Below are 545868 nucleotides of genomic sequence, written 5' to 3' on the forward strand. Positions count from 1 at the left end.
TTACCACAGTCAATGGGGGCGGCATCATTCAAAAAAATTACAATGACTGTGGTTGCAGCCTTCATTAAATTTTAAAAAAGTACATAAAATATGTCACACAATATGTTTGATTTATTAATGGTTCAAATGGCACTATGGGACTTAACTTCTGAGGTCATCAGTCCCCTTGAACTTAGAACTACTTAAACCTAACTAACCTAAGGACATCGCACACATCCATGCCCGAGGCAGGACTCGAACCCACGACCGTAGCAGTCGCAGCGTTCCAGACTGTAGAGCCTAGAACCGCTCTGCCACCCCGGTCGGCATTTATTAATGTTTATAACTTTTTAAATACGGTTCTGATTTTGATACTAACATACATCCTAGATCTTTACACATAGGTCTAGTTGAAAAACACAGCTGAACAATAATCAGAATCAGGTTTCTCTGTACGAATTTTGTAAATTAAGTTTTAACATTTGTTTGTTTTTGTTGTTCATATTTTTGATAGAAGCTATAGTTCTTCATAACTTTACTATATTTTATCATTATTATGTTCCAGGTACATAAGTTAAATTAATTCAGTCAACCAACGACGTTACAATTGTACTCACTTAGTTAAATAGCTTCGCTTATAGATCGCGAAGTAGTATCGGGTAGTTGGATGTGGGCTGTATCACACACTTCGTTAAGGTCGTGCCATTCAGTTACAAGCACATCATGTAACTTCAAAGATGTTTCCTAAACATCGATGACCACTGGATTGTATGAACGCGGATGTAACTGCAAACATATGCAATTTGGTGAACGCAGGTGGACTTCCTTTGTTCAGCTTTTCCTAAGGACGGCAGCTGAGTTTGATTTTCGAAACTGGCTTGAGGCGCCGCTCTAGCGGGACCAAATATGCGAGGGGTTTCTTCATGTGCTGATCTGTGACTAGGTTCTTCAGATCCATGCGTAAAGGACGCGATCTTGTAGGTTTTAGACACTGTCGGAAAATTTTGAGCACGAACAGATAGGCGTTGTCTTTACTGTCTTGTGATTGAAGAAGGCACCTGGTACCATTGCTGTAGCATTTAATTTGTCAGTGTGCCCTCTCCAAGTTTTTTCGGTTTATGTGCATGGAGGCGAGGAAGGTGGGATTTTTGAGTAGAGTAAGGTCATTTGCAGAAGAGTCGTCGTGCTGATCCGTAGTGCGTGTGATGTGCCGCTTCTGTGCGCACTAAACCGGTGTTTTTGGATGGGAGCTAGCCACGACTTTTCGAGTTAGGAACTTTCCATAATTTTAAAGCCATTTCTTAGATGCATTACCGCGTTGTCACGAGTGTAAATTTTGCAATTATTTAACAAGGTTCAGTTGCGACCGAACTTGTTCTTTATTCGGTCATGATTCACTTCACGCATCGTGATTCCTATCAGTTTTTGTTTCCTTCGACTGCGAGTCACAAGCCAGTTTTGACGATTCTGCTTTTGCTTATCCTGTGAATGTGTGTTTGTGAGTAAGCACATGAGCGTCCATGTCTCTTCCCTAAGTCAACGCAATTCCCGCTGCATAATGTTAATTTGTAGAATCTTACATTTTCTGGATAAGTATTCTTTAAGCTTGAATTTATTTCGTTAAAGTTTTCCGTAATGTGCATACCAGCACGCCATCCCATCTCCTATGATCATTAACCTCATGAACCGTGTATGAGAAAGATACCACTAAGCATTTAGTAAAATTCACTTGCTGTTCATCTAAAGTCCAGTAGTTAGATTTCCATTGTGTTGTTCTCTTTGTGCTAGAACCTAGGACTAAATTGAATTAATATGAGATTTGTCCAGAAAGTACGTTCCGATCGGTCGTTAAATGGAAACCACAGAGAAAATCAGAAACATTTTATTTGCAAGAGGTAGCTACGCTTGCCAGGTACTTCTCTACATAGTCGCCGCTCCGACTTAGACATTTGTCGGAGCGTTATACCAAATTTCGAACACCATCGTCGTAGAAGGCAGCCGCCTGTGTTTTCCAACAATTCTCTACGCTGGTCTATAGCGCGTAGTCTGCGCCCAAGTGTTGTCTTCGTTTCCAGCGTTTCATGTGAACAGAGATGATATTCAGGACGAGCCAATTAGGGCTGTATTGTGGGTAATTGAACACTTCCTATCGAAACGGCTGCAGGACTGTCTTCACTGCCCCTGCAGAGTGTGGCTGAGAATTGCCATGAAGAATTCCGTGCGTGGCAGTTGTGTTAGGTGAGCTGCATCCATTAAGGCGAAGCCTCTCAGCGGGCCCTCCTACTTGGCGGGAGACATCGTTGTTCTAGGCACCTTTACTTGCTCACAGTGCTCTCACAACTGAAAAGAGCGTCTTGATGCGATCGACGGTCATACTAGAGACACTACTAAACACATCTCTGAAAAGGTTCATCGGGGTTTCATTGTGGTGTTCATTTCGCGACCAATCAGAACTTACTTTCTGGACAACCCTCGTATTTCTGGGACTTCAGATGGCTTGGCATTCAGTGAAGTCAGAGAACCTTAAGCACTGTTTTAGTCAGCTCATTGCTCTCGACTATGAAAAATCCGTATCGTAAGGGGAAAAAACCTCACACACAAGAACCAGTTTCGAATATTTAGTCGTTCTGTATAGTCAATAAACAGTGGGCGCCTTTTACTGCTAATTTACAAATACACTTATCCCAGCATACTGGCACAATCTTGATGACATCATCGCAGAAGGAGGGTGAAGGAGGGTGACTTCTGTTAGTCAATCTTGTCGTTTGCTGCAATATGCAAGTCTGGTCCACTTGAAAAGGTCACTGGTATGTTCCGCGTTGGCAGTGCGACGCATGTTCAAAATTTCAATTACGTAAATCGGCGTGCTGGGGTGGAGCTGGACTTGGCAGTATGCCGGTTCGAATTGTGGTAGTGAACGAAACTTTTAGTGCCAGTATCTGGCCGGCAGGAGGAAGAGACCTGTTGCAACAAAATTCCTGATCAACAACAGTCTTTCTGCAGTCTCTCATGAAGTGATGGCATATGATGTTGTTGTGGTGATATGTCTGTCGGATGGAGACTCGGTGGCCCGCCAGGTGATAGTCGAATGCTATGTCCTCGGACTACAGACAGAAAACGTTCCAAGTCACGTGTAAGGAATTTATTAACTATAAACTACCAACACAGTGTCTCTCCTGACGTAAAAAGTAATTGATCTGAGGCCCACGATAAGGAATGAAAAAATGCAGAAAACGGTGTTCTTGTTATACAACAAAACAGTATTTCTAGATCAAGCCTGGAAGGTTAAACAACAAAACAGTTACCCCGGTGCTTCTTGATGAGCAGCGTTGGACACCACGTAGTCTTAAAGAATGGCTGAGTACGTGAAGAGTTCCTGGGTCTATCGACGTCTCGGGGGTAGGCCGACAGTGAACGGCGCCGCGGCTGCTACGACGGCACAGGAAATGAACACCTAATCGTCGAAGAGTGCAGGCTCTCGATTCTTCGTCCAGGCCTCTCACCCGGTGTGAAAGGCTTACGAACCTCTGCTCGAAGCTATATAGAACGCTCGCTCGAGTATATACTGCGGACTTCTTCCAGTCAAGTATTGTGAGGAAAAAATTAGGTCTGTGTACACCGCGAGCTCTTGTGGCGCAGATGAGGCAGCCTGGTGGCCGTCGTTGAGAGTCCGCGTGGTACACGCGGAAGACCGGCTAAGATGACCCCTACTCGGTCCGAGGCCCGCTTTACAAGTCGTTTCAGCGGGTGGCCGGCTTTGCAGACGCTCGGCCTTGACATACAGTATTAGAGTAGGCTGTGTGTCGGCATCAGGATTCATTCACCCTCTCCGTTCCGTCACCATAGTCTTACAATACAAACATAATACTACTGTTGCAAAGTAGTGTACTAAGTATGTGCAGGAATAAAATTTTGTTAGAAACCGACTGAGACATCGCTAAGTGGAGCGTGTTTGCGAGATATGCACGGTGTCATGACCGAATAACGACACGGGAGACCCATTGTAGAAATAAGCTGGGAGCTCGCTTCATCGGACTATGCGATAGGGAATCCAAGAAAAATTGATTAAGTACTTTGGAGACAGTGTGGAACATAGAGATTTCATAACAATGCCATGCAAGATGTAACTTCGAATCGAGGAAGGCTCTGAAACCCTAATAGAGCAGCCAAGAGCGCTGACAGGCTCAGGTAGCAGGAGAACATTCGGCTACATGTGCGGGAGGATCACGTCATCGTCAGTTATAAAACTTCCTCCCACTCATTCTCACGTCTCACATGAGTCCACTGCGTCTGCATCATGGATACCGATGGAAGACAGTTCCGTTAAGTTTCAGGATGCCCTGGTGAATTTAACAAGTGTCTACGAGCTGCCACCAACTTGAAGTCCACAGCCGTCCAGCCGTGGAAGAGACAGCCAATCTGGAAGCCAAAGATCTGCCGGTCACAACGGTAACTCAGGATGGGGGCCGAACCTATCTTCCGTGGATGAAGAACCGATCTATTCGTCTGCAAGTTGTTCAGATTGGGGGCTGGACATCTGTCTCTCCGTTACTGGGGCAGTACAAGTACCGCCTTAAAGGCTGTGCTCTGGGACCGCCGTTTACTTCAGACGTATGAAGATTATTCGTAACTCTGGTTTCTAGTCAGTGTTTATGTTCAGTCCACTCACCTGGAGCACTTACATTGATTATTCGTTGCCGCCAGCTGTCGGTTGAACCCTAACTTCCCTGAGGGCCTGGTGGCTTAACTTCGCAGACTCATGCGTTAGTACTGCTCACAGGGTCTCAGCAGCCAGTGCACTGCGAGACTGCGCATCATCTTTAGAGTCTTACTGGTGTAGGCGTGAAGCCAGTCGAAGTTCTACAAAGCATCAACCAGGGTTCAGTTATGTAACTTTTTCAAAGTCCCGTGTATTTGCTTGGAACAGGAGTTCCAGAAAGGGCGTTATCGGTTGAAAACGCCATTTGTAGCGTTTCTGAAAATGATCAACGTTTTACGTCTCAAGTGGCATTACGTTACGGCTATTGACAAGTCATCGTCACAAAGGAGCCAGGCCATTGTAAATAATGCTATCGATGGGTCCATCGACTTCTCACTGAAAGACGTAAAGGCGTCGGCAAATTAGAGAACGGCTTTCATCAAAGTCTGTACCGGTAAGGGATAATTTTTGAGTGGATCATGACGTGAAAAAAAATGACCCTCGGGATGTCCTTCCGCCTTTACGTCATCTCGATAGCCGAATACATGTGTCTGCATTATTCTGGGATCGAACCTAAGCACAGCTTCATTCATCGGGAGCACTGAGGATCCCACAGACGACCACAGTCACGCTGAGCTCCAGAGACGCACGATCACTGAACCCTCCTACAGGCCGCAGTACTGACAGTGGGTATGAGTCTCCGAAGTTAAACCACTTAGTGAAATTAGGGTCAACAGTCAGCTGACGGCAGCGAAAAATCAACGTTATATGACACAAGTGCCCCAAATGAGTGGACAGAGAATTAACACTGCCTAGAAACCAGAATTACGAATAAGCTTCGTACAGTGAAAGTAATTTTTCTCCAGCTCTCCGAAGAAGCGGTGCATTTCCTAATTCCGATTATCAGTATAACGGTATAACTTCATTTTCTACTTTCTCACAAAAACATTTGCCCGAACAGAGTGGTTAGTAAACACCTCCATTGCTGATGATTTTACAGAGTGTTCTTAGATATATACTGACGGCCACAGGACCACAGATGATAGCAGAACGGATTGCGCATTCCTGTATTCAAGGACTGGTTACAAAGAATCGATTTCACTTCCCAGTGAGAAAAAAGTAAATACACCGTTTATTATTTCAAGAGTAATGGCCATAACTGTTAACACATTTTTCCCACTGTGAGACAAGATGGTCAGTCCTTCTTACAAAAATGTCTGCGGGTGCCTACGGAATCATGATTGTACCCAGGCGTGCACTACTTCGTCCGAAACAAATCGACGGCCACGGATGTCTTTCTTTAGGGTTCCAAATAACTTTCATGCAAATTTCATGGCACGAGGTGACTGACTGTATGGCGAGTACACATGCTGCCCAGGTTGTTTCGATTAAGCTGTAGAAGTTGAGCTGGGAAGACCTTAAACGTCTACCATAAGCTCTCGAGCTCTCCATATCTTTGGAGCCCTGAAAAAAAAAAAAACATTCGTGGCCGACATTTTGCGTCGGATGAAGAGATGAATGTCTAGGTATAATCATTGTTCCGTAGGCAACCGCAAACATTTTTCCCTCTAGAAGTTGACCGTCTTCCCCTACAGTGGGACACGTGGGATTGTAGAAGCTTGCTGCAAGAAATGCAGACACAAGTCCTTCTTAAGAATCCACAGCCAATTGACGTTTTGAAAGCCACCAAGGAAACGAAAATCTTGGCAAAAGTTAAAATATACGTGGATCAATGGACACGCTGAAATTAAAAATAAAGCAATAGTCAATGTTTTAGCTAAGACAGCCGAGCCTTTAAAAACACTATCGCCATCAGAAGACTATATTACACAGAACAGCAAGACACCATTGTGAAAACGAATATCAATCATCAATATGCAGGAAAGTGAATATTATTGTTAAATACAGACAAATGTTAACTCGAAGCCCTGTATCCATATAGTTAAGTTTATAAATTCTATAATTAGAAATAAATGTAATCTTCGATATTTCTGTAGCAATCTTTGCCGAATACAGGTTCGAGGTTGTCCTTCCTGTGAATTTAATACTGTAAAAGTGAGAAATATCTATCACATTTTTTTCGAATGTAAACTGTATGCAAACCAGCATATTGACTTCATACGAGAGTTAATCAGATCTCATCAACCATTACCAACTAATATAGGAAGCTTCCTTCATCAAAATAATGTACCAGTTTTAAAACTAATTATGAAATTTTGAATTAAATGTAGCTTCATCCTGTAAAATAGTAAAATTCCTAAAACAATGAGTGTCTGATACGGACTTCAGGCCAAAAGCGCAAAATTAAAAAAATTAAAAAACGGCACCCAATTTTCTCCAGCTACAACGAAACTCGTCTAGCTTGAAGGGGGAAACCAGATGGCGCTATGGTTGGCCCGCTAGATGGCGCTACCATAGGTCAAACGGATATCAAATGGTTCAAATGGCTCTGAGCACAATGCGACTTAACTTCTGAGGTCATCAGTCGCCTAGAACTTAGAACTAATTTAAACGTAACTAACCTAAGGACTTCACACACATCCATGCCCGAGGCAGGATTCCAACCTGCGACCGTAGCGGTCGCCCGGTTCCAGACTGTAGCGCCCAGAACCGCACGGCCACTCCGCCAGCAAACGGATATCTACTGCGTTTTTCTTTAAATAGGAACCCCCATTTTTATTACATATTCGTGTAGTACGTAAAGAATTATGAATGTTTTAGTTGGACCACTTTTTCGCTTTGTGATGGATGGCGATGTAATAGTCACAAACGTATAAGTACGTGGTATCACGTAACATTCAGTCAGTGCGGACGGAACTTGCTTCGTGATACATTACCCGTGTTAAAATGGACCTTTTACCAATTGCAGAAAAGGTCTATATCGTGTTGATGTATGGCTATTGTGATCAAACTGCCCAACGGCCGTGTGCTGTGTATGCGGTTCAGTATCCTGGACGACATCATCCAAGTGTCCGGACCGTTCGCCGGTTACGCTATTTAAGCAAACAGGAAGTGTTCAGCCACACGTGAAAAGTCAACCACGACATGCAACAAATTATAATGCCCAAGTAGGTGTTTTAGCTGCTGTCGTGGCTAATCCGCACACAAATTGTGCGAGAATTGGGAATCTCAAAAACGTCGGTGTTGAGAATGCTACATCAACATCGATTGCACCCGTACCATATTTCTATGCACCAGGAATTGCATGGCGAGGACTTTGAACGTCGTGTACAGTTCTGCCATTGGACACAACAGAAATTATGGGACGATGAGAGATTTTATTCACTTGTTCTAATTATCGACGAAGCGTCATCCACCAACAGCGGTAACGTAAACCGTCATAATATGCACGACTGGGCAACGGAAGATCCATTATGGCTGCGACAAGTGCAACGTCAGCGACCTTGGCGGGTTAATGTATGGTGCGGCATTATGGGAGGAAGGATAATTGGCCCCCATTTTAACGATGGCAGTCTAAATGGTGCAATGTATGCTGATTTCCTACGTAATGTTCGTCCGATATTACTACAATATGTTTCACTACATGACAGAATGGCGATGTACTTCCAACGTGATGGATGTTCATCACATAGCTCGCGTGCGGTTGAAGCGGTATTGGATAGCATATTTCATGACGGGTGGATTGGTAGTCGAAGCACCGTACCATGGACCGCACGTTCACCGTACCTGACGTCCCCGGATTTCTTACTGTGGGGAAACGTGAAGGATATTTGCCATCGTGATCCACCGACAACGCCTGACAACATGCGTCAGCGCATTGTCAATGCATGTGCGAACATTACGGAAGGCGAATTACTCGCTGTTGAGAGGAATGTCGTTACACGCATTGCCAAATGCATTGAGGTTGACGGACATCATTTTGAGCATTTATTGCATTAATGTGGTATTTACAGGTAATCATGACGTAACAGCATGCGTTCTCAGAAATGATAAGTTCACAAAGGTACATGTATCACTTTGGAACAACCAAAATAAAATGTTCAAACGTACCTACGTTCTGTATTTTAATTTAAAAAACCTACCTGTTACCAACTGTTCGTCCAAAATTGTGAGCCATATTTTTGTGACTATTATAGCGCCATCTATCACAAAGCAAAAAAGTGGTCCAACTAAAACATTCATATTTCTTTACGTACTACATGAATATGTAATAAAAATTGGGGGTTCCTATTTTTAAAAAAAACGCAGTTGGTATCCGTTTGACCTGTGGCAGCGCCATCCAGCGGGCCAACCATAGCTCCACTGGTTTGCCCCTTCAAGCTAGACCAGTTTCGTTCTTTATAGTTTTTTCGTTTGATGCTTATTTCCTGAGATATTTGGCCCAGTCACGATCAATGGACCACACTGTATATTGCCACAACTTAAGTTACACAAAGTAGATACACACACACACGATACGGGAAGGTTATCTTATTGCGATTTTTTCTTTTCATTTCAATTTGTGGTGAAACGGCCAGCCACATACCAGAAGACGTACATATCCGATATCGTATACTCTTTGAATTTCGCAGGGTAGTAACACAACAATTCCTACCAGAACATTTGCTCTGATTATCCAAGTGCATTTGTCGTTCATACATGCCAAAGGGGGTTTTCTAAGTTCAGATCTAGTAATTTTGGTTTTTCTGATCTGGAAGAAAATGCATGTCAGACAATCGAGAAACTGTCGAACACTCTTTACCAGCCTTGGTCGATCATCCAAGAACATTTGCAGTAGACTGGTGAACACAAACAAAGCTAACCGATTAACCACATGCAACTTATTGTTTCAGCGGCACGTGTTTTCTATCGCTTGAGCATTTTATATGACAAACAGTTCCTTTATGTCAATCAAAAACGCAGAGGCAATGATTCTCCGAGTGAATCGCCACAAAGCCAGATTTACACCACAAAAAGCCGCTTTGTGTGTTTGGTGGGTCGCTCATTTTCAAATGTTAAAACCTATATAAAATATGAATATAGATCTTTATTGTGAGTAGTTGCATCGACTGAATCAATCTGGAATTAAAAAGTTCCCATATAATGTCGACAGAAAAGGCGTTGTTCTGCAACAAGATGATGCGAAACCGGTTTCCGCAAGACGAGCATTAGGAAAAACTAGTCAATTGAGGCAGTAGGTATTGCCTCGCCCACCATACTCGCTCGACATTGTGCCTTAGGATTTCTTTTTATTCCGACCGCGACCACATTTTTTAAGCGATAAAATATTTGACAATTAGGCTGACCTCCAAAATGCGATCTTCAGATATTTGGCTCAAAAACCAACTGAATTTTATCACTCCGGTAATGAAAATTTACATGCTATATGGCAAAAGGTTGTCAATAATGAGGCCTATTACATCACTGATCAAAATTAAAAATTTATTAACAATTTAAGTGTTTGAAATTAATGTAACAAAACGACATTACGCTCCGGTCTACCTAATAATACTTCCAGCCGAAACAGAGTCCAATCAAGTCTAGGTAAACAGCCAACAGTCGACATAATAAAATATATCGACGTGTCTGTTTTATGATGCACTTGAAGCGATTGCAGACTGAAGATTTTACTGAAGCTAGCACGATCTTCAGTACCAGAAAATCTTCATTGTCACTTTAAGATGAAGCTTTAACACTTTGTGTTTTACCTTCAACTTTCTTGCGTGATTTTCCGTTCCTTCCTGAATTTTGGCTGTCATTATTAGTAGTAAGGACCATGTCTAGATAATTATTTATTTCTCTTTTCATACATCTTCCTCCAAAACTCTGTCTTTTCTCAGAATGAGTTATTTTCTTGTCATCTGGCACATCGTTTTTCTGCATGTTTTAGCTTCCTGAAAACCTTTATTGACTACTACCCTATATTTGTCCCTGTTGTTATATTCTATCTTACTTACAGCAGGGATTGAGAACTGAGTCGTCCAAGGGCCAGCCACGTAGGGCCTAGTTCTGTGTGTTGGCGACACGTTAGACGTCTTCGTAGCGTGACGTCAAGGTTCGGGCAGTGCTGTCCATTTCATGGTTGTTTCTCTGACGACGACGGGCTACACAATTGTTGGTACCTTATGTGATCTGCGGTACCACCCTGTTCGTATTATGTTGACGTGCGTCTTGTTTGGGTTGAAGCTAGCCGCGCCGGCCGGAGTGGCCGAGCGATTCTAGGCGCTAAATTCTGGAACCGCACGACCACTGCGGTCGCAGGTTCGAATCCTGCCCCGGGCATGGATGCGTGTGATGTCCTTAGGTTAGTTAGGTTTAAGTAGTCTATGGGACTGATGACCTCAGAAGTTAAGTCCCATAGTGCTCAGAGCCATTTGAACCAAGCTAGCCGCCATGTTGGCGCCCATTAGCCGAGTTGATTTATCGCCGTCAGAAATCTATTTTGCTGTATCTGTGCAGTACAGCTCTTGACGCACAAGACTAAGTAATCAGCGTATAAAGCCAGCTTCATCTGTGGGATTATGAGGGTGTCTGTTATATGTAATACAGGATCAGACAAAGCGCATGTTGTACGCCGGAAGTGATGGGGTCATGTCATGACAGTCCATCGCAGCACATACGAGGCGCATCCAGAAAGTATTTTTTCCTATTTTTAAAAACAATGTCAACATAGTTACATGAAAAACTTTATCGGCAACAGATACAGCAATGTCTTAACTTTTTTTCGACTTAGTCCCCAAAAGAACTGAAACACTTGTCATATCGTGGGATCAGCTTTTGTATTTCTGTGTCATAGACTTCTACCGCTTGTTTATGAAACCAGGGTGTGACAGTCACCTTCAGCCCTTCATTGTTGTCAAAACGCTGACAGGAGGACATGAATTTCTTGAGGTGCAGAAAATAAGGAAATCGCAAGGAGAAAGGTAAGGACTGCATGCTGGATGTTCAAACAGCTCCCATACGGACCTCCGCAAAACAGTCGCTGTGCGCCGACCTATATGGGGGCGAGCATTGTCGTGGACGTAAAAAATGGCTCTGAGCACTATGGTACTTAACATCTGAGGTCATCAGTCCCGTAGAACTTAGAACTACTTAAACCTAACTAACCTAAGGACATCACACACATCCATGCCCGAGGCAGGATTCCACTGTGACGCCAATGCATTGACTGCTGATCGGGTTCCGGAGTTAACTGAGAAATCCACGTGTCATCGCCCGTGACGATCCTATTGAGGAACTCGTCGCCTTCATCATGATACCGCTACAGAAATGTCTGTGCTGCTCCAAAGCGTTCCTTTTTGTGCTCTTAAACCTAACTAACCTAAGGACATCACACACATCCATGCCCGAGGCAGGATTCCACTGTGACGCCAATGCATTGACTGCTGATTGGGTTCCGGAGTTAACTGAGAAATCCACGTGTCATCGCCCGTGACGATCCTATTGAGGAACTCGTCGCCTTCATCATGATACCGCTACAGAAATGTCTGTGCTGCTCCAAAGCGTTCCTTTTTGTGCTCGGGTGTCAGGTTTATCGCCACTCACCTGGCGCACAATTTCTTGGACAGCGAGTGCTTAGTGACAATTTCATGCAACAAGGCTCGAGACATTTGCAGAATATGACTGCTGAGCTCTGTAACAGTGAAGCGACAGTTCTCCAGGATGCCCTGCCGCACCAGCTCAACCCGATGATCAGTGATGAGAGCCGGTCTCCCACTGCGCTCTACAGCACCGACACTTGGACGACCTTCGAAAGAAAGCCTACACCAGCGACTCAACATCTGTGTGTTCATGATGTTCTACCCGTAGCCCTGACAGAGTTGACGATGAATTTCGATTGGCGCTATATATGTGCATTAAGGAACCTTATCACTGACCGAACCTCGCAGGCGGCGAGAGAACAAATAAGAGACGCTATTTCGGGGCACTACTGCAGCGGCATTGGCACCAGCTGGGACCTGTCCGGCCGGCATTTGATTGTCACGTCATAGATCTGTTGCGGATGCGCAATTTTCCCGGCTAAATACGTCTACTTTGAAGGAGACAATATCAGGAAACTTACAATATCGTTTACGGAAGGTGCGTCCATACAAGCAATAGTCCTACATATAGTGTTGGAACTAACACAATAATCCCTTCTACCACATGGAGTTTACATGAAGATTCCGGTATTGGGGTGCCCAGTAGGTGACAATCGGTTTGCACGTGACATGACGCCAGCCGAGGGGTGTGGCGTTCGATAGTGACGTAGTTCGTGGCGAGTACGGGTTGATGGTAATGCCGGATTCGACGGATGGTTGATATCCTGGAAGAGCTCAAAGAGATTGTATTCTGCCTCGCTGTCGGAGGATGAGATGGTTACAGCACGTGGTTGTTGTCCATAACAGATTTAACACCACAGTAGATTCGTTGTCACATAATGCTGTAGAGGGCAGATACAAGCGACATGATGGGTGTTCCGCTCCGTCCCTCATTCTCACAGGTGATGTGTCAAATCGTTGTATACGATAAGGCTGCTGTCTGAACCTTTCGTGATCAAACCGCAGACGAAACATAGCCACAAGGAATATGTTATGATACACATGAATGTCGAACGTTCGTGCTGAGATTTTTTTATATCATAGCTCTGAAATGTCTTCTCCTATATGATATGAGCGATGCCACTTATTATACACTGCTTTTATTTGCAGTTGCACATCGTGGAGAAGATTATATGTATGGAAAAGAGCCATACGTCTTTGTCTCTCTCTTAGCGAAGGCATCAGATTCGTTTCCTGTGATACTATAGCGCCCTTTCAATAATATAATGACAAACATTTTGTCAGGACGGTGCAGTTCTGCCAACCGTTCTACTATCTGGTACACTAAATAATCGTTGGTGTTATTGGCAGCGTGATTCAATTTGAGCAGCAACGATACTGTGAGTCTGACAGTATCTACAGGTCAGGAACTTGGAGTGAACGACTTGATGTTACCATACACTCATCTGACCATACATCCTTGTCTTCTTTCCATTTCACTTCACTGACCTCCATTATATCTAGACTGAGCCTTAACATTTCTCTTTTAAGATGTTTTTTAGCTCTCCCACCACGTTAAAATTTCTGACATTCCACGCCCCGACTCGTCGAACGTTACCCTTTCGTTGGTTATTCAATCTCGTGGTCACCTCCCCCTTTGCATTCAGGTCCGAATGGGGATAGTCCAGAATTTGCCAACGTAAAGATCATGATGACACAAGTTACAGGGACATGTCATGTGCATACACATTACGTATCTTTAAGCACTGGTTTCTTTTGCCTTCTGATACTCATGCCGTTGATCATTGCTGATGCTTCTGCTTTTCAGGGGCTGTTTCCCACCTTATGGGCAACCAAGTGCCATGAACCTCTGTCCGTCCCTCCACCCTCTTTGCAAAATCGTTGCCAGGACAAGGGTGACTTCTGAGTCGTTGCTTGCTCGCGCTGATGCCGTTTATTCTTTTGGGCGTTTTCTCAACGTCTAGTGGCGCCTTATTGCTCCCTCAGTTACTATCTGAATGATTTGCTCACTTGCCTCCATCAGCGGCAGCAGCAGCGTTTATTGGTACTAGTACTGCTGTACCATCTTCGGTGTGACCGATATATTTCTGTGTGGTAGTGTGTGTGAGTGGTCGGCCGGTTGCGACAGAGCAGTGAGGAAGTCTCCGAGAGGTGTGGTCAGGCCGAGGTCGCTGGCGGCGTGCATGCGCGATCGGAGTTGTGAGACACTAACTGCGAGAGCTGCGAAGTTCGTCGCCCACCGAACCTGGATACTGGAGTTGAGTAATCAGTTTACCTGTTATGAAAGCTTAACTGCTGTGACATCTCTTCGTTCATTTCCGGTTGTTGTTTCCTGGGCCGTTCCCGCAAGCGGCTGGTGTGCTGGAGTCGCAAATGTTAACTGTTGAAATGATTGTAACTTATTAGTGAAGTGCACCAGCGGTATCTTCTGCCTTGTGGCCGTTAGCGTTCCGGCTACCTGCCCTGGTCGTTAGCGTAGTTTTCCGGCAGTGTGTTTTCCTCGCCATGTTGATGCTGTCCGGCATGGCATGTAGTTCAACAGGTTGATGTTGTTCTCTTTTTTTTTTTCTTTGAGTGGTTACTGTGCCTTGACTGTGTTTAGAGCCAATTATCAAGACGTGGTGCTGCTGCGATCTTCGTCCTCGCTGATATTTTCGATTGTCATGGCGTGGTTCGTGTGTAAGGGAACTGATTAGGTTGTTGATTGGTTCTTCAGCCATCCCTAGGTCGTGCTGCCAACTCATTATTTAGTGTTACGCTTGGCTGCCTGTCCACCTGAACTGTTGTTAGTTTCGTCCTCAGGCCGACCCTTGAAACTCTTCTGTGCACCACTGTTCTGTTGTTTGGGATTGTGATTTTCTTTTGTCTCAAGTGCTGTGCAAGGCCTTCAGCCGTGTATTACTTTAGTTTGTTTTAATGTTCAGTATGTGGCCTTCAGCTGAACGTTATGTGAAATATTTTGAGATACAGTCTTCAGTCTGAAGTAAAAAAAAATCGTAATTTGAAAATTATCTCTCTATCTTAACATATTATCCAGGCCTTAAACCTTGAGTTGTTCTATGTTCAGTATACGGCCTTCAGCTGAACTTTATGTGAAGTATTTTAAGATATAGCGTTCAGCCATCAAAGAAAGAATCATTTGAAACTTCAAAATTTTCCTCTCTATCTTAATTTGTTATCCAGGGCTTAAGACTTAAGTTGTTCTATGTATAGTACATGGCCTTCAGCCGAACCTTATGTGAAATATTTTAAGATTAGGCCTTCAGCCTACTTAAATTAAAATTTGAAAGGTCTTTGTCTAAAATCTTTTAAAATTCCCTTACTGGAATTCTTGTTATCCGGGCCTTAACCCCTCAATTCTTCTATTTCGTGTATTCCTTAACGCAATTTTTAATAACTTATGTTCTGGCCTTCAGCCGTATTGTTCCTGAAATTTTTAAAGGGGATGTGTGATTGAGTGTTTTTTGCAAATAAAGTTTTTATATTTGCGCAACTAGCAGCAACTGATTTGGGCCCCTTTCCACAAGCTAATCCGCTCTGTCCTGCGAATCCAAATTTCAGCTTCTCATCTAGGGAGTCATCGATCGCCATTACTGATGACTTATTCAATTTTAAGCGACAGAGATGTTCGTACTCGGGACCGAGGATGTTTTAATTTCAGGTCGGTTCGGGACCGAGGATGTTTTAATTACAGGTCGATTTGGGACGAGGATGTTTTAATTACAGGTCGAATACACTAACTCTAGACTACCAGGGCAAAGTCAGTTCTGCCTATATGAAGTCATAAACGTCTAAATGCGTGAAAAATTAGCTTTTGCTTAGAATAGAGAGCAAGCTACCCAGACTGTATTCAGCCAGTGTTTAATAATGAGATCACTTAGCGACTTCCAACTGAATGAACTTTATGCATAATTTCAAACATTTCCTCAACTTTTTCGAACTTAGATGCTTAAAGTCATATATTAAAGACATTAACTCGTTTGTAATCTGATGCTTGAAACTGTTTTAGACCTGGGAGTTCGGTTCTTTAAAGAATCAGGGGTTTACTCATAGCCTCATATTCATAATTTGAAACGCCGTGTTTAGCATAGGCTTCTTCCTTTTTGTTCTGATTCCTGTTTCTAGCCTCATCCTTCTTTCTCCGACGTTTTTTATGTCCGTAATGTGATCCCTATTCCTCATAAAATTACCACCACTTTCAATACTCAGATACCTTCGAAAACAATGTTAGGTGTTGTGTTGTACAATAGGCGCATGCTGTCTGCGCCTTGTTGTGCGTAAATGGACATCTGCCGAATTTTGAGATTTCACTTCAAAGCGTGATTCTTACACAGAACTGTTTACAGTTATAAATGAAAACTACAATGTTGTGAATGTTTTACAGTGTTAAATTACTTTCAATGATATTTATAGTTGTTCTGCCAGGAAGCGATGGAATAATGTTAACATGAACTGTTTACACCTTACCCACGACTAGCGCATGTCTCCTTTGGAATGTGACGAAATGCCATCATTAAAGTGAGACTCTTTGAAATGACAGAACCATTTTCTTTCCGTGTTTTCACTAAACACATTCTCCTGTTAGACGGCACAAATATTTGCTTATATTCCGGCAAAACGACGATGAAACCTTAACAGAAATACCGAAACACTTTCCCTCTGCCTCTATTGAATCACAAGATAAAGTGAAAAAATGTTCAAATGTGTGTGAAATCTTATGGGACTTAACTGCTAAGGTCATCAGTCCCTAAGCTTACACACTACTTAACCTAAATTATCCTAATGACAAACACACACACACCCATGCCCAAGGGAGGACTCGAACCTCCGCCGGGACAAGCCGCACAGTCCATGACTGCAGCGCCCTAGACCGCTCGGCTAATCCCGCGCGGCAAAATAAAGTACATTGACAGTGTTCACTATTTTAGTTGCCAAAGGCTGCACAGCTGAAGTAAATTTTGTGAACTCAAGTGTTCCACTATACATGTTCTGCTATTCAAGAAACATTTTGAATCATGTGTTTTTTTTTTATAGTCCGGCCACCCAACTGGATTTTAACAATATACGACCAAAAACGTTTTGACTGTTCCTCAAATATATTTGTCTGACGGGTTTCACCACTCGCTTCAAAATGGCAACATTCAAAACATGTTAATCAGGTTTTTACAGTTAATATTCCATTTTCTATGGTCCATAAACAGTACAAATATTCTCTAAACCTACAGAATACAAGACGCATTTACAACTACAAAACACAAAATAACACATGGCAGGTGACAGACTGTAAGCGAAAGTCATAATACGTACATACTGTTGTGAGAATGAACAAATAGCGAACTAGCTTATGCGATTACCAAGTATACCATGTCGGTACACATATGAGCAATAGCAAAGATAAAAGAAAGATGACCGAATGAAGTAAAGGTTTTTACATTCTAGCCTAAAGACATTGCATTTGTAAACATGTGGAAAGAAACCGCTCTAATGCGGAAAAAGATTTTAACAGTAATTATTACCTCGCTCCGTAGGCAAATGGAATGTGAAGAAACCCTAAGATGTGGTAAAATGATAAGTAACCTCCTCCAAGCACACATCCATTGGTTTCCAGAGGATATACTTCTTTCGAGCAATCAGTCTTCAGACGGGTTTGGTGCTCTCCAACAAGATTTCCACTCCTGTAACAACCAGCTCGTCTGCGAATAAAAATTGAAATCTACGTCCTCAGTTCCGGTATTTGCTGGATATATTCCAATCTCTGTCTTCCTTTAATTTTTACCTTCTACTTCTCCCTCTAGTACCATGGAGATTATTCCCTGATGCTTCAACACGTTTCCCTCCTTCTTGTCAGTGTCTCCCATATATTCCTTTCCTCCCCAATTCTACAGAGAATCTCCTCATTCCATACCTCATCAGTAGACCTAATTTTCAACACTCTTATGTAGCACCACGTTTGAAATACTTCGACTCTGTTTCGGTTTCCCGCAGTACATGACCACTGCGCTACAACGCTGTGATGCAAACGTTTTTTTCAGAAAGTTCTTCCTCAAAGCATATGTTTCTTACTAATTCACTGATCATCCAGAACATTATGACCACCGACCTACTATCGATATAAAACCCGTCCAGGCGATAGTAGCATGCCGGCCGTGGTGGGCGAGCGGTTCTAGGCGCTACAGTCTGGAACCGCGCGACCGCTACGGTCGCAGGTTCGAATCCTGCCTCGGGCATGGATGTGTGTAACATCCTTAGGTTAGTTAGGTTTGAGTAGTTCTAAGTTCTACGGGACTGATGACCTCAGCAGTTAAGTCACATAGTGCTCAGAGCCATTTGAACCATTTTTAAAAGTAGCGTCACCTGCCGAGGAATGACTGTTAGTCAGACATGCACGGTGTATTAGTTTCAGTGAGCGTGGTGTCTGTGTGTAAAATGGGGAAGACAAGCGATCTATCTGAGTTTGACCGAGGGCAGATTGTGGTGGCCCGGACGCTCGGCACGAGAATTTCGGAAACTGCACGACTTGCCGGGTGTTTGAGGAGTGCTGTGGTGAGTGTCTTCAACACAAATTTCGAACGTCGTGGCGGAACTGATATCACACTTTAATGTTGGGCAGAGTGCAAGTGTGTCGGAACACACAGTGTACTGCACACTCCTAATGATGGCCTCCGCAGTCGACGACCCATGCATGTGGCAATGTTAACACCACGACATCGACAACTACGACTCAAATGGGAAAGTGACCATCGGCACAGGACGTTGGCACGGTGGCAGAGCGTTGCATGGTCTGGTAAATCCCGATACCTTCAACGTGCCGATGGGATGGCGCGAATCCATCGTCTTCCAGGGGAACAGCTCCTTGACACCTGTACTGCGGGGCGGAGACAAGCTGGAGGCTGCTTCATTACGCTCTGGGGATCCATGTGTCCAGTGGAATTGGTTCAAGGCACTGTGACGGACAAGGTGTGTTGTACACTGGTTGCAGACCACGTGCACACCATCCTGAAGATCGTGTTTCCTGACAGCAGTGACAGTTTTCAGCAAGATAATGCGCCATCTCACAAGGTTAGGAGTGTGACGGAGTGGTTCTAGGAATGCAGGGGCGAGTTCGATTTTATGCCCCTTCCCCCCCTCAATTCACCAGATCTGAAACCGATCTAACACATCTGGGATGTAATGGAATGTGGCCTCAGAGCTCATCGCCCCCCTCCCCGGAATTTCTCGGAATTTCTGGGAATTAGGTGACTCGCGTTTGTAGTTGTGGTGTCATCTCCCTCCAGCGACCTACCAAGACGTGACTGATTACATGCTGCGACGCGTCGCTGCTGTTATACGTACCAAACATGGACAGACCGCCTATTAGGTAGGTGATCATAACGTACTGGGTGACCAGTGAAAATTCTTTTGGTCAGAAACGCTTCCTTTGTCTGGTTTTTTTTTTTTTTTTTTTTTTTTTTTTTTTTTTTTTTTTTTTTTTTTTTTGTCGTCTGACTGGTTTGATGCAGCCCATCACGAATTTCTTTCCTGTGACAACCTCTTCAGCTTAGAGTAGCACTTGCATCGTATGTCCTCAATTATTTGCTGGATGTATCCCAGTCTCGTACTGGAAGACATTTTTACCCTCTACAGTTCCTTCTAGTGCAGTGGAAGTCGTTCCCTCATGTCTTAACAGATGTCCTATCATTCTGGCCCTTCTCCTTCTCAGTGTTTCCACATATTCCTTTCCTCTCCGATTCTGTGCAGAACCCCCTCATTCCTAACCTTATCGCTCCACCTAATTTTCAGCATTCGTCTGCAGCACCACATCTTAACTGCTTCGATTCTCTTCCGTTCTGGTTTCCCCACAGTCTATATTTCACTATCATACAAATTCTCAAAAGTTTCTTCCTCAAATTAAGGATTATGTTTGATACTAGTAGACTTCTCTTGGCCAGGAACGCCCTTTTCGATGTCTTCCTTGCTCCGTTCATCATTAGTTATTATGCTGCCTAGGTAGCAGAATTCCTTAACTTCGTCTATCGTGACCTTCAATCCTGATGTTAAGTTTCTTGCTGTTCTCATTTCTGCTACTTGTCGTTACTTTCGTCTTTCTTTGATTTATTCGCTATCTATATTCTATACTCATACTGTTTATTCCATTCAGCAGATCATGTAATTCTTCTTCACCTTCACTCAGAATAGCAATGTCACCTGTGAATCTTATCACTGATATCCTTTCAGGTTGAATTTTGATCCCACTCTTGAACCTTTCCTTTATTTCCATCATTGCTTCTTCGATGCGTATATAGAACAATAAGAGCGAAAGACTACATGTTTGTCTTATACCCTTTGCAATCCCAGCACTTCGTTCTTGGTTATCGAATCTTATTGTTCCTGCCTGGTTCTTGTGCAGACAATAGATATTAACCATCTTGCCCCACATCTTACTCCAATTCTGCTCAGAATTTCAAACATTTTGCTCCATTTTACACTGACGGACTAATTTTCCCGCTCGGTAAAACCTATGAACGTGTCTTGATATTTCTTCAGTCTTACTTCCGTAATCAACTCTTTGGTGCCTTTAACTTTCCCCAAACCAAAAGTGATGATCAGCTAATAGCTCCTCAAGTTTCTCCCGTTTTGCTGTATATCATTCTTGTCAGCAACTTGGGTGTGTGAGGATATATGTAGATGCAGATGTAAATCCTTCTGTTCTATTTTGTTCATTACATGGCAACTATCACAGAATAATGAAGTTACTGTCAGCTAGTTGTTAACAACACAGCTAACACAGTAACAAACAACCGGAGGACTTACATCCCATGTTCTGCCCCGTGCAACTGTCATATCCCTGTGCTATCTCCGCTTCGGTTACCCGTTAACTGTGGATGTCAATTGCTGTCTGTAACGTAGCTGTGAGATTTGTTCTTATATTCGTCGCTCCTCAGTCCGGCAGTTTCTTTTGCATAACGAGTAAAGCTAACTTACAAGTTGCTTACGAAAGTGATTACTACTATCGTGCAAAGTAAACTCAATACTGCACGTTAACTGGGAACGTAAGAACATTGTGCCTAACATGCATCGCATACCTTTAATAATAATATCACGATTTGTAACAGAAGGTGACGGCTGTCTTTCATATTTTACGATAGCAACAAGCTTACAGCTTATATTACAGTTTAAATTACAGAGGTTGTTTGTAGTCTGTAATACGCAAATATGAATATGTAGGATCAAAGGTTTAGATGACAGTATACGAATAGCTTACACAGAGAAGGCAGACCAGTACAAGAAACGAATATCGTCGCACCTGCGTGACAGCAACAAGCGTCACACCAAAGCAATGCAGAACGACTACGCATGCGGCGCAAATGCCATTTCCACATGACCTTTCTCAGTTGTCCTCAATACTTTATCGATATATTGTGACTTGTGGCACATAGTGCACATGAAGACAACTACGATTTATTTAATTTGCTTCTACAGATAATATCCCGTTTGCGACTCATTCTGTAGTTTCTCAGTATAAGACCAAAATGGAAAGTGAATTGTAGCAATGTCAACCACTCGTTCCCAATTTCATTCACATATGAAGGGAAGCAAAATACTGTCTGCATGATCCTCCAGCCTGTATTACCTTATTATTTCGTTAATCGATTACGTGTTACATGAATCACTACATTGTGCAAAGACAAGAAGGGGCCCACATTAAACAGCGGGTGCAATTGCAACCACATTTAACAGAACTGCAAAGCGTCCAAGATCACGCTCCGTACAACATGTGTGGGTGGTCACTTTACCTGACGACCAGTACACTGAGATCCGTTGACACCCACACATCGACGAGAGCGTTTCTGACGGTGCCAAAAGCACGGGGGCTGAATCACAGAGAAGAGGGGTCGCGTGCTCTTCGGCGGGTGAGGGCAGATTCAATCGGAATAGCGATTCTGGATGTACCCTCATAAGGCGAGAGATGGGAACGCATAAAGCACCCAGGGACACCGTAGAACAGGATCGTGTTGGAGAACCATTTGATATGGTGTGGGATACGGTCGTACTGACCTCTAAATCTTGGAACACGGTACACTTGTACGTCAACGTTATTGTAACACTGTACTCCTTTCTCATATTCGTCTTTTCAGGGATGCATTAGGTCTTGAATTAATTCTTTACAGATGACAATGCGCGACTGCACCAGACAACGCTGGAGAACAACATCTTGGAACGAGAGGCTCTACGGCAAATGGAATGACCTGACTGTTCCACCGGATTAAATCTCATCGATCACTGTGGAATACTTTGAGGAGACATTTTGCATCAAATCCACGTGCATTGACTTCGGTTTAATTATTGTCTTTGAATAAAAGGGTAATTTCCTTTCCTGTCATCGCGGATTTCTTTTAGTTACCTTTCGTACTATACTGCAGCAGTTCTTTCGAACCTACTGGCCATTGAAATTGCTACACAAAGAAGAAATGCAGACGGTAAACGGGTATTCACTGGACCAATATATTATACTAGAACAGACATGTGATTAAATTTTCACGCAATTTGGGTCCAGAGATCCTGAGAAATCAGTACCCAGAACAACCACCTCTGGCCGTAATAACGGCCTTGATACGCCTGGGCATTGAGTCAAACAGAGCTTGGATAGCGTGTACAGGTACAGCTGTCCATGCAGATTCAACACGATACCATAGTTCATCAAGAGTAGTGACTGGCGTATTGTGACGAGCCAGTTGCTCAGTCACCATTGACCAGACGTTTTCAATTGGTGAGAGATCTGGAGAACGTGCTGGCCAGGGCAGCAGTCGAACATTTTCTGTATCCAGAAAGGCCCGTACAGGACCTGCAACATGCGGTCGTGCATTATCGTGCTGAAATGTAGAGTTTCGCAGGGATCGAATGAAGGGTAGAGCCACGCGTCGTAACACATCTGAAATGTTACGTTCACTGTTCAAAGTACCGTGAATGCGAACAAGAGGTGACCGAGACGTGTAACCAATGGCACCCCATACCATCACGCCGGGTGATACGCCAGAATGGCGATGACGAATAGACGCTTCCAATATGCGTTCACCGCGATGTCGCCAAACACGAATGCGACAATCATGATGCTGTAAACAGAACATGGATTCATCCGAAAAAATGAAGTTTTGCCATTCGTGCACCCAGGTTTGTCGTTTGAGTACACCATCGCTGCTGTGATGCAGCTTCAAGGGTACCGCACCCATGGTCTTCGAGCTGATAGTCCATGCTGCTGCAAACGTCGTCGAACTGTTCGTGCAGATGGTTGTAGTCTTGCAAATGACCCCATCTGTTGTCTCAGGGATCGAGACGTGGCTACACGATCCGTTACAGCCATGCGGATAAGATGCCTGTCATCTCGACTGCTAGTGACATGTGGCCTTTTGGATGCAGCGCGGCGTTCCGTATTACCCTCCTGAACCCACCGATTCCATATTCTGCTAACAGTCATTGGATCTCGACCAACGCGAGCAGCAATGTCACTATACGATAAACCGCAATCGCGCTAAGCTACAATCCGACCTTTATCAAAGTCGGGAACGTGATAGTACGAATTTCTCCTCCTATACACGAGGCATCACAACAACGTTTCACCAGGCAACTTTGTAGGTGTTGCCACCGTTGCCAACGTTGTGTCAATGATTCGAAAAGCCAATCATTTGCAAATCACAGCATCTTCTTCCTGTGGGTTAAATTTCGCGTCTGTAGCACGTCATCTTCGTGGTGTAGCAATTTTAATGGCCAGTAGTGTATGAATGGTCTAAGTTTCATCGATCTTTGTTACTTGGCAATGACACACCGTGCCAAAGTTATTTGCACACCTGTGTATTACACTGTTCGGTCACATTAATGTGATCAACTATCAAAAGCCTGAATAACCACCTTTTGCAGCGTGTGACGTGCATGAAGGTAGTGAATGAGGTTCAGGAAGATACCGACAGGAATGCGGAGCTACGCCGCGGCCAGCTGCGCTAGGTTCATCGGCAGAGAATCCATTGTTCGAACAACCCGATCGTGCTGGTCTCACAGATTCTCGGCTGGGTTTAAATCCTGGGATCTTGGAGGCCAGGGGAGTACGGTAAGCTCATTCTGGTGCTCTTCTAACCACGCGCGTACATTGTGAACTAGGTGTCACGTTGCAATGTCCTACTTGTCGATGCATCGAGGCAAAAGCAAACTGCATGTAGGGGTCAACGTGTTCCTCAAGGATAATTTTGCCTTCGAGAATAACGAGATCCAACAGGATATGCCACGTAAACATTCCACAGAATATAACGCTCCGTCCACCGACCTGGGTGTCTGCATCCAGACGATTCACTCCGTGGACGCCAAAGGCCATTTAGCCGTGCACGGCTCGCGTTTATCCTATTTATTGTTTGTCATCTTCTATTACGGTACTGCCGCCTCGTTTTCTTATTGCATTTACTGGCGTCACTAACTTCCTGCCTTACTTGCCCGTGAGCGGCAGCAGCAGCGCGTATCGATAAGTGCACTGTCGTGCCGTCTCTGGAGCGACCGATAGTATTTCCGGGTCGTCGCGTGTCTGGCAGTCAGTTCGGGATGGACCAGCAGTGCAGTCGGGACGCAGCAGCAGCAGAGAAGTCGGGGGACGGAGGGCCGGTGAGGCGCCGACAGCCAGTGCTCGCCAACCGCTGGCGACACACGTGAACTGTCCGACGGAGGGAGATTGGAGATTGATGACCGCTGGTTGGTCGTTCGGTTGGTCGTCTCATCGGCCGACGTATACTTGGTCGTTTCACCGTTCCCTCGCCTGGGAGTGGGGCAGCGAGGAAGTCTCCGCGGGACGTAGTTCGGCCGCGGCCCCCGGTTGTCTCTACGCGGTGTCGGGGTGTGTGTTGCTGTTCCCATTGCTACGAGGTCCGTGTCTGACCAACCCTGGACACGAAAGTTGAGTTTTGATTTAATCTACCAGCAAGTCAAGACTGTTCATATTGTGTCGTTTGGAGTTCCTTGTCGGCTGTTGGGATATTTCAGCGAGCAACAACGTGGTTTAAAGATGGAAAATTCTAGCCACTCTCCGGTGGAGTTTCACTGTTTTTGGTTATTTGAATTGAAGTATACCAGCGGAATCTTCTGCCTTGTGGCAGTTAACGTTCCGGCTACCTGCCCTGGCCGTTGACGTAAATTTCAGCCAGTGTAATTTACTCATCGTGTTGTTGCTGTCCAGCACTGTGTGTAGTTTGACAGCTCCATTTATGATTGGTTGTGGGCGCCAATATCCTTTACGTTGTTCCGTTGAACTCCCTGTTATGCCCTGGTCGGGTGAAGTGGAAGTTATATTGTCGGTGGGTCCGTTGTCTGTCGGGCGGTTGGGTTATCCTTGGATCCTGAATGGTAGGCCCGACTGCCTGTCTCACCTAGGCGAGCGCTGGTGTTTGTTTAAATTGCAAGTCGACCCTTGAATATCTGGGCGCCCTTGGGTGTAGTGATTTTTTTTTATTGTTCTTGTTGTTTGCACTTGTATGGCTTCTAATTTGTTTTAAAATTAAGGTTTTTATGTCCTTAAGGCGTAAGATTCTTTAGGCCTTAATATAAAGAACTGTTTCACGTAAGACCTTTGCCATTTTAAAAATTTTAATGTGTTGAATTTTAAGTGTTGGGCCTTCAGCCGATTTTGAGTTCGAGATGTTTTGCTCTTAAGGCCTTCAGCCTAAATTATGAACTGTTTTACGTAAGGCCTTTGGTATTTAAAAAAATTAATGTTATGGAGTTTTAAGTGTTAGGCCTTCAGCCGATTTGAATTTAACTTGTTTGCTCTTTAAGTGTCTGATTCTTTGAGCCTTCAGCCTAACTAAAGAAATGTTTTAAGATAAGGCTTTGCGTTTTAAATTTCTGTTTTGGTTGAGTTTTGCCTCATTAAGACCTGTTTTAAGAAAGGCCTTGTTTTTTTTAAAAAAAATTTAATGTTGTTTAGCCTTAAGTGATGGGTTTTCAGCCGATTTTGAATTAAAATTGTTTGCTCTGAAAGTCTCAGATTCTTTTGGCCTTCAGCCTGAATAAACAACTGTTGTAACATAAGGCTTGCCTTTTAAATTTCTGATTACGCTTTAAGTTGAAACTTCCTGGCGGATTAAAACTGTGTGCCGGACCGAGACTCCAACTCGGGACCTTTGCCTTTTGCGGGCAAGTGCTCTACCGTCTGAGCTACCGAAGCACAACTTACGCCCCGTCCTCACAGCTTTACTTCTGCCAGTATTTCGTCTCCTACCAAACTTGGAAGGTAGGAGACGACATGCTGGCAGAAGTACAGCTGTGAGGACGGGGCGTCAGTCGTGCTTCGGTAGCTCAGATGGTAGGGCACTTGCCCGCGAAAGGCAAAGGTCCCGAGTTCGAGTCTTGGTAGGGCACACTGTTTTAATCTGCCAGGAAGTTTCATATCAGCGCACACACCGCTGCAGAGTGAAAATCTCATTCTGGATGCTTTAAGTTATTGGCCTTCAGCCATTTTTAAATTAAAGTGTCTTTCAGCCGGTAATTAAGCCCCAAAGATTAAAGCTGTGTGTTTACATTTTTTTTCTGACTCATGTAATGTTTGATCACATAAAAGATTGTATGTTCGAGTGTAACTGATAACCTATTATTTGGCCGTTTTCCACAACTTAAACTACTTGCCCTGTCCTGCGGGTTTAACAGGGCGTTTCAGCCTTCTGTCAGTGGACGTTCAGTTACGGTACTGGTGTGCAAATTACAGCCTTTGTCGCCGGTGAGCACCAACCTGCATGGGTGCATGAACCAGGAGCCTACTGTGGAGACCCACACGCAGCAACGTTCGCCGAGGAGACACTGCTGGTGACTCCTCGGTTCATCTGGGCGGTCAGCTACTCAACAGTTGAATGTCTGTTCGCTGTACACGTCTTCGCAGCCGTCGTCCACCCCTAAGATCCCTTGTGCACCGTAGTTGCCTCTGCGCCGGTTTCGGATAGCGCAATTTTGCCATGAACTGTATACATTAACGGTGGTGGCATGCTAACGGTTTATAAATTTAGCCATTTCGGAAATGCTTCCACCCTTGGACCGATATCCAGTGATCATGCCCTTTTGGACATCAGATTATCGTTTCGTTTTCGCGTTACAACAGCTGTCCAAAAATGGTTCTAATGGATCTGAGCACGGTGGTACTTAACATCTGAGGTCATCAGTCCCCTAGAACTTAGAACTACTTAAACCTAACCAACCTAAGGACATCACACACATCCATGCCTGCGGCAGGATTGGAACCTGCGACCGTAGCGGTCGCGCGGTTCCAGACTGAAGCGCCTAGAGCCGCTCGGTCACAGCGGCCTGCACTGTTTTCCGCGTCCTCCTGAAAGGCTTTGTACACCCTCCACAGCAAGTGCTGCCATCGTTTGCGGGTGATAATTGCACGCCGGCGGCGAACATTGGCAGTAGTCACATTAATGTGACTGGGCCGTGTATTTTTTTCTCTAAATACGCTACTAATTAATAAACAAAGAATTTGATAAGGAAATTAATATTTTGTAGCTTCCCTTCGCATTTACCTCCATATCTGCTATAATTTGGCAGTTAAAGTTTTTTTTTGCGATAGCATGAGTAAGCTGTTTCTCACCCAAGGTCAGTTTAAAGGAAGAGTTACTAAAATCAGTTTTTCCATCTAGCAGTAAATGTTTATGTCAAACTGTGGCATCTGGAGTAGACAATATTCCCTCAGCATTATCAAGATTCTTGGGAGAACGAACCGAGAGAAATCTGCTTAACCTTGCACGTAGAACATAAAGACCGGCCAAATAACCTCAGTCTGTCATCTCATCAGTCTTCAAGTACAATGCAACAAATCAAATCTGAAAGAAGGCACGTGCTAACACGTGTATTACCAAGCAAGCAGTTTCTAAGTACTAAAACAATTTATTTATAGAAGAATGGAACGATTGGTAGAAGCCAACTTTGGGAATGTAGCCAAAGAATGGCCTTGTGAAATGAATGAAGAATATAGCGATATCTGTTTACAATATGAAACAGTTTCTTTGCAAGAACTTATATACTAGGGGTCTACCGAATAAAGCTTCACTGTTTTAATCATGCTGGTCTTGTAGACGGGAGGACGCAGGTTCTAATTTCTAGGCGGCCATACGGATTAGTGAGCCATCTGCGCTGGTTTGTAGCAAATTGTTTTTCCGGTGATTTTACTGCACTTTCTACCTCCTTGTTGGTTCGATTGTTCTCTCGAAACTTCCCGTTAGAGGGAGGACATTTGGGCGTGTATGCGTTGCCGTTGGAGGGACTTGGGGCTGCAGCACCTATGTTGCGTGGCGACCTTCCGTGAAGTGACGCGGAGTGTGTTGACAGGGGCCTGAACGGTCGGCTGTGGTGTTCACTGGGGCTGCGACTGCTAGAGGCACGTGTGTCTCCAAGGGCTCTGTCAGCAACGTGAAGAACAAGTCAAGGTGGTCGTGCTGTTCTGGAATTCTGTGGTGCAGTGTCTTGTGGAGCCCACTGTGAGTTGGTGACGCTGTGGCGGACTATTACGATAGTCACGTCAGTTCTTCTTCAATCTGGCGGCCTGTGTCCGCGATAATAATTGTAGTTGGTCTTGAAAGCTAAGCTATAGGCAGTGATTCTCTTCTTCCGGATTCTCTAGAAGCCGGTAAGAATTACTGTGCTTATCGCACTGCTCCCGCATCCCGGTTAAATCTGAAACACGAGTATTCTCCTGTCAATTTTTTAACAGTGTAGTGACCCCACGTTGGTCGCGTTTGTTAAGTTTCAAATCAGTAGCTATTGTGTGTAACAGATACCTCGAGTCAGTTCCGTATTTAGTGTATAAGTGCCCTCGCTGGCGTTTTATGTATGTGGGTTACTTGTGTAACAAATTAGTGTTTCAGGCATTTCTGCTCAAAGCTCTGCTACGTTTAATGCAGCGTACAGACCAATTGATGTCTGATGTTAAATAAAAAAAAACAACAAAAAAACACGAAAGTAGGAGCCATTTGACAGTGGGGCTTGTACATAAGTGTTATTATTTGGGGCCACGCTAATTATTACTTTGCTGTCCGAGTTATGGGCAGTGTGGGGACTGTTAGTTACAGAATTGTGCTATGTAGTTTGAAGCTGTCATTACTGTTTTCAACTGTCTGATTGAATTGAGGGCCTTGTAACACAGTAAACCGGCTCCTATAGGTAAATACCATTTTGAAAAGGTTCTTTGCCTGTGACTAATATTATTTCATATTAGTATACTGAGGCTTTAAATTTTAAGAGTTTTTTGTTATCTGAAGTTATGTAATTACTGTTCTTTTTTCTTTATTTTAATCTGTTCGCTGCATTAAACTTTAGCATAACGCCATTTGCAAGGTTTCCTATTTTATTTTATACTTTCATGTTCATATTAGCTTGACCAGGTGGAAATTTTGTAACTGGTTTGCGTCAAAATTTCGTAAGCAGTTAAGCTGCTCAATTCAGGGTTTAACTTGTATATCAATTGGATCCGGCATTTATATTAAGTCTACGAAACCAATTTGAGTTTTGACAGCTTCTCTTTTCCTTAACTATAGTCAGAGTATAAAATCTGTGGTTACAGCGTGATTTCATGTGGATCACTATATGACAGTTCAACTGCTATTTCTTGTAGCAAGATGCCATTACAAACCGTAATATGAAGTGCAAAGCATGTGTTGTACACCCTGTAAAAGTTAAACCAAGGTTTTTGGGTTTTTAGTATAGAAGTTTATTTCAAGCAAAATGTGTAATCTTATTTCGGGTCAGCTCCTTACAACTTCCTGCCTCTCCTACTACTTCATTTAGATTTCCAGTGGTATACCTATTTTACTTACGGCAAATACCGAGACGGTTCCTACCACAAAGGCACTGCCAACTACCTATCTCATCTTTGTCAAATAGCACCTCTAAGAACGTAAATATCTGAATAGATGAATTATTTTTTATTCTCGAACTATAATGCCATGACATGTCCCATATCTTTGTAGAAGGTTGTCCTGCCGCCGAGCAGTCTGTCTGCAGTGCGAAAGTAGCAGCCAGTGGCTTATTTAGCGTTCATATAACTGTTGTAGTCAAGTTGAAAATTTGTTTCAGTGCTCTTAGCGTACTTGCTTAGTTAAATCCGTCAGATCATTGTGTAGTTTCGTAATTAGCAGGGGCAGATTTGCATTTTAATATCTGTGACTTCTAAAGTAGCGTAGTCGTCTGTCAGTTGTTTATTTCTTTCAAATAGTCTTTGTACGTTACTGACAGTACAGTTAGTCTTCTGCTGCCGAGCAGTGTGTCAGCAATCTGCAAGTAGGAGCATTACTGCATTTACTAGGCAGTCTTTTTTAGGTTAGATGGCCTCTGGCAGGTACAGATAGGGCAACAGCCTCAATGGGTGCGGGGCAAAGTCAGGACATGCGGGGACCAAGCAGCAATCGGTATTGTAATTGTAAACTGTCGAAGCTGGGTCGGTAAAGTACCGGAACTTCAAGTGCTGATAGAAAGCACCGAAGCTGAAATCGTTCTAGGTACGGAAAGCTGGCTGAAGCCAGATATAAATTCTACCGAAATATTTACAAAGGCGCAGACGGTGTTTAGAAAGAATAGATTCCATGCAACCGGTGGTGGCGTGTTTGTCGTTGTTAGTAGTAGTTTATCCTGTAGTGGAATAGAAGTGGATAATTCCTGTGAATTATTATGGGTGGAGGCTATACTCAACAATCAAGCTAGGTTAATAATTGGCTCCTTTTACCGACCTCCAGACTCAGCAGCACTAGTGGCAGAACAACTGAGAGAAAATCTGTAATACATTTTACATAAATTTCCTCAGCATGTTATAGTTTTAGACGGTGATTTCAATTTACCAGATATAGAGTGGGATACTCAGATGTTTAGGAAGGATGGTAGTGACAGAGCATCGAGTGACATTATACTGAGTGCACTATCCGAAAATTACCTCTAGCAATTAAAAAGAGAACCGACTCATGGAGATAACATCTTGGACCTACCGATAACAAACAGAACTTTTCGACTCTGTAAGCGCAGAACAGGGAATCAGTGATCATAAGGACGCTGCAGCATCCCTGAATATGGAAGTAAAAAGGAATATAAAAAAAGGGAGGAAGGTTTATCTGTTTAGAAAGAGTAATAGGAGGCAAATTTCAGACTACCTAACAGATCAAAACGATAATTTCTGTTCCGACACTGACAATGTTGAGTGTTGATGGAAAAAGTTCAAGGCAATCGTAAAATGTGTTTTAGACAGGTACGTGCTGACTAAAACTGTGAGAGACGGGAAAACCCACCGTGGTTCATCAACAAAGTTACGAAACTACTACGAAAGCAAAGAGAGATTACTGAAAATTTAAACGCAGCCAAAAACTCTCAGACAAACAGAAGCTAAACGATGTCAAAGTTAGCGTAAGGGGGGCTGTGTGTGTAGCGTTCAGTGAATTCGAAAGTAAAATTCTATGTACTGACTTGACAGAATATCCTTGGAAGTTCTGGTCTTACGCTAAATCAGTAAGTGGATCGAAACAGCATATCCAGACGCTCTGGGATGATAATGGCATTGAAACAGAGGGTGATACGCGTAAAGCTGAAATTCTAAACACCTTTTTCCAAAGCTGTTTCACAGAGGAAGACCGCACTGCAGTTACTTCTCTAAATCCTTGCACGAACGAAAAAATGGCTGACATCGAAATAAACGTCCAAGTAATAGAAAAGCAACTGAAATCACTCAACAGAGGTAAGTCCACTGGACCTGACGGGATAACAATTCGATTCTACACAGAGTACGCGAAAGAACTCTCCCCCCTACTAACACCCGTCTACCGCAAGTCTCTAGAGGGACGGAAGGCTCCAAATGATTGGAAAAGAGCACAGGTAGTTCCAGTTTTCAAGAAGGGTCGTCAAGCAGATGCGCAAAACAATACACCTATATCTATGACATCGATCTGTTGTAGAATTTTAGATCTTTTTTGCACGCGCATCATGTCATTTCTGGAAACCCAGAATCTACTTTGTAGGAATCAACATGGATTCCGGAAACAGCGATCGTGTGAGATCCAACTCTCTTTGTTTGTTCATGAGACCCAGAAAATATTAGATACAGGCTCCCTGGTAGATGCTATTTTCCTTGACTTCCGGAAGGCGTTCGATACAGTTCCGCACTGTCGCCTGATAAACAAAGTAAGAGCCTACGGACTATTAGACCGGCTGTGTGGCTGCATTGAAGAGTTTTTAGCAAACAGAAGACAGCATGTTGTTCTCAATGGAGAGACGTCTACAGACGTTAAAGTAACCTCTGGCGTGCCCCAGGGGAGTGTTACGGGGCCATTGCTTTTCGCGGATGATTCTGTAGTATATAGAAAGTTGCAGCATTAGAAAATTGCAGTAAAATGCAGGAAGATCTGCAACGGATAGGTACTTGGTGCAGGGAGTAGCAACTGACCCTTAACATAGACAAATGTAATGTATTACGAATACATAGAAAGAAAGATCCTTTATTGTATGATTATATGATAGCGGAACAAACACTGATAGCAGTTACTTCTGTAAAATATCTGGGAGTATGCGTACGGATCGATTTTAAGTGGAATGTTGGTAAGGCGGGTACCAGGTTGAGATTCATTGGGAGGGTGCTTAGAAAATGTAGTCCATCAACAAAGGAGGTAGTTTACAAAACACTCTTTCGACCTATACTTGAGCATTGCTCATCAGTGTGGGATCCGTAACAGGTCGGGTTGACAGAGGAGACAGAGAAGATCCAAAGAAGAGCGGCGCGTTTCGTCACAGGGTTATTTGGCAAGCGTGACAGCGTTACGGAGATGTTTAGCAAACTCAAGTGGCAGACTCTGCAAGAGAGGCGCTCTGCATCGCGGTGCAGCTTGCTGTCCAGGTTTCGAGTTGGTGCGTTTCTGGATGAGGTATCGAATATATTGCTCCCCCCTACTTATACCTCTCGAGGAGATCACGAATGTAAAATTAAAGAGATTCGATCGCGCACGATGGCTTTCCAGCAGTCGTTCTTCCCGCGGACCATGCGCGGCTGGAACAGGAAAGGGAGGTAATGAGAGTGGCACGCAAAGTTGCCTCTGCCACACACCGTTGGGTGTCTTGCGGAGTGTAAATGTAAGTGTAGATGAATAAATTATTACTATTACTACTACTACTACCAGTAGTAGTAGTAATAGTAGTAAGCAATGTACATCTTGCCTACTCGAATGTGATTAGTAATACTGCAAACTTCCTGGTGATGGCCTACTTCCTCAACACCGGTATTTATTCTAGTGGGCAAATCAGAGACAAAATCGTCCCGTCCATCTTTGACCACCAGTTTTGAAAATGCGTTAAATGGTTCAAATGGTTCTGAGCACTATGGGACTTAACGTCTGAGGTCATCAGTCCCCTAGAACTTAGAACTACTTAAACCTAGCTAACCTAAAGACACCACACACATCCATGCCCGAGGCAGGATTCCAACCTGCGACCGTAGCGGTCGCGCTGTTCCAGACTGTAACGCATAGAACCGCTCGCCCACTCCGGACGGCGAAAATGCGTTAAGATTAAGCAATATAGTTTAAGAGTGAAACATTTTCATGTTTTAAAATTAATAAAAAGATAAATTTCGTTGATGGTACTAGTCTAGCAATAAACTGTTGACTCTCTTCGTTTAGATTAAAACCAGAAAACTAACAGACAAAGAGCTAAACTGCAAAATAAATATTATACATAAAACGATACTTAATTTTTAAGATATTTAAAAGAGACTGCTGGCAGGTGGCGATCTTAAAATGCAGCACTATACTTTCACTAAAAGTTGGAAGAACCTGCACTGGAGAATTGCTAGTTGTTCTGTAGGGTAGTAGGGGATGGTACAAGCATAGGTTCGACTGAGGTGTAACTATGGCAATGAGCGTATGTGTTGGGTGTATGTTAGGAAACAGAAAAGGAGTAGGAGACCGGGGTATGAACAGGAAATGAAGAGTAGGAAAGTTCAGAGAAATAACGGGAGTAGGGAGGTGGCTTATGTGGGAAGCTATAGGGCCGAACTCTGCTTGAAAAATAAATATTTCATTCGCTGCTTCAAGGTGTTTGTTTGTCAAAAAATGTCGTTTATGAAATATACGGAAGTTGTGAAGAGCATACATTCGAATGTTAAAACTTTCATAATCTTCACATCGCTGTGTGTCCTTTCTGAACATAATAGCCTAAGCAGTCGGTGCAAGCGACAACGTATGGTCTACGTCACGTAATTATTAAGGGGTCCTGACACTTCAATAATAGTGCAAAATGTCAATACATTGACTGCCTGAGGGCAGAGGGTATGGACATATTGTCAATACTAGAAATATTGACGACTAACATTGACGGATCTCAAAATATTATGTATTATCCATACATACTGAACATGTGAGGTCAGGTATTGACGGTCTAACAATATTCTCCATTCAGATGGTGCGAGAGCTTCACGAACCAGCCAAAGGGCGTTAATGTACACTGTTTATTTTTCAACTTGCTTTTATGTACGTCTATGCAAAGGATAATCATTGTATATACCACTATAGGATGCTCTATGACACTGCTTACATCATTAATTTGAAAATACAGTATAGATTGTTGAAATTCGTAGCAGTTTGGAAAAACGCTCGTATTTCGAATAATACGTCATATACCTGCATTCACTAGTTAGAGATCTGCGAAAGTCATATCAATTTCACCAAACTATCGCAAAGCGATAAAAAATGTTTTACATTAATTCGCTGGATAGGTCCTTGCCAGGCAGATATAATTGCTTCACAGGTTTCCGTAGAATTTTACTACTTGAGATTGCTGATGTTACAGAAGCTAAACTTCGAGCTGTCGCCAGAAATCTCGAAGTTACTCCCCTTCTCGTATCGACTGCGTCTGCCTCTCTCATTAACGTATTTTGCATCTCTGTTTTTATCTCCTGGCAACAATAATAACTTGTATGGCGCAGGGCTCATCGGAAAGCGGCTCCATGGTTCTCATTTCAGCCAGTAAATTAACGTGTAACAAGTCGCCCTTTATTTCAATTATTTTCGGATTCATTTGGTCGTTTTCGCTGTTTTCTGCTGCTTGCAGGTTATAGCTAATACAATTGAAGCCCACACAGTTTCGTTTGGGTGTTTGACATCTTATCTTAGTAAATTCGCGTTGTCAATTGACAATTTTTGTCAGTGTTATTGATAGTGTGAGATCACTTCAATATACTGAATCTTTGACAAACTAGCATTGTCAATAAATACTGAACGTATGCAGGCCCCTTACCGGCTCCGTTCTTTATCGCCGACGTGAGAAGATGATGGTGCAGAGAAGCCGGTATCGAGCTAGTTGGGTGTTTGGGCGCCAGATGTAGCAGGTGCAGCGTGTGGCGGCGCGGCTGTATCTTTCCCGCCCGAGCGGCCACCCGGCGTAGCGGCAAGTCGCGACTTGCAGACGCTCAGCCTTGGGCTTCCAGGCCGCTGCTGCCGCCGTTGAATCCCAAACAGCGGCCCGGCCAGTTGCACCGACCACAAGTCGACCAGTCAAAGCGGCGCGCAAGCGCCGGTCCACAGTAGGACATTCTTACTAGGCGCTCAAGCTTCTCCCATACACAGTAGGACATTCTCACTAGGCGCTCAAGTTTCTCCCATACACAGTAGGGCATTCTCACTAGGCGCGCAGGTTTCTCCCATACACGCATTTTCATCTACATCTACATTAATACTCCGCAAGCCACCCGATGTTATGTGGCGGAAGGTACTTCTCGTACCACTGTCACCCTCTCCCTTCACTGTTCAACTTGCGAATGGTGCGTGGTAAGAGCTTGTCCATCAGTTTGGAATCGCTGCGGTTTGCCTACCGCGCGACACCTGAGTTAGTGGAAGTCTTAAATAGCTTTTCGCTATTGTTCCTTCTAAATTTGTGGTGCTCTTCTTAGAGAAAGTCTTTTGGTTGTCTTCGTTACTCTGCACTGGAGCCTTGAGATGATTCATGATTTGTGGCTTGATACTCGAGCCACTACTCCTGGTAGTGTTTAACCAGTGCGGCCTTTGTCCAAGCTCGCGTATTAGTGGGTTACTTGCTTGCTCTGTGGCGTGGTAGTAGTTCCCGGCGGTTTCCTTAAACTGTCTACATAGTGGCAGTATGTCGGTGACGACGTGTAGTTCCTCCGAGTAGAAATGTCGTGTGAGTTGGAGTGCCAGTTTCAGAGCCTTATTTTGAATCGTCTGAAGGCGGCGTAGGTTTGTCTCCGCTGTGTTACCCCATACTACCGCTTCATATTCCCGCAGGGGTCGTACTACTGCTTTATACAGAATTAGACCTAAGTGGGCAGGTAGCGTTGATGTTGGGTTTAGCACAGGGTGTAGCAGTCGAAGTCTGCCCTGTGCTTTCGCCCTCGCCTCTTGGCGCCACGTCAGACGTTTGTCTATTGTGACGCCAAGGTATTTGACACGGGCACTCCAGTTTACTGGACGTCCTCTTACTGAGATGCGTGGGACTCCAGATGGAATGTGTCGTCTTGAGATCATTATGGCCTGCGACTTTTCTGCATTGTACGACAGCCACCATTTGACGGCCCACCCTGTCAGGTCGTCTGTGGCCGTTTGTGGTCGAGGGCGTGGTAAGATCGTTATCGGTAAGCCTCTCTATTAGCTTTAATTTGTCGAATTTTCTCGTAGTGGTCATTCCAACATACGTATGAGGGAGGAACTAAAATGTTGTACAACTCTTCCCGGAAAGTACTCTCTCGAAATCTGAAAAGTAAACTTCACAACTTTTCTCTTGTAGCGTCTTCCACTGGAGTGTGTTCGGCACCTCTGTAACGCTCTCGCGCCGACTATAAGATCCAGTGACGAAACACGCCGGTTTTCGTTGGATCATCTCCAACTGTTCTATCAGTCCTGCCTTGTAAGGGTCCCACCCAGACTGATGAATAATACGCAAGAACCGACCGAAACAGCGCCTTGGAAGCGACTACTTTAGTGGGTGAATTACACTACTGGCCATTAAAATTGCTACACCACGAAGATGACGTGCTACAGACGCGAAATTTAACCGACAGTAAGAAGATGCTGTGATACGCAAATGATTAGCTTTTCAGAGCATTCACACAAGGTTGGCGCCGGTGGCACACCTAAAACGTGCTGAAATAAGAAAAGTTTCCACCCAATTTCTCATACACAAACAGCATTTGACTGGCGTTGCCTGGTGAAACGTTGTTGTGATGCCTCACGTAAGGAGCAGAAACGCGTACCATCACGTTTCCGGCTTTGATAAAGGTCGGATTGTAGCCCATCGCGATTGCGGTTTATCGTATCGCGACAATGCTGCTCGCGTGAGTCGAGATCCACTGACTGTTAGCAGAATATGGAATCGGTGGGATCAGGAGGGTAATACCGAAAGCCGTGCTGGATGCCAATGGCTTCGTATCACTAGCAGTCGAGATGACAGGCATCTTCTCCGCATGGCTGTAACGGATGGTGCAGCCACGTCTCGATCTCTGAGGCAACAGATGTGGACGTTTGCAAGATAACAACCATCTGCACGAACAGTTCGACGACGTTTGCAGCAGCATGGACTATCAGCTCGAAGACCATGGCTGCGGTACCCTTGACGCTGCATCACAGACAGGAGCGCCTGCGATGGAGTACTCAACGACGAATATGGGTGCACGAATGGCAAAACTTCATTTTTTCGGAGGAATCCATGTTCTGTTTGCAGCATCATGACGGTCGCATCCGTGTTTGGCGACATCGCGGTGAACGCACATTGGAAGCGTGTATTCATCATCGCCATACTGGCGTATCACATGGCATGATCGTATGGGGTGCCATTGGTTACACGTCTCAGTCACCTCTTATACGCATTGATGCTCTTTGAACAGTGGACGTTACATTTCAGATGTGTTACGACTCGTGGCTCTACCTTTCATTCGATCCCTGCGAAACCCTACACTTCAGCAGGATGATGCACGACCGCATGTTGCAGGTCCTCTACGGGCCTTTCTGGATAGAGAAAATGTTCGACTGCTGCCCTGCCCAGCACATTCTCCAGATCTCTCACCAATAGAAATCGGCTGGTCAATGGTGTCCGAGCAACTGGCTAGTCACAATACGCCAGTCACTACTCTTGATGAACTGTGGTATCGTGTTGAAGCTGCATGGGCAGCTGTACCTGTACACCCCGACTAAGCTATGTTTTACTCAATGCCCTGGCCTATCAAGGCCATTATTACGGCCAGAGGTGGTGGTTCTGGGTACTGATTTCTCAGGATATATGCACCCAAAGTGCGTGAAAATGTAATCACATGTCAGTTCTAGTATAATATATTTGTCCAGTGAATACCCGTTTATCTTCTGCATTTCTTCTTGGTGTAGCAAATTAAAGGCGTGTGGTGTACCTACGTATTTTACTGTGGTTACTGTTTCCAGCAGTTAGTCATCAATAGTTTAGTTTTACTATAGTGGATTTCTTTTCTTAGTATGCACAATATGTTACATTTATTTACGTTCGTGGTCAATTGCCAGCCCCCGCACTGGTCATCAGTCCTCTGAAGGCCCTTCTGCTAATCGTTACTGTCTTCTGGCGCTGCTACATTCTTATAGACAACCGCATCATCTGCAAACTGCCTTAAAGAGCTCCCGAAGTATTTTACTAGACCATATACAATTCTAGGTAGGTAGTAGGTGGTTAGTGTTTAACGTCCCGTCGTCAACGAGGTCATTAGAGACGGAGAGCAAGCTCGGGTTAGGAAGGATTGGGAAGGATATGGGCCGTGCCCTTTCAAAGGAACCATCCCGCCATTTGCCTGAAACGATGTAGGGAAATCACGGAAAACCTAAATCAGGATGGTTGGAGGCGGTACTGAACCGTCGTCTTCCCGAATGCGAGTCCAGTGTGCTAACCACTGCGCCACCTCGCTTGGTATATACATACACTCCTGGAAATGGAAAAAAGAACACATTGACACCGGTGTGTCAGACCCACCATACTTGCTTCGGACACTGCGAGAGGGCTGTACAAGCAATGATCACACGCACGGCACAGCGGACACACCAGGAACCGCGGTGTTGGCCGTCGAATGGCGCTAGCTGCGCAGCATTTGAGCACCGCCGCCGTCAGTGTCAGCCAGTTTGCCGTGGCATACGGAGCTCCATCGCAGTCTTTAACACTGGTAGCATGCCGCGACAGCGTGGACGTGAACCGTATGTGCAGTTCACGGACTTTGAGCGAGGGCGTATAGTGGGCATGCGGGAGGCCGGGTGGACGTACCGCCAAATTGCTCAACACGTGGGGCGTGAGGTCTCCACAGTACATCGATGTTGTCGCCAGTGGTCGGCGGAAGGTGCACGTGCCCGTCGACCTGGGACCGGACCGCAGCGACGCACAGATGCACGCCAAGACCGTAGGATCCTAAGCAGTGCCGTAGGGGACCGCACCGCCACTTCCCAGCAAATTAGGGAAACTGTTGCTCCTGGGGTATCGGCGAGGACCATTCGCAACCGTCTCCATGAAGCTGGGCTACGGTCCCGCACACCGTTAGGCCGTCTTCCGCTCACGCCCCAACATCGTGTAGCCCGCCTCCAGTGGTGTCGCGACAGGCGTGAATGGAGGGACGAATGGAGACGTGTCGTCTTCAGCGATGAGAGTCGCTTCTGCCTTGGTGCCAATGATGGTCGTATGCGTGTTTGGCGCCGTGCAGGTGAGCGCCACAATCAGGACTGCATACGACCGAGGCACACAGGGCCAACACCCGGCATCATGGTGTGGGGAGCGATCTCCTACACTGGCCGTACACCTCTGGTGATCGTCGAGGGGACACTGAATAGTGCACGGTACATCCAAACCGTCATCGAACCCATCGTTCTACCATTCCTAGACCGGCAAGGGAATTTGCTGTTCCAACAGGACAATGCACGTCCGCATGTATCCCGTGCCACCCAACGTGCTCTAGAAGGTGTAAGTCAACTACCCTGGCCAGCAAGATCTCCGTATCTGTCCCCCATTGAGCATGTTTGGGACTGGATGAAGCGTCGTCTCACGCGGTCTGCACGTCCAGCACGAACGCTGGTCCAACTGAGGCACCAGGTGGAAATGGCATGGCAAGCCGTTCCACAGGACTACATCCAGCATCTCTACGATCGTCTCCATGGGAGAATAGCAGCCTGCATTGCTGCGAAAGGTTGATATACACTGTACTAGTGCCGACATTGTGCATGCTCTGTTGCCTGTGTCTATGTGCCTGTGGTTCTGTCAGTGTGATCATGTGATGTATCTGACCCCAGGAATGTGTCAATAAAGTTTCCCCTTCCTGGGACAATGAATTCACGGTGTTCTTATTTCAATTCCTAGGAGTGTAATTCTAGCACACTTCCTTGGGGTATTCTGAAAATTACCTTTACACCTGTCGAATATGTTCCTTCGAGAGTGACATGTTGAGTTGCACCTGCAACGAAGTCTTGGATCAAGCGGTGCATCTGGTTCGATACTCGGTGAGTTTGTATTTTTTTCAGTAAACTGCAGTGTGGGACAATGTCAAAAGCCTTTCTCAAACCAAGATACACGGCATCTACCTGAGCGCCGATGTCTACAGGGCTGCGAATTTCGTGAAGGAACAGTACGAGCTGAGTTTCGCAAGATCTCTGTTTGCGGAATCCATGTTGATTTTTATAGAGGAGATTTTCGGTCTGCAGAAACGTCATAATGCAGGAGCATAAAACGTGTTCCCTAATTCTACAACAGATAGACCTCAACGATATAGACCGATAATTATGTACATCCATTCTAGGCCTTTTTTTTAAAAACGGGCACGACATGCGCGGTTTTCCCGTTGCTATGACCCTTGGTTGCTCCAGCGGTCTACGATAACCTGCTGATATATTGCGAGCACGTTCTTAAGCATTATCTCCATAGGATCTTATAGATCCAGTTGCCTTTCCATTACAAAGCGATGCCAACTGTTTTTATCTCCGCCATCAGTTAATTCAGTATCTGCCATTTAGAAATTCGTATAATGATAGGATTACATCTTTCGCGGTGAAATAATTTCGGCCTGCTCCCTGCCATTTTCCGTTTCGGTGCCCTTCTGATCATTGAGCGACTGAATACAGAATTTTGAACCTGTTACTGCTTTTACACAAGGCCAAAACGTCTTAAGGTCTCTAGTCAGACCTGGTGACAAATTTCTCTTTTTTTGTACCTTTGAACGCTTTTGTCATTGCTTTCATTACGCTCATTTCCGCTTCGTCCATGTTTTTTTAGTCAGCTGTGTCTGTCTTCTCTTGAATCTGTGATGTTCACTCTTTTTATGCAGCAATTTTCTATAACGGATTTTAAACCGTGGTGGACCTTTCCCCCCGTAAGATCGTCAACGGAGCATGCTTGTCTAAGGCATACTGAACGATGCTTTGAAGTTTTTTCTCCATTTGTGCTCCACATCTTCGTCCTCTGTACTGAATATTTGATGACTATTCAGATACTCGGCAGTTTGTATCCTGTCACTGTTGCAAAGCAAAAATATTTTCTTACATTTCTTAACCCTCAAACGGTACCGTGACTGGGGCCGAAATAGATGGGACGGTCAGGTCGGATCCGACCGCTCCCTCTTGTATGAGGTTTGTGTGGACATAGTTACACAATAAATATTATTACTGAATAATAAAGTTTATTGATAGTATGTTACATGACAAAAATCCTTTTTGTAGGCGTAAATTATAAGTTAGCTCTTAATGGCCGTCAAATCCATATCAAAACACCTACATGAAATGAAACATTTCCTGTCTTTTTAACAAAACGCGAGATAATATAAAAAAAATGAAATGCTTCCAGAAATGGAAAGGAATATCATACATCTATTTCCTCAAAAGAATCATCAGTCACACACACCTAACACACAATACTGCTTTATGCTCACAGCATACGCATGAAATGCATATACGCTAAATTCATTTCCCTTTCTGTCTTTCTAAGGGTAACACAAATTACATCTTCTTTGTCTTGCTTTCTAATTCTGTGTGTGACAGTGGATTGTTTCTGTTTTTTCCTAACACCACGGCAACTGTCAAACGAAGAGCTCTCGAAATACGTGGGACGGGCATTTTTTTTTTCCATCACGGGTTTGGTCAAGCCCAACGCGAGATTTTTTACGAATTTTCCCCGTGCACGTACTGGGAATAAATATTGGTTCGTATTACATTTAAATAAAACGAAACTGTTCACAGCTGCAACGCGTAATATCCCGAAGAAGTATTTAAATGGCCACTTCGGGTTTTGCGTTTGCTAGTCTTGTCTATGCAAAGTTTGCACAACACGTCCGCTCCACGGTTTGTTAGGTTATAAAATTCAACTATCTCTGGCTTGCTTGACTCATCACTTATTGTTCTACTGTGCTGTATTGTTGACATTAGGATAACTTTTATTATTCATTAAAAACCAACATTTTGTTGTCTTGATAGACGAACTGTACAGTTCCACCTGGGCCGTTGGGAACATGGATGGTGGTATATCTCACGCTTATTTTTGCGTAGTGCATCGACTAACGTAAGTTTTCTCTCAGACAGTTCCACTGCCTACTCATATGAAGTGAAGCAGTTATCAGTTGTCACATTTCGATTGCGTCCTGCCACTGAGTCAGTAAGTCTAAGAACATACTGAGTTGGTCCGGATAAATCATCCTTCCTGTTTTTTTGCTCTTTTCCAATATATGGGATGCCTGAAATGAAACGGAACATTCTGGCGTCACACAGTGGAACTATTTTTTGATCACACTTATCAGGTTTTGATGGTACAGACATTCTGAAGGGACACCGACCACGGAAACTCAGTAATGTTTTATCCACCGTCAACTACTCTGACGGGCTACAATACCACAACAATGACTTACAAAAGTATACCATATTTGCTGTAACGCAGCAAGTTTATCTTTAGTCTTTGTCGACTCTGTCGTACTTTTATCATCGAATCTCAAATTTTGCAGAAGGAATTTTTGCGGCATAGCACAACAAAGCACGTTTCGGAAAACATCATTTTGGCATAAGCCAGAATCTCTCAAGACACCCCTCATGAGCAAGAGACCAACGGAAGCTTTCACGGAGAGACAATTATTGAACTATATGAAATAAAATCGTCGTAACTTCTGAACGGTTTGCGTTAGGACATTCAAAGTGCACGGTTGGCCGCTGGGATGATGGGAATTAGTACGAGCATGCATGGTTTTGTTTAGCGACGAAACCCACTTTTATTTGGATGAGATCGTCAGTAAGCAAAATTGGCCCATTTGGGGGAATGAGAATATGCATTTCGCGATCGAGAAGTCTCTTCACCCCAACGAGTGATTTTGTGGTGTGCAATGTCCAGTCTCGGAATAATCGGTGCGATATACCTTGATGGCACGGTGACTACCGAACGATACGTGAAGGCTTTGGAAGATGATTTCATCACCGTTATCCAGAGTGACCCTGATTTCGACAAGATGTGGTTCGTGCAAGGCGGAGCTCGACTCCATCGAAGCAGGAGAGCGTTTGATGTCCTGGAGGAGCACTTTGCAGACCGCATTCTGACTCAGGGCTTCGATTGGCAGCCATATTCTCCGGATGTGAAGACATTCGACTCCTTTTTGTGGGGTAAAGTTTACAGCAGTAACCCCAAAAACACTGCTGAGCTTAAAAAAGGCATTCAGGAGGTCATCGACAGCATCGATGTTCCGACAATTCAGCTAGTCAAGCAGAGTTTCGCCAATGACGGCAGGCATAACGAACATGTCATAACCTAAATTCGAATGTTTGTAGTGACGTTTACATGTTGAATGAAGTGTGTGCACGCCGTTGTTTGTAAGTAATTTACTTTTTTTCATATAGTTCAATAATTAACACGCTGTATCTCAGTTACGTCTGTCGGATGTAAAAATGGATTCCTTGGGTCACTGTATTTCAGCTTTGACCGTTCTGGTACATTATTAGTATCACGAACAGCCTTTTTTTCACTTCATCGATCATGAAAAATGAGAATAATGTTTTTCACCGCCGGCCGGAGTGGCCGTGCGGTTCTAGGCGCTACAGTCTGGAGCCGAGCGACCGGGGGAAGAGTGGGAGAGGGAGAGGGAGAAGGAGAGGGGAGAAACGATGCCATGGGTAGGGGAGACAGGGGGAGGGGAGAAGGAGGGGAGCCCGGGGGAAGAGGGGTGGAGGAAGGGAAAGGGGGAAAAGGAAAGAGAAGGGAGGGAGGGTGCCAAGAGGAGAGGCCACAGGAAGTGGGGGTGAGTAGGATCAAAGTAGATAGGAGGGGTAGATGGAGGGGAGGAGGACATAATCAGGGAGGCGGAGCTGCCGGAAGCCACCTTGGGAGAGGGTAAGGAGGGTGGAGAGATGGAGACCGGGTGGGACGTGGGAATACAGGTGTGGCAGTGGGCGGGGTTGGGAGAGGATGGGCGAGACAAGCGGGTGAGGAGTGTCGAGTTTGCAGGAGGTGTACAGGATCCGTATCCTTTCAAGGAAAAGGAGGAGGTGGGGGAAAGGAATGAGATCGTACAGGATCCATGTGGGGGAGGGGAGACGGATGCGGTAGGCGAGGCGGAGAGCATGGTGTTCAAGGATTTGAAGGGATTTATAAAAGGTAGGGGGGGGGCAGAGATCCAGGCCGGATGGGCGTAGCAGAGTATAGGGCGGATGAGGGATTTATAGGTGTGGAGGATGGTGGAGGTGTCCAGACCCCATGTACGGCCCGAAAGGAGCTTGAGGAGGCGGAATCAGGAGTATGCCTTGGCTTGGGTTGTCCTGAGATGGGGGGTCCAGGAGAAGCGACGGTCGAGGGTGGGAGTGAGGGCGATAGGACGGCCATAGATGGTGAGATAGAAATCAAGGAGGTGGAAGGAAGGGGTGGTTTTGCCTACAATGATCGCCTGGGTTTTGGAGGGATTGACCTTGAGCAACCACTGGTTGCACCAAGCGGTGAACCATTCAAGATGGGATTGGAGAAGGTGTTGGGAGCGCTGCAGGTTGGGGTCAAGGGCAAGGAAGGTGGTGTCATCAGCAAACTGGAGAAGGTGGACAGGGGGTGACGGTAGCGGCATGTCCGCCGTATACAAAAGGTACAGAAGGGGGGAGAGGACGGAGTCTTGGGGCACATCGGCGGAGGAAAAAAATGTGTAGGAATCCGTGTTATGGATGGTGACGTAGGAAGGACGATGGGAGAGAAAGGAGCCGATCAGACGGACGTAGTTAATGGGAAGGGCGAAGGTTTGGAGCTTGAAGAAGAGACCAAAATGCCATATGTGGTCATAAGCTTGTTCGAGGTCCACGGAGAGGAAGATAGCGGAGCGACGGGAATTAATCTGGTCGGAAAGGAGATGAGTCAGGTGAAGGAGAAGGTCGTCGGAAGAGAAGGACGGCCGAAAGCCACACTGGGAAACCTGAAGGAGGCGGTGCTGGCAGAGATGCTGGTGGATGTGGCGGGAGAGGATAGATTCCAGGACCTTGCTGAAGACCGAGGTAAGGCTGATGGGACGGTAGGAAGAGATGGCGGACAGCGGTTTGCCAGGTTTAAGGAACATCAGGATATGGGAGGTTTTCCACAGGTCGGGGTAGTAACCGGTGGACAGGACTACATTGTAGAGCCTGGCCAAGGTGGAGAGGAAAGCGGCAGGAGCTTCACGAAGGTGACGATAGGTGACACAATCGTGACCAGGAGTGTTGTTGTGTTTTGTGTGGAGTGTAGCAATGAGATCGTGTGTAGTGATTGGGGCATTGAGTTCCGTGTGTGTAATGTTGTCCAGGTACTGGAAACCAGGTGCAAGGGGAGGGATAGAGGTGTCAGTTCGATCAAGGACATCCGGGAAGAGGGAGTAATCAAACTGGGGATCATCGGGGATGGAAAAGACGTCAGACAGGTAGGACGCAAAGTGATTGGCCTTACTAAAGGTGTCAGGGAAGGGGTGATCATCATGGAGAAGAGGATAGTAGGGGGAGGGTTTAGTTCCGGTAAGGTGACGGAAGGCGGACCAGAACTTGGATGAGTTGATAGGGAGGGTAGCATTTAAATGGGTGCATGTCTATCGCCAGTCCCGGCGTTTCTCGCCCGCGAGCAAATTACGAATGTGTCGTTGGAGTTGCCGGTGGCGTCGTAGTGTGTCCGGGTCATGCGTGTGGAGGAAGGCACGGTAGAGATGGTGGGATTCACGGAGGAGGAGGACGGCCTGTGGGGGTAAGGTAGGATGGTGGGGGTGAATAGCGACAGTAGGGACGTGGGCCTCCACGGCCTCAGACAAGGCCTGCTGGAGAAAGGTGGCAGCATGGGTTACATCGTCAGGGTGACGGTAGGTGAAGGGGTGGCTATCGACCTGGGTGGAGAGGGTATCCTGGTAGGCATTCCAGTTGGCACGGGAATAGTCATGGGAATACTTAGGGGGAGGGTCATGACGAGGGTCGGGGCGGGGGCGACGACCGTATGAAACGGTGAGGAGGACAGGGAGATGGTCGCTACCAATAGGTTCCAGGACATCCACCGTTATGCGGCCAAGGAGGTTGGCGGAGGAAAGGACAGCATCAGGAGTGGAGTTGGTTTTGGGACGGGTGTGCTGGGGGATGGGGATGAGGTCGCCTTCAAGGGAGGAGAGGAACCGATGCCACCGCCGTAACTGGGCGGCGGAACGACTGTGGATGTTCAGGTCGGCGGCGATCACGTAGGAGGAGAAGGTACGGTCAATGTGGGAGAGGAAGTCGAAGGGAATAGCGGCGTTAGGGCGGACATAGATGGTGGCGCAGGTAACGGTAAGGCCGGGGAAGAAGAGACTAAGGATCAGGTGTTCGGTGGGGTCGGGAAGGAGAGGTTGAAGCCGAACAGGGATCTGGCGGTGGTGACCAATGGCAACTTCGCCACGCGCAATCGGGAGGGGATTATCAGAACAGTGAAGGAGGTATGGCGAAGTGTGGACGGTGTGGTGGGGTTGGAGGAAGGTTTCATTGAGGAGGAAAGCATCCACACGGTGGGTGGAAAGGGTGTGCAGGAAGAGGTTCTTGTTGGTGGGAAGGGAGCGGATGTTGTTGAAAAGGATAAGGTGCTGTCGCGCCATGACAGGAATTTAGACAAGGGTGTCAAGGCAGGAGAAGGTGAAATGGGCCTGGTGTAGTGGAGTAGGTGGCGTTTATTTTCAGGTGGAAAATGGAACGGGCGGCGAGGGATACCTGTTGGAGGGTGTGGGGGTGCTGAAAAGGATGAACATTCTGAAGGACGATGGTGAGGAATCTGATGATGTCCTCAGCGGTAGGGGGTGGACGAAGGGAATTGCCGAGAGGGGTGGGGGCGTCCAGAGGGCGGACAGGAACGGTGAGCTCAGGAGTGGTAGGAGGGGGTCGGGCTTTACATTTCTGGGAGTAAGTGGGGTGAGGGAGGTTACAGTTACTACAGGAGGGGGGGGGGGACTGGAGATTGGGGCACTGCCTAAGAAAGTGGGCTTGCGTACAGTGCGGGCAGGAGGGGACCTCACGGCACTCAGATGTAGGGTGCACATTGTACCACAAGCACCTCTGGAAGCGGACGGATTGAGGAGGGGAACGGGAATGGCCACCTGGGTAGCGGCGGTGAAAGAGAAGGGCACCCTTCTTCAGGAGATGGTCGATGGAGGGGGCGTACTCGGAAAAGACCCGCATAAGGCGGCTGGGGCCCGCGGAGTTATGAATGCGGCGAACTGCACGCACCTCCAGATGGGGATGTGCCTTGAGCTCTGCCAACACCTCCTCCTCCAAGATCGCCAGACTAATCCGAGTGATCACGGTGGTGAGGGTCGACGGGCGCCGCAGGGATTGGGGTTGGCAGGAGGGAGATGGGGAAGGAGCAGGGCTGAGGGAGGCATTAGGCCCAAAGCGGGTGACAGGGATGTGGGAAAGGAGGTCCGTGTGGAGGGTAGGGCTGGAGATGAGCACCGAATCTTGGCGAGGAGTAAGAAGGGAGATGGGGGCACCAGGGAAATTCTGGCGAAGGAAGAGGGTGAGGTTCCGAGCTTCAAGAAAGGAGGGATCAGGACAGGAGAGGAGGTAGCGGTAGGAGGGGGTGGAGGAGGATGAGGAGGGGGGGCAGGCGGGGAGACATCCATGGCATCATGAGTTGGGGAAGGGGGACGAGGCGGAGCCTTTTTGGGAGTAGAGGAGGCAGGGGTGCCACTGGGGCGCTTGACGGCGGCGGAGGAGGTGTGGGGGATGGGAACGACTGGAATGTGTCGGGGAGTGGCAGGTCCCGGTGCTGGAGTCGGCGACGGAGACGGTGAGGGTGACGGCGAAGGTGACGGTGAAGATGATGACGACGAGGGCGAAGGCGAGAGTTGAGCGTGAGCTGTAGCTCTCCGGGCGACCACCCTAGCGGGGGCTGCAGAAACGGAAGGAGCAGGGGGAGGGAGGGGAGGGAAGGGATCGGGGGAGGCACGGGAGGGAGGAGCCGGGGATGGGGCGACAAATAGGGAGGGAGATGGGAGAGTGAGGAGTGGGGGGATGGACTGAGGGGGGAGTGATGCGGCACACCATGTGATAGTGTTGGCAGTGGCTGAGGAGGAGATGTAGACGATGGCAGTGGTGGTGGCTGTAGAGGAGCTGGTGGGGTATGACATTATGATGAGAGGAAAAACACAGGACAAGACAAGGAAACAATCGAGAGACGGGCAGGGCGACGAGAGACACAGAGTAGAAGGTGACGGAGAACGTCAAAGAATGAAGGAGACTGGGCCGAAAGCCCACTCTGCTGTCGCTGGCGGTGGGGTCGACCCGGTTGGCTGGCCGGTGGTGACGCCTCCGCTGCTGCTGCTGCTAGAGGCAGCTAGGACCACCGCTGGCTGCTGGCTGCGACCAGGGCTGGCAGGGACCGGCGCTGGCGGGGACCGGCGCTGGCGGGCTGCTGGCGGGGACCGCTGCTTCCGGGAACCGCTGCTGGCTGCTGGCTGCCGGCTACTGGCTGCTGGCTGCTGGCTGCTCGCTGCTCGTAGGGACCGCTGCACGTCGACGGACGGGCTGGCTGGCTGGCTGGCTGGCTGGCTGACACCTGCAACACCTATCACTTCGATTGGTACCGCAACAGCACAATCGAAGGGCGGTATTCAAGCGAATTACCGCCGGAGAATGGTGACCGTCACCAGTCGGTATCGGCGCTTATATCCTCTTCACATAGGGGCTGCTGCTGTGGCGTTGTCGTCCTGGAGGGAGGTGTGGGCGGCGTGCGATTGGTTGACGTCTTCTCAGAGCCGTCTCTTCGCTATCGTTTCCGACTGGCGTGCCGGGGCTTGACTTTACGCTGTAACAACTTTATATTACAAAGGCATGGCCAGGAAAGTTATTAACGGTATTCTACAAGTTCCCTCCGTAAAGCTTTATCATTGCACTTCCTGACACATGTGGTCTATAAAAGTATCCGGTTACCATGTTCGGCCGATCTTTCATGCTTAACATCACACAAATTAACTCACATTCAGAATCCGTGATAACTTCACTAGATATCATCACATTTTTTACTGCAACAAATACGCCGCCGCCATTGGCGCCTAACCTATCCAACCGACAAAAATTCCAATCCGAATCAATCTGAATTTATGATTTCGTTGCTATTCACTTCCGGTTTTCCCTATTCCACTTCCATACTCCGCTTAAAACGGTCAATTACATATGAGAGAGTACTTTTTGCGGCACGGTATGACAACACAGAACTATTTATTTAGCGTACGGCGCTACACACATTTACGCTAGTGATATGATAAATGATAAAATATGCTGAGGTGACAAGTCATGAGATAACGATCTGCACAAATGCAGATGGCGGTGCATTGGCGGAGCCGTCATTTGTACTCATATGATTCGTGTGAAAAGATTTCCGACGTAATCGAACATTTTTGGGACATAATCGAGAGGTCATTTCGTGCACAAAAGCCTGCACCGGTAACACTTCCGTAATTATGAACGGCTGTAGAGGTAGCATGGGTCAATATTTTTGCAGTGGACTTCCAACGACGTGAGTCCATGCCTCGTCGAGTTTCTGCACTACGCCAGGCAAAAGGAGGGCCGAAACGGAATTAGGAGGTATCCCATGATTTTTGTCACTTCACTCTACAACACGAAGGGTTCTGAATAAAATAAGATAAAGAGAAAATATAGAATAAAATAAGGTCATAAAACGAAACGTAACATCGCAGCATGAGTAGTGTAGCTTGTATCTTTATTCTCTGACTTTCAGATTGGCGATCCATTCGAGGCATACGGTTTGGTGCTGAAGATAGACTCTTAGTTCACAGTCCAGAGCAATGTGTTGGACACTTTGATTTGGAACCCCACAATCGCAGCTAGGGGTGGGTACCTTACCAAGTGAAAGGTGGTTCCAGGTAGCTGTATAGCTTTTAATAGTGGTTTTAGAGAAAGTGATTCTTTAAGCCCGCTGCTTTGCAATATAGCAATGCGCGAGGTCATAAAGAAGGTATTGACTGGTAGTGGTTACAGAATGGGGGACAAGAAATAATTTTTTTATGCTGATAGTGCACTTCTTCTTCTGTCACACAGTGAAGATACCTTGCAGAAACTGTTACATATATTTAACGTAGCAGCCACAAATCTAAATATGAACATATCTACTCAAAAAACTAAATGTATGAAGTCCTGTGTGGAGCCAATTAAATGAAAACTGTGAAGTGGATGGAAAAATTATTCAACAGGTGATGACATCTAAATATCTTCGTATTGAACTGTGCAGCAGCGGAAACGTCGAAAATGAAGTTAGAGAACAGGCAGTAAAAGCAGACAAAGTGAGAGGGTGTTTAAATGATACCTTTTGCAAGAACTAGAATGTAGGATATAGAATATAGGAAGATATACATAGCAAATGCAACGACTAGAATGTACAAAACAGTAGCGAGACCCATTACGACATACACAGCTAAGACAAGACCGAAAATATAAATTCTGTGAAGGGTTATGGGAAAGACACTGAGAGATAGAGAAGTGAAAGCATTAGAAAAGGATGTGAAGTGGACTCCCGTACATATGAGAAAGCTGAATGGAATGAATACATAGAGAGGATGTTCGAAATGGAAGACACAAAAAAAACACTAGCTGATAAAAGAAATATTGCTGTACAAGAGAAAGATGGAGCGACAACCTAAGAGTAGACTGAGGGGCACTGAAGGAAACAGGTTTTAGCCTCGGAATAAAAGTAGAAGAACGAAAAGGAGGAGGAAGATAATCTAAAACATAAAAGAAAAACGTAGTTTAAATGCTAACATTTTAGGTTATAATTTACCGTGACTGATATTGACATTCAATGAAACATCAAGTTTACTGTTACCAGTCACCGTTTTACATATCACCACGACGCGTTTCAAAAGTTTAAACCTCCATCATCAGGTGGATTTACATTAGTTAGTATGACATTTGAGCGTGTGTTGTGTTATGATTTTTTGGAGGAACTTGTGGCACTGTCTAGTGGAGAAACAAGACACTATTTCAGAACATGGTTTTGGGTTTCTTCTGACAAAAAATTAACTTCTATCTAACGCTAAACATGAAATAAGTAAAATAGAGTACCTCCAGTGGTCGCAGGTTTCTTTCGCTGTCATAACACGTCACATGTATACTGTCATATTTGTAAACAAATATGGCGTCTGGAAACTGCTGGGTGCAAGGTTCGTATAGCAGAAGAGAGGACATTAACGCAAAGTACACAGAATATACATCGTAACAACATTATTACAGAATAATTTTTTTAAATGATTTGGAGGCGTTTGTTTTGAGGTGTCGAATACATGTGTTGGAATGAATACTTCACGCAGCATATAAATCCGTTTTTGACAAGTTAAAACAGCTTAAACTTCATACTCGTTTATACAATCAGGTGAAATGTTAAAATGGCTTAAACTTCATACTTGTTTATAACAATCAGGTGAAATGTTACAGACTTTAAGTACAATAAACATATTGGCTACAGCGGTAAAATTATACATAAATAACAATTCTGATTGGGATTAATAGATATATATGAAAGGCTGGAGGCAGAAGGAGAGGAAGAGAAAGACAAAGTGAGAGGGAGAGAGGGGGTGGAAAGAGTGATTATATGGGAGCAAACTTTACATGGCAAGGGGTCTTAAGATTATCTCTGTTACATATATTAGCTGCCTAAAGGTTGGGGTAATACATTGCTTAATGCTTTAAAATATGCAGGTGATGTACAATTTGTGCCAGTAGTTGGTATACATATAGTTTCAAGCTGACAAGGGGTACAAGCTGTTGGTGTGATATCTGTAAATGAGATGAATCTCTTGCATTCAGTATACATGTGATGTGTTACGGCAGCGAAAGGAACCTGTGACCACTGCAGGTACTTTATTTTAATTATTTTATGTTTACCGTTAGGTATAAGTTAATTTTTTGTCAGAAGAAACCCAAAACCATGTTCTGAAATAGTGCCTTGTTTCTCCACTAGACAGTGCCACAAATTCCTCCAAAAAATCATAACACAACACACACACACACAAATGTCATACTAACTAATGTAAATCCACTCGATGATGGAGGTTTAAACCTTTGAAACGCGTCGTGGAGATAAATAAAATACTGGTAACAGTAAACTTGTTGTTTCACTTAATGAAAAAGTAGTTAAAAACCAGATCCTATCTTTCTGTGTAACGTAGTGCATTAGAGAATTTAGAACGACAGTTTATTTAGCTATCCTGCCTGTAACCCATTCATTATTATAATTCCAGAGGTGATTCATTGGCGAAAACGCCCAGGAAATGGGAATTTTCTGTATCTGACGCTCTCAGGTTACAGAGCATCTCTTCGCGTGGAGAACGGCGCGTTTCTTATGACGTCTTCAATTTGAGCCAATTAAGAGGCCACGTAATACCGTCACACTGACTTGGCAACTCTGCCGAGAATTTGGCATCTCTTCGTTGGTTGCGTCCGGAGACGAACAATTTCCTTTTACAGGACAAACGTGTAAAACGATGCTAATTGAACAATAGATCATAATTTTCTATGATTCTGATAGTTACTCATTTTGTAATTCACTTATAATAACGCACAGCACTAACATAACACATGAAGTGTAATGGACGACCTGTCGTGTTACATACTGCCCGTCCACATCTTGTCCACTATCACAACAGCCGTCAACAACGAGCATTGTAAGTAGATCAGTTGGATAGTACTTTATTTTTAATATTCATCAGTCTGTCTTCCGACTGCGTTGATACTATCCTCCAAATTCATCTCCTGTGCCAACTTCTTCATCTCAGCGTAGCACTTGCCCCCTACGTACTCAATTTTTTGTAGGATGTATTCCAGTCTCTGTCTTCTCCTACAGTTTTTACTCTCTACGACTCCTTCAGTACCATCGAAGCTATTCCCCGATGTCTTGACACACGTCCTGTAGTTCCATCTTTTCTTCTTATCAGTTTTTCCCGTATATTCTTTTCTTCACCGATTCTGCGGAGAGCCGTCTCGTTCCTCGTCTTAGTCCATTGAATTTTTAATGTTCTTGTATAGTACAACATCTCAAACGCTTCGATTACCTTTTGTTACGGATTTCCAGCACTCTATCAGCCCATGTTTCATTACCGCACAACGCTGTGCTTCAAATGTACATTCTCAGACATTTATTTCTGAAATTAAGACATATATTCGCTGCCAGTGGGCTTCTGTTTGGTAGGGATGGTTCCCTTTGCCTTTTCCAGCCTGCTTTTTGTGCCCTCCTTCCTTTCTTCATCTGGTGGCATGGGTTATTTTGCTTCCAAGGTAGCAGAACTCCCTAACTTCGTCTATTTCGTGATCAGCAATTTTGATGTTAAGCTTGTCGCTGATCTTATTTCTCCTATTTCTCATTACTTTCGCCTTTCTTCGGTTTACTCTGTCATATTCTGTACCCAATAGACTGTTCATTCCATCCAACACATCCTGTAATTGCTCTTTATTTTCACTGAAGATACCAGTGTCATCAGCGTATCTTTTCGTTGAGATACTTTCACCGAATTTTAATCTCCCCTTGAGCCTTTCTTTTATTTACTTCATTGCTTTTTCTACTTATAGAGTGAAGAGTTGGAGCGAAAGACTGCATCCCTGTGTTACAGGCTTTTTGAATCCGGGCCCTTCGTTGGTGGTCATCCATTGTTATTCTTCCCTCTTGGTTCTGGTACATGTTGTATATTACCCTTTTTTCCTTATTGCTTGGTTCTATTTTCCTCTAAATCTAAAACATCTTGCACTATTTTATATTGTCGAACGCTCTTTTTAAGTTTTGCGTCCATTATCAAGCGTAACGTCAGCAATTTTCCGAGGGAATGTTATTTAATCCTTCTGCCTTATTCGATCTCAAGTCTTTCAGAGCTCCTTAAATTCTGATTCTAATTCTGAATACGTTATCTTTTCCATATCAACTCCAATTTCTTCTTCTTTCACGTCATTTGGTAAGTTCTCGTTCTGATACCGGCCTTCAATGTTGACTTTCCACCTACCCGCTCTGTCTTATGGGTTTAACACTGGAACTGCCTTTGTACTCTTATGTTAATCCCGCCTCCTTTGCTTTCTATTTCATCGAAGGTTGTCTTGAGTTTTCTGTACGGTCAGTCACTCCTCTCTGCGACCATTTCTTTTTTCATTTCTTCACACTTTTCTCGCAGCCATTTCGCGTTGGCTTCCTAGCAACTCCAATTTATTTTATTACTAAGTAATTTTTATTGCTGTATTCCTGTCATTCCATAAAACTTTTTGTGCTTCCTTCTTTCGTCGAACAGTTGGAGTACTTCTTCTGTTAACCACGATTCCTTGGCAGTTACTTTCTTTGTGCCTATGTTATTCATTCCCACTTCTGTGACTGTCGTTTTGGAGATGTCCATTTCTCTTCAACTGAACTACCTACTCTGTATTCCTTGTCGGATAGTTACAGACTCAATAATTCTCAGAAATCCTGTAAACTGTACCGCTGTTCCAGCCTGCAGACGAAGGAGAGTGTAAGACTATGTTTTACATGGCTGTTCTTGTAGGATGACAACTACATACCTCGAAACATATGTTACAGTTCGCACCACCATACCTCGGTATTTCTAAGAGGACTTTACAAATGTCTGGTACTTCCTTCCCATACATGGTACTGTGGTAGCGTGCTACACATATGTACATCCTTTTGCATTAAACCTGGCCGACATCCGTCCGCCGCAGTGTCTAAGTAGGCGCCTATCGCGACATATGACAAATAAACTGGCTCGCTGATACAGCTTTTAAGTCCGGTTATCTGCACAATCTGACTACAGCGTAGGCTGCAGCAGTTCATGGGGGAAGTCTTGGCTTCTGTTCGAGTTGCTATGCTACGTCTACGCCCGTGGGCCCGTGTACTGTCGTAAGGAAGCTTACACTACAGTTGTTTTCCTGGTAGCTGTGGTCAGTTAACATCTTAACCGCGTTACGTGTACGTTGGGCCGGCCGGAGTGGCCGAGCGGTTCTAGGCGCTGCAGTCTGCAACCGCGCGACCGCTACGACCGCAGGTTCTAATCCTGCCTCGGGCATGGATGTGTGTTATGACCTTAGGTTAGTAGGGGTTAAGTAGTTCTAAGTTCTAGGGAGCTGATGACCTCAGAAGTTAAGTCCCATAGTGCTCAGAGCCATCTGAACCATTTTGAACCTGTATGTTGGCTGTGTTGCGTACCTATCGGGAATTAGTTCGTTTCGATCGCTTCATTTGCATAAGCGATCAGTCTCTTTCTAGGTACCCCTAGAAATCAGAACTGGTGAACTGTCTGGAAACTGAGTAGGGATGTATAAAGAGCCACATAACCTATGGAACATTTATATCCTATTGCCTGTTACTTAAAAATAAGCAGTAATTATAGTAAAACTGAAGCTGTTTTTAGTCTAATATTGTTGATGTTTAACGTGAAACAGAGAGACGTTGTAATAAAAAAAGAAAGCAATACATATTTATTCTATAGCTCTAGAAAACGCAGTTTAGTCTGAGAAAAGGGTAAAATTTTAAAAAATTGCAATAGAAAAACGTACCAAACATCGCTTCAATACTTCGTCGATTTTACACAAAATATGTTCTTGTTATTCAAGAACAACTTTCGCACTTACCAATAGTAACAGAGAACTCTTGTCTTTGATTATGATGTAGAACGTTCTGTTGAGCACAAAATAACAGTAATAATTACACAGATATTTTGACGTTTGCGCATGTAAACCGTACATTCATCAAAAGTAATTGCTTCGGCTGCATAAAAGAGCACAAGGTACGCGATCAACTAATTTCTATTACTCATAAAATGTACTTTTTATTTTATAAAGATATAAAACATTCATTGGACTGAAATCGAACGATATGTGGTTCTAAGTATGTGAAAAACAAATAAACAAACAAAAAAGATAAGTCGGCCGACTCCAGTTTCTATCGCTCATTCATTATGTTTCTTTCCCTACCAATGGTACCAGTGCTACCGATAAACGCCAGCCGTTGTGGCCGAGCGGTTCTAGGCGCTTCAGTCTGGAACCTCACTGCTGCTACGGTCCCAGGTTAGAATTCTGCCTCGGGCATGGATGTGTGTGATGTCCTTGGGTTAGTTAGGTTTAAGTAGTTCTAAGTTCTAGGGGGCTGATGACCTCAGATGTTAAGTCCCATAGTGCTCAGAGACGTTTGAATCATTTGAACTACCGATAAACCTACCATTTACTACGTCGTTCATATACTTTGCAAAAACTACCGAAGCACGTCGTGTGAATGCAAATCTAGCGATCGAAACAGTTAGTTACGGAAATTTTTATAGCGCCTTTCGTCTGAATGCGTAGCTCCTGATTGTAATGGCGGCACAGCTGCAATGTGTTTCACATTTTGACGCACCGATAATAACAGTTCCGTCGAATAACATTTTTGCGAAGTATTTCCTGGCAGACTGTATGCCTTTGAACGCCGCGTGCTTCAGACCTCTCCAGGACCCGCTCACTGGCACCCGTTAGCGTTGGCCCCGGGGCACAGCGTTCCCTCGCCCTGTGAAGAAAGCGTCAGCTACCCCTCACCGCTGTGGAGAGCATAAATTGCTTTACTGGTTTTCAGTGATGATCCACAAAAAATGCCTATGATTTGTGTTTCATTCTCGATAGCAACGGAGGAAGACGACCCCTTTTTGTGAGATGAGTATTGTAAATTGTGGCCAAGATAGTTGCAGGGGCAACAGTCTGGATGATTGACTGATCTGGCCTTGCAACATTAACCAAAACGGCCTTGCTGTGCTGGTACTGCGAACGGCTGAAAGCAAGGGGAAACTACAGCCGTAATTTTTCCCGAGGACATTTGCAGCTTTACTGTATGATTAAATGACGATGACGTCCTCTTGGGTAAAATATTCCGGAGGTAAAATAGTCCCCCATTCGGATCTCCTGGCGGGGACTACTCAGGAGGATGTCGTTATCAGGAGAAAGAAAACTGGCGTTCTACGGATCGGAGCGTGGAATGTCAGATCCCTTAATCGGGCAGGTAGGTTAGAAAATTTAAAAAGGGAAATGGATAGGTTAAAGTTAGATATAGTGGGAATTAGTGAAGTTCGGTGGCAGGAGGAACAGGACTTCTGGTCAGGTGACTGCAGGGTTATAAACACAAGATCAAATAGGGGTAATGCAGGAGTAGGTTTAATAATGAATAGGAAAATAGGAATGCGGGTAAGCTACTACAAACAGCATAGTGAACGCATTGTTGTGGCCAAGATAGATACGAAGCCCACACCTACTACAGTAGTACAAGTTTATATGCCAACTAGCTCTGCCGATGATGAAGAAACTGATGAAATGTATGATGAGATAAAAGAAATTATTCAGGTAGGGAAAAGAGACGAAAATTCAGTAGTCATGGGTGACTGGAATTCGAGAGTAGAAAAAGGGAGAAAAGTAAACATAGTAGCTGAATATGGATCGGGGGTAAGAAATGAAAGAGGAAGCCGTCTGGTAGAATTTTGCACAGAGCATAACTTAATCATAGATATCACTTGGTTTGAGAATCATAAAAGAAGGTTGTATACATGGAAGAATCCTGGAGATACTAGAAGGTATCAGATTATATAATGGTAAGACAGAGATTTAGGAACCAGGTTTTAAATTGTAAGACATTTCCAGGGGCTGATGTGAACTCTGATCACAATCTATTGGTTATGAACTGTAGATTAAAACTGAAGAAACTGCAAAAAGGTGGGAATTTAAGGAGATGGGACCTGGATAAACTGACGAAACCAGAGGTAGTACAGAGTTTCAGGGAGAGCATAATCGATCAATTGATAGGAATGGGGGAAAGAAACACAGTAGAAGAAGAATGGGTAGCTTTGAGGGATGAAGTAGCAGAGGATCAAATAGGTGAAAAGACGAGGGCTAGTAGAATTACTTGGGTAACAGAAGAAATATTGAATTTAATTGACGAAAGGAGAAAATATAAAAATGCAGTAAATGAAGCAGACAAAAAGGAATACAAACGTCTCAAAAATGAGATCGACAGGAAGTGCAAAACGGCTAAGCACGGATGGCTTGAGGACAAATGTAAGGATGTAGAGGCTTATCTCACTAGGGGCAAGATAGATACTGCCTATAGGAAAATTAAAGAGACCTTTGGAGAAAAGAGAGCCATTTGTATGAATATCAAGAGCTCAGATGGAAACCCAGTTCTAAGCAAAGAAGGGAAAGCAGAAAGGTGGAAGGAGTATACAGAAGGTCTACACAAGGGCGATGTAATTGAGGACAATATTATGGAAATGGAAGAGGATGTAGATGAAGATGAAATGGGAGATATGATACTGCGTGAAGAGTTTGACAGAGCACTGAAAGACTTGAGTCGAAACAAGACCCCGGGAGTAGACAACATTCCATTAGAACTACTGACGGCCTTGGGTGAGCCAGTCCTGACAAAACTCTACCATCTGGTGAGCAAGATGTAAGACACAGGGGAAATACCCTAAGACATCAAGAAGGATATAATAATTCCAATCCCAAAGGAAGCAGGTGAAACGTCCTCTTAAAACAATTATACAAGTCTGTGCTTAAACTGACACAAAATATTTTTAGCGCAACGCAATCTGACTTCCAAAAATCCCTACGAAAGAATGGCCCTAACATTAACCTATACGTTTCACAAATCACTTACCTCACAAAAATCTTCGTTACTCAAGCTACTGCAATACAGCGAGCGGCACTACTGCCAGCTAAATGAAAGATTCAAACTGCTGAAGGCACTAACTACTGATAGGCATAGTTAGCAAATGAAAGATTTTAATACAGAACAAACAATGTATTTACCTTAATAGTCAAAATATATATAGCAGTTCATGACATCCAGTCTTACAAATTTCAAAACTCCGCCATCTCTCTCCCTACGTCCACCACGGCTGGCGGCCTACCTCCAACTGGGCAACGCTACGCGCCGCTAACAGCCAACCGCCCAACACTACAATGGCAGACAACAATGCAAACCAGCCACAGACTGCACACGTCACAGCCAGTGATTTTCATACAGAGCGCTACGTGGCGGCGGCGTTACCAATAAAAAAAACCTAAACAGCCTACTTACACAGGTGTTGCCAGATGTGAAAATTACCGAACTATCAGTTTAATAAGTCTCGCCTGCAAAATACTAACACGAATTCTTTACAGAGGTATGGAAAAACTGGTAGAAGCTGACCTCTGGGAAGATCAGTTTGGATTCCGTAGATATATTGGAACATGTGAGGCAATACTGACCTTACGACTTATCTTGGAAGAAAGATTAAGGAAAGGCAAACCTACGCTTCTAGCATTTGTAGACTTAGAGAAACCTTTTGACAATGTTGACTGGAATACTCTCTTTCAAATTCTAAAGTTGGCAGGGGTAAAATACAGGGAGCGAGAAGCTATTTACAATTTGTACAGAAACCAGATGGCAGTTATAAGAGATGAGGGGCATGAAAGGGAAGCAGTGGTTGGGAAGGGAATGAGACAGGTTTGTAGCCTCTCCCCAATGTTATTCAATGTGTATATTGAGCAAGCAGTAAAGGAAACAAAAGAAAAATTCGGATTAGGTATGAAAATCCATGGATAATAAATAAAAACTTTGAGGTTCGTCGATGACATTGTAATTCTGTCAGAGACAGCATTGGACCTGGAAGAGCAGCTGAACGTAATGGACAGTGTCTTGAAAGGAGGATATAAGATGAACATCAACAAAAGCCAAACGAGAAGAATGGAATGTAGTCGATTTAAGTTGGGTGATGCTGAGGAAATTAGACTAGGAAATGAGACACTCAAGGTAGTAAAGGAGTTTTGCTATTTGGGGAGTAAAATAACTGATGATGGACGGAGTAGAGAGGATATAAAATGTAGACTGCCAATGACAAGGAAAGCGTTTCTGAAGAAGAGAAATTTGTTAACATTGAGTATAGATTTAAGTGTCAGGAAGTCGTTTCTGAAAATATTTGTATGGAGTGTAGCCATGTATGGAAGTGAAACATGGACGATAAATAGTTTAGACAAGAAGAGAATAGAAGCTTTCGAAAAGTGGTGCTATAGAAAAATGCTCAAGATTAGATGGATAGATCACATAACTAATGAGGGGGTATTGAATAGAATTGGGGTGAGGAGTAGTTTGTGGCACAACTTGACAAGAAGAAGGAACCAGTTGGTAGGACATGTTCTGAGGCATCAGGGGATCACAAATTTAGCATTGACGGGCAGTGTGGAGGGTAAAAATCGTAGAGGGAGACCAAGAGATGAATACACTAAGCAGATTCAGATGGATGTAGGTTGCAGTAGGTACTGGAAGATGAAGAAGCTTGCACAGGATAGAGTAGCATGGAGAGCTGCATCAAACCAGTCTCAGGACTGAAGACCACAACAACAATTGTATATTACAGTAACATGCAAGACATTAATATGGCTCAGAATAAAATGTGCAGTTTCGGACCCAATCAAAATATATCATTACGTGTTTCAATGTTATTATTAGTGCTTACATCTCGTTTCATTTCCTTTTCTTCACGTAGCTTTTTCGTCAGGGATTCGCTTGTTTTCGTCAAGGCACAGTGATTAACTGTGGTGTAATGAGTTTTACTGTCGTTGAGCAGTGGTAAAATTTGCTGTTTTGAAGAGCGCGCCCCAGCACGTGGTGTGAAGCAGTCGCCATCCGTTTCTGTCGGTGGCGCCACTATGGCAATCGCAGCTTTGGTGTCTGCAATTAAGGGACGCTAGAAGCTCGTCAGTATCCCGTGTGACGAACTTCGCCGTGACATCTACCCTTCCTTCCCACTATAAGCTGGCCTGGTCCCCCCCCCCCTCCCTAGGGTCCCCCTTTTCCTCTCCCCTCCTGCTCCTAGAGCTGATTTTCCTCCTCCCCCACCCCCGGGATCCTACACCCCATACTTGCCTCTTTCGTTCCCACATCCCTCCCTACCTGGCCCTCTTCAGTGCGCCCCTCGCCCATCTCCCCCCTCTCTTCCCCTCCCTCCCTTCTTCCGGTCTCCCTCATCTCCTTGCACCTGGCATATCCTCCATTGTTTTGATCATCGTCAGTGTGCCACGTCAGTGTTGTGGTTAGTGCTGTTTCTCCTGTGTGTCAAAAGGTGTGATTTTAATTGTGTACTGCCTTGAGGTTCGCCGTCAGTATTAGTTATGTGCTATGCCATCCGTCGATACTTTTTATGCTTCAGTCATACTGTGCCTTGTGTTCTTTTAATTGTCGCAGTGTGTGGCTTTTTGTGTGTGCTACTTTTAACCGGTTTTTTTCTCCATTTTACAGTCGCTCCTTTTTTTGTCTATTTCCTTCCATGATGTTCCCCTTCTGTATATCTATGATATCTATGTTCACCATATTCTCTCCTTTGTTATTTTTAAGTGTCTTCTATTGTTTGTTCTATGTCTTTTGGCTGAAGAGCACCGCATATGCTGCTGCCAGCCCGCCCCGATGGGGAATTGAAATACAATAAAGAAAAAAAAAAACTTGTCAGAAGCAGTTGGTCAGGGGGAGTGAGGCTGGGCCAGTCTCGCGTCACCAGTTGCTGGTCTGTCTCTCGTTCGGATTTGTGCGGCAGTTAGTGTTTGTCTGTCGTCTGAGTGCTAGTATATCTCTCGTTTGGATCAAACTTCAAAGCCAGAAAATGAGAGTCTTGCCACTCCGCCAGTACCAAACTCAGCTACTCTTCGCCCGGTCAGGGCTGAGTTCCTGCATCTGAGTCTGCGCCTTGGCCGCCAGTCTGCTCGAGTTGCTCGGGCAACGGTCATTGGTGGTTGGATCGATCGGTTGGTCAGTCGCGCACCGAGACACAAGATGACTTGTCCGCCTTAAGTGTCGACGCATGTGAGGTCTTCACGTGAGTCCAGTGGGCCGCGCCGTATAGAAAGGGGTAGTGCCTTCGCCGTCGACACGAGAGCAACAGGAGTCAAACCACGACATCGGGCTGTCCGGTGCGAGCTGCGACGCCGTGAGACGGGAGGTCGGAGCATCTTCCTGCGTCCGTTGAAGCGGCTGGCAGCGGATGGTTCGGGAGAGCGTTGGGGGTGCTGCGCCATGTCTTCGTCAGATATCACAGTTTATTAGAAGTTAAGTGACTGGAGATATGTTGTTTCATTTACTTGTTAAATTCTACTTGTTTTCTTGGTGAGGTAACCAGCCGCTTTGTTTTGGGGTCGTCCCACCATTCTTCTCCATTTGCCCACCCGCGGGAAGGTGGTTATTTATGAATTGTGTGGGCCGTTTTTCCCTTGTGGAGTAGGGGCGGGTTAGAGCAATCTGCGGTTCGGGTTGTTCAGTACCCCCCCCCCCCCCTGTCAATCTGCCATACGTTAATAGCTGTCTCTGTCATGTTTGTCAGATTCGGTGTTAACGAATTTATTGCTTAAGGTGTAAAGGCCGAATTCCTGAAATATGTTTTTATCTTGCCCATCATCTTGAGAGGCGGTATATGTGTAATGTAGAGCATGTTTGTACATTTTAAGTAAGACTGCATTTCATGGGTTTTTATTTAAATGATCATTTTAGTATATAAAGTTGCCACCCTTCCACCGTAAGAGTTTTCCTTTTAAAAACAAGTTGCACTTTCGGTGGCAAGTAATATTTTTTAGTGTGAGTGTTTTGTACCATTTCCATCCCTCCCACGGGGCGCATAGTTTATGTGTTTGTGTGAGTTGTTAAAATTTTTAGTTTAAAGTAATCTGGTGTGTTGCAGATTTGCACCAATGTAGTCTTTCAGAGATTGTTGTGAGCGGTCGTGACAGCCGTGTTAAAAGGGAGTGGCAAGCTTCTCAGCCCGAAGGCTCATACTGTCAAAAAAAAAAGTTATTTCTGCCTCTAAATAAACTGTAACTTTGATATAGAGGGTGCTTTCTGATTATAATTTTTAAATCTGGTATTTTAAAAAAGAAAGAGTTTTGAGGAATAAAATTTCCATTTGTTGAAAGAAATTTGTTTTCATTGCCCACTGGCAACTACTTCCACGCTCACATAGTGTGATTAAACGTTTTAATATTCTTGATGAATTGCTAGTAAATAACGTAAATTCTTAAGAAAAGGTTTTTAAGAGTAAATTGACGGTTCAGTCGTCGTTTGATTTCTTTTGTTAAATGTACGTGATAATCTGTGTGAATACCTTGCCCTTTAGCAACGCAGGCACACTGCTCGTTTTGTAGGTCACGTATGGGTTCACGGAGAACTAAACGCTGATCGCAAATGATATTTAAGCTACTGAATTAGACTCAAATTAACTAAACTGGGCTTGTCTGAAGCTTCCCGGAGTGGAAGGAAACTACTAATGCCGGTGTCAACGAACGTCTGCAGGAGTGACTAACTGCTGTTTCACAGGTTTAGACAGAGGAACTGTATTCAATTCAAAACTATCCTTCTTGCATAAGCGGCCTGTTCGTCAACAGAACTCAAATTTGTATTTTTGACGGTCGAGCTGACGTTCTGCAACGGTGCATTGTAGAACCCTATTTTTGTTTATTTAAGAGAACTGCAGATTTTTGTAAAAATTCTTTAACAAAATCTTGACAATTAAGTCTTCTCACAAGTTCGACTCAGTAAGCTGTGTTATGGTCAAAGATATCTGCTTTGTGAATACCAAGCTTCTTTAGGTAGAGACGTTTGTGAACAATTTCAACTTGATTAGATTAGATTCAGTTCTCGTTCCGTTCTCAGAAGGTTTTCAAGATATGTGAATACATTACAGTTAATTGGAACTGTTAATATTTACAGAATTAACACACTGTCAGAATGGAACATAATTATACCCTTTTAATAAATTTATTATAGACAAAGTACCTAATCTTGAATGTTGTGACCAAGTGCTGTCAAAACTGAAATCTACAAGACATTTTTACATAAACTGGATTAACAGTCAATGTTAAGATATTCATCTGTAGAGTGGAAGGACATGCCTGCCAAAAAGTCTTTCGAACACTGTCGAACGTCAACGACAAGAATTTGAGTTTTGTTCCTCACTTAGGACACAACAATATTAGGAAAACGATAGATTGCTACTCACCATAAAGTGTCAGAGCTGCCGGTGGTAACAGTCATGTGTGCATGAAGTGTGCTTGCTTGCGTGAATGAGTGTGTTTTCTTTGCGGAAGAATACACTGATCAGCCAGAACATTATGACCACCTACCTAACAGCCAGTATGTCCACCTTTGACGTGGATAACACCAGCGAACAGTTGTGGAATGGAAGTAATGAGGCCTTGGTAGGTTGTTGGAGGAATTTGGGCCACATCTGCACATAGGTCACCTAATTCCCGTAAATTTCGGGGAGAGGGGCGATGAGCTCTGACGCCATGTTCGAACACGTCCCAAATGTTTCGGATTTGGTTCAGAACTGGCTAGTTGGAGGGTCAGCATATCAACTGGAACTCGCCTCTGTGTTCGTTGAACAAGTCTATCATAGTCCTGGCCTTGTGACATGACATGTTATCTTGTTGAAAAATGCCACTGCCGTCGAGAAACTTGATCGTCATGAAAGCGCGTACATGGTCTGCAACCAGTGTACGACACGCCTTGACCGTCATGGTGTCTTGTGTGAGTTCCATTGGATCCATGGACGCCAGTGAGAACGTTCCCTAGAACTTAGTATTGAGCCGCCGCCACCTTGTCTCCGTTTAGAAGCATATGTGTCACGGAGCTGTTCCCCTGGAAGACGACGGATTCGCGCCCTCCCATCTGCATGATGAATGAGGTATCGGAATTCAACAGACCATGCAGCGCTCTGGGCCAAAGTTCTGTGCCGATGGTTGCAAGCTTGCTACTTTCTTTCATAATCAGGACTTCAATAAAAATGGCAAAGGTAATGCTAAACAGAACACAGGGAGGAGTTGTGGTCTAAACAATAATAGATTTATTCATTCTTAACATAACAAGACAAAAAAAGCCTACAGAAACGTCACACAAACATTTTCATTTGACAAACGCTTTCACTAATGTGAGGTCTATGGTGGAGAAAGTGATCAGCTGGGGATCGATACACGACACTAACCAGTACAATAATCGGTTTATCTGACTTCATACACGTGAATCTGGGGTATGGCACAAAAACTACGCCATCATATTCTACTATTCCAAAAAGAAAAATATGGTTCGAAAGAACAGGGTGCTGAAACATATACTGGAGCACTGCGCCGTAGCAGCGAATACTTTACCAATCTGCTGGTCAGGGCGGTACACCACGATGCGTACGGCGACTTAAGTCATGGACTGCAGCAATCTGTTATTACTGGCGCGCGCCCGAAAAATGCAAGTACACTGTCTCGCATTCGTCTAATTCGAAATGTAGGGACTTTCCTATGAGCCTCTGAGACCCCGGTGGATTCCAGTGTGCAGGTGGACCCGTTTGCTGGTCTGCCAAACCAATTTGACTCCGTCCTACGACTATGCATGACTGCATATGTCAAATGTTTAGACAGCCGATTCAAGACAAATAAGGACACCCACGCATCACTCGTTGTGAACCTCTGACGGTTCAGAAGGTGACTGGCACAGGCTCTAAGTGGTACACTAGCAAAGGACACAAGTCTCACTGTTTAGATAGAGACCTGCAGTTCTTTAACAGCGAAGTGCCAGTACAAGAGAGACCTCTGCTCTTTCTCTCTGCTTTTCTTGCCAGCTCGATAGCAGAGCCCATTTACATCTTAGACTACTCCCACTTTAGCACAAGCGAATCACGAGCTGGAGCGCCGCATTCTAAGATGGGAGACTGCTCCTTGCTGTGCGTACACTGATTTGACCAGTCAGAGACTTTAAAGTTAATTGGGGAAAAAGAAAAAAAGATTCAGCTTCGCGGCCTCTTTCCCACATGTTTACACCGTGTCTTTTGCTAACAACATGACCAGGATGAAACCACAGCCCTCGATAAAAAGATTATTATTTCCCCTATTGCATCCATTTCGAAGTTTCCAAAGAATGGCCATAAAGTCGATGAAAGCCTCATGCCTTCACAAATGTTTTTGTAACAGAGTCTGGACGTGTGGACGTCTGGGCGTCAGTGACCTGTCCCACAGAAATTCTCAGAATGCTCACAGTCGTCTCATCGTCTTCCTGCCTAACAACGGCCCATCCTCTGCTTTATTGCCAGTCTTCAATGCTTTGGCCATTTCAGCGGCGTCTCCTCGGTGGATGCGACCGGCGCCCGACCGGCACCAACCAAGCGTGTCTGCACAATGAGACTGTGGAGCTTGGTAGTCCGGAAATGTTTTCACCCAGATTCTGCAGAAAAACGAGCTTCCCTCAGACCTCAGTCGCCATACACTTTTACTGCAGTCGTTTAAATCGGCGCCCTATTCCTCTGAACGCAGGTAAAGCTTACCGCTACTCCTGCACTAGAGGACACAAGCAAGAGCATTAACTACTGCCCACCATTTCATCACGATGTATGAAGTCAAATCGTAATAAAGTCATCTTCCCTAAGAACATTAAGCGGAAGAAGTGAAAGTGCCCTGCAGTCTCTCAGATGGTCATGTGCCCATTTCACTCATAGTTGCTGATGTCGTCGTGTTAACGTTGGCACATGCATGGGTCGTCGGCTACGGAGGCCCATCGTTAAGAACGTTCAGTGCACTGTGTGTTCAGACACACTTCTATTCTGTCTGGAGTCTGTCATTAGGTCTGCTACAGTTCGCCGCCTGTCCTGTTTTACCAATCTGCCCAGCGTAGGATGAACAACATCTGAAATGAGGGATGGCCATCCAACGCCAGACGTCTGGATGTGATTTCACCTTGATTTCGTCATGTGTTGAAGACACTCACGACACCACTTTTCCAACACCCGACAAGTCGTGCAGTTTCCAAAATGCGCTATTGAGCCTCTGGGCCATCACAATCTGCCCTCAGTCAAACACAAAGATAGCTCGCCTTCCCCATTCTTCACATGGACAGCACGCTCACTAATGCTACATGCACCAAGCAAGTGTCTATCTAGCAGTCATTCCCCGCCAGGTGACACTGCTATCGCCTGGGCTGGTTTATATGGATAGTAGGTCAGAGGTCATAAGATTCTGGATGATCAGTATATATAAATAAAAATCCATCAGTCTTGTGACCAGTTTGATGTGGCCCACCACGAATTTCTCTCCTGGGCAAGGATGTATTTACATCTCTGCCTTCCTCTACAGTTTTTACTCTCCAGAACTCCCTCCAGTACCATGGAAGTTACTCACTAATGTGTTAAGAGATTCCTGTTATCCTGTTCCTCCTTGTCGGTGTTTTCAATTTATTCGTTTACTCACTGATTCTGCGAAGAAGCTCCTCATTCCTCAAGTTATCATCTCACATAATATTCAACATCCGTCTGTGGAATCACATTTCAAATACTTTTATTCTCACCTGTTACGTTTTTCCCGTAGTCCTTGTTTCACTGCCATTCAATGCTGTGCTTTGAGCATACATTCTCAGAAATTTCTTCCTTAAATTAAGGTCTATGTTTGACACTAATAGAGTTCTCTTGGCCAGGAAAGCCCTTTTTCCTGTGTCAGTGTGCCTTTCATCTCCTTGTTTCATCCATTACGGGTTACTTTTCCGTCAGAGGTTATTTTGCTTCCAAGGTAGCAGAATCCCCTTAAATCATCCAAGCCGTGATTACCAATTTTGATGTTAAGGGTTTCGCTGATCTCATTTCTGGTAGTTCTCGTTACTTTCGTCTTTCTTCGTTTTACTCTCACCCCATATTCTCTATTCAATAGACTTTTCATTCCATTCAACACATATTGTCTCCCTTTTTCACTTTCACTGAGGATAGTAACGTCATCAACGAATCTTATAATTGACAGTCTTTTATTCCATGAAGTTTCGGAATTGCAGCTGGATAACATCAACTTCTTGCCACGATATTTCGGCTGACAACTATTCAGCCATCTTCAGGTGAGTGTTTTAGACTGGAGATTGCTAGTTCTTTTTGTTTCTTATTTCATTGCCCACACACCATATAGGCTGAGAATGGACTGTCAGCAATACAATGTTCCTCCGCTCTCCAGCCAAGAGCATTCATAAAGGTGTAACAAAGGTGATAGAAAAAATATAAATTAAAAAGATTAACAATTGACAGCTAAAAGGACGTAAAATATATACAATTCAAAAAACACAATTGCGATGAGGAGATATTCCTCCATGATAAAAGCACTGAAGCACCAGTCTTCCACTTAACGTCTTAAGGTTCTGCACTGGATGAAAAGTACTGTGGAAGGAGAGAATATGTTTCATAGAGCTTGATGGATGTGGGCAATACAGGGGTCTGGGGAAACTATGGAGATTATAAGTGGGAAAGACAGAGGTTGAGGAGAAGTAATGGTGTGTAAGGAGGGTGGTGGTGCAAGAGGAAAAGCATAAGGGTAAGTGGAGAAGGAAAAGCAGACAGGAGCCTTGATGTGGACTGGGATATGTGCCGAAGCGTTAAAGTTGTTAGGAAAGATAAACATCAGGGAAGATCTCATTGTCTGGGAGAGGAATTAGTTGAAGCTGCGTTTGGGATAAGGAGTGCATACGGGTGTATGGATGGAGGGATGTGTTTGTGATGGTGCATCAGCATACCAGGGTTGGTGACCAGAGCGGTTATTGGAACCTAGTTTGCAGGCAATACAGGAGATGTGGCGGTGTTTGATGTGGATGAGCCGCAGGTGGGAATTTGATAAGGTAGTAGAGGAGCCATGTGGGGAAAGATAAATGAATGTGAAAACCGAGACAGAATGCATTTGGAGAGACTTATAGACCACTGGTGGACCGGAGATCCATGCAACATTTGCATAGGAGATGATTAGTCGGATCAGGATTTTTTAGGTGTGGAGAATAGTAGAGGGGTGTAATCCCCAAGTTCGGCCTGTTAGTAGTTTTAGTCTGTTGTGGGCTTTCTGTTGGATGATTAGTAGGTGAGTATCCACGTTAGTTACTTGTAGAGAGCTAGTCCAAGACATTTTAGTATGTTAGTTAATTGGATCAGACGGACCTAAATGGTAACGCGGAAGTCATGGAGACGGAAGGTGTGGGTGGGTCGTCCAAATTTTTATTGCCTGTGTTTTGGTGGGGTTGATCTTAAGGAGCCATTCGTTACATCAGGAGGTAAATTGATTAAGGTGGATTTGGGGGTATTGTTGGGTTTTATGGCGTGTAAGGTAGAGGGCGAGGAAAACGGTGTCATCAGCATACTGAAGGATGTGGACTGGAGGGGCTGGTTTGGGCATATCAGCAGCGTAGAGCACATAAAGCACAGGAGAGATGATGGAGCCTTCGGGTACACCTGCAGTGGGATGGAAGGTGCGGGAATTGGTATTGTTAACAGCTGCAAAGGATGGGCGATTAGATGGGAAGGATGCAATATTATGGGCATATTTAATTGGAAGTGCTCGTCTCTGGAATCTGAGATTGCTAGTTCCCATCGCTAACTTTCCACCAAAAATTGGCGTGGAGACGCATACGCAAAAACAGCTGCTAAATGAGCAACCTCTGTCGAATTTCGCGCCCTCTTCGAATGTTGCTCCATTTATGGCGCGCAGGCGCATTCTTAATGTGATACTACATGCGTGCTCTCTGTCGAAATGCACACTCGTGGAGTAAAAATTAATGTCAAAATTATCGATACTTACTGTCGTTGGAGGTGTCATTGGTCATAAAACGTTTTCTTTCAGAAGAAATTAAAAAAATTATAAAACCAAACGCCTTATCTAGATGAAAGCCGCTATCACCTGGCTAAGGGGTGTTCTCCAGATCAGACCAGCACAGCTTTAAGGAAGGAGAAACGTGATCAACACAAGGTTAAGAGGAGAAGGAGACAATATTTCGTGATAAGAACTTGACGTTATCCGTCTGCAATCCGAAACTTCATGGAATACTCTTTAAGCCGGGAAAATATCAAGATAAATTTTCACTTTTAATTTTAATTCCATTCTTGAACCTTTCCGTCATTGCTTCTTCGATATACATGTTGAACAGGGGGGCGAACGACTACATCCCTGCCTTAAGCCTTTTTCGATCCGAGAGTTTTTGGTGTTGCACTCTTATTATTCCCTCTTGGTCCTTGTACATGTTGTATATTATCCGTCTCTTTCTGTAGCTTACCTCTATTTTGCTCAGAATTTAGAACATCTTGCACCATTTGATATTGTCGAACGCCTTTTCCCTCTGGAGAAATCCTATGAACGTGTCTTGATATTTATTTAGTCGTGTTTCCATTATCACCCGCAACGTCAGAATTGCCTCTGTGGTACCTTTCATAAAGCCAAGCTGATTGCCATCCAACGGATCCTCAGTTTTTTTCCATTCTTCTGTATATTAATCTTATAAGCACTAACTGTTAAGCTGATTATGCGATACTTCTCGCACTTGTCAGCTCTTGCAATCTTCGGAATTGTGTGGATCATGTTCATCCGCAAGTCAAATAGTATATCGCCAGAGTCGTACATTATATTCACCAATTGTCGTTTTGTTACCACTTCCTTCGATGAGTTTATAAATTCTGATGGACTGTTATCTATACATTCTATATCATTTGATCTTCAGACGTCCAAGGTTCTTTTAAATTATGATTCTAATAGTGTATCCCCTTTCTCTTCCCTATCGTCTGTTGTTTCTTTTTCAATCACGTCATAAGACAAGCTTTCCCCCTCGTACGGGCCTTCATTGTACTCTTTCCACTTATCCCCTCTCTCCTTTGGTTTGAACAGTGGATTCCCATTGCCCTCTTAATGGAACCATCCTTGCTTTTAAGTTCAACAAAGACTGTTCTGACTTTTGTGTATGCTGAGTCATTTCTTCCGACCATCATTTCTTTTTCTTCACATTTTCATGTAGCCACTTTGCCTTAACTTCGCTGACTTCCTACTTGTTTCATTCCTAACATTTTTGTAGTTCCTCCTTTCGTCGATCAGCTGAAGTATTACATCTGTTACCCATGTTTTCTTCACATTTACCTTCCTTGTACCTAAGTTATTCTTTCCAACTTCTGTGATTGCCCTTTTTAGAGTTGACCATTCCTCTTCAATTGAACTACTTATTGATCTCCTCATTATCGCCGCATCTACATCCCTAGAAAAGTTCTAGCGTATCTCTTCATTCCCTAGTACTTCCTTATCCCACTTCTTTGCACATTGATTCTTCCTTACTAGTCTATTAAACTTCAGCCTACTCTTCATTATTACCAAATTGTTATCTGAGTCCAAAGCTGCACCTGAGTATACCTTACAATCCAATATCCGATTTGGGAATCTCTGCCTGATCACGATTTAATCTAAACGAATCTTCCCGAATCTCCCTGTCTTTTCAAAGCATACCTCATTCTCTTATGACTCTTGAATAGAGTATTTACTTTCAAATGATAGAGCACAGAAATCCGTCGTCCTTTTCTTTGAAGTTGAACGAAATGTGACAGAAGCTCGAACAACAGGGGACTGACGTACTAGGACATGCGCTGATGCATGGAATAGTGCATTGATAATGGCTAGGCACTTGCCGAGATCTGCATTCCATGAAAAGGAAGACTAATTGCTGTGCTCTATCATTTGAAAGTCACAACACAGTTCTTGAGTGCACTCACATTCCTAATGGAAGGTAACTTGATGAAGAATATTTGCTAGTACTAGCTGAAGTTCATTGCAGAACTCAAATACTCTTTCTCGTCTCTCATTCCTACTTCCACGCAATTTTCTCCGGTAACGCTTTCGTCTACTCCTTCCGCATAACAGTCCCCCATGCATATTACATTTTTATCTTCTTTTACGTACTAAATTACCCGTTCAATATCCTCAGATACTTTCTCTGTCTCTTCATCTTGTGCGAGCGACGTCGGCAAGTATACCTGAACTATCATTGCCAGTGTTGATTTGCTGTCGATTCTGAATAGAACAACCCTATCACTGGACTGTGCACATTAACTTACACTCTGCCCTTTCTTCCTGTTCACAACAAAAAATGGCTCTGAGCACTATAGGACTCAACTTCTGTGGTTATCAGTCCCCTAGAACTTAGAACTACTTAAACCTAACTAACCTAAGGACATCACACACATCCATGCCCGAGGCAGGATTCGAACCTGCGACCGTAGCACTCGCACGGTTCCGGACTGCGCGCCTAGAACCGCGAGACCACCGCGGCCGGCTGTTCACAACAAATCCTACTCCCATTATATAATTTTCTACTACTCTTGACATTACCCTACAGTCGTTTGACCAGGACTCTTTGTGTTCTTTTATTTCACTTCACTGAGGCACACTAAATCTAGATTGAGCCATGGTATTTCCGGTTTCAGAGTTTCTAGGCTTCATACCACGTACAGACTTCTGACATTCCATGCCCCGATTCGTAGAACTTCGCCGTTTCGTTGGTTATTCAGTCTTTTTCTCATGGTCACCTCGCCCTTGGCAGCCTGTAAGTAGGCTGTTTAGATTTTCTTATTGATAACGCCACGTAGCGCTCTGTATGAAAATCACTGGATAGTTTGCATTGTTGCCTGCCATTGTAGTGTTGGGCAGCTGGATGTGAACAGCGCGTAGCGTTGGGCAGTTGGAGGTAAGCCGCAAGCAGTGGTGGATGTGGGGAGAGAAATGGCGGAGTTTTGAAATTTGTAAGACTGGATGCCATGAACTGCTATATATATTATGACTTTTGATTATATTAAGGTAAATACATTGTTTGTTCTCTATTAAAATCTTTCATTTGCTAACTATCCCTATCAGTAGTTAGTGCCTTCCGTAGTTTGAATCTTTTATTTAGCTGGCAGTAGTGGCGCTCGATGTATTGCAGTAGTTCGAGTAACCAAGATTTTTGTGAGATAAGTGATTTGTGAAACGTATAGGTTAATGTTAGTCAGGGCCATTCTTTTGTAGGGATTTTTGAAAGTCAGATTGCATTGCGCTAAAAATATTGTGTGTCAGGTTAAGCACAGTAATTCATTAATTTTTCTAAGGGGACGTTTCAAGCCCCCTCCCGCAGTCTTTTGCCAATGGAAATGTCATTGTGACACTTTTTCAATTACAGCTCACTTTCCTCTGGACACACATTATGTGCCTTTAATGCAGGGGTTTCCATTGCGTTCTGTATCCGCATGCCGTTGATCATTACTGATTCTTCCGCGTTTTAGGGGCAGTTTCCCGCCCCGAAGGGGAAGAAACGCCCTGAGCCTCTGTTCGCAGCTGTGACCTCTTTGACAAGACTGTTGGCAGAACAAGAGTGACTTCTCATTCAGCAAGTCTTTGGCCCCAATTCCTGATGACTTTTACTCAAAAGTGGTGATTTTCGAAATCGGGTTCCAGGATGTTTCGATAACCAATCAAAGCCGTTTTCTTCTTTTTTTTTGTTTTGAGTTGTTACAAGAATGAGAGGGGGGGAAGGAGGAGATCGTGGACAAAGTGGACAGGGGTCGTAACATGAGGCCTGGCCACGATGTCCCGTTCTCCCCCTCAGAATTAAGAAGGATAGAGGGCATAGGCACCTAGAGGGTCAAATGCATCAAGGAAAAGGAAAAAAGAATTTTTTATCAGTTTTTTAATTTTTTGGAATTTTTGTACCATCATCAGTGTGTTGGAAAAGCTCGTGCTATGGCATGCCTCATAATACCGACGGGAAGGCAAATTAAAGCCAGTCCTCGACTGCTACCAACAGGAAGAATAAGAGGTCGTCTCGTTATGACGTGAGGACGATCCATGGTGCTACTCTCTGCGGAATTATCGATGCATGTCTTCTGGTATCAGTGTGGTCACCGTTGGAAGTTCAGTCCTAACAGAAAAGGGTTCGTGGATCTGCTTCTTCTGTCATGGATAATCCAAGTATTGGTTGTACACGGGGAGCCATACGATCGCACAGTGTCTTTCAAGTAGTACCAAAAATCGAGGACTGTCTACTCACCGTCACCAAACAAGTCGTGGACGGCGTGGCCACTCATCTATATCACAGAATTCGTTTTTCCGGCGGAAATTACACCTCATCCGGGAAGAGGAGCGATTGTGTCGTTTCCCGGTCGGGAGACATGCGTATGGGGAAAGCCAGTATCTGGCGCACCAAACGCCAGACATCCTTCGCTGATCCGCAGACAAGGCGATGGTCGTCCGTATCTGTCAATCCGCAGATGTCAAATGGAGAGCCAGCGTGGTAAATTTGGTATAGGCGAGACCGGGACATCTGCTTCCCGTTAAGCATTACGCAGCTAGTTGACCGATCGTCCTTATCGAGAGAGTTGGCGCTCACCGTCTGCCACACACCACACTATATGGGGCTGTTCCCTTCCCACCACGTTCGGCGCCCTACTCAGTTGCAGGTTGGCGTATAACACCCTCGCCGATGTCCAAAAATGGTTCAAATGGCTCTTAGCACTATGGGACTTAACATCCCGAGGCAGGATTCTAACCTGCGACAGTAGCGGTCGCGCGGTTCCAGACTGAAGCGCCTAGAACAGCTCGGCCACTACGGCCGGCTTGCCGATGTCAAGCGCACGGGCAGTGCTACAGTGCGGATGTAACTGAGATCAAGGGAGAATTGATCAACGTAGAATAAAACACATAGACCACAGGTGTTTTGAACTGAATTTAGTTCTTCCGTGCTAAATCTGCGGAACAGCAACTAGGCACCCCCGCAGAAATTTGCTGACACCGGCGTTAGATTCTTCCATCCAATCTGAGTAGCTTCAAAAATGGGCAGTTTGGATTTGAATCTAATTCAATTCCTTAAATAACAATATCGAGCCGGCCGGTGTGGCCGAGCAGTTCTAGGCATTTCAGTCTGGAACCGCGCGACCGCTACGGTCGCAGGTTAGAATCTTGCCTTGGACATGGCTGTGTGTGATATCCTTAGGTTAGTTACGTTGAAGTAGTTCTAAGTCACTAATGACCTCAGACGTTAAGTCCCATAGTGCTCAGAGCTATTTGAACCATTTTTTGAACAATTTACATCAGCGTTAAGTTCTCCATGAATCCATACGTGGACCTCAAAAGTGACTTGCGACCTCGCACTCAAGGAGTTCCTTGTTAAATATTACATCCAACGCACTTTTAAATAAACATTCTGGCAAATAATTTAACTGATAATGCTAAAACTTATTATTACAGTACTCGTTTATGTATCGTTGGTAGTCGCAGGACACACTTTAGAGATTATATCTGATATTAATGGCATACAAAAGCCAAACCTCCACCATTAGCTGGCAGAACGTCCTGATCAACCTACAACTTGTCTACATTCATGGAGGCCCAAGATACGAAAAAACCCTCCAGTAACAAAAAAAGAAGCAGGAACACTGACTTTTCCGACCAGAGAAGGGAACGACTGAGAAATACAGCGTGCCCTCCCCCTCCCCTACCTCCACCAGATTCACAAATGTATAACCACAGTTCACAGACCTGTGTTCACAGTCGCAGTGCTGACTGAAATACTGATAATAATGAGTGCACAGTTCTGTATCATATTTTGCAAATTACAGAGTTGTCAAAGCTGGAAAGTTTGTTGCTATTACAGTTGTGAAATTAGTTGCACGGCGCAAGTAAACTCTCATTTTTGAATGAATGCTTCTCATTTTATGTTTTTCTCAGAGTTGCAGTTTGTTGGAAGCTGTGTTACAGTGATATACTAAGGACTGATGTAAACAAATTATTGTTATTATATTAGAACATTTTAGACATTTTCTTCTTTTTCTTGTTTCGTATAGGCCAACTAAGAATCTCGACATACAACTATTGTGTTTTGGATGGGTTTTGATGTTCTCCCAGGTGTTGTGCATCCTCTGGCTGTATCATTCCTTCCTTTCCTTTGTCCAGAGGTCAGCTACCTTCTTCCTTCTTGATGGCTTTTCCTGGACCCTCACCTGCTGTAGCATTATCCTGACGTCCGGTCTTTGCAGTCTCTTTTCGAATCTCCCCATTCCTGCACATATTTTATCACATTCATCAACCGCCGGCCGGAGTGGCCGAGCGGATCTAGGCGCTACAGTCTGGAACCGCGCGACAGCTACGGTCGCAGTTTCGAATCCTGCCTCGGGCATGGATGTGTATCATGTCCTTAGGTTAGTTAGGTTTAACTAGTTCTAAGTTCTAGGGGACTGATGACCTCAGCAGTTAAGTCCCATAGTGCTCAGAGCCATTTGAACCATTTTGAACATTCATCAACCATGCTTTTGATCAACTTGCTGGCATTTATCCAGTAGACATATCCATACAACAAAATTACGTAGGCTTCCACGGCCGCTGTCATGTTTATTAAAATTCCTCCGGGTGTTGCTCCGTCATTGTATAAAATACTTTAATTATATGCTGTAAAACCAATGTTTCGACCCTATTACAAAGACCTTCCTCAGGGCAAGATTGGTTTTGGTAGAGAAAAGGTGCTTCTATTTATGGCAGACGATCGGTGACGATACATCAGGTGTGCGAAGCTTTATTGACCCTAGATACTAAATTGAAAGACGTACGCAGAGCAGATACAGATTCATGGATTCAGTGATGAAGAGCTGGCTGAAGCATAACAGACTAGTGAGGAAGAATCGATGCACAAGGAAGTGAGATGCAGAAGTACTAAGGAATGAAGAGATATGCTTGAAGATTTCTGAAGATATAGATACTCAGTAGGCACGTCAGCTGAAGAATCGACATCTCTAAAAAGAGAAACCACAGAAGTTGTAATTGAAAGATATAGGCAAAAGGAAGGGATCTGCGACGAACCCATGGAAAACAGAAGAAATACTTCAGCTGATGGATGAAACAAGGAAGTATAAAAATATTCAGGGAAATTTAGGAATACAGATATATAAGTCACTTAGAAATGAAGTAAATCGAAAGTGCAGGGAAACTATGGCGAAATGAGTGAGTGAAAAACATGAAAAAATCGAAAAAGAAATGAATATCGGAAGGAGTGACTCAATATATGGAAGCTGTGCTAGCTTTAATCATAGATATACGTCTGAGTAACCCTAAATGTTATTATTCTTACATGAAGAAAAGTTTTATCTTCTACAGCCTTAATTTAATATGAATAATATGAATTAGTGAATTTACACTAGCCACTTTTGTTGCCTATGCCTATGGTAACTTTCAGAACTGAAATTAATAATCAAATTAACTAATTTAATAAGACTGAACCTTATAATGATGGTGTGTACACGTACCACCACAATAAAATAAAAACAGTGAATAATTGTGGGAATATCAATGAGAACAATGGCGTATTTAAGTTTACAAAATAATGACAAGTTTTATTAATCTTTTTGTAAGCACAACTAGCTGGTATACCGCCAGACTCGTACATTCTATACACCAACGTGAGTGATCGTTTTGTTGCCATTTCCCTCAATGATTTATAAATGGCTTTGAGCACTATGGGACTTAACATCTGAGGTCATCAGTCCCCTAGAACTTAGAACTACTTAAACCTAACTAACCTAAGGACATCACACACATCCATGCCCGAGGCGTGATTCGAACCTACGACAGTAGCGGCCGCGCGGTTCCAGACCGAAGCGCCTAGAACCGCGCGGCCCCAAAGGCCGGCCGATTTATAAATTCTGATGGAAAGTTATCTATCCGTTCTGCCTTATTTGATACTGGATCTTCTATATTTTCTATATCAACTCCTGTTTATTCTTCTTTCACGCCATCAGACAAGTCATAGAGGCCTTCTTCGATGTTCTCTTTTCATATACGTTCTCTTCTCTGCATTTAACAGCGGAATTCCCATTCCACGCTTAATGTTACCATCCTTGCTTTTAACTTTACTGGAGTTTTCCTAAAACTTTTCTATATGTGAGACGCGACATGCCGCTCTCTCACTTTAACAACATTTTCACGCAGATAAACGTTCATAGTGTAAGTCATGATCTCAGTTTTCCCCAGTACTGATGTAGATGGTATGCGTGGTTTACGACTTTTTTACATGGAGAAATCGTGGGCAGGATCTTCTTACAACTACATGTGTAACCCGTAGAGAACTTGTATCCGAGGGAGCGTAGTGATGGCGACGGAGTACAAGGAGAGGAATGAACTGGGTGCAGCGTCCACGCTGTGAGAATGATTCTGGGAAGCAGCGCTCAGTGGATCGTACCCAAAGATGAACTTCTGGCCGAAGCCCTCACTTCCTTCCATTTATGGTTGGGCAGAAGGGCGCTAGTTCACAAAACATTTTACCTGGACCCGGTGGTAGTCCATCGCGAAGGTGGCCAGTTGGCGGAAAGTGGGTGGAGGAAGCCATTTAAGAGAGACTGCAGTAAGCTGACCTTTTGTGCAAATGGTGGAAAAGTCATACAACTCCATGTATTCTCATGTTAGAAGCTGGGATGATGTGGACAGAGTGGCTGGTGTACATATTTAGTGGAGGCAAGATTGTAACAGCCCCCTCCCCCCCCCCCCCACGCCCCCAAGGCTGTAAACCCCCCCCCCCCCCGCCCTCCCCCCGACACCATGGAGTCGCCAGGTTCTAATAGCGCGTGGCAATATTTCACGCATACGACTGTCTGGGAAGCTTAACAGGCTTCTTTCGGTACTGGTTGGCCCGGAAGGATTAGATCTCTCAGTAAATGAGGATCCGTGGTCCAGTAGAATTTTTTTTTTTTCGGAAACATGGCCCTGCTTACCGTGAGAACGACGCCTCACTAGTCTAAAATCTTCTTTTTGCAGACAAGAGAGATTTGGAGTCACTGACTGGATCCTTCAGGGTTTGCAATGTGGTGGCTTGCTCTCCAGCATGGGAACCCCGATGCTGTGTCTGGATTGGCTATGAGACCAACAGAAGAGTCAAGATGGAAGATTCGATAGTTCGACTGGTTCGTGCACGTGGTGGTTTGGTTTTTTGCTAACTCGGCTCCCATACCAAGGCTTGGTGGAAACTGTTTGGCATTCTTTGTCTTCTTCGTCTTCTGGTTCTGCCCTGATGGAGAACTTCACGTCTTTCCCCAGTGGGAGGACTTGTGGTCTGTACATTGTGGTGGACTAAGAGCCAGTGCCAGTTTCCAACTGTATCGACAGTGGAACGGCATATCATAACGGACATATCGTGTGTCACGATTTCAGTCGGCCACCTGACGTTTGACGGCAAGACCAGCGAACAGGTGCACCTCATACTGAAATCTGCCGGCATTTCAGGGCTCTGACAGAGAAGTTTCCCGCATTCTGATCATCAGAACGCCGGACCGCGTAGTTTGCAAACTTTCGTGGACGCGTCAGAACGTTACACCTGCCGCAGCGCACTGCTCCTCGCCAGCAGCGCCCCGTTTCCTGCTGCCGCCTCAATCATGGTGGAAGGGTAAAATACTGCTGCACCGGCGTAGGGTTGTTAAATGATATTCACATCTCCCTGTTCTCAGGTGGACCATAGCTAGTGGTATACTTGGTCCAGGTGATATCATTCCAGTAGAGTTGGGCTTCATAGTGGATTCATGTAAACAAAACCAGACTGCATTGTGAAAGAAATTAATTCAGGGGAGAATCTGCATTGCTTCCACCTCGATGTACACTTTGCCAACACCTTTCCTTTTCTAATCTGTATTTGTCATTTTTGTATAAGCTTTATCAATTTCCAAGATTGTAAGAGCCGACAAGTGAGAGGATTATCGCACAAATGTGCGAATTGGTATGGATGGAGGTTATACTTAACAGTCGAATTAGGTTAATAATTGGCTCCTTCTACCGACCCTCAGACTCTGATGATGCAGTTGCGGAACAGTTCAGAGAAAGTTTGAGTCTCGTAACAAATAAATACCCCACTCATACGGTTATAGTTGGTGGGGACTTCAACCTACCCTCGGTATTTTGGCAAAAATACTTGTTCAAAACCGGTGGTAGGCAGGAAACGTCTTCCGAGATTGTCCTAAATGCTTTCTCCGAAAATTATTTCGAGCAGTTAGTCCACGAACCCACGCGAATTGTAAATGGTTGCGAAAACACACTTGACCTCTTAGCCACAAACAATCCAGAGCTGATAGAGAGCATCATGACTGATACAGGGATTAGTGATCACAAGGTCGTTGTAGCTAGGCTCAATACTATTTCTTCCAAATCCATCAGAAACAAACGCAAAATAATTTTATTTAAAAAAGCGGATAAAGTGTCACTAGAAGCCTTCCTAAAAGACAATTTCCATTCCTTCCGAACTGACTATGCGAATGTAGACGAGATGTGGCTCAAATTCAAAGATATAGTAGCAACAGCAATTGAGATATTCATACCTCATAAATTGGTAAGAGATGGAACGGATCCCCCGTGGTACACAAAAAAGGTCCGAACGCTGTTGCAGAGGCAACAGGAAAAAGCATGCGAAGTTCAGAAGAACGCGAAATCCCGAAGATGGGCTAAAATTTACAGACACGCGAAATTTGGCACGTACTTCGATGCGAGATGCCTTTAATAGGTTCCACAACGAAACATTGTCTCGAAATTTGGTAGAAAATCCGAAGAAATTCTGGTCGTATGTAAAGTACACAAGCGGCAAGACGCAGTCAATACCTTCGCTGCGCAGTGCCGATGGTACTGTTATCGACGACTGTGCCGCTAAAGCGGAGTTATTGAACGCAGTTTTCCGAAATTCCTTCACCAGGGAAGACGAATGGAATATTCCAGAATTTGAAACACGAACATCTGCTAGCATGAGTTTCTTAGAAGTAGATACCTTAGGGGTTGCGAAGCAACTCAAATCGCTTGATACGGGCAAGTCTTCAGGTCCAGATTGTATACCGATTAGGTTCCTTTCAGATTACGCTGATACTATAGCTCCCTACTTAGCACTCATATACAACCGCTCGCTCACCGATAGATCTGTACCTACAGATTGGAAAATTGCGCAGGTCGCACCAGTGTTCAAGAAGGGTAGTAGGAGTAATCCATTTAACTACAGACCTATATCATTGACGTCGGTTTGCAGTAGGGTTTTGGAGCATATACTGTATTCAAACATTATGAATCACCTCGAAGGGAACGATCTATTGACACGTAATCAGCATGGCTTCAGAAAACATCGCTCTTGTGCAACGCAGCTAGCTCTTTATTCGCACGAAGTAATGGCCGCTATCGACAGGGGATCTCAAGTTGATTCCGTATTTCTAGATTTCCGGAAAGCTTTTGACACCGTTCCTCACAAGCGACTTCTAATCAAGCTGCGGAGCTATGGGGTATCGTCTCAGTTGTGCGACTGGATTCGTGATTTCCTGTCAGGAAGGTCGCAGTTCGTAGTAATAGACGGCAAATCATCGAGTAAAACTGAAGTGATATCACGTGTTCCCCAGGGAAGCGTCCTGGGACCTCTGCTGTTCCTGATCTATATAAATGACCTAGGTGACAATCTGAGCAGTTCTCTTAGATTTTTCGCAGATGTTGCTGTAATTTACCGTCTAGTAAGGTCATCCGAAGACCAGTATCAGTTGCAAAGCGATTTAGAAAAGATTGCTGTATGGTGTGTCAGGTGGCAGTTGACGCTAAATAACGAAAAGTGTGAGATGATCCACATGAGTTCCAAAAGAAATCCATTGGAATTCGATTACTCGATAAATAGTACAATTCTCAAGGCTGTCAATTCAACTAAGTACCTGGGTGTTAAAATTACGAAGAAACTTCAGTTGGAAGGACCACATAGATAATATTGTCGGGAAGGCGAGCCAAAGGTTGCGTTTCATTGGCAGGACACTTAGAAGATGCAACAAGTCCACTAAAGAGACAGCTTACACTACACTCGTTCGTCCTCTGTTAGAATATTGCTGCGCGGTGTGGGATCCTTACCAGGTGGGATTGACGGAGGACATCGAAAGGGTGCAAAAAAGGGCAGCTCGTTTTGTATTATCACGTTATAGGGGAGAGAGTGTGGCAGATATGATACACGAGTTGGGATGGAAGTCATTACAGCATAGACGTTTTTCGTCGCGGCGAGACCTTTTTACGAAATTTCAGTCACCAACTTTCTCTTCCGAATGCGAAAATATTTTGTTGAGCCCAACCTACATAGGTAGGAATGATCATCAAAATAAAATAAGAGAAATCAGAGCTCGAACAGAAAGGTTTAGGTGTTCGTTTTTCCCGCTCGCTGTTCGGGAGTGGAATAGTAGAGAGATAGTATGATTGTGGTTCGATGAACCCTCTGCCAAGCACTTAAATGTGAATTGCAGAGTAGTCATGTAGATGTAGATGTTACCTGAGCAGTTCGTGCTGACAAAAATAATACACAGAAGAATGGAAAAGAAAATTGAAGATCTGTTAGATGACGATCAGTTTGGCTTTAGAAAATGTAATTGTGCCAAAGAGGCAGTTCTAATGTTGCGGCTGATAATGGAAGAAAGACTAAAGAAACATCAGAACACATCCATAGGATTTGTCGACCCGGAAAAAGAATTCGACAATGTCAAATGTGCAAGATGTTCGAAATTCTTAGAAAAACATGGGTAATTTCAGGGAAAGATAGGTAACATATAAGGAGGGCACAATATGAGTTAAGACCAAGGGCGAAGTGTATAAAACATGGATGCAGTCTTTTCGAAAAAGCAATGATGGAAACAGAGTAAACGATCAAGAGTGCTATTCTCTGTGAAAATGAAGAAGAATTACAGGATCTGCTGAAAGGAATGAACACTCTAATAACTACAGTATATTGTCTGAGAGTAAATCGAAGAACGACAAAAGTAATGGACTTAGCAGAAATAGCGAGAAACCTGACATCGGGATTGATGACCACGAATCAGATGAAGTTAACGAATACTACTACGTAGGCAGTAAAATAATCCATGATGGTCGGAGCAGGGAGGACATCAAAAGTAGACTTGCACTGGCAAAAAGTGTATCCCTGGCCAAGAGAAAAATAATAATATCAAACATAGGCATGAATATGAAGAATATATTTCTGAGAATGCACATTTGGCGCCAGCATTGTATGGTAGTGAAATATGGAACAGAAGAAAATATGGAACAGAAGAAAATATGGAACAGAAGAGAATCACAGCATTGGAGATGTGGTGCTACAGAAGAATGTTGAAATTTAGATGGACTGATCAGGCAAGAAATGCGGAGAGTCTCCTCAGAATCGTCAAGGAAATGAATATATGGAGAACACTGACAAGAAGAAGTGACAGAATTAGAGCACATCCGACAAGACATCAGGGAATAACTTACATGGAACCAGAGGGAGCTGTAGTGGGTAAAAACTGTAGAGGAAGGCAGAGAGTGGAATACGTCGAGCAAATAACTGAGGATGTAGGTTGCAAGTGTTACTCTGAGATGAAGAGACTGACATAGGAGAGTAATTCGTGGGAGGGCCACATCAAATTGGTGAGAAAACTGATGACAAAAAACAGAAAATAAGTATATTGGCCCTAGAATGTAATAGGCTAATTATGACGAAAGGGAGTGTGTGGAGAGGCTATTCGTTGGCTATCTGGTTTGTAAGTGATTGGTGACTGCCTGCAAATCAGCACTTGGTTTCTGTTGACCATACTGACAGTCCCTCTATAGCTGTTTGTTCAGGCTGTCGCGTCCGCGCTCAGTAAAGCTTCTGTTCCGCTTCCGCTCGCGGCCCGTTAAATAGGGATAGCCGGCAGACAGGACGCCGGAAGATTGTAGCCGTCCGATCTGTTCATGTTGTCTGGCTGCTTCACAATTTCAATCTCATCTCGAATTTTGCATTGGTGCGACCACGGCCCTTTCGGTAGCAGGCAGGATTCCTCGAAAAAGGTAGGCACCCCACGGCAGGTGTATGTGAAGTACGTTGTGACTGCCAAGCTGTCTACACGGGGGAGATAGATAGGGATCCGAGTTAGCACACAAGTAGCAGACTATGAACGCTATGTGCGTTTAGCAGAACACCACTTCTCGGCGTCACCTGGCGTATCTCAGCACCAGCGCGTGCGGTAACTGTAGGGTACAAGCCACATAGAAATTTATCAAATGGTTCAATTGGCTCTGAGCACTATGGGACTTAACATCTGAGGTCATCAGTCCCCTAGAACTTAGAACTACTTAAACCTATCTAACCTAAGGACAGTACACACATCCATGCCCCAGGCAGGATTCGAACCTGCGACCGTAGCGGTTGCGCGGTTCCAGAGTGTAGCGCCTAGAACCGTTTGGCCACTCTGGCCGGCGAAATTTATCGGGGGCAGTAATACTTGCCGGCTCGTTCAGGCGACCATACCCATTGATGAACCCCACTGCAACTCTGCCGCCGCAGCACCCCGGCGTCATCTGTGTGTATACAGGTCTCTCTGCTCCGACCGGTTGGGAGGATCTAGGGGACACACACCTCATACAGCATGTCCAGACTTGAGCCGTGAGACTGACGCGCCAACTACCAAGGGTATCCCCCATGTCTCAAGTTCTGCAACTCACATGCGCTCCCCACACCCCCTGCACCGCTCCCATCCCACCCTTTTCAAGATACGTTTGCGGGAGACTACACAATTCTTTCACGAGAAGGTGCGTCGCTTCAGTACACACACACATACACGCACTTCGCCACAAAACCCACCACAGTACCAATACGAAATGTCAGATATGCTGAATCGTTAACACTCGCCTGAATGAAAGTGTTTAGGAAACAGTGAGAAGAGACAATTCACAGAACACAGATAAAAAAAATTGTATAGTTGCTAACTTTAATAGAATCATGAAGTACTGAAGAATGCCTTGCAAAGTTTCCATACATTGAAAACACACATATACATCCTGCTCATTTGACATCGGGACTGGGATAATACATGTGCCTTTCAATTACGTTCTTCATGCTTTCCTAAACGTTTGCTTGAAAAACTGCACCAAGATTCACACATAAAAACAGGGATGTTGATTCGTTGAATCCAGAAGATGAAAGAGGGTTAGTGTTACATATCACAAATCTTGGATGTAGTACCTTCCTGTGTTCTTCTTCCTTGTCTGTTCCCGTTTCTCTATTGTGTCTCGGTCCGGCACACACTTTTAATCTGCCAGGAAGTTTCACATCTGCGCACACTCCGCTGCAGAGTGAAAATCTCATTCTAAATTCCATCATCTCTGTGTATAAGGTTGCTTGATAGTTTGATTTCTACAGCTTCCTTAATAACACTATCCCAATAGCTGGACGTGCAAGCCAGAACCTCCGTGTTGTTGTATTCTATAGGATAACCGGTGTCAAGGCAATGTTCTACAACAGCGTATTTGCTCGGCTGTTTCAAGCGTTTGTGACGCTTATGTTCAATACACCGGTCTTCCACAGTCCTGATTGTCTGACCAATATATGACATACCGCAACTGCAAGGAATACCATAGACACCAGCCTTACGCAAACCAAGATCATCTTTTACGGACGCCAACGGGTTCTTAATCTTAGGTGGTCGAAAAACACATTTCACATCATATTTCCGCAAAATACGGCCAATCCTGTTGGAAATGCTTCCTGCGTAAGGCAAAAAGGCCGTAGACTTAGGTGCCACTTCGTTAGTACCGTCATTCACCCGTTGCACAGAAGGCTGATAGCGCAACACACGTTTGATCTGCCTCTCACTATAACCGTTCACCGAAAGGTGACTTCGAGATGTGATAGCTCAGCTGCCAAACTTTCAGCGTCTGAGATAACGGCCGGCCGCTGTGGCCGAGCGGTTCTAGGCGCTTCAGTCCGGAACCGCGCTGCTGCTACGGTCGCAGGTTCGAATCCTGCCTGGGGCATGGATGTGTGTGATGTCCTTAGGTTAGTTAGGTTTAAGTAGTCCTAAGTCTACGGGACTGATGACCTCAGTTGTTAAGTCTCATAGTGCTTAGAGCCATTTGAACCATTTTTTTGAGATAACGTGGGCCCTGTGAACCAAGGTACGAAGTACTCCTTGACGCTGAACTGGATGGTGACAACTATCAGCTCGCAGGAGAAAGTCTGTGTGAGTAGGCTTCCTATAAACAGAATGTCACAGTAGCATGCATTTTGTTGTGAAAGTGTACCGTAGAATGATGGAAACGCGTTGTTATTCATGCATGGTACATTTTACAGTACCTATTTTGTGTCATCTAAATAAGCAATACAGTATATAGACTTATTTTTTTTAAAGGTAGCAGTGCACCACAGACATTCATAAGCGGTTGTAGAATATCTGCGGAGACCTGACAGCGAACAAGAGGACGGTGAGTCGTCGTCGGGCGAGGTGACTAGCATTATCGCAACAAGGTCGCCCAAAGCGGTCTGATTTCATGCTTGCCGACCGGTCGCACACAGTTGTGACTCCTGCAATGCTGGAACTTGCGGACACTCTCATTGCAGGTGATCGACGGAACACAATTAAACGCCTCCCTGTTCAACTGAACGTCTCTGTTGACAGTGTTGACAAACCTGTCCACCAGTTGGAATTCTCAAAGATGTGTGCCCATTGGGTATACAGAAAACAACAAAGAGTTTCCATCTGTTTGTCCAATGAAGGATACAGTCTGCGGGAAGCAGTATGAGGGCGACGAGGGGGTTATTGATACACGAAAACGTTGTCTCCGACGTCGATCGGTAGAGTGGTACCATGCGGGCTTACAGGCCCATCCAGTAATCTGACGTAAGGCCATCGCATTTAACGCAGATTACGTTGAAAGATAGGGTTTTGTAGTCAAAAGATTGGGGAGTAGTATAGGGTATTGGAATCTTAAATAAAAGCAACGTGCTTCTAGAAAAAAAGTGATGCATTCACTATTGAACGCCCCTTTTAGATTTCCGTTAGCTATATCTTTAATCTCTTCTGGCAACTTTAGTACAATTTTAGTTCCTGATACAATCGTTTGTTTTTACTGCAAAATGTACAGGGTGTCGTCAGGTGCGTTTATTTCGTTTTCTATATGTAGCTGGAGTCAGATCAAAGAAATGCTGCTCGTCATGTCTCTCATATGACACCCAGAGTCGACGCAAAGCGTCGGTTTGTTTCTCCTTACAAGAAAAATCATGTTTGAGGGAGAACTTTTGCGTGCCCATTCGACAGAACAGTCCCGAAATAGCAATAAAACGAATACTGTACTAAACTAAGTATTAACATAGACAGTACAACACGAAGAATAACCAGCAGAAAAAACGACACTCCAACAGTGACTAACAAGATGAGACCACGACGTTTGGAATGCGGATTTACTGCAAACATCGTACACTCGTAGTACTCCATTAGGACAACAAAGTATGTAAGCAGTAGCACGTACTTCTCAAGCGTTATTGAGAAAATCGCAAGATAATTTCGGTCGTCAAATATATACCCGTGCGTGGCCATTTTTACCACGAAGCGCCGCCAGCCGCGTGGTTGCCGGCACGGTAGCTCAGCGTGTTCGGTCAGAGGGTAACGTGCCCTCTGTAATTAAAAAACTGAGTTAACAGATCAACAACGAACTTAAATGGACGTCTTACGACGTCCGCCCCGAGCAGATGGAACGAACTAAAGCGAACAAAATCTGTAATTAAAAAACTGAGTTAACAGATCAACAACGAACTTAAATGGACGTCTTACGACGTCCGCCCCGAGCAGATGGAACGAACTAAAGCGAACAAAATGAAAATTAAAAAAAAAAAAAAGTGATTAGCCTTCAAGCCCCGTAATCGCTGTATCGAGTCTCACTCGTCAGTTCCTTTTTTTTTCCTAACACAGTCTTTTTCTTTACTATTTATATTACAGTTGATGTAATGGGAAAAATAAGTGTAATCGAATGATCTTTTATTAAATTTACAATGTTATTTGGCGGTCTACGTGTTTTTATTATCGTAAATAATATAATATTCGTAACTACCGACTAGTTAACGACCAAACGCATAAAGTGATACTGAAGATGTATGCTTGTTCGTGTCTTCAAAATTGTTCGTATTTAATCGAAAGAGAACGAGAAATTGCTTCTCGTGAAGATGCTATTAAAATACGCTGGATACTGCATGACCAATGATCAGCGCCGATATTTAAGGAAATTCTGCGTTATGCATGGTTTGCTTCCAAATTATCGGCTGAAAGAGAGGTTTTTGAAAAGATTAACGACGTTTGTTTTTCCATGGAAAACCTCAAAAGATGTTGCTTGTGCGGAAACAGAACATTTATTCAATGCAGTTGGTGCCGTTTAACTTTGTTTTTCATGTTTTTACGAAAAACACCATCCCGCAACTTATAATCGTGATGTCGAAAGCGACGAATATTTGTACATCTTTCGAAAGCCGTCTGTGCCGGTCAAAACTTGGAGGTAAGAAGTAATATTATGCTTTAAAAATCATTCTGTTTATAGTTAGAAACAAACCGACGCTTACCATAGACGCTCAGAGTCACATGAAAGACACAATGTGCAGCATTTGTTTGGGTTTACTCTAGCTATATATTTCAAAAACGAAACTGCAAATACCCGCCGAAACACGAGAGAAAACGTACCCGACAACTCTTAGGAGGGCTGCCCCGTGTATCTTAAATCTGGCCCTCGTTCCTTGCTTGTAGGTAGATATGTTAGTGCTATAGTTACTAATATTTTTTCCATTGTACAAGTATTAGTAAATATACTCAGACGGTGCAGTAAGAATGAAGATTCCTTAAACACTTTGTTACAATGAGCCCGAGTATTCTTTGAGTAACTATTTTTGCGACGCTCTGTACATAGTTTGAAAACTTACCAAAAACGATTCCACAGCTGAGGTCTCAGTGTACCTGTGTGTACCTACGTGGTACTTTCTTCCGTCACACAAGTGATTGGGCGAAATGACACAGCGACAGCCACCGGAGTCATATTCGCAGATTTTCTTCTACATCTATCTCCACATCAGTCCTTTGAAATTCGCTAAGAGTTTGGCAGAGGGTTTATTGAACCTCCTTGAAGCTACTTCTCTGCCGTTCCACTTTCCAACAGAGTGCGGGAAAAACGAACACTTACATCTTTTCGTGCGATCTCTGATTTCTCTCTATGTAGATGGGAGCCAAAAAAATATTTTCAGACTCTGAGGTGAAAGTTGATGATTGAAATTACAGGAGAACGTCCTGCCACCTTTGTTTTAACAAGTTCCATCCCTGTGCGTGTATCATGTCCATGGCACTTTCTCCCCAGTTTGTTTTTTCTTTTTGAGTCTGACTGGTTTGATGCGGCCCACCACGAATTCCTATCCTGTGTTAACCTCTTCGTCTCGTAGTAGCACTTGCAACCTACGTCCTCAGTTATCTGCTGAATGTATTCCAATCTCTGTCTTCCTCTATAGTTTTCGACCTCTATAGTTCCCTCTAGTGCCATGGAAGTGATTCCCTGATGTCTCAACAGATGTCCTATCATCACGTCCCTTTTCCTTGTCAGTGTTTTCCACATATCTCTTTCTTCTCCGATTCTGCGCAGGATCTCCTCATTCCTTACCTTAACAGTCCACTTAATTGTCCATATTCGCCTATAACAACACATCTCAAGTGCTTCGATTCTCTTCTATTCTGGTTTTCCCACAGTCCATGTTTCACTACCACACAATGCTACACTCCAAACGTACATTCTCAGACATTTATTCATCAAATTAATGTCTATGTTTGATACTAATAGATTTCTCTTGGACAGGAATGCCCTTTTTGCCACTGCTAATCTGCTTTTGGTGTCCTCCTTGCTCCGTCCGTCACTGGTTATTTAGCTGCCTAGGTAGCAGAATTCCTTAACTTCATCTACTTCGTGACCATCAATCCTGATGTTACGTTTCTCACTGGTCTCATATCTGCTACTTCTCATTACTTTCGTCTTTCTTCTATTTACTCTCAATCCATATTCTGTGCTTATTAGATTGTCCACTCCGTTCTGCAGACCGCGTAATTCTTCTTCACTTTCACTTAGGATAGCAATATCATCAGCGAATCGTATCATTGATATCCTTTCATCTTGAATTTTAATTCCACTCCTGAACCTTTTTTTTATTTCCATCATTGCTTCTTCGATGTACAGATTGAACAGTGCGGGTGAAAGACTACATCCCCATCTTACACTCTTTTCAATCCAAGCACTTCGTTCTTGCTCACCCACTCTTATTATTGCCTCTTGGCTCTTATACATGTTGTATGTTACCCGTCTCTCCCTATAGCTTACCCCTACTGTTTTTAGAATTTCTATCATCTAGCACCATTTTATACTGTCGAACACTTTTTCCAGGTCGGCAGATCGTATGAATGTGTTTTGATTTTTCTTTATTCTTGCTTCCATTATCAGCCGCAACGTCAGAATTGCCTCTCTGGTGCCTTTACCTTTCCTGAAGCCAGTCTGATCGTCGTCTAACACCTTCTCAATTTTCTTCATTCTTCTGTATATTATTCTTGTCAGCAACTTTGATGCATGAGCTTTTAAGTTGATTGTGCGATAATTCTCGGACTTGTGAGTTCTTAAACTCTTGGGAATTGTGTAGATGATATTTTTCCGAAAGTCTCCCCTATTTTGCGATAATAGGTAAATGCCAGGATGATTCTTCTGAATGTGCAACATACCATTCCAAAGTATTTGGACAACATTGGTTTAAGGAGATCGGTGACTGACTCATTCCAAAGTTCTGTTTATTTTTGACATAGTCATTTTTTATTACACAATCATAAACGATTTCGCCCACAAAGGGCATCTACAGATGCTACAACTACAGATTTATCTAACAAATGACGCGGGTATCCAGCACAAAGAGTAGGGAAAGAGAAGTACGCTCATTTCTACCTCAAGAGTTCCCTGATGTTCTGGTATTATGTTCATTGTGAAAAAGGGTATGCCGGCCGCTGTGGCTGAGCGGTTCTAGGCGCTTCAGTTTGGAACCGCACGACCGCTACGATCGCAGGTTCAAATCCTGCATCGGGCATGGATGTGTGTCATGTCCTTATGTTAGTAAGGTTTAAGTAGTTCTAAGTTCTAGGGTACTGATGACCTCAGATGTTAAGTCCCATAGTGCTCAGAGCCATTTGAAAACGCGTGAGTGTCTGTTCACTAAATCCCGTCCATAGATACGATCCACATGTATTACAGCTGCACATTATTTAAGTCACAATATTTTTTTCTTGTTATAATTTCTTAATATAAGCTTTTTTCAGTTTTTCCTATCTTAGCTACTGAAAAACTATTGTGGTTCCAAACCGATTAATGATTGCGCCACAAAAAGTAATTGTGTCAAAAACAAACAGAAGTTAAATTCTAAAGTAGATAGTTACTGGGCTTTAACTGTTGTCTTTGTAGTAGTGACAATTTTAACCCTGTTTCGGGGGTCAAAGCGCGGCTGCCGACTCTTATTTGGACTGGTTTTAATAGATTGCTGGTCCTACAAGCAACGTTTTCAACTAATCTTCCGAGCAACTAGTCGGGTAAATTTGTCTCCCACAGACAGCCATTCAAAGAGTATGCGATACTAGTCGCTGACTACTCTGATGCGACGACCAAACGGTAGGAACATTTCAGAAGGTCACGGTCTGTCTCCAAACTAATCCGAGTTTGTGGCCAGATTCTAATGACTTCTTGTCTACGTGATGAACTCCAACTGACCATCTTTCTTACACTCACAAGGGAAACTCCAAATCACAACCCGATCAGATTTAGTGGTAAGAGGGCGTTGTGGAAAGCTCGTTAAAAACTGAACACAGATAAAGCATGAAAACCGGAAGATGTATGGCCTGTGAAAAAGTAAGCAAAATACAAACAGTGAACGATCCAAGAACAAGAAGGTAAATATAGTCAAGTGTAAAGAGAAATGGCTTGGTTAAAATGTCGGGCTGCCTGGCGGCAAATTTGTGTCTGTGTCGTGGTGTAACGTCCGTCTGCAACAGAGAGGTGTAATGGGAGCTGATTCTGCACAAGTACTCTATTAGAAGCCTAAAGGAAATGGCGTTCGAATGGGACCCGCAAACGTTTGATGACAAGGCGACAGGTCAACCGAATCCTCCACAAGAAAACACGTCCGCTGTGTCACACACGGCATACGTGTGGCATATGATAGTAATCTCTTGTCGACGCAGCTAATTTGTACGACTGGTAAGCGAGTGAGATATGCCTACCTGCCGGATATAGATGTTCGTATTAATGTGAATGTGATCACTCCCAAGGAAACGATGAAAACATAATAGTTTGTCACAGTTTCACAGTCACACAGTTTCTCTGTGCTCTGTCAAAACACATGTTTTTGACTTTTTTGAAGTTGCGTCCTGTTTTGGAAGTCTTGACTCTTGACTTCTTTTGTTGTAACACAGTTCACACCCGTTTATTCGTTGTTCCATTTATGAGAGACGTCTATGTGGTATCTCGCCTACTCCCACTATTCATCACATTTACTTACGACGGTAAAGTATTCTTACCACATGACTTATATTCTATAACCAATGTATAGTACAACTCCCAAGACTACAGAAAGAGAAATACCATTTCAGTGACCGGACGAACAGTTCATAATGCTGTGAAAAAAATGCAGTGTAACAAAAAATGGTTCAAATGGCTCTGAGCACTATGAGACTTAACATCCGAGGTCATCAGTCCCCTAGAACTTAGAATTACTTAAACTTAACTAACCTAATGACATCACACGCATCCATACCCGAGGCAGGATTCGAACCTGCGACCGTAGCAGTCACGCGGTTCCTAATTGAAGCGGCTCGAACCGCTCGGCCACCGCAGCCGGCTGAAGTATAACACCATGATCACTTAGAGACGACGCCATTGCTATTTTTGGTCGCTCTTTATCGCACTTCTTGTTCTTGGACTGTTTACTGTTTTTATTTTGCTTTTTTTTTCGCAGTTCAGTACTCGTCCCTCCTGTTTTCGTGATTATCAGTGTTCAGTTTTTTACGACGTGTCCACTGGGCCATCTTACCACTAAATCTGAGGGCGGTGCGATGGGGAGTTTCCATTGTCAGATGACTGGTCTCTAAGGGCATTACAAGTTAATGACTTTCTCGTTGCTAGCGTGTTTGTGTGCTCATCCTACTACAGTCAGTATACTTCAAGTAACAGTCAGTATTCTTCTTGTATTTTCCTGGTGTGTCACACAATCCCAGAAATTACTATTTACCTTTAATTCTACTGTATTCTTTTCTCCCTTTATCCGCCTCGGTAGCTGAATGGTCAGTAAGGCTGACTGCCATGTAGAGGAATCGGGTTCGATTCCCGGTACTACCAGGGATTTTTCCTTGGTGGAAGGAACGGTATGGAACGCACTCGGCCTCGTGAGGCCAACTAAGAAGCTAATCACCCTTTTAGCAGAGGTTCCAAGTTTAAGAAACCCGACTACTACCAGGAGAGCGACGTGCTGACCACATGGCCCTCCGCACCGCAACCAATGACGCCCTTGGCAGGGCAGACTGGGCCGTCTAGGGCCCGAATGCAGAATTTACTTACTTTCCCCTCTTGAAGGTGAAATTCAATGTTAGTTAATAGCTTATTGCACTATTGTAACTACCCCTACAAAGAGTTCTGGCTTTCAAATGTGATTGCTAGAAATAGGACTTTTAGGTGCAAACCTGTGACAAAAAAGGTTCATATAACATGCGCCGTTTTAGGTGAAGAAGGCGCAAAAGGGTATGAATTACAAATGCGAAAATCCATAATGTAAGCATGTACACTGAAGTGCCAAAGAAACTGGTACAGGCATGCATATTCAAACACAAAGATATGGAAACAGGCAGAATACCGCGCTGCGATCGGCAACGCGTATAAAAGACAAATGTCTGACGCAGTTGTTAGATCAGTTATTGCAGCTACGAGGTTATCAAGACTTAAGTGAGTTTGTACGTGGTGTTAGAATAGAATATTTTTATTAGCCTTACAGTATTTTTCATACAATTGGTTCAAATGGTTCTGAGCACTATGGGACTTAACAGTTGTGGTCATCAGTCCCCTAGAACTTAGAACTACTTAAACCTAACTAACCTAAGGACATCACACACATCCATGCCTGAGGCAGGATTCGAACCTGCGACCATAGCAGTCTCGCGGTTCTGGCCTGCGCGCCTAGACATACAATTGGCTTCGTCAAAGTATACAGAGGGTTTTAGTTTCAGTACGATATTCAAATAGTTACAGGAACGGGAGAAAAGGAACTAAAGACCTTTTCTTCAGCATTATGTAAAACAATGTTTTATACGGTAATTAAATACACACATAAGAAAAGAATCACAGTAAATAATTAGCTTATATAATATCAAAACATTTTCTTCATAACTTAGATAAAACATATATTTTGATGATTAGTTTCTAAGAATTCTTTAGTTGTATAGAATTCGTTGTTTTTTAGCTCAAAAAATGTTCAAATGCGTGTGAAATCTTATGAGACTTAACTGCTAAGGTCATCAGTCCCGAAGTTTACACATTTCTTAATCTAAATTATCCTAAGGACAAACACACAGACCCATGCCCGAGGGAGGACTCGAACCTCCGCCGAGACCAGCCGCACAGTACATGACTGCAGCGCCTCAGACCGCTCGGCTAATCCCATACGGCATTTGAGCCAGGTTTGCAATGTATTCTTATATTTATTTAGTGGTACTGTGCGAGCTGAGCATGGTAACTTATTGAAAAATTTTTTGCTTAAGTAGTTATAGTTATTATGGACTACAGCAAGTCTTGTGGAAGGCAAGTCCACCAGGTGACTGTTTCTTGTACTGTGTGCATGCACATCACATCTCATGTTCAATTTTTTCAGATTTTCTCTGGCTTATATTAGACAGTTATATATGTACATGTTTGGCACTGCCATTACGCCAAGAGATTTAAAATAATTTCTGCAGGACTCTCTGGGTGCTTACCCCTCCATGCACCTGATTGCTTTCTTCTGCCATCTGAAAATACAATCAGCCCCTGGGGAGTTACCCCAAAGCAATATTCCATATTGCAGTTGGGAATGAAAAAAAGCATAGTATGAGTGGAGTAGCAATTGCTTGCTCACACTGTTTCTTAATTTATACAATAAGAAAAGTACTCGTGCTAGTTTACTACATAGATAATTGGTGTGTCCTTCCCATGAGAGCTTTTGGTCTATGATTAGTCCAAGTAATTTCACTGTTTTGTTTCCATTTTTAGTTACTTTGAGATTAAATATTATTTCTTCTGTTTTTGTTTGATTTATGCACAGCTGGGTAGCCTGACACCAGTAATTAGCAATTTGCATCATTTCTCTATTTTTGTCCAGTACACTCTGTAAGTTCTCTCCTGTACTTATTAATGTATATCGTCAGCGTATAGCATGTTCTTACACGGTATGTAATTGGAGAAGTCATTAACATAGACAATGAACAGAAAAGGTCCAAGAAGAGAGCCTTGGGGTATTCTTCTTTCTATAGGGAGTATTTCTGACATCTGCTTATTTGCATGTACAAGTTGTAACCTATTGCTTAGATAAGATCTGAATAGTCGGGGTGTGTCATCTTCAATGCCATGTTGTAGTCGGCGCACGAGCGATGGCAGCATCTGCGAGGTAGCGATGAAGTGGGGATTTTCCCGTACGACCATTTCACGAGTGTAACGTGAATATCAGGAATCCGGTAAAACATCAAATCTCCAACATCGCTGAGGCCGAAAAATAATCCTGCAAGAACAGGACCAACGACGACTGAAGAGAATCGTTCAACGTTACAGAAGTGCAACCCGTCCGCAAATTGTTGCAGATTTCAATGCCGGACCGTCAACATATGTCAGCGTGCGAACCGTTCGATGAAACATCATCGATATGGGCTTTCGGAGCCGAAGGCTGTGAGATAGTGGGCGAGTCGTGGCGCCCTGGAAATATTCTAAGTTCAGAGTCGGCAGCCACCGCCTGGGCCGCTAGGCAAGCCGCGGCTCGTTAGCAACCGCGTGATGCCGCACAACGGCCGGACCACGTGGTCCATCGGCCGCGTGGCTGGGAATTCCGCTGTGACGAGGCCGGTGCTTTGTGTAGCTGAAGGAGATGGGAGATGTCTATGCCAGGAGTGCCAAAATTGGCGGACTTTGTGAAACCTTAATGGCAGACATTTCACAGTTCGTATATAAATTAATAGTAGCCAGATGAATCGTGATACCTAAAAAAGAAACATGTACATTACTATTATTTGCACGATGAATCTGATGGTGTAATCAGATTTTCAATATACACTCCTGGAAATGGAAAAAAAGAACACATTAACACCGGTGTGTCAGACCCACCATACTTGCCCCGGACACTGCGAGAGGGCTGTACAAGCAATGATCACACGCACGGCACAGCGGACACACCAGGAACCGCGGTGTTGGCCGTCGAATGGAGCTAGCTGTGCAGCATTTGTGCACCGCCGCCGTCAGTGTCAGCCACTTTGTCGTGGCATACGGAGCTCCATCGCAGTCTTTAACACTGGTAGCATGCCGCGACAGCGTGGACGTGAACCGTATGTGCAGTTGACGGACTTTGAGCGAGGGCGTATAGTGGGCATGCGGGAGGCCGGGTGGACGTACCGCCGAATTGCTCAACACGTGGGGCGTGAGGTCTCCACAGTACATCGATGTTGTCGCCAGTGGTCGGCGGAAGGTGCACGTGCCCGTCGACCTGGGACCGGACCGCAGCGACGCACGGATGCACGCCAAGACCGTAGGAGCCTACGCAGTGCCGTAGGGGACCGCACCGCCACTTCCCAGCAAATTAGGAACACTGTTGCTCCTGGGGTATCGGCGAGGGCCATTCGCAACCGTCTCCATGAAGCTGGGCTACGGTCCCGCACACCGTTTGGCCGTCTTCCGCTCACGCCCCAACATCGTGCAGCCCGCCTCCAGTGGTGTCACGACAGGCGTGAATGGAGGGACGAATGGAGACGTGTCGTCTTCAGCGATGAGAGTCGCTTCTGCCTTGGTGCCAATGATGGTCGTATGCGTGTTTGGCGCCGCGCAGGTGAGCGCCACAATCAGGACTGCATACGACCGAGGCACACAGGGCCAACACCCGGCATCATGGTGTGGGGAGCGATCTTCTACACTGGCCGTACACCTCTGGTGATCGTCGAGGGGACACTGAATATTGCACGGTACATCCAAACCGTCATCGAACCCATCGTTCTACCTTTCCTAGACCGGCAAGGGAACTTGCTGTTCCAACAGGACAATGCACGTCCGCATGTATCCCGTGCCACCCAACGTGCTCTAGAAGGTGTAAGTCAACTACCCTGGCCAGCAAGATCTCCGGATCTGTCCCCCATTGAGCATGTTTGGGACTGGATGAAGCGTCGTCTCACGCGGTCTGCACGTCCAGCACGAACGCTGGTGCAGCTGAGGCGCCAGGTGGAAATGGCATGGCAAGCCGTTCCACAGGACTACATCCAGCATCTCTGCGATCGTCTCCATGGGAGAATAGCAGCCTGCATTGCTGCGAAAGGTAGATATACACTGTACTAGTGCCGACATTGTGCATGCTCTGTTGCCTGTGTCTATGTGTCTGTGGTTCTGTCAGTGTGATCATGTGATGTATCTGACCCCAGGAATGTGTCAATAAAGTTTCCCCTTCCTGGGACAATGAATTCACGGTGTTCTTATTTCAATTTCCAGGAGTGTATTTATTAGTTAAAACTTTAGTACCTGACGACAAATTATACAAGTAACACCCAGCAACGACTTTCCAAAACATAAACGCTTCATCCAATTTTGTCGATTGCTGTGTCTTTAGAAAGCTATTAGTGTAAACCTAAATTGGTATGAATTACAGGCATGCTACTTAAATAGTACATGAGTTATGGGAGGTCAAATTAGCCGATTACTGTTGATTACTGTCGATAGCGCCTGGCCGTAAGTACTCCACAGTTACACAAAAACGGTAGCAGCATGCTTATAAATATACTTATTCATCTATGTCTTTGTTTATATCCAATATATACCATTCATAAAGAAATTGGTTAAATATTTAGTGTGTTTTAGAAAGCACAGAGACATTAGGCTACTGGTCTACCTTTTGCCTCTTTTCTTTTGATATATGTTTAATTGTTTATGTATTTAGGAATGTGTGTTAGAGCTTGTTTACGGTCCAGCCATAGGAATATTTATTTAATTTCAAGTTATTTGAGTGTAAATCCAGTAATTGCCATGTGTTTCAATATTTTTTGAGTGTACGTTGGATTTTAGCCAATCACAGCGCTCGTTTCTAAGAGAGACATGGAGGTTGGGGAGGAGCATCGTTTCCGGAGAGGACACGAGGTAGTTCCGGTGAGGGCGGCAGTGCGACAGTACGGCACAGGAATGGAGACGCTGGACGTAAGGGCGCGGCGGTCTGTCGCGGGAAAGACTGAGAGGGGAGAAGATTGTACGTGGTCGCGGGACACAGAAACATTTCGTAGTTCCGACCTGTGCTCTTGTGAGATCTCCGTGGCTTCTGCAGTGAAGACGTAGTGTGCGTTGAGAAGCGAATATCTCGCGTGCTATGTTGTTGTTCATAATTACGTGAAGCAGAAATCTATTGTTTCCCTGTTATTCAACTTATATTTTATTTAAATGCTGGACAATAGTCACCAATAAGTGTATGGCAGCAATATACCGCATTCGCAAAAGTACTTCTACTATCGTACTCATTATTTAAAGTCGTTAAAATAGTACCTGCAGATTTTATATAGTTGCAATCTTTCATTTTAAATTTATGTGTTACTTTCATAATTCACAATCGCCGAGTGATAGAAACCTTCGACCATTCGATTCATGTGTGTATTCTTATCGTATACTGTAGACTCAGCAGTATTTGGCCTGTAATGCAGCAACTACGTATCCCAGCCCCTAGACAACGAAAGTAGCAAAAACTTTTAATATAGCAACTCTGAGTCTGAGGGTGCGTAGTTATTAGAAAGCCCGCACGCCCAGTCGTGTACCCATGATGACTGCACGCCACAAAGCTATACGCTTCACCTAGGCCCGTCAACACCGACATTGGACTGTTGATGACTGGAAACATATTGCCTGGTTGGACGTGTCACGTTTCAAATTGTATCGCGCAGACGGACGTGTACAGGTATGGAGACAACCTCATGAATCCATGGACCCAGCATGTCAGCAGGGGCCTGTTCAGGCTGGTGGAGGCTCGGCAGTGGTGTGGGTTGTGTGCAGTTGGAGTGTTATGGGACCCCCGGTACGTCTAGATACGACTCTGACAGGTGGCACGAACGTAAGCATCCCGTCTGATCACCTGCATCCATTCATGTCCATTGGGCATTCAGACGGACTTCAGCAGGACATTGAGACACCCCACAAGTCCAGAATTGCTACAGAGTGGCTCCAGGAACGCTCTTCTGAGTTTGAACACTTCCACTGGCCACCAAACTCCCCAAACATGAACATTATTGCGCATGTCTGGAATGCTTTGCAACGTGCTCTTCAGAACAGGTCTCCACTCCTCGTACTCCTGCGGATTTATGGACAGCTTTGCAGGATTCGTGGTGTCAGTTCCCTCCAGCACTACTTCAGATATTAATCGAGTCCATGCCACGTCGTTTTGCGGCACTTCTGCGTGTTCACAAGGGCCCTACACGATATTAGACAGATGTACCAGTTTCTTTGGCTCTTCGGTATATATATCATTAAATCACAGACATTCGAAAAGAATTCACTCAAGCCTTGAAACATCTAGTAAACACACATCGATGCATACACTCACGCAGTTCAGCTACTTATGCAGAAAAATGCGTAAACAAATAACTTCAGCATTTCATTTATTTTTAATGTGAGACTACATCTGCGCCTCCCAACAAATACGTGTAAGTAAACATCCATAGTTCTACATCAACAGACACAAGCGTTTCACTTTTTTTAACGTTAATCAATATTCTTGCTTGTTGGCACGTTCTCCCCATGAGGGTGTCAGGGCGTTTGGTTGAGCTTCGCTCGAGCTTCTGTTTCCCAGTATATTCAATTGCATTCTTCACATCTATCAAAATGATCCACTTTTTCTCCATAGCACTTATCTCCAGCTTTCTCGTGGCTGTTGCAACGTAAGTCCATTTGCAGCGGTGCGGTTACCTTTGGTCCTTTTACCAGCACCTACCTGTGAACTCGTCGCAGCAGATCGCCGAGCAGAAACCTACCGTACTGCGACTCGCATCAGGTTACATATAACGTAGCTATTCTAAAAATCGGGAAAACGTCTTAATTTTGAGTGAAAGGAGCAAATACTGGCAGACCTTCGGTATATTCTGAAGTTGAGAGTTACAAGTTCACTGCCAAGCCCGTGCAATTCCTAACACAGTCATGCACAAACCCTTTCATTCATCTTAGCGAGTTTATGGTAACGTATTTCATAAAATCTGAGAGGCTAATAAACACGGATTGTGCTTAAATGAAAATGCTCGCCACACTATTACGTTTATCGGTGTCTAATGCACTCCAGTTTTTAGTCACCAATCTGCTCAATATGCTAAGGGGAATTACTTCAAAAATCCGTACTTTCTAAAAAAAAACACCGGAATAAATATGCCTTCACTTTAAAGCACTTTTGAGGCATGTAGAACAGGTAAAACCGGCAAACTATAACTTCCTTCGGAGCTCATACTACACACGACAGCACCGTTGAAAGGCTGGGCTCCGACTACTTAGACTGCTGTAAGCATTCTCTATCTCCAAGAGAAAAGAAGCGCGAAGAATACTCCGTTCTGATTGGTCAGTTTTCCTTAAGGCCAATAGAAAAACATTCTCCCGCGTTAGTCCGCGCTTTTCAAGTCTAACCAATAAACAAATAACACACTTTCTAACTGTACTTTTTCCCGAAATAAATATTTACTATTGTGATATTTGGTTTATACTTTACGTTATTAACTAATTTCATTTGCACTCGAATTAGCTTTCCTTTTACTATAAACTTACTTAACATATTATGATACAAAATTCCCCATCGTATGCAGTCACACTGTCTTAAAACTTTCTTACACTACAGCGTTCATTAGTAGAACAATGACCTACATATTTACTTTAGACCACATTCACGCATCATTCACACTAATAAAAGCATACACAAAACTGTACAAAAATAAATACACAAAAAAGCCTTCAAGAAATTTTAAAGCTTTAATCATGGCTGCATTATAGGGTAAAATTAAAATAATTGCAACTCTTGGTCGCGAAAATGAAGTCTTCTTGACCTAGGTTTCGGCCACTTCAAAGAGTGCCTTCATCAGAAATAAAACATTTAAAACTGGCATGTCACACTAATGCTTTAGTCACAAAATATTAAAATAGATAACATAAGAGGCAAGCCACTAAGGACTGCACGACATGTCGAGCTGCTGTAAGCCGGCCACGGTGGTCGAGCGGTTCTAGGAGCTTCAGTAAGGAAACGCGCGACTGCTACGGTCGCAGGTTCGAATCCTGCCTCGAGCATGTATGTGTGTGATGTGCTCAGGTTAGTTAGATTTAAGTAGTTGTAAGTTCTAGGGGACTGACGACCTTTTTTGTTTTGAGCTGCGGTAGCAATTGTGGGCAGGTGAACATTATAGTGAAAGTGCCATCTAGTAGCTGCAAATACAAACCGGCTACTTCACATTCCAACTATAGACCTGTGAAATATGTAATACATGGAGTAAGAGGCAATATTTTATCTGACAGTAGCAGACATGGTAACAATTTGTCTACATAAGAGCTTAGTACAGTTTAAAGGCTGAAAAACGCCATTACAGAATTACAAAGGGAGCTGAATAACTCAGCTAATATAAAAACAGTATAACATGAAATGTAGTTAATATAAACCATTTAATGAGCAAACAGCTATGAGTCGACTTAGATAACAGAAATATTTCAGTAACTGCACGAGGGAACACGAAATCAAATATCAACTAACGGCTTTATACCGTTAAAGAAGCTTTTATTACGTAATTGTAGCTGCTCATTAAGAATGAGGCCATCATTTCTAGAAAGATGTTTAAAATTTTCTAATTCTTCGAGGACATCTAAGCTAAGCCTTTCTTCTCAGTGCGCAGAATGTTGATATCGTGAACAGCTTTAGGCGCGTGCCCTGTAATCAGAAGGTGGACAGCAAAAAACCAATTTTGGATGTTAGTACCGGTTTTTCTTAAAAGACGTTCTTTGTATCTGACTGCAAAGGCACGTCCTGTTTGTCCTATGTAGTAAGAAGAGCAGGGTCGCAAAGAATCTTATAGACACCTGAGGTTTTCAAAGGGGAACCGGTCAATTTTAAATTACGAACAAAATTTTTGTTTCAAACTATTATTGATTGAAAGGGCGACATTGCAGTTGTATTCATTACGAAGAAGGTGTTGGATCTGATAGGAGATGGGCTCAAGAAAGGAATAGAAAAAATCTTCTTTAGGATGGACTCAATGATGGAGGTTCCGAGTATAGTAATTCTTTCTACAGCTTTCTTTTTAAGGATGTTATCCATTATGGAAGATTCGTACTTGTTATTAACTGCTATCGTTTTGATTATATTAATTCGTTCCTCGAATTTTTATTTCGAGAGTGGAATAGAAGTAGCTCTGTGAATAGCAGAGTGAGACTGTGGTTGCGTAGAAGACGCAGGTACGATCTGATCGGTGTATGTTTCTTTACGAAAAACATTAAATGAGATTTTATTTTCTTCTACTGTAAGCGTCAGATAAAGCAAATTCAATTGACGGAACTCGTTTTCGAATTCCCTGTTGAAGGATTTTTCTCCTGCAGTTCACTGAAGAGACTGAAAATGCGGTCAATGCCATCAACCGGTCCTTTGTAGAGGACTAGAATATCATCGACATGTCTGAAGTAGGAGAGAAACAGTTGACAGTTGAAGAACTTTTCTTCTAGAGAGTGAATGAAAAAGTGAGCAAGTGAGCAAGGATAGCAGCTAACAGATTTCCCATAGTGAGTCCATCGGGTAGCTGATACAATTGTTCTTTAAATTCAAAATAGTTGTATTTGACTACGACTGTAATTAGATTCATTAAGCCAGTGATTTGTTCGTCTGAAAGTCCTTTTTTGTAATGACGTAAATTTTTTTACTACGATTGTAAGCGTTTCTTGTAAGGGAACGTTTGCATAAAGATTTTGTGTATCTAGTGAAAACAAACTGGTATCTGAGCTGCATTCTAAATCTTATATTTTATGGACTAAGGCGTGACTATTGGGGATGGAATAATTGTTCTCGAAAACGAACGACTTTTTTCGGAGTTGCATGAAGAAATTTGGCCAAATCATGGTACCCACTATTCATACTATTAGAAAACTGGCGTATTGGATGGTTTGGTTTGTGAATTTTGAATTCAGAACGAAGTTTTGGGAGCTGAGGGTTCATCTTGATAAGCATTTTCTTACGGATAGGTTTGATTTAAAAAAATTTTTTTTTGCGTCACTCATAAATAACCCGACTTCTTTTTGCAATTCCGGAGTCGGATCCTCATGCACTTCCGAAACATTATTTTCGTTAAAAAAATCTAACGTTTTAGAAATATATTCAGAATTGGAGGCAATAACCAAAGAGCAGCCTTTGTAAGACTTAGTTATTAAAGCATCAGCTTTTTAAGTTTATTATTGGTAGGTTTAACCAATTCCAATCGTTATGCGTAACATTTTGATAACAGGCTGTGTTTTTACTAAGAATGTTACCTACGTCAAAGGCAATTCTAGTTTGACATGAATTATCTATTTTTACACCATGAAGACCAGTTTTTAGGCCGACAAGCACATTTTCTATTACATTTTTGACTGCCAAGTTGGGCATGACATTGTACTTTAGGCCTTTTTCGAGTAAGACCAATTCATTCAATGTGAAAGTAATGTTAGTCTTATTTAAAATTCTTTTATGAAATACATGACTGCTTTGCTTAAAAGTACTTTGAGGACATTTTTCAGCAGGAAACAGACAAAAAAGTTTACTAAGTTTCTTTTCGTACTTACGCAATATACCTTGTTTACAAATTTCGAAATGTTCGTTAATCTGTATCCAGAAATCGTCAAGGTTAAAATTATAATTAATACGGAATATATTTGTGAGCTCTAAATACAGATAATATGCCTCTTCACTGTGAACATGTTTTTAGCGTTTAGCTTTTTAACATGGTCAGAAGTGAGATTTTTAACTGCATGTCTAAAAAACTTGGGATCTTTTTTACAATTCGAGAAATTAATATAGACTTTCACGTAATTAGGGACTAGCCCACTTTTATCACATTGCTTATTAAAGTGAATGGCCATACCTGTATTTAGCAGTTTCTTCTTTAGGTCTTTATATTTAGAGGCATTTTCGCGACCGAGGGCTAAAATTGTTTAATTTTTCCTTTTAACGACCGCTGACACCGCTGCCATGTTTAAAGCTTTATTCTGTTGACGCATGAGTCATTCTCTCGATGCACAGGCTCTAGACAGAAGGGACATAAGGCGACGTGCATCACATTCTGCAGTTTTTGTTTTCCTGATAATTCTTTAGCCTTATTTACAGTGGAAATATTATCTGGAAACGCACATAAAAAACCTTGATACAGAGTACAAATTGTTACAGAGAAACACTCTTGATTTCGACAAAGAACCCCAGCTATTAGTAAAGGGGAAGGTGCTAATGAACTCTTGTAATTTGTGTGTACTTTTGTGTTCAGGCAGGAGCTGTTACCAAGATATTCATAATACAAGATACAAATTTGTTCACGTATGATTGACTGCAGTGAACTTGGTAAATATTACGCACGATGCAGGTCACTATTTTTAAGTTACAGACTAGTTTTTGCAACTAACATGAAAGAAGGTTGAAGAAAGACAAACCCATGTTTCTAGCATATTTAGATTTAAAGATGCACATACACAGTATTGACTGGAATCCACTTTTCATAATTCTGAAGTTATCAGGTATAAAATACTGAGGGCGGAAGATTATCGCCGGCCACGGTGGTCTAGCGGTTCTAGGCGCTCCGTCCGGAACCGCGCGACTGCTACGGTCGCAGGTTCGAATCCTGCCTCGGGAATAGATGTGTGTGATGTCCTTAGGTTAGTTAGGTTTAAGTAGTTCTAAGTTCTAGGGGACTTATAACCGCAGCAGTTGAGTCCCATAGTGCTCAGAGCCATTTGAACCATTTTTTTTTTTTTTTTGAAGATTATCTACAGCCTGTGCTGTTTGTTTGGAATTATAGGCTGAACTGTTCTCCACAGAGGTGTTCACCGTGGTGTTCCTCTCGGTCAATGCACGTTTTCAAGGCCCTGAATCCAATCGTCACACAAGGATTTACGCAGAAATAGTGGCGCACGCTTCTTCAGTGCATTTCTACGGACGGTGTCTGTTTCTTATTGTCTCTGCATATACGAGTTGATTTAAATTACGCAACCGATACAAGTCAAATGATGTGAGATAAGGTAATCTGGGTGGCCATTCCAAAGAAGCACGTCGGCCAATTCGATGACCAGGAAACTCTTCATCTACATACGTACTATGCATGGCATACTGTACTTTTCACTGTGACACATATTAAGATTTTCTTCCAGTTCTAATAGTGTATGGCAGATTGATTACTTAAACGCCTCTGTGCACTCTGTAGTTAGCGTAATCTTGTCTTCACGGTCCCTACGGGATCGAAATATAGAGAGCTGAAGAGCGTCTCCAAATCCTTCATTTAATACTGATCCTTGAAACTTTGTTAAGTAGATTTTTGAGGGAATTTAGCTTCTGTCTTCAAAAGTCTGCCATCTCAGTTTTTTCAGTATTTTCGTGAGGCTCTCCCGTGAGACAGGCAAAACTGTCACCATTCGTGCTTTCCTTCTTTGTATAGGTCGATATCCGCTATTATTCCTATTTGATATTGGTCCCACGTACTAGAACAAAAATTCTAAAATGGAATATTCCATTGCAGAATGACTGTATTTTCCCATTACCCTGCCAATGAGCTAAAGTCTGCCACATGTCTTATCTTTGGCCGAACCTATGTGATACCTCCGTTTCTTTGTTTACAAATTATTAAACACTCGAATTGACTGAACGCTCTTGAAAATCATCGATATTGTAGTACCTATATTTTTTTCTGTAGTACTTACTTTTACATTTCTGTCCATTTAAAGCGACATACCAATCATTTGCTCCACTTTGATATCCTATCGAAATCTCTTGTAACTTTCGCGTTTAAAGAATCATTCCTGCAGGAGGACCGTACAGACATTCCATCGTTTGACCGTGGCACAGACTCTCATGTAGAGGACATACACACATCAAAAAACGTTTTGTATCACCTCGGTTCACAGAGTTCCGCAACCTGCACAGAAAATCGGAATAGAGATCAATATAAACATAATTTCCGCCCTTTTTATTACTCATGAAAACCACACATTGCATGCTGTACCCCCATACAGAGAGACCTTCAGACATGGTGGTCCAGATTTCTGTACACACAGGTACCTCTAATATCCAGTAGTGCGTCCTCTTGCATTGATGCATGCCTGTATTCGTCGTCCACAAGTTCATCAAGGCACTGTTGGTCCAGATTGTCCCTCTTCCACAGAGTGGTTGGTTGGTCACGTCGTCCATAAACAGCCCTTTACAGTCTATCCCAGGCATGGTCGATAGGGTTCATGTCTGGAGAACATGCTGGCCACTCTAGTCGAGCGAAGGCGTTTGCTGAAGAAAGTCATTCTCAAGATGTGCACGATGGGGGCATGAATTGTCGTCCATGAAGACGAATGCCTCGCCAATATGCTGTCGATATGGTTGCACTACTGGTCAGAGGATGGCATTCACGTATCGTACACCCGTTACGTCGCCTTCCATGACCACCAGCGGCGTACTTCGGCCCCACGTAATGCCACCCCTACGCAACAGGGAGCCTCCACCTTGCTGCACTCGCTGGACATTGTGTTTAAGGCGTTCAACCTGACCGGGCTGTCTCCAAACACGTCTCCGACGACTGTCTGGTTGAAGGCATATGCGGCACCCATCAGTGAAGAGAACGTGATGTCAATTCTGAGCAGTCCATTCGGCATTTTGTTGGGCCCATCTGTACCGCGCTGCATGGTGTTCTGGTTGCAAAGATGGACGTCGCCATGGACGTCGGGAGTGAAATTGCACGTCATGCAATAGCGCACAGTTTGAATCGTAACACGACGTCCTATGGCTACAGGGAAACATTATTCAACACGGGAGCGTTGCTGTCAGGATTGCTCTGAGCAATAATCCGTAGGTAGCGGTTATCCACTGCAGTAGTAGCTCTTGTGCGACATGAGCGAGGCATGTCATCGACAGTTCCTGTCTCTCTGTATCTCCTGCATGTCCGAACAACATCGCTTTCATTTACTCCAAGACGCCTGGACACTTCCTTTGTTGAGAGCCCTTCCTCGCACAATGCGGACGCGATCGAACCGCGGTATTGACCGTCTAGGGATGGTTGAACTACAGACAACATGAGCCGTGTACCTCCTTCTCGGTGGAATGACCGGAACTGATCGGCTGTCAGACCCCCTCTGTCTAGCAGGCGCTGCTCATGCATGGTTGTTTACGTCTTTAGGCAGGTTTAGTGACATCTCTGAAACGTCAAAGGGACTGTGTCTGTGATGCAATATCCACAGTAAACATCTGTCTTCAGAAGTTCTGCGAACCGGGTTGGTGCAAAACCTTTCTATGGGTGTATATATAGGCGCGCCTGTCGTTGAGAAGCAACTGACAGAGTTGAAAACAAGTAAGTCATCACGTCTTAATGGATCTCAGTCAGATTTTACTGATTTGGCATTGGCCCCTTACTTGCTCATCAAGAAGTTCTAAGAGACTGGAGAAAGGTGCAAAGTTACATACTAATATCTCTAATTTTGGTTTGAGGCTGATTTCTTGGGCATGTTCTAAGTTAGAATTAAAATAAATTTCCTTGAGACGGAAAAGCTTCTGTGTCCTCAAATCATCACGGATTTAAAAAGCATCGCTCGTGCGCAACACTGCTAGCCCTTTCTTATACAACACCCTGAGAACCATGTATGGAGAGTTATTGGCATATCCCATATTCCAGGAATTTTGGAAAGCGTTTGACAGAGTATACCAATGCACACTGTTAACGAAGTTCCAAGCATAAGAAATAGGTTACCTGACATGTGAATGGCTCGAAGAGTCCTTAAATATAGGACCCAGATCATTGTCGTGAATAGCGAGTGTTCATCAGAGACGAGAGTATCAACAGGAGCGCCCCAGAGAAGCACGAGAGACTGCTATTATTGCTTCCTACATACAGGATCTGAGGGATATGGTGAGAAGCAATCACCGGATGTTTGCTGATGAAGCTGTAGTGCTCGAGAGTGTCGTAGTTGAGTGACTCTAAGAGGATACAGGATGACAGACAGAATTTATGTTTTATTTGATGACTAGCTGCTTACTGTAAACTAGGAAAATGTAAGTTAATGTAGGTGACTAGGAAAAATAACACTGTAATTTTTGAATTCAGTGTTAGCTGTGTGCTGGTTACACACTCACGTCCATTAAATATCTAGGTGTAACGTAGGGAATGTTTATTGGGAAAACTTTGGGACCTGTTCAAAAGATGTTCAAGTGTGTGTGAAATCTTACGGGACTTAACTGCTAAGGTGATCAGTCCCTAAGCTTACACACTACTTAACCTAAATTATCCTAACAACAACACACACACACACACACACACACACACACACACACACACACACACACACACACACACATGACCGAGGGAGGACTCGAACCTCCCCCGGCACCAGCCGCACAGTCTATGATTGCAGCGCCTGAGACCGCACGGCTAATCCCGCGCGGCTTCGGAAGTGTTTCTCATGTATAAAGGAGACTGTGTATAGAATAGTGAGAGCCATTATTGAGTGTTTCCCGAATGTTCGCATCCGCATCAGGTCGAAGTAAGGAAAGACATCGAAGCAATTAAGTGACGTGCTCCCAGGTTTGTTAGAGGTGGATTCGATCAACACGCAAGTATTAAGTAGATGCTCCGTGAAACGTAACGGGAATTTATGGACTACACAACGTTCTTTTCACGAAACAGTATTGAGAAAATTTAGAGAAAAGATATTTGCGCCTGACTGCAAAACTATTCTACGCATTCGACCTACATTTCGCATAATGACACGAATACCACACAAGAGATACAGATCTGAGGCGCCAGAGCAGCCGCAAGGCGAGTGTCGAAATTTCTGACAGGTACATTTGTATCGTGCTCAACAAAGATGCGTCGGTGGCATCGAGAGTGTCGCCGAACTGGAGGGTCATAAAGATACCCTCTGCCGTTTTGCTGACGCACATGTTAATGTTGCACTCCCCGTGATCACGCAACGGGAGAGCACAAAACAGGAGGGCTAAAAAAAGCAGCAACAGCCTTGCTGCATCGGATCACGATCAGATTCCGTCGGATGGTTTTCAACGGTTCCTAGTGGTTCCATCCCGTATACCAGAACAAGAAATGCGGTCGTACTACACTCCACTTGGGTTGCAGCCCCACAACCTTCTTAAAATAGGAATGAAGCGCCCATGGGGTGACAGGGACAAACGTTGGTCAAGAACGTCATACTGTTGCTCATTGCACGGTGAACTGCCATTTTCGACTGCGAAATGTGCAGGAAGCAACGACCTAAGGCCAGGGATTGTTTCTTTGACGCTCTTTATGTCATCTCCTAAGGCCTTTTCGTAGCGATTCTGAGCGGCGGTGTGTCTGAAATGTACACTCCTGGAAATTAAAATAAGAACACCGTGAATTCATGGTCCCAGGAAGAGGAAACTTTATTGACACATTCCTGGGGTCAGATACGTCACATGATCACACTGACAGAACCACAGGCACATAGACACAGGCAACAGAGCATGCACAAAGTCGGCACTAGTACAGTGTATATCCACCTTTCGCAGCAATGCAGGCTGCTATTCTCCCATGGAGACGATCGTAGAGACGCTGGATGTAGTCCTGTGGAACGGCTTGCCATGCCATTTCCACCTGGCGCCTCAGTTAGACCAGCGTTCGTGCTAGACGTGCAGACCGCGTGAGACTACGCTTCATCCAGTCCCAAACATGCTCAATGGGGGACAGATCCGGAGATCTTGCTGGCCAGGGTAGTTGACTTACACCTTCTAGAGCACGTTGGGTGGCACTGGATACAAGCGGACGTGCATTGTCCTGTTGGAACAGCAAGTTCCCTTGCCGGTCTAGGAATGGTAGAACGCTGGGTTCGATGACGGTTTGGATGTACCGTGCACTATTCAGTGTCCCCTCGACGATCACCAGAGGTGTACGGCCAGTGTAGGAGATCGCTCCCCACACCATGATGCCGGGTGTTGGCCCTGTGTGCCTCAGTCGTATGCAGTCCTGATTGTGGCGATCACCTGCACGGCGCCAAACACGCATACGACCATCATTGGCACCAAGGCAGAAGCGACTCCCATCGCTGAAGACGACACGTCTCCATTCGTCCCTCCATTCACGCCTGTCGTGACACCACTGGAGGCGGGCTGCACGATGTTGGGGCGTGAGCGGAAGACGGCCTAACGGTGTGCGGGACCGTAGCCCAGCTTCATGGAGACGGTTGGGAATGGTCCTCGCCGATACCCCAGGAGCAACAGTGCCCCTAATTTGCTCGGAAGCGGCGGTGCGGTCCCCTACGGCACTGCGTAGGATCCTACGGTCTTGGCGTGCATCCGTGCGTCGCTGCGGTCCGGTCCCAGGTCGACGGGCACGTGCACCTTCCGCCGACCACTGGCGACAACATCGATGTACTGTGGAGACTTCACGCCCCACGTGTTGAGCAATTTGGCGGTACGTCCACCCGGCCTCCCGCATGCTCACTATACGCCCTCGCTCTAAGTCCGTCAACTGCACATACGGTTCTCGTCCACGCTGACGCGGCGTGCAACCAGTGTTAAAGACTGCGATGGAGCTCAGATGGCCACGGCAAACTGGCTGACACTGACGGCGGCGATGCACAAATGCTGCGCAGCTAGCGCCATTCGACGGCCAACACCGCGGTTCCTGGTGTGTCCGCTGTGCCGTGCGTGTGATCATTGCTTGTACAGCCCTCTCGCAGTGTCCATGAGCAAGTATGGTAGGTCTGACACACCGGTGTCAATGTGTTCTTTTTTCCATTTCCAGGAGTGTATTACTCTGCCACCTGTAGGAAAACAGCGTGGTTTCAACGCTGGATGTCGCGGTTATGAACTCCATCGCAGAGGCGTCAAATGAAGTTTTGAGGTGTGGGTGAGAGGGGATGGGGAACCGTTAAGGGATTTTGAATGAGTGATGCTTTAATTTTGTTGCGCAATGTAGAATATTTGTGCAGCTTTTTAAAGACTGTACTTCTTTATAGATACCTGCAGCCTCACCAAAGAGTCTCAGGTTGCTATCAGTACTGTCTGGAAGATCAATAAGATGCAACAAGAACAACAATAGTCCCAACACACTGCCACGGGACACGCGTGAGGTTTCTTGTACATCTGTTTATGATTCTCCATCCAATATAAGTTGCTGCGTCCTTCACACCAACAAAGCCTTCGTCCAGTCACAAATTTTGTTTGTTACCCCGTATGTACCGAGATGACAAAAGCCGTGGAAGACCGATATGGACATATACGGATGCAGGTACTATCTCGTACTCAAGATATAAAAGGGCAGTGCGTTGGTGCAGCTGTCAATTGTGCTCAGGTGATCCGCTTAAGACGGTTGCCGACGTGATTACGGCTACACGACGGGAATTAACAGACTTTGAACGTGGAATAATAGTTGGAGCTAGAAAATTGGAACATTCCGCTGGACTCAATATTGCGAGATCCACAGTATCAAGTGTTTGCCGCGAATGCCAAATTTCAGGCATTAGCCCTCACCACTGATAACGCGGTGGACGACGGTTTTAACACATAACACCCGAGAGCAGCGGCGATTTCGTAGAGTTGTCAGTGCTAACAAACAAGCAATACTGCGTGGAACAACCGCAGCAAGCAATGTGGGACATACGACGAACTTATCCGTTAGGACAGTGCTATGAAATTTGGAGTTAATGGGCTGTGGCAGCAGACGACCGATGCGAGTGCCTTCTAACAGCACGACAACGCCTACGACGCCTCTCCTGGGATCGTGACCATGTCGGTGGGGCCCTATAGGACTCGAAATCCACGGTCTGGTGAGATGGGTCCCGATTTCAGTTGGTAACAACTGATGGTGGGGGTAGAGTTTGGCGACCGCAAGAAACCATCGACCCAAGTTATCAACCAGGGACTGTGCAAGGTGGTGGTAGCTCCGTAATGCTGTTTTTACAAGGTATGGACTAGGTCTTCTGGTTATATTCGGCCACTGGGAGACCATTTGCAACCTTTCATGGACTTCACGTTCCCAAATAACGATGGAGGTTTTATGCACTATGCCACCAGGGCGATTGTCCGTGACTGGTTTTGACAACATTATGGGCAATTCGAGCGAATGGTTTGGTCACCGGTATTTCCCGACATGAATCCTACCGAATATTTATGGGACGTAATGGAAAGGTTAGATCGTGCACAACATCCTGCATCGACAACGCTTTTCGCAATTATGGACAGCTATAGACGGGGCATGGCTCATTATTATTTCTGCAGGGGACTTCCAACGACTTGTTGAGTACATGCCACGTAGAATTGCTGCAATACGACGGGCGAAAGGTGGTCGACACAATATTAAAAGGTATCTCATAACTTGTATGAACATCCAGCATGCTGGAATAAATTGGCTCAGCAACTTCTGTTAATCAATAGAACGAGAAACCATTGCAAGCTGCAAATATTTCATTTCTCATTCGATGACTAGTTTCGGGCCGAGACACATTTTCAACATAACAAAGTCGAAAATAGCATTTTCTAAGACGCCAAAACATGTGTAATTTACATTCGCAGTGCATACAGATAACTATGCACTGTAAATGTACGTTACACATTGTTCCCACGTAACATCGAGCGCCGGCACGTCGGCCTTGGATGTCAACAGCGCGTAGCGTTGCGCAGTTGGAGGTGAGCCGCCAGCAGTGATTGATGTGGGGAGAGAGATGGCAGAGTTTTGAGAGCGGATGATCTGGACGTGTGTCCATCAGAGACAGTAAATTTGTAAGACTGGATGTCATGAACTGATACATATATGATGACTTTTGAGCACTATTAAGGTAAATACATTGTTTGTTCTCTATCAAATTATTTCATTTGTTAACTATGCCTATTAGTAGTTAGTGCCTTCAGTAGTTAGAATCTTTTATTTAGCTGGCAATATTGGCGCTCGCTGTATTGCAGTAGTTCGAGTGACGAAGATTTTTGTGAGGTAAGTGAATCATGAAAGGTATAGGTTATTGTTAGTCGTGGCCATTCTTTTGTAGAGGTTATTGAAAGTGAGATTGCGTTGCGCTAAAAATATTGTGTGTCAGTTTAGTGTTGATCAGAATAAGTAAAGAGCGAAATGTCTGAGTCGTTCAGTTATGCTCAGCTGTTTGAAAATCAAATAATGTAAGGGATTTACCAGCACAGTCATTCATAAATTTTCCTAAGGGGAGGTTTCATATGTCGACCCTTAGCCTAGGATACCTCACTGCAATCTTCTGATTTTTTCTTGCAGTTTGTGTAATTAGTGTAGCTATTGTTTATTGCTAGAGCCTCATTGTAGAGAGAATTTCATTTGTAGTTGTAGTTTTTCTTATTTCTACAGTAGCCGGTCGCGGTGGTCTCGCGGTCCTAGGCGCTCAGTCCGGAACCGCGCGACTGCTACGGTCGCAGGTTCGAATCCTGCCTCGGGCATGGATGTCTGTGATGTCCTTAAATTAGTTAGGTTTAATTAGTTCTAAGTTCTAGGCGACTGATGACCGCAGATGTTAAGTCGCATAGTGCTCAGAGCCATTTGAACCATTTCTAGAGTAAAACAGTTGTGGTATGTATGTATATTTGCACCAGTTATTTCGCAGCTGCGCTTGCGATTAACTAGATATTATTTTCAGTGCTATGCTAATGTGTTTTCTTATTTTTGCTCTTCAAATTGTGCTTTTCTTGTTATCGTGTGAAATGCGTGACAATAATGACGTGTGAAAAACGTAATACTGGCTCCAAAGTAAAGTGAGAAATGATAGTGACGACGAGCGTAGTTTAACAGCACCACCGTGTAATGAATTAACTAATGTTCAAAGTAGTAATTTGGTAACTATGCATAGGGAAATGGAGCGGGTGGCAAATAATGGTGTAGACAGTGAAACAATTAGTGGACAGGGAAACATTGTCGATCATTCGGTCGGCAAATTCGCCTCAGGAATTCTACATCACAGGAAAATTTTTTACAAGTACTGCAGATTCAGGTTTTGCGCCATTACCCGTTTCTCAATCAAGACAAGATACATTTTCTGCCTTTCAAAATGCGAATGTTGCCTGTTATGCACTGCCGATAAGCACAAAGGAACAAGTTCCAGACACTAATACAGTGTTATTGCAGTTCATGCAACGAGTGGAACAAAATCAGGAACGAACACAGCAACAGCTACACAAGTTAGACACAATGGAACAAAATCCTCAAAAGTAAAACACAATTGACCAAACGCTTGAACAAACTCGTAAAGATTTAACTGCTGAGTTACTTAAAATCGAATCGAAATGTCAAAAAGTCTTTAATGACATAAAAACACAAATTTGTGAGCATTTTCAACCTATTTTTTCGCGTCATGAAAATACATTTCAGAATCACGAAGCAGCCATAAAAGAACTGCAAACTATTGTTCATAAAAATCACGACACTTTGCAAGCTGAAATTGACTCAGTTGCATCTACCGATTCGGTTACGCAACTTGCAAAAACTCAAGGAAACTTAAAGGACATGGTAGATACGCTTTCAACACAAATGGACACTGAAACTTGGTTCAGAAAAACACACTGAGCAAATCAGTTCATTATCGGAGAAAGTAGCCGAACTTTCGGATCAGTTCACTAACGAGACACTCGTTGCAACCCTTGTTCACAGTCCGAGCAGCCCTTAGCGGCTCGCCATCTCGCAACTGTTCATGACGTCGCCTTTCCGGCTTAGATCTTTTTTAATATGTGACTTGTAAGCACTGCATCTTTTCCAGTCAGTACAAACTTTAATTTTATTAATGTAATATATACCTAAAATGTTTTAGAACAGTCTAATTCTGAAGACGACGTTCATAGTAGCGTCGAAACCAGGTCAATTTTGACTTAATATTTGTGAGACCGAGGGCTTATTTGTTTCAATATAATTCTGACACGGTCACTGAATCTTAGCAGCTATGTTCAAAGTTTTTATCATATTTGGATTTCCCGCCCTAAAAAACATAAGAAAAAGGTATTTTCAGTAAAAAAGTTTTTTCCATCGTTGGCCTGTGTTATTTATATGTCGCCATTGCTGGCGACCCATCTTTGCAGAAACGCAGAGTTAAATATTTTCAATTTAGCTCGTGTAATAAATTCCATTAATAAGAATTGCTTGAATGTTGCTAAATATCTGAGAAAACAGCTTCCAAAGCACCCTATATTAGACGAGTGGGCAGGATACCACACACATTTTTTGACGTCTTCGAAAATGCCATTTTCGACTTTATTATGTATTTGAAAATGGATCTCTGCCCGAAACTAGAAATAGAATGAAAAATAAAATATTTGCAACTTGGACTGGTTTTTCGTTATATGGCCAAGACTTTCGTAATCTAATTGTAATTGTACTGTAGTTGATAGATACTGGTGTGGTACCGAGTCAAATGCTGTTCGGAAATCAAGAAATGCCGTGGCCTCACGGAACGTTCCAGCTGTTCAAGTTGCGAGAATAGGGTGCGCAGGAGCGCTTGCGGAACTGGGAGCAGGGAGCAGAGCCAGCTGCGCTACGCCGGCGGCGGCTGCAGGTGCGTCGCGAGCGGCCGCGGCAGCAGCAGCAGCAGCAGCAGCAGCAGCAGCGCGTGGCCGCATGTGTCCGGCCCGCGGCCGAACGAGAGCCGGCGCCGGCTAATCCCGGCGGCCATTTGGGCCGCAATCACGCCGGCCCATCGCCGCTGCCAACTGCAGCGCGCCGCATTATCTATGGCTATTGCCTCGCCGGAGCTTAAAGATGTGCAGATGTCCCCGGCTCGTCCCAGAAGGCCCATACAGCGCCTAAGCCGGCCCTAATCGCCGGCTAAGTCCCGGCGTATTACGCGTCTAAGGCGCGCTGGCGGGCTCTTAAACGTGCGCCGCCGGCCGGTAACAAACAGCAGCTTAAGCTGGACCCCGCGATATTAGTTTACGATCGACGCGGGGGCGGCCGCGACACTCCCGTGCGAGGCAACTCCCCTGGGCTGCGGCCGGCTCCGACTACCTCTGACTTTCTTCCGCTGACCGGACTGAGCCCACCGATATCGGGCGTCGGCTTCTAGCAAATGACGTAATGACGACTGGACGCGCGGCGTTACAATGCGCAGACTGACATACAGTGCCGGTTATTTAAATGTCGACCATGGAGGTGATGTAGCAAATGCCCAACTGGCAATTTACCATCAATACAAGGTGTCCGAAAAGTCTTTCCCTGATTACATAAATTGATAACTCAGGCTAGAAGTAAGATACAAATAAGAAACTGGTGTCTAATCGTTTACAAAGTTTTTTTCACACATCAGTAAACTTCCACATGAGCACATCTAGGCGATATCCAGTTTCCGTCCACACATTAGCCAACATCACTGGAGGGATCGATTCAACGACTGTGGTTATCGGTTGCCGCAGGGTTTCAAGATCTGGTACACGTGTTCGGTAGATCTCTTCCTTGACATAACTCCATAAAAAGAAGCCTAATGAGGTTATGTCAGGATAGCGTGGAGGCCAAACCGTTGGCCCGTCACGACCAATCCATCGCCCAGGAAAGGTCATATCGCGACAGGCACGGACGTCCAAACCCCAATGAGGCGGTGCACCGTCTTGCTGAAACAAGACATCGGGGTGATACTGAAGCAGCTGAGGAACAGCATACAGTTGCAACATGTCCAGATACACTGCAGATGTGATGGTAGCCTCAGTGAAGAAGAATGGCCCGATAATTCGATCGTCCAATAGCGCGCACCAAACATTCACCTTTGGACTGCCTCTGGTGCACTCCATGACATCGCCAGAGTGTTGTGAACCCCAAATGCGCACATTATGGCATTCACTACTGCACTGACAAAAAAGGTCGCTTCGTCGGAAAAGGCAGTTCGTCTGAGATAACCATCATCGTCCTCAATACGTGATAGCATTTCGACAGCAAAGTCATATCGACGTGTACTGTCATTGGGCAACAAGGCCTGAACGATTTTCACTTTGTATGCACGAAACAATAAACGTTAGTGTAAAATGTCATGGAGAGAGCTTTTTGGCATCTGTAATTCACGTGAGGCCCTGCGCACCAATTTCTTCGGACTTCGCAGAAAAGACTGCCTTAGAGCTTCCACCCTGTGTGCTAAGGTCCTTGGTCGACCAGACCTCGGAAGGTCAACAACCGATCCTGTGTTCTTGAACGACTCACACCAGGCTTTAATGCTCTTGACATCAGGTGGATACCATCCAAATGTTGTGTGGAAGTGTCTCTGTACTGTGGTTAGTGATCGTGTCTCATGGTACCACAAGACACACTGTGCCTTCTCCTGATTGGCTGACATGGCTTCTTGGGCACTGCACCTCATCCATTACTTACGTACTGTGAACTTAAAGCAGAAAAAAACTTTGATAGTTGTAAACAATTCGACACAAGTTTCATATTTGTATCTTACTTCTAGCCTGAGTTATCAATTTATGTAATCAGGGAAAGTCTTTTCGGACACCCTGTATTATGCTAAAACATAAAGGATTTGTCCAGTCTAGAGCACAACTGGTTGTGAATTTAGCTAGAGACAGGCTCCTAAGACGATGGGTCATAAAGTTACAGTAAAAACAATCTGGTAAGGTGCCAGAAAGTGATAGGGTGTAATCATCATAATTTAGCCATCTTTCCTGTGAATGTGATCACTCCGAAATAAATAATGAAAACATAATAGTTTGTCACATAAGCTGCAACAAATGAACGCAACAGTTTCACAGTCACACTGTTTTCCCTGTGCTCTATCAGAACATATATTTTTAACGTTTTTGAAGTTGCGTTCCTCTATGCAAATTTTCACTCTTGAATCCGTTTGTTGCAACATAGTTCATATCAGTTTACTTGTTGTTCTGTGAAATGCCTATGTGGCATCTCGCCTGCTCTCATTACTCATCGAATTTACTTACGACTGTACTGTATTCTTACTACATGACTCATGCTCTATAACCAACGTATAGAATGAGAGTTAACAAGGCTACAGAAAGGGAACAAACATTTCAGTGACCGGGCGGACAATTCTAAATTTTGTGAAAAAAAGAAGTTGTCACCATGGAGTTTCGAACACCGCTCGTCCACTTTACACCCCAACACCGTGACCACTTAACTAAGAAGCCGTTGCTCCTCATCTTCGCTTGATCTTGCACGTCTTCAACCTGCATCGTTCACTGGTTCTATTTCACTTTTCTTTCACAGTTCAGTATACCTTACTCCTGTTCTAATGTTTGCTCTGGGTTCACTTTTTGATGGACTATCCTCTGGGCCATCTTACCACTAAATCTGAGAGGGGTGCGATGGGGAGTTTCCTTTCTCAGAACTCATACCCGCCTCAGTAGCTGTAATCGCCGGTGACGCTCGACGAGAAGGTACGCCAGTTCAAACACAGGGGTTTTGGAAAAAAATTCACTCTCAGTACTTAGCCGGCAAGAGGAGGAGAGTTGGTGGCGCAGAGTCCCTGATGGTCAGATTTTGCGCCAATGTCCTGGTTTCAGTACCAAACCTCTCCGCAATGTCGCATGATGTGAGGGAATGTGACACTGGTGATTGTGATCCGTGGGACGGCTGGGGCTCTGTGCCGGCACCGGGTTTCGTCCTCACCCTTCTCTCATCACCATCATACAACACAAATATCACACTACACACACACAGAGAGAAGTTGACGCTTGAAACACCCGACATGCGCTGCTAGAGCACGTCCTGAGGCTCAGGCGTGAACCTCATGCTGCCCGTAATCGCGCAGCAGACGGCATTATTCATTTCGGACCTCTTGATAAGTATGGAGGTGTGATTACACATGTCAATCACATCGCGATTACGGGCAGCATGGGATTCACGCCTGAGCCTCGGGACGTGCGCTAGCAGCTCATGTCGGGTGTTTCAAGGGTCAACTTCACGTCTCAATATTTCGGGATGTAATGGGAATATTGCGATGCAATCAACGCCATTGTGTATGTGCTTTGTCATGCTATGGATTGTTGAAGAAAAAATATAGGAGGTCAATTTAAAAAAACATAAGTTTCTGTTAAAAAAAAACACATATGCTTTCGTTTTAGAATGTTTCCAAATATGTACATTCATCAGCCTCAGCCCTTCATTGATACCGGTGAAAGTCGTTTTCCAAGAGCAGGTAATAGTGACCGGGCCAAATATCTCACGAAATAAGCAACAAACGAAAAAACTACAAAGAATGAAACTCGTCTAGTTTGAAGGGGGAAACCAGATAGCGCTATTATTGGCCCGCTAGATGGCGCTGCCACAATTCAAACGGAGATCAATATCAACTACGTTTTTCTTAAATATTAACCCCCATTTTTATTACATATTCGTGTAGTCCCCCCATGAACCATGGACCTTGCCGCTGGTGGGGAGGCTTGCGTTCCTCAGCGATATAGATGGCCGTACCGTAGGTACAACCACAACGGAGGGGTATCTGTTGAGAAGCCAGACAATTGTGTGGTTCCTGAAGAGGGGCAGCAGCCTTTTCAGTAGTTGCAGGGGCAACAGTCTGGATGATTGGCTGGTCTGGCCCTGTAACACTAACCAAAACGACCTTGCTGTTTTGGTACTGCGAACGGCTGAAAGCAATGGGAAACTACAGCCGTAATTTTCCCCGAGGGCATGCAGCTTTACTGTATGATTAAATGATGATGACGTCCTCTTGGGTAAAATATTCCGGAGGTAAAATAGTCCCCCATTCGATTCTCCGGGCGGGGACTACTCAAGAGGACGTCGTTATCAGGAGAAAGAAAACTGGCGTTCTACGGATCGGAGCGTGGAATGTCAGATCCCTTAATCGGGCAGGTAGGTTAGAAAATTTAAAAAGGGAAATGGATAGGTTAAAGTTAGATATAGTGGGAATTAGTGAAGTTCGGTGGCAGGAGGAACGAGACTTTTGGTCAGGTGAATACAGGGTTATAAATACAAAATCAAATAGGGGTAATGCAGGAATAGGTTTAATAATGAATAAAAAAATAGGAGTGCGGGTAAGATACTACAAACAGCATAGTGAACGTATTATTGTGGCCAAGATAGACACGAAGCCCACGCCTACTACAGTAGTACAAGTTTATACGCCAACTAGCTCTGCCGATGATGAAGAAATAGATGAAATGTATGATGAGATAAAAGAAATTATTCAGGTAGTGAAGGGAGACGAAAATTTAATAGTCATGGGTGACTTGAATTCGAGAGTAGGAAAAGGGAGAGAAGGAAACATAGTAGGTGAATATGGATTGGGGGGAAAAATGAAAGAGGAAGCCGTCTGGTAGAATTTTGCACAGAGCATAACTTAATCATAGCTAACACTTGGTTCAAGAATCATAAAAGAAGGTTATATACATGGAAGAATCCTGGAGATACTAAAAGGTATCAGATAGATTATATAGGAATTTAGGAACCAGGTCTTATATTGTAAGACATTTCCAGGGGCAGATGTTGTCTCTGACCACAATCTATTATGAACTGTAGATTAAAACTGAAGAAACTACAAAAAGGTGCTAATTTAAGGAGATGGGACCTGGATAAACTGACTAAACCGGAGGTTGTAGAGAGTTTCAGGGAGAGCATAAGGGAACAATTGACAGGAATGGGGGAAAGAAATACAGTAGAAGAAGAATGGGTAGCTTTGAGGGATGAAGTAGTGAAGGCAGCAGACGATAAAGTAGGTAAAAAGAGGAGGGCTAATAGAAATCCTTGGGTACAGAAGAAATATTGAATTTAATTGATGAAAGGAGAAAATATAAAAATGCAGTAAATGAAGCAGACAAAAAGGAACACAGACGTCTCAAAAATGAGATAGACAGGAAGTGCAAAATGGCTAAGCAGGGATGGCTAGAAGACAAATGTAAGGTTGTAGAGGCTTATCTCACGAGGGGTAAGATAGATACTGCTTACAGGAAAATTAAAGAGACCTTTGGAGAGAAGAGAACCACTTGTATGAATATCAAGAGCTCAGATGGAAACCCAGTTCTAAGCAAAGAAGGGAAGGCAGAAAGGTGGAAGGAGTATATAGAGGGTTTATACAAGGGCGATGTACTTGAGGACAATATTATGGAAATGGAAGAGGATGTAGATGAAGACGAAATGGGAGATAAGTTTGACAGAGCACTGAAAGACCTGAGTCGAAATAAGGCCCCGGGAGTAGACAATATTCCTTTAGAACTACTGACAGCCTTGGGAAAGCCAGTCATGACAAAACTCTACCATCTGGTGAGCAAGATGTATGAGACAGGCGAAATACCCTCAGACCTCAAGAAGAATATAATAATTCCAATCCCAAAGAAAGCAGGTGTTGAAAGATGTGAAAATTACCGAACTATCAGTCTAATAAGTCACAGCTGCAAAATACTAACGCGAATTGTTTACAGACGAATGGAAAAACTGGTAAAAGCGGACCTCGGGGAAGATCAGTGTGGCTTCCGTAGAAATGTTGGAACACGTGAGGCAATACCAACCTCACGACTTATCTTAGAAGAAAGATTAAGAAAAGGCAAACCTACGTTTCTAGCATTTGTAGACTTAGAGAAACCTTTTGACGATGTTGATTGGAATACCCTCTTTCAAATTCTGAAGGTGGCAGGGGTAAAATACAGGGAGCGAAAGGCTATTTACAATTTGTACAGAAACCAGATAAGAGTTGAGAGGCATGAAAGGGAAGCAGTGGTTGGGAAGGGAGTGAGACAGGGTTGTAGCCTCTCCCCGATGTTATTCAATCTGTATATTGAGCAAGCAGTAAAGGAAACAAAAGAAAAATTTGGAGTAGGTATTAAAATTCATGGAGAAGAAGTAAAAACTTTGAGGTTCGCCGATGACATTGTAATCCTGTCAGAGACGGCAAAGGACTTGGAAGAGCAGTTGAACGGAATGGACAGTGTCTTGAAAGGAGGATATAAGATGAACATCAACAAAAGCAAAACGAGGATAATGGAATGTAGTCAAATTAAATCGGGTGATGCTGAGGGAATTAGATTAGGAAATGAGACACTTAAAGTAGTAAAGGAGTTTTGCTATTTGGGGAGCAAAATAACTGATGATGGTCGAAGTAGAGAGGATATAAAAGGTAGACTGGCAATGGCAAGGAAAGCGTTTCCAGAAGAGAAATTTGTTAACATCGAGTATAGATTTAAGTGTCAGGAAGTCGTTTCTGAAATTATTTGTATGGAGTGTAGCCATGTATGGAAGTGAAACATGGACGATAAATAGTTTGGACAAGAAGAGAATAGAAGCTTTCGAAATGTGGTGTTACAGAAGAATGCTGAAGATAAGGTGGATAGATCACGTAACTAATGAGGAGGTATTGAATAGGATTGGGGAGAAGAGAAGTTTGTGGCACAACTTGACTAGATGAAGGGATCGGTTGGTAGGACATGTTTTGAGGCATCAAGGGATCACAAATTTAGCATTGGAGGGCAGCGTGGAGGGTAAAAATCGCAGAGGGAGACCAAAAGATGAATACACTATGCAGATTCAGAACGATGTAGGTTGCAGTAGGTACTGGGAGATGAAGAAGCTTGCACAGGATAGAGTAGCATGGAGAGCTGCATCAAATGTCTCTGGACTGAAGACAACAACAACACCAACAACAACATCCGTTTGACCTATGGCAGCGCCATCTAGCGGGCCAACCATAGTGCCATCTGGTTTCCCCCTTCAAGCTAGAGTAGTTTAATTATTTGTAGTTTTTTCGTTTGACGCTTATTTCGTGAGATATTTGACCAGGTCACGATCAATGGATCACCCTACATATATACGAGGGTTGGAACTTAAGGGTGGCAACTACTTATTCATAACCGGTACAAAATAGTACGTGTTTGCACCTGTTACTGTCCTTCGAAGTAGTCACCAGCGTTGTGTAGAACCTGTTGCCAGCGATTTGGAAGACGTAGCATACCGTTTTCAGACCCTGTTCTGTTGATGGTGCGAATGGGGCGGTCTACTGCCTGTCGAATCTCTGGAACAGTTCTGAAGCGAATGCCACGAAGTGGTTCTTATATCTTCGGAATCACATCAGAGTCACAGGTACTTAAGTCCGGGGAGTATGGTGGATGGTACAGTACGTCCCAGTTCCATCGACCGAACAGAGTAGCCACAGCTTGGGCTGTATGCGCCCGCGCATTGTCATGGCACTGTTCTGTGCGTCAATGCCGATTCCTCCGCACACCTCTTGAAGACCTAGGTGACACTGTCGTGCTGTACGACCTCTGGCACATTGTATCTTGATCCAACCCCGTTGTTGCTGTTTCGAAAACATAGTGACGCCTTTACGTTAGACCTCTCGCTCACAAGTGTCTGTTTCCCTCGATTGTGCGCACGCCGGTGGCGTGGGACAGGCGAGTCCATTTGCTCGGAGGTAAGATAGGTATGTCAACAACACGTGCTATCAGCGACAATAGTAGATTCCCTCCACGCTGCCCTCCAATGCTAAGTTTGTGATTCCATTGGATAGTGTCTCCAGAGCAGTGTTGCCACTACTTAAGTTCCAACCTACGTATATATATATATATATATATATATATATATATATATATATATATATATATATATATATATATATATATATTACTCACAATACATACATAAACATTGTAATGTACAATGTCGTAAATGAATAAACTAAAAAAAATGAATAAACTAAAAATAACACTCAGAACTCTTCTCCATTGTTCCACGCCCTCTTTACTAAATGCGTAATGTACAATCTATGAAGTATATGAAATGATAGTGCGATTTTAACTAGGCAAACGTATGTAGCAGTACGACGTTAAAAACAGCCCTTACCTCTTGACTTGATAATCTAGATCTTTGGGTTTTCGTTTCCTATTGGTTCATTCGGCTATATACATAACGAGGAAGAAGACATTGGTACTTTTGTAGCTTTTGAACGAGTTATATAGCTCTTTTCATATTTATAAATTATATGCAAATGTGTGCATCAGCAAAATTCAGTAACGGAAAATTTCGTTAATAATCTAATATACGTAAACTCCACGTCCACAGGCCACGGCGGTTGCCCGACCGACCGCCGTGTCATCCTCTGCCAATCGCGTCATTAGATGCGGTATGGAGGGGCGCTCCTCAGCCGGCATTTCGTGACTGAGTGCGCCCAGTTCCAGTCTTCCCATCAAGAAAAATTCTTAGTGGTAGCAGGTATCGAACCTGGGTCCTTTGCAAAGCAGTCAGACTAGCCGTCGACTCACCAATGGAGTTGGACTAATAATCAAATATATGGTATATAGAATGTTAGCTATACTCACTGAAAGCCCCTAAGAGTGGGAGAGCTTACATTATGTACGCAGATGACAATCGGTAACACAGGAAGCTCGTCTGGAGCGGCCAGAGGAGGTGGTACACGGTGAGAACTCACATCACCTGTCAGGATGTTCATGGACCGCAGCTAAAAACACACGAATAAAATTACTTACGTTGCAGTTTTCCGCACCAACAACAACGTAAGCAGCTGGAGATATGCTGTCAGCTGGAGATTTCACTTTCATACTTTTCCCATTCATTCTCACATTTCTCCTCACTGCTCTGTACAAAACGGTGTACTTTCCAACATATTCCTTCTGGCGCCGTCTCGCGCTTTCTTCTGGGACAAACAACAATAACTTAAGTCTTCCTCGGACATCTGCTCTTTTCCTTCAACGAACTGGGCTGTTCTTTTTTCCATGAGTGGATGCTGTCTGAAATCAATCGCCCATCGCCCATCGCCCATCGCCCCCTGATCAAAGGGACCTGCACTCCTATTAGGGGAGTTAATTGGATATTAATTCGTTTTTATTACGGTTTGAATTGTACTAGAGACACATTTAAAGAGCTGCCTGAATGTGTCTGGAGGAATGGTACCGCATTATTCCTCAAGAACCATAACCAGATAAGGTAGTGATGTTTGACGTTGGGGTCTAAAGCGATGTCGACGCTCTAACTCGATGGTCGACAACTGGCGGACCGCCGTCCAGTTCCGGATTTCGGGAACTCGAAAACTGGACCATCAAAAACGTTTTGAAGATAAAAATGACTCAAGAAAATTATTTAAAATTATTGTACTGCAGATAACAATACGCTTGAGCGCCACACTTATTATTTGTATAGTATTTTACAAGTAATATCTTGATTGATTTGAGTTCCTAATGGTTAGTAGTTAGGTACAATAAGTTGTTGCTGTGCTTCACAGAGCAGGAGAATGCACCAGAGAGGGAAAGGGGGGGGGGGGGGCGGAAAGGAGCAAGCCGGCCGGCGGCAACAGCGTGATATGTTGATCAACATAAAAGCTCTGTACACCCGATGCTAACAGAAAAATTTTATTTAATGAAATGGGAAGTTTTGTTAGCCGATCCGACTCCGGCAACCTATGAAGCCTCCTTTCATCTCAGCAGTTCTGTGCATTTTAACACAGTTTTTTGCTCGTCGCTATAACGTAAACTTAACGCCACTTTGACGTGAAATGAAAATTTTATCTTTCGGGTGAGTGCAGACGGTGGTGGCGACGACCTGTGACATGAAAGCGGCTCATTTGCGGTGCGTTGACATACACTTTGACACGGAAGCAGCTCCTTAGCGGGGCGCCTGCACGCCCTTTGTGGCGGGTGGTGCTACTTTTATAAACAACAAATCTAAATAAAATAGACAAATTTCAGCATCACTTCGTCAGTAGTTGCAGTCTCGTACCGAGCTGTTCTTAATTCGTTTTTTATTGTTGTGGCTACTAACATTTTTTGCATCAATATAGATCCTAAAAAGGGTAAAGTTGATAGTAACATAGGAAATTTTTGACTGAGTGGACTGAAAAACATTGTTTTACGCTGCCTAACAGGCCTGGAGTTCGTCCAGTTTGCCTTACATGCAACAAAACTGTCGGTCTTATTGAAAGCGCGAGCAACTCATCGGCACTTCCATAAAGATTTTCTTCCGGTTAGTGAATCTCGTCAAAAGAAATTCCTGGCTTATTACAATGAAAACATGTTACTAAATCGCTCTATGAACGGGCAAGAAAAGTCTGCCAAAACAGCGTTGCTTGAGTAGTACGAAACAAACAAACATTAAAAAAAATGTTGGAAGTGCCGGTAGCAGTTTTTGGAATGAGAAAGGATGTTGTTTCGGCAATTCAAAGTATTGCACTGTCCGAGAGACGCAGTGCAAGAAGAACCGAAGTCTCGGCTGTTGTCAATAAAAGGAGTTTGTTCGAACTTTTGCAGAAGACGTCTTGTTACGCCGTGGCACTTGATGAATAATGTGCCATTGTTGATGATGAACCAATGTCTACTTCCGTGCGTTTTTTAGATATTGAAAATAAAGCATTTTGGGAAGAACTGCTAGCGGTATTGCCCTTAAAAGGCAAGACTCTCGGATAAGATTTATTCAAGGCTTTTGACGACTTGATAACAAAATCAAACATTAATTATGATGAAATTGTGTCTTTCAACTGACGATTCCCCAGCGGTGATCGGCAAGGAAAAGGGACTAGTAAAGAGAATCAAGGCTAATAATGCTTGGCCACCATCTTGACAGTCCGAAATTTACGAGGCAGCCATTTGTGGAAAACTTAGTGCCACTCGGCAAGATGAGATGGATATTTGATCAAGCTAATTAATTTTATGAGATCTTGTTCTGTTCTTGATCACAGACAGTTGAAAGAGTTTATATCTGATTTAAATTATTCAAATGGCTCTGAGCACTATGCGACTTAACTTCTGAGGTCATCAGTCGCCTAGAACTTAGAACTAAATAAAGTTAACTAAACTAAGGACATCACACACATCCATGCCCAAGGCAGGATTCGAACCTGCGACCGCAGCGGTCTCTCGGTTCCAGACTGTAGCTCCTAGAACCGCACGGCCACTCCGGCCGGCAGTTTATATCTAAGTGTGACTTGGTGCATTCTGACTTGCTGCAGCACAACAATGTTCGTTGGCTAAGTAAGGGTCAAGTTTTTGGCAAATAAGAGAAGTAGTAACCTCCTCCTCTGACAATCTGAGTAGACAAGAAGCAAGGAAGCATCTGGAGTTCTTAGCAAACGAACGCAATATGCTGAGCGTGGCTCTCCTGAAAAACATCCTGAAATTTTTAAAATGCGCCCAGTACTAAGTGACAAGGAAATAGAAAATCGATATGTGACCTCATATAGTGTGTCTTCTTTCCGTCAAAAGCTGCATATCTTTGAAAAGACATTGCAAGTCGAGAATTTATTCACTTTCCAACAATTCTCGAGTATAAAAATAATTCTGAAATAGACATTGCAGTATTTTTAAATTTTATATCTGATCTTAGGAATTTGCAGCAAGATTCCAAGACTTCACAGGGAGAGAGAGAAGTTGACGCGATTCTTAAAATCGCCTTTTGAAGTTTCTTCAGCGGTGGAATGGACTGATGAGGTTGCGAAGTTGTTCCGGCTTCCAAAGCCTTTACTCAAAATGGAGATAAAAGACTTGCAAGAAGACATTTCCTTGAAAATGTATGAATTTGCATTTACCAAACAAAATGGTTCAAATGGCTCTGGGCACTATGGGACTTAACATCAGTCCCCTAGAACTTAGAACTACTTCAACCTAACTAACCCAAGGACATCACTCACATCCATGCCCGAGGCAGGATTTGAACCTGCGATCGTAGCAGTCCCGCGGTTCCGGACTGCAGCACGGCCACCGCTTTACCGAACAATTTTGAAATAAACCTGCTCTAGAAAAGTACAAAAATTGAAAAAAATTAGCCATTTACCTAGCTAAAATGTTTGTCTCTAGATTTGTTTGTGACAGTTCATTTTTAAAAACGAATGTTTTGAAGAACCAGTATCGCCCAAGATTAACAGTATCCAGTCAGAAGACACACTACGCATAACCTTCTTTCAGTGTGAACATAACATTAAAAAACTGGCTGAAGACTGTAAATGTAATTTCTACCATTCAATGTTTGTACCCTTGTCTCTATTTATTGTATTTAATATTATTTTGTGAATGAAAATTAAAATAAAAATTAGTAGGGAATATGAGTTTGTGTTTTGGAACAAGATAAAAATTTCTAGAAGTATCCGTACCCCATCTAAAATTACTTGCCGACCGCTGCTGTAACTCAGCCCAAATGTGTCCATTGCGTTCAGGCTGGAACTCTAGGCAGCCCAGGGCATCTCAAGACAGACTGATCGAAACGAAATCCATATGGCTCACATGTGAGGAACATGTTTCGAAACACAGTTGTTCAAGAACAACACGTTCTGGACATTCGCAAACATACATCGATGCTTGCAATAAGCAGAATTTTTTATGACACAGAAGCAGGCACCATTTCGCTTCCCAATGTCAGCCATCCCATTATGAAAATGTATGTGGGGAAGAGTACTTGACAGTATGTTCCCGGTGAGAATAAGGAAGTTGTACCTACCTCCTCTGTATCAATAAAAAGAGTAACGGTATTTGACGATCCACCGTATTCGATTCTGGACGCTGTTGACCACGCTGTTTAGCGCCCGAAAACCTCAAACCACACACACACCGTATTAGATTCTAGAGAAAACCACAGAGAGGCAGAACTAATAGGCAGAAAATTTTTAATTGTACCCCTGAATGCAGAACAAGTGAAACTTATAAATTTGCTTTCTTGAAAAAACGGACAATCTATCATGGTGTAAACATTCAACAATACATCTTTTGTGTTGTAGTCTAAAACCATGACCGAATTTGTATATTGCACTGGGAAAATCTTGAAAAAAAGCTCCTGGCAGAATATAAAAATGTGCGTAAATTCCTTTTATCACCTTCCCGCATCATCACTAGCAGAGGTTCTTGATTTAAAATTTCAGTGTATATCTGTAATCAATTTCTCGCTGAAAGCGTATTTTAATCTGCTTTGCCAGGATTTGGGCTGGACATCATTAGAAGAAAGGCGTTTTTCGTTGCGACTGAATCTTCTCACAAACTTCCAATCACCAAATTTTTCCTCCGAATGCGAAAATATTTTGTTGACACCGACCTACATAGGGAGGAACGATCACCACGATAAAATAAGGGAAATAAGAGTCGTACAGAAAGACATGGGTGTTCATTCCTTCCACGCGCTACACGGATTGGAATAATAGAGAACTCTGAAGGTTCGATAAACCCTCTGCCAGGCACTTAAACGTAATTTACGGAGTATCCATGTAGATGTAGATGATTACTCAGTAGTGCGAAAGGCTAAAGAGCCATCAGGTAAACAAGAACTTTAATTCGGTCAAGGACACTCATTGCTGACAATGCTCGTGCTGGAAGAGGAGTGTTTGCACGTATAAACACTGTGTATAATTTTCACAGACGTGAAGAATGCTCTTGAAGATATTAGTAAACATAAACTAGTGAAAAGTTTAGCCAAAACTCCTGATGCGGAGGGACGTGGCAAGAAACAAGGGTATAGGTTAACATTTAAAAACAAAATAGGCATCTCTTATGTCTGATGATGCATATTTACAAATATTAGCTGAGCTATTACAAAGGCAGTCACACTCAGTAAATTTAAAATGTTGAAGATTTTTTTTGTGTGCAAAGCAACTAAAATATTAATGAGCAAGGTAACGCCACATGTACAAGTGATGAGCGCTCCATGAAAGACATAGTAGGCCAAGTCCAAAGTAACGTTTCGAAAACTGGTATGTGGCAGACGTAGCGGTCGCATCGTTTTTCAGGAAGCGCTGATACATCGATATACACTCCTGGAAATTGAAATAAGAACACCGTGAATTCATTGTCCCAGGAAGGGGAAACTTTATTGACACATTCCTGGGGTCAGATACATCACATGATCACACTGACAGAACCACAGGCACATAGACACAGGCAACAGAGCATGCACAATGTCGGCACTAGTATAGTGTATATCCACCTTTCGCAGCAATGCAGGCTGCTATTCTCCCATGGAGACGATCGTAGAGATGCTGGATGTAGTCCTGTGGAACGGCTTGCCATGCCATTTCCACCTGGCGCCTCAGTTGGACCAGCGTTCGTGCTGGACGTGCAGAACGCGTGAGACGACGCTTCATCCAGTTCCAAACATGCTCAATGGGGGACAGATCCGGAGATCTTGCTGGCCAGGGTAGTTGCCTTACACCTTCTAGAGCACGTTGGGTGGCACGGGATACATGCGGACGTGCATTGTCCTGTTGGAACAACAAGTTCCCTTGCCGGTCTAGGAATGGTAGAACGATGGGTTCGATGACGGTTTGGATGTACTGTGCACTATTCAGTGTCCCCTCGACGATCACCAGAGGTGTACGGCCAGTGTAAGAGATCGCTCCCCACACCATGATGCCGGGTGTTGGCCCTGTGTGCCTCAGTCGTATGCAGTCCTGATTGTGGCGCTCACCTGCACGGCGAAAAACACGCATATGACCATCATTGGCACCAAGGCAGAAGCGACTCTCATCGCTGAAGACGACACGTCTCCATTCGTCCCTCCATTCACGCCTGTTGCGATACCACTGGAGGCAGGCTGCACGATGTTGGGGCGTGAGCGGAAGACGGCCTAACGGTGTGCGGGAGCGTAGCCCAGCTTCATGGAGACGGTTGCGAATGGTCCTCGCCGATACCCCAGGAGCAACAGTGTCCCTAATTTGCTGGGAAGTGGCGGTGCGGTCCCCTACGGCACTGCGTAGGATCCTACGGTCTTGGCGTGCATCCGTGCGTCGCTGCGGTCCGGTCCCAGGTCGACGGGCACGTGCACCTTCCGCCGACCACTGGCGACAACATCGATGTACTGTGGAGACCTCACGCCCCACGTGTTGAGCAATTCGGCGGTACGTCCACCCGGCCTCCCGCATGCCCACTATACGCCCTCGCTCAAAGTCCGTCAACTGCACATACGGTTCACGTCCACGCTGTCGCGGCATGCTACCAGTGTTAAAGACTGCGATGGAGCTCCGTAAGGCACGTCAAAATGGCTGACACTGACGGCGGCGGTGCACAAATGCTGCGCAGCTAGCGCCATTCGACGGCCAACACCGCGGTTCCTGGTGTGTCCGCTGCGCCGTGCGTGTGATAATTGCTTGTACAGCCCTCTCGCAGTGTCCGGAGGAAGTATGGTGGGTCTGACACACCGGTGTCAATGTGTTCTTTTTTCCATTTCCAGGAGTGTAGTTTATCGCTGGGACTTCGGCTACAGGCAGTTGCCGAGAATGAACCACTGGGCGATGTATCACCGTCGCAACTGATGCCGGGCCCTGCACTAACGTTGTATCAGAGCAGTCTCTGAAGGTATTATGGCTACGAAAATTACCAGCAAGGATTTGTGCAGCGGTTGCCACCTATCAAAAACTGTCAGACAAGGCTTACAAAAGCGGGTAACAGTATGGCAGCAACTTCAGTTTGCTGGTGTTAGAGAACGCAGAGGCCACAAATGCAGCTCATGAGGTATATCACGGTGAGGAGACGCACACAAACAGGACCACATGATAGAACAGCTGCAACAACAAGTAGCAAGAATTAATTTAGAGTGGTCGTCGCCACTTAAGATATACCGACGAGAAGAGAAGCGCGTTCCAAGGGGCAAGGATTGGTCCGGGGAAGAAAATGGAGTATTGTATCGCCGAATACTCGGGGCAGGCAACCTTACCGCTCCCCCAGATACTAGGGGGCGTTAAAGAGAGCTGACGTCGGCCAGCGACTCTGGGCGCGCTCAAAGAAGAATGAAATAAAAGTATAACGCGACACTAAGACATTCAGACTTTACGTGTATGACCGCTACTCGTGTAAGAATTTCTTGATTGGCTCAAGGTCAGAATTGAGTGTGAGCCCTAAGGTGTGACCAATGGCCTAATCTCACAGCAGCGAATGAATCAACAATCGTCACAATCGGAGAGCAGGAACGGATTGTAGACTTTGGACATCCGCGCGAACTCTACTAACATTGATGTATTCCACTTTCCCTGCATGTCCGAAATTTGATGTCGGAATCGTTCCCCGTGCTCGTGAGTTAAAGCACCACAATTTCCAGGAAAAAGTCCAAGTGGAAATCTAGGATATGTAGCTTTCAGGATGTGCTTCACTCCAGTCTATTGTAGCAGTGCAGAAATTTGCCACAAGATCGTTATACTTTTCAACCCTCTTATTTCCTAGAAAGTTTGTTGACACTTGAACAAAGGCATCCCCAGCTAACATTTCATCACCCATCAGTATGTTGTCAAAATGCTCATCCTTGTATAGTTTGAGTGTCTGAGGGGCCACAAAAATCCTCTCTTTTATTTTCCCCTCACTAACACGTGGGAATATCTCGCGCAAACAAAGAACTGCTTCCCCAGTTTTGTTCATGGTCTTAACGAAACTTTTCATTAGGCTCAATTTTATACGAAGAGCAGAGAGAATTATGTTCTTGGATTCGACAAGTGCTTCGTGCATAACACAGTGAAATCCTTGTCAAGCGATTGATACTTAAGCCAGTCTTTCTTGTTGTAATGAAGTACTTCGGTGCGGCTATCTCAGAGGCACAGAAAGCAACAGAATTTGGTATAGCCGAGTTGTAGCCCAAGTAATATGGCTTGACTGATTCCCGGGAATATACCTTTTAAAACTGTTATAGTTCAGTCACAATAACAACTGTTTCTATCTTTCATGTAAGGTGCATACCCAATCGGAATCGATGGTAACACTTTACCATTACGCAACACCACACGCTTATTTTGGAGGAGTCGATGAACAGCCTCCACTGATGACTTTTGTAGTCAATACCCACAGCTGCCATTAGTCTCAGTACATCACTGCAAAATACCAAGATCTTTTCACTTTCGAAAAATGGGAAGAATGACAATGTCGGTTACGGAAAGCAGTCACATTTATCGTCTTATCAAGACAATTCCACTGTTATAGTCTTGAAGTTAACTGTTCTTTTACTCCGTATCTCTCACTAGGTCATTAAATTCAGACTTTGTGAATCTCTGTGCACCGATTGTTACAAACAAAATCAGGATCTTTCGAAGAACTGAGTTTTGAAGGTGATGGTGCAGCACTAGTTGCAATATCGCGCTCATCACTATCAAAATCAAGAAGGACAGAAAAGGCAGTCCGTCTCCAGGAGGCACTGGTCGCAAGGCCTAGGGTGTGTTAGGATAGGTCAAAAGTTAAAGGAGTTGTCACACAAAAGTAACAGTCATTCACATGGTTTGATGGTTCTCGTCAGATCATGGGTTCAGCAAAGCCATCGGAAGATTTTTTATGACTCAGCTACGAATGAAGACTCGAGAGAAAAGTCATGCAACATAAATGAGGTTGGTTCAAATGGCTCTGAGCACTATGGGACTTAACATATATGGTCATCAGTCCCCTTGAACTTAGAACTACTTAAACCTAACTAACCTAAGGACATCACACATAAATGAGGAATCCAGGGCTTGTCTTGGTCCCTGATATCACAGCCAGTCTGTATGCCTACATAACATATGACATTATTGACCTCCTTTGCGAGTTCAGTGTAGCCTGTCCGCAAATGTAGCAAGAATTCTCATACTGTTCTCCCATTTGCGAGGCATACTGAACCACAGGAATTACAAAGACCACACGCACTAACGACACTTCAGTAACACGTTCTCCCAGCACACGAACAGAACACAACTTGTAACAGACTGAAACTACGGTTAAATTAAACATGCTCCGGCTCGCCCGGTTGGCCGTGCGGTCTAACGCACGGCTTTCCGGGCGGGAAGGTGCGCCTGGTCCCCGGCACCAATCCGCCCAGTGGATTTGTGTCGAGGTCCGGTGAACCGGCCGGTCTGTGGATGGTTTTTAGGCGGTTTTCCATCTGCCTCGGCGAATGCGGGCTGGTTCCCCTTATTCCGCCTCAGTTGCACTATGTCGGCGATTGCTGCCCGCACAAGTTCCCCACGTACGCGTACACCACCATTACTCTACCACGCAAACATAGGGGTTACACTCGTCTGGTGTGAGACGTTCCCTGGGAGGTCCACCGGGGGCCGAACCGCGCAATAACCCTGGGTTCGGTGTGGGGCGGCGGAGGGGTGAAGTGCACTGCGGTAGTCGTCGTGGGGGTGTGGACCACTGAGGCTGCGGCGGGGACGTAGCCTCTCCGTCGTTTCTAGGTCCCCGGTTAACATACAATACATACAGTATAAACATGTTGCTCTCCTCCCTTCCTCTTCCCTTTCCTATTGTTGCTAGAATCGCGGACTAAAAATAGCGACAAAATACATATAACAGTGGTTGCCTGAAACTTCATCACTCTACCGTCAGCGGGATTTCGAAGTCTATATGAGAAGGAATTGGCAATGAAGGCTAGTAAAATACAGTTATAATTAAACTCCCCCCGTCACTAACTTGGAAACGAGGACTAATTGGGGTTCTGCATTGTAGTTTCCGCTATCGACATTGCCGATATAATAAACAAAAATTTATTTCATCACACTTACATTTTTTGTCGCAATTTCGGTGGGCACCAGACCTGGTCAATAGAAAAGCGCAGCATTTGCTGAAGTCTCCCAGCAAAGTAACTCAGCGGTGTGGTTGACAGTGCGAAAGGCTCGTCAGACGGATATATAAATTAAGATGGCAGACAACGATAACACATTTAGTATGGAAAGAAGATGCACACACGCGACGGTGCACCGCATTAACATGACAACCGGTAGCAGCCAGGTCGAGGAGTCTGCCACCAGACAAGCTACGAGCAGCGCAAGCTGGTATTAATGAACTAATCACAACAGGTATTGTAACCCGTTCCAATAGGCCTTGGGCTTCACTATTACACACAGTATGTAAGAAACACGGGCCTTGGCGGTAACGTGGTGACTGCAGGGAACTTAACGCAGGTACTATTCGCGACAAGTACCTAGTACCTACTGTCACGTATTTTAATAGTGCTATTGCAGAGGCAAAAGTATTTATCTTAACAGATTGTGTGAAAGCATGTTTACAGATACCGGTAGCCCCGCATTTCGTATTGCTTCTAGACTGTTCAGTAGTGGCGACAGCCTTTTTTCAGATGCACTGTAATAACTTTTCTTGTTTCTTGACCACAATTTTGTTATTTCCAAGAACACCTTACGCGTTTCGACATTCCGTCATTTTCCAAGGCTACAAAATACAACACAAAATTGGCATCAAAATATATGAAAATATGTTATGTTTCTCCACTGTGGTACAAGACTAGTAAGTGGATTTCTAGCTTACCTGTGTTATTTCAACCACTTATAGAATAGTCCGTTAGATACACCGTATCGCGTTAACATTGTCAATCACGAGACCAGCGCAAACTGCTACGAAGACAAAATTTTGAAAACCAAGTGGATTAAACGGCTAGGCGGCGCTAGATACGTGGTACAAGCTGCGTAGGGTTCCGAGATTGCGCCTTCTCAAATTGTTTGAATCTCCTGTGTAGACATTTGTGGAAATAGCAATGCATGGGCGCCACCTGTTCCTCATAAGTGAATGCTTCATGACTCAGTTGGTATTTCTGGACTCGACTTTGTAAATTCTCACAAAAATGATGTTTATGATCTTTTACTGATGCTAGTAATCTATATGCTATAAATTTGTCAAAAAATTGTTTGTTAACACGCAGCCCCAATCAGCGCACTCTTCCGATGTTTTAATTTCGACCACTCAAAATATCTGTTACACATTGGTTTGTAAAGAAATATATTTTGTAAAGTATTGTAAAGTTTACTGATGAAATTGTTTTATACGATGTTACGATGAAAACTGAAGTTGTAAACAAAACAAAATGCAGCATATACCACGTATCCAGCGCCGTCTAACGGTTTAATCCACTTGGTTTCCAAAATTTTCCCTTGGTAGCAGTTTCCACTGGTATCAAAAATGGTTCAAATGGCTCTGAGCACTATGGGACTTAACTTCTGAGGTCGTCAGTCCCCTAGAACTTAGAACTACTTAAACCTAACTAACCTAAGGACATCACACACATCCATGCCCGAGGCAGGATTCGAACCTGCGACCACTGGTATCATGATTGAGAATGTTGACGTGATACAATGTATCTAATGAAGAGTTTTATAAGACTGACATAACACTGGTAAGCTTGAAAGCCCTATCTGGTCATTGAACTATGTCTCTTACCAATGACGAAGTGTACCATTTTTTCTTGTCTTATGATACCAGTTTTGTGATGTATTTTGCGGCCTTTGAAAATGACGGAAGGTCGAAGCGCGTAAGGTGTTTTTGGAAACAATAAAAGTGTGGTCAAGACATAGGAAAAGTTATTGAAGTGCATCATAATAGCCGCTTCGTCTCACAGCATTTTCATGCAAATTGCATCCTTTTCTCAGATACCGAGTACCTCAGGAATTGCACTTCACTCCTACCTAGTATGCATTTGGAGACGTTGAGTAGTATTACGCCCTCCTGAAGTCTTTGAAATTAATTACACTCTTCGACTTGATCCAGTATAATTTCATACCGTCTGGATTAAGAAGTGCAGCAAACACGGCAAAGATTCATGCATGAGGTATTGCACGGCTTTTCGTTTCTCTTCTGCTACGTGGATAACATGTTCGTTTTTTTACGTCAAAAGAAGAACATAGGTCACAAAGGCTAGTCTTTCAACGGCTGCAGGAATGCAGAATAGTGGTCCTTAAATGTGTGATAGGTAGCAGCGAAATGCAATTCCTAGGATAAGCGGAATTGAAAAATGGTTGTCGCCACTTCTTAACCTATTAGAAGCGATACGAAACATAAGGCTACTGACAACTTTCAAAGAATTATGCAGATTCCTCAAAATTGTCAGTTACTACCGATGCCACCTTCCACACCTATCACAGTAATAATAACCGTCTAATGCATTACTCTCTGGCAAACAATCACCTGTAAACCGTGAAATGACATGGACGCCAGCACGCGAAGAGGCTTTTAACTCTGTCTGTCACAACTCTAGCACACCCTGGCAGCAATGCTCAAATAGCTCTCAGGGTAGACAAGAGCCAGACGGCAGTTCGTTCGACGCTGCAACAAAGGGCAGACGGACACAGTCAGCCGCTGTATTTTTTTCGTAATGCCTCTCACGGTAACAGACAGAACGGAGCGCAATCGATCGCGAACTATGGGCAGTTTTTGCGGCGATCAAACATTTCCGTTCAACAATGGAAGGCAGATATTTCATAGTGTTCACCTATAATTAGCAACTTACATCCCCCCCCCCCCCCCCCCAACGCGTAACTCAGCACAGTTCTTCGAGACAACACAGAGAGGCAGAATTCATTGCTCAGTTTACGACCGACATACGTCACATCTCTGGGACACGTAACGTGGTGGCAGATTGTCTGTCGTGAAACTGTGCCACGCTAAGTACGAATGCGTAGGAAGAAATAGATAAACAAAAAGATGATAGAGAACTGTAAGACTCGCAAGAAAGTAAACACTGGCGTTGCGGCTACAATGCATACCAGGGCCTTAGTGATATCAGAATCTGATGTGATGCATCAAGAGGGCAACACCGCCCAATTGCTCCATCGGAGTTTAGAAGGAGTATTTTTCAGAGCTTGCGTGGATTGGCCCACCCATGTATTAGATCAACGAGGAAGTTAGTGGTAAACAATGTCGTATAGCCAGGAGTACAAAAAGAATGCAGTAATTGGGCACGTTCCTTAGAATGCCAACCTAACAAAATCAGCTGAGTCACTCTACCACCAGTTTCACAGTTTCCAACACTGACTAGAAGATTCGCGCAGATTCATGTGATTTAGTTGGGCCGCTACTCTCTTCTAATGGACAGCGCTACATAGTGACAATATTGGACCGTTTCGCAAGATTTCTGGGAGTAAGAGCGGTAGCAGACATCTCGGCTGAAACTGTGGCGAAGATATTAGTAAGTGAATGGTTGGCGAGTTTCGGGATTCCGCACTCGATCACGACAGACAGAAATCGTCAATTCGAATCACAACTGTTCACGGAACAAATGAATGACTGCAGCTTGCAACCATCCACGTACAACCATTTACCAACCAAAACGTAACGGGGCGGTGGGAAAATTCCACCGCAAGTTAAAGGCAGACATGGACCGAGGCGTCACCTCTCGTGTTATTAGACCTGCGCAAAGCCGTGAAGGAAGATATACTAAGTCCATTCGCACGTTTGGTATATGGAGAAGGGTTGCGAGTTCCTGGAGAATTAATAACGCCAATGACACTTTCAGCTGCGCAAGAGCCGAGAGCAGAATTAGTTAGGTAGCTCACCAATCATATGAGGTCTCCCGTCAGAGACGGAGAAAGAAGGGTTTTCCTTCATGAGGACTCACAAACGTAACCCTTCGTCTGACTGCGGAATGACACCGTGTGATCGAGGCTAAAACCGCTTTTACGCGTTCTTATACAGTGTTGACAAAATGATGCAGTACCTTTACGTGAGACGTAAATGGGAAGAAAGAAACAGTAACAATTTAATAATTGCGATCTAGTTACCAGTACGGGAAGAGAACATTGCGACGTCAAAGGGGGGGGGACTCGAGGCCTGGGCCTCCTGTGGAGGGTAGGGGGGGGGGGGGGGGGCTCCACTCTGATCGAGTTCTCAATTGGCCATCTAATAAAATTAATTCAGGATGCAATCATCATCATAGGATAAAATACGACCAAAAATATGAAACAGATTTCTTCGTTTGTCACGTCCACCATCCTAATAAATTAGCATATATGAGTTTTAAAAAAGAAGATCGAATGTAGTGCATGATAATCGTGATTCATATTTTCTCGGTGAAGTTTTCTGCAGTCTCACTTAGTTACAGAGTACTCATTCCCAATCCTACAAAAATAAAGTTACTGCATAGTTGCACAGTAGGATATATTCCTTTTTCACGTCAGCAAGTTCCATCTATTTATAAACTCCGTATCCTTGGAGCCTGACAGAAATTTTTGCCTGCAACAATAGCCAAGTTACTTCAGATACTTTTGTGCAGTGGAGGTGCGGTTTGAGGCGCCATATCACGGAGTGCGCGGCCGTTCCCGCTGGAGGTTCGAGTCCTCTCTCTGGCATGGGTATGAGTGTTGTTCTTAGCATAAGTTAGTTTACTTTACTTAAAGGGAACATGCTAGTGAAAATGACCAAAAATTTGAAAAAAAATTCTTGACCTACAGAAAAGAGCGTTTCATGCTGATTTCAAAAATGTATAGTTCATGGGCATTATCATTTTCCGTTAGTTCTAAAATTGAGGTTGAACTTAATGTTGATCAGAGGCACGCCTATCTGTCAATTTGAAGTGCGTCAGTATATGTGATGCATTATTTTGTACTTCCGTTTTTTCTGTCGTTCGTTACAGATTGTTAACATAGGTGTATTCTAGAAAGCACTGACTCCTCGGACCAAAGTACAGGCGTGTCTAGAAGGCTATGGGTCGAATGTAAACAAAGATCTGAGAAGATATGATTTCGGAATTTCATACATGTGTGGTTTTGTAGTTATTGTGTGTTGTTTTGTTTGTTTGTTTGTGTGTGTGTGTGTGTGTGTGTGTGTGTGTGTGTTTCCTGTGCTACAACTGCCGAGAGTAAAGAAATTTAGCCCCATACGAAAGTTTCGTGGCATCAAGTTACAAACACAACCGAATAATACACATCAGTTGCTTCAAAAGTCGCCCACGGAAACTGTGTCTACAGGCAGTGCATCTAGACGTAAGCTTTCGCTTTCTGAATGTAATAAGAACAAGCCTAGTAGTATTGTGAGCAGCAATAACGACGGAAATTTTATTGTGAACCTAAATATGCTGTCAAGACTTTTGAAGCGTACTGTGAGCTGTAAGTGCTGCAATTGTGAAGATAGTATTGACATTTCTGAGGACATTACAGCAAGGAAGGGTCTTTCAAGTTGCTAAGTGACTATCTGTAACTCGTGTAAGATGCACAGTGATAGTATGATAGTGCCAGTAACTGATAGTCGACATTACAGTGTAAATATTTAGCTTGCTTATGCAATGCGATGTATTGGAAAGGGAAGGAGAGGTGCCCAGACTTTTTGTGCAGTGATGGATTTGCCTCCAGCTCCACTGAGGTTTGACAGATACAATAAATTAATACATAATGCTTTATGCGGTGTAAGTGAACATTTAGTGAAAAGAGTAGCAGAAATAGCAGTAGCCTCGTCTGAGAATACAGACATTGTAGCAGCTTTTGATGGAACTTGGCAGAAGAGAGGTCTTACTTCTCTGTGTAGGGTTGTACCTGCCACATTTATTGAAACTCGTAAGATACTAGATTATGAATGTCTAACAAAGGACTGCGACGGTTGTTCAAGTAAATTTATTGGCACCCATGTCTGTGTAAAGAACTTTAATGGCCTAAGTGGAAACATGGAAACGAAATGAGATCAAAACATTTTTAGATCAGAGGTCAGTCATGGTGTGAGGTTTGTAGGCTGCCTTGTGGATGGAGACTTTAAAGAACCACACAACCGTTGTTAATGACAGACCACATGGTGACACTCTCATAGAAAAGCTTGAATGTGTTGGACATGTACAAAAAAGAATGGGACCATAACTGAGAAAATTATGTAAAGTCTTCAGGAAAAAAACATGTCAGATGGAAAACACATAGGTGGTCCAGATCGTCTTACAAAAAGTGCAATTGGTTCTTTGATTCAATATTATGGAGTAGCAATAAGGAGAAATGTAAGACATTTGTAGAACATGAGACGAGCTGTTTAGGCAACATGATGTTACAGAGTGTCAACAGATGAAACCCCACAGGATGGTTTGTGTCCAGAAGGGGAAGATTCGTGGTGCAAGTACTGGCTGAGCAATGGTACAGGCATACAATATACCCACAAGCATTCCTTACCACTTGCTGTAATGGAGGCAATTAGACCTATATATAGGGATCTGGCAAATAAAAATCTACCTAGGAAATGTATGCATGGTCTCACGCAGAATGCAAATGAATGCCTCAACAGCTGTATATGGGAGAGAAAACCGAAAACCGTATTTGTTAGGCTAACACTGCTGAAGTTTGGTGTAATGGATGTAATAATAACATTCAATGATGGTGCAATATCAAGGATCAATGCCATGAAGAAATTGAACATCCAGACGGCAAGGAATATGGCTTCAGCTCTAAGTAGTGTGTAAGCCAAGGGACCGATGACCTCAGCAGTTTAGTCCCTTAGGAATTCACACACAAAATGATTCAAATGGTTCTGAGCACTATGGGACTTAACATCTGAGGTCATCGCTCCCCTAGAACTTAGAACTACTTAAACCTAACTAACCTAAGGACATCACACACATCCATGCCCGAGGCAGGATTCGAACCTGCGAGTGCTTGTTGCTAGTACGCGAGGTGACACTACTTATTCTAATCTGTTTGTGTGTGATTTATGCTTGAGTTTCATTTCTGGTTTTCGGGACTCGAATTGGAATCTTATCGCGAGAGAAAATTTTCCAGTGCTGCTAGCATAGGAAAAGCACAGAAAGAAGCAACTAAATTTGTGAAGAAACTGCCAAAACTGACTTCGTATTTTACGAAGAAAGATTACTCCCCTTATGAAATCTTCTCGGGTTAGCAGCCGAGTGGTGCCGTCGTCTGTTCGTCTAGCGTCATTGGTGAAATACGTCGAGAAAGCCTGCAATCACATAGATTACTCTATCAGTAACATTAGTGAAGTTTGTACTGAACCGGAAGCTCCTGCAACTGTACCTACGTCTTCTAAGGAGTGTTTGACAAGTTCCGGTGAACCTGAAGTTGTTGCTGAGAAGTACACTCCTGGAAATTGAAATAAGAACACCGTGAATTCATTGCCCCAGGAAGGGGAAACTTTATTGACACATTCCTGGGGTCAGATACATCACATGATCACACTGACAGAACCACAGGCACATAGACACAGGCAACAGAGCATGCACAATGTCGGCACTAGTACAGTGTATATCCACCTTTCGCAGCAATGCAGGCTGCTATTCTCCCATGGAGACGATCGTAGAGATGCTGGATGTAGTCCTGTGGAACGGCTTGCCATGCCATTTCCACCTGGCGCCTCAGTTGGACCAGCGTTCGTGCTGGACGTGCAGACCACGTGAGACGACGCTTCATCCAGTCCCAAACATGCTCAATGGGGGACGGATCCGGAGATCTTGCTGGCCAGGGTAGTTGACTTACACCTTCACACCACGTTGGGTGGCACGGGATACATGCGGACGTGCACTGTCCTGTTGGAACAGCAAGTTCCCTTGCCGGTATAGGAATGGTAGAACGATGGGTTCGATGACGGTTTGAATGTACCGTACACTATTCAGTGTCCCCTCGACGATCACCAGAGGTGTACGGCCAGTGTAGGAGATCGCTCCCCACACCATGATGCCGGGTGTTGGCCCTGTGTGCCTCGGTCGTATGCAGTCCTGATTGTGGCGCTCACCTGCACGGCGCCAAACACGCATACGACCATCATTGGCACCAAGGCAGAAGCGACTCTCATCGCTGAAGACGACACGTCTCCATTCGTCCCTCCATTCACGCCTGTCGCGACACCACTGGAGGCGGGCTGCACGATGTTGGGGCGTGAGCGGAAGACGGCCTAACGGTGTGTGGGACCGTAGCCCAGCTTCATGGAGACGGTTGCGAATGGTCCTCGCCGATACCCCAGGAGCAACAGTGTCCCTTATTTGCTGGGAAGTGGCGGTGCGGTCCCCTACGGCACTGCGTAGAATCCTACGGTCTTGGCGTGCATCCGTGCGTCGCTGCGGTCCGGTCCCAGGTCGACGGGCACGTGCACCTTCCGCCGACCACTGGCGACAACATCGATGTACTGTGGAGACCTCACGCCCCACGCGTTGAGCAATTCGGCGGTACGTCCACCCGGCCTCCCGCATGCCCACTATACGCCCTCGCTCAAAGTCCGTCAACTGCACATACGGTTCACGTCCACGCTGTCGCGGCATGCTACCAGTGTTAAAGACTGCGATGGAGCTCCGTATGCCACGGCAAACTGGCGGCGGTGCACAAATGCTGCGCAGCTAGCGCCATTCGACGGCCAACACCGCGGTTCCTGGTGTGTCCGCTGTGCCGTGCGTGTGATCATTGCTTGTACAGCCCTCTCGCAGTGTCCGGAGCAAGTATGGTGGGTCTGACACACCGGTGTCAATGTGTTCTTTTTTCCATTTCCAGGAGTGTATTTTGTAAGTGAGGTAGTGAGAAAGCCTGTGTTGAACTAAGCAGTCATAAAAGCGAAAGCAGTGGCAGTACTGACAGTGAATTAGTGAAGTCCCCAGCATCTGAGAAAGATCCAGCGAAATGGGAAAACATGAAAAACCAATTCGTGGAACTATGTTTTGCGAAAGGTTTAGACTAATTTAAAAACAATTTAGAATTTTAGATGATCTAAGTAAATCTAAACGTGTCTCCAAATCACAAAAAAGGGTATGCATCAAAAAACTTGTTCTTTAGAAATCTGCTTAATTGGAAGAAACATGAAAGAAAACGGCTGTAGTATCCCTAATCTACAGGAAATCTGTTCCGTATTTTCTGTAAATTATTCAGTGACAGCGTGGGCTTAGACAACATGGGTACTTCGTGGTTTTCTGACTAGATGAAGGGGGAAGAAAAAGTGACGGTCTCATGAAAATAGGGCTAATCACAGCAAAAATTTAGTGAGCTGGCTTCTGCGATCGAAGAACGAGGGACGTGTCGACAGTGAACTGGAGCATATGATTAAAACAGCGGAAAATTATTGGCAAGAAGTGCTTCGGCGCGTGGCAGAAGTAATAAAACATTGGTGAATAAAAGGACCTGCTTTTCTTGGTGATAACGAAATTTATGGAGCCCCAAATAATGGTAACTGTTTAGGTTCCCTTGAACTAATTTCTCATTTTGACACATTTTTCAAACAACACGTCCAATGGCATGGCACTAAAGGTCGTGACTAACAGTCATATTTGTCCAAGACTATTTGTGTAGAATTCATCGACCTTTCGGGAAACAACGTATTGAGTAAATTAGTTGGCGAAATTCAAACAGCATAATACTGCGGATTAGATGAAGATCAACTAGCTTTTGTGGTAAAGTACTGTTTCGGGGAAAGAGTTCACGAAAGATCTTCGTGTTTTGTTCACATACACATTCATACGGGAGAAAGTCTTAGTAAGGCTATCCTAGATCTATTTGGAAAATGTGACATTAGGACAGAAGATTGTCTTGCGCAATTTTATGGCAATTCCAGTAACATGAGTGGCAAATATTAAGGTTTAAGGGCAAAGATAAAAGAATTGAATTCATTAGCTTTGTATGTGCCCGTCGTTGAGCACATATTACACCTCTCGGTCCAAAACAGTGAGGAGTAATCGTTAGAATCAGATGGCTTTTTTTTTCAAGTTTTGCAGCGACTATATGACTTCTTTGTAACTTCTACTCATCTTTGCCACATTCTTGTAAAGAATAATGGGCAACTTATGACATTTTCCGATATTAGATGGTCGTGCTGTGAGGAAGCAATATCAGCTGTTCGACAGAATTCCGATGCCTTTTGCGTATCGCTTGAGGAAACTGCCGGAAACACAGAAGAAAAGGCAGCGACAAGAAATGAGGCAGAATCGCCTCTACGAAAAAGGTGATTTACTGCTTTCTGAGGGATTTTCTCTGCCTCGTGATGACTGGGTGTTGTGTGATGTCCTTAGGTTAGTTAGGTTTAAGTAGTTCTAAGTTCTAGGGGACTGATGACCGTAGCTGTTAAGTCCCATAGTGATCAGAGCCATTTGAACCATTTTGAACTGCTTTCTGGAATGACGTGTTTCTCGAGTGGAAAAACTAACAAATATTTGCAAAAGCCTTTACTGGACTTAATTAGTGAGTGTCAAGCTTTGCTATCATTGATTCCGTTTTTCAGCCATCTTAGAGAAAATTTTGATGAATATGAAAACCAAGCCAGGAGATTAGGTGAGCATGTGTATCAAGAATGTAGCGACGAAACGAAACGCAAAATAAAAAGATTCCCTGATGGAGCAAAATCAGCAGAATTGAATGGACGTGATTAATTTCGTGTGGCACTTATTGCAGTAGTTGATAAACTTCAAGCGAGACGAAAAGTACTGCGAAGTAGTCAATCTCTTCCAACCTTTAACAAAAAAATATAGTAAAACAAGAAGCTAACGAACTCTTAATAGAAACGTCAAAACTTTGTGAAAAATACCGATGTGATTTTGGTGATGACAATTTTCGTTGTGAAATTCTTCATTTTATTGAATATTTGAAGTGTTCCCTCCCAGAAAAGCTACTAAACATTTCACTAGTCGAATGGTATGAATTAATGTGATGATTGCTTACCGAATTTTCCTCTAAATACCCATAGCGAACTGTGAAGCTCAGAGAGTATCTTCAAACTAGCCCTTATCAAGAGCAAATTACGTGCTGCAGTGCAAGAAGAACGCATTTCTGCTCTCGTCTTATTATCAATTCAACATGAGGTGATCAATTCCCTTAACTTCCAGTATGTGATAGAGGTCTTCGCTAGGAAGAAAGCGAGGAAAAGAAATCTTTGGGGTACTCAGATTTCGTTTATGGCAATTTTGTTTGTATTTGTAAATGCAATTGGAAAGTTCCATTAGGAGTAATATAATCCAGTGCATGGCATGGTTGATGTCGTAGAACTACTGTACGTATATTCCCTTATCTTTACTGTTGTACTTTCATAGAAATGTATTAGGTCTACATGAAGTATTTTTTCTAGCCCCAGTCCTCCACATGGGTTAACTGTCAAGATAGCCGCCGAGTGAGATCACAAGTATTTTCTTCGTCCGCTGAAAGAACTTATTAACGAGGAAATAGTGTCAAATTTAAATTTTCTTTGTATTGTATACTTGCTGTAGTGTCCGTTCTTGTCACACAACTGATTATTAGCGTCGCAGCAGAGCTTGTTCTTTGAAAAATTTGTTTTTTAGCTGAAGTCCCGATAATCGCGACATCAACCCGAAATTTTGCTTGGCATAAACACAAAAAATTCTATTCAAGTTTTCTTGATAGTGCAAAATTCGTTTAAAAAGACTGCTATTAGTTTCATCAGTGTCTATTGTCGCAATAAAAGTGTAATTAAACGTTTCTAAATCGTATTTCACTAACACATTTTGTATTGTTCACTAGTTAGATAGACGCGAATTAGGCCCAGGTTTTCCGGGTTATAAACGTTTAAAAACCTGACCAAACAAGCCTGCTAACGTAAATTCTCTAAAAGCAAAGTAATTAAAAATTCATTCTTCTGTCAGTGTATCTCTAAATCAGCACAAAAACAACAACCACCGCACATAAGACCTTTCTGTCGTTTTTTGTTTACACACAGCCAATCTCGCGTCACTGACAAATTTAAAACAGTCTTTAAACTTAATTATTCTTTCGAAACTGACCATGGGTGAGAAATGTGGGAGCTGTTATAGGGTAGTGAGTAGAGGGATTTGTTGCCAATCTTGTAGAACATATTTTCACTGGGGTGAGGGGGGGGGGGGGATGCAGTGGGGAGAATGTTGGGATAACAGAAGAGGCTCTCTCCTGAAATTGCAGAGTATGCAGTAGGAACATTTTGATTGGGGAACAGGAAAGGAAAATCTGTGTGTGCCCTTCAGGCAAAGTTGGAGGAAGCAAGGAAAGAACTCATAAGGATCAAGGGAGATAGGGGGGAGGAGGGTGGTAGGGAACTGGCTGCTGGTAGGTGGATAGGAAGAAAGAGAACGCGATATGACAGTTACCACTGCCAGAGTTAAGTGGAGAAGAGCCTCAGGTAGAACAAGGAGCAGGAAATGTGTAGCACACTTCAACCAAGGCCAAGAAGCCGAGGACTGTACAAAGTGTTAGCAAGAAGAAAATGCTGCTGTTAGGTAGTAGCCATGGGCGAGGTGTAGGCCTTCAGTTACAGGAAAGTGTAGGGGCAGCGTACTAGGCCCACCAGTATCTTCAAGCCAAATGCAAGGGCTACGTCATGTGATAGAGGACCTAAGGTCTTTATGTAAGGACTTTAGAAAAGAGGCTCATGTAGTGATAGTGGGTGAGGTGGGCAACGGTTTGGACTGGGGTGGGACATATGACATAGGTAGTGACCTGGACAAGATAGCTTCCCTGACTCATGGCACCAACATACATTTTCTTGGGCTGTTCCTGCGTCATGAAAGACCACAATCAAAGACGAATCAATGTGGGGTTAGGAATGGCTCTGAGGACAGCAAACTTTGCTCATGTTTCTTTGGAGCTCGTCGGGACTGTCAACAGATGGGGTTTCACTAGGCATGGCCTACACCTAAACAGGGCTGGGAAGGGAAGATTGGTACAGCTGATTCATGAAAGTATAGGGGTGGATCTTGGGCCACACATGGTCAAATACCTGTTGTCATAGGTAGGAAAAGTAGGTCTTTTTCAGTACAAATCCAGACAACAGGTTCCCCTGCCTTAAAGAGTATCTCCAGCTGTTTAAAAAATACTGAAACAATCACTCACAAGACAGATTTTAACACTTCAGATATCACACATACTAGACATCACAAAGAAAAACAAACCATTGGAAAGAGTAACATGGGGCATTTCACAGATTTAACAATCCTCCATCAAAACTTGCAATCAATAAAAAATAAAATACAACTACTAGAAGTTGAGCTCCAATCTTTGAACTGCGCAGTAGTTCGTATTACTGACCACTGGTGTAGAGACACAGAAATCCAACATGTAGTATTATCATGGTATGAAAGGGCAAGTTCTTACTGCAGAACTACTTCAAAGGATCATACATTTATATCAGAAAAGGAACACAGTCCAAATCAAGACATGACCTCAGCACATTAAGTGAAGACAAACACTTTGAAATATCAACTATTGAATTAACAGGGCTTGATATCAGCAAGAAACTGATAATTTTATTGTTGGGCATAGATCTCCCAGTGGTAGTGTGGACACTGTTTTCAAGAAATTAACAGAAGTTCTGAATAAAGTCTCAAGTACAAAGGTCAACATAATTCTATGTGGGAAATTAACACCAATACTAATTTCATAAATGAATCCAGCAGCACCTTCATAGACATCCTTCAAAATTTTGGCATGTCCCTATTGGTCAATAGTGCAACAAGGGTCACTACAATGACTGCATCAGTAACTGACTGTTTGGCCGCAGATACGGACAGGGAAAAATGTTGTAGCTGTAAAAGATCTCGGACTATCAGACCATCTCTGTCAAATAACGACAGTAAAATCAGGCATCGAATCATTCCTTAAACTACAAGCCTACAAATGAAATCTATCAGAAATGAAAATAAAAGATTTTTCAAAAGAACTAGTAACACAAAGCTGGGATGAAGAGTATAAAGAAACCAATGTGAATATGAAAATCTCTTAATTCTCCACATTGTTTAAATTGAAGTTTGAAAAGGCATTTCCAAAAGCATGCAAGTCTGTATCATCATCTCACAAAAACAGATGGGTGACAGCAGGTATTAAGAAGTACTCCCAAACACTTTAACACCTCAGTTCCATGAAAAAGATTCGCAATGATCCAGAATTCTTAAATTTCTATCATAGATACAAAAAGATCTATAGGAAGGTGCTGATTGCTGCAAAAAAGTCATTTAATGACAAAATAATATATAATGCAGAGAATAAAAGGAAAGCAGTCTGGTATGTTGCAAAACATCCCCTTAACGAATATAATAAATGAATACATCACATCAGTGACATTTCCAGAGCTTTTAAAACAGGTGAAAGGTGATGCAGAAGACATAGAAAATTACCAGCCCATTTCACTGCTGTCAGCATTCTCAAAAATAATAGAAGCAATTATGAAAGACAGATTAATGAATTACCTGAATAAATACACTCTTTTAAGCAAATCACAATTTGGTTTCGGAAGTGGCAAAAATACTGAGTCAGCCAGAGTAGAATTCACTAAAGTTGTACTTGATGCTCTCGATAAAGATGAGTGTGTCACAGGTATATTTTTGGATCTTTCTGAGGCGTTTGGTACAGTCGACCACAAGATTCTATTAAATAATTTAGAAGCATTGGGATAAGAGGAGTAGCTAATGACTGGTTTCGATCATACCTAGCAGACAGGGTAGAAAGAGTAGAGATAACACATACTTCAGATAGATCTAAACATTTAGTAAAACACTTATCGGCACCAAAATACATTAATATAGACATTAATATAGGGGTTCCGCAAGGTAGCATATTAGGACCAATACTATTCCTGATATACATCTATGACTTTCCCAGTAGTGTTACTCATGGTGAAAAAATTCTCTTCACTGATGACAGCAATATTATAGTCACTGAGAAAACAAGAGAACTCCTTGCTGAGAAAGCAAATAAAACTCTCAAGGAAGTTTATGATAAGCAATAAAGTGACACTGAACATAAAGAAAACTAATGTCATAAATTTCAGTCTGAGGAGGAAAAATGACAATGTTAAATTAAATGTAGATGGCACCTCTATAGACTGTGTAACAAATGCAAAATTTCTAGAAATTAATATTGATTCTCAGTTGAAGTGGTGTAAACACACAAAAGTACTTGCAAACAGAATGTCATCAGCGTGTTATGTCCTTAGAATCCTATCATCACTGTGTAACATGCAGTGTCTTTTAGTTACATATTATTCATATGTTCACTTAATTGATAGCTAAGGCATTCTTTTTTGGGGAACAAACGCACAAAATATGAACACAATTTTCAAACTCCAGAAAAGATCTATAAGAATAATAACCAAAGACACTAGTCGAGCTCATTGTAAAGATCTGTTCAAAACACTGGGGATTTTAACTGCTCCATGTGAATATATTTACCAGTCAATTGCACACATCAAAAACAACATTGGTAATTCCAGAACGAAATTTTCACTCTGCAGCGGAGTGTGCGCTGATAGGAAACTTCCTGGCAGATTAAAACTGTGTGCCCGACCGAGACTCGAACTCGGGACCTTTGCCTTTCGCGGGCAAGTGCTCTACCATCTGAGCTACCGAATCACGACTCACGCCCGGTACTCACAGCTTTACTTCTGCCAGTATCTCGTCTCCTACCTTCCAAACTTTACAGAAGCTCTCCTGCGAACCTTGCAGAACTAGCACTCCTGAAAGAAAGGATATAGCTCTGTCCATGACCATGCAACACGAGATAGACTCAACTTACATTCACCACGAAAAGATAAACATAAAACTCAAAACAACATTTTCTACCAAGGAATAAACCTGTACAATAAATTACCAAAAGAGATTAAAGGAATTACAAAAATACACTTATTTGAAAGGACAGCTAAAAAGTACCTGGGATGCAATACGTTCTACATACTGAAGGGTTACTTAGATAAAACAGAGTAGGGGTTTGATAAAAGAATGTTATACAAGTAAACAATAATAATAATAATAATAATGATTGTAAAACATCCAAAATTCCACATAACACCTTCACTTTATGTTTTTTCCGTTGGTTTTTTTCCTTTCTAGAAATACTCCTCCCCCCCCCCCCCCCCAGGCTATGCATAGCACAATACTAACACCTCTTGCTCTTTCTGAGCTCAACATACCACTCATTATGGAGGAATGCTGACTGAGTTTTTCAGGATACCAAATGGGAAGCTGCGGTACAGAAAATGGCCGAGAGATCACCAATGTGTTTGTGTGTGTGTGAATGTAGTGAGTGAAGTGTTGTGAAACAATGTGTGTACAGTGTGTACAGTGACTGACGGTGAGATATGAGTGAACATTGTGGCATTACATTATTGAATAAGTTTTTTTGTAAAAAAAGTATTGTGTACCAAGAGTAAATCTAATGATTGTCTCTAACTAGAAGCCTGTAAATATATGTGTATTCGAATTAGCTTATTTTAAATTGGTCTAAACTTGTAAATACTTTGACATGTCTTATATCCTTGCAAAAAGAGATCTACGTATGAATAAAGCTACTACTACTAACTCGGCGCTGTACGATGTGAACAGGTAAACACACCTACCGACAACGAGTCGTCGACAGCGTCAAATGGAAGAGATATACACTCAGCATGGAAAATCTCAGACCAGAAAGAGGACATCCCGGCACAGCAACCAAAGAAAATAATTGGAATTTTGTGGTAAGGTTTTGTGGGACTAAACTGCTGAGGTCATCGGTCCCTAAGCTTACACACTACTTAATGTAACTGAAACTAAGGACAATACACACACTCATGCCCGAGGGAAGACTTGAACCTCCGACGTGAGGAGCCCCGCGAACCGTGACAGCCGGCCGCTGTGGCCGAGCGGTTCTAGGCGCTTCAGTCCGGAACCGCGCTGTCGCTATAGTCGCAGGTTCGAAACCTGCCTCGGGCATGGATGTGTGTGATGTCCTTGGGTTTAAGTAGTTCTAAGTCTAGGGGACTGATGACCTCGGATGTTAAGTCCCATAGTGCTTAGAGAAATTTTTTTTAAATCGTGACAGGACGCCTAAGATCGCACGGCTACCCCACGCGACGCAACCACAGACTTTCGCCACCAGGGTGGGCCATCGTATCATCAGTACCCAACATATCTGGGGGACCAGGTACTAAAAAAAAAGGGGGGGCCTGGTGTAGCAACGAACGAGTATAAATGACAAGTAGATGACGCAGTAGTGAATGATCGCTGGTTGTAGCATGGCGTTATTATAATGGGCAGAATTTTGTTCTTGTTATTCTTTGATTTACCTTTGCTGATTTTTTGTGTTTAATTACGTTAATAAAGTACGAAAAGATTACGTACCTGTTTTTTTCCTTTCATTACTGTTATTTATGCTAAACGTTGCTTAGTTACAGATACTTGAATAGTGTTCTCAGCTGTTACAGTTATGTCAGTTTGCATGCTACCTATCAGTGGCACCGCTCCGTAAACTTGGCATCAGTTGGCCTTCCGTAAGTAGATCTATTTGTAACGAAGTTCCAACATTACTTAGTAGCTCTTAGTCGCTCGTACAGACTAAACCGACTTTTTTGTTTGGACTAGGCCCTCGCCGGCGCTTGCAGTATATAGTTGACAAGTCAGGCACATTTCAAAGGCAATTTTAGAGTGGTCCCTTCTCCAACTCCCTCTGATGAGCTATGCATAATGGATGCACTCTCTTTTAACTAACTTGGATATGTACACTTTTTCCTGATTTTAGGTATTTTATACATTTTTGACCTTATTTTCTTTTGTATTACTGAAGCTTTTTCGTGGATCTTATCTGTTCAGGCACAGGTTGTGCTGAGAAATAATGGTTAAGAAAAAAATTCGATGCGGCCCACCATTTCTGAGTTAATTAGCATTGAAGTTAATCGATGAGGACCGCCCGGTTAGCCGTGCGGTCTAACGCACTGCTTTTCGGGCGGGAAGTGAAAAACAAAATGGTTTAAGGAAACGTGTAGAACACAATATAAATCACAGTACACAATACGACAAAGTGTTCAAGAATAATATACATCAAACATCACCAAAGCAAACAAGGTTAATCACAACAACAAAAAACAAATGATTCCGTTATATAACCATGTAACAAAAACATATCTAACATAAAAAGGCGATGTCCTGAGTGACTGACTGACTCATCATCGCCCAACCCAAACCGCTAAGGATAGGAACTTGAAATTTGGAGAGGGTGTTGATCTTATACTGTAGGCCTTGTTCAAGGAGAGATTTTTCGAAATTCCACCCCTAAGGAGATGAAATAAGGGGTGAAAGGGTTATTGAATATATATCGCTATTAAGGCAATTTTGAAGCCAGATGTACGAAAATTCGTATTTAGTTTCTCGCTCGCCAGTAAAAAAAAAATACGTGTTGGAGGATTTTTGTAAATTCAGCCACTCCCAAGACGATAAGATACTGGGTGAATTTTTTTCAAATAAATCATTATTAAAGAAGTACTAGAGCATTTTTAAAGCTACATCTATGAAAATTGGTATTTGGCTTCTGAGATAGAAACAAAAAATACGCGTTTCAGTAGTTTTCCAAATTTTATCCCCTAAGGGTGTGAAATAGGGGATGAAAATTTTTATGAAGTTATTATGAAAGCTTTTTCAAAACTAAATCTACGAAAATTTGTGTTTGACTTCGGTGCTAGAAAAAAAAGTGTTTCACTGTTTCTGGAAATTCAACCCCTAAGTGGGTGAAATAGCCGATGAAAATGTTTAAGAACATATTTCGTTATACATACAGAAACTTTTTTAAAGCTAAATCTATGAAAACTGATATTTCACTTCTCGTTTAGATACAAGAAAATATGAATTGGAAGATGAACGTCAAGACTGGAGAATACTAGATAAAAAAAAAAGACCTTGTACACCAGCCGACAGCCGCTTTCTGATCAGAAGTACATTCGGAAAAGACCATGCTTCTATGTCCTTAATTAGCACGAAAAGTTACACTTTGTGAACAACATAAAAATTCGATAAAAGAAAAAAAAAGTGTGCAGATCATAGTCTGTGTAAATGACCCGTGGCCGCTAAGCTAGTCATGAATAAATTGAAGAAAACAACAATATTATGAAAACTAAACAGTTATCATGAGATTATTTAAAACTGAATGAGAGTCTCTGGAATTAAGAACTCAAATTTGGAGTACGCTTCAGACCTGCCAGAGTAGCCGAGAGCGCTAATGCGTTGCTTCCTGGATTCAGGTAGGCGCGCCGGAACCAGATCGAATCCGCCCGGCAGCTTAACGCCGAGGGCCGATATGCCGGCCAGCCTCGATGTGGTATTTGGCGGTTTTCCACGTCCTGCTAGGTGAATACCGGGCTAGTCCCCAAGTTCCGCTTCAGTTACAGGACTCACAGACATTTGAACACGTTCACACTATTTTGCAGTGAACGCATGGTGTGTCATGGGGCAATCACTCTGTTTTTAAAATAATTGAAAAGCTACAATCGCTTCAATCGTTTATTAGACGACCAGTTTCAGCACTCTGAAGGTGCCATCATCAGATCTGTGAGGGTATAATATAACAGGTTTGAGGGAGGCTTACATGAGTTAAGTGTATACATTACAATTATTACAGAATCACATACTTGAAATGTGGATTAACATTTATAAAACCATATGGACATCATGGCATATAAGGCAGACCATCTCATAAAATCATTGTCACAACCAATAAAAAATAATAAAAAACTGCTCACATGGTCGTTCTTTCCATAAAATATAAAACTGAAGTCACCAGATGAGACCACCACTGCTCGCCTAACACCGGTCGGCATCATCACTGCCCTATTCCGCGCAGGCTTACCTGCTCTGGTTCTGGCGGTTCACAACCGGCCACCAGATAGCGCTGTCCAAGCAGCGCATACACAGTCCCACAGTATATCCACTCGTTACTACTAAAACACAACTTTACTATAACTGCTTGTCACATACCCATGCAAAGCCCACATACGCGCAAACATTTCCTGTACATACTACAACCACTATAAAGTACGCCAATTACAAAGTAAAAGTATCTGAGGCACAGACATTATCCATTAGCGCCTTACAAAAGTACATATTATAATTTACCTTTATACATATAAGGACGTCAGGGATATGCACACAGAAAGCTGTTCATAACACGACTTAGGTACAATGTGACGAGCGATTAAAACCTGTATGTTGGGCTTTACCTGTCCAGGCACTATGGTCTTAGATATTGTAAGCGCTAAAAAAGAACATATTCATTTAGTGTAAAGCAGGAAGGGCATCCGGGCCACCCTCTGCGACTAACACTGCCTAACCCGTAATAAGACGGCCGACCCCACGTTGCCGCGGGACAAGGCCCACAGGAAGAAAGAAAATTTGGAGTACTCTTTAGATTTCTTAAGGAACATGTTCAAGGCACCACCGTGCACAGTTCAGTAATTAAAAACATGGCAACAAAATTATACTTGAGACGAAAAACATAAATTAGAAAACCAGTGTAACGATGTTGTTGTTGTTGTTGTCTTCAGTCCTGAGACTGGTCTGATGCAGCTCTCCATGCTACTCTATCCTGTGCAAGCTGCTTCATCTCCCAGTACCTACTGCAACCTACATCCTTCTGAATCTCCTTAGTGTATTCATCTCTTGGTCTCCCTCTACGATTTTTACCCTCCACGCTGCCCTCCAATGCTAAATTTGTGATCCCTTGATGCCTCAAAACATGTCCTACCAACCGATCCCTTCTTCTAGTCAAGTTGTGCCACAAACTTCTCCCCAATCCTATTCAATACCTCCTCATTAGTTACGTGATCTACCCATCTAATCTTCAGCATTCTTCTGTAGCACCACATTTCGAAAGCTTCTATTATCTTCTTGTCCAAACTAGTTATCGTCCATGTTTCACTTCCATACATGGCTACACTCCAAACAAATACTTTCATAAACGACTTCCTGATACATAAATCTATATTCGATGTTAACAAATTTCTCTTCTTCAGAAACGCTTTCTTTGCCATTGCCAGTCTACATTTTATATCCTCTCTACTTCGACCATCATCAGTTATTTTACTTCCTAAATAGCAAAACTCCTTTACTACTTTAAGTGTCTCATTTCCTAATCTAATACCCTCAGCATCACCCGATTTAATTTGACTACATTCCATTATCCTCGTTTTGCTTTTGTTGGTGTTCATCTTATATCCTCTTTTCAAGACACTGTCCATTCCGTTCAACTGCTCTTCCAAGTCCTTTGCCGTCTCTGACAGAATTACAATGTCATCGGCGAACCTCAAAGTTTTTATTTCTTCTCCATGAATTTTAATACCTACTCCAAATTTTTCTTTTGTTTCCTTTACTGCTTGCTCAATATACAGATTGAATAACATCGGGGAGAGGCTACAACCCTGTCTCACTCCTTTCCAAACCACTGCTTCCCTTTCATGCCCCTCGACTCTTATGACTGCCATCTGGTTTCTGTACAAATTGTAAATAGCCTTTCGCTCCCTGTATTTTACCCCTGCCACCTTCAGAATTTGAAAGAGAGTATTCCAGTCAACATTGTCAAAAGCTTTCTCTAAGTCTACAAATGCTAGAAACGTAGGTTTGCCTTTTCTTAATGTTTCTTATAAGATAAGTCGTAAGGTCAGTATTGCCTCACGTCGATATTATGAAAAAATAATCAATTATCCTAAAGTTAAATTTCAGTCAAAATTGAGAGACCCTTGACTTAAAAGTTCATTCTCCACAGCACTCCTTAAAAGTGTTTTTAAAGGTATTTATGTCACAACTGTGCATAAATGAACAGTTAAGAAAATAACTGAAATTTAAATTTTCGCTTGGACCGTGCCAGAGGGTTAATTGGTCAATAAACATAAAAACAAAGAATTCGTGAATTGCCAAAATTAAGGCATATATCATCTCAGGTCTATTTTTGAAGAACGAACCACAGTTTTTCACGGAGCACTGTACGCAGCAGCTGCTTAAGAACGTTTTCGCCATACACAGTTTCGCACTGGTTTGAGGCCCAAAAGGGAAGGGAGCCATCTCCCCGTCTTCGTCGTCTCAGCAGTGTCCTTGAAGCGAGCAGTGGTGCCTCCCCCATCTAGTCGTCACATTGCTGTTGGTCGCATGGTGTGACGTCTCCACGCATCACCAGCGTCGTCCCACTGTACTGCGTCGACGATCGTTTGTTGTGTTTTGGGTGCACGTAATGCCTCTTCTGTGCCCCCCTAGGCAGCAGAGACGTCGATCGAGGTGCACTGGTACGTGACAGAAGCAGCCAATCACACTTTCAGTGTCATTGGACAGCCATCTTTGTCGTATGTCATCACTTATGCAAGTTGATTCTGCGCAGCTCACTGGTTATACAGCTCCACGTTTTCCCGATTGTTAAATTTCTTGACTCCCAACACGTGCTCCTACACCGTTCGGAATCGTGTCCATATCAGCGTGGCCGGTTGCACACACGTCCAGATTGACATACCAAAAATTAACACCCCCTAGTGCGGAGAGCTCAAGCACACTCTCCGCTCAAGCACACTGGCTCCTCTGGCTCTGTGAGGAATAGCGACCACCTGGTCCGTGGCCACCCTCCGGTATCAAGGAGGGGGAGGGAGAGTCTGTGCGGCCCTACCCCTTCATGTTTGCATGCTTGGCCAGCGGCAGGCTGACTGCCACTGGCAGCAGACGCCCTTCGCGGCGGCAGCGGCTAATCCTTTACCCTCAACAACGGAGCCTCCGGCCTTAGGCAACGGCTCGCAAAAATCGTTTGAAAGAACAGTATGGCTCACGAAAACTTTGTGCAAGATATAATTTACAAAATACATATAAAAAATTTCTACTACTAACTTATACGTTTGCATGAACAAATTGCCCCAAAATTACTTTATAAGGGGGCTCTTAAAAGCGATTTTAAAAAATGTTGCTTCTCAATTACAAAATGTTTGCATCTTGTGCTGCCCGAAGTGGCTGTGCAAAACAGGGTTTTAAAATTTCAAGAACGAAAAAAAAAAAATGAATCTAAGTAAGACTGTTACTTAAAGGGACAAAAATTGTGACAACTGAAACAATTTGCTTGATCTCACACCACCATTGTGCCCTGACTCAAAACGCATAATATTTAGAGCAAGTCCACATGCGAAACAGACGAAATATTCTTCTAATAATTTCCGGGTATGCAGCCGGATCCCGTCGACATTCTGCCACGATATTTCGGCCCAGAGACGTCCAGCCATCATCAGGTGAGTACACAATTACTGAAGAGCCCAGGACGTCTCTGGGCCGAAATATCGTGGCAGAATGTCGACGGGATCCGGCTGCATACCCGGAAATTATTAGAAGAACAAATACTCCGGGAAAATTTCAGAAGACGAAATATTGTTTACACTGATAAGTAGGTAAGCTCTTTTCTTGTCAAGGTTGTATGCGTTGTAGTTATGTACTATCAGATAACGCTATCGACCATAAACTACCCCCACAGACACAAACAATTCATAAACCTACATCAGTTCACTACAAACCAGTTGTACCCACAACCATACCAAAACTTACAGACAATGCGTCAGTACTACAATTCTTTACTGAGCTGCTCTTCTGCAGTAAACACTTGTTCATCTGTAGAGACAGCTCAGAAATATTCCTTTGAACAACTCAAAAACGCAGGTTATTCGGACAAAAAAATTTATGCTCTATATACCTGGAACAAAAACGGGGGTAGCTGCCGGAGGTGGCCGAGCGGTTCTAGGCGCTACAGTCGGGAACCGCGCGACAGCTACGGTCGCAGGTTCGAATGCTGCCTCGGGCATGGATGTGTGTGATGTCCTTAGGTTAGTTACGTTGAAGTAGTTCTAAGTTCTAGGGGACTGATGACCTCAGAAGTTAAGTCCCGTAGTGCTCAGAGCCATTTGAACCATTTTGCCATAAACGGGGAGATTGCTGATGTTAAAACAAATCCAGAGACGTTTCAGTATGAGACACGTCTTTCAGCTTAGTTGTAAGGAGGACAACTGTTATCCTAATGATGTAATCATGGCAATTTTGTGCTATGTCAATACCTCCATAATAAAAAATCACACCATCAAGAAATACACTACTGGCCATTAAAATTGCTACACCACGAAGATGACGTGCTACAGACGCGAAATTTAACCGACAGGAAGAAGATGCTGTGATATGCAAATGATTAGCTTTTCAGAGCATTCACACAAGGTTGGCGCCATGCTGGCATGAGGAAAGTTTCCAACCGATTTCTCATAGACAAACAGCAGTTGACCGGCGTCGCCTGGTGAAACGTTGTTGTGATGCCTCGTGTAAGGAGCAGAAATGCGTACCATCACGTTTCCGACTTTGATAAAGGTCGGATTGTAGCCTATCGCGATTGCGGTTTATCATATCGCGACATTACTGCTGGCGTTAGTCGAGATCCAATGACTGTTAGCAGAATATGGAATCGGTGGGTTCAGGAGGGTAATACGGAACACTGTGCTGGATCCCAACGGCCGCCTCGTATCACTAGCAGTCGAGATGACAGGCGTCTTATCCGCATGGCTGTAACGGATCGTGCAGCCACGTCTCGGTCCCTGAGTCAACAGATGGGGACGTTTGCAAAACAACAACCAATTGCACGAACAGTTTGACGACGTTTGCAGCAGCAAGGGCTATCAGGTCGTAGACCATGGCTGCGGTTACCCTTGACGCTGCATCACAGACAGGAGCGCCGGCCAGAGTAGCCGAGCGGTTCTAGGCGCTACAGTCTGGAGCCGTGCGACCGCTACGGTCGCAGGTTCGAATCCTGCCTCGGGCATGGATGTTTGTGATGTCCTTAGGTTAGTTAGCTTTAAGTAGTTCTAAGTTCTAGGGGACTGATGACCTCAGAAGTTAAGTCCCATGGTGCTCAGAGCCATTTTTGAACAGACAGGAGCGCCTGCCATGGTGTGCTCAACGACGAACCTGGGTGCACGAATGGCAAAACGTTATTTTTTCGAATGAATCCGGCTTCTGTTTACAGCATCATGATAGTCTTATCCGTGTTTGGCGACACCGCGGTGAACGCACATTGGTGGCGTGCATTCGTTATCGCCGTACTGGCGTATCACCCGGCGTGATGGTATGAGGTGTCATTCATTGGTTACATCTCTCAGTCACCTCTTGTTCGCATTGACGGCACTTTCAACAGTGGACGTTACATTTCAGATGTGTTACGACCCGTGGCTCTACCCTTCATTCGATACCTGCGAAACCCTACATTTCAGCAGGATAGTGCTCGACCGCATGTTGCAGGTACTGTACGGGCCTTTCTCGATACAGAAAATGTTCGACTGCTGCCCTGGAAAGCACATTCTCCAGATCTCTCACCAATTGACAGCGTCTGATCAATGGTGGCCGAGCAACTGTTTGACTCAATGCCCAGGCGTATCAAGGCCGTTATTACGGCCAGAGGTGGTTGTTCTGGCTACTGATTTCTCAGGATCTATGCACCCAAATTTCGTGAAAATGTAATCACATGTCAGTTCTAGTATAATATATTTGTCCAATGAATACCCGTTTATCATGTGCATTTCTTCTTGGTGTAGCAATTTTAATGGCCTGTAGTGTAATTGTGCGATATAAAAGAAAGTTGGTAGGAGTGTTTCTGCGTCTGAAAGGTGGTGTCTATTCAAAGTTAGCGGCAGTAACATACGAGTGGCGCTAATAGCGCCACTACGAGCATGCAAATAGGTTTTTGCATTAAATACATGCTGAAATGTGCGTAAACGTTGGTTACTTTTGAGATTGGACATGGAGAGTTGACGTTAGTAAATAATTCCTTTAAGGCGACAGTGACGCCATTATGAACACCTCAGAGTACGAGAAGTTTGAAGTTCCTTCTGCGACATTGCAGGAAGACTTGGCAATAACGTACCCACTGTACATCAGTGCTGGCTACGGTCATCACGAGAATGTACTGTCTCAAGAAGACCGGGCTCCGGATGGCCACGTGGCATTACCGAGAGGGGAGACCATTGTGCTTGGTGTATGGCTCTGGCGCATCGCAAGCATCTGCAGCGGCAATTTGAGCAGTAGTTGCCACCACAGTGGCACAACTAACTGCTACAAACCAGTTACTTCAAGGGCAGCTCCGAGACACACGTCCTGTAGCGTGCATTCCACTGGCTCCAAATGACCTCCATTTGCGACTTCGGTGGTGTCAAGTGAGAGCTCATTGGAAGACAGGGTGTATGTCTGTTGTGCTTTCTGATAAAAACTGATTCAGCTTCTGTGCCACTGACGGCTGTGTGTTGTTTAGGAGGAGGCTAGTTGAGGGCCTGTAACCAACATTTCTGCGTGCCAGACACACTGGACCTATATCTGGAGTTCTGGTCTGGGGTGCGATTTCGTATGACTGCAGGAGCGCTCCCGTGGTTATCCTAAGGGCCCTGACTGCAAATTTGTACGTCTGTCTGGTGATTCGAGTTGTTATGCTGCCACTCACGAACAGTATTCCATGGGGCGCGGTTTCCAGGTTTCTAACAAGATAACGCTCTCTTCCATACCACTATTGTAACCCAACATGCCCTGTCGTGTCGACGTGTTGCCTTGGACTGCTCAGTTACCGGGTCCCTCTCCAGTCGACATCATGGAAGGCGAGCCAAAGGTTGCGTTTCATTGGCAGGACACTTAGAAGATGCAACAAGTCCACTAAAGAGACAGCTTACACTACACTCGTTCGTCCTCTGTTAGAATATTGCTGCGCGGTGTGGGATCCTTACCAGGTGGGATTGACGGAGGACATCGAAAGGGTGCAAAAAAGGGCAGCTCGTTTTGTATTATCACGTTATAGGGGAGGGAGTGTGGCAGATATGATACACGAGTTGGGATGGAAGTCATTACAGCATAGACGTTTTTCGTCGCGGCGAGACCTTTCTACGAAATTTCAGTCACCAACTTTCCCTTCCGAATGCGAAAATATTTTGTTGAGCCCAACCTACATAGGTAGGAATGATCATCAAAATAAAATAAGAGAAATCAGAGCTCGAACAGAAAGGTTTAGGTGTTCGTTTTTCCCGCTCGCTGTTCGGGAGTGGAATAGTAGAGATATAGTATGATTGTGGTTCGATGAACCCTCTGCCAAGCACTTAAATGTGAATTGCAGAGTAGTCATGTAGATGTAGATGAAATGACAACTCCAGCGTCATCCACAAACAGCATTAACTGTTCCTGTATTGACAGACCAAATGCAATAGGCACGGAACTCCAGCGAAAAACTGCCTCTGGCACCTGTACAACACAATGCATATACATTTGCATGCTTGCGTTCAACATTCTGTCATTATTAATGTACCAGCATCTCACGTTTGCTGTGGCTTTTCTCGCGCTTGCATTTGAAACGTCCCCTTTGAAAAATTTATGATTTACTGTGCTGATAAACCTGTTACGTTATTTGGTTTTTAAACAGCTGAGCAGAACTGAACGTACTCAGACATTTCTCTCTTTAATTATTCTGATCAACACTAAACTGACACAATATTTTTAGCGTAACGCAATCTGACTATCAATAATCCCCACAAAAGAATGGCCCTGACTAACGATAACCTATACCTTTCATGAATCACTTACCACACAAAAATCTTCGTTACTCGAACTACTGCAATACAGCGAGCGCCAACACTGCCAGCTAAATAAAAGATTCTAACTACTGAAGGCACTAACTACTGATTGGCATAGTTACCAAATGAAAGATTTTGATAGAGAACAAACAATGTATTTACATTAATAATGTTCAAAAGTCATCATATAAGTCCATGATATCCAGTATTACAAATTTACTCTTTCTGATGGACAAACGTCCAGATCGTCCGCTCTCAAAATTCTGCCATCTCTCTCCCCACATCCACCACTGCTGGCGGCTCACTTCCAACTGCGCAATGCGCTGTTCACATGCAACTGCCCAACACTACATTAGCAAATATTCCAACAATGCATACCAGCCACAGTCTGCACACAGCACAGAGTGATTTTCATACAGAGGGCTACGTGGCGTTACCAACATAAAAACCTAAACAGCCTACTTTCACATTAACCAGTGGTCTTGCAATGTTAATCAATTAGACAAATGTTTTCTCGAAATTTCATTACTCTACATTAAATATTTTTTGTTTTTCAGATTTTTTCCTGTCAGTGTAATATAGGAAACTTTTATATTGTGGTTCATATCAACCTAGTTTATGGTTCAAAGGGCTGTAAGCACTATAGGACTAAACACCTGAGGTCGTCAGCCCCCTAGACATAGAACTTCTTAAACCTAACTAACCTAAGGACAACACACACATCCATGCCCGAGGCAGGATTCGAACCTGCGACCGCAGCAGCAGCGCGGCTCTGGACTGAAAAGCCTAGAGCCGCTCGTCCACAGCGGCCGGGAACCTAGTTTATATCGACGGGAAAAAATACGGAGCGGTTGCAACGTATCCAAACGTATAGCACGCACATCCGTTAATGGGATATTTTACACTTTATGATTACAATAATCGAGTCTACGCTTTATCATGTAAATTTTACGGTTTCATAGTCCATGTTGCTTTCTCTGTTTTATCAGAACTGTCTTTCGCCGTCCATAGCTGAGGACATAGATGTTCCGAGTTCCGTATATTTCAAAAGTTTACGATCGATTATCTTACATACCTGTTCATATCCTAACTTGTAATCAATATCAACGAATTCGTGTGAAAAACAAACCAGTTGATCCAGCCTTCCCTTTTTGGTATGATTTTGGCCAGACAGTACAGTTAATCCTGTAGCAAACTGCTGATTTTTGCACTTGATGTTTACTGGGAAATGGATGAACGTCTTAGTGGTAAGTACTAAATAACATTTATGGAATATTCCGTTGGTATTTGGAGAAATACAGACATATGATAAACATGAATATACAGTATTGAGTTTCCACAGTAATGTTTATTTTGTAGTTCGTTATGAACCGGCTTTCGGCTTGTAAATTGCGTACTGTTTTGTGACTGGTTTACTATCCACAAATAGTTAGACTAAGCCCTGACTGACAACAACTGTCCTCTGTTATATGAATTTTCATGACTGAATAATCAACTCTGAAACACTATCTAACTACGAATTAACTAAAAGAAGTATAGGCAGTAGTACTTCCAGAAATTTTGCTGAGCGGAAAAGTGAGATGCATAGCTTATACAGTTTAATGTCAAAAGCTGTGTGTTCACAAAAGCCTCTCAAAATTACAGAACATAATGTGGTTAGCTTTTAGCTAAACACTGGCTGTGGGATGGTTCCCTTCTGATAGTAATCACAGTATTTTAATCTAGAAATGATCTGGCATAGCAACATTTCTCTAAAGTGATTGAATAATGACATCATCCAAGAACAAAATCTACGCATACTATTGCAAAAGCTTACCACCACATTCACCACAAATTTTTCCAACAGAATATCAACGTGGCACATCATTAAAAATTCTGCTACAGCAAAGCTCCGTCCATACATCATCCGCGAAACTCACCTATCAAAACTTGGAAATTATACGTACATTAAGTAGGATATTGATTACTACTTCGTGGGAGAAACTGTATCTGAATGAATTATTTCATTATGTTTTCAATAGGTAGTCACTAAATTGATAAAGGGAATAGTGGCAACAGGTATTTCCAAGACGCAGTCGGAAATATGTAGCAAAATTATATAGTATTTACAATTTAGTTACACAACAGTAATATTTCACTGTGAAAAACTGAAATAACTTATAAAAATGTTTGCTACAGCTTTGAATGCAGTACATATTGAAGTATTATTTATAAATTTTAATGTGGCTACCTTTTTAACACAACAAATGTCCCACCTGTAATCAGTTTCGTGCTAAATCCTATGAAACAAGTTTTGATGTATGGTGGCAACTGCTTGTGTTATCCGTTGTCACAGTTCGTCGACGCTTCCCAGAAGTGGAGGAACATACGATACACACATTCAGCTCTAAGCTGGCATGTCTCATTGATTTACCAGGACTGCCGAAATTGTTCAACTGATGCCTCAGAGACTGCTAGCCGACCCTGATAAGGCGTCCTGTGTGATGCGTAGTCACTTTCAGTGAAACGATTGTACCAATTAATAAGAGTTTGCCTTTGAGGTGGTGGCTTGTGATATTTAGTCAATAATTGTCTCTGAATTGTAGTAGCGGGTCTGGATTCATGAAACCATAAACAACACTGTGCACACTCTGCACTGCTCTTTTAATATACGAATGCGTGATGGCTGTTGGAATAACTCATTCGTTCATGCCACACAGCGGGAACGTCGGGAACGCACGTCTAGATAAGCTGCATTCGATGCTGTACCAAATATTTCTCTAAGCTATTTACCGTTTTCACAATTAAATGTTACTTTTGTACAAATAATTTATAAACACACTGTACATGACTCAAATGACTGAGGAGAGCGTAAATGAGTAATCACAATGCTGAATTAACACTCTCTATTTTCAAAAGAATTAACAATAGATGTACACCGCGACGATTTTACAATATACGTGGACTTGGTTCAAATGGCTCTGAGCACTATGGGACTTAACTTCAGAGGTCATCAGTCCCCTAGAACTTAAAACTACTTAAACCTAACTAACCTAAAGACATCACACACACCAATGCCCGAGGCAGGATTCGGACCTGCGACCGTAACGGTCGCGCGACTCCAGACTGTAGCGCCTAGAACCGCTCGGCCACTCCGGCCGGCACGTGAACATGAATCGAATGTCCAGTAATGATAGATTAGTAAGTTTTCTATGTACGTATTCCAAAAGCGAGTTAAATACAATGAAAGGCCGGGAGAGGATGAGTAAACTGAGTGCATGGAGGAGTAGATCGAACAACTACGACACAGTCTTGTAATTATCTTCCATCTAATGAAAAGTAATCGATCTCTGTATCTTTGTAATACGATGTGACTAAATACAGATCCATGCTCGCAGTTCATCGCCAAACTAGCGCGAGAAATGATAGCAATTTACATGTGCAAATACTAATATCCCCCGATTGAAATGTCTTACGAGTTGCATATTGCTAGCCACTCCAAATAACTGTAACGATCTCACCAAACCTACAACTGCAAACATCAGCTCCGATCAACTTACAGTTCATGGCCGCCGCGTCCAGAAAATCAGTCTAGTCTGTTCAAACTTCGTCGGCTCGCTCTCGCGCCTGATCTGTGGAACCAGGCGCGGCTCGCCACAGTTGAAAAGCTTACAATCAGCTACAGCAGTTTTTCAGAAAGAGTTAGCTCAAAGAGCTATCGATACTGAATACGGTCTATTTCTGCGAAAGCTGATTTCACGATTTAAACAAAGCTGAACTGCGAATGAAATGAACGTCCGGTTAACACACAACTTTTATGACTTTCAGGCCACCCTCTGACAGTATTATGTGTAAAATAAATATTATTTACTGAGGTTTTTAATATTTACAGAATATACACATACATGGGTCCGTCTTCATGCAAAACCCTTTTGAATTTTTATTTATTTTATTTTATTTCCCAAACTAGTTTTAGCCAGCTAGTTTCACCCACATGGTGTTCATCTATTGTTTATTCTTTTGAAAATAGAGAGTGTTAAATCAGTTTGTGGTTACTCAGTTACGCACTCCTCAGTTGCCATGATCGGTGGATGTTATTATTCTGGAACATGCAAAATTAGCATCGTTACAAACATAACAAACATTATCAACTGTGTACTATTTGGTTACCAATGTTGTATTCTGTGAATAGTTTGATAATACCTATTCACAGAATACGATATTGGGAACCAAACAGTACTCACGTAATAATATTTTATAATGTTTGTAACGATGCGATTTTTTTGTATGGTATAGAATAAAAATATATCCACTGACGATGGCGATATCGTCGCTGAAACTTGTTCGCGAAAGAAAAGAAAATAACTAAAACCCAAGTGTTTTTCATCAGAAAGGATCCAAAATCCCATATTCTTATTTTTATGCAAACGCGTACCAATGAAATCGTTTCAAGATGATTATACACATTTTCTTAACTGTTCGTGCAGGTGCTGCAACTAAAAATCAGTTATGTATTCAACGCTAAGAAAACTTGCGAAATCTTGATTTAGTGTTAATCCGTGGGTCTCTGTTGCAGAAAATGGTTCACAGAGCGTATATGGCAAGTTATATTTCATACAGCTTTTTTCTTTCATATGTGAGTGACTAAAACAGGTTATAAAATAAGCATCAGCAGAGGTTAATCAAGGTAGTAGTAGTGATGTAGTGTAATCGAATTGCATCAGGCGAAGGAATTAGATCAGAAAATGAGATACTAAAATTAGTCGATGTCTTTTGCTATTTGGACAGCAAAATAACTGAAGCTATCCAAAGTAGAAAGGATTTAGAATGCACACTCGCAATAGCAAGAAATGATTTTTTGAGAAAGATTAATTTGTGAAGATCGAATATACAGGATGACCAAAAAGTTCGTAATCATTTGAAAATGCACTAATTCATTAATTGTGTCGGTAGAGAGTATAACATTTCAGCTCCTCAACACCAAATTAAAACGTTCCTCTTCAATTTGTTTGCACTTATAGCGATCCCAGCTTCCTCAATCAAATTAAAACGTTGCATTAGGAGGTGTCTGCTTCGTGCAAAAGGTCTTGAGTTCATATTGACGACAACAAGTAATTCTTCATTACAGACGTTTTTTTACAAACAGAACTGACAGACTTCACAGACTCAACAACTGACTCTCCGAGCTAACTGCACTGCATATCCCAACTGGCAACTGAAAACTCCTAGGTGTATTAATATCTTTCCAAACAATGAGAGTCTTTGACAATGTTTTGTTTATAATACGATAGCAATTCACGACTTAAAACTAAATTAGACATTACAGAATTTTAGTACAGATTAAAGTGAGTAAAAGGATCAGTACATATAAATTCTTACAAGCATAATTTCCAAATAGATTTTATAACATTTTTCTGCTAGCTTCTGGATAACCTTCACCAGATTTGTACCGATGTTTCCAGAAATATCTTGACATTTGATTCTCGATATTTCTTGAGTGATTTAGAACAACTATTTATATGTAAAATGATTTAAATCGTGTTTCAAAACGTAAATAAATCTTTTTAGCAATATTTCTTGATACAAATCGTCTTTTGAAATTAGGTTATGAAACAGTTTTCACAAGTTTTCGTATTTTTGCGATCATAATATAGAATTTCTCCATAGAAAGTTCCAGAAGTGTGCATTAAACGTTCATTTACAGACTTTCTCTTTAGCTGGTGAGTTTTTAAAAGTATCTTGTCCATATTATACGAAATAATTTAGCTCAAAACTGATAATTTATACAATCAATCAGAGCCACAGCAAACAGTGAGTCCCTCTTTTACAAAATGAAACATAATTACAAAACTGAATGAAAATAGGTTACTAACACTAACATATATTTACATTAATTCTATTTTTGTTCTTTCTGTGCAAAATGTCCCAACACTGCCACAGTACAATATTTAAACATCACCAAAGTTTCCCTTTACATTTTGCATATCTGTATCGACATTCCCTAAAAGTCTACAGAATCGAATACTTCAATATGTCCCAATACGTCCTGTAATGTTACAAGAGGTAACAATGGATACACGTGCCTGAAATAACGTGGGGTTTTATTGAAACCAAAAACGAGTGCAAAAATAGCCCAACAGATGGCGCTGGACAACACATCAATGACGCCGAAAGAGAAGAATGTATAAAATGAGCTGTAGGGAGAGAGGGAGTCATCTCATCCCTAGCCTAACTGATAAACTCCTGCTGGAAGGTAGGACTTTTATGGAAGTTGGCGCTCCACCGCATTTTGCAATACACGTGAAAGGTCTCTTGTGCAGATCGTTTGGGGAGGATCGCGCGTTATACCAGATCGCCAGACCACAATCCGTGTGAGTTTTGTTGCGGGGTTACCTGAAGTAGCAAGTCCACTACAATCGCCTGACCTCATTGCGGATGCTAAAAGACGACATCCATTGACAGTTCCTTACCGTACCTACTGATACGCTGTACATTTTTTTTCACAACATTGTCCCTCGGTCCCTCGACTAAAGGTATTGTTGTTGAATGTCGGCCGATATCTTCAGCATTTGTTATGAAGAACTTCGTCTCAGCTGTTATGCTACAGGGCGACCCACGAAAAGCCGGCCCGAGTACTGGACCGCTCGTTGTCGCCCGCCGATTGTCACCTATTGTTTCGAAGATATTGCACTTACGTCTTGTATTGCCAGCACTTCTTGTATCTAAGTGTTACATGTATATCTGTTTGTTGTTGAATCTGTTCGTGGCTGGCAACAATTCGTGCGTAACACGCGAGCAGTCTGCACTGGGGGCCGGTTTTCAGTGCGCCACGTTGCAATTATTGCTTGTGTACCATATGAGGCGTCATTGTCGTTTCATCTCAAGCACGAGTGCCAATTGTTAGCTCTTTACGTACATTATTAAGTAAAGTATTTAGTTTTCAAATCTTAACGTACATCTTGACCACCCAGTATATTAAAATTTTTGGAAGTCTTTTCAAAATGTATCTGAAGGCAAGAAGACAATAGAAACTTTTGAAAAGTGGTGCTATAACACTGAAGATTACATAGATAAGTTAGGGAATCGAACTAGGGAGGAAAAAAATTATGGCTTAACCTAACAAAATCGATTGTATCTAGGACACATTTTAAGGCATCAAGGACTCGTCATTTTGGTAATGGAGGAAAGTTCGTAAAAGAAATATGATAGACGGAAACCAGGGCTTGGTTAAAGTAAGCAGGGTCAACTTGCTGTAGGTTGCACTACTCACGGAGAAAGGAAGAGATTTGCACAGGAGAGACTGGTGTGGAGAACTGTATCAGATCAGTCCTTCGAACGAAGAGCACAACAACATATCTAGGAGATTTGAAGATGGTCGCTGGACAGAAACCAGTTAACTTGGAATAAACATTCACTGTAACTGTCTTTTTTTCACGATGCAGTTCTTTAGATAAAAGAACGCCGCTCAGAGAGTTCCCAGGAGAAAATATTTTCCCATGTAAAGCTAATATGAAATTTCAGATTTGGACTCTCGAACAAAAATGAGAGTTTTGCTACTGCGAGAACATAAAGACACTGTGTGCTTTGCATAGTGTGCTGATGACTGCAACCTATGTGGATCTTTCCGGCACCGTTTACCTTCTGCACGTAGCTTAAAAGCAGACTTACCCGCCCTCGCCGCTTGGTAACTGCAGGCGAGCTCAGGAAACTCAAGGTGTGGATTCCAGTCGCACGTCTGTCGAGGAAGATCTCTAGCCTCCCCCAGGAGAGGGGACAGATACCTTCCGCTGAACTGAGATTTAAATTTTTTCCGCGGCGATAATTTATTGTCGTTTGTGTTTCCTTTCCGTAGCGTGGCGTTTTCATGCATCTTTTTATGCGCGTGCCTGTGCGTACAAAACAAATGGCTGTCACGGCTCGGGATTGGGTCGCTCCAGGAAAATAAAGGTTTGTATTTTAGCGGGAGATAAAGTAGGCCTCCCGCGGGACGGGCGGGCCTCTCCGCGGATTTATACCCCTCTCCCCCACCCACGCCGTAGCCTCTCTCACCCTCTCCCCTCTCCACTCGGCCGCCACTATTGGCAAGACGAGTCTCCGCAACCTACAGCTAAGGTGCACCAATTCCGGCAGCCATCTGCAGCTTACGCAACTTCTATTCAGATATCGAGAGTTGTTTTCTTTCAGTGCCTCATATACACTCTAAGACAATAAAAAGAATTAAAAAAGAACAGAAAATGAATGAACGACGCACCGCGAATGAATTATGAAAATTAGTATTCATAAAGGTATCACCGAAAACGCAAAATTGTAAGCTTTGTCGGCCGGTAGATGAATGTGTGACGCTGCAGGGCAGATTCACCGCCCAGCTTGCAAGGTAATAAGCAGCGTACTTGTTGGTACCAAGGCATGACGTCTTCGAATTTCATTCCGCGCACTCAACTGTACAGTAATTATGTCTGACTGACAGACAAGCGAGTAATGTACGCAGACGTCAGCATTTGAGAGAGGACGTGTAACTAGGCTCAAAAAACGTGGTTGCAGTAATTTGCGGATCGCTCGACATTTGAATAGGAGCGGTGCCACTATTCCACAGTGTTGGCAGGGATGGGTGAACCACGGCCGAAAACAGCGCCAAGTAGGAAGTGATCGATGTAGAAAGACGAGAGAACGTGAGGACCGAGCATTCGTCAGACAGGCGCTCAGACCTAGATTCATCATTATCATTGATCCGAAGTTCAGATGGTGCTTCAGTGACACAGTAATAGGTGGTTCGTAGAAAGGGAGCTGAGCTCACGGCGCCTCTTGACCTCTGTGCACCAACAAGCCCATCTGCAGTGGTGACAGGCACATCTGGTCTCGTATCTCATTGACTGGAAGGGAATTGTCTTCAGTTATGAGTCCCGCTTCAAACGGACCACCAATGATCAGTGAAAACTTGGCTAGAGCCGCCCTCGACAACGGTAGAATAATATCAACCTGACTGTCGCCGGACATACAGCCTAACAATGAGTGATTGTCTGGGAACCAGGAGTGGTGGTCTAGGATATCTAGGATACCATTTCTTTGCAGAGCAGGACCCTTTGGTTATCAGTCGCCGCACCCTTACAGCACAGTGGTACTTCGACGATATTCTACGCCCCATTTTGTTGCCCTTCGTGGCAAATCGTCCTGGGCTTACATTTCAGCAAGATAATGCCCGCCCGCACACGGCGAGAGTGTCTACTCCTTGTCCTCGTGCTTGGCAAGTAGCCGGCAAGGTTGCCGTATCTTTCCTCAATTGAGAACGTTTCTGGCATTATGGGCAGAGCCCTCCAACCAGCTCGGGAATTTGACGACCTAAAGCGCCATTTGCACATAATTTGGCACGATATCACTCAGGAGGAAATCCAGTAACTCTGTCAGTCTATGCCAAACCGAATAGCTGTTTACATAAGGGCCAAACATGGACCAGCGGGTTATTGACTTGCTCAGTTTGTGAAGCTCTTTAGCCGGCCGTGTTGGCCGAGCGGTTCTAGGCGCTACAGTCTGGAACCGCGGGACCCCTACGGTCGCAGGTTCGAATCCTGTATCCGGCATGGAGGTATGTGGTGTCCTTAGGTTAGGTTTAACTAGTTCTATGTTCTAGCAACTGGTGACCTAGTCCCATAGTGCTCAGAGCCATTTGAACCATTTTTTGTGAAGCTCTTTCTCTTGTGAATGGCGCGAGGGAAAAAAGACTGTCTGAACACCTCATTACAAGCTCTTTTAATGGTGATCATTGTGCGATTTGAAAGTTGGAGGTAATAATATATGCTCTACATCCTCGGTGAAGATGAGATTTCGGAATTTAGTGGGCAGCCCAATCCGTTTAGCGCGCCTATGTGCAAGTATGTCCCATTTCAAACTTTCTATGAGATTTGTAATGCTCTCGTGATGACTAAATGTTCCAGTCACGAGTCTCGCACCTCTTCTTTGGACCTTCTCAATCTCTTGAATCAGACGCAGCTTACAAGGGTCCCATACAGACGAACAATAAGACTGGTCGAACTAACGTATTGTAAGCTGGGTCCTTTGTTTTGTCGCTTCAGGATTCTACCAACAAACCGCAATCTAGAGTTTGCCTTACCCGTTACTCGTGTAATCTGATCATTCCATTTGAGATCACTTCGAATAGTCACACCCAAATACTTGACGGATGTTACCGCTTCCAAAGACTGGGCATTTATTTTGTACTCGTACATTAACGGGGATTTTCGCCTTTTTATACGCGGTAGGTTACACTTTCTAATATTGAGAGATAACTGCCAGTAATTACACCACGCATTGAGTTTCTGCAAATCCTCATTGATTTGTTCACAGCTTTCGTGTGATACTACTTTCCTTTAGACTACAGCATCATCGGCAAACAGGCTAATGCCGCTGTCAATACCATCAACTAGTTCTTTTATGTAAATCGTAAAGAGCAGAGGACCTATTACGTTGCCCTAGGGCACACCTGAAGTTACGCTTGTTTCTGTTGAAGTCACCCCGTTCAGGACGACATACTGCTCCCTGTCTGTTAGAAAACTTTCTATCCAACCGCATATGTCGTCGGATAGACCGTAAGCGTGCACTTTTTGGAGCAAGCGACAGTACGGAACTGAGTCGAACGCCCTTCGAAAGTCGAGAAATATGGCATCGGGAGCCGGTATCTAGAGTCTGTTGTATATTTTGCACAAAGAGGGCCATCTGTGTCTCGCATGGCCGCTGTTTCCTAAAACCATGCTGGTTTCTGCAGATGAGCTTCTCATAGTCTAGAAATATGTTCCATGACTCTACAACAAATCAATGTCAGTGAAATTGGCCGGTAATTATGTGCATCCGATTTCCTACCCTTTTTATAGATTGCTATGACCTGGGCCTTCTTCCAGTCCCGTGGAACTCTCCGTTGTTCCAATTATCTCTGATAGATGATGGATAAGAATGGTGCTATATTTGTAGCATAGTCAACATATAATCTTATGGGGATACCGTCTGGGACAGATGCCTTCCTGGCGTCTAAGGATCTTCACTGTTTTAGAGTCCCAGATACGCTAAACACTATGTCAGCCATCCTTAAGTTTGTTCAATAATTGAGAGGGGGAATGGTGTTGCAGCCCTCTACCGTAAACGAATTTTTGAAAGCTAGGTTTAGAATTTCGGCCTTCTGTTTATCACCAGCAGTTACATTACCTGTACTGTCAGTAAGAGAAGGTATTGAATTATTTGTATCGTTGGTAGATTTTAGGTACGACCAAAATTTTTTGGGATTATCTGTAGAATCTGCAGATAAAAAATTGCTTTCAAATTCGTTAAAAGAATTTCTCATTGTTCTTCTGACAGCTGCTTTCATTTCGCATAATTTCTATTTGTCAGCGGGGCAGTGACTACGCAGCGGAGCAGTGACTACATTTAAAACGACTGTAGAAAATTCTCTGCTTTCTCAGCAACTTCCTAATATGTTTGTTGTACCAAGGTGGATCCTTTCCCTCCCCTATATCTTTGCTAGGCACATACTTTACTTCTCTAGCACGTGGTGGTCAATACCTTTAAATTCCGACCAAAGATGCTCAAAATCTTTGTGTCCCGTGGTAAACGCCTGGAGCTGACTATGAAGCTATTCATAATGAAACTTTTATTTGCTTTCACAAACAAGAAAACTCCACGCAACTTCCACAGACATAGAAGCCACAACGACATTATGGTCGCTAATATCTTCTTCTAGATTAACTGCCTCAAAAAGATCAGGTCTGTTTGTCTCCAAGATATCTAATATGTGCCTATCTCGAGTTGGTTTTCGGATCAATTGCTCAAGGTTGTATGTTGAGAGCGCTCCTAGAATAACTTCACACGAATCTTTGCTTCTGCCCCCTGTGATAAATGTGTAATTTTCCCAGTCAATGGTTGCCAGATTAAAGTCTCCACCTATAACTAATCGATAATTTGGATATTTATTTCCTATGTACTCAAGTCTTTCCCTTAAACGTTCTGCGACGTTTGTTGAGAATGCTGGTGGTCTATAAAAACATCCTAATACAACCGTCAATCCTTGTTTGATTGACAGCTTTATCCAGACTATTTCACAGTCCGACCTAGTATCGATCTCAACTGCGTTTAAACAGCTTTTAACTGTAATGAACACACTACCTCCCACAGCATCAGTCGTATCCTTCCTAAACATCGTCCAATCCTAGTTCAAAATTTCACTGCTTTTAATGTCTGGTTTTAACCAGCTTTCGGTACCTGATACAAATGGCATTGCTTCTGTTTATTTCAGAAAGTCACTCGGGGATCTTGCTACAACAACTTATGCAACTTACTAACATGAGTTTATGCATATTTAAATACTTTGGAAGGACCTGTTTAGGCGAACTATCAATTTTTACAGTTGGCACACCCACATCAATAACGTGAACTGGTAATTTTTCAGTCGAACGGTTTGTTTCCCGTGGAGAAGAACATAATAATAAAAAACCATGTGTACGCCCGAAGTACTGTGCTACCCATGTAGAGTTGTAATGCCAGAAATGCATATCCTCCAATTTCCATCTGATGTACTATGAATTTTTTCCTTATTTTGTTACCTGAAGATATGACATTTGTTTTACTATTTGTATATGTATATATATTTATGCATTTATGTCAATGTATAACTGGTTTGTTTTGTAAATTACACTTGTAATTTTTACACTGGGTCTTGCCTAGAGAAAACTATGTTATCGAACGATTACATCGATAGGTCGTGTGGAGAACCAAAGTGTTTAGGATCTTTGGTAGTGTTAACTCTGCCGCATGGAGCGCGGGCAGAGAGAGTCTGGCTGGAGTAGGGCGGTGGAGCAGGTGTGTTGCGTGACGCTCCCGCGAGTTGCCGCTCTTTTGGGGTTTGGCAGCATGTAATTGCGTTCTAATTGCTATGATAGTTTCTGACACGGTGTCGCGGACGGTAAGCATTAGCTAGCGCACATCAAGAGCCCATTTCGCCTGGTGACCATTTCGAGAAGAAGGCGCGCCAACATCCAGCTTCTGCAGCAGCGACGACCGACAATGAGTAACTGTCACCACCTCTTCGATCGACGACTTCAAACCTTCAATCAACCGTCAAGGAAGACTGGAAGCACGTAAAGTTTTAGAACTGTATGGCAGACAGCAACGTAGCATGAATCTTTGTTGCTCATTGTCCCAATTGCATTACCAAGCAGGGTCCCTTCCGTTTCCGGAATGAACCCGTGTGTCGTTGAAATTCAAACGCCAGCATGAAAGTAATATAATTCCGTTTCACTGCTTTAATTTCAAAGTTCAGTTAAAGTATTCATAGCTGGCTACAATATTTAGATTACACAAGCACAAATTATGCGTGTGAGTTTTGTTACCATATTTTAACTTACCTGTGACTGCAGCTCAGCTTGGTACATACTAAATTTTACTTTTGTTAATCAGAATCATTTAATTCAAGTTCAAAGTTAAATCTCTTATTTCTAAATTGCGTAGATCAAGTAGCTTTATAAATGATTGTTGAAGTAACCGAAGACTAACCTTATTTTATTGAATTTTGTAATGCTTCAGAAACAAAGTTCACTAGTAATTTCAGTCACTAAAGTAACTTTCAATTTTCCAGTTTTATTAATTCTTTTGCTAAATTAAGTCAGAGGGTAGCGACTTCTGACAAACATTCAGTTTTCACACATCACATGTCAACCTTCAGTTGCCACACTTTTAGTGCTAATTATATTTGCATTAATCTTTCATTTTCAGTTATCATAGTAGTTGTCCATAGGACTGGCCACTGTAATTTTCCTCAAATCTCAAATATCTAATTAACGCCAATTAATTGTTAACATAACTAAAGCACATTTACTTTATTTATTAATTTCACCCTTTTCTCAAAATTAATTTCCACCAATTTTAATTGCATTTTTCCTTTCATTTAGATGTAACCCTTTCCTCCCTCTTTGCCGACAAATTAACTTCGGTGACGATTGCTTTTCCGAAATTTCCATTAGGTGCACGCGGTTTAATTTTTCACTGTCATTAAGGTCGATAAGTAAGGGGGAGGCTACAGAGTGTACTTCGTAATTCTATAAGGTAAAAGTTGCAACATCTTTTCTGTGACAGCAGATCTCCCGCCAGCGAGTGGATAAACTATAATTTTAATTGCTGGAACGTTGTTATGTTGAAACTTTCCTTCATATCACCCTTTGAGCTTCTATGGCCTCGCGCGAAGTGTCACATGCGTGCACGGTTTACACGCGCCCTAGCGAGGTGCGACGCTTGAGATAAATGACGCGACTGGTCTCCCTGTCGATTAATTAGGAAGCCCTTATAGGCATAGCAAGATCGAAGTTCTGTACTGCTACGCACAAAGTCATCTCATTATCTCGCTATCGGCAGCAAGACAGGAATGAAATTGCCACTGCTCTAAAACTAAAGACTAACCACATTCAGAGAAATTCCAGGACACAACCAATGGAGAAGAAAACGTTGAAACGTCTCCTTAGAAAAATTTAAAAATGACAGTGCTAGAAAACCTCTTACGTTATTTGATTTTCAAACAGCTGAGAAGAACTGAAAGTACTCAGACATTTTTCTCTTTACTTATTCTGATAAACACTAAACTGACACACAATATTTTTAGCGCAACGCAATCTGACTTTCAATAATCCCTACAAAAGAATGGCCCTGACTAACAATAACCTATACCTTTCATTAATCACTTATCTCACAAAAATCTTCGTTACTCGAACTACTGCAATATAGCGAGCGCCAATACGGCCAGCTAAATAAAAGATTCTAACTATTGAAGGCGCTAACTACTGATTGGCATAGTTAACAAATGAAAGATTTTTGTAGGGAAAAAAACAATGTATTTACCTCAATAATGTTCAAAAGTGATCATATATATATCAGTTCATGATATCCAATATTACACACGTCCATATCGTCCGCTCTCCAAATTCTGCCATATTTCTTCCCACATCCACTACAGCTGGCGGCTCACCTCCAACTTCGCAATGATACGCGCTGTTCACATCCAACTGCCCAACACTACAATAGCAAATATTACAACAATGCAAACCAGCCACAGACAGCACACAGCACAGTCAGTGATTTTCATACAGAGCGCTACGTGCTGTTACCAACATAAAAACCTAAATAGCCTACTTACAACGTATACCACTATAACAGTCAATACTACACCTGCAAACAGCTTCGTCTTAACTTCAGAAGAAACCTCCAAAAGGGTGCTGGTTCATCACTAAATAGCGTAAAGCCAAAATGTGCTAAAAAAAAAAGGAAAAAGATGCACCAAGTAATTATCCTATAGGGATGAAAATCGGTAGATGTGGCGCACAAGTACAGAGAAACAAACGATTACTATTTCAGGAGAATTGGATGATTTATTCAAGAGAACAAGCTTCACAAATTGAGCAAGTCAATAACGTGTTGGTCCGTCTCTGGTCCTTATTCCGCATGGCATTGATTGACGGAGTTGCTGGATGTCCTCCTGAATGATATCGTGCCAAATTTTGTCCAGTTGACTCACAGATTAGATTGTTAAAATCCCGAGCTGCTTGGAAGGCCCTGCCCATAATGCTCCGAACGTTCTCATGACCTGATCTGATGACCTTGCTAGACAACACATTTCTCCAAATAAGAGACCAGTTTGTTGATGCCGCCACGGTGGAATGTTTGACCTTGTTGACAGAGCCGCAGCCTCACCTCTGCTTGCACCGCTTCATCGCAATCAAAGCGAAGTCATTGAAGGTGTTTTTTTAAGTTTTGGAAAGAGGTGAAAATCGGACAGGGCCAACTCGGGACTGCATGTAGCATGATCGATGACAGTGAACACCAGACGTCATGCTGTAGCAGACGTCGCAATGTTCGTATGTGGTCTGGCACTGTCAAGCTGAAGGAGACGGTGTTCCACATGTACACGAACTCTTCAATTCGAAATTCCATTACAGCTTATTGTCTTTCACGCACCGACATATCTGCGTTACACACCACCAAGTTACACTCTGTGATTCGGAGCCCTCTAACGACGGAGGCCTGCCAATACGAAGACGTGAAGAATAAAGATGTAGAATGTAACTATTGTTTGTTTTATTTACAAAGCTTTAAGAGTTTTCACATAAAAAAACAGGAGGCATTATTTATCAACGCGCTCTCGTAATTGAACCAATCGGCACATCCATATCAAACATCTTCACTATTACGTTATAGAAATAGTACTGAATAAGAATCAGCACCCTCACTTTGACACACAACACAAGGTTAAAATAATACGTAAAGCTTTAAACATGGCTGGGTTGTCAGCGACCGTTACAAGGTAAAATTACACACATCAAAAAAAGTTTTGCATCACCCCGGTTCCCAGAACTCCTGAAGACAGACGTTGATTGTGGATACTGTGTCACAGACGCAGTCCCTTTGACTGATCAGAGATGTCACTAAACCCGCCAAAAGATGTAAACAACCATGCATGAGTAGCACCTGTTAGATGGAGGGGGTACGTCAGCCGATCAGTTCCAGTCATTCCACCGGGAAGGAGGTACACAGCTCTTATTTTTTGTAGTTCAACCATGCCTAGACGGTCAATACCGCGGTTGGATCGTGTCCGCATTGTTACTTTATGCCCGAAAGGGGTCTCAACACGGGAAGTGTCCAGGCGTCTCGGAATGAACCAAAACAATGTTTTTCAGACATAGAAGAGGTAAAGAGCGACTGGAACTGTCGATGACATGCCTCGCTCAGGCCGCCAAAGGCCTACTACTGCAGTGAATGACTGATTCCTACGGATTATGGCTCGGTGGAACGCTGACAGCAACGTCATCATGTTGAATAATGCTTACGTACTGCCACAGGACGACTGAAACTGTGCGCAATAGGCTGCATTATGCGCAATTTCACACCCGACGTCCATGGCGAGATCCATCTTTGCAACCACGATACCATGGAGCGCGGTACAGATGGGCCCAAAAGCATGCCGAATGGACCGCTCAGGACTGGCATCACGTTCTTTTCACCGATGAGTGTCGCATGTGCCTTCAACCAGGCAATAGTCGGAGATGTGTTTGGAGGCAACCCGGTCAGGCTGAACACCTTAGACACACTGTCCAGCGAGTGCAGCAAGGTGGTGGTCAAATGGCTCTGAGCACCATGGGACTTAATTTCTGGGCTCATCAGTCCCCTAGAACTCGTAACTACTTAAACCTAACTAACCTAAGGACATCACACACATTCATGCTCGAGGCAGGATTCGAATCTGCGACCGTAGCGGTCGCACGGTTCCAGACTATAGCGCCTAGAACCGTTCGGCCACCCTGGCCGGCCAAGTGGAGGTTCCCTGCTGTTTTGGGTGGCATTATGTGGGGCCGACGTACGCCGCTCGAAGGCGCCCTGACGGCTGTACGATACATGAATGCCATTCTCCGTCCGACAGTGCAACCATATCGCCCGCATATTGGCGAGGCATTCGTCTTCATGGACGACAATTTGCGCTCCCATCGTGCACGTCTTGTCAATGACCTCTTTGATGATACCGACAGTGCTCGACTGCAGTGGCCAGCATTTACTCTAGACACGAACCCTATCGAACATTCCTGGGATAGACTGTAAAGGGCTGTTAATGGAGACGTGACCTACCAACCACTGTGACGGATCTGCACCGAATATCCGTTGAAGAATAAGGCAATCTGGACCAACAGTGCCTTGATGAACTTGTGGATCGTATGCCACGACGAATACAGGCAAGCATCAATGCAAGAAGACGTGCTAGTGAGTATTAGAGGTATCGGTGTGTATAGCACTCTGCACCACCACCTCTGGATGTCTCGCTGTTTGGTGGTACAACATGCAGTGCGTGGTTTTCATGAGCAATAAAAAGGGCGGAAATGATGTTTATGTTGATCTCTATTCCAATTTTCTCTACAGGTTACGGAACTCTCGGAACCAAGGCGAAGAAATTTTTTTTTTTATGTGTGTAAAACAATTGCAGCCCTCGGTCGCAAAAATGAAGTCTTTTTGACCTAGGTTTCGGCCACTTCTAAGTGTGCCTTCATCAGAAATAAAACATTTTAAACTGGCATGTCACGTACAAAATAAATATGAAGCGATAATACTTTCATTTTTATTTTATATGTCACATGCCAGTTTAAAATGTTTTATTTCTGATGAAGTTACACTTAGAAGTGGCCGAAACCTAGGTCAAAAAGACTTCATTTTCGCAACCGAGGGCTGAAATTGTTTTAATTTTAAAATAATACAAGTCGGACACTTTCGTTCACTACCCTGTAGCAATCCAAAATGTACTCTGAGAAATTCAAAGATCTGATCGCGCGATACAAACATACAATGCTAACAAGGCTCCAACTTGCTCTAAACGATGTTCTCAGCAGGTAAAACGAGATATGAAGTCATAATGTTACAACATACTCTAACAACTCAGATTTCAATCGAAACAGAATAGATTTGTCTCACTTCAACAAAAGTCACCAAGTTCGTTTCTCACACCTGCTCCTGTTAAGTATTAGCTTCCCGATACAACCAAAGACTGCTTTCGAATAATGACACTCGTTCTGGCTAATTCATTACAGGGTCTACTTCGGAAGTTGCAATCACCGAGCGTTTATTGTCTAAGTGAAGCTGTCGCCATAAGCCTATGCACGCATATGTTTAAAAAAAAGAAAAGGGGCAATACCAACCTGCGTCCAGGTCTCGCAGCTGCATTCTTCCATTGCATTCTCGAGGGTTCACAACCGACTCCTCGCTTCCGCAAGTGTGAAGCTCTCGAAGTTCATTAGACATTAGAGGCCTACTCGCAAAGAACCACTGCGGCTGCAAAATAATTGACTTGTTTCTCGCTGTTAACCATTCTGATGCTCTCAGTGGCCTCTAAAGGCCTTGGGCTGCGAACTAGTAGAACCATTGCAATCTAAATTTGCCAACCAGTTGTCGGGAAAACAGTGTACGTCTCTTTACACTCCATACAGTTTAAGTACAACAGTCCTATCGTTTCCCACTAGTTACTAAACCTGGCATGCAACAAATCCAATACCAAAATTGTCCACCGACGTACGCATCTTCCGCACCCCTCCTAACGCAGCCTCCTGTTCCCAGACAATGAAAGCCGTTCTAACACCTGCCCTTTGTGAGGTAACGGGCGAGTTGTGGCGCCCTGGAAATATTACATGTTCGGAATTGGGGCGGCCGCACTGGACGCTCGTCAGAACCGGGACCCGGCAGCAAACACGTGGTGGCAGACGTTAGCCGGACGAGAGGGGTAGCCCAGCGCATGGACCCAGCCGCGTGGCTGGGAATTCCGCTGTGACGAGGACGGCGCTTTGTGTCGATGAAGGAGATAACTCCGGGAGTGCCAAAGATGGCGAACTTTGTGAAACCTTAATGGCAGACATTTCACAGTTCGTATAGAAATTAATAGTACCCATATGAATCATGATACCTCAAAAAGAAACATGTATATTACTATTATTTGCGCGACGGTTCTGATGGTGTAATCAGATTTTCAATATCTTTATTAGTTTAAAGTTTAGTATCTGACGCTAAGTTATACAAGTAACACTCAGCAACGAATTTCCAGAATATAAACCCTTCATCATATTCTGTCGATCGACATGTCTTTAGAAAGCTATTAGTGTAAACCTAAATTGTTATGAATTACAGGCATGTAACTTAAATCGTACATGAGTTATTGGAGGTCAAAATGGCCGATTACTATCGATCGCGTCAGGCCATAAGTACTCCACAGTTACACGAAAAAACGGTAGCAGCATGCTTATAAATATATTGATTCATCTATGTCTTTGTTAATATCCTATATGTGCTATTCATGAAGAAACTAGTCAATTATTTACTATATTTTAGAAAGCACACGGACATTAGGCTCCTGGCATACCTTTTGCTTCTTTTCTTTTGATATATGGCTCAAATGGCTCTGAGCACTATGGGACTTAACTACTGTGGTCATCAGTCCCCTAGAACTTAGAACTACTTAAACCTAACTAACCTAAGGACATCACACACATCCATGCCCGAGGCAGGATTCGAACCTGCGACCGTAGCAGTTCCGGACTGCGCGCCTAGAACCGCTAGACCACCGCTGCCGGCTTTTGATACATCTTTATTTAATTGTTTATGTATTTAATAACGTGTATTAGAGAGTGTTTATGGTCCAGCCGTAGGAATATTTATTTAATTTCAAGTATTTAAATGTAAGTCCATTATTTCGAATATGTTTCATTATGTTTGTGACTCCGTTGGCATTAAGAAATAGCGCGGGCGCTCTAGCCAATCACAGAGCTCATGACTGGTGACACTGGATGGAAGCAAGTTTCCGGAGAGGACATGAGGGAGTTCTGAGCAGGGGACGACACTGGACATGGGGAGAGCTGGACGGTCGGCAGAAAGATGGACAGTGGAGCAGTTTGCTCGGAGAATAGAAATATTTCGGGAGTGCCGACCTGTGCTGTTGTGAGATATCCGTGGCCTCTGCAGTGAAGACGTAGTGTGCGTTTAGAAGTGAATATCTCGCGAGCTATGTTGTTGTTCATAACTAATTACGTGCAGTAGGAATCTATTGTTTCCCTGTTATTCAACTTATATTTTATTTAATTGCTGTACCGTCGACACCAATAAGTGTTTTACAGAAATATACCGCATTCTCAAAAGTACTTCTACTATCGTACTCATCACTTAAGTCCGTTAAGATAGTACCTACAGATTTTATTTAATTGCAATCTTTCATTTCTAAATTTATATGTTACATTCATAATTCGCAGTTGCCGGGTGATAGAAACATTCGACCATTCGATTCATGTGTGTACTCTTATCGTGTACTATAGACTCAGCAGTATTTGGCCTGTAATGCGGCAACTACATATCCCAGCCCCTAGACAACAAAACCAGCCAAAACTTTAATATTGCAACTTTGAGTCGGAGAGTGCGTAGTCACTAGGAAGTCCGCACCTTTCTATCAGTTCTGACCTGTCTTCTCTGACCTTTCTCACACCCTTACTTCTTCCTCCCTGCTATTATATCGGCTCACTCCATACACCACCCCTGGCAGCCAGCCTTTTTATCATCATCCCAGATTCCTCATTCTTGCCACTCACTCACCAACATGCCCAGAAACTGAATTTCCGTCCTCCCGCGCCCATCATATACACACTACAGTTCATTCGCCGAGTGAGGCAAACACATTGGTAAGACCTTGTTACTGTACTTATATTCGGGAGTAAGGGGGCCCAGGTCCCTTTCTTATCTTCCAGGTCTAGGTTTTCCGTCATTTCACTAAAGCGCTTTAGCCGAATGGCAGAATGGTTCGTTCGCAAAGTAATGGCCGATTTATTTCACTTTCCTTCTCCTATCCGAGCTTCTGTTAGGTGTTCGTCGTCGACAGATTAAAATATCATTTCCAGTATACTCATCAAACCAGCATTCACTTCTCCTACTCCACTCTTATCTTTTACCAATGCAGGTCCTGCCCACTGAAATGCTTCGTTTTTCTTAAAACGTTTTTTCAGTATGTAAGTATTTTAAATCTAAATAATACCACGGTTGGAACTTAAATAGTGGCAACTATTTATTTACAACAGATACAAAAGAGTTACATGTTTGCACCTGTTACTGTCCTTCAGAGTAGTCACCAGCATTGTGTAGAACCCGTTGCCAGCGATGTCGAAGGCATAGTATAGCGTTAGCAGAGCCTGTCCTGTTGATGGAGCGAATGGAACGGTCTATTGCCTGTCGGATCTCCGGAACAGTTCTGAAGCGAATGCCACGAAGTGGTTCCTTCATCTTCGGAATCAAATCAAAGTTACGAGGACTTACGTCCGGGGAGTATGGTGGATGGTACAGTATTCCCAGTCCCATCGACCGAACGAGTAATCACATCTTGCACTGTATGCGCCCGCACATTGTCGTGCAAAATGATGGGTGGGTTGAGCAGAAAGTGTCGCCGCTTCTTTCGCAAACCTGGTCGCAGGTGTTGCTCCAAAAACGAACAGTAATACGTGCTCGGGAAGCGAGAACGCGGCTGCGAGACCACGAGCTGCGGGAAAAACAGGGGGAGGGGCTTAGTACTCCAGATATGAGATATACTCAAGAACTTGCCAAAAATGAGTATTATAAGCAACCTTGTCTATGAGTAAGGTACACGTCTGTGGATTATTTCGTTTGTTAAACAATTCACAACAGTCAAGACAACACTGCACAGCGAAACCGTAGAAATAGGTCGAAGAGCAACTCGAAACAAACGTCGAAACATGTCAAGTTCCTGTATCATTTCTCTGTGCTCCCACTGTCGCAAAAATTCGAGAACTCTTCAGAAGTTTCAAGTGAGAGTAATGTTGTTTGAACATTCTACAAGTATATAAGACCTCGATTTGACCTCCAGTGCTTACAACATCTTCTTAAAGATAAAAAAAGGGTTGACAGCCTCAAAGACTTTTGAAAATGGTGAAGTTTAAGGTTTCGCTCAGTTATGGCTAAAGCCACTAACGGCAGAGTTCGATTTTATTTATTATACTAGCCTTTTCCTAGCGGCTTTGCTTGCTTACGCGTTCGACACATGTTCCGCACACATCTCTTGTACCCCCTCTCTGTCTGCGTCTCTTCCCCTCATCTCTCTGCCCACCTCATCCTTCCTCCTTCCTCACTTTCCATCTCCTCTCCCCCTCTGCTTAACCATGCCTACCGGCATGAGAAGCCCCTGGATGGCATGCTGATATACATCATGTGGCCTTCCCTCTCCGTCGCCGGCCGTTGTTGCCGAGCGGTTCTAGGCGCTTCAGTCCGGAACCGCGCGACTGCTACGGTCGCAGCTTCGAATCCTGCCTCGGGCATGGATGTGTGTGATGTCCTTAGGTTAGTTAGATTTACGTAGTTCTAAGTTCTAGGGGACTGATGACCTCAGATGTTAAGTCCCAAAGTACTCAGAGCCATTTGAACCGTCTCCATCTGTCTACTACTCCTCTCCACTCTATGATCAAAAGTATCCGGACACCTTCTGAAAATGACTTAAGTTCGTGGCGCCCTCCATCGATAATGCTGGAAATCAATAAAGTGCTGGCCCACGCTTAGCCTTTATGACAGCTTCCACTCTCGCAGGCATACGTTCAATCAGGTACTGAAAGGTTTCTGGGGGAATGGCAGACCGTTCCTCACGGAGTGCTGCACTGAGGAGAGGAATCTATGTCGGTCGCTAATGCTTGGCACGAAATAGGCGTTCCAATACATCCCAAATGTGTTCTATAGGATTAAGGTCAGGACTCTGTGCAGGCCAATCCATTACAGGGATGTTATTGTCGTGTAACTACTCGGTCACAGGCCGTGCATTATGAGCAGGTGCTCGATCGTGTTGAAAGATGCCTTCGCTAACCCCAAATTTCTCTTCAACAGTGGGAAGCAAGAAGGTGCTTTATATATCAGTGTAGGCCTGTGCTGTGTTAGTGCCACGCAGAACAACAAGGGGTGCAAGCCCCCTCCACACCATAACACCACCTCTTCTGAATTTTACTGTTGGCACTACACACGCTGGCAGATGACGTTCACCGGGCAATCGACATACCCACACCCTGCCATCGGATTGCCACATTGTATACAACAGACGAGGTCGGCCTGTACGCTTTTGTGGTGTAAGTGTCCCTTCACGTTTCCAGTACACTATCATATTGGAAACTGTGGACCTATAGATGTTTTGGAGTGTGAAAATCTCGCGTATAGACGTATGACACAAGTGATACCTAATCACCTGACCATGTTCGAAGGCCCTGAGTTCCGCAGAGAGTCCCATTCTGCTCTCTCACGATGTCTAATAACTACTGAGGTCGCTGATATGGAATACCTGGCATAGGCGGCAGTACAACGCACCTAATATGAAAAACGTATGTTTTTGGGGTTGTCCAGACACTTTTGATCACATAGTGTACCTACCTCTCTGTCCATCCATTCCTCCCCTCTCTCTCTGTCCATAACCTCCTCTTCCTTCCTTCCCATCCGCAACTGTGTCCCTGAAAGGCATGCTGATGCTACCCACAAAGCCTACTGTGCAGGGTAGCCTACATGTCAAGAGTTAAAAAACCCTTTTTGCCTGTATTTACTTTCCTGTGGGAGCCAGCTGGTCCCACAGTGCTGATTCTCATATAGCAAGCAGTATGAGCGCAAATTTCGTTGAAATCAATACTGCAGTTTAGATGGAGATGTGGGACACAAGTATACATCTTGTTTTTTATGTATAAGGATAAAGCAGTATAGATTTAATTGGCCTTTGGCGTTAGTAGTCTATCCAGGGAAGTGACTGTTTACAAATAGTTATTCAATATCATTTAAATAACACAGGTATTTTAAATTACATTGGTATAGTTTAAACTTCATGATACTCATTGTATGACTGAAAGCTATTGTTTCATATTATTGTTTGAAATATCATAGTACCAACGAAGAATAAATTGCGTCTGAATATACAGGGTGTACATAAACTCCGGGATAGCTACTAATCCGACTTCGTGAAGAGTGTACCATGCCAGTGTCGTCTTGCTTACCATTGACTGCTCAACATTGTCCGTGTGTCATCTCACACTGACTCTAGCTGGTGGGCAACAGTTTATCAGAATTTATCATCGAGAGCCGGCCGGGGTGGCCGAGCGATTCTAGGCGCTACAGTCTGGAACCGCGCGACCGCTCTGGTCGCAGGTTCGAATCCTGCCTCGGGCATAGATGTGTGTGATGTCCTTAGGTTAGTTGGTTTAAGTAGTTCTAAGTTCTAGGGGACTCATGACCTCAGCAGTTAAGTCCCATAGTGCTCAGAGTCATTTGAACTATTTTTATCATCGAGAAACTATGCCATTGTCTTTCATATCCTGTGCACCATAGTATCATATGGTTGGGATCTGCAATCTCGTTTGGATGTTCTTCACAGTACGAAGATGTCTGAATTTTTATCCTATGTGGATGTGAAAGATAACAGTCACAAACAAACGTGATACATGTTACATAAGTGATATGGCGCCTAGACAATTTTATCTGTGAAAACCAGGATTTTGGCGGAATGATCGGCTGTGCTGAATCGTAAATGTCCCCCTTTCAACTTTTGTGAGATCTGACTCATCTGTGTCCATTCCCATACGGATATGTCTTTAAGCTGGCAACGAAATTCTTGTGAGTTAGGCAAGTGCAGCAAAGTTGGCTGTCAGTCACGTTAAGTTTCGCTGGAGTGTCGTTCAACTCTTTATGTGAGATACCAGAGTGATCTGTGTTCCATAATAACTGGATACGTTTTTGTTGACTTTCACATTGCTAGATTTCCTTAAGAACATCAGGCACATTGCGGTTAGGTTTGGCCTCTACCATTACTGTTTTATAGGTTTTCCAGGGCACTTGATGAATCTGTGACAACAAGGATGCAGCATCTCCAAGACCTTTTTTAATTGCGAGAACTTCAGCAGTGAAGATACTGGCTTTCATCAGAACGTTGAACATGGCTCAAGATAGTGTATCCCTCCAAACGTGAGTGAAGACAGTGCCCTCTCTTTCGGGCTCTCTTGACTTGAAGCCATCTGTGTATATTGTGTTCAACATTGACCACAATGATACAGTCATCTGGGAGGTGACAGTAGATGAAGACGATGATAAATCCGACACTCTAGTCTGATACAATATTTTGGGCTGGTGGTTCAGTGCTTCATATTTCAAGCTAAATCCAGGTAGCAGAGAGGGTCTCATTACGAGAGGTATCGCTATATTTTCTGTCTGCGACTTTGAAATGGAGGAGCCACCTTTCTTCCTCGAATTCTCTCAACGTATTCGTTGTCCTCAATGAAGCAGTATTTGTATGGAGGGAAGGATGAACTTATTTGATGCTCTACAGAGTATTAATTTTTGAGGTAAAAATTTCCTCCTCTATTGTAGGGACAAATATCGTGCCTTCATCAAAAGCACCTTCATAGGTGAAGAGTTCTTTGCTGCCAGATTCGTATACAGCGGTACTATAGATCATTATCTAGCTTAGTACGTTTGTCAGGACATTACCATACAATATGTACCTTTAGTCCATTACAGAATGAATCATGCCATTGCAATGCGTGAGTGAGACTGTAACATCTATTCACCGCCATATGCAGAGTACCTGAGTGATCAAATATTCCACATAGCACACCCACGTCAGTCTGCTGTCTACAAAGAGTCAAAGCATTTGACTCTGTTCCTGATGGTGATGGTCAAAGGTCCCATTGTAACTCAAGTGCAGTTGTTGTACATTTTGCCATCTAAAGTGTGGGGGTGCGGGAGTGAGTGAGCGGAGTGGTGTGCCAGTGAGGCCCAATAACAGACTGGTGGTCGACAAAAACACTTTATTAATCTCCAGTCACACATTTCGTCGTTTTCAATATGAGGCAAACACGCCCCACTCTTTTGCAGTGGCCTGGCAGCAGTCAGCTGGTGGCCAACCTCTGCCCAAGTGGGACAGAGCTTCCCTAGTTACCCTGCATTGCTGAGGTCGAGCTAGGCAGTGCCAAGCAGTCTGTCGCTAGGCCAAGGTCCGCTGTTGAATACCTGCGCTCAGACAAGTCAGGACACGGCTCACATCTCCCGCAGTCGTGAGGGGAAACTGCCATGCACAGGATGTGACCTGCTGCCCCTGGCAGGAGTCTAGTGGCGTCAGGCTCATACATCAGGTCTGATGCACTGAGGCACTGAGTCCCTAGGAGTATACTTAGTGAGAAAAGTGGCTGCCTCACCCAGTCTCAAATCCATGGCCGGAACCATTGACGTGCAGTTCTCTTGCCGTCTAATGTAGCTCTGTTGTCGTGGTAGTACTGCTGGGCTCCGAAGGACTGTCTCGAAATTCAGAGTAATTTGCAGTGCTCCGGGGCGCATTTGTTGCACTATTATCCGGCACCTGGTCGCATTGCTCATAACATGGTTCTCTTGCCTTAGTGCGGTGACACCGTCCTTCCTGTTCTAGCTATTACTGCTGCACAGTGTAGGTTTCACAGAGCAGTCTCATAATTCCTTTTTGTATGTGCTGCTGTAGCCTACATGTCACCACACTGTGCTTATTGGCGACCAGTAGCTAACACAACACTTCACAGCAGCATTCTTATAAATTCATAGTAGTTTCATGCAGAAGTAGGTAGTGACACTACACTGCCCACCCCAACCCCACCCCATTCATGACGAAGCCTCAGCCCCTTAGATCTCGCTCAGGCCTGTATTCCCTCCATCATTACTTCCACCATCTATTTACAAAACGAGTGAATCACTCCCAAGATTATACTAGACTAACTATACACACCTAACATTACCTTAAACTTTATGACTGCTCCCTTATTATTCCTTCTTCACGTTCATCTACTCTATCTGTGCTCACTGCACAACTTTTTCCTACATGGGTTTCTCCATGCTTCCAACATTCTTTAAGCTCTAACAAATTCATTTTTTTAAAAATACTCTTCAACTAATGCTCAGGGGATCCAGTCCACTGGGACCCGGATTAGTCACAGATCAGGCTGCTGAATAGCCCAACATCTCAAATAAATAGAAGCTATGCAAAACAAACTCAGGGTCACTATGGTACTAGGAATTATGATACTCAAGGTCACAGCTACCCCTCATCTGTCACTTGGATACTGTTCAATGTACTCCATTAGTTGTTCAAAAATGGTTCAAATGGCTCTGAACACTAGGGGACTTAACTGCTGAGGTCATCATCCTCCTAGAACTTAGAACTACTTAAATGTAACTAACCTAAGGACATCACACACATCCATTCCTGAGGCATACCAGTCGCGCGTTGCCAGACTGTAGCGCCTATAACCGCTCGGCCACTCCGGCCGGCCCATTAGTTGTTCTGCAGTGATGTGTCCATCCTACACAGCTATCATGACTGAGAGAATGAACTAGGCTTTAGGAAGGTGAGGTTTTCTTTAGGAAACAACTTCAAGGATTTGTCCGATCAATACAACTCTGGTTGTGTTATATTTAAAAGAGTAACTCCTATCAATGCAGCTGAGAAATGAAAGAATGGTTCCATAACATCACACATAGTTTCATTAATTAACAGCTCACTGGTTTTTAGCTCTGAGTATCTCTCTGCCATGAGCTTCCTTTGTTCATAACAACTTGCCACTATTATTGCATCATCATACATTGAGTGTACCAAATATAGCCACACTCGCTGGAAGTAAGGCTTTGGCTCCATCACCTCCCTTCAGCACAGCTGACCCTCTGTCTCTCCAATGAACAACTGCGTGGCTCATTCATTCCTCCCAGTTAGATTTCACAAATAGGATATATAGTAGCCACACCACATTGACATTGCTGTAGCTCTCTCTCAGTCTGTATTGCTTACTGACTTTCATCTTACGAGATTAGTAATATATCACCCTCTTTTATCTGCACAAATTTCACTGGTGTTTCTAACGTTACTGAATAGATGTGCACTGTGTAACAATGCACGCTTTTCTGCCGCTGGCACATTCACTGACATGTACAACCATGTGTTATCCGTTCTAACTTCCAGTCTGTCCATAATAACAAAACGGCCGATTTTGACTGCTAGTCTCTGCTATAAACTGTAGTTCTGGCTGTGGTTATTCCTGTATCTTCCTCAATCCTTTCAGATAATTCTTGGGTGACAATAGGACCAGACTTAATTGCCCAAGTAGTGCCTGATGAAGGTCTAATAGCAAGCTCGTTAATTCCACTCTTGCATCCCAGGCACTATTTTCTCGTGATTGCAAAAGCCCTGTTAGAAATATTCTCGCATCCAGTACCTTCGTCTGTGCTTGAAGTGCTTCTAAACCCGGGTTAAGAATGCTAGCTTAAGGTCTGACGTAATCCATTACCTCTCTAGTTAGTTGTCGAAGCATGCATGCGTTTTTCAACACGCTGCTCTCCATTTTCACAACTAGTGTGGAATGTGACTCTACAGTTGCTCTATTCCTTTCTTCCAATACTCTCGTGGTTTCTGCTATCCAGTTGAGCTCACTCATGTCGTTCGCATCTGCTGTCCCAAATACTTCTTGAGTAGTCCTCCTCTGTCCATCTCCTTTTCTCCACCCACAATTCATTTGATAACACTTCTACTGCTGCCTATGTTTCCACTCATAAAGTTGTTGTGCTCCTCTGACACCTCCCTGACTACTCTATTACTCCTCACTAATTGTTGCAAACCTGAGAATGCTTCTTCCAATTTCCTTATTTGTTCCACAGCTCCCACAAATTAAAACTTAACGTCCTCGTGTGACGAGACATTACCAAACACTGCTGACTGGGAAACAGAACTCCCCTTCAAGGTGCTGATCTTGTAGGGCTCCTACTCCACCCCATGCAGTGGGGTACAGCACTGCCAAAAGCAGCATACTTCTTTTCTTGTCCCCACCAAACAGCAACCTGAGGACAGGGACCATCATCATCTCCCCTTCCCCAAGAAATCTTCTGTCTCCAATCTGCATCTCTCACATAACATGTACATATGGTCCTACCCAAAACTTCTTTAACAATCTGTTCATAACAAGTTTCAAGAATAATAACAAGTATAACACACTGACCACTTTATTGGCCTTAAATAACAAAGTATACAAGGTCATTGTCATTCTTCTCCAGTTGCTCACTCTTCTTCTCTTTATTTTTTACTCTCTTCTTTGGTCAATTCTGGCATACCCTTGATCAGTTGTAAGTGTGAAAGATGGTGGTGGTGCCATCATTTTGTTTCGATGATTATCACACATTTTCATCCGCCTTTGTTGTATCTAGATTTTCCCTGATTGATAGTAATCTGATGGACTATTAGACTTAGGGTAAACCACTGATTGGTCTCACAGTACCTGCATGACTTGAGAAGCAGTAGTAGAATTAAACATGGCTATAGAGACAGATTTTTGGGCTCTGCAGGTGACCATTGCATTAGGGACAGCTTTAGAACTTTCCCAGAGCAGCAAGAGAGTTTGCAGATTCCTTTGTAGTCAGCCAAGCGGGCTGTTGGCCTGGTAGGGCAGTGGCTTATGCGCCGCCATTCTGGCGGCCGACCTTGCTCCGCTAGCGCCCAAACAAGAGGGTGGGAACGCCGTGACTGAATGTGAAATGACACTTGGTTAGAAACTGGTGGTGCCAGGCATCCTGGCGCCAGCCAAACCGCCTTATTAACAAGTGCACGTGGTGTGGGAGTCTGGTCTCCTTATCCCGTGTGTGGGTCCACGTCAAGAGGCGTCGGGCTGGCGCCTGACTAATGTATTTATTATAGGAACAGCATACCTTGTGAGACACGATGACGAATTTCTTCGGATGTCGCGTTTCTTAGATGCCACTTAGTCCCGACGAAACAGCGCCCACTAAATCGTTTTATGGATGAGACGGAGCTTGTTTTCACTAGGTAGTTTCTCCCGTCTTATGAAATGGGCTCGGGGTTTGGCTGTAGGACCTCCAGTCATTGAGTGCGGTTTTTTCGGAGAAAAGAATGTGTACTGCTCTGCAGTGATTGGCTAAGGAACATCGGGTGTCCTTGCTAGAAAACATGATTTGTGTGATAATTACTGATGGGCCAGGATAGATTTATTCGAGAATATCAGGGGAAATGGCCTGTTTTTGGAAGGTTTTGAGCAATGGGAGAGGATGACTTGCTTCTCGACTGTCACGAAGTACACTCATTAGAGCTCTTCTGTCTCCATGGAGAGAGCAATTAGTTGTAAAGACGTCACCGATGCAAAACTTCATATTTTCGCAGACGTGAGGCAATCACCGGCGGATGTGGGGTCATCTCCCACACTATGACGCTTCGGCGGCACCCACACACAGATGACAGCATCTCGACTTTCACCGGCTATATCAGTGACGTTGAGCAGCTTCGGCAAAATCAGAAGTCTTTCAATTATTTCCACGACCATCTTTTTCCATAGCAGCCTTCTACTCGCAGTAGTCACTCCCAGTGTGCACTGCATGCTTACTTATACTTTGACATGACAGACCAATCAGTGGAATGATACAAGAGAGTGTGCTTGCCTAGATTGGCATCCTTCCACTCACAGTAGCCAGTCTCCTTTACACACAAATAACAGTTAGGTTCCCCAAGTTTATTGCCAACCAACCTGGGTTCGTGTTTATGAAATGTTGTACAGATGAACGTTCTGTTCATATGTTTGTTCTCTCTTGATCTTGATATTAGTTAATAGATCTCTTTGTGGTACTGTAGGTTCTTGTTATGAATTTTTCAACGACACCCATTCTCATTCCCTATGATGTCATTTATTCTGTTGTGGGTTTGAAGGAATTAAATTAATTTTATGTCAAGTTAGTCAACTCATGGGTGATCGACACTGGGGACACTACTCAGACTTCCTTGCACTGTTCATAAAAGTGGCACCCCCTTGGTTGTGATGGTTACAACTTTTTAGTAATTTGGCAGACGGCGAGCTGCTGCGACCATAGTCTAGGTTGCAATCGTTCAACATGTACGATCGTTGACCTTGTTGCCAACTGTAGTTTCACAATTACTTGTTTTTCGGTTTCAGTCACTTGATACAGGCCCTGGTAATTGTCACAGACTTCCTTGTTATCCCTTTCGAAGTATGTGAAGTTGACAACGTCACTCACTGGCTCAGCTTCACGTGTACTTCATTGCCTCCTCTTACTCTCCAATGTCTTGATGCTTGCTTTTTATCGAATGGCGACAGCACCTTTATACCGTATACCACCTCAGATGGCGACAATCCTGTGCGGATGTGTACTTTCAAGTTATCCACACTCACAACAAAAGATAAGCACATGTTCCAGTCCACATGATGGGAGCTGATGTAATACCTAAGTATCCTACCAACCGTTAGATTACCCACTACATCCTTCTGTTACACTGAGGGTTAAGTGGAACAGTTCTTAATTTCTTCACTCTCAACAAGTGATTCATCAGATCTGACATGAACTTCACGCCTTGATCGATTATCGTTGTCTCTAGTATCCTAAAGTCCAACACCACTCTATTCACCTAAGCCTGGGTAACTGTGACTGCCTGCTGGTCTGGCATCACACCATCTTGAAGTGAGAAATGGATTATTAGAGTCAGCACAAACCAATTCCCCAGATGAAATGGCTCATTCACACCAATAAATTGAAACAGTTCTGTAGTTTTTCACAACTTCTGCAACAGTACTTGTTCTCGACTTAAACCTGCACGTTGCATACACTGCACCCAATTCCTGACACACCGATCGACATCACTTTTCCCTCCTTATCACCAGTATTTCTCTGCAACCCTCCGATTTGTCGCTCTGCATCCTTCAGGACTAGACCAAATGTGATCATTTGTACCTTCAAGCACATCTTCCCTCAGCTTTTCTGGTACACCCACTCATGGCCTCAGCCGTGTTTCCTTATATAACAACCCATCACAAAAGCTGAACTACTGCTGTTGCTTGCTGTATTACTTACATTCTCCCTCAGGAATCCAAGCTGCTTACCAATCAGCAAGTTCCTGACATGCTTGCATCATGCTACTGTCCTGCGTAGCACGTTCCCATCCCTGTGATTCTTCCGAGCTTTGTAGGTTATTTTGTACTCAAATTCATTGAATTTTGACGCCCATCTTGTCAATCTTCAGGATGGGGCCTTCAAACATGGTAACCACCTCAAAACAGCCTCACTGGTCTTTACTTAAATCTTTCTCCCATAAAGTTAACATTAGAGGGACATTACTCTATACACCAGGCTTATCATCTTCCTTTTCATAGTAGAACAATTTATCTCAGCTCCATTCAGTTGTGTCGCCATAAAAGCAATAAGGAGCTCTTCTCTATCGATCTCATGTCTCAAAATATACTCAAGAGCACATTTCGACGCATCACATAATGATTTAAATTCCTTGTGAATATCCTGGGACATCAGTACTAAACTCGACATCTTTATTTAATTTGTTAAATGCTTTTTCCTATTCCTCAAACCACACAAGTTTAATATCTTTCTCACCAGTTCTGTAAGTAGTTGTCCTATATCTGTGAATTCTCTCACGAATTTTTAAAACAATACAGGACGCCCAGGAAAGACTATAATTCTTTGCTTATCCATGGTACTGGAAAATCTTATATCACCTGCAATGATTTCAGATCAGTCCTTACACTGTCCTTACCAATTACATGGCCCAAGTAATTCACTTCTTCCAGTGTGAAATGACACTTATCAGCATTCAGTGTTAAAAATGCAGCCTGAAATCTCATGAATACGTCTCTCAGTCTGGCTATGTTCTTGCGTATCTCTTGGAAAAAGAAGTTTGTCCTCCAAATACACTAAACATTGATGAGGCTTTAATCCCTTCAACATTCCGTCTAACAAATACTGAAATGTTGCTGGTGCATGTTTCAAATGAAATGGCATTCCTGTACACAGATAACGTCACCAAGGTACCAAAAACGCAGTCTTTGGTCAATGCTCTGCAATCACGGCAACTGATGATACCCATCCCTCAAATCCATAAACAAGAAATACCAGACCTGCCAAAGATTATCAATTGTTTCCATGATATCTGGAATACAGTAAACATCTGAGGTCACCCCATTGTTCAGGTGCTGGTGGTCATAGTAGAATTGATACTTCGTTGAACCATCTGTAGCTGTCTTGGTACTATTGCAATTCCTGTCCCCATCCCCTACCCTCTGGGCTACTACTCTCTTCCTTTATGCCATCCGCTAAATAATCATAGATAAATTCGTCTAAAATCAGGTGCAATTGCCATGGTATTCTGGATGTTGAAGGTAACAGTCTCCATGGAAGGAACAAATCTTGAAACTCTAACAACCTCTCTGTTGCCCTCAAACACGTCTATTATAATCAGAATGTGTTCGCCCGAAAATCTACCCTTCCCTTCAAGGTAAATTCAAGCTGGTCTATTTCGTTTATCTTACTCCTTCCGACACCAGCGTTCTCATACGTGCCAATGGCCTTCTCGCAGTGGTAATTCCAGTTTCTATCAGATCACCAAACTGTTGGACTTGGCTAGCATTTCGATGGGTGAACGTCTGGATGTGCTGAGTGCTGTTGGCAAACAGGGCGCACTCAGACCTTGTGGGACCAACTGAATCGCAAATTGTTGAAACACAATAAGTCATAATTTTCAATTTTCGTTTTTTTTTTCACTGAATAGTACATTTAAGAGTACAGCCTATCGTTTTGTGTTGAAATGAAACACGTCATGTTCTAACAAATGAAACGCTTTTTGTTGTTGAAACCAAATAAGTCACTGACTCATTTCAACAGATACTGCTCGTTCCTGCACAGAATCTGTTTTCCTCCATTGCTACACACTGTTGATAGAATTATCCGCATCGTTTGTTGTGGCACTGACAGTCACTGTTAATGTTCATTGAGATGCAGTTGGTTGTATTACTGTGATTCCAAAAAGAAAGAATAGTAGTGCAGAATATGATAGAAATAAGGAAAAGACAGCTCATACCAAACACCTGCCTTATCGAGATTACAGAGGAGATTATATTCCAGGGAAGGCAGTTAGAGAATCTTGAAGGTAAATATCAATCTTTCTTGGAACAACCGTAGGAAACCGTATAGATATAAACAATATTACCAGAAATACCAATCTTACATTATTATTACTTTCTTTCAGCTGCCAAATGAAATGTTTTGACTCCATTGACGTAATTCAATGCCATAATTTCTTGATCTTCCTACCAATGATGCCCAGGACACATTTGCAGTGCCTTATTGAAGCAAAGGAAATAAAGCAGAGGCATCCTCGGAAATATGATCCAGAATGTTGTGAAAACTGTAAGGATGCAACGTTTCTTTGCCATACAACACTTGGAAGAGGACCGAGCAAGGTGGCGCAGTGGTTAGCACACTGGACTCGCATTCGGGAGGACGATGGTTCAATCCCATCTCCGGCCATCCTGATTTAGGTTTTCCGTGATTTCCCTAAATCGCTTCAGGCAAATGCCGGGATGGTTCCTTTGAAAGGGCATGGCCGATTTCCTTCCCAATCCTTCCCTACCCCGAGATTGCGCTCCGTCTCTAATGACCTCGTTGTCGACGGGACGTTAAACACTAACCACCACCACCACTTGGAAGAGGAAAGGGAACTGGTTTGCAAAAAACCTTTCCTGAATATACATGTAGTGACGAATTCGTGCTTGTTTCTAATCTGTAAATTGCTACTTAAGGGAATCACACCTGTTGATAAATGCGGGAAAAACCTGAACACCAAGCAGACACCAGACAATACTCTTGCACTCATTCATGAATATATAAAATCTTTCCCCACAAAAACTCACATTATTCACAAATAGAAGTAACATATTTATATACTCTGAACTAAATGTGCGGGTAATACACAGTTATGTTCGATGAAAATATGCAGATTTTAAAGTAAAATACGATGTTTATCGTAATTTTATTGGGACAATTTTAATTATTCCTTTGGCAGAAACCCAGTGAATGTCTGTTGTAAATGTGAAGAGCTTGAACTCAAACTGAAAAGAACACATTTAAATGAAAGAGCCAAACTTGTCGCCAGAGTGGAATTAAATGTTCATAAGCGCAGTATTTCCAAATATTGCAATTCACTCTGGGAAGCCAAGAGAAGAGCACTCTCTATTGATGCTGTGGGAGCTACAGTTTTTGATTATGAGCAAACCTTGCCGCTTTCATGTATCCCAATGCAACAGACATTCTATGTGTGCCAACTACGGGTGTACTGTTTCAGCATACATGATTTGAAAACTGAACACTCCAATGAGTACCTGCACCATGAAGACTTCGGAAAGAAAGGTGCAAACGAAGTAGCATCTTTCGTGTCCTGCTACATAGAAAACGGTCTCAGTAAAATTGTGACAGATCTTCTTTTGTTTTCTGATGGCTGTGTCGGCCAGAACAAAATTCACACCTTTATATGCATGTGTATGGACATGGTTCAAGCAGGAATACTCAAGAGCGTAATACACAAATTTCCAGAGAAAGGCCACTCATTCCTCCCATGTAATCGCGACTTTGGACAATATTAGAGGAGAATAAATACTAATGATGGCATTTATACCCCTTATGAATACACGGAACTGACAGTAACCAGTAAAAGAAACCTGACAGTAAAATTAGTCAATGGAGACGATATACTAGATCTTGACAATTGGTGGTCAAAATATTTTAGAAAAAGTGGTGTTTCGTGTGAGACAGTGACAGAACAACGCAATAAAAAAAATCTTCGCTCCAAGTATCTTCAAAGAAATACAACACCTTGAGACAGTAGAGATGGTTGGCCTTCCTTATATCGATGGATTATTAAGAAATACCTTGCACTTAAGGAAAATATATGAGCTCATCATTACAGGATTAACGGACAGCTTTCCAGTAGCCCACCCAACATACCAAGTACCTACTTCCAGAACGAAGATGTGAAGAAAGTCATTGAATGTGTGCCTGGTGCTAAGAGATAATTCTATGAAGCAATGCTTTCTTGGCCTGTGATTGACTAAAATTATAGCTAATGTACAGTTAATCATTATTGCTGTTAAAATAATACAGGTTGTTCTATTTTGTCTGACATGCTAATGTATTATGAAGTGTTTGTACAATTCAATCCTAAAAAAGCAGAAATAAGTTTGCAAATTGGTGAAACCAAATAAGTTAAAGAACTTTGAAGTCATTAAACATTGAAATGATGTAATCTACGTTAATTATTTCTCTCTCAGTAAAACCAGAATGAAGTTACTTTCAGTTCTGAAAAATTCCAGTAATAGAACATTAATACATACGGAAATATTCAGTTTCTTCTACTCCTGAAATGTGTAAAAATGACTTATTTGGTTTCAACAACGATTCATGCTGAATGTTACTTAACTTAAGTTTCTTCTGCCTGGACCATTGATGAATGAATGTGAAATTTTCCTGCTTCACAAAATTTACTCACATTAATTGAGTTCCTAAGTCCACACTCGTCATGTAAACATAACACTGACAAACTTCACTGATCTCTTTGACTTCCAAAAGTAACTTCCAAACTGACTCCTCGCAGCATCGCTGCATCGCTTTATATAGAATATTAACAATAACTTCCTATATAAAGCATTATTAATTTTGTACAATTTTTATATCACAATTAAAATTTACAAAACATAAAGAAACTAATGTTACAGATGAATAAGGTATAAAATACAATATTTAATGACAATCTTTTGTAGTAATATCTTAAGTTTTCCATAAGAAAATCGTTCTGAACTTTAATTACAATAAGGTCTCTAGTATAATTTCAGTTATGTAATTAATTACAGCTTGGATTTGGTTATTAATAATCAATAGCAGCATGGAGCTCGTGCTTTATCAAATTACATACATAAAATGCACAAATAAGCCCTCAAATTCTGGAAACTGGAAAACTGTGAGATGTAAAGAATTGGAAAGTTAATTAGAAATGTAATTATAAAGAATATTAATTACAGAGGAAGATATAAAACTAAATAACAACTGAAAATACATCGCTTGGTAATAACTTTTAAACTGTATCTCAAGATAGTGAGATCTTCCATTACTGGATTTTTAGATTACCATTTAGTTAATTAGAAGCATTGATTTTCACATTAACATCTCTGCAGTCTCTAGTTATTTATTGCTATGGACTTATTACTTCAATTTTGTGGTTAGTTACTTAATGTAGTACATGTACATAATTTTTCGATCGACAACAATCCACCCATAATTATGACAATGCACATCCTTCCAGGACATTCCACATCCTTCGCAATGAATATCAACTCTTTTATCAAACAGGACAGAATGACATATATAAAGACACGCATACAAGGTCTTAGGAAGCACTGAATTGTCCAATAATTATACAGCTGCATATTAAAAAGGTGGTATCAGACATTTCATATGAATTTTGGAAAAGGCTGCATCGTTATACACCCACCCAGCCACTCTTACAAGTATTACTTGTTTGAATGGGTGCTAAATACATACACCCAATCAACAAAATAAGAAAAGTTTTCTTTTATTAGCCATCACTCCAGTCACTGCCTCACATTGCACATCTTAAGCAATTGGCAGCTCACAAACATCAATCCTTTTGCACTGTCCATCTTGTTTCAGCAATCCCTCTTTTTCTGGCAACAGTCCACTATTAGTTTCACCCAAGGTACTCATGTAGGTTACAATTAAGGTCGCATTAGGTATTAATATATCAAAAGCATTCACATATTACACTATAGTATTAGTATATTTACAAACAAAATCACACACAATTAAGCATCTCTAAACTGTAAAGATTTAGTTATATACAGGTTAAAGTCAAAGAACCAAAAATGAATTATATATGTATCCTTTCTTTTTTATTAATATTTCAGTATATTCCACTACACAGTATATTTGACCCCCCAGATCTCATTTAACTCTTTATCATATCAAACAAACTCACAGACTGCTCATTGTCACACCATCTTGTAATAACAAACTTTTCACAAAATGTCTTTTGTCACAGTGCAACTTGTCGCTTTAGTAACACATGTACATCTTTATCATTGTCCATTTGTTCATACCTTTTGCAAGTTCATTAAGTCACGACAATGCTTGTAATTCTCAAAGAAGCACCCACATATAAAATATGTGCTCTACAGAGCATAACTACAATAATTGGTCAATTACTATTGTAGGAAAGTCAAATTTAGTATTCAGTTTACAGTTTCAAATTATTCCTCATATAACATCACTCAATAGTCATATTACGTACAGAAAACTTATACTACAGAGAATGGATAGTATTTTAAGTAAGAGATAACTTCTTTACAGGTTTATAGATGAGTGAAAGATGTAGCATCCAAAAACTAAAAGAAGAAAAATAGAATTCTACATAGCTTGGAGACCTAGTGCAAAGATGTGTCCTCCTGAGGACTTTTACATCATCTTAATTTTTCTTGGTGTCTGACACTTGCTCCATACGGTTCGATAAAAAATGGTTTTTGAAGTTTTAGATTAAGTCTACATTCATAGTTTTTCCACTTTTTCAGGTTACTCACTAAATACAAGTTTGTATTGCCACAACAAACTACCTAACTGATCTGTCTGTTCTTCATCTAGACTTTCAGCTTCTTTACATTTGGTGGCCACTAATTCAGCATACTTGTCTTCACTGTGTTCTTCTTCATTGTCTTCCTCGTTAATTTCAATCTTTTCATTTGCACAAATCACTCTTCTAATTTGAAAATTGTTCTCTAGGTAATTTTGGATGATTAGTTCAGTCACATGTGTTACATCTGTCTTTGGGTTGGTAAGCCTTAACTTTTTGTTATTCCAGTCAAAATCTGCATTTACTCCTTGTATCCAATTCATTCTCGAAAATATTTTCATTGAGGTCAGGTACTACAAAACATCCTTGGTTATATTGTACATAATTAATAGTGAAAGATATTAAGGCTTGCCTGTTTACACCTTTGCTGTGCCTACCAGTTGCTCCCTTAATTTTCATTCTAATAACAGAATATTATTCAAAGTCAGCACTATGTCTTATCTGGTCTCTAATTTTTTCAGAAATGGCACAGACAGGACTATCTTTGTCTAACAGGCAAACTCCTTCATAATTTGCAACTTTTATACATACACAGGGTGAATCACCTAACGTTACCGCTGGATATATTTCGTAAACCACATCAAATACTGACGAACCGATTCCACCGACCGAATGTGAGGAGAGGGGCTAGTGTAATTGTTTAATACAAACCATACAAAAATGCACGGAAGTATATATTTTAACTCAAACCTACGTTTTTTTTTAAAATGGAACCACGTTAGTTTTGTTTGCACATCTGAACATATAAACAAATATGTAATCAGTGCTGTTTGTTGCATTGAAAAATATCAATTACATCCGTAGATAATGTAACCTAAAGTTGACACTTGAAACCTTTGACATTTAGTTGCAAGAGCCGGTGGATTGAGTCAGAGTAGTGTCATGCGCATACTGCATCGTCACCGCTTTCACCTGTTTCATGTGTCGCTATATCAGCAATTACATGGTGATGACTTTAATCATAGAGTGAAATTCTGTCAGTGAGCATTAACAGATAATGCGTTGCAGTTCTACCTGTTTACCGATGAAGCGGGTTTCACAAACCACGGGGCAGTGAATCTACGGACCATGCATTACTGGTTCATGGACAATGCTCGCTGGCTCAGACAGGTAGAGCGACAGCGACCGTGGACTGTAAATGTATGGTGCGGAATCATTGGCCACCACCTCATTGGTCCTCACTTCAAACAGCTGCAACATATATCGCGTTTCTACAGAATGATCTGTCAACGTTGCTCGAAAACGTCCGACTGGAAACGTGTCGACGTATGTGGTATCAGCATGATGGTGCACCTGCACATTCCACAATTAACACTAGGCTTACCCTTGACAGGATGTTCGATGGGCGTTTCATAGGACGTGGAGGACGCATAAATTGGCCAGCCTGTTCTCCTGATCTTACACCTCTGGACTTCTTTCTGTGGGTACGTTAAAGGAGAGTGTGTACCGTAATGTGCCTACAACCCCAGAGGATATGAAACAACGTATTGTGGCAGCCAGCGGCGACATTACACCAGATGTACTGCGGTGTGTACGACATTCATTACGCCAGCAATTGCAATTGTGTGCAGCAAATGATGGACACCACATTGAACATCTATTGTCCTGACATATCGGGACACACTCTATTCCACTCCGTAATTGAAAACGGAAACCACGTATGTACGTGTACCTCACCCCTCAAGGTAATGTACATGTGCGTCAGTGAAAAAGACCAATTAAAAGGTGTTAGCATGTGGACGTAATGTGCTGTTCCAGTCTCGTCTGTATCTAAGGTCCGTCACTGTTCCCTTTGGATCCCTATGTAATTCGGTGCTCTCCGATACACACGATCGAACAGTGGAGGAGTGATACTCAAGCGTCAACTTTAGGTTACAATATATCTGAATGTAATTAACATTTTACAATGGAACAAACTGCACTGATTACGTATTTGTTTATATGTGCAGATGTGCTAACAAAACTAATGGGGTTCCATTTAAAAAACGTAGGTTTGTGTTAAAAAAACATACTTCCGTGCATTTTTGTATGGTTTGTATCAACCAATTACACTAGCCCCTCTCCTCACGTTCGGTCTGTGGAATCGATTCGTCAGTATTTGATGTGGTTTACAAAATATATCCAGCAGTATGACTCACCCTGTATATGGGCAACCTAATACTTTTTCCTTCCTGCTTTCCTAATCTTCATGCAACAAATCATCCTCCATCTCCCTAAAGTCCAAGTTGTTTATACCATTTTTTCTGCATGATTTTTCTGACTTGTCTGAATTTTGCTTAGAGCTACCTCAGATGAGTGCTTGATGCAATGTCGCTCTTTCACACGCTGTCTACTTTTCACGGAACTGATCTCACTGTAAGCTTGCTGATTGGTTCTACTTTCCCAGTTGGAATTCAGTTCTTCACAAATAATCTTAATGACCCTTTTTACTCTGTTGCTGTCGTTATAACGCTTGTAAGTATCCCACAAAGTTTCTAGCATCACATCTAAATCATGATGTCTGTCCACATGTTCATTGTCTGATGATATCGTCTCAGTTTCCATTGGTACAATCTGGTTATCATATTCTTCACAAATACTTCTGACATCATCTCCCTCACCATTAATTAAATCTTCTTTAACCTCCATATACACCATGCTGTCTAATTCTTCCTCCCATTCATCATTACTACTGTCACTTTCACTATCAACATCGTTACACATGCTATCATCTCCAAATACTAGGTTACTTCTACAACATCTTTACAATGATCATCAAAATTGTTGACAAGTACACCAGTACAAGATCATCACTTAAGTGCTTAACAGTGATAATTAATTTACTTAATCCAAACTCATCAAGATTATGATCAGAACCTACATTTTTTCGCAAACTTCTTTGTGACACTAATTATATAGACTTGAGATAGTTTCCTACTCTATTGGAACCTCTTCAACATTCTTAAAGATGCTATTACTTCCATCTTCAACACTTTCATTCATACTTTTCCAGAATTTACAGTCAAACTGTAGTTTGCTAATCTGATGTGCTCTTCTTACATTAGTTCTGTCATTTCCACTGCAATTCTTAGATTATTCTGTCTTCTGTAATTATTCTCGATGTCTCTATGTCGGTGGTGTTTAGCCTGATTCCAGTACTTATTTCTTGCATCAAACTGACAGGCCCCCAATGAGACATCTGTCACTGTAAATTACCTGGTCTTGATTGACGATTATCCGATTGTCTGTTATTATTCTCCCAATGTCTCTCCCTGTTGTCATATCCTCTGCTTCCATTCCCATTTTTGTGGTTGATCCATCTATTATCAATTCTATTGTAACCAATATTATTGTCATTCTGATTTTCATTGTTACTCCTACCTTGATTCCTGTTCTGTTTCCACCCCCCGGATGGTTGATCGCCAAATCTTCCATTACTTAACCTCTCATTTTTCTCAAAGGCTATATCCAACTTATCTACATATCTGAAGAACTGATCTACATTGTCGTCTGGTCAATAAATCAACTCCCATTGTACTCTTTTCAGTAATCTCCTTTTTAAGGCATCTATTTGTATTAGTTTATCAAAAGGTTTGCCTGAAGTACTAATTTCGTCAACTGGTTTTCACAAAAACACTTCAAGCTACCATCACCTTCCCTGTACATTCGACCATTCAAAAACTCACTCTTAATCCTAGCTAGCTCAGATTCTGATCAAAACTTATTTAAGAACTTTCTTTCAATTTCATCATGTGACATGGTACAGTTAACATTCAGATTGGCCCACGGGATTGCTTCTCCATCCAAAAATCTCATAAAAAATTTTAACATTGTCTGTCATGTGGTTACCAATATCATCTTGACAATGCTGCAAAAAATCAACAAGTTGCAATTTACTATCTCCTGGAAAGCATTTTAAAGGTATTCCAACCCATACACAATTAACATTGCTAACTAAATTTCTTTGAGCTATACCCTCTTGTAGTTCCACAACCTTTTTACTTAAATCTACAACATTACTTTTACACAAAACTATTTTTCAGCCTACTTTAGTTCTACATTACTTATTTGATTGGATATGTCTGTAAGTTTTAGCTCAGAGTTCCTTTTTTAAGCTTCTACTTTCTCTTCTAACAGTCTCCAAGTTTGAATAACCTCTACTCTAAGTTTAGAATTTTCTACTTCTACATGTTTATCTAGTTTTTCGAATCTCTCCTCCTTTTTGGACAACTCTTGTGTGAAATTGGTTTCTAATATTTTTAACATTCCTTCTCCTGCTCCTACGTGAATATTGAGCTCACCCTGTCCTGTCTCAATAGTAGTTCTTAGTGCTGCAAAACCCTCCTGGATTTCCCTAATCTAATTAGTATTTTCAGTAACAGTATTCTTTAATTGACTTAACTGTAGCTCTGTTGACCAATATCCTTAATCTGTCCCATCTGTTCCTTCGCTTTTTGCCTAATCTGTCCCATCTCTTCCTTCGCTTCTTGCTTAATTTGGCCCATCTGTTCCTTCACTTGTTCCATATGCTGCATTCATAACATTAATAAACCACGTCTGCCTACTCTTCCCTGTGCTGTAGCGGTACTCATGGTGACATTTTCACTGGAACCCTCTCCACCAAAGCTTCGATCTACACTTTGATTACTACTGGGCGATAGTTCACTAATACTTGCTCCTAGGTCTGAAGTGCTATCCATTGGTTCATTGCTTACGAGTTTTTCCACACTCACTTTTACCTTGTCGTTATCGGCCATGGTAAATTACAAAACATAAAAACTTCCCACACAAATGTTTTTCACTGTCACAAAACTATTTATTTAAAAAAATAAACTGTTACTCGTCTGATGGTTGACGACATTGTCCAAGAATTTGGTCCTTTTTATCCACACGAACTCTTTCCTTGCGGCAATATCCATTCATTCTGTGCGTCCATAACACAAAATTTTTCAAGACAATTTATGTTTGGCATTCGCCTTACATTCACCTGAAACAGTCACTTGTTAAACATATTTCCACATTACAAACGTCGATTGCAGCTCAGCTCCACCATTTATTCAAATGGCTCTGAGAACTATGGGACTTAACATCTGAGGTCATCAGTCCCCTAGAACTTACAACTACTTAAATGTAACCAACATAAGGTCATCACACACATCCACGCCTGAGGCAGGATTCGAACTTGTGACCATAGCAGTCATGCAGTCCCAGGTTGAAGCGCCCTGAACCGCTCAGCCACAGCGGCTGGCCCCACCATTTCTAATGATTCATGTTGAATGTTACTTAACTTAAGTTTCTTCTGCTTGGTCCATTGATGACTGAATGCGAAATTTTCCTGCTTCACAAAGTGATTCACATTAACTGACATCCAAACTGCACACTCGTCATGTAAACAAAACATGGACAAACTTCACTCATCTCTTTGACTTCCAAAAGTAACTTCAAAACTAACTCCTTGCAGCATTGGTGCATCGCTTTATATATCATTTTAACAGTAACTTCCAAAATAAGGTATTATTAATTTTGCACAATTTTGATGTTAGAATTAAAATTTACAAAATGTAAAGAAACTGATATTATGCCTGAAAAAGGTATAAAATACAATATTCAAAGACAATCTTTTATAGTAATAAATTTAGTTTTCCACAAGAAAATAGTTCTGAATTTTAATTACAGTAATGTCTCTCATATTATTTTAGTTATGTAATTAATTACAGTTTGGAATTGGTTACTAATATTCAGTGGCAGTATAGAGCTTGTGCTTTGTCCAATTACACACATAAAATGTACAAATAAGGCCTTAAATTCTGGAAATTGGAAAACTGTGAGATGTAAAGAATTGGAGAGTTAATTAGAAATGTAATTATAAAGAATATTAATTACATAGGACGATATAAAAATAAATAAAAATGAAAATATATCACTTGCTAATAACTTTTAAGCTGTTTCTCAAGATAGTGAGTCCTTCCATTACTGAATTTTTAGATTACTCTTTAGTTAACTAGAAGCATTGATTTTCTCTGCAGTCTCCAGTTATTTCTTGCTAAGGATGTATTACTTCAATTTCTTGATTAGTTACTTAATTTAGTACATGTACATAATTTTATCAACGACAACAATCTACCGATGATTATGATAACACAGTCCTTCCAGAACATTCCACACGCTTTTGCAATGAATATCAAGGTTTTTATCAAATAGGACAGAATGATGTATATAAAGACACACATACAAGGCCTTAGGAAGCACTGAATAGTCCAATAAGTATCTGGATGGATATAAAAAGGTGGTATCAGGCATTTTGGGAAGGCTTTATTGTTATAAATTGAGTATTCAATTGATGAGCTACTTGAATGAGAAGTGGCGATTCCGTCATGAAAATTGACAATGGCCAGGAGAGCGATGCACTGACCACATGCCTCTCCATCTGCATCCAGTAATGCCTATCGGCTGAGGATGGCATGGTGATCGCTCAGTACTGTTGGCACTTTCGAGGCCTATGCAGACAGAGTTTAGATTTTTTCTTTAGTTCTCATAGGTGTCATACATAAAATGATTATGTCGAACATATTCAAGTAAAGAATCGCACAACTACATTACATTACATTACTAATACCCATATCAACACTTTCCAACAATTAATTTATAGCATTAATCTCTTCAACTTCACTAACCAAAAAGTTGTCAGTAGACTATCGCAGCTTCCAGAGCCTGCAGACTGCTCAGCATTCCAGTCCCCACGCATCTAAGTGAAGCCTTTTGAGTTTCAGCATCCTGAATAACTTCCAAAGCTGATATATGTGCCCAGTTAACATTGAGACTATAGCATATGGTGGACAAAACTTTTGGTTTCCTTCACTTAATCTACAACACTCTTCATCATCCTCTCTGCCAGAAATGATATACTCTTAACACATTCGAAAAGAAAGATAAGATGCACTCCCTTTTCCTTTGTTTCCATAAACTTCTATGTATTTAGCTAGAAAAGGATCGAATTCTGCTTTTAGCTATAGTAACATCGTGAAATTTCCACAGTGTGTTGACCCAAATCCACAGTTACTGTACTCATTTATACTCCATTTCGCAGGACCATCGGAAACTGAATCACTGTCATCAGTCGCTTTATATGCGTTAACCGGATAAGCTGAAATTATTGTTTCTGCGCGTTATTATTGTTTTTAATATTCGATACTGTTCATTACATTTTCACCCTCCACATTATTACTCTCTGATGTTTCTAGACTCGAGCTCGAGCTAAGTGACTGTATTTAATTTTTAAATAGGACAGCGATTTTTGTACTATTTGTCAAACTTCCTCTTTCTTTATTGCCTTATCTTACACGAGTTTCCGGTACCGATAACCTCTTACTCTTCTATGACTGTCACTAATTTTAAATAATACTAAAATATAAATCACAAACTAAACACTAGACAATGGCAATCTTTGCAGTTTCAAATTTAACTGTAGTGACAAGCAAGCGTCCGGTGTTTAGAATGACTGGCGGTATTTTCCGTGAATTTGAATGTTCATTGTTGAGTGTTGACACTGGCTGCTATTACGACAGTGTTAGCGGCGTCGCCCAGCACAAAGCTTAATTGCAAGCAACGGCGTTTACCTTCCTAACGTACACCACATGAAAGTCACGACAATAAAACTAATAATGGTCTCACTGTCACAACGTGAAGTCATGACTAAAACAAAACCTGTCCTTGTACCATTGACTGAGCAAACCGTCCATGATATTTGAGCTGATTGTCACCAATGTTGTTGGTATCCATTTGACTGTGAATTAATATGACATACTATTTTCAAGAGATGTGAATAAAATGCTTCGAAAACTGCTTATAAGCCACTCCTTAAAATCCGCCGTTCCTTACAATTCTTCGCCCTAGGCTGCTGTCTAGTCTGGCCTAGACCTATAAGTATATACGCCTCTGCTCACTCACAGCAACTTCCTGGTGCCACCAGGCACATAATCATGCTAATTAAGCCTTATTGTCATTGCTCGCGGTTTAATTGGATTGCCTACTACGACAGATGCTCCTTAGGACAGATCAACATTGATAACAGCTTCCGCTAGCCAGAACGTTTTCCCACTAAGTTCACCACACATTGTAGAAGGCTAATTATTTTGTAGAATGTCTAATTGTAGGATCATGTTGCAGCTCTCGTTTACGCAAAACCCCATTTCTACACAACCTACACGTGGATACCTACAACTTTATATTTACCATTCACCATTGACGACCCCAGTTATTCCCTAGCCCACGAAAAGTATAACATGGTGGGTTCCATTGCAGCCCATCCACTGAATATCTCGAGATCGTCAACACATGCGTCCCTGTGTTATACCTTTCACCAACTACTATTCCCACTATGGCATATTCCACCTCTACATTTTTTATTACTGGGAACAGCTTCGAGTTGTTCTGGGGATCCTTTTGAGTAACAGATGCTAATTACTGCTTACATGACCCCTATTGTAATTCCCATAATACTGTTTATGGTTGATATCACGCTTAGACTCGGTGATTTTAATAGTCCCAAACCATTTTTCACTGCCAACTCATTATTTGAAAAGTATTTTCTCATCATAACCGTACTACTTCATTAACTAACAATTGCCCAGGTTCTGGACCAGTGAAATCTTGTGTCTCTGATCCCACCACTGCACTTACCCTTACTCTTACTTTACAAAATTGACAATAACAACCCACAATAACAAGAACAGAAGACTCATTTTTGATAAGACTACCAGACATTTCTTATGTCTAACTGTGAGGCACCTAGACTCCATGCATTGTTGTGCCATACAGCCAAAACGATGACATATGCACAAGGGGCAGAATGCCAAAGTAAATTACCCTGTGTACTTTGCACAGGCTCTAACCAATGATACCTACAATTACCCCTAAATCGGGAGACATTCACTGGTTCCTTTGGCCTCACAGGAGTTATCGTTTTTTTTAGATGATCCTTAATTCTCGTCCCAATGACTGTCTTCAAAACACAAACAACAGTTTTTCCCCACATCACAATGAAGATACTGTAGGCTGCACTTCTAACATTGCACTGGGGGGGGGGGGGGGGGGGAGGACTGGAACACCAGTCACTGTCCCCTGGCAGTAATGTCAGCTTTCCTGACACTACCCTGTTAGGCCAGGGGACGAGTGGGTGGCCATAGTGGTGGGTCAGTGGCGCCCATTGGACCAAGTGGTCAAGAAAAAACACTTTATTAATCTTCAGTTACACAGTCCGTCATTGTCAGTGTCAGGCAGACAGGCAGATAAGCCCCACTCTGGTGCGACAAGTCAGCGATGACCAGCAAGATATGGGATGAACCTCATGTAAGTACCCTGCATTGCTGACATCAGGCCAGGCAGTGGTCACTAGTCTGTCAGTAAGCTAAAGCCATGATGTCAGTGGCGCGCCACTTCTTCTTGCTGTATTCAGCCTCCGCTATTGGACACTCATGCCCAGGAACTCTGGCATGGCCCGCGTCTCCCGTAGCGGAAAGGGAAAACTATAGTGGCATGGGACATGACCTGCTGCCTCCTGAAAGGAGTCAGGTGGAGCAAGTGCAGAGAGGAGTTCTGCTGTGCTGAGGCACCACGTCTGCAGGGTGGCATCGTGGTAGTGCTGCTGGGCTCAGGATCAGCCCCAAAAGTCACAGTTATTCGTCCTGCTCCAGGGTGCTCTTCCAACAGTACAATACTTGCCTTAATGTCGCTGTAAACAGAGTTTAGAGATACATTAAGACTGTAGTTTAAATTTGTTTACAGTGTTAAATCGCTAGATATGTTGGCGTTTACAAAGAGAAAACATGGAAATCATGTACATTCATAGGCTTTTGAGGTCAGAGTCAGTGCCCATAAAATTATTGTGAGTTGCAGACTGTGCCGTATTGAAAACGTTGAATCAACTTTTCGACCACTATTGCAAGAGGCCTTCATTGTGGTGTGTAATTTCATGAGAACCACAGAAGAACTTTAAGAATTTTCCCTTCAACTTCCACTACATATTTCATGCTGCAAAATCCACATTCATTAAGATGCTGACGACAATGCACTAGTCATTATGTTCCATATTTGCACTACCATTGTTTTATCAGAGCTAGGGTTTAAAATAGCATTGACTGTTCAAAAAATGAATAACAATTAGATAGTCTTGAGATATGGCAGTGGCATTTCATCTGACTGTGTACCCTCATTTCAAAGTTATTGAATTTATGGATTACAATAACGATTAAGGGAAGGAAATATGGAAACCTACGTAGATGGAAGCAAGGTTTTATTAAAGTAAGGCTCCTGAAAAATGTGTCCTCGTCCAAGCTTGTTATTATGAGATATCTGAGTTTTGACTGAGCATAATCAGAACTGACAGCAGCTGGCAGCGGCCAGAAGAAGTCATTGTACCACAGTAGGCAGAAGGCGTGCTCAAAAAAAGTGAGTCGTTATAGTCGGAGTTCCGACTGCAGTGTCAGTAAGTTCGGAGGGCTAGCATAAGAATCCCAGCAGAGGTGGACACCCTCTCAGCTATGACCAGAAGGAACAGTCCAAGACATGGCAGTGCAGGTAGAAAAAACAGTCCACCTTAATGCAGATTTAGGAGGTATGGGAAATTATTTCAGGTAGCATTATGAGTGTATCTGCACTAGAGAAATCAAGTTAGGCTGCTATGTTATAAGAAGGGTTAGCATTCCTTAAGCGGATGGTCTGACATCACTGCAGCCCAGAAAAATCAGCAGTGGGGTTGATGAGCCTTTGTTCAGAGAAAACATGCTGGGGGTTGCAATAGGTTGGACCTCCATCAAATGTCAACTCTCAATAGTATAATAAACTTAGTCTTGCTTGTTTCAAGTTAACAATATCTAATCAAGTACAGACACATAGGCGGTGATTTTCATTGGTTTTGATGAAGTATATTTTGATTCTGACAATCGATATGTCCTTAAACGATGATAGGTAATACGCAAAGTATGTGCCATGCAACATGTCATCACCTCAGTGCATGTTGTTTGTGATATGAAACGTCCCCTTAGAACAATTTATACAAGACTGTGCTTAAACTGACACACAATATTTTTAGCGCAACGCAATCTGACTTTCAGAAATTCCTACGAAAGAATGGCCCTGACTAACAATAACCTATACATTTCACAAATCACTTACCTCACAAAAATCTTCGTTACTCAAGCTACTGCAATACAGCGAGCGCCACTACTGCCAGCTAAATAAAAGATTCAAACTACTGAAGGCACTAACTACTGATAGGCATAGTTAGCAAATGAAAGATTTTAATAGAGAACAAACAATGTATTTACCTCACTAGTCATAATATATATAGCAGTTCATGACACCAATACTTACAAATTTCAAAACTCCGCCATCTCTCTCCCCACGTCCACCACTGCTGGCGGCTCACCTCCAACTGCGCAACGCTACGTGCTGTTAGCATCCAGCTGCCGCAGCTCAACACTACAATGGCAGACAACAATGCAAACTAGCCACAGACTGCACACGGCACAGCCAGTGATTTTCATACAGAGCGCTACATGGCGGCGGCGTTACCAATAAAAAAACCTAAACATCCTACTTACATAGCCCCCATGCTCCCCGCAAAAAAATTTACAAGTTGTTTTGGGCAGTGGCCAATACAGATTTGAAATTTTTTTTCATAATTATAATAAGAAAGAAATGAAATGCACACACTTATCGATACAATGTTGGTCAAAAGCTAAAATTTTCTCACAGTCCATAAAGACAGTCATGATCATTCATCACAGTAAAATTGCAGAGTTTTTCTCAAAGTCTGAGCAATAAAAGAAATTGCACTTGGAAGTAGTGGATTTCTAAACAGTCTTGAAGAAGTAGTGTTGTCCTTCCGACAGAAAGACAGTGTTGACTCTTGACATGCAGACAGGTAATGGGCCACAGCAGAGTCAGTTGACGTTGAAGACTATCGGTAGGTAGGTCATCACAGAGCAGACCCACTGTAGTCCTGGTAGAGATTACAATTGGTGGGCCACCAGAGATGCAGACCCGCTGTAGACCTTGTAGAAATAATGGTATTGGTGGGCCATCAAAGATACAGCCCCACTGTAGTCCTTGTAGAGATGGCCAGCAGCCATCTGTTGTGACTGTGCAGGTGCACGATCACCATCGAAGAGTCTTGCAGAGAATATGGCAAGTCCATAACCACCACTTGTCCACTCAGAAAAATTGTTTTTGAAATGTCCTTAGAACCAGCAATGCTGTTATCCAGTCCCTTACTGAGTTATTAACACACGTGCAAACACTATCAGTCCCTACTTCTCACATATTGTCCATATACTATGACCAACAGAAACGTGTGCAGTGAAATGTGATTTACAAGTTACTTAATTTGATGAACTGGTGTCAATTACAATTTTATAACATAAGAATACAATAACAAAGGACAAAATATATCATTAAAGAACATAATAGTACAGATAACATTTGCTGTAATACAGGCTTTACAAAAGAATCGAAATAACAAATACATCAGTGTTACAAAAATTACAACATAAGTACATACATAAAAGATCAGAATAACTTTTGAAACATCAACTTCACACATGAGCATTAAAACAAACCACAATAAATAATGTCTGAACATATTTACAAAGAAAATAACATAGTATTTGAATAATTCTACAACATAAATCTTATTAGCTAAATACATAAAGACAGGAAAAAGACAAATACAAAGGGTACATAAACACATAGAGGGATAATACGAAAGGAAAGGACAGGGTTTGTTTTACTGCAGTATTTTGCATAGAAATCTCCCTTAGTTCATCATTATTCCCAAAAAGTCCTATCTAAACCTGCTTTCTGTACTTTTCTCATCCTCTTTCAAAAATAGTTTTTCTCCACTATACACTACTTTTTTTGGCCAATTCATTTTCATATAGCTTCTCAATGCTTCTCTTCCAATTCATCATAGTTAGTTTCTTATATAGTCTACCCCCTCTTAAGCTAACTTAAAATCTACTGAGCTCAGATGCTAAACTAAGGGACGACGCAATGAAGCAGCACAAAACGATTAACACAAACAGCAATGAATAAAAAATGCAAGTAAGCATAGCAAGCAGCAATAAATGTAATAACTTATACCTAAACATGACAAACCCACAAGCAGAAAAAATAGTACACTAAAGACAACAATGCAGATAAGGGAAAGTTATAATCACATCTTAATGACTATGTAATTAAAGCTGTGCACCACAACTTATTCTATTAAATAAATTACCAAGTACTTGAAAAGAAAATTATGTATGCAGTTCCTGTTACTAGTCCCTTCTTATTGTTCTTTCCTTTCCAAGTGCTCCTTTTTTTTTAAGAATGTGGATCATAAAATTATTATTTAACATATCTGTTGACAGAAAGTTTTCACATTAGCAAATGCATTTACTTTTATTTTATAAAACCAATGCTGTAACACAGCTGGAAAACAGATATCAAATGAAACAAGCAACTATGAAAGGCAAAGCATAAAAATATCATTCAATAATCATGTGACATTTCATAAGTTAGTACAAATTCTCTCAACTCTCGTAGAAAGACGCTTGTCATTGTCAGGTATGCATATGTAAGAAAATATCTTTCCAAGTAATGAGCGTGTCGTTTTTGCGATGCTTTCTACAGAGGAATTTCAATAGCGAGGGTAATGGCCTCTTTATTTTTTTCTCCACCTGTGCCTCTGAAAGGCACACACTAATGGCTTGTTTCCCGGTGGCTGTCGCCCAGCTGGGTGCCCACGACGCATTACGCGCAGGTGGTCTCTTAACTGTCTTACCGAAATATTTACGACACCAGTTTCCGCTACAGTGGCAGTCTCATATAAAAAATTTCACAGGTCAAGAACTTGCGTTACAAATCTGTAGAAACAAAATCCTGTAAATATAACAGTGTCGAAAATATTTTCGGCGGCATTGTGGTACATTCACTCATTTACATACATTTCATCTCTTAAAGTACGATTCTTGGTTTCCAACCACCTTTTTCACAAACCAGAGTCCCTAACCACTACTCATTATTCCTTACCTTATTACACGTATACATATTCGTCCACACTTCTTCAATATTTCATCATAACAAGTAAGTAGCATAATCAAATTCCTCATATAGCATCAGCTTATTGATCATAAACATGCCACAACAGCATAATACACATCGTCATCGTAATAATAACATCATAACACCTCAGTCAAATTCTCAAAATCGTCGTAGCTTCCTCCAATAATTTCAAAACCTAAAAAAAAATTCTCTGCTCGTGTCAAAAGTGTCATCTACCTCAAACGTACTTTAAAAATCATGATCCCATACCAAATATGTCATTCAAAGCTCTCATAGTATCACAATGGTTCCGAAAAAATATGAACAGTTCACAAAGTACAGACAAAATACAATTTCATAGGTGTTAAATCATCCAACTGTGTAATTGCGTAAACATGTGTCACTGATGATTTAGTAAAAAAAATGTTTATCTCTCAGTTAAATGACCAGATAGCTGTGTAATTTATGTGTTAGAGAAATATGGTACCGATGTGTAAAGTTGTATAAGCTAGGGCTCCTTGTGCTTGCCAAACACATGGTACACAAAGTAGACGTGTACCCCCCTGAGGATTAATGCAATTGTATCCTCAGGTGTTGCAGATTACAGCAATGGAATGAAATGTATCACGGAAAACCTTTGTATCATTGTACTTCAAATATCTTTAAAAATAAATGTTTTAAGTACAAAATTAATCACTCAAAGACGTGTACTGTAGCGATAAACAGTGCGTCTTGTTGTAAGATAATTATGTGGAAGTGTCGTAGTTATCTTCCTCTGTAAGCAAAGTTCTGCTGAAGTCAATGTACTTACCTCGTAATAAACTAAGTGAATTGCTTTGCGTATAAATATCTTAGTTATTACGCTTATTGCCGTGATGAAGAAAGTACTGTGCTGTAACGTATTGCTGTGCTATGGAAAAGGCTGTCTCATTGTAGCTATACCACAAACGTTACTAATAAAACATGTTTTACTTTCCAGAAAAATTCAGAAAAACTGTGCAGATATAAAACAGATAAACTGCAAAATCAACATTGTAAATTGTCACTCATTAGTAGCGTCGTGATAAAATCGTGTAGCTGTCACATAAACTAACCACTGTGTCATCTGGTATCTCACAGAAAGTACTTTAAATCCAGAATGTATTTTCAAGTAAACCAAAATGTAGCATTAAAATCTCATTAGCAATACTGGTAAATGTTCTAAGTATGTAAGCTTTATAGTCGTTACGAAATCGTGCAACTAACAAGCAAGAATGTACATGCACAATAACAGTGTGACGTCTGTTCACTATAACAATGCACTCGTAAATACTGTCTAAATAAGTTCTCTAAGTTCTAGACTGGATAGTTAACTTCAAAACATTGTTGCATGTTATCAATTTCTTAAGTCTGAGAAAGCATACTAGTAATGTAAAGTGAAAAGTTATATGGTAAAGACGAAGATAAAGGCAGATTATCTTTCAATAAACGGTTTTACATGTGAAATGCGGTGCAATCATTTACCCTTTCTAATGCGCAGAGTTTCAGCTTCCAAGTAATTATCATGTTGTATACGTCGGCACGGAATGCTAAAAATTATTTCTGAAGGTTAGCGTCTACGTTATTTTTCTCTGAGCCAGCCGGCGCACGCGGCTGCCTGCTGTGTAAGTCATTGTCTGTCTCTTTGTTGGCGCGCGCCGTTAATGGGATTAGGGGACCTAACTTCTAAAATTCACCTTGCTGAGAGGGCCCTGCTCTGTTTGAATCCCGCCAGTTCTGATGCAATTCAGGTCTGTCGTTACGATCATATCGCCTGTTGTCATGTCGGTAATTTCTGTAATTAATTTGTTGTCGGTCATGTGGTGGAGAATTTCTCACTGAATCGTAACTGCGCGCTGGACCGTTGCGTCTGAAGTTATTCCGTCTCCCTTGATAATAATTATTTTGGTTCCCATATTGTCTGTTTCTCTGATTGTCTCTGTGATATTCATTACTACGGAAATGCGATCTTTCCCTGTAATTATTACTACTCTGCCAACGGTTGTCATACAGGTGGTGTCTGTTTTGGTCACGATTTGTATTGTGAGAATAGCCTTGTCGTGTCCAGTTATTATTTCTTTCATCGCGGAATTGCGACGGATGTGACCTGTAATTGTTGTGTTCCTGTTTTCGCGTTCCGCGATTGTCAGTGTCAATTTCTAATTCTTGTAAGAGTCCCTGAAAAGCTTCAATGTCGTCTTTGCAACGGCCTGCCAAAATAATATGCCGTAAATGTTCAGGCAATTTGATTAAGTAAATGCGGATGAGTTCTGACGGGCTGTATGGGTTTGACAGGTACTGATTCTTGTGCAAATTCAGATTGTTCGAAATGTTTCATCATCATGATGCCATGTTTTACTCGGTCTTGTGTGGCTTGGGACCAATATGCTGAGAGGAAGGCATGGTAAAATTCTCCTTCACTGTGGCAATCGTGAATGATCGATCGCATTCTTACAGCCGGTTCATTCTCTAAGTAGCCACACATAAATTCTAATCTGTGTTCTAATGACCAGTTGGGAGGAAAACAATGAGAGAATTGATGGAGCCACGCTTGTGGATGAATGTCGTTGCCAAAATTCTTAAATGTTTTGAATTTAAGTGCAGTAATGAACAGCTTATAGTCAAAATCATCGTGTCGGCGGGTAGCATATCGGTCATTGTTACGTCGTATCGGCGGTTCCATCTCAAAATTCGGTGCACCTTGCCAATTACTTTCATGATTTCCGAAATGCCCTGTGTTATTATTTTGTGGTTGTTCTGTATTGCTATGTCCCTCTTCCCATACTGGGGCGCGAGTGTCCTCTGAAATATGTAATTCTTGTATTACTTGAGCCAACTGATCTTGTACTTCCCGCATTTCTCTTTTGTACTGTGTGTTGATTTGATTTTGATTCTGTTTGAATTTCCTAATTTGTTCATACTCTTCAGTGTCAGTGAAGGCTACAGGTTTTGTGTCATTCAGATCATCATCTACCTTCGTAGATAAGTTAGTGAACTGATCTGAAAGTTCGGCTACTTTATCCGACAGTGAAATTATTTCCTCTGTGTGTCTTTCTGAACCAATTTTCAGAGTATCTACTGTGTCCTTTAAGTTCGCTTGAGTTTTTGCAAGTTGCGTAACCGAATCGGTAGATGCAACTGAGTCAATTTTAGCTTGCAAGGTCTCATGATTTTCATGAACAATAGTTTGCAGTTCTTTTATGGCTGCTTCGTGATTCTGTAATGCATTTTCATGCCGCGAAAAAATAGGTTGGAAATGCTCACAAATTTGTGTTTTTACGTCATTACAGACTTTTTGACATTTCGATTCGATGTTATGTAACTCATTAGTTAAATCTTCACGTGTTTGTTCAAGTGTGGTGTCTAACTTTTGAAGCTTTTGCTGTGTTTATCTCTGATTTTGTTCCATTGCGTCTAACTTTTGAAGATTATGTTCCATTGTGTCTAACTTTTGAAGATTCTGTCCCATTTGTTTCTGATTTTGTTCAAGCGTTGTGTCTAACTTTTGAAGATTTTGTTCTATTGTGTCTAACTTTTGAAGCTTTTGTCCCATTTGTTGCATTAATTGTAATAACAATGCACTGGTGTCTGAAACATGTTCCTTAGTCCTATTCGGCAATGCATTTGCACCGGCAATATTCGCAGTTTGAAAAACAGAAAATGTGTCTTGACTTATTTGAGAAAACGGTGAGGACGCAAAACCTGAATCTACAGTATTTGCAATATTGCGTCCTGTCATTTCGGAATCCTGAGGCGAGCTGTTGCCGACCGATCGATCGATAACGCTTTCCTGTTCACTAATTTATCACTGCCTACACCATTATTTGCAACCCACTACATTTCCCTATGCACAATTACCAAATTACTACTTTGAACATTAGTTAATTCATTACATGGTGGCGCTAACTCACTGCTTTCGTCTTCACTGTCATTTCTCAGTTTACTTTGGAGCCTAGTATTACGTTTTTCACACGCCATTATTGTCACAATATTTCACACGACAACACAAAAAAGCACAATTTGAAAAGCAAAAATAAGAGAACACATTAACATATCACTGAAAATAATATCTAGTTAATTGCAAGTGCAGCCGCGAAATACTTTGTGCAAAACTACATGCATGCCACAACTGTTTTACTGTACAACAATGAAAGACTGCAACTACAAAGGAAATTCTATGATTACGCGCTAGCAATAAACAAAAGCTACACTAATTACACAAACTACAAGAAAAAAATCAGAAGATTCCAGTGAGGTATCCTCGGCTAAGGGTCGACATATGAAACATCCCCTTAGAAAAATTGTACAAGACTGTGCTTAAACTGACACACAATATTTTTAGCGCAACGCAATCTGACTTTCAAAAATTCCTACGAAAGAATGGCCCTGACTAACAATAACCTATACGTTTCACAAATCACTTACCTCACAAAAATCTTCGTTACTCAAGCTACTGCAATACAGCGAGCGCCACTACTGCCAGCTAAATAAAAGATTCAAACTACTGAAGGCACTAACTACTGATAGGCATAGTTAGCAAATGAAAGATTTTAATAGAGAACAAACAATGTATTTACCTCACTAGTCATAATATATATAGCAGTTCATGACACCAATTCTTACAAATTTCAAAACTCCGCCATCTCTCTCCCCACGTCCACCACTGCTGGCGGCTCACCTCCAACTGCGCAACGCTACGTGCTGTTAGCATCCAGCTGCCGCAGCTCAACACTACAATGGCAGACAACAATGCAAACTAGCCACAGACTGCACACGGCACAGCCAGTGATTTTCATACAGAGCGCTACGTGGCGGCGGCGTTACCAATAAAAAAACCTAAACATCCTACTTACACAAGTTAACAATATCTAATCAAGTACAGACACATAGGCGGTGATTTTCATTGGTTTTGATGAAGTATATTTTGATTCTGACAATCGACATGTCCTTAAACGATGATAGGTAATACGCAAAGTATGTGCCATGCAACATGTCATCACCTCAGTGCATGTTGTTTGTGGCACAATGTGGATTTTCTAGTTTTTTCTGCTTAGTGGTGTGACTGCATCATTGCTGATGATCTCTTATTCATTACAGTGAGTTTCGGCCATTTGGTGTCTTGGAGAATATCATACTACTTATTTCCAGCAGATAACAACGCTATCATATAGTTTCAATGTTTATTAGTCCTTCCTAATTGGGAATAACCTTGATTTGACTATAAGGCAGTTGTACTGTGAAACAGTAACCTCACATAGTAGCTGCTCAGTAACTATTCTTACACAATGGACTTCACAAAACAATAGTGCAAGAAAGCTACCATGTATGAAGTAATTACTTAGAATTTTAATGGAAAGAGAGGAAGATTTAATAATTGACCTTATAATAATTACTTCATAGCAATAAGATAACTGACAGGACAACATGAACACAAAAATGGAACACATTATCAGAAATACCTCGGCCTATCTACATTTATGATCACAGAAGACATTATGTACAAAATACTTCAGACTGAATAACATGAAAATAACTAATACTCTACAATTAATTGTGTAGTACATCTGCATTCCATTGATGGCACAATGAGCACTGTGATGTATTGTCTTTTAGTTGCAAAAGATTCATTAGTTTCTAACAAGTGTCAGTGTGCAGAAGCTTGATGTATAGCAAATATGTGACAAACATTATATTCAACCGAATATGATGCAAAAGTGTACTGGTGGTACTGAATAATACTGTAATTTAGGCACATGCAACGAAAGTAATGCTTTCACAGAACTTTATTCAGCACAGCCCCTATACTGATTCGTAAGGAATTTGTGAAGTCAACTTTGTTGTACATTGATACATATGCTACAGGACATTGAATTATTATTAAAATGATTCCATTTCATTAGTTGACTTTAGAACATATAGACTATAGCTTTTATCAGCTTTCTTTTTTAACTGTTTGAAGATGATTCCACTGATTACACAATGCATATGATAAAAGTTACTTCAGTCTGTAGTTGCTTCAGTGAGCAGTTAATTTGTCTCCGTTGGTGATACTAGGTAATTTTGCACAAGTGTATTTAGTTAAACATTTGCCTGAGTACAATAGCTCGCAATCCATATAACCTGCTGTGTCTGTTGTACAATTAGCCAAACACCAACCACAAGATGCGTTACGATACCTGTTCTGTTGAATTAAAGTTGGATTTTAAGTACTTGAAGATATAGAGCCAACATATTCTGTCTCAATGGCGTACAGGTGATACATAAACGTCGTTTCCGAAAGTAGCAATGTACACTATTCACTGAGTCTTAGTCCATCTGCTAACAAATGTTGACATAAGCAACTATTCAAAATGCAGACTCACAAAAAAAGACTAATGAAAAGGCAAGATTGTGTCATATCCTTTGTCCAGCAGTAAATCCCATAACTGATGTAATAGATAATTCTCTACAGCTGTCACTCTCTTATTAGATACATACAGATATTGACAATGATATTAAATTGTATGTTTTAAATATGACATCATTTAAGTATTAAATATCTTAATCAATAGAACTTAGTAACTAAGAAACAACAAAGAATGCAGTTGATAAATTCAGATCTTTGATGCTTGCAGTACAGTATTAGTGGACAGATGTTTCACTTCAGTAGTTACACCAAAGCTGTTAGACATATTAGTTTTGTATACAACTAACAGCCATATTGGTGTCTGCATTATAATATACTGTCCCCACTCTGAAAAATTTATATCAATGGTAATATGTATTTTGTTATACATCGACTTTTATTTCGTCATGGGCTGACAAAAAAAAGTAAGATGAAATGCCATAGTGTCATGTGTATTTGTTTTACTGTGCAATAGCGTAACTGTTTTTCTGGTGTTTTGAAGTTAAACTCATCATCATCATAATCACACAGTAATATTTACATCAGTAAATATACAAACCATATTCTAAATTTTCTTTTCACACCATCTTTACAAACAAATCACAATAGTCTAATTTTTGTATTTTTAAGTATATTTTTCTGAAGTTTAGTTTTTCTGTCAATTATTTAAAAAGATATATGTTCACCAGTTTTACATATGATCCACTAACACAACTGTTTCTCAATATTTTTCCACATTACATACCACAAGCATATTTTACTATAGTGTAAACATGTGTCTTCTAAAATGACTGTAATGGGATTTTATTCTGTTCATTTTTGACTCTACATTGTACTCTATTCAGGTAACAAACTTACATTTACCGCAATCAACATTTCATAAACTAGAAACTTCTATAACCATGTTATCCTAAGTATTTGAAACACAAAAGTCTTTAATATTTGAGTAATTTCTCATTTTAAATCAATAACGAATAGATAGTGTATATCAGTTATTCTGAACACCATGAATCTTATTTACTATCCAATCCACCACAGTTCCTAAACTATTATTTTCACAGTGTTGTTGTAGTCACAGGCACTGAGTCTTCATGTGTTCTTTTAATCAACTGATAAAGCTTTAGACACTTAAAATAAGTGTTAGTTATCATTATACATTTAACATTCACAGTTCATTTTGTACAAGATTGCCCTGAATTTTTTTTACTGGCAATTGTCTCTGTCCTAATATTGTTTTTCTCAATTTTAATAATTATAGAGCCTCTTTGTGCGTATAACATTATATCAACTCCACTCACTCACTCATGCATTCTTTAGAGTTTTAAGTCCTCTGTGAATCTTACTCAATATTTATTTTCATATTTAGGAAATCTCCAGCAATAGTCATTGGGATGAGGCGTATCAACGACTTCAATGGGACCTTTGTACAGATGGAAAAATTTTGAAATTTCAGCAGTAATTTCTTTGATCTTTTCATGGGATTTCACCAACACATAATTTCTTACTTGTATTATGAGTTGTTTTCTTTTCTTGTCATGTCTTTCCTTACAGATTTTCCTGTGAAATTTTTTCATTATGTTTGATTTTCAACAGCAGCCAAAATCAGTAACCCTTGTTGGTTATTCAGAAAATACCTCTTTGTTTTCCACTAAAAGTTGGTATAATCCACAGTTCTACTCCTCAGTATTTTCATCTGCCTTTTGTCCAAATAACTTTTCCTTGTCTAGATATACATCAGAATTATCCATAAATCACTCTTCTTCCACATCTTTACAATAATCGCCAAATGGGATGTCTATTATTTTCAAGCAGCCTAATGGTTCACTCTTATTTCCAGCATACCCAACAAAATTCTCTTTCTTTTCAATACCTAATTATTTAAATATCATTAACTTCACACAATTCTCACTCATCCAGTTAGACACAAAAATATTTACACTCAAATTTTGTATCACCAAAAGTATTCTATCTAGATTGTTCTTTGCATTTTTAAAATACAAAACCACTTGCTTCCTAGTAGGTTTGCTCACTTTACCTGTGACCCTTATTATCTTTAATCTAGAAACAGACATTTCTGTAATTTCATTCCTACTTATTAAATGCTTCCACAAAGTCTCTGTAGTTCCTATCACTTTACTATCAGCATCTAGCAAAGCACATTCTTTTTATATCATTACTCAATATTAATCAGTGGTTGTTCTAACCTAACTGTGAAGTCATTGTTTCTTCTCTTAACCTTGTTCTATAGCTTCAGCAGTCCAATATGCTAACATGCCTAGTCTATTTAAAGTTATCTGGGGTTTTTTCCTTTTTCCCATCACATACACTTATTCCCACCTTCTACATCAAATTCATCTGAAGCACATTTTTCAGTCGTATCTATATTTTCTTCATTCCGACTGCTGTTGTCACTATACTCATCTTTGTATGACAATAATAATTATACTTCTCCCTCAATATCTATGCTTTCCATTTACTCTTTGGCATCTAAACTGTGGGTATTTACCAATATTTCCTGTTCTCTATCTAGTTGACCCTCCACTGCCTCTCTACCACTCTTTCTGTTTGTTTCTTACCCATTTTGTTCTGTGTTTCCATTAGCACTTTGTATTTTACTAAGCTGTTCCATATCATTAATTAATTCATCCTCATTTGGAGTCCTATCTTGAAATTCTAGTGTTTGTGTTTGCATTATACCTTTTGAGATCATTCAGAGCAGTACTTTTATCTATCATACCATCTTCAGATTCCTCATTACTGATGACACTGTCATCACTTTGATCACTAGGAACAACTTATAACTTCCTCTACATCACTATGATTTTCAATAACACTTTCAATATTCTTCGCTACTCTCATATTAGCTATTTCTTCAATTTTCTCACACCTACCCCTTACATCCTCTTCTCTCTCTTTCTTATACTGAAGCGCCAAAGAAACTGGTATGGGCATGCATATTCAAATACAGATATATGTAAAGAGAATAGTTGCTTCTACTACAATGGCAGATTATCAAGATTGAAGTGAGTTTGAACGTGGTGTTATAGTCGGCTCACGAGCGATGGGGCACAGCATCTCCTAGGTAGCGATGATTTTCAATAACACTTTCAATATTCTTCGCTACTCTCATATTAGCTATTTCTTCAATTTTCTCACCCCATATGATCATTTCACTGGTGTACCGTGAATATTAGCAATCTGGCAAAACATCATATTTCTGACATTGCTGTGGCGGAAAAAGTTCCTCCAAGAATGGGACCGATGACGACTGATAAGAATCCTTCAACTTGACAGAAGTGCAACCCTTCCTCAAATTTCTGCAAATTCCAATGCTGGGCCACCAACAAGTGTCAGCGTGTGAACCATTCAATGATACATCATTGATATGTACTTTCAGAGTCGAAGGCATACTTCTGTAACCTGGACGACTGCACAACACAAAGCTCTACACCTCAGCTGGGATTGTTAACACTGACATTGTACTTTTGAGGACTGGAAACATGTTGTACGGTCGGACAAGTCTTGTTTCAAATTGTATCGAAAGGATGGACAGGTACAGGTATGGAGACAACCTCATGATTCCATGGACCCTGCATGTCAGCAGGGGACTGTTCAAGCTGGTGGAGACTCTGTAATGGTGTCGGGAGTTTGCAGTTGGAGTGATATGGGACCCCTAATACTTCTCGATACGACTCTGACAGGTCACACATATGTAAGCGTCCTGTCTGATCACCTGTATCTATTCATGTCCATTGTGCATTCCGACGGACTTGGGCAACTCCAGCAGGACAATGCGACATCCTACACGTCCAGAATTCCTATAGAGTGTCTCCAGAAAAACTCTTCTGAGATTAAACACTTCCACTGGCCACCAAGCTTCCCAGACATGAACATTATTGAGCACATCTGGAATGCCTGGCAATGTGGTGTTCAGAAGAGATCTCTGCCCCCTTGTACTCTTATGGATTTCTGGCTAACCCTGCAGGATTCATGGCGTCAATTCGCTGCAGCAATACTTCAGATATTAGTCCTTTCCATGTAGTGTTGCGGCACTTCTACATACTTGTGGGGACCCTACACGATATTAGGCAGGTGTACCAGTTTCTTTGGCTCTTGCCATTTGTGGATACTTATAGAATGAACTTGAACCAAAGATATAAACTGAAATGTTTCAGCTCAGGTGAGTTTGGAACTCACGATCCTCCATGCAACAATCAAGTATCATAACCACTACACTACGGTGACTGCACTACTCGGCTTCTTCTGCGACGTTGCTCCCTCCTTGTCTCGGTGTTAACGTCCTCCTAGTCCGGGAACGAGTCATCGGTCCTGCATACTCTGACTCCCGATCTCTGATGTTCATCTTTTTCAGTGATGAACTTTCCTTGCCGCTACGTTCTTCGTTACCTTTCCGCTTGTTGTCTGTCGCTGGAGCTTTGAATTTACCCTGGGCTGCAGCATCCTTATACAGCTTCATTCGAAGGACGTGGACCGTATCTCCGATCTTTCGTCGTCTTGTGTCGGGTCTAAATCTTCAACTTCATAAGTAACATCAGGCAACTGTCTTACAACCTTATAAAGTCCAGAGTAGCGCCTGAGGAGCTTCTCAGAGAGACCAACCGTTCGAACAGGAGTGGAGATCCGGAAAAGGTTACCAGGCTGGTAGACAACAGGGCGGTGGCTCGCGTCATACCTTCGGCGATCGTTTTCTTGAGCCTGCAGCTTGCGGAGTCGAGCTAACTGACGGGCTTCCTCAGCTCTGGTTGACACTTGGCCGATGTAATCGTCGACCATGTCAGCAGGATATAACGGAAACACAGTGTCCATCGTCGTCGTCGCCTAACGCCCAAACACCAGAAAGTGGCGTAAATCCTGTGGTGTCTTGTTTGGCGGAGTTGCAGGCAAACGTCACGAAAGGTAGGATGTCATCCCAGTTGCTGTGCTCAACATTGACGAACATTGGTAGCATTTCGGCCAAGGTCTTATTAAGGCGTTCAGCAAGACCGTTAGTTTGCGGATGGTAGGCAGTCAAGTGATGAGTAGTGTTGCACCGACGGTTTATCTCTATCACAAGATTCGATTGGAAAACTTTCCGTCGATCCGTAATTAACGACCTTGGGGTATACAATGGGTTCTACGATGAATTTGGCTACGTCGAATGCTTCGGCTGTTTTCACGGCTTTTGTAATGGCATAGTGTGTCAGATAATCAGTACAAACAATAATCCATCAATTGCCACTAGCAGACGTTGGAAATCGTCCGAGGAGGTCAATCCCAACACACTGGAAAGGCGTTTCGGCTAGTGGAATTGGTATGAGTCGCCAGATGCTTTCTGAGGAACCGCCTATCTCCTCTGGCACACTCGACAGTGCATCACATAGTGACGGACACTCCTAAATAAACCTGGCCAGAAAACTCTGTTGTGGATCCTATCGTATGTCTTAATAAATCCTAAATATCCGGCATCAGGTGTGTCATGGAATTGTTTGTAGAACATCCAAGTGCATGTGTTTAGGAATCACTGGTAGCCACCTCTTTCCAAACGGATCAAAGTTTTCTTGCAAAGTAATCCATTAACTACCTTAAATTGTCCTTTCACATCCTCTGTCCGATTTAAGGCAAGCATAATTTGAGATATCTTGGCGTCCTTCTGCTCAGAAGAGAGATCCTGGAGTGCAGCGAGACAGTCACTATCTTCATTGAAGTCTTGATGGGCTTGCATAGGGTTTCTTGAGAGACAGTCGGCATCTTGGTGTTTTCTACCACTTTGGTCCTTATGGTAATGTCACACTCTTGAAGACGTGGTACCCAATTGGCGAGTCGTCCTGTTGGATCCTTAATACCTGTCAACCAACAAAGTGAATGATGGTCTGTAACAACTGTGAATGGCCTTCCATAGAGATATTGTGCACATGCCCCACATCGCAGCAAGACATTCTCTTTCTGTAGTTGAGTAGTTTCTCTCGGCTTTTGTAAGTGTCCTAGAAGCATAGACTATAACCTTCTATTTTCCATACGAAATCTGCACCAGAACAGCACCGATCCCATACCCAATGGCATCTGTGTGTATTTCTGTAGGTGCTCTCTCATTATACAGACCAAATACAGGGCCAGCTGTCAGAGCTTTTAGCAACACATCAAAACAGTCTTGTTGAGCACCACATGTCCCGGTCATCCGCAGTGGAAACATACAGGTTGGTTATCCTGGCTCCTCCAGACATCGGCCTTCCTTGGTGCCCAAACAGGTTCCTCATGCAGCATTGTAGGAACGAAACTTCGCCTGGGTCTCGACTTTTTCACCGTTTTAAAGCGACATGAAGGGCGAGAGATTGGGTTCAATGTATGTTCCACTACCTCCCTTATGGCCTCTTGAAGCGTCTCCGTTTTTTGCTCGCTGTGCAATCCAAGTACCTTCTGAAATTCCTATCTCACTATCTGACGAAGAATACTTGTGAAATCAGTTTTTTCCTCCATTACAGACATCGATACGACGTTTGGAAGCCGTTCAAACTTCTTGCATGTAATTCTTTTTTGATGCATTGTCTCGATATACTGGCACCATTTTATGAAGTCGTCTGCTGTGGAAACCTCCTTCAGGAGTAGGGCTTGATACACGTCCTCAGCAACACCCTTCATTAGATGTGCAACCTTATCTTCCTCCTTCATTCGAGAATCCACCATTTTACACAGCTCCAAGACGTCTTGAATGTAGGATGCTGTTGTTTCTCCTGGACGCTGTGGCCTGCACTTTAATTTATCTTCAGCCTTGCACTTCTGTTGTGTGTCGCCGAAATACCGTCGAAATACTTGCGCAGTTCCACCTGGAATACTTCCCAGCCTGTGAACTTCTCCTCATTGTTCTCATACCATTGCATGGCAGTGCCCTAAATGCAGAAAAATACGTTAGCCAAACACACGATGTCATCCCATTAAATTTGGCTATACACTCATATACGTTCAGTCACTTGTTTGGATCTTGGTCATCGTCACCAGAGAACCCGGAAGGATGTCTCATGTGGTGGTACACAGTTGGTGTCATCGTGACTCCCTCTTCTTCTTCTGTCTCCGATAGATTGCGATCTGTTGAATATGACTCGAACTCGGGTTTCTCGACACGGTGGTTCTGTCCTGGCCTGATTGGAGCCACTGTGTCGTCGATAATGTATGGTATCACAAGTTCCAATACCCCACGTCTCCACCAGAATTATGTCACGTACAGGAAGGTGTAAGCAGATCAATGACGAACACTAACTTCACTTAACAAAGATTTATTCAGCACTTGCATGTACGAGGGACGTTTGAAAAGTCCGTACGAAGTCCGAGTTATGGCACCACCGGCGCGTATCGAGATCATGTTTAGTTAATAGCATCTTTGGAAAGAACTCACACCAAGTTTCATCCGTATTGGTCTATTTCTTTGTGTTTGGCATTCGTTGGAATCAAGGATATCGAGTGATTGTCAAGAAATGGATGAAAAAGAATTTCGTATGGTGATTAAACATTACATTATGGAAGGCAAGACGCCTCAGGAGACTAAAGAGAAGCTTGATAAACATTATGGTGACTCTGCACCTTCGATTAGAACAGTTTGTAAGTGGTTTCAAAATTTTCGGAGTGGCCATATGGGCACAAGTGATGCTGAACGTTCTGGACACCCAGTGGAGGTTACAGCTACGGGAAATCATTGATAAATTCCATGATATGTTGACGGATGACAGAAGAGTTAAGGTGCGTGAGATTGCTAGTGCTGTGGGCATCTCGAATGTATGTGTAGATAATACTTTGCATAAATATTTGGACATGTGAATGCTATCCGCAAGATGGGTTCCGCGATTGCTCACGCTTGACTAAAAACGGAATCATGTTAAGTGCTGCAAGGATGGTCTGCAGCTGTTCAGGAAGAATCCGCATGACTTTAAGCATCGTTTCGTCACAATGGAGGGAACATGGATACTTTACTATATTCCTGAGACCAAATAACAATCTAAACAATGGGTTACCAAGGGAGAATCTGCACCAAAAAAGTCCTTGGTTATGGAAAGGTTATGGTGACTGTCTTTTGTTATTTGCAGGGAATAATCATCATCGACTATCTGGGGAAGGGTACAACTATTACAGGTGCATATTATTCATCGTTACTGGACCGTTTGAAAATCGAGCTGCAAGAAAAACGCCGGCGATTGGGCCGCAAATAAGTCATGTTCCATCATGACAATGCACCAGCACACATTTCAGCAGTTATGGTCGCAAAATTAATGGAAATAGGATTCCAACTCGTTTCATCCCCCCCTCCCCATTATCCAGACTTGGCTCCCTTCGACGACTATTTGTTTCCGAATTTGACGAAATGGCTGGCGGGACAAAGGTTTTATTCAAATGAGGAGGTGATTGCAGCAACTAATAGCTATTTTGCAGACTTGGACAATTCCTATTATTCGGAAGGGATCAACAAATTAGAAAAGTGTTGAAGGAAGTGTATAAGTCTAAAAGGAGACTATGTCGAAAAATAAAAAAAAGGTTTACCCCAGATATGTTAGAAGTTTTTATTTCTGCTCAGAATTTTCAAGAGCCCTCGTACAAGAGCATGGAGTGAACTGCCTCTGGCCAAAACACAAACAGTAATATATGACTACAGAACATTCCAGTACAATGATTCTTGCTATTTGTGGATACTTCTAGAATTTACTCGAACTGAAGATAGAAATTGAAATGTTTCAACTCACGACCCTCCGTGCAACAATCTAGTATTGCAACCACTACACTATGGGGACTGTGCTACTCAGCTTCTTCGGCGACAACATAACCCATGTTGTCAAAAATGGTATCATGCTTATTAACACTGTTAAATCACCTCTGGCTCCACTTTTACCTGGACCTCATGTATACATAATCGTCCTTTCTAAATCTCCTTGGTCAGAATCTATCACCTCCTGCTTTATTGCTATATATTCTCTGATCCTAGTGGGTTATCTCCAAGCCTGTTAATGTTTGCATTACTACCAAACAAGCGCTGCCTTACTGTTACATATCATCTACTCTCTGATTCTGTTATCTTCTACACAATAATGTTTGCACTCCCTTCTATCAAGCCCATTTCATTCATATCACCTAATAACCTTCATTGCCTCTCTGCTTTTAGTTGCCAAACGTCCATCTTGAAAAGTACTTTTCATTTTGGCAACCAAAATGTACAACAATTTTTTGATAGTTTTGGGACTCCAATACAAAATTAAAGTATTGCCACCCACAATCGCCAAATATGATGCTAGTGTATCATTTCAGTGTTCATTAGTCCTTCCAAATTAGGAATAACCTTTATTTGACTACTGGACTGTCTAACAGCACCTCATGGATGCAGCATCTGCTCAGTAATCATTCTGACATAATGCACTTTAGAAAACAATAGTGCAAGGAAGCTACCACACAGGATGTAATTAATTAGTATGTGAACAGGGAGGTGGGGAGAGTACTAACTGAGCTGGTAATAATTACTTCAAAGTTTTGATGTGACTGATAGTGGAACACTAATGCAACAAATGAAACACATTATCAGAAGTACTGGAGCCTATCCATGTTTACGACCACTGAAGATATTAACATATAAAAAAATTCAAACTGAACAATATATATATAACTAATATTCAATAATTAATTGTATGACTAATCTGCACTACACTGATGGCACGATGAGTACTGTGGTGGTTGATCTTTTAATTATAAGTATAAAAATCACTTATTTCTTACAAATGACAGCATGTAGAAATTCACTAAACAGTAAATAGGTGAAAGACAATATTCAGCCGAATGTGATGTAGAAACTGTCTCTTTAATTTAAAGAGAAACACTTTAATTTCGTCATATGCAATGAAAGTAATGTTCCTATGGAACACAGTGCCTACACTGCTTAGCAATGAACCTTTCACCACATTACATTGTGAGGTAAGGTTTTTTGTATATCTCTCAGCCAGCTGATACATATGCTACATGATACTGAATTATTATTTTGATGATTCTATTGTGTTAGTTGACTTTATTAACTTTAGCTTGTTTCAGATTTCTTTTGTAACTGTTAAAGACAAAACAAATTTTTAGGTACATGGAACATAGGACTGGGCTGCACTCACTTTCTATTACCAAAATTTTTATACTATCCTGACAGTTTCCTTAGGATTTTCTTTCTACCATCTCTAGTTCTTCAATTTCTCATTCCTAGTTCAGTATTGGGCATTATAAACAATGGCATCCATCAACCTTGTCTTCTGTCTTGTCTTTGCTTCATAAAATATTCCACTCTTTGCCACATCTGTCCTATAATAAGTGGGGAGAGGTGGGGATGTAACTGAAAATATAAACACCAATTTAAAAAATCTTTATAGACATAGTAATTAATGTACAGATTATGCATTTTGCAAAGAAAAAGAACTGTATTTCAATGGGAAAATATAACAAAAGACCAATGATTTAAATTTTGTCCAAAATTCGAATTTTTTTGTCTTTTTTATAAAAAGGCATATCTCAAATTCTAATCATGCAATGAATTTGAAATGTTATTGTAGTTTTCTAAAAAGCTCTTAAGACCACTGAAATACAATCATTAATTTATGGTACAAATTGTGTTATTAGCAGAGTTTTGAATTCTGCACATCCACAATGAAGTGTTTTTTCTACACACAATCCTATGAAAGTCAGAATGTTATGGCAGGTTCTCAAATTTTTTAGTTACAATGCTACAGCAACATTTTCCGAATACCTCCAGAAAATTTCGTAGCATTACAGCTCATAGGTTTTGGAGAAGGGGCTTTGAATAATGCAAGAAATGTAAAATCAAGAAAATGGAGTTCGAAGATTTTCTTCTCATACTACTACAAGTAATAAGCTTACCTCCGTTTTAAATCCTCCATACTGATACTCCTCGTCCTCCATAGTCTCTTTTTGTCCTTTGTATCTGTTTGGCCCATATTTGTATATAAGATAGAGATCTGCCAGCTTTCTTGACCCTGCTCTCATCGATGGTGTAAAATGACTCTGTTGCAGATACCCCTGGAGCTATACCAGCTCTCTTCATGTTTAATTCTGTCGTTATTTGCGTCATTAGAACATAAAACAGCATTATAGACACCTATTTTGAGGACGTCAAGTCTATGGAATGTCCGTTTTGAGGATCTAATCCAATTAAAATTACTGACGCTCTGATTTGCATGCTCTGCCTGCCCTTGAAGACACTTCCTCAGTAAATAAGGGTTTACAAGAGACCTGAATATGAGCTCAACTGCATTCATAACAGGTTCCAGTTGGGTCTGTTGAAGTTAACTGGGTATAAAAATGAGCCATTTTTGACTTTGATATCTTGTACTAAAATCCTTTCAAATTTCTTTGGTCTCTCTCTCTCTCTCTCTCTCTCTCTCTCTCTCTCTCTCTTTCAGAATAGTGTAGTGTATGTTACTGGTTAAGTAATTGGATGGCTGTCATTTTATTTTATACCTAGTTTACCTTGTGGATGGAGAAAAAGAGTATACTATCTACAGTGCTGTTTTTCTGGGGGGAACACTGGGGGATGTGTACACCTAAACTTTTTCGTCGACAGAGTACTTTTTTTACGATGTTGAGAACATAGGAGAGTGCCAAAGATTTATTTCATGGACGTAAATATTTTATTTTATATTTTCGTCTTGATAATTGCAATATGAACGATAGATGTCTCTACGGTCCCGCTACCATGATCCTTCACGAGTCATTGCCATATTTGTTTTGTTATTATTTATTCGTTTGCGTTTGCTGTTCCGATCTTGTCGGCTGTGCGACGTTTTCAGTGTGTCCTGTCTTTCGTTTCAACTTGTAAGTTAAGTTGAAGGTGAGAGATGAGCAGAAAACTAACAAACTATTTTATGTGTTCTCCTGCATCTAAAAAACCAAGATCTGTCAATAATTCGTGTGCGAGTGAAAAGCCAGAAAGTTCAACATCAGTGAATGACGAAAGTGAAACTGTAAAGCTGAGTACTGAACCTACATGTGAAAATGCAGTCAACGAACGTGTGCTTGATAGAAAATTAAATGATCGTCCAGAATGTTGGACTTTGGAACAATAAATTTTCACTGCATTACATCCAATGTCGGAGTACCCTCAAACTTTTTTTGGAAAAAAAGCACTGAGTATCTTTCTTGAATAGTAAAACTTACTTTTAACAAAGCTATACCTGTTTACTCCACTATATGTGTAAGGTAGGTACAGTAAGAAATAAAAATACATTAGGACATACTACGTAAAGTTACTAAAATATATTATACGGTAAATTATGTAAATAAAACCGTTAGTTGGTTTCTGATCAAAGTCATTCTCACATATACACTTGAAACGAACTTGGAAAAGCTTCCATTGCAGTCAGGAATAGGAAATATGTCAGCAATTTGACAGACATCAACCTATTCAATATCATCTTTGCCTGGGAAAATGTAAAATTCACGTTCTCCTTTGCAATTCGCCACGTTCTTTATTATAAAGGTCCTGAGCAATTATTTGTCTTCAGTAATCCTTCACTATTTGACCACTTGGTAATGCTACATACACATACCCTACTTTTAGCCCATTGACCAATCTGGAAAGGTTGGGCCCATCATCTTCTGCTTCACTTATTGTTTGTTCAAACAGTTTCTTGGCAGATTTAGAAGTTCTTGTCTTCATTTCAACAGGATCAGCCATGTTTTGTTTGTATTTTTTTACTTTTTTAATTTAAGCTGTAGGCTTAATACACCCGCTGGGTTTCTTTCTTTTCTCCTTTCTTTTCTCTTCTTCTTCTTTTACTCTTTATTCATTTTTTCTGTGGTCAGAACTTTGCTGCAACTTCCTTGAACTCTTCTTCTCTTTCCTTAGAAATCGTTAATGCAGTTTTAACATTTAAAGATTGTTTTGGTGATACTGTATCCAAAATAACTTGTCTTTATTTCTTCAGTGGTGAAGGTATAATTTCACATAGGCCTACTCCAGTACTTGTTGATGGACCTAATGTAAGGCCATTAGAAAATTCACTTGATGGGCTGGGTACAATTAGTATACGTTGTTAAATGCTAGGTTTCACTTCTAGGTAATCTGTTTACTTATTGTTTGATTGGCTACAGTCTTCAAGGGGCTTTGTAGGTTTAAGATTATTGATATTCATCTGGGGCTATACTTCACTAGTTATAGGACTAGCTGGTCTGAATGAAATAATCCTTTGTTGCAGAATAGATTTATCTACAGGAAAGATACCAGAGCCTTTAAAACCACCAGTGATGTGCTCAATTTAAATGGGCTTGTGTCACGTATGCTCAAAATGTTTCAAAAAATAGCTTTGCTGTGCCTCAGCGATACAGATGGCCGTACCGTAGGTGCAACCACAACGGAGGGGTATCTGTTGAGAGGCCAGACAAACGTGTGGTTCCTGAAGAGGGGCAGAAGCCTTTTCAGTAGTTGCAGGGGCAACAGTCTGGATGATTGACTGATCTGGCCTTGCAACATTAACCAAAACGGCCTTGCTGTGCTGGTACTGCGAACGGCTGAAAGCAAGGGGAAACTACAGCCGTAATTTTTCCCGAGGACATGCAGCTTTAAGCAGGCAAAAAGGAATACAAACGTCTCAAAAATGAGATCGACAGGAAGTGCAAAATGGCTAAACAGGGATGGCTAGAGGACAAATGTAAGGATGTAGAAGCTTATCTCACTAGGGGTAAGATAGATACTGCCTACAGGAAAATTAAAGAGACCTTTGGAGAAAAGAGAACCACGTGTATGAATATCAAGAGCTCAGATGGCAGCCCAGTTCTAAGCAAAGAAGGGAAGGCAGAAAGGTGGAAGGAGTATATAGAAGGTTTATACAAGGGCGATGTACTTGAGGACAATATTATGGAAATAGAAGAGGATGTAGATGAAGACGAAATGGGAGATACGATACTGCGTGAAGAGTTTGACAGAGCACTGAAAGACCTGAGTCGAAACAAGGCCCCCGGAGTAGACAACATTCCATTAGAACTACTGACGGCCTTGGGAGAGCCAGTCATGACAAAACTCTACCAGCTGGTGAGCAAGATGTATGAGACAGGCGAAATACCCTCAGACTTCAAGAAGAATATAATAATTCCAATCCCAAAGAAAGCAGGTGCTGACAGATGTGAAAATTACCGAACTATCAGTTTAATAAGCCACGGCTGCAAAATACTAACGCGAATTCTTTACAGACGAATGGAAAAACTGGTAGATGCTGACCTCGGGGAGGATCAGTTTGGATTCCGTCGAAATGTTGGAACACGTGAGGCAATACTGACCTTACGACTTATCTTAGAAGAAAGATTAAGAAAAGGCAAACCTACGTTTCTAGCATTTGTAGACTTAGAGAAAGCTTTTGACAATGTTGACTGGAATACTCTTTGTCAAATTCTAAAGGTGGCAGGGGTAAAATACAGGGAGCGAAAGGCTATTTATAATTTGTACAGAAACCAGATGGCAGTAATAAGAGTCGAGGGGCATGAAAGGGAAGCAATGGTTGGGAAAGGAGTGAGACAGGGTTGTAGCCTCTCCCCGATGTTATTCAATCTGTATATTGAGCAAGCAGTAAAGGAAACAAAAGAAAAATTTGGAGTAGGTATTAAAATTCATGGAGACGAAGTAAAAACTTTGAGGTTCGCCGATGAGATTGTAATTCTGCCAGAGACGGCAAAGGACCTGGAAGAGCAGTTGAACGGAATGGACAGTGTCTTGAAAGGAGGATGTAAGATGAACATTAACAAAAGCAAAACGAGGATAATGGAATGTAGTCAAATTAAATCGGGTGATGCTGAGGGAATTAGATTAGGAAATGAGACACTTAAAGTAGTAAAGGAGTTTTGCTATTTAGGAAGTAAAATAACTGATGATGGTCGAAGTAGAGAGGATATAAAATGTAGACTGGCAATGGCAAGGAAAGCGTTTCTGAAGAAGAGAAATTTGTTAACATCGAATATAGATTTATGTATCAGGAAGTCGTTTCTGAAAGTATTTGTTTGGAGTGTAGCCATGTATGGAAGTGAAACATGGACGATAACTAGTTTGGACAAGAAGAGAATAGAAGCTTTCGAAATGTGGTGCTACAGAAGAATACTGAAGATAAGGTGGATAGATCACGTAACTAATGAGGAGGTATTGAATAGGATTGGGGAGAAGAGAAGTTTGTGGCACAACTTGACTAGAAGAAGGGATCGGTTGGTAGGACATGTTTTCAGGCATCAAGGGATCACAAATTTAGCATTGGAGGGCAGCGTGGAGGGTAAAAATCGTAGAGGGAGACCGAGAGATGAGTACACTAAGCAGATTCAGAAGGATGTAGGTTGCAGTAGGTACTGGGAGATGAAGCAGCTTGCACAGGATAGAGTAGCATGGAGAGCTGCATCAAACCAGTCTCAGGACTGAAGACAACAACAACAACAACAACAACATTTTTGGGATATGACTCACTTTTTACCATGTCTTTAAAATATCTCTCCATGCACTTTTCAGTCGCAAAATACACTGACATCCAAAGCTGAAGTACGTGAAAGGTAATTGGTGGAAAATCGTGAAATAATGATTTCATTTTCTATTGCTATATGGGTTACATTATAACCAAGATGACTGCCATGGGTATCAAAGAGTTCGAAAACAAGTTTTTCAAGATTTTTTTACCTGGTTGACAGAAGCAATGAGCCATTTCTCAAAAATGTAGTCCTGTACCCAGCCTGACTCGGTAACACCATACAGACACCTTTTGGTCCTCCTTGTACACATGTGTTCAACAAATCTCCTTGTCTTTTAAAAACAACAAAAGGGGGATAGAGCTCACCAGGTGAACTACCTACGAATAGAACATTATACTGAAGTCTTCCAGCACCTACTGATCTCCAATAGTTTACCCTTGCACTTTTAGGGGCCAGTACCTTACCATTTGTAGGAACCATGCCCAGACCAGTTTCATCAAGGTTGAATATTCTTTCTGGGTGGTTTGCTGAATTTTTGTTCTTTAGAATTTTCTCATATAATTTTAAGAAAATCATCTACTACAAAATTAGACAGTCATTTAGCTCTTGATCTTGTCAATGGTTCAGGCTTTCACCTTGAGAGTCCCCCTTGTCATCTTTTTAATCGTAGCTTGGCCTATCATTCTTGAATGGTCTCTTCCTACTCACTAAATTTATGTAACTATGTGTTCCTGTCTAATGAATACCCACACTTTGCTGTAAACACTAGAGCTGTTGTTTTCCCAGAGCCTTGAGCTTTAGGAGGATTTTCACACAAACACCTCAATGTTTCATGAGGTATTTTGTGTTCTTTTACTGCATCATAAACTAATCCCCCCTTTCTGACTTCATCCATAGCTTGTGCTATTGCATCTACATCATATCTTTACATATTTACAGGGGATGATCAGAAACAAAAAGTGAGGTTACTTTTTGGCTACATGTACACTATACTCATTTTGCCCCATGTTTTTAAATCATCAATAACATAAAAACCATCAAAAATTAATTCTCTTAAGAAATATAAGCTTAAAATAGACATACATAATGTGCACATACCTGATATTTTATCTTCATTTATTGCAAGTTAACTATAAATAATGGTTTGCAGTAGTTGTTTTGTTTACTCTACCACTTGTAAAAAACAAACAAAAAATTTTCTCAACTTATAAGTGTTGCCAATATAACATTTGTACAATATCATATAAAATAATGATGTACACATATGATTTTTTTAGGTACATATTATTAATAATAAAGGAATTGTTTTTAAAAAACATTTGTACCTATTTGACCCTTCTATACCGATTTTACTCCAACAGACCCTAATGAGTGTTCATGTGAATACCTCTCATTCCTTCTGTTGTTCTTACACCATCCATCTTTTGGATACAAATTATGCATTTGTGTTTGGCCAGGAGATAGATTGAAGAAAAAGAAATTACCATACAGTACACCTCATTGCCTATAAATTGTTTGTATTATTCCTGACAGCTCCCCTTTAAAATAACTGAAGAGTATCAGTTTCTTTCAGAGTAAGCCTGCCTTTTCCTCCTAGTGGTTTTCCATGCTCAAGCACTTCACATCTCTTGTCCTTTGACAAATGGTGAAGCCTACCACCAAGCCTCTTTTGGATGTGGTCTACACATTCCAACTATTCTATTGTAGTATTATGCAGTTTTTATCTGTTACAGCTTTGAATGAAGAGGAGTTGGCATCACCAACGTATTTAGTATATCTAATACCATACTGGCCCTCAGATCTGGGAAAATCCTCATAACTCCAGAGGCCTCCATGCCCCCACTTGAGCAACTATAATTTTTAGAGCATGCTCCTTCCTTCCCTAACATGTCCAAGGCGTCTCAGGGAATATGCAAACCTAAAATTGCTATAATAGATGCTAGTGTCAGTTTTTTGGAGGAAGGACATGAATATTCATAGCAACATGAATTACAAATCGATTTAAAATCACTAGCTATCCCCACTCTTCCTTCCTCAACAACAGTCACACATTCTGTATTTTTTACACATGATCATGAAAGATTTATAGACTGGCACAGCAGCTTTAATTCAATAAACCTGAATCCAGTGACATTCATATCCACATCATTCAGGTACCTGTGCAATACTCCTGTCCCAATTTTCGATATTGAAGCCTAGAAATCATGGTCTTCATTTCAAACAGCTTGTTCTTTTTACTTGGTAAATTGATTTCCATGAAACCTACGTTTCCTAGACATAGTTTTCCACCACTGATTATGCATGTATCGTCAAGTCCACATAAAAGTCTGCTAATTCGACCTTCCATATATTAATATGCATTAGTATTAAAACAAAAACAAACCGCATGCATGAAACCTCTCAACCAAATATATATATATATATATATATATATATATATATATATATATATATATATATATATATATATGAGCCAAAGACATAGATGTCAGCCAGATATATCAAAAGAAAGTAGCCTTTCCAATCACTAAAACTCCGCTGAAGCAAACAGTTTCCCAAATGTTGGAAAAGGTGGAAGTGGGTACCAGTGTAATATTTTATAGGCATTTCTAATGCTGCTATCACGATAAAATTCACACACAATGTAAGTTAAACGTTGTAGGTTAAGAAAACAATGTTTTTGAAAAATCGATTTTTTGAATACAAGTCTATTACATCCCCCCTTTATGATGCACTATATCCCAGTATCTTGCTCTTAATTAATTTACGTCTTTTTGAAGACCTATTGAAGGAACTTGCCCCCCTTTCTTGTAGCAGTGTGCCGTAGGTCTCTAAAAGAGCATAGCGTTCCAAAAGATTGGAGAAGGGCACAGGTCATTACCGTTTTCAAGAAGAGACGTCAAACAGATGAGCAGAAGTATAGACCCATATCTCTAACGTCGATCAGTTGTAGAATTTTGGAACACGTATGACTTTTCCATGACTAGAAATCTACTCTGTAGGAATCAGCATGGGTTTCGAAAAAGACTATCGTGTGAAACCCAGCTCGCGCTATTTGTCCATGAGACTCAGAGGGCCATGGGCACGGGTTCACAGGTAGATGCCGTGTTTCTTGACTTCCGCAAAGTGTTTGATACAGTTCCCCACAGTCACTTAATGAACAAAGTAAGAGCATATGGACTATCAGACCAATTGTGTGATTGGATTGAAGAGTTCCTAGATAAGAGAATGCAGCATGTCATTGTCAATGGGAAGAAGTCTTCCGAAGTAAGAGCGATTTCAGGTGTGCCACAGGGGAGTGTCGTAGGACCGTTGCTATTCACAATATATATAAATGACCTTGTGGATAACGTCGGAAGTTCACTGAGGCTTTATGCAGATGATGCTTCAGCATGCCGAGAGGTTGTAACAATGGAAAATTGTACTGAAATGCAGGAGGATCTGCAGCTAATTGACGCATGGTGCAAAGAATGGCAATAGAATCTCAATGTAGACAAGTGTAATGTGCTGCGAATACATAGAAAGAAAGATCCCTTATCATTTAGCTACAGTATAGCACGTCAGCAACTGGAAGCAGTTAATTCCATAAATTATCTGGGAGTAGGCATTAGGAGTGATTCAAAATGGAATGATCATATAAATTTGATCGTCGGTAAAGCAGATGCCAGACTGAGATTCATTGGAAGAATCCTAAGGAAATGCAATCTGAAAACAAAGGGAGTAGGCTATAGTACGCTTATTCGCCCACTGCTTGAATACTGCTCAGCAGTGTGGGATCCGTACCAGATAGGGTTGATAGAAGAGATAGAGAAGATCCAATGGAGAGCAGCACACTTCGTTACAGGATCATTTTGTAATCGCGAAAGCATTACGGAGATGATAGATAAACTCCAGTGGAAAACTCTGCAAGAGAGATGCTCAGTAGCTTGGTATGGTTTAGATTAGATTAGATTAGATTTACGGGCTTTTGTTGAAGTTTCGAGAACATACCTTCACCGAGGTATCAAGCAGTATATTCCTTCCTATTACGTATATCTCGAGAAGAGAGCATGACGATAAAATCAGAGAGATTAGAGCTCACACAGAGGCATACCGACAATCTTTCTTTCCACGAACAATACGAGACTGTAATAGAAGGAAGAACCGATAGAGGTACTCAAGGTATCCTCCACCACATACGGTCAGGTGGCTTGCAGAGTATAGATGTAGATGTAGATGAAGTGATTCATTCACTGGGCTACTTAAATTTGTTCATACTTCTAATTCGTGTTTCCAGAGCTTTCCCTTGTCATGTCTTTTCTATGTACTGTGGTTTATGTAGGAGAAAGTGATTTCTGCTTTTTCAAAAACATCATGCAGTTTTTCTAAGAGTCTTGAATCTTCGTCTTCTAATGCATGCAGCACTGAGGATAACGCTATCCAACTTTGGTGTACGACAGACAATGTCTGATGCTGTTTCTCAAGTGCCTGCAGACAAATTAAGGGACTTTTTCTTAACGTCAGTTAGCTCTCAAAGTGCGATAAATTATTATCAGAGACGAAGCACCACTTTTTCGGCAAACATGCTTTTTTTTTAAAGGTTTTTCTGCATAATGTGAAAAGCTGTCATTAGAATCTCTTCTGGACCAGTAAATAATAACAGAGTGGGAATAGAAATGATGAAAATCTCCGCTAAAGGAAAATTCCGTTTCTCACAAACACCTTCAATTTCCCTCCCTTTAGTGGCACATATCATTCCGAATCGAAACAAAGCTTAATTAGATCTATATCCAAGACTCACAACCCAAAATGAACCTTGTGACTGCAGCCCAATCAGCATATTACCCCCAGATCCTAAAAGACTTGGATTATATTGTCCATGAAAAGCTGACAGTGTGGCACAGAACTTACAACATACACAATAGATATCAACCAGGCTTCCGAAAAATCCATATATCTGACGATATCAAATGTACTAAGCAGAGACATGAAGCAACTATTTTAACACTGTTTAACACAGTCCAGTTTCAGTATGTGGCTTTTGGGACTGTGTATTTCGATGTACGAGTATCATTTACGAAAATAAACCAATTGAAATTCTGAAGCAGTTCAATGCAGTGGTTCAACAAGCACTTGAAAAATAGACATCAATAATTCGTCTGTGGGCTGGAGATTTCAAAACGGAAAAGGACTATCAGAAGTCATCCAGAGCTCAGCTCTTGTAGATTTTCTCTAAGTACATCAATGATATTCCATGGCTGTTAGATTTTTGTTATTACCACTTAAATGCTGACAAATCGAGCTGTAAATAAGAATATTTCTTCTACCATACCAGGCATTAGTGAGATAATCTTGGTTCAGTATTACAGTGACGATCGGTTTGGCTTTGGGAAAGGTAAAGGCACAAGAGAGGCAGTTCTGACTATGCTCTTGATAATGTAGGCAAAAGTTAAAGAAAATCAAGACACCTTCATAGCATTTGCCAGCTTAGAAAAAATTTACAACATAAAATGATACAACTGCTCTGATTATTCACTCTATATTTCGTACAGGAAATGATGGAAATAAAAGTGTGGGGACACAGCAACATAATCTCACTGACTATAGACTGTCATACAGGTGATCTTTGGAACAGTAAGTGGTGGTCAGTTCAGTCTATGGCTCTCTCTTGTATGGACTTTTTTTTGTACTGCGATTATTCCTGTAATAAAGAGAGTGGTATTCTCATAATGGGACATGTCAGATGTCAAGCTGATCCTACCCCACAGTAAGACTCTACATTGCTGACCCATGACGACTGCACACTGATCTATTTTCATGCCAATTCGGATACTATGTACCTACAATGCAGCTATTGTGTAACCATTATGTGCAACAATTCGAAAGACAAGACAATGATTTCAGTATCGGAAAATAAGAGTGCTTTGCAATCTACTTTTCAGCAACCTCCATTTATCAGATGTGAAAGTGACACTCATCAGTGCAGTGCTCCAATAGCAAATAATAATGCCAAAAATACCACACTGCAAATGGTGTTTTGTGTGGCTTGAAAATCTGGCATATACTCAGCCACAACAACCAGACCACACAGAGTTCTGATCATTCGCTCTGTCTGATATCTTTTCCATGTCACGTGTGAAATTGTTCAACTCAGTTCTAGTGCAGCCAGCTGCAGCCTTCAGACATGGCTATTGTGCTCTCCCCTGTGCTTTGAACAGATTTGGGACGTTCGTCTGTTGTACCCTGTGAAAGTCACTGTTTCGAGGTATTACTGAATGGCAAACCTACGACAATGAGGATAATCTATCTGAAGCCCACATGGACCCTGCACAACAACCCATTGACCAGCAGCAATGCACCACTTCCTTCGTGCCAGTCAGCCCCTCTTACTGCCACTCGGCTACGTGGCGTTGCAGAATACACTGATGCTACCAATGATCTTGAAGCATGCTATGGTGTCCAAAACTTTCTGCCAACGACCTGAACATCAAATTATTTGACAATTTTCTGGTCATCGAGGGACAACATTGTGAATGGCATGCCAAGGATGGCTTCATTGCCCATCACTTTGTATGTCCTATAACCTGAAGAATTATGTGCACTTAGTACTGTTACATCAATTACACGATTTGCTGATGACAACAGGAGGGAGAATCCCAGGACTTGTTGAATGGAACAATTAGTTTGACAAACACAGAGTGTGAACTGAGAGGTACCAAAGCAAGATGAAAGTAACGACGAATAGCAGAAATGAGATTGAAGATAAACTTCACATGAAAACTGGAGACCATGACAAAGATTATGTATGGGAATTCTGCAACTTTGGAAGCAAAATAATGTTTGGCACACAGAGCTAAGAGGATATAAGATGCAGAATAGCACAGGCAAAGAGGGAATTTTTTTGATAAAAGACATCCACTAGCATCAATAAATATGTCTGGAATACAGCAATGAATGGCAGTGAAATGTAAACTGATAAGACAAAAATGAGGTGGTCCTTCACAAAATTGGCAAGGGAATGACTTGACTAGAAGAAGGAACAGTGTTACAGGGCATGTGTTAAGACACAAGGGAAAGAGGGAGTGGTAAGCGGCAGAAACTGTAATGGAGTACAGAGATTTGGATGTAACTAACAAACAGTTGAGTATATGGTAAGCAAAAGGTAGTCTGAGATGAAGAGGCTGGCACAGGGGAGAAAGTCACAGTAGGTCCCATTCAAGAGGCAGATGATAGAAAGATTTAGCCACAAAGCATGGATCTTAAACTAAACTCAGTAAGACCTAGGTTATACTCATGTCACATTGAAAATTGCTCAGTGAACATTTTCGTGAAACTGTTTCTCTGACACTCCTTCATTGTATCCAGATACCATGTAAAACTCACTAAAAGATCTTGGCATAATTTTGGATGGGCACCTGCAATGGGAAGAACGAACTACTGCAGAAAATCTCTCTCTTGGACACACACAGTACAGAAATTTCGAAAACTATTACCATCTAAAATAAAAGAATAACTGCTCTATTTATTCGTCTCCTGAATCTATGCAGTGGAGTTTCAGTTCAACACGGAACATAGCGAAGATCGAGAGGACTCAAACTATAAAAAATATTGTGGGAGAAGATTCCTGAAAGCTAGCAGCATTGCTATCAGTATTCATCTGTGATCTGCCAAAGACAGCCAGTGCAGAAGCACTGAGCATTAGTGCCAAGCCCACTTTTACTGCTGGGAATATTCTTTTGCAAAAAACTTGCGTGTACCATAAAATTTGGTTGTTTGAAATCAGACCTTATGTTCAGTTAGAGTAGATTTATCTGGATAAGGTTTTTTTCAAATATCTATCATTATTTCATAGGTGGGATACATGATTTGATACTCTTAACATCTTGGTTTGTACATTTGTGTAACGCTACTCTTTCTCCATCACATATTACATTTCATTTACATGAGTCTGAAACAAACTAGCCACTAAACTGTGTCTCATCCAAAACCATGTGAAATTCTAAATGTGATAAACTGTTCCTTGCTATCATTGATGTTGCTTTCGTCTTGATGTGTTCCAGCTCTCAACTACCTGTTCAACAAGGAACCAGTATTTCTGTCACATTATCGACACTGTCTCAGCTTCCTCCACCTATATATCTTTTATCTGTGTTGGGCTTTTCATTCCATTCCGTCTGCTTTCTAGTTCCTCCTGTACCATGAACCTATTTTCCAGATTTCATTTTTCTCTCTCCTTCGCTGATGCCCTTCTTTTAGTGGATCAATACTACCATACTTTAGGAATGTTATGTTACAAGAAAATTGCTTAATATGATGTTAAGCAGACTACCATGACACTACATAAAGAGGAATAGTAGTAGGCCATTTTTAGTTGGGGGAATCCCAAAAGGGGGTGGGGGTGGTGGCAGGGGCTGGTGGGTTTTATTTCAGTTGCATAATTAGAAAGATCTTTCTTCCTCTGCACCCCATAACATCTTTCTAAGTGATGTGTGAAAGCTGTCCTTAAGTAAATATATTTTGAGTGCAGGTAACATAAACATGTGTACAGAGTGGTGTTTTTGTGTTGTGTGGTAATGAGAGAAGGGAGAGGGTGGAACCTTGTACTGGCACATAGCTTACTCCTCCCAAATAGCACTAAGGCCACTGTCAAAGTTAATATCCTTGACTGATGGACTGATCATTACTGATAGTGTCACATGCCCTCACTTCATGAGACAATATGGAATTTAATCCAGGACAGTGCAAAGTCTGGTGATTTATTTCCCCTATTGGCAAAATACTGTTCATGAAAATTCCTCCACCACTAGAATTCGAACAGGCTATCTCTGTGCTGAGAGCCACTGCACGGTCATGTGTCGGTGACCTTGGCTATGATATCAATTACACTAGTGTAATAACTATATTCATTACTATAACTATTACTGCTGCCTATATTCATGTATCATACACTGTGTGATGTTAAGTCTCAGATGATGTCAGAGGAAATATAAGTGAAGGTATGATGGCAAAACTAATACCAGAAAATGTAAATGAATAAATAAGTATAATGAATATCAGGGGATGTGGATATGTTACACATACCACTTTCATATCCTTTTGGCCCTAAATTTCGTTTTATTGTTTTTTTGTATTTTCTAGGACGATGTTTAATGAAGATATATCTTTTTGAGGACTACATAAATCTCTTGTGGATTTGTAAATACATAATGCACTTTAACTTTGGAGACAATTTCACCTATTTACGTTTGTCCTTTTCTGTATTCACTCCATCTACTTACATGAGGTTGAGGACTGAGTGACTATCAACTGAACCATACATTTCCCTTTGATGAATGAACGTAATTACTGATACTGTGTTTCTGCCTTTTACAGAACAGCCTCCTCAATGCCAGCCAGTATGTTTTTCAAAAACAAAGGTCACATGAAACCCAACTCGCTCTTTTCTTACATGATGTCCTAAAAGCCATAGATGAAGGCAGTCAGTCAGACACAGTATTTCTCGATTTCTGAAAAGTATTTGACTCAGTACCACACCTACACTTGTTATCAAAAGCATGATCATATGGGGCATCGGACGAAATATGTGACTGGGTAGCGGATTTCTTAGTAGGGTGGACACTGAATGTCATCTTGGATGATGATTCATCGAAAAATATAGAAGTAATTTCAGGTGCATCCCAGAGAAGTGTGTTGGGCCCCTTACTGCTCATGCTGGATATTTATGACAATTTTACAGACCACATTAATAGTAGCCTCAGACTTTTCACATATGATGCAGTAGTCTACAGTGAAGAACAGTTTGAACAAAGCTGTTCAAATATTCAGTCATATCTTGATAATATTTCAAAGTATTGCAATATTGGCAATTTGTTGTAAATGTTCAAAAATGTAAAACTGTGCACTTCACAAGCCGAAAAAAACATAGTATATTAAGAAAAGAATATTAGTGCGTCACAACTGGAATCTGTAAGCTCATACAAAGAGTTGGGTGTTACACTTAATAGAAACATGAAGTGGAACGATCACATAGGCTGAATCGTGGGTAAAACAGGTAACAGACTTCGGTTTATTGGTAGAATGCTAGGGAAATGCATTCAGTCTACAAAGTAGACTACTTACAAAACACTTGTGTGACAAATTATAGAATATTTTCAAGTATGTTGGACCCTTGCCAAATGGGACTAGCAGGGTATATTAAACATATTCAAATAAGGGCAGTGTGAATGATCACAACTTTCTTTGATCTTTGGGAGAGTGTCACTGAGATGTTGAAAGTATTGAATTGGCAGACTCTTGAAGATAGACGGAAAATATTCTGAGAATGTACCCTCCACAATGCACTTAAAAGCAGTTGACATAGTATGGACATAGATGTAGATTTCTTAACACCCAGTATTTCCTTCAGCCTACTGAACTGCCTTATAGTTTCAGAAATCTCAGTGATGTTGTTCTAATCGTTGAGGGCGCTGTTCTACCTGTAATGGTCGCATTTTTCTAATCATAATACATTGCGTCGATCATGGGAAATTGCGATATTTCTACACTCGTCAAAGCTTTTGTCTAGCGCATAATTCGGGAACCAGAGAAGTACTCTTGTATTAGATTACAGTTGTTAGTAGTGCCACGGAAAAGCCTGTCCATGTAAAGAAAAAAAAGAAAAATCTTAAAAGATGCGAGCCAACAACTGTAATATTAACTCTGACTAACCACAGCATTATTTATAGATATAATTTAAAGCAATTTCTTTAAATTTTATATATATGTCAAAACTTTCATAATTGTGTTAAATATAGCTACAGTAAAAAGAAAGTGATTTGTTTTGTGGGACATACAGAACAATGTATTAGTTACTAAAAATTAATGACCACCAAACATAATTTAAATGTTGTTGGGATATTAAATTTCATCCCTTAGGATTTCCTTTTCCTTAGTGATGAATTATTTATTCCAAATGAGGTAATATCTGTCACGTTTCTCAGCAGTGGTATTCGTGCTTCTGAGGAACTGACAATTGTCTGTGTGTTATGTAGGGCTATTGGGATTTTTGGAAGTAACCGACATTCTATGTGGTGTATAAGTCATACCCACAGATCTTTTCCTTTTCATTCGACGTATTTGACAGATTGTTCCTAATAGGTCACTTAGCGTTCTCTAATACATTAAATCTGACAATCATTTCGTTTTAACATTCCTTGCTTAATTGCGCAAACTTCTAATAGACTATTCTTGTAGAAGGTCTTCCTTTCAAATAGTTTTAGCTTAATATGTGATATGTTGTTTTAACATTAACTCCTTGTTTTATCTGAAGGTATGACTTCTGCTTGTTGAATGAGCCTTTTGCAGATTTTGAAATGGCTAATTTAATTTTCTCCGAAGGTTTGAAATCCCATATCATCCATGATTAGAGATATACTGGAAAACACCTGTTAGGCATTTGTCAAGCACTTTGGCGTCCCTGCGCTGTGTTTGTACACGTCCATTATATCTCTGATCCATGCTTTCTTCTGTGTGTTTCTGTGGCACAAGTGAGTGTGCAAGCGGTTTAAAGAAACAGTGGAAATATAATTAGTGATTGAATTTTAGATTTATTATCCTTGTCTACCTATTTACCCCAATGGGAAAAGTGAAACAAAACAAACGTAAACGGAAGAATAAGAACCCTACAGGACTGCCAAGCGTGAAAGACATTCAAAATGAAGAAGCCGAACTCAGTGCTAAGAGCTTGGCTAATGTATACAGAGGAAAAAATGCTATTAAAGCCGTTATTGAACAGGTATGTGTCTCAATGTTGTCATTGTCATATGTATCCGACATATTCTTGAAATCAATTTTTAGGTGGAGAATCTGATGCAACTGACATTGCCAGGTGGATGGCTGTACAACGACTGCACCGAAGGAAGCAGGCGACGTTTTTTTACATAATTGCTGTCTTTCTTACTGTCGATTTCTTTCTTCATGGACCGTATTCTTTCACTCTTGAGTTTCAAAGCGAAATATATTCCCAAATTGCTGCATCGTGTCCCAATTTTTTTTATGTTCATGTTAAACCATGAACTTTGGAAAAAAAAAAGTCGACCTATTACTAAAGTTTTTAGTTCAGATATATTTAAAACTGTACTTTACAGTGTTACAAGGTCTTCATAAATTTGCATATGACTGCTACAATTTTTTTACTAAACATTTTTCTGTGTGACAATATAAAACTTATGGTACACAAAGCAATCAATTAACGTCACCCTTTTGAAAAAATTTCAAGGTGGTTTCAATATTATCCTACAGCTGAACTGACGCTTAAAAAGAGAAACAGTTTAATGTTCGAAATCAGAAACTGGTGATATTGATAGCATATTTTCCTTTAATGTATATTGTTAAATGGAGGTACAGTAAATCTGTAAACAAATACTTAGATCCATTCTGCATTTATACAAGTAACAACTTCAGTTGTAGAGTGAGTATATGGCAAGAAGTGCTATCTTATATTGGAGTACTAACCTTTCTGCGTATGAAGTATGATTTTTATTTGCAATTATGTTCTGACATAAATGGCGTGAAATAATTGTGTGAGTGATTTGGCATAAAATTAATGCTAACCTCCAGTTCGTATCGTAGATGTGAAGCAGATTCCAGTGTTATCTTTGTTTTAAGTCTTATCACACAGAGCTCACATTAGGCTTCTTACTGCTTTCAAACATACGTTTGCAAACATAAATATACAGGTTTCAGCTGCCACCTCTTTGCACTTACTGTCTGTCATCATATTGTAGTGTAAACACTGGCAAAAATTTGCTTGCTTTTGACTCCTCAGAAAGTTAACCATTGTCAGTAAATCCTGTACAGTTCATTTTCAAAGTTTATCATCATTCACGTAGTAATAAATTAGAATCTCTTTGCAAAGCAGAGGCACCAGGCACTATAAAACAAATTGTGTCTTATTTGTTTGTAGTTTGCTCAAAATGAGTAATTTCAGATTGTTTAAGAGACTTGCTTGGGAACATACTCAAATTGTTCTATAAAAAAACAGGGAAGAATAACTTTTCAGAATTCCAGAATGTGGAAAAAATTAGCAACTGGTGTATGGCAATAACAATCCTTTATAGGCTAGATTGTTCAAGATCATAATACTTGTATACTAGTAAGTGGGATTGTAATGCCTGGGTGGAATCTGTTAAAAGTGACAGGCTACTTAATAAGTTTTTAGAATAGACGTTATTGTCATTATAAAGATATGTGTGTAAAACAATAATCAGGAAGTTTCTTGATTCATTATAAATTTATAGATCATAGAAATCATGTGCCTGTTATGTCATCAAGGGTGGCACAAGCATTACATAAACAGAGATTTCTACTCAGAATGAATGTGACAGCTAGAAGTCATAGTGTGTTTAAAAAATTGCAATGAATGACTTGTCTGTTTCTATCATATTACTTGTAATTATTAAACAAGGTTACCTACATTCTTGTTGAATTGTAATTAAATTCTGATTCTTCACTATAAGAAATCTTTTACAACCACCTAAATGAAGTAACCGACTTTTCAGAGAAATTTTAACTTAACACTGTTGACAAACAACATGGAGCAATTACGGTAGCAATCATTTCCTTTGTGACCATTATGATTGTTTGGGTGTGGTATATTACCATACTGTTAAGTCACTTCTAACAACTGGCCACACAATACGTGCCATGTCTAAACAGAGGCTTCCAAAGACTTGCTGATTAGTTGACATGTTGCCAGCTATCCAAAGTGCCTTGTCAAAGAGCCATTCACCAATAGTCTTTTGAATTCCACAAGGTTCAGCTGTATCTTTAAGAACCTTTATTTGTGTCTGTAGATTCCATCTTCCACTCCTAGTTGACCTGTACATTCCACATTTCACTTCTACGAGCTATAACCAATACTCGATAATAAATTTATTCTGTTCTAACTGCAGTGAAAATGCATAACTTTTAGAAAGTTTTGATGTAAACTGTATATGGAAATATTGTTACCATTCATTCAGATCTTACTAAAAAGATTATTATTTATTGACTGGGAAGTAATCATTTTTATTTTACAGCTACAGGGAAGCACAGAAGATAAAATATTTGGCCTGAGCTCTATTGCATCGGTATTTGATAAACATCCAGAAATGGTTGTTCAAAATCGAATAATAAGGATAGCAGCTCCATTGCTGCTTGACAATGATCCAGTTGTAAGACATGCTGCAGCAGGTGCATTAAGGTAATTAAATTTAATAAATGTACATTGGATCAGAAATTTTTAGTATTTGTGTCATTTATCACAGTCACGGTAAAAAAAATGCCTCCTTAGAAGAGCTGAGACTACATAATTGTCAAGTAAATGAAGTCATATGATAATTGATGGGATGCTACTCATAGACATTTCAAGTACAATCCAGCACTTGAACAGCATGAAGAAATAAATAAAACAAAATAAAGTAAGAAATGTGCAAAGATGAAACCGTACAGGGAGATTTTAGAAATTGTTCAGAGATATTTTTGAGTATTTTGTTATACAGAATGTGTGGTCTCTAGTGGCTTGTTCTGTCATAATAATGTAATAGCTTTATTTGATTAGTTACCTCAATTATCTTTGTAGCTCTGAAATAACTTCATAGCTATGAAAAATCCTGTAACATAAATCTACCTAAATATAAAATGCAAAGCACAGTGAAGTGCAACAGCTTCGTATAATGTGGTTGTAATTGCTGCAGGAACGGCTCAACTTTTCTTCATTGTGCAACTCTTCATTGCATTCAGTCAACCCGTATGCAGGGTGAAACTTGAGTTTCTTCTGGTATATAAAATGATTGAACCACTTTCAGGAATGCAATCAGGTTACATCTTCAATGACTTCCTTTAACTAAGAGGAACCTCTTCCTTGTATATATTTGGAAGGTCATATAATGTTAGAGGGACACACAATAAGAGCCAAGATTCTTGTGCCAAGAAACTGTTCTTCAGATGTTTGTTAGTCTTCTCTTGAACATACAATTGTCAGGTCAGCACTTAGTCTGCAATATGCTGAATCAGATAGTAAAAACTGCTTCTTCTGAATAACATCCTGCATGTCCAACACAGGCATAGCTTTCCATTGTCCAGTGGTAAAGTAACAATATCAGGATCCACACTGAGTGAACGTAAAGCAGCCCTCTCAGCTGTTGTAAGAGGGCATGCTGAAAAGTAATGCCTTGGAATTTTTGGGGGAAAACTCTTAAAGCATTTTAATTAAAACAAATATTTTTAGTTTTCTACATCTGTAGTCTTCACATCTACATATTTGCTGTCCTCCAACACTAGGGCTTCGAATAGTAGTGTACATTTTGACTGGGCACTGATGCTCACTTCCCTCTTTCCAAACAGAATTATTGCTTCTGACATTGGGAGCTACTCTCTCACTAGGAGTGAAGGTATACTCCATACACCACTTCACTACCTTTCAAATAATCCAGCTTGCGAATTCCATAAAGGAGTAATTCAGTTGCAACTAAATTACCATGAGATCAGTAGACTCAAGAATGAAACAGAAATTGTTTTTTTACAAAAACATGGTGTTGACTCTTGGTGATGGATGTTTGGTACTGTAAGTCTTGGAATCTTTGTTTTTAATATATTTTTCCCATGTGGAAGTTTCTTTTTATTTTATTCACTGTCCACTTATGAAGACATCTGGTGATACATAGCAAACCTATTTTGACTACTGTTCTGTGTAAGTTACTAAAGGTTAGCTGTGTCTTGAAGCAGATAACAAATGAGTTGAGTAAATAATCTGTAAAACTGACACTCGAGCTACCGAAATGTTCTGAAATTGAAATGCTTTTAACTAATTGTGAGCAGTATAGCATTTTTGTTTAACACACACAATTTATGTGGTGCATCAAAGCATCATGAGAACGTAAGATACAGCTCATTGCTGATAGTCAGTGGGACAATATTGAGATGAAGTGATCACATTCTCAGAAACCAAATCCTTTGTCTTGTAACCTAACTACAGCCTATCAATAAGTTTGGCCTTAATCATACCAATGCATATTTTGAGCTTACTCACACTGCTCAGTGGCTGAACCAAGTGAAAGTCACCTTCCAATGTTATCACATTCTGAAAAAAAGGCATCAGTTTGCATTTATCATGACGCTAGAAATAAAGCTTAATAGGCCATCATTATTGGTTAGGCACTGCCACCAAATAGTAGAAGTGAAATGTTTGCAAAAAATGTCAGAGAAGAAGAAACAGATGATGTGATGCTGAGTAGACTTCTTGAGTTATTTGTATTATCTGCGCGCACACATGGCCTGCTAAAAACTGATTATTAACTGGAAGCCTATAGCTGCCCTCTCTGGTAAAACTGTACTCTTTCATGGAGATCTTTATAGCTTTCTAGACCTTGTGTATCTTAATGTCTCTGATTAGCAGATTTGTTATTTTATATCCTGACTATTGTTTTCCTTTTAGTTTGCTACTGAAAGCTTCATACTATGTTTCAAAGCTGTGAGAAATGCTTGCTCTTTCATAAATTTTTCTATTGTCTTCCCAATTTCACCTTGCTGCAATCATGTATAACTTTCATATACTTGCAAGGTGTGGAGACAATTCAGAGGGGTCCATGGTAGATTAGAAAATATATTCTTTATACATACTGAAAAATCTCATGGGCTAAGCCATGTCACCCTCGCATTGGTTAGCTCTATCTTAATGTGATGACAAATGCCAATACCACTCACAAGTGTATCATGTGAATGACTCTTAGGAAAGTGTAACCAAAATATTGGGCTTGTAAACACCATACATCCTTCAGCTGCAAAGAATGCAAAATCTCCCAAAAAATGGTAATTCAGAAGCAACTTGTAATTAAAAGATATATGCCAATTTCAGTACTCAAACGCAGAACCTTATCTTTCTGGTGCAAAACAGCGCACAATCCACTGAAGTGACCAGATATGCAGCATAATTATTGCACACTTTCTTCTTCCTGTCATTCCTTCAGTACTTTGCTTCACACTTCAGGTATGTATCATACCAACAGAACTAAAATATCAGATACTTTGGATATACTGACTGTCACCATCCATGCAACAATATGTTATAGAATTCTCTCCATTACTACTGTTTGCTATTGGAACCATATTCTCCACATTTCTTATATTAACCTGTCCATGTTGTAATGAATGAAAAGCTGAATCAGTTTCTATCATATCTGTGTGGCTTCATTTATCACCAGAGCTAGCAACATTACTGTAGAAATTAAATGGTGGAACTCATGACAGGCTATCTGTGGAGTTTTACCAGCACTATGAACTTCTTTGACCCAGCTAGATGGTAGTATAAGCGCATGTCAACATATGCTGCATGTATGTTGTTTTAGGTGCTTGTATGTTGCTTCAGTCCTGAGACTGGTTCGATGCAGCTCTCCATGCTACTCGATCCTGTGCAAGCTTTTTCATCTCCTAGTACTTACGGCAACCTACATCCTTCTGAATCTGCTTAGTGTATTCATCTCTTGATCTTCCTCTATGATTTTTACCCTCCACGCTGCCCTCCAATGCTAAATTTGTGATCCTTTGATGCCTCAAAACATGTCCTACCAACTGATCCCTTCTTCTAGTCAAGCTGTGCCACAAACTTCTCTTCACTCCAATTCTATCAACAGCTGCTCATTAGTTATATGATCTACCCATCTAATCTTCAGCATTCTTCTGTAGCACCACATTTCGAAAGCTTCTATTCTCTTTTGTCCAAACTAGTTATCGTCCATGTTTCACTTCCATACATGGCTACACTCCATACAAATACTTTCAGAAACGACTTCCTGACATTTAAATCTATACTTGATGTTAAGAAATTTCTTTTCTTCAGAAACGCTTTCCTTGCCATTGCCAGTCCACATTTTATATCCTGTCTACTTTGACCATCATCACTTATTTTGCTCCCCAAATCGCAAAACTCCTTTACTACTTTGTCTCATTTCCTAATCTAATTCCCTCAACATCACCCGATTTAATTCGACTACATTCCATTATCCTCGTTTTGCTTTTGTTGATGTTCACCTTATATCCTCCTTTCAAGACACTGTCCATTCAGTTCAACTGCTCTTCCAAGTCCTTTGCTATCTCTGACAGAATTAAGATGTCATCGGCGAACCTCAGAGTTTTTATTTCTTCTCCATGGATTTTGATACCTACTCAGAATTTTTCTTTTGTTTCCTTTACCTCTTGCTCAATATACATATTGAATAACATCGGGGACAGGCTACAACCCTGTCTCACTTCCTTCCCAACCGCTGCTTCCCGGCCATGCCCCTCGGCTCTTATAACTGCCATCTGGTTTCTGTACAAATTGTAAATAGCCTTTCGCTCCCTGTATTTTACCCCTGCCACCTTTAGAATTTGAAAGAGAGTATTCCGGTCACCATTGTCGAAAGCTTTCTCTAAGTCTACAAATGCTAGAAATGTAGGTTTGCCTTTCCTTAATCTATTTTCTAAGCTAAGTCGTAGGGTCAGTATTGCTTCACGTGTTCCAACATTTCTGCGGAATCCAAACTGATCTTCGCCAAGGTCGGCTTCTACCAGTTTTTCCGTTCGTCTGTAAAGAATTTGCATTAGTATTTTGCCGCTGTGACTTATTAAACTGATAGTTTGGTAATTTTCACATCTGTCAACAGCTGCTTTCTTTGGGATTGGAATTATTATATTGTTCTTGAAGTCTGAGGGTATTTCGCCTGTCTCATACAGCTTGCTCACCAGCTGGTAGAGCTTTGTCATGACTGGCTCTCCCAAGGCCGTCAGTAGTTCTAATGGAATGTTGTCTACTCCGGGGGCCTTGTTTCGACTCAGGTCTTTCAGTGCTCTGTCAAACTCTTCACGCAGTATCTTATCTCCCATTTCATCTTCATCTACATCCTCTTCCATTTCCATAATATTGTCCTCAAGTACATCACCCTTGTATAGACCCTCTATATACTCCTTCCACCTTTCTGCTTTCCCTTCTTTGCTTAGAACTGGGTTGCCATCTGAGGTCTTGATATTCATATAAGTGGTTTTCTTCTCTCCAAAGGTCTCTCTAATTTTCCTGTAGGCTATCTTACCCCCTAGTGAGATAAGCCTCTACATCCTTAAATTTGTCCTCCAGCCATGCTTGCTTAGCCATTTTGCACTTCCTTTCGATCTCATTTTTGAGACGTCTGTATTCCTTTTTGCCTGCTTCATTTACTGTGTTTTTATGTTTTCTCCTTTCATAAATTAAATTCAGTATTTCTTCTGTTACCCAAGGATTTTTACTAGCCCTCGTCTTTGCACCTACTTGATCCTCTGCTGCCTTCACTACTTCATCCCTCAGAGCTAACCACTTTTCTTATACTGTATTTCTTCCCCCCATTCCTGTCAATTGTTCCCTTATGCTTTCCCTGAAACTCTGTACAACCTCTGGTTTAGTCAGTTTATCCAGGTCAGTTTATCCCACCTTTTTTCAGTTTCTTCAGTTTTAATCTACAGTTCATAACTAGTAGATTGTGATCAGAGTCCACATCTGCCCCTGGAAATGTCTTACAATTTAAAATCTGGTTCCGAAATCTGTCTTACTATTATATAATCTATTTGATGCCTTCTAGTATCTCCAGGATTCTTCCATGTGTATGTAGTTCCATAAATAACATAGTCACATGACTTTGTATGTCTGGAATACATCTACAATATTTTGGCATAGGTTAGTAATGGCAAAAATGCACTTGGCACCAATATTTTGAGACCCCACTGGCACCTGTGCAGTGTGCACAGTTGGTGTTGCACAAGTTCTGCTTCGGCACATGCACCTCAGCTACAAGTGTGTGAGATACACAGTGTGCCCTCCGTGGTGAAAGCTCGCCCCAGGTTGATATGAAATCCATACATAATCTTTGCACGGTAAAATCATAGAATGACGCCAGCTATATAGAGCAACTATAAATCGTCTTACATAGATCTCAAAAGTGCCGAGATTTTGCGTAATGTTCTGTCTGGTGTGGCTGAAATATTTCCCACTGCTGTTTTGAAGGCCTCATCCTCTTCTTTGTTCAGTCATTTCTATGTCTGAGATGTATGAGCCCCCTACAACCAAACACTATATTTCTATGGAGAATTTGATGAAATACAACCAAACAAAAACGGTAGCTCTCACATCAGACTTTTGGAGCAACATCATCATGAATCACTGGAAATATGATTGTCCAAGTCCCTTGCCACTTGAGATGGCATCTTCTGCTAAATTCTGCATGAATTGGTGTTATAGGAAGACTTGGTGCTCTGCATAGCTGGCATCCTTCGAAGATTTTACTATGCAAAGACAAACAGTTTGATTTTTTAAAGGATTTGATATTGAGATTGCAATTTTGGCAGTAAGCCATTTTCAAGCATAAGATTTTGACATAGACTGACAGAAAAAATGAAATCTCAAGAATACATTATTCTGGGTAACATATTTAAATGAGTAACCTTGCAAGGTCATAGGGCAATGGAAGTGCGAGATAAGCCATTGCAAATGTGAAATGCTGGTACATTAATAACTGGTGTAACTGCCAGAATGTAGAATGCAAGAATGCGAACATGTATGAATTGTGTTGTAAAGGTGCCAGATGTCAGTTTGTGCAGCGGATTTCCCTGCCTGTTGTGCTTTGGCCAGTGAGTCCCAGGACTGTTAATGCTGTTTGTGGTTGACGCTGGAGTTGTCATCCGATGTCTTGTATGTGTTCAGTTGGAGACAGATCTGACAATCGAGCAGCCCAAAGCAGTGTGTCAGTACCCTGTACAGCATGTTGGGTTACGGCAGCAATATTTGGTTGAGTGTTGGAAAACACCCCCTGGAACGCTGTTTAAGAAAAGCAGCACAAAAGGTCGAACCACTAGATTGACACAAGAGTTTGCAGTTTGGGTGCATGGGATAACCGCGATAGTGCTCCTACTGTCATATGAAATCACACCCTGGACCATAAGTCCAGGTGTATGTCCAGTGTGTTTCCAGTTTATAGGTTCAGTGCGTCTAGCACGCAGTCGAGCTTGTTGCAGGCTCTCAGCTGGTCTCTTAACAAATATACAGTCGTCACTGGCACTGAGGCCGAACCAGCTTTCATCAGAAAACACATCGGACCTCCTCCAACATGCCCCCCCCCCCCCCCCCCCCCCCCAGTGAGCTCTCGCTTGATGCCACTGAAGTCACAAATCTTGATATTTGGAGTCAGTGGAATGTTTGCTACAAGGCGTCTGGCTTGGAGATGTTCTGTTAGCAATTTGCAACAGTTCGTTGTCACTGTGGTGCCAACTGCTGCTCAGATTGATGCTGTATAATGTGATAGAGCCATATGCCAAACACAATGGTCTTCCCTGTAGTGACACATGGTCATCTGGAGCCCCATCTTCTTGCGACTGTTCATTCTTCTCATGTACTGTGGCTATAATCTTGTCAACTCTTTTAGCGACATCACAGAAGAAACATCCACTTCTTGTAGCCCTGATACACATCGTCATTCAAAGTCGGTGATAATTTGGTTTTTAACATCTTAAATACATTCTTCACTAATACCAGATCACCACATTCAGTCCAGAGTGAAATATCTAGTGATGGAAGAATAACCAATGAAATTAATAGGTGGTTACAGAAGGGAGGCAATTTCTACCGAACAATAAAACATCTTATTTGGAAGAAGGAAGTTTCAGAAAAAGCAAAACTCCTTATACATAAGAGTTATTACTTCCAGTATGAGAGAAGAAATTGAAAAAGAGATTAAATGGTATGGGCATGTTAAGAGGACGCACGGGCAGAGACTCCCCAAAATTACGGAAGAACTGGGGATGGATGGAAAAAGACCTAGAGGGTGCCCAAGAACATTGTGGAAAACGGGAGTGAGAATATCTGTGGAAAGGAGAGGTGTGACATGACAGCAAGTGGAGGAAGAAAAGTGGTGGGAGGACTCACCAGCACCCAGACCCAGCAGTAGTGGGAGTGGGATCCGGGTGTAGATAAATAGACATCCAGTTTCAAAAGTAACTAACACTCATGGCCGTTATAGTGTGTATTTAAAGCAAACCTGATTTGCATGTTCCTAATAGTGCTACTGGTGCAAAATTTGATTATAAATTATTTTCTAGATGTATTCACACCAGTGTATGTCAAAACTTATACTTGAAAATGTCTTAACACCGAAATTTGAACCAGAAAATAAAGTTCTTAACAGCTGAAAGCAAGATGAAATCCTTTTAAAAAATTATAGAATCTGTGTACCCATACTACAAACAATAATCAATTTGATGTTAATGAGAGAACCTTTCACCAACTAGGTTGCACGGCACAGTGTATAGACTTGCAGCAGAATTGCACTTAAGCAGCTCTTGTGCAATGTTAAATGTGTACACTGTGCACATACCAGTAGGCCTTTAAATAAGGGAACCTAGTGCATTATCATCACTATTCATATTAAGATTACCAAAAGAGTCTGTGCCAAAATATTGTGGCAGTAAGTCGCAGACATTCAGCAGTTCACCCAAAATAGTATAAAAGAGTCACATTTGTTCTCTGCATAAATTGACGGCATTACAAGGTCAGAAATTTGTTTCAGAGAGTCAAATGATGATATTTGGTTAAATCAACTTTACTTTGTAATAACAGAATACATTATGAAAACTTTCATTTCATGCTCATTAACATCCATCTCCTTTACTTGCAATTCAAGTTTTTGAACAACTTGGAGTTTTGCTGGTCCATGCATACTTGTTTCTGTTACCAGAATACAAATAAACATATTGACAAAAAATATTTCAATGTATTAAAGTGGGGCAGCATTTATATCTATCATCTTTTGATTCTTCAAACAATGGAAAATTCAGGATGAAATGTAACAGTATTATGAAAAGGATAGTTGCTAGTCACTATATACCAGAGATGACTCAGTCGCAGACAGGCACTACAGAAAGACTTTCAGAAAGTGAGCTTTTGGCCAACGATGCCTCCTTTGATAAAACACAAATGCGCGCGCACCTACATGGCCAGTCTCTGGCCACTGAAGTTGGCTTCAGCGGCCAGAGACTGGTTATAGCTGTGGAGGTGTCTTGTTTATTTTCAAAGAAGGCCATGTTGGCCGAAAGCTCTCTTTCTGACTGTGTTTTTTTGTTGTGCAACTCAAAATCTGTGCTACATGGTGAGTAGCAACAATCCTTTTCATAATATTGTTGTCATCTGATTCTTCATTTGTCACTTAAACTTTTCTCCAAACTGCTGTTATCACTTCCCAAATTTTTGGAACCTTCAGCACATTCACTGTATCACTATCATCAGTCTTGTCACTGTAATTTATTGCACGTTTTGACATATTGGGAATATAGACTTACTGTCCACATACTGGTGCACAACTGAGTGTAAATTGTTACTATCTTTTCAGTTGTTGAGATTCTGCAGTTATTGAGTGATACTAGAAGAGAGAATTTCTGTGCAACTGCGTCATTTTATTGTCGTTAGCAGTTCCAGGCGATCATGTCCATTTTCAAGTGACATTTAGTAGTTCAGAATAACAATAGTTCCACAGAGAGTGAAATACAGAAAGTTAGGTAGTATAATATGTTTAATGCCATGTGTGTTGTTAATGATTTTTCTGATGAGATAACAGATCATAATTTAGTTTAAAAACACATTTACAGTTTCTTGCCACTTAAATGTAAATGTCATAATATTGCTATAAATTTTTAACAACTGTTTGTTGCATACAACTGTGTGACGCCTAGTATATATTCTGTGATGTGATTAAACACGTCATAACTTGTCCATATCCATTGTCCATGAGACTTGAGAACATGTAAAATGTGAATTTTGATCCAGAGCAACAGGAAAAGATTTAACAGGAAAATAGCAACTTCCACAGTACAAATAACCTAGAAATTTATCAAAGGCAGTAACAGCATGCCCCCCCACAGAATCATGTGGAAAGAGATGGACATGCATGTTCATTTCTATCGCAGCTGGATAGTTAGACAACAGTCATAGGTCAGTTGAACAAGGATAAGGCAGGAAAGCAGACAGCTGTAGCCTTATAGCTGTGGAACCGTTCTCTCACTTGCCTGAAATAATTTAGGAACACCAAGGAAAACAAAAATCAGTTTTACATTGCAATCAAATCCTCCAGAATACGAATTTTGATGTCTAAAGCTAAGGAAACACAGTTGAAATTTCCTGGTATTAATTTTAAGAGCTTCTTTTAAGCTTTATATGTCCAAAGTCCCTCCCTCCCTTGCCCCCATAAACAGTGGTTCCCAAACTGTGTGATGGGGTGACACAAAAGTATTTGATATGTACACCTGTAACAGTAATGGCTACATAGAGGATAGGTAAAAATCCATTGAATATTTTCATGATCTGTTGTAAGATACATGCAGTGTAGCTCTCATCTACGTAATACCTACAAGTCTTTGTGTAATGAAAACACCGGCTGTTAATGGATACCATGCTCTATCTGTGCTATAAAAAGCCCTTTAGCATCACAGGACAATTAACTATACCAGATTCTCTAGATTTACTGAGAATTAAGATTAATAACTTGGTGGAGAAACTGCTTCCTTCAATTTGATACATTGTTTGATATGTTAAGGGATCCCAACAATACAACGATCCTTTAGTGCCCTTTTACGTAGAGTGCATAGTTTTGGGACTAGGCTGTAACCATCTTTGGTTAGTTTCCTCTGTTTGTTTTCACCCTGTGTCAACATTTTAATTACAACAAGTTTAATATGTTCAAAGTACTGCCAAGATTTTACACTGCTTGAACCACCATCTACATCTATACTGTGCAAACGACTATGAGGTGCATGGCAGTGGTTATGTCCCATTGTACCAGGTATTACGATCTCTTCCTGTTCCATTCACATATGGAGTGTGGGAAGAATGATAGTTTGAATGCCTCTGTGCACACAGCTATTATTCTAACCTTATCCTCCGAATCCCTGTGTGAGCAATATGTGGGAGGGGGGGGGGGGGTATTCCTAGAAAGAATAATCATTTAAAGCTGATTCTTGAAATAATATTAGACTTTCTCAGAATAGTTTGTCTTTAAGAGTCTGCTAGTTCAGCTGCCTCAGTATCTCTGACACTCTCCAATGGATTAAACAAACCTGTGACCATTCCTGCTGCCTTTCTTTGTATACATTAGACATCCCCTGTCCTGTCTGGTGCGGGTCTTGCACACTTCAGAAATATTCCAGGATGGATCACACGAGTGATTTGTATGCAATATCTTTTGTAGACTGATTGCAGTTCCCCAGTATTCTGCCAATAAACCAAAGTCCATTACCTGCTGTACCCATGACTGAACCTATATGATCATTCCATTTCATATCCCTAGAAAGTGTTACATCCATACATTTGTATGGGTTGGCCAGTTCCAACAGTGACACTTATTTTTATTGTAGTCATAGGATACTAAGTTCCCCCCCCCCCCCCCCCCCCCCCCCCCCGCTTTGGGAAGTACAGAATTTTACATTTCTGAACATTTAGATCAAGTTGCCAATCTTTGCACCATGTTGAAATCTTATCAAAGGTCTGACTTAATATTTATGCAGCTACTCTCACATAGCACTTCATTATAGATAACTGCATCATCTCCAAAAAGCCTCTAAGTGAGGTTATTTATGTACAACATTAACAGCAAGGGTCTCAATATACTTAGCAGGGGCCCACTCAAAGTTACTCCTACATCTGACGATGACACTCCATCCTATATAACATGCTGTGTCCTGAATTCAGTCACATATTTCAGCTGATAGCTGTATACTGTTGACAATAAACATAGGTCGATACTAAGTCAAATGTTTTTCTTTTTTGACACTACATCTACCTGGTTGCCTTGATCCAAAACTTTAAGTATGTCATGTGCGAAAAGTGCAAGTTGCATTTCACTTCATCGAAGTTTTCAAAATCCAAAAGCTTAATACCTTTATACATGTGTTCTCCTGCTGCTGCTTGGCGAGTAGGATTTTTATCCATCCAATTAAAATATATTTTCAGAAACTGTTTATTTTCATTGGAATGTGTTGTTTGATGAAATACTTGACACAGCAGATGTATGGGAAGTGTTGTGCAGTGTATGTGAGACATTTATCATGTGCTAATCAAATGCAAATCTAAAGATTAATTTTATGCACCAGTTTGTTAGTTTGGGCGAGAAGTGGGTTCAGTTACGCTCAGAAAGTAACAGCAGTCAGAATAATTAGAGGGAGCTGATGGTTCAGAACCACAAAAGGCAAAGTCAGTTTAATCTGCAAGAAAGTTTATGCCCATTTTTTCCTGTGCTGCAAACGAATCTTTTCATTTATCACTTTCTACAGTTTTTTTTAACACCTGGCGGTTACTATACAAATCTTTTGGACGTGGATGAAAAACATAAAATGTGTGTAGACGGCTATAGGGGAAAACAGTCCGGACGGAACACCTACTCAATGTGGTACTTCAGCAATGAGAAAACTGAGGCTTAGAGGTAGAAACTGTTGGAACATCTATCCCATTCACCATATTTTTCAACCACTGATTGGCACACATTTCACAGAAATGTCTGCTGGAATTTACTTCATGCTTGCTGATAGGGTTACACGTGCTTAATTGTGTATTTTGAAAAGCTTTCAGCATCACACTTCGGGAATGGCATTCATTCTTGGGAAAACATTGGAAAAGTACTTTAAGGGCACTGTGTTCAAAAATAAGTTTTGTTCTCGGGAAGAAAACATTTTTTGATTGAAAGATAAAGAACTTTTTGCATTATGATCCCCTGTGTTACCAGAATGTGTTGTTTTGTTAAACAAAGGTTCAGTAATAGCAAATTTTTCTCTTTCTAGTCTCACTGACTTCATATGATGAGAAGCATATTCATTGTGAATGACGAGCCTTCTTTGTAGAACATCAAGTGTGTCTAGATCTATTTCTTCAGTAATTTGTAAAACAATTAGAAGAATAAATTTGGTGTGCTAAAATGGACAGTGTTTTATTACATATTGTATGTATTGCTGCTCAAATGTAGTATTTGCAGTACTGTGTGAAATAAGTGTATGCCAGCATTAGTTTCTCCAGTTTAGTATATTCTAATTATTTGTTTCAGGAATCTTAGTGCTTGTGGAGACCCTGACTTGTGTGACTTACTAGTTCAGCAAGATATAATGACATCACTTAGTGCCTTAATTCAGAAGGTATTTTGCTGCTTTACTTCATTTGCATACTAAACAATGTAGAATAACAACTTCAATAACTTCAGTAGTTGAATTAAACATATATTGACTTTGCTGATATTTAGACTGCTGACAGTGGTCAGTGTCAAGTAAATGTTACTTGAAATATTAGATGGCAGCAGAGTAATATAAGAACAGTAATAATGCCCCCTCCCCTCCCCAATTATGTTTTTCTCTTAATATACATGTACAAACCAGTTCCTGTAGTTATCGGCCTAAGTAGATTAATGTTAGTCTTGATTTGTTGTTAGAGAACCAGCTAGCATTGGGTGCTTCTGTCTGTTAATATGTGACTTGACTTATTCCACATGCTTGTCAGAGAACCAGCCAGCACTGGCTGCTTCTACCAGTTAATGTGTAGTTTGACTTCATGGGGTGACAAACAAAAAAGGATGTGTTAGTGAATACAAAATAAATCAACATTCAATGAAACTGAAAATCAGAAACAAGCAAACTTGTTTTAGTTTGGTCACTGACCTCACTTTCATAGAGTAATAAGTTTATCAGTGTGGTGTGAAAAGACTTACAATGGAAGCAAACATATGTTTTATTTATATTATTAAATTAACTGAGAAATATGCTAGAAGAGTTTCAGCAGAGCTGTTGTGTGATCATTGTGAGGAGTACAGTACTATTTGAAGACATAATGTACTCTTAGAACTACATGACTGGAGATTGTAGAAACATCATTCTAGTTTTGTGTGTTACTTTCCCAGTGGCACTGTGGACACTCTGTCGAGCAGGTCCTACCAAATTGCTTGATTTTTATTTTTAAAAAAGGAAATCTTTAAATCTCTATTTGATGCTTCGCAATGTCACTGGTGATAGCACAATGTCCATGGTAAGAGCTCTGTGGAATGCTTCATATATGATTTTGCAATATAATGTTTCTCTTGCAGTTTCATAGCATTGCTTTTTCAGTTACAGTTTATTATTAGCTTGAAAGGAGGGTATAAGATGAACATAAACAAAAGCAAAACTAGGATTTTGTATGTAGTTGAATTAAGTCGGGTGATGCTAGGGAATTAGATTAGGAAATGAGAGACTTAAAGTAGTAAAGGAGTTTTGCTATTTGGGAAGCAAAATAACTGATGATGGTCGAAGTAGAGAGTACATAAAATGTAGACTGGAAAATGGCAAGGAAAGCATTTCTGGAGAAGAGGAATTTGTTAACATCAAGTATAGATTTAAATGTCAGGAAGTCGTTTCTGAAAGTATTTGTATGAAGTGTAGCCATGTATGGAAGCGAAACATGGACGATAAATAGTTTGGACAAGAAGAGAATAGAAGCTTTCGAAATGTGGTGCTACAGAAGAATGCTGAAGATTAGATGGGTAGATCACATAACAAATGGGGAGGTATTGAATAGAATTGGGGAGAAGAGGAGTTTGTGGCACAACTTGACTCGAAGAAGGGATCGGTTGGTAGGCCATGTCTGAGACATCAAGGGATCACCAATTTGGTATTGGAGGGCAGCGTGGGGGGTAAAAATCGTAGAGGGAGACCAAGAGATGAATACACTAAGCAGATTCAGAAGGATGTAGGCTGCAGTAGTTACTGGGAGATGAAGCAGCTTGCACAGGATAGGGTAGCATGGAGAGCTGCATGAAACCAGTCTCAGGACTGAAGACCCCAACAACAACATATTATTAGCTTGGCAAAGAAACAAGAAACATCCACGGTTGCAAGTCTTACTTCCAAGAAAAGAATTTTTCTTGATTGTGATGTCTTTAACCCAATTAAACTGTGACTCAAGTAGAGACATGATGAATTTTTCTAAATGCAATTCATGTGGATATCCATTTCTGGAGTGCTTCTGCGTGCTCTCACCTTCATTGTGGCGACATGATATAAAAGTTCATAAATGTCATCTATCTTCATCTTCTTTATAGTGTCACCAAGAGAGGAAAACAGCAATGGAAATTCCTGGATGGAGCAATACTTAAAATACGGGAAAGACAACTACTCAACTATAGTGGATCAATGATTGGAGCACAGTAACACATAATATAAAGCAATGGATGCACCTGTTTTATGGTATGTGTTAATGTGCTCCACACATCGATCCGCTGTAGTTGAGTGGTTGCCTTCCCTAACTTCAGCAGAGGATTAAGTTGTTCGCTCACTCATAAGGCTAGTCGTCCACTTGCATCTCTCTGAACAGTGTGGTGAGCTATCACTTAATATTCTGCTGCAACTCCTCACAGTGCACAGAAAATATACTGTAATTTATGTTGTACACTGTCAGTTCTTACTGTTGCTCTCCCAACAGTGGTTACGATAAAGGTTGTGTGAGTGATTGCAAAACAAATCTATATTCACTATAAAAACACTATTTTTGCCTTGTTTCACAAATTTTGTTACCGTTACTGCACAACATAGGTTTTGGGTTATAACCCCATTTTCAAGTACATTACTGATTCCCAAAGATATCTTGTTGTGCATTAACTATAATAAAATTTGTGGAATAAGGCAAAAAAGTGTTTAGTTAATTTATAGTGTTTCACCAAGACCCCATTGTCGAGTCCATTAAAATCTATATTAACTTCTACAGAATGATACTTCGCATTTGATTTGGATGAAACCAGTGTAAATATAGAGAAACAAGGGGGGAGGGGTGATAGAAGTAGTCCTGCACCCTACATCTTCCCCATGTTCAGAGTTATTTGCATTTATTGGTGTACAGGAACGGCAGGCATCCTTCTCTTTCTGCAGAGAGAGACAAAATAGATTCTATTCTCGTTGTGTATACTGTAACCTGCATTTTGCAATTGTGTCCAGCGTTAATGAGGGATCAGCCCGTGGTCTTGCGGTAGCATTCTCACTTCCTGCGCGCGGCATCCCGGGTTCAATTCTCGGCGGGGTAAGGGATTTTTGCTGCCTCGAGATGACTGGGTGTTGTCATCTTCATCATCATCATCATTCATCCTCATTACAGTCTGAGAATGGCAATGGCAAACCACCTCCGCTAGGACCTTGCCTAGTACGGGGGTGCGGGTGTCCTGCATCGTCCCCTACGCTCCTCAGAGCATGAGACCTCATCATCTCATGATAGAATGGAGATGAGGAACAAAGTTATTTTCAGTGGAATCCACTCATTTTCTGTGGTATAAATCTTTTGAATTGTCTTATGAGATGTAGTGATAAAATTGCCTGAACCTGTTTATATGCATTTATATGACAGTGAGGCTTGCTTGTTTGCGTGCTTGTGGTGTAATGTTTTAGTTTGCCACAGCTTACTTAAAAATACTTTTTGTGGCAGTTTTTTGAGAACTACTGAAAAGTGAGAGGAACTATATTTTTTTGAGACCACTTTGCTTTCTTCTGTTCAGTCCTCTCAGGATAGTGATGTAGATTTAAGTCCAAGGAGGTCATAGTAATAAAACGCCCTCCATTGTGAGAATTTTTGTATTGTGATCTAAGTTTTTTTTGCACTACTAATTAAGATTTTGGCCACAGCTAAGAGTTTTTTGGAAAGTGTCCATTTTATTGTACACTATTTCTTCAAAATGTTGCCCAAAGTTTAATCTCCCCCTGCGGGTTCGGGGGTTAGAATAGGCCCGCGGTATTCCTGCCTGTCGTAAGAGGCGACTAAAAGGAGTCTCACTTTTCGGCCTTATATGATGGTCCCCTGTTGGGTTTGACCTCCACCTCTCAAAATTTTCCGAAGAGCGAGCCGATTGGGGAAGGGCGCCTTACTTGGTGCATTGTGTCCCTCTTGCGATCAGACCTTTCGCCATTTCGCCAGCTTATACACCGTTGAACTGCAGTCCTGTCCGCTCTCCATATCTTGGGCATGACTCTTTTTCTGCGTGCAGATAACACCTTGCACTGTGCAGTGCACCGACGGCGACCATGGACCACATGTTACCTAACATCCAGCACGGGAGTAGGTGGCATCAGGGCGGATGACCCGCAATGAAGTGTGGTACATCGTCTCTCCCTGGTGGCCAGCCGCCAGCAGTCTCTAAGCGTTCTCGGGCTCAGTTTAACGCTCAGAAGTACGATCCGAAAATGTTCCCCTCCCTGGCTACACCATGGGAGGAACGTAAGTCTCAGGATGGCAGTAGCAGTTATTCGCCCCGCTTCTTAGTTTGTACGAGGGTTGATGGGGAGTCTTTTCTCTCCACAAAGCCTCAGTTCTTCGTCGAGCATTTAGAGGACAAGTTTGGGGAGGTGGAGTGCTTGTCAAAAATGCACTCTGGGTCAGTCCTGATACAAACAGCATCCTCTGCCCAGTCACAACGGTTACTCGCTTGTGACAAGTTGGGGATGTTACCGTTACGATCACACCCCATAAGAGTTTAAATATGGTCCAGGGAGTTATTTACCGTAGGGATCTTCTTTTGCAGTCTGATGAAGAGCTGCGTGCCAATTTAGAGTGCCGAGGTGTACATTTCGTCCGGCGCGTTCATCGGGGTCTGAAGGAAAATCAGATTGCTACCGGTGCCTTCATCTTGGCCTTCGAAGGGCATACATTAGCGGAAAAAGTCAAGGTGATGGTCTACCGATGTGACGTTAAGCCCTATATCCCTCCCCTGATGCGTGCTTTAAGTGCTGGAAGTTCGGCCATATGTCTTCTCGCTGCACTTCCAGCCTCACATGTCGAGATTGCGGACGCCCATCACATCCCAATACTCCATGTGCCCCGCCTCCCATCTGTGTCAACTGCGGGGAGCACCATTCACCTTGCTCGCCAGACTGCTGAATTTTCCAGAAAAAGCGTAAAATCATGGAATAGAAGACCCTGGACCGACTAACCTATACTGAGGCCAAGAGGAAATACGACCGAATCCATCCTGTGAGAATGACATCTTCCTACGCTGCTGCTACAACACCTGTGCTAGCCCTGTCTGTTTCTCCAATAGTGGCCGGATCGACGAGTAGTAAAACTCCTCCTGCCCCCTCGCCAGTGGGGGGGCTCTACCCACCGGGTTGCTCCTGCGTCACCTACCTCAGGAGCAACACCATCCCACCCATCGGGGACGTCTGTCCCCACTTCTAAGCTGGAGAAGTGTCCAACTTCTTCGGCTTCTCACGCTCGCAAGGGGTCCCTTGGGTCCCTCCCTTCCCAGGTTTCCGCCAGCGAGGAGCCTGACGACCGACAATGGCGTAAGTGCCCGCAATCAGCTGGTCGTAGGGCTTCACGATCCTTCTCCGTCCCGGAGACTGAATCGGTGAAGCCCTCCCAGCCGGTGCGACCCAAGGAACGGCGTGAGAAACCCAAGAAGAGCTCTCAGCCCAAGGAACTCGCGGTGGCAGCCATCCCACCGCAACCTTCCAGCTCTGCGTCTGAGGATGCGGTGGAGATTCTGGCGTCCGCTGTGGACCTCCATCTTGCCGGTCCATCAGACGCCATGGAAAGCACTATCACAGGTGCTAAATTAGAGGCAGCAGGTGACCCAGCGGCGTAATCTCCCTTCCCAGTCCCGTCAAGCCTTTCTCAGCCATGGACAACACTATCCTCCAGTGGAACTGCAGCGGTTTCTTCACCCATCTAGCTGAGCTCCGCCAACTTATCAGCCTTCACCCTTTCTGCAGGAAACTTGGTTTCCGGCAATGCGAACCCCTGCCCTCCGTGGCTATCGGGGTTATTATAAGAACCGGGCAGCTTAAGAAAGGGTGTCTGGTGGCGTCTGCATCTATGTCCTGAACTCTCTTCACAGCGAGTCTGTACCTCTCCACACACCTTTAGAGGCTGTCGCTGTTCGGGTGTGGACGCCACAGGCTGTTACCGTCTGCAGTCTTTACCTTCCACCGGATGGTGATGTTGCGCAGCATGTCCTGGCTGCTCTGATAGCTCAATTGCCTCCACCTTTCCTGTTACTGGGTGACTTTAACGCCCATAACCATCTGTGGGGTGGATCAGTGGCAACAGGTCGAGGCGCCATCGTTGAGCATTTATTGTCGCAGATCGATCTCTCGATCTTAAATGATGGTGCCTTCACACACTTCAGTGTGGCGCATGGAACATACTCCGCCATTGACCTTTCGATCTGTAGCCCTAGCCTCTTACCGTCTGTACAATGGAGAGTACATGACGACCTTTGTGGCAGTGACCACTTTCCGATCTTTCTGTCACTGCCACAATGTCAGTCTTCTGGGCGCCCTAGCAGATGGGCTCTGAATAAGGCTGACTGGGACTTGTTCTCCTCAACTGCCGCTATTGAGCCTCTCTCTACCGATGCCATTGATGCAGTGGTTCAATCGGTCACCACCGGCATCGTTACTGCTGCCGAATCTGCTGTTGCCCGTTCTTCTGGGTCCCTTCGGCGACGGACTGTGCCTTGGTGGTCGCCTGAGATGGCTGAAGCGATTAAAGCTCGCCGGCGGGCGCTCCAGCGTCACAAGTGACATACCTCAATCGACCACCTTATCGCCTTCAAACGGCTGTGTGCGCAGGCCCACTGCATTATCCGCCAACGCAAGCAGGAGTGCTGGGAGCGGTATGTGTCTACCATTGGCCTCCATGTCACTCCATCGCAGGTCTGGGCCAAGATTCGCCACCTCTATGGCTATCGGACCCCTGTGAGTGTCCCTGCGCTCTCACTGAATGGAGCAGTTTGTACTGACTCCGACGTCATTGCAAAACGCTTGGCAGAGCACTTTGCTATGAATTCCGCTTCTGCCAACTACCCCTTGGGCTTCCACTCCATTAAGGAGCAGATACAATGTCTGAGTCTTTCTTTTCGCACTCACCTTCCTGAATTGTACAATGTTCCATTCAGTGAGTGGGAATTTCGAAGTGCCCTCGCCGCTTGTCCTGATACCGCTCCTGGGCCAGATAGCATCCACTCTCAGATGCTGAAACACCTTTCAGTGGACTGCCAGCGACGACTCCTCGATCTTTACAACCGCATTTGGGTTGAGGGTGAGTTTCCGTCGCAATGGTGGGAAAGTCTTGTTGTCCTCATTCTGAAACCAGGGAAGAACCCTTTGGAGGTGGACAGCTACCGTCCCATTAGCCTCACCAACATTCTTTGCAAGTTGCTTGAACGGATGATGAGCAGGTGCTTGAATTGGGTACTGGAGTCTCGAGGCCTTCTGGCTCCGTCTCAGGGTGGGTTCCGTAAAGGCCGCTCCGCCACCGACAATCTGGTGAGCCTGGAGTCGGCCATCCGTACTGCCTTTGCCCGCCGTCAGCATCTGGTTGCTGTCTTTTTCGACATGTCGAAGGCGTATGATACGACATGGCGTCATCACATCCTTTCTGCGCTTCATGGATGGGGGCTTCGGGGCTCTCTGCCGATCTATATCCGCAATTTTCTGTCGTATCGTACCTTCCGCGTGCACGTCGCGGCCTCATATAGTTCCTCCCAAGTCCAGGAGAATGGTGTGCCACAGGGTTCTGTTCTAAATGTGTGTCTGTTTTTAATAGCTATTAACGGGCTCGCTGTGGCCGTGAGAAATACTGTCTCCGCTTCCCTGTATGCTGACGACTTCTGCCTTTACTACAGCTCTATTGGCATTGCAGCTGCTGAACGTCAGCTACAGGGCGCAATCTGCAAGGCGCAGTTTTCCGCAGCCAAGACCTGCGTTATGCATTTCTGCTGGCAACGCACTGTTCACCTGGAGCCGCGGGTTTATCTTGACAGTGAGCTTCTAAAAGTGGTGGAGTCACATAGGTTTTTGGGGATGGTTTTTGATGCCCAGTTGACTTGGCTGCCTCATATTCGGCAGCTTAAACAGGTGTGTTGGCGGCATCTAAATGCTCTGCGATGCCTGAGCCACACCAGGTGGGGCGCCGACCGATCTACTCTCCTATGGCTTTATCAGGCGTTAATCCAGTCCCGTCTGGACTACGGGAGTCTGGCTTATGGCTCAGCATCCCCATCTGCGTTGCGGGTGCTGGACCCAATCATCCACAGCAGGATACGCCTTGCCACTGGTGCCTTCCAAACCAGCCCTGTGGACAGCATAGTTGTGGAGGCAGGTGTCCCTCCACTGCGGTTACAACGCCAACAATTACTGGCTGCTTATGCTGCCCATGTTTTTAGCTTGCCCGGGCATCCAAATTATCGTGTCCTCTTCCCGCAGTCAGTCGTTCATCTGCCAGAATGTCGGCCCCGGTTGGGTTGTCCAATTGCCGTACGTGTCAAACAGCTTCTTTCCTGGCTTGGGTGTTTCCCTGTTCCACCTCCTTTCCGGGCCCCTCTGCGTACACCCCCGTGGTGTGTGCCTCGCCCTTGCTTTCGGCTCGACTTGGCACATGGCCCGAAGGACTCAGTCCCTTCGGAGGCCTTCCGGCGCCGCTTTTATTCCATCCTGGCCACGTATCAGGGCTCTGGCATTGTCTACACCGAAGGTTCGATGGTTGCTGGTCTCGTCGGTTATGCACTAACTCTAGGGGACCATTCTGAACAACGTTCGTTGCCGGCTGGCTGCAGTGTTTACACTGCTGAGCTGGTCGCCATCTTTTGTGCCCTAGAGTATATCCGCTCCTGCTCAGGTGAGTCCTTCGTTATCTGTAGCGATTCCCTGAGCGGTTTACGAGCTCTCGACCAGTGTTTCCCTGGTTCTCGTCTGGTGATGGCTATCCAGGAGTCCCTGCATACTCTCGCCCGTAGCAGCAGGTCTGTGGTCTTTGTTTGGACCCCATGCCATGTTGGTATACCCGGCAATGAAACTGTTGACCGCCTGACGAAAGAGGCCACCAGTGCACCATCTCTGGAGATTGGCCTCCTGGCGGCTGATTTGCGGGCAGTCTTACGCCGCAAAGTTCTCTTGTTTTGGGATGCTGAATGGCACGGTCTGACCACCCCTAACAAACTCTGTGGCGTCAAGGACACGACGACTGTGTGGCGGTCATCCATGCGAGCCAACCGCAGGGACTCAGTCGTCCTTTGTCGGCTCTGCATTGGCCACACCCGACTCACGCACAGTTATTTACTGTGTCGTGAGGATCCCCCTCTTTGTCGTTGTGGGGCGTCCTTGACGGTGGTCCATATTCTGTCGGAGTGCGCCCTTTTAACCGTGCTCAGGCAGACTTTTGGAATGCCTGACACGCTCTCTGCTCTTTTATCAGATGACTCTGCCATGGTGGACTTGGTTTTGTGTTTTATTTGGGCAGGGGGTTTTTATCCTTTAATCTGAGTTTTTTTAGGTGTTGATTCTGGCTTTTAGCCTCTGATTTTAAACTGAGTTTTTAAAGTGTTTTTGGTGGTTGGCTTTTCCTCTTTTTCTCTATGGTTGGCCAACCACCGTCACACTGTGTGTTTTAATTTGTTTTGTCTGGTCTCTGTCAGAGTATTTCATGTCCTGTTTTGTCTGCTGTCTTTCCTGTTGTTCATTTTTTATTCTCTTCGGGTGGTTTTAGTTTTTATGGAACAAGGGACCGATGACCATAGTAGTTTGGTCCCTTTAATCCCACAAACCAACCAACCAAAGTTTAATCACTGTGTTGAAGATTTTAATTTTTGTGGTTCCTGTATTTCCACAACAATTTCAGCAAACAAAACTATTGTTCATATAATTTTGTGAAAACTGTTGAATTTTCTTGACATGCCAAAAATTGATCCAAAGTGTCTACTAGAGGTGGTGTGTTGCCAAAAGTTAGTGAGGTTGGCATACTATGTACATGGAATTTCGTAACTGCCATTGCCTTGTTTAGGATATTTTTGTCTGACTTCAATTCCATTGCTTAATCATGCTCCAAAATTATTTCAAATTTTTTCTCAGTTATGTGTGGTTTGACAGATGAGACTGTACATCCAAAGTATTTTGCGTGTCAATTAATATAATTTTGACTGTGTTTGTGTTGGATAGAACCTGACATTGTAAATGGTGGTGGTGGTGGAATTCAGCCAGTCTGTACTGGTTTCAGAAGTGATACTGTATTAAGATTATCCAAAGTATTTTGGTAGTCAGTCATAACATTCTGTAAGAGATTCCATGGTGTAATTCAGAAGGATGCCACATTATTTGCATGGGAAGAAATTGATGAATATAGTGACATGTCAAGTAATAGTAAGCAGGATGGAAAGAATTAAGGTTTTGGGTATACACTGGTGAGCTGAAACATACCCACTATCCACCATGAAACTGGATGTCGTCTGGTGTCATTGTGAGCATATGATGCAGTAAGGAAACTATGTAAGTGGAACAGAGACAAAGAGGGAATCATTCTAGTGACAGTACATGTCACAAGTAGGGAAGTGTGTTGCTGTAAGCGACTTTGACAAAGGGCAGAATGTTGTGGCGCAGCACCTGGAAATAAGCATCTCGGAAACAGCTAAGGTGCTTGGCTATTCACGTACTGCAGTGTGAGCATGTGTGAAAACTAGTTGAAGGGTGGTGAAACTAAAAGTAGAGAAGTCTTTAGACTTCCACACCTCATAACAAACAGTGGAAGTTGGACACTTGCTCAATCTGCAAACAAGGATAGGTGAAGCTGTGAGGCAGATCTGGTGACAGAATACAATACTGATGCAGGCACAAGTGTTTCAGAGAACATGTTTCAGTGTAAATTGTTGAACATGGTGTTTCACAACAGACAATCCCAACATATCCCCATGTTGTCACAATGATATCCTCAATTACAATTGCAGTTGGCAAGGAATCTGAGATTGGACCATGGATAAATAGAAACGTGTCACCTGGCCTGACAAATTATGTATCTTATTACGCTAGGGCAGTGGCTGTGTCCAAACAAACGATTGCCCAGGGAACAGCTATTCGGAACATACACCACATTGTAAGGTGATGGTAACAATACTATGCTGTGGGGGACATTCAAGTTGGCTCCCATGGGATCTGTGGCAGTAATAGAAGGCACCCTGGCAGCTGTGGACTATGGGAACATTGTGGTTCACCTGCATGCATTCATGTTTGATGTCATTCCTGATGACGTGCAGTGAATTATTGCCCTATAAAAAGCTACAATCATTGAACAGAGGTTTGAGGAGCATGATAGTGAACACGAGTAGATGTCTTGGCAACCAAATTTTCCTGATCTGAACCCAATGGAACATATCTGGAGCACTTATTGGATGCCTGCCCTCCACTCACAAACTAAAAGCCAGTAATTTATGGGAATTTAAAGGCTGTTCATCATCATCATCATCTTGCACAGTTTGCAGTCTCTGGCCAGGTCTATATGGAACATAGGCCTCTCCATCGTCTTCTGTATTAACACCATCTCTCCGTGTTGACATTGGTCCAGTCTTCTCCTCTCTTCTGGACGCATTCCTCTACTCCTTTCAACCATCTGTCTCTTTGTCTTCCTCTTGGTCTCTTTCCTTCTTGTTTCATATTGTGTATCTTCCTGGGTATCCCTCCTCCATTCTCATAATGTGTCCATACCATCTCATCTTTGGTTTCTCTATCTCCTCCTGTAATGGTTCCACTTTCATTAACTCTCTGATACTCTCATTTCTTAACCTGTCGATCTTTGTCACTCCAATACGGTTTCTCAAGAATTTCATCTTACTAGCTTGTACTTTGCTTTTCTCTCTTCCTTTCATAACTCAGGTTTCTGATGCATATGTTAGGATCAGGACATAGTATGACCGGTATATAACCTTTTTACTTATTTGGGGTACATTTTTGTTCCGTATCAGGCTTCTGACACACTTCTGAAATGCTTCTGCTTTTCTGCCCCACTCGTTTATTTCTCTGTTTTTTTCCATCATCCTGTGTCAGGCTTCCTAGGTACTTGAAACTCTCCACTCTGCTCAATTTCAAACATATGGTGTAATATTGATTATAGGGAATGAAATCTTCATAACTTTATTTACTTAAATTTTTCAGGAGAAGCAAAAATGGTTTCTTAAAAAATCTATTAAGTGAGACAGATAACGTTGCCATACGTGTAACTATATAGTAGAAACCTAGTTATTGACAGATTAGAGAAATCCATGTTCAGTCAAATCTCTCTTTGATAGTGGAGTTACAGGTTACTGGGATCGTGAAGGTTTCAAGATAGATGGAGTTAGGAGGTTTTCCTTGCCTACTATCAATATGTTTCCAGAAACCTACTAAGTATTTTTTGAAGCCATGCCAAGCAGAATCACTTTCCAAAGGTGGACCAACATGCTATTAAACAGTTGGTCATAATGGTTTAGTTCATCACTGTGTATGTTAATGAAGATTCAAAGTAGGAGGGGAAAAAACAAAAAAATTAGATAGATGAACTAATCTGTTTAAGCTGTGCTTCTTATGCGGTAAGAATAAGTTAGGACTTTGGAAACATTGAAATAATCAAATTAAATAACTATAAAGGGAGTAATCTTCTGTAATGATTCTTACTTCGGCAAGATTTATTCATTGCACAAAGCGGAAGAAAATTAGGGTTGTGTATGGCATTTATACATGTACTTCTTCAAACAGTTGGAGAATTACTGATTACTACATTGCATTCATTTGTTAGCTGATGATGAAATTTGTCACTAGTGCATTAGTGCCTGGAATTGAATGTTATATTCACAAATATTATAGAAAAAAAATTATCTACATTACGATCTAGTGAATGTGACCCACACTCAGATAAGATTGAAATAAACAGATGTATGTTTTCTTAATTTACACAATTTGACAACACTGTTTTCAGATACAGATTAAAATCATTTGTGAGTGATACTCTGTCAGTCCCATACTTTATTTCTTGACTAGAAATAAGTAGCAAGCTACATCCTTGCAGATGCTCAGCAAGCATTCTTATAAATAAGTTTCTTATTGAAGGTGTACAATTGTCTAAATGAGATGTCCCAAACATTTTTTAACCAAAAACTACATTTTTAGAGCAAAATTGGAAGATCATTAAAATACTGCTATGTACAATGCATTTTGTCCAGCATGGCACTATTTTTTTAAAATGTAAAGTTATAATAATTGCCCAAGTCAGATATTATTTGTTGCTTATCACAATCATAATAATGTGTATGAATACCAGAAAAGAAAGTTCGTTACCTTTCTTGACTTTTAATGGTAACATACTTTTTAAAGAAATATTGATGTATAAGTAGAGTCCAGAACCTGAAAATAATAAATATGATTTTCCTTTCAAAAAGTCGCATCTATTATTATTATTATTGTTGTTGTTGTTGTTGTTATTACTGCTACTGCTACTGCTACTACTACTACCACTACTTTTTTGACTAAGTTTAACTGAAAAAAATTAATACATTGTAGACTCTAATAGAAGAATTGATTAAAAAAAATAGTTTTCAAAATTTAAAGTACATGTACTAGATTACAATATTTACAACAGATGGACATAAAGTAACCTCCCTCCCATTTGCCAATTTATGAAACAATGGAAGCAGGAGTGTTGGGAGAGATAAGTCTCGATCACTGGGTGCCATACGTCACCTTCCCAAGTCTGGGCAAAGGTCAAATGTCTTTTCAGGTACTAGGCCCCAACAGGTGTCCCCGGTGTTGCCATAAATGGCGTGTTGTCTACTGAAGCAAACATGATTGCTGAGCACTTTGCGCCAGAGAATTACCCCCCCCCAGTCTTTCGCAGACTCAAAGGATGGCTGGAAGGGAATGTCCTCTTTCACTACATGCTGCAGTGAATCCTATAATGCCCCATATACAGAGTGGGAGCCCCTCAGTTCCCTTGCACATTGCAGCGACTCAGCTCCTGAGCCTGATCGGATCCACAGCCAGATGATTAAAAATCTCTCATCTGACTACAAGCAACATCTCGTCATCTTCAACCAGATTTGGTGTGATGGCGTCTTTCCATCTCAGTGGTGGGAGAGCACCATCATTCCAGTGCTCAAACCTGGTAAAAACCCATTAGCCTCACCAATGTTCTCCGTAAGCTGCTGGGACGTATGGTGTGTCGGTGGTTGGGTTGGGTCGGGTCCTGGAGTCACATGGCCTGCTGGCTCCATGTCAGGGTGGCTTCCACCAGGGTGGCTTCCACCAGGGTGGCTTCCACCAGGGTGGCTTCCACCAGGGTGGCTTCCACCAGGGTGGCTTCCACCAGGGTGGCTTCCACCGGAGTTGCTCTACCACTGATAATCTTGTGTCCATTGAGTCTGCCATCTGAACGGCCTTTTCCAGGCGACAACACCTGGTTACCGTCTTTTTTGACTTACATAAAGCATATGAGATAACCTGCCGACATCATATCCTTGCCACATTGTATGAGTGGGATCTCCACGGCCCACTCCAAATTTTTATCCAAAACTTCCTGTCGCTCTGTACTTTCCATGTCAAAGTCGGTGCTTCCCATAGTTCCATACGTATCCAGAAGAATGGAGTCCCGCAGGGCTCTGTATTGAGTCTCTCTCTATTTTTAGTGGCCATTAACGGTCTAGCAGCAGCTGTGGAGCCCTCCGTCTCGCCCCTCTGTATGCAGACAACTTCTGCATTTTGTACTGCTGCTCCAGTACTGGTGTTGCTGAGTGGCACTTACAGGGAGCCCTGCACAAGGCGCAATCGTGGGCTCTAGCCCACAGCTCTGTTTTCAGCCGCAAAGTCATGTCATGCACTTCTGTCGGTGTTGCACCGTTCATCCGGAACCAGCACTTTACCTTAATTGGGTCCACTCACTCTAGTGGAGACACATTGATTCCTAGGACTGGTTTTCGATGCTCGATTGACTTGGCTCACTCATCTTAGTCAGCTTAAGCAGAAGTGCCGGCAGCGCCTCAATGCCCTCCTTTGCCTGAGCAACACCAATTGGGGTGCAGATTAGTCTAAGCTGCTGCGGCTCTACAAAGCCCTTGTCCACTCCCGAATTGACTATGAGAGTGTGGTTTATGGTTTGGCAACACCTTCAGGGTTGCATTTACTCAACCCTGTGCACCACTGCGGGTTCAACCAGAAACAGGAGGTTTTAGGTCGAGTCAGGTGACCAGCGTACTGGCGGAGGCTGGTGTCCCTCCATTGCAGATAAAATGTGCCCAACTGCTAGCCAGTTATGCAGTACACATTCGTAGTTCCCCTGAGCATCTTAATTACTGTCTACTATTCCCAACCACGGCAGTCCATCTCCCGCATCGGTAGCCCAGGTCAGGGCTAATGGTTGCGGTTGACATGTGTTCTCTTCTCTCCGAACTTTCTCTTTACCTCCTTTACTTGCGGTCCATTCACGTATGCCTCCATGGTGTACGCATTGGCCGCAGCTTCGTCTGGACCTTACAAGTGGTCCTAAGGACTCCATTAACCCTGCGGTTCTCCGCTGTCACTTCCTCTCGATTCTTGATGTGTTCTGGGGCTCTGAAGTGGTTTACACAGACGACCCGGTGGCTGAAGGTTGTGTTGGCTTTGCCTAGGTTCACGGCGGCCATCTTGAAAAGCATTCCTTACCTGACGGCTGCAGTGTATTCACTGCAGAACTGGTGGCCATTTCCTGTGCACTTCAATATTTCCGTTCATGCCTGGGGGGTCTTTTATGTACTAACTCCTTGAGCAGCCTGAAAACTATTGACCAGTTCTACCCTCATTATATTTTGGTAGTGTCCACCTAATTGTCCATCTACACTCTGGAACAGTCCAGTCGTTCAGTGGTGTTCGTTTGGACCCCTGGTGACGTCAGAGTCCCAGGAAATGAACTTGCTGACAGGCTGGCCAAACAGGCTACACAGAAACCACTTCTGGAGATGGGCATCCCCGCAACTGACCTGCGTTCTTTATTACGCTGCAAAGTTTTTCAGCTTTGGGAGACGGAATGGGAAAATCTCAGTATGCACAACAAACTGTGAGCCATTAAGGGGACCACGAATGTGTGAAAGTCCTCGATGAGGGCATCTCGCAGGGTCTCTCTTCTTCTCTGCAGGCTCTGCATTGGCCATGTATGGGTGACCCACAGCTACCTCCTGCGCTGTGAAAACCCACCCACCTCAGTGTCGGTGCAGTGCCCGGTTGACAGTGACCCATATTTTTCTGCTCTGTCCTTCTTTGGCTGCCCTGCGACTTCATCTCCGGTTGCTGGACTCGTTATCATCGATTTTAGCATACAACACCTCATTGGCTGATTTGGGTTTACGTTTCATCCGTGAGGGTGGGTTTTATCATTTGATCTGAGTTTTAGCGCCTGTCCTTTGTTTCTCTGTGTCCTCCACCCTAGTGCTTTTAGGGTGAAGGTTTTATTGTGCTGCAGGTTGTCTGGCTTTTTATTTTTATTTTTGTGGCTGGTCAGCCACTGTAATCTGCTTCCTTGTTTTACTTTTTTGCATCTCTCTGTTGTTCTGTTGTCCTCTTTTGTTCCTTCTAGTGTTTGTTGCCTTTCCTTTGTTCTCGTAGTCTTTCCTTTCTTTCAGTTTTGTGTTATATGTCTCGTCTATTTTATTCTCACACTTGTGGTATTGTTTTATTAGGAATAATGCACAGATCTCGTAGTTTGGTCCCTTTCCCCCTCTTTTAAACCGTTCATTTTGTCAGCCATGTCTATTATTTAATGATTGATAATTCATTTCTTCAGTGAAAGGTTGTTTTGTTCTGTTATTTCCCTTAAATTGTGAAAAAGTATTCTCGTTGTTTGTTTGCCAGGCTGTCATGATTTGATTCCAAAAGTCATTTCATTTTATTAGTGTACATGCTTCATAACAAACAACAAACTGAAGTTGTTAGTTTCCAACAGTGGTATAGGTAAAACTGGAATTTGACAAATGTAGTCGTACTTCGTGAATTTTCATGTATTCAGGTCTTTAGAACTGCATTATACATTCATAATTTCACTTCGCACATACATTTAATTAATTTTTCATTGCTATGAGAGAAACAAATCACAGAAGACAAACCATAGTTAAAAATTATCAGCGTGGACAAAACAAACCCTCAAACTGTACAGTGTCACTACCATTTACCACACTACCATGTTAACAACACTCAGCAACACTCCTGGGAGCACCAATGCTCAGTGGGAAAATGTGTGTGCTACTCGGTTCAGAGGCAGCAGCTATCATTGCCTCCATGTTCCGAAATGTTTCAGAATTCTTCTCACTGTACTGGTACCATTGGATGTTCCATCGTTTGCTACCAATTTCATTTAAAAACTTTGTGTTTTCATGTAAGGCAAGGTTTTATTTAAATGTAAGGAGGTAGGCGACTGTGGAATTAATACACCCATTTGTCTGTTATGGGATCTAATCCAGGATGTTTCTTAAACAGAGGTCACTCCCTTCCCTGGCTCAATGCTAGTGAAACTCTGCCTCCTGATTTTTGTCTGCCTTATGTATGGTATGTCTGCTTCTAATGTCAAGTATTACGTCAGGCCTAGAAATGCCATACATACACTGCTGAAGGATATTCCTGATCATTCAAAATACAACTAAATACCTAGGTGTTACAATTACAAACAACTTAAATTGGAAAGAATGCGTAGAAAATGTTGTGAGGAGGCCTAACCAAAGGATGTGTTTTATTGACAGAACAAAATGTAACAGACCTACTAAGGAGATTGCCTACACTACACTTGTCCGTCCGTCCTCTTTTAGAATACTGCTGCGCTGTGTGTGATCCTTACCAGATAGGACTGACAGAGTACACTGAAAGAGTTCAAAGAAAGGCAGCACGTTTAGTATTATCACAAAATATGGGAGAGAGTGTAACAGAAATGATGCAGGAAATCATTAAGAGAAAGGTGTTTTTCGTTGACGGAATCTTCTCACGAAATTGGGAGCTCAAACGTTAGGCGGGTGATGGAGCCCCTTCGAGAAATAGCGGAAAGGTCGGGGAAGAAGGCCAGTGTTCACTCTGTCTGCTTGCCGGGGGGTCTCATCCGAGATGTGGAGGAGGCCCTGCCAGCGGCGATAGAGAGCACTGGGTGCACCCGACTGCAAATTGTTGCTAATGTCGGCACCAATGACTCCTGCCGTCTGGGTTCAGAGGTCATCCTCAGTTAGTACAGGCAGTTGGCGGAATTGGTGAAGGCGGAAAGCCTCGCTCACGGGGTGGAATTAGAGCTAACTGTTTGTAGTATCATTCCCAGAACCGATCGCGGTCCTCTGGTTTGGAGCTGAGTGGAAGGCTTAAACCAGAGGCTCAGACGATTCTGCAGAGATCTGGCGTGCAAATTTCTTGACCTTCACTATCGGGTGGAGAAATGTAGGGTTCCCCTAAATAGGTCAGGCGTGCACTACACGCCGGAAGCGGCTACGAGGGTAGCGGAGTACGTGTGGAGTGCACATGGGGTTTTTTTAGGTTAGAGAATTCCCTCCCTAGGCCCGACAAGACGCCTCCTGAGACGCGGCAAGGCAGGAGTAGGCAAAATGCAACAAGGAATAACAATATTAATGTGCTAATAGTAAACTGCAGGAGCGTCTATAGAAAGGTCCCAGAACTGCTCTCATTAATAAACGGTCACAACGCCCATATAGTACTAGGAACAGAAAGTTGGCTGAAACCAGACGTAAACAGTAATGAAATCCTAAACTCTGATTGGAATATATACCGCAGAGATAGGCTGGACAGTGAAGGGGGAGGCGTGTTTATAGCGATAAGAAGTGCAATAGTATCGAAGGAAATTGACGGAGATTCGAATTGTGAAATGATTTGGGTGAAGGTCACGGTTAAAGCAGGCTCAGACATGGTAATTGGATGTCTCTATAGGCCCCCGGGCTCAGCAGCTGTTGTGGCTCAGCACCTGAAGAATAATTTGGAAAATATTTCGAGTAGATTTCCCCACCATGTTATAGTTCTGGGTGGAGATTTTAATTTGCCGGATATAGACTGGGAGACTCAAACGTTCATAACGGGTGGCAGGACAAAGAATCTAGTGAAATTTTTTTTAAGTGCTTTATCTGAAAACTACCTTGAGCAGTTAAACAGAGAACCGACTCGTGCCGATAACATATTAGACCTTCTGGTGACAAGCAGACCTGAACTATTTGAAACAGTTAACGCAGAACAGGGAATCAACGATCATAAAGAGGTTACTGCATCAATGATTTCTGCTGTAAATAGAAATATTAAAATAGTTTGGAAGATTTATCTGTTTAGCAAAAGTGACAAAAAGCAGATCACAGAGTACCTGACGGCTCAACACAAAAGTTTTGTCTCAAGTACAGATAGAGATGAGGAGCAGTGGACAAAGTTCAAAACCATCGTACAATATGCGTTAGATGAGTATGTGGCAAGCAAGATCATAAGAGATGGAAAAGAGCCACTGTGGTACAACAACCGAGTTAGAAAACTGCTGCGGAAGCAAAGGGAACTTTAGCCAAAGCCTTGCAGGCAAACAAAAATTACGCGAAGCGAAATGTAGTATGAGGAGGGCTATGCGAGAGGCGTTCAATGAATTCAAAAGTAAAGTTCTATGTATTGACTTAGCAGAAAATCCTAAGAAATTTTGGTCTGCCCCCCCCCCCCCTCCCCCTTCTTGCAGCAGTGTACCGTAGGTCTCTAGAAGAGCGTAGCGTTCCAAGGGATTGGAAAAGGACACAGGTCATCCCCGTTTTCAAGAAGGGACGTCGAACAGATCTGCAGAACTATAGACCTATAACTCTAACATCGATCAGTTGTAGAATTTTGGAACACGTATTATGTTAAAGTATAATGACTTGTCTGGAGACTAGAAATTTCCTCTGTAGGAATCAGCATGGTTTTCGAAAAAGACGGTCATGTGAAACCCAGCTCGCGCTATTCGTCCACGAGACTCAGAGGGCCGTAGACACGGGTTCACAGGTAGATGCCGTGTTTCTTGACTTCCGCAAGGCGTTCGATACAGTTCCCCCACAGTCGTTTAATGAACAAAGTAAGAGCATATGGACTATTAGACCAGTTGTATGATTGGATTGAAGAGTTCCTAGATAATAGAATGCAGCATGTCATTCTCAATGGAGAGAAGTCTTCCGAAGTAAGAGTGATTTCAGGTGTGCCGCAGGGGAGTGTCATAGAACCCTTGCTATTCACAATATACATAAATGACCTTGTGGATGACATCGAAAGTTCACTGAGGCTTTTTGCAGATGATGCTGTGGTGTATTGAGAGGTTGTAACAATGGAAAATTGTACTGAAATGCAGGAGGATCTGCAGCGAATTGACACATGGTGCAAAGAATGGCAATAGAATCTCAATGTAGACAAGTGTAAAGTGCTGTGAATACATAGAAAGAAAGATCCCTTATCATTTATCTTCAGTATAGCAGGTCAGCAACTGGAAGCAGTTAATTCCATAAATTATCTGGGAGTAGGCATTAGGAGTGATTTAAAATGGAATGATCATACAAATTTGATTGTCGGTAAAGCAGATGCCAGACTGAGATTCATGGGAAGAATCCTAAGGAAATGCAATCTGAAAACGAAGGAAGTAGGCTACAGTACGCTTATTCGCCCACTGCTTGAATACTGCTCAGCAGTGTGGGATCCGTACCAGATAGGGTTGATAGAAGAGATAGAGAAGATCCAATGGATCCAATTCGTTACAGGATCATTTAGTAATCGTGAACCACGTTATGGAGATGATAGATAAACTCCAGTGGAAGACTCTGCAGGATAGACGCTCAGTAGCTCGGTACGGGCTTTTGTTCTCCGAAGAGTCAAGCAGTATATTGCTCCCTCCTACGTTTATCTCGCGAAGTGACCATGAGGATAAAATCAGAGATTAGAGCCCACACAGAAGCATACTGACAATCCTTCTTTCCACGAACAATACAAGACTAAAATAGAAGGGAGAACTGATAGAGGTACTCAGGGTACCCTCCGCCACACACCGCCAGGTGGCTGGCGGAGTATGGATGTAGATGTAGAAATTCCAATCACCAACTTTCTCCTCCGAATGCGAAAATATTTTGTTGACACCGACCTACATAGGGAGATCTGGTCACCACGATAAAATAAGGGAAATCAGAGCTTGTACGGAAAGATATAGGTGCTCATTCTATCCACGCGCTATATGAGATTGGAATAATAGTGAATTGTGAAGGTGGTTCATTGAACCCTCTGCCAGACATTTAAATGTGATTTGCAGAGTATGCATGTAGATTCTGGAAGATTCTAAAATGTTTCACGAACAGGAAAATCTATGTTGGTAGTGTACTGGGAGGATGCTCCCAGGCGTCCAGCATACTGTGGGTGATAAAGTGTGCTGCTCTAGTCACCTTGTCGGTGGTGACAAACATGTTGTGATGTCACTGTTTCTGGAACACTGTGCTGCTTGTGTTGGTAGATCAACCAGATGAATGCTGCTTCAGATAGAGAGAAAGAAAATTTAAATAAATTTGTTTTAGTAACAGTGCTGCCTAACACACTAAGCAGGCTTCAGAAAACAAGTTCCTATATGACTGGTCATCCTTTTACACAAGAGTCTCATTCAAAAATGTCTGAAACTTTATTTCTGTTTATGAAATGTGGTGGGGGACTGCACTATCATAATAAATAACAATCATTGCATGCTATCCATTACTGTCCATTAATAAGTAGAATATATGTGCAAAATTTGAATGTGTTTCTCAGCTCACATTTTTTGTTATCTGGCGTCAGTGTGCTAACTCCCCTCCAGTGAAATTGGTTTCCACTCAGTGCGTTACAACAAAAAACATTCTCTTCATTTGCTCTGAAGGAAACTATTTTTGCAAAATAACTGCACTATTTCTACAACTTGGCAGTATTGGTATTACGTTTTAATTAAAGTTTCTGAATGTTTCACCACTTCAACTTTCATTCCTTACAGTAGTGGTTCTGGTTTGCTCAGGGCAATGCTACTAATTTCTGCTATATTGTATATGTTAAAATATTCTTGCATTGCACATTATACCCCATAAGTTTGATTGCCTCCTTCATCTAAATATAAAATTTTGATCAAATATATGCTAATTAACACGTCTGATTAACATTATTCATGAAAAATGCAGGTCTTCTTATTTATAATTTTAACCACACAACACCTGCAAAAATCCATTTTTCATTGGAAATATAAATTTTTAATTACCGGTCCTTTGTGAAATAATGTTAACAAAGATTGTTTAATTTTAAAAAAAAATTGAAGAATATGGCAAATTGTCATGCACATCTGACATTAGTCTTCTTTTTCTTGATTAGAGGATTTTAATGCCCAGTGCTGCAAAGTACTATTTGCTGCTTAGGCAACGAATGCTGAAATGCTACTACAGTCACAGCTTTCCCTTAAAAAAGATGTATCTCTTCCAACAATTGTGAATTTCACTGAAATCTTTTGTTCCTAAGCAGCTGTGGTCTGCGCTGAGGTAATTCTGTGTGTGAAAGTGTCAGGCTAGTGGCATGGGATCTCAGTTTCGGCTACTGTCGTCAACCGGCAGTAATGCACATACTGCAAATTTTGTAAACACACACAGATAACAGGTGCTGTTAGCTTTGTAAAGAGAGGCTGAGAGAATGATAGAAGGGAGGTGGGAGCGAGCAATCCAGCAATTAACAGCCTCGCGTTCTGCTGATAAACCTACGTGGTTCATCTCAAGTTCTTCTAACTTGAGTGAATTAGGCTTTCGGAGAACTGCAACTTCAAAGCCAATTTTCTTGTGATAAACTTTTACATCAAACCGCTTTGAGCGGATTGATAGTTTCTCACCTACCTGTACCATAAGTACAAAAAATAACAAAAATCCGATTGCTGTGTGTCCTCCTTAGAAGTGTTAAGGAATGGCTGTGTGTTTTATCGTGTCCCAAAAGTTAAAAAAGATTTTGTTGGATAAGGTCAGATAATTTTGCTAAACATAAAAATTGTTTCCTTTTTATCATGATGCGTGTTGTAATTAAACATTAATATTAAACTGTCAACTGCAGTGATGCTGTACCAAAATGCTCACATTCTCTAGGCATTGTTAATATTGATTTGTTGCAGTTAAGTGAAATGATGTCCGATATGTTTTTGCAGTGCAGCCTAATACATTAATCTGAGTAGAGTTCACAATTGTTTGGCTCTGTCTTCTGGACAGTACTAAAGGATGTCTGTAGAGGTGTCTGGCCAACATGGGAACTATGGAAGAAGCTGTAACTGCTACGTTAAAATTTGAACATCCTTGAAAACATCTTGTTTATTTCGAATTTTACATAGGGAGTTCACCGAAAGAAGAAGCTGATAATGCTTTCTGACTTCCATGAACATTTGTTACAGGTATTGACAAATAAATGTGTTGTGTGGTTACTTAATAAATCCTATTGTCTTGATGCTTAAGCATCTAGAAGTTACTGTTTTAATTTATGCTGACTTCACAGAGTTAATAACATTGTATACTGAAACAGAAAAAATATATTTTGGTTTTTATTTACATGTGAAATACTTTTGAAGTTTTCTTGACAGGTCTTAAAGGTGCTGCAATTTTATCTTCAAACATTACAGTAGACATGTAAATTTCATTAGTGAATTAATCACTTTCACTAGTGAGGTTTTCAGCTCACATAATGATTTGGAGCATCTTTGTGAATAACTTATCAAATGTCTTCTACAATGGAGTATTCCTCTTTTGCAATAGTGTCAAACTGTACTCACCCCCCTCCCCCCCCCCCCCCCCCCCCCACACACACACACACAATATTAATCTCCAACATTCTATAAACTTGGCTGTTATACCTTGAGGACACACCCGATGTACGGGTAGCCACAGGCAGTCAGGAAGCCTGTCTGTAGCCTGCACAACTTTATGCCTTAGCTGAGAGTAGGCATAGGCAAATGGCTAGATTACACTAAAGAACATGGTGGGAGTACAGTACACTACCTACCTTTTGAATAGTCTCACCCTCTTTTGCCTGCCTGCAGTTGAGCTGATAGGCCACTTTTGTGTGTGCGAGTGCGTGCGCGCGCCTGTCTAGATGTGCCTTGTAATGTGGGAGGTCTAATGTGAAGTGGGAAAATCTGTTCTGAAGTTGACATATTGCATGTTGTCTCAGGATCTTTTGCTGAAGTTTTAATTATTTTTCTGACATTCAGAGTGACTAACTTGCATTTCCGAAGGTTTGTTCTCCATTTCTGGTGACACTGTCTGCCTACCTGCACTTGAGGGTGTATCTTTGACAGTGCCAGCCATTCATGCAGATGAATCAGAAAAATTGTTAAACATCCCTGAGACAAGTCAACAGGCAGTACGCCAACAAGTGCCCACGGAAGCCTCTACAGTTTGTTCTGAAAGTGTGCAGTCTTCGCCAGCAGGAGTATTTGAAGCTTTCAACTATATATTTGACTTCCAATATTTTAAGTTGGCCCTGGCTTCAGGTTCCTCTCACATTAGTAGGGTACAGAATTGGTGTTGGTGGGTGTTAACTGTAATTAAATGTGCCATCAATGTGTGTGTGGAAAGCATTTTTTTTTAAGACCATGATGTGCTAGCAGTTCATACCAGAGGATCTAATGATCATTTTTATGAATGTTATTTATAGTGCTCATGAATGTGATGGACATATTGCTCAGTGGTCCTCCTTATATTCGCAGCAAGTTCTGGCTGCATTGGTAATTTTGAATGCCCTCGGGGTAGAACTGTCCTCTCTTTATAAAAATTTGCAGGATAAAAAGGAATATCCACAGTCTGTACAAAACCATGGTTATTTGATGTGTGAGTAACGATATTAGTGTGGTTAAACAGTATTCCCTGTGTTTTTGTGTGGCTGTGGTGCATGACAGATGTCAGAGGCTGCATTAACTTTGCGTGTTGGGATTACAGCACACAGCATTGATTAGTTGCATGTCTGGAATGGCATGGTCTTCCCTCCCCCTCCCCACAAAACTCTTGAAATTATGGTGTAACAGAGACATAGATGAGTTGAAGCGCTAGATGATCATTTTCTTTTTCATAGCTTTTATTAAAACGAATAACGGCCATCTTATCGAAGAATGTTTAAATTGAAAAATTTTAAAACTGAGTTCGACAAGAAACAGTTTGAACTCAGTAGTTAGGTGTAACATCCAGCTTACCAAAAACTTAACACTTATATTTATTTTAAAATTTGAATTTGATTAAAATACAACAGGTGCAATAACAACAGTCATTTGAACACTGTAATCGGGTGCAGTGTTCACTTTACCAAAAACATTTAAAAAGCAGGCACACCAGTGACCGAAGGATTTGAGATCCAATATCTAGCTCCGGTAATATGAATCTTCACAAGTGGCTGGCATTGAAGTTATACCATTACAGACATGGAAGTTCCCTCTGATTGAAAGACAAATGTAGTCACATTAGATTCCTTGTGGGGTGCTAACAGTTTCCTCAGGAATTATGTTGACATGCCATGCAGTAGGACTCTGCCACACCTGATAAAGTCCCCAAGGGTTAGCAGACCAACAGCGGCCACAGTTGGTCACCCCTGCAATATTGACCAGTTCACTCCATTCCAAGAATTGTTATGCCTTTACAAATGCCTCACTGCTTCAGACCAAGATTGTTGCGTGCACCATCTAGTGCCATGGTGGCCCAGCCATTGTAAAATTGTAATTGACTTAGCTGGCAGCTGTGGAAGTGCTTTGTCCAACATGGCACAATGGGATGTAATACATTTTATGATTGTTTTTGAGTATGAATTGTGGGATTGGTTGATTTTCCTGAACTTCACCCCAACAAACAATACAAATGCAACTGATATTCTGCTAATGTCATTCTCCTCAGGTTTTAGTTTTTCTGTCATAAGGGACAGTTTTTATTTAATCTGTTACTGCTTATCCAAATATTTAAACCTTTTAGTGCTTGAGATCAAATTTAAAGATATTTGTTCCTTGTTGAGATGTATTACACTTTCAGTAAAAAAAAATGCAGTTAATTGATTTTGAATAAAGTGAGATGCGAAAAGTGTTTTATCCAACATTTCAACTAAAAGTTTGATAATCACTTTCACATGTCTTGTATCAACACTATTTATGTTTTCTTACATTTTAGAAAAACTATGTGTAAGGCAAAGGAGTATGTCATAAGAATAATAACTTTTTTACCATTCTCTCAACTGTGTTTACACTATCAATATTTGCAACATTTTTTATATTGCTTTGCTTTGGTACATGTTCAGCAACATTCTGATATTGTTGGCCACAGAGTAAACCTCGCAAGGAGATACTGGGTCGTACTTTCTTTTGGATGAAAATCCATCAATTAGTTGCCGTACTAGTGTAATGCATAATGACATCAGAAGTGGTTTCTCTTGATTTTTCTGTATGAACTTTTAATATTCAAAATGGCTTAAAAAAAGCAAAAATTCACATTTTGCTGATCGTCTGCCATTCATGTATCTCTGACAAGTAGTCAAACATGGCACCTGCAACCACAGTGGTGTCATAATTTTGTACTATATCTAGGCAAGATATATAAATCTTGGAACCATCCTTCATTTTGGTAATTAAGGTGACAGCCTGTGAATTGTTATGTGGAATGCAGACTGACTGGTTTGCTGTCCTGTTATTTTACAACAGCAACACCAGATTTTTGAAGTCTTTTCTTTTGTTTCTTCTTGCCCTTCCCATAACCATAAATGTCACAGACCTCTTGTTTTGATCTAAATATTGTGAAAATGTTGTTAATTACAATAATCCTGTGAGAACAAAAAACTTGGATCACATAGTGTCAACACAGCTACCTCACATACCTAGTACACTTTTTTTTCTCTAGGGGTGGTATATATCATTGTATAACTCAAAATTTGAAATAGAGACAGTTGATGAATCAGCAGGGCACCAGTCTTTGTACCTCTTTTTACCAGTTTCATTAGCATATTGGAAACTAGCCACGTGTTCGCTATTGTGGGACCCTTAAGTGATATGCAAGTTAAGAGGCAGGATCTCGATGTTATGCAAATCACACCCAGGTGGGTTTATATTGAATCTGCACAAGGTGTGTAATGCAGTATGACTTGGAATAATTTATTCATTAAATTAATTGATCAAAGATTCTCTCTGAAAATGACGATCGGAAAAGATTTCTGTGAGTGTGACTGTTCATTGGTTAAATGCCATTCTAAAAATTTTCATTTACATGTATTTTCCTTAAAAATTGATCATTACTTCGTACAAGGAACAGTCACCTATATTAACATTAATCAAACATGTAAATAGTCCTCACTTGATAGAGGTGTTGGCAAGAATCTAATACCAGAAAGACACTGCATGGAATCTAGTGTGCTTCTTTACTACGAGAAGGGGTGCAAAGAGAATAGGTGAAATGTATAGTAACAATAAACAGGTAGGTAATCGGATGCAGTGCCTTGGATCAACTAAGGAGACAAATTGATTCTACATATGCCACTGCTGACAAGCGTCGCTTCTAATTATGAGTGCAGAAAAATCAACTGAAATGTTTCAGACCAGAGCTGCATATATTACCGAAAGTATGACGCAAGCTTGGTATGCTTATGACTGCTGCTACTCATGGTTAGCTGCTGCATGGAAATGGGCTCCACCTACGAAACTGATCGAAGTGCAAGTTTGAAAGAGCCTGAGTGTTTGTCTAGGTTTCCGAGCAAGTGAAACTACAAATGAATTTACTCTGGTGCAAGAGCAGAAAATTTTGCAACTGCGATGGCCACGAACCAACTCCCTGTAAATTCTCTTCCGCCCTGCATCCAGAATGTAATCACTCCACTGTGTCAGAACTCGTCTGATTGTCACCGATAAACAAAGCTATTGCCAGTTAAGGGTTTACAACATATTCATCTAGTCTCCCACTACCGTATTCTGCCAACTTAGGTGCCAGTGCCATTGCTTCCCACCAATTCCCGATGGTGACAACAAAGATGTGCTGATGTAACGGTTGGGCAGCCTGTTACGGCAACTGCCGGGACTTTTTGCGGGAATCTTTCTGGCGGTGGGTGTCAACAGAATATGGTAATTAGGATGTGATGTGTGGTGCTGTTCTGTCAGCTGTCCAGTGGAGCTCAGTGACCATTTTTCCAAACCATCCCAAACAATATCCACTGCCTCCTCCTCACCCCACCTGTTTGCCACTGCCATCATGCACTGCTGCTGTCAGTCACTACAAATTGTGCATATGCCCAATGGCATTGTGACATTGTCACAGTTGCAAACTGATGGCGTGACCCTTTGCTGTTATAGTGAGTGTGGGTTGTAAGGTCCTTTTAATACTTTAAGCATATGACTGTGGGACCCGGCGCTCCTGAAACTGGTGAGACTTCACATGCCTATGTAAAACAACTTCCAATGACTCTTCAAACTTGCTGTGGGGGTTGCACTCTGGGTGCCTTAACATTCTAACCACATAACAAATATTACGGGGACAGACTTACGTACTAATGTGTAGATATATTCACCTGGAACTAAACCAGAAGAGTGTAACACTACCTACACGTGTGACTATCTCTTGTACATTTACACTCTCTCACAGAATGCACCCCAGTACTGAACCAAAACCTCTGATGAAGCCAAAGACAGTTTGACAGCCCACGTGAAACAGAAAACTGTTTGACTTTGATAAACTGTGTGGACATATACGTCAATATTTCCAGGGATGGTGTCTGACACAAGACTGCCATTCACACAAAACAAACAAAATTAGACCTAGAGAAACACAGAAACCCACAGAAAAACAGAGAGAATCTAGACACTAATGTGGGCCCTAGTCTACATGCAATACTACAAAAGGAGAATTTTCTCAAAGATCAAACCTAGTTCTTACAATGAAAAATGAAAACAACAAATGACAAAGTTTCTGTTCTAGAAATGGTTTGACATCTGGCACCAGTTATGGTTTCACTTCGCTGTTGTAGTCCATTGGATGGATTTGGACCTCTAACTTAGATTCTGTTGATGTTGTTGTTATTATTATTCTGTTTGCCCCATTAGTTGCTACCCTGCTGGCTATGCCCCTGTTCGTTCCAGTTTGTGTCAAACCTGTGGGGAATCTCATTACCATAGCCCTGGTTCCCTTATTGTCCTGCTGTGATACTATTTTCTGTCATACACCTTGGAGTTTGTTTCACTCCTGTCATCTGGACTCTTCTGCTCCACGTTCTCGAACAGCATGTTATCCCCTGAAAAGTCACCATCCCCGTCATCTGGCGTCATGTAATTAGAATTTGTACAATTTGCGTCCCCTGAAAACCTCAGCTTACATCTAGTCAGCATTCAGAACTGAATGACATTACAGTGATGACACTAATTCAACAAAGAATGGATCTGACAATCTACCATTCTTCTCCGGAGACATCAGTCAAACTTCTCCCCTCCAAAAAAACACCCAAAGAGAAATCTTATACATATTAATGATGGTGTTCAGAATGCTGATTTACGACAATCGTCATGAACATGGTGCAGAAACCAAAACAAAAACCTTAAGTTACCACGAAAGATAACTTGCTAAATGAAAGATAACGAAAATATCTAGATAAGCACATAGGCACCACCAACTTTAACCTACCATGTAAATAATCATCACTTGATAGGTGTTGGCAAGAACCTAGTACAAACAACATTGCATAAAATCTAGCGAGCTTCTCTTCTACGAGAATGGGGAGCAAAGAGAACAGGGGAAATGTGTAATATCGATGAACAAGTGGTTTATTGGATGCAGCACCACGATATCACGTAAATAGGCAAAGTGGGTCTATGGATGGTACCACTGAGAAACCTCAATTCAAATTTTGGGCGACTTATGTACGTGGATGCTTTTACAGTGAACAAGCTGTCCGAAATTAGACATAGATAAATAAATAAAACTTCGCAAGCAACTTAAGACCATTCCTGTAACAATTATTGTAAGCACTTAAAAGTTGCAGACGTGTTTCAATCCCAGCATGCTGAAGATAAAGGGTTATGTATTTGACTGCAAAAAAAAAGTTAAATTTTCCCGTCCGGGAAACATTGAAACTGTCGATCACGTGAACATACGCAACTGTGGAACATATTTATAGAATAAAAATCCGCTTCAGTTGCCAATAATTATCATTTGTTGCACCACCGGTTTCGAACCTTTTCATTCTATAAAAAAAGACTGAAACCTATCACGTCTTATCTCTAAAACTATTGAACTCACACTTTTTTCGATTCGTTGATTACCAAAATATCTCACTCGGTAGTATCTTCCCAGTACCTTTCTTTCGACTACTGTACTGAAACCTGGATGTTAAAACATGTGAAGATAACTGTAACACGGATCTCCCACTGCAGTGCCTCACCCGAAAAGTGGCAGTAACAGTGCTTTGTGCGGCGGAAGTGCCAAAACGCCGGGAGTCGACAGTGGCAGGTTCGTATTGGTGGAGTTAGCAGTCCAGCCCTCTATATGTCAGATGCGAACTAGTTCAAATCGGACTATAGCGAGCACGGAATGCAGTGGGTAGAGGATCCGGCCGAGAAAGCCATCGGCGAGAGAACGGCGCCGCTAATTCAAGTCTGGCCCCAGGGGCGGCGAGCCCTCGCCCATCACGCGTGCGGCTCTGAGCCGCGCCGTGCCCGCTGGGGGATCGCGCGTAAAATATGCGGCGACCTTCTCCCCCGCCACGATGGATGTCCCAGTCGAAACAACGTCGCGACCTCATTCCACCTCATAATGCCGCGAGATTTATGCAAAGTGCGGAAATGCGCCGTGGGCGCGCTGCTTCTGCTCGAGAAGAATGTGCGCGCTCCCGTCCGTGTGTGGCCGGGTGCTCGCGAGCAGCTTTTACCTTTGCATACGTAAGCCGCGCTCCTCGCTCCTTCGTCCTCTCTCCCTGCGGCGCGGCGGGCAGCCTTCTCAATCCCCTGCAGTCATTAATGGATGCCACCGGGGACCCCTTGAGATCTGCTCTGCTTAACTTTAATGTGCTGGGATTGCACGGGTCCCAACGCTCTGGGATTAAACCTACCACACTCCCTCTCCCACTTTTCCCCGTACGCCGTTCACCCGAGCCCATCGCGGCACTGTGCTGGCTCACTCCCCGTAACTTGACGCTCCTTCGGGCTGTCCGCAACTACTTCGCAGTTACGCACCTGATTCGTCGTTCTCGCCTTACCACCCAGCTCCGTATCACCTTTTAAATGACGGTCCAGCTCTTCTTCAGGATGGCGATCAACGCCGTATTTACGCGCAGGCTGTATAAGCCGCAGCTTCAGGGCGCCGCTCCACAGAGATTTACAGTAAGAAAAGTCCTTGTTTTAGTAGTGTGAAGCGCGCCTTCTTAAAACCACGAATCACTCGCGTTGAAATCGCTGTGACGCCCTGTCGAAAGCGTGGCACTTTGACTAGCAAGATCGCTAAGACTAAAAGTGTATTTGACGGATTTTTTTGGAGTTTTCGGTGAGTTCCATTTCTTGGAAAGCCTATTTCTCTCACACTTAATGTTATCCAAACCAGGATCAATAAAATATTTGACTTCCTGTCGCTAAAAGGAAGTGAATTTTTAAAGCTGGGGAAAATCATTTGTAGATAACTTCATTCGTTGACTAGATATTGCGAGAATCGTACAGGATGTTTTATGCGCCATAGTGTCTGACAGATTACGATGACGTCGCCGCCAGGAAACTGCCACACGACCACGGTGAGCATTATTTTAGCGAGAAATTTAAATCAGTTAAATTCATGATTAAAAATATGAATGTATTTTTATAATTATTTTTGTCGTAATAGTTAGGAATATGTTATCAACAAATGCTTATTGGTGCTAGTCATTAATATTAAAATTGAGATATAGATTTCAAAAATAGTTGTCAATACCAATGTTAATAAACTGTGCTGAATACCTTAATGGTTCTAATCTTTTCTTGAATTTCATCAATTCTCTATATGCCACTTTTATAGTAAAATTTTGTACAATTAAATCCACTACTGGCCATTAAAATTACTACACCAAGAAGAAATGCAGATCATAAACGGGTATTCATTGGACAAATGTATTATACTAGAACTGACATGTAATTACATTTTCACGCAATTTAGGAGTACAGATCCTGAGAAATCAGTAGCCAGAACAACCACCTTCAACACGATACCACAGTTCATCAAGAGTAGTGACTGGCGTATTGTGACGAACCAGTTGCTCGGAAACCATTGAACAGTCGTTTTCAATTGGTGAGAGATCTGGAGCATGTGCTGGCCAGGGCAGCAATCAAAGATTTTTCTGTATCCAGAAAGGCCCGTACAAGACTTGCAACATGCGGTCGTGCATTATCCTGCTGAAATGCAGGGTTTCGCTGGGATCGAATGAAGGGCAGAGCCACGGGTCGTAATGCATCTGAAATGTAACGTCCACTGCTCAAAGCGTTGTCAATACGAACAAGAGGTGATCGAGACGTGTAACCAATGGCACCGCATACCATCACGCCGGCTGATACGCCAGTATGGCGATGACGAATACACGCTTCCAATGTGCGTTCACCGCTATGTCGCCAAAGACGGATGCGAACATCACGATGCTGTAAAAAGAACCTGGATTCATCCGAAAAAATGACATTTTGCCATTCGTGCACTCAGGTTCGTCGTTGAGTACACCATCGCTGGCGCTCCTGTCTGTGATGGCAGCGTCAAGGGTAACCGCAGCCATGGTCTCCGAGCTGATTGTCCATGCTGCTGCAAACGTCGTCGAACTGTTCGTGCAGATGGTTGTTGTCTTGCAAATGTCCCCATCTGCTGACTCAGGGATCGAGACGTGGCTGCACGATCCGTTACAGCCATGCGGATAAGATGGCTGTCATTTCGACTGCTAGTGATACGAGGCCGTTGGGATCCAGCACGGCGTTCCGTATTACCCTCCTGAACCCACAGATTCCACATTCTGCTAACAGCCATTGGATCTCGACCAACGCGAGCAGCAATGTCGCGATACGATAAATCGCAATCACGATAGGCTAATCCGACCTTTATCAAAGTCGGAAACGTGATGGTACGCATTTCTCCGCCTTACAAGAGGCATCACAACAACCGTCTTACCAGGCAACGCCGGTCAACCCCTATTTGTATGAGAGATCGGTTGGAAACTTTCCTCATGTCAGCACCTTGTAGGTGTCGCCACCGGCGCCGACCTTGTGTGACTGCTCTGAAAAGCTAATCATTTGCATATCACAGCATCTTCTTCCTCTCGGTTAAATTTCGCGTCTGTAGCACATCTTCGTGGTGTAGCAATTTTAATGGTCAGTAGTGTAATAAGCCTTAAGTGCTGGTTTTGTAGGTTTTTATAGGAAAATTTCTGAAAAGTGCTAGTTTTTCCAGTTCGTTTTCACAAAATTGCCCTGGTTGGGCCCGAACCGTGGCTTATCCCTATAGATCCTAAATATGACATTGGTGGAAACTGAATTTAATGGAAAAGTCGAATTCTGAAATACTCTGTAGGAAGTTGAAATGCACTTTGATAACAAGAAATGTTGTCATTTTGTTACAAAACACTAGATATTCTGAGTGGGAAATAGGTTTTGTAGTCGTTTGACGGCTGCAAAAGTGCATTGAGTAAGACTATTGGTCGTAGCCCGATCGCTGCCACCACTGGAGCGCTCTGCCGACCTCAGTAACCTTTGTTATTGTCCGTGGAGTCTCGTACTGTAGATCCGTTTTCATTGCGTGTTTGTCAATCCAGTGTTCGCGTGAGAATTTGTCACGTAACCATGAGTTTTTCCTGCGCACAAAAGTAAAATGTGTGTTTTTAATTCTATAGAAACATAAATTTGGTTCCATTTTTGAACACGTATATGTGTAGATCAGCGTTGACTATTCAGACTTCGGTTCTTTTTTAGTAATTTCAGTGCAAAGTAGCTTTTGCAGACTTTCTCGCAAATTTATTCTTAAAGCTGACAATGACTGTAGTGCGAAGGTTGACCAGTTTTAAACATGATGCGTCGTTACTCTTGAGTCTGTTGGTTGCGTTCCAATGCAAACTTCAGCACCGTGTCCCTTCAACGATTTTTCATATAAACTTACAAATTTGCTAGTAAAACTTCGTAGCTGAACTTGGAATAGTCACCCGTGAGTAGCGTGGCAACACAATTTTCATTTGCATATCTAATACTGATGTTATAAGAGTGATCCTTTTTATCAATGGGTGCTACTCCTAATGTAATTTCTTGTTCTGTATCCGTTCGTGGTGGCCACTTGTTCGTGTTTTCTCTCGTACTTAGAGAATCCGTATAACCTATACATAAGTCAAGGGATAGCTAAATGCACATTTACAGCTGCCCTTAGTATCGCGTACACAAGGTATAACTGGCCGGCGCATTGGCGGAGCTATCATTTGTACTCTGGCAATTCATGTGAAAAGGTTTTTGACATGATTATGGCCACACAACAGGAATGAAAAGATTGAACGTGGAATGTTGGTGAAAGACGCATGGGACATTCCATTTCGGAAATCGTTAGAGTATGCAGTATTCGGAGTTCCACAACGTTAGGACTACGCAGTGGCTGACGATCTTCATTTAACGACCAAGGGCAGCGGCTTTTTCGTAGAATTGTCAGTGTTGACATACAAGCAACATTGCGTGAAAAACCCAGGCCAGCCAAGCTCGGCGTACAACGAACATATCCGTGAGGTCAGTGGGGCGAAATTTGACGTTATTGTGCTACGGCGACAGCAGACCGACGCGATTGCTTTTTCCAGCAGCACGGCATTGCCTGCAGCGTCTCTCCTGGGCCCATGACCATATAGGTTGGATCCTAGACTGAAAAACCGTGATCTGGTCAGATGATTCCCGATTTCAGTTTCTAAGGGCTGATGGTAGGGATCGAGTTCAGAGCAAACCTCACAAAACCAAGGATCCAAGTTCTCAACAAGGTGCTGTGCAACCTGATGGTGGCTCCATAACGATGTGGGCTGTTTATATGGATCATTGACTGGAAATATTATGTTCGGCTACTCGGAGACCATTTGCAGCAATTTGTGGACTGAATGTTCCCAAATAACGATGGAATTCTCATGGATGACAATGCGCTATGTCACTGGGCCGTAGATGTTCACCATCGGTTCTAAGAACATTCTGGACAGTCCAAGCGGCTGATTTGGCCGCCCTGATCGCCAAACATGAATCCCATCGAACATTTATGGGACATAATCGGTGCGTCACTTCGTGCACAAAATTCTGCACTGGCTACACTTTCGCAATTATGAATGGCTACGGAGGCAGCATAGCTCAATATGGCTGCAGGGGACCTCCAGCGACTTGTTGAATCCATGCCACGTCGTGTTGCTGCACTGTTTTTCATGAATGATCAGTCTTCTGACTGGTTTGGTACGGCTCACCACGAATTTCTCTCCAGTACCAACCTATTTATCACAGAGCAGCAGCTACAAGTTAATCTTCAGTTGTTTGCTGGATGTATTGCAGTCTCTGTCTTCCTTTACAGTTTTTACCCTCTACAGCTCCCTCTGGTTCCATTTGTTATTCCCTGATGTCTTATCAGATATCCTATAATCCTGCCTCTTCTTGTCAGTGTTTTCCACATATTCCTTTACTCACCTTTTCTGCGCAGAAATTCCTCATTCCTTACCTGATCAGCCCACCTAATTTTCAACATTCGTATGTAGCACCACATCTCAGACGCTTCGACTCTCTTCTGTTCCGGTTTCCATACAATGCTTTGCTCCAAACGTTCATTCTAAGAAATTTTCTTCTCCAAATTAAAACTTGTTTGATACTAATAGACTTCCCTTAGCCAGGAATGCCCTTTTTGCCAGTGCTAGTCTCCTTTTGATGACCTCCTTACTCAGTCCATCATTGGTTATTTTGGTGCCTAATTAGTAGAATTCCTTAATTTCTTCTACTTTGTGACCAATTTTGATGTTAAGCTTAATATTGTTCTCATTACTTTAGTCTTTCTTTGATTTAGTCTCAATCCGTATTCTGCACTCATTAGACTGATCATAAACTTCCACCTTGAATTTTAATTCCACGTTTGAACTTTTCTTTTATATCCATCTTTGCGACATCGATGTGTAGTTTGAACAGTAGGGGCGAAATACTACATTCCTGTTTTACACCCTTTTTAATCCGTGCTCTTAGTTTTTGGTCTTCCACACTCTTGGCTCTTCTACATACTGTATATTACCCGTCTGTCTCTATAATGTACCCCTATTTGCTCAGACTTTCGAAAGTTTCTGTAGTCTTGTTTCCTATGTCAACCGCAATATCAGAATTTCGTCTATCTTTCCTGAAGCCAAATCGATCGTCATCTAATTCAACCTCAATTTTCTTTTCCATTCTTCGGTATATTATTCTTGTCAGCAACTTGGAGGCATGCGTTGTTAAGTTGATTGTGCGATAATTCTCTGTGTCAGCACTTGCAGTCTTTGGAATTGTGTGGATGATATTTCTCTTAAAGACAAATAGTATATTGCCAGACTCATACATTCTACAAAACAGAGTGAATAGTCGTTTTGTTGCCTCTTCCCACAATGAATTTAGAAATGCTGATGGAATATTATCTGTCCCTTCTGCTTTATGTTGGCTTAAGTCTTCCAAAGTTCTTTTAAATTCTGATTCTAATACTGGATCCCCCCTCTCTTCTAAATCTGGTCTATCACATGAGACAAATCTTCCCCGTCGTAGAGTCCTTCAATGTACTCTTTTCACCTACCCGCAGTCTCGTCTGCATTTAACAGTGGAGTTCCCGTTGCACTCTTAATGTTACCACCCTTGCTTTTAATTCCACCGACGATTTTTGGGCTTTCCTATCTGCTGATTCGGTCCTTCGACAATTATTTCTTTCGATTTCTTCAAATTTTTCATGCAGCCATTTCTTCTTAGCTTCCCTGCACTTCATATTTGTCATTCCTCAGCGATTTGTATTTCTGTATTCTTGAATTTTCCTGAACATTTTTGTACTTCCTTCTTTCATCTATCAACTGAAGTGTTTCTTCTGTTAGGCATGGTTTCTTCGCAGTTACCTTCTATGTACCTATGTTTTTCCTCTTCATTGATTGTCCTTTTTAAGAGATATCTATCTGCCTACGTAGCAATTCCTTACTACAGTATCTATAGTCTTAGCGAACTTCAAGCGTATCTAAGAACCTTCAACATCGCAGCGCGTCAGCAATCGTTGGTTAATATATTAAAAACTAAAAATCCGCTTCGATTGCGAAAAAAGCACCTAGTGTTGTGTGTTAACCCAGGTTTCGGCGTAGATATCTACACCTTCTTCAGAACAATAATAAAACCCACAAGTGCCTAAGAAGACCTTTGTCAATGATTAAAAGAACACTATAGCTATACATTTATAAACGAAAAAGAAAAGGAAAACACAAACAGTACATATGTACAAAGTCAAAATCACTACTTAACTTGATGGTGTACGCTCCACCTCACACCGGCCTATGTTCGATGGACCATGACCAGCCATAAATGAGAGATCGTTGAGGTTTATTATTTCACAAATTTCTTTTGCTTAAGGTGCTAGTTATTCCATTGCTTATTTTTTCTTGAAAAAGTTTGTAACAAACTTTTTTGTACGACTGAAGTTGAGGAAGATGATATACATTTATTTGATGGGCCGGTTTCTTGTGTTCTTCATATTCACCGCAGTGCAAAGGTTGAAATGCTCTTTTAAGAAATTGTTTAATTGATTTTCTCACTAATTTTACGCTTCGTAGCATTTCCATCGATTTTCACACTTCTTACCCTTCTTTGTGATCATTTTTCAAGCTAAAAAGCAGCTGATAATTACAGACTGCCTCACACACAGAGTACCAGCAGTACGTGAAACACTGACTTTAGAGACCGTGCGGAACTTTAGCTGTTTGTGGGGTGTTTCAATTCTCCAGTCCCGAATGCTTTTTCCTTTTGCAGAAGGGCCGTAGGAAATTCCACTAATTCTCCCCACGGTGGTCATAGCTTAGGCGATTAGTGAACAGTGGCATTCCTTTTTAGCGGGCAGCCAGCCCGGCTGTCAGTCAAGTTCTTTGAGCGCCCTGGATACACTGCAGGCAAAACCAGATTATGCTGTTTGCTGTTATGAACGTTGAGGTTCAGATTTTGAACCTTAAGCTTCGGTAAAACATGCGTTTTAAAAACTTCCTGAGTCGAAGGTACATATTCAATCAGAACTTCCGACACTTTGGAGTGGAAGCTCCTTTACATTTCTGTTCTAAATGTCCAGGATCTTGTGTAGCCTTGACTTTATCGAATTAGACAGTTATCAAACCTAGTAGGCTTTGGCATCTGGAAGTGCCCATTACTGTAGCTCACCTTATCTGTAGAGTCTGTGCAGCATGAAGAAACAAGTAGTCGTGGTTGCAGTGATTGTTGCAGGCTTGTTTGCATGTACCTAGTGATATAAAATTCAACTCACTATCATTCGGTATTTGTAAGCCTCTAATCTCATTAGGATTCCGTTCGTCCAGGTGAATGATCATGTTATTTAACCCCTGGATATAACTTCAACAGTTGTCCAGTTACGTACTATGCGAATCCGCCTTAACTCTGTTTCAAAACATGGTCGCCCACTTACACCTAACAGAATTAGAAAGTTTCACAATAGTACAACTTTGCCATTTTTTACCATCACGATGATTAAGGAACCATTAGCCTTGTCTGTGCGGTGGAATGACGTCTGCTGGTGGCAGTGGTCGAATGACTGGTCGCAGGCGAAAATAAATAGGGTCTCGGTGGTGCGGCGGCGAGCATAGCGGAGGTTTACTGCCGTGCTCCGTGGTAAATCTCGGCGCGACGCTGCCCTCACTCCAGGGACGGCGTGCCCGCGGAACGCATGACGGCGACGGATGGCAGGCATCTGCGCTGCCCCCGCAGGGTCCAATGAAGTTCAGGCTGCGCGCTGTCAGCGCGGCCCGGCGCGCATTCCTCACGGCCCTCATCGCACGTGCGTCGAGACCCCGAGGCGTGCGCTGGAGTCACGAGCTCGGCAGTGAGCAGTTCTACGCCATCGTCAGGTACTGCACTGACCGTGATATCTCGACGTCACTGGCCGAGTGCTACACACGAGCACAAGTGCGACGGTGCGGCTCCAGCAGTTCACGGTGCGAATTCCAATCTGACATTTTTGTGCAGCTTATAAACCGTCATACGCTGAGGTGACAGAAGTCTCGGGATACCTCCTAATATCGTGTCGCGCATCGTTTTGCTCGGCATATTGTGGCACCTCGACGTGGCATGGCCGAGCTGCCCTTGTAACCGTCCATAATTGCGAAAGAGTTAGCAGTGCAGGATATTGTGCCCGATTGTCCCATGAATGTTCGATGGGATTCTTGTCTGGCAATCGCGAACATTTTTGGCCCAATAAAACGGCGTATTGTCATCCAAAAAAATTTTGGGAACATGAAGTCCATGAATGTCTGCAAATGGTCTCCTAGAGGTTCACTTCAACTGGAGGATCCAATCCATTCCATGTAAACTCGACCCACATCATTATGGAGCCACCACCAGCTTGCAAAGTGCCTTGTTGACAACTTGGTTCCATGGTTTCGGAGGGTATGCGGCACATTCGAACTCAACCATCAGCTCTTTCCAACAGAAATCAGGACTCATCTGACCAGGTCACGGTTTTCAGACGTGTAGGGTCCAACCAATATGGTCACGAGCACAGGAGAGGCGCTACAGGCGATGTCGTGCTGTTAGCAAAGGTCCAGTCATCATAGCCCATTAATGCCAAATTTCACTGCACTGTCCTAATGGATATGTTCTTCGTACGTCCCTTATTGCATGCTGCGGGTATTTCACACAGTGTTGCTTGTCTGTTAGCACTGGGAGCTCTAAGCAAACGTCGCTGCTCTGGGTCGTTAAGTGAAGGCTGTCGGTCACTGCGTGGTCCATGGTGAGAGACAATGCTCAAAATGTGGTATTCTAGTCGCAGTTTTGACACTGTTGTTGTTGTCTTCAGTCCTGAGATTGGTTTGATGCAGCTCTCCATGCTACTCTATCTTGTGCAAGCCTCATCATCTCCCAGTACCTACTACAACCTACATCCTTCTGAATCTGCTTAGTGTATTCATCTCTTGATTTCCCTGTACGATTTTTGCCCTCCACGCTGCCCTCCATTACTAAATTGGTGATCCCTTGATGCCTCAGGACATGACCAGAAGAAGGGATCAGTTGGTAGGACAAGTTGTGCCACAAACTTCTCCCCAATCCTATTCAACACTTCCTCATTAGTTATGTGATCTACCCATCTAATCTTCAACGTTCTTCTGTAGCACCACATTTTGAAAGCTTCTATTCTCTTCTTGTTCAAACTATTCATCGTCCGTGTTTCACTTCCATACCTGGCTACACTCCATACAAATATTTTCAGAAACGACTTCCGGACACTTAAATCTATACTTGATGTTAACAAATTTCTCTTCTTCAGAAACACTTTCCTTGCCATTGCCAGTCTACATTTCACATCTTCTCAGTTATTTTGCTCCCCAAATAGCAAAACTCCTTTACTACTTTAAGTGTCTCGTTTCCTAATCTAATTCCCTCAGCATCACCTGACTTAATTTGACTACATTCCATTATCCCTGTTGTGCTTTTGTTGATGTTCATATTATGTCCTCCTTTCAAGACACTGTCCGTTCCTTTCAACTGCTCTTTCAAGTCCTTCGCTGTCTCTGAGAGAATTACATTGTCATTGGCAAACCTCAAAGTTTGTATTTCTTCTCTATGGCTTTTAATACCTACTCCGAATTTTTCTTTTGTTTCCTTTAATGCTTGCTCAATATACAGATTGAATAACATCGGGGGTAGGCTACAACCTTGTCTTACTCTCTTCCTAACCACTGCTTCCCTTTCATGCCCCTCAACTCTTATAACTGCCATCTGGTTTCTGTACAAATTGTAAATAGCCTTTCGCTCCCTGTATTTTACCCCTGCCACCTTTAGAATTTGAGAGAGAGTATTCCAGTCAACATTGTCGAAAGCTTTCTCTAAGTCTACAAATGCTAGAAACGTAGGTTTGCCTTTCCTTAATCTATTTTCTAAGCTAAGTCGTAGGGTCAGTATTGCTTCACGTGTTTCAACATTTCTGCGGAATCCAAACTGATCTTCGCCAAGGTCGGCTTCTACCAGTTTTTCCATTCGTCTGTAAAGAATTTGCATTAGTATTTAGCAGCTATGACTTATTAAACTGATAGTTCGGTAATTTTCACATCTGTCAACACCTGCTTTCTTTGGGATTGGAATTATTATATTGTCCTTGAAGTCTGAGGGTATTTACCCTGTTTCATACATCTTGCTCACCAGATGGCAGAGTTTTGTCAGGACTGGCTCTCCCAAGGCCGTCAATAGTTCCAATGGAATGTTGTCTACTCCGGGGGCCTTGTTTCGACTCAGGTCTTTCAGTGCTCTGTCAAATTCTTCACGCAGTATCGTATCTCCCATTTCATCTTCATCTACATCCTCTCCCATTTCCATAATATTGTCCTCAAGGACATCGCCCTTGTATAGACCCTCTATATACTCCTTCCACTTTTTTGCTTTCCCTTTGCTTAGAACTGGGTTTCCATCTGAGCTCTTGATATTCATACAAGTGGTCCTCTTTTCTCCAAAGGTCTCTTTAATTTTCCTGTAGGCAGTATCTATCTTACCCCTAGTGAGATAAGCCTCTACATCCTTACATTTGTCCACTAGCCATCCCTGCTTAGCCATTTCGCACTTCCTGTCGATCTCGTTTTTGAGGCGTTTGTATTCCTTTTTGTCTACTTCATTTACTGCATTTTTATATTTTCTCCTTTCATCAATGAAATTCAATATTTATTCTGTTACCCAAGGATTTCTACTAGCCCTCGTCTTTTTACCTACTTGATCCTCTGCTGCCTTCACTACTTTATCCCTCAAAGCTATCCATTCTTCTTCTACTGTATTTCTTTCCCCCATTCCTGTCAATTTTTCCCTTATGCTCTCCCTGAAACTCTGTACAACCTCTGGTTCTTTCAGTTTATCCAGGTCCCATCTCATTAAATTTCCACCTTTTTGCAGTTTCTTCAGTTTTAATCTACAGGTTATAACCAATAAAATTGTGGCCAGAGTCCACATCTGCTCCTGGAGGAAATGTCTTACAATTTAAAACCTGGTTCCTAAATCTCTGTCTTACCATTATATAATCTGATACCTTTTAGTATCTCCAAGGCTCTTCCACGTATACAACCTTCTTTCATGATTCTTAAACCAAGTGTTAGCTGTAATTGCAGTGTTAGTTTTGACACTATGGATCTCATAATATTGGATGCTGAACGATTTCCAAATGGATGTCCCATACGTCTAGCTCCAACTACTGTTCCGCGTTCAGTCTTTTAATTCCCGTCGGGAGGCCATAATCAAGTCGGAGCCTTTTTGACATGACTCAGCTCAGTGCAAATGACAGCTCCTCCAATACACTGCCGTTTTATACCTTGTACACGTGATACTACTGCCGTCTGAATGAGTGCATATCTCTATCCCATGACTTTGTCACCGCGGTGTAGATAGTACGGAGGAGGAGATAGTATGAAAAAAATGTCTAGTAAACATTGGTTCCAATATGGCATACCCTAAGTACTATGAGCACCTGTTCAGTAAAGAGATGTTCCCAAGTAGCGAAGTTGAACAAGTGCTCGTAGGTCTTACGGTATGCAATTTAGAGCCTATGTTTATTACATATTTTTGCTTCGAATGACCATTCTGTCACATCCCTGTATACTGACCATTGCTCTTGGGACACACTGTGTACACAACTGCACTCGGTTGAATCCGTTACACAGTAGCTCTTCAACTGGAGTGTCCCAAGATAGGAGCTAACAGTCAGAACTATCTCTGATCTGGTTGTTGGAACTGATGGCTACTGTTAATTACTCAATAATATATAAAGTTGGTAAATCTTAAATCACAAATAGAGTATTAAAAATATTCACAACATAAAATTGATTGCCAGAGAAATCATTTTCAAAGTAAGTACCACTGTCTTAGTTGCTTCAGTGCGCACCGGTACTGTTTACCTGTATAAAACGATTTTCCACTTTCGTATCGGGAAAAGTATGTGCTCCAGTACGTCGTATTGTTAGTACGGGAAATAATATTATCGTAAAATATTAAGTTTCCTGATTTAAGATGAGAATGTGTTTTAGTAACGACAGAGCATTATTAAACTGGTCATAAATACTCGTCCTAATCTTCAGTGTTTTTTTTTTTTTTTCATTTTTATAGACTACATGTTGACCAGCCTGTCCCAGGCTTCGGTTACGAGCGTATGCTTCGATTTTCGTGCCCATGTGTACTTCATTAATTGGGAACGCAGGGATATGTGACACTTCGGGCCACTATTTCTACATCCTATCCTCTCTTTTAAAAAAATTATATTCTCGGGGACCTGATGTTATAGCTTTTCTACAATAATGACCACTACAGTGGCTAAATATCCTCATCAAATCTAAGATAACATTAACGTCAACCGAGCCATCGACATACTTTGGCGTACATGAATATCGACGCAAAATGTTCAACGCCCCCCCCCCCCCCCCCCCCCGAGCTCAAGGTACAGCGCTAGAATGATATCCATGGTTATGGAGCGACACTAGTGCATCCCTAGAGCCTGTCAATTATACTTCCACGATCATCATCAATCAGATGAACTTTCAGTTCTTCTTGTTTAAGAAGCCTCGGAGCTTTGAACAAGATAGAATTCAGAACTTCCTTACAAAATAAAAGCTATGTAATTTACCGATATTCAAACTCAAAGAGTTGCCTTTCATAGGTAAATCATGATCAGAGCTGTTCAAAGTGCTGTCCCAAACTACCCCCTACAAGTGATAAAGAAAAATTAAGTCCATTTGGAATCCTGGATAGTATAAAGGATTAGATTATCCTCAAAGACTGCAGTGCTCGTGACACAAACCCCTTAAATAGCCTGTTATAACAACTCCTCTCGTAAGTCAACGGTCTCCCCTGCCCTTGCATGCCTGCACGGAACCCGTCAATATCAGCCAATGCAGTATCCAATTTTTTTATAGCAAACATGGGTAATTTCCTGTCCATTATAGCTCTCAAATCAAGAATCTTGGCGAAACTAAATGGTACATTCCATACACATCTACATGATTATTCTACAATTAAAACTTAAATGTTTGGCAGAGATTTCATAGAACCATTTTCAAACTAATTCTCCACCTGTGTTGAATAGCAAGTGAGGAAAACAGACACCGTAAACTTTCCGTGTGATCTCGGATTTCATTTATCACGAATTGGTGATTCCCCCTGTGTATGTGAGAGTCAACAACCACAAAAAAGAAAAAAAGCTTTGGCATATGGAGGTGAAAGTTGATGTAACTTACCCGTCTTCGTCACATTATCGAACAAGATACCTTTGTTTTTTTTCGTTGTATCTAGCAGTTATATATCGTACTTTCAACAGTGGTTGTTGTCCGTCGACGGATATAGTTCATATTCTGGAAGATGGTCGATCGTATGTGGCCTAATGCAGGGTCGGTCCGTCATTCGCTTCTCAACTGGAATTCAATAACTTCGTCGCGCATCTTTGGTTGCTAGATATTACAAGCTGCATTAACTAACGACTTTGACAAAAGATGCTGTTAATATTGTGTTTGCAAAGCACCCACCGCAGTGAAAATTCTGGATTTAGGTACTACTCACAAAGTAAGAGCTTTGTGATGACAGATCGGGTTGTAAAATGTATCGTGTTTTGAAACTTTTCCTCCAAGTCTGTAGTGAGAAGAGCCTGGCGTTTTCGACATGCTGCAAGTTGTCGAATGCCTATCAGAGATGAACTTCCGGCTTTTACATTGTTCTGTCAAAGCATAATATATGCTCAGATTACAAATCATTGTGACATAACTTTCAACATCACTGCACAATGACCGATCAGTGATAAAGCCCGATAATATGAAAGTAAAACAAGGTGTCAGTCGAATATTATATTCGTATGCTATATCGAACATGGCGGTAAGACGTAAAGGGTAAAATGGGGAAAAAATGTACAGTTGCGAGAAACAGCCTTCGATTTTTTATTTACTTTATAGAAACTTGTAAACTTCTACAGTTTATCCGTACAATTTATGGAAATTGCACAATTTTATGGTTTTACGGATGGACGATGCCATTTTACCACTTCGCAGACATAAAATTTGAAACAACATTCGATACTCACCGCATTTTTGTGCAGTCGATAGTTTGCATAGTTTGAAGGCAAGTCTACGATAGTCGATAACTCGGTCTTTGATATTATTTGTACTTTTAACAGTGTCATATTTGTGTTGTCATTGGGGAATAGGATTTAAAGAAGGGCTAACAGTTCTTCCATATGAATCTTACAGTCGACAGGATATGCTCTGAAAATTCTTTTTTCCGCTCCGTTCGTTTGTTATGATTTAATCCATATTCTTTGACCACGTGTGGACGAAGTAAATTCGCTCCGCGCGCGCGCGCGCGCGCGCGCGCGCCCGCGTGTGTGTGTGTGTGTGTGTGTGTGTGTGTGTGTGTGTGTGTGTGTGTGTGTCCTTTGCTCACCAGGTTGGAATCTTGTTCATTTAATCCTTTAAGACTTCATGTGCTTTGACATGTTTCACTGAAGTGTTGGAGTACCGTGAGTGTTATAATTTTATGTGATGATCAGTGATCCAGGTTCCTTACGATGTTTCAATACATACCGACACATTTGTTCTCGGGCCTTTTCAAACACTATATACCTATTGCAGGATGCATGAATAAATCCAACAAGAAAAAGTACTTAGAGACATTTAAAGAATTTTATTCTGTTGATTTCCTGTGCATACTAAAATAAAGAAAGGGAGAAAAATCTGCGTTTTGCATTGTATCCGTGTGTGATATTAATATTGCACATGGTGGAACAAACGGTTTAAGTAATCATACGAAGTGCAGTAAACATGTAACTTACCTTAAATAGAAGGAAGCCAATAAGAAAATCAACACCTTTTTTTGCGAATTCTGGAAAGTTGACAGTGGCGTAATTAGGGCCGAGTGCCTGTTTACTTCTTTTTTATGGACTACAATGTGCCGTTAAGTGCGGCTGATCATGCTGGTGCTTTATTTATGTTTTTCCCACATCAAAAGTTGCAAAGAAATGTAGTTGTGGTCGCAGGAAAACGACGTGCATTGTAAATAAAATGGCAAAAAATGCATCTGATGTTAAGCACCTTCAGAACGGACGATTTTCTTCGGCAACAGATGGAAGCAATGCTACGAATGTCTAGTTGTATCCTGTGATATCGCGTTGGTTAAAAGTAGTGAGCACTGCGCTATCCACACCAGCGCTAGACGGGGACTCAGTAGGACGAAACATAGGTAACCCGATGTTACCACAGCTGAATTCTCGTAACATACCAATTGAAAACCATGTAGCTTTCTGCTCCGACAAAGCTTTTTTGATGATAGGGCACGAAAATGGGGTTTCAACATTTCTGAAGGACGTTCAATCAGGTATTGCCACCATAGGTTGCAAATGCCACCCTAGTAGTCTAGCAGCTGGAAAAGATGCTTGAACATTACTACTTAAAAGTGGATGAGATTGTTGATATATTTTATTTTTTAGAAAAGAGTGTCAAAAGAAAAGAACGCCTTCAGAACTTGCACAATAAGAGGCAAAGAAAATTCTGAACCATGTACGTACTACCTGGTTATCTTTAGGCAGATATTTGGATAAACTACTGGACCAGTGGGCATTGACTTTTGTCTTTCTTCAAAGAGGAAGTAATATTATGTACCCAAAACATTTCCACAAGCTTGGCATCTTTCAGAATACCCAGAGTTGAACAAAGTGGATCCAAAGAGTATCAGAAGAAGATAATTGTTTATTCTGCTACTATACATGCCCCTAAAAGAATAGCATATTATTCCAAATGTGATGAACACATCGTAAAAAGCAAGACTTCTGCTACAACACTTGAGGAAAAATTGTTTGTTCCTGTCTTCAAACTTGAACAAGGCCTTTTGCGCTTTCCTTCAGGTGACTATTTCTGTATTTCACAGATTGAATGTTGCCCTTCAGACTTCCTCCTCACAAATTCTCTTTTTATTAGAACTTCTAATGGATTTGTTAAAGCAGTTGTTCACCAATTTTGTTAAGCCCAAAACAGTCAAAAAGCTCCTCCTTGCTTGAAGTTGAGTACAACTTGATCCAATATCAAATAAGCGATGATGAGTTAGTTTATTGGCATACAGACTTCGAACATAGTGAATAGTCTCCAGGATACAGATAAATCCCTTTTCTTTTCATGAGTGAGGAACTACTTTTGTACTCCCTGAGACTGCATTTTCAGCAAGTTTCCACTCAAGGACGAAGTTAAAGCATGCTGAAGTTGATAGGTTAGACAAAATAAAAGAAGTTGCTTGGTTAGACAAAATTGAAGAGGCACAGTTTTCTTTCATTCGTTTTTTCTTGCAAACGTCTGCAAATCACGATGTTGCAAGTGTTTCCAGTTGGGCACAAATATGAAGAATTCTTGGAGCCGTTGGACTTCTTAAAGTACCCCATAGCAGTGGAGAATGTGAACGTGTTTTCAAGTTTGCGAAGGAAAATATAACAGAGTTCACGAGTCTTTTTCAGGGCTTTGAAGACCAGGAGCTATGTTTCTTTTTCTCAAGACTTCTGCAGGAAGCTAAAAAGGCTACAACTATGACTTAAAAGTGGAACTAGCATGTGATTCGCAGTGTGTTTTATTTCTTGTCTGTGTTACGTTAAACTAATTTTATTCTGTAAAGCTTTTCTAAGCCATCGCATATCTGCTTAATTTATCAAGGCAGTCCTGTTACGTATGCTCCAAACCAATATTCACCACACCTGCTGCTTTTTACCACGGGTTTCTTCTTGTTTATTATGTTCATCTAAAAGTTATTGGCATATGATGTAAGTCTATGTGGTTTCATTGAAGTATCTTGTTTAAAGCATGAATTATAGTATTTTGTAACGCGGAAATATTATTTTCGTCAAGTCGGGGTATGTCGAAAATCGTTAGATTTTTTGTCGCGCGATTTTTAGCGATAGCCCTTTTCAAAAGTTGGTAGGTAAGCTTTAAACATTTATTTTGGGATGTTCGGCGATACTGGAATCATATTTTCGTGTCAAGTATCCGTAATATTTCTTAATCTGAAGAACGAATTGATGGAATACATATTTGATAACGTTTCTCAATGTTGTGGTTTCTATAAATATATCATTGCTTATGCTTCATTTCAATTGCGAACCATATGCCGTCGTCTTGCACTTCACCATGGTTGAACATTATCGAATCTATGTGGATAAACACGAATTGAGTTAATGAGCGTAACCGCCTATTTGCCGAACTGCTGGAAATATTGTGCAGATATCCTCGTGTATTTTCGGACATAGGGGAAACTGCTTCCTGTGCCGTCCGATAAGGAAAGGGATTAATGACGCATTCAGTGTTGTCTCCGGCGCGCAACTGCCGCCTAGACGAGCAAACTCCGTTTGAGCCAATGACAATTTACATCAAGACATTCGAAGATGCCTGCTCATCTGGAATTAATGGCTTCATATCTATTCTGCCGACGCAACGGCGGAATGGGAACTGCTCTAGGGGAGGGAATAGCACGCCCACCGGCAGCTATTCAGCGGCACGGGCGCCATTCGCGTGCATAGCCGATGGTACGAGTGCCTCGGCCGCGCCCGCGCCCTCGCCGGGGCTCGCTCCGCTACATCCCGCCTAATAAACGGCCATTGTAATTGCCTCCCGGAAGGTGGCACCTCAGAGTGACAGCGATGCGACAAATGCTACTCAGGTGGCAGAATTCCCCTCTGCGTTAACGCACTGTCTATATCGCAGGATTCTCTTCAAGCCCGTTTCGCAGTGTATGAAGGAGTGGCAACTCCCTTCCTGTATACCAAAGTGAGGGGCGATTGTATGCGACACGTTATTGAGATAACAGCGTCACGCTTCTAAAACCTGTTTGCAGGCCGACTACTGTTTGCGTCTCGAATTGGTCGCCTTCGTTAATTCCCACTGGCAGCGGCAGGCTTAACATGTTTGACGTCATAAATATGACACATTGAAAGAGAACGATGCCCTGTCTGTAGTGCACAAATAGGCAGTTCGAATCTTGGTTAAGTTTTGTGTCATTCGAACCAATTGAATACGAAACACCTTTTCAGTAGCGTGTAGCACTCATTCACACTGGTGACCGCGGCATCCTGTTGTCATGTGAAACACCTCTAGACACGTAAAAAGCACAGAATAGCCCTCCTACTCCACAACCGCACAATTGGCGCCCACAACTCGTGGAGATCGGTAGGACCTGAGTCATAGATGCAAACGTATCTGTGATGACTCAGATGTGGTCAGTAAGGATGAGATCAGATGACCTGAGGAAGATTAGTGTTTAAGTGGCCATCAGCAATGAGATCATTTGCACAATAACACAAGATCGGGTTACCATTTGCAGGTTTAGAGAAACCAAAATGTGGATTCCCTGACCGGAATATGAACTCGGAGGCTTCCAGAATGCGAATTCAAAAAAAAAAAAGCTATGATATTGCACCTAGTAATGATCACCTGTTCCTACAAATCAGGAAGTTGTTTGCTTTCTGTCATGAAGATTCTGTGATGTATAGAAATCATTTCTTTGTTGGCTAAAAACCTAGGCAGTGCATTTCGTATTCCATGGTGCCAAAAGTACATGGAGAGTAATAGCGACTGCAGAGAAGAATATTCTAAAAGAGTGAGCGTGTGTGTGTGTGTGTGTGTGTGTGTGTGTGTGTGTGTGTGTCACAGACTTTATGGGACAAACCTCGTATATCAAAGCAGCAAAGGAATCTATACAAAAACCAAACTCACTATGTGTACCAGAAATAGAGAAACGCTTTTTTAAAGTCCCTTGAATGACAAGTTATTCAAGAAAGAGTACAAACTCGTGTTTGTTAAATATGGGGAAGAATTCATGTTGTTTTTCAACACTGTCTTCGCATTAATCCTTGTAATTTAAGAAAATGACTGAAAACTAGTCAGAATGTCTGGTTGATGATTTGAACCTCACTAATTAGGAATTAAAGTATGATGTTCTAACAGCTGCACTATCCATTGTTCCTGTAGATCTTGCCTTTTAGGCTACCCCATGGTAAAAAGTCTGGTGGTGTTAAATCCGATAGCCTAGGCGGCCACAGCCTTTTCGAAATGATTCAACCTCAGCCACGGTCACTCGAACGAGACTTGTGACGTATGCTGCCATCCTGTTTGCACCAGTCGAGAGAGTAGTTCTTAGTCATCCAACTGGTTCACAAATTCCCGAAGCATTTTGATGTGAACTGTGTTTGTCTCAGCAGACTCCAAAATAATTTTGTGCTCAGGGATACAGCCCTCCAAAGATGACACTGAGCATACCATTTTGAAGATGTGAATTTTGAAAAAATTTATATCTCTGGAACAGTTCTAAATATTTTTTTTTTAATTTGAAATATGATTGCTTTATGATTACAAAGAAAGCCTCCATTTGGACTTACCTGTCAAAGTTCTGAACATTTTTTATAATTTACGGGAAAAAATTTCAAAAAAAGCCAATCCATAAAACTTTGATTTTTTCTGTTGATTAGTACTATTAGTTCTATATTCCCTGAAAAGGAACTGAAATTTTTGCCGTACATAAAACCTTCTTTTATTACCACATTATCACATGAAAGGCTCATAAGAATCAAAACCTAGCCTTATTTGACATAATTTTAGTTTTGAAAGATGAGCAAGAGACTCATTTTCAAGCATTTTCTTTGGTTCTAAAATGTATGTGAAAGGTCCAAAGACTTGGAGGTTTCAATTTATGCAACTTCCGTGCATTCTGTTTTGTATTGAAATTAGCCAGTTAGTGGACCAAAAATGTGTTCCACTGCTTCAGTATCTTCCTTTGATATAGAATGATGCCTTCCATTTGAGCCAATAGGAACTGGAGCACTAACACAATCTTCAAAATATTGTGATCGGGAAGTGAGCACATATGGCATTGTTGCTGTCCTTCAGCTAGAAACCTACATCCAGCAGCTGGTCCATGTGGTAGCATGAAGTTCACTACAGTTTTGTTTAACTTATAACTGGTGTCTGTAATCTCTGCAATCCACCAGTCACAATCATACACACACCACAAACATTCTCCTCCTCAGGTTGTGAATCTGAATATTATCCTGCTGTTTCTGAGGTGCAGTATGAGTGCGCCCTTCAGAAATTTCTCATGAATTCCTTTCACTGAGTAGTTTGTTTGGACCATTCTTCTTTTTTCTGCTCACGGAATTCTCCGATTTCCTCTTTGGACAAAAGAATTAGGGCTGTTGATGTGTAAGATTTCATGACTCTCGTAAAATCCTCAGCATTCTGAATCACACTTGTATTTTGTCTGGAAAGTTATGTTTTGTAGCTTGTTGCTTCAGGCCGCCTACATTGCCACAAGACCTCTTCCCGTGACCAGTAGCATACCAAATCAGTTGGCACAAGGGACTTACTCAGTTCAAAGAGCTGGTAATGATTTTGGAGCACCATCATAAATAGTGATGATCTTCTCTGCCCTGTTTGCAGTTGAATTTTGCACATTGCAAGCAAAGCATGTGCTGAGTCATGTACTGTGTAATCACTTATAATTGCAGCACTTGTGGTCCTGTTGTTTTCCTGTAGAAATTGAAACCTGATCATTACTCTAATGATGCTCTTGTACTTCTTTTGGGAGAATTACAGACCAGTTCTCAGCAAAATCACAGTGAAGCACTAAACATAGTTCTTCAGCCTGTACACACATTTTGACTTCTGCAATGTGTTGTTACAATTTCTTCAGATGCTGGTGTGTCAGTGCTTTCACTGACCATTTACCAAGTTCATCAAGGAAACTGTCAAAGGCAACTGTTTTCTTAATTAGTTTATTTTCCTCCCATGCCGGATATGTAATTTCTGCCGAGTTACCTGCTACAGCTTCCTGGCCGAGTATCTGTAAAGATAATCCTCCCTTTGCAGGGCAGTCGCCACATTCTTGAAACAGACAAGTCTGTCATATGTCATGTGCTCCAGTAAGTTCTTCAAAGTTACTACACAAAGGTCAAAGTTCATTCAGTACACACATAAACATACAACTCTAGGTGGGTGTGGAACTACCTACTTAGGTCGTAGTGCATAAAATTTTGATCTTAGAGTATGTGTAGTTGCATAATTGCTCCTATAAATTGCAAAAGTTTTTTTAATACTGCGAGTCATGTAACTCTTCACTTTCACAACTTTTTGATCTTCAACTGTTGTTACAGTTACAGCGTCTGTTTCGTTGACACTCTGGTGACGACAGTCCCATTTATCTTCCAGATGAAATGACTGCATTATTTGAGCTGCTTCTACAGGATGATCTGGTCTTCCAAAGACTCTTTTTACAGCCCTCACATTTCTTGATTAGCCTACCTTGTACTTTGATTCTGGTGGAACATGGTTCAAAATTGTTTTGTTTGAAAATGTCTCTGGAATAATAGTTAAAACTTCCACCTTTTCACTGTAGTATGCACAGTATTCAACAGCTGAATTAAATATTCGTGAAAAATTCCTGGCATGAGGCGAAAGAGTGCTTTGGTTCATTTTCTTCTGAAGATGGAATTTCTACTTCGAAGAGTGTGGTCAGTTTTGCTGTAGTGTATCCATCCATAGGTTTAGTAATTTCTCTGTTCTTTCTTGCTGCATAGAGCTTATGTCTCGACTTCACTGAACACGGTTTCTTAACAGGAATAACACGTACCCCTGTAGTTCACTGATCCAGGGTATTTAATTCTTCCTTTATTGATGCAAAATCTGTATCATCTGCACTATGGGAGGCTTCACCTTCTTCAGATACTATGATTGTTGTAATTCTGTCAAAACATTTAGAACACACAAAGTTGTCATAGGAAACATCTTCATTTTGAAACACAGTATTCAAATGAGAATACTTATCCCCAACCTGAGCAGTGTCTTGTTTTTGTTTGTCTTATATATCACTCTTTTATGGATATGCAAATAGTTAGCACATTTCAGTCTCCTGTGGCCCCAGTCAGAAGACATTTCTAACAGTCCTTTTCACAATACACACTGCAACTTTGTCAACCGACAACTTCCTCACGAAAACACAGAACTCACTGGGTGGTCTCAGATTTCTTTGAAGCCTCTTCAGTAAAAAAAAAAACCAGCACTGAAAAACTAAAATATGGAAACATGCAATGAACAACCACGACAAAGAAACTGACAACAAAGTGAAATAAATGTCTGCGTCAATGAAAGTGAAAAGAAATGTCTGCGTCAATGAAAGTGAAAAGAAATGTCTGCGTCAATGAAAGTGAAAAGAAATGTCTGCGTCAATGAAAGTGAAAAGAAATGTCTGCGTCAATGAAAGTGAAAAGAAATGTCTGCGTCAATGAAAGTGAAAAGAAATGTCTGCGTCAATGAAAGTGAAAAGAAATAACTGCAAAAAATAAATAGAAATAAACATTGTAACAAAGAAATTAGTAAGAAACAACTTAAGTGAAGACATGCATTAACCTTGAAAGTAAAAAAAAATTAAATAAAACCTGTCTAACTTAAAAGTGCAAGCTCTCCTTTACAGAGAATATAGTACTACATAGTACTAATAAACAGAAAAAATACAGCTTTTCTGGATTGGAAAGAAAAAACAACTGTAGATTATTAAAAAAATTCGAAAGGCGACAGAAACAGAGCTTTGAGAGATGGCGAAACGGAGGATACCATTGTAATAATAAAGAAATTATCTTTCAAATAAAAAAATCTCTAACAAAATATCTAGAACTGTTAGAGATACAGTATTCAAAAAATTTTCACGAAATTCGCATCTTCAAAATGGTTTTCTTAGTGTCATCTTTGGAGGCCAGTATCCCGGTATAGGAATATTTTTTGAGAAGACAAACAAATACATCTTCTTACTCCTGAATTTTATCATATGCTAAATTTGGCGACCGTCGCCCATTGTGAAGATCCAACATCGTTCCACTGCTCTCCATCTTGTACACTGACTTTTGCATGCAGCATGTGGACTGTGTATGCTGGTCACCAAACCGTTCAACAAACATTCGCTGACATGTATTAATGCAACCAGTAACCCAATATTGATTCACAAAAAACACGCGCTCTGCGAGAGACCAGCGAAAAATTGTCACTATAAACTGAACACTGAGCTCCAGCCACAGTGACGCGCTGTAACACATTGTTGCGTCATAATGTCGCAGAGTGCAGTGTTGCCACATCAAACGCCACAAATTGTACAGTGCAATTTCAGCAGAATTACTACACAAGTTTGTGGGGCCTCTTTTGAGTGGGACGCCCTGCACATTAACTATAGGAGGGTATGGCAAAAGATGCAGCTGATATACCACCATACAGGAAAAACTACTTTATGATGACGTTAAACGTTTGAAGGCTGTAGCTAATTACAGATTTTCTTTAAGAATAGAGTTGCTTGACAGCATTGTTTTCATAAAGTTAGGTTAATTTGCCAGAGGTTATAATTTCATGTAAAGAGGCCTTTTGGTGACCTGTAACGACTGCAAAATTAATAAAAGCGCGACAAAAAGTAAGGAACTATTTAGCTTTTGAAACAAGGGCGGGAAGTACACAAATGTACCATTTACTACATTAGTCACTTTTATTTTAAATTCCTCTAAGCGTTGTATGATCAAGCCGTCGTCATCGTGTGAATTCAGGTGTTTTTACGTCATGAAATGTACTGAAGGCGTGCATCGTGTGCTCCGTTTGCCAATGACATGGTTATATCTTACGTACTTTTGCGTCGGTAAAGAAACGATTAGCGGTATTTGCAGCACTGAAAGATGTTTTACTTGTTTCTAAGTACATGTAGACGCCGCATTTACTGCACAACCGAATGAATACACTTCCTACATACCGCTATGGCGCTTTTGTTACCAAGCATTAAAAGAACACGAATATATTAGCTAACCCTCGCAATACCAAAAGAGGGAGGGTAATATTTTATGTCCACCTTTAGAAAATATTGCATTATAGTCAATAGGTTAATATTTTAAAATTTTGGAAAATATTTGATTTTAATGACTACTTCTGCCTGATTCCATAAATGTTTTAAATTTTTCTGTTAAATATAAACCAAAGATTTAAGTCAATAGCGGATTTCACTTTCCCTCATGAGTGTCATTTACAATATTTTTCTATTTTCTTACACATCAGTAACGCCCTAAAAAGTAAAACTCAACAATTAACGAAGTTTGCATTTTTAATTTTTTAGGGTGTGTAGAGTACGTCCGCTACCAAATGTGCGTTGGTGTTGTTAAGCGTGTGCTAAATTATGTTTTCGTGTTCTGCATCCCACTAACACGTCAGTACATCTTTAATTTGTTTTACGATGGGCATGAAGTAACATAGCCTTGGTAATGCATGTTAAGAAAACGCGTAGGTATTGCGTGTATTAAAGTTGTTTTCCTGCATAGATTTTTGTTTTATTTTGAAAAATACTTTATTTCATTATTCAGCAATTAGTTAATTTTGCCCTCTTGGTCATTATCAAGCTACATCACAAAATGTTATTAGGCCTTCTGCATGGTAGATCATGCACTGTAGGAGAAAGCGACATATAATGGCGCCCCTGATCAGAGTTTCACACAATAGCAGGTATGAACTCCATATGTAAAATGGAAAAAGCGCAAACCTGTGTGGGTTTTGTCACTGTGAAAAATTGATTCTTTCCCCTCGTAAATCTGTGGAATATACACAGTCCAGTTACATTAACGTGACAACTACGTCAGCGTGTTGTAACCACTCGCAGAAGGCAGGCTGGAGCACTAGCAGCGGAGGATATATAAAGCGTGTCGCGGGGACGCAGAAAGAAAGTGCAGTTGTCATAATGTGGAAACTGAGCGGTTTATCTGACTGCCAAAAGGGCACGATCTTGGCTTTCGGGCCAAAGATGGAAGCATTTCCTAAACAGCGCGGAGTTCCTAAACTGTTCGCCTGCCGCCGTGGTTGAAGTATACCGTGCATGACAAACGGAGTCTATCCAAAACTGGCGCCAAGGCAACTGTGATGCACCACGGTCCATAGATGACGGGGGGGAGACGGTTCCGTAGATGTGTACAGGCGAATAGGCGAGCAACTACTGAGCAACTGACCAAGAGGCTACCAACAGTGTCTCCAGCGAACGTTGCTGCATACCGGCCTCTGCAGCAGGTACCTGGTTCATGCGCCCGTACTGTCTGCTCTTCATCGGCGGACGAAGGTTGGCATTTTCACGCCAATATCGCAGTCCGATATCCACTCAGTGACGACGAGCGACATTTTCAAATGAAACACATTTTGTGCTCCATCAGACTGATAGTTGTTTGCTTTCAGATGTTTCACGCCGTCGTGCAAACACATTGCAACAATCGTAGGAAGGGTCTAGACCGGAGCGCTTTCTCTGGCTGATCTCGCCATTTTGTAAGGCACAATGCATCAACACAAGTATGCAAACTATCTTTGGGGACCATGTCCACCTCTACATGCAATTTGTTTTTCCTTAGCGTGATGGCATCTAACAGGAGAACAGTTGATCTTGGCACAAAGCTCTGAGGTACGCGTGTGGTTCGATGAGCACCAGCTTGAGTTCACCGGACTCTCGTGGCCACCAGACTCTACGGATTTAAATCCAATTGAGGATCTGTGGGACCACCTCGATTACGCCATGGATCCTCAACGAGAAACCTAGCGTAGCTGGCCATGGCACTAGTATCGTGTGTTCCACATCTCTTCCAGAGCCTTGTTGTGTACGACTTCGTGCACAGTTGTAAGGATAGGTGGGCTACAGAATGGTGCGGTAAGTGTCATTGTAGGAAAGCTGGACAGGAGCAGAAATGACTAACGAGCAAGTTAACACAACAAACAGAAGGTTTTGTTCAAGCGAATGAAGACGAAGACGCATTACAATAATGCAGCAAAGAACAGTGTCCAGCAATTACAATATCAACATGGATAGCCCGCTTCACATATGACGGCGTTTCGTGGCATGGAGGCGAAGTGATTGTGAAGCGTGGAAGGGATGGGGTCTGCGCGTGCGTGGCGGCAGAAACTGGGCAACCAAAAGTCGTTGTTGCCGAGCCATATTGCTGCGGGCAAAATCAGGTTCATTTGCCTTTGGTAAATCTTATTACGTACAAATTTGAGAGGGGATGAGAGGGATAATACATTTTAAAACCAATTTCGATTAATCGTCTATATTAGAGAAACCTTGCTTCACATATTGACGTTGCCTCCACTGCTCCACAGTAATTCTATTACATCGGAAGGCTAGAGCAGCTACGAAGCTTTGTGAAGACGTAAAGTAAAATTTTTCTCTAAATGACGACTGTCTAATGACAAGATTATCGAAAAATGTTGCAATAATTGCCATTTATTGCGATTTTACTTCCCATAATTTTTTATAATGTGTGTAATGCCTGTATGCGGGTGTGTTAGACTGTAATTCAATGTAAATCACTGTGCGGGAAAGAGAATTACTACTAGCAAAGACTGGTACAATAGACTATCGTAAAAATTGTCAGTATATTACCATATTTTTTAGTATCAACAGAGTTGTCCTACAACCTTTTCCTATGGGAACTGTAAAACTACCAGTACCATCACTGATTTTCCAGCAGTTACTCATGGAATGATTGATTCACCTAGGCTTCATCAATGTTATACACAGTTGAACTACATCCTCCTCTTGTATCGCCTGTCTTTATAAGAAATCTGGTTCGTGCTGCACGTATGTCACTTTTTTCAGTTAAACTATCTTCTTAACATGTTTGAAACCAATGTATTTTAAAATGCTTCTTATTTACGAAGCGCTGCCTTTGAGACCAATTTCCTTATCCATTACTGTAATCAGTTTTTGTGATATCGGGTATTCCTTACTTACATATAATTCAAACATGGAGCGCTTTAAAATATTGTCAGAACACCATCCCTTTGTGTTACAGCTTTCTAGTGAATTCGATGCTGTCAAGGCGACACATTTACTATTCTCTGTACAGTTCTCTTACCGACACATGCTTCTGCAGTTCGCTTTTGAGCCTTCGGAATGTCAAAAATAGCAGTTTCGCATTCAGGTTCACATTTTAAAAAGTTGTAAATGCGGTACATAAACCACCTCGCCTGTTTGTGGAGCATGTACATCCATATAATTACTCTGCATTTCCAATTTAGTGCCTGTCAGAGGGTGTATCGAACCACCTTCAAGCTATTTTTCTACAGTTCTACTCTCGAACAGCGCACGGGAAAAAACAAACGCTTGAAATCTTACCCTTCGAGCTCTGATTTATTTTATTGTGATGATAATTCCTCACTGTGTGTGTGGGTGCCTACAAAATATTTTCACACTCCGAGGAAAAAAGGTGGTGATTGAAAGTTCATGAGAAAAACCTGCTGCAACAAAATGGTTGACATCCCAGTTCGCTTATCATACCCCCGGCACTTTCTCCTCCTATTTCGCGATAATACAAAACATAGCAGCTGCCATTCTTTGTGCTTTTTCGATGCCCTCCGTCAATCCTATCTGATGCGAAAACACGGAAACCACCACCACCACCACCACCCCCTCCCCCTCCCCCAATCCCCCGACAGCAATACTACAGAAGAGGATGGACGAAGGAAGGTAGTGTTAGTCTGTTTTGTAGAGTGTTACATTTTCTAAGTGTTCTGCCGATAAATCGCAGTATTTCATGCTTTCCCCACAACATTATCTATGTGATCGTTCCAGTTTAAGTTTAGATTTGTGTGTTTTACCCTGTAAGCAAAGTTTAGCCGATTCCTGTTAGCACTCATGCGAATGATTTCACACGTTTCACTATTTACAGTTAATTGCCATTTTTTGCGTTAATCAGAAATCTTGTCTAAGTCGTTTTGTAATTTCTTTTGATCATCAGATGACTTTATAAGATGATAAATCACAGCACCATTTGCAAACAATCTCAGAGGACTGCTCAGGTTGTCTCCTAAATCGTTTATCTACATCAGGAACAGCAGAGGGTCTATACGTCTTTCTCGAGGAACGCCAGATATCACTTCTGTCTTAATCGATGATTTCCCGTCAATTACTACATACTGTAGTACGCACAGCTGAGAAGGTACTCCGTAGGCACGCAATTTGATTAAAAGTCGCTTGTGAGCAACTTCACGTTTATTTGGCAATCGCGCTAAAACGTTTACAGATAAACGTTCACAGCTATGCAACAACAAGGAAGTAACATGGACACCTAATGAATAACTTGGTCGCTCTTTGAATGAAACCGCATTGTTGCCATGTACCTCAACAGTGTAGTGTGCGGAAAAGATATTCTCGCAGTGTAGTTTGTAACTCGCGGCTAGCCTCTCGGAGAGGGAATGAATCTTATGGAGCGGGATCGCAGAACGGCTGAAGATTGGGCCGCCTTCCTACATGACGCGAACTAATAGGTGGCGTCGTCCAAGCGTCCCTTGGCGAAGAGGCTCCAAGCGGGAGCGGGTAAGAGCGGAGGCAGAGGGCGTTCGGTAGTCCAGAGCCGCTGGAGGTGTGGTTCAGATGACGTGCGCTATTGGGTTCGACAGATTCCGTGCTACAGCTGTTGGCGTCTGATGGAATCTTACAGTTCTGTTACCAACGACAGGGCGCTATGGGGGTGGATTCGATAAGTGATATCAAAAACCTCGTTGACTCTCTTCCTGCACGTACCGCAGTGGTCTGCGCCGCATCAGGCTTTTGACACGTGATCACATGAATGTGACTAGGAAGTGTAAGACTCCGTAAGCATGACAGTTTTTATTGCATTGTAGCTTGATAATGATCAAGGGGCGAAATCAGCTCATCGCGTGATAATGAAATAATGTATTAATCAAAATACAAGTACAGGCTAGACAGGAAAATGACTCCCTGTAAGAAATTTACTACCGCTGGAACCACACATAAAAACAGGAAGCATGTTACTTAGCAAAGTGTATTTAAGAACGAAAAGTGCACTGTGAATGGTTGGATATCTTTGGTAAGTTTATCAGAGGATGCGCGGCTCTTCAGAGTGTGCACTGGCTGGATGGCGTAACGGGGTCAGAGCGGAGCAGTCCGGTCCAGTCAGGTCCGTTCATTAGGCGCGCCCGGGAGCTGTACGCCGGCGCCCGTGTTGGCCGCTATTACTGTCTCTGTCCGGGCGGCCGGCGCGCGCCCCTCCGGGGACTGGTCAGTCTCATTTCGGGACAGACTAATGAAGCCCATCACAATTTGAGTTGCTAGATTACAACTGGGGACACTAGGTGCCACCAAAGGCTGCTAATAATTCCCTCTTCCCCCGCCTCCGTCGCCACCGCAGTGCCAGCTAACTTTAATGTGATGCTTGCAAAATTACTACCGTAGGCACCCGCACGCCAGGCGGCGTGGCATGGCACGGCGCGGCGCGCAGATAGAGATGGGGGAAAGAGCCGGCGCAATAACGCACGCCCGCGGGATTCAATATTAGTGATGAGTGATGCTGGAATTACACCCCGAGCGCCGCTCATAGACGGATGCCCTGCGGTCTGCGGAGCTCCAGCAGCGCGGAATGCGGCAGTCGTGGTCGCGAGCCGCGTTTGCTTCTGGGCGACTCGCACTGGACGTGGACGTAACGTCTCGTCGGCCGGCATGATACTGTACGGTGAAAGTGAGGTTAAGAGGCACCGTCCGCCTTACAGAAGTTACGATGTGCTGTTCAAAATTTTCGAGAATATCCATGCAAAACCGTACCTTGACGCTATATTTTCACCTTTCAATCAGTCCCCTCGCAAGACTGTATGCAAGACTTCCAGCGATTTTCCCACTGTCGAAGCTGTGCTGGAAGTTAATCGTGTTAACATTAGTAAAATTTCCACTCTTATCTCTTCTGTGGATTGAAAAAACCGCCCGTTCCTTTCGAGAAGAGGAAAAAATCACACAGGGCAGGCAATAAGGGTAGGTGGGTACAGTCTCCTCGAAACATCACAGTAAGACTTCCCAGCGACTGTCTAACAGTATTGAAGAAATCCCTTATGAATAATTCCATGAATGACAAAAGATTATCAGCATTGACTTAAAGTTGCTGTAAACTTTGTGCGCTTTTTTTTGGGGGGGGGGGGGGGGGGGAGAGGATGGTGTCGTCCACTGCACTGCTTTGTGGAATCCATGGCAGCAGTGCTGGAAGGTCGTCTTATTCACGTCCAGTCGACCACTTTGGAAGCAGGTCATTTAGCCGTTTCGAGACACTAAGGGCAAAATGTAGTGGAGTTCACTCTTGTTGAATCGTAACGATGTCACCTCTCCGCTAGCCCTTAATTCTGGAAGCAACCGTGTGTTAATCGTGTGATGATTGCTGTGCTGGTTCAAAATATCGTCAAAGAAATATGGTTCAAGCTGACGGTCCGTCATTAACCCCGCCCAAGTCATAACATGCGGCAGATTGCTCTTGATTTCATTATAAAAGTGTGAATTGTCTTTTACCTTTTACCTCCTCCCTCCCTACCCAATCGCCCACACCCCAAAAAAGTAACGGTTTTGTTGTGAGGTACGATAAATCTCTGTTGTCAGAACATAACTTTTTTGAATTTTTATCATTTGCGTCCAGCAGGTGTGCGAGCAGCATATGTTACTCGAAGTCTCGATAGCTCAACTCATTCACTGATATTGGCCAAAAGCAAGGAACGTTATTTGCGTATGTAGTCCCGTGTGAGCAATCTCTGTATGCCTAATTCTGTAGAATGCTTACAGGTTGACTTCATCGGCGATTGTTCAATTGATCACAAAGAGGTGATCTGCTTAACAACAGTAAACAAGTATACTATTTTCGTATTGTTTTGAACTCGTAATGTTTATGTACATGTCGAACTGTATTACGTTATCATGTAAAGGGACTTTCTGCCGCCCCCCTCCCTCCGCCCTGAATTCATCCCAGCATTGTCTGATTTAATTTGGCTACATTCCATGACCCTAGTTTTACTTTTGTTCAACTTATAACCTGTTTTCAAGACGCTGTCCATTCTGTTGAAGTACTTTTCCAAATCATTTGCTGTCGGACAAAATTGCAGTGTCGTCGGCAGACATCGAAGTTTTAATTTCTTTTCCTAAACTTTCATTCCATTCCCAAATTTCCTTTACTGCTTGTTCAGTGTACAGAAAGAATGAAATTGAGGTTAGGCTAAAACTGTCTCAATCCCTTCTCAATTGTGGCTTCCCTTTCATGTCCTTGAACTGTTTTTTTGGTTTGTCTGCAAGCTGTATATAACCTTTCGCTCCCTCTATTTTATTCCCACTACCTACAGAATGTGAGTGTGTTTCCGTCAACATTTTCAAAAGCTTTCTCTACGGCCACAAATTCTGTAAGCGTAGATACGCCTTTCCTTAATTTATGTTCCAAGAGAAATCTTTTGGTCAGTATTGCCTTGCGTGTTCCAAATTGATCTTTGCCGGGGTTGATTTCTTCAAGTTTTTCTTTTCTTCTGTAAATAAGTCGCGGCGATATTTTGCAACCATGAATTGTTAAACTGATAGTTCGATAATATACACACCTCTCGGCACTGGCCTCTGGAATCGCTACATTCTCCTTCACGTCTGAGCGTATTTCCCCTATCTCCTATATCTTGCTTAACAGATAGTTTTTCCATTGCTGGCTCTCGCAAGAATGTCAATAAGGCTTCAGTAATTTATAACCAGTATGTCAAAAATAAAATATAAATTAATAATGAAGTGATCATTGCGCCATGAGGGAGGACATCAAACAGAATAACCGCTTCAGAGTGCCAGAAGATCGTCGCTATGACCTTACCGGCTGTGAGTGCGTTTTTGAGCTTTTTCTGCGGAGGATATGTGGTGGTGTGCCACACGATGGATTGCCGTCTTGTTTCCGGTTCGAAGTGATGAATCTATGTTTCGTCGCCTGTGAAGATGTTGTTCAAAAAGCTGTCACGAACGGTCTTTTAACGTGCAAGCAATTCCGCAGAGATTGTCCTTTTTTGCCCTCTGTGGTCTCTTGGACGGCGAGGAAACCAGCGGGCGCAATCCTTTGAGCACCCTAAATGGTGGACGAGTGTGTCATTACTACCAACAGTCACTTCCAGTAGAGCAGCGATGGGTTTGTGTGTGATCCGTCGATCACCTCGTATGGGAATGTCTACACGTTCCAACAGTGCAGGAGTCACAGCTGTGTGCGCCCAGTCGGCACGTGGGCAATTTTTGCGCGACCTTGTTGCGATGATGACAGACGCCTCGCCCACCAAGTTACCGTGCTCGTGTTCACTGTAAGGTCTCCGTGACATTCTGCAAGCGCTTATGAATATCTGCGAAGGTCTGGTTTTCCGCCTGAAGAAAGTTCTTTGAACGCACCTTCTTTACCGACTCAGTTTTGAAGGCTACGTTTAGCGCCGCCACCTATGGGACCTTCATGAAACTATTGGCTCTGAAGCGGAAATATACTACTGTGCTATGTGATCAAAAGTATCCGGACACCTGGCTGAAAATGACTTAAAAGTTCGTGGCGTCCTCCATCGGTACTGTCGGATGACCTTGGCCTTGATGACAGCTTCCACTCTCGGGCATACGTTCACTCAGGTGCTGGAAGGTTTCTGGGGGAATGGCAGCCCGTTCTTCACGGAGTGCTTCTCCGAGAGGTATCGATGTCGATCGCTGAGGCTTGGCACGAAGTCGGCGTTCCAAAACATCCCAGCGGTGTTCTATAGGATTCAGGTCAGGACTCTGTGTAAGCCAGTCCATTACAGAGACGTTGCTGTCGTGTAACCACTCCGCAAGAGGCCATGCATTATGTACAGGTGCTCAATGGTGTTGAAAGATGCAGTCGCCATCCTCGCATTTCTCTTAAACAGTGGGAAGCAAGAAGATGCTTAAAACATCAATGTAGGCCTGTGCTGTGTTAGTGCCACGCAAAACAACGTGTGCAAGCCCCCTCCATGTAAAACACGCCCACACCATAACACCCACCACCTCCTAATTTTACTGTTGGCTCTAAACACGCTAGCAGATGACGTTCACCGGGCATTTGCCGTACCCACACCCTGCCATCGAATCGCTACATTGTGTACCGTGATTCGTCACTCCACACGCAGTTTTTCTACTGTTCAGTCGTCCAATGTTTATGTTCCTTACACCAAGCGAGGCGTCGTTTGGCATTTACCTGCGTGATGTGTGGCTTATGAGCAGCCGCTCGACCGTAAAATCCAAGTTTCCTCACCTACCGCCCAACTGTCATAGGAATTCCAAACTGCATGTACTGTGTGCTGGTCTGGACATATGTCTGCCTATTGCACATTACGACTCTCTTCAACTGTCGGCGGTCTGTCAGTCAACAGACGAGGTCGGCCTACACGCTTTTGTGCTATGCGTGTCCCTTCACATTTTCACTTCACTTCACTATCACAGTGGACCTAGGGATGTTTAGGAGCGTGGAAATCTCGCGTACAGACGTGTGACACAAGTGACACCCAATCACCTGACCCGTTCGAAGTCTGTGAGTTTCACAGAGCGCCCCATTCTGCTCTCTCACGATGTCTAATGACTACTGAGGTCGCTGATACGGAGTACCTGGCAGTAAGTGGCAGCAAAATACACGTAAAATGAAAAACGTATGATTTGGAGGTGTTCGGATACTTTTGATCACATAGTGTATGTCCAACAAATTCCGCATTTTTTCAACTGAAATTGGCAGAGAAAAAAATGTGTTGGATGCCCCTCGTAAATACGCGTTTCAAAACAGTTTATAATGTGTATGAAAAGGAAAGTTTCAAATCAGTGTTTATTACCATTCAAGAACTCGGGATTGGTGAGGAAAAAGAGGCCGACGGGGAATCAAACATGGATCAATGAGCAGGCTACGCTGGAAGGTGTAGTTACAGAATCAAAGTAAGTTAAATGAACCAAGGAAATATTATGCCGGCTTCAAAAAGAGAAGACGTACTTCATGAGGAAGTATAAGGTGGGTATATAATTATAAAACATGTAGAAATTGTATGGATGAAATTGTATTGATGGGTTCAGCTGAACATCGTAGTGCTCGGGAAAGTCTGAAGGCAGCACTTATGCAGCAACATATTTCTATTGGGGGGGGGGGGGGGATGCGTAAGACGCTGTTACGAGAGATTTGTGATTTATTGGTGATACGAAAAGGCAACTTTAAATACGCTGACAATAAAGATATTTATTCAACTGAAAATGGCAGAACGTGTGTTAAAGGCAGTTTGTTTTTAACAGTCTAATACGCTGGGGTCACTTCAGTGTAGAAAGTTATCTGGTATACAACATTGTACCGCAAGAAGGGAAAGTACACAAATAACTTTGTGATTGAAACTCATATCATTCCTTCTCCTCCTCCCCCATATTGTCTGTGGCTTTGCACGACATGCGAATGAAATTCCTTCGGCAATATAAAACTCCCACTATTATGTGCTCATTAGTTCGTTATCTTGATACTGTCGATCGACGATTGAGCTTCGTTGACGCTTTCTCGTTTGTAATTTCTGTATTTTTTCCGTAGTAGATTGCTGTTCTCCGTCGGTGTTGGGGAGAAAGCGAGCATGTGGAGGGCAGAACGGGTGGCTGGGAACTGGGAGCGGCTTGGCACGGCAGCGCGGCTGTGGCAGCCTTCTTTCCAGCCACTCGCGGCCTGCTGAAGGCGCCTCTGCGTCTGCAGCGCACGGTTTTTTCTTCTAGCTGAAGGACGCACCGGTATAAAATGCTTGCAGCCTACTGCTATCCATACACCTTGTGCAATAATGCAATGTTCTTTTTTTTCCATTACCAGGAGATAGCACTACCACCCTGTCACGCGTCGGCGATCGGAATCAAAAGCTCGCGTTTTTTGAAAGCTTCGCATGCTTCCTGGTATCACAGCCTGCTAGTCTGAACTTCTGTAAAAACAATTCGGATCGCAGTTGCAGGGAGCAACGTTGCTAGTGGACCTGCACTGACTTTGTTTGATAGGTGCGATGGAAAATGGACACTTACGAGGTGTGATCAAAAAATACGGCGAATCAATTTTTTTAAGCAGTAACTCCTGACAACCATTTGATGTAATTTGTCTAACCACCTGATCCGTCGAGACAGGCAGCGTCAATCTGGAACATCTGACTGGCCAATCAGTGTCCAGAGGCGCTAGCCTGAGGGTGTGTTTACCGTGTCTGTCGTGTATCATGGATTGCGAACAACACGTGAACAGTTAACATTTTATAAAATTGCAAAAAAAGGCCAAAGAAATTCATGAAAAGTTGAAATTTGTGTGTGTCGATAACGCTGTAAATCTGAAGACTGTTAAAAAGTTATGTGGGCGATTTAAAACCTGAAATGAGTCTATAGAACACAGAAACGTTAGGGACGTCCATTAACTTCAAAACAAGAAGAAAACCTGCAAAAAATGGCAAAAATTCTTTCGAGCGGGTGAGTAACTGTTCGAGAACTTGCCGAAGAACTTAGCATCTCATACGGGTCCGTGCAAAGCTATATCTGATTTGCAAATGTGATGAGTGAGTGGAGAATTTGTTCCCAGACTTTTCAGCGATGAGCAGAAGGAAAGTCGTGTCAGTTTGCACGGAGTAGACGGTCGTCTTCATTCGGGTCGGGACTTATTTTACCTGGAGATGAAACTTAAGTTTATGGTTCTGACCCTGAGATGAAAATTCAGTGTTCCCAATGGAAAACCAGTTAATGCCCTTACCCTAAAAGGCACGTCAGTCAAACTGGAATATCATTCATAATCATCGTCTTTTTCGATATTGATGGCATAATGCTATCAGAATTCTTTCCAGTCGGACCAATTGTAAACGTCGAATTTTACAAGGGCTTATTGCAACGTTTGCTATACATTATTCAAAGAAATGACTTCCTTCATTACTGCAGCGTAGTTTTTGGTCGGAAAAAGTGTTTGTTTGACCACATCTGCCGTATTCACCAGACTTAGTAAAATACAATGTCTGAATCTTTCCAAAAATTAAAATCGTACTTAAAGGAAAATGTTTTGACACCATTAGTGACGTTGAGGGGGCCACTACAGTGCAGCTGAATGCCCTTCCAAAAGAAATGTTCCAGAAGTGCTTCTAGTAATGAATCAGCATTGGGATAGGTGTATTCCTAGCCAAGGACAGTACTTTGAAGAAGATTAAATCACATTCCGTGTAAACTTAATTACTTTGTCTAATAAAATTATTCACCGTATTTTTTATCACACCTCGTATTGCACCAGACGAGAACTGTGAAAACAATCCAAAGGCTTTCGACGTAAGACGCTTCATCACGTTAAACATATGATCCACCCTGAGATATTTGTTCTGTAGTTTGGGAGTGTGACTTTGATTCGCAAATACAGGGTGGTCCATCGATCGTGACCAGGCCAAATATCTGACGAAATAAGCGTCAAACGAAAAAACTACAATGAACGAAATTTGTCTAGCTTGAAGGGGGAAACCAGATGGCGCTATGGTTGGCCCGCTACATGGCGCTGCCATTGGTCAAACGGATGTCAGCTGCGTTTCTTAAAATAGGAACCCCATTTTTTATAACACATTCGTGTAGTACGTAAAGAAATATGAATGTTTTAGTTGGACCACTTTTTTCGCTTTGTGATAGATGGCGCTGTAATAGTCACAAACACATGGCTCACAATTTTAGACGAACAGATGCTAGCAGGTAGGTTTTTTAAATTAAAATACAGAACGTAGGTATGTTTGAACATTTTATTTTGGTTGTTCCAATGTAATACTTGTACCTTTGTGAACTTATCATTTCTGAGAACGTATGCTGTTACAGCGGGATTGCCTGTAAATACCACATTAATGCAATAAATGCTCAAAATTATGTCCGTCAACCTCAGTGCATTTGGCAATACGTGGAACGACATTCCTCTCAACAGCGAGTAGTTCGCCTTCCGTAATGTTCGCACATGCATTGACAATGTGCTGGCGCATGTTGTCAGGCGTTGTCAGTGGATCTCGATAGCAAATATCCTTCAACATTCCCCACAGAAAGAAATCCGGGGACGTCAGATCCGGTGAACGTGCGGGCCATGGTATGATGTTTCGACGACCAATCCACCTGTCATTAAATCTGCTATTCAATACCGCTTCAACCTCACGCGAGCTGTGTCGGACGTCCATCATGTTGGAAGTACATCGCCATTCTGTGATGCAGTGAAACATCTTGTAGTAACATCGGTATAACATTTCGTAGGAAATCAGCATACATTGCACCATTTAGATTGCCCTCGATGAAATGAGGGCCAATTATCATTCCTACCATAATGCAGCACCATACATTAACCCGCCAAGGTCGCTGATGTTCCACTTGTCGCAGCCATCGTAGATATTCCGTTGCCCAGTAGCGCATATTATGCCGGTTTACGTTACCGCTGTTGATGAATGACGCCTCGCCGCTAAATAGAACGCGTGCAAAAAATCTCTCATCGTCCCATAATTTCTGTTGTGCCCAGTGGCAGAACTGTACAAGACGTTCAAAGTCGTCGCCATGCAATTCCTGGTGCATAGAAATATGGTACGGGTACAATCGATGTTGATGTAGCATTTTCAACACCGACGTTTTTGAGATTCCCGATTCTCGTGCAATTTGCCTGCTGCTGACGTGCGGATTAGCCGCGACAGGAGCTAAAACACCTATTTGGGCATCATCATTTGTTGCAGGTCGTGGTTGACGTTTCACGTGTGGCTGAACACTTCCTGTTTCCTTAAGTAACGTAACTATCCGGCGAACCGTCCGGACACTTGGATGATGTCCAGGATACCGAGCAGCATATATAGCACACGCCCGTTGGGCATTTTGGTCACAATAGCCAGACATCAACACGATATCGACCTTTTCCGCAATTGGTAAACAGTCAATTTTAACACGAGTAATGTATCACGAAGCAAATACCGTCCGCACTGGCGGAATGTTACGTGATATCACGCACTTATACGTTTGTGACTATTACAGCGCCATCCATCACAAAGCGAAAAAAGTGGTCCAACTAAAACATTCATATTTCTTTACGTACTACACGAATATGTGATAAAAATGGGGGTTCATATTAAAAAACGCAGTTGATATCCGTTTGACCTATGGCAGCGCCATCTAGCGGGCCAACCATGGCGCCATCTGGTTTCCCCCTTCAAGCTATACGAGTTTCGTTCTTTGTAGTTTTTTCGTTTGATGCTTATTTCGTGAGGTGTTTGGCCCGGCCACTATCAATGGACCACCCTGTATATACCATGCTGGTGATTGAAACTGCAAGACCAGGGAGGATAGCAGATATCGAAATTTTACTTACTATTTGTATACAGTGTAGTAGGGAGAATACATGATTAAACTTGAAGGTGGTTTGGGGATAAGCAGGGTGCGAAATGTCACAGACCTGACATCTAGTGACAGCAATGGCCTCAACATCCCCACCACTCTGTCCCGCCACGGCTGGGGATCAAGCCGAACTGAGCTATCATTCCTCTCTCTCGGCAATCCATGGCGAAATATCGTCAGTAGGTGAGATATCCTGAAAGTATTGCCAGAGCAACAATCGAAACCCTTGTACTGAGGTGGGACGCGGGCAGCATCGTTCTTTCATTATTGCGTTGAAAGATAACGACACGAAAACCTCGAAGACCAGCTGTTGGGAGCAACGTGTTAGTAGTGTACAAATAACCGGATATGCAAACCAGAGGTGATTGTTTTACACCCAGTGGCACCCCAAAATATCACGCTAGATCAGTGGTAATTTTTTTTTGCTCAAGAGGCAATACTGACGTGATGTGGCACCCAAAACCGCATATGTACCCCGGTATTGTAATTAATTGGTAACCTACATAAGTTAGTATGTTGTGAGCCCCTAATAGACTGGCCTCCCCAGTAGTGCTTGTTATAAAGTGCGTATCATTCGGGACACATCTGGCCCACCGTTCTTTGTTCCTGATACCAAAGTTGTTACAGTGTATTGCGTGACGAAGTGGTGCTGTGTTATCTGTATGAGCAGATGATTTATTTATAACAGTAATTGCACTCATTTAAATCCATTATGAACAAAAACCAGAAATGTTTCTTAAATGTCTTGAATTTCATCGCGCTATATTACAGTAGCCCTAATTTCATTTTCCTTGTTACAAATACGTACCGCGTTTGAAGAAAGCCGTCTCAATAATGCGCTTTCAGGACTCTGTAATTTCCGTTTGAAATAACTTGTCAACACTGGAAGACAAATAAAACATTTCCTCCTCTCACGTCCTCGAACCTTGCAATGACCGTGCTACTTACCCCTCTGCCCGTGTGATAAGCGGCCAATGAACATTAGCTCGCGGTCATATTCAACATTGTCAATTAAAATTAGACATCCTACAATACTGCTGGCTCTAATTTTTATTTGTTATCGAGCAGGAAAATTACACACCTAAGAAGCTGTTAATGTGTGCTAACGTATTTGGATTCGGCTGTCGCTAGATGCATTCATGATAAAATACTCGATTCAGGGCACGTTTGACGACCACCCAGCCAGATAGTTGGCCCTTAACATGATAAATGCAGTTCGGCAGCTTTAGATCTCCACGGGGCTGCCACACACGGAATGTTCGATATGATGCTGTATGCAGAATCAGCACTCTTCCACAAAGGCGAGATGCTTCTCCTGGACCACCACTGCCGCGGTGTGAAAGCAAGTGGCAGCAGGGGCCGCAGTGCTGTCAACCATGGAATCCAGACCAACGCAAGCAGCAATATTGCGGAATGTTAAATGATAGTCCAGACAGAACGCGATCCAGCCACAGTCGAATTCCGGCACGTGCTGACAGACGGTTCTGCTTTTTAGACAAAGTGTAACACAATCTTCTCACAGTCAGTCAATATTCAAAGGCTATTTCCGAATGAAACCTGCTGTGTAAGCCTTCCTCATACTGCGTATAGAATGTCCATGGCATTATTCTTACCTGCTTCGTGCTGTTGCGCGGGAATGCTAACCATTTCCATAACCAAGTATATAATACAGTTCATGCCAGTTCGACTAATGTTTCATGCCGAATTCATATTGTTGCTGATTTCATGGCCAGCAGTCTGCGTATAAAGTACAGAATTTGCAATTTTCATCATGTAGGAGTAATACATGTAGGTAACTATGAACGGGCGTACTGCGTAAGGAGAAAAGTCAGACTTATAAGATGTTAGTAATTAATCACAATTTCTGCAAAAATAACCATATCTGCTGTACAATTTGAAGACACTTTCACAACACAATGCAGAAGATTGTTTATAAAACGCTGATAGAATTTTCAAAACAGACCTTTTTGTAGTCACATTAGACAATATAGACTGCCAGTAAATATGCAACACTCTCAAGGGCAGGGTCATTTTATTGACTTGAGGTGACAGCTAGTTCATTGTGAGAGTATGTGATAACAAATCCACACCAAATGAGAATCTTGTCACAGTAAAGGCTACCCGAATAGCCGCACTATTACACAATTTACCCTCCTCTATCGGCAACGCAAGCACGTATTCTCGCATGCAAACGAACATATAGGTACCGGAATGGCATCCTGCAATAAACTGTCCCAAGCATCTTGGGGTTTTGTTGCGATTCAGCAGTGGTTCTTGCAGGCATTGAAGAACGAGTAAGTTTCCGTTGTATCATGTCCCAAACATGTCCAGTTGACGGCAGATCCAGTGATATTGCTGGCCAGGTCGTTGTTGTACACAACAAAGTTGCGTCTCAGCAGCCGTATGTGGGCGTGCATTGTTCTGCTGAAAAGGCACATCAGAAGAAATTTCCGTAGGTCAGGTATAACAGCCTGTGCAATGTATCGGGCGCTGGTTACTTTACAATGCAGAAACACCGTGAGTTGCAGGTTATTGCCCCCCCCCTCCCCGCACCAAGAAGCCTGGGCTGGGTGTTGTGGACAGCTCACCAGGCCTCCGCCATACACGTGTATACCCATCACTCGCATACAGAACCTCTCATTACTGATAACAGAGCGCCATTCCCCTCTCCAATCGACACTCTTTTAACATCAGAGTAGCCATGGACGGCAGCGTCGTAAGTCAGTGGCAGCCTGGCCAGATTCGTCCTTCTGCAAGCAGACAGTTCCCGGTGGTCCCTGATCCGTGATGTCACGGAAATTGCAGCATGTGCCGAGATTTTGACCCTGCATGGTGTTCGGTCGGCCACCGCTGCTCGCACAGTGCGTTATTCATGACGTGCGGCTGTACTTACGCGGACGTCCAGAACCTGATCTACAGGTATGGGAATGTTCCACATACCATTTGCTGAAAGCAGCGACATATTGTGCCCAACGTGTGCAACAATCCATCGATCCAGCTTCCCGCAAGCCCACCATGCTATCACATTCAAATGGGTGAAGCTGTCCAGTAGAAATATGTACTCTTTGTATGGACACTGTTGCACCCTAGAGTGAATATTGCAAACACTGTTCACCTCTAAACTCAGCCGTTACTGCCTACAGAGGGTGTGCAGACAGTCCTCCTTAGCGCCATCTGATTGCCGATGACCATGACAAACGAGTGACGACCCATCAGTATACACATTTATACCTTGGAGCCACTAAACAGTCCTTATGAGGGTGTTTCATCTCAATCTCATTTTACAGTGTAGAGTCCATGCAAGTTACGTTACACTGACAATCATTTGTATCTCATCAAGGGCGGCAAGTGCAACCTCCATTTATGTATAAAGAAAGATAAATGAAAGTAAACTTTTTATTAGTGCTGCTGCAGAGAGGAAGTGTGTGTGGGCCAGTTTACCTATAGCATGAATGTCAGTATTTGTTTATTTCGAAGGAAAATGTGGTATACAGTGAGCAGTGTTTCTAGGTCTAAAAGAAGTGCATGCGCCAGTAGTTGTGGCGACATTTACTGAGAAGCTCCGGCGTCGATAGCTGACAGGCGAACACCAGCCGAGATTGGTGGTACACGCGCAGTCATTTGTCTCCAGCCCTCGCTGCTGAGTTTGCTCTCTCCCGGATCCGCACTCCTTGCAGTCCCGCTGGCGTTTCTCGGAGCGTCTCAGGATCGTACTAAAGCCGTAGCCAAAGTCGTTGTTCGTTTATATCGCGCAACGTAAGCACCATCCCAGAAAAAAAATGCTTTTGTCGTACATTTTGTTACGCTGTTGTGCACTAAGTTCGTATGAAAAATTCTGAAGATACGAAGAAAAATAAAATCCAAGACTAAACGGAGTGTGGGAAGGAGAGAACAATTGTTGTGTAGTCGACCATAATGCACGTACGACATTCCGAGGATAATCTGTATCTATTTAATTGTAAACTACAGCATTGATGTTCAGCATCTCGGCGATCGGTCGCACTTAATTTCCTGAAATTTCAGCTCTCGTAGGAGGCATGGGCGAAACAATAGCATCGCATATAAGAAGTTAGCCTCAGATGACGCCTGTCAGTGTTACATGGTGGAAAGAAAGATACTGAAAAAGTTTTTTTCTTTATGCACTGTCGTTCTTGCCTATTTTTGTCACTTCAGAGATAGTACTAAATTTAAAATGATTCCGATGTTCCTTGTTGCGCTGCCATACTGTGCTGTTCTCGAGCGTACGTTTTCAGGAACTTAGTTTTAATATCAGAATATTATATCATTTTAGATCTTTTGTTGAAGATATTGGCTCTTTCATGTGAGCTAACGTGCTTCGGATTTCTTCCTTGATTGTCTTGCTATATAAACTCGCTACCTATGTAGAAATAATTCTCATGTTTTTATTCCACAGTGCCAGAACAGAAATACCGTTAACATCCCGCCCATAACAAGTTTTCGATATAATTATATAGTCACGCATTCGCCTGTATTCGCGTTATACGTCTATTCCTGTTCTGTAGGAAGTTAGTGATATTGGAACACAAGTTATCCAAATAAACTTGACCTATCATGATATCTTACTCGGTTTGTGGGATTAGAAGCTGTAAGTTTACAGGAGGCAGATGGTATTTTCAGTACATTTCTTCGTAACACTGGCGTTAAGAGTTTTCTCTCGTTCTGCGCACTTACGTCAAGCATTCTCTGGCATCCAATGAGCGTTCAGTAGTGCTGTAAGCGCTCTGCCCAATACGAGCGTTAAGCGTGACCATAACGAATTATTTAGTGAATCTTTATTCCAGTTGTTGCGAGTTGTAACGGCTGATGGAGGCGGTAAGCCTCAAATACTTCAGAAACAAGTGAGAGACGTAATTTATAGCAAGTGAGAGAAGTAATTTATAGGATCCGCACTTACATCAAGCGCAAAGCATGTTGGTGAGCGTACCGCAACTCTCGCTTGTGACCGGCAACAACGCAATTCCTGTTCGTTTGTCGATTTGAGCGAACCGCGATCGTTGGTGGAAGGACTATGTAGCTGTAAATTACAGAGCCTTTGAGTCCAGATTCTTGAAATAAATTTGGTTCTTGTGGTCGTGATATTTCCTGATTACTGTCGACAGCATGTGAAGTCTGTTGTTGCTCCGTTAAATATCAGAAGTTTTTTTATGGAACTGTTGTATTTTGGGAAAACCAGTTGTATGATATTTCATGTCCACTAACGAGTTCTGTCGTTTAATAGAGGAACTCGTTCGGTTGATTAGAGTAAGAAGTACCAACGCATATAGCCTGCCTTCTAAAACTGAATGATTACTCAGCATTGTCTTTGAAGTTTGTAGGGAAAAAAGCAGAATTCATACAGTGAAAAGATAGTCTTATTTTGTGAAAGCTTACGACTGTGAAAACAATAAATTTGTTTTTCTATAAATAAACCCAAAAGATAAAGTGGAAGACTGATATTACTCATCATATGCAGAAGAGTGCAGGTTTATAATCGCACTATTTTCATGTAATTTGCTATTTAATCGAGAATTTAAGCAAAAGTTGACGAAAATTAAAGTCCTTGTTCCAGCCTTGTGGCGCAAGCATTTAAATTTGACATCCACTTCTACGGCTTGCATTTAAGTGTTGCTGCTTACTTTTAGCCCCTGAAGACTTACTGGACGACATTCTAAACCGAAGAAGAATCCGAATTCATCATTAGGAAAGTACGAGTAAGTAGGACTGCTGAATTGTCAGCAAAGTATTAAACTGTGGAGGAAGACGTACAATAAAGTGTCTGTGGAATTCAACCATGCTCTCTCATATTTAGGAAGTACAAATTTTCCATGTAGTCAAAAAGTATGAAAAATAGAAGACCACGAGGTAGTATTTATGTAGGACATAAAACCTGCAGAATGTTTGTTCATATCAAATATTTTTATGCAAGTAACTACAGCCATTCATCCACTTCTTTTTAAGTCAATTTTTTACATCTACATCTGAACGACATTGGCTATCTGATAGCAAGTAGTGGAGGGTATCTAGTATATGCCAATAAACCCAGCGCTCCCTCTACAGTCATCTTTTCCGTAAGTTAATAGTACGTGATGGAAAGAACAACTTCCAAAACCGATACCTCGAGTTCGTGGAGAAGCCCTAATTGCCATATGTTCGTAGTGTTCCACGTTGCTTTTGTTAGTTTCTTTTTGCTTTTGTCATAAGAAGTGCAGCTTTGTGGCTAGTAAAAAGTTGTTCATTTCAGCTCTTCAGAATCTCCGATACGCTTAACATTTGATGATTAGCATGATTCTCCCCCCCCCCCCCTCTCTCTCTCTCTCTCTCTCTCTCTCTCTCTCTATCTCTATCTAGCACATTTTGGCCCCTCCGTGCCTCAACTCGATCTCCATTATGAAAATTCTTATAGGCAGTGTGCAAATGGTGCATTTGTGATTACGAGTTCATGAAAGGGGAAGCCCAGGTTGTTTTTGTTGCCGTTTGTGCTGCAAATGTGAAACGGTTCAAGAAATGTGAGAAAATTTCAGATCTCAGCTTGCAGACATTACATTACATGCAACAACAACATATGAAAATTTGTGCTAAACCCAGAAGCTCCACTTCCCTAGAACATTTGCCTTAACCATCTTGGCTATCCGAGCACATCTTCTGTCCAGCCCTAATCTCACAAGCCTTACATATTGTGACTGTTCTTTCGGATATATCCAAAAGATATGATACCACAAATACACTGACACAAAAGAAATAATGTAGCACCAGAAAATACATTACATAGAGTAATGAAATTTTGGAAATACGTTTCTCTAGGTAACATACTTAAACAATTAACATTGCAAGATCACAGGTTACAGGAAAGCCATAGAAAATGTGAAGTGCTGGTACATCAATAACCAGTTTAACTGCCAGAAAGTTAAATGCAAGAATCCAAATGCGCATGCATTGTTTTGTACAGGTGTCCTATGTCAGTTTGTGGGCTGGAGTTGCGCTTGATCTGTCAATAAAGGGACGATTAACGTCGTTTGTGGATGACAGTTGTCATCTGATGATATCCTTTTTGTGAGTGGTTGGAGACATATCTGATGACAGAGCATGTTGGGTTATGACAACAGTATATGGGTGAATGATATACTGTTGGAAAACACCCCCTGGAATGCTGTTCGTGAATAGCAGCATAGCGGGTCAAATCACTAGATTGACACCCAGATTTGCAGTCAGGGTGTGTCAGATAACCATGAGAGCGCTCCCGCTGTCATACGAAATTGCATCCCAGAACATAACTCCAGATGCGTTTCCAATGTGTCTAGCGCACAAGAAGCTGGTTGCCGGCCTTCAACTGTCCTCGTCATCATTATCACTGAGTAAGAACTAATTTTCATCATAAAAACAGACCTCCACCCTACTCTCCAATGAGGTCTCATTTGACGCCAGTGAAGTCGCAAATAGTGTTGGTTTGGCATCAGTGGAATTCATGCTACAGGGCATCTGGCTCGGAGTTGTTGAAGTACCTGACCTATAACAGTTGGTTGTGTCACTGTGGTGCCACTTGCTGCTCGAATTGTTGCTGCAGATGTAGTACGATGTGCCAGAGCCATACACTAAACACAATGGTCTTCCATTCGGTAGTGCCACATGGCCGCGAGGATCCCAAGATTCTTGCGACTATACATTTTCGTACAGCATTTTACAGCATGTACTTAAAAACAAACCTGATTTTCATCTCCGTAGTTGCAGTACTAGCACCACTATTATGCAACTGGCATTAAATTTGAATACACATCTTTCAGATGCAGAAACACTTCTATAAACTTTTGTTTATGTCACACTTCAGTTGTTCTTGGTGTTGAGATCTTCCCCCCCCCCCCCCCTCCCCTTCCCCGAAAGGGTGTAAATAGGTTCAAGAAATGTTTCAAGGCATAAAGCATGCTCAATATTTTCAGTTGAAAGGCAGTAACCTTATGCCATTTACAGATCCTATAAATTAACCAATATGTGGGATTTGAAGTGGACTGACCTAAAAATTGTTAGGGCTTTCGTGGCCACTTGTTGACAAACTGTCTATTGGCTTCTGTCTCGGGTTCTTCGGCCAACGTTCATCTAATGATTTTTCTGACGTTTCCCCGGCATGAGTGGTTGGCACTGTCAAAGCTTCACCCTCCATTGCCAGTGGTGAACTGGAGCCGAGCTCTCAGCCGCAGACTATATGTACCTGGCGCGCCAATGTCGGAGGACTTCCCCGTGCTCATTTCTGGTGTGGTTCTCCTCTTGCTACCTGCAACGGTCGTTTGCTGCAGTACAGGAAGCCATGATCTGTTTACCTTAAGTCTTTCCTCTTTCTTGTTGAAACTGTTTGCGTGTTTTTGTATTTCTGCAGCTTCTCTGAACAAGTGCATGTGATAGTGCTTCTCTACAGCCAGAACTTCCATGTTGGTGAATTCTATTACATGGTCGGTCTCATTCAGTGTGTGCTCTGCCACGGCCGATTTCTCCACCTGCCCCAACCTGCAATGTCGCTTATGCTCTTTGATCCTGGTGTTAATTGATTGTCCAGTCATTCCGACATAAACTTTTCCGCATGTGCATGGTATACGGTATATTTCCGACATTGCAAGTGGGTCTCTCTTCTCCTTCGCCGATCTAAGACACTCTTTCATCTTCCTTGTCAGTTTGAAAATCTTCTTCACGCCATGTTTGCGCAATATGCGTCCGATTCTGTCCATCACTTTGGGAATGTATGGCAGAAAGGCCGTATCCGACAATTTTTTTTTCTGGTTCCCTACTTTGCTGAGTGTTTGTGGAGTACCCATTGCTCCTCAGAACAGTTTCCAGGTGTTGCATTTCTCGTTTGAGGTATTGCGGCTCACATATTCGTCCTGCTGTCATTACGAGTGTACTGATCATCTCTCTCTCTCTCTCTCTCTCTCTCTCTCTCTCTCTCTCTCTGGCTTGAATGGTGGTTTGACAGTTTGGGCAGGTATCGGTCTGTGCCATTCTTCAGTGGATATTCCCCCCACCCCCCTTCTCTCTCTCTCTCGTTGATAAATTACATTTCCCTAAGATTTTTCTAATTAATATTTACTGGCATCTGTTTTTCCTACAGTTAGTTTTATGTGGTTATTCCACTTGGTTACTTTGAACAGTTATTCAATGGTATTTTGCAGTTGTTAAGGTTTCCAGTGATTTATAGTGAATAGCATAGTGAACCTTAACAGAACTTTACACCCTTCTTGGTGCAACACTGTATTTAACGGACTATAAGATGCTGCGGACTATAAGATACACCTTAATTTTGCAGCAGTTTTAAAAAAAATAGCATTTTTACCATTTTTGCTATTAGATTGCAAAACCAGACTAGACTAAAAAAATCTTGGATTATGTCACTGAATTGACCTTTAAAATCCCTGAAAAATCTTTATCTGATTGGCTCTTTTAATGGCAACAGTTCTGTTACTTGACACACCAAATGTGAGAGGAGTTTCATCCATATTTACTATTTTGCTTAGTTCCACGCCGGTTTTCTTTCAGTGTTGAATAATAGTGATGGAATGATAATATTCACTATTTATACTTGTGTGACATTTTATGATATATTTTGGTTTTGCTAGCTTCCAAGCATATATTTGAATCATTTTTGTATTAATTCCAATCTCATTTGATGGTGTCCTTGAATCCATTTTGATACATCATTTATACTTTTGGCCATTTTGCATTCAGTCCACTATTTGCACATCTAGTTTTTTTCTTACTAGCGAGCCAATTGTGAATGATTTTTCTGTTGGTAGAGGGAGGAAATGCTGCTCAGGTGCTCTGTTTCCATGTTGTTCTGCATATGCTATTAATTTAAATTTATAGCCTGCATCATATGAACGCCATTTATTTTTTTGCCGTTATGAAACTAGCTACTAACAAAAATATTGTATTGTTACGGATAACACAACACTGTAAATTCAATTTCACTTGAACCATACACTGTAAAGATGCATCATAGTCTTCTGGGTTTGTGATGGCGGGGCAGGAGGGAGAGAGTGTTAGCAAGCTTGTGAATTCCCCCGCAAGTCATGTTCGTTGCATTGGTGTACTGCTGTTGTCAGTTGAATCCAGTGTTGCCAGATAAAGATAGGTTTCCTGCAGCATTGGGATAGACAGCCATTGTTAAGACAGGTGAGAATTTTAAGTCAAACCCTGAAAATTTTTGTATCAATTTTGGTTATGAGACACACATGAATGTTTGAGGTAGAAGAAAAAGTGCATCTTATAGTCAGTAAAATACAGCATGTAACATTTATATATGCTCAGGACTGCCAGTCCCTGCAGCAATCATTGATCCTCCACAGCTCTTCATTACAGACTTCTGAAATTGCAGCCTTTATGTAGAGTACAACATTGTCTGTGAACCGCTTGGGGGAGCTTCTGACATTATCCACTAAATAATTTATATCTGTTATAAGTAGTAATGCCCCTATACCACCAACCCCTCGGGGTACTCGGAAGTTATCTTTACATCAGTACCAAAATAGTTCCATGTGTTTGCCAATAATTTTTGGATAAGTAATAGTAAATTTCAGTGACAATGCTCACAAAGCAATGGACTTAGAGCAGACTGACAAGAAGTCCACAGATAAGGCAATTGCAATGGACTTAATAGCCACTCACAGCTGTAAAGATCTGCAAGAGTAAAAATTTGTGCTTAATAATAATTGAAGAATAAATGAGAACTCTGACACAAGAAGAGCCACTAATGAAAGGAACACAATTTGATGCTGCAAGTCGAGAAAAAATATGAAAGGTATTATCAGTAAAGCTTTTGATTAGCTTTCCTGAAGCAGACAAGTATAGCATTGACATTCCATGCAGATCACTGATAGGGAATTGTACACACACCTGCTCTCCATAAAATCAAGTTATCTGTGACAGAGCTAATGAGTGTGGTTATCCTTGGTGCTGGCAGAAAAAGAACTTTGACTTTATGCTTAAAGAACATATGACCGTACAGATATACCACTTCGACCATCGTAGAGACTCCTATGTGGAGGACACAGAAATAGTCATCCATAGTGTTGAGAAACAGTTGAAAACAAGTTAGTCGCCTAGTCTGGGTGTAATCTCAATTTGGTTTTACAGAGTACTCCTCAGCATTGGCCCTGTAGGTAGCTTCCATTTATCGTGAATGTCTCGCCCAGCACAAAGTCCCAAGCAATTGGAAGAAAGTATAGGCAACTCCTGTACTTAGGAAGGGTAAAAGAACAGACTCACAAAACTACAGACCAATGTCCTTAACATTGGTTTGCTGCATAATTCTTCAGCATATTCTAAGTTTGAATACAATAAATTTCCTTGTCTGCAAATCAGGGCATATTTAGAAAATAAAGCTAGTGCAAAACTTAGCTTGCCCTATTGTTGCATGATATCCTGCAAACCATAGGTGAAGTGCAAAAGGCATTTCATATTCTTAGATTTCTGGAAAGCTTTCAACATTGTGCCCAACTGTAAACTGTTAACTAAGGTCCAAGCATATGGAGTAGGTTCCCAGTTAAGCAAGTGGCTCAAAGAGATGGTAAGCAATGTCACCCATAATATTGCTCTGGATGCTGAGCATACATTAGAGACAAAGGTATTGTCAGGAGTGCCCCAGGGAATTATGAGAAGACTGCTCTTGTACATAAACATTCTGACAGATACATCGAGCAGCAACCTGTGACTGTTTGTTAGTGATGCTACAGTGTATCACTGAGTGATGAATGGGAGCTTGCTCCAGATATAGAAAAATGTGAGTTAATGTGGATGAGTACAAGAAAAAATCCTGTAGTATTAGAATGTAGTGTTAGAGAGCTGCTTGACACAATCATGTTGATCAAATATCCAGGTGTAACATTGTAAAACTAATGTAATAGAATCAGTATGTGAGGTCAGTAAAAGGGAAGACGAATTGTCAATTTATTAGGAGAATTCTAGGAACATGTAGCTCGTCCATAAAAGTGACTGTATATAGAACACAAGTATAAGCAATTTTTGATTACTTCTCGTGTTTGGGAGACCCAACATGTTGGAAATTGAGATGTACTGCTATATTTGTTACTAGTGGGTTTGATCAACATGCGAGTGTTACAGAGGCGCATTCTGAACTTAAATGGGAATCTCTGGAGGGAAGGAGATGTTCTTTTCACACACACTACTGAGAAAATTTAAAGAACCGGTATTTTCAGCTGACCACAGAATGACTCTACTGTTGCCAGTGTAAAATTTGTCTAAGGATCATGATGACAAGATAGAGAAATTAGGGCTCGTACAGAGGTGTGTAAGCAACCATTTTCTGGTTGCTCCATTTGCAAGTGGAACAGGAAATGAAATGACTAGTGCTAGCACAAGGTACCGTCTGTGTGCATTTTATGGTAGCTTTGGAGTATGTTTGTAGATGTAGTCTTATTTTAGGTGAAAAATTGCCTATTAACTGTAGGAAGGCCAAGGACTTGAACCTTTCCTCTTAGGTGAGGCATTCACCTTCAATTTGGGTTCCAAAGTTTTGCAGCTCCTCCATGGTTGGTAGGCATTTTTAAAAAAATAAAATTTTCTTGTTCTTCCTGTAGATTGTCCTTATCAACAATAATATATATGTCCTTCAGTCGCATCCTTCCATCTTAAACTAAAAGATGCCTGTCTTGTGGCAGATTCTCCAAAATAGTAGTCACTAAATATCATAACACAAATGTTAATGCTTGTTGAAGGAGAAAAATGGTCATGATTCAGAACTATTATATATTGTAAGGAAATCATTTTAATTATTGTAATTGGAAATTGTGTGTAAAGTATCAGTTTCCCTCTAAACGTTTTACAAAAGGAGTGGAAATGAATTAGCTGTACCAGTTTAAGCTGGGCAACTTCAAATGATGGATGAATATTACTGAGCCCACTGTATGATACATTACCCCACCGAGAGGAGAGACCGCCTTGTTTTCCTCTGGTGCTTTCAGCTTCATCATTTAACCAAAACAAAAAGTTAACACTTTCCTTAATTTGCTTGTTGTAACAGAGAATGAGCTGTACATAAGTCACAGATTATTAGTGATGTGTTTCATGGAAATTACTGCAGAATGTTGTCAAAGAAGATCGGCTGAATGTTTTTGTTTAACAGCTTCATCATTGCAACCGAGTAGAAAACATGATATAAAAGTTGTTAAAATTTTTTTGTTTTAGCTGCACATGCATTACTCCTAAATCAGAAAAAGATCATTCCATTTTAATCAATATAAAGTTTATGTAGTGAGTAATTACAAAATAATGAGGAAGAAGAGGAAAAGTTAATGAGTGGAGTGAAGAATCTGAGAAAATACTCTTGACGATATACAATTTTTGTGGTTTGAACCAGCCAATGTCTGTGAAAATTTCCAAAATTTTTGTTGTTTATTTGTGGTTTAGGGTTACAATTTTTAAAGACTTGTATTGGGAAATAAAACATTTAGTTTGCTGTACGAAACGGCCTTTTAATGTGCTACGTCGGACATCTTGCCGTTTCCCCTGTCACCTTGTTACAAAACAAATTCCAAAAGCTTCTATTTCAGTTAACATTCCATCAAAATTTTGCTGTGTTGTTAATATTTGGTTAGAAGTACCAGGAAATTTATTTTGTGTTTGTGACTTTTGTCTCCCATGACTTGATGTCATTACTGCTCACAATTTATGCAGTAAATATGAGACGGAAATAATAAATGGACCTCTTGTCAAAAATTTTGGATTTTGAGTTATTGTGATGTTTATGTTCAGCTTTAAATTCTGAGCAGCTGTGTGTGTGTGTGTGTGTGTGTGTGTGTGTGTGTGTGAGAGAGAGAGAGAGAGAGAGAGAGAATGCATTTTAAAGTTTCACTTTATTACCATTGTTTAATTGGACACATTTAAGAAATAAATTATGCATATATATTTGTAATAAAAGGTCTTTTTCAAATGGTCAAGTTTTTTTTTTAAAGTTAAGATTATATATTATGTGATTAATCCCTTCCGACCTATAACAGACTGCTGTGTACATGAATTTAAAAACAAAGTATATGGGCTTCAAGTTGAGAGAAAATAGTGCAGCCTGTGCTGATTTCTTTTGATAGAGTATTGATATTTTTATACTATGCTATGGCCAACTGCAAATTTCCAAGATCTGTTGGCATTTATAATTCTGATATAGAAAAGGACCACTGGCTTCATTTGGCATTATTGTAATTACAAACAAAACTGCTCGGAGCTCCTTAAAATACTTCTAAAATTAGGAGATGCTTTTTGTTGAAACATTCTATACAAAGCTGTAAAATTTTGAAAAGAAGCCTTTTACCGGCCAATGTTAATTCTTGATAACAGCAAGAGCTCCATTCCAGAAGACTGAAATTTGTTGTTTTTAATTATGTTATTGACTCCGTTGAATTCAAACAACTTCCAAATTAATAAAAGCATGTATAAAATGAAGGAAATTATTATAACTTGTAAAAAAAATGAAAATGGGATATTTTAGACATTATTGTAAAATTTTCAGTACAAGCAAAAATGTTCTTCTCCGACAAGAGATCCCTTTTCATGAATGTGGAAGTGTGTGTTTTTACCTACTGACGCATTATTCTGTATTTGAGGTTTTCTTTCAGTTTTTGTCCTTTTATTTGGTTCTCATTTGGCAGCATGACAAATATATCATAACTAAATAAAATATGCCATTCATTATAGTGCTGCGTGATGGTATGAGATTCTTCCATAACGAATGTGGTAATAATTCAGTAATACGCACATAAACGAATAAAATGATTGGGTGGTTACTAAAATACACACTGACAGCAAAGTCAATGAGGGACTGCCCAAAAGGAAAACAAAAAGAAAATATAACATTGGCAGAGTTAGGTCGCTGGACCAAAGAATAATACAAGCACTTATAATCATTATCCACAGGTGGTGCTTCCCGCACAACTCCCCCACGATAGATTGGAGCTCCAAGAATTTGCAAGTATTTATAATGCAGCCATCGGCCTGATCAGAGTAAACTGCTGATGTTTCTTTCTGTGAGCTTATTTGCTGAATGGAGGATGTCACTTGGTTGGGTTTGGTGTCATTGATGTAGAGTCCCAGGTTTTCTGCTGGTGTGAAGGGGTGTTTAATGTCAGTGAATATGCTGGTTTTACCCTTTCCTTGTGATACCTTTAGTCTTTGCTGTTACAAATTATTTGCACCATATGTTCATCACATTTGATAATTTGGAAAGATTCAGAGTATGCCAGTTGTAACGGTGGGCACACTGAATGCACCCTTAACATCGCCCGTGAGCGTGCCATTCAGCTTTTGGCTGTAGTAGGTGGAAAAGTGAACCCACCGCTGCAGTTTTTTTCTGTTTGTATAACAATGTACTTACATCTGAACCTGAGTCGATTATAAAGTAGCAACGATTGCTTGCGTGCCTGCAGCATACAGGCAGTGCAATAATGCGAGAAAAAAACTGCTTTATTTGCTGTGTGGGGCTATGGTCTGTTTATAGCTGATAACTGGACCAGTTTTAAGGCCGTGTCATCGTTAAGTATGCTTACATCATAGATCATACTCCCTGGGCTAATGGTGGCTCCCTCATTCGTGATTGGGTGCATTTGTGGAGTGTGTGGCATTTGCCGAGTAAGATGTGCAACTCCTGGTCTGCTGATAGGGGGTATTAACAGTGAAGGTGATTTAGGCAGCTGTGCCAGTTTTGCAATAGGAAGTAGGGGATTGCAACAAGTATAACCAGTTTTCCTTATGTTTGGTGGTTGATCACGGCAGCAGAAGATGGCTTGGGTGGTGAGTTCATGAGGCCACATGTTGGCCTTGGATCCACACTTGTGTGGATGTTCTAGCTGCGCTGGTTATGTTGAGTTGTTTCTCAGAAAGGTAGGCAACCGTGTGTTGTTAATCTTGGTCTACTTCTGTTATTAATGTGGAATGGATACTGCCGAGAAGAACTGCATGGTGAAGCAATTTGTGACCTTTACACCTTTGGTATTGTCGGAGATGGTTAATGATGCTGATTTATAATGGTTCACCATGATGGACAGTTATAGCCGCCGTTATTGGAATAACAGTTGACTGGGCTCAAATAGCGAGCTGATAAGTTAGCAGTGGTAGAAACTGCAATGAGCCAAGCCTGGCAGTACCATTATTCTCTGTACCAAATTGATAGTATTCTCCCTGTGTTCAATTGATTTAAGTGTTTTGTGTGCTGGCTAGATGCATGTGCATGCCCATACTTGTTTGTTTGTTTTCCTTTTTTTAATTTTATGGTGTTTAATATCATAGATTTTAAGGCTATCTAATTGTGTGATTTATTTGTTGTAATACTGGTCACTGTTTGGTCTTTATAATTTTTGTGGTTTTGAGGCCATTACTGGCCGATCATCGTAGTCCCTGTCAATTTGTTGTTACTAGAGCAAATAAGCTGTTTTAAGGCTATTGGCTGGGATCTATGTATCTCAAGGAAGGTTTAGGGTATTTTCTTTAACAAGGGAAAAGCAATTTATTGTGACTGGCTTGTGAACGTTCTTGGAGTTAAAGTAGCAGCATTGATGAGGAGGGGGAAGAGAGTTGGAGTGGAAACTGCCAGGGATAAATTTGTGCCAGATGTTATTGATAATGTTTTAAAAGACTTAAAAAAATGTAATCAAGAAACACCAGTATTTATAAAATTTAAAACAGTCATGAAAAATAAAAAAAAGATTGATAATTTTGAAGGCTATGAAACAAATAAGAAATTGCAGCAGGCCCAATAACAACTATACATTTAAGTAAAAAAAACTATACTTCAAAAGACAGCTTCAGTTAAATTCACAATTACCACAGTTTGCACAGGTGACTTACTGCATTAAATAATTACGTTAAGAAACTAACAATTACAGGAAAGAAGTCACTTGCGAGTTTTAAAAGGAAACACATTGAGATACCCAACAGCTGCGTGAAATAGCCACTTGCAACGAGCTGCATGTAAAATGTCTTAACTGGGTAAGGACAAATAATCCCTCCCTTCCGCCTGAGAGAGAGAGAGAGAGAGAGAGAGAGAGAGAGAGAGAGAGAGAGAGAGAGAGAGAGAGAGAGAGAGAGAGAGAGAGAGAGAAGGGAGGGGGGGGGGGGTATTCAGAACCCTGTCACCATAAACTGCTTTTCCGTTGCTACAGACAGAGAAACAAATACATGGATCTCAGCTGACAGCCTTTTACGAGCTTATACACTGTGGGTAGCATCAAATTGACTGGGACTTTGATAACTGGCCAGTGAGGCCCTCAAAACAACAGTAATGATAAAGCCAGGCAACAGTGACCAGCACTGCAACAAGCAGAATACATAATTAGGCACAGTTTTGAAATCTACTATCTCAAACAGTAGTAAAAAAAAATCCAGGCAAGCACATGCATCTAGCTACTACACATAACTCTTAAAATCAGTCAACTACCTAGAAAATATCAGAGAATACTATCAACTCAGTACAGAGAATAATATACTGTTAGAATAGCCCAATTGCAGTTTCTTCCATTGCAAACGTTTCAACTCAATATTTGAGCTCAGCCAACTATTTTTCTGGTGACGGTGGCTATAAATGTCTGTCTAACCAGAAGCATTAAAAATCAGCTTCACTAACCATCTCCAACAACACTGGATGCAAAGTTCATAAATTGCTCACCATACAGCTTTGCTTGGCGGTACCCCTTCCACATTCATAACAGATGTAGGCTAACATTAATAATGCTGGACTGCCTTCCTTTCTGAGAAACAGTTTCACATAATCAGTACAGCTCGAATCTCAACACAAACGTGGTCCAAGGCTAACACACAGTCACTACCCAAGCTGTCTTCCAGTGTTGTGACCAGACAGCAGACACGAGGAAAACTGGTTATACTCATTGCAATCCCTGACATCCTTCTGCAACACAGGCAAGTATAATGACCATCAATACACACTCACATGGAACAATTTTCTTTGTGCCACTTGGAAATCAATTTGATTCTGCCAGCAGAATGAATGATTATCTTCTTTACTTTGCTTGATGCGGGTCCACTTGTTTACTGCCAATAACTGGTTCTGAAGTGTGTCAAATATTACGGAAAGGAAAGTTGCCACTTAGCATGTAGCGAAGATACTGAGTCGCAAATAGGCACAACAAAAAAACTGTCACAGAATAAGTCTTCGGCCGTGACAGACATACACACACACACACACACACACACACACACACACACACACACACACACACACACACACATTCACGCAAACCCAACTTGCACACACATGACCACAGTTGCTGGCAGCTGAACCCAGGCTGGTTGGCTGAAAGCTTATTTTGTGACAGCCCTCCTTCCCCCCCCCCCCCCCTCTCTCTCTCTCTCTCTCTCTCTCTCTCTCTCTCTCTCTCTCTCTCTCTCTCTCTCACACATATCTGTGACTTATCTTCGTTGTATGCTAAGTAGCAACTATCCTTTTCATAATATTATCATGCCCGAAACCATAGGACTACTGAGGCATCTAATCTGGAAACTGCCACTGCAAATTTTCTGTGATCACTAGGAACACCCTTTTGCACAGGTGCAAAGTCCAACATGGAAAACCACCGTACAGATTCCTTGGATAGGAATTTCAGAGCTTATACTTTCACTTGTGGCATGGAAACTGTGCTATTTTCGGGGACCAAACTACTGATCATATTTGTTGTTCGTTTGCTGGAATAACTTAAGATTGTGTGTTGCAGTTAGAGTTTGGAGGTCACTAACCTGCTTTGCAGATCATCATGTAGGCATAAGAATTCTCTTCCATTTGAAACCCTTTGAAGTCATGATGGAATTTGATTGACTTTCTTCGTTGACTATGTTTTTCTGTCTTCCTATTGCATTTCAAAGGTTGCCGATTTATATGATTCTTCCATCGTACAATTGGTAATAATTCAATAACACATATATAATTAGATAAGTTGATTTTGTTAGGACTACTATGGAAATACACCTTGACAATGGAATTCCCTAAAAGGTAAACAGAGAGAAAACATAACACCAGCAAAGCTAGGTCGGTAAACCAAAGATAAATATATGTTGTTGTGGTCTTCAGTCCTGAGACTGGTTTGATGCAGCTCTCCATGCTACTCTATCCTGTGCAAGCTTCATCTCCCAGTACTTACTGCAACCTACATCCTTCTGAATCTGCTTACTGTATTCATCTCTTGGTCTCCCTCTACGATTTTTACCCTCCAATGCTAAATTTGTGATCCCTTGATGCCTCAAAACATGTCCTACCAACCGGTCCCTTCTTTTTGTCAAGTTGTGCCACAAACTCCTCTTCTCCCCAATTCTATTCAATACCACCTCATTAGTTATATGATCTACCCATCTAATCTTCAGTAGCACCACATTTCAAAAGCTTCTATTCTCTTCTGGTCTAAACTATTTATCGTCCATGTTTCACTTCCAAACATGGCTACACTCCATACAAATACTTTCAGAAACACTTCCCTTGCCATTGCCAGTCTACATTTTATATCCTCTCTACTTCGACCATCATCAGTTATTTTGCTCCCCAAATAGCAAAACTCCTTTACTACTTTAAGTGTCTCATTTCCTAATCTAATACCCTCAGCATCACCCGACTTAATTCGACTACATTCTATTATCCTTGTTTTGCTTTTGTTGATGTTCATCTTATATCCTCCTTTCAAGACACTGTCCATTCCGTTCAACTGCTCTTTCAAGTCCTTTGCTGTCTCTGATAGAATTACATTGTCATCGGCGAACCTCAGTTTTTATTACTTCTCCATGAATTTTAATACCTACTCCAAATTTTTCTTTTGTTTCCTTTACTGCGTGCTCAATATACAGATTGAATAACATCAGGGAGAGGATACAACCCTGTCTCACTCCCTTCCCAATCACTGCTTCCCTTTCATGCCCCTCGGCTCTTATAACTGCCATCTGGTTTCTGTACAAATTGTAAATAGCATTTCGCTCCCTGTATTTTACCCCTGCCACCTTCAGAATTTGAAAGAGAGTATTCCAGTTAATATTGTCAAAAGCTTTCTCTAAGTCTACAAATGCTAGAAACATAGGTTTGCCATTCCTTAATCTTTCTTCTAAGATAAGTTGTAGGGTCAGTATTTCTGTGGAATCCAAACTGATCTTCCCCGAGGTTGGCTTATACTAGTTTTTCCATTCGTCTGTAAAGAATTTGTGTAAGTATTTTGCAGCTGTGGCTTATTAAACTGATTGTTCTGTAATTATCACATCTGTCAACACCTGCTTTCTTTGGGATTGGAATTATTATATTCTTCTTGAAGTCTGAGAGAATTTCGCCTGTTTCATACATCTTGCTCGCCAGATGGTAGAGTTTTGCAGGGCTGTCTCTCCCAAGGCCGTCAGTAGTTCCAATGGGTTGTTGTCTACTCCCGGGGCCTTGTTTCGACTCAGGTCTTTCAGTGCTCTGTCAAACTCTTCCCGCAGTATCGTATCTCCCATTTCATCTTCATCTGCATCCTCTTCCATTTCCATAATATCGTCCTCAAGTACATCACCCTTGTATAGATCCTCTATATACTCCTTCCACCTTTCCACCTTCTCTTCTTTGCTTAGAACTGGGTTTTCATCTGATCTCTTGATATTCGTACAAGTGGTTCTCTTTTCTCCAAAGGTCTCTTTAATTTTCCTGTAGGCAGTATCTATCTTACCCTTGTGAGAAGCCTCTACATCCTTACATTTATCCTCTAGCCATCCCTGCTTAGCCATTTTGCACTTCCTGTCGATCTCATTTTTGATACGTTTGTATTCCTTTTTGCCTGCTTCATTTACTGCATTTTTATATTTTCTCCTTTCATCAATTAAATTCAATATTTCTTCTGTTACCCAAGGATTTCTACTAGCCCTCGTCTTTTTACCTACTTGATCCTCTGCTGCCTTCACTACCTCATCCCTCAAAGCTACCCATTCTTCTTCTACTGTATTTCTTTCCTCCATTCCTGTCAATTGTTCCCTTATGCTCTCCCTGAAACTCTCTACAACCTCTGGTTCTTTCAGTTTATCCAGGTCCCATCTCCTTAAATTCCCACCATTTTGCAGTTTCTTCAGTTTTAATCTACAGTTCATAACCAATAGATTGTGGTCAGAGTCCACATCTGCCCCTGGAAATGTCTTAAAATTTAAAACTTGATTCCTAAATCTCTGTCGTACCATCATATAATCTATCTGACACCTTTTAGTATCTCCAGGATCCTTCCAAGTATACAGCCTTCTTTTATGATTCTTGAACCTAGTGTTAGCTATGATTAAGTTGTGCTCTGAGCAAAATTCTACCAGGCGGCTTCCTCTTTCATTTCTTTGCCCCAGTCCATATTCACCTACTACGTTTCCTTCTCTCCCTTTTCCTACTACTGAATTCCAGGCTCCCATGACTATTAAATTTTCGTCACCCTTCACTATCTGAATAATTTCTTTTATTTGATAATACATTTCTTCAATTTCCTCGTCATCTGCAGAGCTAGTTGGCATATAAACTTGTACTACTGTAGTAGGTGTGGGCTTTGTATCTATCTTGGCCACAATAATGCATTCACTATGCTGTTTGTAGTAGCTTACCCGCATTCCTATTTTCCTATTCATTACTAAACCTACTCCTGCATTACCCCTATTTGATTTTGTGTTCATAACCCTGTAGTCACCTGACCAAAGTCTTGTTCCTCCTGCCACCGAATCACTAATTCCCACTATATCTAACTTTAACCTATCCATTTCCCTTTTTAAATTTTCTAACCTACCTGCCCAATTAAGGGATCTGACACTCCATGCTCAGATTCGTAGAACGCCAGTTTTCTTTCTCCTGATAACGTCATCTTCTTGAGTAGTCCCCGCCAGGAGCTCTGAATGGGGGACTATTTTACCTCCAAATGTTTCAATGTGTCACTAAAAGGAGGTATTCTGACTTCTTAAAGAAATCGGAATACTTTGTTTTAATGAAAAATTGAAAAATGCCTTTTTTACACAGTCTCAGATTTTGTTGACTTGCTCAGATCTGAATTTTTTGGTGTCTGTTCAAATAACTGTACTTCAGTTTTGCAGAGGCACAACATTATTTTTCAATTATCATTTTGTATAACGTGTTTTGCTGCAAATGTTGCCGTTAATCATAGCATTAACAAGTCTGTGGTAGACTTGAAAGTGATTAAACATTTCATGTGATGGAAAAATGACCAACTCACTACTAGGTACTCTTCTGAACTTAGTACCCGTTGTAGTTGTATTTACGCTTTGCCGAAACAAGAAAGTAGGTGCAGTTCGTTTGGAAGTATAGATCTTGACAAAACTTTAATTCATATAACTGTCAATGTTTTTGGAGCCTGGAAGTATGTATATATAAACCACTTCCTTATTTATGAACTGAAGTACAAAATTATTTACAATTAGAAAACAAGTTATGCTGTGATTCAGTCTTGGTTTATTGAAGTTCCCGTGTTTAGTTACGAAAGAGTTGAGATTATTCTTGCATAATTTTAATTTATTAGGTGATTTATTACGAGTGTTCAGTGATAACTAAAGAACACTCATACTATTCACAAATAGAAGTTGGTAAAGTGGCATACTCTACTATAGTTTTGCTGAGAACTAATATATTTGTTTACAAGTAGTATCCCTTTCCTGGTCTAAAAAACGAAATTAGTATCATCTATAGTCCAAACCTTTTTGAAAGTTTGTCATCATCTATGTCCCTCATGCGTATTTTAATTCCTTTGTTTCATTTTTGCTCTAATAATGTTCCGTTTATCTTCCAGTATGCAGATGATTGGCAGGAGTGTGGCGACAAGAAAATTGTATCAGAGTATACAGATACCTTCATTCAGGCAGTACATCTCTTGCTTAACCTGTGGTAAGTGCATGTTTATGATTCTCAAATGTTATTGAATCAAATGTTATAATACAACATTATTTCTCATCCCATGCAGTAAGTTCCCCTGACCAGTGGTTTAGGGTGACTTTCCCGAAATCTACCCCTTTTCTTAGACCTCTCCTGTCCTTGTTCTGCCACCGCTTTGTGAGTAGATTTTTTTATTTATCCAATTAAAATGTTGTATTATGTAATTATTCACAAATTTATCAGTTTATATGTCTGAAGATTTTTGTTCTTGAAGGTCTCTTGTCAAATATAGCTTTAGCTTGAGTTTCGCAGTGGTTAGCTCACTTGACTCGCATTCAGAAAACGAGGTGTTCACATATCCACCTAGCAAACCTGATGTAAGATATTTATGATTTTCTTAAATGACTTAAGCTGACTTCTAGGATGTTTCCTGTGAAAAGGACGTGGCCAGTTTCTTCCCCTTTCTTGTCTAAACCAAGAATGTGTTCCATCTCCAGCGACTACAGATATGCATGGTACAGATATCAGCATGCCAGCCCGTGTTTTGTGCCTTGGGCTAGCTTACTTCGTCTGCCAGGCTCAGCCCATTGCACTGTACTCTCAGAATATTCATCATGCCAACCTGTTGTCTCTGCTGTGGCATACCTTAGAACTGTTAAAATATATTTGGGGGACGGAATTTTTTGGTGTTGTGTACTAAATGTTCCCCACCGCATGTCAGTGGAGTCCTGCATTGCCCTATTTAGTATTAAGAACTATAATTAAAAGAATCTGTGCAGAGTAAAGCTGTTGTGATTGTTATTGGTGACGCATATAATCTTTTCATGATAGATATACCTACACTGTGTGATCAAAAGTATCCAGACACCCCCCCCCCCCCAAAAACATAAGTATTTCATATTAAGTGCATTGTGCGGCCAGGTTTTCCATATCAGTGACCTTAGTTAGTAGTCATTAGAGATTGTGAGAGAGCGGAATGGGGTGCTCTACAGAACTCACGAACTTCAAACGTTGTCAGGTGATTGGGTGTCACATATGTCGTATGTCTGTACGTGAGATTCCCACACTCCTAAATATCCCTAGGTCCACTGTTTCTGATGTGTTAGTGAATTGGAAACACGAAGGAACACGTACAGCACAAAAGCAGGTGGGCTGACCTAGTCTGTTGACTGACAGAGACTGCTGATAGTTGAAGAGGCTCATAATGTGTAATAGGCAGACATCTATCCAGACTATCAAAAAGGAATTTGACTCATGAGGATCCACTGCAAGTACTACAAGGTGAGAAAACTTGGATTTCATGGTTGAGCGCCTGTTCGTAAGCCACATATAATGCTGTTAAATGCCAAATGACACCTTGCTTGGTGTAAGGAGTGTAAACATTGGACGACTGAACAGCGGAAATTGTTGTGTGGAGTGACAACAGCTGAAGCATCCGAGGTAGCCAAATTCATCGTGGAAGACATTGTATTAAAACAAGCTGCCCCAAGGCCGTTAATTAAGGATCTAGGGAAAGTTTTTCAATTGAATCTTGAGGCAGAGATAACCATCGGTGCAACATTACTCACCACATGATGACTGCCTACCATCCGCAAACTAACAGGCTTATTGAATGCCTTAATGAGACCTTGGCCGACAAGCTATCAATGTTGAGCAGAGCAACTGGCATGAGGTGCTACTTTTCATGATGTTTGCCTACAACACCGTCAAACAAGACATCACAGGATTTATGCTATTTGTCCTGGTGCATGGGTGTGAGGCGAGTACGACGATGGACACTGTGTTTCCATTACATCCTGATGACGTGGACGATGACTACGTAGGCCAGGTGTTAACCAGAGCTGAGGGAGCTCAGCAGTTAGCTCGACTCCGCACGCTGCCAGCTTTGATTGCCGAAGATATGACACGAGCCACCACCCTGTTGAATACCAGCCTGGTGACCTCGTCTGAATCTTCACTCTTGTTCAGAAGGTTGGTCTCTCTCAGAAGCTCCTCAGATGCTACCTTGGACCTTATAAGGTTGTAATACAGTTGTCTTATGGTAGTTATGAAATTGAAGATTTCGACACTGACACAAGATGACAAAAGGTCAGGAATACGATCCACATCCTTAGAATGAAGCCCTATAAGGATACTCCAACCTAGGATAAATTCGATGCTCCAGCGACAAGCAACAAGTGGAATGGTGATGAAGAGCATAGCGGCAAAAGAAGTTCTAAGAAGACCACCACCAAGGCGAGAATCAGTCATCAGGAGTTGTAGTGTGCAGGACCGATGACTCGTTCCTGGACTACGAGGACATAACACCGAGATGCTGTTCTCTGTTGCAGAGTTAAATATCTCAGAAGAAGCACTGTGGTGTAGTTATGATACTAAACTGTTGCATGGAGGGTCGTGAGTTCAAAACTCACCTGGACTGTATAATTTTAATTTCTACATTCGGTTTGAGTCCATTCTAGAAGTATCCACAAATGTCAAGAATCATTGTACTGGAATGTTCTTTAGCCGTATATATATGTAAGTGCTGAACAAACCTTCATTAAGTGAAGTAGTTAGTGCTCGTCATTCATCTAGTTACACCTTCTTCTGTGACATTATCTGTGGATTGAAGCATTCAGAGAACTCTTGAAGAATGGCAAGTAGCTTCTTTTGTTGTTCCTCAGTGAGATCTGGTGATAGTTGAGCTAGAAGATCTTGTCTCGCAGTGGTAGCACTAATTTCGCACACAGACTCGATACGGGATGTTTCTATGACGCTCAGCTGTTCTTCAATTAACGGCTCAGCTTTTTCTACGCACATGAGACTTCGAAGGATCTGCAGTTCGGGGCGACGTTTAACTATACACAATTCACTGAATCCATTCCTAAATGAGACTACAGAGGCTGGGATGACAAAGTTATTCTCAAGTGGTATGCTACTCTTACATTCCACTACAAGATCCATGGGTTGATGCGTGGCATGACACGTGACTGTTACCTTTCTAGTGCTGACTGCAGGAATGATCACTTCATCCAGCACACACAGTCTCCACACACTCGGGTGTGCATCTTCCTGTCCACAGTATCTCATCTCGTCTAGCATAATCTTAGAGCGACCACAATCTGCAATTGCCGGAGAAGCTATGAGAATGACTTAATGACCACACTCTTCTAAGAAGATGAATCCTAAGGGCTGTGTATGGCCTCTTATACCCACAGGAATGGTACATCTTCCTGTAGGTTTTACATATGTCCCATTAGCCACCTCCAGCAGAGATGTTTTGTTGTCGACGAATACTGTAGCTATATATATACTGCAGGGTTTTATTAGATTAGATTCCTCCCCATGGGAAACAAACCGCTGGCCCGAAAAATTACCAGTTCATGACACTGATGTGGGTGAACCAACTGTAAAAATTGTTAGTTCGCCTAAACAGGTCATTCTAAAGGATTTAAATATGCTTAATCTCATGTTAGTAAATTGTTGAAGTGTCTGTAGCAATATCCCCGAGTTAATCTCCGCAATAAACAGTAACAATGCCAATATTGTATTAGGTACGGAAATCTGGTTGAAACCAGACATAAAAAGCAGTGAAATTTTGAACTCTGATTGGACAATGTTTAGGAAGGATAGGACTGATGCTATAGGAGGTGGTGTGTTCATTGCAGTTAAAAGCTGTTTAAACACAGCTGACATCGATACTGCGTCGGACTGTGAAATAGTCTGGATAAAGCTGTCAGACAGGGATTGACCATTGTTTTAGGATGTTTTTATAGACCACTAGCATCCCCAACAAACGTCGCGGAAGGTTTCAGGGAAAGTCTTGAGTACATAGGAAGTAAATATCCAAATTATCCATTAGTTATAGGAGGAGACTTTAATCTAGCATCCATTGACTAGTAAAATTACACGTTTATCACAGGGAGCAGAAGCAAAGATTCATGTAAAGTTATTCTAGGAGCGCTCTCAACATACAACCTTGAGCAATTGGTTAATTGGTTAGAAAACCAACTCGAGATGGGAACATATTAGATATCTTGGCTACAAACAGACCTGATGTTTTTGAGGAAGTTAATCTAGAAGATGGTATTAGCGACCATAATGTCATTGTGGCATCTGTCAGTGGAAGTTGCAAAAAAAAAAAAAAAAAAAAAAACACACAAGAAACTGCTCAGTTTTCTTGTTTGGGAAAGCAAATAAAAGTGTCATTAATGAATATTTTCATGGTCAGCTCCAAGCATTTACTGCAGGACATAGAGATATTGAGCATCTTTGGTTGGAATTTAAAGGTATTGTTCACCACGTGCTAGAGAAGTATGTGCCTAGCAAAAGTATAGGGGAGGGAAAGGATCCACCTTTGTACAACAAGCGTATTAGGAAGTTGCTGAGAAAGCAGAGAATTTTGCACAGTCATTAAACGTAGGCACTGCTGCACTGACAAACAGAAATTACGCGAAATGAAAGCAGCTGTCAGAAGGACAATGAGAGATTCTTTTAATGAATTTGAAAGCAATATTTTATTTGCATATTCTAAAAATACCCCCAAAAAATTTTGGTTGTATGTAAAATCTATCAATGCTACAAATAATTCAATACCTTCTCTTGCTGACAGTACAGGTAATGTAACTGTGGATGATAAACAGAAGGCCGAAATTCTAAACCTAGCTTTCAAAAACTCGTTTATGATAGAAGACTGCAGCATCATTCCCTCTTTCAATTATCGAACAAACGAAATGGTGGCTGACATAGTGTTTAGTGTATCTGGGATCGTAAAACAGTTAAGATCCTTAGACGCCAGGAAGGCATCTGGCCCAGGCGGTATCCCCGTATGATTTTATGTTGACTATGCAACAAATATAGCACAATTCTTATCTGTCATCTATCAGAGATCATTGGAATGGCAGACAGTTCCACGGGTCTGGAAGGAGGCCCAGGTCATAGCAATCTATAAAAAGGGTAGAAACTCGGATGCACATAATTATCGGCCAATTTCACTGACATTGATTTGTTGTAGAATCATGGAACATATTTTTAGCCATAATGACCTTTCTAGACTATGAGAAGCTCATTGCAGAAACCAGCACGGTTTTAGGAAACAGCGGTCATATGAGACACAGCTGGCCCTCTTTGTGCATGATACACAACAGGCTCTACATACTGGCTCCCAGGTTGATGCCATATTTCTCGACTTTCGAAAGGTGTTAGACTCAGTTCCGCACTGTCGCTTGCTACAAAAAGTGCGCACTTATGGTCTATACGACGACGTATGCAGTTGGATAGAAAGTTTTCTAACAGACAGGAAACAGTATGTCGTCCTGAATGGGGTAACTTCAACAGAAACAAGAGTAACTTAAGGTGTGCTCCAGTGCAGCATAATAGGTCCTCTGCTTTTTACGATTCACATAAACGATCTGATTGATGGTATTGACAGCAGCCTTAGACTGTTTGCTGATGACGCTGTAGTCTACAGGAAAGTAGTATCACATGAAAGTTGTGAACAAATCTATGAGGATTTGCAGAAAACAAATGCGTGGCGTAATGACTGGCAGTTATCTCTCAGTATCAGTAAGCGTAATCTACTTTGTATAACAAGACGAAAATCCTCCTTAATGAAAGAGTACAAAATAAATGAGCAGTCTTTGGAAGCGGTAACATCAGTCAAGTATCTGGGTGTGACTATTCGAAATGATCTCAAATGGAATGACCAGATTACCCAAGTAACAGGTAAGGCAAAGTCTAGATTGCAGTTTATTGGTAGAATCCTGAAGCGATGCAGTCCTTCAACAAAGGAAATAGCTTACAAAATGTTAGTTCGTCCAGTCTTAGAGTATTGTTCGTCTCTATGGGACCTTTACCAGTTGGGTCTGATTCAAGAGATTGAGAAGGTCCAAAGAAGAGCGGCAAGATTCATGACTGGTACATTTAGCCATCGTGAGAGCATTACAAATCTCGTAGAAAGTTTGAAGTGGGACACACTTGCAGATAGATGACACTAAACAGAAGGGACTGATCTCTGAATTCCGAAATCCAATCTTCACCGATGATGTAGAGCATATATTATTACCACCAACTTTCAAATCACGTATAGATCACCACTCAGATATAAGGGAAATAAGAGCTCGTACCGAGGCGGTTTTCCCTCGCGCAATCCGAGAGTGGAACAGGGGGAAATATGACTTTGGCGCGAATTGTGCCCTCCGACACACACTGCTTGGTGGCTAGCGGAGTATATATGTCAATGTAGATACGGTTTTCTGCGACTGCCGACGGTACTTCTCCAAAATGACTGAATATGATGCTCCAGGGTCAGCAAGAGATTGGCCTGGTCAGCCAGCCATGAGGATATTGACATACTTTCCTGTCATTTTTGTAGCGATCGAGAGTGGAGGATTTTCCTCTGTGGCGGTCTCACCTCCAAGGAAGGTAACACCTTATAGTTTTCCAGGTTGTGGCGGTTAGGTGATCGGCTGGAGCTTCTAAATGCCAATGGAGACCTGGATCGGCGTGTCGGGGAGCGTCCTCTCCAACGGCTAGCTTGCGGCCATGGTGACCTACATCATCCTGCACCCACATGTCCTAGTTCATCTTAGTCGTCCCAGAGTTGATGTCGGCTAAGATCGGTCTGTTGTCTTTCTGGACAATAGCGCACCACATGTCCCAGTCATCCACAGTGGAAACATACTGGTTGGTTATCCTGGGTCCTCTAGATGTCAGTGTTCCTTGGTGACCAAGTAGGTTTCTCATGCGGCATTGTAGGAATGTAACTCCACCTGGGTCTTGACTTTTTCACCGTTTTAAAGGGAAATGAAGGATGAGGGATTGGGTTCAATGTCTGTTCCAATTCCTCCTTTATGACCTCTTGAAGTGTGTCGGTTTTTTGCTCGCCGTGCAATCCAAATGCCTTCTGAGCTTCCTCTCTCACTATATGACGAAGAACACTTGTGAAATCAGTTGCTTCCTCCGTCACAGACATCGATACAACATTTGGAAGCCGTTCAAACTTATTCTATGTATTTCTTTTTTTGAAGCATTGTTTCAATATAGTGGCACCATATTATGAAGTCGTCTGCTGTCGAAACCTCCTTCAGGAGAAGGGCTTGGTGCGTGTCCTCAGAAACACCCTTCATGAGATGTGCAACCTTATCTTCCTCCTTCCTTCTAGGATCCACTACTTTACACAGCTCCAAGAATGTAGGATGCTGTAGTTTCTCTGGGACATTGTGCCCTCCACTTTAATTTATCTTCAGCCTTGCACTTCTCTCGTTGTGTGTTGCCAAAATACTTGTGCAGTTCCGCCTAGAATATTTCCCAGCTTGTGAACTTCTCCTTGTTGTTCTCACCCCATAGCTTGGCAGTGTCCTCCAGGTAGAAAAATACGTTAACCACACATGGTGTCATCCCATATGTTAAATTTGGCTGTCTTCCTACTTTGTGGTCGGTCTACTACTGCCAGCTCCTGGAGTAAATACAAGTTGGAAAATTAGCCAGTGCTTGTAGATTGAATCGCCCAAATAATGATTGCAGTTCATTTTTCTAGTCCATATTGCTTAAGAATTATTGTAATGTAGGTATCTGCTATTGGATAATAAGCATTGTGTTAATCTTATAGAAGTATTTGATCCAATGATGACAGTTACGTGGAATGCATTGTCAAAATAAGAAACAGTAAAGTGTGGCCGAGATAGGTAAATTTTGTGTGTTTGTGCTTGGCTATGGCCACTGACCTACATGAAGACTACTATTTTGAAGCATTGTTATCTCCATCAACTATTGTTTCTTCTTGTCTGATTTCTCAAATGTATCTGAATGTTTCCTAGAGGTGATCTGTAGACTGTCACAATTACAAGAGTAGTATTCTGCAGTAAAAACCCAGAAGCACACAGATCTAGGTTCTGATCTACACAAAACTGTTTGTCTCTATAGTTTGAATTTATGCATAACTTTATGTTTCAACTCTTCATTTTTCCATGTTCACCCTACACAAAAATGACGGTTTATAATCCCATATATTTAACTTTTCTGTCCCTGTCGTTACACGGTGTTCAAAGAGACACACAATACCTGTTACTTCCGAATTTTTCTCGTCTTCTGGATATACAAGGTCATCTACTTTGCTTTTTCAGCCCCCTAATGTTCTGGTGAAACAAACTACTTTTACTTTTCTGGAGACTATTACCTATGTTATGATCCTGCTCCGTTCTAAGTTCTTTAAAGACTGTATGTTTGTAAACTGACTCCAACCTAAAAAAAAAAAAATTATCTCCGGCTGCAGAAACCATGGAATATTACCATGTGTATTTGTACTGACACCCCCCCCCCCCCGCCCCCCTTTCTGCAAGATGCTCAGATAATATGTCCTTAATGCTTCTTTTCAGGTGCAACCCATGACTTGTGAATCTCAGTCTCTAAATTGCAGCAGTGGTTTCAGCACAGATAAAATACTTTATTTCAGTCATAAGGAAGTGTTGTCTGTCTGTTACCTGTACAAATTTGCCCTTGGTAGCTGAGCCTCCATTGAAACTGAAAAGTGGATGTTGAAAGTAGGCTATTATCAATAATGTGATCTGCGCCAAGATTACTGTGCAAAAACGTTAATTCCATTTGAATGTTTTTTGTTTACAGAAGTCCATCCAGAATGGACTAGATAATGTTTTTGATATGTTACATCCTTTATATTGCAGTGGAATACGGAAAATAATAATGAACAACTACGTTATGTGAAGATTTGTTTTGTACTACACCACAACCACCACCACCACCACTACAAATTACCATTAACTGCAGTAAAAAGTATTCTTCTAGCCTTTAGTGTATACCAGGCTTAGTTTTTTTAATGAGTGTATTCTGAAAAAAAAAAAAACACACACACACACACAACAGTATTAACAATAATCATTGTTATCAATGTATCTTCATTAATATTCTCAGAGAATGTCAGGTTTAAGGGTCCTATAATATGTGTGGTAAACTGGTGGAACGTAATTTGTAAATCCTATAGCTTGGCAGCTTTTACAAGTCTTGGGCCATCATATTTGAGAAGAAATGATACATTAGTAATGAAGGGCCTGCTTGGTACTTGCGTCCGCCCCCTGCGCCCCCCTCTCTGCACAGTGGTTGCAGCTTAGCTTGTAGATCACATAAATGGTTTCACAGGTAGCCCTGCCTTTGATGGGATAGTTGATGTTTGTGACCAGACTGGAGTAGGTGGTCATAGGAGGACGTATTGGACAGGTCTTTCATCTAGGTCTATTACAGGGGTATGAGGTAAGGGGGTTGGGATCAGGGCTTTGTGGGATGGACGATCATATTGTTTTGCTTTGGTGGATGGTGGAATACCAGTGGGGAAGGATAGTGGGCAGGACATTTTCTCATTTCAGGGCACAACAAGAGGTAGTCGAAACCTGGGCAGAGAATGTAACTCAGTTGCTCCAGCCCTGGGTGTTACTGAATTATGAGGGGACTGTGCCTCTGTGGCCGGACAGTGGGACTTTGGGAGCTGGAGGGAAACTGGAAATCTTGCTAATTAATTGATCTGCTTACAAATGTCATGCTGGGCTTCTTTTTCATTGAATAGTGACTTGACTGTGTAGGAAAACCACTTACAGAGCCTGTGCAAATTCCTGGTTCTCCCCACATGTTGTTGTTATGTTTCCCTGCTTATCCACCTCAAATAAAATGTTTAGCTTTTAATGTGATGTTACACATAAACCTGTCATTGTGCATTTACATTTAGCATTTTGTTGTGTAATGAAACACAGAAACTTACCGCTGGAGTTCTAGTTGTTTTCTTTTGTTGTTCACACAGGATAGGCCTTCATTGGTTATTTCCAAATAAGAGTATATAAGAATTTTGAAGAGAGAGAGAAAAACATAACTGGAAATGATCCACATGCTTTGTTACAGTCTGCTAAAATCTTTGTTTACAAGGGCAACAGCTGTGTTAGCCGAGGACTGTTTATGGTGCTGGAAAATCTCCACAAACCCCACACAAGCGTGTGTTGTCGCTGCTCCTACTTCCTCCAGGTCATGTTTAATACTATATTCTACGTTGCTAACCAGGCTATTTCCTGCTGCTCCTGCTATAAGTACATGATCCTTTTCTTCAAAATCGCTGCACAAAGCGCCTATGTTCTGTCACGTGTGTAGTTCACCCAGTTGTAGGTAAGCTTTAGAGCCAATGGAGGCTTGGGTGTAACAGTGAAGCCTATGCATTTTCGTTGAAAATGCTGCTGATAAGTTTGGAGTAGCTACAGCAATAGATAAAATGGGAAATTGATTTATTTTGAGTGAAACTTCAAATGCAAAGTTTTATCTATAAAAACTTTAACATGACTCAAGATATCATCTTCCATTGGGATTTAATGTTACAAACAGAGCAAAAACTGGATGCTGACCTAAAGTGGTTTGGAGAACATTTTGCTTGTCGTGTTCAGAGATTAGTTAATGATAACAGAGCAGACTCTGGAGCTTTCATCTTAGCCTTCGATGAAAATGTTTTACCTGAGGAAGTTAAGTCATATAGGTATCATGTAAAACCCTATTTTCCTGCACCTACGAGATGCTTTAGTTGCCTGAGGGTTGTACCTATGTCTTCTCTCTGTATTTGTGAATCTTCTAGTGGTGCGTGTGGAAGGACAGTGCTTGAGGGTGTACCTTGGGAGCAATACCTCACATAAGTAAACTGCCCAGAACACCACCCCCTCTTCTACCAACAAGCCCAGTTTCCAGAGAAGAAAATCCAGGAGTAAAATTGCTTCACCACCTGTTGTATCGAAATACTAAGAAAAAGTTTGAACAATTTCACCCAGTTGAGATTACATCAAACTTTGCAAATAATGTGATGACTCAAACACCAACACCTGACCGTAACCTCATGTCAGAACCTGTTTTCCAGTCAAGGGAGAAGCCATTAGCTCTGATGACCAACAAACCCACATCTCCAGGGGGGTATCATCACCACCACCAACTGATGGCTACTTTCTCTGCAGTCGGCATGGCAATTCTCTGCAGTGTGCGGCAATTTAAGACAGATGATTCTCAGTAACCCAACTCCCCAATGTTAAAAACACAAATCCTACTGTAAAAATCATGTTGTTATCGAGAGAGAACCTGCATGAGTCTGTGCGCTCCTACATTCGGAAAAGTCCAGTGTGCAGGTGCTCTTTCACACTACATTAGGAGCTGTGGCAATCTCTCTCCACCTGTCAGTTAGGGTAACAGTGTATAATATCAGTATACCCTCAGGCAAATACATATCATATTGTGAGCTGTTGGAGCTAATGGAACAGCTGCTAATGTCCTCCTTCCTACTTTGGGATGTTGGTGCACACAGTCCTCTGTGGGGGCAACAAAAGCATGTCTAGTAGGGGCTAAATAATGAAGCAATTAATTTCACGTTTGGCAGTATGCGTACCAAACACTGGTGCTGCAACACATTCCAGGATGGCCTACAGAATGTACTCGGCCATAGATATTATGATCTGCAGCCTGAGCATCTCAACATCAATCCAGAAGTATGTCCATAGCGACCTCTGTGACAGTGACCACTTTCCTATCACTCTCTTTCTGAAGCCATCCCCAATGGGATACACACCATGTTGATTACTTTCGAAAGCCAACTGGCAAGCAAACTAGTTTTTTTAAAAAAAAATGAGAGAGAGAGAGAGAGAGAGAGAGAGTTGGGATGTGAGTTCTTGCCGATGATATACTATTTCCTTCATCTCAGGTATGAACTGAACTCCACCACATTTGTGGTCATGAGTGAGCCAAATACTGGACTGGAAATACTACTCAGTCATTTTTGCATGAAGAAATGTTATGGTGTTTCTCAGGTACACCACACTGGCGAGGGTGTATGGAGTTGATAGTACTACTTGTGCTTGCTGTTTTTGAATAATTCTTTGTTTGAAATACAAACATAAACCTAGACATAATCATCTAGTATCAATAAACAATACCCAATTTTTGAAAATATAATGTATTTGAATAGATAAAAAAATCTGTTCACCCAACGGCAGTAGGAGAAAACATATATAAGTGTTAACGTGCAAGCTTTCAAAGCCAGTGACACCTCCATCTGGCAGAAGGGCTGAAAGGAAAAGTAGAGGAATGGCGAAGTTAAGGAAATGGGGGAGTCGAGAAAGTCTCCCAGAACTCCAGCTCAGGGGATATCCCAGCCCTATCGTCAGAAGTATGAGCCACTGGCTTCAGAAGCTTGCACTTTTACTTAACCTTTAGATATATTTCTACTACTGCCACTTGGTGGGCAGATTTTTTATCCATCCAATATAAATAAATAGTAATTTCATTTCTTTTGTCTAGTAGGATGATTTGACAGCTTGCTCCTCCCTTTCATGTCTTGATAAAGTATTCTCTCCAGTTTCTATTGAGCCCACTGGAGGCTATCAAATGGCCACAGTAGTTCTGGCATCCCCTTCAATGAATTTCTGACCATCTCCAATGGCAACATCTGTACTGATCCCTCAGACATTGCTGAATTTTTGCTTTGCCCTACAAAGTATCCACATGCAGAACTACCATTGTGATTCCCTGACCAGTAAATATACTGTAGAATGAGACTACTTACCCTTCCATGCACCAAACCTTGAATCATAGAGTGTTCCATTTAATGGATTTGAGTTCCACAGATTAGATTAGATTAGATTAATACTTGTTCCATAGATCATGAATACGACACTTCGTAATGATGTGGAACGTGTCAGGTTAATAAAAGATGTCTGTACAAGAAATGACATTACACAAAATATTGCATGACACTAATGATTAAGGTTTTTTTTTTTTTTTTTTTTTACTTAGTTTATATCTAAAAATTCAGCCAATGAGTAGAAGGAGTTGTCATCTAGAAATTCTTTTAATTTATTTTTAAATGTTAGTTGGCTATCTGTCAGGCTTTTGATGCTGTTTGGTAGGTGCCCAAAGACTTTTGTGGCAGCATAATTTACCCCTTTTTGTGCCAAAGTCAGATTTAACCCTGCATAGTGAAGATCATCCTTTCTCCTGGTGTTATAGGTATGCACACTGCTATTACTTTTGAATTGTGTTGGATTATTATCAACAAATTTCATAAGGGAATATATATACTGTGAGGTTACTGTGAGGATCCCTAGATCCTTAAATAGATGTCTGCAGGATGACCGTGGGTGGGCTCCAGCAATTATTCTGATTACACGTTTTTGTGCAATGAATACTTTTCTACTCAACGATGAATTACCCCAGAATATGATGCCATACGAAAGCAGTGAATGAAAGTAGGCATAGTAAGCTAATTTACTGAGATTCTTATCACCAAAATTTGCAATAACCCTAATAGCATACGTAGCTGAACTCAGACGTTTCAGCAGACCATCAATGTGTTGCTTCCAGTTTAACCTCTCATCAATGGACACACCTAAAAATTTTGAAAATTCTACCTTAGCTACAGACTTCTGTTCAAATTCTATATTTATTACTGGAGTTGTGCCATTTACTGTACGGAACTGTATATACTGTGTTTTATCAAAATTTAAAGAGAGTCCGTTTGCTGAGAACCACTTAATAATTTTGTGAAAAACATCATTTACAATTACATCACTTAGTTCTTCGTTTTTGGATGTTATTACTATACTTGTATCATCAGCAAAAAGAACTAACTTTGCATCCTCATCAATGTGGAATGGTAAGTCATTAATGTATATCAAGAACAGTAAAGGACCTAAGACCGAACCCTGTGGGACTCCGTGCTTGATAGCACCCCAGTTTGAGGAATCAGCTGTTGTTTTAACATTACACGAACCACTTATTTCAACTTTCTGCATTCTTCCAGTTAAATATGAATTAAACCATTTGTGCACTGCCCCACTCAAACCATAATGATTTAGCTTATCTAAAAGAATTCCATGATTTACACAATCAAAGGCCTTTGAGAGATCACAAAAAATACCAATGGGTGATGTCCGGTTATTCAGAGCATTTAATATTTGATCAGTGAAAGCATATATTGCATTTTCTGTTGAAAAGCCTTTCTGAAAACCAAACTGACATTTTGTTAGTACTTTATTTTTACAAATATGGGAGGCTACTCTTGAATACATTACTTTCTCAAAAATTTTTGATAGAGCTGTCAGAAGAGAGATTAGGCGGTAGTTGTTGACATCTGACGTATCCCCCTTTTTATGCAATGGTTTTACAATGGCATATTTCAGTCTATCAGGGAAAACACCCTGCTCCAAAGAGCTATTACATACGTGGCTGAGAATCCTACTTATCTGTGGGGAACAAGCTTTAAGTACTTTGCTGGAAATGCCATCAATTCCATAAGAGCTTTTACTTTTCAGTGAATTTATTATTTTACTGATTTCAGAGGGAGAGGTTGGTGGAATTACAGTTGTTTCAAACTGCGCAGGTATGGCCTCTTCTATTAATAGCCTTGCCTCTTCTAGTGAAGATCTAGATCCTATTTTCTCCACAACATTTAAAAAATGATTATTCAAAATATTTTCAATTTCTGATTGTTTGTTAGTGCACTTATCATTCAGTTTTATTGCACTAAAGTCTTCCTGTGCTCTTGGTTGCCCTGTTTCCCTTTCAATAATATTCCAAATTGCTTTAATTTTATTATCAGAGTTACTGATCTCAGACATGATACACATGCTTCTGGACTTTTTAATAACTTTTCTTAGTACCGCACAATAGTTTTTATAATATTGAACAATTTCAGGGTCAGTACTCCCTCTTGCTGTTAGATACAGTTCTCTTTTACGGTTGCAAGATATTCTTATTCCTTTAGTTAGCCAAGGTTTTTTATATGTTTTCTTGGAATTATGTTTAACTATTTTCTTGGGAAAACAATTTTCAAATACCCTTAAAAATGTACTGTGAAATAAGTTATATTTCAAGTTTGCATCGAGTTCCTTATACACTTCATCCCAGTGTAGCTGCTGTAGGCTTTCCCTAAAGTTTGCAATATTTATATTGTTAATTGAACGCACTGCTTTGAAAGTCTGATTTATTATACTGCATGGAGCTATGTCATGTACTGTAACAAGCTGTGCACTATGATCTGAAAGACCATTCTCAACAGGATAAGCATTTATGTCCTTAAACTTATCTTGGTCTATAAAAAAGTTATCTATCAATGTACTGCTGTTCTTTGTTATCCGAGTAGGAAAATCAATGATATAGCTCAAATTGAAAGAACTGAGTAATACTAAAAGGTCATTCTTCCTATTACACTCTTTCAGGGAATCAACATTGAAATCCCCACAAATGATAATTTGCTTCCCCCTGTCTGACAGATAGCACAACAAAGCATCCAAGTTTTCTAGAAATAGCTGGAAATTCCCTGAGGGGGACCTATACACTGTTACAATTATGAAAGTGCCATCATTTAGTTTAAGTTCAGTGGCACATGCTTCCATATGTTGCTCTACACAAAATTTTTTAGTTTCTAAATTTTTTGCACTGTGGAAGCTTTTGACATATATGGCAACTCCTCCTCTCATCATATTATCTCTACTTACATGTGCATTGCCTTAGAAGATAGTAGAGATGCAACCTCTTGACCCAGTAAAATCGACACTCAACTGCTTAAATACCTTAGCAGTGATAGCATACAACACATCCTTGGGTTTCTTAATTCTGTTTGACAAGAAGGGAAATTTTCCTCCCAATGTTGGGAGAATATTATTATTCCTGTCCTGTAACCAGGAAAAGATCCACAAATTTTGGCTAATTATCAACCAGTTTCTTTAACAAGCTGGTTGTGTAAATTATTTGAAAGAATTGCCAACTGATGACTATGTTGGTGCCATGTAGCCAAAGGACATTTCTTTCCGTTTCAAAGTCTTTGATACTCTAGTCCATCACAGCCCAACTGATGCATCTAGAGTCTGCAGTAAACAATGCGGTTGTGCATTGCCATCACCTGATTGCCATGTTCCTCGATCTGCAGAAGGGATATGACACCACTTCGTGCTATCACATCCTGTCTACACTGCATTTGAGTGAGTTTTCCATTTTTCTACAGTATTACCTGTTGCTACAGCAGTTCCAGGCCAAGATAGGTTCAGCCCTCAGCAGCCAATATGCCTAGGTAAATACAGTCCCATAGAGATTGGCTTTGAGGAAAACATCTTTGCCACTGGAATTACTGTTACACTAATTGCCATGGGACCCACTGCCTTACAATCACAGTATTTGTATTAACTTTACTGTATTACAATTCATCATTGCAGAATGTGGAGCCATATAGAAAGCACAACACTGGCTCCTGAATCCTGGGTATCATTTTTCTCCCAGAAAAACTCACATCATGTACTTTCATCAACTCAGGTCTGTTCATCCATGCCAAGAACTTCACTCAGGTAACCGGTTACTTGAAGTCATTGAAAATTCCAGCATTAGATTATATTCGATTTTGTTCCTTAGACTCAAAAAATGAGATGATTCTCATGGGTGTGGAACATATCAGAAATTATAAATTAAAAACATAAAACATTTGAATATAATACTTACTACCCTGATAATTTGTCAGGAGATTGTCGAAATTGGTGAATACAGTGCAATAATCTGGAACAGCTAATATTTACAGACTCAACAAGCTGCCAGAATGAAACACTGTTATGCACTACTAATAAATTTATCATATGCAAAATACCTAATCTTGACTGTTGTATCAAGTGCTGTCAAAACTGAAATAACAGATATTTATCTGGCTTAACAGTCTCTGTTAAGATATTCATCTATGCAGTAGGAGGAGTTGCCTATCAAAAAGTCTTTCGAACTCTGTTTAAACCACACTTTGTCTGAAACCAAGTTTTTTAATGGTTGCTTGCAATTTGCTGAAAATGTGTGTTCCCGAATATTGGACCTCTTATTGGACCAAAGTAAGTTATTTTAGGTCTTTATGTAGATTGTTCTTACTCCTAGTATTGATACTATCTACTGAGCTATTGGTTGGAAATAGAGGTGTATTACTTGTAACAAATTTCATTAAGGAATAAATATACTGAGCAGCAGTGGTTAGAATACAATGTTCCTTGAACAGGTTTCTACATGATCATCTTGAATTTACACCACAAATGATTCTTATCACACACTTTTGCACCCTAAAAACTTTTGCTTGGTTTGATGAGTTGCCCCAGAATATGATCCCATATGACCTAATAGAATGAAAGTAAGCAAAGTATGCAAGTTTTCTTATATTTATATCTCCTACATCACACAGCAAATGCAGACTTGTTTAGGTGCTTAAGCAATTCTGTGGTATGCTCTTCCCAATTGAATTTATTATAGAGTTGTAATCCCAGAAATTTTACCCTGTAAACCTCTTCAATTTGCATGTCTTCATATGTTACACAAATGCTGGAAGGAAATCTCTTGCAGTTTCTGAACTGCATATAGTATGTCTTCTCAAAGTTTAATGACAGTGAACTAGCTTATTATTGTCAATGAATATTTGATTAGCAGCTGTTTCTAAATCTGTACTTGAAATGCTACTTGTGAAGTTTGTTTTGTTTGCGGATGATACAAAAATTGCAGTATCTGTCAATGTAACAGATGAGAGGTCATTAATGTACACAAGAAAAAGCAATGGACCCAAGATGGAACCTTGAGGAACTTAAAATGTAATTCATTCTCAGTCAGATGCAGACGGACTGCTTACTGCACAGGTATTTTGTGGTGACACCCTTTGCTTCATGTTAGATAGAAAAGACTCAAACCATTTCGCGGCATTGCCAGTGACACCACAGTGTTCTAATTTACTTAAGAGAATGCTGAGGTTCACACAGTCAAAGGCTTTTGACAGGTCACAGAAAATGCCAGTAGCCTCTAATTTACTATCTAATGAATTAAGTACAATATCACTGTAAGTGTAAATAGCTTTCTCTATATGAGAACCCTAAAGAAATCCAAACTGTGACTTGAACAATATATTATTTGCATTCAGGTGCTTAAGGAGATTCATGAACACAACTTTTCAAATATTTTTGAGAAAGCCAGCAAAAGTGCTATTAGATAGTTTAATGGTACTTCCTTATCCCCCTTTTTGTAAAGAGGCTTAACTTCAGTGTCTTTTAGGCAGTCTGGAAATGTTTCGCTGATAATAGACAAATTACACGAACAACTTAAGGTAGAACTCAGCTCGCATGGGCACTCTTTGAGCCGGCCGTTGTGGCCGAGCGGTTCTAGGCACTTCAGTCGGGTACCGCGCTGCTGATACAGTCGCAGGTTCGAATCGTGCCTCGGGCATGTATATGAGTGATGTCCTTAGGTGAGTTAGGTTTAAGTAGCTCTAAGTCTAGGGGACTGATGACCTCAGACGTTAAGTCCCATAGTGCTCAGAGCCATTTGAACCATTCTGGCACTCTTTTATTAACTTCATTGATATGTTATCATACCCACTGGAATACTTAGATTTTAAGGATTTTATGATGGATGCTACTTCTTTGGGAGACATGAGTGTCTTTTCCATTTTACTGAAGTTGTTTTTAAAAGACTGGTGTCGAATATTCCTTTGCACTGTTCACCGAACCTGATAACCCCAAGCTGTCAGTAACAGAAAAGAAGTGTGTGTTTAAGAGGTTTGCAACACTACATGTACTTGTTACCAAAGTCTCATTTATTTTTAGAGCTATTGGTTCCTCTTCCTTTTTGGCCTCACCTGTCTCTGTCTTCACTATATCCCATACAGTTTTTATTCTGTTGCCTGATGTAATTATCTTTTTCTCATAATAAAGCTGCTTCAATTTCTGGATTACTTGCTTCAATATTTTGCCATATTCTTTGTAATGCATTACAATTCTAACATCAGAGCTGTTCCTGGATAGTAGATACAGTCTCCTTTTTGTCCCACATGATATCTTTGTTCCTTGTGTAATCCACAGTTTATTTTTTGACTTCTGTGTTACTTGAGTTATCTTTACTGGAAAACAATGGAGGTAACTTTATTAATGAATGCTTTGTATTTTCCATTTGAGTCAGAAATATTGTAAATATCTATCCAGTTCATGTCTTTGAGCAATTTCCTGAATTTCTCAATTTTTGACTTACTTATTACCCACATGTACTCAGATTTAATAGATTTTTTATCCTGACAAGTTTAGACATTTAACACAAGATGCTGCATGTCATGATCCAATAGCCCATTTACTATTGGTTTTGTGATATGACTTTTTTTCCTTATCTTTGTCTACAAAGATATTACCAATAGCATTTTCAGAGCATTTACTTATCCTAGTAGCAAAGTTCACAGTAGGAACTAAATTGAATGATAGTGTTACTGACTGCAAAAATTTTTCACTGACAGAGCTTTTCAATAAACCCACATTAAAATCACCAGCATTTATGTGTAACCAACATGGTCACACATACATGCTAGCTAAAGGCAAATTGCATGAAGAGGAAGCTTAATACCTTCTAATTTCTCAGCAGCATCTTCTGAGGGCAGACTGTGTAGTTCTTCTGCAATTGTACAAAGCTTAGTTCTTAGTCTGCATGGACTATGGATGTGTTGCTTATAGATCAGCAGCACCATCAGTACTGAACTTGTGAGGCACTCTCCACCATAGTGATATGTGGTTGGCAAGTGATGCCTTCTGTAAAAGTTCCATGGATAGTCTCCTGGTGCAAGCTGGTATCCCACCACTGAGGGTTGGATGCCAGGAATTCTTAACCAAGAACCATATTTCACTCATGGCTCTACCTCTGATGGGATAGGAAATTCATGTGATTGAGCTGCGGTTAGGAGATAAGCTGATTTTGGAGGTAGTCTCATACAAGGCCTGTAAAAAAAAAATTGGGAAAATTCATAATTTGGAGCGAATTGCATTTGGCATCCCTGCATACACTTGTTTAATGTGTGTGAAGTTTCATTGTATGTCCGTTAGGTATTGTTCAGTACAGTATTAACTAGAAGGTTGTTTTGCATGGTTTGCTAATTTCAAGATGGTAGAAATAGAGGATCAGTGTGTCCACCTTAAATTTTCCATAAAACTCATGAAAATCTTTACATCCACACACCAAATGCCTGACACAGCATTTTGAAACTATCGTGTTGCCAACAAGTTCGTCCCACAGCTTTTGAGTCAAGACCAGAAAGACCTTTGCCCCCCAACTGTGAAGAGCTTTTGGATCGTGCAAACGAGAATGAGATTTTCTGTAAGAGAATTGTAACTGATGATTAGAGCAAAGTTCCATCTTCACAATGGGTCAGGAAAGGTCCTCCAAGACCAAAAGAAGCTCATCAGATCAGGTCAAATGTCAAAGCCATGCTGATAGTTTTCTTTGGCTTTGAAGGATTAGTTCATCATGAATTCATGTCACTTGGACAAACTGTTAATCAGTGGTACCATCTGGACATGTTGCAATGCCTGTGAGAATGTTTGAGAAGAAATCAGCCAGAAATGTGGCAAGACAATTCATGGCTCTTGAATCACGATAATGCACCCACACGTTCACCCTTCTTGGTGCGCGATTGATGCACAAAAAACAAAATCACTGTGCTGCCTCGCCTTCCGTATCCTCCAGACCTTGCCCCTGCAGACTTTTATTTTCAAAGTTAAAAACCCAGTTGAAAGGACAAAGATTTTCAGCGATAGGTGAGATAAAAGAAAATTCACAAACGTGCTTTGCACGAACCAGCAAGAGGCGTACCGAGATGGCCTCTTATTTGGGTCTTTCACCAGTGTTTGTCACCATAGGACATGGATTTGTGGGCAGTAGTGCTATGGGGATAGACAGTGATGTATGGGCAGTGGAATATGATTTTTGTATGAGAGAATGATAATGAGCTAGCTATCCTTTATTTGATTACATGGCAAGAAAGCGTCGTAGTTATTCCAGTCCAGAAGTGCTTGCTTCGTGTCTGGTCAGCAGGTGTACTAGGAATGTTGAGTGTATGTGACAGTGAGACTCAAGAGATTTCTGAGAAGGTGGGAAGATAGGAACGATAATTCATTCTGCATAGACCTCTACAATTTCAGTGTAAATGTTGGAATGACTGCTTGTCGCTCCAAATGCGGCACCCAAGAATGGTAGGGACTTTCAGATGTGAATTAGAGGACAGCTATCAAAGTGCACATACTGATGATGTTTGCTAGATTTCTTGGGAACAGAGCTTGTTATGAAGCAGTTAGTAAGACGGGGTTCAACAATGGAACAAAGAAGGAAGATGTAAAATAAGTAGGGGAGAAAGTTCTTAGACACTGAATTCTATTCATAAAGATGTCATCAATGAATCTGAATCCGGTTAGGCTTGTGACATGGAACGGGCAAATGCCCAGTGGGCAGGTCATTTATAAATTGCTTGGGAATTTGCTCAAAGCAGCTTTAAATGTCCAAAATGTAAGCATTTATGTAAAAAAGTACTTCAAAAAGAGATAAACATATTGTAAGTGCAGTGACGGCTGTTGTGTAAGAGCACCTGAACACCCTAACTTTTGACACCTTGTGGATATATTGTTTATTTTTCTTTCAACACTGTTAAACATAATGTACATGTGGTAATCAGAAATACACACCACTAAATCTACCATGCTATGCTATATTGCTCTTCTAGTCTCTGTGAAACTAGGCATCAGGGTCGTGATCACACCTCCACTGATGCTTCTGCGTTTGTACAACTGGCATGACATAATTGCCTTATAGACCAAATACATAGAGAGATTTGATAAACAACGTGCACGGTTCACGGTGTTCACTGCTTGCCGTTACCACTCAGCTAAAAGTTAACGTCAATGCCAGCAGATGGTCGCACACAGCAGCAGACTTTTTTCCATGTTCGCTTGGCATAAATCCCGCTAGGTGGTAGCACACTCCACAGATATGCCAATTCACTTACTATATAGTAAAATTAGATCAGTAATCATTGTATGTTACAGTATTTACTGACAGAAAAACCTATTCTGTGGGACTCTGAATGATATATTGTACTTACGTATTGAATTTTATTGTACAGTAATCCATTTGAGGCGCTGAGAAGCATAAAGCACATAATCATCAATTGTCAGACTGTAGTATTTATTTATGCTTCTGACATCTGTTGATCTTATGGTGGGTCAAATTTATCTGTGCTGTAGGGCCACATTCTACATATATCTGAACATTCACGTAAAGCAATCGCACAGTTTCTCTAATATTCACTTAAATATAAGGGGAGAGGGGGAGGGCCTCAAAGAAAGTGTGCTTTTGGTCCATATGGCTCTAAGCGCCTCTTTTATATTCTAGTCAAGTGACCTTGTTGGTAGATAGTACTACTTGAATTTAATAATTTCCGCAAACAGCAGTTTATGTTCGAAGTTGGTTGTTTACTATGCAGGAATTGGCTTTCCTGTGCAGTGTCAACATGAACTGTGTTGTACCTGTGTTAAGCACTAACCGGGAAGAAAATTACCAGGAACAAAGTAGAGCATCATAGACGAGATTCGTTGTAAGAGAGAGGGACTACAAGCGAACATTTAACAATGAAGTGTATAAGCAGTTTAAGGTGTTGTGAGTGTGCAACGTACGAATGCCCCATTTTGAGCCCAGAAGTTACTTCACTTACTAATACATGAATTAGCGATCTTGTACATTTATCTGAAGAAATGAAAAAGCACAAAAACTCTCACTTAACTTACACAATAATGAGAAATGGAGAGTAGAGAAAGCTTAACCATTATTTTGTTCTTGCGATAAACTGTACTTAATTATTTAAAAAACAACAAAATTCAGCAAAAACAATTGTTCTTTTTTTTCAGACTAGTTGTACATATTATTATTATTATTATTATTATTATTATTAGTTGCTGACAGCAGCTAAAGTTGTATAAATATGTTGATAAGCATCACCGTCATGCAGCAGATGCTATTAATTTTGCACTCTAATATTTATCTGAATTTAAAAATTTGTGAGCACCCAGAATGTATACCTACGATTCACAACTGGTAAAGTGGTTTTCTCTTTAGTTAAGGAGTTGACTTACATGACTCAAATGAAATTACTTTAAAGTATCATTTGTAATAAGACTACTAGTTTGGTATTAACATGCTTCAGTTAGCTTCTGTCACATAGGGTATCTGGCTCATAATTTTGTAATTTCATTATACTCTAGAATTCAAACTAATAAAAGTATGGACATGTATATCTCACATCTGACTCCCACAATCCCAAAGGTTGTTTCCAGCAACAGTCATAGCACTTCCCCTTTGTTGTGTGAGAAATGTCCAACCTATATTCAGTTTTCGTACACATCCATTCTGAAATATGGGCCCTGTGGTCTACAAAAACACACTTTCTAGCGGAATAAAATCAGTGTTGTTATAGATTTGTGAAGAAATCAACAGGCAAAATGCCCAATGGTGTGCTTGCTGAGAATGTAACTGTAACTGGAGATGTAACCCTGTACTACAATTATTAATAAAATCTGATCTGTAGCATCAGCCGCCAATTGCTAGACTACATCTGGTGAACGGGGACTCAAGGATGCAACAATTTGAAAAAAATTCAAAAGATAGTGCAGCGTTGGTCGCTGAGCGCCTGCAAGGCTGCATGATGCAACCCGCTTGGGCCGGCTCGCCAGTGGGTACGCATGCTGCTAGAGAGAGTACAGCACGCGTACGGGATAACGCTCCCGCACCAGCCCTTGCAGCGGCTAAGTCTGTTATCAGCGCTCTAATGTAATCAATGTCGTGCGCTGAGTATAAAAGCGGCCCAACGCAGACCAGCGGAATCATTCTGCTGTGAGCTATATCTGCAACAGCATTGGAGCACTATGCCCCATCGACGTGTGTATCGTCAATGTCGCCATCGTATGTCCTTTGCTAGGAGCTTATTTCATCCTACCCTTTCAGCATTTGTTGGAGCAAGCATTGCCCTACTGAAACTAGGTGTGAGGCTGCATGTGTTAAGTATACAAGAAAGTTGTATACTCATCAGATCTACTTGCATGCCATTAATGTATGCAGATAAAAATGGCCCGATGTTCAGATTATACATTTGTCCATATCTGACATTACATGCAAGATTTTCCCCCTCGTGTTTCCTAACGTCATGTGGATAGTTTGAACCAAATATTAGGTTTGTTTGGTATCTATTCTTGAAATGTGAAAGGTAGCATTGTTGGATGTCACAATGATGTTTAACATACCATTACTTCTATCACTGTGTTCATTCATGTCCAATATGAAGTTGAAGCCCTGTGTCTTATCTGTTCAAAGCAGCTTGTGCAGGATCTGCCACACACAGTCCACAGAACTGTGCACAGAATGATTTTTAGTACTTTGACATAAATTGCATACACCATACAATGGATCTGTAGTCCTCCAAAAAGCTTCATAGAGTTAGAACTTAACTGGCTGGTTACACATATTTCAGTATTTTAATGAAAATAATTTGCTATGCAGTTTATTGAAAAATACAGCATCATTTCTGTTCAGTTGTGCAGCTTTCTTTCTGTTACAGTGAAAATAACACAACCGCTTTAATGTACCTAAATGAAGACAATATTAAAATACTTGCCAGATGTTTAGATGTTCAAAAGTATGGAATTGAAACTGCTGTTGCTGTTGGTGAGTATCCCTTATGTACAGAATAATATAGAGTACTGAAGTATTGCTGTGTTTCCTGTTACATGAGATGTAACAAATATGATCACAGTGATCTTGGTGAATGCCAATAAAAAAATTTTCTTAAATCAGAAGTAAGATAATGAAACAGAGAAGATATTCCTAAACGTTAAAGCTCTATGATGTACTTTCAGGATTACCCAGCTTCATAGGAGATGACCTTCATCATCAAAACAAGTGTCTCATGTAAAAAATTTCTCATATGCTTCTGACGAAAAGTAATTTGGCTTTATTAGCTCATTGTTTTGTATGAAAATCTGACTTGCACAAAAGAATTAAATATATAAGTAGCTTAAAGTCCGGAATATTCATTGCATCCGTAGTAACCACTAGATTTGGATGTATGTTACTTTTAAGAGTAATTGTCACCCATCTCTCTGTCCAGTATCACTCAGTGCATATATCTTTCTTTATTTTCAGCACAATGTTTGCACACAATAACAGAAAACAATCCAATTGCAATTAAGGTTCTACAAAATATGGAAACAACTTGGCACAGCTTGCTGGAACTAGAAGGAAAAGAGACAGAATTTCTCTTGTTTAGAGTGCTTATCTGTGGTAAGTCACATAACTTAAGTGGAAGATATATTGTACCAGTGAACTTAACCTATGAGTGTGATGTTAAATTACGTGTCAGTAAATCATCAATTCACTCAGGCTCCATTAGTGTTGTGATGTGTCTTGAATGAATCCTAGCAGTTACACGCATGCAATAATTTTTTTTGTAGGAACCATTCCCTTATCTGAAACTTAATTAGCTATTTCTTTTATTCTGCGTTGAATGATAAATAGCTGATAAACTTTTACAGTTAAATTTATTGCATTTTCTCTGGCACTTGTGCATAGACATTTCTGATACTACACAGCTGACATTTTATTTTCGCAGAATAATTATAGTTTCATCATCAGAGAAAAACTGCTGGACTTGGTTCTGAAGAGACACTACAATAGGGCCAGATGTGTGTGTGTGTGTGTGTGTGTGTGTGTGTGTGTGTGTGTGTGTGTGTGTGTGTGTGTGTGTGTGTGAACATGTGGGAACTGATGAGTGAGTTGATTTGTATAACAAGTTTCACCCACAATCAAGTTCTGAAATGTCACCAGTTCAAAGTCTCTTTGGAAGACTTGGAAAGTGTTATGCGTCACATTGCAATGAAATACTTGGGCTGAATCAAAGTAAAGTTATGGAGATTTTTTTGAACTCGGAATTGATATGCACATAAGAGGTAAGCCTGTTGCAGAATCGAAAAATGAGCAGTGGGTAGCAGATTTGGCATTCCTCTGTGACATTATACATCAAATGAACATTTTGAATTTAGCATTGAAGCGTAAAAACATGATTTCTAAGTTGTGTAACTGCATTCAGGAGTTAAAGATAAAACACTCTCTGTGGAATGGACAGCTAGGAAACAGAAACACTGCTTATGTCTCCAAGCTGCTGTCTTTGACAGTGGGACAGAGTGGAATTTTGAACAGTCACAAAATTAACTCTTTAATCTGTTCAATGAATTTGAGATTCATTTCCACAATTTTTTGTAACAACTTGTTTTGTCCCAATTGATTAGATATATTTAAATGAATCACATTATTGGTTTTGCCATAATTGGCATTCAGGATGTTGGAAAGTAAAATGAAAAGGTTAATGTCTTTCCCTTTCAGTAGGTGTTGACAATGTGGAAACAGTTTTGTAACAAAATTATTCTCGTAGACTTTCATAAGAATTTTCCTCAACATAAATTTCTATGACTACAAGTCTGCAGCTACAATTTTCTTGATGTTTGGCTTACATCTTGTGCGAGGCATTTTTTCTGCAATAGAGGGAATGAAATATGTCTCACTGACAGACTTCATATTAGCAGCACACACAAAATGGTACCAAACATTGCTGCTGTAGCGAAAAGCTAAATAAGTAACATTCATTGACAAGCTATATTTTTCAGGTGGACATTTTAATAAAGTAATTACAAAATAAAAGTTCACATCAATTTAAATTTCATCATAAAGCTGTTCCTGCCATATGAAGTATTGGGTTTAGTACTTAAATGTCCCATGTTCTTCATTTCATCAGAATACTAAAAGAATTTAAGTTTCTTTTCATTATAGTCTGCCATTAATACAACAGTTTTAGAAGATAAATTTGCTACAAAACATATTAGAAATCCACCATGAAGAGCTACATCTCCTTACAACATGACATTAGTAGCAGTAGAATTAAGACTCGTTGGCAACACCCTCTTGGGATGGGGCAATGCCTCGTTGTAGGCACCTTCATTGCTTGGGGGAGGGGGGTCTTGTATGCCTCTATGACACTGATGGCTGTGCCGGTAGCAGCAAATCTACTGGCAGGACCACCAAAACCAAACAGGCCCCAGTAAGAGCCTGGAGAAGAGTAAGTCACAACCTAGGGAAGAGGGAGCCATTTTTTCCTCGGAGAACCTGGGAAAACTGGTTGAGTACAGCCATTATGATGCCATATTTCATAAGCTGTGGCTTGGGCAGTACTACCAGACTTCTTCGAACATTAACTGTGGGCATACTTCAGGGACCATTGTTAGGTGCAGTGATGGAACATTGTGGGGCCCTCGGCCCTCTGCCACTAGAAAGCTGTAAATTGTAGTGTGTAACATAAATATGTCTGTGTGTAAGAAACGGTGTGCTGTAATCCTGCTTTGAATTCAAAGAGTTTGTCCATATATGGAGCATCTTCTCCTTCAGCATGATAGTACCAGAGCACATGTGAGCACTATAACATTTGCAACTATCTGATGCCTTGGATTCATTGTCATTGATCATCCTCCATACACTCCCAACTTAGCCCTACCTGAGAATTAAACAGTGTGGAAGTGGTGCAAGAAGAGATACGTCAATAAAGTTGAACATTCTGCAGTGAAGGTATCAACTGAACGACTGTTGAGAAATAAATATGTAGACACGAAGAATAAATGCACAGAATGTTAATCGGGGCTGCCACAAGTACTGAAAATCAGGGAATTTGGGTGTCGGGGAAATCCCTGCTCCCTGATTCTTACTGCTTCTCCTTTCCTACCATTCCCCTCTGCTTGCAGTCAGTGCTGCCACCACTTCTTGCCACCGGCCTAGCAGCTGCCAACGAGAGGCAGGGAGGTGTGAGTAGTAGTTTGTTTGGATCTGATTCTCAGAGACTATCAACGCAGCGGCCAGAGACAGCGATCACGTGTGCATGAGTTGTATCTGATTGGTTGTGTGAAAGTGTGTGCACTCTCATTTTCTGACAAAGGCAATGGCTGAAAATTTAGTTGTGAGAGTATGATAGTCTTTTATATGTGCCTGCCTGCAGCTCAGTGATCATCTTCCTATCCTCATTAGTATTGATTCTCAGAATATTCGTGCAAGTTATCTGTTGCTTGGATTGATCACCACGGTCTCATTTCGTGAACTTTGTGTCTGTGTCGTGAATATGTGGCGACCCAAGTGGACTTCCTCAATGGGCCAAAACTGCAGCCCGTTTCTGTAGGTATCTCTAATGGATCGGGTCTGTCAATCTGAAGCCCATCACTTCCCACTAATGTGCAGGCCGTGCCTGTCAAATCTAGTCACACCAATCTGCCCGCAGGCTGGGTCGGTTTGTGTGTGGCATAATGCAGCGGATTTTCATCATAGACTCAGGACTGTGGCCACAGGCGATGGATTTCAGAAACTGGGTCTGTCTTAAGGCAATTACATTGTACAATGCGCTGTTTTATAAACATTAAATGTATTGTTGTACATTGTGGCACATCGAAAATAATCCATAATTAGAAAGGAAGGACAGTAAGGAGAAGAAAATTGTGGCAGTTGCTGGTGGTTTGTATGCTATGTGCTCGTATATTCCTTGAAAGAAAACTCACAAGGCCTGTAAAATGAAATTATATTGGGGCATTGATGGCCAGGATGCTCCATCCAGGGAAGTTCGGCCTTCGGGTTGCAAGTCTTCATTCAGGTAACACCACAATGGCCGAATTGATGTCAGTGATGATGAAATGATAATGAGGACAACACAACAGCCAGTCCACAGGTGGAGAAAATCTCCAACCAGGCTGGGTATCGAATCCGGTCCTGCTGCGTGGTAGGCAAACACATTACCACTCAGCTAAGCAGGCGGACACACAATACCACGAAAATAATGGACATAACACAGTGTGTAATAACTGTCAATAAAGATTATAGTAGAGCCAACATTTTATTCGTGGTCACCCATAGTGTTGCTTAACACAACTCTTCCCCGCCTTACACACTTCTTGCAGGAGGCCTACTTTTGTCTGAGGTTATTTCTGAAATCAGTGAAGGTATTTTAAATCTGTCTAGTGACTTCAAGGAAATGCATATTTATGTCATTAAATGTGTTTTGTTTTATTGAAATAAAATAACATTAATGAAACACACATACCATTTGTCTTGCTTTCTCCACCTAAATACTGTTCATTACAAAAGATGTTGATGTTAGTACTTACAATTTTTGCTCATACGTTTAGAAATACAGAAGTCCTCACATTTTTTGTCAACTTCAGCCTGTACTCACCTTTGAAATCTCAATTTGTCTGGGAAAAATGCTAAAACTTGTCTGGAAATCAGGGAATTTCACTTGGGCAAACTTGTGTAAACCCTGTTAATACAGTCTGTTTTATATTAAAAGCCGTAAGAGTTTTTCCATTAAAAAAAATCAGATGTGTTACTTCATATAAGGCTTACTGAGGCATGCAAGGCTCTGTCTGAATTGACATTTGTTTCCCAAACACCTCTTTGGTTTCTCATGGAGTGACTTCAACTCAGATCTACTCCTGACAGGACGAATATACCATCACATAGTACCTACATCCACCGAACCAAGAGAGCTCAGATGGTTGGTCCACCTCAGAATTACAGAAACAAGGCACTAGTCTGTTGCAACACTTTGGTTGTAACCAGAAGAATAGAGGAGACATTCAAAAACATCTCCCTTTTCTACAAGGGTTTGGGGAAACTATTTCATAAAGGAACACATCTTGATGAAAGACCTTAGGTGACTATCCTGTTGTGGCTGAATTGCACAATACCTTTAATGTTTGTAAAGGCATGGTTACCTGCTCTGCTTTAATGGAGAGGGACCCTGAGGAATTATGTGAAGAACGGAAAAAGAGTTCTGCATCAAAACTAGACATGTTCATTTTTAGTGCGTGTCAGCAGTCCTTATTTGTGCAAAAATCTCCAATTTCAGTCTTCAGATCACTTTTATTTATTTTTAAATAACCGGATTCAGGCCATTTTCCCATCTTTAGATCAATTAAACAAAATTAAATGACTAATGACTCAAAACTTTCGTTTACAAAGTATCAGATTTTAAGAAGTGAAGTAAAATTTAAAAAGTACCATTTGTTACAGTTGCAAAATAATGTGCCTATACAGAGCTGGAAATCCACTGTCAAAATTAACAATAGATTAGCCCACTAGGACTTAATATTGCAGTTTTCAAGAAACCTTCTTCGTGGAGTGTGTGTAGTGCTGAAAAATGCCCTCTGCCTGCAGAAAATTGGTCAATATTTCTAAGGATGACTTATAAATAATGATACAATAAATCTAAAATAGCTCAATTAAAAAAACTTTAAAAGAACTTTGAAACTTTTTAGGAAACTTTTATCCTAGCGCGTTCTATCCCATCCCTGGTAAGACTAAAAAATTTGTTTAATGGTCTTGTAAAAATCCCTAAGCATAAAGTCACTTTGCTTACAAAGCACTTTTTCTACTCTCTCTCTCTCTCTCTCTCTCTGTCTGTGTTTTTTTTTTTTTTTTTAGGTGGGGGGGTATAAATTTCTAGTTTCTCCAGTACATGAAGATAACTTTCTTCACTTAAGATGGACGGTTGCTTTGTTTGTCAATAATGCACACCATTCCTCTGCTCTCCCCTTAGCTATTGACCTGCAAATGGTTGCTGCTGAGGTTCATGAATGCCAGAGAATCGCAATTTGCTCACCACATTAACCTCCTCACAATATGATTGACTCTAAGGAAACTCTAACAGGTTAACAGAATAACTCCTCCGCCCGTTTCTTCTATTTGGAGACTTCAATGCCCATCATGTGCAGTGGGGTTCAACCTTTTGCTTGCCCACAGAGACACTTTTTTTGGATAGCATTATGTCATCTCATGAGCTCTGCATCCTCAACATGGGCATTCCTACTCATTTCTGAGCTGCTATTGGGTCATTCTCAGCCATCGACCTCTCTTTCTGCTCTCCAGTCCTTGCAGGCTCTGTTCAGTGGTAAGTCACTGACAACTTTCATTCCTGTGACCATTTGCGACTGCACATTCACCTGCTGGATGGAAACCTCCCTGAATAGACACAGAGCCAACTGGACAATATTCAGCCAGCTGCTTGTGTTAGAGTGCCACGACAGCATCCAAGAATGGATGGACCACAGCACACAAGTAATCCACCATGCTGCTGTCCTCTCTCCATTCCAAAGTTCTCTCATCCTAGAAGACCACCTGTGCCTTGGTAAACTGATGAATGCTGTTCTATCATTTGGGTCAAGCATGCTGCTCTGTGACGATTTAAGAGCCACCCAATGGTGGGAAACCTCAAAGTCTTTCAATTAGCAAGGGCGAAGCCTCGACACATCATCAAGCAGAGCACGAACATGTCACGGCAAGTGTTCATGGACTCTGTCAGTCGTTCCACTTGTTCTTCTACAGTATGAGTAGTCTTCAGGAGGATTTCTAGTAAATGCCAGTCATTTACCTATAGCAGCATTGTTGAACCAGTGGTGTCTCCATAAACACCTGGAGACAGTGCACACACAATGGCAGAGCATTTTGCACCGACTACTGTCACTGTCTGCCAGGATCTAGCATTCCATCGTTACCGTGCCACCATGGAACAGGATAAGTTGGAATTAAGGCTAATGATTTGAAATCCTGTAACTGCCTATTCTCTATGTGGGACCTGGATTTGGCAATGTCTGTGGCTCATGATACTGTGCCTGGTCACGACCAAATCTGATACAGCATGCTGTGGAACTTGGAACCAGTGTGTAGGGGAATCTTCTTATGATGTTTTGATTTGTTATGGTAGGCAGGCAACCTTCCCAACTCGTGGAGGGAGGCAATTTTGATCCCTCTTCTGAAACTGGGAAAGAACTGAACGTGTCCCAGTAGTTAAAAGAGCATCACCTTAATGAGCTTTATAGGAAAGACCTTGGAACGAATGGTTAACTGTCGTCTGGTTTGGATGTTGGAGACCAGGAAGCTACTAAGTCGCTTACAGTGTAGATTCAGGAGATTCTGAACCAGCATTGACAACCTGGCCTTGCTAGAGGCAGCTATTCGGCAGGCTTCCCTACATGAACAGCATTGTGTAGGTATATTTTTTGATATCAGTAAGGTATATGATACTACTTGGAGACCTCTTGTCCTAGGACAGTTACACTGATGGGGGTTCTGTGAACACCTCCCCGTCTTTATTCCACCCATTTTATCATAGTGCTTTTTCAAGTATCAAGTTGATGACAAGCAGTCGAATAGTTTCAAGCAGGAGGATCGTGTTCCTCAGGACAGTGTTTTAAGTGTTTTATCCTCTTTGCCACAGCCATCAACGGTATCACACCTGCAATAAGCAGTCCTTCACAGTGCTCTTTTATTTGCGGACAGTTTTGCAGTTTTCTATTCTTCCTCCAGTCAACTCGTCTGTTGCAACTTACATTGAAGAGGGGGCTGCATTGGACTGGCTTTATGTTTTCTGAGCTGGAGTGTGTGTGCGTGTGTGTGTGTTCATTTTTCTTGTTGTATTGTTAATTTATGTGAATTGGGTATGTGGAACACTGTTCTCCATTTTAAAGACTCTGTCGTTTTTGGGCCTCATTTTTTTTCTCCAAGCTGTCATTGTTCCCAGACCTGAAGGCAAGGGCCCAGAATGTTCTGAACATTTTGAAATGTCTTAGCCACAGGTCTTGGGGGAGTGTCTGCTCAAGTTCCATAGGGCATTCGTCTGATTGTGGTTGGACTACGCTTGCACAATATACTGGTGAGCAAAAATTATTGACGCTTTACACCATGAGGGCGTCAAGCTTCCCATGGGTGTTTACCACTTATTTGTGCTGAGGCTGGTGAGGCTACTTCCACTTCCCCAGCATACCACACCATTGCTCATCCGGCTATGGAGTGTCTCTTTACAAATCGTGCACAGCCAGTGAGGCTATTTGGGAGACATGCAAAATGTTCACTGATGATGTGGGTCATATACAGGTTCAAATCCAGGGTTTTAACTGACTGCAATCCTGGTTAATGCAGAGGTACAGAGTAATTTTAGATTTAGTGCAGTACAGGAGAGACTGCTTTCCTCCTTCAGTTTTTAATGTGACATTTTAAATAAGCAACACAACTATGTAACTGTCTTTACAGATGGGTATAAATACGGGGGTTCCTTTGGTTGATCTGCTGTTTTCGCAGATCGTGCCCTTGAGGCCCAACAGCCTCAAGACTTTACTATCTTCGTCGCAGAGTTATATGCAATCTTGTAAGCACAGGGGTGGATGAGACGTCCTTCAAGTGTAAAATTCCTTGTCTGCTCTGATTCTTTGATTGCCCTTCCCTCTCTCTAATGTTTGTACCCAGCAGATAAAGTTGTCCAGAATACCCAGGATGCCTTCTTGCTACTACAGTGCCTGAGGAAGGAGGTGTCTTTCTGAAGGGTACCAGAGAACATAGGTATTGCGGGAAAAGAAGGGCGGATCCAGCAGCCAAGGAGATGTCATGGTTCTCAGTTAATTTAGTGTGCCACTACCCCTGCATGCTATAGCCTCACTGTTGATATACAGAATATTGTGTCGGTGGGAGGATGAGTGGCTGGATGTGACAGACAATAAGCTCCATGTAATAAAGCACAACTTGGGTGTAGCATACCTCCTTCCAGCCATGCCAACAGGACGAGGTCCTCCTTATTTGTCTTCACATAGGCCACCACACTATGATGCATGGCTCTGCAGCAAGAGGACCGTTCATGGTTTGGCATTTGTGACGATGGTGAATAACAGTGTGCCACATTTTATTGGACGGTGTTTTATTTTTCGATCAGTGGGTAATGGCGGATTTTCCAACAAATCTGCTGTCTATTTTAGATAACATTCAAATGAATGTGGTTAATGTTTGAAAGTTTTGTGAATTGCCCAACATTTTTCCCAAGATTTTAGGGTGATGGTTTTAAAGTGTTAACAGGTTGATTCTCCCCCATGTGTTTTATAAGTGGCCAGATAGTGCCATTTCCCTCTGCCTTTCTTATCTTTACTCTTCTTAATCTCATTGCCCAAGTTTTTGATTTCAGTAATAGAAAGAAGAGAAGAGACAATTTTTAAAAAAAAAATTAAAATGTGTTCTACAACTGGTTTCAAAGTTCTTTTAAAGCTTTATCAAATTTAATCATTTAAATAATTTGTACAATCATTGTTCATATGTTACACCTGGGCTTACTTTCTGTATTTCAATCAATTTTCTGCAGGTAGAGGGCATTGATGAACACTAAAAATGTTCCACGAATAAGGTTTCTTGAAAACATGCAATATAAAGTCTTAGCAGGCTAATGTATTTTTAGTTATGACTGTGAAATTGCAGTTATGTATTGATGCATTACTTTGCAACTGTAACAAATTATATGTTTTGAATTGCAATTCATTGCTTAAAATTTGAAACTTTGTATACGAAGTTTTGAGTCAATTATCATTTAATTTTGTGTAATGGATCTGAAGATGGGCAAATAGCCCAAAACCAGTTATTCAAAAATAAACAAAAGCTATCTGAAAACTGAAATTGGACATTTTTAGTGATTGGTGTCACGGAAGTGCAGAACTATATGAGCAGAGTCAGTGACACAATGGAAAGTCTGCAGCATTTATTATAACCTTCCACACTCCATAGTTACTTGCATATTCTTGCAGGTTATATCTGTCTTAAGGTTTGGCCATTTGGTCACATCCCTATGTAATACTTCAAATACCAGAATTTCATCATACCACTATGGCATGTAATAGGAGGGCTACATGTGGACATTGTGGAAGTATGGCTCATAAATCAAGAAACTCTAGTACACTTCCTCCAAAATGTGTGAACTGCTTCAGGAACCACTGAGTACGGAGTAAGAAGTGCTGGATAGAGGTGGAGCTAAGAGTTGTTACAGTTCTGGAACCCTCAATGTTTGTTTTTTTCTTTTGTGTTGGCCCTTAAGAAGCTAATAGCCAAATTTTATGGCTCCACACAAGCATTGACCATAGAATCAAGTGCAAATGCTTGCACTTCTCACTGTACCTGTGGCAGAAAAATGCTCAGTACCATGGAACAATTTGGATGTCATTAGCAATGAACTTGGAACCTCAACCACGTATCACTGCACACCATCAGACGTCAGCTAAAACCATACAACCATCCCCTCTTACCGCTGTAATGCCATACAAATAGCCACTTGAAATAGAATAAAGTGGCAGCTAAACCAACAGATCAGTGAGCACTCTTCCTTTCTGATCAGCATTTTACTGTCGAAGAGATTGATATCCACACGGAGGAACCAGAGAGCCAAGCACTGTCTAATATTCCCATCGACTTCTAGCATAAATCACCACTGCCAAGAGAGAAGGGCAAGAACACCTATTGCTAATCAATGTCTCCCTCAGGGCCTGATACGAGGTTTGTTTTTTAAGTAAGATCCATTTGAACATAAGTAAACAACGTATGGTTATTTAAAAAAAGTAAATTTATTTTCAGAAAGTACATACTGCACTCTATTTTTCGACATAGTTGCAAAATTTTGTTGAACACGTATCATACCTCTCAACCAATTTCAAAATACCCTCTTCATGAAAGCTTGCCACCTGCTCTGATAACCAAGAGTTAACTGCAATTTTCATGTAGTCGTCGTCATTGTAATGATTGACACTGAAGTGTTGCTTGAGGTGGAGGAATAGATAGTAATTGCTTGACGCAAGATCAGGACTGTAGGGTCGATGGTCTAAAACTTCCTAGCCAAAACTGTCCAATAAATCGTGGGTTTGACTTGCAGTGTGAGGTCTTGCATTGTCATGGAGGAGGACAATTCCCTTTGTCAGCATGCTGTGACTTTTGTTTTGAATCACTCTGCGTAGTTATCTCGGGGTTTGGCAGTTTGTTTCTGCATTGATAGTGACTCCTCGTTGCATGACATCGACCAACAAAGCACCATGTCTATCACAAAACACCGATGCCATGATTTTGCGCTGGGACAGAGTTTGTTTGGCTTTCACTTTTACAGCCGTGTGTGTGTGTGTGTGTCTCCATTTCATACTCTGTTGCTAGATTTGGTCGATGTGCAGCTCCCATTGCTGTACGAACAGTTATAAAGGAAGTTCTCACATCTACTAAGATCAGTGTGTTCTTTGTATCTTCCACCTCATGACCCACCGGGTATAGCTGCATGGACAGAACTTTTCCACGCACTCCCCCGCCTATTCATCGCCATGGGTGACTGCATTGCATACAATGTGCTGAGGGGCTCGGCTACCAAATACCACAGGGGTCAGATTTTTGAGCGGCTCATCCATTTGAAGAGTTGCCATTTGAACTCGTGTCAAATGACACACTCTTTTACAGCTGCAGGCTTTGTTTTTGCCTTCTGTCTCTTGTGGACTGTCCAGTGGATAGTGGCCATCAATTTGTATCCCAGTGACCACCTGCAGGTGTGGATACATGTGCTGATTCAGGCAGTAATAGACAAGAGACCATGAAAACGGATACTCCAAAGAGTAAATTGGTTGCAGCACAATTAGTAGGACACCCTTGAACAACAGGAACGTGCTCTGAAGACAGTCAACCAGATAACCTGCTTGATTCACCATGCTACCAATAATTCCATTCCCCCAGTTTAGCAACCACCTCAAACATTGTCCTGTTTCTTGTGAAACAAACGATGTCACTCAGAGCCAGGCGCACAGCTTTGCAGAAATTTCAACGCTATCCAGCAGTAGAAAATCTTTGTGCTTGCAAGAGCACAAGCAAAGCAAATGAGAAAAGAACTGAGAATAAACTCCTGGAAGGAATTCCCTGACTTCATTAATCAATCCACTTCCACAACAAGAGTCTGCGAATTTATGAGGAAGATTTCAGGCAAGGGTGGCACACCTCCCCCTATGGAGTTATTGAGAAATTGTGTCTTATCGGATGCACATAGAGATGGGCTCAGGTTTTAGCTGAACACTTTTTTAACCAAAACTGCATCATCTAGGCAAACGTGAGAGTTCCAGACGTTTTGTAGAACTGTGGAGGCTCCACCTCTCATGTAATGAGGAGATCTACAATCATCTGTTCGCTATGAGAGAATTGGAATCAGTCCTATCTGCAGCCAGAAGTGCTCTCCCAGGACCAGACCAGATTCATTATGCATGCCCCGTTATCTGTGCCCTGGAGTCAAAGGCAAGCTCTTCCCTCACTGTTGCTCTCACACCACCTACTTTTGGAGCAAACACCCGCCCCCTCCAACCATCAGGGATATCAGTCCCCACTTCTGCACCAGTGAAGTGTAAGTTTTCTTTGGCTCCCCTTGCTAGGAAGGGGTCCATTGGGTCACTCCCTTTCCAGGTTTCTGCTAGTGGTCAAGATGACGCCCGCCAGTGGCTGAAGAGCTCAAAAGCAGCTGGTCGTAGGGCTTCAAGGTGGCAGCGGATTTTTCCACCGCCTGACTGAGCTACGGCATTTCACTCCAGGAAACCTGGTTCCCAGCATTGCGGACCCCTGCCCTCCGTGGCTATAAGGGATACTACAGGAACCGTAGTGACTATAATAGTGTGTCAGGTGGAGTTTGTGGTTTTGTCCTAAACTCAGTCTGTTGCAAAACTGTGCCCCTTCAAACCCACTTAAAGCCGTCGCTGTCAGAATAAGGACGACACAGGAAATAACTGTCTCCAATGTATATCTTCCCCCAGATGGTGCAGTATCCCTGAATGTATTAACTGCAGTGGTTGATCAACTCCCTAAACCTTTTCTACTTTTGGGAGATTTTAACTCCCATAACCCCTTGTGGGTTGGCACCATGCTTACTGGCCAAGGCAGAGATGTCGAAACTTTACTGTCTCAGTTTGACCTCTGCCTCTTAAATATTGGGGCCGCCACACATTTTAGTGTCGCTCATGGTAGCTGCTCGGCCTTTGATTTATCAGTTTGCACACCAAGGCTTCTCCCACCTATCCACTGGAGAGCACATGATGACTTGTGTTAGTGATCACTTCCCCATCTTCCCGTCACTGCCCTGGCGTCAGGCCCACAGATACAAGGCGGACTGAGAAACTTTCCCCTCAGCTGTCACTGTTGAATCTCCCCCCCACTCTGTAACATCGATGTGATGGTTGAGCAGATGACTACAACAATCGTTCCTGTGGCAGAAAACACAATCCCTTGCCTTTTAGCGTGCCCCGGCGAAAGGTGGGGTGGCAGCCGGAAGTCGCTGAAGCAATTGAGGAGTATCGGTGAGCTCTACAGCGGCATAAGCAGCACCCTTCCCTGGCGCACCTCATCGTCTTTAAACGGCTCCTTGACTACATCCACTAACTTATCAAATGACGGAAGCAGCAGTGTTGGGAGAGATAAGTCTTGACCATTGGGTGCCATACGTCACCTTCCCAAGTCTGGGCGGAGATCAAACGTGTTTTCAGGTACCAGACCCCAACAGGTCCCGGTGTTAACATAAATGGCGTGTTATCTACCGAAGCAAATGTGATTGCCAAGCACTTCATTGAGCACTATGCTCGAGCCTCTGCGTCGAAGAACTATCCCCCAGCCTTTCGCACTCTCAAACGGCGACTGAAAGGGGAAATTCCCTCATTTACTACATGCCGTAGTGAATTCTATAATGCCCTATCTACAGAGTGGGAGCATCTCAGTGCCCTTGCACATGCCTCCACACAGCTCCAGGGCCCGATTGGATCCACACTCAGATGATTAAACACCTCTCATCTGACTAGAAATGGCATCTCCTCGTCATCTTCAACCAGATCTGGTGCAATAGTGGGAGAGCACTATCATTCCGGTGCTCAAACCCGGTAAAAACCCATGTAATATGCATAGCTGTCGGACCATCAGCCTCATCAATGTTCTTTGTTAGCTGCTGGAATGTATGGTGTGTTGGCGGTTGGGTCGGGTCGGGTCTTGGAGTCGTGGCCTACTGGCTCCATGTCAGGTAGCTTCCGCCATGGTTTCTATACCACTGATAATCTTGTGCCCCTCGAGTCTGCCATCTGAACACCCTTTTCCAGACGCCAATAACTGTTTGCCATCTTTTTAGATTTACAAGAAGTGTATGACACCACCTGGCGACGACATATCCTTGCCACATTATAAGAGTGGGGTCCCCGAGACCAGCTCCTAATTTTATCCAAAATTTTGTATCGCTTCGTACTTTCTGTGTCCGAGTTGGTGCCTCCAATAGTTCCCCCCCCATATACATGAGAATGGGCTCCTGCAGGGCTCTTTATTGAGTGTGTGTATTTTTAGTGGCCATTAATGGTCTAGCAGCAGCAGTAGGGCTGTCCATCTCACCTTCTCTGTATGAAGATGATTTATGCATTTTGTACTGCTCCACCAGTGGCGCCTACAGGGAGCCATCTACAAGGTGCAGTCATGGGCTCTAGCCCATAGTTTTCTGTTTCCGGCCACGAAGTCATGTGTTATGCACTTCTGTTGACGTCATACCATTCATCCAGAACCAGAACTTTACCTTAATGATGATCCACTCACTGTAGTGGAGACATATCGATTCTTAGGACTGGTTTTCGATGCCTGATTGACCTGGCTTCCCCACCTTCATCAGCTTAAGCGGAAGTGCTGGCAATACCTCAATGCCCTCCAGTGCCTGAGCAACACCAGCTGGGGTGCAGATAGCTCTACGCTGCTGCAGCTTTACAGAGCTCTTTTTCAGTCCCACGTTGACTATGGGAGTCTGGTTTATGGTTCGGCAGTGCCCTCAGCAGTTGAGTTTACTCGACCCAGCGCACCACTGTGGCGTTCGCCTAGCAACAGGAGCTTTTAGGAAGAGTCCGGTGACCAGTGTCCTTGTGAAGGCCGGAGTCCCTCCATTGCACGTTAGGTATGCACAACTGCTGGCCAGTTACACTGCACACGTTCTTTGTTCTCCTGCACATCCAAATCACCGTCTCCTTTTCCCACCCATGGTAGTTCCTCTCCGGCATCGGTGACCCATGTCAGTGTTCCCAATTGCAATACGTATCCGATCCCTTCTTTCAGAACTGGAGGCCTTGCCTTTGCCACCTATACTTGAGGTCTATTCACATACACCTCCATGGTGTACACCTAGGCCGTGGATTTGCCTGGACCTTTCACATGGCCCTAAGGACTCAGTTAACCCCGCGGCTCTCTGCTGCCACTTCCTGTCGATTCTTGATGTGTACCGAGGCCATGAAGTGGTTTACACCAACGGCCAGATGGCTGATGATGACATCGGCAATATGTCCATGGAGGGCATATTGAATAGCATTTCTTGCCCGATGGCTGCAGTGTTTTCAATGCTGAGCTGGTGGCTATATCTCGTGCTCTTGAGCAGGTCCATTCGTGCCCGTGGGACTCGTTTCTTCTATGTACTAACTCCTTGAGCAGTCTACAAGCTATTGACCAGTGCTACCCTTGTTATCCTTTGGTAGCAACCATCCACGAGTCCATCTATGCCCTAGAATGGTCCAGTCATTCAGTGGTGTTTATCTGGACCCCAGGTCACGTCGGAATCCCAGGCAATGAACTTGCCAACAGGCTGGCCAAACAGGCTACGTGGAAATCGCTTATGGAGTTCAGCTTCTCTGCAACGGACCTGTGTTCAGTACTACGTTGCAAGGTGCGGCTTTGGGAGACGAATTGGCATAACCTCAGCACGCACAACAAACTGCATGCCATTAAGGAGACTACCTCCAGCACAGTGATGATCCACCCCCAGTGTCGGTTCTGCACCTGGCTGACAGTGGCCCATATCTTAGTGAACTGTCCTCCTTTGGCTGCCCTGCGACGGACTCTTCAATTACCAGACTCGAAGCTGTTAATTTTAGGTGACAACATCTCATTAGCTAATTTAGTTTTATATTTTATATGTGACAGTGGGTGTTATCATTCTATATAAGTTTTAGCACATGTCCTTTGTCCCTTTGTGTTCTACACTCTAATGCTTTTGGGGTGGATGTTTTAATGTGTTGCAGAGTGGCTGACTTTTCCTTTTTATTCTTGTGCTCGGCCAGCCATGGTCATCTGCTTTCTTGGTTTTACTACTTCTACCTGTTTCTTGCTTCTGTGGTTTTCTTGTCCATGGTAGTGTTGGTTGTCCTTCTGGTTCTTTCTTTATCCTGTTATTGAACTGTAGTCTCCTTTTTCTTCTTTCCCTTGTGTTATTACTTTACATGGAACAAGGGACCAATGACCTCGCAGTTTGGTCCCTTCTGCCCTCTTCTGTTTTAAACCAACCAACCAACCAACCGGAGCATATGGCAATGTGTTGCCTCGTCTGGCTCCTCGACTCGCAAGGCCACCTGTGCTGCTCCCAGTGCAGTTTCAGCCACTACCATTCCACTCTTGACAATTTAATTCCACTGGAAACAGTGATACAGGAGTCTTTCTGACGACATAATTACGTAGTTGGTGTGTCGTTTTTTTACCTTGAAAAAGCAATACGACCCCACTTGGAGGTACAACATTATTTGCCAAGATCATGAACGAAGGGAATGTGGACGTCTGTTGCTTATTATTATTAAATTCTTCCTCAGAACTAAAATAATGGAAAATTCAGGATGAAATGTAACAATATTATGAAAAGAATAGTTGCTACTTACCATATAGCGGAGATTTTCTGAGTCACAGATAGGCACTAAAAAGACTGTCACAAGATAAGGTTTCAGCCAACCAGGTCTGGCTTCAGTTGCCAGTGACTGTGGTCGTGTGTGTGTGTGTGTGTGTGTGTGTGTGTGTGTGTGTGTGTCGCCTATTTTTGACAAAGGCCTTGTTGGCCGAAAGGTTATTCTGTGACAGTCTTTTTGTTGCCTATCTGTGACTCAGCATCTTCACTCTTTAGTGAGTATCAACTATCCTTTTCATAATAATATTGTTACATTCCTCAAGCATAGGTGCTTTTGCTGTCTCATTGTTGTCTGACTGCTTTGATATGGAGAATGGGATCCCTCTCCTTAGTGTACTCAGTGTCACTGTGTTCGCAATGGCATCTCTTCCACAGTCAGAAACCCTGTTAAAAGTTCTTTGCTCTTGAATGACTTCACAATCTACTACACCTCTGACTTTAAAATAACAAGGGAATTGCATCTGACCAATGAGAGACTGGAAAATTGGGCCAGTAAAACTGTTTTTAATTTATCTATTACAGAATACTGCTTCAGTCAGTTTTTATCATGCTTGTTGTAGCTTAACCAACCAGAACTAGTGATGGAGACAGTATTCTAAGTTTTAAGGACATGAGCACTTCAGGCCTACTATTTGACACGAAACTAACATGGCCCTCTCATCTGGGAGTGTGTTAACAGAGCATCAAAATACTGAATATTTTGAAATGCCTCAACAGAGAGGTGTTAGGAGCTAACAGGTTCTGCCTCCTGCAGTTATGTCTGTCAGATGATGATTATATTAAGCAGCGTGGTGTATGGCTCAGTACATACTTCCTTCCTTAAGATGTTAGACATTGTCCACAATGAGGGCATATGGATATTGACTGGAGCATTTTGGACAGCCCAGGTCAGTTCTGTGTGCAGAGGCTAATGAACCACCACATTGGATTTGGCAGTGCCTTCATCTTGCTTGGCAGGCCATGGAAACCTCAGCATTGCCTCAGTCATTGGGTATTTAGTGCAGCGTCCCCTTTGGCTAGCTGTTCGGATTTCAGCCCCATCTGACCGTGCCATTCGGGATACATGCTACCACCTCTCTCACTGATCTGGACACACCAGATCTCCCGGTACACAGATTTACTTCAAACTTTGTACACTCATAGAACTCCATTAGGACAACAAAATGTGTAACACAGTCATTTTCTTTACTATTTATTTTACAATTGATATAATGGGAGAAATACGTGTAATGGGATGAACTTCTATTAAATTTACGATGTTATTTGGCAACTACTGACTAGTAAATGACCAACCGCATAAAGTGATACAGAAAATGTATGCTTGTCCATGTCTTCAAAATTGCTCGTATTTAATCGAAAAAGGACGAGAAATTGCTTCTCGTGAAGACAATATTAAAGCACACTCAATACTGCATGATCAATTATCAGCGCCAATATTTGAGGAAATGCTGCGTTATGCATGGTTTGCTGCCAAATTATCAGCCGAAGGAGAGGGTTTTGAAAATGTTGACGAGATTTGTTGTTCCACGGAAAACCTCAAAAGACCTTGCTTATGCGGAAACAGCATTTATTCAATGCATTTGGTGCCATTTAACTTAGTTTTCCATGTTTTTACGAAAAATACCATCCTGCCATTGTACTCATAATGTCGAAAGCGACGATTAATTTTACGTATTTCAAAAGCCATCTGTGCCGGTCAAAACTTGGAGGTAACAAGTAGTTTCAGGCTCCTTCCAGGTATAAAGGATTTCTCATAAATTTTCAGTATCACTTTATGCATTTGATCGTTTACTAGTCAATAGTTACGAATATTATATTTTTTGTGATAAAAATTTGTAGACTGCCAAATAACATTGTAAATTTAATAAAATCTCAGCCGATTACACGTATTTTTTCCATTATATCAATTGTAATATAAATAGTGCAGAAAATGATTGTGTTAAAAATAAAAAAAAAGCAGCTGACAAACGGGACTCGCTCCAGCCATCCCGCGATTGCGGGGCTTGGACACTACCCACTCGGCTGCCACCGCTTCCTGGTGAAAACAACTGTGCACAGGTATGTATTTGAAGACTGAAATTATCTTGCAATAACGCTTGAGAAGTACACGCTACTGCTTAAACATTTTATTGTCCTAATGGAGTACTAAGAGTGTACAAAGTTAGAAGTAAATCCTTATTCCAGACATCGTGGCCTCCCCTGGTCAGTTGTTCCACTGTTTTTCCTTACAGGATTTTCCTAATTCCCCATATGGAACGATTTACTTATAATGAAATGAAGTTACTTGACAATACAGCAGCAATGGAGTGGCTTCAAAGGCATCATAGTACAAAGTTTCTCGTTTGCTGTAACTCGCTCTGTGCACCACAAGTTGTCCATCAAATGTTTCCGGTAGACCAGTTGATTCAGGTCCATTCATGGCTCGTTTCTGCAGATCCAACACTGAAGGGAGGTGGCAGTCCTTTGCTAGTTTCCTGAACATGTCGGGATAAAAGGAAATGGCATAGCTGACAAAGCAGTCAAAGAAGCGTGTAGGGATGGTGTTGTATGTTGATGATCTCCTTGCATGCCATCATTTAATTGTCGGACAGAAGAATCATGTGTCATTGGGAAAGTGAATGGTTGGAAGTGGAACTGCAGTCACTCAAACTGAACGCACAGGCGTGGCGGACTACAAGCCAGTCGCACCGATGAAAGGAAGTGCTGCTCACCGGACTGTACATAGCCCATTAACACAGTCTCCTTCTCAGGCAGAAGGATCCACTACTTGTTAAATTTGTGGTATGCCACTTTCTGTTCAACATATTTTGCCTAAATATGTTTTGTATACTTACATCAGGGCAGCCTTCAACTTGGCTGGAGATGTACCTACCATCCTCACTGTCGTCGACACCACTGTAACGTGGGTTCTGAAATTTTGTGAATTGTTGGACTTCACTCCTAAAATGCTGGAATGTGATCAGTGCGGTGTGATTTTTTTAATCGAATTTTCAGTGTCGAAATGTAGTGTAACATGACAGCATTTTTGTAGTAAGTAATAGGTGAATTTAAATGCGTTATAAGCAACTCCACCTGTGTGGACAGCTCTTGTCACCACCACCCCTATGAGAATGGCAGGCTGACACTTCTTAAAGTCAGTGATGACCCTGCTGTTGAGTGGCCACATGCAACATAAACATAGCCTTCATCTTCATAATCATCATCAATGAAAACCGTTCTCTTCCTAAGCAGCCTTGTTCAGAATTCTCCCTTCCCCTCACCACTCTTAACCCCTGTCATCAGTCGCCAAAAGCTAGCTGGTTTCCCACTGCTTTGAGCCATCTGACACAAGCAGACAGTGAACCGGCATGGTCTAGTGTGTTGATTGTTGAAAAAATTTGGAAAGGTCAACCTTAAGTTTCATCTAAATACTTCCTTTACTCTTACAATAGTCAGTAAGCAATTCAATACATAGTAGCATAAGAAGATACAGAGCTCATTTCATCACAGTAAGTGAATTGAATAGTTTGGTGTGGACATGTGCGCATGATGTCACAAAACATTTTACTGTTCTGCTGTTGGAATGAGGTAAAGTTGACACAGAATTGCAAAATCAAATTCAAATTCACAAAGCCTTTAGTCAGAACTTAGTGTATGAGGTATTACATTTCCCAAGTTGTTGTAGTTCTGGGCTCTTCATGGGTCACAGTGTTTAGAATTTACAGGTCCCTAAATCTGGTTATAACTGTCACTGCCAGTCAACAATGGGAGAGGGGAGATACACCTTTAGAGGTTGTATTTAAAATCTTCAAAGAAGTTTCTAGTCTTGTTTTCTGAAAATCATTTTCAGAATGCCAGAGGTGGTATTTATCATGTATACTTAACATTTATCAGTTTTGTTGTGTGTCATCAAACTTCCATAAATTTTAAAAATGAATTTTCTTCCTTGTTCAGACATACCACCAATGCTTCATTGTTCTTTGGTTTCATCATCCATATTTCTTAGTTGTTGAAGATATTTGTTGATCATCCTGCCCATGTTTTTGCCTCAATGTCTCGAAGTTTAAATATAGTTATTTGTTTGTTGCTATGTTTCTTTCCAACATTTAATCGATTTTTGGGGTCAAACTTCATCTTCATAAATGTTACTGTTCAATATTTTCCTTTTCTTAACCTTCACTTCATGATTTCCTTATTTTTCATGAGTACTGCTGCATGGTCCATTTGAAATTCTCTCAGAAATTCATTTGGTGATTTTAAAGTTTTCTGTTTGTAAGGCAGTCTTGGAATTTGTAGGTATCAGTTTCAGTGAGGACAAATGGCACAATTCTATAAGACTTTGCCTTTTGTATTCTTGTTCATGTACTGGAAAGTCACCAACAATTTTGTGAAGAAAATTTTTCTTTCCCAGTTTGAGCATTAAAGTCTCATTGGAATTTTAATGTTATTTTCTGGAATTTTCTGGGTTTCTGATTCCAGTAGTTCCCAGAACTCACTCACTTTCCTAAGAGTTCGTTTTGTTGTTGACATTGATTGGTGCAAGAGCATAAGTTGACTTACATGTTTTGGTGGCATGCATTATTGCTAAATGATCAAGCCTTTTAGAGGCAGATGTAAGTTCCTGTAAATTGTTCACAACAAAAGTTGTCCTCAAATGAGATGTACCATTCACTATATATTTTCATGATTTGACCTTGCAAATCCTGTAGTTCTTAAACTTCATTAAATACTCATCATTGAATCTGTGGTACTATAGAGCCAAAATGACCAGGTTCTGATCATCAAGGATATTTATGAGTGGTTTCAGTTTTTCTAATTGTAAAAATGTGTTAATGTTTCATGTTCCAAAGAAATATTTATTGTTCAGTTGAATTTTGGAATTCCCATTTCCAAAAATCACAGGCTCTTTCTTATCCATGTACATGGACTCTACAGAATCCAGTGGCTCATTTGCATTACTTAGCGCAGTGGCAGATTCATCCCTCAGTTTACCACCTGGATGGGTTTCTTTCATATTTGTTTCCGTCATGTTGAGGATACCACTTGCACTTGTGATGACAGTGTGTATATCAGTGTATTCTTAACATCTCTCCAGCATGGATTATTTCATTTGTTAGGTAAAAGTTTTGTCATCTCTGAATTTGAATTTTAAAGGAACTTAAACCATATCCTTTCTTTCAGTCTGGAGTACAGGAAGAATGATTGTTCAAATGCCTGTGTGAGTGGTGTAGTTAATCTAATCTAGTCTTCATCACCCCTGTGTGAGTGCTATATTAGATGTTGTAGTATATGCCTCGAGTCGTCATTTAAAGCCAGTTCTTGGTACTTAGTAAGCAGGCTTTCTTGGAATACTTTGCCTGTCTTCAATCGAGAGTCTGCTAGTCCAGTTTCTTCAACATCTCTGTAACTCCCTCCCACAGGTCAAATAAAGCTGGGACTGCCCTTGTCTATAAAAGTTAAATATCCCCCATTAGCTCTATTTGGTGTGGATCCCACATACTACACAATATTCTAGAACTGGTCACTCAGGTGATCTGTAAGCAATCTCCTTTTAGTCTACCACCTGCTTTACCCACAACTGAGCCTACGTGATCATTTCATTTCACATCGCTACAAAGTGTGACACCCAGGTTTTTGTATGAGCTGGCCAATTCCAGTTGTGACTCATTGATATTATAGTTTTAGGATATATTTCTTCATTTTGTAAAGTGTACAGTTTTACATTTCTGATCAAAAATTGCCACTCTTTGCATCCCTTTCCCACTTGCACATCTTTTTTATTGAAATCATGTGGAACAAGTCAGTTAACAGGATGTGTATACATGATTAGTATTGAGATTAATGAACACATCATCATATCATTTCTAATCGTGCGGCTACACTTAAAAACAAGGGTTGTGTGTGTGTGTGTGTGTGTGTGTGTGTGTGTGTGTGTGTGTGTTAACTGCCTCCCAGTTTTTAAGTTGAAGTTCATCAGTGTAACAGGAGGAGTTGTGTAGACAAAACAATTCCATGGTAAAACTTTGAACATAGCTGCTGGGACTGTAGTTACTTGAATATTGTGATAGATGTGTAAGTTTTGCATATTAATTACACAGCAAAATACTCTCCTCTTTGTGCCATCATTTGCCAAACTTTTGTTTAGATATCCCAAACCATTATGAGGTACAGGGAATTTATGAATGTTTCAATTTGGTCTTTTCTCTGGCACATGAGTTTGTGACGGAGCAGTGTACATACATTTGATTTTCTTCCTCCCTGTTTATAGAATAATTTAGTATGTTACCTACATTTTATATGCAGCAACATTTGACTTGACATGCACCAAATGCAAATTCATAGCAACCCCTATTTTTCATTGCAAACTTTAAGAATTTCTTGCAGTAGTTTACCGAATATCAACATATCACAATAATTTTGACAATTTACAAAATGACAGGCAGTTCATCATTAAGCTGATAAATTTATTTATAAGATGTGTGAGAATCAGAATTTATTAGTGAGCAGATTCTTTAAAATTGTTTGAGAAAGATTGCAGATCAGCTGGATTGCGCATCTTGCATTTCATGCAGTCAGGCTAGTCTGCCAGGTAGGCCAGGCATTGTCATCACCTGCTGATGCACTCAGCATACGCTGGCAACTAGACTACCCTCCACTTGCTCCATACTGAACTGTCAAATTTCACAACTAATTTTAAACTCGCTACAAATTAGATTTACGAGGGGCATTGGAAAAATAAAAACTACTTACGTGTTTGTGGTAAACCTTTCTTATTTTTCGATATAGTCTCTTTTAGACTTATACACTTCATCCAATGCTGTTCTAATTTGTAGATCCCTTCCAAATAATAGGAATTGTCCAAGTCTGGAAAATAGCTATTAGTTGCTGCAGTCACCTCCTCGTTTTAATAAAAGCTTTGTCCCGCCAGCCATTTCTACAAATTGGGGAGCAAATAGTAGTCAGAGGGAGCCAAGTGCGGAGAATAGGTGGGATGTGAACTGAGTTGGAATCCTGTTTCCATTAATTTTGCGACCACAACTGCTGAGGTGTGTTCTGGTGCAGTGTCGTGATGGAAAAGGACTTTTTTGTGGTCCAATCGCCTGTGTTTTTCTTGCAGCTTGGTTTTCGAATTGTCCAATAACCATTAAAAATATTCACCTGTAATAGTTCCACCCTTTTCCAGATAGTCGAAGAGGATTATCCCTTGCGAATCCCAAAAGACAGTCGCCATAACCTTTCCAGCCGAAGGAATGGTCTTCGCCTTTTTTGGTGCAGATTCTCTCTTGTTAACCCATTGTTAGATTGTTGTTTGGTCACAGGAGTATAGTAATGTATCCATGTTTCATCTACAGTGACAAAATTCTTCCTGAACAGTTGCAAACCATCCTTGCAACACTTAACACGATTCAGTTTTTGGTCAAGCATGGGCAGTCCCGGAACCCTTTTGCAGATAGCTTTCTCATGTCCTAACGTTTATGCAAAATGTTATGTAACCATTCATTTGAGATGTCCACAGCACTAGCAATCTCGTGCACCTTAACTCTTCTGTCATCCATCACCATATCATGGATTTTATCAATGATTTCTGGAGTCGTAACTTCCACAGGGCGTCCAGAACATTCAACTTCACTTGTGCCCATATGGCCACTCCAAAAATTTTGAAACCACTTATAAACTGTTCTAATTGAAGGTGCAGAGTCACCATAATGTTTATAAAGCTTCCCTTTAGTCTCCTGAGGCGTTTTGCCTTTCATATAGTAATGTTTAATCACCATACGAAATTCTTTTTCATCCATTTTTTGACAATCACTCGACTTCCTTGATTCTCACGAATGCCAAAGACAAAGAAATAGACCAATATTGCTGGATCTTGGTGTGCGTTCTTTTGAAAGATGCTATTGACTAAACATGACCGCGATATGCACCGGTGGTGCCATCTCTCGGACTGTGCACGAACTTTTCAAATGCCCCTCGTAAAATTTGCTTCACTACCTATCAGACATGTTATGTTATTGGGCAAATGATCAAGAAATTTTATTGGTGCATACTGAACTCTTCTCTGAGCCACTGACAGTTTTAACAAGGGGGTAATAAAGATAAATTTCCTGCTAGAGTTGTAGGTTTGTAAGCTGATCTTATTTGTTTGAGAAGCCCAGTAGTATGCTCCTTCCAGTTCAAGTTTTCATCAGTATGTACGCTCAGAAATTTTGAGCATTCTAACCTTTTTACTGACTCCTGCTCGTGTGTTACATCAGTTGTTGGTATGACAGTCTTTGTTGTACAGGATTGAATGTAGTGTTTTTCTCAAAATTTAGGGGGAGTCCATTTTCAGAGAACCACTTAATAACTACTTGTAAAACATCATTAACAATCGCTTCTGTTGTTTTCTCTCAAACACGATTTATTGTAACACTAGTATCATCTGCAAAATGTATCGATTTTCCTCTTTGTCTGTTAAGTGGTATGTCATTAACATATATAAGGAATTGGACTGCATCAAAAACTAAAGCCTTTGGGGCTCCCTTTGTGATTTTACTCCAATCACTAAAATCTTCTATCTTTCTAACATTGCTTGAACTATTCAGCACAACCTTTTGCATTCTGTTTAGCAAATATCATTCAAACGAGCTGTATGTAAAGCCATCAGTTCCATGAAAGTTGAGTTTTTCTAAGAGAGTATCACAATCTACACAGTCAAACACCTTGGAGAGATCACAAACAATACCAATTGATGATATATTATTTTTTTAAGGCTTGTGCTGTTTGATGAGTGAATATTTATGCTGCTTCTTTCGGGCAGTACTTTATTATTGATGACTGCATCATTTTCAAAAAATCTGAGGTTTCTATGAACATTTTTTGCAAGACAATTAATGTAAAACATGAACAGCAATGGTCTCAACACACTTCCTTGGGCACACTTGAAGTTACTTCCACATCTGATGATGACTCTCCATCCAAGATAACTTGCTACGTCCCGCCTATCAAAAAATCCTCAATCCAGTCCCAAAATTCACTAGATACCTTACGTTGGGTCAGTCGCAGAACAGTCTCATGCAGAAATTGGTAATTTATGACAACATCAAAAGTAAAGATAGTTACTGCCAGACACCTCAATTAGAGGTATCTGTGTGAAAATGCCTCCATATTTTTCCTTTTGCCTCCACAGCTATAAAGTTATTTATGTCAGAGCACAGTGCTGCTCAACCCGAGTCTCTGTTTAATCAGTGACTTAAGTGGACAGTATTGTCACAACGCAGATCCAGCTACATGCTAATAGAACGTTTCTTCAGAACTCTGTCAGGTTATAGGCTCTGATTTGGAACTATCATTCTTCAATGAAAGTGTCTGCAACAGTGTCAAATAAGTGTCATCTGTGAGGAGAAAATTGTTTCAAAAGGTAAGCATTCACCTTACTCAAGTTTTAATAATTGTGTGTTTATGCACTTTTTAAAATGTAGTTTACTGAACGTACTTATCTTTCCACCTATTTATGTTGTCCTTTCTATTTGGTAATCATTGTTGCCACAACCGCATCATGGTCACTGATACCAGTTTCGATGTGGACAAACTCAAAGAGGTCAGGTCGCAATTAGCTCTAAATATTTCCATTATAAGTGTAGTTCTTAACTATCTGCTCAAGCTAATTTTCAAAGAATGCATTTTGTAATGTTTCACAGGATGTCTTGTCATGCCCACTACTGACAAAACTGTAACTTTTCAAATTGATGTTAGAATGATTAAAGTCTCTACAGATCATTACAAAATGATTGGGAAACTTAAACACAAGTGATGTGAGGTTTTCTCGGAAGTTTCCAATTAGATCAGAAGTTGAGTGTGGTGGGCTATAGAAGGATCTGATTATCATTTATGTCCACCCTTGACACTGAGCCTAGTCCAAACCATCCCGCATGCAGCTTCAATTTCTACTTCGGTGGATTTGAGTTTTTGTCTGCTGTAACAAATGTACTACCTCAATTTGCCAGTAGCCTTTTGTTATACACTTCAGTTTTCCCCAAAAATCTGACTATCAGTCTTCAGTTTAAACCAGCTTTCTGTACCAAATATTATGTGAGCTTTGCTGCTTTTCAGGAGTGCTTCAAACTCTGGCAATGGTTGCAAATGCCTTGGCAGCTAACTGCTAGTATTTTAATATTCTCTTGGATCCTACAGTTATACTTCTGGGTCTTGCACAGCTGTCGTCATTGGGACTGGATGGAGAATAGCCTAATCTTAAAAGCATCCTGGTTTGCACCCCACACACAGACAGCTACCTGGGTAGCAGCCTCTGAAGTGTAGTACATCCCTGATCACTTTAGTGGAACCCAATAATTCTCAATCCTATGATGACACAAGTCCAGAAAGTGGCACCCTAGCTTGTCACAGAACCTTTGCATTCTCTGGTTCGTCCTTCCACTTGACTCAGAACTGGGGGACCACGATAATTTGTCGGGACAATGCTGCTAATTGTGAGCTTCATTGAAGCTCCATGGGCAGGCCTGGTCTTCTCAACCTTCTCTCTGCGTCGCTGAAATGATCAAAGTATTATTTCGGTGCCTAGATGACAGGCATTGTTTGTTCCAACATGTGCCACAATCTGCAGTTGGTTGGACCCTGTTCCATTTGTGGCTGCTGAAATAGTGTCTTCAACCTGTTCAGCTGCCTATGATTTATAGAACCTACCCTTCTGTGTTTGCCGCCTCTTGATAGAGAACAAAGCAGGTTTCCCCAACACAGGTGAATTGAGTCCCACTGCCTCAGCTTCTGTTCGGTGAAAGACAGCATTGGTTGGGGGAGCACCCTGAGTCCTCCCTTGTCTCTTTCTACCCTGCACAGGATGCCTAGATCTGCAATTGACATGCCACGCACAGTCAAGTGGACGAGTGATGACAGATCCCATACTTTCAGCAGAGGAGATGGGATCTGCGGCAGAAGATAGTACTTGAGGTGCCTTTTATATCACAGGCACTGTTAAATGACTCTCGTTAGCTCCTCCAACACACCAATTCACAGCAACTGCCAATCATTTGACAGTGGATAAGGCGATTTTGAACTACTTACAAACGTTACCTAACTCATCCTGTGTTTGAGAATAGCATTAACAGTGGGGCTGCATTGTGGTTGCTACAGTGTTTTACAGGACAGTGAATAAAAACTTCAAAATCTAAGCCTGATGATGGCCTTTTAAACTAAGAATTGAAGCAAATACACAAAACAATACTTCTATTAAGGCAACAGAACTATTGCTCATGTAATTATACAGTAAAATTAGAGAATGATTATTTTGGACGAGGGTAGGCCTGCTGTTTTCAAAAATTTTAAAACCGCACAAATAAGTTTAAACTTCTACTTGATAAAAAGAGTACCAGTATGAGTTCATTTTTGCATTAAAAACTTTCAAAATTTCACAATATATCACAATACAGACAAGTACATATTGATACACTCAATGAAAGATTACACAGAAATTATGCAAACAGTAAAATATGAAAATTTAGAATTTCAAATTGGCACATGAATCTGGCATACGCAGTCTCACATAAGGAAAATTCCAAAATTGCCTTTTATATATAAATAAAAGTGTTAATTGCACAGATTTCTTTAGTTAGCTGATTTTAAGAAAACATCTACTCTAGTATGCTGAAGATGAGCACTGCACTGTCAGTTTACCTCGATCATAATTGCGAAAATGTGCAGTACCAACAAAGCACGTCTTCTGCCTAGAACAGCTAATATTGTGGCAATAATGGAATTAGTAGTCCCTAGTCACTCAGAATTAGAAAATATAGGATGCATGGAAAGCACTTACAGAAAAGAAACACCTTCATCTCCCTTCACTTCAGAGACTGGTTTGATGCAGCTCTCCATGCTACTCTATCCTGTGCAAGGTTCATCATCTCCCAGTACCTACTGCAACCTACATCCTTCTGAATCTGTTTAGTGTATTCATCTATTTGTCTCCCTCTGCGATTTTTATCCTCCACACTGCCCCCAATACTAAATTGGTGATCCCTTGATGCCTCAGAATATGCCCTACCAACTGATCCCTCCTTCTAGTCAAGTTGTGCCACAAATTTCTCTTCTCTCCAATTCTATTCAATACCTCCTCATTAGTTATGTGATCTAATCTTCAGCATTCTTCTGAAGCACCACATTTCGAAAGCTTCTATTCTCTTCTTGTTTAAACTATTTATCGTCCATGTTTCACTTCCATACATGGCTACACTCCATACAAATACTTTCAGAAACAACTTCCCGACACTTAAATCTGTACTCGATGTTAACAAATTTCTCTTTTTTCAGGAACGCTTTCCTTGCCATTGTCAGTCTACATTTTATATCCTCTCTACTTAGACTATCATCAGTTATTTTGTTCCCCAAATAGCAAAACTCATTTACTACTTAAAGCGTCTCATTTCCTAATCTAATTACCGCAGAATCACTTGATTTAATTCAATTACATTCCATTATTCTTGTTTTGCTTTTGTTGATGATCATCTTATATCCTCCTTTCAAGACCATGTCCATTCCGTTCAGCTGCTCTTCCAGGTCCTTTGCTGCCTCTGACAGAATTAAAATGTCATCAACGAACCTAAAAGTTTTTATTTCTTCTCCATGGATTTTAATACCTACTCCGAATTTTTCTTTTGTTTCCTTTACTGCTTGCTCAATGTACAGATTAATAAACATCTGGGAGAAGCTACAACCCTGTCCCACTCCCTTCCCAACCATTGCTTCCCTTTCATGCCCTTCCACTCTTATAACTGCCATCTGGTTTCTGTTCAAATTGTAAATAGCATTTCACTCCCTGTATTTTACCCATGCCACCTTCAGAATTTGAAACAGAGTATTCCAGTCAACATTGCCAAAAGCTTTTTCTAAGTCTGCAAATGCTAGAAATGTAGGCTTGCCTTTTCTTAATCTAGGTTCTAAGATAAGTCATATGGTCAGTATTGGCTCTCGTGTTCAACATTTCTACAGAATCCAAACTAATCTTCCCCGAGGTTGGCATGTACCAGTTTTTCCATTCATCTGTAAAGAATTCGTGTTAGTATTTTGCAGCAGTGGCTTATTAAACTGATAGTTCGATAATTTTCACGTCTGTCAACACCTGCTTTCTTTGGGATTGGAGTTATTATATTCTTCTTGAAGCCTGAGGGTCTTTCACCTGTTTCATACATCTTGCTCGCCAGATAGTAGAGTTTTGTTAGACCTGGCTCTCCCAAGGCTGTCACTAGTTCTAATGAAGTGTTGTCTGCTCCCGGGGCCTTGTTTCGACTTAGGTCTTTCAGTGCTCTGTCAAACTCTTCTTAGATCAGATTAAATGTAATGCTTGCATTCAAAAATGTTGTCAGTCACGTGTCTTTTTGACACTGAGAGATTACTGATTAGTGCTTCAATTAATGTCCAGATTCCCACACTTCCTGGCATTATCATCACTTTTCTCCATAAATTTTTCAGTAGCTTCCTTAGCCGTCCTGAAGGCTATAAGTGCTCTCGCCAAATTTCTAGCACAACCTAATAAATGAAACACCAGAGATTGGAGTGCTAGTCAATTTAATCAACAGGAACAGTAGCCTGAATTTCCTTGACAGCTGAAATTTCAAAAATCTGGTGATAACCAGTTTAGCTGAAGATGTGTCTCATTGTTTAATTCAGCATGACATTTTTAACTGTTTTAGATCCTGTAGAACTAGAGTATTTTTCATGTTTAGAATTGTTAGTATACTTTCTGTTTTCAAGAGTGCAAATGTTATTCCACAACATTGTGAACATTTTCAAATTTTGGTTCTTAGATGGCTGCCATTTTGTTATTATATACCTGTTGTAACAAATGCGTGTTAACATGTGTAGTTGCCAGTGGGCTAACATGTACAAATAAGTGTATGTAGAGTTGACTCCTTACAGTACCTTCAAAAAATAGTTTTGCAACATGTATACAATCGTAATAGCATCACCTTTAAAGTAACAAACTAACTTTAAAAAACTTATAATGCCAAATGAAACACAATGTCACTTTCTCCTTCTGCTACTCGCCCCTCTCCTTCCACTAACATTTCACTAATAATAATTTTAATAATAATAATAATACTTTTCCCATCTCCTGTTCCTGTTCTCCACTCCCATCTTCCTCTTCCTTCTGCTTTCATCCTTCCCTTCTCCGCCCTCCTTGCTGAGCATATGACCCCCCCCCCCCTCCCCTCCCCCCCCCCCCCCCCCCCCCCCACACACACACACACACTTTTTCTTATCATTCTTCCTGTTTTTATTTATTTACTTTTTTCATGTATTTGTCAGCAGCAGCCAGTTTGAAATCCAGTGTTTAATGATACATTATATTATGCAAATGATACATTATATTATGCTATTTCCCATCCATCTTCTCAAATAATCTATCTGAACCTCTGTTCTATACAACATAGTTCATCCTCTAGCAATACATATGCCCATCAGCAATTCCGTGAAACACTGATGATCTGTAAGCTGCAAGTGATAGCTGCTATAGTTCACTAGTTTCTTTTTCTGGATTGTAATTGCTTTTATGTAGTGGTTAGCAGGAGATTTTTTTATAACTTTTGTACACATTCATAACTAGGTTGAAAATTATTGTGGAGGATATTCATGTATGTGGATATGCCATGTTATGTGTATTTCACCGTAATGTTCCCTTCTACACACATACTTTAAATCCACAGGTGTGGCTTTAAACATCAGAGCAAAGATATCTACAGCTCGGATTCTTGCTGTACTGGGATCTGTGTTGGAAGTAGATCACTGCCAAGTGCTGGACACCTTGGCAACCTCACTTGCTCAGAGTAAAGATGATGATAAAGTGATAGAAGACACTGAAAAACTGAAGGAACAGGAGAAACTTATAGCAGATACACAGACATTGTTTGAGGGGCAGCAGACATGTCTGGAAATTTTGACAAATATTTGCTCTGGTGATGGTATGTTGAATTATTTTACTTTGTTTGAGTATTTTTGTAGTATGTTTAGAATTATTAAAAATATTATATTATTGGAATGTAAAATTGTCTTTCTCTGTAAGGATAGAAATGGGACTTGCTTTGTAAAAGAAATATCCTCTGATCAAAGAAAGAAGAAAGCTGTGTGTGTGTGTGTGTGTGTGTGTGTGTGTGTGTGTGTGTGTGTGTGTGTGTGAGTGAGTGAGTCTCGTGAACAATGTGCCCCAGATCCTCTGGAGGGAAGGGGAAAAAATACAAAGTAATATGCCTGTTGTCACAAACGTTGTACAGTAAAAGCTTGATTCATTGTTATCTCTTACATAAAATTGTTTTTATAAGGAGGCCTTACTGTTAGTGGGTGGATACTATGCTGTGTAACCCAAAGATACGATGCTTACGCTGTGAAATATACTGGGTATGTGTTGGTAGGGGAATTCTGATGAATCAGCCACTATTTAACGTTGACATCTCTGTCGGTAACAGTAATAGTTTTAACTAGAGGCAAAGTGGTGTTCATTTGTCCATGAAATGTTCAGAAAGTGGTCACACCACCATAAGTACATTTGGAAGAGAAGAGGTATGCTGGATTAAACTTTCCAAAAGCTGCCAGAAATGAGTCTGGGTGCATTATTTTTCTGATGCAACAATGGATCTGTCCACAGGGTGGCAAAAACTAGTGATTTTCCAGAGAAATCCCATATCAAGATGTGTGATTACATTTCTTCTCTACCCAAAGTAAATGGAAACCATATTTAGAAGTCCCAGGAAGTGAAATTTTCATACTTGCGAAGAATTTCTGTTCAACCCTTCCAGAGAAGCTATCGAGTAGTATTTAGTAAATGACTGCACTAGTGCATACAAACAGAGACAATTAGCAGTGAGGGTCTTCTAATTACTTGTAATTTTATTTTGAAAAATCTGTGAATGAAACTGTACTATTGTACTGATATTTATCAATTGAATTTTCTCTCCCACTGTGTCTGCAATCAAAATAAAATAATGATTAATGCTCTCCAGCTATAGTCAGGACTGTACAGTTAATACAAACATTCAAGAATGTGATTTTCGTGTGTATCATCTTTTATGTTAATGCTGTTTATTTCCAACAAATCATCTCCAGTCAAAGTTTGTTCCATTATTGGAGAAAGACCAGTCTCCCTCCTAACAGTTTCTTTGCTTAGAGTATGCAAATGTTTCTTCCACAGTTTTGTTGAAAACTGCAGTAGCCATTTTCTGCAACTGTCACCTGCAGTCTCTGTAATTGCCTTTGCACTTAAAATAGATGGAAAAAAAAACAATTACTTTGTCTTCATTACTTCCAGAGCATTTTTCATTATTTTAGACATTCTCAATCAGTGCCTTTTCAGGCTTGAAATTGCATTCATCGTCTCAGTTATGAAGCAAATTTTTTTTATACCCCTAACTAAATTTTAGAACCACAAAAATGTAAAATTAGTGTTTTGGAATAGAAAGATTTTGCATTACTTTTTCAGCACTTTTGAGTGTTTATTTAGTCAGTTGACCGAAGTTAATTAAAAAGGCGGACAGTGCTGAACATTCATATGACATGTAATACACTCTTGATTATTTCAGGGATAAATGATTAATTATTAAAAATTAGTTAATAGAATGTCATAATTAACCACAAATTAAACTGATGAAGTTATTTTCAGCATTGACCTCGGAATTGTAGCAGTCACTCGCTTGAAAATGAATCCCCCCCACCCTTGTACATACATGGATCATATCTCCGAGACTTATCCTATATTAGTGAACAATGGTGTTATCAAGAATAATACAGGATTTTGCAACTCATTGTGGGCTCATAGGTGTGCATCATAAACACGAAAGAAGAAACAAGGTATTATTTTTAAAAATCCAACATGAATGCTTAGGGTACAAAATTCCATGGAGAATTATGTCAAACAATCTAATATCTGCAGAAGAATTAAATGTGAGCAATGTACGCTGTGTGTCTTCTTTGGAGAAAGAACTTATTGCATTACATCATAGACAGTAGTTATGCACTTTACTGTTTTTTATTTGCACTCAAATGGTTTGCAGTACCTTGTCAGTCATAAATGAAGTGGTGGAACAATGTTTCAAAGTAATAACATGTTTTAAATGAATATGAAAATTCCTGTAAGTGTCTTTCACGTGTAAGAGCTCAATAAATTGCACCAGATTTAGAGATAGACCACAGAAGATGGATAAGTTTGATAACTAAAATTATAGGAGTCAGTGACTGCCTGATGCTTACCTTGAGAAGGAAAATTTTAGTTATACCGATAGACACATTCAGAAGCAGAAAAAAATTATTGTTTAACTTTTGGAACAGTTTGTTTGTTCTTTGGGGGGGGGGGGGGGGGAGATAAAAAGTTCAGGAGTAAATCCAGGCCATTCATTTCCCATTTGAAAGAAAGGATCTCTCTGGATAAGAGAAGTATCTGGATGAGAGGTCTAGGATTGAATGGGAGGAGGGGGGTTGGGATTTTGAGGTTTTGGAGCTTGATTGGTCTTGGATGGGAGATATTCTGGGATTGGGAGATCCAGTATGGAGGCCACACTGGGCTTGGAGGAGAGGAGAGCAGTGGTTGGCAGCAGTGTTAATGGACAATGTTCGTGAGAGAGAAAAATAGCTTCCTCACGTGGTGTGAGGCATTTTGCCAAGGTTATGGCTGTATCAAAGGAAGTCGCAATTTGTGTGCCAGCTGATACAGGTACCAAGATGTGCAAGGTTTTAATCAGAAGCATGATGTATTGGGAGTGGTGTTTGGCAGAGGCTATGTATAGACGAACAAGGTGAATAAGGACTGGTGATTGATTGTTTGGAGTTTGAGAAATGGATTGGAATTGGAGATACCAAGTTTTAAAGTAAGACCTTTAAGAGAATACCAAAGGTAGGCTTACCATACTCCAAGAGCAGTCTGGACAGTCCTAATTTTTAGAGCTTTCTGGTGTTGCAAAAATCTATGGGGTTTGATATTTGTTTTAGATCTTTATCTTTGACATCGTGTCTTCAAATATTCTCATATGACCGTGCCTCTCAGCCATTCTTGGAGCGAGTGCTGACCTTGATGAAAGTGCGTGTTTAATGTTAACCTTCAGTAGGAATAAAAATTTTTTTTAATTGTGCAATGTCAGTAACAATGAATGTGTTTATACCTCTCTGTGTACTATAGAATTTTAAGTTGCACTTAAACGGAAGGGTAATATTGAAGACCATGTGCAAATATCTAAACATAGGAGAGCTTCACCAAATAATTTTTTAAAGCCAAAGAGGGGAATAACAGTGATCTGGAGTGTTCTTCTAAAGGGCCTATATTTTCATACCATATTGCTAGACACAATGTTGTTTTCAAAACATCCGACTGCACAGTTCAACTGGTTAAAAAGTTACATGACCAAAATGTTTCTCTGCTAGACCCAAAGCAGTTATTGTTAATATTATTTCGCCATTTTGAAAATGCATCGCATTCTTTGGAAAACAGTTTTGTAAGTGTAATGATGAAATAGCTTAAGCAGATGTGAAAGAAAACCTCTTCACCTTGTTGTAACATACTTCAGACTAGAGGAGGGATTCCAAGTTAATCTCTGAAATGTTGGGACTAATAACCTCAAACGTTTAGTCCCATAGTGCTCAGTCATTTTCTTAAATGTCAGTGAAATGTCAGGTGAAACTACTCAGATTTTGGCTCTGTATGTTTTGCAGTGTTCAAAAAAATACAAACTTAAAGAAAATGTAGTTCGTTATACTACGGATTTCTTTCCCCTCCCCTCCCCTCCCCTCCCCTCCTCTTCTCTTCTCTTCTCTTCTCTTCTCTTCTGTAGATAACACTAACGGCAATTTTAGTGGTGTTCAGAGATATAATTAAAATGAACAACCGAACCAATTCTGAAAGGGGCTGTGTGTAGAGAAAAATGCAACTGAATAAATAAACTTTCATCTTTCAGTAAACTGACAAAGGTTTTAGCTAATTTCAGAGCCATGTCTTGGGTTGGGCTGAGAAAAATATGGTAGTGTATTGTGGGTTGGACAAAAAAAAAAAAAAATTTGGTAAGCCTAATCAAGGGTCAGTCAGAAATAGAGGAACAGTGTTTGGGACCATTGTGTAATTATGGGAGAGCATTTTTGCTGAAGGGTGTTGAGGTACAGGGTTAGGGAACACTGAAGGCACCACTATGAAAATGAAACCGGAGAAAGGTAAGAGACTCTGTGCACTGAAAATAAGTTGCTGGAAAATATTAAAGTAATTTTACAAAAAGAGTGTGATAGAATACATCATAAAGATTGCTGAATGGATAATAATACTGCATGGAGATGGGTGAAGGCTGCCCTCCCCCCCCCCCCCCCTCCCCCTCCCGACGCGCGCACGCGCGCGCACACACACACACACACACACACACACACACACACACACACACACACACACACACACACAGTATCTGGCTGCCAAAGTGTGTGTGTGTGTGTGTGTGTGTGTGTGTGTGTGTAACCTCCATGAGTTGGCATCCAAGTGTGGAGTATCATAGTGCGTCACTGAGAAAATGCATGGACTATGACAGTGCTGAATGAAGTCACAGCAGGACAGGTGATGTTTAGAGAACTTGCCATAAATGTCATAAGCCGAATGACGATCTCAAATAGTACAGGGCTCGTATGTTGAGATGCAGTATGAGCATTTGTTAAATGGAGGAGTGTGTTTCATTCCTTTGTAGAGAGTTAAAAGTTAGTGAAGTGTGTCTGACTATAGCACAGTGTAACTGCAGCAGAAATGGATACCAATTAAAGTGCACTGACTCAGACTAAAAACATAATTTATTTACAGGTGCAGCAGTTCATAACTTAGATAACAAATAATTTGATTCTGAACACACAAATATTAAAAGGGAAACTCTGCAATTAGAATATGGACTTAAATGCAAAGCTAAATGCAAACAAGGCTGAATTAACAGTAGATCTAAAGCAATTAAATACACAGATATAAACATTCGGTGTTAGATTCTATACTAATAATCCAAATATGTATGCTAAGGAGTTAGATTTGAAAAGGCTCTTGCAGAGACAAAGGAGCAGGCAGTGATTGAGCTTAAGGATGAATTAGAGATCACTAGAGCTGATTTAAAGAAAAAAATAGATGAGATGGTTCAAAAGTTAGAAGAGCATTTTGCAGTCTCTCTCAAGGAAAAGTTAGGAATAAATAATAAATATCTGAACCAGAATCTGCCGTTTTGACTTTAATACGGGGTTACATGGCGAGATCGTTAACCAGTGTGACTTGGTAAGGAATGGGGTTAATGAACAATTTAGAGACCTGAATAAAAATTTAAAAATAATTACAGATAAGAAGAATTAGTCTACAGCTTTTGGTAGGAAGAAACCTAAGCAATGAATATTACCATTTTAAACAGGTTACCTTAAAAAAAATACCTTTGTAGAAAAACAGGTTTAATTAAACAACTTTTCATTGAAATGTTCTGATTTTATGGATGTTCAAAACCTTACTGCACCAGAACGAGGGTCTTCTTTAACATCATCTCTTTCCTGTGGTCTCGTCAACTGCCTGTATCTTGGATGCATTTGTCAATGCTGCATCAGCCCTATCGACCTGCTCCCTGTCTAGGACTCTCAATGTTTGTAATGTGTGCATCCCTGGATTCATCCCTAAAAGCTGTAATACCTTCTCTTTCTCTTCATCCCCCTTATCATATAGGATTGGTGCATAAGTTCATTGAGTTTTTCTGTAAATTTAATAAACTCAACAAATACACATATCAGAGACTTTAATCATCAATAATATATTCTCCTTCATTATTTACAACTGTCTGCCAATGCTGGGCTAACTTTTCAATCTTGCACCTGTGGAAATCACATTGTTTTGAGACAAAGACCTCTTTGAGCCATGTTTGGAGTTCATTTTTGTCCAGAAAGGAAGTTCTGTGAAAGTTGTTCAATAGTGCTTGACAAATATGAAAATCTAAGAGCACAAGATCAGGTTAAAAAGGTGGATGCAGAATGACTTCCCAATCTGCCTCCTGTATAGTGTTTTTGTCAGTCTAGCAGAATGTGGGCAGGTGTTGTTATGGAGTAGCATCACGCTGTCTTTCTGGTCATTGTTCTTGGACTCATATACAAAATGTCTCTGTTGTGTACAGTAAATGTCAGCAGTGACAGTTACACCTTAGGAAAGCAATTCGTAGTACACCATACCATCGCTGTTGCACCAAATGCATAACATTGTCTTTTGTGAATGTGCCCAGCTCTTTGTACAGGGAGTTGCTACTTTGTTTGGGCTCAGCCGTTCCTTCCTTTTCCTTATGTTAACATCACCAGTAATGATATAGGATAGGAATGGTCATTGTTGTTTGTGAGCCAATTAGTGACAAGCAGGCAGAGATGCACATGTAGCCACAAGCTGATTTTTGTGATTTGTGCTTGAAGCAGGTGGTAACCAAATACCCAGTTTTCGAACCTTCCCCATTGCATGCAAATATCGCACAATGGTGGAAGGATCACACCATAGTACATCACATTTGCCAGTTCTCAAGCACACTGAAAGGGATCATTGTGGATTAATATGTTTATATGATCCTCATTAAGCCCTGAAGGTCTTCCTGAAAGTGAAGACTCACTAATGTCAAAATGATCCTTGTTAAAATGAGAAAACCATTTTCTTTCTGTGCACTGTTCAATGGCGATATCCCCATACATGGCGCAAAAGTTTATGGTTGCGTCCGTTGCTGTCATTGCTCTACTGAACTCAAAAGGAAGAGTATGTCAGAAATGTTTGGTTATGTCACCTTTTCACTCCATTTTCTAGCATACACAGCTCCACTCACTATCTACAAATGACAAAATGACAATTGATAAATAAACCCTTAGCAACTGGAATACCAACATGCGAAACAAAAATGCTACACAGTTATGCACCAACCTAATGATATAGACCAGCATCATTTGTTGCTAGCTGAGTAGTTTCAGCACCACAGAATGTAGTTTTGGGGCATCACAGCCAAATATGACTCTTTAAAATTTCATTACGGTTCAGTGTCTCTCTATGTAAACATTTTTCTACAAGTCTCGAATATGTGAGATCTATATATACAGGTTTAATCTCATTTAAGGGTGCAGAGGATAAGATATTTTTATGGCTGTATGTTTCACCAGTTTCCTTATATCACATGTCCCTTTGGGGCATAACATGTGCTCATTGGTAGGTAGCTTGTGTAAAAATGTGGTCCAAAGTGCTGGTTTTACAGAATCTACACTTTTTGTGTTTTCTCAGAATGCTTCTCCAAAATAAACTTGCCCTGTGTCTATTTCCTTCCCTGAAAGCCTGCCTTTCCCACCCAACATAGCATTCCACGTGAGAAAAATATATCTAAAAATAAAGATGTGGGTTTTAAGGGAGAGGGTAAGGAGTCATTCCAATCCCGGGAGTGGAAAGACTTACCTTAGGGGGAAAAAGGGACAGGTACACACACACACACACACACACACACACACACACACACACACACACACACACAAGCACCTTCTTCCTTCCTACTGTTAAAGAGCACTTCAGGGATGGCAATTGCACCTTTCAACACGATCGAGCACCTGTTCATAACGCATAGCCTGTGCCGGAGTGATTACACGACAATAACATCCCTGTAATGGACTGGCCTGCACAGAGTCCTGACATGAATCCTGCTGAACTCCTTTGGAGTGTTTTGGAACACATACCTCGTGCCAGATCTCACCGACGGACATCAGTACCTCTCCTCTATGCAGCACTCTGTGAAGAATTGTCTGCCATTCCCCAAGAAACCTTCCAGCACATGATTAACCGTATGCCTGCAAGAATTTGAATCTATCATCAAGGCTAAGGGTGGGCCAACACCAATTGAATTCCAGCATTACCAGTGGAGGGCGCCACAAACCTGTAAGTCATTCTCAGCCAAGTGTCCAGATACTTTTGATCACGTATTGTATGTATGTGTGTATGTTCCCCATCTTCTAAACCACTGTACCAATTCCAACAAAACTTGGTACACGCATCCCTTACTGTCAGGTATCAAGTGCTATGGGGTAAGAACCACCTGCCTATCATAGTTAGGGAGATACGGTGTGATAAACACTGGGATGTGTGAAAAACTGCCTTATCACACATGATGATTAAATTGATTACTTCTTTGCTAGTAACTGGATTTGCAAAATACTTCAGTCAGTTTCCACATGTGCCACTGATTTACCTATACGAATATATCATTTTATGATACAGTCCAAAAGATAAGACATCATATTAAAGTTTAAGATGTGCAAAAAAAAATGTCGCATCATATAGGAGGTTTAATACCTTCATTTTTTACTGCTAAGACAGTACTCCTACAGTCAAAACAACTTAAGGAAATCCCTGATGCCTGGCAGTGCTTTTGACTGGTCTGAACTCCAAAGTGCAAAACAGCCATAGACGAAAACCGTAACTGTCTGTAGAGCAAAGAAGAGGCGTTGCCATAGATATGTTTACAAAATTGTGTTGTAGACTCGCAGAGCAGCTGCACTCTTATGTACAGAGTAGGATCATCTCACACTGAGTCTACTGCATAATTTCTAAGGTGTTTTAATGAATAAATGCAAATGAAATTTTTTTTTATATTACAATACAAACACAGTTAATTTTTTTCCGTTTCTAATAGGAAATTGCCAAAATTAAACTCTGGCAGTGCTAGGTTTGCGGAATAGTTCTCTATAATTTCTGTATTTCCACCAATGCCGCACTCACTCTGTTATAACTGTGAGTTAATTTTGTAGCATAAACTGTTAATATCAGTCAGTCTAAACCCAGAAGATTCTTGTTCATGTGAATTATTGAAATGCAACAGCAAATTAATGTATATCATCTCTCATTAAGGGAACCCCAGATGTATCTTGGATTGTATCATCATTAGTAAAACAATTCTCAACAAGCCTGTGTTTCTTCCATTGTTAAGGTCATAATTGTGACTTTTGCATTTGATAACATACTCGGCAAACCACCGCGAAATGAAACTTCCTGACAGATTAAAACCGAGTCTCAGTCCAGCACACAAACTCGGAGCCATTGCCTTTGACGGACAATTGCTCTACCAACTTAGCTACCCAAGCACAAATCGTGACCTGTCCTCACAGCTTTCAGTTGTGCCAGTATCTCGTCTCCTATCTTCCAAACTTCACAGAAGCTCTCCTGCAAACCTTGCAGAACTAGCACTCTGCAAGAAGGTAGATGAGGAGGTACTGGCAGAATTGAAAGTAATGAAGATGGATTGTGTGTCATGCTTGGGTAGTTCAGTCGGTAGAGTACTTGCCCACAAAAGGCAATGAAACTGAGTTAGAGTCTCGGTTTGGCACACTGTTTTAATGTGGCAGGAAGTTTCATATCAGTATTGTACCTCCACATGCTAATGTGTGCGGCTATATGAGTAGGTCTTTTAAGAGCACTCCAGTATGCTTAGCAAGTCATTTGTGTAAATCAAGAACAGGAGTTAACCAGACAGTGAAATTTTCAGAACACTGTAATTAATATTTCTGTTTTAAGAATTTAGTTTTATTTTTGTCATATGACCCTTTTCTGTTACAAGGGAATGTCTTTAATTGCATACCATTTTAGTTTCCTAATTAGAATTTTGTGATCCAGGCAATCTTAATACTTCACTAGGACACAAAAAAGTCAACAGGATCATTTCTCTTGTTTAGTTCTACATAACTGTGTTTGGAAAGTCATGTATTATTCTGCCATAGGAAAGCCTTGGTGATCCTGGACAGAGCTGCTGTTCGGTAATTTCCAGAATAGTTGTTAAGTTTTCTTTTGTATACTTTCTCAAAAATTTGAGAACATGTGAAGCAGGGAGATGGGTGTATAATTAATAAATATGTGATTCTCCACTTTCGTAACCAGGTATTACTACTGAATACTTCAGTCTTTCAGGTACGCTCATCTACTGGTCACAAAGGTAAGCCCAAGGGAGCTGCAACTAAGGTACACGTCCGTGCTCCAGCCAAAGTGTCAAAAAAATTTTAACACCGTGTAATGTTGGCATGTTTCGCATTCAAACTTTGTTCTGACTCTCATTTATGTTACAGATGATGAAGATAGTACAATGGAAGTTGACTCTTCTGAAACAAGTGATAATATTTTGAGTGACTCGAGTATCCCAGATGATGAACCTCCATCTTACGAAGCATCTGTTGTGACTTTATCTGCAGAGGTAATATTTATTAAAGGTTGTTGTTTGAGAGACTACACTTCACAGTAAGTAGGTATTTTGCCATATTAATTCTGAACTAATATACCAAAGCACGAGAGTCAGGTCTTATACTTTGATGGCAATCTGACCTTTTCAAGTTGTTTATGTCCATTGTGCAGACCAGAAGTAAATCAAATAATCAAGAACAATTGGAAGGCTGTTACAAATTATGACTGACTCAGCATGTGCTGTAGCAATGCAAGAGAGGGCAATGACAACTAATTGAGGGGAGGGGGGTTGGAAGAACCATTGTTCTAGTTCTCAAGATGGCTATGACTCTCCAACTTGGCAATGTGGGTTCATGTGGATAGCAAGGGCTACGGGGGTCAGTCAGAGCTGAAGGTGGCTGCAGCAAGACAAGCAGCATGCATGTCAGCTCTTCATTTCTCCAGCAGACAACGGCAGTCATAGGTATGTGCTCTCATCCTGGCATCAATCCATGGTATCCATGCTCCAATGAGGTGTTTAGTTGCTGATCTGGCAGCCCATGGTGAAGTTGCCGTGTTGCGGCGTGGCATTGTGGTGTCTTGGCAGTGTTAACAGGGACCAAGAGCTAAGTCTGCAGCTGGCGGTCAGGGCCCCTCATTATCCATTGGCATTGGCCAGTAAAACCAACAGTGCTGGATGGCACCACACAGGCAGGGTGGCACAGTGCTTCTGAACTCAGGATCTCAGTGTGCAAGAGGCAGGCTGACAACGATGGCTGTGCATGACTGCTGGAGAAGACAAGCACCATCATGGCCTCAAACCTCTCCTTGCATCTAAAAACCATTCCAGTGACTCATATAGTGTAGGCTTTCACAGCCAGCGTTAACTTCACTCAAAACTTTCAGGCTGACAGGAAGTGGTCAATATGTAAATCTTTCGCTTAACATTTCATCTCTGGCTGTGGGAGACATCCTCATAGGTGAAGCAGCCTGACTTCTGAGGATGTTTCCCACAGCCAGAGATGAATCAGCCAGTGAATGTTTTTCATATTGACCCCAGCTTGTTAGCGCGGAAGTTTTAAGTGAAATGCGAAAGCACAAAAAGCAGTTCATACAATACAGATTAGCCAAGTTGTCATAGAACACAAGGTACATAGCTGTGTGAACTCTGTGTAGAGAGCAGGTTTATTGCCTATCAGCTGTGAATTGATTGGTCAACATGATCTTCATTGTCACAAAACCTGCAGTAGTGGAACTACAGCTACAGCTACTCCTGCTTGTATTCTAGTCAATCTGGCTTCCTGAATCTTTGCCTATAGACTGTTGTTGCTGTTGCCATATTCAAACTTGGCCTTAACACCATGGTTTTTGAATGCAGTCATATGTCTTCACAAGTGTCACTAACCATCTCCATATCTGTATTGGCACTATGTGTGGGGTCCTAGAAGTGGCATATATGAGCATACCACCTGCTTCATACCATGACCATCATGATCATTAATAAGGTCCAGGCAGAATGGCTCAATCCGTAATAGATCTTGCTCAGTGGAGCCATACTTTGATGGCTGCCATAGTACTGTACCTTGACTCCGTGGCAGGCGCAGCCTGGCTAATGTGTTTGGTTAGAGCCTCTGTCTACAGCAAGTAGTGTCTAGTCCATTATTCCAGTCACAGCATGTGATACTGTGGTATGCAGCTGCTGTGGCATCAGTTGAAGACCCTGGAGTTGATTTTCATGCAAAAGTTCTGCCAAGATTTTAACCCCAACAGAGCTACAACTAGTAAAATACAGTCATTGTTTTGTGAGAAGTGGTGGGCTACAGTACTTTTTTCATGTGAACTCCAAGACCTTGATGAATTTTTGTGTGTCTCCATTCAACTGTAGATGAAATGAGACAGTTAGAAAATATTGAATACTTTTTTAAGAACCAAGATCCATAAACACCTTTGAAGAAAATCAGACAGCTGTCTATAATTATTACTGTAAGGAACCTATTACAAGAATCCTAGCCATTGTGTTAAGCAGTGACTTTGTCAACATTAAGCCTAATTTTGTACACATGGGGAAACTTTGAAATTGAACCTGTCCCAATTAATCACATTGTACTGAGAAATTGACGTACATAGTGTCCTTGCAAAAGTCACCAGTTTTGGTCCATTGTGACCATGGGGAGAATATTCAAAATATGGCTGCTTGCTCCCTAACACTGCACACATGCATTCGTGACCCATTCTGTGTCGCTGTCTATTTCATGTCATTAAATGTGACATGACATTACTTTAGACCCTGAATATCCACTATGTAGGAGTGCAAGTACTTTCTTCTGGACTGCAGGAGAATGCAGTTTGAGCAAGAAAATCATCTTGTGGTTTGATAAGAGAAGTGCTGTAGCTAGCATTTCTCTGCCAAATGAAGTAGTTTTCCGAAAGCCAGATCTTTTTAGGACTCTGTGCGTTTTAGCAGAATAATTTGCCCATGTTATCTGGTAGGAACTGTAGATTTATTGTATATATTGACATGTTGAACACAATTAAATTAACTGTTTTAGTATACAGTCCACAGAATAAAGAATAACAGCATCCATAGCAATGCAAAATATGTATACACAATCAAGGCATAGATTCTAAAATCTCACTCTCCCACCAGAATCATACCTTAAAAAAAAACCTACTTTTTCAGGCCAAACTCCTGTAGCAGCAGACGATGGTGAGGCTTGCCACAGGCTTTGTCATAAAGTCTGGCAGCATCTGGTCTGGATATAAGTGCTCCACAGTGACTTGGGCTGACTCTACTTTTTCTCTTATAAAGTGGTGTTTTGTGTCTCTATGTTAAGTTCAATTCTTGTAGCTACTAGGCTTAGATAATTTAATTTCTGCTTTGTTGCCACATAATAGCTTGATAGGCTCCTCCTTGGGGTCTGGAGATACTTCATTGTCGAAGCTTTGAAGCCATAGAGCCTCCTGACAGGCTGAGGTCAGGGTCAAATATTCTGCCTCAGTTGTGGATAAGGTGAGAGTTGGCTGTTCCTTTCTCTGCCAGGATATTACTGCTCCTTGATATTTAAGACGTACGCAGTTGTTGACTTCCTGTTATTATGGTATCCAGCCCAGTCTGCGTCACAGTAACCTATTATGCAGCAGTCCTCTACTTTTGAAAATAGTAGCTTCATATCCTTCTTTCCTTTTAGAGATCTGAAGATTCTTGACTGCTTGCCCGTTTGGTATGCCCAGATTGTTACAGAAATGACTATCAATTCCTGTTGAATAAACTAGGTCTGGTCTTTTTCCGATCTGAGCATACATTAAACTTCCTATTGCTTCATGATAGGGTATGTTCCTCATAGCTTCTTGCTCCTGTTCTGTTTTTGGACTTGTGTCGTAAGTGAGCATTTTGTTGTCTAGTGGTGTGGGTATTGGGTTATACTCTTTGTTGGTAAATATGTTGAGAATTTGCTCCTCGTAATGTGTCTAGTCTATCTGTAGGTAACCTACTTGGAAGTTCTTAGAAATTCAGATATTTAAACAATTTGTATCTTCACCAAGATCTTTCAGCTTAAATTTTTCTCTTAAACTGGTTTTGTAAACTTCTTTCCCTTGTGGATTGTTACTGAATATTAGCATAACACTCACATAAACAGCAACTATTAAAATTTCTGAAACTTGATTTTTGTAATAGACACCAGGATCAATTGTTGATATCTTGAAATTTAGATTCAACAGGGTACTATCTAATTTCAAATTCCAGCAGTTCCTTAATCCATCTAGTGTCTATTTTAGTCGTTTAATACTAGTACAGTAAAACTTTACTCAAAACTGAATTGTCTGGGACTAAAATAATTTTCCCCGTTGGACAAGTTTCCAGATTACACAAAACTTGTTTGGGTACTTAGTTTGTCGGGTGTTGTGCACAAAAGTACAGCTAAAATTTTTAATTATGCATATCAGTAGACATTCATTTACTATATATTGGACAATAGAACACTGGAGTATTACACAAATTGATAAATAACACGGCATTTCTATATTTTTACTCTAACTTTAAATTCGTTTATTGTTGTATGTAAATACATATTATTTCCATGTTTATTTGCTTTACATTTCACTTTTTTCGCCACATATAAAGGAGGGAAAATTGTTTTAATTTCCTTTTCAAAATTGTTTTTTCTAGGCAATTTTGTGCACAACACAATTGTTCCTACAAGTTGCGAGACTTTGTGTGTGTCGCAAATTGCATAACATCGTTTATGCATGTAGTGGCTTTTTCAGGCGTATTAATTTTTCCAGGAACATAATTTTGTTCCTCTTGTTCTTCCATCGTTTCTTAATCATAATCATTATACTCTGTGTTGTGAATTTCTGTTAAATCTGTTGAAGTGAAAGTGGAGTGAGTTGACAGAAAGTAGTCACTTCGAATGTAATCACCTGCACTACATGAAATATTTTGCATTTTTATTAATTCAGCAATTGCTGCTGCATTTTCTTGAGCTTCGATGGCCACAGAAGCATCTTGTTCTTGATCCCCAAACTCCACTTTATTGAAGCACTTTGTGACAGTTTGGGGTTTTATTTCCTTTAATGTCAAGCCAATGCAATTTACTGCATCCAGAACAGAAACTGACCATGCAAGAGCAAACACACTTTTGGCTTCTTCAACACTAAGATTAAGGGATTGCATTAGTAATCACCTATAATGAAACTTGAAAGTGTATATAACTCCCAGGTCCATGGGTTGTGTGAGGCTGCTTCAACCTGGAGGCAACCAAGCCAATTTCACACTTGATAACATTACTTTCGGCTGTCAGGTGGCATTGTCTAGGAAAAGGAGAACTTGGCAGTTTCCTTTTCTCATTTTGACATTGATCTTATGGAAGAATGGCTGGGCTTTTTCACTCTCAGTCCACACCTTTTTATTGGTTCACCATGTGTCTAGAAGCTTACTGACATCTGTGTTTTTGAAACAATGTGATTTTGCCGGCTTTCCAATCACCGGTGGCTTCTCCATTTCACGTAACATATTCTCGCACAGCAGTAAAGTGAGTCTTTGGACATTGCTGTTGCACTTTTTACCTCGAATCGCTAGCGATTTGGAAGGCAGTGCGCAATAAATCAGTCCTGTTTCATCGGCATTGAACACGTGTTTCAGCCAACAAACAGAGCGCTGACAAACGAGCCATTTCCTTTGATGTACTGTACTGACACTGAGTGCAACTTAATCGTTGTTGTACAGAGCAGTGGCGTTTTAGGTCCACAGCAGCAGCACCATGCTGTGCTGGACATCTTTTTTTGTTTTTGCACCACTTAACAGAGGTGTTCTGTAGAGTTGTGCATAACTAATGAACTGTAATGCAGTAGTACGGTATGGGCTCTTTCCTGCATTATACAATGAATTATTAAGTATGTTCTAAGATTTGCTTTGCATTTCCGCATTAGGCTTGCTCGCTTTATACAAAAAAATCAGCATATAAAAGTGCACTTGATCAAAAGGGAGGTGGCACGGAAGGATCCGTACCACCAAAAAACTACTCTGAGAAGAGAGGATGAAGATAATATTACTTTCATCTGGCGATACATTGGCTCGGCAAAATATTGCCCTGTTATATCGGCCAGGGACGCAACTTCCCACTAGTACTGGTATAAGACCCACCACAAATCTTACAAAATAAACAACAGCAGGAAAAAAAGGAAAAATGCACCCCAAGTAATAGCACTTGTTTCCTCTGCAGTCTTGTCTTGCCTCCACAGATGCTGTTAACAGAACTACTGACAGGTCAGATCAAGGTAACTAGTCAAATTGATGCAGTTCCATTGCTTGGCAGATGAGACAATACACGTTCAAGTTAAGCCATGAAACTGCATCAACTTAACAAGTCCGCTCAGTCTGGTCTATCACTGACATATCAGTAGTTGTGTTAAGAGCACCAGTGATGCCTCGGGATGTCCCCTACCATTTGATCCTTTCATTTAGCTAATTTATGCCACAAACTTTTCTGCTCCCAAATTATATTCAGTATCTCCATCAGTTACACAATCTACTCATCTAATCATAAGCGTTCTTTTGTAGCATCACATTTCAAAAGCTTCTGTTCTCTTCCTGCCTGCACAGCTCATTGTCCCATGTTTCGTTCTGTGCAACACTGCACTCCATACAGATACCATCAGAAAAGACTTCATAACAATTAAATGTTAACAAATTTCTGTTTTTCAGTAATACTTTCGTTGCTAGTTCCAGCTTGCATTTTGTAACTTCATTCTGTACTTCAACATCATCAGTTATTTCACTGTCGAAATAGCAAGACCCATCTACTTTTAGTGTTTCATTGCACACCATAATTAGTCTAAACTTGTCTTTGTGACCCCTATTGAAATATTTAGGACACTGTAGTATATTCTTAGATTCCACACTTAATACAAATTCTTGCAAATTTGTAAGTAGCTTCAAGCTACCAGTCCAGATTTTTCACCATTGCCATGACGCTCTTCCACACTGACTATTGATGCTGACATCCTTTCATACATTCAATATCACATGTTAGTCTTATTTGGTATGGATCCCAAACACTCGAGAAATATTGGGGGATGGTTCATATGAGTGTTTCATAAGCAATCTTCTTTGTAGACTGATAACATTTTCTCAGTATCCTGTCTTCTTTACTTACAACTGATCCTATGTGAGCATTTAATTTCATATCCCTACCAGTTCGTGAACTTAGGTGACTGATTCCAGTTGTGACACTTTGACGTTATAGATAACTGAATCACGTGCAAGAAGTCTGAGGTTAAGTAAAATTGTTTGCCAGATTATTAACATACAAGTGAACAGCAAGGGCCCCAACACATTCCACGGGGCACCTGGAATTCCTCCTACATGTATCGATTACTATCCCACCAAGATAACATGCTGTATCCTCCCAACCAAGTAATTCTCAAGTCATTCAGAAAGTTCATTTGATGCCTTACACTATCGTACTTCTGTTAACAAGTTTTAGTGTCAAATGCTGTTGGAAAGCCAGGAAAAGCTGCATTTACTTGTCTTCCTTAGTGCTTTCAGTCTTTCTCAAGAATTAAATGGATTACATCATCTCAGGTATGGGCTTAGCATAGGACTCCTTACACAGGGAATTTTCACTCTGAATCTTGCAACACAAGGTTAGGACTTAAAGATTGCTAATCCACCATGCATAAGATTGGTTGAATTTCTTTCTACACTGGTTCCATTCTCTCGTAGCTGTTACTACATTAATTTTCATACTGCAGTGTTAGCTAACACACTGCAAATACCTCCCACGGGGTCCTCAACTCTCTTGTGGATCCGTACGTAGCGAGCACAGGACCCCGAGGTAGTGTGGCCCTCTTTCCTTTCCGGGCTGCATACCTTCCTTTTCCACATCCTTCCCCATCTCCCCCCCCCCCCCCCCACCCCCCCACCCACCCAGCCACCACCACCACCACCTCTTCTCTTCCCTTCCCTTCCCTTCCCTTTCCTTTCTCCCCATCTGGGAGTATGTTCAGTGCCTATGTCCGGAGATGGATGCTTGAAACTGTAAAACAGTCTCTTCTTCGCTTTCTCTGCTGCCAAGTCTCTGTCCTTCCTTTGTCCTTCTCTTTTCCTTACCTCTTCTCTTTACCCTCTTCTCCACTGCGGCCTTTCCTTTCCTTTCCTTTCCTTTTTCCTTTCCTTTCCTTTCCTTTTTCCTTTCCTTTCCTTTCCTTTCCTCCCTTTCTCTTTTTTCCTCCCTGTGCGTGTCTGAAGGCCGACCCACGCATTCCCACACGTAGCCAGTGATGGTGTAACGTGTAATTCCGCGCCCCGGGTAGACAGGTGGGACACGTACATACCCCCTGGTAAGGGCCAGGCCCAGGGAGGGGTGAACACCAAGCTGGTACCTTTCGAAAGTGCCGATTGGTCCCTCTGTCTGTTTCTTGGGAGGTGTGACCTGAGATGTGAACAATCACCTAAGGCAGGGGTGCCCTCAGAGAGGGCCCCCACAAGGAAGGAGCGCGCCATCGGAGACGCTGGTGATCATGGAGGATACTTCTGCAATGGTTTCATCATCATCCACTATGTCTGCTCACAAGCGAAAGTTAAATGAGTCTCAGCCATGGACAATTCTTCCATCAGTTCCACAGTTCCTTGTTGTTTCTTGGTCCGATGAAGGTCAAGACTTCTCCACAGTCAACCCTTTCATTATTCAGAAAGGTGTCGATGCAATTGCAGGTCCTGTAAAGTCTTGTTATGATTATGAAATGGCACCTTGTTGCTATGAACAGTCAGTGCCCTCCAGGCACAAAAATTGCTGTGTACCTCACTGCTACACACCTTCCCTGTCTGGGTGAAAGCGCACCACACTTTAAATTTGTCACGTGGGGTGGTTTATACATGCTCCCTCGACTGATTGTCTGACGAGAAAATTCAAAATTACCTGTCTGACCAGGGTGTAACGGCTGTTCATAGAGTCATTAAAAGGGTTGACATGACTTGGTTACAACCCGTATTGTCTTCTTGACATTTGACAGAGTTCAACTTCCATCGAACATAAAAGCGGGCTATGCAAGAATTTCCATTCGCCCTTACATCCCAAACCCTATGCATTGCTAATGGTGTCAGCCGTTCAATCATACCAGCCAGTCATGTTCCAATCCGGCCAAATGCGTTAAGTGTGGCAAGGATGCCCATGAGGATGCTTGTCCACCTCCATCCCCTCGTTGCATCAACTGTATGGGTGACCACGCAGCTAGATAGTGTCGGAAGTTCCATGCGGCTTTTCGTGGATGATGCTGTAGTATACAGAGAAGTTGCAGCATTAGAAAATTGTAGCAAAATGCAGGAAGATCTGCAGTGGATAGGCACTTGGTGTAGGGAGTGGCAACTGACCCTTAACATAGACAAATGTAATGTATTGCGAATACATAGAAAGAAGGTTCCTTTACTGTATGATTATATGATAGCGGAACAAACATTGGTAGCAGTTACTTCTGTTAAATATCTGGGAGCATGCGTGCGGAACGATTTGAAATGGAATGATCCTATAAAATTAATTGTTGGTAAGGCGGGTACCAGGTTGAGTTTAATTGGGAGAGTCCTTAGAAAATGTAGTCCATCAACAAAGGAGGTGGCTTACAAAACACTCATTTGTCCTATACTTGAGTATTGCTCATCAGTGTGGGATCCGTACCAGATCGGTTTGATGGAGGAGATAGAGAAAATCCAAAGAAGAGCGGCACATTTCGTCACAGGGTTATTTGGTAACCGTGATAGCGTTACGGAGATGTTTAGCAAACTCAAGTGGCAGACTCTGCAAGAGAGGCGCCCTGCATCGCGGTGTAGCTTGCTCGCCAGGTTTCGAGAGAGTGCGTTTCTGGATGAGGTATCGAATATACTGCTTCCCCCTACTTATACCTCCCGTGAAGATCACGAATGTAAAATTAGAGAGATTCGAGCACGCACGGAGGCTTTCAGACAGTTGTTCTTCCCACGAACCATACGCGACTGGAACAGAAAAGGGAGATAATGACAGTGGCACGTAAAGTGACCTCCGCCACACACCGCTGGGTGGCTTGCGGAGTATGAATGTAAATGTAAATGTAAATGTAGCTTCCTCTAGAGATTGCCCCATTTTCAAAGACGAACGGCTCATTCAAAACATCAGAGTGAAGGAAAAGGTGTCGTCCTTTGCTGCTTGAAAGTTATTCGCCAGTCGAAAGCTCACTGTGCCTCACGCAGGTAAATACAGCACTGTCCTTGCCTCTCCTCAGCCTACAAAGGCGGCAGCCACGCAGACTTGTGATCTCACCTTTAGTGCCACAGACGTCAGATCGGCCACCACAAAGATCACCTGTTCAACCTCCCCGCTATCACCTGCTCACTCTATGGCTCACCCTTCATCTGGTTCTGCTAAATCACGAGCCCCAAAATCATACACCCAGACTTCCAAAAAAGAGCCTACTCGTGAAGGTTTTTTACATACCCCGACTTCACAACCATCGATTCCTACCTCATCTCAACGTCCTGTGTCCATTATCCATTGGAATATGCGCGGCATTCGCACCAATCGGGATGAATTGTCGATCTTCTCATGATCCTACTCGCCGGTCTTCTCCTGTCTTCAGGAAACAAAGCTGCATCCCCACGATCGCTTTGTTTTCCCTCATTTTCAGTCAGTCCGATTTGATCTCCGCTCTGTTGATGGCACTCCAGCACATGGAGGACTCAAGAGTCTTCTCCATGGTACTGTCCTTATCACCCAATTCCCTCAAACAGTTCCTTTCAAGCTGTTGCTGTCAGTCTTTCCCTTTCTGGATACACCTTCTCTCTTTGTACTGTATACATTCCATCGTCCACACCAATGGCAAGAGCTGATCTCCTTCATCTTCTTGGTCAGATTCCACCCCCCCTATTTACTGGTTGGGTACTTCGATGCCCACCACCCACTTTGGGGATCTCTGTGTCCTTGTCCGCGTGGCTCACTATTGATAGACGTCTTCCACCAAGCGGATCTTGTTTTCCTCAACACTGGGGACCCTACATTTTTGTCTGCCTCCACGATAAATTTCTCCTATTTGGACCTTTTGGTCAGTACTGTTCCGCTAGCTCAGCACTTCGAGTGACCACTTTCCATGTGTCCTCACATTGCAGCCACAACTGCCATATATGCACCTGAGACACTGGAAGCTTGCCCAAGCCTATTGGACACTTTTTTCATCTGTAGCAACATTCGATGACAGTCACTTTCCTAGCATTGACGATGAGGTCACTCATATTACAGAAGTTATTCTGACAGCTGCGGAATGTTCAATACCTCACACCTCCAATTTATCCTGGTGCCCTCCAGTTCCTCGGTGGAACGAGGCATGCCTTGACACAATACGTGAGCGGCGACGTGCTCTTCGCGTTTTCTGCCACCATCCTACTTTGGCCAGCTGTATCCGCTATAAGCAGTTCCGTGCACGATGCCATCGCGTCATTCGAGATAGCAAGAAGGCAAGCTGGGACTTCTTTACTAGCTCATTTAACACCTTCACTCCCTCCTCGGAAGTTTGGAGTCGGATTCGACGGTTATCGGTGCGCCTAGTTTCTCCCCAGTCTCTGGGCTCACTGTCGCACATGATACCTTAGTGGACCCAGTCGCAATTTCTGACTCACTGGGTCAACACTTTGCTGAGATTTCGAGCTCTTCAAATTACACACCAGCTTTTCTCCTGAAGAAACGTGCAGCGGAAGTGCAACCTATTGCTTTCTCCTCTCAAAATCGCAAAAGCTATAATACTGTTTTCTCCATGCAGGAACTCCAACAAACACACTCTTCTTCTTGCTCTTCTGCCCCAGGACCGCATGGTATCCACATCCAAATGTTGCTGCATTCATCATCTGCGCTACCTCGTTCACCTCTATAATCGAATTTGGACTGACAGTACTTTTCCCAGAAGATGGCGGGAAGCTATCGTTGTTCCTGTTCCAGAACCTGGAAAGGATAAACATCTCCCCTCTAGCTATCACCCCATTTCTCTCAAGAGGTAGTGTATGTAAGGTTTTGGAGCGTATGGTGAATTGCCATTTAACCTGGTGGCTGGAGTCCCGAAGCCTTTTAACACCTGCCCAATGCGATTTCCGCAAGCATCGTACTGCCGTTGACCATCTTGTTTCTCTCTCCACTTGGACCATGAACAATTTTCTCAGGAAATGCCAAATAGTAGCAATATTTTTTGATCTGGAGAGAGCAAACGATACCTGTCGGAGGACAGGCATCCTGCACACACTATTCTCTTGGGGCTTTCAAGGTCGGCCGCCCCTTTTTCTTTGTGACTTTATGGCAGAGCGCACATTTAAAGTGCAGGTCAACACTACTTTCTCCCGTACTTTCTCCCAAGATAACGGGGTACCCCAGGGCTCCATTCCAAGTGTTTACTGTTTGCCATTGCCATAAATCCAATTATGGATTGTCTCCTTCCAAATGTCTTGGGCTCCCTCTTTGGGGACAATTTTGCGATCTGCTACAGCTCTCAACGGGCCAGCCTTCTTAAACGACATCTTCAAGGATGTCTCAATCGCCTCCACTCTTGGTGCATCGAAACCGGCTTCCGCTTTTCTCCCAGTAAGACCGTTTGTGTCAATTTTTGGCATCATACAGAGTTTCTCCCGCCTTCCTTACATCTAGGCCTTGTCAACCTTCTGTTTGCGGATGTTGCTAAATTCTTGGGTCTTATGTTTGACAGAAAACTGTGCTGGTCCTCCCACATTTCCTATCTTTCAGCTCGCTGTCTGCGATCCCTCAACACCCTCCGTGTCCTGAATGGTACCTCCTGGGGAGCGGACTGATCGGTCCTTCTCCACCTCTATCACACCTTAGTGCGCTCGAAATTGGACTATGGAAGCATAGTTTAGTACTCTGCTCGGCCGTCTATTCTTCTGTGTCTCGACTCTGTCCACCACTGTGGATTACTTTTAGCGTCTGGAGCTTTTTACATCAGCCCTGTTGAAAGCCTTTATGCTGAGACTGCTGAACTTCTGCTGTCCAATCGGTGAGCTGTCATTCTGAGTCGTTATGCTAGCCATCTGTCTTCCATGCCTGCTAATCTGGCCCTGACATTTTTTTCGACGCCTCCTTGGATTTAGAGTATGCAGGCCACCCTTCCTCACTACTGCCACTGGGAGTCCGCTTCCGTCAACTGCTACGTTCTCTTTCCTTCCACTTTGCTAAAACTTTCTTGACAACTTGGAGTACAGCACTGCCTTGGCTCCGGCCCTGGACCTGCCTGCTCCATGACCTTCCTAAGCAGTTACACTACCTTTGAGGTGACTGTGGCAAAAATAATGCACATTGTGTAGAAGGATTTATTACCATGACTGCTTCGAAATGTTCTTGGAAAGTTTATGAAAATGAAACGCTTACTCAGCCAAGTTTTTGTTGAATGAAATGAATGCCGGAATAACTGGTGCACTGTCTTTCAGTACGTTGAACACAGCTTGTAGTGTGATACTTTGTAGCTGTAGTGCTTCCATTTTCTGATGACATTGTACATCTGCTGCAGACTACTCTTTTCTGCCATCAGTTTGCTGTGCAGTGAGATGCTGAAGCAATAACTGAACTTTGTTTGAAAATTTCTGCCACCAAAGGGGAAAATTTGCTAATTTGTTCTCTTCTAGTTTATGGCAAGAGCTACTGCTTACACAGTTTCCAAGTTGTCATAGAACAGAAGGTACATCACTGCTGGAGCTCTGTGGAGTCAGCATATGTATTTTCCAGCAGATGTGCTTTGATTATCATCTGTGATCATCCTCTAGTTTCATTAGGTCTGCCACAAGTGTTGTTGATAGGACTGCAGGCACCCATGCTGGGATATTAGTCTGGCTATCTGCATCTTTGTCAATGCAGTTATATTTGCTGGTGTCATGCTATAACTTCCCCTACACACCATGGTTTGTTGAGTCAGTGTCCGATGATTATAGGAGGAGGATGTCTTCACTGGTGTCACTAAAAATCTCCACATCAGTATCAGCATCGTCCGAATCTGTGCACGGTATCACAAATCGGTTTCCTGTTTAAGGTTTTTGAAACCCAGTTATCGCTATGTAACGAATTAGCTGTGCTGTGTCTCTTGTGATTTTTCTAATAGTAAATAAGTGTCCATTTACTTCAGTAATTTTTTTAGGATATGTTGTGTGGAGAGTCTTGAGTACGTAACTTTATTGCTTAAATGTATTGCACATATATTGTATTAATTCTTGTCATTTACAGGTTCATGAAGCAGTAGTGCACCATCAGTTGGTGCAAAAAGTCTGGATGAAAATTGCTTTCCCACCTGAAAATGTATGTAAATTACTGCAAGAAAACACTGAAACTTTGAATATTTACAACAGGTACCACCACGTTTGTAAACAAATTTTCACCATTCTTGCAGATAATGTAGACATAATTAACAGGATACATGTTGCCCACAGTAATCTGCTGAGAGGATCAAATAATTGCCTGACAATTGTGGTTTTGTATTTACATTAAACATGAGCTCAAAGAAGAGTTTGCCCTTTTTCCATCTTAAGATCATAATATAAAAAGGACATTCGAAAATGGAAAAACTAAAGATGATCACATATGAGTTCCATTATATGACACAGTAGGAATTACAATGGTTGGTGATAGTCCCGATAAAATTTAAATCCATTTTTAGAATGTGTAAAAGTATGCAGAATAGATATAGAAACACTTGTCCTGATAATTCCATTACAGGGAAATAAAATACTATTATAATCCTTGATTGTCCCATGGCTGTAAATCGTTCTGTGTATTCAGCAAACAGTAAAGGAAGCCAAAGAGAAATTTTGAAAGAGATTTGAAGTTCAGAGAGTATAAATAAAAAACCTTAGTGTTTGCTGAAAACATTGTAGTTTTGTCTGAGACAAAAAATAACTTAAAATATCGGCTGAATGGTGTGTTGTAAAAAGGTTTCAAGATCAACATCAGCAAAGGTGAAACGAAGTCTAAACTGAGTGTAATTGAATTAAATCAGGCAGTGCCGAGGAATCCAAAAGGCAAATGAGACATCAAAATAGTAGATAAGTTTTCCTACTTGGGCAGTAAAATAACAGGCGATAGCCAAACATATTTTAACATCTGATGGCAAGCAAATTATTAGAAAATCTTTCCTGAGAGATTTCGCGTAAGTGGAGTCTTGTACGGAAGTGAAACATGGACATTAAACAGTACAGACAAGGAGAAAATAAAAGATTTTGAAATATAATGTTACTGAAGATTAGATGGATAGATTGAATAACTAATGAAGAGCTACTGAATTGAATTGGAAAGTGAAGCAATTTATGGAACAACTTGACTAAAATAAGGTATTGGCTGATAAGGGACAGCTTGACCCATCAATAGTCACTTCGCTAATTGAGGGAAATACAGTGGTTAAAAATTGTAAGGGGAGACAAAGGATTGACTGTAGCAAGCAGGTTTGTATGGGCATAAATTGCTGTAGGTACGCAAAGGTGATGAGACTTGTACAAGATAGACTGACTTGGTGAGTCCATAAATTATAATTTTCGATGAACAATGCTACAAGATACCGATATATTTGCAAAATGAATGCAATTGGGAGCTGATGGCAATGAACGGTTGACACATTGCACAAGTTTAAAATTTGCCTGAAGGTCTGGTTTTGCTTTAATATAGTCATAAAAAATAAAATAGCCGATGATAAAATCTTTGTCCACTGACAGTAACTGGAGATCTTTCCTGTCAGAGCCATGTGGAAGCAGGTGGTGTTGGGACAAAAGATGCACAACCAAGCAGGCTTGTTAGAACAAATTCAGGAGATTGTACCATGTCCAATCGATCAGTTTCAGTATTGCGAAGTTGGAGCCTAATGAATTGATGAGAGAGAGAAACCTTAAGTTTCAGTTAGTGAAATAAGCATATTTCTGCTTACGAAATATGCAGGGTGAATGATCTTCACATGTGATTAATTTCCTAGTCAGTTGAGCCTCTGCCAATTTATACTCACTGTCTTTGAGATTGTTTTATACTGACAAGAAGGCAACTAGCAACTTGTCATTCAAAATGCGGAGAAGATTCTGAACTGTGTTTTTCTGTTCTCCAGTTATGAGGGCCACTATTTAAACTAATTGGTTAGGAAGGTATTCTTCTTCTTTTAGTGCACACATTTTTCTAATTATTCAGTGTTAATTACATTTTTTTATTTATAAGGGGCAATCAAAAAGTTTGTTTGAAGTTCATACAGTCCAGAAGTGGTATGCCAGTCAGGCAAAGTAGCCAAGAGCATTGAGGTAATTCTCTCACCAACCCACCAGGTTGAATATACATATTTGGTAACAAAAAACATGTCCTGCTGCATGAAAAAGTCTGTAACTGCCTGCTGTGTATGTCCCCATGCAGGGATCGTTGACATTTCAAGGCCTTTTGTAGTGGACCAAAAGCATGATAATTGCATGAGGAGAGGACAGGACTATAGGTTAGCTGATTGTTTCTCCCACGTGAGTTGGTGTAAATTCTGCTTTGATATTTGTAACATGGGGACATGTGTAGTTAGAAAGCAGCGCCCCCTTAGTGCACCATTCCGCAACGGTGGTTTCCAACAGATATGCTTCCCCTGTACACAATTCTTCATTCTGTGATGGATGCCCACCAGTGTTTCTTTTGGCAGCCAAGAAAAGAATAACAGCATATTAGTCCTGTTTGGACACATTTAGTATGATACCAACACAGTTAACTGCACGGTCGTTGGAAAGACACAAATGCCACACTAATCCACAGCTTGCATGTCGGAGCTTTTGTCTCCACATCATAGTTGCACTACATTGCATATGTGCTGCAGCAAGGTATTGAAATGGAAACAGTTTCATTGATCCTTATATATTGTGACTACTCACATACAGGGTATGGCGCGGGAACCTCCTTATTTGAAACACACGGCACACATTGGCTGTTACTCATTGTTGTTTGGGTTTCAGTGCAATAAAAACTGCGCGACTTAATCCTTATAAAAAGTTAGTTTAGTAGTGATCATGCAGTGAGCAAGAGAGAAGCGTGTGTTCAATGTTGCGGCCTACTTTTGAGGAACGGACGTTTGGTCATGGGAATTCGGCATGCATTCAGGAAACAGTCAACATCATGCCTGCAGGTCATGTTACTGATGGGAATTGAATTGTTATGTGGGTAGACACGTTATGGATACTGGAAGGGTGCTGAAAAAGAAACTAGGACCTTTAAGAACCACCAGAACACCTGCAAAGTGAGAGCTTAAGGATGTCGATTTTTAATTTCCCCAAGTGATCTGCATGCAAACATGCAGCAGCCCTTGCTATTTTTGAATGCACAGTGACTAATTCTTGATGAAAAGTTGAAATTCCATCCGTATAAACTATCAGTGGTGCACACCCTTCTCCCACGTGATTTCGTTTCACGAAAAAATACATGTGAAGGATTGATCAATGAGCTGCCTCGTAACACCTTAGTGGTGTTAAGTGATGAGTCCCATTTTCATTTGTCTGGCTACATAAGTAAACAAAATATGTGGTGTTGGATTGGCATTAACCCCCAAGAACTTCATGAGCAGCCCCTGCATACTGCAAATGTGACTGTTTGGTGTGCACTATCTAAAGTTGGTATCACTGGCCCATGGTTTTTCAAAGAGAATGCTAAGGCAGTGATGGCCACTTCTGAGCATTATGTTCAGATGACTGAACAGCTTTTTCTTCCAGAACTTGAAGAAATGGATGTGCACGACGTCTGGTTCCAACAAGGTGGCACCACAGCTCACACGGCATGAACACTGATGACCATGTCACGCGAACACTTCCTCGATCGCCTCATCTCTTTGGGAGGTGATCTCCAGTGGCCAACACCCTCACCATATTTAGCACCATGCAACTTTTTCTTATGGGGCTGTCTCAAATTCTTGGTGCATACCAATCGTCCGCAGACCCTGGCTGAGCTACGGAACAATATTCATGTTGCTACTACCAACATCGACAGAGACATGTTGGCAAAAGTGGACCAAAACTTCCGATTTCGACTCTCCAAATGCATTGAGATGGACGGAGGCTACCTTCAAGATATCGTTTTCAAAACTTAATGGAGTAAAATATTAGATTTCTCTTTTTGTAAAGAGTAAAGAATTAAATTGATGTCTCTAATACTTTCTGATTCCTTTTTTTTTTAAAAAAAATAAGGAAGTTTCTGCACCACACCCTGTAATTCAATTCGTCTTACATAACTACAACTGACGAAATTGTTACTACGTGTGAGTACTTGCTTTCTGATGTCACAAAAATCTAGCCAACCACAAATGGTGCAAATTACTTTTGACTGGTGTGAAATGCTCTGTGCAGTAATTTCTCCTTTTGTCATTAATTTTAGCCTAGCCTTATCTGAGAAACTGAAGAAGGGATCTGCTCAACATTCAGCTTAATAGTTTATTTTCAGTTGTATATTTTAATGTATTGTCAGAGATTTTAGGATATGATCTTATAAATTATACATTACTACCTTCCATGTGACAATTAATGCATATAAAAGAACTTGTTACTGAATGATTCACATAGTTGGTTCTTTCACTGCTTAAATGCATTGAGCATGTGCTCTGCCTTGTGTTGAGAGTGCTGATCATTTTTCATGTTAAGGTTTACTCATTCTAAAAGATTTCTGTGAATTATTTGTGGTGGTGAAGTGTTTTGCAATTTTCTTTAAAATGAAAAGCAATAATATAGATTTTATATTAAAAACAAAGATTCCAAGACTTACCAAGCGGGAAAGTGCCGGTAGATAGGCACAATGAATAAAACACAAACACACACACAGAATTTGAGCTTTCGCAACCGGCAGCTGCTTCGTCAGGAAAGAGGGAAGGAAAAGGAAAGATGAAAGGATGTGGGTTTTAAGGGAGAGGGTAAGCAGTCATTCCAATCCCGGGAGCGGAAAGACTTACCTTAGGGGGGAAAAAGGATAGGTATATGTTCACGCACACACGCACACACACGCACACACACGCGCGCACACACACACACACACACACACACACACACAAGCAGACATATTTAAAGGCAAAGAGTATGGGCAGAGGTATAAGTCAAGGCGGAAGTGTGGAGGCAACGATGATGTTGAATGACAGGTGAGGTATGAGTGGCGGCAACTTGAAATTAGCGGAGATTGAGGCCTGGTGGATAACGAGAAGAGAGGATATATTGAAGGGCAAGTTCCCATCTCCGGAGTTCGGATAGGTTGGTGTTGGTGGGAAGTATCCAGATAACTCGGATGGTGTAACACTGTGCCAAGATGTGCTGGCTGTGCACCAAGGCATGTTTAGCCACAGGGTGATCCTCATTACCAACAAACATTGTCTGCCTGTGTCCATTCATGCGAATGGACAGTTTGTTGCTGGTCATTCCCACATAGAAAGCATCACAGTGTAGGCAGGTCAGTTGGTAAATCACGTGGGTGCTTTCACACGTGGCTCTGCCTTTGATCATGTACACCTTCCGGGTTACAGGACTGGAGTAGGTGGTGGTGGGAGGGTGCATAGGACAGGTTTTACACCGGGAGCGGTTGCAAGGGTAGGAGCCAGAGGGTAGGGAAGGTGCTTTCGGGATTTCATAGGGATGAACCAAGAGGTTACGAAGGTTAGGTGGACGGCGGAAAGACACTCTTGGTGGAGTAGGGAGGATTTCATGAAGGATGGATCTCATTTCGGGGCAGGATTTTAGGAAGTCGTATCCCTGCTGGAGAGCCACATTCAGAGTCTGATCCAGTCCCGGGAAGTATCCTGTCCCAAGCGGGGCACTTTTGGGGTTCTTCTGTGAGAGGTTCTGGGTTTGAGGGGATGAGGAAGTGGCTCTGGTTATCTGCTTGTGTACTAGGTCGGGAAGGTAGTTGCGGGATGCGAAAGCTGTTTTCAGGTTGTTGGTGTAATGGTCCAGGGATTCAGGACTGGAACAGATTCGTTTGCCACGAGGGCCTAGGCTGTAGGGAAGGGACCGTTTGATATGGAATGGGTGGCAGCTGTCATAATGGAGGTACTGTTGCTTGTTCGTGGGTTTGATGTGGACGGATGTGTGAAGCTGGCCATTGGACAGATGGAGGTCAAGGCTTCCTCTAAGCGACCCATAAATAGGTTGGCATACGAGGGGGCCATCCTGGTACCCATGGCTGTTCCCTTTAACTGTTGGTATGTCTGGCCTTCAAAAGTGAAGAAATTGTGGATCAGGATGAAGCTGGCTAAGGTGACGAGGAAAGAGGTTTTGGGTAGGGTGGCAGGTGATCAGCGTGAAAGTAAGTGCTCCATTGCAGCGAGGCGCTGGACGTGCGGGATATTTGTGTATAGGGAAGTGGCATCAATGGTTACAAGGATGGTTTCCGGGGTAACAGACTGGGTACGGATTCCAGGCGTTCGAGAAAGTGGTTGGTGTCTTTGATGAAGGATGGGAGACTGCCTACGTAGATCAACACCTTCAACCCATTACATGCAGAGATAGGTTCTGTGGGGGCTTTGTAACCAGCTACAATGGGGCGGCCAGGATGTTTGGGTTTGTGAATTTTAGGAAGTAGGTAGAAGGTAGGAGTGTGAGGTGTTGGTAGGGTCAAGAGTTTGATGGAGTCAGGTGAGAGGTTTTGTAGGGGGCCTAAGGTTATGAGAATTCCTTGAAGCTCCGCCTGGACATTAGGAATGAGATTACCTTGGCAAACTTTGTATGTAGAGTTGTCTGAAAGCTGACGCAGTCCCTCAGCCACATACTCCCGACAATCAAGTGATCGTCAGCTTTCAGACAACTCTACATACAAAGTTTGCCAAGGTAATCTCATTCCTGATGTCCAGGCGGAGCTTCAAGGAATCCTCAGAACCTTAGGCCCCCTACAAAACCTTTCACCTGACTCCATCAAACTCCTGACCCCACCGACACCTCGCACTCCTACCTTCTACCTACTTCCTAAAATTCACAAACCCAAACATCCTGGCTGCCACATTGTAGCTGGTTACCAAGCCCCCACAGAACGTATCTCTGCCTACGTAGATCAACACCTTCAACCCATTACATGCAGTCTCCCATCCTTCATCAAAGACACCAACCACTTTCTCGAACGCCTGGAATCCGTACCCAGTCTGTTACCCCCGGAAACCATCATTGTAACCATTGATACCACTTCCCTATACATAAATATCCCGCACATCCAGGGCCTCACTGCAATGGAGCACTTCCTTTCATGCCAATCACCTGCCACCCTACCCAAAACCTCTTTCCTCGTCACCTTAGCCAGCTTCATCCTGATCCACAATTTCTTCACTTTTGAAGTCCAGACATAGCAACAGTTAAAGGGAACAGCCATGGGTACCAGGATGGCCCCCTCGTATGCCAACCTATTTATGGGTTGCTTAGAGGAAGCCTTCTTGGTTACCCAAGCCTGCCAACCCAAAGTTTGGTACAGATTTATTGATGACATCTTCATGATCTGGACTCACAGTGAAGAACAACTCCAGAATTTCCACTCCAACCTCAACTCCTTTGGTTCCATCAGATTCACCTGGTCCTACTCCAAATCCCATGCCACTTTCCTCGACGTTGACCTTCATCTGTCCAATGGCCAGCTTCACACATCCGTCCACATCAAACCCACGAACAAGCAACAGTACCTCCATTATGACAGCTGCCACCCATTCCATATCAAACGGTCCCTTCCCTACAGCCTAGGCCCTCGTGGCAAACGAATCTGTTCCAGTCCTGAATCCCTGGACCATTACACCAACAACCTGAAAACAGCTTTCGCATCCCGCAACTACCTTCCCGACCTGGTACACAAGCAGATAACCAGAGCCACTTTCTCATCCCCTCAAACCCAGAACCTCTCACAGAAGAACCCCAAAAGTGCCCCGCTTGGGACAGGATACTTCCCGGGACTGGATCAGACTCTGAATGTGGCTCTCCAGCAGGGATACGACTTCCTAAAATCCTGCCCCGAAATGAGATCCATCCTTCATGAAACCCTCCCCACTCCACCAAGAGTGTCTTTCCGCCGTCCACCTAACCTTCGTAACCTCTTGGTTCATCCCTATGAAATCCCGAAAGCACCTTCCCTACCCTCTGGCTCCTACCCTTGCAACCGCTCCCAGTGTAAAACCTGTCCTATGCACCCTCACACCACCACCTACTCCAGTCCTGTAACTCGGAAGGTGTACACGATCAAAGGCAGAGCCACGTTTGAAAGCACCCACGTGATTTACCAACTGACCTGCCTATACTGTGACGCTTTCTATGTGGGAATGACCAGCAACAAACTGTCCATTCGCGTGAATGGACACAGGCAGATAGTGTTTGTTGGTAATGAGGATCACCCTGTGGCTAAACATGCCTTGGTGCACAGCCAGCACATCTTGGCACAGTGTTACACCGTCCGAGTTATCTGGATACTTCCCACCAACACCAACCTATCCGAACTCCGGAGATGGGAACTTGCCCTTCAATATATCCTCTCTTCTCGTTATCCACCAGGCCTCAATCTCCGCTAATTTCAAGTTGCCGCCACTCATACCTCACCTGTCATTCAACATCATCTTTGCCTCCACACTTCCGCCTTGACTTATATCTCTTCCCATACTCTTTGCCTTTAAATATGTCTGCTTGTGTCTGTGTATGGATGGATATGTATATATATGTGTGTGTGTGTGTGTGTGTGTGTGTGTGTGTGTGTGTGTGTGTGTGGGCGCACGCGAGCATATACCTATCCTTTTTCCCCCTAAGGTAAGTCTTTCCGCTCCCGGGATTGGAATGACTCCTTACCCTCTCCCTTAAAACCCACATCCTTTCATCTTTCCTTTTCCTTCCCTCTTTCCTGACAAAGCAGCCACCGGTTGTGAAAGTTCAAATTCTGTGTCTGTGTTTTATTCATTGTGCCTATCTACCGGCGCTTTCCCGCTTGGTAAGTCTTGAAATCTTTGTTTTTAATATATTTTTCCCATGTGGAAGTTTCTTTCTATTTTATTTACATCATCATTAATATAGATTTTAGTTAGAGATAAATTTAAAACATTGATTTTCTAGTGCCCTCTATGTAATAATACAGCAGTTATTGATAAGAACACGGAAACAAAGATTACATAGTATACTGAATAAAAGTAGTCCTAGCTGATTCATCAATGTGGGTAGATTATTACACTAAGAAAGTTCCAGAAAGTCGAATTCTCACCAGCATAGAATATTCTGCCCATAATCAGTGGCTGTGATGCACTGTTGACTTCAGCAGTGTTCCTGGCTTAGCAGCAGATGACCTGCATCAGGAGTGCAGTAGAATACACAGAGCCGGTGGTTAGTCCATATGACATGTGACCTGGTGGGGGTAATGACTAACTGCACAGTCAGTTGCACATTGACTCAGTCTGTGATACAAGAATGTCACTCTTTTTCCTCTTTTCATCTTGTCAACATCCCTCCACTAGTTTATAAAAAAACATTACAATTATTTATTCATCTGTTTCTGATTTCAGATCCAAAGTGCTGAGGTGCCGCGCACTTTTATGTTTAAATAACCTTCTAACCTGCCTTGATGTATCAGATTTTGAAGGTGAAAAAGGTCTTTACAAAATGTGGGTAGACATTGCAACACTCAGATCAGGTATGTGCAGTTCATAATCTTATGATTATATATGGACTTGTGTAGTTGTGAAATATTAATATTATTGAAAACAGGAATTGAAATGTATAATTCAGAAGTCATTGAACAGACTTTGTAGTTAGTGCCTCCTTTATTGTGGATAAAGTATTTTTTTGTGGTAAAATTATATCCAAGTTGTTATTTCGTGTTCCAATACTTCTAAATAGTCAACAATATTTGGTAAAAGTAACATAATTCATTTTAACTTAGCATGATTCTGCAGAATTCTCAGTCTGATTGGTAGAATTAGTGTTACCACACCTGGAACATGTCTAAAGATCGCATTTTTTTATATGCAGTGCTTCAAAAACATGCCAGTCACGATAGTAATGTCTTAAAGTAAACCTTTAGATGTACACTTGAACACACAATTCCTCCTCAAGCATTATGTCTTGAACTATTCTCAATTGTTTCAGTAAGGTGTTTACTCATTACGGGAAACCACAATGTACAATCATATGACACTCTTATATTATGAAAATTTGGGGACTCTGTCAGATGATATTACATCCAATTATATTTATATTAGAGATTAGATTGATTATTCATTCCATAGACCCACAAAAGAGGGGATCCTCCTGTGTGTGGAACATGTCAAATTGCAACACTGTGTCCGCTGTTATTTATACAAATCCTGTTGGAGATTCCCAGGGAAATATATATAGGAACAGCAAAATTTCACATAAATGATTATGCAAAATTGCTAGTTTTCAATATATTAACATGGTATTCGGAGTTTCTATGAAATGCCGCAACATTTTATATTTTTCCTGTTCCCTTGTAAAAAGTTATAAATCTGAGGGAGCAGTTTACAAATATTGGTAACATAGTTATTGAATGTTGAAATTCGACACTTTTACACATAAATTTGTAGCAAAAATGATGCATTTTTAGATACCTTTAATGTGTTGCATAAATTAAACAGTATATTTTCATAATACGCTGCACAAGTATGAATGCAAAAGCTACTGAAGATGGCACTTCGTCTTTGCAAACACGTATATCAACATGGCATCTGCTCAGTTCGCTTCTATCATCAAATCGCAACACACGATATATGATGGTAATATCAAGTCACTCTGTTCACATTTTACAAACTGAAGAAGTTAAAATATATTTTCAGAACGTGGTCCACCACTGCTCATAAATTTTTGAATAACATCTCATGATTACCTGTGGACTGAAGTTAGTTGTTAACTAAAGAAATTTTGTCAGCAGCGCTTGTAAAGAATGCTAATGTACTTCAAATGAAGAAATTAAAAAATACTGTACAAGTAGTATGATGGTCTTATGGAACTGTATCATTGGGTCTACCAACTCTCACCTAAATTGCCAACTTTCAACTTAAACTAGACCTCAGACTGTGCAACAGATTAGGCTGTGACAAGTTTCATTCTCAAAACAATTAAATAGATATTGAAATGAATGTTCTTGATATTCTGTTTTACCTTCACAAATATGTTTGCATGACATAATGTCCTGTACTGGGATTAGGTAATAGTAAGAACTGAGCATGCACAGGGTTAATTTTCGTGTTTGTTAACCAAACAATGTTGTATCTTGTGGTTTTCATGTTTATACCTTTGTACATTGAAAATATGTAGTTTATTTGGTGCACCACATTAAATATCTCTAAAAGCACACTGTTTTCAGTAAGACTTGAACAAACAAAGGGGAAATGTGACCTAGCCTAATAAAACTGTAACTTTTATTTCAAGTTAAAAGCTTCACTATTGTTTGAAAGGGACTTTTGTTATCAAACCAGAAAACTTATGAAAAATGTGAGAGGATAAATATTTCAGGCAGAAACGAAGGAAATACTGTAACTCAGTGGGTTGCACCAACAAAATTAGCTTATGGCCAGATATCGAAAACAGTCTGTCTTAGTTATATTCTTGTTTTAGCTATAGGATGCTGGTGATTTACTCTATTAAAGTTGACATGCAAAGGGTGTTATGTATATCTGAACTGACAGGCCTCAGTCATGTAGATATTCTGAAAAATTTCAAATCCCTACATAATATAGTGACAAACCAGCTTTCCTTGCGTGCAGGAAATGTGAACATTTCCAGATGTCTTGTACTGTGGTGGTGTCTATATTAGACTCCTGACAGGTAGTCACAGAAGAGGAATTTGAAATCCAAATGCTGCATTTTTTTGAAAACTGTATATGATTGGTGAGTTATTTTTTCAGCAAGGGGACTACACCCTGCCTATCTAACCCATGTTAATTTAGGCAAGTAGTTGACCCATTTCTGAAAAAAACAATTTGTTGCAGGACCTTAATATTTTTACTGTATGTTACATGATGAAGAAGGGATTGGTTGGTAGGATATTTTCTGAGGCATCAAGGGATCACCAATTTAGTACTGGAGGCCAATGTGGAAGGTAAAAATCATAGAGGGAGACCAAAAGATGAATACACTAAGCAGATTCAGAAGGATATAGGTTGCAGTAGCTACTGGGAGATGAAGTAGTTTGCACAGGATAGAGTAGCATGGAGAGCTGCATCAAACCAGTCTCTGGACTGGAGACAACAACCTTAAGAAGTACTTTTTTAAATTTATTAACAAAAAATATTAAGTTTTTTCTGCAGAAATATTTTTTGTGAACTTTGTAATAGTGGAATATTAATGAATGTAGTACCAGAGGTGGCTTTTTATGTTATGCAGAGTCTCTGAAAATTTCATTCAGTTATCTTTGATAGTTTCTGATATAATGGGGCATATGTATTGAAAATTTTAGTTTGCGGGAAACTGACTTTAAAGAAAACAACTTTCGAAATTTGTTACTTATAGTTAGTTAATACTGTCCTGCTGTATATGAGGGCCCTTCTTAGACCTCTAGCAGGTCTTACAGCTTCTTTTTTTACCTTCCTGGATGTTTGTCTTGCTTCCTTGGCCATATTAGATGCATACCTGTCTGCATCGGCTATCCTCAGTTTATTGCAGTGTTGCAGCCCAGTAATCGCATTTTCACCAGAATTAATTCCCAGCTTTTTCAGTACCCAACACTTTCCAATATTACCACAACTGAATGTAATAACAGCATCATAAACTCCTAGTTTCATTGTGTGCATGCCTACAGATACAGTTTTAGGAAGATGGTTCCAAATTATGCTGTTGAAACATTCATTTGGGTTCTGTGTTTGCCCGTGCAGATTTTTCCTTGGGTCAGGATGAGACAAGTGTCTGAAAATAGTTTTAATTGCTGTAATAACAGCAGCAGGAAGAGAATGCTGTAAGATTCTCCAGTTGCATGAGCCCTATTGTATTTGCACCACGAATTTTCTCCTGATGGACACAATCCATGACATGGCTTATCATCAGTAGAGGACTTACAGAAGAATATGGCCCAAACATCTCTCTTCATTGCCTCCAGATTTTCTTTATTTCTCTTAATTGCTTGCCCATAGTATACCTGCAAGTTTTCTATTTCAGTTTTAGTTAACTGACCCTGTCTGGTCAACAATTTTCCATCTTCTAATTTTTTTCCTCTCATATAAACAGTTAGTTTTCTCAGCCTTGTTCCCAAATGTTTTTGAACATGGCCTACACATTCTATTTTGCTAATGATGGCATCTCCATATGGCTTAAGAGTTCACCGCATTGTTGTATGCCTTACTGTCACCATCACCCAAATATTTGGTGTAACGTACACCTCTTGTTTCTATGGAGCGAGAAATATTTATTGTACTCCATGAACTTCCATACCACCCTCTAAAATTAGCCACATAGTTCGTGTTCTTTATGTTCATTGACTTTACAACATTTGCAATATTTAGATATTATCTCCCCATCTAACATTTTACTGGTGTCTACACTTGTGGCAGTCACTACTCCATTCAGAGAAGGGAGTCCTCTTTTCGGCTAACTTCCGTAAAGTGCAGCTGCAATATCTGAACATCCATCGTTTTCTTCCACTGCTTCCCTAGCAGTCAGTTTCATGCTTACCTCACATACAGCTTTCTCTAATATTGCAGCCAGTTTTTCAAATTTGTTTCGTGGTTTATGTAAGTTCATCACTGAACAAAATCTTCTTCCTGCAGCCATGCCCTTGCCAATGGATCATAAAGCACAAACTAATCTAGTATTGATTTCATAAGGGCCACTTTCATCTGGTTTTGAAGAACTCATAAATGAAATCAAGCTGAGCATTTAGTGCAAATTAAATCTAAAGCAATTGCAAGGGCTTTTCTCCCACTGGCCTTCCAACATATTTTCACTCTCTGTGACTCACCACACTGTCTACATTGTACAAATTTAGAAATACATCTGATATTATTATAAATTTGAGACTGTTACTGCACCCCTTGTCACTTAAAGTAAATTTGTTGTAACGCTTTTGAAATGGTGAGAGCTTCTTTGATGAGGCACTTGTTCAAGAATTGAAATTAAAAACATCGTTGCCAGGTGACATAATCTTCTAAACTTGTTTCCTCTAAATTGTCGTTTCTTGAAAATGCCTTTACGCTTCGCCATCTTCAATAAACACAATGAAACACACGTAAACAAGCACTGCAAACATAAGTATAACAACTACTCGCAATCACACTTGAACAAAACTAACTGCATGTTTGAAAGTGTGTTGTTTACAAACAGCAGAAACAAAAGAATAGTGACTGTTGCATTCCAAGGATAGCCAACACACTCAGGAGTGGGGGGGGGGAAAAAAAAAAAAATCCCTAACGTGCAATGTAGGGGATATAAAGATCTAAAATATAGGCAGAAAAGTTGGCGTGGCACATGAACACATGGTAGGAAAAAGCTCTTTAAATGCTCGAATTTTATTTTATTTATTTATTTATTTAATTTTTTTTCCAGCAGAATCCGTTTCAGAGTACTTAAATAACACCTTAATCTATCGAAATATGATGAAAACTGAAAATCTGATTTTTTTCTACCTGAACAATGGTGTAGTTCCCTTAATAGGTTTAACATAAAATTCTTTTTCTTTTTTTTCCCAATAATGTAAAAAATTGGGATTTGATTTGACGTGTTCAAAATAAAAATATACTTAACACTTTTTTTAACAATCAGTTTTATTGGGTGTGCTAAAACAAAACATTACATGAAGAGAGTAGGGAACGGTCAGAACAAAAAGTATCAGGACAGAACATGGGTTTTTCAGGATGTTAAATGCACTGATGAGCCAAAACATTGACCACTGCGTAATAGCTTATTTGTCTATCTTTGGAACGAAATACATTACTGATTCTACATATAAGTGACACGACAGTTTGTTGGTAATTTGTGGAGCTGTGTGTCATTAAATGTCTACGCTCAGTTAATTTGTGTACACGATGATGGGAACCCAGATGGGTTCTGTAGGATTGACATTACCCAAATTTTGTCACTGAGACATCAATATTAGTTCACTATAGTGCTCCTGAAACCACTTGTAGCACGATTTTGGCTCCCAAGATGCAGACAGGTATACTGCTGAAAGATGACATCACCAACAGTGAAGACAAAGCATGTAGGGATGCACGTGGTTCATAGCTGTCGGCGTGTGCCTTCGATTAATACCACAGATTCCATGCAAGTGCAGAAGAATTTCTCTCATAGCATAATAGTGCTCCCACCAGCCCGCATCTGTGGCAAGCTGCACATTTAGAGCCGCCCACCTCGATGACAACATTTGTGGAGACGACCATCGACATGGCGTAGTAAAAATGTGATTTGCCCGAAGATCTGACATGTTTCTGTTCATTGATGGTCGAATTCCAATGGTCCTGTACTCATTGCAGCTGTAATTGATAATGTCGTTGAGTCAACATATGAACACACAGGGGTAGTCTGCTGCTGAGCTCCATCTTCAACAATGTGCTATGAATGGTGTGCTCCAAAACGCTTGGGTTTGCACCAGCATTGTGCTCTTTTGGCAGAGGTACCACAGATCAAAATCTATCCTACTTAACCTTCTGTTAAGAGTCATGGGCTTCCAACGATTCAGTGCCTAGTGGTAGTTTCACTTTCCTACTACCCCTTTCCATAGATGCTCACGATAGTAGTATGTGAACATTCAACCATCTTCACCATTTTAGAGAAATTTTATTCACAGGCTCTGCGTAATAGTAATCTGCCCTTTGTCAAAGTTGTTCATCTCAATGGCTTTCCCTTTTTGCAGTTCAGTCTTTGCTAGGGTGATCCCTGTCCATGTCTGCTCTGCTTACATACCTTTGTTACCACAACACATGCCTGCAATGCCACCAGACGGCATCCAATGCTTCAGTGGGCAGTGCTCATAATTTTTTTGGCTTACCAGTGTATTTTATGTGATTAAGTGAAACTATTAATGATCTACTAAGCTGAGCAAAATATGCAGAACTTTTAAAAGCTGAGGTTCGATTTTATTACATTACATAAAACTACAGTAATTGAGCAAGAAGGAAACTGAATAAATTTTTAAATTCCCAAAGAATGAAGACTCACTTGAGTACAATGAAATGTCGGGTACGATAATGAAGGTCAGTGCACCATACACTACAGCTGTTGTCTATCAGGCGTGCAAATAGTTGATATAAGTGAAGACATTTTCCAGATTATTCAAATGCTCAAAACTAAAACCACTTCCAAATTGAAGAAAGTGATGTTAGACAATGTAGTTTCACATACCTTGTTACCAGTGTTTTCTACGGCCTTTGAGTAAATATAATTTGCTTTCAGACATGCCGTTTTGATACGGAGAAGGAACATGTACATAAAAAGTGATGTTTTATGACAGTCCCTTGCAACATCAAATGATCGATTATGAATACTTCGTAACTTCTTTGGTGTAACAAAGCATTTATTTCAGGGACCATGCCACACAAAAATTGTTCGTATATTATATAGGAAATAGGGCAGATTCTGTTTTCACTGTGGTTCCAGAAGAACTGAAAAATTTGAAATACTTCCTTATGATACACTCCTTAGTTTTGTGAAAGAGTTAATGTCAATAATTTGTAACTTTTCACAAATGTTGTTGTGAAACATCAACTTCCTGGTAGATCACCCATTATTCACTTAAAGAAAAACCACCTTTCACGAAAAATGTAATCGATTGAGTGAGTGTCAGATGTTGTCCAAATGTCCTGGAATTCGGACATCAATAACTCTGGTAGAAAAGGAAGTATATAGTCAACTTGATGACATTACCAAGCTAGGAGGTCAGTTCTGTCCCATGACTTACTAATACTTCGCTCTTTTTATAATTTGGTAATACTTTTCTTATCTACGGATTTATACTTTAGTGAAAACTGAATTAAATAATGTCAGTCATGAAATATGTGGACTTGCTAGTGATGCTGTTCAGTTTTTATAGTACACCAGTTGCCTCTGAAAGAAAAATTGATATATTATGAAGTGTTGTTGAATGATTACTGCAAGTAAAGTTAAACTGAAAATGAATGTTTAAATTTTGAAAAGGTCTATGCAGTAAGAGTTTCTATACTCATTGTTTATTAAAAACTTATAATTCCTGTAATGTTATTATTTCCAAAAGATAATGGTTAATTCTTATGATTATATGCAATACGTACAGAATTTCCATTTGGTGGGATGAAATAAGATTGTTGTTGTTGTTGTTGTCTTCAGTCCTGAGACTGGTTTGATGCAGCTCTCCATGCTACTCTATCCTGTGCAAGCTGCTTCATCTCCCAGTACCTACTGCAACCTACATCCTTCTGAATCTGCTTAGTGTACTCATCTCTCGGTCTCCCTCTACGATTTTTACCCTCCACGCTGCCCTCCAACGCTAAATTTGTGATCCCTTGATGCCTCAAAACATGTCCTACCAACCGGTCCCTTCTTCTAGTCAAGTTGTGCCACAAACTTCTCTTCTCCCCAATCCTATTCAATACCTCCTCATTAGTTACGTGATCTATCCACCTTATCTTCAGTATTCTTCTGTAGCACCACATTTCGAAAGCTTCTATTCTCTTCTTGTCCAAACTACACTCCTGGAAATGGAAAAAAGAACACATTGACACCGGTGTGTCAGACCCACCATACTTGCTCCGGACACTGCGAGAGGGCTGTACAAGCAATGATCACACGCACGGCACAGCAGACACACCAGGAACCGCGGTGTTGGCCGTCGAATGGCGCTAGCTGCGCAGCATTTGTGCACCGCCGCCGTGAGTGTCAGCCAGTTTGCCGTGGCATACGGAGCTCCATCGCAGTCTTTAACACTGGTAGCATGCCACGACAGCGTGGACGTGAACCGTATGTGCAGTTGACGGACTTTGAGCGAGGGCGTATAGTGGGTATGCGGGAGGCCGGGTGGACGTACCGCCGAATTGCTCAACACGTGGGGCGTGAGGTCTCCACAGTACATCGATGTTGTCGCCAGTGGTCGGCGGAAGGTGCGCGTGCCCGTCGACCTGGGACCGGACCGCAGCGACGCACGGATGCACGCCAAGACCGTAGGATCCTACGCAGTGCTGTAGGGGACCGCACCGCCACTTCCCAGCAAATTAGGGACACTGTTGCTCCTGGGGTATCGGCGAGGACCATTCGCAACCGTCTCCATGAAGCTGGGCTACGGTCCCGCACACCGTTAGGCCGTCTTCCGCTCACGCCCCACACATCGTGCAGCCCGCCTCCAGTGGTGTCGCGACAGGCGTGAATGGAGGGACGAATGGAGACGTGTCGTCTTCAGCGATGAGAGTCGCTTCTGCCTTGGTGCCAATGATGGTCGTATGCTTGTTTGGCGCCGTGCAGGTGAGTGCCACAATCAGGACTGCATGCGACCGAGGCACACAGGGCCAACACCCGGCATCATGGTGTGGGGAGCGATCTCCTACACTGGCCGTACACCTCTGGTGATCGTCGAGGGGACACTGAATAATGCACGGTACATCCAAACCGTCATCGAACCCATCATTCTACCATTCCTAGACCGGCAAGGGAACTTGCTGTTCCAACAGGACAATGCACGTCCGCATGTATCCCGTGCCACCCAACGTGCTCTAGAAGGTGTAAGTCAACTACCCTGGCCAGCAAGATCTCCGGATCTGTGCCCCATTGAGCATGTTTGGGACTGGATGAAGTGTCGTCTCACGCGGTCTGCACGTCCCGCACGAACGCTGGTCCAACTGAGGCGCCAGGTGGAAATGGCATGGCAAGCCGTTCCACAGGACTACATACAGCATCTCTACGATCGTCTCCGTGGGAGAATAGCAGCCTGCATTGCTGCGAAAGGTGGATATACACTGTACTAGTGCCGACATTGTGCATGCTCTGTTGCCTGTGTCTATGTGCCTGTGGTTCTGTCAGTGTGATCATGTGATGTATCTGACCCCAGGAATGTGTCAATAAAGTTTCGCCTTCCTGGGACAATGAATTCACGGTGTTCTTATTTCAGTTTCCAGGAGTGTATTTATTGTCCATGTTTCACTTCCATACATGGCTACACTCCAAACAAATACTTTCAGAAACGACTTCCTGATACATAAATCTATATTCGATGTTAACAAATTTCTCTTCTTCAGAAACGCTTTCCTTGCCATTGCCAGTCTACATTTTATATCCTCTCTACTTCGACCATCATCAGTTATTTTACTTCCTAAATAGCAAAACTCCTTTACTACTTTAAGTGTCTCATTTCCTAATCTAATTCCCTCAGCATCACCCGATTTAATTTGACTACATTCCATTATCCTCGTTTTGCTTTTGTTGATGTTCATCTTATATCCTCCTTTCAAGACACTGTCCATTCCGTTCAACTGCTCTTCCAAATCCTTTGCCGTCTCTGAGAGAATTACAATGTCATCGGCGAACCTCAAAGTTTTTACTTCGTCTCCATGAATTTTAATACCTACTCCAAATTTTTCTTTTGTTTCCTTTACTGCTTGCTCAATATACAGATTGAATAACATCGGGGAGAGGCTACAACCCTGTCTCACTCCTTTCCCAACCACTGCTTCCCTTTCATGCCCCTCGACTTTTATGACTGCCATCTGGTTTCTGTACAAATTGTAAATAGCCTTTCGCTCCCTGTATTTTACCCCTGCCACCTTCAGAATTTGAGAAAGAGTATTCCAGTCAACATTGTCAAAAGCTTTCTCTATGTCTACAAATGCTAGAAACGTAAGTTTGCCTTTTCTTAATCTTTCTTCTAAGATAAGTCATAAGGTCAGTATTGCCTCACGTGTTCCAACATTTCGACAGAATCCAAACTGATCCTCCCCGAGGTCCGCATCTACCAGTTTTTCCATTCGTCTGTAAAGAATTCGCGTTAGTATTTTGCAGCTGTGACTTATTAAACTGATAGTTCAGTAATTTTCACATCTGTCAGCACCTGCTTTCTTTGGGATTGGAATTATTATATTCTTCTTGAAGTCTGAGGGTATTTCGCCTGTCTCATACATCTTGCTCACCAGCTGGTAGAGTTTTGTCATGACTGGCTCTCCCAAGGCCGTCAGTAGTTCTAATGGAATGTTGTCTACTCCGGGGGCCTTGTTTCGACTCAGGTCTTTCAGTGCTCTGTCAAACTCTTCACGCAGTATCGTATCTCCCATTTCGTCTTCATCTACATCCTCTTCTATTTCCATAATATTGTCCTCAAGTACATCACCCTTGTATAAACCTTCTATATACTCCTTCCACCTTTCTGCCTTCCCTTCTTTGCTTAGAACTGGGCTGCCATCTGAGCTCTTGATATTCATACACGTGGTTCTCTTCTCTCCAAAGGTCTCTTTAATTTTCCTGTAGGCAGTATCTATCGTACCCCTAGTGAGATAAGCTTCTACATCCTTACATTTGTCCTCTAGCCATCCCTGTTTAGCCATTTTGCACTTCCTGTCGATCTCATTTTTGAGACGTCTGTATTCATTTTTGCATGCTTCATTTACTGCATTTTTATATTTTCTCCTTTCATCAATTAAATTCAATATTTCTTCTGTTGCCCAAGGATTTCTAGCAGCGCTCGTCTTTTTACCTACTTTATCCTCTGCTGCCTTCACTACTTCATCCCTCAGAGCTACCCATTCTTCTTCTACGGTATTTCTTTCCCCTATTCCTGTCAATTGTCCCCTTATGCTCTCCCTGAAACTCTGTACCACCTCTGGTTCTTCCAGTTTATCCAGGTCCCATCTCCTTAATTTCCCACATTTTTGCAGTTTCTTCAGTTTTAATCTACAGGTCATAACCAATAGATTGTGGTCAGAGTCCACATCTGCCCCTGGAAATGCCCTACAGTTTAAAACCTGATTCATAAATCTCTGTATTACCATTATATAATCTATCTGATACCTTTTAGTATCTCCAGGGTTCTTCCACGTATACAACCTTCTTTCATGATTCTTAAACCAAGTGTTAGCTATGATTAAGTTGTGCTCTGTGCAAAATTCTACTAGGCGGCTGTCTCTTTCATTTCTTATCCCCAATCCATATTCACCTACTATGTTTCCTTCTCTCCCTTTTTCTACTGCCAAATTCCAGTCACCCATTACTATTAAATTTTCGTCTCCCTTCACTATCTGAACAATTTCTTTTATTTCATCGTATATTTCTTCAATTTCTTCATCTGCAGAGCTAGTTGGCATATAAACTTGTACTACTGTAGTAGGTGTGGGCTTCGTATCTATCTTGGCCACAATAATGCGTTCACTATGCTGTTTGTAGTAGCTTACCCGCATTCCTATTTTCCTATTCATTATTAAACCTACTCCTGCATTACCCCTATTTGATTTGGTGTTTTGTAACCCTGTAGTCACCTGACCAGAAGTCTTGTTCCTCCTGCCACCGAACTTCACTAATTCCCACTATATCTAACTTTAACCTATCCATTTCCCTTTTTAAATTTTCTAACCTACCTGCCCGATTAAGGGATCTGACATTCCACGCTCCGATCCGTAGAACGCCAGTTTTCTTTCTCCTGATAACGACATCCTCCTGAGTAGTCCCCGCCCGGAGATCCGAATGGGGGACTATTTTACCTCCGGAATATTTTACCCAAGAGGATGCCATCATCATTTAATCATACAGTAAAGCTGCATGTCCTCGGGAAAAATTACGGCTGTAGTTTCCCCTTGCTTTCAGCCGTTCGCAGTACCAGCACAGCAAGGTCGTTTTGGTTAATGTTGCAAGGCCAGATCAGTCAATCATCCAGACTGTTGCCCCTGCAACTACTGAAAAGGCTGCTGCCCCTCTTCAGGAATCACACGTTTGTCTGGCCTCTCAACAGATACCCCTCCATTGTGGTTGCACCTACGGTACGGCGATCTGTATCGCTGAGGCACGCAAGCCTCCCCACCAACGGCAAGGTCCATGGTCCATGGTTCATGGGGGGGTGAAATAAGATATGGTTTTTTATTTGAGCTAACCAATGATTCAGGGAATGAGAAGCAATATGCTACAAGCAATGAATTTGCTGCCAAGTTGTTATATGTTTCCTTATAATAGTCTGGATATAATGTAATTCTCTGTCCAACATTCAGAACAGTAAAACACAAAGGTGTTGTGCGTACATTTTTTGCTGCTGTTAAGTATTTCTTATTAATTATGATTGACCTTGTCAGTTGGGGAAGACAATGACGAACAATTCAAGAACTATACCAGGCTGCGGTGGTTGTGCGGTTCTAGGCACTGCAGTCTGGAACCGCGGGACTGCTATGGTCGCAGGTTCGAATCCTGCCTCGGGCATGGATGTGTGTGATGTCCTTAGGTTAGTTAGGTCATCAGTCCCCTAGAACTTAGAACTACTTAAACCTAAGGTTTTAAGTCCCATAGTGCTCAGAGCCATTTGAACCAAGAACTATAAAGTATGTGGTTATGTTTTTACTGCTCGTTGATATTCAGCAGGAAACTCTTGTAGCAGTATGTGGATGTTTGCCTGCTAACTATTAATGAGGCTTATTGGAAGTTAGAACAACAGTACACTGGCCATATATAACTGTGTATTATTGGAGAGTTGTGAAAAGTGAAAATAAAAAACTGTGAAACGCAACTCTGCGTCTGTCGGCAACATTATTTACAGTGGTCAGTGTCCAAATTACAAACCCCATTTTTCAGCCAGTGTAGCAAAACAATATGTCGACACTGAGGACAACAAACGAAGAAATAAATAAAGCAAACTAGGTGAACTGCTACAAGGTAGCTTTCTGCTGAAGACATAGATACATTGCTGACCCAAACTATTGACCACTGCTCACAGCCAGACCGTTGACTGCTCCTCAAAGGAGAAGGAATGCTGCCTGGTGGTATTGTGGGCTGTTGATGTGTCAAAGTAAGTTTAAGAACGGAGCAAAGCCAACAATACGGGCTGACATATCGACTTTGACAAAGGCCAGATTGTTAAGGCCCAGTGCCTTGAAATGAACATCTCTGAAACGGCAAAGCTGTTGACATCCAAGTGTCGTGGGTGTCTATGAAAACTGGTTGGAGGAAAGATAAACTGGGAGTATGTGACAAGGTGTTAGACGTCCACACCTTGTCACAGAATGTGGAAGTCGGAGGTTTGACTGCTCTGTAAAGCAGGATAAGGAGTTATTTATGACAGGTCTGATGAAAGAGCACAGTCTTGTTGCAGGCAGTAGTATTTTGGAAGACACCGCATAGTAAACATTATTGAAAATGGGATTTTGCAGAAGATAAACCCCCATGTTTTGACCCGATGAAACACTCAGTTATAATTGCAGTGAGCAATGGGATCATGGAGATAGGATCATGAAAGGGTGGAAAAGAGTTGCATGGTGAAACAAATTCTTTGCTGCACCAGGTTGATGCTCATGTCCAGATACACCTTCATCCATGCAAATAGGTGCTCAAAAATGCAGGCTGGAGGAGCAGCATTCAGCTTTGCGGGACATGCACCTGTGCTTCCTGGGACCTGTGGCAGCAATCAAAGGCATAGTGACAGCTGTGGACTATGTGAACATGATTGCAAACCATCTTCATTCTTTCTCACCTTTCCTGACAAGGAAGGAATCTCCCAGCTGGCTAACTGTCCTTGTCAGAAAGCCATAATCATACTACAGTGGTGTGAGAAACATTGTTGTGAATTCTCTTTGTTGTCTTAGCTACAAAATTCACCTGATAGAATCGCCGCTGTGTTGCATTCTGTAGGTGGCTGAAGATGCTATTAAACAGGTGCTAATAATATGTTGGCTTGTTAGTGTTTAAAGACAGGTTGCTCAATCAAATTCCTAAATAGTTTTAGAAAAAATAGTTTTCTGTTCATTTAACACTCTTCAGATTGCTAGCAATAGTGTACTGTGGGTATCTTTAAAAGTTTCAGTTGAACCAGTGTGTACATGTTGATGATTCTTGTTTCCTTCAGATTCCAATGACGCTACATTGATGGAAGCTGTAACAGCTGCTATGCGAGCAATCCTTCAAAAATCTGCACCACTTGCACCCAGTTGTTTTAAGGATATGACCCAGTCGGATTTGAAGGTAAATGCCTGAAATGCTACTCACATTTTTTGTAGTGTTATTTTAATTAATATTTCATGTCTAACTTCTAAAAACTTTCACTGTCACTCTCATGTTTTATAAGTGCCAAGAATTTGTGTACTTCCTGTTAACTTCTGGCACTGCATGTCTTTGAGGCATAAAGTGTTTGCGCCGACATATTGTCAAATGATAGATGTACAACAGGGCGTATACAACCCAGGAGATCCGGGAAAAACCAGTGAATTTTTTCATCTGGGAGAAAACTGCGAAATTCCTGGGAATTGTTTAGAATTCTGAGAATTTTCCATTTAGTTTTCAGTTAAATTTTTGTGAGTTTGACTTGTAAGAAACAATACTCTAACAAAGGAGATTACTGTATCCGCTATTGCAGAATAATACTGCAGCAACAAAACATGAACGAGCGAGGAGAGAAAAGAAAATAAAACTCAAGTTTCAAAGGAAATTTGCTGTATACAGCAACAAAACACAGTGTTCATACAAGCGTCTGCCAACAGCAAAGTGTGTCAAAGGCTTTAGGAAGAAAATGCAATGCTTCATAACAAAAAGTTGCTTCCGATGAGCGTGACGTGACAACTGTTTAAATTAGGTTGCTTTGAACAGTTGTGGGCAGGCCGTTGTGCATGCGCAGATGAGCTGCTTATGACTAGTACCTTCTCCCACATCTGGTTTCAGAAGTGTGGCTGGGCGCCACTATCTACTATTACCCCAGTTCGGAAATATAGTAAATCCGGGGCTGATGCACAGAGCAGTCAGAGTTGTTGTGGGGAGAAGGGTCGTCTCCACGTGACCTGTGTTTACGTTCAGTGTTTTGTTGTTTCCTCTTCTTTTATTGCTCTCAAGTTAAATGATGATAAAATTAATTTTTGTGGCCGGGAGCTATCAAATGAATTAAAATATGTTTGCATAATTACGGAAGGCTAAAATATGTTACGGGCTTCAGATTTTATTTCCACCTTTCTGACATTCGAGCATTAATCGCCTTGCAGAACAGTGAAGTTATTTTTGTCGGTTTGCTAAAGAGATTGGGCTTTTATTAATCTTTTCTGCTAAAGCAGTCAGTTTATTTGAAACGAAGTGTTTAATTTCAAACTATTGGCTAGTTTCAGCTGTTTGCCGATTTCAAGTGGCTTTATGCCATAATAAAGAACCAAACATGAGATAATACAATATTGGTGATCCAAGAAAATTCACATCGAAATTTAGACAAACAAATGTGCACTTCAAACCGAATTATGCATTTTAGTGTGGTTCATGAAATTTCGATGCTTTGAAGTATCCTCTGGTATCTTGTTTCTTTTATGACATAATATAAGATCTTTTAATGTTTTACATGAATGAACATGTGGGCTTCCTGCGTCATCCTAGCTGCGCAAGTGCGGTGACACCTGTAATATGACCCTCTCTTGCAACTGCTGCTAACAAGTCGCAGGAAAATATTGTGAATGGTAGTTCGAAAAGTGTTACATTCAAAGCAAATTTCCTTTTACGCAAGATGAACTATGTGCAAGAATGTACAATAAATCTCTGAAATAACAAAGCGTCTGACTCTCATTTGAAAACTCTAAGAGTACAACCATTTAGAAGAATTTTGAGCACAGAAGATCAGACATTTATGTCGTTACTAAACATTTTACTGGCACATTTGTATGATGTATCTTAAAGTGCACAAAAAAAGCTTAACATACATGTGAAGCTGGCAGAAAGCAAAGGGAAGGATTGAGAAGAATGGGGGAAAGAAATACAGTAGAAGAAGAATGGGTAGCTTTGAGAAACGAAGTAGTGAAGGTAGCAGAGCAACAAGTAGGTAAAAAGACGAGAGATAACAGAAATCCTTGGGTAACAGGAGAGATATTGAATTTAATTGATGAAAGGAGAAAATATAAAAATGCAGTAAATGAAGCAGGCAAAAAAGGAATACAAACATCTCAAAAACAAGATCGACAGGAAGTGCAAAATGGCTAAGCAGGGATGGCTAGAGGACAAATGTAAGGATGTAGAAGCTTATCTCACTAGGGGTAAGATAGATACTGCTTACAGGAAAATTAGAGACCTTTGGAGAAAAGAGAACCACTTGTACGAATAACAAGAGCTCAGATGGAACCCAGTTCTAAGCAAAGAAGGGAAAGCAGAAAGGTGGAAGGAGTATGTAGAGGGTCTATACAATGGCGATGTACTTGAGGACAATATTATGGAAATGGAAGAGGATGTAGGTGAAGATGATATGGGAGATACGATACTGCGTGAAGAGTTTGACAAAGCACTGAAAGACCTGAGTCAAAACAAGGCCCCGGGAGTAGACAACATTCCATTAGAACTACTGACGGCCTTGGGAGAGCCAGTCCTGGCAAAACTCTACCATCTGGTGAGGAAGATGTATGAGACAGGCAAAGTACCCTCAGACTTCAAGAAGGATATAACAACTGCAATTCCAAAGGAAGCAGGTTTTGACAGAAGTGAAAATTATCGAACTATCAGTTTAATAAGTCACAGCTGCAAAATACTAACACGAATTCTTTATAGACAAATGGAAAAACTGGTAGAAGCTGACGTCGGGGAAGATAAGTTTGGATTCCATAGAAATATTGGAACACGTGAGGCAATGCTGACCCTATGACTTATCTTAGAAAATAGATTAAGAAAAGGCATACCTACATTTCTAGCATTGGTAGACATAGAGAAATCTTTTGACAATGTTGACTGGAATACTCTCTTCCAAATTCTAAAGGTGGCAGGGCTAAAATACAGGGAGCAAAAGGCTATTCACAACTTGTACAGAAACCAGATGGCAGTTATAAGAGATGAGGGGCATGAAAGGGAAGCAGTGGTTGGGAAGGGAGTGAGACAGGGTTGTAGCCTATCCCCAGTGTTATTCAATCTGTGTATTGAGCAAGCAGTAAAGGAAACAAAAGAATTAAAATCCATAGAGAAGAAATAAAAACTTTGAAGTTTGTTGATGACATCGTAATTCTGCCAGAGACAGAAATGGACCTGGAAGAGCAGTTGAACAGAATGGACAGTGTCTTGAAAGGAGGATATAAGATGAACATCAACAAAAGCAAAATGAGGATAATGGACTGTAGTCAAATTAAGTCGGGTGGTGCTGAAGGAATTAGATTAAAAAACGAGACACTTACAGTAGTAAATGAGTCTTGCTATTTGGGGAGCAAAACAACTGATGGTGGTTGAAGTAGACAAGATATGAAATGTAGATTAGCAATGGCAAGGAAAGTGTTTTTAAAGAAGAGGAATTTAACATCGATTGTAGATTTAAGTGTCAGGAAGTCATTTCTGAAAGTTTTTGTATGGAGTGTAGCCATGTATGGAAGTGAAACATGAAGATGAATAATTTTGACGAGAAGAGAATATAAGCCTCCGAAATGTGGTGTTACAGAAGAATGCTGAAGATTATATGCCTAGATCACATAACTAATGAGGAGGTATTGAACAGAATTGGGGAGAAGAGTGGTTTGTGGCACAACTTGACTAGAAGGAGGGATCGGTTGGTAGGACATGTTCTGAGGCATCAAGTGATCACCAATTTAGTATTGGAGGGCAGTGTGGAGGGTAAAAATTTGTAGAGGGAGACCAAGAGATGAATACGCTAAGCAGATTCAGAAGGTTGTAGGTTGCAGTAGGTACTGGGAGATGAAGAAGCTTGCACAAGATAGAGTAGCATGGAGAGCTGCATCAAACCACTCTCTCAACTGACGACGACGACGACGACAACATCGTATGTGGAAGCTTAGCTTCTATTCCAGCTTATTAATCTTGGAGACCGATATTATATATGAATCCTATGTATATTAATTTAAACCATTAACTTTTCTTATTTGTGTGTTCACGGTACTTGAGAGTGATCTTGATATTGGCTGACTACTTCAATTGTCCTGTGCTGTCATCAGCTGTGAGTGGCTTACAAAAGCGCATCGCAACTCAATTTCAATGCTTCAGAAAGTAATGTGCGGTATTTAGTGGAATTTGAATTTATACCTTTGTAATGCAAAAATATAAAGCATACATATTGGTGCGCATCAAAGGTCTTTCAGAACGTGTTTTGCACCCTCTGAGTTTTGTTTTCTAAAGTGCTGGGAAATTCTATGTCAGTATATAAAACCATAAACATGCAAAGGATTGTCAACTTATACAGTGCCAAGGGAGAGTATACGGTCACTTAACGAGGAAAAAGTGTATTTTTAACCGGGAAATCCGAGAATTCTTTTTTCCTTGTCAACGTATACACCCTGTACAAGATGTGATTACAAAAATCGAACTTACTGTTTTTTGGGAAAGAATTTTCCTATTCATCTTGTGATCACCCTCCCCTGTTCAACCTTGTGGCAAGAACTCACAAAGCCCTATGCTTTTAAATTATTGAAGAACACAATAAGCATAACCTTTACATTTAACAACATTGTTTAGATTTTTGCAGTCCTGTTGTTCCAAATTTTTCTGCTGGGACGATTGGGCTTAATGTTTCAGTGTCATGTAAATAAACCCATGTTTCATTCCTGATCCACTTGCATTTTCCACTGTTGCTGTTCAAAGTTCAATTATTTCTAAATAGATTTTATGTTGGATGCACATCTAAAATTTTTACTGTTGGCAACAGGACTGCATATCATATTAGGCTAACACACTACATATACTGTTCAGTCACCTTTACCAACACAACAGTGAAAAAATTGCACAAATCAGACTAATACAACAAGCAAAAACACAGAATTCTCTGTTAGCTTTTGAACAAGCCTTGTACCATTGGTAACATTAAAATTGCAAGCTGACAGAAATGGACTATAAATGGGAAACTACAAAGAATTGTTGATGGTGTACAGCAACCAGCCACAAATTGGTTTTAGATTACTGTATTCAAAAACTCCAATTACTGAATTTGAATCTTTTACAAATCATTGGTAGATGGTTTTTTCATGTATTCATCAATGCATATTCTACTTTGGATTCCTGTGTTGTCTGTTGTTGTGGTTTTCAGTCCTAAGACTGGTTTGATGCAGCTCTCCATGCTTGTCTATCCTGTGCAAGCTTCTTCATCTCCCAGTACCTACTGCAACCTACATCCTTCTGAATCTGCGTAGTGTATTCATCTATTGTCTCTCTATACGATTTTTACCCTCCACGCTGCCGTCCAATACTAAACTGGTGTTCCCTTGATGCCTCAAAACATGTCCTACCAGCCGATCCCTTCTACTAGTCAAGTTGTGCCACAAATTTCTCTTCTCCCCAATACTTTTCAATACTTCATTAGTTATGTGATCTACCCATCTAATCTTCAGCATTCTTCTGTAGCACCACATTTCGAAAGCTTCTTTTCTCTTCTTGTCCAAACTATTTATCATCCATGTTTCTCTTCCATACATGGCTACACTCCACACAAATACATTCAGAAACTACTTCCTGACATTTAAATCTATACTCGATGTTAACAAATTTCTCTTCTTCAGAAATGCTTTCCTTGCCATTGCCAGTCTACATTTTATATCCTCTCTACTTTGACCATCATCAGTTACTTTGCTCCCCAAATAGCAAAACTCTTTTACTACTTTGTGTCTCATTTCCTAATCTTAATTCCCTCAGCATCACTCGACTTAATTCGACTACATTCCATTATCCTCATTTTGCTTTTGTCGATGTTCATCTTATATCCTCCTTTCAAGACACTATCCATTCCGTTCAACTGCTCTTCCAAGTTCTTTGCTGTCTGACAGAATTGCAATGTCATTGGCGAACCTCAAAGTTTTTATTTCTTCTCCCTGGATTTTAATACCTACTCCGAATTGTTCTTTTGTTTCCTTTACTGCGTGCTCAATATACAGATTGAATAACATTGGGGAGAGGCTACAACCCTGTCTCACTCCCTTCCCAACCCCTGCTTCCCTTTCATGTCCTTCCACTCTTATAACTGCCATCTGGTTTCTGTACAAATTGTAAATAGCATTTCACTCCCTGTATTCTACCCATGCCACCTTTAGAATTTGGAAGAGAGTATCCAGTCAACATTGTCAAAAGCTTTCTCTAAGTCTACAAATGCTAGGGACGTAGGTTTGCCTTTCCTTAATCTTTCTTCTAAGATAAGTCATGAGGTCAGTATTGCCTCACGTGTTCCAATATTTCTATGGAATCCAAACTGATCTTCCCCGACGTCAGCTTCTACCAGTTTTTCCATTTGTCTATAAAGAATTCGTGTTAGTATTTTGCAGCTGTGACTTATTAAACTGATAGTTCGATAATTTTCACTTCTGTCAAAACCTGCTTCCTTTGGAATTGCAGTTGTTATATCCTTCTTGAAGTCTGAGGGTACTTTGCCTGTCTCATACATCTTCCTCACCAGATGGTAGAGTTTTGCCAGGACTGGCTCTCCCAAGGCCGTCAGTAGTTCTAATGGAATGTTGTCTACTCCCGGGGCCTTGTTTTGACTCAGGTCTTTCAGTGCTTTGTCAAACTCTTCACGCAGTATCGTATCTCCCATATCATCTTCACCTACATCCTCTTCCATTTCCATAATATTGTCCTCAAGTACATCGCCATTGTATAGACCCTCTACATACTCCTTCCACCTTTCTGCTTTCCCTTCTTTGCTTAGAACTGGGTTCCATCTGAGCTCTTGTTATTCGTACAAGTGGTTCTCTTTTCTCCAAAGGTCTCTCTAATTTTCCTGTAAGCAGTATCTATCTTACCCCTAGTGAGATAAGCTTCTACATCCTTACATTTGTCCTCTAGCCATCCCTGCTTAGCCATTTTGCACTTCCTGTCGATCTTGTTTTTGAGACGTTTGTATTCCTTTTTTGCCTGCTTCATTTACTGCATTTTTATATTTTCTCCTATCATCAATTAAATTCAATATCTCTCCTGTTACCCAAGGATTTGTGTTATCTCTCGTCTTTTTACCTACTTGATGCTCTGCTACCTTCACTACTTCGTTTCTCAAAGCTACCCATTCTTCTTCTACTGTATTTCTTTCCCCCATTCTTGCCAATTGTTCCCTTATGCTCTCCCTGAAACTCTGTACAAGCTATGGTTTAGTCAGTTTATCCAGGTCCTATTTCCTTAAATTCCTACCTTTTTGCAGTTTCTTCAGTTTTAATCTACACTTAATAACCAATAGATTGTGGTCAGAGTCCACATCTGCCCCAGGAAATGTCTTACAATTTAAAACCTGGCTCCTAAATCTCTGTCTTACCATTATATAATCTATCTGAAATCTGTCAGTATCTCCAGGCTTCTTCCATGTATACAATCTTCTTTTATGATTCTTGAACCAAGTGTTAGCTATGATTAGGTTGTGCACTGTGCAAAATCCCACCAGGCGGCTTCCTCTTTAGTTTCTTACCCCCAATCCATATTCACCTACTATGTTTCCTTCTCTCCCTTTTCCTATTGACGAATTCCAATCACCCATGACTATTAAATTTTTATCTCCCTTCACTATCTGAATAATTTCTTTTATTTCATCATACATTTCTTCAATTTCTTCGTCATGTGCAGAGCTAGTAGGCATATAAACTTGTACTACTGTGGTAGGCGTGGGCTTCGTAACTATCTTGGCCGCAATAATGCGTTCAGTATGCCGTTTGTAGTAGCTTACCCACATTCCTATTTTCCTATTCATTATTGAACCTACTCCTCCATTATCCCTATTTGATTTGGTGTTTATAAACCTGTAGTCACCTGACCAGAAGTCTCGTTCCGCCTGCCACCAAACTTTACTAATTCCCACTAGATCTAACTTTAACTTATCCATTTCCCTTTTTAAATTTTCTAACCTGCCTGCTCGATTAAGGGATCCCCGCCCGGGGATCCATATGGGGGACTATTTTACCTCCAGAAGTTTTACCCAAGAGGCCGCCATCATCATTTAACCATACAGTAAAGCTGCATGCCCTCAGGAAAAATTATGGCTGTAGTTTCCCCTTGCTTTCAGCCGTTCGCAGTACCAGCACAGCAAGGCCGTTTTGGTTAGTGTTACAAGGCCAGATCAGTCAATCATCCAGACTGTTGCCCCTGCAACTACTGAAAAGGCTGCTGCCCTCTTCAGGAACCACACGTTTGTCTGGGCTCTCAACAGATACCCCTCCATTGTGGTTGCACCTACGGTACGGCTATCTGTCGCTGAGGCATGCAAGCCTCCCCACCACCGGCAAGGTCCATGGTTCATGGAGGGGGGGGGATTCCTGTGAGTTTCCATGAAATGTTCATCTGGCACTTTTGTATTCGCAGTTTCCTTGCAAAGAAACACAAAATTCGTTGTGTGCACCACATGTGGTACTCATTGAAAATTCGTTCTGTGACCAAAAGAAAGCGGTTTACAATGCAGTGCAACATTTGTGAGTGTGAAAGTACAAACATTCTTGAGATTGTGTTTCATTGCAAGAAAACAGCTAATACAAATGTGCCAGATGGACATTTCATGGTAACTCATTGGGAAACACTGTACAATCTGTATTGATGAAAGCATGAAAAAAACTATTTGATGACGAATTGTAAAAAATTTGAAACCAGTACGGTACTTTATTCAAAAAGTAAACTAAAACCAATTTGTGGCTGGTTGCTGTACACCATCAATAATTTATTTTATGTAACAGCCACCGTCTCCCACCATGTCTATGTATGACAAAATTTCAATGACACAGACTGCAGTGTAGAAGTCGGCAAATGAAATGGTGAGAACTAAGCAAGGTGCATAAGATCTGCAAGGCTTGATACTGAGTGTGGTATAAGGAGCAGAGAAAAAGAACGTGACATACAGACGAATGTTACAATCAAATTTTACAAGAGTAGTGGTGGAAGAATATGAAGAAAAAGAACTGAAAAGAGGACACATCAATGAAAAAGGATGTACAAAAACAAACATCATAGAACAGGAGCTTCTGAGGAATCAGAATGAGGCAAGGAAATTTTATGGGAAAATAAATGCTGTCTGGAAACCTTCCGTGAAAAAACTAGCTTAATATAGAACGAAACAGGAAAGTTATAATTAACAGGAAATAGATCTGTGAGAGATGGTGCTAATATTATAATTAACTCCTCCATTCCAGAATGATACCAAGAGATATGTTAGTATACAGGGGTTAAATGACTCGGATGAAAATACTGGCCCACCACTTCTGGAAGAGATAAGAATTGCTTTGGAGAAATTGAAGAACAATATATCACCAGGGACTTATAATATAACAGCGAAAATGTTCAAGGATGGTGGCAGTTGGAACAGCTTCTCCAAAAACTGGTGATTTCAATACAGGATGAGGGGAACATTTCCCAGCAATGAAGGGAAATAATTATATACCCTGTATACAAGAAACAAGATGTGTGGGAATGTGAAAACTGTTCAGGAATTATGCTACGAAACATAGGATAAAAAGTATTCTCCAACATACTATTTGACCGTCTACTCCCAGTTGTTCAGAGCGAGAGTGAGATTGGCTCATACCAACGAGGATTTCACTCGGAGAAATCAGAAATAGATAAGATCTTCACCTTAAGGAAAGTTTTAGAAAAAACAATTGAACTCAGGGTTGGCATGTATCACCTTTTCGTCAACTGCAAGTCAGTACCTAATAATGTAGACAAAGAGAAACTGTACCGTGCTCTGGCTGAACTAGGAACTCCTGGAAAATTGTTAATGCTTGTGAGAATGACAGTGAATGTGGTACACAGTTATGGAAGGACAGAAGGAATGGCATCTAGTCCACTAGATAAATGAGATGGTGCAAGGCAAGTACATGCATTGGTGTGTCTCCTTTTTAATGTTGCTTTGAGGAAAATTGAGGGACACAAATCTGCTGTACAGGGGAACAATCTTTTTATAAATCATTGCAAGTACTAACTTATGCAGATGATGTGGATACAGTTGCAAAAACTAGGAAGACAATGAAGGAGACATTTGTTGCAGCTAGGAAAGCGTTAGAGGAGAATATGCTCCTTCACTAATATTGAGTGATTATACCTTTGAGAGAGGTGAGCACTTTAAATATGAGGAATCGACAATCACTCACTGAAACTATATTTCTAATAAAAGTAAATGGAGAGTAATAGCAGCTGACAGTCTTTATTTTGTTTTAAAAAGCAAAAATGAAAAAAACTCTTTTTTTTCCTCAAAGCTCTCAACTTTTTTATAAAGGTCCACCTATTAGAAGAATAGTGAAATTAGCCAGATTGAGATGTATGGAGCGCATGGCATGGCATGGAGGAGTGATATAGAAGTAACTATAAGGATATTAGATGAAAATCCCTTGGTTTAAAGAGGACAGTTTGGCCAAGTACCAGCTGGGAGTTGTAGAGGACTTGTTGAAAATGGGCTGTAGGGGATGGGAAGCTTAAGCAGTGAATTGTGATATTTGTCAGAGAACTGCTGAAGAGGCTAAGTTTCACATTTAACTATAGAGCCATAGCAGAAGTTCTGGCAAAAGGTAAAACCTTCCGTAACCAAGGGTCAGGGGAAACTTTCCGTTTAATCTAGAACCAGCAATAGTGCTGCAGATCCATGGCATAGTACAATGTACAGTGACACTTGCAGGAGCTGTTTTTTTTCCTCATCACTTCTGGTTTAGTTTTTATGTGAGAACAACCTAGTTCTGGGCTTAATTCCACTGCTTTGGTTTTGTTTAGAATCTCTAGGTTTACATGTAGGTATGACAAGGGATTGTGGTCTTGAGATATCCTGATGGAAATGGGTGCTGTTCAAGAACTGCTGGAAGGCATGTTCACCACTGTCAGCTGATTTCATGGGGCTCCTTCAAATTGTGCCACTGATGTAGCAGTGCAGGCACCAGAACTTGACAACCACTTCTTTTTCTGAAGTGGTTCACAGAGGACTCAAATCTGGCTCAAAGTACTCCCCTATAGTGGCTTTTAGGCCATGCCCAAGTCTTGAGCTGTTTTGTGAGGAAGGTTTATGTGGCTAATGACAAATGAATAGGTTTGAGGAATTGCTCCTTGTTCAGAATGACAAAACTAGTGATCATTGACTCTCCTGCTTGCACAGAGGTCTCTTACAATTTAAAACATGTCTCGGGGAGCTGTGACCATTTAGAATACAATGGAAAAATATACTTCTTTGTGACTTACTGTTTTCTTTTCATTGGATGTGTAATACATGTCATCTAGAAAAATCCAGGATGGAATGTAACAATACAAGAGAAGGAAAGTTGCTACTCTCCATATAGCGGAGATGCTGAGTCGCAATAGCCACAACAAAAAGATTCACACAATTATAGCTTTCGGCCATTAAGGCCTTTGTCAGCAGTACATACACACACACACACACACACACACACACACACACACACACACACACACACACACACACACACAGTGTGGTTTCCGCTCTCTCAGACTGCAGACACGTGGACACGTGTGTGTGTGTGTGTGTGTGTGTGTGTGTGTGTGTGTGTGTGTGTGTGTGTGTGTGTGTGTGTTTTGCCTATCACGACTTAGCATCTCCATAGTGAGTAGCAAATTTCCTTCTCTGGTATTGTTATATGTCATCTTGAGGTTAACATTACAATTATTGTAAACTTCAGCTTGTCAGTAGGATAGTATTCACAGCTGTGCTTCGGAATAAATAGTTGTGTGGATCTGAAGATAAGTTGTACAAGGCTCAGCCATAAAGTGAGTTTCACTGTGCCCACGGACACTAACAAACCAGAATTTAATTGAATGATTTATTGTAGCAGCTGCAGGAAGCATTGCACTATTTTTCAACATATTCACCAAAGGAATTCAAACATTTGTCATACTGTGCACCAAACTTACATATCCCTGTGTCATCAAAGTCTGCCCTCTATGATTTACCACCTCTTCTTCTCAGTCGGTCTGAAAATGCTGATTCTGACTGGAGAGGAATTTCCGAGGTTCTGAATGGCAGTCGCTGGAAATGAGTCCATAGTTTTAGGGTGGATCATCAAACATCTCTCTGCTGAATGTTTACAGAAGCTCTGTTGTCCTTCAAGCAGTGTGTGGTAGAATGTTACCATGGAGCAAGGCAACTCTCGCTCTATGTATCTGTGCCACTTATTTTGAAAGGTATTTTATAACTTCCGCTTTTTTGTGCATTAATGCTCAATATTTACAATCTCACTTCTGGTTAGGAATTTTATGAAGAGAACTCCCCATCAGTCACAGAACATTGAACGTATTGCTTTCCACACTAGCACAGTCTCTTTGAATTTCATCTTGCTGGGAGAACCACTATGACATCATTGCATTGACTGCTACTCGGTTTCTGGGTTATTGTGTGCAACCCATGACTCATCCCCTTTGTTGATCGGATCCAGAAACTCGTTTCCATTATCATGGTACCGCTGGAGAAAAGTTAAAGTTGTTTTGCTTGCACATTTCTGTGTGTTCTGGATTGATTTGCTTGGGCCCCGCCTGATTTACAATTTCCGGAATAACACGACAATTCCGTGCAAACGAGGAGTTTCACTTCCTTGGGAACTGACTGCTGAATTCTGTGATTGTGGGGCAATGAATGTCCTTAATGTGTTCCCGCACAAGCTCCTCAAGAACGCCTCTAATGATGGTGGCCTCCTGCTGCACTCATCATGAGAAATTTGGCACCTGCTGCATTGTATCTGCACCAGTGACATTCTGTCTGCTTGCTCATGATGATAACACATAGACCTGACACAACTGATGAATTTAAATCATTGCTATATTCTGTGCATTCAAAACCTTCATCACTGACCACACTTCACACACGATGGGAGCTGGAATGAGAGCCTCCGTTTTTTTATCACTGCTACAAAATTGCGAGAACTTGGTAAGCCTGTTTAGACATGTAAGACATCGTTGCTATATCATGTACGGGCAGTCACTTTTCACAATAGACAACTTATTTTGTTGGCGCGCATCATATAATGGTTCACAACCAGTAATCTAAATAAAACATGGCAGGTGACACAGTCAGTTTCCTTTCTCTTTGTGGTCTCTCCGCTGTCGATATTCGGGCACCCACAAAGGGGAAAGGAGCAATTATCGGTTGTAGACAGTTTGTCTTAAGTGTGTAATGGCTCCTATAGCAAATGAAACAATTTTTCAATTTTTTTGTGTTTTCCAAAGACAGTGTCCTACTCTGCATTTCAAACAGTTGATGTTTGTTAACTTGGCCAACAATTAAAATGTTTCTCATAAAAGTGTCACAGTATCCACTTCTGTTTGTCCAGCAAAAGAAAGTTATTTGCCAGACTTTGACATGAAATACTGTTTGAATGTTAATGTTTCTCCACACATTTTGAGCAAAAGATCACAGGTCATTACCAAAGCAATAGAGGTTCCACATTGTTCTCATCCAAATATTACACAGAAGGGCATAAAGAAAAGAAAAAAATCAACGTAATGGTGTCTTTAATGCTTCCTTTATTGTTTCGCACTTGTAATAATATCACTCCGCATTTGTAATAATCACTCGGTGTTCGAAATCTTCTCCAGTTGACAGTTATCTGAAAGTTGCAATAATCACTGCCCATTTCCTTCAGCAAAATTTCATGGGTATACAGGAGGAACTATAAACATTCAGGATTCAGGGATACCACAGGAACAGTCATCAGGGGGGGGGGGGGGGGGGGAGGAATCTAGTAAACACGGACTCTAAAGTGCATACCTTTAGAGCTATGAGCACTTGTTCATCTCTGCTACTATGAAACCTATCTTTTCTACTGAACAATGTGTTGAATTATTCTTTAAACTTGGGAGGAAATCTGTATCTCCAATCTTGAGAAAATGGATTGCACGTGCCAGCGGAAGTGCATGTGCTACATACAATCCAGTTTCTCAAAATTTGAAGTAGACATAGATCTCACGCGTTTAAAGAAAAAAGCGTTAGCTACATTTTGTAAGCAGTAATGTATGACTTAACAAGCACCATATGCAAACTCATAGTGACCCGTATTTTTCATTGCAAACTATTCATATTTCATCCTTTGGGCTACTTTATTTCAGAATATCACAATAAATATGACCTTGAATGAAACGATAGGCTGATGAATGAGACAATGAGATGTGAGAGAACTAAGTTTTTTTACTAAGTAGTTTCTTCAAAATGGTTTGAGACAAATTTCAGAGCATACGGCTTGCACATGCTGCCATTGATGACCCTCTTACAGGACACCCTTCAACGCTTATCGATGATGATCGTGTCAGAAACATCAATGAAATTGTGCGTGCAAATTGAAGACCGACTGTACAAGAGATTCCAGAAGAATGTAACATTTCAGTTGTCATGACATGAGATCCTGACTTAAATCTTGTAATGCTTTGTGTTGCCATTGAGTTCATCCCATATCTCAAGTTCATCCCACGACTCATGAGGCAAATGAGAACGAGATGTTCCTTAAGAGAATCATAACTGGTGGTGATGTGTGGGTCTATGGTCATGATGTTGAGACCAAGTTTCAATCTTCACATTGTGTTGGGAACGGTTCTCAGGGACCAAAACGAGCTCATCAGATCAGGTCAAATGTCAAAGCCATGCTGATAGTTTTGTTTGACTTTGAAGAATTAGTTCATCATAAATTCATGCCACAAGGAAAAACTGTTAATCAATGGTACTATTGGGTCACATTCTGATGCCTGTTAGAAGGTAACAGCCTAGAATGTGGTAAGAGAATTCATGGCTATTGCATCATGATAATGCACCCGCACATTCATCCCTGTTAGTGAGTGACTATTGCACAAAAAATGAAATTACTATGCTGCCTCATCCTCTGTACTCTCCAGACCTAGCCCTTGTGGACCTTTTATTATTTCCAAAATTGAAAACCCTGTCGAAAGGATGAAGATTTGCAATGAAGGATGAGATAAAAGAAAATTCACAGATGACACATTGAGCAATCCAACAAGAGATGTACTGAGAATTATTCCAGAAGTGGAAAGTGTTGGGAGTGGAGTATCAATTGTGGAGGAAAGTATTTCGAAGGAGACCTTGCACACTGAGTAAAAGGTAAGTACAGAAAAATTTTGTGGACAAAGTTTTGGAATGTTTTGAACAGACCGCATACAGTTAACTTGCAGGGAAGTGAAAACAACTCGGCAGAAGACACTAATCATTTGGTTAGGATGCAGTGGACACATTGATCAAAGTTCACTCGGTTCTTGTAACTGAGAGTGGACCAAAGTTAAAAACAGTCCCTACAGCAAATTTTGTTAAATTGCTGTGAGGATAACTTTGTGGCACAAGATGTTGGTATATAATTAAAGTTAGGAAAGTCCAGTGTGTTGAGCAATATCTGATTAATTTAAGTAATAAATGTTTCTTCTGAGCCAATGACGGAGTTATAGTAGCCTCCAGGAACAGTTATAAATGATTAAATGAACAAATAGTGACACATAAGAGAGCAATACTGTGTCACACATTGCCAACATGGGAGTGGAGGAAAGCTGCATGATCCTTGGAGCAGCAAAAATCGGCCCAGTGGGTAGGACTTGGTAGGGAGTAGGTGGAAGAGCAACATAATTATTTCTTCGTCTTATGCATAATGAATGTGAAATCATTCCTCTTCTTCTTTCACACTAAATGTTGTACTGCATGAATTCTAGCACTAAAACAGTGTAGTTTATAATGTAACCTGGTTCACACGTAAAGGCTTGCATGATACTGCTGAGAAGATTACTTCAGTCTTAATTATCTCATTCACTGTTTCAGGTATTGCTTGAATGGACACAGCAGTGCTCCGATCCAAGTGCTCGGGCAAACCTCTTAAAGATCAGTGGAATATTAGGAATGATGAAGGGAGACAGTTCGACTTTGAAGGTAACTCATGGACAACTAACTGACACAAGAGTTACTTTTATGTGTAAATTATTCACAAATTAACTGATCATATCATTGAACACTATTAATTAATAAGGCACTGGAGCTTACTGGAACATTGTACTTCGTGCTTTGAACAGTAAGATGTTTTTATTGAAGTTTTCTACCTGATGTACCTAAGCTCCTTAAAGTATTAAACAGAGTGGTGTGCGTGGGAATCCTTTTCGAGGCTGACATTGTTCTCAAATTTTTGTTCTGTTTTCAGATTAAAATCCTCCATTGTCATTTTAATAGTGGGATCTGCTACAATTTATCAGATTCTGTAACTTAGTGTAGAGGTCTTCTACCTCTTCATCAAAAGTGTGCCTGTCAGTGCTCAGACTTTAATGATTTCCAGTGAATATCTTCAAAAATCATACTATATCATTAACAGCTACCATGAATGCATTTGCTGCTGTTGCTCCTCCTCCTACTACTACTACTACTACTACTACTACTACCACCACCACCACCACCACCACCACCACCACTTCTTCAGAAATGCTTTCCTTGCCATTGCCAGTCTACATTATATATCTTCTCTCTTTGACCATCATCTGTTGCTTTGCTCCCCAAATAGCAAAACTCTTTTACTACTGTGTCTCATTTCCAATGCTAATTCCCTCAGCATCATTCGACTTAATTCGACTACATTCCATTATCCTCATTTTGCTTTTGTCGATGTTCATCTTATATCCTCCTTTCAAGACACTATCCATTCCGTTCAACTGCTCTTCCAAGTTCTTTGCTGTCTGACAGAATTGCAATGTCATTGCCGAACCTCAAAGTTTTTATTTCTTCTCCCTGGATTTTAATACCTACTCCGAATTGTTCTTTTGTTTCCTTTACTGCTTGCTCAATATACAGATTGAATAATATCGGGGAGAGACTACAACCCTGTCTCACTCCCTTCCCAACCCCTGCTTCCCTTTCATGTCCTTCCACTCTTATAACTGCCATCTGATATCTGTTCCAATTGTAAATAGCATTTCACTCCCTGTATTCTACCCATGCCACCTTTAGAATTTGGAAGAGAGTATTCCAGTCAACATAGTCAAAAGCTTTCTGTAAGTCTACAAATGCTAGGGGCGTAGGTTTGCCTTTCCTTAATATTTCTTCTAAGATAAGAATTGCCTCACGTGTTCCAATATTTCTATGGAATCCAAACTGATCTTCCCCGACATCAGCTTCTACCAGTTTTTCCATTTGTCTGTAAAAAATTCGTGTTAGTATTTTGCAGCTGTGACTTATTAAACTGATAGTTCGATAATTTTCACTTCTGTCAACACCTGCTTCCTTTGGAATTGCAGTTATTATATCCTTCTTAAAGTCTGAGGGTACTTCGCCTGTCTCATACATCTTCCTCACCAGATGGTAGAGTTTTGCCAGGATTGGCTCTCCCAAGGCCGTCAATAGTTATAATGGAATGCTGTCTACTCCCGGGGCCTTGTTTTGACTCATATCTTTCAGTGCTTTGTCAAACTCTTCACGCAGTATCGTATCTCCCATATCATCTTCACCTACATCCTCTTCCATTTCCATAATATTGTCCTCAAGTACATCGCCATTGTATAGGCCCTCTAAATACTCCTTCCACATTTCTGCTTTCCCTTCTTTGGTTAGAACTGGGTTTCCATCTGATCTATTGATATTCGTACAAGTGGTTCTCTTTTCTCCAAAGGTCTCTTTAATTTTCCTGTAGGCAGTATCTATCTTACCCCTAGTGAGATAAGCCTCTACATCCTTACATTTGTCCTCTACCCATCCCTGCTTAGCCATTTTGTACTTCCTGTCGCTCTCGTTTTTGAGACGTTTGTATTCCCTTTTACCTGCTTCATTTACTGTGTTTTTATATTTTCCCCTTTCATCAGTTAAATTCAATATTTCTTCTGTTACCCAAGAATTTCTATTAGCCCTAGTCTTTTTACCTACTTGATCCTCTGCTGCCTTCACTACTTCATCCCCCAGAGCTACCCTTTCTTCTTCTACTGTACTGCTTTCCCCCACTGCTATCAATTATTCCCTTATGCTCTCCTTAAATTTCCACCTTTTTGCAGTTTCTTCAATTTTAATCTGCAGTTCATAACCAATAGATTGTGGTCAGAGTCCACATCTGCCCCTAGAATTGTCTTAAAATTTAAAACCTGGTTCCTAAATCTCTGTTATACCATTATATAATCTATCTGATACCTTTTAGTATCTCCGGGATTCTTCCATGTATACAATCTACTTTTATGATTCTTGAACCAAGTGTTAGCTATAATTAAGTTATGCTCTGTGCAGAATTCTACCAGACAACTTGCTGTTTCATTTCTTTCCCCCGATCCATATTCACCTACTATGTTTCCTTCCCTCTCGTTTCCTACTCTCAAATTCCAGTCACCCATGACTATTAAATTTTCGTCTCCCTTCACTACCTGAATAATTTCTTTTATCTCATCATACATTTCGTCAATTTCTTCATCATCTGCAGAGCTAGTTGGTGTATAAACTTGTACTACTGTAGTAGGCGTGGGCTTTGTGTCTATCTTGGCCACAATAATGTGTTCACTATGCTGTTTGTAGTAGTTTATCCGCACGCATATTTTTTTTATTTATTATTAAACCTACCCCTGCATTATCCCTATTTGATTTTGTATTTATAACCCTGTATTCACCTGACCGAAAGTCTTGTTCTTCCTGCCTCCGAACTTCATAATTCCCACTATAACTAGCTTTAACTTATCCATTCCCCTTTTTAACTTTTCTAACCTACCTGCCCGATTAAGGGATCTGACATTCCACGCTCCGATCCGTAGAACCCCAGTTTTCTTTCTCCTGATAACGTCCTCTTGAGTAGTCCCCGCCTGGAGATCTGAGGGGGGGACTATTTTACCTCCGGAATATTTTACCCAGGAGGACGCTATCATCATTTAACCATACAGTAAAGCTGCATGCCCTTGGGAAAAATTACGGCTGTAGTTTCCCCTTGCTTTCAGCCGTTCGCAGTACCAGCACAGCAAGGCCGTTTTGGTTATTATTACAAGGCCAGATCAGTCAATCATGCAGACTGTTGCCCCTGCAACTACTGAAAAGGCTACTGCCCCTCTTCAGGAACCACACGTTTGCCTGGGCTCTCAACAGATACCCCTCCGTTGTGGTTGCACCTACGGTACGGCCATCTGTATCGCTGAGGCACGCAAGTCTCCCCACCAACGGCAAAGTCCATGGTTCATGGGGGGGGCCTTAGAATTATCCTTTTCTAATGTACCTTAATCTTAAAATGCCTCTCGAGCGGTTCTAGGTGCTTCAGTCCGGAACCACGAGGCTGCTGTGGTCGCAGGTTTGAATCCTACCTTGGGCATGGTTTTGTGTGATGTCCTTGGGTTAGTTAAGTTTAAGTAGTTCAAAACCTAAGGAATTGATCACCTCAGATGTTGAGTCCCATAGTGCTACATCCATTTTTTTTTTTTTTTTTTTAAATGCCCTGTTCAAGGATCCAATACTAAAATACTTTGTAATGGAGTGCACTTTACATCATAAATCTGACCATATTTTTTTAATAAATCAAGTAATTAAAGGCAGATAATGTTTGCAAAATTGGAAAAAGCTTAGAAGAAGAGGAAAAGTTGTACATTTTTCTGAATGTGTCTCAGAGCTTCATATTCTGTTTTATTTTCATTAAATAAAAATATTTCATACATATTTTCTGTTGCTAATTGATTCAAATGATCACTTACACACTTTTCTCACTATCAATTACTCTGTTACAGGTTGTTGGAAATTTTTTACTTGATACAGCTAGCAAAGAAACTGAACTCTGGGTCACAGCAGAAACATTGGATACAATCATGGATGTTTTTGCTGAGGATGAAACAGATGTAGCAGCTGCTGAAATATCATTAGTAGACAGACTGAAAGGATTAGTGCCAGGTCTAAAGCATAAGGTCAGTAGTAATATTCGTGTGTGTGTGTGTGTGTGTGCGTGTAAAGCACTTCCAATAATTTCAGAAAAATGGTATTTTGTTACAAATGCCACTGTACAACAAATTGAACTTCCAGTACTCTTTCCACATTATTTAGAATAAGCACACCCTACAAAAAACTTATCATTTCGAGATGTATTGCTAATACCGTGTAACACTAGTTTAGCCCTGATAATGACCTGAATTCATCCAGGTAGGAGTGTCACACAGGTCTCTTCAGGTTTGCCGTGTCTGGCTGAAGTCCATATGTTGATCAGTAGGTAAAGTGTTTATTAAAACAGGAAATTGTTGAATTCTGTGAAGATGTAGAATAAAAGGTAACAGCTCTACCATGCAAGCATTGGGGTTGCACTCATCTGGTGTGAGACATTCGCAGGGGGGTCCACTGGGGCACAAACCGCACAAGAACCCTGGGTTCGGTGTGGGGCGGCAGTGGGGTGAGTGGACTGCTGTAGCCTGTTTTGGGGTTGTGTACCATTGAGACTACGGAGGGGACGAAGCCTCTCCGTCGTTTCTAGTTCCCCAGTTCAACGCGGTACAGTACAATATAGTCCTACTATATTATGACCTCCATCTTCTTTGAAGTATTTTTGTTATATGGTCCATTGAAGGCGTGTAGCTTTGTATGTTGCTGTGAATAATGTCCGTTTTGTGTGGTAACCAACTTCCAGTATCCATTGCATGTTGTCCCATTTGCAGCTTTTGCTTGGGAACTGACAGATAGATCCAAATTCACTCACAGCAGGAATTCCAATCGTATTTGAAACCTATTGTCACTGACAAGATTTTACATTCGTCGCTAGTCCCTATCAGTTAAGAGATTTTTAAACACAGCGTTCCTACATGTTGACACACAGTTAAGAGTGGTACACCATACCTTGTAGATATGTCGAGCATCGTTGATATGCTGACTGATAGGGTGACTTCATTCTTGTAGGATGTAGTTGGGAAATGGCTATAGTGTAATGCTTATGAGCTTTTATACCTCTCTCCGCCAAGACAGACAGTATCATCCATTGTCTATTACTCTCCATCTCAAAACCCAATTAACATCAGTTGTGTTATAAGTGCTCATCTTACTCTCATGTGTATCTCATGGAAAATGTTAAAAATTAAGGAAAATATAAAACAGCCATTTGTCAGTACATTGATCACAAATGAGTTTTGTCACCAATTATATTACGTGTAAGGTAACTTTGAGAGAGTTTATTCATATAGTTTTATTTTTTTCTTGCTAAACTTGATTAACTGAGAACTCGTAGTTGGTTAACCTGCTAAGCCTAGGATTCATTATTGCAATAGCTATTTCATTTTGCTCTTGGTCTTCAGTGCCCTTTATTGATATATAGGCAGAAACTCAGCAAAGAATTATTATTCCATTTCTCTCCTGTGAGCATTAAATTTTTCTGAAAGCATTTTATAAGCATTTCCATTGACCTGCTCATGTTGGTATTATTCTCACCAACCTGGTGGAAACTCTTGCCTCACTTATCCATTGCACATGGTTAGACTATGGTAATCTTGCACATTTCATTCTCTTTGGCTGTGGCTTGGAAATGATTGAGCTACAGACCTGCATGAGAGACACAAGTCAAGGTTACTATGAACTTCGTCAGAAAATTTAATATGTGGTTGAAGGTTAAAGCTGGTTCAGCGAAGGATCCTGGTGAAGGTCTTAAAGAAATAGTATTGGTAGGTGATTAGATAAAATCTACAATTTTAAATAAGAGAAATGAAACAAAATTCTTTTGTTGCAGGTGCGCTCAAAGAAGAAGTCTTTGGGTGAACACTACATCACTGTTACTACTGTGTGTACAAATTTAAATCGTTTCATTCAGTACAAAGGAAAGAGAATTGCTTTGATTAAACAAAGCAATGGGCATTCTTAATGCTACAATTCCATTTTGTAAAGATTATTATTGTTGTAGTTAAGTCAGATAATCTAGTTTTGTATCATCAGTAGAAAAATACTGACAATATTTTATTTAAAAAAATTTTACATGTGAAATGTAAATCTTATGTGAAAGGTGTATTAATTTTGACTGTGATGCAACTGATATTTTAATTTTGAATGAAATAAAGTCTTGTCTATATGCTAAAAAATTTTGAAAAACAAGGCATTTGATGTTTTAATCAACTTTGTATTGCTGTGGCATTAGTCACTGTCTTGATTGGAAGCATTTGTTGCCCCTGACCAGGTTTTTTTTCCCCCCCTCAGCTGCAGAAATGTTTGACCTAAATATATTGCTTAATTTTACACCACTAAATGGTTTGCTTATTTCCTCCAGAATACATTTTACCTGTTCCTTTCATCCCCACTGAAATGCTGATATTAACAACAAAATGAATACAGTGAAAATAAACAACGTTTCAGAACTAAATAATAGTATTCATAAATTGATCAAATAGTGCAACATTATGTGTGGTTTTGCTTTCCAAAGATAATCTCTTCATTGTTCAAGATATTTCTGCAGTTTAAAGCACTCATGTCATGTTTCTTTATGACTTCCAGCTCACCTTCTCTTTGCCAGTATTTTTAAGTCATCTTCCACAGTCATCCTGCCACATCAGATCATCCAATTAATGAATGTCTTTTTATCTTATACTTACTGTATTTAGCTTATTCTGTATAAACTGCTAAAAATATTTTGCTTCTAAAAGTTGTGGTCCCCCCTCCCCTCATGTCTCCCCATCACTCGTCCAAAAACATCTTCCTCACTACTCATTTCTTGCAAACACCTATTTAATTGAAGTAAAAATAAACTGAATTGCAGTTCAGTAGAGCACAATGTTGTGTGTCCAATTATGAAAGGGATATTGTGACTGTTGTACATTGATCAGTCTACCAAAATGCCTCAGTGTGTCATTTCAAGTTTAGACTGTGCATGTATTCTCGTTTTATGGCAAGAAGGATTGTCAGCACAAAGAGTAATTGACACACATCAAAGCAATATCGGTTGACATTCAGCTGCTGTCAAGGGGGGAAAAAACATGACGGTTCGCCTCACAAAGATTGCTCATTGTCAAAGCACCTACTGACAGCTGCTAAAGACAAATTAAGGTTCATAGGTATCCAAAGAAGAATACTACAGAGCTGTACAATGCCATTTTGGAGGCAACTGGCAAGGCATTGTCAATCCACACTGGACACTAGTATTTCCGAGCAATCAATTTCATCCCTAGGCATCCATTACAAACAACAGTACAAACTCCCTGGCAGCTTCATGCACTAGAGAACTCTTGCAATGGAATCTGGATCATTGACATCAGGTTTTCTTCACTGATGAATGCAGGATTTGTATGATGCTGGCACTGTGGAGGATGGGGTGGGGGCAAATTATGGCACCACCTAGGGTGACAGATTTTTGGAGTGGCAAAATCTTAAAATGGAGGAGTGTGAGAATAAGTTGGAAGAGGAAATCACTCTTTAAATTCTAGTCTCTTGCTGGAAATTATCTACTTAGTGGAAAATAGCTTCTATATTGTGAAACAGGTGACCAATGAAGTACTGGAGTTTGTCACATTGGATGCCTCTTTCAAAATAGTAAAGCTTGCTGTCTGCATTGTTGCCAACTCAGTTTCTACCTTGTGCCTACACAACACTTGAAATGTACCTATGAGAGCTTGAAAGCCCATGCAGAAGGGAAAAAGAATTTTATACAGATAAATGTCAGCATATGATGGCCCAAAAGTTCCTATGCAGCAGCCTTAAAAATATATAGCAGTATCATTGCGAAAATGCTTTGTGCTAAATAAATTAACAAGTAAAACATGCACAGTCTGTAACATGCCATAGACATTGCCATTACGCAATGTATATGTCACATGGAAAGATGCATGGCATCCTTCCCACGCCATTCCCTGTTCCTTCGATCAGCCATTAATATGATTTACATTGCTCTTCTTCTTGCCACACTCCTCTAAATTAATATTTCCTGTTTTGTCTTTACCATGTTTTTTAGTGTTCCCTCATTCACTTTTCTTTCATGGTGCTGAAGCTGATACCAATAGATATTAATATCATAAAGAAGAAACCTGTCAAACCTTATTTTGGAGATGAAGCAACTCAACCATACTGCACTAACCAATATTCCAGTTTCGTCTTATTTCACTGTATTTGTATTCAAACAACTTAATTTAGAGTTTAACTTACGTCCGCTACAGTAAATAAAAGTAATTTGAGAACTGCTTGTTTTGGGCCATAAATCATGGTTGAGGCATGTTGGAAAGCACATCTTCTCAATGTCTGACCAAAGTTTTTTTTTTTTTCCCCCTTACGTGCTGTGGACACACTAGATAGGCACAGGCAATTTATTCAATTTTTTTTGTTTCTAACAAATTATTAATATTTAAGTCATTCACTGTCGTGTTATCTACCACTTTGAACAGTTGGAGCACCAGAGAGACCATCGACAATGAAATACTTGGCTCTGCCGGTTGTTTTTCTCTCAGTATTGGCACTCTGTCTCCATGACACTGCTGCAAATTCTCCTCTCGTTGTTGTCGTCAGCAGACTCATAATGGTGGTATTTTATTTTATTATAACTGGATGATGAACGTTTAGTGCTGGATCAAAGATGCAAATTCCGTTTCTGACGCTTTCTTGGATGACAAGAGACAGTGCAGTGTTGGGTTGCACGACTCTTCAAGTCTCTCCCAGTTGACTTATACATTGTGAGTGCAGCCGATCCTCTTCTTTGGGTTATCAGCTATGTTGCTCTCACCAGTTAATTCTCCTCCGAAGACAGTATCAGGTTAAGGGGAATATTATTTACCAGCTCTATATTCTTGAAATAAATTCTCATTGGCTCTTGTCAGCTAAATAATAATATATTTTCACTCTCGTCCCAAAATAAGAATTATTCTTTCAGGGTGTATACACCCAGGAAATCCGGGAAAAACTCGGAAATTTTTTCACTCGGGAGATAACCGGTAAAAACCTGGGAATATTTCGGGAATTTTTCTTTGTTTTGGCTTTCAGTTAAATTTTTGTTATTTTGACTGGTAAGAATTGATTCTCTAGCAAAGAATGTTACAATATCCTGCTACTGGAGAATGATACTGCAGCAATAAAATATAAAAGTGAGAAAAAAATTAAACTTTAGTGGGAAAGGAAATGCGCAATTTACAGCAAAACACCTTGCACGTACAAGTGTCTACAAATAGCAAAACTATGTCAAAGGCTGTAGGGCGAAGACTATGTAATTCTTTGTGACAATAAACTGCTTGCTATAAGCATGATGTCACAACTGTTCACATCAGGTACATTTGACCAGTCGCAAGCAGGCTGATGCAAATGCACAGTTGACCTGCGTATAAGCAGTACCTTCTCCGCTTCCCATTACTTGAAGTGTGGCTGTTAGCTGTATAGGCATTAGCAGCAAGCAGCCAGATGCTAACGAAAAAACTTTTTCTTGCGCTCCCTAGCTGCCAGATTTGCTCATGTGCAGAGTTGTAGTTTGGAGGGGATTAGTCTCCACGTGACCCGTGTTGACATTAAGTGATTTAGCTGTTTCTCTTCGTTTACAGCCCCCACGTCAAATGAAAACAAAACGGGTTTCTATTAAGTGAATTAAGATACATTCACATAATTATGGAGGGCAAAAATATATTTTTAGTTTGTTTTCTGAAGTTATTTTTGCAAGTTTGCTAAAGAATTTTGGCTTTATTAATCTCGTACAAGCATCTTCCAACAGCAAAATATGTCTAAGGCTTTCGGAAGACTGTGCAATGCTTCGTAACAACAAATTGCCTTCACAACTTTTTACATTAGACCCATTTAATCAGTCACGAGCGGACTCTTGCAGATTCACAGTTGAATCACATATGCTTCTGGCTACAGAAATGTGGCTTTTGGCTGTGTAAGCAGCAGTAGCAGCAACCAGCCACATGGTAACCGGAAAAATTTTACTGGCACGCCCAAGCTGCCAGATTCACGCATGTGCAGCAAGCCTGGATCTAGTGGGGAGTGGGGACAGACCGGGGTATCTGAACCGAGCGGCAATTTCGGGGGGGAGGGGGCAAATTCATATTCTTGAGGTAGATTATATAATGGTAAGACAGAGATTTAGGAACCAGGTTTTAAGTTGTAAGACATTTCCAGGGGCAGATGTGAACTCTGACCACAATCTATTGGTTATGACCTGTAGATTAAAACTGAAGAAACTGCAAAAATGTGGGAAATTAAGGAGATGGGACCTGGATAAACTGAAAGAACCAGAGGTTGTACAGAGTTTCAGAGAGAGCATAAGGGAACAATTGACAGGAATAGGGGAAAGAAATACAGTAGAAGAAGAATGGGTAGCTCTGAGGGATGTAGTAGTGAAGGCAGCAGAGGATAAAGTAGGTACAAAGACGGGGGCTGCTAGAAATCCTTGGGTAACAGAAGAAATATTGAATTTAATTGATGAAAGGAGAAAATATAAAAATGCAGTAAATGAAGCAGGCAAAAAGGAATACAAACGTCTCAAAAATGAGATCGACAGGAAGTGCAAAATGCTAAACAGGGATGGCTACAGGACAAATGTAAGGATGTAGAAGCTTATCTCACTAGGGGTAAAATAGATACTGCCTACAGGAAAATTAAAGAGACCTTTGGAGAGAAGAGAACCACGTGTATGAATATCAAGAGCTCAGATGGCAGCCCAGTTCTAAGCAAAGAAGGGAAGGCAGAAAGGTGGAAGGAGTATATAGAAGGTTTATACAAGGGCGATGTACTTGAGGACAATATTATGGAAATAGAAGAGGATGTAGATGAAGATGAAATGGGAGATACGATACTGCGTGAAGAGTTTGACAGAGCACTGAAAGACCTGAGTTGAAACAAGGCCCCCGGAGTAGACAACATTCCATTAGAACTACTGACGGCCTTGGGAGAGCCAGTCATGACAAAACTCTACCAGCTGGTGAGCAAGATGTATGAGACAGGCGAAATACCCTCAGACTTCAAGAAGAATATAATAATTCCAATCCCAAAGAAAGCAGGTGCTGACAGATGTGAAAATTACCGTACTATCAGTTTAATAAGCCACGGCTGCAAAATACTAACGCGAATTCTTTACAGACGTATGGAAAAACTGGTAGATGCAGACCTCGGGGAGGATCAGTTTGGATTCCGTCGAAATGTTGGAACACGTGAGGCAATACTGACCTTACGACTTATCTTAGAAGAAAGATTAAGAAAAGGCAAACCTACGTTTCTAGCATTTGTAGACTTAGAGAAAGCTTTTGACAATGTTGACTGGAATACTCTCTTTCAAATTCTAAAGGTGGCAGGGGTAAAATACAGGGAGCGAAAGGCTATTTATAATTTGTACAGAGACCAGATGGCAGTAATAAGAGTCGAGGGGCATGAAAGGGAAGCAGTGGTTGGGAAAGGAGTGAGACAGGGTTGTAGCCTCTCCCCGATGTTATTCAATCTGTATATTGAGCAAGCAGTAAAGGAAACAAAAGAAAAATTCGGAGTAGGTATTAAAATTCATGGAGAAGAAGTAAAAACTTTGAGGTTCGCCGATGACATTGTAATTCTGTCAGAGACAGCAAAGGACCTGGAAGAGCAGTTGAACGGAATGGACAGTGTCTTGAAAGAAGGATATAAGATGAACATTAACAAAAGCAAAACGAGGATAATGGAATGTAGTCAAATTAAATCGGGTGATGCTGAGGGAATTAGATTAGGAAATGAGACACTTAAAGTAGTAAAGGAGTTTTGCTATTTAGGAAGTAAAATAACTGATGATGGTCGAAGTAGAGAGGATATAAAATGTAGACTGGCAATGGCAAGGAAAGCGTTTCTGAAGAAGAGAAATTTGTTAACATCGAATATAGATTTATGTATCAGGAAGTCGTTTCTGAAAGTATTTGTTTGGAGTGTAGCCATGTATGGAAGTGAAACATGGACGATAACTAGTTTGGACAAGAAGAGAATAGAAGCTTTCGAAATGTGGTGCTACAGAAGAATACTGAAGATAAGGTGGATAGATCACGTAACTAATGAGGAGGTATTGAATAGGATTGGGGAGAAGAGAAGTTTGTGGCACAACTTGACTAGAAGAAGGGATCGGTTGGTAGGACATGTTTTGAGGCATCAAGGGATCACAAATTTAGCATTGGAGGGCAGCGTGTAGGGTAGGAATCGTAGAGGGAGACCGAGAGATGAGTACACTAAGCAGATTCAGAAGGATGTAGGTTGCAGTAGGTACTGGGAGATGAAGCAGCTTGCACAGGATAGAGTAGCATGGAGAGCTGCATCAAACCAGTCTCAGGACTGAAGACAACAACAACAACGAGGGGAAAAAAAACCTCGTTTCACAAAGCACCTAGCATCCAGCGCACATCGGTTTATCAATTATTCATATGATTTTTGAAACGCACCCCTGCTGGTTTTTTAACACATTCTAAGTTGATTTCTGAATGAATTATAAGTTGATTTTTGAATGCATGCATAGCGTATGTGATGTCTCTGCCAGGGGGAATCCTCGTCACATCTAGAAATAAACTTTCCTGCAGAAAAAATAGTATCGTGCTATACGAGCTGAGCGGAATAAAGCCGAACTGCTGCTTCTTTATATGGTTGATTCGGTATGTGAATGTTCAACGTTGTTATAATTACTAGTGAAATCCATAGAGAAAGGAAAGCATTCCATGTAAAGTTGTAGCAAGATTAGAGAGAAAAATTGCCAGGACTTATGGATTGAAGAAATGTGTACTGTGTTGCCTGTCTCTTGTCTTTACTGGTTTTAGGTGTTCTACACTCCTGGAAATGGAAAAAAGAACACATTGACACCGGTGTGTCAGACCCACCATACTTGCTCCGGACACTGCGAGAGGGCTGTACAAGCAATGATCACACGCACGGCACAGCGGACACACCAGGAACCGCGGTATTGGCCGTCGAATGGCGCTAGCTGCGCAGCATTTGTGGACCGCCGCCGTCAGTGTCAGCCAGTTTGCCGTGGCATATGGAGCTCCATCGCAGTCTTTAACACTGGTAGCATGCCGCGACAGCGTGGACGTGGTGAACCGTATGTGCAGTTGACGGACTTTGAGCGAGGGCGTATAGTGGGCATGCGGGAGGCCGGGTGGACGTACCGCCGAATTGCTCAACACGTGGGGCGTGAGGTCTCCACAATACATCGATGTTGTCGCCAGTGGTCGGCGGAAGGTGCACGTGCCCGTAGACCTGGGACCGGACCGCAGCGACGCACGGATGCACGCCAAGACCGTAGGATCCTACGCAGTGCCGTAGGGGACCGCACCGCCACTTCCCAGCCAATTAGGGACACTGTTGCTCCTGGGGTATCGGCGAGGACCATTCGCAGCCGTCTCCATGAAGCTGGGCTACGGTCCCGCACACCGTTAGGCCGTCTTCCGCTGACGCCCCAACATCGTGCAGCCCGCCTCCAGTGGTGTCGCGACGGGCGTGAATGGAGGGACGAGTGGAGACGTGTCGTCTTCAGCGATGAGAGTCGCTTCTGCCTTGGTGCCAATGATGGTCGTATGCGTGTTTGGCGCCGTGCAGGTGAGCGCCACAATCAGGACTGCATACGACCGAGGCACACAGGGCCAACACCCAGCATCATGGTGTGGGGAGCAATCTCCTACACTGGCCGTACACCTCTGGTGATCGTCGAGGGGACACTGAATAGTGCACGGTACATCCAAACCGTCATCGAACCCATCGTTCTACCATTCCTAGACCGGCAAGGGAACTTGCCGTTCCAACAGGACAATGCACGTCCGCATGTATCCCGTGCCACCCAACGTGCTCTAGAAGGTGTAAGTCAACTACCCTGGCCAGCAAGATCTCCGGATCTGTCCTCCATTGAGCATGTTTGGGACTGGATGAAGCGTCGTCTCACGTGGTCTGCACGTCCAGCACGAACGCTGGTCCAACTGAGGCGCCAGGTGGAAATGGCATGGCAAGCTGTTCCACAGGACTACATCCAGCATCTCTGCGATCGTCTCCATGGGAGAATAGCAGCCTGCATTGCTGCGAAAGGTGGATATACACTGTACTAGTGCCGACATTGTGCATGCTCTGTTGCCTGTGTCTATGTGGATGTGGTTCTGTCAGTGTGATCGTGTGATGTATCTGACCCCAGGAATGTGTCAATAAAGTTTCCCCTTCCTGGGACAATGAATTCACGGTGTTCTTATTTCAATTTCCAGGAGTGTATATTTAATTTCATGTCACACAGAAGAGCAAGGTATTAGCTAATAGGCAATAGAGAGTCCAGTTTTTCTGAAGAGTTATTGTTCTCCTGCTTACAGGTAATCCTATCTAGTATTAATTGCAAGGGCCTTCTCCCCCCGCCTCCCCCCACCCCCCCACCCTTTTGATACGCAGAGTAGTGACCCGTTTATTTAGTGATTTTTCTGTTTCCTCTTCGTTTACTACTCTCGTGTCAAATGAAAAAAGACGGATTTCTGTGGCTGGGAACTATCAAGTGAATTACAATATATTCATATAATTACAGAAGGCTAAAACAAGTTATTAGTTTCAGATTTTATTTTATTTTATTTCCATCTTTCTGAAAGTCAAGCATTAACCGCCTTGCAGAACAGTGGAGTTGTTTTTGAGGTTCATAAATAAATTTGGCTTTTATTAACCATTCCTGCTGAGGCAGTCAATTTATTCCACACTATTGGCTAGTTTCAACTGTTCGCTGCATTTCAGGTGCACGTTTTCATCTTCTAGCACGTATGGCACTATGCCATAATAAAGAACCAAACATGAGGTAATGCAGTACTGGTACTACAAGAAAATTTACGTCCAGAAAACCACACTGCAAATCTTCAAATCTGGTCGAGGAGTACGTCATTGGGAATCTGGACATACGAATGTGCACTGTAAGGGGAACAATGCATTTCAGTATGGTTCACGAAATTCCGATGCTCTTGGAGTATCCTCTGATGTCTTGTTTCTTAGTGCTTTCTCGTTTGGTAAGTTACAGCACCTTTGTCCTTTAATATATTTTACACGTACGAACATACGGGCTTCCTACGTTACCGTAGCTGCGCAATCGCGGTAGACGCCTCTTATCTGACGCTCTCTGCCAACTGCTGAAATGAATCTATTTCTAACAGGTCACGGGAAAATATTGCGAATTGTTGTTCGGAAAGCGTTATTTTCAAAGCAAATTTCCTTTTACCCAAGATGAACTATGTGCGAGAATGTATGATGAATTTCTTAAATCAGACGGAGTTTGGTCTCTCTTAAAAATCAACTCTTTGATGACTAGCCATTTAGAAGAATTTCGAGCCCAGAAGATTAGAGATTTATGGCGGTATTAAAAAATTTGCTGGCGTATTTGTGTGATGTATCTTAAAGTGTAACATGCGCTAAACAGATCTACAGTATATGCGAAAGCTTTTCTTTTCTTGTACAACACTATGTGTATTAATTTAAGCCATTAACTTTTCTTGTTGGTGAGATTTGAATTTTTACTTTTGTAATACGAAAATATGTAGCGTACATGTTGCTGCACATAAACTATCTTTCCACAATTTTCCCCCTGAGTATCGTTTTCTAAAGGGCTGGGAAATTCTACACTGCTGTATAAAACCATATGGTTTCAATGGATAAGTTTTACAGTTCTGAGGGAAAGTATACTGTCACTTAACATGGCAAAATTGTATTTTCACCCAAGAGAAAATGTATTTTTAACTGGAAGATACGGGAAAATTTGTGGAAGGCATCATAACACAGAGCCTCATTATTTTGTTTAGTGAGAAAAATGTACGATTTCTTTTCTTTTCTGCATCAAGGCAATAACGGACATTCTTGAATGACATATATCTGATTTAATGTTGAAGTCACAGAATACAAGATGGAGAAAGTAAGATTGACAGATGTGGCTCTCAAGATATAAATTTTAAATGGAGTGATAATTATTACAACTTTTATTGGTATTATGGAAATCACAATTTATCTGCAAATAATTTTTGTTATTGCTAAAAGAAATACCATTAAGGAGTATATGTACCGTCAGTTAAGTGCAAGACTTCAAAGAGCATATGCAAGATTCACAGTTGTGCCAGTGCAGGTGACCTAAGGCATTATGTTATGTGGCTAAGAAAAACGCATAATAGGAGGCGAGCATTATGTTTTCACTCACACATGCTCTAAGTTTATGTAAAAGGTATCTGACTGATGAAGTCTTCTTGGGTTATCAGCCGAGTCAAGGCGTCATTCTGTGGCAACTTTTCAACAAGATTCCTACATGTCATGTTCAGGCAAAGTGTTGGATTCGTGTTCTGTCCAGTCCTTTATAGCCACTGAACCGTAGGCTCCTCTGCCTGATCTGCATCGGCGGTGCCAATTGCATGCCTCTGGAAAGGTTGTCACAGCCTGTGGTGGTGGGGGAAGGGCGGTTCAAGGTCGGTAGTGATGGAGGCTCCCCATACTGACAGGTGCGGGCATCGCATCATGGTGGGGCCTGTCTATTCCATCCACCACCTTCACTGGCTTCATATTGGAGCAATCGTGTTGAATTTTTGTTACTGCTGCATTGCCTGTGGTGATAATTTGGAAACCACTATTTTGGCTGACAATGTTATCATGGACTCGTATCTCCACAGCCTCTTTGAGGATATAATCCCAGAACCAGTTCGGCCTGAAATGCAACTTTGTTTGTTCGAAATCAAACATATGGTTTTCCTTGAGACTGTGTTCTGACACTGCAGATTTCTCCATTTGGTTTAGGCAAACGCTCCTTACGTGTTCTGAGCAGTGCTGTGATATACACCACTGCATCTGGCCAATGTACTGTTTGCCACACTTGCAGCCGATGCTGCAGACTCCAGGTGTCTGTATTTCTAGTTTATCCTTCACTGAGCCCAGCATATTCGTGATTTTGGCTGATGAGTAAAAGATGTTTTTAATGTGGCGCTTTTCTAATATCCTGGCAATCTTTGCTATGGATGGCCCAGCATGTGGAAGGAACGCCAAGTGCTTAGTGTGTTCTCCACATATTCCTCCTCTTTTCTTCTTGCTTGGTTGGAAAGTGCATCTTACCTGCATCTCAGAATCGCTGTACTAGTGAAAGGTTTTTCTCAAGTGCTGCAGTTCAGCAGATAGACTCTCCTTGTCACATATGTCTCGTGCTCTGCTCACCCAAGTGATGAGCATGGATTTGCATTGTGCTGGATGGCAGCAGCTACTGACATTAATGTGCAGGTCAGTGTGTGTCTCCTTGTGAACAGAATGACCTAACATGCCATCAGTCTTCTTTGTTATTATGATGTCAGGGAAAGGCAGACATACATTTTCTTCCATCTACATGGTGAATCGCAGACAAATTACAAATGTGTCATTCACGTAGCAGTAGAATACCTTTAGTTTCAGGCATGCCATTTTGAGAGCTGTTTCTCTGGAGTGTTCCATGTATAGGTTTGTGATACATGGCACCAGGCTGAACCCATGGCCACTCCATCTATCTGTTGGTAGAATTTACCACCACTTTGTAAGTATGTGGTAATGAGTGAGTGGTGGAACAGATACACTGTGTCTTTGTTGAAGTGGCCCTCAAGAGCTACCAATGTGAAGAGGGACATGACATGAAACCTGATCTGTATATCACCTACATATTGCCCTGCATTCAACAGTGTAGATGTTGGTTTTCAGCTTTTTCTCTTTTTCCAACATCGGGGAAGTCTCCCTTCTGACCTCTTTGAAGGTGTCAGAGGGAAGCCCTCAGATGGTCTGCTCAATGCTACTGATGATCAGTGCAAAATTTAATCATTTTGACAGCATGGGTGCTGCTGCCTCACCCAATTCCCTTCTAGTTAAATTGATAATGGTCCTCGGAACCTTTTTATCAGTGTTCTGCCCTTGAGCCCCTGGCTTTCAGTGGAACTTGTCCTGTTGTTTCATGGTGGCTTTGCATTAGCAGAGTTCACTGGTTGTAAATGTCTTACCATCTACCCACTCCCATGAGCAAGGCGAGAGTTTTGGTGCCAGTTCCAAGTGGCATGCGAGTAGAGTGCAAACAATTTTGTCATGTTCAAGTCTCATGATGTGTATGTGCTCACGCACCAAGGCCAAGCTAGCATGCTGTAAAATTCTTTTTGTCCTTGTCATGTTGATGGGATGTCGCAGGTGAGTGAACTGCAGTAGTACTTTCTCGTCCCAACATTGTTGCAGAAAGGCTACTCTATTGAGCAGGTTTGCATTCTTGTTATGAAGTTTCAGCAGCATCTTGAAGTTATGTTGCACCTCCTCCTTGTAGAAGTGTATTGTATGCAGATTTAGACTTTCTCAGTAAATCTCAATAATGAAGTCAAGGCATAATTCTGCATCAACGTTTCAGAAAGTTTCCTGCTTGTAATCTTCAGGTGAAGTGTTGGGTTCCTGTCCCATCCATTTCCTTATGGCCGCTGGACCACAGGCTCCTCTGCCTCATCTGCATTGGCAAAACCAATCGCATGCCTCCAGAAGGGGAGTCACAACCCATGATGGAGGGGAGTCATAGCTGGTAATGGTGGGGGGGGGGGGGGGTCTCATTGCGGGCTGGGTGTGAATGTTGCATCCTGGAGGGGGCCTATCAATTCTGTCTGCTGCCTTTTTTTGGTTTTGCATTGGAGTGTTGTTGTCATATTTCTGTTATTGCTGCACCCCATGTGGTGCTAAGTTGGAAATCACTAACTTGGTTGACAAGGTTATAAGAGACTCCTATTTCCATAAACTCTTTAAAGATGTAATCCCAGAACCCATTCGCCCTGCACAGCAGCTTTATTTGTTTGAAATCAAACATATGGTTTTCCTTGAGACTGTTCCACCACTGCCAATTTCTCCATTTGATCTAGGCAAACACTCCTTATGTGTTCTGAGCAGTGCTGCGATATACATTGTTGCATCTGGCCAATGTACTATTTGCCACACTCACAGCTGAAGATGTAGTCTCCTAATGTCTGTATTTCTAGTTTATCCTTCACTGAGCTCAGCATATTCTTGATTTTGGCTCATGAATGAAAAATGGTTTTAATGTTGCTCTTTTCAAATATCCTGGCAATCTTTGTTGTGGGCAGCCCAGCATACAGAAAGAAAGCCAAGCACTTAGTGTCTTCATCACATATGTCTTATTTCTTCTTGTTGCTCAGCTGATTTTGAACAAAAAAAGCTGCTGTGAAGAGCAAACAGGTTCTGGGTTTCATTCTTTAAAGAAACTGAGGAGACATGAGTCCATGATAACCTTGTCAACCAAGAGAGAGATTTCCAAATTAGCACCGCATGGGATGCAGCGATAACAAAAATATGACAAGAACACTCTGATGCAAAACTGGCGAAGGCAGGGGATGGAATGGACAGGCCCCACAAGAATCTGACACCTGTACCCGCCAGCATGCAGGGAGCCCCCTTCTACCACTGGCTGTGACACTCTCCCTGCCACAGGCTGCAATGCCTCTTCTGGGGGCGCATGATTGGCACTTCTGATGCAGACGAGTCAGAGGAACCTAAGGTCCAGCGACTACAAAGAACTGGACAGGACATGAACCCAACACTTCACCTGAAGATGATAAGTAGGAAACTTGTTCAAACGTTGCTGCAGAACAACGCCTTGACTCAGCTGGTAACCCAAGAAGACTTCATCACCTAGATTTGCTCAAAAGGTCTAAATTTGTGAACAGGTGTATGACTGTTGATAATTAAGTGCATATAGAATCTGTGTGGAGGTTCCATGTTAATTTAGAATCCAAGCATACACCAAGAAGTTTAACTGAAATACAGTCATTCTTGGTACTGCATAAACTAAAAATTATATTTTTGGTTTTAGTTTGATTTATAGTTAATTCATTGTCTTTAAAGCAGTTACTGGAAATTCTTAGGTCAGCTTTGCTTTGTTCCTTTAGGTCAGCAGTTCGCACCCTGGGGGTAATGACCCTGGAAGGGTAAAATTAATTTTCTGAGGGGTAAAAACGAAGAGATATATGGAATTATATTTTTAAAGAGACAGTATTGATTACAGAAGTTGTCAATAATAACTTCTTCTCACTCAATAACATTAATGCATGACCTATGCAGTAGAGGTTGCAGGCTCCTCATATAGTCCACAATAAATCAATGACCATAAAAACGAGACACAGGGGCCTATATATAACAAACACTAGATATAAGATGAAATTGTCTCCAAGCTGTAGACATTTCATGCAACAGATCAGAAACTCAGTAATTAAAATACTTTCAACTAAAGAAAAGGTACAGATCAGAAATTATAAAACTGAAACCAATGGCAAATGATAACTACATTCAGCAGTCACAAAACAAATGCAAGGCTGCTTAGAGAATCATCAAAACAGAACTAGGTAACACTAACAGAGCCACTTGTGATACTACTAATATCATGTCTGATGAAATGGACATCATCATCATTAATCCTGGTAACAAAGGAACCTAATTCAACAAAATGACAACTATAAATTAAGCATTAATAAATATTTTGGAAAAAAGTTATTCATGTCCCATAGCAAACCTGTATCATCCTCACTCAAGTGGGACAAATTGCGGTCACTGATGTTGCAGTAGCTATAGCAAAATCAGCAGTTCAAAACCAAAAGACCTGTATGGTCCATCAAATTTTGTTATTTGGAAGATAGCAGATATTAATCTACAGCCACTCTGTGTACTAATAAATTGGATTTTTTTGAACTGTTCTTTTCCAGCCTCCTTAAACATATCAGTAGTTACCCCTCTAGACAAAAAAGGAGACAAATCATGTGTTGATAACTACCATCCTACTTCTCTTGTAGCAATACTTTCTAGAATACTTGGATATTGCATGTACCAACAAATTTACAAACACTTCACCTGCAATGGAACACAGACACTCAGTATGACTTCCAGGAAAAATTCATCTACACTGACAGCTGTTGAAAATGTTGACACTCAGTATGACTCCCAGGAAAAATTCATTACACTGACAGCTGTTGAAAATGTTCTTTCAACAAAACTCAGTGCCTTTGAAGCAAATCATCTGTTGATACCATAGTGAATGGCCTAAGCATGGCATTTGACTAAGTGAAACATTGGGTTCTAATAGATAAACTGAGGTGCCATGGCATTTGCGATGCAGAACTCATCCTTGTGTCTTGATAACAGGAAGCAGGAGGTACACTTCAGTTGTATGAGCTCTGGATTCCTAGATGTGTCAAGAGGTATGTCTCCAGGTTCTGTACTAGGACCTTTATTGCCAGGTAAATCTGTTTTGTTCAACTGGAAATGACAGAGGATCTGAAGCAGTGGTACACAACCTTTCATACACAATTAGCCTTGAGTGCAACCAGATATCAGGTAGTAGCCCCCTCCCCACTCCATCGGCAACTTTAGTGCATAACTAAACTTTTGAGCGAAAAAGAATTTTTTGAGCAATTTTATTTCTAAAATGATGAAGGATGAATTATAGTTAGTTGCTGTGTTTTATTAAGCCCCCAACTAATGAGCCAATGAGACAATTGGTAATGCTTGTGTCTAACAAACTCTTTTATATTTGAGTGTTGCTCCATTACTACAGATTATAAATCGTGTTCCAAAACCATTCAGTCCTATGTTTTTATTGTAACTGTTATCATAGTTAAAAATCTAGTTTCAAATCTATAAATCTTGAATGCTGCATTTCCTACCCACGTGTGTAAGTGTTTTTACAGTGAATGATAAAAAAAAAAAACCTGCAAAATCTTAGCCCAATATTACAGTTCCCTCCTCAACTGCGAACCACCCCAAGAAAAATTTGTTGCTTCTTCTCCAGTATCTACTCACCCAGACTCACATGCCTCAGATCTCGAAGAAATTATGGAGATACCCAAGCAGTTGAAAAATAGCAAAGCACCTGGGGAAGATGGGATCATTGCTGAATTCTAGAAACTAAACAGTCCTATACTTATGCAGAAACTACAACATATAATATCAGATATATGGATGACAGAGCAAATACCAGAGGACTGGAAATGCGCTCTAATTCACCCCCTACACAAAAAGTGTGACAAGACAGACATCAACTACAGAGGAGTTTCACTGCTCCCAGTTGCTTACAAAATCCTTTCCAAAGCACTTTTAAACAAGATAGAATCCAAAGCAGATCCACTAATTGGTGAATAACTGGGCAGATTCAGAAAAGGACAATCATGTGCAGAACAGATCTTGTGCTTAAAGACAATATTACTAATGAGGAAATGCAGAAACACAGCAATTACATTAATTGATTTCAGGAAAGCATACAAAGACGCAAAAAAATCACAGAATGGACACTTACAAGAACAACATCCAAAGTGAAATTCATGGGCGAAATATCGGAATCCGTTGACATCAAAACTGGAGCCCGACAGAAGGACGGACTATTCCCAAAGCTTTTGTACATTGTTCTAGAAAAGATCATCAGAGAATGAGAATCTCATGTAAAGGGCATCCAAATTGGTATCAAAAAGAGAACCGAATTAAAGTCAAGTGCCTCACTTTCACTGATGATAGTGCAATTATCACCAATAACAGAACAGAAGCGATTCACCCAGTGTTGTTGACAGCACGTGATGAGTGGTGGCGCCCTCTACGTGCTCTACATAAACAGGACCTCCACGACCTAGCAGCCAATCGTAGACTCACCTCAGATGATGTTGCCCGCAGCTGGCAACGAAACGTCAGGGAGAAGTATTTCTACTATTGGACCACGGCCTCTTAGCCAGGAAGTTTTAATTACTGAAGACGCCAGCCGTGAAAGCCTACACGCTAAGATCAGAAATTGCTTCATTACCTACTTTGAAACAGGTAAATGAGTTAACTGACAACATGACACTACACTACACTAACTACATAAGGGCTACTGTAAAGCTGTACATATTATTATTATTATTATTATTATTATTATTATTATAACAATTGTTCCCCATTAGGAGAGTGTTTGCACTTGAATTCATAATTTCATCTCCAGATGGTTTTTCTTCTTTGCTTCCCAAATCTCTTCATCCTCTCAGAATGCTCCTTCTTCCATTCTTTTGTCCATTTTTTACTAGGCTGGTGTGATGTTCTCCTTTCCTGAAACTTCACATTTGTGATTTGATTCTGACACTCATTATGGTCTTCAAGATTTTTTATGTTGATCTGCTGCAGATCCCTCTGGACTCCTTTCAGCCATTCTGTGCCACATTTACTCTTTCTTATAACATTGAAAAGTTTCCTATCTGTTCTTTAGTCTTCCATCCTGTAGATATGTGTATAAAATGTGGCTTGGTGCTTTCTGATTTCGTCTGTTACTGTGTTGGTCTTTATATAGAGCCTGTTTTGTGATCTCTTCATCCAAGTGCCATTTTTGTTGTTTGCCCCATAAATCTTCCCGAGAATTTTTCTTTCTTGCTTTTCTATTTCCCTAATTTTTGAATGACCATCAATCACCATTGTTTCAGCTGCATAGATTGCTTCTGGAAGAATCACTGTTCTATAGTGCCTTAATTTTGCATCTGTTGAAATGTACTCCTTGTTGTAATGCATCCATGTTAGCTTGTAGGCCTTCTGGAGCTTGGTGATTCCTTGTTCATTGGTGTTTCGGTTTAATCCTGAGGACTGTATAGTTTCTCCAATGTATTTAAAATGGCAGACTTGTGCAATTTTACCATGTTTTGTGATTAAAGGGAATTTATCTTCTGGCTGTCTTTCCACATATTTGGTTTTCTCGTAAGATATCTGTAGTCCAGTTTTATTATGAAATTTCACGTAGTTTTTCCACTGGGTGAATCGCTTCTGTTCTGCTATTGGTGATAATTGCAATATCATCAGAGAAAGTGAGTCACTTGACTTTAATTCGGTTCTCTTTTTGATACCAATTTGGATGCCCTTTACATGAGATTCCCATTCCCTGATGATCTTTTCTAGAACAATGTAGAAAAGCATTGGGGATAGCCCGTCCTCCTGTCGGGCTCCAGTTTTGATGTCAACGGATTCCGATATTTTGCCCATGAATTTCACTTTGGATGATGTTCTTGTAAGTGTCCATTCTGTGATTTTTTTGCGTCTTTCGGTCAATCCCAAATTCTTCCATGATTTTAAACAGGGTTTCACAGTTCACTGAATCGTATGCTTTCCTGAAGTCAATTAATGTAATTGCTGTGTTTCTACATTTCCTCATTAGTAATATCTTCTTTAAGCAGAAGATCTGTTCTGTGCATGATTGTCCTTTTCTGAATCTGCCCAGTTATTCACCAATTAGTGGATCTGCTTCGGATTCTATCTTGTTTAAAAGTGCTTTGGAAAAGATTTTGTAAGCAACTGGGAGCAGGGAAACTCCTCTTTAGTTGATGTCTGTCTTGTCGCCCTCTTTGTGTAGGGGGTGAATTAGAGCACACTTCCAGTCCTCTGGTATTTGCTCTGTCATCCATATATCTGATATTATGTGTTGTAGTTTCTGCATAAGTATAGGACTGTTTAGTTTCTAGAATTCAGCAATGATCCCATCTTCCCCTGGTGCTTTGTTATTTTTCAACTGTTTGGCTATCTCCATAATTTCTTCGAGATCTGAGGCATGTGAGTCTGGGTGAGTGAATACTGGAGAAGAGGCAACAAATTTTTCTTGGGGTGGTTCGCAGTTGAGGAGGGAACTGTAATATTGGGCTAAGATTTTGCAGGTTTTTTTTTTTTTTTTTTTTTTTTTTTTTTTTTTTTTATCATTCACTGTAAAAACACTTACACACATGGGTAGGAAATGCAGCATTCAAGATTTATAGATTTGAAACTAGATTTTTGACTATGATAACAGTTACAATAAAAACATAGGACTGAATGGTTTTGGAACACGATTTATAATCTGTAGTAATGGAGCAACACTCAAATATAAAAGAGTTTGTTAGACACAAGCATTACCAATTGTCTTGACTCATTAGTTGGGGGCTTAATAAAACACAGCAACTAACTATAATTCATCCTTCATCATTTTAGAAATAAAATTGCTCAAAAAATTCTTTTTCGCTCAAATGTTTAGTTATGCACTAAAGTTGTCGATGGAGTGGGGAGGGGGCTACTACCTGATATCTGGTTGCACTCAGGGCTAATTGTGTATGAAAGGTTGTGTACCACTGCTTCAGATCCTCTGTCATTTCCAGTTGAACAAAACAGATTTACCTGGCAAGAAAGTTCCTAGTACAGAACCTGGAGACATACCTCTTGACACATCTAGGAATCCAGAGCTCATACCATTGAAGTGTACCTCCTGCTTCCTGTTATCAAGACACAAGGATGAGTTCTGCATCGCAAATGCCATGCTTAGGCCATTCATTATGGTATCAACAGATGATGTGCTTCAAAGGCACTGAGTTTTGTTGAAAGAACATTTTCAACAGCTGTCAGTGTAATGAATTTTTCCTGGGAGTCATGCTGAGTGTCAACATTTTCAACAGCTGTCAGTGTAGATGAATTTTTCCTGGAAGTCATACTGAGTGTCAGTGTTCCATTGCAGGTGAAGTGTTTGTAAATTTGTTGGTACATGCAATGTCCAAGTATTCTAGAAAGTATTGCTACAAGAGAAGTAGGATGGTAGTTATCAACACATGATTTGTCTCTTTTTTTTGTGTAGAGGGATAACTACTGATATGTTTAAGGAGGCTGGAAAAGAACAGTTCAAAAAAATCCAATTTATTAGTACACAGGGTGGTTGTAGATTAATATCTGCTATCTTCCAAATAACAAAACTTGATGGACCATACAGATCATTTGGTTTTGAACTGCTGATTTTGCTATAGCTACTGCAACATCACTGACCACAATTTGTCCCACTTGAGTGAGGATGATACAGGTTTGTTGTGGGACATGAATAACTTTTTTCGAAAATGTTTATTAATTCTCGATTTATAGTTGTCATTTTGTTGAATTAGGTTCCTTTGTTACCAGGATTAATGAAGATGTTGTCCATTTCATCAGACATGATATTAGTAGTATCACAAGTGGCTCTGTTAGTGTTACCTAGTTCTGTTTTGATGATTCTCTAAGCAGCCTTGCATTTGTTTTGTGACTGCTGAATGTAGTTGTTATTTGCCATTGGTTTCAGTTTTATAATTTCTGATCTGTACCTTTTCTGTAGTTGAAGGTATTGAAGTGATGGCGCCGTGACAGCCATTGTAAATTGGCATTTAGTCATTGTCCATTAATACATAGAACATAATTTTTACTTTCTCCTAGTAGGACACAAAGATCATCATATACCTGAAACTTCCTGGCAGATTAAAACTGTGTGCTGGACCGAAACTGGAAATCGGGACCTTTGCCATTCGCGGGCAACTGCTCTACCAACTGAGCTATCCAAGCATGACTCACGTCCCATCCTCACAGCTTTACTTCTGCCAGTACCTCATCTCCTACCTTCGAAACTTTACAGAAGCTCTCCTGCAAACCTTGCAGAACTAGCACTCCTGAAAGAAAGGATATTGCGGAGGATTGGCTTAGCCACAGCATGGGGGATGATCCCATAATGAGATTTTCACTCTGCAGTGGAGTGTGCACTGATATGAAACTTCCTGTCATCATATACCTGTTGACATGCAAAACCACCATAGAGTTATTAGAAGATAGGGGGGAGGTCTGTCCTGTCTGAATGTAATTCACTTTAAAACTTCAACAACACAGCCAGTCTCTACACTTAAATTAAAAAAAGAATTATGGTGAGATTGTTGGTCCCACCCTAATGTTATCTTCTGTGTATGTGGCATATGAGGCTTGTTTACTTTTATGCAAAGCACTTCCTTGGTAGCTAGATGTTTTCCATTTAGACTATGACAAGTGTGAATTTGCTCAGCTTTTACACTTTTTTCGGTTATCCACTTTCTTTTAGTTTCCATTACTTATGGTAAAGGAGCTACTGCCATCGCCATTTCCTAACAATTGGACAGCACTTGTTCAAGTTATCATAGATCATTATGGTTAGGGCTTCATAGCGGTTGTTGTCCACAACTTTTTGGTTTTCCACTTTCTGAGAACGGTTTTTGTACACAACTTTTGTCCATTTATCCAACAACATTGCGTTTTCTTGATTGAATTTCATTGTGTTTTGCTTCGGCTTCAGCACACGATTTTTGAATGTAAGTTCACTTATATCCACTTTTAGTGCTATGATCACAACTTGCATTTTCTTTTTACCAGCCACATTTACGTTTTTAAGGACGTACACTATAATATCCCACGGCCATGGTTCCTGGGTTCAATCCAACAACTGCTTTTGAATAGAAACTGTCAGCAATGGCAGCTGAAGACTTCTGGTATATAAGCAGTTACCCTCATCCTGGCAGCACCCTTGTCAAAAGAGGCAAGAGCAACATATAGATTTTCAGGGTGGTAAACTGCTCTTAAAGATGGGAGAATCAGCAATGATCAATGAATGATCAATAGCAAAAGTTTGCAGAAGGCAGTCGAAAACTATGGATTAAAGGCACATTATGTGTATCTACAGGAAACGTAGTGTGTAATTGAAAACTGTTATAATTATCTCTCCATTAGCTGAAAGATCCCAGATTAGTGTTCTGTTTTGATCTCCAGGAGGGGGCTCCCAATAGAAGAGTGACTGCAGTTAAATGCTGAAAAATCAAATAAAGGAAAACATACTGTGTTGTGGAGCAAGAAATTTCACAAGTCTGAATGATAAGGAAGCAAGAAAATCTGGAAAAGATAAATGCAAATGCTGAAACTATATGTAGTAGGGATCAGTGAAATGGAATGGAAAGAAGATAAGGATTTCTAATCGAATGAATATAGGGTAATATCAATAGCAGCATGAAATGACATTCCAGGCACAGAATTTATTATAAATAGGGATGGGGTACTGAGTGAGTAACTGTGAAAAGTTTAGCAATTGCATTATTCTCTTCAGAGTCAAAAACCACCACTGTCAACATCTTTACTTCAGGTATGCATGCCAATAATGCAAGAAGGCAGTGATATACAGAGAGGAATTTCTGGGAAAGGACACAGCCAACATTAGAGTGACAGATAATTTTATCAACAGGGACAGAGGCTTTCGGTTAAGTGAAGTGTGTGATCTGACACTGAGTTTACTGAAACCATATCATGGAGGTTTAAATTGCTTAAACTTCTTTTCATGTTTTGTCATAGACTGTTTGTTGGGTCTGAATTTCTTTTGATTGTTTAGCAACAGCAGGAAAAAATAACAAGGCTTGAACAATGCATGTATCATTTGTAGTCCAATTGGAGTCCATATAATGGGCAACAGAATATTTATGCTCAACACCCTTTCTGAAATATGTAGTGCATCATCAACTCACAACATTTTTTCCAAAGAGCCTGGAATATGCTTTTCTTAAATCCCTCTATATGAAAGGTAATAGGAGAGTTGTCAATAACTACTGATTCATTTCAAAATGTTGGAGAAGATGATCGCTATAGAATAGTATCCCACCTCAACAACAATAATATTCTCAGTAAATCACAGTTGTTCAGCTGAATATCATTTTCAGTTTCACTCAAAAAATTTTACTAACAATAAATAAAAAAATAGCTCTGATTGGTATTTTCTGTGAACTATCTAAGGTATTTGACTGTGTGAATGACAATGTTCTCCCAAATAAACTAAGGTTTTATAGAACTGAAAGTACAGCCAACCAACGGATAATGTCATATCTAACCAAAAGAATGCAGAAAGCTGTCCATACTGATGAGAATTTAATTTGGAAGAAACACATTTTGGAAGTCCTGAAACAACTTAGTTTACCCACATTTGCTCTTTGAATCCTTACGAATTTTGGGGAGAATCAATTCAGCAAATTGACAAAAAGTGTGTGTTTTCATTCAATAATGTCATATGAAATAATGTTCCGGAGTAACTCATCTTCGAGAAGGCTCGAAAACATGCTATAAGAATAATATGTCATGTTCACCCACAGTCATCTTGTAGACATGTGTTTGAGAAGTTTACACATTTTGAATACTGCTTTGTACATTTATTTCTTCACAAAGTTTGTTGTAATTTTTTTTATTCAAATGAGAAGCCTCAATTACAAGGGAGGTAATAAAGCTTAACAGCAGCTATAAACATGTTTGAATGGACTATAAATATTAACATATTTAAACATGGAAACAGAGAAACATGACAGTAATTAAATCACTTTCAACCACAAGTGGGCTACATCCAAGGCATTAGAGTTAGCATACAGTTGTAAGTACACTACTGGCCATTAAAATTGCTACACCACGAAGATGACATGTTACAGACGCGAAATTTAACCGGCAGGAAGAAGATGCTGTGATATGCAAAAGATTAGCTTTTCAGAGCATTCACACAAGGTTGGCGCTGGTAGCAACACCTATAACGTGCTGACATGAGGAAAGTTTCCAACCGATTTCTCATACACAAACATCAGTTGACCAGCATTGCCTGGTGAAACGTTGTTGTGATGCCTCGTGTGAGGAGGAGAAATGCGTACCATCACATTTCCAACTTTGATAAAGGTCGGATTGTAGCCTATCGCGATTGTGGTTTATCGTATCGCGACATTGCTGCTCGCCTTGGTCGAGATCCAATGACTGTTAGCAGAATATGGAATCGGTGGGTTCAGGAGGTTAAAATGGAATGCTGTGCTGGATCCCAACGGCCTCGTATCACTAGCAGTCGAGATGACAGGCATCTTATCCGCATGGCTATAAAAGACTGTGCAGCCACGTCTCGATCCCTGAGTCAACAGGTGGGGACATTTGCAAGACGACAACCTTCTGTACAAGCAGTTCGATGATGTTTGCAGCAGCATGGACTGTCAGCTCAGAGACCATGGCTGCGGTTACCCATGACACTACATCACAGTCAGGAGTATCTGTGATGGTGTACTCAATGACAAACCTGGGTGCAAAACGTCATTTTTTCGGATGAATGCAGGTTCTGTTTACAGCAGCGTTTATGGTCGCATCCGTGGTTGGCGACATCGCATTGAACGCACATTGGAACCGTGTATTCGTCATCCCCACACTGGCATATCACCTGGCGTGATGCTATGGGGTGATATTGGTTACACGTCTCTGTCACCTCTTGTTCGCATTGACGGCACATTGAACAGTGGACGTTACATTTCAGATGAGTTACGACCCGTGGCTCTACCCTTGATTTGATCCCTGCGAAACCCTACATTTCAGGACCATAATCAACGACCGCGTGTTGCATGCAGGTCCTGTACGGGCCTTTCTGGATACAGAAAATGTTCGACTGCTGCCCTGGCCAGCACATTCTCCAGATCTCTCACTAATTGAAAACATGTGGTCAATGGTGGCCGAGCAACTGGCTCGTTACAATACGCCAGCCACTACTCTTGATGAACTGTGGTATCATGTTGAAGCTGCATGGGCAGCTGTGCCTGTACACACCATCTAAGCTCTGTTTTGACTCAATTCCCAGGCGTATCAAGGCCGTTATTACAGCCAGAGGTGGTTGTTCTGGGTACTGATTTCTCAAGATCTATGCACCCAAATTGTGTGAAAATGTAATCACATGTCAGTTCTGGTATGATATATTTGTCCTATGAATACCCGTTTATCATCTGCATTTCTTTTTGGTGTAGCAATTTTAATGGCCAGTAGCGTATTTGTACATGAATAAATAGTCATAGATACATTTAAGGGTAGACAAACAAACAAACATCAAATGAAACAGTTCTCACCCAAAAATGGGCTATGTCCAAGACATTAGAATTGGGTGGATTAGATCTTCTTTGGAGTACGGTGACTGGCACAAATGGCAGTTGCACAGGTGAGACACTGTCTGCTCCTCACCACACTCATGGTTGAGGGTCCACCTGCATTTCTGCACTTTTCAAGATTTGCTTTGCACCACCCAACACCAGTCCACAACCTGTCGAGGGACTTCCAGGTACCCCATTTCTCAATGTGACCAGGAGCTAATTCTTCTATAGGTTTTCTCCAGCCTACAGGAACATTCTTTACTCTCCTTTTCCACATGTCTAGCTTTTGGGTTGTATTGTTGTTATTGTTATTGATATTGACTATTACAAAACTTTTTCAAAACCTCAAACATGACGGTGCTCAGCAAGAAGCAAACAGCGGATGAATATGAAAGGTCAAAGCCCTATGTCCTTTTTCTTGGGTAGCTGCTTCACACCTGATGTCAGGCAGAGCTATACCTGCTAGTATATGTAGCTACTCCAATTTATTTGGTCTCAAGCTTCCAGTAATTACGTGATAGTCTCATTCAGAGTGATGTCCACCTGCCTAGCATCACAGGAATTATGACAGACAGGTGCTGCACATTCGCCTGCAGAATAGCACAGTGCCAATGCAGAAGTCCGGTTAGTGGCTGGTCGTGCAGTCCAATTAGAACCCTTTAGTTTCTGTATGATATTATTCCTTGCAGATACTTTGATTTTGGTGTTATGGCAATTCACTTTAAAGGTTGAGGTGCGGTTTAAGGTCACAGGAAGGTATTTTGGAGAAAACAAATGCCTGATTTGAGTGCCATTCCATGAAATATTTAGTTGTTGGTTGACCTGTCTTCTTTTTAAGTCGAAAGTATAGACTTGCATTTTGGTAGGATCAGGTTCTAAGTTATTGTTTTTGTAAAGCTGTCCTTGTTCTACCAATGCTTCAGACAGGTTATTTTCAACATCATGGAAATCCTTTCCTTGGTGGCCAACACAGGATCATCCCCATGTTGTAAGTAATCATCTGCATTTCAAAAGTAACAATAATGTGCATATTTACCATACCAGAAGACAAAATTATACTCATTGCTCCACATTAAACTCATCTTTAGCACAAAAAGTGGTGCTCATTGCTGCCACCAAAATTTTTGATCACTTACTCCATGATATAAAAGGTCTGACAGACAGCAAAGTTAAAATTGAAAACAAAATGAAAAAGTTTCTCCTTGGCAACTCCTTCCATTCTGTAGAATAATTTCTGTTTTCGTAATCCATAAAATATTGGTGGGTAGGAACTACTAACTCTCGTCTATATTTAGAAAAGAAAAACAAAAGAGAGAGAGGGACTTGTAAATGGGCAATACATACCCATATTTATATATGTATGGGCAATATTAATGTTATAGTTGCAATGAATCACACAAATGGGCTGTGGAACATGAAACTAACTAATGGAAAATGAGTGGGTAATTCAGTATGTAAAGCAGTGGCGTAGCGTGGTTGTAAAGGTTGGGGAGACTACACTTATTATAGGGAGACAAAATAGTACAATAAACAGTAATTTAAACAAATGAAACAAAATGCATCAAATAAAGCAATAACAAAAACAACAACAACTAATAACTAACTTGTTCAAGAAACGATGACAAATTTGTAGAACTCCAGCAGCAATAGAAGAAGCACTTATATTTTCTTGTACACAAGTGCAATGCGTCTGTCTTTTCTTTACACAAACAAGTCTATAACTCGGTCTACAAAGATCTGGTGACTGGATAGCTCGCCAAGTTGTGTCTTTTCTATTGTTAACGTGCTCAGACTCGACAGCCGAGTGTTGGACATTGAATTCCTTAAGTAATTCTTCACTCGTTTAAGAGTACTCATGCTTCGTTCTATGCTTGCTATAATTGCGGGTAGGGTCAAAACCAAATGCAGGAGCTTCATTGCTTCTTCATAAACAGAGTTTAAATCATTGTTGACAATGTACTTTAAGAGGATTCTTGGAGATAAGTGTTTTTTCTCATCAGCGTATATGTTACACAGATCATTCTCAACTTGTTCTTGTTCGTAAAAAGGGTACTGTTCTAATAACTGAAGCAGTTTCAACTTTGGGAATTCTTTTTGATAGTTTGGAAACACTTTTCGTTCAGAAGTTCAACAAACTGAATTTGGGATAAAGTTTTTAAATCTTCTTTCCATCTGAACAATTTGCGAATCCAGTTCTTGTAAGTTAGTGCCCTGAGAGATGTCTTTTGATTGTCATAGAATGATAAGATGCCATTCAAACACAAGCTGTATTTATTGCATTCATCAACGAATGTTTCCGTTCTTAATTGTCATAAATTTCTCAATACAGTTCTTATTTAGTCGTGGCAGGCAGTCATACTGACAGATTTTGACTGAAGAACATTAAAGAGATTATTAACATAAACAAAGCACCCTCGGTACATCAAAGGTTCTGGGTCCCATTGAGAGTCTGTATCATCAATTATATAATTAAATATAATTAAAACCACTATATAACTCTGAGAAATGATTGGATGTTGTTGAAACTGCCCTGGAACGAAAGTTTCAGCGAGTGTTGCTTGCATGTGGTAGTTTAAATCTTTTCTCAGTTTGCAATACAGTTCGTTTTGATAATTTTCTGAAAAACGAATGGAATGTAGTATGATCACTTACAAACTTGCGTACTTGTCATATGATTTTGGAGGCGTGTAACAGTACCAAATTCAAGTGGTGTGCGTAACAATGAATAAACAGTGCATAGAAACATAACTGCTTCACCAGTTATAGTCCTCTTTCTCTGCCCGCCATTACTGAAGCGCCATTATATGTTTGACTAACCGTTTTTCCTTCCACATTCCATTCTTTCAATACTGCATGAATAATGTTTAACAAACCTTCATCAGTTTTATCTCCAGAAACATCATAAATCCAACGAATCTTTCCTCAATTTTGTCTGCAACGCAGTACCTGAATATTATAATCATTTGACTCTTGCATGACACATCTAATGTTTCATCAGCCTGAATCGAAATGAAATTGCAGTTCTGAATTTCAGATTTTATTTTCTCATGAACTGTCAGAGTTATCATTTCTATTACATCATTCTGTATATCTGGAGAAGTTCCTTCGAAGGTTGCAGATGATGACAGATGGTCTCGGATTAATTGCTCTCCTAGAGCTAGTAAATCCAACAATTCCAGATAGTTACCGTTGTTGCTAGAGGATTCGTCTTCTCGATGGCTGCAAAAGACTAGTTCTTGTTTACAAATAAATAGAATTGCCTGAATAAGACGAGCCAATACTCTCCAACTGGATGCAACTTGTTCGTTGTATTTTGTTGCTGTCAGACGAGCGGCGTGAGAAAGGGCGTGCTCAATTCTACTTTTACCCAATAACTGAAATGATTCTTTGTTCCGCAGGTGACGTTTTGATATCTGATGCTTTTGTGCTTTGCTGTCAAAGTTCTTTATTGTACAAATGCCCTCATTGCACCATTCCTTTCCACCGCCAAACAAAAGACATAAATAACATATACCTACATTCACAGTCAGCCAAGTATACTTTTCGTACCAGGCTGTCTGAAAAGTGCGTTTTTGTTTGGCTTCACTTAAAATTAGGAGTAGGTCGTTTGTCCTTCAATTCCCAATTTTTTCGTTCGTTAATGTAGAAAAAGGCGTTTTCAATAAAAATTCTATAAGGTGTTCAGTTGCTGGCTCACTCATGTTGGTGACACAACGAAAATATGCACTAAAATCACACATGACTATGAACACAAACCGCGAGACTGCTCACTTCCCTGTTAAAAGCCAGCATAGAAGCAGCAGAGACTAGTCTTGATACCTGCTAGCAAGCTCAGCACACCAGCCTTCGTGGAAGAGGGGAGGTGAAGGGGAGCCGAGAATGCCACTAAAGTGCAGGCGCACACAGCCAGGTAAGCGAAGGGAGGCAGAGACTGGGAGCATTTGAGTCTCAGACAGGCAAATACACCAATACTCAGGATGTGGCGCAGGCTACAAAGCTGACGTCTTCATACATTTAGAGCTCTTAGTAGACAGTTGTTTATATTTTTGTTATGAATGTCTTCGGATCGGGCACTGTCCTCTCACACGTAGCTTTTTATTACGGCAGGAGGTTCCTCCGTTTTGTGATGCTTGTGGTGTGCACATCTCTGTCAGGCACATTTTAACAGACTGCATTTTATACCGTGATGCACGGGCAGAGGCACAAGTTGATGGGGATCTGCCTTCTGTTTTAGCTAATGATGAGACGTGTGTGTCTAGGGTTTTTTAAGTTTTGTGATGTGTCTAGACTCTGGGCTAAACTTTTAGGCTGGAGGTTTTAGTGTATTGCAGAGTGGCTGACTCCTCCCCTTTTTTCCTTGCAGTCAGCCAGCCACCTCCATCTGCTACGTTGTTTTAGCTCTCTCTATCATTTTCTTCCTGTGTTGTCCATGTTTTACTGCTGGCGCTCTGCTTCATCCCACACTTTGGTGTGAGTGAGCACATGTTTTTCAACGATTGTTTCCCATGTTTTCTGTTTCGTTTTGTATTCCTGTTCTAGGATTTTTCTTGACACCCGTCTCACTATGTTACTGAATGGGCACTGAAGACCTTGCTGTCGTGGGCCCAAACCCCTCTATTACTACTACTACGATTGCATCTTTTTAAGCAGGAATACAGGGAAGACTAAGTCTCAAAGTCTCCCCTCACACTATGTTAAGGAAACTAAAATCTAGTCATCATGGTGAATTTGAGTGCTGTAGCTGGAGGAATAATCAACACAAGATAATACAGACTCAGCAATAAATGTGAATGCAGAGAGTCTTGTTGAATTCTGTAGTAAATTTCAGCTAGTAAAATTACTATTTAAAAATAAGAAGACGGGAGATAGGCTTGAGAAAGCCAAAAAATAAAGCATTATACTGGAGGTTAGAGATATCTAAATCAAATAGTGGATTGTAAGGTGTGCGCAGGAATAGACATAGACTCGGATCATAATTTAGCTGTGATAACAGATTGACTGCAGTCAGGAAGAACTGTACAAGGAAGTGAGATACTGAAGTACTGAGGGGGAATGATGTGTGTGTAAAGTTCTCTATTAGTTCAGATACAGTGATACTGAATACCATATTAATCAGTTCTGTTGAAGAATCTGATGTAGGAAAGGTTGGGAGTGGAAAGTGGCTAGTGGTTTTGGGGACATAAAGACTTATTGACTTTATTATAATTTAAATACTGGCACTCAAAATCTGTAAACATCTGTTGACAAGATCATAAACCAAATATTGCTTTACAATAAGGGAGGATATCATACACTTGGCTCACAAAAAAAAGAGTACACAGAATAAATCAACAGACAAAAGTCAATAAACAACTGTAAAGAATAATAATGAAAAAGGGCTGTTACATCCAAGCTGATGAACAATATTTCTAAACTAAAGTAACAAACACACAGAAATACCCAAAAAGCCCAAATTAATTCTGCAGTCCAAATGTAACTTAGCAACAATAATAATTTCAATTAGTGCAGACAAGGCCACATGTTACTGGGAAATGGGGACAACAAAATGGTTCAACAGCTGAATAAGTACTAGGTGACATAATAAATACAAGAAAGTGACCACATAAAACAAGCTTATTATATAGTGATCTGATAACATTCACAAGAGGGCTAGTGTAACATAGAACACTCCAGGACAGAAGTGTACTTCAAGAGAGCACAATCTGAACTTCTAGAAGCACTGTCTGCAAATCACCTTGAGGATCTCTCTCCCTCCCTCTCCTGCTACCCCTCCCCTTCCCCCTCCCCTTTCCCCTCCCCCTCCCCTTCCCCCTCCCCTTCCACTTCCCCCTCTCTCTCCCTCCCCCTTCCTCTCCAGCTCAATTTCAGTGAGTGTATTCCAGTCAACATTGTCAAAACCTTTTTCTAAAGTCTCAAATGTTGTAAATACGGATTAAACTCTCTTCTTAAACAAGTCATAAGAGTCTTTATTGTCTAAAGTACTCCTACACTTCTCTGGACCCTAAATTTCCTTTTCTTTTGATTACCTTCTTCAGTCATTCCATCCTTCTCTAGGTAATTTATATCAGTATTTTGCAACCACAATTTATTAAACTTATGGTATTATACTAATACACCTGACTTGCTTTGTTATTGAGATTATTACATTCATCTTGAAGACTGAAGGTATTTTGTCTATCTTATATATTTTCTACATGAGATGAAACAGTTTTGTTTAAACTGGTTCTTCCAAGGATCTTACGAATTCTGAGGTAACATAGTCTACTCTAGGTGCCTTGTTATGAATTACGTCTTTCAGTGTTCTGCCTTAGAGTATTTCAGTTTCATGTCATTCTGTTGTAGACTTTTTGTATTACATTTCATTGTATATCAGCATTTCTCTATTCATAAATAGGTGAGCAGTCTCCTTTATTTCTAAATAATTGAGCAGTATGTTTCTTTATCCTCAGTATTAATTAGCAGTATAAGGATGCAGAAGGTAAGGGGAAACACTGCATTAAAGACGCAGATAGTGTATCTGCAGGGCAAGCAGTCTTCTAATATAATTTCATTATAACTATTTTCTTTGTGAAAAAATTCCAGAGTTCTCTGTTCAGAACTCTGACTGTGAACTGCTAGGGAAGAGGAAGGAGACGATGGGGTGGGGGGGGGGGGGGGGGGGGGGGGGAGGGGTGAGGCCGGGAAGCTGTTATCAAGAGGATGGACAGATAGACTAACATTCTATGAAAAGCAGAGTGAAATGTTAGAAATCTGAGTGTTGTAATAAACTGGAGAATCTTCTGAAAAGAAAATCAGACTTGATAAGGCTTAGTAAAGCAAAATTGAAAGAGGTCAGAGATTTCTGTTTCAATGAGTATAGGACAATAACAACAGCATCAATGGTAAGTGTAATAGATTTTGGTGTTACTATGAACTGCAAGGTAAGCAGCAGGGTTAGTTACTGTAAGCAACAAAGTGGCTGAATTATTTTTCAAAGCATTGAAACTGAGTCAACACCAACCACCATCATAAAGGTTTACTTGTCCACATCAACTGATGATGAGAAATTTGAGAGAATATATCAAAACCAGAGGAATCAATAAAGTAGTTGCAAAACAGTTTATTAGTCTAGATTATTGGAATGCTATCATAGGAGAAAGAATGAAAAGCTGGGCTACTGGAGAATATGGGAAAAAAGGGACTTATAGAGTTCTGCCTAAGGTTACAATTTGATATTGTGAAACCACTCTTTGAAAACAGAGAAAAGAGGATAATATATTGGAAAAGACCAGAAGACAAGGGAGATAACAAGTGGACTACATCTGGTTAAACAAACATTTAGAAACCAAATTCTTGAATGCAAAGCATATATAGGTTTTACATTAAAAATGAAGTAAATCTACACCCTTTTTTCCCCTAGAAAGCCAAGAATTATTTAGACTTGACAGAAATAAAACTAGCCCTGAAAATATTTGTAAAAGTGATCTGGAACTGACCCTCACTAATGAACAGGAGAACTGTCCATCACAGAGAACGACAATTTCAATGCACCAGTTGGTTGCTGTAACATGTCTACACATCCTCATCACCCACGCACTCTGGTTATCATGTATGTGTGCGTGAGAGGAGCAGATGTGCTTAGCGACCTGTTTGGCAAGACATTACAAAACAGGCTTTGTATTGCATAAGAAGCATAACTCTCCAAAAAAGAGTTTGAGCACCAGAAAATAGGAAAGCCTGGAACAAAGTCCAACAAAATCTTAACACTGTTTCTCTGCATAAATTGGAATTAAGATATCATTATGATGAAACATCTGTGATATTACAAACTTAATTTTGTGCCCGAGTTAAAGCATGCAGACAAAATGTTGCGTATTGAGTTCTGTCTTTGGTTCCTGAATGCAATACAATAAGGACTTCTGTATCCTCTGTTTCTCATTTTTTCAGATGAGACCTCATTCAGTCAATCAGGATATGTGAACTCGTAGAACATACACCATTATGCATCTCACAATTCCATCAGTACTGTGAAGAACTGTTGCATAACCTCAAAACTGGTGATTGGTGCACCGTAGCTGGTGTTCACATCATAAGACAGTTCCGTCACCAAACTATAGGCACTAACCAGTATGTCCAGAAACTGTTTAATCCACATGGGGATCAACTCACAAAAGATTAACAACTGTATAGATATTTTCAACAAGGCAGAGCAACAGCGTACAGCACCTTGACAACGTTGCCACAAGTGCATGAGGCGTTTGGTGAGGAGAGGACTCTCAGCCCTCTGGGCAGTGCAATTCCTTGGCCACCTCAATCACCTGATCTCTATCCCTGTGATTCTTACCAGAGGTTCAAATTCAAGGGCCAGCTGTACTCAAATAATCCCCACACACTAGAAGAGCTACAGCAGAACATCAGAAACACTATTGCTGCTATCCCTTAGGCGGAGCTGCTAAGCAAGTATTACAGTTTGATACATTGAGCACAACACTGGTTCAAAGACTTCTTAAGCAATAGAACCCAGTGTGTTTTCCTTGACAGTGAGTGTTCATCATTCATTGGAGGCAGGGGTACCATCAGGAGTGCCCAGAGAAGTGTGATAGGACTGCTGCTATTTTCTGTACACATAAATGATCTGACAGACAGGATGGGCAGCAATCTGCAGATGTTCACTAATGATACTGTGGTGTGCAGGAAGGTGTCAGAGATAAGTGACTATAGACTGATACAAGACGGCCAAGGCAAAATTTCTAGCAGTGTGATGAAAGGCAGCTGGCTCTGAATGTGGAAAAATATAAGTTAATGTGGATGAGTAGAAGAAACAAACCTTTAATGTTTAGTCACAGCATTAGTAGTGTCCTGCTTGACACAGTCACATCATTTAAATATCTGGATGTGGTATTGAAAAGCAATATGAAATGGAAAAAGCATGTGAGGATTGTGGTAGGAATGGTGAATGGCTGACTTAAGTTTATTGGGAGAATTTTAGGACAGTGTCATTCATCAGTAAAGGAGACCCCCATGAACCATGGACCTTGCCGTTGGTGGGGAGGCTTGTGTGCCTCAGCGATACAGATGGCCGTACTATAGGTGCAACCACAACGGAGGGGTATCTGTTGAGAGGCCAGACAAATGTGTGGTTCCTCAAGAGGAGCAGCAGCCTTTTCAGTAGTTGCAGGGGCATCAGTCTGGATGATTGACTGATCTGGCCTTGTAACACTAACCAAAACGGCCTTGCTGTGCTGGTACTGCGAACGGCTGAAAGCAAGGGGAAACTACAGCCATAATTTTTCCTGAGGGCATGCAGCTTTATTGTATGGTTAAATGATGATGGCGTCCTCTTGGGTAAAATATTCCGGAGGTAAGAGGTAAAATAGTCCCCCATATGGATCCCCGGGCGGGGACTACTCAAGAGGACGTTGTTATCAGGAGAAAGAAAACTGGGGTTCTACAGATAGGAGCATGGAATGTCAGATCCCTTAATGAGGCAGGTAGGTTAGAAAATTTAAAAAGGGAAATGGATATGTTAAAGTTAGATATAGTGGGAATTAGTGAAGTTCGGAGACAGGAGGAACAAGACTTTTGGTCAGGTGAATACAGGGTTATAAATACAAAATCATATAGGGGTAATGCAGGAGTACGTTTAATAATGAATAGGAAAATAGGAGTGCAATTAAGCTATTACTAACAGCATAGTGAATGCATTATTGTGGCCAAGATAGACATGAAGCCCATGCCTACTACAGTAGAACAAGTTTATATGCCAACTAGCTCTGCAGATGATGAAGAAATTGACGAAATGTATGATGAGATAAAAGAAATTATTCAGGTAGTGAAGGGAGACGAAAATTTAATAGTCATGGGTGACTGGAATTTGAGAGTAGGAAACGAGAGGGAAGGAAACATAGTAGGTGAATATGGATCGGGGGAAAGAAATGAAACAGCAAGTTGTCTGGTAGAATTCTGCACAGAGCATAACTTAATCATAGCTGACACTTGGTTCAAGAATCATAAAAGAAAGCTATATACAGGGTATTTCAAAAATGACCGGTATGTTTGAAATGGAAATACAAACTAAACGAGCAGCGATAGAAATACACCGTTTGTTGCAATATGCTTGGGACAATAGTACATTTTCAGGCAGACAAACTTTCGAAATTACAGTAGTTACAATTGTCAACAACAGATGGCGCTGCGGTCTGGGAAACTCTATAGTACGATATTTTCCACATATCCACCATGCGTAGCAATAATATGGCGTAGTCTCTGAATGAAATTACCCGAAACCTTTGACAACGTGTCTGGCGGAATGGCTTCACATGCAGATGAGATGTACTGCTTCAGCTGTTCAATTGTTTCTGGATTTTGGCGGTACACCTGGTCTTTCAAGTGTCCCCACAGAAAGAAGTCACAGGGGTTCATGTCTGGCGTATAGGGAGGCCAATCCACACCGCCTCCTGTATGTTTCGGATAGCCCAAAGCAATCACACGATCATCGAAATATTCGTTCAGGAAATTAAAGACGTCGGCCGTGCGATGTGGCCGGGCACCATCTTGCATAAACCACGAGGTGTTCGCAGTGTTGTCTAAGGCAGTTTGTACTGCCACAAATTCACGAAGAATGTCCAGATAGCGTGATGCAGTAATCGTTTCGGATCTGAAAAATGAGCCAATGATTCCTTTGGAAGAAATGGCGGCCCAGACCAGTACTTTTTGAGGATGCAGGACGATGGGACTGCAACATGGGGCTTTTCGGTTCCCCATATGCGCCAGTTCTGTTTATTGATGAAGCCGTCCAGGTAAAAATAAGCTTCGTCAGTAAACCAAATGCTGCCCACATGCATATCGCCATCATCAATCCTGTGCACTATATCGTTAGCGAATGTCTCGTGCAGCAATGGTAGCGGCGCTGAGGGGTTGCCGCGTTTGAATTTTGTATGGATAGAGGTGTAAACTCTGGCGCATGAGATGATACATGGACGTTGGCGTCATTTAGACCGCAGGTGCAACACGGCCGCTGTTGGATCACCTGCTGCACTAGCTGCGCATAGCCCTCTGTGGTTGCCGTACGCGGTCGCCCTACCTTTCCAGCATGTTCATCCGTCACGTTCCCAGTCCGTTGAAATTTTTCAAACAGATCCTTTATTGTATCGCTTTTCAGTCCTTTGGTTACATTAAACCTCTGTTGAAAACTTCGTCTTGTTGCAACAACACTGTGTTCTAGGCGGTGGAATTCCAACACCAGAAAAATCCTCTGTTCTAAGGAATAAACCATGTTGTCCACAGCACACTTGCACGTTGTGAACAGCACACGCTTACAGCAGAAAGACGACGTACAGAATGGCGCACCCATAGACTGCGTTGTCTTCTATATCTTTCACATCACTTGCAGCGCCACCTGTTGTTGAAAATTGTAACTACTGTAATTTCGAAAGTTTGTCCGCCTGAAAATGTACTGTTGTCCCAAGCATATTGCAACAAACGGTGTACTTCTATCGCATGCTCGTTTAGTTTTTATTGCCGTTTCAAATATACCGGTCATTTTTGAAACACCCTGTACATGGAAGAATCCTGGAGATACTAGAAGGTTTCAGATAGATTATATAATGGTAAGACAGAGATTTAGGAACCAGGTTTTAAATTGTAAGACATTTCCAGGGGCAGACGTGGACTCTGACCACAATCTATTGGTTATGAACTGTAGATTAAAACTGAAGAAACTGCAAAAAGGTGGGAATTTAAGGAGATGGGACCTAGATAAACTGAAAGAACCAGAGGTTGTACAGAGTTTCAGGGAGAGCATAAGGGAACAATTGACAGGACTGGGGGAAAGAAATACAGTAGAAGAAGAATGGATAGCTTTGAGGGATAAAGTAGTGAAGGCAGCAGAGGATCAAGTAGGTGAAAAGACAAGGGCTAGTAAAAATCCTTGGGTAACAGAAGAAATATTGAATTTATTTGATGAAAGGAGAAAATATAAAAATGCAGTAAATGAAGCAGGCAAAAAAGGAATACAAACATCTCAAAAATGAGATCGACATGAAGTGCAAAATGGCTAAGCAGGGATGGCTAGAGAACAAATGTAAGGATGTAGAGGCTTATCTCACTAGGCGTAAGATAGATACTGCTTACAGGAAAATTAAAGAGACCTTTGGAGAAAAGAGAGCCATTGTATGAATATCAAGAGCTCAGATGGAAACCCAGTTCTAAGCAAAGAAAGGAAAGCAAAAAGGTGGAGGAGTATATAGAGAGTCTGTACAAGGGTGATGTACTTGAGGACAATATTATGGAAATGGAAGAGGATGAAGGTGAAGGTGAAATGAGAGATATGATACTGCGGAAAGAGTTTGACAGAGCACTGAAAGACCTAAGTCGAATCAAGGCCCCTGGAGTAGACAACATTCCATTAGAACTCCTGACAGCCTTGGGAGAGCCAGTCCTGACAAAACTCTACCATCTGGTGAGCAAGATGTATGAGACAGGTGGAATACTGCCTCAGACTTCAAGAAGAATATAATAATTGCAATCCCAAAGAAAGCAGGTTTTGACACATGTGAAAATTTAAAAAACTATCAGTTTAATAAGTCACAGCTGCAAAATAATAACGCAAATTCCTTACAGACGAATGGAAAAACTGGTATAAGCCAACCTCGAGGAAGATCAGTTTGGATTCCGTAGAAATGTTGGAACACATGAGGCAATACTGACCCTATGACTTATCTTAGAAAATAGATTAAGGAAAGGCAAACCTACATTTCTAGCATTTGTAGACTTAGAGAAATCTTTTGACAATGTTGACTGGAATACTCTCTTTCACATTCTAAAGGTGGCAGGGGTAAAATTCAGGGAGCGTAAGGCTATTTACAACATGTACAGAAACCAGATGTCAGTTATAAGAGTTGAGGGGCATGAAAGGGAAGCAGCAGTGGGAAGGGAGTGAGACAGGGTTGTAGCTTCTCCCCAATGTTATTCAATCTGTATATCGAGCATGCAGTAAAGGAAACAAAAGAAAAATGTGGAGTAGGTATTAAAATCCATGGAGAAGAAATGAAAACTTTGAGGTTCGCCGATGACATTGTAATTCTGTCAGAGACAGCAAAGGACTTGGAAGAGCAGTTGAACGGAATGGACAGTGTCTTGAAAGGAGGATATAAGATGAATATCAACAAAAACAAAACAAGGATAATAGAATGTAGTCGAATTAAGCAGTGACGCTGAGGGAATTAGCTTTGAAAATGAGACACTTAAAGTAGTAAAAGAGTTTTGCTATTCGGGGAGCAAAATAACTGATGATGGTCGAAGTAGAGAGGATATAAAATGTAGACTGGCAATGGCAAGGAAAGCGTTTCTGAAGAAGAGAAATTTGTTAACATCGAGTATAGATTTAAGTGTCAGGAAGTCGTTTCTGAAAGTATTTGTATGGAGTGTAGCCATGCGCGGAAGTGAAACATGGACGATAAATAGTTTAGACAAGAAGAGAATAGAAGCTTTCGAAATGTGGTGCTACTGAAGACTAGATGGGTAGATCACATAACTAATGAGGAGGTATTGAATAGCTGCATCAAACCAGTCTCAGGACTGAAGACCACAACAACAACTACAACATATAGGATGCTAGTGTGACATATTCTTGAACACAGCTTGAGTATCTGGGATCTGCACCAGGTCAGACTGAAAGAACACATCGAAGAAATTCTGAGGTTAGATGGTTGGTTGATTTGTGGGGATTGAAGGGACGAGACTACAAAGGCCATCGGTCCCTGAGGTTTGCTGCTAGATTTGTTATTGGTAGGTTCGATCAGCATGCAAGTGTTACGAATACTCTTCGGGAGCTCAGGTGGGAATCCCTGGAGGGAAGAATACATTCTTTTCAAAGAACCCTACTGAGAAAGTTTAGAGTACCAGCATTTGAAGCTGACTGCAGAACAATCCTGCTGCCACCTATACACATTTTGCGTAGGGACCATGAAGATAAGATACAAGAAATAAGACTCATACAGTGGCATACACACAGACATTTTTCCCTTGCTCTGTCTGTGAGTGGAATAGGAAAGGAAATGGCTAGAGGGTAGCTTCTGCCATGCACCGTATGGTGGCTTACTGAGTATGTGTGTAGACATAAGTGTAGATTGATGCCAATGGTGGCTGATTCTAGCATCTTCTGTGATAGTCATAACTGAGGATCCTTCTCCTGTCAGTATTACGATAAATATTTTCTGGGCCAGTTTTATTTTGCCGACTGTATGTCCTCAATGTTGATTTTAGTTCGCAGCAAATAACATGATGTCATAAAAAATGAACCATGTATGTTTCATTAACATGTATTCCTTCATCTTTTCTCATTCGAGGAGTCTGAAAATTTGTTCTGGGGCTGCTGAATATATTGGTTGTATGGAACTACTTCGCCCAAGACCTCTTTCAGTTCTGAATTTTGCACTCTTCTGATGAAGTTTAATGGGAGCTGTAGCACTGACTAACTGTATGTATTCTTCATTATACTACATGGATTGAATCAATACCTTGTTTCTTAAGAGCTGTTAGTGAAAAATTTCTCAAAATCTACAAATCTTAGGCAAAGTATTTGTTTATTGACCAAGTCTATAATTCTGATTTTGTTCATGACCTGTAAGAGGCCCAGTGCAATATATCATCTTATAAAGCCAGCTTGTTTATTTGCTGAATTATAATCAATTTTAAAACTACTTTTTTTTTTTAGCATTAATGACTTATCCTGAAACAGCACCATCTCATGACATCTCTAGTTTCTTCTTACCTCTAATAGTGTTTCTGGCAGTACTTCCTACATATCATTATTTTCATTGTTAACTATTTATGTTTCTGATTCAAGTTTTGAATTACATAAATATTTGATGAAGCCTTTTAATGCTTATACAATGTCCTCTCTTCCATTTGCTATTTTAACTAACTATACGCGATATCAAGCCAGCATAAGTCTCCAAGTTACTGTTTACTTTTCTTCACACTTATATTGTTTTCAGTTATTCCTCTCATCAAATTTAAATTCTACCATCTCACATCCTCGAATAGTTTTGTTTAAATTAGCATGGTTTCTAATCATTTCTGATGTTGTTTGCTTGAAACTCACATCTGCCTTGTTCTACCTGAGATCTTTCCTTTTACCTGCAATGCCTTTTGCACAAGCGTGAAAGTGTAATGAAAAAATTCTCTGAATAATTTTAGCAAAAATAAAGTAATAAGCTTACATGGAATTTGATTTAATCTTCTTCAAAATAGTTCCTTGGCTTGCAACATACTTATTCCAGTGAGACCTGAGTTTCTCCTGGCATATACAACTTTCAAATAACTTCTGGGAATTCAGCCAGGTAACACTTTCAGTGGCCGCCGATATTTTGGCGGGAGAACACGCCACCCCTTTCAAGGCAGTTACCTGGCTGAAAACCTGGAAGTTATTTGAAATACTTATTACAGTGTTGAACCCGCAACTGTAAGCATTTCTGGAAGGCTTCTTTTAGGAGTACATTCAGCTGCTCTGTCATGGCCCATGATCAGAAATGGTGTCAAAACACTTTCCTTTAAGTATGGTTTTAATTTTTGGGAAGATCCGGCCATTGCATGGTGCTAAGTTTGATGTGTAAGGCAGATGTGGACCGACAGGAAAACTTTCTGTGGCCAAACCCTCATGAGTCAAAAGTGAGGTGTGCCACAGTGCATTGTCATGTTTTGGGCCCCTTTCTTCATATACTGTTTCACAGATGTTACAGTACAACCTTGTAAAATTCATCTCTAATAACACTGGGCTCTCAATTAGGACTGCTGATATTTTTAAAAATATCAGGAATCTGATATATCAATATTTTAAAAAATATCATTATCGGCACACAATATATCGAAAAAACAATCGATATATCAATGGAAAAGATATTGATATACCTGCCGGTAAAAATATTGGCTGCACATTGTAAATATACTGTCAGCTGTATATTTAATTACTGATTTATATCTAAAAACAAAGATGTAAATAAAATAGGCAGGTCGATAGACACACAAACAAACACATACACACACACAAAATTCATTTATTTATTATTATTTATCATTATCATTTATTTATTATTAGATATTCTGTACATCAACAAGATAACAGCCTGGCTATCCCCTTAGGCCAAGGATTGGTAGGAAAACAATGCACTTTCATGCTAGGCAATAATCACTTTGCTAACAATGGTAACTTCATGCAATTGGCACAGTAAAAGGAGTCCGATGGGTCCACAATTTGGTTTCGTCACATATCGGATTTGTCCGAAACTCTTCTTGTCGACGTCCCTGTGTTTCCCTCTGCCCCCTAAGTTAGCAACATAGCAGTTGTTGGGTCAAAACTGCATGATGAAACTAAATGTTGCATATTCTGTTGACAGTGCCGAGCAAAAATTATGTCAACATTTCCCCTCACACATCACCACCACCACCACTAAGACCATTGTTGTCCTTTAGGTGTTTGTTCATCACTTTCAGCAACTGTTTTTGGAGAATGGTGATGTGAAGAAGGAGCATACTAGTTGCATTAAAACAGGTGTGCTGTTTCATCACATGAGAATTTTTGTTATTCCATTCATCCACGTCCCCCCAGTGAAATTGGAATTCTTCTTTTGTGCCGTATATACTTGCTTCACGCAGTCAAAAAGAAAGATTGTACGTGATGAAACCTCAAAAAGTAGTGAGACTCCTCCACACAGTGAAAGCAAAATTATGTTCTGCTGCAGTCTGAAAAGAACAACTTATAATATTTACCAAAAATTGTGAAAAAATACCATATAAAACAAAAATATAGGCACTCAATATTGTTATTTTTACATTGATGTGTTACTATATCGGGAAGAAAATATCGCCAGTACATTTTGACAAAAATATCAATATATTGATACTTTATCAATATCCCTACTCTCAATATCAGAAAATGCAATGAGCATGACTTTGATATTCAAATTTGAGTGGCATGCCTTTTTACAGGAGAAGGAGATTCACTGGATTTCCATTTGGAACACTGAATTTTTATCTCAGGGTCGTACCCATAGGCCCAACTTACCGCCAATTACAATTTTGGACATGAAGTCCAGGTCTGAATGAAGAAAGTCCTTCAACTCTATGCAAACTGGCGCACCATTTTACTTCTTTTCATTGCCGAAAAGTCTGGGAACAAAAATTTTGCACTCACTTGTCTCATTTGCAAATTATCAGTTGAAATGCTTTGCACATACCCCTATGGGGTGCTAAGTTCTTTGGAAAGCTCTCGAATAGTTTTTCACCTGTTTGAATGAATAATTTTTGCCACTTCTTGCATGTTTTGTACTGTTTTTGAGGTTAATGGATGTCCCAAACTTTGCTCATCTTCTACCAACTCATTCGTGCTTTTAAATCATAAAAACTACTTATAAACAGTCTTCAGAGTTATTGCATTATCACCATACACCAATTTCAACATTTCATGAGGTTTTTTGGACACTTTTTCACAACTTGAAACTGAGCTTAAAGTTTACATGTTGTTCAAAATACATTATGCGCAACACAAACTCACTCTAGCATCTGCGGTCACTTACTGACAAATGAGAATGTGTTCCAACTTGACTGCTTGTCTCAGGAGATCAGGTAGTCAGATAAATTACATCAAATGGTTGGAGTCTCAGCAGAGTTGCTGCTAAAAACATTCATTCACCATATTTTTTGCTCATGTATTTGTTAAATAATTGCTGCTTCTATCTGTTAATTTCTAGCTTTGTATTTGTTTTCAGTCTACAGCTTATAATTCTCAGTCTGCAGCTTATAATTCAAATTATTATGAACTGTTTAGGACTATTACATTATGTACATGTAATTTGCAGACTACACTTAATTTCATTTTTAATTCAATTTGATACTTGCCAAATATATTTTCTATTTCTCTTCATTTGGAAGAATGTGTTAATTTTGGCAAGCTCCGCCGTAATATGACTATAGTGACACCACACAGCATTGCTATGGAAACCAAGAAGATGATGGAACATTATTGTCAATCACCTTGCACCACTACCCATAGGCTGTGCTGGTCATCAGGAAAGATCTCTCTGACAGGGACACCAGAATGTAGTTTATAAGCCAGCCCATGATCTGTTGTGCAGAGTAGATGGTGAGTGCACTACCAATTTGGCTGAAAACTACTATCAGGGCCTCTGATTGTCACAGGCATAACTTTGATTCAGTAGGGACTGGTCTTTGCTTGTTAAGTTAGCTTGCACTTCTTCTGAGGAGCATCCTATATATTTCTTTTGATGCAAATAAACCAGCACAAGTACACACTAGCTCATGTGTAACATTCCTTTAGAAAAACGGTCTTCCTAGCAAATAAAATGCACACGCAACCAAGCACATCTCATGCACACACAACTGCTACCACTGCCGACCCTGACTGGAATGCAACTGCCACATGAACAGCAATCTGGAATGGGGTGGGGAAGAGGGGGGATAGCAGGTACAGGTGGGTGGAGAGAAGAGCACTGTGTGGCAGAGAATGCACGGACTAGAGGGCAGCGTGATGAGACTGCCAGGCACAGGGTTGCGAAGAGGGGGAGGGGCACAAATAAGAAACAGACTACCTAAAAATGCTGCACCTGGCACTTTCGTCAGGCTGCCCTCTAGTCCCTGCATGCCCCACCACACAGTGTTATTCATGTGACAAGTCATATTCCAGTCAGAGCTGGTGGTGGTAACAGTCGTATGTGCATGAAGTGTGCTTGCTTGTGTAAATGTGTTTGTTTTTACAATCAAATAATGTAAAATCCAGCATGGAATGTAACAATATTATGAGAAGGAAAGTTGCTACTCACAATATAGTGGAGATACTGAGTCTCAGATAGGCACAACAAAAAGACTCTCACAATTATAGCTTTTAACTATTAAGGCCTTTGTCAACAATAGACACACCCGCACACACACTCATGCAAACGCAACTCACACACACAACTGCAGTCTCAGGTAACTTAAACCACACTGGTGCTCCCACTGCTCACAGTGTGGTTTCAGTTGCCTGAGACTGGAGTTGTGTGTGAGAGTTGTGTTTGTGTGAGTGTATGTGCATATGTATGTCTATTGTTGACGAAGACCTTAAGGACTGAAAGGTCTCATTATGAGAGTGTTTTGTTTTGCCTACCTATGAATCAACATTTCTGCTATGTGGTGTGTGTTTTTACTTTGCTGAAGAAGCTTTTGGCCAAAAACCCTGTAACATGTTGTTGCCTGAGACTGGAGTTGTGTGTGAGAGTTGTATTTCTGTGAGTGTATGTGCATATGTATGTCTATTGTTGACGAAAGCCTTAATGGCTGAAAGGTATAATTATGAGAGTGTTTTTGTTTTGCCTAACTGTGAATCAACATTTCCGCTATGTGGTTTGTGTTTTTACTTTGCTGAAGCAGCTTTTGGCCAAAAAATCTGTAACATGTAACAATCTTTTCATTGTGCCTGTCTGCAACACAACAGGTGAGTAGCAATCTCTCCTTCTGCTAATTTTGTTGACTGTAGAGGTCTTCTTTCAACTCACAAGAATGTAAGCACCTTCATTCCAATGTAATGTCATTTATTTATTTTCAAACATGGCTTATTTTGCCTAAGGCTCTTCAATATCTGTAATAAAATTTTTAAATTTCTTGTTTGTAACAAAATCTGCACCTTCATTTCATCCAAACTGTGCTACTTTGAAATGAAAAATGTCTATTTATTATTTTTAACAAAGAGATAGAGGGGCTGGCCAGTACTTACCTCAGCTCAGTACAGCCGATAGATACAAAAGAAAACAACTGAAAATTTACGTTCCTAGCTTTCGGAATAAATGTTCCTTCATCAGGGAGGAGAGAGGGGAAAGTAAGGGAAGAAGGGAAAGTGGATTTAGTTACTCACAACCCAGGTTATGAAGCAAGAGGGAAAGGAAAACAGGGAGGGTAGCAAGGATGGAGGCATGGTTATCAGAGGGAAGCCAAAGATATTCTACTGTAAGTACTGTGCCAGCTTCAAACCGAAGAGGATGCATACAGAAGTAAAGAGGTTTATAGTATAAAGATGTAGGATGAAAAGATGCATGAATGGCTAAAGAGGAAAGGGAAAGAGGAGAAGACTGAAGAGTAAATGGGAGTGAGGTTGTACTGGCCAGCCCCTCTATCTCTTTGTTAGTATTTGTTTCACATCTTTATATGAGATTTTCCATTAATTATTTTTATTTGTCTATATTATTTTCCCTGCACATCTGATGTCAGTACAATTATCCCATTTGATCTTATTTAACTACTTCTAATCCATTAACTTATACTTGGATTCTAATGTTTTGGAGCCTGTCATTTCTAAATAAAAAGTTGGATTTAGAAGATCAATATTATTGTGACACTGTAGTACATACTGAGTGACAAATATTGAACCATATGAAAAAAAACATAAATTAGTTGTAAACTATGGCATGCCTACACTTTATTCAACATGTAAACATCACTACAGATATTTGGATTTACATTTTTGATATGCCTGCCATCATTGGTGATGATGTGGTGCAGACGAATAGTGAAATTGTGCAGAACCCACTGAAGTGTCAGAACATTCATGCTGTCGAAGATCTCCTGAATGGCTGTTTTCACCTCAGCATTGATTTTGGGGTTATTGCTATATACCTTATCTTTAACTCTCTCTTTCTTTGGGCCTTGTCCCGCTTCATGCAGGGTCGGCCGTGTCATTAAGGATTTGGCAGTGTTAGTTGCAGAGAGTGGCCAGATGCCCTACCAGCCACCACCCCGAATCCCCTGGGATGTAAGCAGTGTACCCCAGCTGTCTGCTTCTAGTGTAAGCCATGAAATAGTGTGAACATGTTCAAATGTCTGTGAGTCGTGTAACTGAGGTGGAACGTGGGGACCAGCCTGGTATTCACCTAGTGGGATTTGTAAAACTGCCTAAAAACCACATCTAGGCTGGCCAGCAGACCAGCCCCCATTGTTAATCCACAGGCAGAGTCAATCCGGGACTGGCACACCTACCCTAGCCCAGGAAGCAGCGCATTACCTCTCTTGTCTACCTTGGCAGGTATACACCTTGTCTTTAACATAGCCCCACAAAAAGGAGTCAGATGTGTTTAGATCTGGAGAATATGGCAGCAAATCGAGGCCCATGCCAATGGCCTCTGGGTACCCCAGAGACAGAATGCGGTCTCCAAAGTGCTCCTCCATGACATCAAACACTCTCCTGCTGCGATGCAGTCGAGCTCCATCTTGCACGAACCACTACTTGTCAAAAACAGGATCACTCTGGATGATGGGGATGAAATCATCTTCCAAAACTTTCACATGCCGTTTGGTGGTCACCATGCCATAAAAGAATATTGCACCGATTATTCCGTGACTGGGTGTTGCATACCACACAGTCACCCACTGATTGTGAAGAGACTTTTTGATCAGGAAATGTGGATTCTCAGTCCCCAAATGCGCCAATTTTGCTTATTGATGAACCCGTCCAAATGAAAGTGGAGTTCCTCACTAAACCAAAACATGCATGTTCATACTAATTCCCATCATGCCCCATAGCCAACCATGCATTTTGAACATCCTAATGCGAATTGTTCAGAAGTTGACATTTTGTTTCATATAGATCAATAATTGTCACCCTGTATATGGGTCCTTGGAATCCCAGGAATGCTGTAGGATGTCACTAACTTGCAGTCCTTAATTTCATGGAACAACAGTCTTATTATTTATTTAGCCAACCTTCATCTTGCATAGTACAGATTCAGAGGTTAGCTGGGCATGTAATGCAGCCTAAAATCATTACATGAGATCTCGCAGTCAGCTGCTTGTAATATCCTTTCAACTGGCTGAAATATTAAAGTACCAGGAACTCACACTTAGTAGTAGGATCAGCAACAATTTGCCTCAAGGTACACACACCTTACAGTGCCTGTAGCACTTGCCAAGACATGTGAACAGTATTAAACATCTGCAGAGCTATGCTCAAAGTAGTCCCAACACAAGTCTGAGGACTTTTAAATCTCAGAGCCTCTGCTCAAGAATACCAGCTTTCTTGCTCATCATGTACCTGCAGACACCTCAAGCCAATACCCTCAAGTAACAGTGAGTCACTCTTTGTGTGTCCCAAAATGCTTCCAATTCTAAAGTGTTGCAATAATTTATCACAGTGTCTGCAACCCAACATTTGTTCCTCATGAAGCTACTCATTAAAACAGGACATTGGGTTGCACTGTGTATGATTCCTTTGATCTCACTGTAAGACCTAATTAACACCTGTATTTTAAATCATATGGTAAGTGTAAATTTAATTAGTACAGTAATCAACCAGTAACCACATATATTTAAAATGTAATTTTACTCATTCATGTTTCTTCTTATTTCATCATAAAACAGTCTAAGGACCACATTTAAGCCAGTAAGTTAACATGTTGTCATTTCCAATTTGGGCCTCCTCCTTTCTGCAGTAATTATTATACACTGTCTTTTGTAACTGTAATAAAAGTCTTATTTAGAACATACAGATCACACTTTATTTCAAAGTGTCTTCAGTGGTCAGGTTTTTTTTCCTCCCTACTGCATTACTAATTGTTCTTCCATAAGTAGGTGCTCGATTTTTAGGCCACTACACTTCACCGGCGTGAGAGAGAGAGAGAGAGAGAGACAGAGAGAGAGAGAGAGAGAGAGAGAGAGAGAGAGATAAATTTTCATGTTGTTTGAGAAAAAGTCTGCCTGCTGAAGGTAGTTTGAAATGAAGAAAAATATGTTTGGTCTTTTATTAAGTCACAAAAGTTGGAATGTAACAGATAATACAATAAGTTGATTTAATTATTTATCTAGTCTCCATATGTTCAGTTTTTCCTTTCCACTCTTCTGCTGTCCATTTGCCTCCCTCACTTTTTAAATTGTTTTGACATAGAAACAGTATCACTTCTTAGTATTGTTTCTATAATTTTTTCTGTCTTAATTTTCTTTCATATTGATACCAAATTTTTTCTGCATTGAGCACTTTTCCAAATTAATTTCTCCTTAAATTCCCAAATTCTGCACTTAGTTTTATGGTGGAGTGTTTCTGCTTCTGCTTGTTTATATATTTCTCCATGTGTGTGTGTGTGTGTGTGTGTGTGTGTGTGTGTGTGTGTGTGTGATAACAGGTTGCCTGTAGACCCAGGGAAGGAAATAAAAACCCCAGAACTCAAAAAATAAAGTAAAAGAATACAAGTAAAAGAATGAATGTAAATTCCTTGTAACTCAAATATCTATAATAAACTGATACTGACTTTTCCAGATCGTAGACAGCTGATAGTGGTTCATACAAAGATACACAAATGCTTCATCTGAACTATTGGATAAAGCCAACAGCTAAGTAATGTAATAGGAGGAGCAATGGCTTTTTTCAAAGTAGCTAGCTAATATATGGAGAGGTCAGCAGAAGAAAATGCTAATTCACATAAGGAGCATATTTTGTGTGTTTTATGTTGGGGTAAATTCAAAGAAAGAACAACAATATAAATATAACAAGACAAAGCAAAATTGTTAAGGCTTTTGTGGCCACTTGTTGACAAACTGACTATTGGCTTCTGTCTCGGGTTCTTCAGCCAACGTTCATCTAATGATTTTACTGACGTTTTGCCAGCATGAGTGGCTGGCATTGTCAAAGCTTCACCCTCCACTGCTGGTGGTGAACTCAAGCCGAGCTCGTGGCCTCAGACTGTATGTATCTGGTGCACCAACGTCCTAAGGCTTCTCCATGGACATTTCCAGTGTGGTTCTCCTTCACTGAGAAGCTGAAGAAACAGAAACTTTCACCAAACGACATCCTGGTCAGCTTTGATGTTGTTTCTTTGTTTATGAAAGTGCCACTCAGTGACACTCTGGAGCACATTGGTTCCATTTTCGCACAAGACATCACAAAGCTCTTCCATGCATGTTTCACCTCAAGCTATTTCACGTGGGAATGGCGATTTCTACAAACAGCTAGAATGCATTGCCATGGGTAGTCCTCTTAGTCCAGTGGTGGCCAACTTCTTCATGTAACAAGTTGAAGCACAGGCACTGGACTTAGCGACATGCAAACCTAAGGTGTGCTACAGATACGTCGATGATACTTTCATTGTGTGGAGCCATGGTGAAGAACAGCTTGGTGACTTCCTAAGACACATGAACAGCCTCCACGCCAACATAAAACTTACCATGGAAGTAGAAGAGGACAAAATACTGCCATTTCTAGATATGCTGGTCACAAGGGATGGCGAAAACCTGGGACACAGCGTGTATCGAAAACTGACGCACACGAACTGATACCTGCGCACACTATAAAATCAACACCTGAGCTAGAAAAGAGGAACGACTAATATACTCGTAATGCAAGCAGGACAAATATGAGAGCCCGCAGCACCTCAGACGCGAAATGCGACACCTGGAAAGTGTTCTGAGGAGCAATGGGTACTCCACAAATTATATTAGAAGTGTAATAGACCCAAACAATCGTCGAAGTAAGGAAACAGAAAAAGAAATGTCAGGTACGGCCTTTCTGCCATACATTCTCAGAGTGACAGATAAAATTGGCTGTACATTTGGCAAACATGACGTAAAGACAATTTTCAAACCGACAAAGAAGATCAAAGAGTGTCTTAGGTGGCAAAATAGAAATCGGACCCACTTGCAATGTCGGGAATATACCGTATACCATGCACATGCGGAAAAGTTTATTCAGAATGACTGCAAGATCAATCAACACCAGGATCAAACAACATAAGCGACATTGCAGATTGGGGCAGGTGGAGAAATCGACCATGGCAGAGCACACACTGAGTGAGACCGACCACATAATAAAATTCGCTGACACGGAAGTTCTGGCTGTAGAGAAGCACTCTCACACACACTTGTTCAGAGAAGCTGTAGAAATACAAAAACTCGTGAACATTTTCAACAAGAAAGAGGAAAGTCCTAGGGTAAACGGATTCTGGCTTCCCGTACTGCAGCGAACAACTGTCGCAGGTAGCAAGAGGAGAACCACACCGGAAATGACCATGGAGAAGCCCTCGTTATGTTGGCGCGCCAGGTACATATAGTCTGTGTCCACAAGCTCAGCTCCAGTTCAGCACTGGCAATGGAGGGTGAAGCTTTGACAATGCCAGCCATTCGTGCTGACGAAACGTCAGTAAAATCATTAGATGTATGTTGGCCGAAGAACCCAAGACAGAAGCCAGCCGAAAAACCCAAGACAGAAGCCAATAGGCAGTTTGTCAATAAGTGGCCACAAAAGCCTTAACAATTTTGTATTAGGCCTCTACAGGGAGGAGATTTGCAGATTGTACCAACACATTGACCAACGATAGAAGAAGAAAGCATGATTGATGTCCTCTCTCGCCTTTCTGTCACCCTGCTGAGATAAAGATGCTACACTGAAGTTCTTGAAATGTTAGCGCCTATTCACCACCACCCAAGCACATTGTATCTATGACCCATGAGCAAATTCATACAACACTAAGAGACTTGGCAAGAACGGATGAGGAATTTTTGGACATTTTCTGTCAACTAAGAAGCAGAATGCACCGAGATGACTGGGACAAGATCGATAGTATCACTCACAGCAGCATGCAGAACGAACTCGAGCGCTGTACCGAGGGACAGAAGAAAAAGTTTAAATGATGTCGGTAGCAGACCGACAAGGTGATTCCCGACATGTCACACACAGTGGTCAACCTCACCGAACAACAATTGACCGTAGAGGAAGTGTCTGTTTGTCAAAAAGGAGGGAATATCGCTATCATCCCGAGAACTATACCTATCGAGGACATCATTTCCAACACAGAAGCAGCCATTTGGACGCACTGAAATAGCCAGGATACTGCACCAAGCAAAACTAACCAGCTTGCAACCTGAAGAAAGAAGAGGTACAAGCCATTAAGAATCTCAATGCTGACAAGAGTATATTTGTACTGCCGGTCGATAAGGGGACTGCAACCATTGTAATGAAGACCAAAGATTATGAGCAAAAGATCCATGACCTATTAGATCCAATAACGTACCGAAAACGAAGCGTAGATCTGATGCAGCGTATCACATGGAATACGAATCGATTAATCAAGGCGTCTTCTCTGCCGACAGACATACAGAGAAACCAGCGCAACACAGAAGCCCTACCACATCGGCTGTATGATTTGTAATTAGTACAGTTGACAAAAGTAGCCTGCAGAACCTCCTTCTGCCTGTTAATGGCTCATTCCACATCACTGAAGGCTCCCCTTAACTATGGGATTTATGGAATACAAAGTGTGAGTGAGCAAGTGATAGAAACATCTTTCTAAATACTCTTTTGTCCATTGGAAATTGGTACATATAGCCAGTTTTGTAAATGGAGTTAAATGTAAATCTGCTTATTTATGTAGGTAAGCAGAATGGGCTATGTAGTATTGGGAAATAATCCTCCTACCAATTGTCCAGCACTATGGTAAACGTTTCAGGAACGGTTTCATCTTGCACACTGCATCCATTTCTTGAGCTCTATAGAGCACAATGAAGGAATGAAGGAATGAGAACCTTTCTCCAGCAGATAGGAATGAACTAACAGAAATGGCCTGTGGTATCTACTGAAGTGAACTCAATTAAGAATAACAGATGAAATTTCCAGTGTAGCATCGCAGGAACTGCCCTCATATGTTGGAGTACTGCCAAAGAAGGGGATGGACTTCAGCAGCAACATCTCAGCCACCTCGTGAGCAGCGTACCAGTAGGGTTCGAGGATGTTACAATCCATGAGATGAAGAAAAACCTATTGAAAGTTACGCAGTAGCATATTTTGATTTCACAGATGTACAAAGACATACACTTCTAAACAGACTGCCTTTATCTTTGTTATTACTTTGTCTTTATCTGACAGTTGAGATAGTGTTTTACTTTCATAATGCTCATTACTTTCTTGTCACCCTGAATCAAAGCCCACACATGTTCACAATACTTGATTTGAACAGTTGACATTCTTCACATATTATTTTAGCATAAGCACAGCAGACTTACAGTTGACTCCCAAAACATTATCATCTGATGGAACACATCTTGCCAGTAATGGGATATAAGGGTGGATAAGGCAGTATTAGCACAGAGCTGTCACTGACACAAAAACCAGAGTAAGGGAAAGAGTTCTGAAGGACCATAAGACCTGACAAGGGTGTTGTGAATACTAGTGGAGAGGGACGACCAAAATTTACAGTGTGTACATGAAAAGAAAACCCTTTGCATGATGGTTACCAAAATCTAAATCTAACATACCTCTTCCCACTCAGACTACCACAGGGAAAGGATTGGTGTGAATGGAACTAGCACTTATACCATCTTGCAGTGTTGACAGTATTACTTGTGTTTCATGCCTCCACAAAATCAAGAGTAACAGATATCTTTTTGTTTTGGAGTGGATGCCAAACATCATGATAGAAATCTAATTTTATTCTCTGAGAAAAGCCAAAGCACAAAAACAGTATAGTACCATACAGAGTGAAAGCAAAGTGGCTACTGCTGTCGTGCCACACACGGTGTTGACATTGTCAGTTCAGCGGTGATTTTCTTTGAAACTGCAATCACCAAGAGTGTTCTTACTGTGGGAAAAACTGTGGCTTGGGAAAAATACACTGCCTGACAAAATAAGTGAAGCACCCAGAGACATGGTTGGATGTCAATGTTGCTTCAGAAATATACACACCATCAGTCAGTTCATAAATTATTTAGAACTGAAATTCACTGTGACAGGTACAATGGCCACAAGAGGGCATTAGTGCTGTTATACCAGGCCTGGCAGGGTATGAAAGGGTCTTAAACAGCATCAGATGTTGAATTGTCACTGTCAAGGGTATGGAGATGCGCCATACCCATGTGGGACAGCATTAACAGCACCTGACGGAGTTTGAAAGGGTGGTCACCGTGGGTCTCCATTTCATTTGCTGGTTGAATTCTGCAGTATCCAGATTTCTGGGGCATTCAGATGTGACAGTGGCCCAGTGTTGGACTGCATGTGAACATGAGGGCAGGCATACTCATTATCAAGGTTCCAGCCAACTAACTCTGACCACCACAAGGGAAAACTACTGTATTGTGCACCAAGCAAAGTGCAACATCTTCATGTCTGCACATGCCATTCAAGGACAAGAACAAAATCCTGTGTTACCCCACACCATTGGTCTAGCAGCAGCCTTGCTAGAGAGTTACTGTCCCACGCATAGGCTGCCATTAACAACACAAGACAAACGGCTGCATTTGGAGTGGTGTTGTGATGTGGAAGCATGGACTGCTGATGAATGGTAGTGCATTGTGTTCAGCAATGTACCGTGGTTGTGCAGTGCCCTGGATGACAATCATCAGCGAGTGTGGCAGTAATCTCTCGATGTTTTTGAGAGGCACCGTGGTGTTACTCCTGGAATCGTGGTGTAGGGAGTTACTGGGTATTATGACTTCAGTCACGGCTGGTAGTGATTGAGAGAACTGTAATGGCACAGTGGTACATAACAGATACCCTGCATTCTCTTGTATTACATCTCATGCAACAGTACTGTGGTGCTATTTTTTTAACAGGACATTTCTCATCCACATGTGGCATAAGTCTATGAGTGCATGATATTGAGGTATTTCTGTGGCCAGTAAGACCTCAGATCTGTCCCCTGCAGAACATGTGGGACCAGTTTGGACATCAACTTCATCCTCGTGCCAGAATTTAGGATATCATAAATCTGTTTCCTACAGTTGTAGGCCAGCTTGCTTCAGGAGAAGATACAAAACTTTTTGATATGCAACCCCATCTAACTGATTCTTGCCGGCCGCGGTGGTCTCGCGGTTAAGGCGCTCAGTCCGGAACTGTGTGACTGCCACGGTCGCAGGTTTGAATCCTGCCTCTGGCATGGATGTGTGTGATGTCCTTACGTTAGTTAGGTTTAAGTAGTTCTAAGTTCTAGGGGACTGGTGACCACAGATGTTAAGTCCCATAGTGCTCAGAGTCATTTGAACCATTTTTATCTTTTTTTTTTCTACCCGCATCTTAAAAACCAGAACATTCTTGCTCTGTGCCTTATTAATGGCTGACTTTCTGTATGCATTTTTTTTATTTAGATAAAATTAGGTTACTACATACTGACAGCATTTTATGTGACAGAAAAATTTTATGGAGACAGTTGTTAAACTGTTACTTTAACGGATATATACCATTTTGTGGCCTCTGTCAAGAAGTGAAAAATCATGCTATACTTACGTAAATGAAAATTATACAGTAAAACATTAATGATTGTAGCAAGAGGAATCATACTTGAAATACCTTTGCTTTATAATCTACGCTACAATTTGTACACGATAATAATGTATGGTGTAGCTTAGCCTTTTAGACCTAGCCTTAATCATGGAATTCAAAATCTACAAATATTTAAAAGTGAAAATCCTATCCTTACCTTTCGTAACTATTAGTTCCATCCTTAGGAATGTAAAATGGATCTGTAGGGAAAGGTTAGAAAGGAGGAGCAAGACTCAGACTGCAAGATGAGAGGGAGCCAACTGTTGAGAAGTAAATACTTCCCACCAGTCTTGTCTTTGGTGGGGCCCTCTCACCATTACTGACTCTTGTTTCTAACCATTCCCAACTTATCCATCCCCATACCTTCCTGAGGTAGGAACTAACTAACTGTTTCAAAAGCTAGGATTAGTTTTTTACATTGTTAAGCATGTCTGTCACCAGTACTGAAATGACACCTCTTGAAGGTAAATATAGGACAACAGTCCTGCCTCATTGTAATTTTGTATAGGTCAAGATCACTATGCCAGCTTCAGTTCAAATATGCTAAAAAGGAGAGTAGAAGTATTGTTAGAGTATTTTGATATTTTGGGTCTAAAGAAAATTCATCTTATTATATTGCAAGGCTGCAGAACCAGTTTTCTTTTTTAAAACTTACCAATAAACAAATAACTCATATCATATGTTCATACCTAGAAAATTTGCTAGTTTCTAGTGCAGTTACAATGTAACTCGGTGACTGAAAGTTAGTTAATTAGTTAGTTATGATAGTTATTTGCATGTTCCATGGATCATAATTACGATCTCTTGCTACATTTGGAACAAAGGGGGATTTATTTCCATGGAATGGAAGGAGTTGCCAACCAGTTATGATTTAAGTTTGTGTTTGAAGTTAATTTTATTAATGTTTAATTCTTTCCATCACTGGATAGATGGTCAAGGATTTTTATGGCTGAATTCCTCACTCATTTCTGCACCACATTAAGGTTAAGTGATGTATATATATCAAAAAAAGTTTTGCACCACCTTGATTCTGAGAGCTTTGGAACCTGTACAGAAAACTGGAACAGGGATCAACAAACACCATTTCCGCCCTTTTTAAAGCTCATAAAAACCATACATTGCATGTTATACCACCACACAGTGAGACCTACAGAGATGATGATCCAGATTGCTGTACACACCGGTACCTCTAATACCCAGTAGCACGTCCCCTTGCATTGATGCATGCCTGTATTCGTATTGGCATACTATCCATAAGTTCATCAAGACGCTGTTGGTCAAGATTGTTCCACTCCTCAATGGCAATATGGTGTAGATCCCTCAGAGTGGTTGGTGGATCGTGTCATCAATTAACAGCCCTTTCAATCTATCCCAGGCATGTTCGATAGGGTTCACATCTGGAGAACATGCTGGCCACTCTAGTCGAGCGATGTCCCTATCCTGAAGGAAATCATTCACAAGATGTGTACATGGGGTGTGAATTGTCATCCGCAAAGACGAATGCCTCGCTAATATGCTGCCGATATTGTTGCACTATCAGTCAGAGAATGGCATTCACGTATCGTACAGCCATTATGGCATCTTCCATGATCACCAGCAGTGTACATCGGCCCCACATAAAGCCGTCCCAAAACAGCAGGGAACCTCCACCTTGCTGCACTCGGTGGACAGTGTGTCTAAGGCATTCAACCTGTCTGGGTTCCCTCCAAACATGTCTCTGATGATTGTGTGGTTGACAGCGTATGTGACAATCATTCTGAGGAGTCCATATGGCATTTTGTTGGGCCCATCTCTACCATGCTGCATGGTGACGCGGTAGCAAAGACGGTCCTTGCCATAGACGTAGGGAGTGAAATTGCGCATCATGCAGCCTATTGTGCAGAGTTTGAGTCGTAACACGATGTCCTGTGGCTGCACAAAAAGCATTATTCAACATGGTGGCGTTGCTGTCAGGATCCCTTCGAGCCATAATCTGTAGGTAGTGGTCATCCACAGCAGTAGTAGCCCTTGGGCAGCCCGAGAGAGGCATGTCATCAACAGCTTCTGTCTCTCTCTATCTCCTCCATCGCTTTGGTTCACCCCAAGACAAATGGACACATCCCTTGTTGAGAGCCCTTCCTGGCACAAAGTGAAAATGTGGGCACGATTGAACGGTGGTACTGACTGTCTAGGCATGATTGAACTAAAACACGAGCCATGTACCTACTTTCTGGTGGACTGCCTGGAACGGATCAGCTGTCAGACCCCCTCCATTTAATAGGTGCTGCCGATGCATGGTTGTTTACATCTTTGGGCGGTTTTAGCGATATCTCTGAACAGTCAAAGGAACTGTGTCTGTAATACAATATCCACAGTTAATGTCTATCTTCAGGAGTTCTGGGAGACGGGGTGACGCGAGGCTTTTTTTGATGTGTGTATAATGTAAACAATTTCTGTTTCCAGTAGGGGAGAGTAGCACACAGTGAAACATGGTACACAATGAAACATTCCATTTCAGCTCTTTATAATACACTTTTTTCTTCATATTGATATCACTATATGTTGACCTTTATCAGACACATCTTTGGTGGAAAGTTTGGTTAACTGTGTTCTTATTTATATGTCATCATATCTTTTCTGTAGTCAGAAATTACACTTTACACATATTTATAAATTTAATATTTTCCATAAAAATTTGCTACTTTGTGATCATATATACACTGTCAGCATATTGACCACTTTTTAGATGTAGTATATATTTAGATTATGAATATTAACTAATTTTTAGTGTATTGTGTCTTTAGTACACAGTAAAACCCTTGTATGCAGCACACAGGGAAACAGTACAGACTCATGGATACTGAGAAATTCAGACCCATGACAATTTGTGAAGTTGCACAATGTGCTGGCGATAGTTTTGTTAAAGCAATGACATGAAGAAATGCAATATAAAATGTGGAATTTACCCATTTAATGTTAACATCTTCAATGAGTCTGATTTCTTTACATCTGCAGTTTCAGACAACTATCAAGTAGAGACATTGGATTCAGATGAATGTTTGACCCCTCAAAACACTTAGAATGGTGATTTGAAAAATTTGGAGGCAGTCAGTTGAAGTTTATATAATGGTAACCATAGCACCAGCAGGGAATGTATCTCACTAATCTCTTCGTTCCAGCGGTCCACAAATGTGGACCTATGTTCATTTTTTTTCGCTTACAGACCGTTGGTCCACCAGCATGGACCTTCTATTTCTCAGTTTCAACACGAGAGTGCAGCAGCTCCAAGGAACGACTGATGTATTTGTTTACAGCTGGTTGTGCACTCAAAATGGCTGCTACCAGAAGTTAGAAAGGTATGTAAATAATTATTATGCTCAAATATTAGTCTAAAATGCTGTGATTTTTTTGTAAAGTGTGTTAACTCTTCTAGATGTTGAGAGTTAGTTCCGATTTGAATAAATTTTGTTTATTACTATGAAATAACTCATTTTCTGAAGGTCCTCATATGTGGACCCCAGATCATAATATGAATTTGCCAACTTCAATTTCGTCTTCGACAGTAGAGTACTGAAGTAACTCTCCTTTTTATACTTTACAGATATGAATGAAATATTAGCTGACGAGCAGTTGGAAGTGCTTCTGAAGGACAGTAATGCCGAATTATCTGATGGGGAAGATGACAAATTTTCATTTTTGACTGGAGATTTTCCTGTTGAACCTGAAGCCAATGAGGAAGATAAAGCAACAGTAGATGAGACTGTGGATTCTTCTGAAGATGGTAGGTTCACCCCATATAGTAATGATCAAAAATATTATAAATTATGTAGCGAACTTACTCATGTTTTTTTATTACAATTTTGTTTATTTGTAGATCCCCAAGACGTAATTCTTGTTCCACAACATCTGCCAGTGCGATCTATGAAGTGGAGGAGGAAAGAAATGACGTATTCGAACCTTGTGAGAGCGAAATCCATCTTCCAGGTTATGAAGAAGAGAAAGGAATTTTTGAATCTTTCCTGGAATACCTTCCTCTGACATTCTGTGAAGAACATGCACAACAAACCAATTTGTATTCAGTTCAAAAACGACAACATAAATCTGTTAACACTAGTGGAGAAGAAATGTTGCATTTAGCTGGAATACATGTTGTTATGGGAGCTCTGGGCTATGCACAAAGTAAGCTATACTGGCAGCAAGATACTCAGGTTCCAGTTATTGCTAAGTGTATGACAAGAGACAGTTTCTATGAACTAAGAAATTATATGCATTTTGTGGATAATACAAGTGAGCACAATGAGAAGCTTTGGAAGGTAGAACTTTTCTTGATTGTGTGCAGAAGAAGTGTCTGACACTTCCAAGATCACATCATCTTTGCATTGACAAACAGATGGTGCCATTTTCTGGTAAATGCTTCATTCTGGCTGCACCTGATGGCCCATTGTTGGACTTCATGTTTTATACTGGTCTCGGTGCAGCAGTTGTTAAGATGATGACAGAAAGTGTTCCTAGAGACAACCAGCATTGTGTATACACTGATAGATTTTTCACAAGTGTAAAATCTGTAGACATGTTGCTGGGAAGGAAAATTTATCAGAAAGGTACAGTTATGAAGAACAGATTGGGTCCAATAGTGAAGAAATTGAAAAATGACAGGCTATTTCAATGGGGGGAATGGGAAGAATAGGTTAAGGAAGATGATAAAATTTGTCTTATTAAGTGGAAAGACAATAAAAGTGTCCTAATACTCTCATCATGTGATGGAAGCAGCCCTCCAACCACATGTAAGAGGTGGTCAAGAGAACAGAAAAAGGAGATAGATGTTCCTCAGCCAGTGGCAGTGAAGCTTTACAATGAAAACATGGGGGGTGTTGATCTCTGTGATAGATTTTTGTCATATTACAGATGCTACATTCGCATATCAAAATGGCCTGTAAGAATGTTTAATCATTTTATAGATATTGTGATTGTCAATTGTTGGGTGATGTACCACAGATGGTGCTCAGAAAATGAAATACCCAAACAAAGAAAGTTGTCACTGATGGATTACAAAATGCACATAGGCAAAGCTATGATTAATTACAAATATGTTGAACCTGTAGCTAGAAGAAGAGGGCGCCCTTCTGTAGTCAATTCCTCTTATAGTGAAGATGTAGATGATGTACAAGATACAGATAAAAAGCCAAGAAGAGCTCTGTCACAACCAATTGCAAAAGTTAGGTTTGACAATGTAGGCCATTTACCAAAATTTGTTGAGGCAAAGAACACCTCAAAATGCAGGAATCAAGGCTGCAGTTACCAGACAAGGGTCATCTGCATCCAATGTGAAATGTATTTGTGTGTCATGAAAAATAATTGTTTTGAAGCCTATCACAAAAAGTAAAGATTCATTTATGGGCAATATCAAGTTATTATTTGGCAGAAATTGTTGCATGATTTTTCTTTCATTTGTCGAGTATCAACAGAAACCTGTATTGGAAACACTGTATTTAAAAATACTGAAATTAAAATACTTATTTTCTGTGTAAATTAACACATGTAGTTAAGTTTACAGTAAAATAATTATATTGTTGAAAAAAAAACATGTTTTTACTGAGGAAGAGAGAGAAAAATGTAATCACGGACAAGTACATTATCATGATAACTGTGACCCGAGGTCCACACATGTGGACCTCCATTTATGCCCTAGTGAATAACCAATTGTTTTTTCTTTGGCATATGTGTCATGCTTGTATACTAGTTTGTTGGAAAATATGAAAAGAAAAATTTCCTGTAATTTTTTTTCATCTCAGGAGTGAAGAGGCTAAAGAAGTATTGTGATTTTCCAAAAGTTCCTGCTATAAAATCCACGAGACACTGAAAATAGAGAAGCATCATGTTGACTTCATCACCTGAGAAGGTGGCTACTGAAGAAAAAAACTTAAAGGAAAAGGTAAAACTGGAAGAAAAAGAGAAGAAAAGTACTGTGAAGATATCAACAAGCAGAAACGAAGTAATGTGAAAGTAAAAGGGCTTCAACTGAAAGTTATCAGCAAGGCAACAAATATACCTCATCTGATGAATCAGAGGGCAGTACACCTCTAGCTCTTTCTTATCTGAGGGATGTTGTGATTGGCAATTATATTTCGGTAAAATTTTCAAGTGATATGTTTTTCATAGCTGAAGTAGTGAAGCCAATAGGTGGTGGTGGTGACTATGTGGTCTCACACCTTCTAAAAAGTGAAATAAAAAACCAGTGTTGCTTTCCCAAAAGCAGAAGACACATTTTTTGCATCATGTAAGGATACTGCAATGACTGTGTCTTCAGCATTGCCTATGGCTATGAAAAGACTATATTAGAATGTCAGTCAATTTTGGCAGACTTTATGTTCACTGGGCAAAACATATTGTAGCTCAAAGTAATTGAATTAAATTTAACATATCAATGTTTTATGTGTGATCCAAGCTATTCAAGTATTAATAATGTAAAAAAATTATAACTCTTTCATTGTGAGCTATACACAGTAGACAGTGAAATATTTGCAGCATATTTTTTTTTTTTTAAATTGTAAGTTCATTTGTTAATTAGCTGCCAAATTATATTTGTTTTATTCTAAAATGTTGGCAAAGCATTGTCCTTTTCAATGCATACAAACATTTTGTTCTGCAAGGAGTAATTTCCCCAAATTCTTCAAAAACATAATTTTTGTTTCACTGTGTACTATCATACACTAGAATATTTCTGAATGTTAGTGTTATTTCTAAACTATGATTGACTGTTGAGAACAAGGTTCACAAAGGAGTAAATGTGCTGTGAGGCAGTTGTTAATATGTCCATCTGTTCAAAGATCTGTCTGCAAGAGATTTTAGAATGCATGACACACATTATGCATGTATTACATAATTCTGTGCAACAACCATTTTTTTCCTCAATAATGAGTTACCACAGAATGCGATACCATAAGAAATTAGTGAATAAAAAAGTAAGCTAAATTTTGGACATTTTCATTTCCAACGTCTGATGTTATTTGTAACACAAAAGTTGCAAAGCATACATGTTTAAGATGATCTGTAACACATAACTTCAGTTTTAGCTTTAATCAATACAAACATTTAAGAATTCAGAATATTCTGTTCCATATATCCATTTGCCATTATGTATTATTTCTGATCATGTTGTCAGACCCTGTGTGGTACTGAGTTGCATGTATAGTGTTTTATCTAAATTCATTGATAGCACAGCCAATTACTGATTTTCAAGAAAATATTACTTTTGTTTCCAAACACTGAACTTATTTCATTAGGTCTGATTATAAAACTTGCAGCATCAGCAAAGACAATTGTACCTGTTTCTTGAACAACAATGGGAAATCATTTATACATAACAAGAATAGATTCTTCTATCCCTGTGGTATATCTGTCATGATTACTTCCCATTCTGAAGATGTTTCATTGTGTACACTCCTCCAATTTATTAACACAACACTTTGCATCACTTTAATGTTGAGTCATCAGTCTTCTGCCTGGTTTGATGCAGCCCACCATAAATTCCTCTTCTCTACAGCTCCTTGTAGTACCATGGAAGTCATTCCCTGATGTATATTATTTTTTAAGTCAGTTGTATGCATGAGTTGTTAAGCTGACTCTGTGGTAATTCTTGCACTTGTCAGCTCCTGCAGTCTTCGGAATTGTGTGGGTGAGATTTTTTCGAAAGTCAGATCGTATGTCACCAGACTCACACATCCTACACACCAATGTAAATAGTCGTTTAGTAGCCACTTCACCCAGTGATTTTAGAAATTCTCCTGGAATGTTATCTATCTGCCTTATTTGATCTTAAGTCCTCCAAAGCTCTCTTGAATTATAATATTGGATCCCCTATCTCTTCAAAATCAACTCCTGTTTCTTCTTCTTTCACATGAGACATATCTTCCCCCACATAGTGACCTTGAATGTACTCTTTCTACCTATCTGCTCTGTCCTCTCCATTTAACAGGGGAATTCCCATTGCTCTCTTAATGTTACCACCCTTACTTTTAATTTCACCTAAGGTCATTTTGACTTTCCTATATGCTGATTCAGTCCTGCCGATCATCATTTCTTTTTTGATTTCTTCACATTTTTCATGCAAATATTTCATCTTATCTTCCCTGCACTTCCTATTTATTTCATTCCTCAGTGACTTTTATTTTTGTATTCCTGAATTTCCCTAAACATTTCTGTACTTCCTTGTTTCATTAATCAACTGAGGTATTTCTTCTGATACCCATGGTTTCTTTGCAATTATCTTCTTTGTACCAATGTTTTTATTTCCAACTTCTGTAATTGCTCTTTTTAGAGGAGTCCATTCCTCTTCAAGTGTACTGCCTACTGAGCTAATCCTTACTGCTGTATCTACAGCCTTAGAGAACTTCAACCGTATCTTTTCATTCCTTAGTTCTTCTCTATCCCTTTTCTTTATGTACTGATTCTTCCTGACTAATCTCTTAAACTTCAGCCCATCACTACTACATTGTGATCTGAATCTACACTCCTGGAAATGGAAAAAAGAACACATTGACACCGGTGTGTCAGACCCACCATACTTGCTCCGGACACTGCGAGAGGGCTGTACAAGCAATGATCACACGCACGGCACAGCAGACACACCAGGAACCGCGGTGTTGGCCATCGAATGGCACTAGCTGCGCAGCATTTGTGCACCGCCGCCATCAGTGTCAGCCAGTTTGCCATGGCATGCGGAGCTACATCGCAGTCTTTAACACTGGTAGCATGCCACGACAGCGTGGACGTGAACTGTATGTGCAGTTGACGGACTTTGAGCGAGGGCGTATAGTGGGCATGCGGGAGGCCGGGTGGACGTACCGCCGAATTGCTCAACACGTGGGGCGTGAGGTCTCCACAGTACATCGATGTTGTCGCCAGTGGTCGGCGGAAGGTGCACGTGCCCGTCGACCTGGGACCGGACCGCAGCGACGCACGGATGCACGCCAAGACTGTAGGATCCTACGCAGTGCCGTAGGGGACCGCACCGCCACTTCCCAGCAAATTAGGGACACTGTTGCTCCTGGGGTATCGGCGAGGACCATTCGCAACCGTCTCCATGGGCTACGGTCCCGCACACCGTTAGGCCGTCTTCCGCTCACGCCCCAACATCGTGCAGCCCGCCTCCAGTGGTGTCGCGACAGGCGTGAATGGAGGGACGAATGGAGACGTGTCGTCTTCAGCGATGAGAGTCGCTTCTGCCTCGTTGCCAATGATGGTCGTATGAGTGTTTGGCGCCGTGCTGGTGAGCGCCACAATCAGGACTGCATACGACCAAGGCACACAGGGCCAACACCCGGCATCATAGTGTGGGGAGCGATCTCCTACACTGGCCGTACACCTCTGGTGATCGTCGAGGGGACACTGAATAGTGCACGGTACATCCAAACCGTCATCGAACTCATCGTTCTACCATTCCTAGACCGGCGAGGGAACTTGCTGTTTCAACAGGAGAATGCACGTCCGCATGTATCCCATGCCACCCAACGTGCTCTAGAAGGTGTAAGTCAACTACCTTGGCCAGCAAGATCTCCGGATCTGGCCCCCATTGAGCATGTTTGGGACTGGATGAAGCGTCGTCTCACGCGGTCTGCACGTCCAGCACGAACGCTGGTCCAACTGAGGCGCCAGGTGG

General features: G+C 41.5%; 1 protein-coding gene and 2 long non-coding RNA genes across 3 annotated transcripts; 2 read left to right on the forward strand and 1 right to left on the reverse strand.

Moving 5' to 3' along the window:
- Window positions 1-232000: 232000 nt before the first annotated feature.
- LOC126353833 (uncharacterized) lies at window positions 232001-308865 on the reverse strand. The gene is made up of 3 exons (XR_007565216.1): window positions 308640-308865; window positions 277557-277622; window positions 232001-232329 (listed from the first exon to the last, which is right to left on the reverse strand). It is a non-coding gene; the product is annotated as an uncharacterized LOC126353833 (long non-coding RNA).
- Window positions 248862-482585, forward strand: LOC126353832 (HEAT repeat-containing protein 3). Its single transcript, XM_050002965.1, has 14 exons — window positions 248862-249201; window positions 251486-251649; window positions 264524-264611; window positions 356358-356452; window positions 380859-380965; window positions 381443-381580; window positions 412544-412798; window positions 422922-423046; window positions 436746-436867; window positions 445996-446123; window positions 460428-460543; window positions 476217-476324; window positions 480116-480289; window positions 482086-482585. Exons 1-14 carry the CDS (start codon window positions 249043-249045, stop codon window positions 482215-482217), a joined length of 1911 nt encoding a protein of 636 aa, XP_049858922.1. The 5' UTR covers window positions 248862-249042; the 3' UTR covers window positions 482218-482585.
- A 56866-nt stretch (window positions 482586-539451) lies between these two features.
- On the forward strand, window positions 539452-544657 carry LOC126353834 (uncharacterized). The gene is made up of 3 exons (XR_007565217.1): window positions 539452-539566; window positions 539812-539991; window positions 540085-544657. It is a non-coding gene; the product is annotated as an uncharacterized LOC126353834 (long non-coding RNA).
- Window positions 544658-545868: the final 1211 nt, after the last annotated feature.

Source organism: Schistocerca gregaria, chromosome 3, assembly GCF_023897955.1.
Source record: "Schistocerca gregaria isolate iqSchGreg1 chromosome 3, iqSchGreg1.2, whole genome shotgun sequence".
Classification (NCBI taxonomy): Eukaryota; Metazoa; Arthropoda; class Insecta; order Orthoptera; family Acrididae; genus Schistocerca; species Schistocerca gregaria.

Excerpts from the sequence above, each read along its gene's own strand:
- LOC126353832 (XM_050002965.1), top strand. The coding sequence starts at position 249,043 with ATGGGAAAAGTGAAACAAAACAAACGTAAACGGAAGAATAAGAACCCT. Across the intron at positions 423,047-436,745 it reads TTGTGACTTTATCTGCAGAG|GTTCATGAAGCAGTAGTGCA; the intron begins GTAATATTTATT and ends TGTCATTTACAG. Across the intron at positions 446,124-460,427 it reads CATTGCAACACTCAGATCAG|ATTCCAATGACGCTACATTG; the intron begins GTATGTGCAGTT and ends TGTTTCCTTCAG.